We start from the raw sequence: 487,587 nt of genomic DNA, 5'->3' as shown, positions 1-487,587 counted from the left end.
ATTCACAAGGTGGAATCTGGACACAGCTCCAATCCGTGTTTAAACTGCTGTGTCTATCTTAGCAAGTCATCCTGGACAAAGTCCTAATGCTACTGAAATCAATGCAAAAAGAAAAAAAAAATTATTTCAGCGTTTCCAGGATTCCAACAGATTTCAAACCATATTAAAACCAGATCTCCCCTGCCTAAACGGTAGGATGAGCTATTAAGTCATTATTTCTTAGTGGTAGTCCAAATTTACCAAGTGCCTCCTCCGACCAGTGAAGCTTGTTATCCCCTCTTGGTAGGTTTCATTGCTAACGATGGTCAGTAATTCATTCTAGCATAGCAAAATGTTTTCTAGAAAAACATTAATTCCAAACTAAAAGCAAAACCATGAACACTGAAATATGGTGTCTAAACTGAAATACTGAAATATCTGGAGATGGCGCTTTGGAGAGTTTCATGACATAAGCCCGTGGAGTTTGAAACTAAAATAGTGATTTCTGGCATCTGCAGTGTCCCATAGCTGCACACACTGGAGAATTGCATTGGCTCCTGGCTCTGTAGCAAAAACCCAAAAATCCCTGAGGTCTCCAGCCCCATAGTCATTCAAATGGAATCCTGTCACTGGGCTGAGAAACCTGAGCTCCTGGCAATCCACAGGTGAAGGAAGTTAATTGAAAGATAAGTCTTTCTCTCGTGATAAATCAGTGGTTTCAAAGCTGCTGAATAACTTCGCTTTGTTGGGAAAAACTTCCAATCAGCTCTAATCAAACAGTCCCAGATTAAGTTAAGAAAAGCAATTTAACTGAAAGAAGGTGCAGGGAGAGCTCTGGGGGATTTATGTAAATGATGAGGGACGCCTCAAAAAAAAAAAAAAAAAAAAAAAAAAAAAAAAAAAAAAAAAAAAAGTGTATGCTGCTACAACCTGAATTTCTCTGTTGGGACAGTGTAGTAGTGAGGTATGAAGGAAAAATAAAAATAATCAGTGTGGATTTTCCCATTTTTCCTTTGCATCACATCCTGCAGATTGGAACATTGCAGGCTGATCATCTGTTAATCAGTTGTTTAGGTGATTACTACCAGAGAACAAGAGATGGTATGTGTGGAAAATAAACCAGGCAGAGGTTCAAGAGAGATTAAACAACACATTTTCTTTCTCTCTTTATAGTAAATGTCCACGTTAAAAAAATGAGAAAAAAAAATCCACCTAAGGCCATTTCTCTTACTCAGGCTCCAGAGTTAAAAGAACTTGGTTGCATTTTTTTTTCTCTTTCTGTATTGAAGAAATTAATAAAAGATCAGCATATGGGGCAAGAATGAGTTTGATACTGTGTTTTACTGATGGCAAACTCCAATTCAGTCTTCAGGTATTCACACTGGTCCAAAGTCCAGCTGCTGCACCGGCTCCTGCGTTGATCTATCTGAAGGCAGATTAGGGATTTAAGGCACTGCAGTACACAAGACTGAAGGTGTTGCACATGAACTGATGGACGTAGCAAAGCGCTTTCAGGTGTGCTAAGATGGTGGAACGGGCTGCCCAGAAAAGTTGTAGCTGCCCCATCCCTGAACGTGTTCGAGGCCAGGGCGGATGGAGCTTTGAGCCACCTGGTCTAGTGGAAGAAGTCCCTGCCCACGGCCAGGGGATGATGTCCCAGGCCCTTTCCAACCTCGGCATTCTGTGATTCCGTGCAGCCCTGCAGGTGACGGCGTTTGGATGGCTGTGGGGAAGAGGCCAGCTCGGGGCTGGGTTCCGCCAGGGCGGCGGGGGCAGCGCTGGGGCCAGGCCGTGGCAGCCCGGACACCGTGAGGGGAGCGAGGGGCCCGGCCCGTCTCAGCACCCCGCCCTGCCCGACAGCCTGCGACCGTGGCTGGGCGGGGAGAGACCCCCGGCCCCCTTTCATAGCGGCATTTCCTACAACCTTCGGAATATCCCAGCGGGAAGCCCGACCCGACCCGATCCCGTCTCCCATGGCCGCAGGCCGCTCCGCAGCGCCAAACACAGCGGGGCCGCACCCTGCCCGGTTCGGCCTTTAGCGCTCCTCCCGGGCACTCCGGAGCTGCTTTTCGCTCACGCTGGCGCCAGGGTTCCCCGTTTCCCAGCGGGCGCAGACGCAGCCCGGCCCCGCTCCCGGCCCCGCTCCGGCTTGCGCGGCTCCCGTGGGCGCCCCGGTGCTCCGATGCCGGGCGGAACCGGGCACCGGCAGGACGGAGCTTCGCCTCTGCGGGACTGCCCGCGGCCGCTGCTCCGGGCTGTGGCCCGGCCTCCGCAGGCCGTGGTGGCCGCGGCGCCCGCGGGAACCAAAGCTGCTACGCGCACACCGGGCATCTCAGCGGTGTCGGCACAGCCGGCGGCCCTGAATGCGCTCCTTGTTCCTTCCTGGCACTCCCTCCTGCCAGACAGATTTCTGCAGACAAAACATTTTGGTGCAGAGCAGCTCAGCAGGCTGAGTTGCAGGTGCGGGAATCACCGGGCCCAGTGTTTGGAAGGGTGCTGCGGTTTCTCGCCGTGAGGTTCCTGTAGAGCTAACGCAGGCGTGGGGGGAAGGGGCTGGGAGATGCCACCGACGGTTTGGTGTTTTTTAGACACAGCACTAACAAGGAGCAGGAGACAAAGTTACATTAGCTTCATCTGTCACCAGCCCTTCAGTAAGCGCTGATGTTATTCCCAGGCCCTGGCTCCTTTCTTTTGCTGGTTAAAGGGATGACTCCTTCAGCCCACCTGGTACTGCTGCCAAACTAGGGCTTGTCACAAGCATCCTCTCCCAAAAACTGGGTATTATTTACTTCGGCAGCGCTGTTGTAGGGAGCCCTGCTGGCTAACGCTGCAGAAACACACTGGGGTGTTCCAAGCTCTGTGTTATTACAGGTGGTGAATGTATAGTACACTTCCTCATATTTAGGGGCTTGTAAGGGCTCATCTGAAACCCTCTGAGATTCTCCCCTTTCCTTTGATCAATTGCTTGCCCTAAATCTAAACTGCAAATGCTTGGGGAAAGGATATCCAAATGTACCTTTCTTATGTGTGGGTCATAAAAGAAAGATCCAGCTAGCAGTAGGGTGAACATTTTTGAAATTTCTAAAACAATGGAATTTTCTAAAGCACCAGAACGTGCTTGTGACCATGTCCTAACCACTGCCAGGTTCATGACCTTGTCCCCAGAGGGCACACATATCTGTCTCATGCTTTGCTTCATCCATCTCTAGTCCCGCCACACCAACAGATGTATCCAAGAACAGAAGAGCTTGGAAGAGTGGCTGAAGCTATGGAGCATAAAATCCTCATTCTGCTGACTCCCTGCTGTCTCTGGGATGGCAGAAGAGTGGGGTACATGTGGCCACTAAAGGAGCTGCTCCCAAAATTACAGGCTCCTGCTCTTCCAGATTAGTCACTGCACGTGCATGAGTGCAAACTAAACAGCCAGCAGTGAAAACACATATATTGCCCAGATGCAAGCAGGCATTTCTGGAGAGAACCTAGTGGATGTGGGAGACCAGAAGTGCAGCTCTCCATGATTCACATCCCCACCAAGGAGGCAAGTGTGTTCCAGCCTCCAGTGTGAGGCTGCTGTAGAGTACAACCTTCCATGCAGAAACTCACTTCTTTGCCCTCTATATTGTGTGTTACAGAAAAAGAATGAGATTAGAGAAAAACATCTGAGATGGTCTCTGAAAGCTGTGTCTCCTGATGCAGCCAAGTGGCAGTTCATGTTTACAGTATTTCCCAGTGAATGCTGGTACATGCAATTTCTCCTGCTCCAACTGACATGATGCCAGGCATTTCGGTCAATGAACAACTCGTCAGAGTCCTGTTAGAGCACAACACTTCGGCATGTCTTTGGAGCTGTCTGCACTGTGAAACATGACTTGTTTTGAACACAGAAGTTACATTTTGTAATTGTGAGAAGCTGTTCTAAAATAAATCTTGAATGTTCAGACTTTACGAAACACAAGTGAAATACTATTTCAAGATGTTTTTGCCCATGCAAAATTTTGAAAATAAAAAGCTGAGTATGTACCTTGGGTTTTTTTCTTTATCTTCTACAAAAATATGGATCTTTAGGTCTGTACAGTACATTCCAGAGCTGTGTATGCAGCTTATTTCTTTGATGCATTAATATCTCTGAGCTCTTCAGGTGAAAGCTGGGGACAAATGTATAATTAGCTGGACTGTAAGATTAACACCTACCCTTGTGATACCTACACTGCAGTCCTAATTCCAGTTGAAAGGTGAGGTTGAAATGTTTCTATGATATCATAAATCTCCTTAGGCTTCAAGACTTTACTGGGATATACAGCAGTGCAGTATCTGGTATAGCACTTAGAGCTGTTACGTCTTTTATGTGAATCACCATATGGGTCCTTGAAAAATTAATTTTAAAATATTTGATTTTAATTTAGCAGTTCTTTCAAGGTAGTACAGCCCCAGCAATCACTACTGGGTCCTTTGGGAAACAAGAGAAAAGGAAAAAAAGAGAACATTTCTGGAATCACTTTCTTTTGCCCAACTTGGTATCAGCTGGCAGAAGCAATAACGAAGGGGCTGCAGGACTGCTCTCAGCTATTATTGTGCCTGGCTTGCTCTCAGCATGACTCACTGCAGACAATATATAACACGACTCGCAAGGGAAATGAACAGTAAATACTTGGCCCTGGAATTTTTTTTTTTAAATCTCTTAAGTTTTTTTTTTTTCCTCTCTGATTTGTATCCCTTTATCCTCGCCCATGTGCTATATAAGCCTCTCAAATCTAATGTCCATAACACCACCCCCCACTGGTAGCAGCAAGCCCTTCCGCTGCTGTAGGGTTTACTTTGCAGAGGTTTACAAGGAGGGGCATTATTGAGAAACTGTATGTGTTAACCCAGTGGCACAGGGTTGCTCCAACACCTTCCCTCTGGTTTTTCTTTTCTTGGGGGAGGGGTGGCTGCTATTCTGGCTAAATGAATCTCTGGCTTTGCCGTAGCAGCCAGGCTAGCTTAGGAAGAAAACCTTGGGGCTAAACAGGCTAGGAGTGCAGCCAAGGGGGTCAGGAGACAGCTTTAAGGATTACACTACATAATTAAAGGCTGACTCTGAACATGCTTCCTGGTACCCTGTGTTCAAACATACAAACCTTTTTAGGTAATAATTCTTGGTCCTCATTTGTATCAGAGGGATTTGTAGGTTGAAGTTGCCATACAGGTAGTGAGTCAGGAATACAAATTATTCATCTAGGCTATAAAAAGGCAACACCTTCCTAAACCTGCCCTGGCCAGTGAGAACTGAGGCTAAAAAATAAATAGATGAGCATGCATGTGTTTTCTTAGTTTGTTTTTGTGCAATGCCCTCTGGGTGCAGGTGATGTCATTCTGCAGCAACTTTCTAGATTGAACATGAGGATTCTTTTCCTGAAGTGCTCTGTGATCAGAACGGGGCCAGAACATTATTTTACTGGATAAAACCTGAAACACTGAAGACCCACATTCAAGCTTATATTGTGCTAGCTCCAAGGAAGACCCTTTTATCTTCAAATATTTCTAATCAGCTGGAGCCGAGACTATAATCTAGGTCCTCCATTATTCATATTTTAGGCTAGGGCTGCTGCCCCATCAGCTTACACAGTATGAGCACTTGCTCTCCAGCCATCCCCCATCCCAGATCAAAATGACTCCTATAGACTCTTGTGTTTGCTGAAAGAGCATATTCTGACATTTCAGGGAAATATTCTAGCAAAGTCTATGCAAACTGCATTGATTTAGCATTCATTGTCTAAAAATAGGTCCTAGCAAGATGCTAGTACCCAAAAAGCTAGGAGCAATGGAAATGAGCAGAAAATACTGGGCACACATTGATAATACATAGTGTGAGCAAGCACTTGCTTATCTAATGCTATGATGCACAAATAGACAAAGAGTCAAGGCAGCATACACTCACTGATTGAAATATATAATCAAGTATGAACAAGGATAAATCACACTTCCACATCAAAGCTCTGAAAAATACGTATTGTATGTTTTGCCTAATTATCTTCCAGAATTATCAGTTTTCTATTTAAGAGCAGTTGCAATAAGCCATATGATGATGTATTTAAATCACACCTGTTGGGTTTGTTTTCTTTTTTTTTTTTTTTTTCAGAATAATGGCTTTTCTACTACTTTGGTTAAATTTCAGTGTGCTGTAAAGAGGTCCCTTGTCACATATGTAACAAAATAGAAAGAAACACCAAATCATTAACTTACAATTACAGACAGAAATGCAAAGAATCTTGTCCCGTGTAGTCAGGATTGCCTGGTAGTTTTGATGAAGCTCATGTTTGACTGAATTGGAGCCTAGTCTTTTCAACATATTCCTGTTTAGTGTACTGTCTAGTGTCTGCCTACTCCCAAGTACTTCCCATTCCTTAAAAATCTGTTGCTTACAACAATTTCCTTGTTCAGTTTTTGGAGAACAAAGCAGAAGAGAAAGGCTTTATTCCTTGGGTTAGGTCTAGATCACATATACAAAGGAGAAGAGAGATTCTGCTACACTTTATTCAATATGATGTTACAATAAAACAACAGTTACAGCTGACAAACCATTACATCTTTCATAATACAGACAAATTACAAGGTGTAACAAATAATGCGACATTTATTTTACTGTACTGCTTACTATGCTGTTCTTCTGAAGTATATATATATATTTAATTACATTAACATTGTTTTCATGTACCAGCCCTCCGCTTTTTTTATTTGTTAAAAAAGAACACCTCTTAGTGCACCATACAAAAATCTGCATGGAAGCTTGCATGCAGGAATTTTGTATGCAGCACCACTGAAATGCATTTTGGGGGATGGGAATTATTAGTGCATCCTTTACTTTCAGATTTTTTTGCTTATGTGAAAAATGCAAGGCAGTAACGTACAGTCAATCCACCTAAATGCTGATAGGGGAGAGTACTGTTATGCTCAGTAATGCAACCTAATTCTGTCTATAATGGGGTATCTGCATTTTGCTCCTTAGTCTGTACAGCCTAAACCTTTTATATAACAAAGATTACAAACCCAGTAATATTCACAGATGAATATTTTGTATATGAGCATATCAGAGCATTGACTACACATTTGGTTGCGTGCACTGACACAGAGGCGTGTATGACCCACCAATCCACGGGGTATTTATTTCTTTATCTTACCTTCTCTTACCAGGAGTCTGAAGCACAGAACTCCTACACACCAAAGAGAAAGCAAAACCCAGTGTGCCTCTGTCTACTGCAGACTGAATTTTCACTGTTGAACTGATGACTTGTCCTAAGCTATGGTTCTGATTAAGAGTGAGAATTAAAAGGACCCCATACAGTAATGTCATGTCAGAACTATTGGAGTGTCCTGTCTGGGGTGGTGCCTGCTGGGTGTGGATTAGAGTTGATCTGAACCCAACAGGAGAGAGGACTGAGCAATCTCCAGCTGGTTGACTGGTAAATTTAGGTTCTGTGAACTTGAACTTGTAAGGACTCTCTATATCATGCAGACCATATCACCATCTTCACCATCTTCCCCATTCACTTAATATTAGATCCCACAGAGAGACAGAACATGCCCTTGCACTTTTATCTGCCTGCTATACCTGCTGTCCTGTTTCTGCCCCCCCATCTCGCAGCAAAGCCACATTCTCTCAAGTATCACCAGGACAGATCTACTGGATCTAAAATGCAAGTTTAAGCTGTTGCTAGCTATTGACTCTGGGTCCTGGAGAAACAGATTTGCTCAAAGACTATTGGTCACTGAAGCCATCTTTTGACTTCAACAACGTGACCATGTTGACAATGTGAAACATCACCTTCCAGGTACCCACACAGCACATCTGGAAGGCTGGGCAACTTGTCTCTTTAAAGATCCTTTGGGGAACTGATTTCAGAAGGATGAGAGAAAAAGAGAATTACACTACTGATCTTTGCTGGAGCTGTCTCAAATGCATTGATAGGGTTTAAACAGTCCATTCTGCAACACTGAGAAGAGCTGTGGTGAAAACAGCTGGAGAGGTGGGCAGCTGTCTGGGGGTCATTACTGATGGATGTCGGGCTAACCATGCAGGTAAGGGCTCTGCTGGAAGGGAGAAGAAGGAAATAAAGCTTTCGTGTCAACTGTTAGTTCCCTGGCCAAAGGAGCTTCTACTGTCTAAAAAAACCTTGATATTTCCCAGCAGATTTGATGTTACAGAAGATTAATTTGCTGTGGTCATGTGAAAAGTACCATCCTGCTCAGCCTAGATTGCCTTGGTGCCGGAAGAACATCCCCCGGGCTCAGAGCCTCCATGGGAGAGCAGCAAAACCAAGTCACCACAGGCACTCAGGGTGCCCAGAAAGTAGGTGCAGAAGTAAGAGACCCTGGTCACTCCTTAATGATCAGTAGGTGAGATAACTTCATTACTGCTGAAGATTAAGTTGCTGTTTAGAAACTTAGACATTTGTGAACTTTCATTCAGGCAATTAATTGAGTTTGAAGATTTTTGGATCAACTTTATTTCAGTGGTTGCTTAAAAGTGGGAATGGGGCAGAGAGGATAATCTCAGGCGCACATGTGCTCACACACATACACACACATACATACCTTAAGCAAACACTGTACATGAGTCACAATGGATAGTAACGTGCTAGGCTTGTGGGAAAGCTGGGGAATTACCCTCTGTATTAAACCTTGGTTTAGTGATGGTTAGTTGATCAGTGTAATTGCTTGCCTTCAAATTTAAGCTGTCAAGTAGAAGCATCTATGAAACTACCCTTATATTCCTAATCAAAATCTTTGTTACATTTTCAAAAATTCTTCAGATTTTGCAGCAAGTTTTTTTTTCTAAAAATAGCTAATTTTAATCATCAAACTGCACACAATTTAAGTAGCAAAGATAATGTATAAAAGACTTTTCTCTTACAAAAAAAAGGAAACATGAAACCCAAACAAACCACGTCTAAGGCAGTTTCAGTGTGTGATAAATTCAAAAGTTCAGTGGTCACTTTTCCCCTTATAAACAGAGGGGAAGAACTGTAGTAAGTTCTAAATAGGATTGTGACTGAAAGTGGCTTTCAGATGGCTTTTATCAGATCCTGAAACAGAGATGTCATTGGGGAAAATTGTCTTTTAATGGCTGTGCAAATATTGAGAATATTTCCACGGTTCAGTTCTTTGAAAGTGTAGACTCCTGTCCTAGTTCATTAAGAGACCTTTTGTAGCTACTTGTGCATTCAAGGATTTGCCTTATTGGGTGTCTTTTTCTTATTAAACACTGCTGGGAGTTTAATAAGATGGCAGTAGGACAAATCCCTTTCCCCTCCTTTTAAGCACTGAAAGCTAACCAAAGTGTTACCACACTTCCTTAAAATGTAATTCAATGCATCCAGCAAGCAAAGGATGTCAAAATTATGTGTAGAATAATATTGCCTAGCAAGTGCTTCTGTCCAAGCAGGACTATAACTCAACAGTGATTTTTGCACCATACCCTGCCCTCTCTGAATGCAAAGTTGTAAACAGGGCAGCTTTTTCACACCCCTGAACACAATGCTCTCCCATCCAAAATGTAACAGGGGCTTCTTTTTCTAAAATCACACACACAACTTAGTTTCTTGCAAAAATTTTGCATTTGAATGATTCATTCAGAAAAGCTATCTAAAGACTAAGGATCATGTAGTTCCTTCCAATCAGCTCAGAATACCTATGGAAAATAACTCAAAAGGTGCTTTGGTGTGGAACAGCAAACAGTCTGGGATGAGGAGAATTCTCCACTTTGCTTTGTACGTGGCTAAGTAACACAGCTAGATTTAATGGCTCGTTCAAAGGAAGTTTTTCTGTACCTCAATATCTGCCTTGAATTAAACAGAACAGTTTCATCATCTCTTTTCAAGAAAATATTCCAAAAAGTAACTAGTGTGAGGAAAAACATAGAGATGTTACCCAAGATCCATAAAAGAAAGATATATTCTTGAAGGGAATAAAACCATAAGGAATTCACTGTGTATCTGTCAGCTGCATACATCTTATCATTTTTGCTTTGTCCTTCTCACAGGCCTATTTTGAAAACTGGCATGCTACATAGCCTAAGCAGAGTAACCAAATTTAGAGTACTGAATTAAACATGCAATTATTGCCATGTTTTTAAATGGATGTGAATGGTCTGAGGGGATAATGAAAAAAGAAATAACCCAACACACTTGAGGAAGAGTGGCAAGGTGCTGTAATTGTCAGCTGATCAGACAAGTTGGGCTTGCCCTGGGAAGAAACAGTCTTCCCATTGGTTGCACACTATGTGCAACTCTCAAAGAAAACACAGTCCTTTATGCCACTAGTGGCTCTTTTTGTACAGTTGGTACTGAAGAAGTGTGAACACCAAATGTGTTGTCTGTAAGTATTTAAGACATTGCTGGTGAAAGCATAAAAATCCTTACAAAGATGCAGCGCTGCAGTGGAAAATCAAACAAAATCAAACACAAAAGACTGAAAGAGTACATGCCATGTATCAGTAAGCAAAAGCTTAATCTTCACATAGTTCTCTGAAATCACAAGGTATCCAAATGCGTGCAAGGTTTTAAATAAATTGCAGGGAAAAACAGGGTCTTGCCAGCTTCAATTTTCTTTTGAATCCACCATAGAGACAGAAAGGAAACAGGCCGTGGCTCCTTCCTGGTGTCAGCCTCCTCATTAGGTTTGTGTTTCCCTCCTCCAACCTGGTAAATTTAATCCTGTAAGGAAACAATATAAATTATAATAAGCCTCATGAATTGCATTTAAAAATGTTTGGTTTTTTGTTTGTTTGGTTTTTTTGTTTTGTTTTGTTTTTTTTTTCACTTGGTAAAAGATAGGTTAGGCCAAAGCCAGTTATGAAGACGCCAGCTCAGAGTGAAGGGCAGACTTCCAAAGCATGTTTAGAACTGGTACCTCAGGAAAATGAACTTAAAACACCAATGTTTTCAGGATGGTCACTTAAGTGAGATATATTAATCCATATTCATGTGTCTGTGCCCCAAGAGCTAATCTTCCCAGGTGCCACTAGTACTGACATTCTCCAAGGAAATTACAGACAGCCATAAAGAGTCATCTCTTCTAAAGGTGGTCACACCCCCTGAATGCAAAGGAAGCTTGCTAAAAATGCAGGCAGAGCTTCTGGAGTTTACAAGATTTTCTTGCCCCCTTTCTTTTTTGCCTCCTTTCTCCCTAGTGATCTCCTCCATAACGATGCTTGTAACTAGTTTTTGAAAAGGTTTCCTTAAGTTTCCTTCCTGAGAGTTGTTTGGGGAACCCTGAGACAAATCACAAACATTTCTGCAAACATAACCAGGTTCTGGAGCTCCTTGGTGTGCTGTGTCTAAATGAATTCACCTTTATTTCAGTATATTTCTATTACTAGGCAGATAATTGAAAAGTCTCCTTTCAAATATAAAAATAAGCATTATCAAAAGCTTTACTTATGTTGTCTTTCGCTCTGCTGATGTAGAAGCTCAAAGCAATGGCTGGACTTGCACGGAAGTGTCCTGATGTTTTTGGGGTTTACACAAACCAGGAGGCAGGCTGAGAATGTGGGACATGAAAACAAAGTATCCAATAACTGCAACAGCCACCTGAAGGCTGAATGAAGGCTAGATGAACTGGATGAACTGAAGACACTGAAAGGATGTTATAATTAACATATTTAACTCTTAATAAATCTCCAAGTAGAAATCTATGCCAAGTAATAAAGTGAGACTTTCTGAGAAATTCTGAAAATATATTTGTTAAATTCTCTAGGACCTGATACATTTTTAAAATGCTGTTGCAGGAAGACAGTCAGATGTGAAGGAATTTCATCCCTTAAAAAAAAGAATGCTGAAATATTCATTGAGCATGGAACTGGTTTGTATTAGCATGTCCTAAAACTATTTAAATCAAACTGGATGCAGGTGCCAGTGAATCTAGTCTAGCCCTCATTTCAAAAGCAGGAGAAAAACAAGGCATGGGTTTTAAACTGCAGTTTCAAGCATAGCATTTTAATTGTGGCTTTCAACAAAACACCCCAATGTCTACGCAATATCTTAACTTCCATAATTTCCAGTGGTCCTGTCATGATTCTTGAAACTCTTCTTCTGTTCTTTAAGCACCAGGATACCTGAATTGGATTAACAGAAGCCTGTTCTTAAGCATCTTGGGCCTCTTGAAGTTTGGTCTACCACCTCTAGAGTCCTTCTTGGGTTGTTTCCTAAATGTGTCAGGAGTTTGTGTGGACTGTCTATTCTGCATGAAAATCCCACTTTCCCCAAGGTCTAGAAGCTTGGCTGAAATGCCAATAAATCTTGTTTCAAGGAATACATTTGAGCTGATGCATTTAGTTTACGTTCAAAAGCTTAAAAAGAAAAGCAATGTTTGTAACGGGCAGAGATTCACAACTGCTCAGTGATGAAACACCAGTGATAATACTCCCCAAATTCCCGATTTCCCTTGCTTCATGAGCACTTTTCAGAGGTGTTCTTTTGGGAGCTCTTTCTTGGAAAGAAGCAACTAAACTCCCAAAGCTCTTTCCAATGCTGAGGCTGCATTTGCCCCCACTGCCACCTACTCCCCAGTTGTGGAAAGCAGGCTTGCAATTTGGAAGCTACATCTGCCTGGATACAGAATAGCTGGCCTGATTTCAGGCTAAATCCAAATTACAGGAGTTCCAGAGACCGGCATAAAGAGCAGGGACACCTGAGACAGGTACCAAAATTATAAGTAAAAAAAAGTCTATGGTGGATGCTTATCCAGTAGTTATCAAATTACTCAGAGGGTCATAGCTCATTTGAGAATAACTGCACTTTAATTACATAGAACTTTTCCTTTCTATCACTGGACCTCGGGACAATTTCTAAATGAGGAGAGGATTATGCTCCTAGGATTATGCTACAATTTCCCAGTCTGATTTCAAGTTTGGCTGTGTATGCAAAGCTGAGGGCAGGGCCTGAGCTTGTGGCATGGGGAATACCTTCATTAGAAGCTTAGCACTTTCAGAATCAAGCCGTAGAACATTAAGAGATTCTTTAGGAATAAATAAACCAAGAGCTGGGGAAAAAAAAAATCTTTGCACGCTGGCAACTACTGCCAGCACCAATGCAGACTGTAGGCAGAACACTGAAGACTAAGGAAGGGTAGCAGAGGTTACAGTATAAGGCAGATCACAGTTTTAAGATCACAGCTCTACCAGCTCCAGCTTTGCTGGATCCTGCCATGCCAGGGCTGCAACTGGTTTCTTGTGAAGCTTGCAGACTGTATGGTGGGCAACACCACCCTCCACCTTCTGCACAAGCTCCAGATTTAAATTAGATCACTGGAAAAGAACATGATTTGTGCCACATTTCACTAATGGTTCTGGGGAAAGGTAGAAGACACAGTACAACTGGAACCAGGGAACAGTATGGCGGTCTCAGTCTCTCTGCAGTGTTGAAATGTGCAACATGCCTGGTTTGAGAAGCCAGCTTGCATGACAGACACTGCTCACACCAGTGCCAGAATGGGCAGGGTGTTCTGAGGCTGAACCCTCAGCTTTGCCTGCAGAGGTGTTTCTCCTGTGTATGAAATCCTTACATGACACAACCAGTTGTGGTGGTTAGGAGCAGATAATGTTTGCATTTGAATCACTAATTCTCTGCATGTGTATTGTCAATTCAAAAGTGGAATCAACAGGTGGAGTCCCTTCCCCTGCCTCAGAGAGCTGCCATGGAGTGCCAGCTTTCTCTTACGCTGAACACAGATTCATCACTTGTCACAGAAGTGCTGTAATCACTGTGCACTTTCTCTTCACATATATTTTTGTTTAAGGTGAGACATCAGATAGACAACTCTCCTAAACTGGAGAAAGAGGAGAGCATCTCTTTATCCACAGCAGAAAATCCACAATAAAAAACCCAGAAAATCTTAGACTGGTGTGAACCAACCTTTCTATTAAAAACATTGTTTTTTTCAGCGTGGCTCTTGAACTGAAACATCAGTCGTTTACACAACAAAGAGCCAAGGCAGGGCCCTCTACAGAATATTGCCATTCAGTTCCCAGATGGCTTAGTATTCCATATTTGTATTTTTAAAGATACATTTTAGAGATACCCTTGCTTTAAAATTTATATATTTCCCTCATCATACGAATCAAAAATTTACCTGGTGACTTGGCAGATTATGTTTATGGCCTCTGGTCATAGCTTTACTTACAAAATTGTAAATTGTTAAATGGAATATTTACCACTTGTGATTTCCCAAGAGCAAAACAGGCTTCTTTCATATCTCCTTAAAAACCAAACCAAAACAACAAACCCCAAACAAACAAGCAACAACAACAACAAACCCTGAAACATAACAGACTGCCTCAAAAATGGACTTTTCCACCACAGATCCTGTTTTCATGACATCTCTACTAAACCTAATACCTTTCTACAAGTAACTTAATGATGTACTTGAAATATTAAGTGATCTACATTAAGTGACTCATTTCTATGTTCATTACCTAGAGAAAGCATCTGCCGCATACATTCTGTTTGTCCCAGACCCTGAATGGGATAGAGTGTTAATGCACCTTAAAAACAGCAGATGCCAACTTCAGAATGCAGTAGCTGTTGATGTAAGTGGTTCTAGAAAGACATACCAAAGCTTGTAATTTAAACATTAATCATACTCTCAAGACATGAGGCAGAGGAGGGTGATTAAATCCCAAATATTTTTCTTTATTTTAATTAATGAAAGAACGTCCTGTCCTGTAAAAATACCAGTTCAATTCATGTTCCTTTTGGCAGCATCAGCATCCTTCTCTCGGTACTTTTAATTTCTGCATAAATTATCACATCGGGTGGAGCTGTGCTCCAGCAGAGTCTTTAGCATGCAAAGCACACTCAGAGTGCAGGTCTATTTATGTGGCAGCTGATGAAGCAGTATTATAAGAGTATTCCAGTTTTAAAATAAAAATGTGAGCTGACAACTGGAGATACCATATTCTTTATGAGCTGAAACATGGAGGTATTTAAGATCATCAACAATAATACTCTTTCTGCTTCTCCCTCCACCACACATGCAGACACCACAGATACTGTTCATCCTCTCTGAAAAAAAAGGTATATTATTAACAGGTGATTTTTCCCACACCTTTTATTCCTACCTTTGTTAGAAAAATCATTTTAAAAAGCCAACCAAACATTAGCAATACTATTTGCACTCAGATAATATCTACATGCAACTTGTTGCTATAAATATTAATTAATTGGATCACCAATACCCATAATGCAACTTTATTTTGACCTACATGCCCTATGAACTAGATATTTTTTGGATTCAATTTCCTTAAAACCAACTGTCAGCATCATGTGATGGAAGAGATGAAAAATGAAAATGAGCGTTCCTGCTGTGCAGGTGAGTGACCTGTGGGAGACAGCTCTGCCTGCTAGGATTTTTACACGTACCATCAGACACAGACCAATTGATTAGATCATCTTATACCTGCCACCGACTAGGCTCAAGAGACTAATTAGAGAGAGTACTGCCTGCGCAGGCACCCCATTGACACCTAATTTGCTCAGCCAAAGCCTTTGGGGAGAATGTATTATCTCTGCAGCTGCACTTCATGCATTTCTGATTTGAGACATAAGCAAGGACTACTTCTTCACTCTTTTGAGCAAACTGAGTATATAAGCCCTTAAGTGCTAAATACAAGCAGACAAATTAAATCTGGCCAGCCGCCATAAATCCTTTTCCCTCTTCAAATATATATACACATATACATGCATACATGTTTTACTTTGTATCTATGTCTATGATATATGTGCACAAATGCAAACATACAAAAAAATGTGTATGTATGAGTCTGAATGTGTGTAGAAAGGATGAGTATATAAAGACATTTCTATAAATATATGCTTTAAAATATGGAATTGTCACACTGTATAGTGTGCCTTCCTTCCAGTGAAGTTTTACTTCTGTGAAATTTAAAAGAAATGCATTTGTTCTTATATATGAAAAATAAATGATCTGCAGTGTTGTTAGATCAGGCTCAGAATTACCCCATGGACAAGGCTCAGTGGATTGATGCCTATAAAGTTGCTCTGTGTATCTTCAGAGGTGCTAGTTCAAAGATTATTTCAGTATACAGCCTAGCTTTGTTGGAAGCTTTTCTTCGATGGACTATACCTTATTTGTGGTTTCCTGAGTAATACTATTCACTAAGGCTAAATAGAAGGTTACTTAAATTGCTTTCTGCTGGGCTTCAGTTTTATCTAGTTATCCATGCCCCAAAATACACAGGAGAGGCAAGACTTAAGGCTGCCATTAAAAATTTATTCAGAAAAAAAAAAAAAAAAGAAGAAGAAAAAGAGACAGAGTAGAAAGACTAGGATTTTTTGACAAACCGAGAAGGGTTTGAAGAGAATAATTTCAGCTATAGGCTGGTTCGTGATTCCTGAACTCAGAAGCCTTGTAACACAGGAACATAGCGGATTTGCATCACTTCTAAAATAGCACTGAAGCCAAGTATCTTCTTCCCTGTCATGTGTCTGCAAAGCAAATTTCAGGAGCTGAATTATTGCAGTTTAATTTCAGTTTCTGTCAAAGTCCATAACGAAAGGTCAGTTTACACTGACAACTCAGGATCCTGCACCCCCCTAAGGAAGCAAAGAAGCCATAGTGAAATATGTGCAAGTTACGTGTGTGGCCAAAATATCAGGTGTAATCTCCTTTGCAAAACACACTAGAAATGTGACTTCCAGTCCTGTTTTTAGGATGGGTCATAACTCAATACAGAGAGAATATCCTCACCTTTGTCCCCTCACATAGGCCACATCTTTACCAATGCACTTTATCTTTCTTTAGCTATTTAATATAATTTAATGTTTAAATTACACCTCTAGATTGTCCTGGCAATTGTTGGCTACTACTCTTTCACAGAGGCAGCACTATACAGGATACTAGCACACTGTAATTATAAGTGCTATGAGTACTTTGCAGTAAACCTTATTTGACAAATAAATAGCAAAGGATTAACTGGTTCATTTCTTCTGTTTTGTGTCTTTCTTCTTCGCCTGTGTCTTAGTCACTGCATTGGTATTCTTAAACCCAAGGGATTTCCCAGACTCTGTCTAAAGTGAAGAAAATTGCTGTATATTCTCCACATTTCTAACATAAAAATCATAATACAGATCCTTATGGACATATTGCTGTGTTACGAATTCCTCTATCCACAAAGAATTTTTCACAGATTGACTCTGCCTTTAAGCAGAGCCCTGCAACTTGAAATAGACTTGTGTGTGGGAGCTGACTTTAGTTTCAGGGTGGGTGTGAAGGGATGACCCTTTAGGCAGTGAGTGCTAGACAGGGACTGTAAACTAGTAAGAAAAAAAAAAAACAACAACAAAAAAACCCCAGAATAGTAATACAATTATAAACTAAATTATTTTATGAGCATACTTTAAGTAAGTGACATAACCTTTGAAAGGTGAGATGTCTATTGCACTGTGGATATGGGGCTGGAAAACAGAAACCAAGATTTTGGTTTTGCTGCTGAATGTTACTGTAGGCAAGTCATTTCCTCCCACTGAAACCTGTTTAGTAACAAGGGCCCTGGTTTATGTCCCAGCCTCCGGGTTTAGAGTGTCTCAAAAATTAGTGCTCAGTTTTAGCTGGCGTAAATAATTCAAATTATGTAAATACAGTTAAATTTATCAAAAATGCAATATTAGACCAGTTGCAACATAAGTAGTACTTGAAATCTTTACTTGGACTGTGAACTTTCCAAATTGTACCTTTATGCACAGTACAAATTCAAAATGAAAGTCCTGCAGCACCTGCCTCTGTGAATGTGCACCTAATAGTCCAGTGTGGGAGGCTGATTCTGAAGAGCCAAGACTTACCCTTAAATTACACACCAGTTGCTAAGTAGCATATATGCATATCAGTAATTGCAAACCAACTGTGTGAACTTTGCACACAGGTCTCTACAAAATATTATAATAAATTCCTTCATAGTGTGTCTTGTGAGGAGAAAAAAAGGAATACAAGTCTGATCTTCACTGTAATATATTTTATTGACAGTATTAATTTCCAGTGTTATTTGATTATGTGATTGGTTTCACAGTTGATTTGTAGGTACACTTTTAACTTTTGAGTGGCTGTGGTAACTTCCAAATTAGTTTTCTACAAGTCTTTCAGCAAAAATTCTTTAATTCTTTCCTACCCTAGCTGCCCACAGCTGAAGTTTTTTCTTTGAGTTGAGAACAAAGTCCACAAAGCCCTTCACAATTACCATTTGAATAAGGCTTCACATGAAAAATGGCCAGGACTGAATCTACTGCACGTTTTCTGGTTTTTGAGAATAAAGCACAGTCCTCTGTGAGTGAGCTCTGGGAAAACTAGTACTTCAGATGAAGATACTACAAAAATGGCAGTGTTACTGAGCTTAATATAGTTTGCAAGCAAAGCCATGGAAGCTTTATTAAAAACAAAAACACGAAGATTTTGGTACACATCAAGAACAGAAAAATATTAGTGCTAGTTTTTTGCAAGAATATACTTCTCAAACCTGACAAACAGCCAAATCCCTACAACTTCTTCTAACCTTTTTTCTATCTGATTAACATATGTTCTAAATCACTATGTTTCTCACCCTGATAACTTGTAAAAAAGCCTGCCAAAGAGGAATTGACTGAATGTGAATTGGAGAAATGCTGTCTCCCTGGATCTATAATGAGAGAATCTAAACCTACAATTTTTGCCAGTGTTTGACACAATGAGATCCTTATCTCAGTGGTAGCACCAGCTCTCATCTCTGAAACAGATAAGTAAATGCTGTGCCTGAACAAAATTTGTAGATACCTTAATTAAAACATTTGAAAGAAAAAAGTAAAGAAAGAAAGAAAGAAAGAAAGAAAGAAAGAAAGAAAGAAAGAAAGAAAGAAAGAAAGAAAGAAAGAAAGAAAGAAAGAAAGAAAGAAAGAAAGAAAGAAAGAAAGAAAAGCCTATCTGCTACAGTTGTCTGTAACAGAACTCAGAAAGGAAATACCTTTTGGAAGATGATATAAAGGCATTAATGCCCTGGTTAACGGGTTTGTTACTGGTTTGAACCCGTTTCTGGAGAAAATGAGCTCCAGAATGGCTGCTGAGAGATCTGCTCATTGCTAAATTCTCTTGCAGAGCTAAACAGTCAAAGGATGAGAGATTCAACTACAAGCAACTGGGTGTCAGTGAGCTTAGTTGTGGTACCCTTCTACCACGTCTCACCTTCGTGACAGAGCTAGCATAAGAAATTCCCACTGCTGCAAACCTAGTTCCTTGTTCTTGCTCTGCCACCTGTGCCCCTGTCGCTCATATTGTAAAATTTACTGTGGAACTCTCTGTACACTGTATCAATAAAGGTATCAGAAGAGACATTTTTATGCAGAACTTCACAGTGAAGTGATCCAGTTAACAGCAAACTTCCAACCAGTTTTATCACAGCTAATGGGATTGAAAACTGGTGATGGCGCAAGAAGGAACTGCCTGGATAGAGCTAGACAGAAACTTATCACGCTGTTCTTGTTTGCAAAGACAAAATGATGGAATAACATCCTTATTTTTCATCAGCAGCATTCCCCAGCGCATTACTAAGAATAAAGCCTCATTCTAAAATCTGAAGCCACCTCCCAACTCACAAATGGCTACTAATTATTTTCAGGTATCCAGAAACACTGTGAAATCTGCCTTAGCCAGCCACTTAGGGGAGCAGACAGAAGTTGTCACATAATGACCTACTAATTAAAAAGGAAGAAAACCATACTCAAAAGATGTGGGAATACCCGTAAGATAGCCTAATAAGGATAATCTCCGGTACATGTTTCAAGGGAGCAGCAAACAAGAGATGGCTGAGAGCCCATTACTCTGATTGGAAGTCCTTTGAATTTTTTTGGTTGGTTCTAATTTTTTTTTTTAGGCAGCAAAAATATGTTGGCCTGCCAACATATCAAAATGTTTAACAGCTTGTGAAGCCTCAAGTCATATTTAACCAGAATACAGAGAATTCAGACGGGATAGAAAAGCATCTGATTCTTTATAGATCACTATCTAGCTTTGAATGAAGAATATAACCCTAGTTATATCAGGGAAAGCAGATCAACTGTGTTCTCCAAATAGCACAAATGAAACTTACTGACTGCCACTGTCAGGAATGATGGTCGCTGTTATTAACAGTGCTATTTATCAACTCAAGCCTAAGCACAGCAATTAATTAATTAATTAATTAATTAATATTATCAGCAACAGAACAGCTGACCAACTCAAAACCCAAATGAAATTATGTACTTGACCATCTCCTTCCACTCCTCCCCATCTAACATAACAAGAAGTACGTATCCTCAGAGAACTTAATCAGAAATTTATTCCTGCTTTTCCCTGCCTTTGCTTTTATCCCAAAGCAAAGTCTACTGGACAAAATGACATGTGAAGGACTAAATGCCTGCCAGATGACTCATTAGCATTTACCTCCTCCCAAAAATTAAGCCCTGCATCATGCAAAAATCAAAGTATCCACAGGTACTTAAAAATAGGGCATTTTGTACACATGTGATTGTTAATATTAGTCAAGCTACTTCTTGAAAGCTAAGTAGTCTTGGAACAAATTTAATGCTGCTGGTTTAATCAGTGTAGAGTAGCTGTGGGATAGTCTAGAGATGGGTGTGGACCATTTTGCTCTAACAAAGATCCCTTGGAATTTAAAGATGCCTCTGCAAAGGATCACAGCACTATAAACTACCTCAGACCCCACAGATAAATGCTAATTATTAAGAAAACAAAGTGTGAATGTTTATCACTACCACAATCATTCTAGTAGCCTGCAAGTACCTACAGGCAGCTTGGAATTAAGTTACGTCATTTTCTTTTCCTTTGAGAAGACAGGGTGAGTGTTCAGGTGCAGAAGGAAGAAAAAAAGAGGGAGACGTAAATTAAAGAAAAAAAAAAATCCATTTCTCACCTGCATTCTTATTTTCATTAGTGTTCTTCCTAGAAAGTACTTTTCAAACAAGCAAGGAATTTTTAATCTGGAATGTGGAGTTATGAATGCCTTTGTTTTAGCTTGATGGAACAGATATTATTGCAGTTGCCTTCTGGATAGTAAAGATCATTCTAGCTAAACACCTCTGATTATACAGCCTGTTTGCTGCTGTGATTTTTGAGACACTGAGTATCTTGGCAAAGTGTTCATGTCAATTAAAATACATTTTTTAGGACAGCACTGCAACCCTTAAGTATATATAAATTAGACAGAAAGCAGACCTCACATACTGAAGCAGAATGATCCTTCCCATGACTATAATATATTATATTAATGGCAAGTTTAAGTAATAGATGTGTTTAAATTTTGAAATACATTTCCAAATATGTTTATGTCCTAAGCTCTTAATCTATGTGTCCACCCACACCATGAATGCCATACAATGATATTTATTGACAGAGATATCAGGAAGTCTTTGCAGCTGACTTTTTCAAGCCTCAGTTGCTTCCCAACCTGAGAGTTCTTAAGACTGGAATGGAACAGAGCAGGGAAAAAATCCCAGTTTAGGAAATGCAATGGTGTCTTTATGAGATATTGCTTGTCTTCATGCTTGTTCCCTAGAGGGCATGCTGATACTTGCTGAATACTGCTATGCAGTCCTTTCACCTATACAGCTCCCACTTGGGATTTTTGCTGAAAATCTGTGACATTAGAAATAGTTACCAGCAGCTTCAGGCCAGCTGCTGTCTTCCCTGCCAGTTCCATTTTTATATACAAAACCATATGGAGCACTAAAACAGAAATATTTCCCCAGCGCAGTCTCTGTGGCATTAAATGGAAAAAATGTTCCAGAATTAGCACCTCTACAGAGCATCACTACAGCAGTGAGGATATTTTGTCTAGTACATAAGGAGATCACAGAGCAATACAGTGATTTTATTTCTCAGAGTTCCAAATCTGGGTTGGGTAAGAAGTGTTTCTACATGTATGACAAAGATGTTCAGGTATTATGCATGGTTTGGGAAATCCAGCATGAGGTTCCTCTCATAGACTCAGTTTTTAGAAACCAAGCAGGATCTACAGTCTTTGAAAACCTGACCTCCTTCAGACGTTACAGAGGCTTCCCCCTTCCTTTTTGTTTCTTAAAAAATGTACTTGTTTTTAAAAACCAGTCTCACACACTAGAGAGGCTTGTGGCAGAAATAGTAGATGTCAAATCAGGTGCAACATACCGTGCATTTTGTGGTATGCAAAGACAGGGATCATGGTAAGATGGAGTACTAAAGGCTTTTCTTTCAAAGGTGCTATGAGCATTGGTTTTCTTGTAACTGCAAGAAATACTTAATCTTTTTTTTTTTTGAAGCTCCATTATAAAAGTAAGGTTTTGCATAGCTCATTTAAATAGTTTAAATGACACAAGGTTAAGAACAGGAAAGCCTTTCACCAAAGGTGGTTAGTCCTTTTCAAAGATTTCATATTATTTGAAGCTTACTTTCACTGCATTCTTTTACCTTGGCTGCTTCCCAAGTGGGTATAAGTTAATTAAATAGGATTTTGACCCTTTAACCTCCCCTATAAACTGCATCTTTACCTAACTCTATTTAAATAAATCAGATAAAAAACCAATCGTAGCAGAATATATATTTTTACAGCTGCGGAAAAAACAAACACGTCTATTAAGCTTATTTGTAAGTACTTAGTAGTCAAAGGAACAGCCAAGATTCACGGATGATTTTAATTAAAATAAATCTGGGTGGGCACATAAATTCATTTACGGTGGTTTTTTCAAACTGAAACCTCTCTAGCATTACTGAACAGCACAGCATTACAGTAAGTTCTCATTTGTTTGTGGCAACTGAAGCTCAATCCACCTGATTAGCTTGTACTCGTGTTGAGTAATGTAAAGTGTAAACTGTATCTACAAAAATACCCACCATACGAGGCTAAAAATTGTTACAGGAAAAGAAGAGAAATGAAGAGCAGAACAGATGGCCAGATAACAATTATACAGAATGATACCCAGCACCTCTGTAACTGACATGCTCTGGCTTTAGATATCAAAAGGAGGTGAAACAGATGCACCAGGAGAATGCTGAATTGCTCTCAACAAACAGATAGTGTGGCTTTCTGTATATCATTGGCCCTTTTCACCTTAAAGTACAGTGCTTCTGATTATCAGACCCTTCCAAAAAGCCTTTTAAGTTCATCCAGAAACAAAATACAGTTTAGGTATGAAGAATGATAGCAGTTATGTATGGAGAAATGAGTAACTGGCTCACGTGTAAAGAATGAACAAAGAGCTAAGCTGCCCCTTTGTGCCTAAGTGATGTGCTCAGGTCTCTGCATAGGCTGTAACAAAGACACTGCTACTGGAGTCTGAGCATTGATCACATCTCTCACCCCCAGCAGGGACTTCTAAAACTGAGTTCATCACTCAAATAAATCCTTCCAAACTTCAGGCCTTTAGTTTGACATATTAATAGCGATACCATCTAACCACCTCACTGGTGATTAAGTTCAAATTTGGCAGCCATTGGGTGATGAAAGGGTGTCCTTTCAAGGGTGCTAGTTTTTGATCCTTGATTGGGACATGTTTGCCCCTTTCCTGACACTTCTCTCAACACATCCTTGCTGAATAAACATCAGAAAGATGATAACAATAATCGTATCATGCATAAAAAGCCTCCACTGCAGCATGAGCAGAGACAGGCACAAGTGAGGAAGCAGACCTCTGCACCAACTCGCATCTTCCAAGGTGCCATCTCCTCATTGTAGGTGCCGGGGATTCTTAATGGCATCAAACATCATGTTTTGTCCACCTTTGTCAAATGTGCTAGACCAGGGATGTTAGCATGCACTGGCTGTGATAACAAGAATTAACAGGAATAAGGTCTTCCATTTCTCACACTGCATGGGAGAGGATCATATACTCCCAACAGCAAGACTTCTCTGCTCCCCTTTATTATCCCCAACACAAAGCTATCTAAAGAAATATGTAGCAGTAGAGAGTGTCCAAAGGAAAAAAACCAAACCAAACCAAACCAAAAAAACCAAAAAACAACAACAACCTAAAATCACCCCAAAAAAACACCCAACAACAAAAAAAAGGAGGCTCAAAAAAGGCATTGGAAAGGCTAGAAATTATAATAAATAGTTTAAAGGCATGTCAACGGCCTGTAACTCTCCCTCCTCAAACATTTTTATCCTGTCAAGTAATAGCTGACAATAACGGTACTGTAAACTCAGAGAGATACATTCTTTGTGCTTTGAAAAGGCTTTGCATAGAGTTATTTTAATTATTTTCCTTCTATAGTAAGTAGAGGATGAAAAAGATTTCTGAAATAAGAAATGTTATTGTTAACTCACTAATCACAGCCGAGGGACTTAGGGGCAGGCTGCTTCCTGAAATATCTTTGAGCTTATTTTACAGAATTGACTTTGTTGGTGGTATCCCTATCACATGGATTTCAATGCAAGGCACCAAAACTTCCTTTAAGCAGAAGTTCAATGGACAACACTGGATGCTGAAAATCACATCCTGGGAAATTCTAGATCACTAATACTTGAAAAAGATAATTTTTATAAATTTTAGGAAGTTAATTTTTCGTTTGTAAATGCCTATTTATGAGATGATTGAGTTTCGAGTCAATATGTAAATTACATGCTATGTTATTTATTTTTCAAACATAAAATGCATGTCCCTGTTGCTTTGAGAAACTACTGACCCTTGAAAGTCAAAGCAAGGACTTGATTTCTCTCCTTTGATTCTGGGGGTGCTACATATGAGAGGGTTATGAGCTTCCCTATTTTGCCTCTTGACATTCAACATGCTTATGGCGTGGGACCAACAGAGTAGCTGGGGCCAACCCGGGTGTCAACACATAGGAAGAGCTGCTAAGGGGACCTTGGAAAAATGCTGAGATGATGGCCAAGGAGCCCTGTGTGCCAGAGCAGACCAGGAGGGAGCCTGCAGCCAAAGCCAGGCACTCACACAGCTACAAACTACGAGGTTTCACAGCAGAAGCTGCTATAATATGGAAATAGATTCTTACCCTCTAGGCCCATATGTCATCACACCGAGCTAAGCTGAAGCTGCCAACTAAAATGGGCAATTTCACATGAACTCGGCAGAGTGACTGCCAACACAGAGCTTGTTTTCTACTGCTGCCACCCACTCTGCTAATCCAATTCTGTCTCCTGATTTGCTTTTAAATAATAATGAACACAGCAGATGGGAGGGGAAAATGTTGCTGGCTGTGAGTGAGGCTCTTTGGTTTTCACACATCTTGTGCAAACTAGCTCTAAATGCAATGTCAAGTGATTAACAGTGGTTAAACAAGAAAGCCAGGATTTGCCATGTTCTCAATCACTTAATCTTTGACCAGGACAGACAGGCAAACAAAACAGTCAGAAGAATAACATGTTCGAAGAGAAAGAATCAACTTCCATGACATTTAACTTTGATAAAGGTAGGGATGGACACTTCTTCCCATCATTGCAAATACCATTTTCGGTGGGGTTTTTTGGGCAGTGGCATAATGGGGTTGCTAAGCACCACAGCAATATTAAAAATACCTTTCAAGTTAAAAACCCAGTAATCAGGACAGGCATTATTAAGCACAATCCCATGGCTGACGCCTTTTTGACAAGGAGAGAGGAACCAGGCTGAAGCACCAGGTTAGGGAATAGGGATGTGCCTGTCAGGAAAAAGGGCAAAGGGAGGCAGGGAGAGACATCGGGCAGACAGCAGAGAGCAAACAGCCAGGAGGCTGCCTGTCTCTTCAGCAGCAGCAGGAGGACCTATTGTTCCTGGGTCACACAACATTATCTCCGGCCCAACAAACAGCAGGTAAGCTTGTTTGCACAATGCACCGTGTTTTCTCTTGTGTCAGTCTGACACAGAGGATAATCACCTCCTACTGCTACCTACTGACCTCACACTGAGGGTTGAAAGGTAGGAATCCCACTGGCAACACATCTCGATGAAGGTGAAAGAAGGTATCAGTAAGAAGGTATCAGTATGGTTCTATACACCAAAACCTTCTCCACTTTTTCAGTTTCTGAAAATTTGGGAACTTACAGCTCTTGAAAGCAGTTAAAATGCTTGTGAAATATATCTAATCCCTTGTACACCTGCAGCAGTCTTTAACACATGATCATTTTCTTGTCCACAAAGAGACATTTGCCACATTTGCTGTTCAAACTATATGCTGCTTTTGTAAGACAAAAGATTTTATTGAAAATAAGACCCTTGATTCCTTTATTGTGGAAGTTGGAAGGTCTCAAGTAAGTTGATGGGCAGACAAGAAAAAAATAACAAATTTTTAGTAGCTCAATGCTTGGAAAGTTGAATTTAAATTTTTAAACCCTTTAAATTTAAATATTTAAATCCTGCTTCTACCATTGTTCCTACATGACGCTAGAAAACTATTATCAGAGGTACTACGATACTAGAGAGGTTATGGTAACTTTTTTTTTTTAAGAGACATTCACTTGGCAGCTCTCATTTTCTTTGTAATCCAAGATGGATCCTGGCTGGGGCTGCAGATATGCTCAGCATTCACTGCTCCAGCTAAGGTCAGTGCAGAATAAAATCCAATCTGAACACATTGAGCACTAAAGGATGCAAGGAGCTCTGAAAAATCAGGCAAGAATAATTGATTAATTTTTAACAATTGTCATTTCAATACCTGTGCTTCAGCTCCTAGTGCATAAAATGGACACCTTGATACCATGTCAGCTCATGGGGCTACTGTGAAAGTTGTTTCACGGTGCTGGCAAAGAACTAAGACAGAATGCACACCATGAAAAGCTACCATGGAAACTAAGGATTCCATATCTGGTGCAGATTATGGACACTATAGCCATAATGCATAGGATGAAACACTGAATGATGAAGATGAAAGGAAACATTAACTATCTGTCTGTGTTCACACTCCATTGTCCTACAGAAAAGTGACTTGAGGGCCCAAAGAAATGAGAGTATATGATCCTGACAAATGAAAACTGTAGATGAGTGCATAAACCACAGCTGGACAAAATTAAATTTGAAACCTTAATTTTTGTATTTCCTAAGTACTGTTTGAATTTATCATTTTAATAAATTTTGTGAAGAAGACAGTATTGCTAAGAACTAATGGTACATGTTCCCAGTTAGTCACATACAGGATGAAGAGATTCCTTATATGAAACATAAGCTTGTCTCAAAATTACTATCAGTTTCTTTGCCTTTCAAGTGAAATATTTTGTCTGGTTTGATGTTGCAAGACCACAGTAACATAACTTGAGACAGCAAGCTTTGATAATATAGGTTAACAGATATTTCATTGTGCAAATGCTACGATCTCTGTTTTTCCATCTAATGTAGGGAGTTCAGCATATGCCTTCTAAAAGCTGAAAGAATTTCATACAGGCATCTGTACTGGCCTGTTCTTTGTACTAATTAAATTAGTTTCCTGTTGAGTAAGTAAAGTACTGGCAGCCAGGAACAGTTGGGGAGACAGCTCAGAGGCTCAAGCACTGAACCATGAACTTTTCTGTTTACTACAACATTAAACAAGGAGACACTCTTGCTGACATTATTGGGAATGAAAGAGCATTCTGTTAAGATTGTTGTTTCATTACTGTTCCTGAACTACTGATCTTCGTAAAGAGACATTTTTAAAGATACAAAAGGGATTTCATTTGATACTGTTAACTAAATAAACTCATTATTTGGTTTAAAAATACGTGTGTCAAAGTTAAAGCTGAATTTGAACTTCAAATCTAAGGGGTCAAAACTCAGAAGGGAGAAATAAGTCAAAGTGCCACCCAATAACCCAGCTGTGTCTCCGGTTCTGCACCTCCACTCTAATGATCACAAAGATGAAAACTTTATATGACACATAGATCTTCAGCCCAAGCACCTCACAAGGGGCACTAACACCTTGAAGGAGTAGGGCAAGAGACATAATGTCTCTGATCTTCTATACTAGTGACTTTCAGCAACTGCAAGAGAGTTTTCCATTAGTTTAAATAAAGCATAAGGACAAAGAAGCACAAGCAGTGTATGAATGGAAGATCTAAATAGCTGTTCTTACTTCAGTTTCATTTTTCCTTGTAATGTAAGACCTCTTAAAATATTATAAAATGTTTACATTAAAATGTACATGCTTACCACAGTACATATACACTGAGCCTTTGTGTGCATATATTTAGCTCAAAGCTAATCTCTGAATAAAAGCCCTTTCTGAAAATAGAGCTTTATAAAAAGAAATACTGATAAACTTTCAACTATAGGGACTCTAGTGGTCACTGCAAAAACAGCATTGCAACACAAAACCTGTGTGATTTTGCGGATCACCCCATAAATCTTCCTTTGTCCCATGAGTTTAAGTTTTCAGCCAAGAAAAACAACATTCTTCATAAAATTAATGAAAACAAGCTGCTCTTTGCCTACAGAAAAAGATTTTTCTTAATTACATTTTTTGCTTTGAATCATATATCCTGTAGTTTGATTAAATTCCCTTAGAAGTCAACTAAAAATTAGATCTTTGCAGCATGAACCCCAAACGTGGTGTTTACTTGGAGAATATAAACCCACTGTGCCTTTGGAAGGTGATATTTAAAGCAAGAATAAGAGCAATATGCAAGACAGTTTTTATTATTTTCATTATGTCACTGCATAAATTTATTTTCAGGGCTTAGAGTTTGCAGAGAAATATGATCTGGCCAATGTATTTATTAGAAATAAATGGTCTGTGTAAATGAACGTAGATAAAGCAAGAATACTGGAATTCTTGTTAATCCCTTGAGGCAGTAGATCAGGATTTCTAAAGCACTTAATGCAAAATATCTGCATCAAGGGGTTAAATATATAAAATATGAAAGTCAAAGACAAGAACTAGATTAAAAGGTTACATGGAGACAGTGTTGAAAAAACTGGAGCCTGCTGCTAAATAGATATCCAACAGGCATTTATTTAGGTTCACTGGCTGCAGCAGCCGCTGGCATACTCTAAATGAACTCATACAAAAAACAAAAATAAAATTCTAGTGTCAGTCTTTGATCATTTTTCAGTACCAAAGCAGAAAATTTCATAGAGAACCAAGCTATGTGGACATGATTAAGCTAATGCAACTAATTGCCCTAACTGAAAAATAAAAATGCCAGTTCTCTACACCCTTGCTGAATCCTCACTGCCTCAATACTTCAGATGAGCCCTGTATCCTTTCCTGGCAGACTGCGCCTAATCCCCAGTAGGGACAGCAGACAGGGAAAAGACATCACTTATTAATTTAAGCACTAATGGAAACAGTTCCTATTCAGCTAAAAATCTCCCTCCACTCCAGAGTGAAACTAGTCCCAAAACCTAAGTCTTTGCCAGGTCTAAATCATAATTCAGACTGAAGAACAATTTTCTTTTTCTCTGGCTCCTAATGCTTTCATACAAACAAGACTTTAGAAGACTTTCTGTGTATGTACTACTAAATAAGAACTACTTAAAAAAAAAACCCCAAAAACCAACCGCCCCAAATCCTAACCACCCTAACCAACAAAAAATGAATATATTGCTCATTCAAAAAGCAGTGTTCCCCAGGGTTCTCTGTGCAGCAGATGTATTTCTAACATGGCTGCAGCTATCACCCATGACCAGTAATGTTGGCTCCAAAGCTCAGAGGTCCACTTTGTTTTAAGTTCTAAGGCAACAAGACATACCTTGATTGATTATATATATATATATATTTCTGCTTTTATGCACACACATGGATAAAACTGACCTTTTTTTTTAAACTACTGTAGCCCTGCCCTTTTCAGGGGGTCCATGCAAAGAGGCCAGTACCCACATAGAGCTTGTTTGAAGCCAATGTGGTTTTCCCAGTGGGAGACAGGAAGAGATGGGAATTACTGAGTTAAATTTGTGTATTGGTATTTTCAACATAAATTAAATATTTGCAGCTAAAGCAATAAATACTGAAATCCTACTATGCACTGATACCTTTTAGATCTCTGGGAAGGCAAGTGACCTTGGTCCTGCTTCTGTTGTTCTAAACTTAAAAGTTTTCACCTTTAAACAAAATTTAGTCCAGATTGAGAGAAGGATTCCTACACTGGTAGGAATACACTGATTTCCCTGCACTAGTACTCCAGAAACTTCATTTGCTTCAGTAGGTCTTAATCACATCCCTAAAGCTAAATATTTTTTCAGCTATATTCCTAATTTGAGTTTTGGATTAACAGCAAAAGAAAAAAAAAACCTTTTATATGTATGACAAATTACAGTGCTCATCACTTTTGTTCAGCAAGGTCTTATCAAATACTATTTTACAATTCAAGAAATGCATTCTAATTCCTATGAAGAGATCCAGAGGATTAGCTCTTGTACATGTCTTTTCCTGTTTGGGACAAGGGTGACAAAATCTAAATGCTGAAAGTTGAAATTCTGAGCATGGTGAAATATACTTGTTAGACCTTTTAACCTATAATCGATAGTAAAAGCTGGATATTGTAAAATCTGAGCCTAGCTGAGCAATCTTTAGGGCATTTTCTCACTTGTTATTTTGTCTCTTGATTATCACTCTTGCACAGAAAGAAACTATCAAAAATGCCCAGGGAATGGCTAATAGTCTCAAAGCTACTATTTAAGAAGAAGATATTGATAGAATTAGCTAACATACAAAAGAAGTGTGAACTGTGATTTGTGCTTATTATGCACACAGTTTATTTGTAAAAAATGGCTATTATAATTACCAGACATTTGTTAAACTTAACTGTAAAAGGGCATTCTTTTGACAAGCCATTTCTACAGTGTCACAAATACTAAATGAAGATAACGTACAAGTACTTACTTAGGAGAAGAAAGCCTTGAAAAGAAAGGACATTTTAATAATTATTTTTATTCCTTTCACAAAGCTGGTACCTTAACTCCCCATGGTCTCTGAATGAGTGTGTGAATATCCAGGGAACATGCTATCACAGCATTGCTAATTCATCTGGATTTGACCTCTGAGGAACAGTTTGTGTCATCATGGAGCAAAAGCTCTGGTAAAACATTTGTCTAGATAAAAGACTTCAAGCAGTTAACCTGCACAGCAGAGGCAATGCAGCCGGGCACGAGGATAATGACCTCTACCCAAATGGGGAAGGTACATCAATGTAACACTACGACAGCAAGACAAAAGATGACGGCAGCTCAGCAGGAAAACATTAGCAGTGATATAATTCTTGGTACTGTATGTGAAGAAATGCCTTAAGAAGTACAATGCCAACCTGTTTTTACCTAATAATTATTTCAAGTTTTAATATTAAAAAAAATTTAAACATTTAAAAAAAATTTAAACACAACTTTGTTGTTCACTTTTATTTTAAGCTCTTGCTTTCATTCTGTTTTGTTTTTCCTTAAAGAAAAAAAAAAAATCCTGATAGAAGTAAATACCCCGTGTGGGTAAAAGTTACAATTCAGATGAAATAAACTTTCTTCGTTTGATACATGAATTATTGGATGGGTGTTTTTCTGACTTCAGGTAGTTATGACACTGTTCTCAAAACATAAACCAGAAGAACTTGATGAGCCTTGTTTAGCAAGTCAAACCTGTCCTAACAGACAGATTAACTCATTTCTTATGCAGATTATTTATACTTAGGATACCTTTCACTGTTTATCCTGAAGTTTTCTTCTTTCTGTTTTTAAAAGGAGACACTGTGTCACATATCCATTATTTTTACCAGGCAGAATGCCTGGAATATTTAGCTACCGCTCTTTTAGCACCACACCAAAAGTTCTGGGTTGAAACTATTTATTTTTAAAGTAGTAGCATGATCAGGCCTGCATGCTTATCTAAAGATCTTTGCTTTATGAGGGAGATTTTAGTCTGTGAGGTTTCCTCTACACATGGTAGGCAGCTGTCAGCAGCAGTGAGCAGGGCGAGGGGTCACTGCAGCTGCTCTGTGAAAGCACAGGGTTCCATCAACATCGCAAAAATCCTGCAGAGTGGGAGCTGGGAGACCACGGATTAGAGTACATTGGAGTGTGTATATAAGGTCACATCATGTCTATCAAAGTGATATCAAACTGGTACACTGTACAATACGTTTTACTGTGTTCTGTGTTCAAAGAAAATAAAAGGAGAATGGACATGTGTGTAGCAGACCACAGTTTAATACAGAATTTCACATTGTCCTTTTAACTAGATGGATTTACTAAATTCACAAAGACACGTCCAGTATATATACACAGTGGAGATATGTTGACTTGAGAGAGAACTAGATTTCATTAATTCTTCAGGTCAGACATGAATGAGATCAAAATAATTCTTATTAATTAAACAGTAGAAAAGACTATTAAGAGAAACCAGATGTCCACATTTCCTGAATCCTACACACTAATATAAGTCTGTCTTTGTATACATATGTCAATAGTTTCCCATGAAGTGCTTTTTCGTATCTCCTCATGAAACTTCATTTTGATGAAATCAGTAGCTGTTTTTAGGATAACCCTAAAATAAGGATAGATAGGTAGCAAATACATAATTCTGATTTGTGGGTAGACACAAATCTCTCCCAAATCTGCCTCTTTCAGAGGACAGTTACAGGATACTGAACGTCACATATGTTGTACAGAATCCACAGAATGCAGAGATTTGTAATTCTCATTGCTAGGGTGCTTCAACCAGATGGACAAAATTATGCTTCCCAACAGCAACAGCAACAACAACCACAACAAGCAGTTACTGACCTGACATATTGCGTTAAGAAACAAGGAAATGGGTAGGGCAACAGAGAATTTATTCTGGCTGAAATATGCAACAAAATGAGATGACTAGACACTAAACAATGTCTCCTATTTCTAGCAATCCTGTGCAAGCTGAAAGCTAGCAGATGTATTCAGGCAACAAAAGTTTATCAAACTACGTCTGTCTACAAAGTCAAAGGGTTGATGACACTATAACAGTTTTATGCTGTTTCAAAATTGTTTCCACAATTTTACAATTACTGGTAATCACTTTCAGCCATAGAAAATAAGAAATGTAGGTGCTAAGAATTAGAAAGGAGAAAGCATCCTGTTTGCAAACTCTAGAGTTGTGAAGTATGAGCTGCTGAAAGAATCCAAATGGTGTGATTTTAGACTAAAGCATCTCAAATATCTCAACCAGCAGGACTCAGTGACCTTCAAATTTCCTCTGAAAAGTTCTGAAGTTTTTCTGTTCATGGGGATCACTTTAAAAATTGCTGACCCTGGCAAAGATTGCAAAACTCTAAAAAAAAAAAAAAAAGTTACCACCTTAAGCACAAGTAAATTACAAACCTCCCTTTCTCCTTGCCATAAATACCAATACCCACTTGCACAGTAAGCCTTTTAATCTCTTCCTCACAAAATCCTTCATGCCTGGCATTCACTTACACATGCATTTGCAGTTATTTTTCACAGCCAATTACCATCCTGCCCTCACCCAGTCATTACCCAATCTTTCTGGACTCACACATTCACTTGAAGGCATCCTCCTCCACTTCAGCTCTTCCCACACTGAAGCCTTCTCTTCTTAACCACTGGCCCAATACACCTGAGCTGCTGAGAGGTTTCTGAGCCACCAGAGCTCAGCGTGAATGGGCTTCGTCTCTTTGGATTTCTCCAGTTTTGTTTTATTTTATGCAGAAAATCTTAGATGCAGGACCATTTCTTCCTGCTTTCCTGGGAAAGGCTTCCCCTTACGCTAGACAGTTTCCAAGACTGAAGAATAAGTGCAGATGAATACCCCTGGCAGTGCCAAGGTCTCTCCTCAGCTTCACTGCTGCTGACCCAGGTCTGGTCCCTGACTCTGGCCCTGCTGTCTCTACAGTTTTCTATATTAATATTGCTGCCCAAGCACCAATGCTCCCCGCTCCCACAACCATCAGAGAGGATCACACAAGGGCTGCCTGTCTCAGTCTAGCCATCAAACAATACTTCACCTGCTTTACAAATGGTTTCTCAATCTTAAGTGAATTATCTTTGTACATGTCTGAATAAATGAAAAAGATTAGGGACAATTGGTGGCAGAAATACGAAAAAGTGGAAAGTTTCCCATGGCTTTCAGCCTTGTGATTGCTCTTCTAAGCCACAGTCTTGGAGAAAAAAAAAATCTGCAAATACTATTTTCTTGTAAGAATAGGAACACAGCTTTATCCTTTTTTTTTTTTTAAATAATCCTAAGGACTGATCTTTCGAAGGAAAGTTTCTGACAAAATGGAAGGGGCAAAGAGTCATAAGAAAAACATGTCGTAAAAAGAATTTTTCACCAGAATGATGAGAAATTTTGTCACCCATTTCACTTTGAAATCTTATTTGCCTACATACCCTATTGCAAAACCATGGTACAGTGCATATTTTTCTCCCATCAGTCTGCTCTTCTTGCATTATTCACAGGTTAGAGATCAGTTTCCTACAGCTTGTAGAGCACAGCAGGAGCTGAGCAGAAGTGACACACAGACAGCCCTAAGTCTGAGTACCTGAATTCCCAACTTCCACAGTTTCTTCTGCAATCTCACTGGGCACATGACAGATGACTATTTGCCTTACTTTCTGTGGGGCATAACCATTTTTCCACTTGATAGGTCAGCCAGCTAGATAATCAATACATGCAGACCAGTGGGCCCCGAGAGTCATCCTGTAAGCATGATAATTACTTCCAAAATGCTGTAATTAACAACATGCACCACTACAAGCTCCACATTTCAAGTGACCAGAGCGATGATTCAGAGCACAGCCCTGTACAAAGCTCCCGTTTTAGGCTACAGAACTGGAAAATTGAGAACTCTTCAATAATTCTATGTTAAAAACATCCTGGTTATAATTATTATGTTACACTGGTAACAGAATTTCATATATAATTACTGACCCATATTAGAGGAGTAGGGCAACCAGTAGCTAGCTTAAAGTAGTTAACTTGCAATTAGCTCATAATGATTTCATTACTTGGCACATTGTTTTCTTACACAAAGCTCCCATAATTTCTTTTCTAAAATTACAGAGAGAATTGCTGATTAGGAATCTCCATGTGAGCCTGGAATTTATGCACTTGTTTAATTTCAAAATAAATAAAACTAAATTATATACTTACGCACATGTAGGCCAGGCCTACTGAGATCTTTAGCAGAAACATATTCAGGCTTTAAAAACAGAGGTACAACCATTAACAAAATAATCTCTATTTTAAGACTGCAAAATAGTCCTTCCTTCCCTTTACAGTATTTGCAATGATTTAGGCAGGTAGCAGAGTATTTTCACAGAATCCTAATCTTTGTAATACATTTGAAAAGTTCTTTGTGCTTCTTATGCGTTGTTAACAAACAAATAGCTGTGGAATTGGAAAAAAAATCTACATGCATTGATTACACAAGGAAAAAGCCAAACCTTTGATTTTATATTATTTCTAAAAATGTTGATCATATTTGCACATATGTACAATGTTTTTGGAAACATCCTTCAGCATTCCTAAACAATAACAATGAACCAGAGTCTTCATGTTACCCTTCTTTTTTATGTTACCCTTTGCATTCTCATCTTCTGCTTTGCACTGGTTTCCCTATCTGCTCTTCTGCTTTGCTAAGAAATCCTGCTGCATTTCTGGGAGAGTTAGTAAGGAAAAGAAAACCTTGCAGTGACAGAGCTGCTCTGCAGGCTGACAGCTCGAGACATGGCTTCTAAATAATTCAGTCTGAGACCAGACATGGCAATTCTGTCTATACAGAAATACTTCAGAGTCGAGGTCAAACACTTCATATTGTCAAGAACAAGCAATTAATTAGTAAGTGGAATTTCCACACTTTGAAATGGGCTCATCATTTGCTTTCAACTATATGGGCAGGAAATATTACTGTTTGGACTCATGTCACCATCCTTAAAAAAGTCCTAACAAAACACCCTCAACATTTGTGACTTCAGATTATTTGGGAGTTATTTTATTTTTTTCTGCATTTGAAATGATATTGCCTGGTCAGTATAGTGGTAAGTTGAGGGCTAGAGGTGTTACAATCACAAACAGGGACGGTTACCATCACAAAAAGGTAGGTTATGCAAAGACAGCAGTGAAATGCCATGTGATCAAATATTTAATATTTATACTTCACTTACACATACAATTAGCATTTTTCCTGAGTATACAAACAAAAGCACATTTCTATTTTCATCCATACACTTTAGGCAAACTAAATTGTATAAATGCAATAGATTATCTGAAGGCTAAAAACATCCTCTAGGTGTGTGTACACATCTCCGCACATGAGTTTCACACAAAGGAACTTACTCAGTCCCCGAAGAAGAGGATTTCTTAGCATAGTTCACTGTCCCTTTTGCATTGTTACAAAACAAATGCTGATGACAGCAATAGGAATAGTACTTCCAAAAAAAAGGGACTGTTTAATTAAAGTCTATAGAATGCAAATTCATTGTGCTATTCTTCAACATGAAAGTTCTTTTCAGCTAGATAAAGGATTTTTTTGAGGAGCTGTCTTTTTTAATTATTTTTTTCAAACAAGTTTAATGTCTTAGGTCTGGAAGCAATCAAACTGAATGTGACTGTGAAGTATAACTCTGAAAATGCTTGCAACATAACTCTGGCCTGTTGCAATGTCATTATTATAGTTCTGGTTTCTGCTGGAGCCATGGCCATGAAGCTGCACAGGAGTCATTGAAGAGTGTTCACAAAAATACCTTTTCCCCCACCATCCCTCAAGCAGCATGGATTAAATAACTGCTGCTCAGCTGCTGTCTTTTAAATAAAAATATTCTCTTCATTGTGCATGCAGCAGTGGTGGGTTGAAGTACATTTTGCCTTTGCTTTTTTTTTCACTCCCCAAGTCATGCACCACCAGGCAGGACCACAGTGAGAAAGGGTTTGGCATGTTTTTGCTTGTTTTCTTTTAGCACAGGAAAGAAAGTGCTCAGAGGAACTTCTTTTCTCTTGTTCAATAGGATAAAAAACATCAGAAAACAGTAATTATTCAGATCCTGATTTCACATCAGAAAAGATGTGAAATCATGTCACTGTTTCAAATGAAAGCTCAGGTGTTTTCAGGGACATGCCCTATACCTGTGATGAGTATGAAACTTGGTACTGTTGGTTTATGATACTATCATAAATATTTTTTTGGGAAAAAATGATCCACAAATGGCTTTATTCTCAAAAACATGCTTTTTTTTTTTTTTCCTACAGATCGGAAGTACTGGGGAAAAGCTTAACCCAGAGTGTTAAGTGGGTCAGGGAAGACAAAAAATAGAAACAGATTGGTTTGGAAGAAGATGTGAGAATGGTTATGTGTTCTAAAAACCTCCAGATTGAATCTTTGGTAGTTTCCACACCAAAGATTTATTGTGGGGCAGACTGAAAACACAGAATTATGTATTTGTGTCACTCTCTGCTCATTTCTCTACCACTTGCCAATGGCAACTGTCAGGCACAAAACATTGATGTTGATGGACTTTTATTCTGCCTTGATACACATGTTTTCATGTTTGTAGGAACCTTGAAACTCCAGTTTGGGAGGCAGCTAACCCTGAGATCCTGAGAATACTCAGGACAATCCACCTGCCCTGTGAGGTCACTATGTAGTTCTTAAGCCTAGAACATAATTTTAAAGTTGTAGCGTAGGCACTTTTACATTAAATTTCATGTTTAATTGTATGCATTTTCCTACTAATCATTAATTTTGATACTTTTGGAACTGAAGTTCATGAACACCTTGACAATAACGACTAATCAATATCTAATCCCATGATTTGATTAAACATCAATGTGTGTCTTACAAATTAAATTTCTCTGCAGTAAAACACAATACTTATTAAATGAATGTGTATTTACCATAGCAAATAAAAATCTTACAGCACTATATAAACAAGGAAAACTGTTCTGGTCATCTGGTCAGCCTCTAAATCCATCATCTGAAAGAAAAATATCTCTCAATAGTAATTAAATATTTCCAGTAGTGTGTAACAAATCTCAGATGTCTTGTTATTTCCTTTGATTATCACAGATGCTATACAGTGCTTTCATTGTTTATCTAGCTGGCTGATGGTTTCCAGTGTAGGTAGGTGACTCAAACTGCTTCCCACTGCACCTCCCCAGCCAGGGGTGCTGGAAGAGTATCACATGCAGAGATGTCTGCATGCTTAGCCATTCCCAGGAATGTGAAATATTGAAAGCTGAAGACAGAGTCAAGGCTTGGAAGCAATGCACAAAGCTTAAGTCAATTCTTCTACTTATATGGCAAAGCTGAGAAAGCAGCTTTTTATACATATTTTCTCCTATTATACCTCCTCTCCTCCCACACCAAGAAATACTCTCACTTCTGAGGACATTAGGATGTGGTTGAGGCAAATGTTCCTATATATGGAAAAGTCTGAGTTAAAGATAGCTCTGGATGGCAGATCATGGTAAATTCTCATCATGCCCATGCTCCTCATAGTTACTGGAGTAGAGATTAAATGATGAAGGGGAAACCCACTATTTAATTCCAAATGCTTCCTGATGGGAAAAAAATACTTGAAAAACTGAGAAAGAATCCTAAATTCCTATTTTTTTCCTCTCGTGATACCATCCATAATGTTAGTCTACATCTTTCAGTGAACCTGACACCTGAGCAAGCATTTATGTTTTCAGTTAACGGCAATGTAAAGGTGCCAGATAATATTTGTCAAAAAATGGTGCTGTTTTTCATTTGAGAAAATCTCCATAGCCAAACGACCTGCAAGATCAGTGTTGCATTGTAACCATAATTCAAACCACAAGCCTATAATATGTGGTTTCTACTGCCAACATATAATGTTTGCTGAATATATAATAAAGTGTTCAGAGACTTTAACACTATATACAAGCATTTTCCTTAAATGGATAAGGACATTGATAAGAAATGTGACTGCCCTTTTTATTGTCAGTCCTGAGGTATGCATGTGAATGTTTATCATCTTTACAATCCAGTTCTAAACAGACAGCTTTTATCAATATATTCTGTAATTTTTACAGTAGATGTGTTTGCTACAATGAGTATTTCTATCACATGCCTTTTTCTGGTTTTAGGTTAAAACTTTATCATCTCCTAAAAGTGACATCTTACGAAATCTTCCTTTTTGTGTTGAACTCCAGTGCCACTTAACGACATAATGAAGACTTCTTTCCCTAAAATATTTTTTAACAGGAAAACTTCTAATAACTAAATAGTAAGCCAAATAAAAAAGGACTGAGCCTGTATAACCAGAAAATATACAAGACTACTCTCACTCTGCGTGACAAACATAGAAACTGGCACAGCTGAGGACCACACTGTTCTGGAGACAAGAGCCTCCTCCTGCTTTCCACCCTGTGGGAAATGAAGAATGGCTGGTTGGTCCACATAGCTGCAAACCCATTATTTCTCCTCACCTCCCACCTATCGCCCAATCTGCCTCCAAGGCTCTGCAGGTGATCCCATGGAGTATAGATCCTTGCTCTACAGGCAGACAACACTTGGCACCTACTCCTCTGCCTGAGGATTTGATTCCTTCTCTGAGTTCAACAGCAGCAGGACCACTCTCTCCACCATACACTTCTTATCTGGCTGGTAAAGCTTTCTCTGTAAAGATGCCAGCCCTGTTCTCTACCTATGACACTGGGCTCAGCAATCTCGCCATTCACTGCAACACTGAATGAAACCTGTTCTCCTTCACATTTCTGTCTGAGCAGCAGGAGAGGTTCAGGCTCCATCAGGGGCTTCAGGGCAGCTCGAGCCCCCAAGAGCAATACCAAATGAGGGCTAAATGGGCACATGTAGCCCATATCCCAGCCCTCTCCATTGCATCCAGCTCCTATGGTGGTCTTTCCATAGAGGCCTGCAGTGGGGCTGTAAAAATATAGCATGGTAAAAACAGAATGAATATGTAAAATATGTGTACATGGGCGTGCATTCAAGAGGTACACTTCACAGCTGGATTTCCGAACTGGCAAAACCAGAGTGTGAAAAATGAGAATAGTTTTCTATGAGACAGCTTCAGTCTTGATAAAGAAACATCATTCAAAGAGTGAAACAGCACTCAAGGACTCTGTTTGAAATTCCTGCAGCTTCTATCCAGAGTCTTGGTTTCAGCTGTTCTCTCCGCCTTTCCATGGTTAATTTTAAGCATCCCATAAACACACATGGTGGGAATGAAGGGCAGGACTGAGGAGAAAAAAAATGGTACCAACTTCATTCTCATTCCAGACAAATGGGGAACAAACGAAACAATCCAAATATCAAAGCAATCTACTGTGAAGCTTAGTGGCAGACTGACAGAGACTGATAGTTACTTAAACATACTGTAAGCAGATTAATAATAATTATTTTATAGGAAGCTAAGTACATTGTACCTAGTTTAGTTACAAGCTGTACAGATTGCTACAAGCTGTACAGATTTCTTAGCCTTTTCAGAGCGGATAAAATAAAAAATTACTATGTGCTAGAAGCTTCTTTCTTTGCTGACAGAAACCAACTACACTTTTGCCCCCTCTTAAACAAACCAGTGTACTTTTCACTCCATAAATCTCATATTACTTCCTTCCTTTTCATTTATTTTGAACCAGAAGGAGGAGTTTTTAACAGAAGTGCTCTATGGCAGCAGGAGGAAAACAGCAAATCAGGATGGAAGCCGCATAAGGAAAGTAAATCAAAAGTAATAAAATCATGGAGATCTAGCAAGGTTTGTGGGGGGAAATGAAGTCGAAGTTGACTGAATCCAGAGCTGGAGAAACATTACACATGAGAAAACACCATTAAAAGTAGGCTGCACTCTTAACAGATGAGATGGGAAATGAAGTAATAATTTATAGCAAAGATAGGAAAAAACCTGCCAGGCTTGCAAATTTCAAATGAGATGCAAGTTTGAATAAAAAGTGATAATGAAATGCAAGCACGCAATCTTAAGGGTAGAACACCACGGAACAATTTAATTAAAAGGAAAACAATATGCTCTGAAACACAGGATCAGAAATAACATACTGCCCGATGTTTCTGTTCAGCTAACTAGACAGCTCTCTATCCAATAGGGCAAGCAATACATTCCAGTCCTTGAAAGATTTTGCATAAAGGTTTGAACTTGACCTAAAAAAATATCAGTAATGACTTAAAACTTTCCAAACATGTATTTTCTAGAAATTCTTTCATCTGATTTTAAGTGACATGAGTATGAAACAAATGGAAATGTCTGTGGGCATTAAGAACTTCTGCTGTGCGTGTATACCTTTTAAAAGTAGCTTTCTTTTCAAAAGCAGAATATGCCAAGCATTTAATGTGGTAAATATGGCCATTTTTCCCCCAATCCCAAAGAATGGTCTTAAAAAATTCACGCAGTTTGGCAAGCCTTCTAAAAAGGAAAAAACCTCACACCCTAGAAATCTCATATGTGATATTAGAGCAATGCAATAAAAGAGTAGCTTATTTTATATTGAAGGATATTAACTAGAATATGGGATATTGCAGAAGAAGAAGGTCTGCAGATTTGCAAATGAATGTCATGCATGATTTATAAATGCAAATGTGAATAGTAGGTGATAATGAAATACAAGCAAGCAAACACACGTGATAGATCAGATACTCTGGGGAGGTGGGGGAAGCGTGCTGCAGGAAATGTACTTTTTCAAATGTCAGAGCTGGACCCAAATGGCATGAGAAAACAGCATCTTGTTAGAGTGGAATTATAGGAAAAGAGCATGTGGATAATACCAAATTAAGGTAAAAGTGTGAGAAAATACACTACTAAGGTGTATTTAAAATAAAGTATTAATCTTAAAAAATAAATAAAGCATTAGTCTCAAAAAGAAAATACTGCTTACATTGCCCCCTAAATTTAGCCAAGATTACCAAACCTCAGAAAGTTCACAAAAGAAGACCACATATGTGGATGAATATAAGCTTAAGTTAATGGATATTCTTGATTTACTATGATTAGTAATATACAAACACAATACCCAAGAGACAGACAAGGAATGCAGATTCAGAGGAGAGTAACGGCTCCTGGGAAGCCATGGCAAAGCAAACACCAAGAGGAGCTTTTTCACCCAAAAGTACCTTTGGACACATAGCCCAGGTACCAGCAAATTTCCTTCTATGTAGCAACGACAGATTGAAGGAACTAATCCATGCTTTCCTATATTTTGGCTGGTTCTGTAGTTAACAATTCAGCTGTTGTTTAAACTGGACTGTGCATCAAGAAACCTTACAAGTGTCTTTTGAAGAATTATGTGGAATTCTTTTTAGGGAGGAACTGGGGTCAGGGTTAAAAATGCACTCACCATATACAACTTTGCCTGACAAGAGAGAAGAAGTGACATACTTTGATAAGGCTGTAAAAAACCCGAAGAGGGTAAAGTCAGACACAGCTCCATTAAAAAGAAAAGAAAAGAATAAAAAGAAAAATGTGAACTGTGTTACATGTGTCTGCCTATTTCGTCCTGTCTTGGCATCATTGCAGTAGCTGTCTGCTGTTTTCCTACTTTTTTTTAAAGCTACGATGATTTTTGTGTTGGTATGCAGGGGCAGAGTTTGATGGGCTTCCAAATCTGTATTTACAATTTAACAATTAGTCACACAGGGCTCTATCAATATGCAAATTATTAAAACAGAACACCAATAAAGCAATAAAAGATAAAGAGGTTAATTATTTAAAATTATCTGTAACCTGTAGCTTGATGCCTCATGCAAAGTCTATATGTATATAAAACGAAAGCTTGGAATTTTGGACAACTTTGACAGCTGTTTTCCATCAATTAAAACATAGCTTTGCCTGAAATTGAGCCATGGATATCTGGCTTACTTTCCTTTCATATATTCCATGATCTTTACCTGAAGCAGCTATACCAGCTCAGAGAATTTAGTATTAATGTTTTAGGTGGCACATGTAAAGATATATTATAAACAACAAAACATGAAATGTAAGAACAAGGAAAAACCCTCCTTAGAATGGATATGTGAAATATTTAAGTATTTATATGCTATATAACAGACTGACAGTAGTACCTGGGCACCCAAGATATCCACAGGATGTTATGTGGGAGGCATTCAGAAAAGAGCTTTCAAAAGAGCTGCACCATGGCTGAGCCTTCAAAGGGTTAATTACACAGCTGAGTGTCTACTCCATTTACTGATAAGCAGAAAATGTTGTAATTTTTTTGATTTATGAATTGCTGGGGTCAGTCTGTATCTTGCACACAACAGTGTCTGTCTAGCTCTATCCCCTCCATGCTGGGCAGAGACAATCCCTCTCCCGCCTGGAATCCCAGAGCCCTCTAAGCCGCTTGCTCTGTAACCTTGGCAGCTGGGGCTAACACAATTCTTCATTTTTGTTTTTGCAACTGGGCCTCTCTAAATAAAAACTACAGAGCCTTGTTAGCCAACAACTGAGCATGAAATCATGACATTGCAATCCCCTACTCTAAGACTCAATCAATATTTTTCATTACAGGTTTGTACAGTTAGGTCAACAAGAAAAAAACATGTGCATGGACAGAACAGCAGAGAATTACAAAATCTCTTCCAAGCTGTAAGATTATTTTCATTATAATGATGTAAAAAACCCACTCTGATGTAGTTTTTAAATAAAAATGAAGGAAACTAACATTAGATCGGCATGAAGTGATCTGTACAGCCTGTACTGACACATCTTGGTAGTACAATCTGTCTGACATTCAAAAGGTTTACTATTCCTTTAAAAAAAATTACATCATTGCACATGTTTACATGAAGTGTAAACGTAAGAGCCAGATTTAAACTGCCAAATTTTCTGGATGATATTTTCATTGCATTAATTAGGAGAATTAATAGAGGCACAAAGCTAAGCTAGCACATTTCAGCTTGAGAATCAGGGGCAATCTGCTCCACAATGTAGTTGCTGCTCTGACCCATTTCCAACAAGTTTTAGCTCAGAAGTATATACTGAACCACTCCTTCTCCTGAATCATGCTGAAAAGCATGAAGATAGAACCAAACATACCTGAAATTTTTGATAATGGAAAGATGGTCACTACAGACTTTTACTAGGCAAACTTTTACTTTACCTTCTACAGTTTTGAGGGCAGGGTAACAATCCCTAACATGAAGCCTCACGATAAATCAGGATAATTTGGTAATGGAAATAAAGACCATGTCTGCATTTTAAAAACCTTATTTTTACATAATCAAACATTTGTTGAAATAATATTTTTCCCTGTATTTGAAGAGAAACATCACTTTGTACCATCAAATACTCTTACTCCCAGGAATTACGGTTACAATAAGCCAAATATGTGTTATGTGTTAGATGTGAATCTATTTCAGAGCAGCTACATTACAATGTGAATGGAACCTCATATGTATGTACATTCTTGGTGAAAAATCACTGTCACTGAATAATACTAATATGAAACCATGGCCTTTATCTGAAGGACAGCCATCACAGAAGGATTTAGAGGGATTTTATAATCCTAGTGACTATTTTACCCTAATCAAGTTGCTTGCTAAAAGCCCCAAGATCAATTTGTCTTCTGATGGAACACCCTCAGAAAGGGTGGCTTTTTTACAGGTCTATATTGTTAAACTATTTCTTCTATTGGAAGAGCGTCCACTCACTTGTCCCAAGACAGTCTCACTTCTGGGTAGGAATTTGCTTCTTCATATGTAACTTCAATTTTCAATCTATCTTTCCTAAACCCCAAACAAACCCGTTGTGCTCCACCACTGCCTTATAGAGTTCAAAAAGCCAAAATAGTTAATGAAGACTGAAAAAAAGAAAAGTCACTTTATGATCTACAGAGGACTGAAGTTTAACTTAGTTGGTTACAGGATGGTGCTACTAACACCAAGGCTGTGGGCTCAATCCTGCTACAGGACATAACTGAAAGAGTTGGGCTTGATGGTCCTTGTGGGTCCCTTCCAACTCAGAATGTTCTGTAAAGTGTTTATACATTTAAAATGGCTCTGGCAAACTTAACTGTTCTTTATGTCTGCAGCAAATAGAAGTAACCATGGATTTGAACCACAGCAGGAACAGTCAAGTTTCTTGATGTCTCACAGTAAGGACAGAAAGACCCTGGAACAGGCTACCCAGAGGAGGTGGTGGTACCACTATTATTGGATGTTTTTAAAAACAGGTTAGTCAAACATCTGTCAGAATGACACAGATAGAGCTGATTCTGCCTTGGGGAAGGCAGGATAGACTCAATGACCTCTTGAGGCTCTTCCTGCCCTATTTTTTATGATTCAGTGATTCAGCACATAGCTTTGAAACACCCTGGGGCTTGATTCTTTTCTCACCTCATGTTATTTTTAAACTGGTGCAACTTCACTGGCTTCAGTAGAGCTTTTCCTCCCTGTCCTGCAGTAAGTGTGAGAAGAATCAGAACTCACATTTCTTACACAAATGGAGACTGGGTCTACCCTCCCACTGTGCTGCACAGCTGATTTCCTGAGATAACATTTTTTACCTCTTTAAAACAGGCAACATCAGTGATTTAAAGTCAACCTTTGTATTATTTTAGTAAAATTCTGAGTTCCATTATATGAAGCAAAGGCGAAAAAAAAATTTCAGTAGAAACATTCTTTGCACTTTTCAGTGAACGTCAGCTTTTTCTCCCAGTGTATTTCTCTTTGTGTAGAGATGGAGCATGGGAGAAAAAGTCCAGCTCACCTACCAAAGGAAGCCACAGTAGATAGCAAAGAGGAGGAAGGAAACAGGAGGGCAAATACTAAGTATTTAGCAGTGCCTCAGAAACAAGGTCACAATACACTTCAGTTGGCTGCAACATCTTGTAGACAGGGTATTCTAAAAATGTTACAGACTGGGGGCGGGTTTAGCATGTGGGCTAATAAGTGTTGAAGCTAATCACATTCCCATCCATCAATCTCTAAGGACAAAGAAATAGATAAAATATGTCAGAAGCCCCTGAAGCTACACAGCATCTAGAATACTACATATTTGAAAATGTCAGAGCTATCCACATTCCACATGCAGTCAGCAGGTTTACACAGAGCTTCAAATACCTAGAAAATCTGTAGTCCATGCCACAGTCAGTGAAATATTGACTATAAATATAAATATACTTGCAGGTGGATTTTCCCTTTCAGAAAATTCATAGAAATCAAGATTTTAAAAACTGAAAGACTTCATCTGAAATAGGCTGCTCAGGGCTCCAGCACTTTTTAAGACCTTTGGGAGATCCTGTGTTCTGATTAGTTCTACAGTGGTCACTCCTTTTCTGTGCTCTCATATCCCAGGAACAGCTTATGCAAAACTTCATGAAAAAGATAGTGAAGATATGAACGGAAAAATTCTCATAGACTGCTAATTCCAGTGGTAATTGAACCTGGCATATTTCCTCTCTTCAGGTCTAGCTGGGATTTGAATATTTGTTTCCCTCAAGTAAAGGTTGTGAAATCCCCTGAAACACAAAACTATGATGAAAAAGTCCCTAGTGTGCAAAAAAGATTTCATTTACTTGTGCAGTGCTTTGAGATTTGATTCTTCACTTGAGTACCAGATTTCCTTGGGATGATGAAACATTGTATAAACCCCAAGGAACATGGAAAGGCTTAACTCCCACTTCTGGATTCCTTTCATTAAGGAAATGGTATCTGCAGATTTGGTGGGAGGTGGCAGGGGGTGTAAGTTTTTGGCCTGAGGAACAGTTAAAAATTAGTGACAAGGTTTGAAGATGTGTTCAAAAACATAGTTTATCTACACTCAGAGAAACAATCTTTTGAAGCCCTTTAATGCCATATCACTCAGACAAACCTGTACAAAGTTTCATGTAACATCAAAATATGCAGCCTTGTCTTTTAAGAAGTCCTCTGTCAAACACCCTCCACAGTACATCAGAACATGCTTTCTCTGCTTCTGAATTTGAAAGACTATCTTGCCGTGTTTCTTTGAAAAGGTCTACTACTCTGCATCCACGTTTATCATAAGGTCATCTTCCTTTCTATGCTTTTTTCTGCCATTATATTTGCTTATCTCAATTAGATTCTGACCTTTGAGATGGGTGATGGCAAGAGATGCTGTCATGTTAGTTACCACAGGCCAGCTCATTTCTAACTACCTAGCGCTTCCAGAAATGAATGCTATTCACTTGAACAAGACCTTTCTTTAAATTGCTTGGTTGGTTGGTTTAGTTTGGTTTGTTTGTTTGTTGGGTTTTTTGTTTTGTTTTCTTTTCCAGCAATGCACTGTGCACAACGGGCAAGGTTACTCCTCAGCCTGAGTACTAACTTTTCTGGGTATTTTCTTTGGGGAAAAAAGCCCCAAAGTTACCTGAAGCATCTTGAGTTTGAAATCTTTTTAGTATTACCTTAGTAAAAGATAATCAGCTGCCCAAATTTCTTCATAGGTAGAGACTAAAATATCTGCAATAATAAAGACTGCATAGAAAAATAAAGAGGCAACGAAGTGGATATCTTTCTAACTGTCAACCTTCGTGACTAAATCAGGGGCATGCTTGTGTATTCTTTTTAGTCAAGCTTTGTGCACCTCCTCCCCTTGGTACTGTCCTATGGTTCTTTAATCTGACCAAAATGTTCCCACCTGCCACCTCTCCTGCTCATCATAAGCAGTTCTTCTTTGCTTTGGTGTCGAGGCTTAGACCTTGACTCCCTTCATTGAAGGAGATGAGCAAGTAAGCAGTCTTTACACTGCTCAATAGAAGTGATTAGAACCAGTTTTTTCTAGCTCCAAAAAATTGGTTATATTTTTGTAACGCTTCTCACGTAATTAGCATTAAGAAAGTTCAATAAATGCAATTTACTTCTTTCTCAGTTTTTAGTTCTTAATAATATTACGAATTTCATTAATAATATGCATTCACAGGGTTGTCTGAAATTGTGCATTAACATTTCTCCTAAAGCAATATACTTTTTATCTACATGCTATTTCCCTATCTGTCTGCATAAGGCCCCTAGAATTTCTTTTAAGATACAGCAATTCAATAATTACTCAAGACTTCCATCTACAAGTTAATACGACTGGAGCATTTCAGTATCATTGAACAGGCAGGAATAAATCTCAAATGGAAAGGCCAGCTAGTTACCTCAATAAAAAACCCCAGATTTTGTGTAAAGGGGGGGTAGTAGTCTGCAAAGCTGAACACATGGCCTGAGATCTCTGCATGAAGAAGTATTATTTAATATACTATTGCGTGGTGCCTAGTGTGACCGAACCCAGCCTTGCCCTGAGCCACGGCAGCCACATCCTAAGACAAATGTAAAATCATGACATTTCTCTTCCATAATACATTCCTAAACAAAGACCAAAATTTCTAGTCAAAGACAAAGTAAATTTTTAAACACTTCAGTGTCAAGGCCTTATTGTGCATTTCAGGCCGCATTTTGCAGATAATGAAGAACTTGCTAAGAGGATGGAATAACAAACTTGACAGCAAATACACGGAGTGATCATCATGACATAGCAACCATAATGAAAAGAAGACATGAAATTGGATTGGATCAAGTTGTAGTTGATAGCAAAGACGACAACATATTACCATGTAAATGTTGTGGCTGGAGGCGAGTTAATAATGGTCTTGGTGGGTGTAAGTCATTATGTTTTCTTTGTGATAGCCCTGTAAATTTTACATGGGCCTGCTTTTAGGGAAATCACCTTTCTGCACTCCTGGAGATTTTGTACACCCCCCCCCCCCCCCCCCCCCCCCAAAAAAAAAAAAAAAAAAAAAAAAAAAAAAAAGAAGGAAGCAAGCAGAATTATTTTTACTTATGTAGCAATTTTGATAAATAGGAAGGAATCTCATCATTAGATTTTAAAAAAATCACATTATGTCAAAACAAATCAATGCAGTCAAAAGTCAGGGTAGTCCATTCAGTCCTCTTGCTCCTCAGAAGGCATGCTTTACTACATAAGGACTACTGGGGGAGGGCTGGGAAGCTCCTTAATAAACACATTAACATAAATTTTGGTATATGCCTGGTATTATCCGAGTTCTTTAGAATCTCACTAAGTTAAGACATCTATAGGGATGATATGCAAAGCTGTCAATGTGAAGTACAGCCCGTATTCAAAAATGCTAATGGGTATTAACCCACATATATAAATAAATAAATAAATAACACGCAACAATCTCTCTTCACATTTAAAGAAGATAGTTTCAAATCTTTCAATCCACTCAGATTAGATTATGATCTCTTACGCAAGCAGTTTTTTCAGCAACCCCAGCTAGAAACCTTTTCTAATTTCCAGGCCATCAGGTTTTTCCTATGTGATTCAAGATTATTATCGCAATTCAAAAATAAATTATCCAGCAAAATTATTTTAATGTAACAAATTATTAGAAGATGATTTTTTTCAGTTAAGAGTTCAGGAAAATATGATTGATAGAAGTATGTGTGCCAAGGCTACAAATCCAGCTTTAAAGCTCCTATGATTAAGTGAAAATCATGCTGACCCAGTACAATCTAGCTCTGTTGTTCCAAATCTGATAAAGACTCCTAAACTGATTGGTTAACCTTGAACCAACAGGCTTTATGGTGGTTCCCAGTAACCAGCATGGAGTCACTGTACTTTGCTCAGATGAGACCAGGTATCCATTCTCAATCTAGATCAAATTTGTGCTGCTGGGTAAACAGGAGTGCACAGATTCCATCTCAATGACTGTGGAACCAGGGCATAATTGTAGTAAATTCTGGAAAATCTCTTTGTGCAGTAAACACACCACTAACAGGATGTTATTCATACAAAACACATTACAGTCCTTATAAAAATTCAAAAATTTATTTCCTGGAATAACAGATTTCCAGTGCTTTAGAAGACTAAATGTAGCACAAAGAAACTCAGATAAATTAACAGTTCTTTCATATCTATTTTCTTCATGCCAAATACAAATAAATTTCACAAAAGAGGTAAGGTCTATTTGGGAAAAAAACCCAAACTAAAGGGGATGTCTGGTCTCAGAGATGACCTAATTTAACATATTTGGGAGGGAATTTCTGTCAACAGGGAAGTACAATACAGCTTTCACCATTAGAGCAGGACTGACCATATGCACACACTCAAGTCACAGCTAACGTGGAGTGTTCCCCCTCTTCCAAACCAGGTACATTCCCATGCCTCAAGAGGCTGAACAGACCAAATCTTGACTTCAGTAAAGTCTAAGTAAATGGCTGCACCTACAGAATCTTAACAGCATCAGCTGGGACTCAAATCCTATTCCTTCATAACAAAGAACATGAGCAACACATTTCTGACTACAGCTTCCCAGCAGACAGCCCTTTGTCCAGTGACTCCAGATAGCTCTGGATTCACATGACGTGCACCCAGCACACCACTATCCCTCAAAAAGGAGAAAGAACTACCAGTTAAGTGCAACTCCATGGCTCAAGAGACTCCCTTCTCAGCTTATTTTCTCCTTTGGTGCACTTGCAGTCTTAAATTTTTTATTACCCAGTGAAATTCACTCTAAAAGAAACAACTCTTGGAATAACAAAATAAAAAGGAAACACATTTTCCTCCCTTAAATGAAAACCACTGTGCCAGCCTGGAATCCCCTAATGACAACATGAGCCCAAGACAGAACAATGGCACAGTTGCTTGACAAATCACAGAAAGTGAAATTAATATTTTATAAATGTGAATGGAAAAGTCTGTCAGGAAACGAAGGTTCTGCCAGGATTTCATTCCAAACCACATCAGAATGAGATACCAGAATACAAATAAAACTGTGCAACTTTTCCTATGACCCTTTTGGTGATCCATCTAAGACACCTGCAGAACTGTATGAAAAGAGTGGGACACTTTCTTTTAAATGGACAGATTCATTTCCTACCTGCTGTGTTATTTCTCAAAGAATTCATGTGAATTTGCAACATGAGAGTTGAAGCTCAGACCTCAGCTTTCCAAGTGGAAAGGCAAGTCCATGGCAACACAAGTGATACCAGTCTGCATGCATGCATACCTTCTCACAAATGTTTCTCATTCTCCTGCAGTTGTACCCACTGCTCTTGCTCAAAATTTCATGTCTCTCAAGAATTTGTTTTTTCCGTTGTATCACTGGTGCTGCAGATTGCACGTCATACATGAGAAAGCAGCTCTAGTAACTTTACAGTCTTGTGTATTCTAACTATGTGAGCCATCACTGCTTCTTTCAACAATTTTTGCTTAGTGATCAATTACCCACTGTATAAGCACAGGAAGTCACCATATCCACCCTCCTGTTACTGTCATAAAAAGAAATGAGCATTCCTTTATTAAAATTCAGTTCTTGATAAAGACAGATTTTGCCATGTGCTTAAATTTTACTTTGTGTATTACTTTAAAAGACTGGAATACAGATTTCTTTGGAAACTATTTTTTGCCTTCCGATTATTAAAAACAGTATTTTATTTTAAATTTTATTTTCATCAGCTCACTCCCTGTTGGCAAAAATGCCTTGCTTAAAGCACATTAAAATAGTGAATCAGAAAATGGATGCTCTAATTTACTAAATAAAGTAAAAAAATAAAAGACAATGTAATAAAAAGATAAAGCCTTCATAGAGAATTGCAGCAATTATATCTCCACAGCTACAAAATAACCCAAAACTTTGCAAACCCTTTGATTATTGAACCATGGCTGAAGTGAATAATTTGGCTTTCACTAAGAAAACAAGCACATTCATTGGCACCACAATGGAGAGAGGCAGTTTTAATTAAACCTTATCAAAAGATGAATAAAGAATAAACTCAATACCCATTCCACAGGATTCTATTTTCATCTGTTTAGTTTAAGCTTGCCATGTTCATGCAATAATTAACCACTGTCCAAGGAATGCTGGAGTTGTGTTAATGTTGGTAAAGATTTAATTAGTTCAATTATCTGGAGAGTATTGAAGGCTCAGCATAGTACCAATTTCTTCAGGCTTTATACATACCTCAGATCAAAATGCATTATACTGAAATATAAGTGAACAAAGAAAATTTACTATTTCATTTCAGCTACTGAATGAATGTGTGTTTAATGATTTTATTGCCCTAATTTTAAAATGAGGTTTCAGAAATAGAATATGTAAACTATGACTTATCCAGTCTTCCAGATTAGCTGGTGGGTTACTTTTTTTTTTTCCCCTAAGTCATCTTACATTTTAAATAAAATTAAGTTTACTTTAGAAAAGAGAACCCAATGCTTCTTTAAGCAGGAAAAAGTATCGTTCCTTTTAAATTTTTTTTCCCCCCACTGCCTACATATTTCACATCTTTCAAGGAAAGTGAGGCATTTAAAAAGCATTGAAAGCAGTGACACAGACAACTGTTTCAATCTGTCAGACAGCATGGACAGACAGTAGGGATCATTTCAGAAAATAGAGCGGCCCCCCAGCGGCCTGACCTTCCTGGTGGGAAAGCGAACACAGCTCGGTGCTTGACAAGCTCACCAACAAAGGAGGATATTTAGTCCCCCCAAATTCTGACACGCTTCTCACAGGAAAAACGCAAACCGGGATGAGGCGGCGTTGACTACGGCTAACAAAGGGAGAGCTCTAATTGGAGATCGCACCATTACTGTGAAACAAAGAGGAAGAGATGGAAAGTGAAAACACCACTTCACTACACACAGACTCTAGCGCTGGAGTGAGCCCAGTTCCTATTTTTTTAAAACTGTTCAACTCCATATTAGATGCTATTCAAGCTGCAAGCCCTCTGGATCTGTATGTGCAACTCCTGCTGCCAGGAATGGGAGCATTAGAAGATTTCCCTCTTTGTGTTACTAAAATTTTATCATAAGCTATTCTTTAGAAAGGATGTTTGAATAAACCACATTCATTTTCCTGTAAGGTTTAAATGACATGTTTATTGCTACCACAGTCTGTTCTTGTTTTCCCAACAGTGTGTTTGGGAGTACGAGTTCTTTATATAACTAGTGAAAGCTGCACAAAGATGGTCAGCACGTGAGAAAGTCACAGGAGTTTATCTCCTTAAGGAGCTAAAGCTCTGTAGGATGATATTATCATTTTCTGACGAAGCAATAAAAACTTATGAGTTAATATAAAAGTAACTGTTTTGAAATTGCATACTACATTATACCCAGGCTGGATTCAAGCTGCTTGTCTCTTTAGGCAGTCAAAAACTATTTTAGAGATTGTACTGCTATGCTTCCAAGCAGTAAATACCATTTGTTAAATAACCCTTGTGAAATACTGTACCTTATTTTCTACTACTCATTTCAGCTGGAAAAAAGCAAATGCATTAAGGAATCAATTAAACTAATACGAGAAGGTGTGAACTGCACACTGAGTGCCAACTGATGCCTCAATTCAGCTCCCCTTTTTACCAAAATTTGATCTCCCCTCCCAGTTTTCTCTAGAGTGGGAGAAAAAGGGAGATGCTGAAATTCATTCAGGCTTTTCTTGAGTCCAGATGGCAGATAATGCTCAGCAAGCAACAGGATATAGCACATTTTCCATCAACCACCTCCCCTTTCTGATAACTGATTTTCAAGTTGCACCAGCAATCTGAGGACTGGAGCTGCCCTGTGGCCTATGGATTGCAGACTTGCTTCTGCCAGTTGTTTCTATGAGAATTTATCACAACCATTTGGGAGACAATAAGGCTAATAGATGATTAAGTATTTAATGATTCACTAGCTGAATTTATCACTATCTTGAAAAAAATTATCACTATCTGAAAAAAATTTATCATTAGCTGAAAAAAAACCTTCAGCTGAAACATCAATGTCTGTCTCTGAGTGAGCATAAACAATCATTTCAAGTTAAAAACATCACCCCAAACAAGACAGAGCATGTATAACTGAGAGCCAAATTTCATCATATGTGGACTCATTTATTAATATTAACAGGACTGTAGTTTTTTCCCTTAATTATAAACCTTAAGCAACTGTACAGTAAACACACATAAATCCATACAGGTATACCCAACATCATTCTTTACTATCTTAGAAATTACTTAATCTTCTTTCCTAGAATTTCACCAAGCCTTAAAGACAGTACACATTTTGCTAGAGAAAATTCAAGCTCTATTCAGGCCAGGATGTTGCTCATCCTAACACTCACAAAGCATTACCAAGAAACATATGTTGCTTAACAATGACTATTTACATAGCTGATGAGAAAATGAGCTAAGTATGCACACACACATTTCTAAAAAAAATTATACATATATGTGTGTATATATATATCTGTATATATATCACTATATGTTTATGTGTGTGAATGTATATATATATATACATACACACACACACTCTTTCCATGAGTATTAAATCCAAATAAATAATTTAGTACTAGCTAAAATCATTAAGACTATGGCAATTACACACAAAAAAATTGCATCAATAAAAAGCAAAAGCCATCTGTTTCAGGTGCTATGCTGTTAGATGACCAATTTGGTCCCTAAATATTAATCATATCCCTGAGATGATGCTTTTTGTCCCATGTGAAAACCTTGGAAGCTGGCAGTATGCACTGTAAGTGGACAGTCATTTAAAGGAGGAGTAATTTGCCTGCCACTACCTTTAATAGTTTGGGGTTTTTTTAAAAAACAAATCAGTTACTTTATCCGGAAAAGCTCTAAGGCGTGGACTGCGTCTGCTGCAGATTAAATACAAAAGAGGTTTGAGGCTTCTGGTTCATCTCTCAGGTGAGGGAAAAAAAAAAAACAACTAGAAAGAACACAAAAGATATTAGTAGAGACACAACACTTTATCCCAACTAAATTTCAAAACACTGGTTTTAGTTGGTATGAAACTATCTTCTTGTTTAAAAAAGAACTGTGTTGGAGAAGGCAGAAAGATTTTGTCAGCCTCAAGCCTGAAGAGTATCTGATTTTTGTGCTCTCTGCATTTTGAGAACATAATTCTCCCTTTTTTCTTCTAGTCCGAAAATATTTTGTGATATATGAGTTCAGCCAAGAAGTATTGGGGAACTTTGTCTACACCAAAAAAAGGAACTTTAGGGTATTTTGTGAAGATAATGAAAAGAATTTGTTCAGGTCTGCAGTGTAAGTAATTTTTACCACACAAATTCCTCACTTTTGTGTTAGCAAAGAGGAAATTTGAGTCTTTCAGTTTAGGAGATTTTCAAACAGACAACAGTGTGTAAACAATCCCAAAGTACATAACTTTACTAGAACAACCTCCAGTCTGTGTGCAAGGGCTTCAGAAAGGCCCCTTCATCAGATTTCCTTCTGCTCTTCACGCTGAACAAAGCCTTGGCTGACAATACCGAAATCTCCTCCTTTATTTGGATTAAACCCGCTTTGCAGCAGAAGTATGCAAATGCTATACGTGTTTCTCTTGCTGAGGCTACTCTAACCCAGCTATCTTTTCACTGTCTATTTTCCCCAGCAGACCATCCTATCGGCTGACAGGGGGACCAGCCTTTTAATTCAATCTTTCACAACACTGACAGTTGGATGCTGGGGCCTGCCATGAACTCTTAAAAGGAGCTCATTTAGTCATAATTAACTATTCCCTGCATATTTCCTAAGGTATGGTAATTGTGCTAAAAGCCAACAAGTGAAGCATTCATTCTGGTTTTCTTTTAAACTTTTATTTTTCCACAGCAGTCTCTTTCTCCCCTCCTTCCCCCCCAGCCCCCTGCCTTTTTTTTTTTTTTTAATCTTTTCTTTCTCTCTTTCTTTTCTTCCTTCTTAGAAACATTTAGAGTAAAGAAAAGGAATGACGGTGGATATAGGGAGCTGCAGAAAACTGTGATGTGGGCAGTTCAAAAGGCAAAGTCTGCCATACGATACAGGACCCCATGGCAGCACTGAGCTATTCAGCTGGGTAAAACATAAAGAAAAATGAAATGAGTAGAATAGAGCTATGTCATTAATGCAGAATGATGGACATCCTATTTGGGTAACAGGGAGTCATGAATATACATTTCTAACTCCTTAGATATGGTGATAAGTGATCTCTGTTTCCGTTAGCACCAGAGTACGTGTATTTGAAAAACCTAAAATCTTCAAGTTATGCTGATGTAAAGCACTTCACACACTATTCCTCCCTTCTCCCCACAGCACAAACCTATAGCATGTCCTGCTGCATGCACTGGGGTTCTCACAAGGACAATGTACGACAGATCTGGCTCATGTTTATCACTTCTGAGATGGAATGCTTTGGGAATCTGACATGGATTATTTACCTTAAAAGGCAAAATATGATCTTAAGTCTGCTCTTATCTGTTTTCTGGTTTATTTAAATGAAGGAAGGGTTGACAGCACTCTCTATTTACTTATAGGGTTTGCATCTGTTGGAAATTCTTGTGCCTTTCAGAAAGTTTGGAACCTACTAGACACCTTTCCATCACAAATGTGCATAGTGCATATACAAAATCAAGAGACAACAAAGCTAAGTGTCTCCACATTCCAATCTCCTTTCCATCTGGATGTGCACCAGGAGCAAAGAAATCACTGGCTCTTGTAAAGAATGCATGTCAGGGCCATGTGTGTGTATGTGTGCTGGGGGGAGAGTGTATTATCACTGCAAACTCAGCAGCTGTGCCGAAACAGCCAAACACAGCACTGAGGTTCCTTATTGTTATGCAGCCTTTTTCCAGAGCCACAAATTGTGGGAGGACCTTCCATGAATAAGGTGAGTGGGATCTGTGAATGACACAATTTATGTGCCATGTTTCAGGCATAATGTAACAAATAAAGTCAATAAAAAAAGAAAGAGATGAGGAAGAGAGACAGCAAAACTTCAGACAAAGTCATGTAACAACTCCTTTTACTGTGTTCCCATATCAAAGATCCTGTTTTCACTTTTTAGCAGCATTCATTTATAAATATACTACATTTGCTTTAAACTTGTAAAATATTTCAGAATTAAAAAGCTGCAATTGTTTTAGTTCAAACACTAGAGTACAAACACTGTTCTGAAAAATGAATCTTAATATTGAAGAGTAAGGTGGAAAAAATGTTTCCAAAATCCTTTTCCCCTCCCTTTATTTCTAGACTATATCAAATTTGTGGATCAACATCATTTTTAATGGCATTTTTAATTTTAAAACACAGTAAGAGCCAAGTTGACAGGCTGTGGCTGAAACTCTTAATGATCTGTTTTATCATCATGGTCTGGGATTTTGTTTTCTTAGGGGAAGAGGTTTGGGGGTGGGGGATGTTTGTTTAACTTCTGTGCATTATTGTGATCACAACACACAGTGGATTAACAACAGAAATTTAAAACAGAGCATCTCTCAATAGACATGAGCTGAAAATGTTGATGTTTGTTAGCAAGAAACTGTGCTTTTTTCCATGAGAATAAAATGGGTGAGAAACACCACACAGATAAGAGGCTTTGCAGATCTCACCTGGCAGAGCTCCTGCTTTTTTTTGCCCACAGTGTTCCAGCAACTCTTGAACAGTGTTGCTTCCTCCAGTCCAGACCCTGAAGACATTTTTTTCTACCTCTGATGATTCTATAAGGGCCCATGTGTTTGGACTGCATTGTGTTTACTCTCTTCCTTCCCCAGAACCTCATGGAAAGAGAGCTAGGTTTCTCAATCAGTCTGCTCCATTGAGGCACATTTCAAACATCTTCCTAAATCCCCATGTGTGTTACAGTTTCTCTGCCCTGCATTTAGGAGTCTGGATGAAGGAGAGATGCCTGTCCTGCTGTCTGGTGACATGAGCAGTGCTGTGACTCATTAGCAATTCTACTTTTGATACCACACAAGCTGGTACAGCAGTTTCCCAGAAAATTGTGAGGTTTGGAGATGACTTTGGGAAGAGGAGGACAGCCTACATAAGAAAGCAAGTCCAGGACTTGAAAATTCAGAAAATCTCAGCTTTTATGTCATCTGAGAAAAAACGGCAAGGGTTAATGATCCCAAAGCAATGCTCCAGCTACTAAGAAAATCAAAATCAAGACTTATGTGCAAAGTTCCTGGTCAAGGATTTTGACAGAATCAGGTCAAGAAATCTTCAATATGCTCAATCTATCTAAATGTACCTCCTTAAAGATTTAGTAATAGATGCAAATAATTTGTGGGATATTTAATGTAGGGGGGAAGACTTAATAAAAAACCCAAAATGGTGGCTAGGTAAAATCTCAGAAAATAATTTTGAGAGATAAATCCTGTTACTGCAGCCCAAGTTAACAGCACAAATGAAAAAGAAGATTAAAAAGTGAATTATATCAAAGTCAAGAACTACACAAGTACACGTAATAAGTGGTATTACCCAATCCTAGGTTCAATTTATAGATTTTATACTGCTCTATTTATACTGCTCTATTTAATTTGAAATACAATGCATAAAGCAAAAATTGAAATGTTACCGATTGAACCAGATTTCATCAACAGCTGCTCACATTACATGGAGTTATTTAGGTGACCTCAGGGCTCACTGGATTTTTCCAACACTCTCTACACATCCACCTTCTAAAACAACAAAGGCAATTCATACAGAAAGTGTTTTTACACACAAGTAATGAGTCACTGATAGAATATGGACCATGTGTTAGAGCTTCTTCTCACCTGAAAAGAGATTCACAAAGATTGGCAATGTCACAGAATACACACTAGCAAGTTCCAGTGGTTCCTCAGAAATTTGGGGAAAAAAACCATTTAAAAAAATCAGATGATGACTGTGTGATTTCCCCACTCATTGCTTCTGCCTGATCTTCCCTAGAGAGTCAAGGAACAAACCAGTATTTATTTAGAATAGAGAAGTCAGGATTTGAGGGAATGACAAACAACTGCAAAAATACTAAGTTTTGAGGGGCAGAAAGGAATTTACTACTAACTCCTTCCTGGCTTCATGTGACTTATCAAGTTCCTAGAAGCTAAGAAAATACTTGTGTTAGTTTTGAAAAACCAGAAGTTGGTTAAAAAATGAAAGAGTAATGGTTAAATTCTTTCTTCTGTTTCAGACTGCAAGTCTTTTTCTTGCCAGAAAATGTAGATTTGTGGGAAATATTTGTTGTTTAACTGCTTTTTCTATTTCTGAGTGATACTTTCTTTGGTCATGAACTTAGGACATACACAGATCACTAACCTGTGTCACACACAGTCCTAGTAAAGAGTTTATCTGCACCTGCCAGATTTCCTAGCCAAAACATCCTTCTGCTCACATCCAAGCAGCCCTTGCCAGATTGCAGACAGACACTACAGCTACCCCAGATCCCTCGAATCTACCTCATGGTTAAAATCTAGCAAGTCTGTCCAGTGCTTACTGATCCTCACATTTACTCCATAGAGCTTACAGACTTGGAGATTTCCCAGTTTACTCTCTTTTCTCAACAGAAGCCTAATTTTCAAACTCCATACAAATAATTTAAATGCATATCACTTCCCCAAATGAAGGACCAGAGCAGACATTAAGTAATGAATACTTTCTGAACTTTTCAAATTAGTTTCCAGTTTTTTACTTAAATGCTAGTTGGGCATCTGCAGAGCTACCCAAGATGGGAAAAATTCTACCACAGAATCTGCACAGAGGATATTTTATTCTGATACTTTGCTCTCTTTATTCAGCTTTGCAAAGGACTGAGCCTGTGTGTTCATTAGTGCAGACTACAGCAGCCAGTGTTCTCAGTGCCTATCTGAAAGAACTTTACACTAAAAAGGTACCTGGAAGGTAAAGAATGCCCTTTTTATGGTGATTTAGTAACTTTTTTTTTTTTTTTGCAAACCATCAGGCTGTTAATGCTGAGCTTTTTTACATGAAATACAAAACAGGAAACATTCATCTGTAAGACTCTGTACAAATATTTTGATTAAGAAACTCCTTTTAAAATCTGATTCTGATTCACATTTGGTGGAGAAAGAGAAATCCAACAGCCTGTAGTTACTCAATAGAGCAAATGCTAGCTACTCCATTACCAACTTACAAACTTTAATGGATGGAAGAAAAAAATCAAGGATCTGAACAATAAGAAAACATTCCTCATCATCCAACCAAAAGACTGATTAACCACAAGCTCCAAACTTCTGAGAAAAGTATGAGTTTAATATATAAAAGACAAAATTCCTTAACAAGAGATACAGTTTGCAAAATAGTTCTCAGGAACCCTTTCAGCTTTTCAGTCTCGTTTTCTCAGCCTGAAATGATATTGTTGTGTCTACATTAGTTTTGATAAGGGAGCCAGCTCTACTCCCATTGAAGTCCATGGAATTCTCCCATTGTCTTCAGAAGGAGCAGAGCTAGACACAAAGCTACACAAAGATACCAAAGTAGACATAAAGTCTGGCAGGTACCATGATCACATCTTATTCTCTTAACACTTCTGAAAAAATCAGGAGGGGAGGAAAGAATCTATGCAGCCATTTCTTCTGCTCTGCAATATGCCTTCTATATTAAAATACAGACCAGTGAAGCAAATGAATGATAAGCAATATTAATAGCCAGAGGCTTGTTAACTGCCTAGGATGAAGAGTTTGCCTGCAATTTTAACACTACAGGATATCTTGGAGAAGACTAAGCATTTTGTAATGACAATATTTTATATATGCATTCTTTAGGCCCCTGAAAGGCAGCAGACCCTCTAGTCTTCATTTCAGATTAGATTCTACAGTAAGCCTGAATGCTTTATTTGTTTTTAAATCCATACTTTCTAAGGGTATGTAGTTTTTCTTGGAAATAAAATTATATCATGCAACTGAAATTGCATTCTGATTTTATGCAGTCCGACTAAGCATTAAAAATGAGCCCTTTTGTAATTCGACTTGCAACAGGACCAAGTCTTTTTTACAACAGCAGCTTGCAGTAAACCCCCAACCCCACTTCATCCAGAAGACAAACCACTGCCCCATGTTAATAATGAATGCAGCTCATATCTACTGTGTTCTGTTAAATTGCTAAAATTGCCCAGATAAACCATTTGAGAGTATGTCAGGTTAAATTAATACAACATGACCTGATCACTTCCACAGTTGGGAAGAAAGAAGTTGGCATTCTTTAAATCCAGAGCTCAACCTGGAGATTATGCTAAATTGCTTCATTCATAGTCCACACTCCTCCACACATGTCAGGAGGACAGCATTTGTCCCCTCTAGTGATAAACAAATTATACATGAAATCAATTCCACTTCACGATAATTTTCCCTATTGGGTATTATCTTTCCTCCTCTGCTCCCTCCAGTTAAGCTTGCATCCTGTAACTTGCTAATGAGCTGGGGGCTTTCTGTTCCAGGTGGCACCCCCTGCCTCGAAGTCATGACATTTCCCATTTCGAATGCTGCTGGCATTTTTCGACAGCTCCTGCTAACCAGCCTTTTTGACCTGCACTAAGAGGAACTCATCTGATCGAATGCTCTAACCTGCCAATCACGCCAGCAAATGATCTTCGCAGTCACTCCCAAGGCAGGAGGGGGAAAGAAAGGGAGAGTGAGAGAGGGGGAGTGAGAGAGGCAGCTCGAGAGAGGGATGGAGCAGGCAAGCAGGCAGCCTCTGCAGACACCTAATGAGAGTACTTTAAGTCTCTGAGACAGCTGAAACACTGAAAAACTGGTGGGAAAATTAGGACAGAATTGAATGCCTGGTGTTGTTACTGCTTTCTTCACACCCTGAGATCATTTTGAAAGCAATACCTCTGAGATGTGCCATTTTCAAAAGAACAGAAGTTAATTTTACCATATAAATAGAAAACAGATATATTTTTCTCTGCCACTATCAATATGCAAACCTCATAATTCTGCTCTGCCAAATGGCGTTCCTTACAGAATTAATTAGGAGCTGTAAGCTCGTTAAATGAGTATCTTCACCTAGGGATGATTATGAATATTTTGTTATTGTTGATGTAAGCCATAAATAGCACTTTGAACCTAATTTAAATGCTGGCAACATTTACACCTCTGTATTTACAGATCTCTGCACACAGATACATGAAACAACAAATACAGTATCTGCAGAGTCTAGATGTCACTTCATGGGCTGAAACCAAGCAGAGTCATGATAATGACTCAGTTGTTTTGGTTTTGTTCCTTTTATGATGTGACAGATTACTCAGTGCTGAATCTTTCAAGCACACAAGGACAGATTTAATTGTGCAGATTTTCTTTCCCTTCAGACTATCAGCTAACTAGATTTCAATACACATGTAATGCACAGACTGAACAAGACAGATATTAAAAACAATTGTAAAATAAAAATTTCAGGGAGGAAAATAAAAGTGTGTGATTCTACTGTTACAATAAAAAAGCCAGAAAATATAACGCACAATTAGACTTTATATTAACATCAAAAGAGGGTTGCAGAAGTGGCTGTACAGAATTAAAATCTAGGTTACTAATGGCAGAGAATGATTGCCCATAATTACTAATTCAAAATACATATATGGCCCAAAACAACATTAATAACTTATCACAGACCAAAACATTGTGGAAATACTCCATTTTGTTCCCACTTCTTGAAATATCCAAAGACGCTGTTCCAGGGCTGTTCTTCTACATTAGATATCTTTATTTGAGAATTTAGTATTTTTCGAGTTTTCCTCCTGAGTCTTAATAACTAACACTAGAAGGACGTAGGAAACCCATCCATCCATTTTACTTGTGGGGCAGAATAAATTAAAGTAATTTATTAACTGAATTGTAAGCTATTGCTACATTTTTAGGCAAGAATCTTCCCACAGCTAGGGGTACTCAGTGCACGTTTACTTTAACAGGTGTTACCCAATTTGGCAGTGATTGGTTTAGTTTGTTTTTTTCATGCAGAACCACGCAACATAAGTCACAGATGAAAAATAGCACCACAAAGCTTGTCCTCCACAGAAAAGATTCTGGTATATGGAAATACTGAATTTCATTTTTGTTTACAATTTGGCTGAAAGTAAAATGTTCTGTTAACTCTGAATGGCAATGCCTCTCATTAGCTTTGCTGTCTCTCTGGGTTATGGGCTGTGTGTCAGAATTGGAAGCCTCTGCTTTGTCTGGAAACCTCAGTTTCTCCCCTCCAGTGGTTCCACATTCCTCTCAGACAAAGCATGACTGAGGAGTCACGTGAGGAAATAATCCTAAAGGAGAGGTGACTGTCCATGGGAGAATAGGGAGAGTGGAGACCAGCTTTCGCCTCCCTCCTAGTCATTGTCATCCAGACATTGTCCTCGCCGCATTCAAATGTCATCCCAGACTATCAGCCCACTGGAACTCAAACGGCCTTTCATGCCTAGACACTTCTTAAGCATGAACAGACCACAAAGACTGTCTAGTGGGAATTGCTTGCTATCCTAATATTAATAATGCAATATAGTACACTTATGGCACAGAGGATTCCACCTTTCGTCTCCTAAATTTATGAGCAAACAAACTGGAAAGACAGATAAACAGCACTGCAACTGAGCACATGCATTCATGCAAATACCACTAATATCTTTCCTACAGCATAAATGACTGTAAAATTACAAACCTCTACATTAAAATTATTTGAAAATGAATCATAGTGCTGAAGGCAAGTTATCATGCATTAGAAATGAAGTGAAAATAAGCTCCATAGTATGCCATTGTACAAGGAAATACAGTACTGTCCTTCGGAAAAGTTATCCATAATAGTGGTAATGCTTTGTTTTCCTTCTGCCAGCTCTGCAGCTGATTTGGCCATGACGCATTACAGTTTAAAAAAATAATGTCAATAAATATGTAGCCACTAGTTTCACACCAAATTACACAGAGTATATAACTGCAGAGAAGAAATCAGTATCTCCTAGCAATAGAGGTTTATACTTGTCCTACCAAGTGCAGTATGCAATAATAAAATGTGAACACCTCCCCTTTCTGTTCTGCTTCCTTTCTTTCCTTCTTCTTTCCTTAAGAGACTCCCATTATTTTAGAAATCCTGATCATGTCTACTTGTTTCAGTGTACTCATTTCCAGGCAGAGATGCTGTCCTGGGCTTTCAGTCTCCTGTCCAGGCCGGACAGGCTCTGATTAGAACTGATGTTCAGCTTCCTTTTTGAGACCATCCTTCCAAATTCACCTTCCATATCTCTATGCATTACATTACCAACTCTTTTTATAAAGAAAACCAAACGACTGTGCATTCTGCTACTTACAAGGAGTGCAATTAAGTGACTGCATTTCACATGGCAACAGACAAGGTGAGCTGTTGCAGTACTGACACAAAACCACCATTAAACATACTGTCTAAGCCTTATGAGCTCCTTTGTGCCATGGATTTCCTTTACCGGGGCATACCTGGGCACCTGAGGGACCTGAGTTCCTCCATCCTCAGTCCCCACATGTCACTTAGGTCAGATGGGCAGTTTATACAAAAACAGCCTTGCACTGGACGCCTATTTGCTCAGTCCATTTCACCCGCTGTGCTGAGCCCAGAGAATATGGGGGGATTTTCTTTATGGTTGAATAGAGGGCAAAATTTGGTCTATAACTTTTATTTTAGATTAATAGAAGTAAGATAACAGATATCACAAGGAGAATGTAGACCAATGCCTGGAGTTTTTCCCTTGTGTGTTATATTTAGGGTATATTCTAGCAGTGTGGTGATCTTATTCTTCAATATTAAGTAAAGCACAGCTGGAACAGTCTCATAAAGCCATTATGTTGTTAACATAAGAAAATAATGGCACTAAAAGTACTAGAGAGCCAAAAAATATCTTGGATTCTGCAGTTATCTTTCACAGCTTAATACTAATTTAACATTTTACAAAATTGATGTTACAATTTCAACTCTGCCTAGTACTATCATTACTGGACTCAAACCCAAATTGCTTTCAGCTGCCCACCACAACTGCATCTTACTAGCCTTTTCAGGAAAGCCAATTTATGCAAATCCAGTATTAGTTAAATAATTAAACTGACCCTCAACATTCATGTATAGACACTGTCTGGCACTAAAAGATGCAAGAGAAATTTAAGCCTCCCATCTTCAGTGCTTAGGCTTCCATCTTTTCAACTGCAGCAGCACAATGACTGTTTATACACATCTATCTGAATCAATCTATTAAAAAATGCATTAAAAAATTAAACTGGTTACTGCTGTGCTTTTATAGCTCTGCTTTTCTCTCCCAATCTGGTTTTACACTGAATTTTGAGATTTCACACATATAAAGCACTAGTGGCTACTTTGAGCTTTTGATTAAATCAACAGTGACAATATCTGGCTGATATGCAGTCTCTCAGTCTAAAATTTCTCTTTTATGCAGACCTTTCTCCACTGTAATTACTACAGTTTTATCCCCTGAAGCTGCAGAGATGAAGACTTAGATGCGCAGAATATGGTTTTCCACAGTGTTTTAGCAACACTGGGGTACCCAGAACAGAGTAAGTGCAGGAGAGTAGTGAATGGAAATGGCTTTTCAATACTGACTACTGGTCACACACACTGCTGGACAGCAGCTTCCCTGTAGCTTGACTAGGGCAAGGCAGGCAAAAATTATGTTCTCACACAGCAGTGCTGAGGAGACTCTCAAACAATTTAGAAACGTAAAACTAAGGATGACAAACAAAAATTAAACTGTTTGGCTGGGGATGCAACACAACAGTCACCTCTCTAGCTAGCAAAGAGAAAAAGGTAATTTTACACAATGATTCTATGCTGCTGAACACACCCAGTCAGAAGCAACCAAATTACCAGCACTTTTTGTCATTATAGTGGTAACTGTCACCTCTTCAGCTTTATTCTGCTTTACACAGCTGAGCTGAATGACGCCATCGTCCCCTGGATTGGCTGGGCTGGTGTCAGTTGCTGCCTTAAATGGACACAGAAGAAAGAATTCAGCACCCTGCAATTGAAATTCAGGATTGCTCGGATGCATGTGCATGTGGTGAAGCAATACAAATAAAGACCACTTTTTGTTTTGCTTCAGTGAATTGTCAAAGAGATTTAGAAAGGCAGGGGATCTCATTATGGTAATACAGGTTAAATACTTTAAAAGCATATGGTGTTACCATCCTGAATGAAGCTGTCCCTGCTGGCTCCAGGAAGCAGACAATAGGCCAGAAACACATCTCATGTCCCTGGTCCACCAATGGGAACTGGGGATTATAAATCACCACAAGAAAACGTCACGTGCTATCTGGTACCAGGTAATGCCTTGTCTTTTCAATTACTATTTGACTCATCCTTTCCAGAGAGGAACAAGCTTTAGCCATGTATTCCACTAGCCAAATGAAAACAGAGCTCCAGAGTTTCTTAGGGTCCATTCTTGTCCCAATAAAACAGATGGATGACTATAGTATATACAGTATAACTCAACAAGATTTGTAGGAATGAGGAGTGTTTCCAGAGAGATGCCTCCTCCCCAGGGAGAAAAAATTGCCAATCAAAACCATCAGGCACAAAATAAAAACATTTTGCTTTATTGCAAAACTTTAAAGATTCATAGATATGGTCAAAAGGCTCCATCTTACTCAGTGCTGACAGATTCTTCTGTGTGCACTGATGCTCATTACCACATATTTGCTAATTTTCTCCAGTAGAGAGCAGCCTCAGCATTGACCTTGCTAACTCCAAATGTCAGGTTTTTCCCCATGGGCACTGGAATAAATGTGTTGTCTCTTCTTGGAGCCCAAGACAATGACACAATGCGGTCTACAAAGACCCTATTAGTAGTCCAAGTCTGACAGATGTTATCTAAGTTTTCAGAAACATGTCCTAGGCTACTGCTTTTTCAAGTGGTAAGTTGATTTGTGAGTTGCAGACAGGCAGTTGAAGCACAGTATTTTAAAGACAGCAGAAATTCTCAGAGATGCACCAATTTCTGAAGGTTTAAGACAAGCTCTAGTCAATGATGGAGCCAATTAGAAATTTACTGCCTTTAGTCCCTCTCCTTCACCAATCTACCAGAGACTGCTGCTTCCAAAGTTAGCAGATGATGCCTCAGCCATTCCTCCCCTAATCTTTTCACCTTCCAAACCCTAGAGAAAAGTGGATTTAATTCAGTGGGTGCACTATCAGGGCAGTAACATCTGGCAAGTGTGTGAAAGATCAGCAGGACATGATAACTTTTCGTCACAGAAACATTTGGCACAGCATCTTTACTGGGTCTCTCAATTTTATTTCCTATTTTACCCCCAAAACAGGAAAACGAGGGAGGGAAGGGAGGAAGGGAGGGAAGGAAGGAAGGAAGGAAGGAAGGGAGGAAGGAAGCAAGGACAGACATAAGAGTAGAATTTTCTTCAGTATCAGGTTCTGGAGGTGGTTGAAGATGGTGCTTGTGTTTTTGTGTGGGTTTTTCTAATAAATTGTTTTACAAGGTATAAATGCATAAAAATATATAAAAAATAAAATTCTTTTACACATGTGTTAGAAGATTTAGTGAGCAAGTATGTACAGATTTTTCTCTTTCACAGCTTCCTGAATGATACTGGAATACCTCAAAATTCCAGCCCTTCCTAACTTCCCTGCCACCTCTATATAAGCATAAAGCCAACCCACAAAGTTGAGTGAAACACATACATACCTACCTTGTCCAGGAGACAAGCTAGAAACATTTGTTTGCTATGGTTGTTGTTTTTTTATAATCAGATCTATTTCCTTGAAATATTTTCCCTTCTAATTTTCCTTTATCCTACTATTTGGGATGTTATCTGATCATGCTTTTTGACATTTTAATATCTTGTACTGTTTGCCTCCATCTCTAACTCTACTTGCCTTGTTTACCTGTTAATTTCATGGCCTTGGAGAGCTACTGCTACCTTTCCTTTTGTTCTTCTTGCGCCTTCATGCTTCACTAAGCCTTGTGAATGGAGACTTTGACAGAATTGTAAGAAATATTGTAAGAAATACCCCTTCCCTAATGCTGCTCTCCTGCTGACTGTATCTCTAGTCTTCTGCCAGAATAACTGACTCATACCTCATCCATTTTACAGACTGAACATCCTATTTGCCAGTCACTACTCTACTGCTTAAAATCACAACCACCTGCCATTCACCAGATCTTCTTTTCACATTACCAAAACTGCAGTCTCTTTTCCCCAGTCCTTCCATTTTCCACACTGACTCACACCTCTACTTTTCCACACTGACTCTCCTTCTAAAGGTTTCCACCCATTCTAATAATTCTTCACCCAAATCTATTTTCCATGTCCACAGTTTTCCTGCTTCCCTATGAATTTTAGTTTCATCTCATTCATCCCCAGCTCTCCACATGGTAAGAGGACCTTTGTTTGTCTAATAATTTTCCCCACCTCATGGCACAAGTCAAATACTACAGCAGGGAACTGGTATGTTATTGCACTGTAAGCACCTAACAGAACAAAATCCCAAAACACACTGGAAAAATGTAACCAATAATGTACACATCACAATATTTGCTAAGTGGTTTAAGACCTTTCACAATGAAACATGCTATTCTGTATTAAAACTATTGTTGAGCTGCCATAACAGTACAGTGATGTATTTGGTTTTCTCTTTCTGTTCACATATAAAATTTTAAAACAGTAATTTGTATCTGCTTAAATAGATATTCAGGAAGAATGATCCAATGGTTCTTTTGTACTATTTTACATGCTCATTTGCAAAAACCTTCCACTGCACATTTTATAAATGAAAAATTGCATTTATTTGGAAGCAACAGAAAGAAGATTCTGTACATGAAAACTGAGATTCTGTACATAAGCTTCCACACAAAAGGTCTTTAGCACAGATGGGCACATTCTAAATATACTTTAGATGGATGATATGTCACGTTAGAACAGACAAGGTTGAAGAGATGTCTGCAGGGACACAGCCCCAGGAAAAAGTAGGGATTAGCTTGTCAATAAAGATGTAAACAGACTGCTCTGATGCAGCCTCATTTTTGACATTAGAGAATCTTAAATGGTTTGTTGGCGAAGAGCTTGTGCAAAAACTGGGGCAGGCTGTCAGCACCAAAATCTATTCATTCCAGTTTTCTGCAGTTACTGCCTGTCAGGCAAAGACTCCATAACATTACAGGGTTAAAAAACCCAATTGTACATAAGCATACGACAGAAAACCCAAATGTCGTATTAGAGAAAGTTATATCTGATATTGTAAAAAGTAGACTTAGCTAAATATAGACATCACATGAACATCAACTACATTTATAGGAGACCATATCTTCAAATAGGTATATGAGCATCATGTGCAGTTATCTCAGCTCCTAGAACTTCTGTAACAAACTGTTATAATAGATGCAACATGCAAAAGCAACTGTGTCTTTAAAAACAAACACGAAGAAAAAAGGCAGGCCTTGCTTTTCTTGAATGAAAAGAATCTGCTCTTTAGGTATTTTGTGAAACACCGTGGTATGAAACCATTTAGAGAAGCATAATAAGCAAAGCAGCTTTATAAGGAAATACTGCTAATCTGGAAGAGCCTGCCAAATGTTAAATCCCACTGAACAAACACTGGGGTGCTGCATATGGGCAGAAGACAATTAATGCCATGATATAACTCCACCATTCCATTGCTGTAATTTGGTAAGTAGCCTCTGTATTCACCTGGCCTTCCCAAGTTCTGCTCTGCTCTTAAAATACCAGAAGTCATACTACACACTATTTCACTGCCAAATAACAATGATTAAACAAAACTAGTATTAGTTGATCCAGAGATACAGATCATAATCACTAACATGACAGCACCTCTTTCTTTATCAAGAACATCCTTCTGATACCAAGACTACCAACTACTAAATAACAGAATCATAGAATGGTTAGGGTTGTGAGGGATCTTAAATTATAGAATCACAGAATTTCTCCTCCTAGCCCCAAAGTTTAACAACAGAACTGGCAAGACGTATTTCCTCTCTTCCTATTTTTAGCAGGGGAGAAAAAAAATATCAGTCCAAATTAAAGGCAAACTAGTATTTAATATACTAGCACCAGCTTCTGCAATGTTTTCAACTTGTCAGTGACGCTCATTCCTGAGAAAGTACACTCTTCATATTGACTGTAAAGCTGCAAAAACAGAGTACCAGCCTGTACATGGATGTAAAGTTGAGTATTGTGTTTCATTTCTCTAAAGATAACTAAAGAGCATTTTCAAAGATATCCTTTCCAATATTCATGTCTTACCTGTATCATTAGTTGTGAACATAGGTATTCTTCAATGTTTGCTGTTTGATACACCTTTGCCATAACTATTGTTTTTTCCAAAGGCTCTCATGCTTTCTCCAGTCTCTGGCTGTAATCTTACATTCGGTACAGTAAAAATAGAAGACACTGTAAAAGAGAGTGTCAGTTCAGAAACTTTTATTTCTTTTTGCAGTAAAAGCAGTAATTTAAAAAGAATTCATTTATATGGCAAACACAACACATTAAATACATACAATACCTATTTCTGCAAGTAAGCATTCTACAAATTCTGAATGGAAAGGAGCTGAACACATTATGATGGAGATAGTATGACAAACATTCTTAGCTGCATGCATCTTCAAAAAAAACCTTTTTCCAGATTCTGTGTGTTTATTTGTCCTCTACACCACCATACAATTAATAACTTCCACTTTCAAATTTCTGCTGAGAGAACTTAGAAATAAGGAGGTAAAACATGCAGCAAGGTTTTTCAATACTTTGATATCACATATTACATCTTCAGAATCTTGATATCAGTAGAATTGAGCTATCTTGTTTGACTTTCTTTTTTGAATTACTAAAGACAGTAGTTAAAGGCTTGATAAAAATATCCAAACAACCCAAAAATCTTTCACATGAAGCAATCCTCTTTTGTATGAGCTAAAAAAAAAATTGGTGACTTCAATATCACACCAGGTAAGTTATTAGGAGACCTACTCATTAGGAGAGACATGATGATAATCATCACAGGAATCTAAATGAAAATGGTTAAGAACTAACATATTGATAATATAAAAACTCATTTTTACTTAGGATGTCTCAATATAAAGGGGAAAAACCAATGACTTTTAATACCTCCTGAAAACAAACCTCCTCATGAGACCTGCCACTGCATGATTCCATAAAGAAATGCTAACAAACTAATCAGACTAAGCAGGGCCATAAGACTTTTCTTTTTTTGCACTAACAACTGGCACACCTGTGAGTTTTTGGAACTACGTTTTCATCTATATGTCTTTAAAAGACCTGGCTATTGCTTTATGCATAGACCTTCCCACTGTAGTTTGACATCTCAGCTTGCATTTCTTATTCTGCAAACCTCAGTAACACACATTGTTAATGACAGATATTTTATACAAATAAATAAATACGAGCTCTCAAATATAAAAGTAGAGAAGTGGGAGGACTGATCTTTTTTTTTTTTTTTTAAATAGAAAATAACAAATACGCATATTTAGTAAAAAGGATTAATCTATGGATTACTGCTCAATTTTCAGATGAAAGCTATGTTGCATCATAAGTTGTGTTGTATTCCTAGACAAGATGTTTTTAGCAAAACTGTACTACTCTTACCTTTTTAATGTACTATTTTCAAAAATTGGAAGTGGCTACCTTTTAGACAGAGCTTATTTGAAAACTGAACATCCAGCTCAACTGAAATTATGCCTTGACTTGAAACTAAATCAAGTGAAAAAAGCAAAAGTGTAGTTCTCACACTAACTAACCTGACACACATCTGTAAAATAAACCCCATTAAAAAGAATACTATAAAGTATTACATAGAATACAAATACATAGTACTAAAGGTCAAAACCAGAATAGAAAGTCAAACACTTAATTTTTACTTTTTCAGTGTAGGCAGTATTTCACCATACTTTTGTGAAATACTGTGATTCCAAGGAAACAATTTTCTGATGGAAAATAATTTAACTGATTCATCCCATTAGCTTTTCTACCCACGTATGAGTCTCCCCCTCATTTTAAGTGCTAAATCCCCAAATTTACAATTCAGTATTAGAATCAAATTGGACAAAATATATTCCATGATGAATACTATTCACTACAGAGATTTGCAAAATCACAGTGGTGTCTGAATTAGAAAGCAGTAATTTTGTTTGTACATAAAGACTCAGTATGTTTATAACTATACTGAATTAACTATCAATAGTGTTCCTTGATGTAAAATATTACCACAGAGAGCTAGAATCACAAAAACTGGGTATTTCACTACACAGTAAACATTTTCCCAACTCACCAAAGTATATGACTTCTTTGTTTTGTAAATATGTTTACAAGTATATCCAAGTCATACTAAATAGAAATGATTGTAGTATTTGATACTGGGATTGTCCTTTCTTGCATCTGGATTTATGCTTCATAATGATTATCTACTAGACACAGAAATAGTCTTTCTGTAACTCAAAATTTTACTGGAGGCATTTAGAAGAACCTTGCCTTAAAATATAATGATTTTTCATCTTTATTCTCCCCCCTTCAAAAGGTTTCACTGCTCCTGATGTTTAACGTTATGCAAAGACGTGTTTCTGCCAATGAATATCGCCTTATGGTTATGCTTCTGCAAATAACCTGCTGTGAGCTGATAAAAGGATTAATGCAGCCAAAATTCTTAATCTGTGAAATTACAAATTAAATTCTCATATTAAAAATACCACCCTGAGGTATTTTTTGTGGTTTTAATTCCCCTCTGGTGTTCTGCATACATTGTGCTTGTTAATGACTAGGACAAGACTGTCTCTGTTGGCAGCCTGCTGCAGAGTGATAATGTGTAGGCATTTACTTCACTGATAGAACTGGATTTAACCACTGACTGATAAACTAAGTGGCAAGTGGGTAATAAGTCCATATTAACAGAAAAGTACTACTGCAGAATTCAGAATTCAAAATCCTGGCTAGACTAAATCACACTGTCATAAGGATTGAGATGTCACCACTGCAGAGTGATTTTTGTTTTTCATTTAGTGGAAATACGATAAATGAACTGGCATTCTTGATGTTTCATTAGTCCTGAATCTCTTTCCATCTGTTTCTGCAAAGGCAGACTTTCAACAGCAGCCGTCTTAATTTACCCTGAACATTTACATTTTCTGCTTATCAAGTTCCACAGTCAGCAAACTGAGTGGTGGGTCACCACAGCAGAGGAGGAAACCAGGAATCTTTTTTGCAGAGCCAGAACACAGTCTATGACAGTGATGAACAAAAATTATTGGTGATATTTTGGTTTTAATGTTCATATTCTACAAATTGGAGAGTGCTCTTCAGAGCTGAGCCGGGAGCAGGGTACTTGGACAGCCAAGCCACAGAACCAGCTCAAAATGTGACTACTACAGCTGTTGAGGGTGGAAAAGACAAACTTTAGGAAGACAAAGTTTTTGTACCAACACTGTTGTAAACAGATTCTATTGTGGACAAATATTCAAAAAGGGAGCTTAGTTTTTAGAAGCAAACTTTTAAATCAGCCATAGTTACATGCACATGTTCCATTGTTGCATCTCTGAACTTTCTGCCTTGAGGTACTGGATTTAGATCTTTTGCTAATGGATGCATGTTAGAAAACAGAAAAGAACATTCAACGCCGTAATGCAAGCACGTGTCTCTTCACCATATTGAGTTAAAGCAAAATGCTGACTGTTATTCCCTTGTGAAACTTTTTTTTAATTAACAGAACCTCCTCTGAATAAAAAATATCATTCATGGTACTACTTTTTTCCTAGAATAAATAGTTGTATGCTTTTAACACTGAAAAACAACATACAGACAAACAATATAAGTGATTTAAAATTACTAAAAAGATAATTGACAGCATACACAATGATAGGAAGATTTCTGCCAAGTTAACTGGAATGCATTCTGTTTAATAAAAGAAGCAAAAGGATGTATGCAAATAGTGAAAGCATAGTTAGTTAAGAATATCATCTGCCATTCTCTTAGTATGCAGTCTAATTCAGCAAATTAACTGATTGTTTACTTTGTGCTTCCCAGACTTCTGAATGCTGAGTCCTTTCTTGAAGGTTACTGTTATAACACAGAGATTCTGTGAATCAAACGCAGCTGGATTTTTATCCTGTGTGTGCTGCAGCTAGTTAAGAAGTACTGTATGTTACAAAGTGAAAAGCACTAAATATGTAAATTGCATTTTCCCTTTTGCTTTATGACAATTCAGAGAATTCTATTGGCTCCACACATAATCAAATACAAAGATAGCAGGCTGCAGACTGCAGAGCAGCGATAGCAAAAAAAAAAAAAAAAAAAAAGAATCCATTTTGTCCTGTGTCAAGCTAACTATGTAATTTCAATCTACACAATTACAGTCACGTATTTTGCATGTGGCTATGTGTGTCCACGAAGCTGTCTGTATGTGAGGGATAGCACACACCCATGCATCTGTCTGCACCAGAATCTTTGTCTCTAATCGATTTGGAGGAGGTTATACTCACTATCAGTTAACTCCCATAGCCGTGGGGGCAGATCACTGAAGTACTCGTGGCTCAGAGCTGCCTGTGCTGACAATCTGTTCTTTGGGAAACACTGGAGTAGTTTGGAGGCTAGGTCTTCTGCATGGTTCACACAGCTCAGCCTGAAACACAAACAAGAAGGTTTTTCTGAAAAACAGTGTTATTCTGATTACTAATTCCATCTCCAGTCAGCACAGCTTAAACACCAAGTCTTAATAGCCAGGAGTGCTACCAGGAAAATTTTCCTCAGGTTAGGGAGTTGATTAATTATTTCTGTATTGACAGCTCAAAATCCATACAAATTTTACAACTACAGAGCATATAATATACCATATCACATATGCCCTGACTAGTATGCTAAAGCATCATGAACAGCAGCATCTTGAAAGCAACTGTTTTGATCCTTCCATTTACATTTTATTGAGCATACTGACAAACTGAAAATTTACAGTGCTGGAAACAAATGCTTCTTGCCATCTAAACACATGAAATCCAAGCTTACAATAACACCACTCACGCAACTTTGAGCAATATAAAATTTTAAAATCTAGTGATGCTTAACATGCAACACATTCATCATGTCTCACAAAGACATTTGTCTTTCAGGAAGTACTGACTTCTTACTTGTTCATATATTCACATGGCAGGGAATTGACTATTCATTAAGTGTTAATGCAATGCAAACATTAAATTTAAGTGAGTTATCTTTTCTAAGCTTCCTACAGAAACTGAGAAAACTTACTGTTTCACTGGGAGCTAAATCCTTGGGAATATTGCAAGAAAATATAATCTAAAAGTAATAGACTTGAAGTGGAGACAGTAAAATGGTAACCAGCAAGATGTAGCCTGGGTCTAGTAACCTATAGCTGCCTCCTAAATTTCCAAAGCCACTTTTTGTAATATGCAGTCAAAAAAACCCCATGCTGAATCTTGTTGACATCATGTTGCTATAATTACTAGGAAACTTCATAAATTCAATCAGGCCTTTGCTCAGTAAAGATCTTTCTTTGGGTAAATGCCCAAGTCTATAAAAGGTTTTTTCAATGCACTGGTTTCCCAAAACCAGTAGACAGTACACTGCAGTCCAAAATAACTCAGCATTTGAAAAATATGGTTATCCTTTAAAATCAATAATCCTACAGCATGTTTCATGCAAATATTAATTTTCTTCAACACAAATGGACTTTCCAGAAAAAAAGTCAAGAAGATGGATTAGACAGCATTACTCTTTTATTGGGCTGACATGGCATGATTTATATTAATCAGTATAGGCACAGGTGAAAATTGTCCCTTCAACAAAGAACGGACAACGCTGAAAACACTAAATAAATAAATAAAAAGGTTACTACAGTGAGAAATCTAAGTTACAAATGTCATAGACACAACTTTTTGTCTATGTCCATACCACAGTCAGTGGGAAAAATAAAGAAACATAAATTAGATAATAATTTTAAATAAAAAAATTAAAGTCAAAATCATGTATTCTTAAATTATGTACTGGCATATATATGATATGCTGATACCTACAATCGTTCAAAAACATGCCACTGGCTGCCTTCTTAATTTCTAGCAACTGTATGCTGGATGCAAATTTGAATACTGTGCCTATCTGATCTCTTCTTGAGAACTGGCAGGATTTATGTCCAGAAAGTACCCAGGGATGAATTGCTTAGAAATGCTGACCACTTTAAGATACTGTATCTCATCACTCATAACCTTATTGAATTCCCAGGATTAGATTTCAGAATTGCTATTTCAGGTTAAACAGATGCTGAACTTCAGTGTTTCTGATGGGCACATTTTTTCTGTTTTCATTTTCAGATTGTGACAAAAGAAAAACACCTTGAAATACTCACTGCTTATAAATTACATCATAAATTACATAAATTAGAGTAATTCCAGACTATTTAAACTACTGGATTGTTGTAAATGTTCAGTAAACTTCTGTGACAATTACAGACAATTTCATTACAGAACACAGCAAAATACTAATAAAAAAGGTTATTATTATTAAAAAAAAAAAAAAAAAAAAAAAAAAAGGTGAGGCAAATAAATATTCAAGGAGAATTGTCATTACTTCTTCAACAGATCCAAAATTTCCATGGAATGGTGATTATATTGAGTCTGTGAGGCCTGAGTCCTAATCCCTCCTGCACCAATTAATTGTTCAGAGGTTCTGTCAAACCATTTCACCAATGTAATTTTTCCCCACAGAGGTAGCTGCAAGCTTTTTAGGAACGGTAATAAACCTGCTCTGTCTTGAATGAGAGCTACTCTTAATTCAGAAAAATGTAGTCACTTAAGTAGTGAAATATTACCCTCCAATATATGAATTAGACCATTCCTTAGCTGATCCACCCATACAATGGAGATGCTAATTAGGTAAGGCAAGGCACAGCAAAATAACATTCAAACCTCAACCAATTCTGACTTGCAGGTGAATTATGGATGACATCTGTAGTTCCTCAGACAGAGTGATGCTGACATGCTGACTGCAGTAATAGTCACCAGTGTACCTGGCATACTGCTAAGATCTTTTTGCAAGAAATTCAGAAATACTAATATAAATTGAAAGTGTTTTGAATAGGAACAGTTTAGAAGGCCAGTCACCTTCCCAGTTTAGACACAAGAAAGATATATGTTTACTGGTAGCAGTTGAGAAACCAAAGAAAACCATTAAATAATCAGCATATTATACATTAATATAATATAAATACTACAAAAATATCTAGGGCTGCAAAATAATCACATCAACTAATTAATTAATTATGAATAAATCGGTCATAATTAGAAACAGTTTTATAATTACTAAATAGAAAGAAGACTAAATTTATTGCACGGTCTGCAAAAATAGTTCAATCTGCTATAATTATTAGATCTATCGGCCCTGATCAAATTCCAAGTAGTGCTGGAGTGTGAGGTTGGTGTTAGCTGTTTGTCAGTGCTTTGAAGATTCCAGTTGCTACATTATTAGTATTATGTTTCCAAGCATTTATAGATTTCAAACTCAGAAGGGACCATAATGATCAAGTGTCACCTCTTGTGTAATACAGGCCAAAGATCATCTGAGTAACTCATGGATCAAATCACCACTTTCCTCTAGATCAGCTGTATCTTTAAAGTTCTACATTAAAATTCTGATTTTGTTTATGAAGCTTTGCACAGCAATGAAAAAATTCTTCTCTAAAACTCGTGTCTTCTGCAAAAGTCACTTCTGGAAATTAGTGGGCACTACAAAAAACACATCCATGTGGGTTCCTAAGGTTGTCCGTACTAAAAACTGATGCCTTAATGGAATGCATGACTAATTTTGCTGCTTTGTTTAAAGACAAGCTATTCTACACTTACGGAAAATGTACTGTTTTAATCATGTATTAAAATTTTATCTGCTACGTCAGAATTGTTTGGAAAACCCTATTTAGTGCACAACCTCCACAGACAGAACACTGGAATGATTGCTTTGTTTCTCTCCTTTTTCTTTTTTCCACCAGTATTCTTTTTAAAATATCCTCGTTAAAACATTAACAATTTGTCTGATTTAAGTTTGAAACCTGATTCCTCAGTAGAGACAAAGGCTAAATTTTCTGATGGGGTTCAGTAGTTAAATACCTAATACAGAAGTTAACAAAAAGAACTGAAGAAAAAAAGATTTCATTTTTAAATACACCTCTTTCAGTACGAGACAGGATGGAATGTCATACAATATGGCTTTGTGTCTAAAACATAATAGCATGTTTTGTCTCACAGCAGTTGGGCCATATAGGAACTTGGCACGCATGATATGGCAAGTCTCAATATTCACGCTTCACTTACTGTCACACTAATCACTGAGGAATAGTTACTAGCCATGACAGCATACATACTTCCAGAAAATGTGGTGTACAGCAGAATATGGAGAAACCTTTGGCAATGAGCATTAAATAATATGTAGATATTGTTTTGAGAAATACTGGGAATATCTTAACACACCTACTCTGATGACGTTTGTGAAACACATTAATTTTCAATTTAATCCCAAATGCTATGCACAGCTTAGCTCAAGAAAAGCAAACACCATATGAACCTGTCTCACTTGAAATATATATGAATCTGACTAGACTTGAGCAGTGGTAAATCTCATTGGATTACAAGAATTTGATTTAATTTCAGAAAACAGGCTTAAATATCTTTCTACTGCAGAGGAAGGTCAGTATTTGGTCAAGCAGAACATGACTAAGATCACTGAAGTTTGGTTTAAGCTCCTAAGAAAAAAAAAGTTTGGGGCATGTGCAGTGAACTTCTGAACTTGGGGTGATTTGCTTTTAAATGCAATGAAGAAGGCAGTTCAAATTCACATTAATAATTAAGACAAATGGGCATTAAAACAAATGGAGATAATATGAAGAATATATGCTCCTAGCAGCATGAGGTAAATACTTCCTAAAGCAAAACTCATTTACTGTGCACATTTTCCACTGAAGATATGATTCTTGCAGTGTATTAATTCATTTCTCAACCGGCATTTATAGCATGACCTAGAGGAGTGAGGCACCTAATTCCCTTTGGAAATTTCAGCTGTTTCTTTATGCTAAGCAAGCTCTTTAACCTGAAGTGCTGAAAGACAAAACCACAGTTAACCTGAACAATCACACCATTTAGCAGAGCTTAAAGTTTAACGGCATGAAGAGAAGGAACAAATTGCTCTGAATCAGGCAGGCCACTGTGGCAACCCTCACAGCTCATCTCACAGAGGATGCTCTGGTCCCCTCAACGACAGGGCTCCTGTACACTCCCTGTGCTACCTCACCTCCCAACCCCCTGCCACAATGGTTGCATTCCCCATTTTCTCCAAAGTCTGCTTGAGGACAGCAGCCTTTTCCCCTCATCCCAGGCTTTAGCCTCTCTTGAGTTCTGTACAAAACTGTACAACACCACGCGTTGCAGTTAACATTTTCTTTGGAAATGCATTGTCTTCTAACCAGCTGATAAAGAAATGCTCATGTGTGCCCTGATAGTTTATACCTCTGAATATACATGCGATGCTAGTAGCAGCAGCTATGTGAAACACGGATCAGAGCAGGGCCTACCTGAGTAGCATTTCCTTTCTACAAACCCCAGCATCCTTTTCTGTTGTTACCACCATGCAGAGAACACCCACCGTCTTCAAAGACCTGACATGCCAGCTTCAGCGTGCAGGAGCCGCTTCCCTAACGTGCCTGGTGTGCCTCCATGGAGCTTTTGTAGAGTTTATTTAGCCATCAAGAAACCACCACAACGAGTCAATGCGAGTTTTGATGTGAGCCTTTTAGCTTTTGATACAGATGAAGACATAAAGGAGTACCTCAAGATGAGAATCTAACAGAGCAAAGATGTTACCATTTTTTCAGTGTTTTACACAAGGGGTATTGAGGACTAAAACTGATGAACAAAGAGAGACAAAACCATTTGAAGGCTCACTGAAGCAGTGTTTTACTTGTTGCTATCAATCACAAAATACAGAATTTGCTCTACAGCACAATATAGAGGTACTTCAAGCCAAACTATAGAGTAAATAACACGAACAGAGCCAATGTGACATGTCACTGCTGGGACTGTACCCCACACCTACATGGGGCTGCCAAAAGCACTCCTGGGTTGTGCACATTCCTTAGAAAAGACATGTCTCCAAACACTTGATGCCCCTCTTGCTCTTCCCAAATTCAGATGCTGGCAACAGTTTAGATGCACAAACACTGTGCTCTCTACACATGCAGGGTGGGAAAATCCAGTCTCCAGGTTCCCTAGGCCACTGCTTTAATTGTACTCTTCTAGCTCAGCGCCTGAATAGAAGCAGGATTGCCACATTAGCAAACATCCTGCTCTAGGATGAGCTAGGCTGGGACAAGTCCTGCACTGGCTTTGCATAACATGTATAACATGACTATACTGCTCCCAGTGCCTGTCCTTGCTCTGTGCTCCTGCATGCCACAGTCTTCTGACCATCATGATTTCCAAAGTGGTGTATGAAACAATCTCTTTGGAAATTTAAAAATTTGTTTGATTCCCTTTAATTATGTTACCATATCACAGCATCAGAAGTCTTATCCACTGAAGTACTGAAAAGGTGGTCAAAATATTTATTATTACAATGAAAGCCATGACAACCAATGATAAGTAGTCACTGATATGGAACAGAGATAAAAATAACAGTGTCAGTGTTTGATTCCTTGGCACTGCTGTTAATGTCTATGAAGCAGAGGTCAGAGCCCCATTTGGAAAGCTGTGGAGGTTCATTCAGTGCATTCCAGGAAGGTAATGATAACCCTGGCCCATCTGAACGAATTCTCACTTGACAGTTGCACAGATGTCATGATTCCGAAAGCAGCCAAGATGAATAGCATATCATGAAAAAAGGTGAATGCAACAAATGAAGGTTCTAACAAGATAGACAACTACGTTTTCTATTTTAATTAATATAGATTTAGCCCTAAGTATATAATGGCATATACTTGGTAAATTTTTAAAAGAATCTACTGACCCAGTAGGTAAACCAAAATTACAGCTGCAGCTCCTGAACTTCTCAGAACAAAGGATTAAGATGCTTAAACTGCTCATGAATCACATTAGGCTTCAGAGACTCAGTTTGGCCACACCTAAGGTAGACAATGAAGTGATAACACCTCTCAAGGCAATTCACTTTTGACAATAGCCATTATGCTCAATTACAACTTGATCATTTGTATATGTCATCACCGAATGCAACTCAAGGCAAAAGCTTAGATATGAGTCTACTTTTCCCTGACTCTTTTGCACTAGATTTGATGTGTTTTATCATCTGTTTCAGATGTATTACTGTCTTTCTTTAACACAGTGATGCTTGTGATTTCCAGCTTGGAAGGTCTGCTTCATAGAGGAAGCAGAACACTACCATCATGACAGAACACAACACTTTTAAAAACTGAATTTGGTTGATTTGATGTTTAAAGCCCAAGCTTATGGAGAACCAGTCAATATACAACAGACCAAAAAGTATCCTGAATTTTGTGAGAGCTACTCAGGCTAGTTCTTGCTCTGATGCCTCAGAATAAATATGCTGAGCTATGAAACCTCCCAAAGAAACCCAGCACCAACTATTGAGAGCTTTGCGCATTAAGATTGCTTATACTGTTCATTGACAATATTGTATATATCTTTCCTACTTGTTTCTTCCAATTCTGATGCAGAGTAAGGTTTACATTTGATGCCTGGCATCTTTTTGCCAGAATAACTGGAGCATCAAATGTAAATCTTACTCCGCATCAGAAACAAGGAGTGTGGAGTCTACATGGTAGACACTAAATTGAAGAAAAGTTTATTTAAACAGCAAACATACAATGTATGTGCAGAGATAGCATACCCTAAGCTATTGAGAATGTGGTGTTCTGTGACATGATCATATAACTTCCTTAATTCCTAGGAATTCTGAGATTGTGATAGTCTAGGCAGCATGACTGCTGGATACAGTGTTTTGCTACTGTATAAAATCAGAACTAAGTCATGAAACTAAAAGAAGAGTACCTTAAGTAATTGACATTATTTCACTCCGTTTTCAGCAGTTTCTCTTAGGTACAGGTTATTTCCCAGAAAAAGTATCTGCTAAGAAATTTTAATTAGAACATGCCTTACTATTTTGTCCCAGAAAGAATTTAGCAATTACTTCTTTCTGATTTTACATGCCACCACCAATCAACTATTTTATTCTTTCAGCCTCCCAATTAGCCCAGTATTAAAGATACTAATTATGGAAGGCATTAGTACATTACTTACGCCATGACAGACCAGTACTGAATATGCCAGATTTATAGTTTACTGGAAGATCTTTGTTTGGTGTAAGCGAAATTAATGAAGAAAAACAACACAGTGGTGACATCTAGTCAGGAATTTTGATTATTCTGAGATTCTTAAAAGGGCATGAATCTTCTGATCAAGGTGAATGTTTTTTAAAGGCTGTCTTTGTGCACCTCAGTAAGCTGAACAGAATAACCTTGGAAAATAAACAGAGCTAAAAATAATTGCTAACACCTCAATCATTTTATGAGCTATTATTTCACCAGAAAATGGAGAAAATATAACTTTAATCCTGATCAAAACTCTTCAAGGTTTATGTTCTCTATAAACCTTTCACTGAGAACTGAAAATATAAGTTAGTAATGCAATAAAGGCCCTAACAAATATATCAGATTTTTCACTTAATGCTTTTTACAGGCTTAAACCAAACTGAGTGAAAGAAAATCACCTTTTACAGTCTGACTCTTAAAGGAAGAATGCCTTTCTGTTATGCCTTTTTAAAATAAGGCATGGTGAATTTATATCAACTTCAGTGAATCTTCGGGCATGATAAAAGGAAGAAAATATAGCAGTGGAGTTAACATTCCATAGTATTATTTCTTCACGTATTTATTTCCTCATTGGCTGGACATTAAAAAAGGGAATAACCCCCCACCTCCCAACACAGAAATAGCTGAAATAAACCTTTGGCACACAATGTAGTCAAAGCTCTGTTTTTTTCCTCGCCCCACCCTTGACAACCTGAATTGCTTCTCTCCAAATAAATCCATGCAAAAGATATTCTGAAAAAAACAAACCAAACTCCGAGTTTCAAATTTCTCAAGTGGGTGCACCCATTAGGGAAGTAAACAAAGTCTTCTTGTTTTCCCTTATCTAGCTGTCTTTCTGGACCTATTACCTTTAGAAAACAAACAAAGCAAAGACAGAACTAAGTGCTAAAAATAAGCATTAATACTGCTATATGAATCTCTACCCTCTTGCTTGATATTTTATCAGCTTGGGTTTAAGAAGTTTTAATTTCATTCTAATGTAAATAAGAACTGGTTTGTTTGCTCAGTACCTCCACAAGAATTTGCTACAAGGCTGCAGCGTGCAGGCAGTGCCCTGAGAAGGGTGACCTTGCTTTAGTCAGTGAAGCCAAGGACCATTTATCAGAATTAACCTACAAATCTGTCTTGCTGGGGCCTCAGATCCATCAACCACTTGGAAGCAGCTACTTGCCCTATCCTCCCACTGCTGCCTAAAACATTGCATGGGTCTGATCTTTTCTATTACTGTATACCTCTCAGCTAATAAAATATATTTTTGTGGCTATGGAACTAACAGGAGTACTTTGTATTTATTTATACAGCTCATTAAAGGCGGATAGAGATTTGGAGGCAGAGAGAATGCCCCAAGCCTGGAAAGCTCAGGAAGACAGACCCCAGGCACATGCATGTATTTAACTTTATGCAGATGAGTTGCCTGGCTGAACCCAATGAGACAGAGCAATTATGTAAAAGCAGGCATCCTAGTGTTTTTGCAACTGTACTCCTAAGCTAAGACACGAGAGGGAAAGTGATGCAGGACCAGTAAATACTGAGAGGTAGAGACTGAAATGGTTGTGATGAGAGCATATGGGCAATATATTCAAGACATGCAGTCAGGAACACTTAATTATGTATTATTATGTCTGTGTTTAGCCAGATTTACATCACATAGAACTGGCTGCAGCTCCCTGACCTTCAGGCCCTTGGTTCAGGTGATGTCACGAGAGAACACAGGGTAGGACATCACATTCATGCCAGCACTGTGGTGTAGAAAGTGCCATTCCTTCTCCAGATCCCCTCTCCCAGTTCGGCATACCACTTTCTCTTTACATTAATGGAGATAGAAGCTTTCTAAAACGAACTTTAGGCCCTCTTTGAATAGGGAGAACCAGTCAGACTGAAAATCTAGTGTCTGATACCAAAGGCAGTAATACTTGTTAAGGAGACAAATAAACTTGAATTAATGTATGAACTTGACTTTAACTTGAACACGGGAAAAAAACCTAGGTTTCCTATGCAAGGACCACCATGAATGGAGAAAACAGTGATCTCTCTAGTATGCAATTTTGAGAAAATATAACATTATTTTGGACTTTTTTTTTTTTTTTTTTTTTTTTTTTAAAGGGGAACATTACATATCCACACATACATGGATTGACATGTTTTTCTAAAAAGTTAATTGAATTTAATATATGAGTTTATTCTTTTTAATCTATAAACATCTTGGAGGTGTGTCAAGCCACAAACTCCATCTATTTTAACTACCAATTACTGAAATGTATGTGTGTGGATGTAGTGCTGACACTCAGAAATTGGCTTGCAGTAGGGAAGAACTCAACCCTGAACTATTTTTTTGCAAATCCTATCCTGTCAAAGTATCATGAAAGAGAGAGAGCTAAGCAGGGAGTTACTGCTATTTAGGCATAAATCAGCATAGGTGATTTAAGAACTGAAATCAAAATTTTTATCTATAATAGTGACCACTAAAGGTCAGATTTCCCAAAGAGCCAGCTATCACTAAAAACTGACTGGCAGCAGAGCTCAGGTCACTTCTAACAGCCCAAAAAAGCAAGTGGATTCTCAAAAGATATTGCACACATGGAACTGTGGAATCCATGGAGCTCTGGTCATGTGTGCTGTCATTGAATTGGATGGGCAGGTAAATAAACATCTGGCGCTCATTTTAGGGTGTTAAATGAACATTAAGCTTTTGCAAAGTAGATATTTGAGGCTGACAAGTCCTAACAGATTCCAAATTGAGAACAAGAAGCCTGGAGTCGAGGATCACAAACAATTGATAAATTCACAATCTGGGCATAAGCCCATCTGATTCCCAGAAAGGAAAGCAGCAGTTGCAAGTCTGCCTGAACTATGTAAGGGACATGAGAAGGCTTAAATATGAAAAAGGGATCACTGACATAAAAATAGGGAATAGGAGCTTGTGAAGAAAGAGAGGAAGAGGCAAAATAACTGGAGGATTTTGAAAAGGATACGAAGGGGCTCAAAAATGATGGAGTAAAACATAAAATAAATCGAATTTAGTGGTTGCTTGTTATATCATCTGAAGAAGGGTGTTGATCAGGAGAGGACATGAAAAGTCTATTATGATAATCAAGATCAGAGTGACAACATTGGCTGGAAAGACAAGAAAAGTATCTTGGAAAAGCTGGAAAGAAAGAAAGATAAAAACGTATATTCTTGATGCACATGATAGAGACATTTCTTATTTTTCTTTTCCTAAAACTTTAGGCCTAAGTGCCAAGGAATACTAGCAGAACAGTGTGAGTAGGGGGCTTCACTAGGAATATGCTCAGGTGTGCACAGGGAATAGTAAGAATCTCTCAGCTCAAGCCTTATTGCAGGATTGAGCAGGGCTAAGGAAAGAGCCTGCTGAACTACTGAGTGTCCACACTGCCCCTGGATTGTCTGGTGCATGTCAGCAGCATGCTCCAAACTCACTCCTGGACACAGTCCAGGGAGCAACTCATGCCAGGGACCATTCCCAAAACGCAGCAGGTTCTATGCTCCCACAAGCAAGGTATGCCATATATTACACAGAGAAAACACAATTCCTCTGGTTTGCAACATGTGTCTTACTTTATTCTCGAAATTTTGATTTAAAAACCTAAGGCTGAACAACCTCAAAATAATAACTGCACCTGCAGCTGCATGGGGACCACATAAAGCCCACAGGAGATGCATGCCCAAGTGTTACTTAGCACAGCTGCAGCCAAGGTCTGCCACATGGCCTCGGGGCCAGCAGATAGTCCCTGGCTCTGCTTTAGTTTGCAGCACAGACGTGGGCTGTAGCTGACAGGAAAATGATATTCACCAAACACTATCTGTCAACATCTCGGGAAAATTCATGCCCTCATGGCTGCCGAATAAAGCTTGACTCAAGGGCACTGTAAGGATCAAATATGAAAGAAATAAAAGGAATGTAACAGTATTCTGCAAAAGTCATAATGCTGAAGGAAGGCAAATAATGATGCAGAGCATGATTTTTTTATGTCAGGGTGGTGAAATTAGTTTGAGGCATACTAACAGTATATAGTAATAAACAGAACTTCAAAACTGCCATAAAATCTAACCAAAGAAGGCAACACAAAAGTGATGGTCCATTCTTAACATGCAATGATGTTGGAGTGAAAAGCATAAATTTAACCTACTTTTACAAGATTTCCTTACCAGAGACCACTGATATACCAATATCTGTACCACCAATACCCAAATGATATCAATCTTTTAAAACTATTCTGTATTCCCCAAAAATAGGGACAAAAAAAGAAAACAATACATTTATGAGAATGTGACAGAAGTAAAAAATTTACTTTTTCAATTAAAATTCTTTGCAGTAGGATTCTGAGTTTATAAATCCAACATGAAAAATTAGGTCCTTTATTCATATTTTCAGTCTCCTATTGCAGCAGTGATCATAAAACAAACACAGCTGGCATCTTTATTATTTTATTCACTGAAGGATTTAGCTGGACAAACATCACAAAGATGGTGGCTGTTTTCATTGAATTTATGATCAAATATGCTCCAGCATAAGATCAACTCTCTTACATCAATTATTATGAGATGTGAATAATTTAACAGAAAGTTGTCTATTTGTAAATCAGATCTTAGGGATAGAAATTCAGCTGAGGTAGCAGCCAGTGGATATACACCATATTAGAGAATTTAAAAGGATGCAGGCTTTTTGTGAATCACATTTAATGATAAACATTGTCATTTATATTTTGCTACCTAGTGAGCTGCTAATTCAGGCAAACTACTTCAAAATTTTATTTTAAAATTACATTGAATTAATCTTTATCAGAGGAGAATTTAACTTTACTGATGCTTTTCAAAATTACTGAATGTATTTCCTATAAAGGCTTAATTAAAGCAATAAACAAACTACTATCAACACCATATTTTGGGGTTTTTTTCCACAGACTTCCACCAGAGTCTGTTGTTCAGCTTAAAGCCAGGAGAGTTACAATAATTTTAACGCAGAATGTGTGCCTTAGGATATGGGATTGACTCAGTGCCTGAAAGAAAAAGGTCAGTTCCCTTTGGAACCACTTGCCTCTTTGCCCTCCAGCAATGACAGGTGCACCAGCCCTGTGCTGAGGCTCCTTATTCACAGCGTGTTGCTGCAGATACATAATCTAACCTCTCTGATTTAATGCATCAGCAGGGTGAGAGTCTCCCAGCTTCCCATTTTAGCATGGAGCAAGCAGACACTGAACACATATACATGATGACCTGCTTGCATCTTTCACAAATTCTCAAATAGTTTAAAACTTTCTTAGCTATTTAATTTTTAAAAAAATCGCTAAATTTAAGTATTAAACTATTTGGCTAGGAAATAATTTAAAGTTAGGGGAAAAAAAATCACTGTTTTCACCAGTCTCCTACAATGATATGTGTTTCTGTGTCTCTAATAAAATAAAATAAAAAAAAAACAACCTGCATGCAAAAGGAAAAATTCTCATTTCTCTGTACTATATGGCAGGCAAGAAGTCAGAAATTTTAGGCAGATACATGAGGCAACACAACCAAAAATGAAGGAAAGGAAATAATTAAGATTTTCTTGAATGAATTTTGAGAGAGAGTCACAGGAAATGCTCATGAATGGCAATACCTGAATACCTGTGATCTTGCCACAGAAAATGTGGTGGTCAAAATTACACTAAAACACCCACATGAAATCTTCATAAAAGTCAGTATTTGCCTAAGGCAAAGATAGTTTACGATGTTTATATCACTGCAGAAATCTTGACTATTGTCATAAGTCTCTGGCTTGCAACAGAGATGAACAGCATGAGTTTTGAGACTGGCTTAAACCATCTACAGTGATTTCAGAACCCAGGAATATTATTCCTGGTTTTATACTTCTTGCCTGTCCGCACCATCTTTCAAAATTATCTACCTTTCTGAGACTCTAAGATGAGAATCAAAGGAACTGTTCAGTTTAAGGAAAATTATCTGTAATACAGAACAAACAGCAAAGGATAATATCAAGCCACATAAGCCAAGAGCAGTTGCTTAGCACTTAGCACTTTTGAATGCAAACCCAGTTCTCAAGTTGCCTATCATTTTCACTCTCCTTTTGGAAAAATCTTGCCTTTAATGGCTACATGCAAATAATGAGAGAGCCAGCAGTAAGGTCTACTTCACTTATATTACTACCTTCACAATATGTCTTTAATTCCTCAGACAAATATTTTTAAAACATCCTCAAGACTCAATTTTGTCAGCAACATCATTACCTGGAGAAGAGAGATTTCAACAGTCCAGGACTCAAGCAAGAGGGTAGAATTCAGAACGTGAGGATATAATGATGCCTGGTGCCTCTGATCAGAAAGTATTAGACTTCAAACCAAGAAATGAACACAGGCACTATGGCAGTACATGAGTAACAGACTACCAAAAACATAATTCTGAGAAATTAATAAAATACTGGCAGGTAAAAATGCTAGGAGAAAGAACAACTGGAAACATCTGAAGAGCTGATCAGAAAGTACTTAAAAATGTTAATGAAGAACATACACTGAAAAAAAGCCATACCTGGAAACACCAAATAAACATGTCTATCTGATATACGTCTCAATATCCTAAGGAATTCTTAAGGAATTAGTGAGGATAGCAAACAAATGTAAGGCATCTTTTAAAAGTCTTTCCAGGAATTCTACACAAGAATAGCCAGTTCTCTTTCCTCATTTCTCTTCATTACTGTTATTACTGCTTATATGTTACTGTAACATTATCTAATTTTGCTCTGCATTCTACAGAATGGTACTAGACTTAAAAAAGTACAAATATATGCCCATACGTCTTTTCTGGTTTTTAAATAAGAGAAGCTTGGCAAATATTTGTTGGACACAATATAGAAGGAAAGTACAGACAACAGAAACAAAAAACAATATGGAAGAAAATTAGATTTCAGAAGAAATAAGACAAAATGGCAATCAAAAGGGGTGACTAATGAAAAAGACATTGTTTACATTATTTTTTTAAAGTCTACTTAATAATTGGTGGAACAAAACAACAAAAGATAATGTTTGATGCAATTTCTATTAAAAAATCTTGCTCTGTGGACAAACTCTGAAGAGCTGGGATGTGATACACTATCTCAAAGTCTGAAAACTGGCTGACAAACCATAAGCAAAGGGTAATGATGAGTGGCAATGTACTGAGTTGGAAGGGAAGTGTCCAGCTGTGTGCCAGAGGGATTAGTGTTAGTCACAGTTTTATTTAACATCTTTATTAATGACCTGGACTAAGGGATGCCCTGCATACTGAATCAACTCTTAGATGACACTAAATGCTGAAATCACCACAAAAGACAAAGACATTAGTACAATAAAACTAACAGTAGTGAGACATGTGGACAGAAATCTAAAAACAAGCTAGAGCATAGAGCACTACAAATAGAAAAATAACGCCAAATATGGATAGGTCCAGAGTTAACAATGCCACCAAACTCTAGTCCAACATCAGATACTGAATGAAATGTTGCAGAAAAAAACAAAGAACATCCATGTACATTGGGGCTGTATTTTCACTGCTGTCATGTATGGAAAAAGGTACAGGGCAGTAACAATGTATGAAGCAGCCAGAGTTATTAGTACTCTGAAACAAAAACGACAAAAGCTTTTGTGGTCCAGTTTAGGAGGCTTATTGGTATTTTTAACTCGGACAAGAGGGTGTAACACAATACCTAAAGCTTAGCAACACAAAAGAGGGGAAATTTAGAATAAAGCAAAAATAAATTCACTGTCAGGATAAATATGGTATCAATGAGGTCTGTTAGGAAGTCTTCCCCCTACGTTTTAAAAGGTATAACATTATAGCACTTTTCGGTTGCTCCAATTTGAAAGAAAGATTGGAATATAAATCAAAAAGGATTTTTCAGCTTGGAGAAAGGACAAATGGAGAGAGTGCAGAGATGTTGGCTTCAATCAGCATCCCCTAAATTCCGTACGGCGAGCTGACAATCCCTGCAGCACGCTGGGCTCAGCCCCGCGCGGAGCTGCGCGCACAGAAAACAGCTCTAAGTGAGCGCAGGAGAAGGCGCTTCAGTACAAACAAGCAGCTTCCACCAGCCCGAAATTAATTTTTAACTAATTAAAATCAACTTCACCATTTCGATGACGATGAATGAACGAACTGCACTAAGCGGAGGCGCTGCTGTGCCGCGGGCGCCCCCTGGCGCGGGCAGCGCTGCACTGCACCGGCGGCCGCGGGGCCCCGCCTCCATCGCGAGCCATGTCGTGACATGACCCCGCGCCCTCGGGCAGCCGCCTGCTCATGGGAAAAAGGGAAAAAAAAAAAAAAAAACCCCAGGAAAATACAAAATGTTTTTTGTTTCCAGTGCAGCAGTATCACTGCAAACCTTCAGGAGACAGAGACAGGTTTATACGCCTATATACAAATAGTTGTAAAAAATACTTTCATCTCGTGTCCAGTTTCCACCCCTGCTCCCCCGGCAGGATCCCTGGCCCCAGCGCCCCAGCGATGTGCACACAGAGCACACAGCCAGCCCACCTCTGCTCGGGGCTGCCTGAAATCCTTATGGCTCCTTGGGTTTATCCATCAGAAAGGTTCCTGCAACGACAACACTAAAGCTTTTTGTTTCTATTGTGCTGGAGAGCTTGAGTATTGCTTCAGTGGTACTACAGACTCCGTTACAATAAGCAATGCTGGTGAGGGGACAGGAGGTGAAGGGATAAAAGTGACAATTAGAAGAGCGCTTTTTCTTTAATCAAAACCCAACTAAGGCAAAGATTTTCTTAAACACCCAAACAACAGAATCCCAAACCAAAAATGCTTCCCAAGTCTCAGCTCTAAGCAATTCCATAGTCTGTGCCATGCTTGAAACAAAATACAGACTCAAGCTACACGGACTTGTCTCTATTCACACACTTCGCTTTCTTCAGGAAGTTTTCACTGAATAACAGTCCCAAAATAGGCCAGTCCATCCTGGAATGCAGCTTTTAAACACCCTGGCCTCAGAAAGGGAGGTCTCAAGTACAGAGGCCATCTTGTTAAAGGAAGAAATCCTCAGCAGTGGGACTGGTTGTGAGAATAAAGTGTTATTTATATAATAAATATAGCCATGTTGGGGAATGACAAAGTAGTAGTCCTATTTATGCAGAGCAGAATTTGTTTTCAGCTGCACCTTTTCTTTCCAACCTAATTTCTCACAATACAACCCATTATGGCTGAAGGATCTGAAAAAGCTTTTTATATCCTACCAAATATACACAAGGATAATTAGTTCTCTTTTGTTATTCTTCTGTAAGGGTTTTTTTATTGTGGAGAAGGTTTTACAAATTGAAAGAGGTTGCATTGCATTCTGGAGGCAGAGCTGTTCTTGGTTTTTATTGTGTAGAGATAATTGAACAGAAAAGTTCAGGAAAAAAGTGAAAATATAATTAATTATGAGCTCTGTAGGAAGATCAGATTACCACATCTTAGCTCTTTTTAGACCAGTATTTTATAATTACATTCCACAGTGTATTATATCATGCTATGTAGGTGAAGCTTCGTACTAGACAGAGGCAAACATCAATGCAAGTTTTGTTTCTTAGCTTTATAAGCACTACTACAAAATTTATAGATTCCATCTTATCTAATAAATACTCTCTCTATAATTTTTAAGTAGTTTGACAACCAGTAAAGAAATTCAGTGTTAAAGTCTCCAAAGAATTTAATTCACTGTAAGTTATATTATTTACCTCAAACACTTCCCAAAAGTAGCCTCTAATATTAACCAATTCTATCTGAAGAATTTAAGGGATATTACTTATATCATGATCCTGCTGGGTTTCACTTTGTTATTGCTGTTAAATTCCATGTTTTTAAATAATTTCCAGTTAGACCAGGAATTAAATAGCGATTGACTTGTGTCCAATATTGTTCCATCATCTTTCTCTGCCTTTAAAATCATCTTGTGGAAGCTGATGTTGGTCAGGTGCAATTATTTTGCCCTCAAACTTTCTGTGACTTTTTGGAAGGTTTGGGGTTTGAGGGGTTTTGCCTCTCTTGCTTTAGTCTTACAGATATGAAGCTGACTCTGTAGATACTGGAAGAGTATTACTCTTCCTCCTCCTAACCTCCCCTTACATAAATTGAATTAGAATGCACATCTTGAGGTAAAAGCCTCTTTGAAGGTTTCTAAACCCATATTCTCACCCTTACATGCCATGACCTTAAAACCTATATATATATAAACAAGATAAAGGATCAGCCTGTGCCTGAAAGATGAAGCAGGAGATAGTGAAACTTCACTGTGTTTAGAAAATAAAGTTGTTCTCTTCCGATCTGGGAGCATGAAGTTCAGTGTCACTGCTGCACAGTTTCTATGTGAAAATTCTTTATTCTTTTGCATTTGCAATTCCTCCCCTGTAAAATGCAGTAATGGGACTTCTCATCAATATAAGATAAAGCATACATGTAAATCCTTACCAGACCATAAACATTGCTCTTTAAGGTGTATCTTTCAAAGCTACTAAGATATTGAGAGGAAGCAAATCTGTACCAAAACCAATGCATGTTTAAAAACAAAAGGCTGTATGTTTTTCTCCCCATTTCAGGACTCACGTTAATTGCCCTTAAAATAATTATGTATGTGACATATTTTGTGTCACCAAAAATCTTCCACTAATTAAATCAGGAAGTTAAAAAAGGTTTTTTAATTTAAGCTTGGAGATTGCTGCTTTCTGAAACATGATAAGAAAGAAAGAAAATTTCTAGAATGAATCAGTCTATCCATGTGTTAAGTTTTATAGCTGGATTATAAACCCTTGGGAATGTGATGTCTATAACGGAAATGTTTATACATCCGTAACTACAGCTGTGCAAGCAAACAGAGCTCTAATACAGCACACAGACAAAGATTTACACTGGGAAAAGAGAAAGCCTTTTACGTTTCAAATGTAAATGACACATAATTTTGAGGCAGTGAGTATTTCCTATTATACTAGAAATACATATATGAAGCACTGAACTGTATGTATTGTCATTGCTTTTGGTATTTCAATCCCTTCATTTATGCTGAAAAATTGCAAATCCTTTATGCACAGAGCATTGAAAATGTATAAATATTTTTGAAGAGGTTTCATAGAATTTTAAAAGCTCCAGTCTTATTTGAGTCAGCCTGTGATGTGATCAGAACTTGTGTCAATTATGAAATCTGAGAGACTGAAGCTGTTTTAAACAAACTGGGTTTTGTTCTTTTTTGTGGTATTTTATGAAAAGAGAAATTTCATGCCATAGTCTCGAAGGAAATATAAGACAGCAACTTTTCAGATTCAAAACAATTTTTGTACTTATTAATACATAACTGCTGTATTTTAATAGCCTAACTGCTGTTAAAATACGGAAAAAATACTTCAGTGCAGGCCTGCAGGATGGATGGAATAGCATGCTAGTATAACTATTCACATTACTTAGGCAAATATATGCCTCCAAGCAAACATATTCAAATCAATACTAGTTTCCTTGTCCTTCTTTCCCAGTCCAGATCTAATTGCCTATGTTGTAATATAACTGCTTCTTCCAAGATTTTGGATTTCATTAACTACTTTTAATGAAAAAATCAACTTGCAATTTTTTGGTTGTAAAAGGACAGGATACAGACCATTAAAATGACTTAATTTTTAAAAGGAAAGCTGTGACTTTCAGGAAATCGAACTGTATTCCAAGCAGTAAGATTGAGGTACAGTCAAACATTTTAAGATGCCTGCAAGGATCACAACTAGCGAAGTGGTCTGAGATATTTACAAAAGCCAGATATAAGTGGAGTCAATCTTCCTGTTGTTCCCTCTGCAATAAACAGGAGATGGACTCATCCATGAAAGCCACCAAATCACACTCCTAGACTGAATTGGAAAAGCCAGGAATTTTTCTATAGACTACTGAAAGTCAATTAAAGCAGGCTGGTGACACTTAACCTTTGTGGAGGCCTGAACTGGTTTCAGTGCCAACTCTATTTCTCATTGCAGGACTTGGGAAGTTACTGCTAAGCAAGGAGGATCCAGCAGTACTGCAAAGTGACCTACAGGGTCATGGAAGATGCCAGGCACTACAGAAGTACAGGTTTTGACTCAAAGGAAAAACACTGATGGTATTACATTCAACAACTAATGCCAGAATATTTTTAACAACAATCCTGCTATATTAAGAGATAATACAGCAGTTAACAAGTCAACCACAATTTCAAAAGGTGGTGGTTTTGGGGTTTTTGTGGGTTTGGTTTTGTATTTGTGGTTTTTTTTTTTTTTTTTTTTTTTTTTTTTTTTTTTTTAATGGAAACACTGGACCAAATGGGTTTGGGAAGGAGCCGATAGAGAAAAAAGTAACAGAATGGCAAAGTGAATATAAACCTAATCACATTTTGGAAAACTGACCACGCTATGGATTTTGCACTTGTAGACACATTTCATTGCTAATAAATAAATATTGAAAAAGCATTTGGATTTCTACACTATTCATAACTTTTTTCCTTCACCAAAACATTTTGTATCATCTATTTCAGGGGTGAACTTGGAGATGTTACAGTCTTCTGCTGATTAATCTCTTGAACTCCCTGGTAAACTACCAATAAGACAGCCAGTTAGTAGCAAAAATAAAATTTTGAATTAGTACCAGAAAGAAAACAACAATGCTGGTACAGGAAGGCTTAGCCTTGCTACAAAACTTTTCGTCAAAAGAGAGTGGAGAAAAATTCTAACAGCTTTTCTGGCAAGACAAGTTGTTGACATAGCTGAAATCATCCAATCCAAACTCTTTATGCTTTCTTCAAAATATAAAAGCTATTAATTGCTCAAGACAGTACAGTCCAGCTACCCTGCCTACAAAGATTCCACATGTGCTGAGAAATCTTCTTGAAACTTTACACAGATGATTACTTAGAATAATGCCAGTAGTGTGCTGTTCAATCTAACTGCTCATCAGATAATCCTTCTGGACTTTGAGTATAATATCTTTATATCAATGTCTATCTGAATTAAATGTGACCAAATTCAGGAAACATTAAAAGTGAAAAAAAAAGGTGTGGTGAATTTACACTGACTTTTTTCATTCATAAGTAAGATTACAACAGTATGGTCAGCAGCTCACAGCAATGATCAGATGGACCTGGCAACAGGAGGTGATTATGTGGAAATAACACTCAAAAGTGGATTACAAACATATTATTTAAAAGTTTCCTAATTTTTATAGATGAACAGAGAAAACAAGATTCAAAACTGATGGCCCAAAGCAGTAACACTGTATTTCTCCATGAAGTCAATACACTTGCCAACTAACACACCCAAGAAGAAAATACTATGTTATGCAGTTTCTTCCTATTTCCAAGAAACACACAATTCAAATCTGGCTTATTTCAAAATAATAGAGCCACTCTAAGTTAGATGTGATAACTTCAGCATATCCTTGAAGAGTCAAAAATGCAATTAAAAAATACTTACTTATTCCATGCTTGTCTAAGGTTTTTAGGGCTGTACTGTGTAAACCGTTCTGTAAGAAAAAAAAGTATATTCAATTGCTTCATAAAACCCAGGATTTATTTAAAAATATATTTATTTACTGTCAATTTTCATAATTTCATCATTTCTATGTATCTCCTGCTGTTCAAGTCCTAAGACAAGGAGAGAAAACTAACCTATGAGCAACAGCCATACAAACAGAGGAACAAAAACCAAAACACCAAAACCAAAAGAAGCCCCCAACTTGTTAAACCAAATCAAACCAAACCAGCAGGACCTAAAGCTCATTTACTGTGGCATCAACAGAGATGTAAAGTTTTACAATTATTTCTAAAGTAGTTTTTTACTGCTAAGGGAAAAAAAGAAGTCTGAAATCTAGTAATTTTTTTCTGTTTCATGACAAATGCAATTCTCTACAGCCTCACTGTCATGTTTTTATGCTTCTCAGGATGCATAAGAGTAAGTGTAGGTCTCTGTGACACACAGGGGCACACTGAGCATGATGGACACATAAAAGTCTACTTTCCAAAGAGTACATAAAAGTAATGAGCAGAAGAGTAACAAGTACAACCACAGCTTATTTACTCGAACATAAAGTTCTTGAGTTCAGATAGAAGTACTTTCCCACTCATGTCCAAGAAGATGCTTGATGCAGTAGGACTGTAGTTGAAAAAGGAAGATGCTACGTAAGCTGCTGCAGAAATGAAGAGTCCAGTCCTTCCTCAGCCTCTTGAACAGGAGCTAAGTGCCTCTCAGGTAGCAACAAACGAGTTCAGCTGGAGAACAGAGCAATATTTTCCATGGAGACTTGTTGCACGGAAATCCTTCCATGTAGACTGATACTCACCATGGCAAACTACCCTAATGTGATTGCTTAGTTGCTGTGAAGAAGTTATAAACTTACAAAATACTCCATTCAAAAAAATTTGCTTCCTGTCCACCCATGTGCATGACATTTAATAAACTGTACAGTTGCAATAGTATTTTTATATATATGCACATAGATATGCATGCATCTTACTGTGGAAAAACAGCTATAAATGAACAAAAAGGAGTTGTGTTAAAATTCCTGTATTTTTATACTTCCTTGTATCATTTCTAAAGTTGTCATACACAGTTCATACACAGTGAGTTCTAAAGATGCCAAAACAAAGGCAGAAGCAAAATCTTAAGAATCAGTGTGGATTCTTTGATTTTCTTTTTTATACCTATTTTTTAGGGGTTTTGCCCCTTTAACTAAAAAGACAAATGCAGAAGCTTCAAATCTTATTGAATTAACTACTGGAAGTTACTGATAATGAGTAGATCTGCAAACTGTGTCTGAGGGCCACTTCATGTTTACAAGTTTTGTTGCTTTAACCATACTGACGCAGTTAAAGAAATGTAATCACTCCCTTTTAGATATGTGTGACAACTGTACTGGAAACTGGAAGCTGCATGACTATAATCCTTCAATTTTAGTTTGCAAATAGGAATTAAATACATATATGCAAACAGATACCCCCAAAAATTGGAAAAAAAATAGACTTTCTATATGAAGTAAATTGTCCAGCCTTAACACTGTCAATTCACTTATGACAAGGGACTGAAAAATAAAATGCAGCTAGACAGTGCTGTGTAACAACACGTCTGAGGTACACATGGGAGTTCAGCTAATAAACTGCAAATTTGCACATTAATCTATTTCAGTGCAGAAAAATCTGGGTGGAAAGAGAATTGAACTGACTTGAAGCACTGCCGAAAAGGTAACCTGGACCTAGAGAGAGACAGATTTTGATTTTATCTGTCATTCTGCAATATGTTTTGGTCAGATACTGAGCTGGTTCAAACTGGCACAGCAACAGTGACTACAGCAGAGCTACATCCACTTAAAGCATTTGAGAAGTATCATATACAACATATTTTCTTGACCAGACTATCCGGTGTTTATTTTAATCAATTTAAGCTATTTTTTACTGTAGGAGGAAAGCCCCAGAGTCAACCACTTGGCCAAACTGCCTTAAGGCTTTAATGTCCAGAGATCTGTTCCAGTTCTGCAAAAAACCTGATAAACTATTGCCATGCCAGACGAATTTTTACTGAAAAAAATGATGCACTGGAAGCAGTTATGTAAATGCTGTAAGGGACACACACAAGCAAAACAAACTTGTGAAAGGGATCTTCCTTTCCTGTCTATGGTTCCAGTTTAAACATCTTTTTAAGTAAGTACTTTACACATTATATTTATCAGGTAGGGAGAGACATAGAGAGGTCAAAACCCTGTTTATAGAGAGGCAAATGTTTAGTCCATAGTCCTTAATTTCAAACTCTATTGAATATGCTGTGACTGCAAACCACGCTTCTCCTAACTATTGATATCAACTCTTTCCTGTCAAGCAGATTAGAGGCTGCTTACTTTACATGCTTTATAGAGAAAGAAACCACACATCAATAAAATAACAGCTCACATTTTTCTACATGATTTTGTGGTCAAGGCTCCAACCAGAGTCTTACTAATTTTCATGGACAAGATAATTAGATGGGACTACTGTGTTGATTAAGCCCAACCTAATGTACATGCCAGCTCATAATATTTTTCTGAATTCATCCCTTAGAGAATAAAGAAGCAGTTAAACCAGCTGATTTGGTTTCAGAGTTGCCAGAACAGAGAAGCTACAATAATCTTGTCCTTGAGCTCCTCCACCATGCTGCAGTTTTTCAAGTCCTGAACTATGAAACCACAAAATTACATACCTAAAACCACCAAACTTGCAGTCCCAACATAGGCAAACAAGTGGTAACTTCACAACTTTTATCTGAGCATCTCCTGCTTGTCTCAAATTTATCACAGAACTGGAATTTAGTCTCACAATTACATCCCCAAGTTTGTTTGTGAGTCACTTTTCAGAGTGAATGACTCTCACACACTTGTATGAATGCCTGTCCTTGACTGCTCGATGGGTGCAATAAAACCAAATATAAAGCTATACATGTCTGACTGTGACCAACTGCACAAAAGTTCATTCTATGATACTTTCAAGCTTATAGCTTTGATATTTGCTTTTCAGAAGCTACCACTGATATGTTCATAAAGAACAGTAATATAGGTCTGTATGTGAGTCTGGGAATTCTGCAGAATTACCATGAATGCTCCCCCACAAAAGAAGTCTTTGCCTGACATACTGAGAGGCAACAGTACTGGCAATCACAATCTCAATCCAACTTGCAGAAGAAATCCTTTGTAGCAAAAACTTAATACCTCTCCTTCACAACTGAAAGGCGATTTCATGCAAAAATTCATGCAGAACTTCATGCAGACACTCACATGATCACCCACACACACAGCCATGCTCCAGCACATGCAAACCACTCTCAAGAACACAAGGTGTACCATCTTGCTGAGGCAGCTGCTCACTCTCATCAGACTGAGATTAAAGAAACATGAAAAACTGTATGTTTACAGATCAGAATATGATCTCAGATGTATTTTGAATATTTATATTTAAAATTTTAGGTATATTTACTGGACTTCAAATATTTTCAGGTTATTATTATTAAATCTGTTTATTTTGAATAAAAATTCTGGAAGGCCAACACAGTAAGCACACCTGAAATTTAAAGTAAAAAAAAATCATTTTAATTTCCTTTATGCAAGCACTTCAATATTTGCCAATCTTTTGGGAAAAAATTCAGGAAAAAAATTTTGATCCTCTGCATTTTCATCCCAGATATGCCCCAGTCATCATCCTCACTACCTGATATTGTCTCACTGTTACAGAGCTGCCATCTCACATGGGTGCTCTATTTCACCTAGTAAAAGGTGAATTTTTGCTCATGTGAAACAAAAGAAGGAAGAGATTTTTAGTTTTGTTTAAATTGCACATCATCTTTGAGTGTTTATTATTTGCTTCTTAGAAGGCCAAGGTAGCCAAATCTTGACTAAGTGGCTTGTCCACAATCAAATGCAGTGTAAAGAGAAGCCTGTATAAGACTGCATAAATAAGAGCTAACATACAGTATTCCTATTTGTTACTGGAAAGATACAGCAACATCTTCCTGTAGCATAATTTTGACTCTCAGGATATCCCAAGAGTATGCAAAAGGACTAGGCTAACATGTCTGAGGCGTCCACAGCCTCAGAACCAAGACTCATTCTTCTGCTGGGCACTGCACACCATCTGCTCAGACAGGGTGAGAGGGGCAGTTACACAAACCTTCTTCTGGCAGCACAAGTGTCTGAGCTGCTCTTTGCTTCAGACCCTGCAGCACAGCTTACTCACTGCCTCATTTGCCAAGGAAGTTTTTAGGACTGTGCCCCACAAACAGTAGCATCAAGAAGCTCTTGGAGTAACAACTGCAAAATGGAAGCAGAAATGAGCAACCACTGGAAGAGAGGGAGGGAATTTCTCAAGCTAGTTACTTTGACAAACTTGATGCCTCAAAAAAATAAGTTTTTTAAAAAATCTGCTTCCAAATTCTGGTCAGTTTGAAGGCCTAGGAGAAGGAAAAAAAAAAAAAAAAACAAAACCCAAAAACAAAAACAAACAAAAAAACCACAAAAGGGCATGGCCAGAAAGCTCATCCATTACACTCAGCAGTACTAAGTGGTCTTAGAAAAAAACCCCAAAACCAGTCTTTCTCTCTCTCTCTCTCTTTCTTTCTTTCTTTTTCTTATTTCCTTTAGACAACCACTCTACAGCAACACTGTTACATGTGCACACTCACTTGTGTGTCCACATGCATGTTCTGCACTGCAAACATCATTATCTGCCTGATAAATGCACTCCATCTCAGAGCCCTGCATCAAGGGCAGGTTCAAACAGAAGCCAGTTTCAGCAGAACTCACTAGTGAGCTTATTAGCAGACCACTGCAGGAATACTGGTCTGCTATGAGAATTGAAAAAATAAGCACTTGCATTTTAAGTAACATAAAACAAGAGGGTTTTTTCCTCTTTTATCAGTCAGAAAAACACATGAACTATTATACCTTTTCTACATTTGCTTTGAAAGGACTAAGATAGGCAAGAAAAGCTACAGAAGGAATTAGAGGCAGAATATATTTTGATTTTTAGCTTCTTTTTAACAGTATCGATAATCAGCTTCTAGTCTAAACCAAAGAACTTAAAATGCAGTTTGACTTCAAGGCATTTTTTATGTTGTTAATCAAAACAGAATGGCTAATATGCGTTCCTTGATTAATGTTCTTCTCTATTTAAAACCAAATGTGATTAGCTTAAATGCAAATATTTAAACATCACCATAATTAATATTTTGAAAAGTCTAATTCATTATTTCTTTGAAAGAGTTTTCTTTGCATTTCATTTAAAAGTCAAACATAACTAACACTGTATTGTGATATAAAAGATATATACCATTTTTAGTACAGATTCAATGCTAAAAGTATTCACATTATGTTAGTTAAAGATATTACTTAGACAAGCATTCATGTTGACAAGAAAATTTTCAAGCACTATAATATTTGCAGCACTAATGTGCAATTAGTTTTTACTGAAGTTCTGTCACAACCAGAGTTTTATCAAATACATGAGCTAGACTTTGGAATTTTGTATGCCAAACATCTTAAGAAAAATTACAACTCCCTCCCCTCCATCCCATCCCCTCTTCTCCCTTCCATTTGCTTTAGAAGAGCAGTTTGTGTGAAGAGGAAGAATTGCTGCTGTTTTCTAGACCTGAGCATGAGTAGAAAATATAATTTTAATACCCAGCATTATCTGAAGCACTGGAGTCCTACATTAAATGCTTCCACCTTTTAGCAGAGCTCACCTTGCCTCCCCTGCATATATAATAAGTTACTTTAACTGTACAGCTTAATGAAATTTTGTTTAAAGAATGGTGAAAACACTGACAACTCTGCTTCCCTTGGGTTGTGGATACCTCAGATTGAAGAAACACTAAATGATACAGTTTTGATTTGGCAAAAGATGGGAAGAAATTAGAAATTAATTCTTCTTTACAAATATTCCTCCTTTTTTCAAGTAGTCAAATTCTTGAAGACTACATCTATACCAGTAATTTAAATGAGCTTTAGACTGTTTGGAGAAGACTCCATCACTGTCCTGCAGCACTGCTGCAGCACCTCCCGCTGCCATCCTCCAGCACAGGAGATGGGGACTTTTTCTTACAGGGAACAGTCCCTTGCTCACACTTAACTTCCTGACCCTAAGGAAGCTTCCTAATGCCCAGGAATTAATTATTTGTAAGTGCTAATTGTCATGAGTTAAAGGCATACCAGACAGAGGCCACTCTGACACTCTAACAGCAGAGGCTCCCACATTGCCTGGGAACCTTCCCTGGCATCAATGGGGATGTAAACAAGTAAGGCATTGATTTAGCATGTAACAAAATGTTGATATGCTTTGGAGAAACTCTATAGGAAAAACTGCAATGAAAGTTTGAAAGTTTGAAAAGCCATATGTTCTCATATACAGTCTGTTCATGTGTTTGTGCCAAAGGAGTTCAGTCTCACAGTCCAGCCCTACTCTAAATGAAGACTTAATCTTTTGAAAAAAATCTGCCTGTCAATCAGCTGTTAAGATGCACATAGGCAGATCATATGTCTAAACCAAATCTACATTTATTGATCATCTGGGAAGTAAAGTAGAATTCTTGAGTTAGAACACCAGCTCTGCAGTGGTTTTGTCCATCACTGACTTGTGATTTTTTAATAAATCCACAAAAATCCCCATCAGTCCCTGGCTGATGTTATCCAATGTTATGCACTATTTCCTATGTATGCCTTTTTTTTTTTTTTTTTTTTTTTTCGTGTGTGTGTGTGTGTTCTGCTTTCTCTTTAAGGAGAAACTGTTCCTCTTACCTCTTTTACCCAGGCTTTAGGGATTCTCTTTTAAAAATCAGTGCTCAGCAGATACTTCCATTGTCTCATAAGGGCACCTTTTCAGGTGTATTACTCTCTATTGCATCTGATCATCTGTGCAATATTGTGAGGTTCAGGCTCCTACACTCTCAGCCCCAGATTAAATATTTAACCTTCTTTCACCTAGAAAGAGTATTGTAAAGAAACTAATGCAGGGTGAACATTACAAAGCGTTCTCATGTTTTTTCCACCTTCCCCTCCTTGACCACTACCATGGCTTCACTGCTTCATTGTGACCCTATCTTACCTTCTCCCATTTTACTCACTGACACTATGTCCTCATAAATCTCAACTTCCCAGGATGGAGGTTACACAGCATCAGTCCCAAATACTGAGAATGTCAAAAAAGTGAAAACTTAAGTGTAGATATTTATCCAAAGGCTTATCCTGCTCATTTATTTGGAGGACTAAATCTGGGAAAAATGGCTGGAGAGGGAAAGTTGATAGGACTCCAGAATTTAAAAAAAAAAAAAAAAAAAAAAAAAAAAAAAAAAAAAAAAAAAAAAAAAAAAAAAAAAAAAAAAAAAAAAAAAAAAAAAAAAAAAAAAAGGAGAACTAATAACAATGAAGAACATAATGCACAAAAAATCAGGAAGTCTTGGACACAAGACTGGCAAGGAAGTAGCTTGTGTGGGAATACTGCTTCCCAAACTGCTACCTCTACTTACATAGATGAGATATATTTTATACCTACTTTAATTCATTCCTGGAGATACAGGTCCAGTGATATGACTGGTGTTTGAATCTGTTTTAGCCCAGCAAATCTACATATTTTCTCAATATTGCAATCAAAGAGTGAACAGTGAAAACTGTTCTCAAAATCTAGGGGATCAGGTTAATCATTGAAAGTGTCTGTCCAACAGCCTGTAACATGGGGCTTCTTGTGTGGTCAAAATATCAAGATTTTATTGAAACAGCAACTATCATTTTTTCACAATTCCCTCAAACTGTTTTCCTGTTTGAGGACAGATAACTACTTTCACAGTGATCCAGGATGGCTGGGTTTCACTGGTGATGAAATAAATGAAATGATGATTCTCAAGTCCAGGAAGACCCTCTCAAGATTATAGAATCCATAACAGCTTCGAAGTGAATCACAGAGGTGACCTAAAGTTGCTGAAATACTCCTGAAGTATTTCAGGCCTCTCAAATGCATTATTTCGATTATCCTTAAGTAACTTACAAAGCAGGACATGTGTGCATGTGTGCTCACAGGTGCAAACGCAAACTGAGAGGACAGAGGCTGCAGCAGAGAGAAAGCTCAAAGACCAGGCCAACTTTTAGCTTTAAATATCTATCTATTACTTGGAGCATTTGTAAGAAAGTAAGTAATCTCAAAGCAGGCAGATGAAATAAAAATTGTTTTTCTGACTTTTTAAATGGCAAACAAAACGATGACAATTTTATTTTCACTATTATAAGCTGTTAAAATCACCTAGGTTAGGGGTTTAAACGACCTAGAGCCACCAACAACTAGCCTTAGAACATATTTCTTACTCAGGCTCAGAAATGTCCCTACATATTAAGATGTCAGAGATCACAGTTATTAAAGCACTGGATGCTTTCAGTAATAATCAAGACCCTTGGCCACTGTAGTAGAGAGTAATACCATGTTTTTCAGATGTGTTTCTCCTAGTAAACTGTGATAAGCTCTGTGCAGCACTAGACCGTGCCCTATCAAATCACAGTGTGAAAATTAGTTATTGAAGTCTGTATGCAAAGAAATACAATGGAATTCTGTTTTGACTCTCAATAGTCTTCCCAAATCCACAGGCATTTAATGTGCTCAGCATTTTTTAAACTATAGTAATCATTTATCACTGATACTTTCTGTTCAAATGCTTTTGTTTTATGTTACACAACTCAAGTTTATAGAATCAAAGCCTTGCCTGAGTGAACGTTGCTTCATCACCAATCACCTCATCACCAATGCTCTCAATTTATCACAATTACTGCTAGCAGCTATCAGTTTTAAAACTTACTAACACATGCAAAGCACAGGAGTTACTTAACCCCATATCACATATATTTAAACACAGTAATTTTACAAATCTTGAAGAATAATAGAATTGGTTCAGATTTGGCAAGACATTTCAGGATACTTCATTATTTAGCTAGGAAAAGGAACAGATTAAGTCATCTTCAAAGAATCACAGAATATTCTGAGTATGAAGGAACCCACAAGGACCACTGAGTCCAACTGTCAAATGTATTATTAAAACTTCAACTTTCATTTTTGCTCCTAAGAAGTCTATGAAGAAAGCTAGAGTGTAACAGCAATTTCAGACCATCAGGGAGGGGAGCATGGCTGGTTGAGCACCTGTAGAAGATGATGCAGCAGCCTTACCATAGCCAGAAAGCTTTTGTGAACAGAACAACATGAAGGAAAGCACATTTTTAAGAAGTTATAGAGAACCTGGCATCCTTGACCAAACATCTCCAACAATCCTAATGGCCTGAGCAAATAGTATTCATTCCAGCCCATAGGTCAGAGCATTTCGTGCAGAGCATATCTTAGGTGCTGGTACCCCAGAGGGATGTGTTTTGCTGCTCTAACAATTCCACATTTTCCAGCATAAAATTCAATTACTCAGTTTTGGGGTATGCAAACCAGTTTTGATTGTCCAGTTAGATAATGCTTTCTATTGCTGTAATTTCTAAAAACAACAAATAAGGAACCATAAGACAAATAAAAAATCCTTTTACCAAGGTCATCAAGGATATAGGGTCCACAACACAGTATGTGTACAGAACAGAGATTTTATTTTTTTAATTCTCCCAGACCTCCACAGAGTCAGGGAATTAAGGAGCTCAGTGCTTTGCATTAACAGGCCCTAAAAAGATTAAATGATTGCCAGCAAGAATAGTAATTACTCTGACTTACAAATCTACAAATCACAGACTTCACAGATGTGGAAAGGATGTGAGAGAACAAAGGCCACACCATACAGAAATGGTGAAAATACTCAGTGACCATTTTCTGTCTTGGAGGCACCTTTGCTCCTGTCTCCACTCTGCAATTGTATAAATATTATGTATTCATAGCTGAAAAAATCCATAGTCTGGGATGGAGAAAATAACAGCAATTCTAACACAATGCCTGTATAAAAATTAGATTTAATGAAGTGCCTACAGTGGATTTATTTCCTGATGTTCTTCTGTGGTAATAAAACCTGCATCCCTTGACACACTTGGAAGCCAAACCGAAAAATGAAAACATGAAATCTCTTGGCTGCCATCTACCGTTCAAAACTTTCCTGTATCTCACAGAAAAACAAACTAACCCAAAAAACAGTCACTGACACCTTCAGGCTTTCTCCTTCTCTTTACTATTCTTGCTAAAACAAATGTTTTTGGGCTGCTTTTACAGACCACTGCATTTCTGTAAGGATTCTGTATTTGCTTACTTTTCAATCAGTATCAAGAATGAGAAACACAAAAGCTGTAAACGTAACGACACACTGTTTAAGGGAAGAACACTGTAGTATTTTAGTGAAAGACTGTTAAAGAAGTTTCTGCTAATTCACTAGAGAGCACTAGAGTGTGATTTCTCTATATAGCAGTCAGTCAGCAGTAGGACAGAGACTAAAAAGCAATGGGCAAGAAAGCTGTCCGCATTCCTATTTTTCCCGGCTTTATGTCTCTATCAGGGTTAAGCCCTACAATATACTTATCTCCCTCTCTCCCTTCTTTTGAGAGCTATCTATATCTATTTGTCCTTTACAACTCCCCTGCCTCATCTCCTGCCTACTCATTCACTTGCTTTGCCATGTTTAAAAAAACATATTTCTAAGATCCCCACTCAGAAGTTCACACGACTATGCATACAGCATAATGAAGCTGACCACATCCTCCTAGTCTGGGAGACAAACTGCTCCCTCTCAAGGATGGTTATAGAGTATGACAACTGCAAATACAACACACAGAAAAAACCTGAACCTTTGCAGAAAGATACTAACAGATGATCTAGTCATAATCTCAGCTTTCACAATTTCTTTTCTCTACTCTTCAGTTTCCTTTAGTATTTATCAAAGTTTGCTGTGCTCTGCTGGAAGAGAAATCCTGACTAGATAATTAGCACACCAGCAGTCTGAAAGGTACAATAGTCAGAGGCTGAGGAATGCAAACAGATCAGGGCTCATACTGTAACAAGCAGAAAAAATGAAAAAGCAAGTGAAGAAACTAAACAAAAGAAAACCTCCCACCCTGAGCAAAATAAAAAGAAGCAGCTGGAAGAAGTGCATTATGGTTCACACACTGCACACCAGGTCATTTTGATCACTTGTGGTCAGGGATCTAATTACCCCTGTTGTGTACTTCCAGAGGGGAAATTTGAAGAACTTGGTGCTTCAACCTACCTGGTTTGAAATGGGGTAAAGAGTGGACTCCAGGCCACGTATCTTCGTTTGGTGTTCCAAGTACCTGTACACAAAAAAATTAAAAAAACACATTGCTTTAATGGAAAAGACTTAACAAGTCATAGCACTGTAGAAAGCACAATCTAAACTTCAAATAGGCTTCTTAATTGGAGGATGGGAAGGAGGAAGAAGGTACAAAAGCTTAAATGATTAAAACATTTCCAAGGTACCAGTGGAGTCTGTAAAGCAGATGGGAGTGCTGTGTTCCTGTCACACTGCCTGTTTAACCAGTGGATGTTAAAGCTACTTTTCATTGACAAATATCAAGCTATCACTGCTGTTACAGAGGCTAGATAATTTGGCTCATTAATACCTACAATCCCTAGAAACTTAAAATTAAGATAAACAGACAATGAATAGAAGCTAGGATAGAAGATTTACAGAGATGGTAAAGAGGATGATCAAGAGTGTGGCATGAACAAGACTGGACAACAAAGAGTTGTTATTTTAACATAGCTGCAGTACACATAAAATTAGAAAATTCTCAGGAAATACAGACTTTATTGACCCATACATTATGCTTTGTTTCTATTCACTTCACCTGTCCTCCTTCTTGTGAGTCAGACCAACTTACAGCATCAAAGTATTTACACTTCTCCCATGCATATCATATTCTCTGTTCACATGAAAAATTCACTCTCCATGCCCTTGACACAAGTACTAATTAAAGTGAGAGAACTGCTATAAGTAGTTCTCCCAAACCTGGTTTTGCTTCGTAATACATAAACTGTCAAGACTTGCTTTAAGTAAAGCCAGGAGGAACATTTAAATTAACAGCTCTAGAAACACATTTCTGAATGAACTGTGGAATTTAATATTTTACTAGTAGGATCTTTCTTTTCAAAAATGTACACTCAATTTCTAACATGAATGAAGATGCTAGATTCTTTTTTGTTTGTTATAAGCTCAGGCCCTGGAATAAAAGGTTAATATTCTAAGTGAAAGCAATTCATATTAGTCTGGTGCTTGTTTTGCATTATCAATGCGCAAATGCCCCTCCCAGATCTGCTCCTATTGGCACTGCAGGTCATCTGAATAAATCTTTTGACCTGCATATCTTGAGTCCCTGTGATATTCTGTGGTCACTAAAAATCAGCATGAAGCAAGCCCAAAGTTGGCGTGAAAACCTCTGATCCAAAACATGTGAAAAACAACATCTACTCCAAATCACTTGGAACTGAAGAGATTTATTTTAGTTTTGTTTGTTGCAATATACATATGAATTAGGAGCATTAAAGGAAGGGTACCACTCTAGAATACTTGTTTCATTTGTTAAGCTATGTAAACATTTGTTCGTGTTGATAAATTCAAGCTGAAAAATCTTCTTAGAAGCAAGAATGGTAAGGTAAAACACAAAACGTTTTGCTTCAACTCACCAGAAATTTATTAAATTAAATTTAGAAATTAGCTTAAAAACTTGAAACAGAAGTAAGTGACCTCTAAAATAGATACAAATTTTACCTACAAGGTTTGCTTTATGAGTCTAAGGTCTCAAATTTGTTGAGCAGTTTACAATAGTCATATGTTTTTAATCTAAGACTATTAATCCGAAGACATTTTTTCCCCACAATCAAATACAATAGGCAAACAGTCCAACTTGGATGTAGTATGATCAGTATGATCAGAGCACTAAGGTGACAAAGGTGACAGTATCAGTGCAACTATAGAGTATACATTCACATAGTTATTTTAATAGGCAAATTCACTGATTTTATTTGTAAATATTGTTTGTAGCGCACTTTTTCCAGTCCTTGTGATACGTCTTAATTAACACTCGAATAAAAGAAACTTGGCCCTGCAACCTTGATTCATCACAACACCCTTGTTCATCTCATTAATGCTACTAGAGAGAGCACAGTGCTGTCATTAAACACGGAGAAAGTTAGGAGACAACGTCGACACTATGTCACAAAATCAATTTGCAAATAACTTCCACTTACCTTCTGCATTAATCAAGCTCCTGGTGCCAAGCACCTTCCAGACCAGGAGAGGGAGCCCGTGGATCAGAAACAGAGATTTTTGCATCAATTTAAATTTAGAAATAAGGTTCTCAACTTCGCAACCCCTCTTTGTGAATCAAAGGAACATTCTCTTATTAAATAAGATATATTTGTTCTGAATATTAAAAAAATTAGCCACATTCCTCTAGAAGTGTTCTCATTTGCCTCATATTTTAAATGAGACAGAGGGAGCTGTGGGACTGTGCAGATAAAAATTGAAACCAGCTAACAAAATCTGTAATTTTCACTCTTTAAAGGAATTATACTTTAAAGTGACTCACTGTTGCTTGTTTCACTAGTTTTCCAATCCATTTCTTTAATAATATTCAAGCACATCTGCTGCCACAGTATCTAGGAGCAAGCTACGAGCAAGTTCTGTGCATTGGAGTACTCAAACCTCCTACAAGATTTGTACCTTCTCTCAAGGGCAGCAGTCAGGCTGAAAACAACTGCAGGTTTCCTAATATCTAAATGCCAACCATTTTTAAGGTAGAGACACGTGGTATTTCAGGGAAGGATCCAAAGAGTTTATTTTAATGCATGATACAAACACTATAAAGATCATCCTTCTTCCACACTATTTTTAGCATACAGAAATACACAATTTGTGACCAATAAGGAGGGCAGCAGTGAAACAATTGTGGTTTTGGTTAAGATGAAACAGTCACTGCCCACAGGTAAGTCAATATAAAGAGATTTGTAAGCATCACCTTGTAAGTGATTCTCCTAAGCAGCAATCAGTCCCATTTGGATGAGTGGGATTAAGTAATCCAAAGCAACAAATTTTGACACCTGCTATAAACAAAGCAAAGTGGGGTTCACACTTAACACTACAGTGGAGAAGAATTTGCCTTGTTTTGCAGCTCAGAAGAGAGAATTAAGGCACCAAAACGGAAAAGAGAAGGGGAGAGGAAGGGAGAACCCAACAGTCTTCTGGTTTTACTGCAATACACTGTCACTTAGCAGTGAAGCCTGATTACCCAGACCCATACAACAGCTGAACACCAAGAGCTGTTATTTTACAGGTGACCTCCTAGCCCCAACTTTCATGGTCCACCACTTCTCATCCCAAGCATACCACCAGGAGTTCTGCCTCCTCTACATTTTAACACATTTTCTTTCCATTTCATGTTCCATAAAAATAACCACTGCTGTCATGACAATTAAGCCCCAACTTAATACTGGAAATAACCTTTTATTTAGCACTGAGAATTATTTGAAAACCTAAGACTAACTTGTTTGCTTTCTCTACTGATAATTTGCTTCTCAGCGAGGTAAACATTCAGCTAGAATGGTTTAATATCCTAATTTCCTTAAACTGAATTACTAACACAAGATTTATTTACAATTCTCAAATTTGGAATGGATTTAATGTTTTCCAGGGACTATGGTGGTCATGGTTTCTGCAAAGAAGACTCCAAAATCTACTGGGGTTCTGCTGTTCCACATCACAGACAACACTCTGGGCTCTTTTATTCTCTGACAAGGGATATAAAATGATATTCTCATTTGAAACTTGCTACTAAAAATCAGGACCAGATTCTAATTCCATTTGTAGGGGAGGGTGAGAACTCCATTTATAAAAAATAACAGATTTATAATACATCCGGATGCTGAGGATGGCAGTACAAATACCTGTACTGCCAGTTGATATCATTAGAGTTGGCAGAAATTTATAAAAAGAGAACCTGTTGTTCAAATCTCCATACACAAGCATGATGTAGAAAGATTTCCTGGGAAATGCAACAAAAATGCATCAAGGGCCTTATTTTTTCAGTATAAGAAAAATCTTGGGGTTAGCATCTGGTTTTGCAAGGGCTCACCATTCCCTGGTGTAGAAGGGAATAATTAATTTACAGTGAGCTTTGCACCACTCTACCAAAACAATTAGTCACGTTGTCCTGTATTCTGCTTCGAATGCAAAACCATCCCATGTTACCACCATGTATTAGATGAGCAGCAGTGCAAATCTTTCCTACCAGCTCTTTCCCAGTTGCTGGCATAATTAATAAAGCAAAGCATTTCCCTTTACACTACAAGTTTTGAATATACAAAGCTGCATATTACTGATATAACACTTTAACCTTTGTTAGAGCTGATGATCCTCAAGAAAGGTGACAGTCTGGACTTCAACAAGACAAAGAACCTGTGGTATTATTCAGAGCAGAATGAATACCAAGACCAGAATACAAATGAGCTGCCTTTCCTTAGACAAGAGTTATGGTAATCAGGCTAAGTAATATGCAGAATTTCAAATTTTTTTAATGTTAGGTCAACTTGATGAGCAAACAAAGTTTAAAAAAAAAACGTGAAAAAGTGTCAGGAAAATGCATTTTTTTCCTTTTAAAAGAAGAGGCGTTTGTTGAAAAATGCCCTGGAATTTTAACCGGGAAAAGTTACAAGCTGGATGTAAAAATGTTTTCTGATTTTATTGTATCTTTTAAGGATGTTCAAGATTTCTTTTCCATCTTCCTGTATGCTGGATAAAACATAATGCATTCAGTCAATTCTTGGCTGTGTTGTACCACGGAAGACTACAGCTGTTTGAGGAACTGAACTTAATCAAAAGACGAAGAGAATATGCATTGCAGACCATTTCCAAATCAGCAATCTCTGTTGAGTGAGATTTGGAGGTTTCAGATGTTTGGTTTTTCAACAAAAACCTGCCAAAACATATATATCTAATGAAGTTTTCAACTTAGTCAAAAAACAAAGTGTTTTCTGTTTCATTAGAGGAAAGTACATTACTACTTTAGATTTGCCTCTTGAGGAGCAGTGTGAGTTCCAAGGTTTTTCTATAGCAGCTCCATCACTCTCAGAGCCACCTCTGAACACAGAATTTCTGCTCTGGAAGAGCAATGGTGCTAAGCCATTTGTCCAGATGATCCACCCAGAACCACATTCCCTTCCTGAGGAGCAGTCAGGTAGATCTGAACCACATCTTTCACAATTTGAAGAAGTTCTGTGTTATGACCCAATAACGTCAGTGAGCACCAAGTACATGTAGCAGTGAAGACCAAAGAACAAACTTCATCCTTCAATGATGAAAACCAACTGAACAATTGGTTTTAGTATAAAAGGTTAGATAAAACATGCAGTAACTATTTGTGTATTATGTATGCTGACTCAGAGCCTGCTGACTGACAAGTCAGTCTTCCTACAGTGAGGCTTCCTTCGACTCTCTGTTGGGCACAATGGTGACAGCTGAGTGTCAAGTTTAATAGCCAGAAGGAAATGGAATTGCCTCAATACCATTTGCAGCTTAGAAGAGAGATACCAAAAATTTCTTTCATTTCTTCACATCAGGAGTTTAGAGGTTTGCTTTTGCAGTTCAGTTTCCATAAGGGCCTGCTAATTTATTAATTTGTGTAATGCACTTACAGGTTTGTTAGACTGGGGCCAAATACATTTTACCCTTGGGAATGCTGTGGAAGTTCCAGGGTTCACAGCTGCTGTGAAAAAGTCACCCCATCTTTTTGCTAAAGAAACAATGTCTATCAGCTGAGACGGCAAGAATATATTTATTTGGATTCATGAAAAGTAAAGACCATATGCCTATTCTTTGTCCTTGAGATTTAGAGTATTGAAGCCTTAGTTCATTAAATGAATGGCAAAAATTATATATAATCCCCAAACCAAGAATCCATGCCAATTCGAAGTTAAAACAACTGAAGTAAGATTGTGTAATCTAGGCAGTCTCTTCTCATGTGGAAAGCAATAAAGGCCTTGTTCAGAACCTGAAAACCATATTTTAGTAAAATTATTTTTCTTACATAGCAAACTTTCTGTGTTTTTTACAGTCAACTGTCATCAAAATATCTATCATTCCCACACAGGTAAGAAATTAAATGCCAGTGAAACAGATCAAAAGTACAGGAACATGTGCTGTAATGCACATAATGCAACAGATTAGGCATAGAGAAAACATAACTTGTATGATTCTTCTTCGGAACAAAAGTGTAAAACAAGAATACATCATTCTTTACAAACACAGAATTTCAAATTCTTATTCTGAATTTTATGCATAAAACAGATGGAAATTTTTTTTCCCTTCTTTATATGTAAATGCTACCAGAGTAATGAAAAATCCTTACAATGATGATATATGGCAAAAGAAACAAGAAATTCAACAGCCACCATTTTATATGCACAATGGTAATGTGTAAAAGAGTATTTTTAATGCAATATGCATTCATTCAGGAAATTAAATCAGAATTATGGATTTAAGAGAAAACAAGGCTGGTTAGAAAACAAACTGATTGGAGTATTTCTTTTGCAAGTTATTTTGTGAATGATCTAAGCATGGTCTTAACAAAAAAAAACCAAAACAACCACCAAACAAACAAAAACCACCAAACAAACAAACAAACAAACAAACAAACAAAAAAAAAAAAAAAAAAAAAAAAAAAAAAAAAAGGGGGAAGGTGTTAAATTCTTTCACTAGCCTTAAGAAGTACCTGCTACAGAGATGATGAAGTTGGGACACAACAGCAACACAAAAGAACAAAAGAGAGAAGGCATCTCCTCACCAACCCCATAAACCTGTTCTTGCATCTAAGGAAAGTGATGCAGTTTTGTGGAAAAAACTGAAGTTATTGAGGCTTATTCTTTAAGGTGAAAAAAGAAGCAGCAAGAACAGAACAAGGCTCAACAAAAGCCTGATTCAGACATCAAGTGGAATATCATCATTCCATTACATATGAGTAATTGAACCACTTCCTTTGAGCATCAGAAATGATTTATGATGAAGCTGTACTCTAAAACCTTGGGGTAATGTGCCAGTATGGATGAAGGAAGCAAAACACACATTCCCACAAAATTCTAATAACATACATTCATTTAAAAAAAAAAAAAAATCAAGCTCAACTAATATTTTTGCTTTAGGTCTGTCAAGGATGAAAAATGAGGTACTTGAAACAGCAGAGGGCCCAACTGTTCTTAACTTCCTTTCCCCATAGAGGCAAAATACAATGAAGTCTTGCCAGGAAACCTTTTTAATATGTGATTTTTTCCATCCTTACTTTATGTATATAAACAATATTTTAGTAGCTGTCTGTGTCACAAAGCTAAATTTATCCCAGCACTGTTTCCATACCATTTGCAGCACAAGTTAAATTCATCCTTCAGTCACCTTTCTGAGGGACCCTGGCAGGGCCACCACTGCCCCTGTGCCAGCATGGGGAGGACACGGGGACTGGGAGCGCCCAGACACGCCTGTCCACCCTCACAGAGCCCCGGGAGCTGGGAACAGCTGCCAGGAGAGCAGCAGGAGGAGGAGGAACCGAGCAGCCATCTCTGCAGACACAGCACTGCTGAGCACCAGTGTGGAGGCCCTCATGAAATGAATAAAATGTAAGAAACTCCCATTTTTGACAGTCTGTCATTTGTTAGGAAGGTTATGCTGTTTAAAACGTTATGCCAGTTGTACCCTGCCTGTTAAGAAAGTTATGCTGTTTGTACCAAAGTTTGTTCCCTCAAAACCTTATTCCAAGTTGTATACCCCCTCTAAAACCCCGGGTTCCCTCCCCTTCCGTCGGGCTAGGCTGTCGCCATTCCCCGCCGGCTCCTCGAACTGCCAGCCCCGCCTAATAGGAAAATCCAAGGACTTCCATGGTGCACCGCCCCAAACCGAAGTGCAGTTGCTGGCAAAAGGACCCAAAAGCCATGACCCAGCACAAAATCCAGATAAAAGAGAGACACTACAACAACAAGAAGACCCTCAGCTACCTAAGGACTGAATTCTGCTTCTGCCGCCTCGCCATGACCACAAAAAGACTGAGAATAGGTGACACCCCTAGACTACACGAGCCCAGTGAATTCCTGGGGATTCCCGCGAGGATGGAACTCCCGACTCTGCGGGGAGAGCAGCAGATTCGTCTGATACCTCCTCAGCGGTGGCCGGAACGAGAACGGCGATGGCGCAGGCGTCCCCTCGAGTTCCCCTTTGAAAGAGCTGACTAATAAAGGCCTTTCAAAGGAACAGGTCTCCTGGCCCATTTTTAATACCTCAGACCTCCCGGGGGAATTCCCAGGGTCCTGCCCTGGGAGGATCTACCATAGTGTCTTCCCTGCCTAGGCTGAAGGAAAGGCCTCTTCCCTCATGGTGCCTTGCAACAACGTGATCCATCCCAGTTTGTTTTCCCCGCAGGTCCCTAACTGCAGTGGGTTCTCCTTTCCCTGTTTCCCTATTAGTTGTGGAATCCCTGGTGGCTGGCCCCATGTTCCCGACAGGTCCCTGACCTTGCCCTGCCCCTTGTACTGTCCCCCTGCCCTCAGACCTTTGGCTCCTCACCTCTGTTTAGGCCTGTGCACAGCACATGGCAAGGTCTTTGTTCCTGATTTCCCTTTGATGTGTTGGAATAAACCTCGCTGGAACTGACCACACAAAGGCCCTTCTTGCCTCTCCTCGCTTCGTTGTGCAGATGTGTGAGCTTGACTGCTTCACCTGAATTCCTCCCAAGCAGCTTTTCCACAGGAGATGCTTATTGGAATACAGGTAGCAGCACACCATCTAAAAACACACTGCTACACATCAGGACAAGATTAAATGGGATCCCCAGCCCTACAACAAAGCACCACGGGGGTTTGACATGCCAGTGTCCCTAAACGATCAGTCAGGGAAGAGTTTTGTTTATTCCAAAAAATACCTACTAAGTACTTACTACACTTTGACAGGGCTGTTTCTGTGATTTGATGAGATGACTTTTTGAAACAAATTCTGTCCATAATCCAAACTGAACTGGAACAAGCACAAACCTAGAGTATTTAATCTAAATTTCACAACAAGAAAACGCAAGTGTGAAACAACTCATACAGGACCGTGACATCATAAGGCCCTATTTTAATAACTTACAACATTCATAAAAGTTCACATGGTGGAAGAATCTGTTTAATTTAGTAATTCTTACTAAAATGTTTATGTGAATGAGATAAATGCTTTAAAAAGCCTAGAAAAAAGGATTTGGCAAACTTACTTTGAAAATAGAGGGTCCTAGGCTGTAGACAAACAATCTGAAATTAGCAGCAAAAGGGGAGAAAGGAAACTCCTGACAGAGATTGTGCTTTCCCTCAAACCAGTGCAACCATGCAGCAATTTTGCCAAAACTTACCAAAAGCTAGTTAAACAATGATGTATATGGTAAAAGGAGATTGTTTAGCTCCAGAGTGAAAAGATGGCTCCTCTGTGAGGGATGCTCCATGTTGAACTGCTAAAAGCAGAACAGAAAACTTGTCCTTTCAGCTTTCCCAACCATCTCTGCTCAGGAGTCTTCTTTCATCAGCAAACAATCCCATAATCGGAATTTAAAAATTCTGACATTAAACTAGACTTTCAGTCTCTGATATCTGCTTTGGAGCTGCAGAAACTGTAAAAGACCTCCACAGGACAAAACTGATCCTTTCTAAGAAGAGAAAAGATTTTGAAAGCTTTTGTAGACTTCAAAGCTGTGCATCAGGAAAAGGGAAGAAAATTCATGTAGAAGACTCAAGCTAACCCCAAGAGATTTCTCTCCCCCTCTACAAGGAGGCAAGTTTGGTCTTCTGGCATTGACAGAGCTTGTGAGCACTCAACTAAGGTTACAGAGGGGGAATGATTTCACTGAGGAAGAGATTGGTCTTAATACATGTGAAGAAGCAGCTCCTGCTGCTGTTAGCTGTGCTGGAAGGTCTCTTTCTTACTGTTTGGGAACAAACAGAATGGTTTTCTTTACTGCAAAGACAGCAATTTTCTGCCAGAAGAACCCCGTGGTTCACAAGTCATGCTTGTTTACATATCCTTTTAAATCTGCGCGGATTTACTCTGTACAGATAGTGATATACTCTGCATTTCACATTTCCTGTCCTGTCTAGGTTGCAAAGCCTTTGGAACAACCCACCCAAACAGACAGTCCTCTCCTAAACATGCTCTTTAAAGATTTATTTCTAATTTTTTTACTGACTTCTTTTCTTTAAACTGAAAAGAGAGAATAAAAATAAAAGCCAAAACCTTGTGGGAGGCTTTTATGAAATGTACTTCTAGAAGCCCTGCTGTGCTGGCTCAGCAGCTGGCTCATTTGAATTCCAGGTATGCACTACACAGGGTTTTTTGGAAATGCTGGCTTATCAGAAAAGCAATGCTCCCTTTGGATCATAAAGCTGGCTTTATGGTCTTTTTGAAGACCATAAAACTGGCTCAGTTAACACATGCGAATTCCTACCTAGTACTGTAGTATCCAATCTCATTGGCACAGGCCAAGCTATGCCGTTGTATCAGGATACTTAAGGGCTCAAAGCTGCCATTCAGCTGGAAAGCTTATCTACATAATTAACAGACCAAAGTATGCATATTCCTATGAATCATCATAAAAGACAGCAAGAAAAATATTTCTATTTAAAATAAAATTATGCCTCTTCACTATGGTCTCGTTTAACTACAACTGGACAAACCAGAACATTTGGGATCACATCCAATCTCCACAAGGATTTTCTCCGCACCAGGACCTGACCCGCTGGTTTTCACAGGAATCAATGAAAGTCTCCCCAGAACAAACCTCCACTCCGAGGTGGTGAATGCACAATGCACTGCTCTGATGCTGGAAACATTTTGTCTCTGGCCTGGTGCCCAGTCCCAACACATCAGAGGAAGGACTGTGCCTCGCTATGACAACACACCAGGACTTGCCACTCCCCACGGCCAAGGAACAGCATTTGCACAGCACAATAGAAGCTCACGACATGTGCTGCTTAGGTGACAGAAATATACTTGCAGAGGAAAGCTGTTGTGCTAGGGCAGATACGATACTAGAGCTGGGCTGACTGAGCTGCCTGAGCTCACTGTTCGGGGGAAAAAAAAAAAAAAAAAAAAAAAAAAAAAAAAAAAAAAAAAAAAAAAAAAAAAAAAAAAGTATGAAAATTCTTTTTCTCACCTAAAAAACCAGAGGAGGTAACATACACTGAGACCTATATATGAAGCCTGGTGCTCAGCATCACAGAACAGCATGACAGTAGAGTTTGATCAGATCATCCAGAAGTTTGCCAGCTCCCTATTTTGTCATTTAAGGTCTTGATCTTGTAATAATCTCAATTTTGAACAGATTTGTGAAGCCACATGGAGCTCAGTGATGCAGTGAGTATTTTGTCAAGTTTTTTTAAGCGACATTCTGCAGAAAATGAAGGCAGCCAGTCACACCGCCATTTGAAGAATGTGCAGGTTCTGGTGTTACAATGTTTCTGAAACAGTGAGGGCATTAATAATGAGCTCCAGTTGTGATGGGTATATAGATAGGTAAGAGTACTCTTCTTGGATGTCTAAATATCCAGCTGATTCCTACACTGAACTTTATCAGAATTCCCAAATCAAATCCCTTTAAAAAATCCTTTATCACTTAAAATCCATTTCAAGTGATAGAGTTTGAAGTGTGCCTCCTACAACAAAACACAGCATGATGTCTGGTGTATTCACTACAAACAGCAGTATTTTGCTGCTACAAGAGAAAAGAGATTTATACTACCCTTCTGAATCACAGGCACAGAACAAGCAAGCAAAAAATAGAAGTACAGAAATATTTTCTCCTAAAATGGTGGAAATGTCAGCCTACGCCTGATGGAGAGAGAATGGCTATAAAAAAGCAGCCAAGACATCTTAAGCGGGGTCAGTGCAGAATCCCAGGGAGTTACACGTTCTCATCCAGAGGATGGTAAGATCTATGGGAGGACTACCTGAAGAGAATCTGTATCCTCCAATGCAGCCTAGTGAGACAGCACACCTCATTCAGAGCACTTTGGAAATTTCCAGTGAATTCTTTGCTGAAACATCTACCCATTTTCCTGACACTTTCTTTACCTATTTCCTTGCAAACCCATTGAGAGGAAGGGGTTCACTGCCCTGACACCATGAGGTACCTGCTCAAACATTGAGATCACAAGTGCATTTTGAAAGAGTACAGAATGTTGAGATAATAAAGTTTTCAAAAATTGGAAACTGTGATTTAACCATTTATTGCTCATTTAGCAGTTGTGGCCTTAACAAGCAGATGGCAGACAACCCAAGAATTTCCATTTTGCTTATTTAAATGAAGATGAAAGCTGGGTTATCTCAACTGGAAGAGGCAGCAGCTGCCAGCTACAGTGAACCATCTTGTTTGTTCTGACATTGGTGCACTCAGTAACTCTGTCCATGACTTCTAAGCTATCAAAAGCAGCATGCAGGACAGACTAGGGAGTAGTCATCTCCTGTCTCCAATTAAACTTTAAACCATGTGCAGGGCAGCTGCAGTGGCAGCTCCTACTCTTGGCAGCACCACTTTTGGGCAAAATGGAACTACTTCCCAGGAGCTGCTGGAACTGATCCTCTCTACTCACTGGAGAAAAGAGCTGAGAGGGCTCAGTAGTTGAAGAACACACTGCCTACAGCTCCAATGTGAATCGAGGGGGCTTGTGCAGAAATAATTAGTGAAGTGTGAGTAAATTACAGCAAATTCTCATATGATTGGAGGTACATAACACCTGTATATCATGCTCCACTTTTTTTTTTTTCTCCAGAAAAACAGAATAAAAAAAATCCAGAGGGGAAAACAGATAACTAAATAAATAGGATACACAAATTAAAAAAAGAAAATTTGCACAGATATATAGATATACGACAATGAGCTTCAGTACCACTGGTAGTCAATAATGGGTGAGAAGAGGTGAAAGACTGGAGTAACAATTTCTTATCCTCTATCCACAGAAATGCATGGCCTGAAATACTGATGACACAAAGACTGAAAAATGATGGGGCATCAAATACAAGAACAGTAAATTGACAGTTTTAATCTTTAACATGAGCAACTCTGCTATTACAACGTGTTTTTGAAGTAAATGTTAAAGATCTCACCGAAATAGATGAAAGAAAAATGTTATACCAATGAACATGGACAATCAACTACATAAGTTATCAGAGAGAAAAATCAACCTCTCAACATTGTAGGCACAGCTGATCTCTTGGACTGTGTGAGGAATGCAGATGAGCAGCACAATGTTATCATAAAGCTATTTAAAAGGCCACAAAAGCAACAAAACCATGAGAACATTAGCAAGAAGATATAAAGCAGAAGTGGTAGGAAGCTGCACTGAAAGTAAAAGCCCAGTGAAGAGATGACTTCAGCAACAAACAGGTGTTTCACTACCCTTGGTTACCTTTGCTGGTCGGAAATTTTTTTTATGGAATAGGGTATTGCAGAATTTTCATGAAAAGACCAACTAAACAAACAAAAGATGATTTTCCCTGGCTACAGTTTGAACTGCTTTGAACTGCTGAGCAGCTGATAAAGTGAGTGAAATGATGCAGTGAGGTCAGCAGGGCCTCATCCCCAGCCTTCTCTTTCCAAGAGGAAGGAACAATACCAACAACATTCTAATGAGCTGGGTCAGCAGCACAGCAATGTCATCAACCAAATATCTCAGTCATCAGACCAGAGCAGATTATACCAAAATGCACAGGAGCTCCAACAGCCAAATTATTAAGGCCTCTTTTTAAATAATTAGGGCAATATGTTTTATGGATGCACACCAAGATGAGACATGAAGGATACTTAAAGGATTGATAAAATCCTTGGCTGCTTTCCCTCTGATTTTTCATGTAGGGCCAGTTCAGAAATACAAAATTTATGTACTTTTGTTTCTCTTATGAGAAAAGTACAATTACTAGCTATTTAAAACAATCACATTCAGAATATATAGGTTCAAAATGCAAATATAGTCTGCTCTAAGATGAAAGTAAGTTATAATTCAAATAACGCCATTTTGAAAAAGAAGTAAATTTAGAATGTTTTAAAATATCTGTGAAAGAAAGTAGGCATAAAGTAATAAATCCCTCTTCATAATGTAATAAAGTTTAATCAAACTGAAAGCTTACAAAGTCAATTGATTTGTCACCTACCAAAAGATAAAGAAATCCAACTGTAATCTTCCAGTGTTCTAAGAGAGATGCTAAAAATTTTCTTAGGTTTGTACTCATCAGGGTAATCATATTTACTTGAGAACATACCTACTGTACCACACTACATTCTCTGTTAAGTATTTACCTTATGCTGTTCTGCTCCATCACCAATAGGTTTCAGAGTTTCCACCACAGCCATTTGGGTTTTATTCTGCCTTGAAAAAGCACTGTGAAGAATTCTCACTATGGTCTCACAAAATATATTGTTAGTTTTCTGTGATGTACTTGGGAACAGGCCACAATTGCCAGAAATACAACTAAACAGTGATATACATGCACACTCTAAAGACAAACAGTGAATGCAGGACATTTTTCTTCCTGCAACTGACAGCTGGAGAGTCTGCTTTAGGCTCCAAGTCACTTTAAACTCAAAGCTTAGAAAAGTGGGGAAGGAAGAAGCAAAGCACCAGAATAAAACATAATACTGCATAGCTCATAACCTCCTCTGTTTATTTCACACTCAGTTGAGAATACCTACTGCATTAAGATCCTAGTCAGGTAATTCTCCTACTCTCAGTGTCTTATGAGGCTTTGTTTGTTTGTTTGTTTTTTTACATTTTCTTACGTAGCAGAACACATTTCATTTCTATAGCACTTTTTCTTTTCTTTTCCTACTTATTAATACCGATTCTGTCAGTAGGATTCTCTTTTCTCTGTGCAAATCTCGTGAGAAATGGCAACACACAAGTAGTGGACACAGAAATTGTCTGACAGCATTTTGATATGCATAATTAAAACTTAGATATGGTTATACAACATTTTCAACATATGAAAATTTTATGCCTAAGTTATTCAACCATAGCCATTTAATGAACTAGAAAAGCAGCTGGCCTAATCAAGGTGTATTAATGTTTGCCCCTTGAAAACTTGAAGCCTCTTGAAATCACAAAGCTTATATCAAAATTTACATTTAGCTTAAAAAGGATCAGCAGCTTGTGAAAATGATGGTTGAAGACAATCTTACGGCAAATGCTCAGCACCCTGCTAAATTAATACCTAGTCTAGGGCACTGATTATCGAAAAAAACTAAAATAGGTATTAAAGTTTAACTTTATTCAAATTAGGCTTGCTTCAAATGGCACCTCAAAGCATGTGCATGGGCTGAAGGGGAACTTTCCCCCAGACACCATGATAGAGAGAGCTATTTACTTTTACTAGTTCTTAGGAGGACAGAAGAAATCAGCTATTGTTATTGAAGCCTTTTAAGAAACATGTGCAGACAGGCAAGACATATCAATCTTATATTCTCATAACCCATCTCTAAAATCATCACCTAAACCAGCCCCACATTGATTTTTAGACATTTTCGACCTTAAGGATGTTTTGACTTCTGCTATAGATCATAAACAACAATTTTGGCCATCAAAATTCTATACAGAAAACTGACTTTTGACAAGCAATGTGCAGTTCAGACACAAGTAAAAGAAGAAAGGGAAAAGGGAAGATTCAAGCGCAATGCACATTGTTTCTTTACTTATGAAAGAGAAAGCAATGCGACAATTTGATGCCTGATCATTTATTATCTCCCCTAGCTAATAAAGCCAGCATACCAGAGTAAGTTTTTTGAATGTGTCTGTCGTTTTTTATAGTACAATATTATCTTATAGAATAAATTTTTGGATAGCACACCAACACTTGTGCTCGTAACAGGCTTCACCTCCCACAAATGCACAAATTGTTTGCAACTGCTTTTCTGTTTGGTGTCACCTGCATGCAAAAATGTTTGCAATTACAGCTCCATAACACATGTGAACACAACCTGCACAGAGAGGGATTTTACACAGCAAAGAAGATATTTCTGTGGTGTAAGGGGCCAAGGAGGAAGGTGCCTGCAAAATGTAAACCCATGCACTGATTTACACCAGGTACTGATTTGCACCAGCTGAGTCTCATCATGGTTTTTTTCAGTGTATTATTGTCTGTAAACACCCTCTCAAAGGCTAGAGGCAAGTCTGGAAAAGAAACAATGCTTCCTTATAATTATAGCCCATTTCTCATTCAGCAACTGCAATATGGCAGAAAGTAAACATTCTGATTCCAAAGAAAACCACAAAGCCATTGTTTTCCACTGAACCATGTCTTAATTTGTTTTCTTTTTCTGATAGCCAATTACTTCTCATGTTTTGCACTACCAAGCTGATAATAACCCACACTCTTGCAGTGCCAGCCCAGCCACACTCAGGGTTGTACTCAGAATTAGCAGGCTGGACAGGAACATCTTGCTGGCAGGTGACACCTATGTGCATGACGTTGTGGGACTGACTGGCCTGAAATCCAGATAACCCTCAAAGCAAAAAGATGGGGTTACACATTACTTTTTTATTTCCTCTCCTTCTCTTTCCTCCTGCTACCAGCTGGCAGTTCCCCTGGAAAGTGGCCGTAATACATGTAATACTGATGGGTATTTTTATGACTTTAAACATGGATAAATGTGAGATTGCATGTCCCAATTTCTAAAAGAAATGTTAGCAAAGTGTGAGATACATATTTTTTAAAGCCTCCTTTCCTAATATACGTAGGCAATACTCCTCTAGAAATTGTTCTACATTTTTACAAGATTGCTGTTTTTAAATCCTAGGCCAAGTTTGTTTGCCCCGTACCATATGGGTTTAATGGTACAAGGCAAAGAACAGCACAGACTATTGATACTCAGACATGGCGAGGATGGGAGTTCTTCATAAAAAGTGAATGCAAATTAGCATAATTTACCTTGTGCCTTGTTATATGGGAAAAAGTCTACTCACACAGTAATACAAACAACAGTATAGTGCAGTCAGAGATGAAAAGTTGAGCTTAAACTCCATAAACAGAAATTTTAAAAATTACCAGAATCCTTTACAATGCATGAACACACAGATTTACTTCGTTTTTTAAAGTTAATTTTAAATGGTAATTCTGCTCATACTTGCCTAGTTTAGAATTACTTTCATTTGAAGTTTGGCATAAGACATAAAGCCCATAGAGGGCTTTTTACCACTTGTAAAAGTGATGTCAGTGCAAAAGCTGCAGGCAACTACAGTAAAATACTGAGTAAGTGCTAACAACTTCAAAGAGAAGACCCACAGGTAGAGAAGGCTGCTATTTATGTAATTAATTTTCAGTGGTGCTGAAAGGAAGTGAAATATTTTGCATATTATTGTTATAAAGCAAAGGAGAGGTAGATGTATTAGCAGGATTGCACTTCTCTATTTGAGTATTGTGTTATAGAAGACAGAACTCAGCAGTCATGTTTCTAAATTAGTTTGAAAAATCCCTCTCATTTTCCTCTTGAAGTCATTGGTGGGAAGAAAATGGAAAGATATGGGAAGAAAACACAAACTTTTCCCTCTAAGCAAGAACTATTTATACTACAATTGATTCATCCACCCAAAAGAATAGATGGCACCACAGACACCATGCCTACATAAAATGTCAGCTCATCTTCAGCCTCACAATTACATGCATTCCATCAGAGATGAATAACCTATGCTTCAGAGTCAAAGTATTTACTGAATGAAAGAAAAACATATTTTAAATAATGAAACAGGAAAAAAAGAGACCAATAAATTTGACTAAATACCTGATTACACAGATGAACTTCAAAATCTAATGATTTAAAGTTCTCCCTTGGGTTTAGCTTCCCACAAGATACTATTAATACAACATACCAGAAAGTACATTTTCTTTGGGTTCATCATAAGCTTAAAAGTTCTTGAAAAGTATTATTCCAGGTTCCAGAGGATGTCAGTGACATGAAGCAAACCTTCAGATACAGAACCGCAGGGAGAAAGCTTTGCAGCTTCACAAATGCCTGTTAACGTCAGTTGTGGAGAAAACACTACTAGCCTGCATTACAGGACACTTCAGGCTTGTAGTCATACATTACATGTGTACATTTATGTATAAAAAATAATATTGATAGCCTTTTAAATCTTTAATAATGGGAGAAACACTTCCATTCCCATTGAAATAAAAATGTCCATTTCCATGGCTATCGGAAATGGGCCAACTCTTGTGAGTTTTGCTGCACAGCTCCATGTGGAAAGCTGGTGTTTCTGGTGTGACCCTTTGGCAGATCAGGCTGCTGGGCTCAATGCATATGGTTCTCTTTTAATTACTTTTTAATACTGTGTATTATGCTACCCAACAGAGCAATAGCATCCAGTATCAGAGAGGAGTCCTCAGCTTGTTCAATACATGTGTCAGGAAAGACAGAAGCTTCTGGCTGCCATCTCCCACTCCTGCTGTGACACCCTACCTGCAGTGTGATGCTCCTGTGGTGCACATGCTTCCCACAACCATGTTTGCAGAGAGAATGCCCATTTTCAGACAAACAAGCATTTAAATGCCATTGTCCTGCCTGTGCAGAGAGCTACAAAGCACCAGGAGAACTCTTTGTACAGTATTCTTGCAGTGAAATCTAATTTGCAGTGTAGTTGGCACCAAGGCTAAAGTTCAGGCAATGCACAGATTATTCCCTTATCGGGAAGGCTTCAGAGCCTGGGAGGAAAATTCACTTTGATCAATTGTGGCTCTCAGAAAGCTCACGTAAAACAGAAAAGACAGAAATACCTTCCCACTTTAAAAAAAATCTCTGCAGAAGAAAAATTTAGCTAATACAAGAGATTCAACTGTGATCTGTTTTGAATCTGTTAAGAACAGCAAGTATAAAAGCACATGCTTATATAAAAATTAGAGCTGTAACCATGTTTCTATCTCCAGTGTGGCATGCACAAGCATACTGCAGGCTGCTCAGTGTAATCAGCTTTAACACTCAGCTAATTCATACTGATCATCACCAGATCCAAGGAGCTGTCAATTTTCTGTGGTACTGGGCTAGCTTGAAGGCATTTGGTGCAGCTTCAGCTTCTAGACATAATAAAATTTTATATTAACAATGGCACGTTCTCCTTGATCTGAAAACCTCAAAGTTTGCATATAGAGATATGTATGCTAACAAATGATCAACAGGAATAAACTACTGATAAAGACCTTAGCTACTCCTTATCAGAAGGCAAATGACATTCCCCATTTTTGTGTAATTTTAATTTGACTCAACACATTGCCTCACATATTTTTCCTAGTCTCATGGTTTTACCACTCAGTGTGTACTTGATCAGTTTCATCCTGTCTTGTATGGCAAGACTAAATAGAAATGCTAAGATTACCACTTCATGTCTTCAGTCAGTCAGACTTCGCACCTTGCAACAAAAACCCAAGCTGCTTGTCTCAGAGAATGGCAAAGAAAAAAGTTTGCTGGAAATTATGATGGCATACCATTAGTTTAGTACTTTGAGGCAAGAGACTTGATAGCTCTTACAGGTAGTAATTACAAAAACCAGCGACAGAGCAAATGGAAATGGCCTCAAGCTGCACCCAGGGAGGTTCAGGCTGGACATCAGGAAGAATTTCTTCACTGAAACGTTTGTCAGGCACTGAAACTGGCTACCCAGGGAGGCGGTGGAGTTACCATCCCTGCAAGGGTTCAGGAAATGACTGGACTTGGCATTCAGTGCTATCATTTAGGTGACAAGGTGGTATTCAGTCAAAGGTGAGACTCAACCTTCATGATTTTATGACTTAATTACATGACACTACACTTTCCTTTCTTATTTTATGTGATGCATTTCTATCCAGAAAGCAACCCCAGTTTCAACATGCAGGAAAAAAACAGGAGTAAAAATGTAATCATATACTGATTAAACCAAACCATCACTGCATTAAGGCACTTTATTCACTGTTAACCCTCTTTGAAAAAGCAACCTATTTATATGTGTGATTCCATCTCATTTGGTAAGCATAGTTTTTTTAAAAGAGCCTATCAACATTTTTAATTTTAGGCAGAAGAAAGAATTCATACTGTAAGATCCAAAGTGTGACAATAACAACTTGCAGCTGTTTATTCACCAGCATCTCTAAGTGCTGGCCTGATTCTGGGAACAGATCCTATGTATAAACCCTTGCTATTTCATTGAGGCCTGTGGCTGTAATAGAACCTGAGTATGCTTATTAAAAACAGCTGCTGCAACAGAAATGGAGAATCAGTGTATATTACCATTTTAAAAACCACAAATTGAATCAAAGAAGTCAGGAGAGACAAGCTTAAAGAGAAAAGTCCTTAAACAAAACTGAAAGATCAATCGCTGATCTTAATCTACTATACACAATCACTTAATTCAGCTGTTATGAAACATAAATAAAAATAATTCATAATGAGGAAGAAATATATGTGGTGTACTCTGTTGCATTTATTTTTGCTATATTAGAAATGTGAAGAAGGCCAGCAGTAGAAATACACAAAAACATTTAGAGAATGTCTCTGACTCCAAGTTGATAATTGCCAAAATAATGTATGTAAAGTGTATTTTGATTTCATTTACATAATAATGGTCACTAAACAATAGGAAATCAAACAGCCATTCAAGCTTTTTAAACTGTTATTCATGTTAAATTTTATTTGCTTTTCTTGGCTATTATTTATTACATTTTTTCAGTTTCCTACTAATGTAACCCAATTCCCTAGGAGCTGCAACCTGGCTCCTTATACACTAAGGAGGTGTAGCTATGACTAGCAACAAAAGCAAAAGATAGAATGAAGATTATTATTCCTTTGTGTTGCAAGTTGGGTACAAGGTGTGAACAAAGGGATTCCTGGATCAGAGTGAAGGTGGACTGTACCCTCCACCATTTTCAGAGGAGAACCCACTGTTACAAGAAAAGTGTCACTGGTGCATGCTGAAAACATGAACTCTGGGAACTCTTCCTGCAAAAGTCTTTTATTGGCTGATCTGTTTCTTTTACAGCCATGCAAGTGCCCACTGTGTGGGAGTTAATCATATTAGTTATCTGGTAAAACAACCTGATTCATTTTGTCTTTCAGTGCTATTAACTACCCTACTATATATGATTCACTGGAGAATTAACGAATTTAATCCCTCTGTTCAAATACAAAATCAAACAAGAATAATCCTCTGGTTTATAACTTTTAAAGAGATAACTTAAAGCCTTAATGAAGCTTAGAGTACATTAGGAAGGCACCCACTGAAACTATTTAGCTAATGGTAACTAGACACTACCATTAGAAAACCTAATTAATTGGGATTTAAAATTAACTCTGATTTGCAATGGACCATAAAACATCCATACCAAAATTTTATCTATTTATTTGATGGTTTGCAAAAGATCAAATTTAAAAAAGAGTATCAATAAATTATCCCTTGTTATTTCAACACTGTTCTCAGTATTTGCAACTGCAGTTTAAAAACAAAATTTAAAATAATTGGCAGGCCTCAAACCTCATCCTAGATTGCATTTATCTTAGCCTTTTAACATGCAAATAGTAGCTAGAATAGAGAAAAAAAACCCAGAAGTATACAAAAGGTTTACAGAATGCATACAAAAACAGATTTATATGATATACCTATCACTATCACTTTTTGCACTATATCATACAGTCTCATACAATAAATTGCAAATAAGGCCCTGCTAAAGGAAGCACCTCATTTCCGCTGTTACAAGGACCCTTAATTTCAACAGGAAAAAGAGTCAACAAGATTTTACTGGAATAAATGAGACCAAGTACCAAAGAGGAATTAATTCTTTCAAAATTTCATGTTCTATAAATAAGGAGAAAATTTCAAATTAATAAATAAAAATCATAATAAGTTTAAAAAGCAAAAGCAGGAAACTGGCTCAGAAGTTGCTAGCTTAAAATACTCAAGCTGGCAAACAAACAAAGCAATGAGACACGTCACAGGAACTGCTCAAAACTGCTGCTCCCAGTCTATGTTGCAGCATTGCTATTCTTTCACAGCACAAAATTTTCAGGGTTTTAGCCAACAGGGCAGAAAAACCAAATATTTTACAGAAAATGAGTTATATTTATATCAAAATCAAGTAAGGCCTTGTTTTAGAGAGATATTTTTTATGAGTCATTTCTAAAAGCATTTGATAAATTCCCTGATGTCCCAATGTAAGAGATATAGTGCAAGCCAGTTTCAATTAAAGTGAAGAATGTAAATTTTTAAAATGTATTATGAAAGACTTTCTTCCTCTCCCCATGGACCCAAAAAGAATACCAAATAAATATTCTGCATTTGAAATAAATGACTAGTGACAAAATAACCTTTGAAAGCACAAGTATGCTCATGTTTCCTTTCTGAATTTATGGTCAGAAGCAATCCAGAGATTGACACATCAAGGCAAGGTGCTGCTCCTATGGCACATTCCCTGATGACCACCCAGCAATACCAGGAACCACTCTGGCTCATCTGGGTGAGCAGTGACTTCCCTGAACAAACTCACTCCACAACAGCACAGCTCCCAGGGGGCATCAGACTAGATATGATCCTTTATTGGGAGTCAAGAAAATCTGTTCCTGAGCCTTTTGCAAGGGAATTGCCAAACCCAGAGCACAACAGAAGAAAGTGCAAATGAAAATAAAATCCCAAGCAAACAAACAAAACTCAAACCCCACAACCCTGGGTAGAAAAATGTATAAATTATTATTATGCTTGAGACAAATTACCTTTTTTTTTCACTCCCAGTGTAGATGTGTCATCAGTGCCTTTGGGCAACCCCCATGAAGGCCCTAACCAGGCTGCAGAAGCAGTAGTCAAGGACCCCTGCTGAATCTGAGTATAAGCATGATTTCAGAATTCCTATCCTGTTCCTCACTTCATATCTTACTTTTCCTTTATATATCTATATAACAAAAGAAAAAATACTTGGCAATAACACTATAGTATTAGTAGAATATTAATAAGGCCATCCAGAGCTGTCCTCTGCAAAGTAAGGATGACAAACTGGCTGGATTTCCATCGCCTTACATCTTCCACAATAAACCTCTTTGTTTTTTTAAAAAAAAAATTAGGTGAAAAAAGTTATAAACAGAACTTTTTACACAAAATATATCAAGTAAACTGTATCTAGCTTGTGGACTGGGCTTCTGATCCTTGGGTCTGCCAGTAATTTAATTCATAACAAACAGAAATATGTGAACATTTATCAATTGATCCTTTGTTGTCTTACTTCAGCAATAAAGAACTCACCAGAAATATCCTTTCAAGTTGATCCTGAATGTCTTTCATTCCTGGAAAAGCAGCGACCCCTTGAATCATTTCTACAAAGATACAACCCACTCCCCTACAGAAGGAAAAAAAATAAGGCAAGGTTAGGAAGATTTCTTATAGACCAGAAAGCCAACAACAATACTTCTGTATCCTTTACCAGCATTTAAATACTATTTTTTGATGCCAGATGGAAGGACAGGCATGTGCATTTGCTAAAATCAGTGCATACAAATGAACACTTCTCAGGTGTTTGAAGAAAGGTGTAGAGGTAGCAGGAATATGGCTGGTGGGTGTTGAGAGCAGTAAAGGCACAGATGCTGATTTCTGTGTTAGTGTTTCCCAAGCAGAATAGTCATGCTCCCAAAGAAACCCTGGAGATGTGGGAAAGGCAGTGAGAGAGCACCCTTGGGAGAAGCTGAATGGGGACAGACCAACAACATGGAAGCCCACTTAGCACAGGAGGAGAATCTGGGAAAAGGTGAGTAAAAAGGAAAAAGGCCCAGAGCCACTGAACTTAGCTACTGCCAAAATGCTGCTAACTTGGGGATGTATGTACTTGCTTGGACTTTCTTCTCCTCTCTTCCACCATAAATAATAGAATCTCAAAGCCCTTAGCTGCGGAACCCATTCCCAGAAGCTCTGGCTGAGAGGTCCTGCAATGGGCTGAGAAGCCATGGGCTCCCTCCTCTCCCCACAATAACCACCTCCTTTACAGCTCCCTGTCCTTGGTTTCCCACACAACATCCTTCACATGAGCTCCCTCATGCCACTGAGTTAAGCCAGTGGTAGAAGTACTGGGAAATCAGATCGTAAAAATAACTGAGGCACACTAACTACAGCACAAAGAGTGCTGTCTTCTCAAAGCATTCTCAAAGGTTGAAGAAAGCTTCTGTCACTCTACCTCAGATTCCAGATAACCTGTAAACTTCCTGCAATCTCAAAAGGAAAGCAAATTACAAACTTGCACTTGTATCTTTTCTGGATGAAAACAGCTCAAGAGTTGCTTGTTCCCTCAGCAAAAATAATGTGAAGAGAAAATATCCCTCTTGGCTATCAATAGGACGCAAAATTTGATGATATACTTCAACTTCTTCAATTACATTTTTCTGCATACATTTTTCTACAACTTTCATATGCAAACACCCACGTATGCTGTACAACCACGTCTATGTAAGCAACCACATAAAAACACTCTTCACTCAAAGTAATAACATGTTTAAATCCCCAAAACATATATCAAAATGAACTAAGAATTTGCAACATTAACTACAGCACCAACTCCCCCTAAAAATGAGAGTTTTGTTTCTGTGTCAGAAAAATCCCAGCAATAACCTCTAATTTAGCTTTGTTTTTAGAAGTAAATTATTTGGAATGTAGTAATTACATACCTTTTCATTGCTTATGCATCATGATGATGCATTCAGAAAGCAGCATTTAATTTTAGGATTTGTGTGCATATAGTGGTGAGGAAGTGGTTCTAGAATAAAACAACCTAATGAAAACAGGTTGCATATTTTCATTAAGGCTGGAGCTGAGTACTTATAGATACCACTTAACCAAAAGTATCAGTAAATAACCTGTGTTTTACTAATTTCTTAGGCTTTGACAAATGCCCAATAATGAAACAATTTTACGTTCCAGGACAATGAGGACTGATAGCCTAATTTTTGAAGAAGAAAATTAAATACACACCACCATTTTGTAATTCTACAACCCAGAGCATAGATATATTAAGTAAAGCTTCTCATTGGCATAGAAAACTGGAAGAAAACTTTGAAAAGCACAGTTGCAGTCAAATTTTAGAACAGATCAGGTGTTTATAAAAGAGAGGTTAAAATTTATGTTCCATATGCTTCTGCTGGTTACCAAATGAACTGAATTGATTAAACTGCCATTCATCATTTAGTCTGGTTAGTGCTTCATTAGGCACAGATAGGCACAATATATCTCAGTCAAATACTAATAAACAGTACCAGCATCTCAGGCAAGGAGAAGTTCAAGATTTTAGGCAGGAGCCATTTATTCAAGATGAGCAATAAAACAATTGAACTCAGACTAAAGAAAAGAGGAAGACAGTTCTTTTCTTGCAACCAGAAAACAGGTATTTGATTAAACCAGCATATCACTTGAGAGCATATACAAATCAGCAGAGAATCTTCATCCAGCTGTTTGAACAGAAATGCAGTAAGGGGAGCAGGAAGATTTTGCCAAATTTTGTATTGTTTCACTTTATTTATAAATTTGTCCACTTTTAGTGGTTCTGACACAAGTATAAGCAAAAAAAAAAAAAATCAAATAAGAGCAGCAAACAAAACTGAAGAAAAATTTCCTGCTTGGAAAGAACAATCCTATTAAATGTCTTGGATTCTTGTGTAGCCTACAATTCCATTTAGTCACAAGCTGAAATAAAAGAGTACTGGAGTTAAACAAGCACCTAATACAAAAATCAAAAGAGCATTATAATCATTGGGGAAAGAAACAAAAGCAACCTTCAAGATTTGAGCTGGAAGACTACGGTTCCCTTCAGCCCAGTTGAAAATTAAGCTTATGATTGGTTTCAAAGGTTATGGTGTTCAACACATTGAGAAGTTTAATAAATACTATAAAAAGGGGAAATAGTAATACAGAAGTACGACACTGAACTAGGAAATGGATAGGAAAGACCCAGAAAACTGTAACAGTACATAAAGGCTTGAAGACAGCTGGAAGGTATTTTAGATACCTTCTAAATAGTGGCATAGTGGTACTGGTGAATTTTAGGATCACAGAAAGTAGAAACTTGAGTCTGTAATAGTATCCCTGCATTACAAATTGTAAGCACACACATTGCAGATGAGAAAGGAAAGGCTCTACAAGGCCTTGAAATTTTGTCTTGTTTTTGTAGACCTCACAAACTTTTAAACAGTTTAGAGATGTTTTTGAACAAAGAAAAACCACTATCATGTCAGAAGAACTGAGTTTTGAGGAAAAATTAAGAAAATTATGCCTTTCCTGGCTACAAGAAAACCCAAGGGACAAGGGATAATGTGATGACTCTGTATTTAAAATTATGCAAAATGAAGGACGAGGAAGAACTGATTAGGATTTTGATGGTTCCCAGAATGGTAAGGAGATCCAAAACAGTGTAACTAGAAATAGCAGAATGCCCTTAGGAAACAGAAATCTTAGGGTGAGTGTTAGGGAAATAAAATTAATAATTGTACTATACCCCAGCTTCCCAATGGACTTGAAGCACAGTTACAGTCATGTAAAACTAGACAAGCTGAAATACTTAGGAATATTCTTCAGGAAACAGACTTGCATTAAAAGTAGAATGGATAAGATGATCTCATACATCACTCCCAGCTCTAGTTTCTATGATGCAAACATTATTTCTTAAAATATGAAATAGAGGCTTTAAGGTGCATGCATCTCCAAGGGTATGTAATTCAGGTAAATTTGTGAACTTTTAGCATACAATGACATTTTCAGGAAGCACCTATAGATAATTTTTGACGAAAGAATACACCTTAACAAATTTTGGTGTAGTCAGTTCGGATTTTCCTACTCTCCTTATAGGATTTCTGATTTTGGATAAATAAGCCAAATGCTGCAATGTTGTTCAGAGATCTTTCCAATGCAATAGCATAGGATAAACATGCAAAGTAAAAGTGACAGCCATTTAATGCTGAAATGGGTGGTTTACTCTCCAATGACAAAAAGCATGACTAAACCTATTGATATATTGATGAGACCATACCACCTAATATTGTTCTTCTATTGTTCTGCTTAATTTCCTGGGACTCTGGCTGTCACTGTACAGCCTTATACAGAATAAGAGTTACTAGCACAGCTGAATGGCTTCTCTTGCATTTGAATTGACATAGTAAATGAGCCTGTAAAAATGAAGTTGAACGCCTCAGGAACCTCCTCTTTTGTTGTGGGTTTTTTTGTTTTGGTTTGGTTTTTTTGGGTTGTGGGTTTTTTTGTTTTGTTTTGTTTTGTTTTGTTTTTTTGGGGTTTTTTTTGGGGGGGGGGGGGGGGTGTGGTTTGTTTTTTTTTTTTTTTTCCCTGCACAGCTTTTATAATTCAGAAGGGTATTCCCTTAAAATTAACTTGCTTACTGGTGGATTGGTTTTATGTGTTTCGCTTAGGGACTCACACTCCTGTCTCTGTGTAACAAAGATCCTTATTGCTACAAGAATCTCCAGCCTATCTGTACTTGAATACTGTGAAACAAACCAAAAAAATCCCCATAACAGCTTTGCTAAGACATAATGGATAAAATATTATAAGGGATGGTTCCTTTAGTTAATATTATGACTTTTCTTGATGGAACCATAAAATAGAGTACAGACATTTTCCAGAATGAGGAGCTGTTTCCAAATCAAGTTTTAGTTTATACTTAAATCAAGTATATAGAAACCCTATATTCTTGCTATATATGTTTCAAAGTGCTGAATATTCTGCCTTGAACAGATCTACTTTGTAGCAGGCTCTGTGCTGATAATATTCATCATGGCCTTTGCCAGTGAAAACCTGTGCTGGGTGTTCACATAATATTTTTGTCTGGTCATTAAGCTTGTTTTCTGCGTGCAGGGTTTGACTTCAGAGGGGGAAGGCATTTTATGAAAGCCAAGTAATTTCTTTCAGCAATCCACCCTGGTGAGAATTATGAAATTCAAAGGAACAACAGAGTTTTCATTCAGGCTTCCCCAACTACACACTGTTTGTAATGTTAAATATATCAGAATTAAAAAGCAAACAGACAAACAAATAAAACCTCAAACAAAACCCCACAAAATCTACATGCACTACTTCAAAATCCTGCAGCTTTACTTTTTAATGGATTTGTCACCAAGATGTAATACTGGAGCACCTTCCAAAAATCCTAGTAATATATATGTTGTAAGGACAAACAGATTTTTATCTTGTCAGATTTATTCAGGGAAAAAAATGGTCATGTTCCTTTATTATCCTGCTTATAAATACAACAATGAAAACAAATTTTGGGGAAAAGGAATCTAAAACAAAGGACTTTTTTCTTCTTAGTTGACTTATTCAAATCTGATTTATTTCTACTGCAGCATACTGCTGGAATACCCACAAATGCTCAAGTTGGCTAGAATTTGTCTTTCATGACCACTACTGTTTGAAATATAAGAAATAACATCTAATGGATGAAACAGTCTGATAAAAATACACAGCAATAAGGCAAACAGCAGTTCTCACATGATAAGTAAAGAGTGAATCAAAATTTCCCTTTCATGATGACAAAAATACATTAAAAGTAGCGCAGGAAGTGTATGCAATGAATGAAAACTAATTTACTTGAGAGCATGATAGCTCAAGGTATTTCTTTACAGTCAGACTTGAAGTGATTCTAATTACAAGAGAATAGTGTGGTCATGTTCTTGCATGTGTCACTGAATACCTAGAAATAAAAGTTCCAGAATTATTTTTTTCTTTGTAGCAATACCCAGTTTCTATATTAAGAAATACTATATTCATGAAGGATTAAAATCTACATGGTCCCTTCTCGTGGGATTCTTTCTCTTGGACTCACTCATTCCGTAAAAGCAGAGTCAAAATAAACTCAAGAAAATACTCCTCAAACTTGAGCAACATTTTGCCAGGAGACACTTCCTTGTTGAACATGAACTTCCTGGTTTTCTTTTCTGCATCCAGATATTTTTATAATGTACTTTCCTTACACACATGAAATGTATTACTAGCAATGAAAACGTAACAGCGAATCTGATGTTGCAAATGGATAAAAGTAGTTTTCAGGTAGGAACTGAAATGCACTTCCCCTAACTACAGACCCAGACAGTTCCTCACTTCCTCACACACAACATTTTTATGAATCTGAGCCTATAGAATTCTCCAATCAAAAGCTAATTCAGCCAATAAAACTTGTGAAGAACTCACTGACAGCAAGAAAATTTAATTAACAATACATTTATAGTTACTGCAATATTACCTTAATAGCCTAATTCTACACATTAGCATTTCTTGGGAGTGGAAGTCATAAACCTGAAGAACATCAAGGGCAGAAGAGCTAATTTCTCCTATGCTGTTTCCTCTCCCAGGCCTCAAGGAGAATTTCTTCAGGGCATACTGGGACTACTGCTCTCACATTTCTCTCACTGCAAATCGTTTACAGGAGAAACAGGGCAAAGATGCCTTTGCAATGTCCCCCGTGTAAAAACCATAATTTGTGCATTTGTGTCTAAGGCAAAATCCATTTTTATGTAATGAATGTCTTAATTACACTTGCAGGTCTTCATTGGTCAAATATTCATGAAAGTATGCATGGCATTACAGTGAGCACACAAATCCACACTCATGGAAGGCTATGTGTGAAAAGTAGTGTGTTCCCACATACCATTTATTTTTCTAATAATAGGATAGAGAAATTCCATATGAACAGGTTTCCCTAAATTAAGTTCAGATTTGAAACCATGTATAACAACCCAGATATAACAAAGTTAAATAAGAGTGATTTAAGAGCAATTTTGTAACATTTTACTGGCCTAGTTTTAATTTATTTCTTCCTCAGTACAAAACACAGATGATGCTAGTTAATAAAAGTGAATTCAAAATATATCCTGGCCCTTAACTGCTTAGGTTACCTGTACTGTGACTAAGAGCATTCTTTTTTTATAAACAAAACAACAGAATATGCAAAGAAAATTGCCAGCTGTTAGTAAACACAGTTTAAAGCCAGCTGCACTTCAAAATAAAATATCCCTAGTGACTTCTTGATGTAAGCAACCCAGATGTAGCAGCAGCACATGCATTATCAGAATCAAATGGATTTAATAGCCTGTTTAAATTGCTTCATTTACTAATATTATCCTTTTCCTGTAAGGAACAAATAGAATAGGTTAATTTAGGGATTTTTCCCCTATGTTTCTGTGTTACTTATATATGGGTTTTAGTAATCCATAAAACCTTTATGTGTTGAAGCCTATTTTCCTTGCATTGACTTTCAAAGGACTGTAAAATTCAAGGATTAGGACAAGTTACACCAGAGGCAATGCAAAACCATTTTCCTAGCTGCTAGTAAGTCCTCATCAAGAGAGAGAGAGAAAAAAAAGCTATATCAAAGGTTATCACAACTCTTTGATGCAGTTGTGGGTAGTATAATACATTCACATAATGCTGCTGTATCAAGTGCTGTCAGCAGTAAATCACAAAGCCCGACACACTGATTTCCATCACCAGCCTGACACCCCTATTGCATGTACATCTTCATTAATATTATTTTATTGCCAGTGGCTATTTAAAAAAGAATGCAGGAGAATGTAACACTGCATGTGGATCATTAGGTTTTAGTTACTATTCTAATTCTCTACACCAGCAAATGAAGTGTAAAAATAGCCTGCAGCCTCTGCCACCTGCTTCCCAGCCACTGCCCAGTGGTTAATACTTGGACTCTTTTTTCATGCAGCTGGTCTTCTACTCTGTGGGAGCCTCACTTTCTGTTCCTGGGGAACCACCATGAAATGTCATTTATCATGGCTATAGAAAAAGCCCTGTGACTTTTAATTTTTTTTTCTTTTCTCTAAATAGAGGAAACAGCTGTGCTCTCTACCTTAACATTATTTAAATATTTAGTGAAGTGGCTGCCTAGTTTTGTCATCATGTAGATCATCAATAACGACACAGGAGAGCACACACTATCCTGCCATAAGGACATAATGCCAGTAATTGCATAAAAATGCTAATGCTACAAACACACTTTTGATAACAAATTACCAAATTATCTTGGAATCTGATGGTAGACAGGTTTCTCCGTGTCTCCCTTCCTCCCACTCTGGGAAGCCACTAAATGGCTTTAATGTAATTATGGCTCAGCTCTGTACAACCATTGTGTAAGCAGAGCCCCAAGGCCGCCTATGCTCCAGCAGAGCTCCCTGTCAGATGTGCCAAGTGAGCTCAAAGTGACCTCAGCATGCAGCTACACCTCTCACAATCAAACTGCAACTGCTGTCTCAGACAACCCAGCTAAGCACAGAAGGAAAAACCCAAAGCTCTTCTGTCACACACAGTACACATTTGCTCTCATGTGATTTCTGATGTGGCAGAGGCTGAGCCCCTGCACAAATTGCTGCCATGTCAAAGGAACTGTATTACTCGGTCCCTTTTTCCTAAGCCCTTCACAGTTCCTCAGTTTGTACAGCACAGAAAAAATATTGCAAGGGCTAAAAATTGAGTACAAGAGGAATATGACATTGTTTTTCGTTTGAAACAGAACACACCGCCTCTGACCCTCAAGCACCTGGATTTTTTTTAGGCCATTATAAAATGGAGTGTGCAAAAGAACATCATTTTTTGATATCATTGAAGATGTAACTATTGTTTTCTTTCCCAATACTCGAGTCATTTTTTGTCAGAAAACAAAATAATGACCTTAATTGCTCAAGCAGCATTTAAAGTCCTTCCTTGATCTTCTCTGTTGCCCATGTATTTGAATATAAACATATGATTATGAAGGATATGCTCGGTCTGGATGTATATTAACTTTTAAATGCTTTTAAATAGCTACATGACTTAATCTTTATTATAGGAGCACCACATATTTTGATTGGACCTTCTAATAGTTCTTTTACTAAAATCATCATGGAGGGAATGTTAAAATATCTTTTTTTGACAAGCTATTGAACTTCGGAGAGAACCATTTTTATTTGCTGAAAATTTTTCAGCAACAATAAAAATATTTTAAATTCCTTATTTCAGTTTCACAGTGCACTGTTTTTTAAATTCAGAAAAGTTAGAAAAATTAATTTCCAATGTTGCTTTTAACTAAAAAAAAAGCCTTTTAAAGTGCTTTTTGAGCAGTTTGCATATTAAAGCATTAAAAATTTTCTATAGCTGCTTCCATATATTCTCTGTAAATTACAAGTTGACTCACGTATGTGCAGACATACATGAATATGTGTGACTCAAGAAATGAACAAATGTAGAAGGAACTATGAGAAGATGAGCAGAAAGGACAATTTATCTCTCCCAGCTACTTCCATCCTCTGAGTCAGTTTTCTTGCTTCACCCCCAGCAAGATAAGCTTCTTGCTGAGGGTGTCCGAGGTATTACTTGGAAAAGAGGTAATTGTAAAACATCAGGAGTGCAGAGATTGTGTGCAAGCTCTGAAGACACCAGGATGAACCTGATATTTAGGAAAACAGGACAGTTTCAGGACAGATGAGAAACTGATATGCAGAAGGAAATTATTTTAGACCTGTGAAGTGGAGAATGGTCTGAGGAAAACCAGACAATTAATACAGAAGATGCTGCCTTTGCCTCTCTGGCTCATTTGTAATACCATAGTGTTCACATCTGGAGTTTTCTCACTGTCCCTTTCTTACCTCCTGGTTCACCTTCCCTTAGAGCTCAAGGAACTGCAGCAGCCAGGGCCCAGATACAGTAATTACTCACTTCAGTATTAGATATTCTAGTATTTATATTCTGCAACCCTTTCACACAAAACAATCCTGTGATTTCTAAATCACACATCCATGAGTTAAGATTTTCAGGAAAACTTAAGATTTCACCCCATAATCTCTGATTTCAGATACAGGACTAAACACAACCTCATGTTTAGTTCTCTTCCCCAGCAAAAAAAATTTTTTTTGCTAGGTCTTCAGTTCCAGCATAAAACTGCAAGATTACCTTAAAAATATTATTCACACATCATATGAAAACATAAGGTGCTTTTAACTTTATCTTACAGTTACCTCTAGATTTTAATACAATCATAATTCTAGCTTTTGCTTGCCTGTATTAAAGAAAGATATTTCAGTGAGATGCAAAAAAAATTACTGCATTTTTCTCAGAAAATTCCTCATTATGAGTTTTTCTTGAATGAGTTACAAAGGTTTAAAAAGTCAAATGTGCATTAAAAAAACCAAAACAAAACCAACCAACCAACCAACCAAAATTAACTCAAAGCAAACAACCAACCAACCAAAGCAAACCCCAAACATACTCCAGAGCATCTTCCCTTCTTAATCATGAAGAGGATTTTTTTTTTTCCTGCATTTCAGATTTGTACAGATTACAGAGATCCTGTCATGTCAAAATCTACAGAATAAACTAAGAAACTTCAGCTTGGCTTTTAACAGTCAAAACCCCAAATACCTTCCTTTTACCTTGTTCAACACAGGACTAAATGATGTCATCAAAAATGAGCAAGGTGATATATATTGTACGAATCAAACTATTCTTCTAAACCTGCAAGTCTAAATAAAATCCGTAAGTTTGAAAGAAAATGATTCAATGGTATTTACTGCTACCAAATACAGTAAATTAAGAACTGAGGGTTTATGCTCACAACCAGAGAATTCTGGTTTTCCTCTTGCTACAAGTCGGCATGGTGAAAGCCTATCTTTTGCAAAACAAGTGTAAAATCATATGAAAGTACCACACTAAGACTACAAAAGTTAGACTAGAGTCTCTTGCAAAGCATCCGTGGGTGCTGTGTCAACACCTGGTGGCAGCTGCCAGCCGGTGGGGTGGCAGGAGGGGAATCCTTTAGGGAGATACTGCATGAACCACACAAATCACTACACATGTTTTTTAACCTGCGCTCTCTGCTTTTTCCCCTCACCCGAGATTTAGGTGGTTTAACGTCCTTGGCCCTTTAAAAGCCCCGAGTCATGTCGGTATAAAAAAGCACAGTCCTCAAGGTTTGTTTTCAGGTTTCTCGTGTTGTTTATTATTTGGTATCTCAAAATTTTCTCTGCTCCCAGCCTAGGTCCGGACAGCAGCTGGGACATGAGGCGACTGCCCCCTGATGGGACGTTCCCTAACATTTATACAGATAACTACGTGTTGGTTATTTACTATTTTGTGCCAATGCCCAGTGCCCACACTAAAAGGGTCATTTCTACTTTGATCCAATCCACTCTAACTACTTTGTGCCATCACCACCCCAAAAGATGGAGGACGAGGAAGAAGGAGAAGTATATGAGGTACCACCCGAATTCCACCATCTTTCCCCATTTACCTCTATTCTATAAACTCTAAAACTACTGAATTCTGTATTGTCCACTGTACTAAACTACTGTTTTCACATCCCAGTGGTTTGTAATTCCTTTCTCAGTGTCAGAAGCCTCTCCCATGGATTAAAATCAAACCCGGTGTTTTCCTGGGCTCTGTGCCAAGGTCTCTGAGCCCCCTGGACCAGCTCCACACCCCCCTGTCCAGGGCTCAAATTCCCTTCCTCGAGTCCCAGGCCATCCAAGGGAATGTCCTGGACTCCAACACTGCACCAATGATCTCTCTACATATTTGGTTTACATGTCTAAAAAAACGGGAGCTAAAACACCTACATAAAGTCTTTCCATCTACATAAAGTCTTTCCATCTCTGCTTACCACATGTCAAGGCAGGTGGAATATTCTGTTGATCCCAGAAGGACATCTGGAGGCCTGTACCATAGAGTTACCACTTCATTGGAATACGTATGACTAGGAACTGATTTAGCTCTTGCGAGACCTGTAGGGTAAACACAAATAAATTAATGTAAACAAAGCAAAGAAATAGTTTGCTGTACCATTACAGTCTAAAAGGAGCATGGGCATGTATCATGTAATGTGACAGGCATGTTGCAAGAGTATTTCTCTACTAGAGCTGGACTATTTTACTTAATGGTAGCATCTATCATTAAGTACCTGGCTAAACAGAGCTGTGAATATTATGAAGGGATAATAAAATATGCTTTTCGTAATGACAACCCCAGGCCCTGGAGAGATGCAAAGACATACTGTGGTATACCTAAATAAAAGATAAATAAATGAAGATTTTAATTGCCATTAACTGCTCCTCCTGAGGCATGAATAGTCTTCCATTTCAGTGTTATTTAGAAAAAGAAAGTGAAAAGGAAACTCCCAAACAAATGATGCCATAGATGAGATTTGGCTTCCTAGGGAAGCCTAGAAAACCTTCAACAGCTTACACTGCAAAGCCCAGCCGGCTTATTCAAGTTTATGTTTGAAAGCTGCAGATACACTTACACATTACCATTCAAATAAATATTAATATTGCAGCAATACAGCAGAAAATGTTATGTGAAAAATTCCTCTCTCTCAAGAATTGTGTATTGGCAGTGCTCCAATTTTAGAAATAATTTCAATAAAATCTGTGGCCTAGTAAAGATATTATATTTACAATGATTGTCTTTTAAGCTTGTCAGTAATTAAAAAAAATTCACATGATACACAGTCTATGTAAAATAGAGATCATCATATGCTAAACCAATGAGTTTACAAGTATATTTCTCCTACAGAGGACTCTCTTCTCCAGAAAATGGAAAAAGATCTTCAGGGCTAAGGTGACTTTTCCTATAATGGGCCTGCAAATGCTTTTTCCAAATTATCTGATCCTAGCTACTGCCTTGAGAACATCCACTTCCTTGCTGGGAACACTGGACATACACAAGTAATGGAAATCAGGAGAACACAGTACTGGGTGCTTTTTTGTGTCTTCCTTCTTTCCTTTCAGAAAACAATTGGATTTACTATAACAAAAGGTCGTTTTACACTTCTCAGAAACAAAGAAACAAAGTCATACACTGAGACAGAAATAAGAAACATGAGAATTCGTGAAAGAGTGTAGAAAAGAGTCCTTTGCCCCTTTCTTCTTAACACACCAGAAAAGCTATTTATGAACATTTACTGTCCGTGAATGTATCTCCATAGCAATGATGGCCAATCTTGCAAGCAGATTGCATTATCAGCTGATTGTAGCAATTAGACCAGTGTAGGGGAATAATTTGAATTGTATGCCATGATCTCTTCTTTTAAAAACTAAATTTGAAACATGAACACCTATTTTTCAAATTTGCAGACCTTCATTTCTTTAAGGTTTGTGCACCTTAAAGAAATACTGTCCATCAGCTTGATGAACAATTTGGCTTACAAAGACAACCTAGGGTTGGCCAGGTAGAGCCCCAAGAGGCCAGAGGAGAGGTGACATCATGTGTTCCGCAGTGTCTCTGCCTCCAGATTAAGTTTCTCCCTTCTAGAAAACCAGAAACCACCAACAGCTCTAACTGGTAAGCAGTTAAGCAGTTCTTTATTCCTAGCACACAGAACCATTAACAAGCCTGAGTTTTTGTGCATCTATATTCCATGCGACTAAACTGAAATAGTATTCCCTGAATTTGTGGATATGGACCTATTAAGCAATATAAAAAATATTAAAGGATTTGAGAAGTCTGGATGGTAAATGATTCCATCCTTTTTGCTGCTCTGAGCCCTCTCTGTTAGTCTTGTCTGAGGAAGACTGAATTTATTTGCAAATTCTAAACTTCTACCAAGCTTTCCTAGGAGAAGAGGCATAACCAAGCAGGGGAAATGCTTCTTGAAGAAGCCACATCATATATTTTGGGGAAAACTGTTAAAAAACTTTGGAGTTTGTGGGATGGCAGACAAACTCAAATTTTCATGACACAAAGCCGTTGATCCACACATTTCAGAAATCTTCCTTGAAGAGAGAGATGAGTACCCTACTTGCCATACCAGAAATCACATTGCAAATAGTAACACCATAACCATGCTTGCCAACTGGCTTCTGCCACTTCACAAGGATGGAGCTTTGCAGGTGTTAATAGTCAGCACACCTTTCCTACTCTCCTGTGACTGTTCAACATGGAACCAGTCCTCCCTTCCTGCTGGGAATGCCACCCATGCTGTTTCCTCAACATACTGCTTCTAGATTTCCTCCACCTCTAATCCATTCCAGGTTAATGAAAATCCATCTCATTTCCAAAGAATGGCCCTTTTAGGCCAGTCCCAGCCTGTTGGACAACTACATGATTTTCTTTAATCCATTCTTCACTCCCAAGACACTATGAAAATTTTATTTGAGATTGGCTGCTGCATCTGGTTTCTCAGTTATAAGAGGATCATTAACGGAACTGAGAAACATTTAAACAAAATCTTAATTTGTAAAAGCAAGCTGTCTGTCACCAATACATTGGTGACAGACAGCATCAGGTTAAGAGGTATTCTAGTTTGAGTGAAACCATAACAAAATGAGCTTAACAGGCCACATGTTTGAAGTTGTGGCCAACTGGAAAGTAAATGGAAAAATGGAAAGCAGAAGTGAACAACCAAGGGAAATACTTATAAAAGCTAAAATTTGGAAGGAGAAAATTTGGCACAGTCTCACTGTTCAGTCAGTCACTCACTCCCCTTGTGCAGGACTGACAGCACCTGAATCAGACTAATGCCTCAGAGGAGCTGCTTTCTCACAGGGAGGAAGCAACCTTTGCATTTTCTGAATAATTCTCTGCTCTGCATAAAGAATGCATTTAGCAATAATGAACACTTTCACTCAAAATTAATACAAATGTGTCTTATCAAACACATATGAATATGTTTGATGAGATACAAAATATGAAAAAATATGAATAAAATACTCTAATCTTTCAGATATATTTACAATCTAAAAAGAATGCTATCAAAATACATATGTGAAACACCAAGATACTACATTTCTTGTTTTGATGGCCCAGAAGCAAATAGATGACAGTTACCAGGTTTTTTTCAGATATCCTTCTGCAAGAAAATTTGGTACATATTTTATACCCCTTTGCACATCCAAATATGCTTACTCATGCAAAATTTATTTAAGCACATCCTTCAACTGAAAGAAAACTGAAGGGTAGGATTAATTAGCACAGCATGTTCGATCGCTTTCTTTAAGGGTTCCCTGTCTGTTTCCATGGTTACACTACAGGAAGAATGACAATCTCATTTAAAAAAAAAAAAAGTATAAAAAAGCTCATAGGGGATCATCAAAACTTCAAACCTTAATGGCCCGTGTGCATAAAAGCCAGAAGGTAAGTGGTGGATCACCGGGTGAGCACAAAATATTTACATATTGCTGCCTGAGCACTTTTTTAGTCTGAGAAGGTGGAGGAAGGACCTCCTGACAAGCAGTGAATCCCCTCCAATTCCTGTGTCTTACAAAAGATAAAAGGTCAACACATGTCCTGCTGCTACAGCCCTATTTTGAGAGAAAGAATCCAAGGATAAGGCCCAGTTATTAAACTTAAGGTTGTGTCAGACCCACTGGAGAACTTCTGTGTAATTATGTGAAGGACAGACACCATTTAATGTTCTCCAGGCACTGACTTCTATGACCATTATTTACCCAAAATGACAGAAGAAACTGTTCTGATGCATTACTGCAAGGCTTGCACAACATCATCTAGCTGCTCTGGGGCACAAACCACAACTTAATTTTAACTCATTCATTAAACAACAGCTCAGGATACCCTGGAAAGCCCAGTACTTAAAATAGAGTGAATAATCTATGCCTATGTATATTTATGTCTTTAACGTAGAAAATCCCCTGCTGCCTCCTATTCTGAACTTTAAAAAACCCCTTTTTTAAGAAGAAGAAATCTTTTTGTTTGTAAAACATCATTTTCTCTGCTTAATCTGGCTGTATCTTAGAGGATGTATCCTCTGACACAGATAAATTACCTACAATAATCTGTATCCTAGTCCTAATACAGACATTAGCTTGTGATAGTGCTGTTCATTTATAAAAATTACTCACAATCAGAAAGAGACTAATTAGGATCTCAAACTAATATTCCCAAAATGCACTTGGGCAGTGACTACTCTCCCAGACTGGAGTGCAGGAGTCAGTTTTCAAGAGACAGAGAGGATTAAGTAAGACAAAAGGCATGTGTGCCTCTCAGCCTGTCTGGTTTTTCCAGCTGTTATCAGCTGTTGTAATAAAAGATTATTTTTCCCTAGAAGTTTTATCTCATATGTCTTCAGACAATCACTTACAGTAACACAGATGATAATTATTCTAGTCTGTGAATAGGACTCTACTATCAGTTGACAAACACAAGTTACAGAATGGGGAGACACAGAAATACTTTTCCTGCTACCAGAAAGAATGACTCTAGCACTTGTGAAAAGTGTTTGCCCTTTCCAATAAATCCAGCATCATCTTTTTCATTATAACCTCTCTCCTCTGCCCCCTGTGCCTCCCAAATAGAAAAAAAGGATATAAGAAAGAGCTCAGCAGCTCTTGGTTGCATATTGTAAGATCCCTTTGGTAAATTTGTTTGAAAGCTATCATAGCTATAAAGCTGTTTATTTCTTTGCTTTAAAATCCTTATAAATAATTTCTGATATGTTTTGAAAAAAGACACACTGATTTTGAATGTGTACCATGACTGAAAAATTTATTCCTTGTCTATGAACAGGAAAAAAAAACCCACACTAAAAATGGGGTACTGTGGAAAAAGTGGTGCAGAAATACCAAAGAAATATATACAATCCACTTTGGACACCAGGAAAATGTATCTACCCCTATGGCATTCTGGGTCAGAATGAATATGTTCAAAGTGCCTCTACTAGCCTGGAGGTAGAAAAGTAACAACGTGGTCAGGAAAAAAAGAAGGAAACAAACTTCATCAAGATTATAAACAGTCACATAGATGCAAAAGCTAGCAGGACTCAAGGACAGTAAGCAATTTCACATCAAAGATAACTTCTGCATTACGGAAAAGACCTGGATTCCTTATGGACATGGAGTACATGCCCACAGTAGCCTGAACATGTGACTGATTTAAATCTTGCTTTCCAGATTCTGGATTTTTACTTAACAATTTGTTGTTTCACAGAAAGTCTATGAGAAGATGATGTCCTCTACTCCTCTAAATGCTTCAGCAGGAACACACCACTGTGCTAATAAGACGGTAAGTGAAAATGTCAGAATTACTCATTTCACAGTGAAGTTATTAGGTTTGAAGCAAAGAGTTAACAATTGCTGAACAGATGGTTTTAAATTGGAAAGATCTGCAGAGTGCAGGGAGGAAGTTACAGAAAGGACAAACAGGCAGAAAATAATTCCTCACTGAAAATGAGAGCTAATGTATCTCAGGGTATTTTAATATTCTTTAAGAAAAGAGAGAAAACAGTGAAGCAGCTATGCATAAATGAACCTAGTCAATACTGGACAATTATTTGTGTAATAGTAATAATTTACATGTGGAATTTTTAAGACACGACTAATGAACTTGCTGAAGACAAGGAAGGTAACAGACCACTTCCACAGTTTTGAGGCATAAATGTTTCATCACCATTAGGATTCTCCCCTAACAAATCAAAGGAACCCAGAAAAGAGGGGAAAAAAAAAGATATTCAGGAGAACAGTGTAGACAAATTGAGAGCTATATGTTCCATTTGGTGAAGTATAATAGTCCATCAAGCACCAAACACAGAAGTTAACAACCTACTGCAGGTCATTCTGTTTGAAACTAACAATTTACTGTGATCTCTTACCTTTACAACCAAGAGCAGGACAGCAAGGATCATTTCTGGATGACTCCATCTAGCATTCAAGTAAAAATGAAGCAACCCTTTTCAACTGGTAACTGGATGACTTACCATGTGATAAGTACTTGATGTATGGCATGAGACAGGTTAAATACAACACAGCAGTAAAGATACAAGTATGCTTGCTCTCCAAAACTTATCTTTTTTAGAAAATCATCACATAGACAAACTGCCTCCCTGTCTACCCAGGTGCAAAGAGGACTGAACACATACCAGAAGCAACTCAACTGTATACAGGGCATCAGTACCATTAAAGTCCTTCTAGTTTCATGTTGTATTAAATCTGACAGCTGAAGAACTGTTTAATAAACACAATTTGGTGCTACTGTAGTGATTCACAGTCATCTACATAGAAACACAAAAGCTAAGTTTCACTCACAGTTTTATGTTCTAACATCTAATCCCAGTTGTTTACCCTCAGGTAATTTTGTTTCTTAACTGACCATACAACACTGGCAGTAACAAGGTGACAAGGTGAGCCACCTATTGCTCTCTCCAGTGCTGGACAAAAGGCAACAATAGTTGCATGGCTACTGGGATGTTACTCTATGAAGTCATTTATTCCAGTGGCATCAGTTTTGCTGATCTATCATGTCCTATCTAGCTGTAAAATATCTGGGCAACTTTGATGAAGAACAATATCTCAAGTCATGGTCAGCTATTGAAAGCCTAATCAAGTTGCTGCAAATTTACTTGAACTTGTCTAGGATAAGTAGTTTAACATGAACAGGGCTACATGGAAAAGCAAGTATTTGAACAGTATTAACATCTATTGACAAATAATATTTTTGAAAAGAAGATCTAACAAGTATTTTGTTTATAAATCAAACAATGCTGCCGTTTGACATTACCCTGCAGGAGTGGTATCTGGGAATTTGAAAAACTGTCACCTCATGGGTACTGAAACCAGCAACTCTTACAATACAAGGTCTGACTTATGCATAAATTACACAATTCCATGGCTAGTATCCATCAGATCCTCAGCCCAGTACTGCAGAGCCAGTGCAAGTGGGTTTGATGTGCCTCTTTTTCCAGTCAAGGTGCCACCTTGAGCATTCTGCACCTTGCGCTGCAGAATGCAGCTGCATTTGGTCCCTCATCCACCCTCAGCTCACGAACTATGGCTGCCCTGCCTGGCACAAACTGTTCTCTAGAGTTCATGGAGTTCAATCCAGGCTGCTTCTGGCTTGGGTTAGCCAGACTATTTATAGATAAGACAAATATTTAGCTGACTTTTGTCATTGCTACAGTATGATATCTCACAACTTAGATATTCCCTTAGTAGGTAAAACACTGTCTTAGATTTCTACCAAGGAACTCCAATACATTTTGCATTTGTTATCACACTAGCACATACATTCACATACTAGGTAACATCCACAGCATCTAAAGCCACATCTGAAGAAACAGGCGTAAGTAAGAGAAAAATTATCTGAAAACAGACATTGGTTCAAAACTAAAAAAACTGAAAAAACCCCCTCAATTATATAAAAGCTTTTTTAAATACAGAGAACAAAGTAACTACAAAATAACTTGAAGATTTCACTAATTTTCAAAATTGTTTCCACTTTGCTTTCAAGAGTGAAGCCATTAAGAAAATCTATATAGGCACTGTTTCTTCTATAAAGCAATATCATAAAGCAACATCTAACAACAGAAATCTCTTGAGTCTCAGATTCACCTGTTCAACTGAATTGCTACTCAAAACTCATTTAATGCACATGTCATCTTAAATTATCCGAATCACAAATCTTATAAGAAAACTTTTATGTGAGAAACATTCCAATATGCTTAGATCTAAATTACTATTTGACTTTGCATCAGTAATAAGGCATCCATATTCCTGCAGAGCCATCTATTCAGTTCTTAATACAATTTTGTCAAAATAAAGAAGAAATGAAAGTTGACAATTGCATTTCTAAAAAAGTCACATTAGAAGGGCATTAAGGCTACTCCTTAACAGTACAAGTCTGGAAATATGTAGTTAAAACCCAAGTCCTCTTAATGCAGCATTTTTCTCTACAGTGATAATGGACACTAAAATGCCACTGTCAGAATGGCAAAGCTGGAGCTATACAACCCAATCTAGTCCTTCATGTAAAGATGTAAGCCTACCAAATCAGAAGAACTGCAAAACCCTGTATTGTAACTAATAAAACAAGTGAAAATTTGTTTGTACTGAAACCAAGCCATTATTTTATCTATTCAACTTGGGGACAATGGATGCACTTCTGAATGCAGTGCTCAATAAAAATTACTTGTAGATTGCCAGGAAAGGATCCCTATTGGTACTTTGACCACCGACAAACTACTACTGTCACACTGTTATTGAAGCATTCCATGCTTTATTTAAACCATTTACTCTATCAAGGTTGCATGTGTGAACCCTTAGTACATGTAAGCATGTCTCACTTAGTATCACAGCCTACAACCTGAGTAGCAAAGCTGGTGGTAATCCCAAGCACTGTAAAACAGAATGGACAAAGGATTGCCAGAATTTCAATAAGCTAACACTAGACATTTGTGTTTATAAAGTACATGTCACTGATCTGCTGCCTTTTTTCTTATCCTTCTCCCTGCCTTTTATTTATTTAGTTAGTTAGTTAGTTTCTCCTTAAGGTCTAGAGACAGTCAGAGATGAACCAAATTTCCAGCCTGCTGGAAGAGTCCAGAAGTAACTTAAAAACACTGCAATGACATACGCTTAAAAGCAAATATAGTCACAAAAGCAAGTAAATTTGACCCCCAAGTGACTTAAAAATTGCTGCAATAAGAAGGATCATGGCTGTGGGTGGGGATAAAAGAGATTAAATCTGAAAATCTCCTACCTTATTTCCAAGGACCCCACAAAAAAAAATGGCTGTACAATTTGATATATTATGATCCAGAAAAGCCCAAGGTGGTACAACGGACCTTGGAGAAGAGCTTGAGAACTTTTAATAAGGTGAAGCTCTAACCTGCCATTCTCATGCCATGTAAATCAAAAGTTACTCAGCGCCATTTTCTCCCTATGCAAAACCATTTTTAATGTTCCCACATCACCCAGACATAAAGCTGCTGATTCCTAATTCTCTCCCTTCTAAGGTTTTTAAATTTGGGTGTTTCAAATTATAAGACCAAAAGGTCAAACAAAGTATGTTTATTTGTAATATGCGCAAGGGTAACTACTTGGAGTTATCCTTTATTTGTACAGTTTTTGGAAATGGAAGTAGCTGGAGAAATGTTAAGTGTTGCTAGGACAAGCATTGCCTGATCACTTCTGGCTATCATCAAGGCTAATTGATGCAGGGGAAACTCTCATCTTAATGCGGGCAGCCCTGCAAGCGTGATTTTAATTTATATCAGAACAAATTATGCACCTATGAATATATTAATACAACCAGCACTGTGTCTTTCAGAAGGAATGAAAAAAATTCATGCATAAATTATTAAGAATTACCTAGATAAAAAGTGACTGTGTTGCAGAAAAGTAAGGTTTTAAACTGTCTGGGACAAAACAAATGATGTTATAAATTACAGAGCCATCGTTTCTTTAAAATGCAGTCTCAATTATGGAATTATTTCAGACCATGTTAAAGTAACATTTCTCTTAATGAACTGCCAGTTCTGCTCACATTAATTTTTTTCTTTGCACATCAATATTTTGTTCTGAGTGATGATGAATTTTTTTCTTCTTTAATCCGCACCTTTCCCAGTTAACCTTTAATATCCACATAGCTGATTATTTCCTGTGTAAAATAAATCTGCATAACTCTTAACATGCTAATGACATTAAAATAATTTTAAAACTCGGCATCATTTTCTCACTATATAATACAGTACATTCTCTGAAATAAGGAAACATAAAACAAAACCATAATCAGACCATGAAAACAAATGAGCACTGAGGGAGCTACCTGGAGGCCTATATTCAAATACTTTACCATGAGCAGTACCTTTTTCTACAGCATTTTTTCCCTGTAACTACTGTAACAGAAACAAGCAAAGATGCTTCAAAACAATAATGTTTTAATGAAAGTTCAATTTTTTTAAATACAGGTGCTTGTAACCACAATAATCAAAAGGATATGGAGAGGTATAGGAAGAGAAAATGTTCTCATATAAAACCGAGAGAAACCATCACATGACTGAATATGGCTTTTTTAAAATAAAACAATATTTGTTTTAAATATGTCTACAGATTCGGATGGATGGATGGATGGATGGATGGATGGATGGATGGATGGATGGATGTCTTTTGTACAGACAGCACATCACAGTTCTCCATGTCTTTTGTGCCATTGTCACGTAACAGTCTAGTTCACACTTAAGTGGGCAATACAAGTCAATAAAAAAAAATCATGATTATCATAATAACATGGCACTGAGCTAGCTGCAGTACAGATGACTGATTCAAATCCCATGTTCTTCTTAAGCACAAAATACTGAAACAGATTTTTCATCGCAGTTGTTTTAATGGTGTCATAACCAACTTCCTTTATTATCCTTAATGGATAATTAAGATGCTTTCCTCCTATTTAAAGGCTTGATATAACTCTCAGTTGTAACAATAGAGAACTGCATTGAACCCGAAGTAATCCGAGATGCATTTAACAGGGGACCCATTTAGTGAGTCACACCAATCTCCAGGTCCTTCACGCTTTTTAAGAAATAAAACATTTTCCTTTACAATCAATAATCCTACACAGTGCTTTTCAGTGGGAAGGGCTTAAGTTACAGCATCTGCTTTAGTAAAAGCTGAAAAGCCTCGTATTTAAAAAATATTAATTCCAATTGTTACAAAGCAATCAATGAAGACTGGCATAGACAAAAATTCATTAAGCTCTACTTTGTACTAACAATTGGCAGAGAGAAGTTAAAATCATACTTGAATACAGAATCTCCCTACAGTTTTGCAATTGCTGTCTCCAGATAGCAAACCCATGTCAAATCTACTTTCTTCATAGACTATGAAACCAAATTTCTCCCCATAAGGGATTCTTACTGTGTTGACTCTCACATGGTAATTTTTTGTATAGATTTAACTGGTACCTCAATAAAACCATCAGATCTATGAAGCAAATTAGATGGAGATCCATGATGAGAACAACGAACAAATAAATGGGAGAAGAAACGTTTCCAGCAGCACTAGACCACATCTTCACCTCTGAAACAATCATTTAGCCCAAATGCCAGAAATCAGATCTACCCCTTTGCACTGCTGTTGTTTGAAAATCTTCTGCCATGTACACATCTCCCATTTCACCATAGGTCTGGGCATCACAACAGAAGGTCCCAAGCACAGCATATGAAGCCCTCGTTCCTGGGAGGGAAAGGGAAGAATGCAGCTTTGGCTACTCCCTGACAGCAGTCAGTTACACCATTAGAAACTGAGAAGGAAGGTCTGGTAGTAGAGGGAAAGCCTATAATAAAGCCCAAAATAAATTACATAGCAGCCTGCCACAGGTGTCTGGGTCCACAGTGCCCACAGCTTTTGCAGCCTACAACATTTATATTTCCTCCAAGACAAAAGATTTGAAGGTGCCATAGCTATCTATCAGCTCGGCTCCTAAGCTCTGGCCTTACTCTGTCTGGATAGATTCTAGGAAGTGTGGATTTCTGGGCTTTTTACCCTGTTACTCAGTAACAGGCCACCCAGGACAAAAACACACAGTTCTGCTCTTCTGCTCCAGCCCCAGCTGCCACTGTAAACAGCAACAGCAGCTTCTGGTCTCTATGGAAAATGAGGTATTTACAGTTCATTGCAAAAATAATTGTACTTTATAAAGACCTGCAAGTTGACTGAGGTTTGAGCAATTTAGAGTTCACTTTCCAGGTTCCACTTCCCTTTCAATTTCCTCACAACATTGTCACTGAAGTCATCTTACTTTCTTGATATTTAATACAACTAGAGTCCTCAGAGAAGCCCATTATTGTCCTTCCTGAGGGGTAAAAGAACCAATTCTTCAGATTTCAAAGGCTTTTATCAGAAAGCAACAGGCTGCACCTGGAGTAACAGTAACCTCCCACAGGAATCAAGAAAAGAAATGTCTTTTCTTTCTATGTTCAGCTCAGGCAGGGTGTTAGAGGGGTCTGTGGACCTATGTTTGGAGTAAACTGGTTTTCTTCACCAGCAGCAGCCTCTGATAACCAACACCCAGACAGCTTCCTGCCCTTCCCTAGAGCCTGCAGAAGGGCTGCTGTGGAGGGCAGGAGCTGTGTTGGGCCAGCTGCCTCAGGGGTGACTGGGCTGTTCCTACAACTCACCCCAAGTGGCTGCAATGTTCCTTAGGCTCACTGAGAGCCAGGCAACCAAAGGGAGCCAGCCTAGATAACTAGAGGCACTCTCAGAGGAATTCTGCTAACGATTTCATCAGGCTTCACCAACAATATAACACCAGCTCTTTGGCACTGAGACAACTCCTTATATCAGCATCTTTAAGAACTGATACTCTGTGGAACATTTACATGGGAAAAACATCGCAGTTAGCCATGCAAGCAATCTTTTATGCTATTCAACTTTTCATATGAATTTTGTACAGTACACTATAAAGAAACCCTTGTGGGATTCTTACTGTGAAGGAAAAAAAACCCTACTTTTTTTTTCAACTTGTCAACACAGTTTTAGCAATTTTAACAGTAAGCTACACAGGAATAACCTTGTCCCTCATGACATACCCATACCCCTGTCATGCTCTCCACAGAAAAATCTATATGGAAATGCAGGGAAACATCCACTCTAACACTCACTGCAGTTTTAAACTGTAACTCCATTGAGTAAAATTCCCTTTATTATAATCCTCAAGTCTCTTTGCTCCTATTATTAATCATTCTATGTATCTAGAAGGATGCATGGTTGAATCACACTGACTTAATTCTTTTACTACATCAGAGGAGTTTATATTAACAAAATTCCAAAAGCTTAAGGCAGGACTTTCCCCATAATACAGACCTCCTGCAGATCCTTACTCATCCAGAGATCCTAAAGACAACAAAAAGCAGTCACGAAAAGCTTCAGGGTCAGTGTTATTAGAGAGACTAAATGAAAGAAATTTTCATGAAGATGTCATGCTGTTTTTCCTCTCCAAAGCTCATTCCCACAGATGAGAAAGAGCAACTCTCATACTGCAGAAACAAGCATTAATGCATTGAAGTACTAATTTCCTGATGCTCCTTGTCACTCCCCTTGCAACACTAGAATTTGTTGGTAGTATTATTGCAGTTTGAAGATTTTTTTAAAGGACTAAAATTACCAAAAAATTGAGGCAGGGATTGGGAAGGCGAGGAAGCACATATTCAATTATTTTCTGAATTTTTCAATTTAGAAAATTATCAAACATCAAGTCTTCCTATTTTCACAAATTATACTCAAGCTAACAATACTTCTAGACATAAGACTTCTAGAGTTGTTCCATACTTTGAAATTTACTTTGCACAGGTCTTCAAACTTCACATTCACCCACTCCTGTTGCAGGTCTAACAGAAGAGATTAAAGGGAAAGGCAGCTGCAGGGAAGATTCAAGAACAAGAAATACCCTGAGAAACAAACCCCAGCAGCAGGTTGGTCATCTCAGAAGTAAAGCAGGCCAAGGGCCCAACTAGTGACTTGGGCAGTTTCTCTCACAGCCTCAGAAGTGTTTTTACTGTGTCACATGCTAGTCAAGTCTAAACATTTTGTCCTCAACACACATGACCAGATTATATTCTCAGTACATGGAAAGGTGATCTAACCTCAGAGCTATGTAAATCTTCTATCAGAAGACATCTAATATCAAGTATAATTATGTATTTTTCAACCCAGAATGCAAGACTGTTTTAACTAAAGCGTATGTAAGAGTAATTGTGTCATGATCAGAATAAAGATCCACATTGTTCCTGGAGGTGTCAAAATATTAGATTACTAGTGGCTCTTTTCAGAGAGTAAGAAACAAGGCACAAAAAGAGTAAATCCTTCCTGGAAAGTCCCACACAGAAGGTGGGACCCAACTGTCATCTAATTATTGTCAGCTCTTTAGGAACTTGGTGCTGGAGTTTATCAAGTTTGATAATCTACATGCAAACATAATTTATTACCCAATCTTGATTTATATCAGCATATACAATAACTAAATAACAATATCCAATCATTAAGAAACAAAACAAAACAAGCATAGTATTTACTGAGTCACAGAACCACACAAGAAGGAGAATTTGCCTGGTTCAATCTGCCAGGTTGCTCGAGGCTTAGTCCTGTAAGGGAGGCAGAGATTTCATAACATCTCTGGCCTGCTCAAGTGCTGAATTACTTTCATACCAAACATTTCCTTCCTTATAGCCAGTTGTGTTTCAGCTTATGACCATTATCCCTCATCCTCCCACTATGCACCTAAGAGCACCACCATGCTCTTAAGGCTCTGAGAGACTGCAGAGCCCCTGATTTCATTACAGAAGGCAACCCCATGGATCAAACATGATTTACCTTGATTAAAACTGGCAAACACTTTCTTCACACCTACAGAAGCTACTTCCAAGAAGCCTCACTCCTTTATTTTCTATAGGATAGTGGTCAACCAAGCTGCAACCACTTCTTTCTTGGCCTTCTTGCAAATGAGTAAAACAATAACCTTTCTCCAGTTATTAAAAATCTCCCTCAATCTACAGTCTGTCAAAGATCACAGGGAGCAGCCTGACAATGACATCAGTTGGCTTTCCCAGTATACTCAGGTACATGGTGTGATTCTTGGGTTTGTCCTGGGCAGGGCCAGGAGTTGAACTCTATGATGCTTACAGGTTCCTTCCTGAGGTCAGACTGACAGGCCTCTAGTTCCCCAGGTCCTCCTTCCAACCCTTCTTGTACATGGGTTTCACACTTGCTAACCTTTTATCATCTGGGACCTCCCCAGATAACCAGGATCAAAGATAAATTATGGAGAGTGGCTTGATGACCTCTTCTGACAGCTCCTTCAATACCCTCCTATGAATCTCATCTGGACCCATAGACTTGTGAGTGTCTGAAAAGTATTGGAGGTCACTAACTACTTCCTCCTGGGTTGCAGGGGCTCTGTTCTGCTCCCTGTCCACGTCTACCAGCTCAGAGGGTTGGTGCCCCTGAGTTTTACTAGTCTCTCTGTTGAAGGCTGAAGCAAATTTCTTATGGTGTTACTCATTAGAGGTTTAAAATACTTTATTTCTACTTAAGACTGACATATGCAGGAGGGGAAATAAACTCATAGACAGCAAAATTTACACCACAGGATCAAAAAAAATTCTTGCACTCCATTCCATAAGAATTCCTAATACACTGTACTTTCCTCAGGAATTTTAATTAGATTTTAAAAAGAATGCAGGTATGGTGTTCAAGAACTATTTTTCACAGCAACAATTACTCAAGATGTAGTCTCCCCTATTATATCTTCTCAAGAAAGCCATTTTTTATAGCTCATCCATTTTTAATTTGATAAAGCCTCTATATTCTGTTCTCCCTTTTCATTTGACCGTGAGTCTTCTCATAAATGCTCATTTCCTAGCAGCTAGAGCACAATGAACAGAAAAGCAAACCACTGTTCATCTGAACAAAGACACTCCCACACAGTGAAGTATCTATGTCTGGGAGTCCCACTATAGAAAAAACACATGCCCACAGTTATTCAAAGATTCCACTTCAGCCGCAGTGCAATGCCCTGGCAGATATGAATAGCCTTTCTTTTACCTTGTTTATTCAAGAACTATGATCCACTAGCCTGCTTTTCAGTATTTGATATCCTACAGTGAGGAGATTAAATAAGCCTGACGCCAAATGAAAAACTTCAGGCGTGATGATGATTTTTTTAGTAAACTTATGAAACCAAAATCTGAAGGTCTTGTCCTTAGAGATTAAAAGACCTTTGCTCTAGGATTTTATATTTATTATACTAGCAAAATCAATCCTATCTCTAACAGACACTGATTTCTTGATAGGTTTTCTCCTGCCTTGAGTGCATTTGAAAGCAAAGCAACCATCTTTCTAATTTCCACACTGCTCCTCATGTAATTTATCAAGTATACAATCTAAACCGACTTCCTTTCCAAGCACATTATTGCAAATCAGTCATTTGTGGGAGAAAAACATAAAGAGAAATAGGACTGTATTTTACATCTTGCTTAAGAAGAGTGTTTCATACTGGGAAGGTGGAAGATGGGCTATAATAATACAGCATTTAAATAAGTAAATATGCACAGGGGCTCACGGAGAGCACACAGGTGTGCTCTCATTTTTCATGCTTCCAATGAAAGAGGTCATGACCTTTCTGACTTTAACCTCATCAGTTCTAATTTTTCATCTTGGTTCTCCGGAAGAGAAATTTAACCCATCTGGTTTTCAGTTTTATGAGGTCATGAGCCATGAAAGAAAATCTAGCTTAAAAAAAAAGGAGATATATAATCTTCTCTCTGTGTATAAAACTAGATTACACAGATGTTTCTGTTATGTGAAGGCAACCTTAAAACAGAAAAAATATCCTCTGCACAATATTACACATTCATGACTCTACCACTGTGTGTTTCTTTCTGGTTGTACTTATACATTTCTAGGACCTCTATCAAAATCATACACAATGGTCAAACTTAAAGTCCTGCCAACACAAAGCTGTGAAAATCCTGTCTTTCATGTCATCACTGGGACATTTAGCCCGGTGCCACAATGAGGTAATAAGTTCTTCAGATGTGATAGATAGTTAAATTTCCTACTACAGCAGGGCACAAACAAGTGTCCCACCCCATCCTCTGCTCTATGGCAACATCAGGCAACACAACCAGACAGAATGAACTTATGTCTTAGTTGGACATTTCATTGATCAGTTCACACCTCCAGCAATGCATTGAATAATGCTGGTGAAAGGCAGGTTGTTCTCTTTTTTCCAAAGAACACAGCAAAAGAGCTTGCAGCCTCCCTATCCCCAGCCACAAAAGCCATAGAGCTTCAGCAACCCACCACCTACACCATAGGAAACATTTTACACACAAAAGAGTTTGTGAGATCTTTTACAGTTTTCAGCATCCACCAAAGCTAGAGAACCATTGTTACAATCTCCTGAAAGATTTATGTTATGGGGATACTTGGAAGTCAGATTAGTTCATAGGGTTCTATACATATAAATGACACAACAAAACTATTAAACACCTTCAACAGAGGGTTAACTTATATTTCACTACAAGAACACTGAATGATGCACCTGTTTCATATCCTTAAGAGATGAAAGCTCATAGTAAAATCCAACATGCAGGAATTTTTTTTAAGCATTTATTTCAAAAACAGTAAGTTTTGAAAAATGACAACAAAAAATCATATATAAACCAGGAGACAGTAACTTCTAATACTATTTCTCTAATTGCCTTGCAATCCAAAAGCCAATCACGTTCTTGTGGACTGTGTCCACCTTAAGTCCTGTCCCCTTCTCCAGCACAGCAAATACACACTGAGTTGTTAATTGCAGTAACACTAATTAAAAGACAAAACCTCATGACTACATTACACAGTGAAATTGCCAATTAGCACACAAGGCTTCCTCATTAATGCTGCTGTATGAAATGTGAAGCATGATGTGGATAGCAGTCTTAAAATAAAAGACATTTTTAAAAAGCTGATAGGTCACATTTTCAGCTTACTTTAAAAGTACTGCTGGAATCAATAACTGAGAAGCTGACCCACAGGAAAGGAAGAAATTCCTATAACCTTTTGTGAAAACCACTAAAGAAAAATATTGCCATTTTCCACATCTGCATTCACAATGGTTTTCATAGGAAAGAGTACTTGCCTTGGTGTAGCCACTAGAAAATGCCTTAAAAATTTAAAAGTAGGCCAAAGGCTAAGATTTCAGTGGATAATTTATCCTGACTTTATACTCCACATAAAGCTTCCCTAGAAAGAACTAATGGATACTGAAAGTAGTCCAGGTGATCCTAGTGCCTTTTATTCTGCAGAAGGAACACTTATTCTTGTGTCCCTCAGTCTCTTTCAATGACCACTTAATGAAAGTTAATCCAGATCTCCACAACCCTAGAGCTGCTTCCATAAAGTGACTGTGGTTTTCACGCAGTCTGTATTTCCTCAGGTCTCTCTCTACCTTTTTTCTTTTCTTTTTAAAGGTTTTCTAATTTTCTAATTCAGAGGTCTCATAGTAAATAAAATGGAAATACTTTCAGCATTATCTTCCTTGAGAGAAGTGGAGTAGGTATTTGTTTTTCACTTGCTCCCTTTTAATCAAGCATTTTGTTGACCATAATCAATTTCTTCACTCAAGAGAAAAATGTGCAATTATCTACAATGAAGAAGGTGTGTCTAAGGAATAGGGTGGGGGGAAAGAGAAATCAATGGAACCATCTGTCTGACATTCCTACAACATTATAAGAGACTTGTAATTAACTGCTTGCCTACCAAAGTCTGCCAGCTTTAACTCCCCCGTGTCACTGATCAGAAGGTTCTGTGGTTTCAGGTCCCTGTGCAAAATGTAACGCTGGTGGATGTAAGACAGTCCTCGCAGCAACTGAAATAAAAATAACTGAAAAAGAGGGGGACAAAAAATGACCTCTGTTAATATTTTGCATATAACCACAGGTGATTTCTTCACAATATGCATGGTGCTTGCACACTGCGGTAACATTGTGTCAGAATTCCTCCCAAACTGGCTAATTCCCACCCAAGTTTAACACAATGAAATTTCAATCTGAAATATACTTACTTTGCAGGGACTAAACCCAGCCTCCAAGCCCTACTATGTCAGTCATAGATTCAATTTGACTGGTTTAAAAAGAATGAGAGTAATACAACCATGTGCAGAAGGCTTGGTTTAGACCAAATTATAATTATATTCCATTTACCCATATGGCCTTAGAGATTAGGTGGTAGCCTGAAGACAGATGTGTATCTTCACTAATTATAGGAAACAACAGTACAGGGTGGATAGGGATGGGGAGATAAGGCTGGGGGATGGAACACTGAAGCAAAAACAAAGAAGAAATTAATAGTATAACAATAATGCCTGTGTACCTAAGGAAATCTGCAAGTAAAATAGATTTTATCCTTCAAAGTCTGTTTTAATGGGAGTTTCTTATACATTTTTCATTAGGAAATAAAAACTCTCACTGAACCTAAAGACAACTTTTGAAGCCTACTTGCAGTAGTCTTTAAGGTAAATTTAGACAGAAACCTAACTCGCCATCTCTTGGTTTCTTAGTCCCTCCCTGACTCCTGACTTCTTACTCCGTAAAACTAAGCATTACTACTGTGTATTCTGTAATTTACAATTATGAACAAAGAGTTGGATGAAAGAGATCTTTTGTCCTCCCCTTTTTATCTCCTGCATGCATCACTCTCCCACATCCTTTCAGACACTCGCTGTGCAGGGCAGCGTTAACCGTCACACGTTTTGCCAACACAAAGCATCAATGAACTCCTAGGAGTTTCCCTGGCAGTGATGAAGAACCTATCCCACAGCAGAGACCCTTTCTTCCACCTGATATGCTTTAAGAAATACCTCTGTTTTTCTTAAATTTTAAAATGTGGACACAAAAATCCCCTCCAAAGCTGCACATGGAGGAGTCAAGAGCAGATACGGACTTTGTGCCTCACAGCTCAGAGGACAGCAAGACGTGCTCTCTAGGAAGATGTGGAAACCACACCAAAGATTTGGGAAAAGTCAACTCAGGCACACGAGAATTTCTAATTAACTTCCAACACAAGCATCCTATTCAGTGATTACTGAAGTGAAGAGACATTATAGAAAGGGTTACAAAATCTGATTATAGAAGAGAATAAAGACTGACATGAAAGAAACAGAAATGTCATGCTACTGAAGGTGAAATGAATTTAATTGCATTTCATTTTTTCCCTGAGTGCAGACACAATGCACTCTATGTTTAGCTATTTAGCCAGGGCACAAAGAGCCATATCAATCACCTTCTTGCCAGGATTGGGTCTAACAATGTGCTGAGGAAACCTAAGAGCAAAATGCAGAAACAAAGAATAGCAGTAAAGTCATAAGTAACATGCATATTCCTTTTGGAATTGTGGTTAAAGTGGAATTCATAGTACATAAAAACTATTTTAATAAGAGCAAGAAGCAGAAATGGCTTTCATTACAGCCAGAAAATATAAATTTAATTCTGTTAAATTACTTCAAAATAATATATATATATTTTAATAAAAAGATGGGCAAAATAACCAGTTTCCTAGGCTTAATCAATGGCATTTAACTTCAAATATTATTTTTAATATGCAAAGAAATTTCAATTATCATGGTAGCTTACAGCACTGTAATCTTTATAATAACTCAAAATATATTTATTAATGTCTGTCATTTGGCTTTAGTGCAAAGAGTCAAGTAATTTGACATAATGTGCCAAAAAAATGCCCAACAACTTCACAGCTAAACAGAATAAACATCTGCTCTTGAGGACAGCTTTGGAATGTAGTTTTATTCCAGACTTGTAGACATGCTGTACTCATTAAGTACTTCCCCAAAAGTTAATTAATTCACTCACACCTCCTTGGAGGAAGCCCATGGAAGAGAAGGGAAAAAAACCCCACCACTTTTCTGAATTCATTATAGGGTAAACTCAGGTATTGGTTTTTTGCTTTGTCTTTTTCTCTTCCCTTTGTTTTTACTTGGTAGTATTAAATGTGAAAAAATTTAAGTGAACTCAAGCCTAACATCTGGCAGCAAAGAATTCTGCAAGCCACAGGCCCTTTGTGATTGCTTGGGATGAGGAAACACAAAGGGAGGTCTCTCCATTTCCAACAGTTTCCCAGAACACAAAAAGAAAAGATGAAATGGAAAAAACTGTTTCTGATCCCTCACAAAGCACTTTTGCCATTTCACAGATAAGTTCCCTCTCCTGATCTTGAAGAAAGTCTTCTCCAAGAAACCTGTTTTCTTTCCAGATTATCTGCATTACCTTCTCAAGGATAAAAATGGATCCTAGATGAGGTACCATCAATCCTTACCCATATACCCAGTCTGAAATTGACATACCTCCTATCATGGTCATATTCTCATCTTACTTGCTCCTTCCTCCACCTCACTCAATTCCAATCACTATGAAACCTTAGTCTGGGGTTTTTTCAGAGGGTTTTGAACAAGCAACTGAACTGCCATTTCCCAAGGCCCCAAGGATGGCAGCTGGAGTCAAAGGCAAATTCAACATGTATTTCAACAGGTTGGTTGTGATGGTAAAAACAACACAGATTAATAGCTCTTTAGCTTTTATGCTGGTAATTTTAACATTTGCATGGTCATACACAAGGCTGTATAGTACTGAATAACCTGCAATAAACAAACTAAGACATCATTCACTAAGACATCATTTGTGTACAGGTTATTAGTAAGAACAAAGGTTTTGGTAATAAAATTAGGCTCACAAAATGACAAAGGTCATTGTGGTGAGAGTTGAAAAAGACAGAAAACAGGACAGGGATTTGTCCCTAGATGTCAGGTTTTCAGTAAAGATTAACATTAGGAAGTTCAACACTTTATGTTCAGACAAAAAACCTAACACTTGTGGCATCAAGTCTTGCCTATTTATTACAGCCATTAAAAAATACCTTTTTTCCCCTGACTGTTGAGCAGCTCTCACTTTAATGAGCAACATATTTTAATGAAGACTTTTTCATTGTCAGCGAGAAAAATGCATGCAGGTCAAAGCTAATTCAGGGTTTATGGACTGTGATATTAAAAGAACATTAGCAGTTCTTAAAACTTGCAAGAGAAAGCCCTCAGCTCCACAAAGTGGTAGGTTAGCACCTACATAGTCCTTCAAGTGTAATGCCTGGATAGTAACTTGAGCTATATGCAGCTTTTGACCAAATGCCTGTAGTAGTTTTAAAATATATTTTCTGAGAGACTTGTAGCTATCTGGATGAACAGCTCAGCTCTCCTGGTGTTTTAATGAGTCTAGGTGAGTGTACAACCTGGAGCCTCAAATGCAGGCATCCAATGGCTGCCTGGTGGCCCATGTGCTGCAGAATGCTTTACTGTCTCTTGGCCTCTGCACAAGCTTGTAAGTCATACAGTGACACAGGCCATGCAAAACACATCTAAAGGCTGGGACTGGGAGCAGCTAACACTGTCTGACTGAGGATCAGAAAGCTCTTTCCAGCCTAACGACAAAGGGGAACACTCATGTACAAGTAATCTGTGTAAAGTACTCAGGTAACTCCATACAGTTGCCCGCCATTACCAGAGATGGTAGAGAGTTTCTGGCAAAGGATACTGGGGTAAGTGAAAAGCAGAAAGTCACAACATGCCTAGGGAGATTCTCCAGAAAATGTGCCATTTCCTCACAGACTCTGCTGAGGCACTGAGGATCCCTGACAGAAAGGATGCTTGTCAAGAGGACAGAATAATAATGATGCTTGTGGGGGCCTTTTTTAAGTCTTTCCGTGATGGCAAAGAGGGATTTCCAAATTATTTTCTTTATTTGAACTCTCTTAATTCATGTTGTATTGAGGGAATAGAGGATATTCCTATAGAATATAGGTATCTGGCCCTGGATACAGAAGTAGAAAGCTACACAGAACTAGAAAGCTACAAAGAACTTTTTAGCTTACAGAAAATGCACGAAACTGTTGGTTCTGCTCTCTTGGCAGCAAAAGACTGCAAAAAAGACTGAGATAATCTGGACCAGGAGTTAGAATTATTTCAGAAGAAAGCTGAAAGTAAGCCTGAATTAATGTGTCTTTCCTTCAGCAAGCTCATACTGCTCTATTAGTATAGTTACTTTTGAAAAATAATACACAACACCACACAAGATTTATTATCACCCATCACTGATTACACAAATGCTCTTGCTTGCTCTGTGTATCAAAGCACACTGTCTGAATATCACAAAAGCATCTGAATTCCCAAGGGTGTATTCAGCATCAATCAAATCATATTTAGTCTTAATAGGCCATCAAATCTAAAAATACCAGTAAAAGAAAGAAACTTAAGACGTCCCATCTCCTCCTAGCAACTAGTGAAGTTCTCCCTATCATCCAGAGGACAGTGCAGGCTTCTGTAAATTACTGGCTATTTAAAAAGGTAAAAGGAGGTAATAAATCACTACAGTGCCATCTCACAGCCTTGGAAATAAACACAACCAAACACATTACTCAGTTCCATTTGGGTTCATTTGACTGTTCAAGAGTTTTAAAACTACTTGTTTCAAGACATTAACATTAGAGTAAACTACCTGGTAATATGTACTATCATAGAAGCAATGAGAAATGTCCCTCTGTGACTTTTGCTGCCATGTCAATAGCTTGTCAAGCACAATCTTTTTTATCACTCTTGGTTTGCTATTCATTTCCCTCTTCTCAACCAGGATAATAACCATGAGATATAATCCAACTTTTCACTTCTCTGTGACCTGGGGAAATACTGCACTTTTTAGGTCAAAGCTTTGTAGACTCTGCTGCTAAAATTGTCAGACAAAGTTGCAGGAACAAAGTGTTGACTTGAGACAAACTTGCATCCCCACAAATAAGGAAAATCTGATTAAAAAAATTATTAGCTATTTGAATCTGCAGAATCTTCAGGCTCATAATAAGATTTATCTCACTAAAGGTTTGTCCTATCTGTCTTTCCTGGAATCAACTGAGTTCTCTCCAAAAGCGTTTTAAAACAATCCACTCCAAAATGCATTTATAAAGGCTTCTAACTTGCTCCTGCATTCCTTACACGAGAGTCTTACCAAGGCAATGTCACACAGAAATACATGTGATACTGGAAATACACAGCCACTGGAAATGTGCATTGCATCATCACTTAAAAAATGTATATATACAAATTTTTCCACTTATTTCCAGGAGAACTGCAAAGGAAAGAGATTGGAATGTGTTAATTTGCTAACTTCAATTCTCTTTGATGCTCTTTTAATCATTTTTTGTCCCCTCTGGGTACTACTACAGTCATTTGCAATGAGGAAGGTGTGCTTAATTAACTGAGTATAAAGACACTCCCTTATGATCAGTTACAGTCATCTGCTAATGTTCAGTAAGTGGAAGACTCAGGTTATTTCTTCTGAATGGCAAAAGTAAAAATAAATTTAGTTTAATTGAATCTGCTTTTTTACCTTTCATCAACTCACTTCCATGCTGAAGTAGGTCAGTGGCAATTGTTGCCTCACTGAATTTAAAAATTTTGAAGTGCTCTCCCTACAATATACATGTTTTCTTGCCATATGAAGAATCATGAAGATCATACAGACAATAAATTACAAGTGCACTTATGAAAGTGACATTCTTCTAGCATGAATTTTAACATGCTAATGAAGATTCTTCATTAACTGTTCACAGTTGTGCATATTATCAAACCATTAAGTGACAAGACTGACATGAAGTAGAGTGAAATGCTGATGCCATATTTAATGTCTGATAACTAAAAAGTCTAATTTAAATAATCAATTCTCAATGCCATGTGTAAAAGACGACCTTAATTAGGCATAACATTATTCTGTCTGCTGCACACCTGCTTGTTCACTGAACGAGGAATGAAAAATAGCACCTTCTCAACCACATTAAACAGCATCACTCCTTACTTAACATATCTGCTGAAATACACTTTTAATTCAACTTCACATCAGCAGCATGACCAATTTTAGTGAGTAGGAGAGAGATTTCAAAAGCATGACATTAGTTTAGATTTGCTTCCAGTAACAACGGATAAATTTAAAAGGACCACCACAGCAGGTTTTCACCTCTAAGTCAAAGACTGTTTTCTTCAAACCCCAATGAGTCAGTGACATGAAAATTCATCATAGCTGGATCTACTACCACAGGTTAACTGCCCACTTCCTGTGCACCTACGTCTATGGCACCCAACCTCCTGGTCAGACACCGCTACACACAGGTGCTCACACACCACAGCTTCCCCTACACCATGTAACACGTCTTTGTCACATGGGGGTGCAGAACTTGCCACGTAATCCAACATATGTCTCCCCACAGAAAAGGCAGAACACAAACCTCCTGTCCATGTCACAGATGTTGATACAATCACACAATGGAAAGAAAACAGCAACAAGAGAGGGAAGTTAACAAGCGTTGTTAACACAACTGCAACCTAAAACCTAAAGCATTTTTATCCTACTTTTCAGATGTTATGCTTTTCAATCAAGTACATGGGTTTGAATTGTACTATTAATAAATGTAGCTACTGCTTAGCAAGAGCCAGTCTGAAATGCTCTGCTACTGCCAAGTTCAAGCAGCTTCACTTAAGTGCAGTAAACCTCATATGGATATGACACAGGAGCTGCCTAATCCTTGCATGTTCTGAATGCTTCCCTACGCTTTGTGCTTCAGACCATCCTAAAGCTGTAATCAGTTCAGTGATAAATATTAATGCTTACAGAAGACATCAGATGACAACTACCCTATGGCTTTGACTCAGATTATTAATTTTCACATTAGTCATTAAATGCCAAAATTACTCATCTAACAAAAACAGATTGAAGACTAAAAACTGCATCTACTAGTTAAAGACAATGTTCACAGTGTTGCAGTGCAGCATGGAACACATGAATACCATAAATTACTAAGTTCCAGAGATTGCAGTTAATATCATATAACAATCAGTGTATTTCAACATTTTCAATCCAATGTTATGGAGACCACCATTAAACCCTTAGTTTAATAAATTCAATATTTTTATCATATCTGGGTTTTTTTAACTGTGTAGTCGCTATAGAGTTGACTGACCTCTTCTTGAGCATTTAACACAGAAAAATGATGCAGCATCCCATTACATGTCACAAATTACTATCTATTACATTCCTTTTAAAACATTTTTTTAAGTTTTAAGACATTTTTTTTTCTGAAACATAAGCATATCTTTACAGAGATTATTGGGCTGCCCTAGTGCCCAAATCCCAATCCACATTTTCCCATACACCCTGACTCAGTATTGCAGTGATAATATACATTTTAAAAGGTTCTGGTGGGGGTAGAGCTTAGTTGAGGTTTTGCTTCAAAAATATATATCCATTATGCACAGAAGACTGCTGTGCCCTGCTTCCTAGGAGAATGGAAGACTCAAAATTGAGATGGGTCTGATATCTTGTAGGCTCCTGGGAGAAGGCTGAATATTCTTGTTGCCTGCATGCAAAGCTCAACCAGAGGATTTGTCTATTTCTTCTTAACACTTTTTGGCCCCAGGAAGAGAAAAGGTGCCCAGGGAGAAGAACAAATCAGTGCAGCAAAATTAGATGGAATAAGAACAAACTGGAAGTTCCTTCCCCCTCTGGTCACAGCAGACTACAGGAGGCTTCCAAGTCGCCTGAAGTAAAAGATTTTGAGAGCGATTAAGAGACAGGGACAGTTTTTGTCTGGTTGACAACCCATTGTCATTCAGGCTGGTGTTGCACGGATTAAGGAACAGTGGGTCGGAGGCAAGTGTCTTTTTATACTGCCAAAGATGATTTTTTTCAGTCAGATGCTCACACAAATCGATATTACCTCTAACACTGCAAATAGAAGAAAAAAGGCAGAGAGAAAAAATTCATGGTGCTTTTCTCAAAAGACCTCAGCTATCTCAAGGCAGCATCACTAATTAAGAAGCAAATCAGCTTTCATTAATAGATTTATTTTTAAGGCAGGGCTGCAAACAAGCAATGCAGGCATGACAGATGCAAGCCTTTGATCCACTTATTCTACCTGTAATAGGAGTTACAGTAAACAAACTCAACTATAAAATAAATGCATCAAGGCATAAAGATGAATTTATGTACATTACTGAGAATGTTATAATACGGAGTAAAAGACATAGTTAAAATAAAGGTGATATTTCAAAGACTTAGAAGAAGCTAAGAACAGTTACATTTTTACAGGACATGCTGAAATGTACAAATAAAGAGATACTTAAATTATGAATTTACAAAATCAGAACCATTTATGGACATCTGCAAACAAAGGCTCAGGAGAACCAAGAAGGGAAGACAAAAGACTGGTGGAGATAGCCCTGTACCAGACAGAAAGGGACATAAAGCAGAATGAAGATCATAACAAAAAAAAAAAAAAAAAAATTACTGGTTGGGTCAAGCTAGCTGCTCTGACCCATTAAGAGTTTCTGCTGTAGGAAGCAATCCTGATGTTCCAATTGAGCATGGGCTATCTCTAAAGGCTGCAACATCTGTAAGAAAGAAAGCCAGGGATACAGATTTCAGTAGTCTGGGACAGGAGGAACAGCACAGGGAGAGTCAGGAGCAAATCTTGTACCTCAGTTTGCAATAGCACATTTTGCAGCTCAGCAAGCACCACATGATACACACATAAATCAATTCCTATTTCCTGTCATGGACAAGGCTGAAGCAGTAGCTTCCAGCAGAAATATGATTATATGTGGGGCCATGTATTGAAGACTTATTGCTTGCCTTCAGTTGTGGGAAAACTGAGAAAGACGTCTTTTAAACCAGACAAGAGAAGATGAGGCCATGCCTACTGCACATGGACTTATTAACTGATTACCTTTTTCCTCAACATCTCTAACACTGTACACAGTATATGAATATATAGGTACAAAGAAATGGTAGACATGCAAGTTTGTTAGCTACCAAAGACATAAATAATTGTATATTTGGAGCTGACGGAGTTTGCAGAATATAGGGACTGGAACAACTGCTTTATGCCAATTTCCCTTCAAGCTAATGAAGACGTTTCAGGTACCTAACCGTGTTTATGTCATCAGAATAACTGGTTTAACATTACCAGGGACTGGCATTTTTAAAACAACATCTCAGTGTCACACACAAACTCCTTGAAGGGTTTATGCCTGGTGTTATTTGTAGGACTTGTGCGTCCACCCATGAATTTCAAAATCCTGAAGTCATTGTGTGTCAATACATACATACCAATAAAAATGCTAAACCAAATGCTTTGGGAAGCAATCTTGTTTTATTTGCCTAAGCATACTGTCCCTGGACTTCTACAACTGCCAGCTGAGACATTCTTCTTTATACTTCCACATACTTATAATATCCTGCTTAGTCTTTATTTAAAATAGTTAAGTGACAGCAAATAGCCTATTTAAAACCACAAAGAAAGGCAGTGTCTAACACAATACCTGAGGGGACAACAATATGTGTGTCCGTCAAAGTAATTTAGATTTTTATTCTATTTATTAGTCTTCATTTAAAAGTAAGCCTGAGGGAACAAGCATTGTCTTTAGCTTCCAAATACAGAGCAAATTCAGAAATATAATTAAGCTGAAGATATCCTGTAGAAGCCAAGATGTAAGTAAATAATGGCTTTGCATCTGTCTTCCTATAAAATACTGTTTAACAGGAACTACTGTACATATTTTTTGGAAAAAGAAAGATGTCTGATTATGTGGGTTTGTGTTTATAATAACTGGCAACAAGCCAGAAAGGAATATCCATCAATAGGCAATACTTTCCTCAAGTACAAAATTAAAAGGCAGGGGGTCTTTTGTCATGCTGGGAGAGCATCAATGGCTTAATCCACAGGTTAGCCCCAGAGAGCCAAGACTAATTTATTGCTACTGGAATATAATTGCTCAACTGGAAGCTTTTAAAATGGATTTAGGGATCACATAACCGCTGATTCTGAACCAACAGTGTCCAATAGTCTGACTAAAAGTGAAATTACTGGAGAACCTCTGGAAAACAAGGGCTGGCAGGGAGAGGCTTATTAATATAGCTCAGTTTAACCCTTAGGAATAGCTGTGGATCCAAACAGACAACTTTGTCCAGAAGCTAAAACCAAAACAAGGTGGCAAAGTCTCAGATCTCCAATTGTGTAAGTCAACAAACTGAGAACAGCACAACAAAGCATTAGAATTAAATGGTTATGAAATAACTATCTTACTTCCTCTGAAACAAAAGAGCAGCACAAGCTTTTACTTTGGCATGCTGGTGAAGGTCTGGGAAGTTTTAGCATATGTGACTGGGTTTCTGTCCTCCCAACTGAAGAAATCACTCTCTTGGGCAATTTTAAATTTAGCTTTGAGACCAGGCATTGAAAATCCCAAACAGACTGATTCATTCATTATAATGGTAGGACCTCAAATCATCATGCTTGGTTTTAGCAATTACTGCATGATTAAGGCTAGCCTTTGTTGTTAGCCTTAGCCTGGCAAGAGAGGGTACTAAATACATAAAACTGATTTTCATCAACATTATTTAAGAGAAAAAAAAAGTTAATTTTCAATGGGATTGCTCATGTTTTGTCTGCTGATTGAAGTTTCATCTGCTCCAACTTCCAAATTCTTTTTCTTTTCTCCCCCCTGCCACCCCCACTTTTATTAATAATCCATTGGAAATTCAAAAAACGTGAACCAGCAGTACATCAGGATTCTGCACATAGCTACTCAAATAAATATTTCTAATGTGTCTATAAGCTTCAAAGGTGTAGCTGAGCACTGTTAGACAGTACTGATAGCCATAGAAATACATGCAAAAATATCTGAAAGGGAGATGCTGCTGCTGCATTTCTCTCTGAGGCTTGTTTTAAAAGACAAGTGTCTCAGGATTTAGAGGAGTGACATACTAGCAAGGCAAACTATCTGTCCATATCCATCCTCCTCAAAGATGAGCTCACTGGACCCTGGTGTGATGAAAGTAAAATTATGTGAATTATTATCTTTTTTAGTGGGGAAAAATTACAGCTACAACTACTGCATATCAGACCTTGAGCTACACAGCACTGCAGCCTTGGAGTAAGACTTTCAAATCTCAAGCAGCACAAAGAATCTTAATAGCCAGTCTTCATTTATCCCAAACCTCAGAGAAATGAACATAAAAGTATCCAGACAGGGAAATTAAACACAATTCCCTTGTTTCAACAAGCACATTCAACACCTGAAACTCTGCTTAGGAAACTGAACAGGAAAGAAAGCTCAAAAGTTTCAGAGGTCGAAAAGTAGGTCCTACCTCACCCCCTTCAGTGCCACACTCAGGGTGTCTGTATGTTGGTTTTGGGGTTTTTTTTTCCCAAATACATGCAGTAAGGAGGAATTTTCCTTGGCTTTTTTTTTTAACAGTAATTCTTATCTAAATTCATATGTTGTAGATACTACTTACAAATTTAGATAAGAATTACTGTTGTAGATGCTATTTTTCATTCAAAGAACACAGAAAATTAATGAAGCTACATGATGTGCAACAATGATCAGCTATTGCAGAAGAAAAAATACTTCCTCTTTTTAAAATAATTTCCTTTGTTTTAAACCAAACAGGCCTTCTGGCTTTTCCAGAAAAGAGAGTTTTCATGAACTTCTACATTTCAGTAAGTTACATCCTGGAATAAAGTTCCCAGTATGACAAGTGACGACTTAAACACTTCCAAAGTAGAACAATAGGACTGATGTTCAAATGCAAGACAGTTGTAACAAATATCATCTGAGTGATCTATACACACACAACACATTCTGCATGTCTGGTTGGCTTCCATTTGATGCTAATATTATTTGGCTGACTTCCCAAATAGTACCTGGATCAAGTCTCTACTCATCTATCTTTCCATTAAATCCTGCTAATAAACTCTCTCCTTCCTGTGTGATGATTCTCAGATGATCTACCTTAGAAGGAAAAGAAATATTCCAAAGTGATATCAGCTATGAAAATGCTGCTCTCATCCAAGAAAGTGAGCAAAACGATTAGGGGAGATTTTATATGTTCATATAAAACCCGGTACATTCAGCTAATACAATTAATTACAGTTTCCTCAAACTCAATGAACCCACACTAATTCACCTAACTGTAGATCTAGCACTGACAGCCTAAAGCATATTTACCTTGGGGTTTTAGGGCAGTACTGCCTTAAGAGCAAATGTTTGAACGGAGGGGAGGGATTACCAACGCTCTTAACAGCATTCGTTAATGTATTTTTGGCTTCTGAGTTTACAAACCTCAGAAATTCTATTGCAGGAATGCTCAAGTACTTGAATTTGCAATTATTTTCAAAGAAAACAAATATTTAAAAATACAGTTCGTATGCCAGGCATTTTCCCTTTAGCTAGCAATCAGTTTCTATGAAAAAACTGACATGACATTTTTTTGCAAAGTAACTGCTACTGCATTTGCCTTGAATGTGTGCTCTTTTTGACTCTTACCTTCACATTCTCTGGATGAAGCCCTCCAGGGTGTTTGTCCATGTACTGACATAAATCAGTGTGCTAAAAGAAAGTCAGATGGAGAAAACTATATTAATACCCATATGACTGCAGCAATAAATACCCCTCTACTTAGGAGTGGACATAACAAATGGAAAATAAGATTTTTTTTGTTTTTAGCCACACAAGTGCAAACATACATTTGTACCTTTACACTCATTTTATTTAACAGCCTTGATGACTGATATGAATATTCAACAAATGCAAATTAATATTTTTTTTCTAACACCCTGCATTTGGTAGATTAATTACCTGAATTTCAATACCATTCTAAAACTTGTAAGGACAGTATCACCATCAACACCACAAAGATAATATCCTGATAGAAGAGGAGGAACCTAAAGGGAGAAACCTTATATTCAACTCCCATTGTTCACATTATAACATTGCCCTTTAAATACAATTTTATAGCAATTCTAGATTAAGATGGGTTAAAGGTTTAGGAAATAAAGCTGAATGGCATTACATATCAGAGTTCTGGGTGGTACTTTCCAGCTCAAAAAGCACATACTATGGACATGTACAGCCATTAAATACAGGCTTTAGAAAAGAACTTCATGGAAAATTCAAACCTAAGTTTTCACTTCACAGTTACCTACATTTCCTGCAAACATAGCATGAAATCTCTTCAGGGAAAAAAAAAAAAAAAAAAAAAAAAAAAAAAAAAAAAAAAAAAAAAAAAAAAAAAAAAGGGGGGGGGCTTGCAATGTATAGATTAGTGTTATTTTTAATGAATAAATATTTATAGCTTTTATTATGGAAACACTTTTCTCTGAATTATTCTCTTGCATTTCTACACTGCAGCAGCATGGTTTCAGTCAAGTGGCATGTTGCTTCTCTAATGTGCTTGCACAACTCAGCTTCTGGAATTATGTTCAGAATAAAAACAGAAAAAATATCCACTTGATTAACCAGGAAATACTCAGACTCTGTCTTCCACATCTGGTTTCTGAACACATCTGGCAAAAATCATCCAACATTCCTTGAAAAGCTGTTTGGCAATACCTACCTCACATACACAACAGCCCAACTAAATACAGGCAGTTTTCAAAGTGAGAGTTTTGGATGAAAGTTGCCTTCCGCACAGCAACATTTCCCAAACCAGGAGGCATTCTTTAGCTTTCTTTTGCAGTGTAATGCAGATACATAGAGAGTTCACACCCAAGACACAAAATTTGTTCTAGCCACAACTATCCTTCATAAAAATTCTCAGAATCCCAGAAACCTTACAGAGTCAATTATGTTTCAACTGCAGACTTTTGGCACTTGTTTTTTTCTCTACACACACACAAGAGACACAGAGGAATATGTACCAAACCTTCATTCAGATAGGGAAGAGAAACTGAATGTATTTTCTGTTCAAATATTTTGCTTTTATAAAACTAAGAGTCCTCATAAAAGTAACTAACGTTATGGTAAGAACAGTGGAAGCAACTTAAAATGTTAGAGAACATTGCTCCCCACTTGAAAAAAAGAAGGTGGCAGCAAAGCAAAGGCGGCATCAGCTGCTCCCCTTTTCCAAGGTAGGGACTGAATGCACATTGAATTAAACATTAGAACAGCCAGGGAAACTGACAGTGCTGCAGAGACAGCTCTTTCTAAACCTGTTTTCCCTTTTGGCAGCCAAAGTGTCTGCTCCAGTGCTTGTGTGCGCAACTGACATTGAAGAGACAACACGAATGCAAGTTTCAGGAAAGCATGAGAAAAGAAAACACAAGAGCAAGCTGGATGAAAGCAGTCTTTTAATGGTATTCCATGAAATTTGTACTATACAGATGGAGTATTTTTCCTCTTGCCGTATTTCAAGGTGGAAAACAACATGCTTTCCCAGGTGGAAGAGTGGCTGCAAATACAGCCTGCCATACTCTGAGACTGGAGTCTTTGCTGCGCTCACCACCCCGATCTAATAAAATATATACCCTAAAGGAAAATTCAGGATACAATTACATATTGGCAATATAACTAAAACATAAAACTATCCTGAAACAAGGCATAAAGACAAGAAACAGACCAACCAATACACCTTTTACAGTCCATTCTGCACTGTCTCAGAGGGTCAGGCACCTCCCAGCGAAGTAGCATACTGGGAATGCAGTCCAGAGATTTCCAAGTAATGCACACATTCTGATCCCAAATGGACCTGGCTAGACCAATTCTGCTTCAAGCTAGCTTGTAACAGCTCTATCAGCCACCCTGTTAAACCCCCAACACACATAAATCACCAAAGTAACACCATGCTGACAGAACATTTGATGTTTTAGTTTAAGCTTAAAATCCCATTAGTTCCTGCTCTTTACACTCCACCAGTTTACCCACACCTATATGTACAAATATTCAATTAGCACTCCTCTGCTCAAAACAGCTACACAAAAACAATAAGCAGAGATAAATCAAGTTTCTATAGAGAAGAACTCAAAAGGTAGGAAAGTCCAGAACTAATAAGGCTTATCAAACCTTTTATTTGTTTCTCCATTAAATGTATATTATAGCTCCTAAAAGGTCTAATGTAATCACTTTTTTTTTTTTCCTTCCTAGGATTAGACATACTCACTGAACAGAAAGACATACTTGATTTAAAAAATAGCGGTGCTGTTTTACAGTTAGGGGGTTTTCTTCTCTTCTCAAACAGCTTGAAGAGTCTGGCTTTTTTACTATTTTGAAGACACAAATAATCTCACAGGTTTTCCTACGCTGCTTATTGCTATGGTATTGACATGCTTTACAAACATAGAATAATTTCACAGCAATGCAGGACACATAAGGCATTACTTCCTTTTATCAGATAGGGACTTGAAGCCAATTCCTAAGATTCACTGATCTGGGCAGTTCTTGGGTTTTGACTTTTTAGAGTATTTGGCACTATTTTGTCTTCTGTGTTTTGACTGACTGTGGTGGTAATGAAAGATATTCTGGTCTTCAGGTGTATCCTTTGCCCCCACACACACCCTCTTCCTTTTTGGTGTCTTTGATGGGCAATATGGTTTGTCCTGAGATAAGAACACCTGGTGGACTTGGCAGAAGGAACTGTCTGGATGCTCTCATTCCAGAGATGGGGAAGCTGATGTGTTGCTACTCACTTTGGTGCACACTGGCCTTAAAAAGTATATAAAATGCATTGGTAATATTTAAATAGATATTAACAATAAATCTAAACATAATCACGCACCAAATCACTGTGTCCTTCTCATGCCTGGCTCAGAGCCTTGTCCCTACTCTGCAATAGTGGCTTCAGTTACAGATGTAAATATGTAATGCTTTTGCAAAGGAGACTGAGAATCTCATGCTGAATAGCAGAAATCTGTAATGACAGCAATTTCAGCTGGTGATGACAATACAGCAGGGCTGGAACCCAGTTCTCTACAGCAGTATTACCTAACTTGTCTTGAAATGATACTTCAAATAAGGAACCTCAGAAGACATCCTGGTTCCCACATTCACAAAGAAAACAAGAGAAATTCAGCAACAATCACATTTGTCCACCACATAATCCTCTGCAGAGCTGCACAACAGGCACTTCCACAAGGGTGAAAAAAGGAGATTGCCCAGGCCATCTTTATCTTGGTCCTCCAATTACAAGAGCTTCACTTTCCCACTTCACTAACAAAACAATGTTTTCTGCAAAATCTGTTATGTTTTCAGTGAACAACACTATTTCTCCTCCCACTACTGGCTTCGCCAGAAACAGATATGAATAGCTACAGTATTTGAAGTGACAGACTAAAGTCTTTCAGAAGAGAGGAGGAATCTTCAAAGATGTAGCTCTTAAGTACAATTTATGATTTTTCTGAAGCTTATAACTTGACCAAATCTGTAGCAATTTTCAAAATGATCGTCCAATGGTACCCATAGCATAAAGGCTACCCATCCCCTAAATTCCAAATCCATACTATACACCTCGAATATTTAAAACAATGGTCCTCCAGATAGAGGTTCAAGATATTTTGGCAATTTTGGCTGAAAGTAAAAGTAAATATAGGTGCTCTGAGACAGACTTTGGCATTTTTGCCTTCAAATAATTGTATTTCACTACTGTGTGCCAGAGAATCACAGCTCCTGTGTCAAGGGCTGCACCTTGACTTCAGGGTTCGGGCACACACAACTACACCTTCAGGAAGGCCCTGCCCAGCCTTTTTGTTACCTTCTCTCAGTACAGTAAAACACAAATCCTTCCCTCAATGCACATCTCAAGTAACAAGGCCTCCATTAAGAAACTCATGACCCTTCCTGGGCTAGTTGGAACCATTTCTAGACAGACCAGAGACTACACAGTGTTTCCTAGGATAGGGGTTTGAAAATCCATTCTCAGCAATGCTTGTTCACCTAGTCTTGTTTCCAAACTAAATATAGAAGCACATCAACCAATGCCCATTTTTGACCCAAACTTAAATTAATTGCAAATACTTTCTTCCCTGTAATAGAGGCTAGTATCACAACTCCTACAGGTACCTGAAAAGGAGAGAAGGATTAAGTTACTTTTCCAAAATAACTGCTCATAGTCTAAACAAAAATCAACAAAGTCATACAAGAATTAAAAAAAAAAAAAAAAAAAGAAAACGCACACTTGCTCAGACTCATTCTTCCCCATACCATCAACTACCATGACAACTCTACAAAAAGTTTGATTTACTTATGAAATATTGTCTTCCAGACTGAGATGAAGAAATGAATTGATGAATTGGGGTTTTGATTCAAACTTGGGGCAGTGTATAATTGTATGAAGGTCATTTTTATTCAGCAAGACTCTGGTTTATAAGTAGACACATGTGTTTATGTTTGTGAGCATACTGTGTAAAAGCATCTGCTGAAGGGAAAAGAATTCTGTCTGATATTTATACAGCTGAAGCAAGGTTTATATACATTACATCCTAGGTCTGGAAAAGAGAGAGTATGCAAACAAAGGGGGGATAAAAAGACAAATGTCAACGACTCTTCCTTTCTCCTCTTGAAGGAATTCTAATTATGAATAGATGAGTAAACCCCAAGCTAGAAATGTCCTCAGATATGCTCTGTGCTTCACTTTAACATCAACTGTTTTGCTCAGCTATCTTGCTGAGAATTCAGACTCTGCTACCAAACACAAATGTGTTCAGACAAAGGGTGGGACGTTTCCTTTCAAAGGCACGGCTAGTGACATGAAATGATCTCTATTTTGCCCACCCTCCTCCATAGTAATAATGTGACTGTCATTCTCTTCTCATTAAATTAGTCACTTCTACTTCCCATGCAATACATTCTCTTCCCCTCCTCTTCCTCAGTCTTGATAAATCTCCATGTGACTCAGGCATCCCATAATTCTGCCTAATTGGTTTCAGCTGTCATTTTTGAAGCTGGAATGCACGGAGAGCCCGGGGCTTGTGACTGGAACAGGAAGCACTTCCAACCCCATTCCCATCATGTAAAACCAGCAATGTGTAAGAACCCTCCCATTAAAACAAAACCGGGAGTATTTGGCTGGCGGCGATGCCGTCGTGCAGCAGACAGATTGTGCTGCTCCACTGAGGCAGCGAGGCTGTTGTGAGCCATTCCTCTCTGCTCAAACGAGAGCACACATTATTTATGCCCTAGCAGCTTTCCTGACTAAAATACTCTCCCTTTTGTCACCGACAAATTCTTAAACCGATAATATAATTTACCAATAAAAGGATGGGCACCAGGAATATTTAAAGTGACAGGAGAACAAAAAAAGTTAATTCCTTTTAAATGGTGTGTATCCTCCAACCTAAGCACTCTGCAGATTACTGTGCCACACTTTAAACTTATTTCATGTCCCTGGTACCTTCAAAAGTGTCACAGACTCTCATTTTCATGTATTTCTGCGACTTTCTATAATTCAATCTTTTCCCCCTATGAGATGACATGGTGTTACTCATGCTAACAAAAAAATACCATACAAGGTATCTCTGGGTGATACCTGACCAACTTCCACCAAACCAGCAGCAGGTAACAGCACCAGCTGGGCTGAGCAGCAGGGGAAAGATCTATATTAGGGATTCAAGGAAGAAAATCTGCCCCACAAGACGCTCGTAATGAAAACAATTCTGCTAACAGATGTTTTTAGTGCCTTGGATTTCTCTCACACTGGCAACAAAGATAAGTATACTTCAAAATACACGAACAATACTATATAGAAAAGGAGACTAGATGCTGGGGGAGTACATAATACAGATAGAAACATATCTGAAAATCCCACAGAGAAAAAGGGATACACAGTTGTCTGATTTTTGGCTGTTACTAGAAAAGATAAATTTATTTATGGATACAAAGTCCCTGTTCATTTCACAGAGAATAATCTGGTTCCTTACAGACAAGTGAAACATACACCACTAAGGAAAAAAAATGCTGAATGAACTAAGAGATCTTCAACAAAATACAGTTTTCAAAAGATGCCAGTTTATCCTCCTCCCTATTCTCTGTCCACCTTAATAATTCTATCAGCTTTCCGTTCTTAGTAAATCAGGTTAGGGAGACAAAACCCACTTAATTTAGTGAGATTATCTGAAGAAAAGAATGGAATTGCAAAAATAAGCAGGAATTCCTGTTTTGTGCGATCAAAACCTAGCACCCGGCTTGTGCAAACTGTGATGGGCTTAGAGACCTAATTGGGACAATTTTTGCAAGCTCTAACACGTTACAAGATTGGGCATGTGCACTTTTTCTCTAATTTGTTATGTCACTGAGCTTCCACAACACTGATCACGGTACAAACAAACAAACAAATATAAAAATAATTAAAATTTGAAGATACAAAAACATTTCTTGTTAGAACATGGAAGATACCCACAGGCTCCTGGTGAGAGAACTTGCCCCAGGACCATGTAAGCAGAGCTCATACATGGCAGGGAGGCTGACAATCCACATACAGCCACACTACTCAAGTATCCACATTAATACTGGCATGGTACTGAGCATGGAAAATCCAGTTGTATCTACACAAGCTCACCTGGCACAAGGGCCCTTTGTATGGTGGTGTGTGCTGGGCAACAAACAGGGCAGCAAAGGACCAGTGCAAAGCCTTCCTTTAAAAACTTCCACATAGACTTCTCTTCATACTGGCTAAGTGAATTTTCCTGTCATGTATCCTAATCCTAACTGTCCATGCATGATTGTAAGATTAATAACATTTTTTATAAGGAAAACTTCAATTCAGACTGCAAGGCACACAAAAGAAAAATGATGCTTCTATGGATTAGATAATCTTTATTCAAGATAGTAAAACAAACAACTAATAGGGCTTTTTAACTTTCAAGAACTGGCTCTATTTATTATTCAGGCTTGGTTCCTGGTTCCTCCTATTCACCATTTCTTAATTATCTTTTACATTATAAAACTATAAACATAAAAATACCCGCAAATATTGATTTATTCATTCTGACTTCGGGACTTTTTACTACTTTATTTTGCCAGAACTGCTCATCCTAAGTTTCTGTCTTCAAAGATTGCATAGATGTATTTTGATCAGTATGACTAAATCAGTACATAGCTACATACCTTGTTCAGGAAGGAAAAATCTCTTTCTAAAATTTAGAATTACGGCAATTAGTTCTGGACTGGGTGTTTGTTTGCTTATTTGTTTGCTTATTTTTCAATCTGCACAGAATAAATCAGAGCTTCACATTTTAAGAGGAATTAAGACTTACAACGTATATTATTAAAGACAGACTGAGAAAAAAAGTTTAATTATACTGGACAGTCTCTAGTGCAAATTGAGACACTGTCAGGTTTCACCTAAGAGGAACTAGGCAATGCCATTTTATGACAGAAATAAAAATATAAGGAATATGTGGGATGCCACCAGAACTAGTGATGATAGAGGTGTGCATAAATCTATAACATAGAAATAATAATTACTAAAAAAACCCAAACAAAAAACCTACACACACTAACAAACAAAAAGTGCACAACTAGAAGAATTTCTCTTTGTAAACATTTTTAAAGTAGTAAAATAAACTCATATTTTTTTCTTCAATTTCTGACACAGAAAAGCAACAGCATATTAAGTTCACTGAAAGACTAAAAGGGTTCATATTTTGCAAATGAAAATTATGATGCAGAAAGATACATATAGAAAGGACTTCAAAAAAAATAATAATTTTACCCATATCTACTCTCAATGACAGAATTCTGTTCATTATTTGCCTAAACTGTCCTTTAAAAACTCACAGTATTGAACAAACCATCACCCTTATAGTAGGTTCTTATGTGTTCTATTATTGTTAGCATGAAAGGGGCATTCCTTGAGTTTAATCTTTCTCTTCCTTACTGTAATTCAGATTTTCTTTTTTTATCCTCTTTACCATTCACATAGAAATAGGTCACCGACTTTCTCTATGATATATTTAGAGGTTGTAAATGTCTCATCCGTTTTTTATCCCCAACTCTTAAGAGCCCTACTTACTTTGACTTTTCCTTAGAAGGCTTTATTCTTGATGTTTACTCATCCTTGTCTTTTCCCCCCTCAGGTCTCCAGTTGATTCATGTCTTTCTTGTTTGTGCAAATTTACCCTTTAGGATGGTGGCCTTACCTGTATTAAGCAGAGTGTCATCACTGGCATGTCTACTATGCACATGCCTTTTACTACATGTGTGTGGTTTTTAATGGACTGCAATGACACTTGAATTTTGATCTGTAATTTAGGGAAAAACTAATTTGGGTCTATCAGAAAGTAGAATATCTCATGGGATTTCCAGTATTCCATCCATCAGCTCAGCTCTGGGTGTTTCTTATGCTTTAATTTTGTTGTGCGTATTGTTTTGGGTTTTTTTTTTTTAGTACTTACATTGAATGCAAGTGTTAATATTTAATAAAAAGAAGAATAAATAATAGATGTAATTATTAAATGGTGCACAGCACATCTAACCAATATTTACCAACCATTAGTAAATTTTACAAAAATTGGTCATTCAGATACACACAGCCTTCCAGCCTGTCAGATTGTAAATCTTGATTAATTTTATTAATACACCTATTCATCAGCATGTGCTCTCCATATGAAGTCTACACAACATCTGGAAATCCTGCAAAGATAGGATCACAGAATCACAGAACATGCTGAGTTGGAAGGAAGCCAAAAGGACTAGCAAGTCCAACTCCTGGTCGTGCACAGCACCATCCCCAAGGGTTACACCACGTGCTCAGAAATATTGCATGAGTAACATCTGCCCTTTCTAGACACGCGTAAACTTCTTAGCCTAGCAGGAATATTTCTATTTAAATTTAAGTATAATTTTTTATTTATTCCTTCTTTCCTACCACTTCCCATATCTGGCAGAAAATTTACCTCTCAGCAAAGCACAAAACAATTTCCTTCTGAAATCCCACCTCATAGGCACATAGGCATTTCCAGCCTATACTTGGACATCAGCAGCAGCTGCCTCTGATCTGCTCATTAAAACTTGAAAAACAAGGCTTTCCCAAGAGCAGTATTCCCTTACTGCCTCTTCTCAACAGCACAGGATTTCCTTTCTCTCTGTTTACTCTCAGCCTTCTTCTGTCATCTTTTTGACTGCAATTTAAGCAATGCAGCTTAAGGCAAGCGTGTAACAGGAGGCAGGGTTACACTACAGGGGAACAGCTCCTTCTCTGGTCAGGGTAAACAGAAACTCCTAAATTCAGCTGCTCCCATGCTGGGAGCCCTCGGTGCCTCAGCTCCCTGCCTGGGAGGACAAGCACGTTCACACTAAGCAAGGGTGGCTGGAGGCACCTGGCTTGTTGCAGAGCTTCACTGCCTTTCAGTTCTTGATCACCGTACCTGGATAGGCAGCTCGATTTCAAACAGGAAGAAAATCACCCATCATTTCACTTTCACACCAAAATAATGTAGTTCAGTCCCCAAATAAGTTTCATTTTAAGTCAAGGATTAGAAGACTTCTCCTTCCTTCTTGTGCCCAGTTTCTCCCTACGTGTTACACATCACAGAAGTGATAAGAGCTCAAAAGCAGCTCTGGGACACTACTGATTTTCCCTGCTCTCTCACCACTAAAAAAATGTGGCTTTTTTTTTTGTTTTCACAATCAATGCCATCATACCTTTAGTTTCAACTCGTGATCCCTAGTAAAATAAATAAAAATGGATAAACAATAATAATGTTCAATCCAAATTATCAAAAGTTATAAGATATTGAAATTTTTCAATGGAAAAATTTTTGATCCTTGCAGGTAATAATTTTTGCCCATTTTCTTATATTATACTTTGTAAGTATTATGTAAGACAAATTTGTCCCAAGACAAATTCAAAATCTCAGCTGTGCAATTCTTAATTCTGATAAAGAGTACATGTCAATTTCCAATAAGCTATAAAATGAGAAACCCACACCGATTTTTTTCTTACAGAAGATGGGAGGGAAAACTAACTAATGAACTTTATTAAGTAAACTCATTGTATAACAATGTAACTCATTGTATAACAACCTATTTTAGCTGCTGTAATGAAGCAATGAAAATTAAACATTCTTCTTTAGTTGAAAGTAATTTTTAGAAGCAAAAACATACACAAATAATAAAATAGGCACGGCAATTGAAAATGCTTGGGTTTAAATTACATCATTAGATTAGTCTGGAGCTTTTTCACTGTTGAGGCAGACATAATATTGCTCATTACTCATCCTTCCAATTACAAATATCTGTTCTTGTTGCAAACCTAGTTCATAAATATTGAAAGCATGATGCAAAGTATTGCTATACAAGCTCACTTTTACATGCCAGGAATAGGACGAGCTGCTGGTTCATTTATTGATACTAATATAGTTACATAATTATGCATAATACTAAAAACTTCATTATCATTCTACCAAGCCTGTAGCAAATACGTTTTGCTTAGGATTGCATTTCAGCAATTAAATGTTTCTAAATTCAGACATCTTCCTTCTAAATAAACAAGTGAAGCAGCAAATGGTAGCAGCTAATGATCATTTTAGAGCAAATAGATGTGAACCCATCTCTCAATACATCTGAGATCTCACCTGTAAAATTCACCACCTCCTTGGGCAAAGCTGGCCATGTCAGTGACACTTGCACTGAAGCCACAATCCCCATAAGACTGCCTGAACCAACACCTAAACAGAGCCTGGTGAGGAAGGGAACAAAATCTCTGTGAACAGTTGCACACCTCCACTGAACTGTAAAGCTGAACTGACCTTTTACTTTGGGAAGTCACTGCAGTCTCAGACAGCAGATGCAAAGTGTGTCAAAATTTCATTTTCAGGTGTTGCTTAGCACATCCCAGGTAATTACACAGAAATAATTTTCTTTACCATTTATACATGAAAGACTATCAGCCACTCAGGTTTTGTAGAGGAAATTCCAAGCAGATCATTCTCAAAACTCCCCAGGTAATAAGCAATGGCTCTCAGTCATCCAGTGACAAAACCGAGCTCTAAGCATGCTCTGCAATATGCTGATGTAAGAGTCAACAAAGAGCACAGAGATACTATGCCTTTGTAACAAGATACCGTATTCTAAACTACTTTTGACTAAGTTCTTTCATTCAAAAAGGGCAAGCTCCCTTTCTCTTCTTCCACATAAATGTACAGCTCCACATTCACCACCAAAATGTTTCTATGGAGAATATAAACTTCAACTGTCAGACAGAATTTTTAAAGATTGCCTTTTCTTGGCTTTGCAGACCACCAAGCTTAAAGTCAAAAAACTCTGTCATGTTTTCATCTGACAGACATACATATTGGGAAAAAAGCTAATTTGAGGGACCCAGAGAATTTAATGACTGACATGTTCCCTTTCAGAGGGTATTCTGCTTTCAGCGTTTAACTTATTACCATAATGCATTTTGCAATGAAAGATGCCACATGAAAATCAATTTCATTCTACTCTTTCAGGGTCAATGCTGAAACCAAACACCTCTGATAACCTCAGGCACTTCACCAGTATTATTTTCCCAACCTAGCAACCCAAAGTTTTCATTTTCTGCAAACTCTCAGATCAATAACTGTTCATTCCTAATTTACTCATGATATCTCAGTCAAACATCTTTTATTATGTCTGAAAAGGTCAGTAGTGATCAATGGCAATAGTGTATCAGTTCCATGATATCCCTTTATGAAGTAAGTAAAATTCAATCCCTTTTTAGGTTAGGATTCAGTCATTTAAAAATGTACACCACCATGTAATTTTAATCACGTGAATATTTTGACTTCTTTCAGTGCAAATTACTCATATGATTGAGCTAAACCACGTACAGGTGTTAAAATAACAACAAAACCAGCCATTACATATACAGAGCTCAGTAACACCAATTATACAGCTAGATTGCATACTCAACCAGCCAAAATTTGTACATTTAAATGAGCAACTGTAATTTTTGCTTCTGCACATTCTCATTATGCTCTGAATGGAAGCTTTATAAGCAAAGGAACAAATGAGATCCTTGCAATCATGCAATTAAAACCTGTATCATGCACACCCACAAGAATTCAATTCAGGTTATGAGGACATTCTTGAGCATTATCAGATAGCATTCACTGTTTAATCAAGACTACAACTTTACATTACCGAACAATGAAAACAGACTTTTGTTAAGAAATTCTGTCATCTCAAAGCACAGGGGCATGTTACAATGTCATTATTATACAGTCTTTAGGCTGTTTGGAGAGAATAAAGTATCCTTCCTTTCTTCCCCAGCAGCAGTCTCCTTCGGAGACTGCCTACGAACCTAAACACTAAAATATTACTTGGATCAGTTGCTAGAAACCATGACTAAACGAGATTCTCAAACAGCCTCAATGGCTACCAAACACCATGGGAACCAAAAGGTGCAAGCACCAGCAGGGTTGGTCCCTTGTTGAAAAACAGCTAAGTGAATCCTGAAGAATGTGCCATTAAGCATGAAGTTTAATCTGTGTCTGTACATGGCTGGGAGTCAGAGTCATAAACAACCTGCCTAAACAACCTTACTAGATATAAAATCCAGAAACTTGCATCAGTGTAATACGCAACATGTAAAATCCAGCAATTTGAAATTGGTGTAATAGACAAACCCATCTATTTTAAGGAGAAACATGTTCTGTACATCTAATTTCTCACCCAGCTCCAAAGAATACAGCTAAATACAGCTGCTGAAAAATGAGACTGCAAAATGTATTCATGTAAAGATAAGCAAGCGTACACTGACCATTACATAAAATCAAGTATCAAGGCTTTTCTTATGTTAATTCAGTGTGTAAGTCAGGAGCAGAAAAGTTACTGATTTTAAGAAAATTAATTAAGTTTTTATTACTGTTCCAATACCTGAGGTAAAAAAACATACATACTGTATCAAATGCTCTGCAGGCTGCTGCAGCTAAATACCCACACCCTCACAGTGTAGCACATTTACGTAAACACACAAGGTGAATGGCTTCTCCAGACAAGGTTCTGTGATGCTGTGTGCATTAGCATGTAAAAATTAAGGTCTGCCCCCAAGAAACACACAAAACAATTCCTGTCTTAAGCAGGGATGTATTTAGAGTAATGCTAGCAATCACTGTACTTTATAAACACAGTGTCTTACAGACTACAATACAATAACTGATATTATACTAAAAATCTAACGGTATCTAAACTCATTTGTTTCTTTTAAATTACATGCTCTTGGACCCATCTGTGAAAACTGGGAGGTTAATTATGATAGTACATTGCATAATTCCACAGCTAAATGCTAAAGTAGTCCTACATAAATGCCATATGTTTGTCTTAGAAAAACTAAAAAGATTAATTAGGAGGCCAAGGCCAGTACTTTGGAAAGTAATACTCCCAACACAATTAGATCCTTACACTGCCTACTATGTAAATTGAAGTTTTAATTAATAGTAAAAAGCATTAGTCATGGCAAAATTTAAAAATATCCCAAATTCTAAATTGCATGCACCAGACATTGTTTTACTGACACCACTTATAAAAAGACACTCTGCACAAGCGAATCACACACACACAAAAAATAAACTTGATATATGCTTTTTATTAAGGAGTATATACCTGTTAAGCATTTCAGTCCTGCTCCTCCCAGCATTATTCTCACCTATTTAAAGTTACCTGATCACATCAATGAAGAAAAAGATCCAATAAACCAATCCTAACTAGTAAGCAGAGTAAGTTTGAAAAGTCTCTCAACAGTATAAAATCCTTCAAAAGCCCTATCAGCCATTTCTCCATCTCTGAATCTGGTTTAGTCCAGCTTTCCACTTTTAGCTGACTCCAATACAAAGCAAAATCTCTTACAGCCATCACTCTCCCGAATGAAGTAAAGGGTTATTTTGGCCTGATTCACAGACCACTGATGATAAAGAGAGCATTTCCATAAAATTCAATACACTCTGGACAATACCTAGAACAAACAGTCACTTTACTCACCACATATTCAAACACAAGTGTCAAGGTCTCCTTGGTGTGAATGATGTCATGAAGCAGCACAATGTTTGCATGTTTCAATCCTTTCAAAAGAGAAGCTGAAAAGCAAAACATACACATTATCTTACGAGTATCCAGACATTTTATATTGATTTGCTCTCTTTTTTTAGTGACTTAAATGAGCTTCATAATCTAACAACCAATAGTTGTACATTAGTATCTTCTATGCTTATGAGTTCCACACATCCAGTTTTTGAAGATCACACCTTCCCATTCAATGCTATTTTCTTCACCTTGCTGGTCAAAATCAGCCTCAATCTGAGGCCAAAATGAGCTGGAGCAAGAGATGCTTTCTTTACTCAGCCTCCTCTAAGTGAATCACTCATGTCTGAGCAACCAGACAACAAGAGCACTCCTACACGCAAAGGTATTTTTTTTGTCTCAGATAAAAGTCAAGCATGTCTTTTCAAAATATAATCTTTCCTATCCAACACAACAGAGTTGCTGTCTAAATTAAGTGCAGCATCTATTCTAAGAAAAGGGTTTTAAGCAATAATTCTCCTTTCTCTCAAATATGACAGAGATTTAATGAATCATTTGTATTAGTCCATGAGAATAAATACATGGCATTTTCTCACTGTATTTTTTAATAGTACTAGCTCATGTCTCCAGAAAAGACAAAGACTTATCTGGTGAACTTTCAGGTAATCTCCTTCACTAATTTTTTTTAACAACCTAATACATATTTAATGTTCATTCCATATTACATATTTAATGTTCCACAAGACATGGCATATTTTAGCAATATATGCTGACAAGCCATGTGTTGTTACCAATGTCATTCTGTCATCGGTGCCTTGTCATCTCATGCATACATCTGAGCAGGACTATCAGTCACCCTAGCAAGTAAATAATAGATACAAAGACATGCAAATGAGTGGCATATTTCTAAACTGAATAATGTGGAACTTTCTTCTGTCACCCTCCTACTTTTGTCAAGGAAAAAAAAATGAAAGACCAAATGTGTTCTCAGACCTTTACTGTGCAAAAGGAAACTACAGAGCTTCCACAGCACTGTTTACCCCTTGCTGTCCTATTCAGGGTTTTCCATCAGGCTGAGCTAACTCCATGGGTCATGTGGTTTTGAATTAAGATAAATACACATCATCTCTCATACTGGTCTTTGGGAGATCAATCTGACAAGTTAATCACTCTAGGAAGCAACACAAAAGCAACATGGCATCTGGCTGCATCAGTGCTCCTCCACAAACATGCTTAGCATCAAACTCTGAAGTTCACTCTAGGCAGAAGGCAGACAGCAGAGAGGGAAATATCATAAACCTGCTTCAAAGTGATTATTATCATAAGCACCATGAAAACAGGACTGCAAACCTGCAAAGAAGCTCTATGACCAAGAATAAGGCAACCCTACTACATGGCTAAAGAGGTGAGAAAAAAAAAAAATCAAAAGAAATTGCTTTGGCCTGCACTCCCCAGCTCATGCTATTCAGGGAGCCAACACAGAGCAGTCTTTCCTGTGCTCTGATTTTGTTGCCACTGAGCTGTAAAACAGCTACTGTAAATACAAATAACATTTTTTAGCATTTGATCAGTGCACGTCCAGAAACTGTTAATATTCCACAAATTAAATAGAGGCCTTTCTCGGAAAGGGAGAGCCGTGAGCAATTTTCATGAGATCCTCATCTTAGAACTTGGACAACTTCTCGGAACTAAAGCTCAGAGAGATTTGGGTATGTTTGGGGTTTTTTAAAAGACAATGATGAGAAATTGCTATGGAAAAAGGTATGGATACAAACAAAAGATAAAGAACTGTTTTGAAAGGTACCTTCTAACAGAAGCAAGAACTTTAAATCCAGGGAAACACTAAGGAGAGTTCACCTGAAGTAACAGGTTTTTAACAGCTCAAACCTTATTGAACAACCATCCATTCACAGACACTGGGAACAAAAAAAAACCTTCCTCCTAGCAGAGCCTGTGTTGAACTGTAATAGTATTTATGACTCTGCCAGCTTTTGCTGTTCAGATCATCACCTGAGACCTTTAATTCCTCTAGTTGGCCACTACTTAGTTGCTAGAATCTCTATATGGGTCATTAAAGCTTAAACAGTACACTGAAAGCAGCTTACCTCGAGGTCTTTGCAAATACTGTCTTTCCCCTTCAGTCCCTTCCCCCACTCTTATTTATCTTCTCTAATATCCAATTCTCCCCTTTTACAGCCTCAGTAATCAGCATCTGCCATATATTACAAGAACTACACCTGCAGGGTGAAATTTCTGTCTCCTCCATTAGTCCAAGTGAAATACAGTAGGTCATATAGCACAGAGAGCAAAATCATCTTAATTGCATTAATTTTACACTACAGAAATAAGCAATTACACTATCAATTTATGAGAATTTTGTGACAAAACAAACGTAAGTGTTGAAAGTAAGAGAATTACCCCACATGCTCTTCCATCAAGACTTATCATTAAGATTGCCTGTCTTGTGAAAACACTTTCTTGTTTCTTAAAAAAAAAAAAAGATAAAAAAGGAGGGGGGAATTAAAAAGAGAAAAAAGGTTGTCTGAAAGAGGAAAGTTGTTTCTTCTCCCACAGAGTACTTTAAAAACAAAATGAAATATGAACCATAATATGGATTTTTTTCCAGAAAAACAGCTTTTCAGAACAAATGACCTATACATCCCCTCTTTTGGGCAAGTTTTTGCTCAAAGGCAATAGAACTTTGGATGAACTCCACTAATTCAAAGACAAACCCCAGAAATTCACATCCAAAAGAATAAAAAAGAGTCCAGAGAATCTGTCAGCATCAGCTTGAGACAAGCTTTGAAGCTGCCAATGCAGCTGCTACTGCTGGAGCTCAGTGAGAAGTCAGGTGCTGCTGTGCCTGGTGTTACTTCTAGAACAAAATAATTCTGTCAGAGAAGGCCATCTCCATCCAGTGATTATTACCCACAGATTTCACAAAGAGTTGCTTTTCTTTTAAGATAAAAAGACTAAAATGTTGTTGAGAAAGCATTGCAATATCTCACAAAAGTGGGACCAATGTACTAGCACTCACTGTATTCTTAACATGTATTTTTAATAACAAAATTATACAGTGTGGCTTCAAAAGTACTGGCACTCTTTCTACCTTTTGTATGAAACATAAGATAAACAGATGGCAGCACTTTTAATTAATTTCTCCAAAGAGTTCTGAGGAGGAACAGCAGCAAGGAATGTTAAAATTCATTTTAAAAACAATTTGGATGAAGTATTATATGAGTTTGAATGGCCAGGTGCTCGTTGTGTCACCTGTGTTTGCACAGTCCCACACAGCAAATTCTAACAGGGAAAGTGAATTGTTGGCATACCTCAACAATTAACAGCATACCAGATGATAATTTCTGTGACTTTTACACAGGCTCATGATCTGAGTCACTAAATGTACCAACACTCCACACTTCCCATCAAGGGCTAATAACCATATTTGCATACTTAAAGAAAACACATTGCATTTGCTTGAATAACCATCACAGGCTTTGCTTCCAACAAGGGGATGCTCTCATCTATTATGAGCTCCTGGCAAGCTGCCATATCGCTTGTGCTGGTCAAGGAGGTTCTTGCTGTTCCCAGATGAGCTGGATTCTAAAGTACACTCACTCCACAAGCAAGGCAAGCCAGATGGACTGCAGCCAACTCTTACCCAAAACCTGAGTAGCATCAGTAAATCAGTGCTTCACTCCCTGCGGGGTTTACAGCATCAACTCGAGCCTGACACTCCATTAACAAAGCCTTGTGACTTTTAGATCAGCCTCGGCTTGGGAGTGTTTTGAAAAGGCTATTCCCATATCTCATAAAGTAATATTTCACAGCTGTATGATAAATTCAACAAAAGCAACTGTTACTATTGACTACCAGGTCACATGGAAGAACATTTCACTAGCAAAGATAGTAGTTTTGGACATGGTAAGTACACTAAGCTCGAACATTAATTATGGTCCTTTGATCATCCATTCAGCCTTTCAATTCCTGACTATTATTTTATTCTCACTTTGTGAAAAATCACAAATCTCCACTGTGGGTCCAGACAGAAGAATAACCCACGATCTTCAAACTGGCTGATATTTCAGCGACCTGGAAGCTTTTTTCAGCAGCAGCAGAACTCAGCCTCATGCTGCTAATATGCAACATAATGTACAACTGCTGCTGATGCGCTCTCGTATTTCCACATTTTCAACGAAGAATAACTACAAAAATACCTGCTTTCCTCAGTAGCTGGAGTGTCCTCTGGGATTACCATGCACCAGTGCTAACTACTGCTCACGCTGCTACTCATATGCAGTGCCCACCCTTTCTCACTGCTGCTCCAGGAGGATTTCTCTCATCAGGAGACTTTTGAAGACTGCACACCATGGAAGCTTGCACTTCTCTAATGCTGTTAATGCAACTGTGCATCTTTGCTGTCCTGTTGGATTGCTGAGATGCCAAAGAACACACATTCTAGTCAGTTACACAAATCTGTGAAAGCAAGTAAGCTGCTGTCCTTCAGAGCCAAACAACTTATCTTTAAAATTCTGCAGCTTGTCACACTCTGCAGACACAACGGTGCTCTCTGTCAGAGTGCCAACTTCCTCGCATACACAGTTGGGATCAGTCTCTGAGCTCTCCTGGAAAGGCGTCCTTAGTGAGAAAACATTCCTAGGGTTGTTTTTTTTTTTTATATTCATGTTTTCTGAACAAACACACTCAAATGTGTCTTACTGCCTGTACAAACTACAGTTCTGCTTCTCTCCCAGCAACTTATTTTCAATCTATACATCTTTCATAGCAATTTTTAAAATTTGGCTTGAGAGCAGAACGTCCCTTATGCTTCTCATCCACTTCCCACACAGCAGGAATTTCTGTGTTACTTAGAATTCTACCACAGAGACAGGAATTCAGCACTCATTTGGTTTTGCAGCAATAAATGTGCAATAATTTCCTCCCCAGAAATGCAGTCCTCAAATCTACACTTTGCTATTTTCCAGTTCACCCATCTGAAATGATTTACTACGAGCAAATAGCTTTGCTTTCTTAGAACCCTAACATAACAAAATTCAATTCAGTGAAAATTCTACATCCTAGGTAAGACCACAGTGACCAGAACCTTCCCATCTTCTCACCACGGGATATATTCTGCAGAATGGCCATTGTTTATTTTACATATGTAATCTCAAGTAATTGATTTTAGAGCTGCTAACCTATAAAAACATAGAACTGGTCAGCTTTCATTCTGATCTTAGTGGACACAATGCCATAAAGATTGTATAGGTCACTCTTCAGCTTGGAAAACTTTTCTAGGAGGAAGTTTCATAGCAAATTGCAAAAGAATTTGTGAGCTACAGAAAGAAGAACCAGCAGAACAGAAAACTTTAGATGGGTTATTATATAAGCTTAGCTCAATTACGTTCTTTATGACTAATTCCAACCTCATGAAAGTCTCTTCTAGATTTAACAAATGGTCCTTATTCTAGTTTTCATTAAATCAAAATAATGACAGTCTGCCATTAAGAAAGCAAACACTGCTTCACATGCTTGCAAGAAAGGACTTGGTAGTCCTTCAACTGTAGGTCACTTTGCTGGATAGACTACATTAGACTAAATTAGCTTCATTTACCTTCTCAGCCTCATTTCAGGCTTAAATGAGTGACTTCAACTTTTAACTGAGTTTTTTATTTGTGAAATTTCTTTTTGCTGCTCCTCCTTGAAAGTATAATATGCTGTTAGAGAAGAAATACAGAAAAAGTGTGTGTGTTACATCACATAGGCACCTTCAAAAGTTTTTGTTACAGCTGTAGTCCCCTAAGCAAAAGGCAAGTCACAAACCTGCTAAAATCTCTTTGCCTATTGAACTGGAATAAAACACTGGAAGGACAGATCAAATAAGCTCTGAAAAGCACTACAATATATTATTCTAACAGTTATACAGAAAACTGCTGCCATATGAAATGAATGTCTCTTTCATTAAATTCTAGATATAAATGCATGCATTGTGTATTGTTCCCAGTGCTCTTCCAACACAAGTACAGATGGAGGTTAAAAATAATGAGACATCATCCGATTAAAGCCAGACTCTTTTGGAAAGCAATTGCAATATTCTACTCCTATCTTGTAGCCACCAGTCATATTTTGCCTTCCCTACCCATTTCAGTATTCAAGAGGAGGAAACTGTGTAAACCAAAAATATGCTGTGCTTACAGAAAACAACTCTATAATGCAGGTCCGATGTGAAAGCAGGAACACTTCTATTATTTTTTGATGCACACATAGCATGACCGGGACTAATAACAAAATCTGTTTATAAAACTATCACCGGCTCTTTTTAGCCTTGTTATTGTGATGAATTTCAGACACTGTTTTCACATAAATATCTGTCTACCTTAGGATTACTCTGGAAGTTTTCAACCAAAACAGTTCCTCCCATCTCTCAAAAACAGGCTTTAGTAACAACTTTTGTAACTCATGGAATAACTTTCCCTTTGGAAAAAAAACCAAACCCCTCAACCCAGACTCAAAATCTAGGAACAAAGAGGCCTTTAAAACAGAAACACACATTTTGCAATCTCTGTGAAACTATTCCAAACTTGGTCAAGTTAAAGCTTTGGAAATTGTCTCTTTGGGTCAGCCTGAGTATACGCAGTGTGAAAGGAAGGAGGAATACCGAAAAAAGGGAGATGGCAGGCAGGGCTGTGATCCATAGAGGAAGCTAGGACAGCTGGGTAAGGAGACAGAAAAGGCAGAGGACAAATGAACCTTTCTTCACAGGTGGAAAAACACGGGAAGTGGAAAGAACACATAGACAAGACAGAAAGGGGACAGGATGCAGAGCACGAGGTGGGCAAACACTCTCATTTTGGGCGAAGTACACAAGAATCTGAAAACACTAGCACATATTCTCCACTGATGCCCATACAAGAACCCAAGATTCTCACTGCTTTCAGCAGGAATCAATGAAAGTGTCTGGCAGTTTTCCTCATTCCCCTGCAATTTCAGTCTACAGAGAGAAACACCCGTCAAAATACCAGTTAACATTTCAGTTCAGGCTAGCAAATATAATGAAACACTGGAGTGCAGACACAACAACAGAAAATGGAATATAGATTTCCACTTGCTTTTTCAAATACTTGGAACATTACTTAAACAAAAATCCAAGTTAAAATAAAGACTGCCAGGCCAAGAGCTCCAAACAGAGATGGACTACAATTACAGGGGCTGCTGCAATGCGAACTCCCAGACACACATTCCTGATGTCAGTACCATGAGACAAGTCAGAGTTTCAGTTCACAGCTGCTTCCCATCTACTTTGCATTTATCTCACACTTTGACAACCTGCAAATTCACAGCCTAACTTCTCCTGCAATGGCCAATTAGTGTGCTTGTACCTATTAACTGTTCTCAGGTCTTCAGTTTTTTTCACAGGTGGAATAAGCAGTGGAAGGATCTTGCCCATTCATCAGAGAAGCTGAAAATGCCACCAGGTCCAAGACAAAAGAAAATCATCCTGATCTTTACCCTTACCTTACCACTGACTAAGCATCACTTTAATGGTAATATGACCATGTTCCTCATTTTCTGAACATTTCAACTTTTGATCTTCATTCACACTTATCAGAAGCCCAGAGTGCAATTATTATAGAACCCCAAGCAACCCTGTACACTGATATTACTCAGTGTTATGCAAGTACTTTGAAAGTCATCTCAAAATCATCATTTAAAAGGACTCTCACTAAGTGGGGTGCTGACAAGATGAACAAATATTTAAGTAGTCAGAGTAGAGTGACGAGTGTTCTAGAAATTTTCAAAACCATCTGTGTTTTAGTAATGCACAGTAGGTGCCTATAGCTAGAGCCACCCATCAAGAACATTAAATTAAATTAATCGATCATCATCTGACACAGGCAGAGATCACACAGCAGGAGCAAACATGGTGCTGTTGTGTAATTAGGCAAAGAACAGTAGAAGTAGAGAGACCAAATTAAGTTTTCACAGGTAAACTTAATTCTGACAACTTCTGAATGAATCTGCAACCATAATAAAGATCCTCTGCTGTAAACAGTATATCTGCAATATTAGTATTACATTGTGCAAATGTGGGAGTAAATAACCAAGTACCAGCACTGAACCCCATGCTCTGCTGAAGTCAATGACCATTTTGTTACTCACTTTTACCAATGCATCAATATGACAAGAAATCACTTAACCTTATGTACCTGCAATGAATATTTTTTTGTACACAAAAGACAGAAAGGCATCATAGGAAATAATTAAATTGGACTGACATGAAACTCAGTTGCCTACCAGCATACTTGAGCCACTACTTACAAATGAGGAATTCTACAGAAAAGCTATTTTAGAAAAAAAAATAGTTTTGCTCTATTTCTCAGTGGGCCATTTCCTTCAGAAAAAAGAAAAAAAAAAAAAAAGCTGCATGTAAAGCAGACTCATTTGTCAGCACACACTTCAAGCAGCAGAAAAAAAAAGGCTTGTGGCATATGTCTAGCTATTTTTCAAAAAGGGAGTGAGACAGGAGTCTTTAAAAGATCATGTCAATTTTCTTCTTCTGGGTGGGTGAGGCTCAACATGCCTCTTTGCCCGTAAGTGGAAAATAAAGCTGGAATGCTCATAGCATTGCTGTGTCTCTTGTGGAATGGTTTAGATATTGAACAAAGGCAGACTCAGTAGAAAACTAGCAAATAATTATTTTTCAACTATTTTAGTAAACAAAATCAATCATAGTGAAAATAAGGCATACCGTTCTGTAACTGAAAAGAGAAAAACATGGAGTGTATATCAGAAAAGAACAAAAATTTCATAATAAAGCAAATTAAATCCAGCCACTGTGTGACTTGCCCTAAAAAGCAATTCAAAACAATGAACTATTAGGCTCTTAAGCATCATCAGAATAATATCTAGAACATTTTAATAACAGTTTTAAGGACAGGAAATCACCTTTATTCAGGCTAGATCTCTTTGATGCCTTTTATAAGATTTGTAATTGATTTTTCTTTCCCATCCAAAAATATGCTAAGCATGCAGATTACAAAACAGCAATATTCCCTGAAGTAACGTGTAAACTAATTTCTACCATGAAAAAAGCAATAGTGATGAAGCAAGCTTGCAGACACAATAGCAGCAAAATCAGTGAAGGTTAAATTCTTTTCCAGACTAAATTAGTTGAAAGATTGTATCAGCAATGGACAGCCATGCTTCACCATGATCAACAAAGCCCTTTGGTGCCAGCACTGCTGGACATCCACTTTGCAAGCACATACTCTGAAAATACATTTTAAGTGTTATTTTCACAAGTAAAGGCCCTATAAATTCACAAGGAGCAGATACACTGTCCTCTGCACTTGCCCTGTGGTCTCTAGGTACTGTCTTGGTTCTCACCCCATCACTGAACTGTTATTTACTCATGCAGTTCACTGTACCCATCAACAGTGTTAGTTGAATTCAAGCTGCAAGAAATGAAGAGGAAACAGAAAAACTGGGAGTCCCAGGATTTTTTGCTTTATTCACCCCAGAATGTAACTGTGTCCAAATCAGTATGACTGCAAACTTTACAAATTTGCATTTAAATGACAGTGGAGAGCTGTTATTATCATGTCAGTCTCTAGAGCAGCATGTGCTTACTGAAAGGTTGGAGATATTGTTCAACTTAGAAATATGTGATATACAGGACAAAAATTTTTATTTAAGCAAAAGATAGCAAATCCTTTATATGTTTCCTTATAAAGCAGCTGGCCCTCATAGAGCACAGGAGAGGTGCTAGAACAGAAAAGATGAGCTGAAAGAAGGTCTCAGCTTCAAGGAGTTGACAGCCATAGCTGACAGTGACAGGGTGATGCAAAAGTTAAGTGATGCTCAGAGGAGACCTAGTAGGTAAGGCAGTGATTTCTATCCTCCTACTTTTGCTAAAAACATACCCATAATTTTCAAGTACAGACTCAAAATTACCTGTGTAGATGCATGACATGAATCAAACTATGGATCTAAATCATACTCGAAGCCATTCTGAGCAATGACATAATTAAAGCCCTCCTAAGAAATGTGAGAAAACACATGAAAAGGATCTTCGAGCATAACCCATTAACACCACAGGTGGTAGGAATTTTTTTTTAAAGGACAACTCAACAGCTTGTCTGTCTACTACATACAAATATAAAACATCCAGCCCCCTTGAAAATATACTCAGTTCTTCCATCCTGTTGTGTCATTCATCAATTATAATTACAGCAATTAACTGTTTGCTTTTCCAGATAAAATTCTTTTTATAGAATCAGAGTAATTAACAATGACAGTAGCAAAATTGATAGCCCTGCTTCTTAAAGTACTCATTCCTCTAAAATGCCACTACTGCCCTAACAGACTTAAACAAATGTCCTCATCTTTTCTAATTTGTGTCTAACAGTGTTTGTTCCAGTCAAAACAGGCCAGTTCTTTTTCAAGAGAGAACTAGAGAACAAATGCACTCTTTAATGTTGCCAACCTTTTTTTTCAAACAGTTCTCTGAACTCATTCATTGAAAGGTGGCCTTCAAAAGTTAGACTTCAGGTAAAATAAATGCTTTTTCTAGTTTCTGTGAAATTTTTTCCAGTTTCTCAAAGTTTACGTCCAGTCAATGGAAAATTGTACTTTAAAGCTGCACTTAAGCAGCTAAAATCTCCCAGATAATCCATCCTCCCTGAGCATGCTTAAACAGTTAGGTATTTGGCAGAAACAGAAGTCTGAGCCAAGAAATTTGGACTACAACACCAGTTACAGATAGGACAATGTCATCAGGAGAACAATTCTAACAGTATCCCCAAAATCTCAATCACAAACCTGTTTTTGGCTGAATGCATCTCCAAATCCTGTGCTCCATTTCTGCTCCTCCCCCTTCACCCCTGCGAATAACAAAAAGGGTGGGAAATGCTACCCCTGTCCAGTTAGATTCCCCCTTCTCTGTGCCAGAGGCTCCTGACTGAGTCATCAATCCTTCCCATCTTCCTGTTATTGCTTTCTACCCCAGTGCTGCTTTGAATGGCCCTGAATTTGCATTCTTCCAAATTCACTGTGATAGTTGGTGCAATCCTCACACCAACTCTATTCTTAACCTCCACTTCTCCCAGTTTTCCTCCCTACCACTGCCTAGGTATGGACAGTGCCAAGCACACAGTGGGGCAGCCTTCTCTAGGCTGCCAGAGCATTTCAGAGAATGAAGCAAGAAAGCTAGAGGGAATAAAGAAGGGAAAAGGGGACAAAAATGCATGGATAATGCATGTAGAGTTTATGACTCTGCCAATATGAGGAAAAAAATCCAAAACAAAAGCTAAATGCAAGACGGGAGGTTTACACCTGTGCAATGAAAACTGCTACCTAAAAAGACAGTTTCACAAGCAGGCTTTCATAGGCTCAGGACATGTTAACAAGCCAAAAAACAAGAGCTTAAATCCTCGTTCATCATCCCACATAGCACATGAGCCTAGAGATACAGACAATTCTTTAGTTGTCTCTTTAAATCCTTCTTGTTTATTGTTATAGCTAAACAAAAAAGCGACTCCCTAATCAAACACAAGCCATGAAGGTTCTTGCTCCTGAAGAGAAATGGAACAGAAAACAAGGAGGGCGCCTTAAGCAGCAGGACTTAGAAGGAGCATGACAATATGCCTAAATTGTATTTCTCTGTTACTTCCAGTTTCAATTAGAAAGACAAAGCTAATAAAATTGTAACAGCTTGCATGGCTGAATCAATAAGTGTAGCAGAAACTCCTCCTGATGAGCTCCTTTTTACTTGAAAAAAACAAGCAAGAGAAACATCAAACCTGAGGTGTTGATTTGATTTGACCAAGCACTATCTGGACTAGACCACTCAGTGTACGACTGTGTTGCCAGTATGGGACCTGAACACCACAGAACTACTGGATTTGATCTCCTTATAGATGTAGCACTATCACATGGTCCAACATGAAACACTATCATCTCACCAAGTGATCCCAAACAAACCTGCCCAACAGAAACAACAGATTCTTCAGTGCACTTAAGTTCAGCATAAGCAACAATTTCACGCACATAAGACCAAGGTTCAGGAATATGGCAAAGCCGTAATTGCTTTGAAGCAGTTTCTGAACCTCTGAAAGTCTTTGGAATGTTTCGTTTCTCTAAAGAATCCTTTTTCAAGCAACCCTTGAAGATAGCTGATCTGCAACAGCATTTTGAGATACTGTAAAAGGGCAAACACATTTTTAGTTTCTACAACTTAAGTGAGAACATCTCAGTATGCCAGAAAACACAGCTCAAGCACTGTAAAGTCACTGGAGCTCTTTACTAGCAATTTGCTGCCTCACCACATCATGCCAAGTAAATCGAAGAATGACTTAACAAAGCCATCAAATTTTTATCAGCCTAGATTTTCTCCCAAACAAATACACTCTGACCTAAAAAAGGTCAAGGAATTGCAGAAGCAAGTAGCCATAGGCACTAATGAATCTTTTTTCTCCTTCAGCATAGCTAGTTAGTGTGTATGTTATATCAGACATTCTGCAACAGTAAACTGCACCTCTAAGGGAAATTGATAAATAAGGAATACTAAATCCCCATTCCAACACATGCCAGAAAGCTTTGGCTAAAAATCAAGAACTGATTGCATTGAAAACTCTAAGACCACATTCCAGTTCAGATACTGATATTAAAAAAGTGGCAGCCAAAGTGCTAACATTCACAAGGCTGAACATCCTCCCTAAATTCACATCATGGTTCAATATTTCAAATAGCATCAGCCTTATGAAAGCAGAAACCAAATATTCCCAAACAAAAATCAACCAACCAACCAAACAAAAGGAAGCTCAGTCAATGAAACAGGCACAGGAACCCTACTCATTTATTTCTGATTAGGGCTCAGCACCCCAGTGATCACAGATCACAGATTCTGTGAAGTCCATCAAAAGGCCTCTCTCACAGCTGCTTTGGAAAACTCTATATGACAGCCTCATAATATTTGAAACTAATTGACAAGATATCCACAGATAAATCTGGTCTGAGGCAGTAAAACACATTCCTCTCCAAAAGTTCTCTGACCACAATAAACTACATCAAAAATATTAAGAACAATTTATCTGAGAAGAAACTATAGTTGCATATCCATATCTCGAATGTATCTTTGATGTTATTATACGATGAGTGCTACACAACATAGGAAACACAGCAGTGTCTGTCATTAAGGAGTGTATTATTATCTGCAGGTATTTTTCTGACATTTTGCTGGGTTTTAACAAGTGATGTTAATAAACCTTGTCCTTGTACACAGGTTGGTTTTCATTTCACTTGAGAAGCTTTTATAAACTTGTTTACATAATTCTCAAAGATGTAGATTTATAGCTCAATGATTTTACAAGGTTAATGGCCTCTGTAATTAAAACAAACGAGAAACTCAACTTCTTTAAATTTATGTGCTTCAGTCAACCAGAAAAGCAGCAAACTCTGCAAAGAACATGGATGTACAAACCAGACCAAGCTCACCTTTTGCTGACTGCTCCAAAACAATGTACAGAAAAGAAGATACTTCTATTAATTCTGCACTTACACTCTGGAATATTTTGAAACCTAAAATTCCAGGGAACAGAGATTAATGGAATTTCTAGTTTAGTTTCCAGATCTAGATGCATGTGAGACATACTCTTACTCCTGAGGTGTAATTTGAATTTAACAAACATACACCAGAATAAAACTTTGTACTGTATGATAATGAAGGCTCAGAAATAGTCTTTTCAGGAGCATATCTATTATTGAAGATAGTTTCAATTTACTTTAAACCTCACTTTCTTTTAATTTTTTTTATTTGGACCTTAAGCTTTTAATTAGTATATTTTTAAATAAATAATTGAATTTAATCCATATCATGTCTCAAAAAAATTTATATTGAATTAATTGGCATACATTAGCAAGTAAATGCCATACTAGATCACACCACACTCTTTTTTTAAGGTTAAATAATCTGAAGCTGTAATAATTAAAACCAAATTTCTTTGTAGAACTAAAACTTCTGCCATCCAAATTGCACTGAAGAACTTCATTCAACAGTAACAACCAATCAGAAATTCAGTCTAAAAAAATTAAAGGGATAAAATCTCCTGATATTTATGGGGGTTTTTTAAGGCTCAAAGGTTTCCTATTGCCTCAGAGAGGTTAGAAGTTGCTTTGTGTTCTTTAACTGTGATCAGGAGTTATTCACATGTAATTGAATGTGACATTCTACCTTCTTGTCCACAGCCATAAAAATGGATGAAAAACATGAATGCATAGGCTGATGGCAAGATGTGACTATTATTAGTGGAATTCACAAGCCTCTTGGACTGCTGGCAGAAATCTGACAGAAAGGTGGTAAAGTCTTGGACACACTATCCACAGATATATATATACTTTTATAGGTTATTTAGTTTGACCTCCTTGGTACAAGAAGCCATTTCCAAGCTCATAAATTTTTACTGAGCACATCTTTAGAAAGACATCCTTGCAACAACCCAGCAGCACAAGTACTCCAAACTTCATTCACATTTGGAAGAGTGGGAAGTCCATCTAATCCTTACACTGATAACTTACACAAAGCCTTTTTAATCAGACTTTTAATGGAGACTATACATTGCTCCAAAAACCTTTTCTTTGGCTTTTATATAGATTTGTACTAATTTGTGCAAGCAAGACTGAGAGACAGCAGCATTCAGCCACACATCAATACGATCACTTGAATTTTGTTTGTGAGCCACAGCTACAACCCTCAGCTTCTCCACTGGCATGCAAAATAAAGCATTTTTGATTATGCAAATAATCCTCTGCTTTGTGAATAGGGCCTCAAGTGATTCAAATGCTAATTCTGTTAGGAACGTTGATGCAAAGCCAGTATTTCAACCATGTCAGCTTTATAACCAAGACTTTCCGAGAAACACGAAATTGCAAATTGAAAAATACCTTTTAGAACCAGAAATACAAAGAGATAAAGTAACCTGGAGAAGCGGGAAAGTTTTTACAGCTTTCTGTCAATGGCCCTGCAACCTGCTGGGTTTTGCTTTGAGTTAGATGCCCCTTCAGGAACTGGCAATTTCCTAGCAGGGCAATGTAGGCACTGCTGCACTGAGAAAACCAGAAATGAAACAACAAAAGCAAATTTTTATTTTGTCCAGAGAATAATGTGCTATATAGTTGGGGTTTATGTGTTACTGTTTTCTTAATAAAACCTTCACACAATCCAGTGAATGCTGGCATGAAAATGTTCTTGCCATTATCAAACACATTCTTGAGCCCTCACAGCACACAAAAGAGCAAGCCTGCATCCTGGATTTCAGAGAAATAGGGGGAAAGGGAAGTGAGTGAGAATGTGTACGTGAAATGTGTAAAAAGCTTCTATTTTAGTTTGCAAGCAGTTTTGATTTACTTTTTTCCCCCTGATTAGTTGCATTTAACCTACTACACTACTTTGTCCTCTCAAGTTCTAGGTGATGTGAGGAAAGGGAGAATGTTTTTGGATGGAAGCCAGCCACACTGGCAGTGCCATCAGCCTGTGTGCAAAGCTACCTTAATGGTACATTCCTACCACCCTCTTGACTTTCTTGATTGCTTCTGCTCAGGGAAAACCAGCTGATAATTAAGGCTAAGTAAAATCTGTGGATCTAATTGCCTGAGCTGTACAACTAAGACAGGCTTCTAAGAACTAACCTGCAGCTTATGTTGCCTATAGACAAAAAAAGGGTGTTAGGAAGCTTCCACGTGAGGTCCAAGGATAACAGTTAAATAATAAAACTACCTGTCATTAATGGTGTCAGTTTTAAGCATCTCATCAAGGCAAAATCCAGAGCACAGAATCCTTATTTATATTAACCCCTTCCTAACACCTCAAAGTGAAAGTCAAAGAAAACTGGTCTATACCACTTCTGCAGTGATTAAGGGAACTCTGAAACATGCATGACAAAATACACAAAACAAACAAGCTATATCAGGTCAGCACAGAAACAAATCACTGAGTTTATCATACCTAAAATATCATTATTTATTATCCTTATTCCTCCATTCATTTTTGTTTTAAGTTCACTTTTCAATTGGCTCCAGCTACATCTGCTGCCAGCTGAGAAGCTGTGGAAGTTTGTGACAAGTGGCTCAGACCTCAAAAATACAGAAATTTTTGTTCCAGATTCTACAGCTGAATATCCCACAGTGATGACTTTTAGACTCCACCATCATGGCTTATATTTTAGTAAATGGGTCAGAGGTGGAAGGTCACATATCCTATTACCAGTCTCTGAACCATCCAGTACCCCTTCATCTCAGCAGACAAATGCGACACATTATCAGCTTCTTTTTTTAATATTGCTTATAAAGGTCAAATTCTAATATTGAAATGCTACTCTCTTCATATTGATTATAAAACCTGAAAGTAGTAAGTCCACCCATGCTGGAAGAAGAGACTCAGTATGAAGCCTGTATTCCAGTTCTGTATAATTCCTAAAAGATAATCTCCCACCTCTCTCAGCAAAAACTGCAAAATTGAACTGAAATGTTTTCTACACAAACTTCAGGCTATGGAATAATACAAAAGAGAAAAAAGAGTAGTGCTGTCTCCCAAAGCTCTCCACCCAGACAGCTGTGCCTACAGCATCTGACAGCAGGTAGACCAAAGAAAAAAAAGGAGCCTGTGAAGAAACAGAAAAAAGGAATATATTTCATCTCACATATATAACTTTAAAATAAGATGTATTTCTGTTTCCACTGTCTTGATTATAACTGACCTTTTCCTTCCTATGAGAAAGGCATTAGTCCTTCTTAATAACTACAATGGTTGCTGCTATTTCATGCCAGAACAAAGATGTAGGCTCCTGAAAATATTTCTCACCTAATTTCAAAGTTTAGAAACAAGTCATGCTTAAAATTTTCAGCAAATTACTGTGAACTGTACATAGCATTTTACCATTTGGGACTTTTAACTTCCCTGTATACATAACATATTTAAGGAAGAATTGAATCATTACCACAAAAGATGGGAATAAAAAGCAAAACAAAATACTGCAGTAGTCTCGTCCTCTCAGGCAGCCTATCTTCTCAAATAGCAAGTCTCTACATATGTCATGGCCCCATCATTTGAAAATAAGTGTAATTTTCCCTTTGATATAGGAGAGATTTGTTAGATATTAAAATAATGTCTTGTATCTGTAAAGAGATTAAAGGTGCTTAATTTTATAAATAAGTTACAAATTTGAAATAAACTAGTGGATTTTTCTCAAAGGAAGAAAAAGTACTTATTGTGCTGTGGACAAAGGCTTTGAAAACAAAAGCATTGTTGTGGATCCAGCAGAAACACACGCATACTTCATTGTAACATTCATGTCTGAAGAATCAACACAATTTTTAAATTATTTATACACATCAGGAGACTTAGAATAATTCATTCATGAACTTTCTGTGTTAGAAACACACAAAGCTGCTCTGATGATGTTCATGAATGATGACTGAATTCACTACTAAGATGGAGACATGTCTCAGACACGACCTTTGACAAAGATGGATAACTTTCATAGGAAGCATCTTTACTTTATCTACGTGGGTACATGTCCAACTCACATTAGACATTCTCTAGGTCAGTTGAAGACAGTATGTGACCATTCACAAATTATTTTGTTCTTTGAGGGACAGGGTTAATTGTTTTTCTAAGTCTTAAAAATATACAGGAGACACATGAACGCACAATACCCATATGCACTCATACACTTCTTTCCATATATGTAGTGGAGTACCTCCTTCAAGGGGGAAAGCTGTAACACAAGAAAACCAGACAACCTTCTAAAGCCCTTATTTTGTACTTTACCCAAAGTTGAAGCCAATTCTGCTAAGATACAATAGTTTCAAGTGTTAAAAAGACCATGGATAAAACTGAAGCTGATTGAACTGGTTCAAACACTGAGTTGCCACCTTGCTTTGGTAACTTTGAAATCCAGGACACAGCAGTGGAAAAACACACACAGAGATCTTGAAAAATACAAATGTCTTTGTGCAGATTTGAAGTAACCACTTTCATCATAAGGCTAAATGATATTGTTGCCTACATCATCCTTTTTGCAAAAGGGAGATATAACAAATAAAAAACAATTAGAAGAACTAGCTAGGTTCAGGAGACATTTCTTTGCCTCAGCATCAGAGATATCAAATTTTTATTTCACCAGGTGGCCCTAGAAGATACTAGTACTTGGAATGGTGCCTGAGGGTCTCCAAGCAGTTCCAGCTGAGACATGTCATCGCTTGCTAGCATCTCTACTCATTTTAAGAAGCTGGTTTCTGTCCTACCAATTCAATCTGGTCCAGCTGGGATATGGTCACAAGGTAAAAACTAATGCTACTTGGAGAAGTATGAACTTAGCTCTACCTTTTGTGGTGGCAGAATGTACTGTAAGAAGACATTAAATTTGCATACAGCATAAGAAGACAGACTCTCAACAACTTCCACTCAAACAAGAAAGCCAAAGGATTGCCAGCCTTCTTGTATCCTCCAAATTCTGTGATTGTCATGTGTTTTCTACCCTTCTTGTTGTAGTATCAGGGACAACAAAAGCAGCCGACCAGAATCTGTAAGGCAACAGTTCCAACTTCTGCATTAAATAGAGAAGAGAAAGAAATTTGCTCTAAGCAGAAAACTCCAGGGGCAAAAAGCTAAGTCAGAGAGCCCTGAAACTCAGGTCAGAGGAAATTGTAAGCAAAAGCCATACTGAGAAGGGTTCAATAGCACTTGTGAACTAATGGATTTGCAACCTTCCAGCGCTGGAACTAGCACAAGATCCCTTATCCAACACTTTCCATGTGAGCAATGAGCATGCATGGACAACTTCTTCAGAGGAAGTAGGGCAGAGCCTGAAAGGTCTCCCATTAAGTTAACATAACAAGGATGAGGAAAGAATTCTTGACGGCAAAATGATCATATTAAAAAAAAAAAATCTTTCAAGTGTCACCCCATTCTTTTCTTGCTTGAACTGTGCTCAAGAACAAAAGCCACAGCCTGAACATCAATAGTACTGAATAAAGATTCAATTGATACACTCATATTCCATCTCAGCAGGCCACAGATAAAATGTTGGAGGGGGAACGGGAGGAGGACAGAGGACATGGAATATTCTGTGGAACAAATCTAGTTTATGAAACTAGATAATTTGGAATTTGCATTTGTACTTCTCAGAAAAGCACAACACTTTTCCTAGGTGATGGAAGCTCATTATGGATTTTAAAATTTATAACATGATTCTCAAAGGGAAACACCATAATTTATGCCATATTTATGTACTCCCAGCTCTCCTGAAGGTTTTCTAATTGAGAAAACTGCTTATTTGTTAGATGGTTAAAAAAAAATAAACAAGGGGGGAAAAAGGAAAGACTATGTTCAGTCAGTGAATCTGTGAATAACAAAGTACAAAGAAACAAACAGGACAGACTTTTTCAATCTCTACCGTTTCTGACCACCCTATGTGGACAAAAACTTTCATTTTATCTACCAAAAATAAGCAAGTAGCACAGTGCAATTTGGACGCACTGAAAAGCAGGATAAAATAACATCATAACTTGCACTGTGTATGAGACCAGAAAACTATCAGCTCTCCCACGTTCATCTCAGAAGACAAGGAATTCAGTTCACCTGCTTCCGCCAGCCAGTCCAACTGCTTTCAGGGGAAAGCAAATGAGTACTGTCTGAAAAAAAAATTAGCAGCCAGTCAGGGTTGGAGAGAGCAGCAGGAGGGAAAGCAGAGTAAAGATGAAAGCTCCTGCTGCTTCCAAGCTCCATAACACATTGCTAAAGATCTAACACACTTCTCTTAGACATACTCAAGTGCACATGCAGGAGAAAGCACAAATTAAAGAAACATAGCTGAAAATCTGAGCTACCAAAAAAAAACCACCCCAAAATCAGAAAAAACCTCCAAAAATTAAAAGCAATTTTTCTATCACGAATGTTCAAGAAGAAATAGTATACGCTTCTCTGTAACATGAAAGGGTATTTAATAAGTAATTTCCAAAAGTCTTGGAAAAAAAGTTGACCTCATTTCATGAAAAAGGTCCCAAGAACATCCTTTTCCAAATGTACTGCAGTTTTTGAAGCCCAGCCTGTCTTAATTTGGGAACCCTTTTAACTCAAGGAAACTCATAAGGTGACCATAAGAGAAAGAGACCAGACAGAGAAATAAAAATTGCTGGAGTTTCTTTACTTTTGAATATTCTTGACCTTAAATATCCAACAACACAGTATCCTAGAGGTTCTTGGCTTGCATGTTTTATTTTTAACAACACTGAAAAACAAAGCTGTTACGACTCCAAGCTCAACTGCCTTTGCAGGGACTTTGCAGTTAATTGAGCCGTTGCTGTTTAGCCTGCAGTAGGCACCAGCTCTGCCAACTCTGTAGGCAATGAAAAGGTTCCCCAAGCTACAGCCAAACTACTGCCCTTGTCTTTTTTTACTTAAATGCTCCAAAGCAATGTGGCTTTTGGGGAGAGTGAGCTTAGCCCCTAAAACATAGGCACAAACCCCCTATAGTAACTCTTGTGACATGCATGCTCAGAATAGCTACATCTCCACAATCTCAAACATAATCACTTGAAGTTACCTGAGGCTTGTTGAGCCAGATAAATGTGAAGCTTTTAGGCATATCAAATATGGAAATTTAAATTTCTTGACTGGACTTTGTGAAGGACACCTGAAAGTCGTCCAAACTCCTATCACTAAAAAGAAAGCAATTGTTAAGCTTTCTTAAAAAACAAAAACAAAAACAAAAAGACTATCCAAAGCAACACTAAATAAAATTAATAGGTTTACTTTATGTGAATGGATGATTTGCCTTCCAGTTAAAAAAAATAATTTATTCTTTACTGGAAGACGAAGACAGGCTCAGAGGAATTAATTCCAATTTTCAAGTTTAACTTCTACCAGTAGATCAACCAATGACTTAAAAAACGTAGGCAGATATTGTTTCACTGTGCCCTTGACCTCCAGTACACAACCTTCCAGACCCACCATAATCAGTGAATAGGGGACTTATCACCATGAGTTATCTAACCAGTGCCATGAGGTCATTTGTTGACTTCAGTACTGTAAAGACTATAAGGCTACATATCACTGAGCTGAGAAGTGCTTGCAATAACTCGGGTCATAATTCAGGATGATGTCACAAGAATTATACCCACTGAGTCAAAATACAATTTTCTGGAGCTCTTTCTTATATGATATGGGTACAGAATCTCTTTCTCCAGGTTAATACAAAAGCTCGGCTGCTTTACATCACTTGTAGCATTGTTAACACAAATCAGTGTGCACCAATTAGGAACATCATGCAATAAATTACACATTCACTCAGGTAAGAGCTTTCTCTTGGCACACTCCTGATCTTCCCTGTATTTTTTTCTTAGCAGTTATTACACTTTGATTTTCCACAGATAAAAATTTTGTGATCATATATCCCCTCCAGCATGACAATTTCAGAAAGGTAGGCCTCAGAAAACCTTCCAGCTTCAAAGAGGCTGTCTGGTATAAATATATGTCTTGGGGAATAATATATTATATATTATAACATACAAAATATAATACATAACCTGTATTATATATATAATATAAATCCTGGGGGGAAAATATGAACTCTCATTTCTTTCTTTGAGACTGTTTCAGGTTTTCATTTTTTGTTTCTATTATAATCACAGAATGGCCTGGCTTGGAAGAGACTTTAAAGATTGTCAAGTTCCAACCCCCTGCCATAGGCAGTCACACCTTTCACTAGAGCAGGCTGCTCAGAGCCTCATTCAACATGGCCCTGAACATTTCCAGGGATGGGACAGCCACAATTTCTCTGGGCAACCTGTTCCAGTGCCTCACATTAAAGAAATTCTTCTTAATATCTGCTCTCTGTCAGGCTGAAGCCATTTCCCTGTGCCTTATCACTACATGCTCTTGTTGGAAGTCCCTCTGTCTTTCTTGTAGGCTTCTTCAGGTACTGGAAGGCTGCAATTAGGAAACTCCAAAGCCTTCTCTTTTCAGACTGAATAAACCAAAGTCTGTCAGCTTTTCCTCATAGGGAAGGTGCTCTATCCATCTTGACTCACCCCTACCACACAGTGACATAAGGATAGAAGAGGCCTGAAACTTCAAAAACTTTTGAAGATGTTCTGTGGCCAAGAGTTAAGCATCTCTTTTCCATGCTTTATACTGGCACTCAGATGCACCAAGTTTTCTCCTCCAGCTTACAAAATAAACTTATTGACTATGCATAATAAACTGCTCTAAAAATTAAAAAAATATATCATTAAGCAATTCTTGTATTCTTTGCAGTTTTATAATGCAAGACAGCAGATGCTTCCATAGCACTTCTGTGGTATTTCTGCATGCTGCTATCCATACATGGCATTAAGACCACAGCCTTTGACAGTGAAGTAGATGGAAAAGTATTATCTTAGAAACTGCCAAATCAAAGATGTAGAGACTGTCACATAAGCACTTTTAAATGTGACACACAAAATGGTGCAAATACATATAAATTACATGTAAATACAGTAATTAATAAAAAGAAAAACTGGAAGTTACCCAATCATAGCATTTAAATGACAAAGTGCAAAAATAGCTACGAAACTGGATGATGCTTTGGAACACCCCATGGAGCTATGGGAAGTGAAACATTACAATATATCAAAACACTAGAATAGTTTTATTGCTATAGGAAATAGCAGTACTTCTAAGGCTGGAAAATTAAAGACAAATGCAAAAAAGTTTTCATTATTGGGATGGGAAAGAAAGAAAAGAACACAGTAACAAGATAACCTCAGAAGCAAGGTGCTGATAAAGCCAATAGATGTTTGTCTGTATATGTATCCAAAATGCAAAATCTTTGTCATGCTGAATATAAGCAATATTATTACCCAGAATGAAAAAAAGGTAACTACAGAACTGTAAACCAAGATGTTCCCAGAATTAGAATCTTCCACACAGTTCAGTATTTAGCCTAGATGAACATATGATATTGCAGGAAATTAAGAGAATGAAATATCTGAGGTAAAAGTTAAGGTCAGTGAACTCTTCTCCTGGCTGCCGTGTGTTTAATAATACTTAAAGTCTGATGCTCAGCTATCTTTGAAGAGTTGATAACGAGCATTGCAGTAAAAGAATAAACCACAAATGCACCAACACAGAAAATAAATAATTTGTTAATCTGTATACTACTGAATTTATTTTAAATAAGGAAATAGGATGTAAATGATGTTCAGATTCCACAGTGTCTTCTTACATACCTCTGTGGCAGGCACATTTAGCCCACAACAGTAATATGGTGGCCTGAATCACTCACATATATGTTATCAGAAAATCTCATTTGTTTATCCCACGCAGGTATATAGACTAAATCAGTTGTGCTTTTTTCTCCTTTCTTCCTTCTTTTTTTCTTTTTTTTCCTTAGGCTCTTCAGAAGTAAACTAGATTATCTCTGACTGAGTGAATTAAATTCAGAGGGAAACATCTTATAAACGGCATACAATAAGCTGGTACATCTGACTCAGGCCAAGTTGAAAGAACATTTAGCACAGGCTACTTCTAAATTTTGTTCTAGGAACCCAATAGAGAGCTGAACAGCACCAATAAATATGCCACATTCACCTATTTTCATTTAAATCTATGTAACTTTGATGGTAGAAGACACAGACCAGTATCTGGCGTAAAAGCAAACTTACTTTATAAGCTTTAATTGAAGCTTCAGCTAACTGCCTCCAGGCCTTAAAATTAACTATTATTTTCCTTATGCAGCTTTACTGGTTTCTTTTGTTTGGTTGGAGTTATTTTTCACTTTTTCTTCCACTTTTTGTTTCAACCAAGTTAGTGCTTGTTTCTACAGTCACACATTCCATATTTATCTCCTTCATTCTCCCACTTCTCTGAGTCTTTTTCCTTTGTAGCTTTGTTTTACTTTGAGCTTCATTCTGCTGCTGTCACAACAGTAACAATATGTTTCAGCTACAACATTCCCTCAGCATGACCACTGCTTAGGATTTCAGCCTGTAACTTCCCCCTAATTAACATCACACAGCATCCCCCTCAGGAGCACCGAGCAGAAATGCTATTTTCTCTCACCACTTTACTCAAGGAGCCATGAGAAATGTTAAACAACTTTCTAACAGTAGTTCTAATTTACAACTAACTAGGCTTCTGCCTGAATTTGCCTTGCATTGGTGGAAAATTAGAAAATAAGGAACAAGTCAAGATGAAAGCTGCCTGGTTTCTCCATTATGAAAGCGTTTGGAAAGAAATGTCCTCCAACAGACCTCTGGCTCATACCATCATATATGCATTTTTCCATTAGGAGAACATTATTCCTCAGATAACTGATATTAGAAGTTGATCTCATCTTCAGTGGTATTTGTCCTTGTTCTAATTGTCCCAGCCTAAATCATAGCACTGGAGCCCTTAGTTAGTCATCAAAGATCATGAGAAAACTGCTTAACACAGTGTCCCATTCTTACTGGTTTTCCATATCAAACTTATCAGATAATTTCCAGAGCTCATAGAAGCATTTCTTTTTTTCTGTTTTTTTTCCCCACCCTTGTAGCTGACAGCAGCCATGGATGCATTACAGAACACAGCATGGCCAAGATGGATTAGATGCTGCCAAGAGGAAAGGAACAGCTTCCTAAGGTCCTGCTAGTGAAGCCCATGGCTGTAGTGGCCATAGTGTTACTGTCAAACACTACAGGCCTGGCACAACATCAATGAGGTCACCTTCTGAAAATTGCACTCATAATACAGCTTTCCTTACATTTCTGGTCCTAATATTTGTTTCTGACAAAATCAAAACCAACAACAGAAAAGACGAAGCCTAAATAAATATAGATTTTTTCCCCCTTCCCATCTTACATATCAGGTACATGTGACTTCTACATGACATAAAACATACAACATTTTACTTATACTGATAACTGCTGAAGGAAATTTCATTATCAAGGAGACAAGATTTCATTTACCAAAAAAACCCCTCATAAACAAGCTATAACCCAAGTTTGACTCCTGGCCAAGAGGCTACAAGAGCTGAGAAAAAACTTTTTTATTATCCTAGTACTCTTTGGATCTAGTCTCAGCTTAGATGAAGATTTACAAATCTAATGGATGCATATAGTCCTATCATAATCAATGATACACCACACAGTTAAATTGGTATCAATTATAAACTTCAAGACTTTTTCTAGACAAGACCTTTTTTCTACCAATATTAAAGCACCAGGGTTTTAACTGGCTTTAACCACAGTATTTGGTCACAGCTAAAAAGAAAACCTTCCAATGACAGTGTGAGAAATACTTTCATGCAAGTGTGCCTTTATGATTTTTTTTAATATATCAAGTGGGAAAAATCTCTGTTCTTGTTCCTAATGAATACTTCCGTATACTGAGCTCACACAAGACACAATTTATGAAGGAAAAGGGATTATACTACATTTGACAGTTATAGTGCTATAAACTTTCATCTAGACCAAGCTCACACTAAAAAACCTTTTAAGTGTCACTAAAAAAGCATAAGAAAGCTGTATTTACTATTCTCTCATTAAGTCAGTACCATATCAACTATAAACCTGAAGAACAATAAATATATTTGAAACACAGACTTGGGTTATAACTTGAACTCAGCATTACAGACATTGAAAGCTGCACCCATAACCCTCTGCACGCCTCGTTATCACAGCACAGCTGCAGGGACAGACAGCTCACAGATAAAATAGATATTGTTATGAATAAATGTGTCAGATCATTCAATAATTGTTACTCAGATGAAGCAACAGAGAAGAATTGCGGAAATTCCTTCATCAATTGGCCACCCACGGTTTTCCCTCCTTTGTGGAAGTGCCACTTTTAAAATGCACAATCTTGGGATGGAAATCCACAGTAATTTAGAGATTTCTAACTTCATGGTGTCAATCACATGAAACATGATGGTTTTTTGCCCAGCCCACTCCAGAATGGGCTCACTGTACAGACAGACATGCAGCAGACAGATGGCTGCAGGAGCAAGGCACAGGGAGCTACAGCTGCTGTGTCTGGGGCTGTCATGATCATGAAGCCACACATCTCATGGATGGCTAACTGTGGACCCTGTGAGGGTTGATGTTCTAGAACCTCCCTGGCTCATCTCACCCTGAGAATTATGCCGATAGTACAAATTTAAAAGGGCTCTCAAAGTCGGAAGAGTTTGATCTCTTCAGTTCATTACCAATTTTAGCTGAGTCTGAATCAGTGGCATGATGGTAATTGTTTATTATTTCTCTACCATGGCTCGTTTTTAGTACCTTCTGAGAGAGAAGGACCACACAAAGAAGGCATATCCAGCAATTTCTGCAAAGGAGCTCGACACAGACTCTCAGATAAAGCAGCTGTCACTAGGGACCAGGCGAGTGGAGCAGAAAGCTTAACAGGCATCTCCAAGCATGCTAGATAAAAATAATTCCCAAGCCACGCAAAGAGTCCATAGGGAAGGAAAAACAAACAAAAGCTAGTTGCAAACTACACACAGCTTCAAAAGTGCCTGCAGTTTTGCTTCCTGATCTTTTGATTGCCTTTATCAAGAAATGCTTGTCATTGCTCCATGCTGCATATATGTGAAAAATCACATCTACCTTCCGCCTAGGTGCTGCCTGTGGCAAGAAGCATATCTTACACAGTTCCCTCATCTTCCAGAGTGACCCCACCTTAAACATGCTCCTAAAGTACTGGTATAGATTTACTTGTATAGTAAATCTAACAGAAGGCAAAGCACAGGTGGAGATGCATTCTTTAACAAGAACTCCCACACCAGAGGCTTTGTTTTTGAAGCACCAAAGTTTCTTCATACTGAGAATGTAATCACGTAATTTGAATTCTTAAGCTATTCACTATAGCATGGCACAGAAATAAAAAGCAGTGTAATTACCAAAAAACCCCAAAACCTCACATCTATAATCACTAAATAAAAGTGCATACCTTCCCTGATAGCAGTAAATGGGGTGCCTTCCTCTTCTTGTAATCTAATCACCTTCAACGCCACCAGTTTTCCATTTACTCTGAAAGGGAAAGAGGGGAGGGAAAGAAGAAATTTAGAAAAACCAAAATTATAACAGAAACAGTATTTCTCATAATAGAACTTGTTTCCTATCATGTACTTATTCAATTTCTTCCTGTCAATGCCAGTGATTCATTTATAGCACTGTAAGAAGCACTTCATAGCTTCCATAATGTCAACTTTATATTTTCACACTCAGATGCAATCCAAGAAATGATCTCAGTTTTCTGTGAGTCAGTCTGTTTCCTTTCTACCACAGCTTTGTTACTGAAGCTTTGTTAAGAAGTAACACATTTTAAAACTTCATTATAAAATATCTGCTCATTATTTGACCAAACTGTTCAAAGAAAAAGGCATATGATTTTCATAAATCACTTGCAGTATATTGAGATTTACACTGATTACTCCTTCCCACTGCATGATATACATTATTATAGCCTTCAAAAAGCTACAAAGTTTGCATAATGAAATCATTTGTAGGTCATTCTGCCCATTTCCCACTGGGGCAACATTGTTCCTGAGGCATATTCTTGATTACATGGCCCAGGCTACTTTTAGATTATAATAACTCTCATTTATAAGTTTAAAAATATTTTGTGCTCCAAGAGACAGAAGTTCTTAACAGGTTATTTTAGTGTAAAATCTATTTGGCTTGTTTCACTTTTAGCATTCAAAATTTCACCACATACAAACTACATTCCAGCCTTGCAAAAAAAATCCAGTTGGTTCAGTTTATCCAAATAAAATCTCACAAAAATGGAACTAAGCTGATACTCGTTACCCTCTTCAAGAACAAACTCATACCATGAAACTTTAACAGACTCGCCATGTATTACAACCAATGGTAAGGATAAACTACCAAAAAGGCATAATACAGTTTAAAAAAATTATTGTTATTTATTTCTGTAAAAGCAAAATTAGCCTTTACAGCCACAAAGCTCAAAGACACATTGGAGCCTTTACACTCCTGTAGCCACGGAGTGACACAATTCTCTACTGTACAAGAGGGATGACCCTAGAAGATACATTACTTTTCAAAGCAAGATGATATAGACACCAGCACTGAATTCATCTTCTCCCTCAGGCTTTTAATTTTTGCAGTTATATGAGTTCAGTGATGGATGGCTACTGTCTTGTTTCTTCTGATTATTCCTCTTTTATAATTACCAAAACCTCATTAGCCCTATACAGAACATTGCACAATGACTCTGAGAAAGTTAAGAAACCCTGGTTATCAAAAGATGGTTTACTCATCACCTTCCAATTACTCATAATATTCAGGCTGGCAGCAGTTCAAGTATCAGGCCACTAGTCACTGTTGAAAGGAAATTATGAGCTTAACTCTCCTGGATTTCTCCTCATAATTACCTTACATATTTTTTTATTTGGAAATAAACAGGACTTACTGCATCAGACAAAGATAAACCTTGCCTCAAGTAACTTCACGTGTCATGCTCAGACAGGAGATTGAACCATATTAAAAGCAGAAGGACTAATGACAGACATGCAGTTCATAAATGGGCAGTTTTCAATTCTTCTGTCAATCTACCACCCTAGCTATCATATACTTATATGACATATACTTATCAGATATTAAGATATCTGGAGAAGTTGAATATTTTGCAACACATGAAATAACTGCAGGAGGAAGTTAAGTAAGAAAAGCAAGATCATTTTGCAGATAAAGAACAAGACAGATGCTGTGTTCAGAGAAGGCAATGCAAAATACAACAACAACAAAAAAAACCACATCAAAGAAGTATTAAAGAAACAGAGATATGGAGTCTCTTGATAGAGCAGGACAAAAAACATGCAGCATTGAGTAGGTTATGGTCTTTTTAATCTGAAGTTTTACATTCCATTGGTTCATGAAGAGCAATATATAACACAAATAACAGTAGTATGGAACCAATTTCAAAGAATTCACAATTAAACACAGTAGGTGAGCTGTGCTTTTTTTTAGTTATCATTGCCCCTTTGTCACTGGTACTTATCATCATGCTGACAGACATCATGGCAACTCTTAGTACTATCAAAATAATCAAACCAGTCTCAAGTAGTGTTCCTCTGGGATTTCATTCTTCTCTTTAATATAATTTATCTCTAAAATATCAATCTATAATTTCCATAATACAACAGCCTCTTTATTCTCATTTACTACCCATTTGTAGTGACCCACAAGTCATTAAAGTCTTTTTTTTCCATTTAGTTTTCTATAAACTGGAGCATATAAAACTGGAGATGCGAGAAATTATGAAGTATCAATTAAAGAGATAGGATGTATATTCACATCCTTTAATTATCCTCCCACTGATGCAATCTCAGGATGCAGTTACATGATGCTGAAGAAATGCGCTAAGGGCTGCCTCACACAGCCCTTATAGGTTTTTTCGGCTTAATACTTGCCACACACTCCTATATAATCTCTTCTAATAAACGTCTGATCATATATGCAATGTAGGCAAAAGAAAAATTAGTCCAAATTACTTCATGCAGCATAAAGTAAAAGTCTGCATATTATAAAAAATACACTGCCTTGCATTTGCTCTCATTTCTGCTGGACTTTACATTGAGACTGCTTAGACAGAGCTTAAATAAGAGAAAACTGGCCTTCCAAGAAGAATTAAATCATAGTTTTTAAAAATTATAAAGGCATGAAATAAAGAAAAAAGCACTAGAAAATACATAAGAACCAGGGCCACCTTTTGAGAAGGAATGTGTCATGAGATCAAGCCAGCTATGTCACGAAATTATGCCTTGAAACCTGTGATGCCATGTCAAAATTATATGGTCATTTCCTTAGAAACAACACTGAAAAAAGGAAACGTGGTAAAATTACCTCTGCAACCTATCAATATCTGTCTTTGCAGACTTCAGAAGTGATCAGATAAGGTTAGCAGAACTCCTTCCAGATATTACTTCACATTTGTCTTCCACAACTTTCAAAACATGCTCAGTATTTTCATTATTTTCAAATACAAGTGAAAAAACTGACAAGCAGTCTGCCTTTTAGACAGTGAAAAGGCAACACTGCTTACTCTTTTAACATCTAGTGTTCATTAAACCACCTCTATTACTCACTGTCCAAAGCAAACAATTTCACACCTTCTCAGAACAATACACTTCACTGTGTCAAAGATTACACTTATCATCTTATGCCCGTCCTGTCAACTGCCTCATTAGTTTCTATTAAGGACAATATTGACTAAAGAATTCCTATTTTCTAAGCCACTCTCCCTCCTAAACTAACTTACCTTCTCATCGAAAAACCCTCAGAGAAAGCACAGAAGTTCTAAAGCCTCTCTAATTATCACAAAAAACTACTTTACTCTAGGGAAAACACCCGCACCTGATGGACAGTTTTCCAGTTTATGGAAATTCAGCACTTTAACATTATATAATCTTTTCTAATAAATGTCTGATTATATATGCAACGTAGGCAAAAGAAAAATTAGTCCAAATTACTTTATGCAGCATAAAGTAAAAGTCTGCATATTATAAAAAATACAAATGAGTCAGATATTACAAAAAATGCTAATAAAATGTGTCATTCTGCATTTTCTAAAGCAGAATGTATCAGCACTACCAAAATAAATATATTTATTAAAAATGACCATTTATGAGAAAGTAGAGAAGACTGGAATTTATTTAATGCTTTAATGCATCATTAAGTACATATAATACTGCTGAATATAAAGTAACTGATGACTTAAATTGGCTTCACTGGGGATAATGCTGATGATGCCACATAGAGAACAAAAGCTACAATAACACTATTTTCTCAAGTCCTTCAGATATATTTAGATGAAATAAATGTTCTAAATATACACATATAAAAGAGTCAATTAACATAAAATCTGCCAATTCTGATTTCAAGCTGTTTATTTAATACTGAGTTTTATTACTGGCTGGAGTTGAGGTTGAGCTCATAATTTGAGCAAATGATAAGCATGGGAACACTTCTGTGAAGAAAAATCAGTAGATGGTATTGGGATGATGCTCTAATTTGTGATACAAATTTCAAGAAACTAATTCTTATGAAGAAAATAACTTTCAATTGTTAAATATTCATTCACAAGAAAATCTCTAAGTTTGATGCTCAAACCTGGATAATATCTAATTAGATCTACTCTGCGGTTATATTAATGTCATAAACAGACACCTAAAACTCCAAACAGACCATGGGGGCCTAATGAAACCAGGCTCTGCCAGAAATTTCCTTTGAAGAAACCTGACAGAGGCACATTCACTTTAGGTTTAGTCACCTCTGTTTATTCTACCAACAAATAACTAATTCCACATTGAGGGAAACACTTCTTTTAATCATTAACATAAAAGACAGTTCAGTGTAAACATGGTTTATATTACATTTTTCTTACTAAAAAGGACCTACATTTCTAGTTTACAAAAGCCACTCCCAGTCCTACTAAAGCCCAATTGTGCAAATTCTCAAGGGACTAACACAGACCCTGAATTTCTCTTTCTGAATCGTTCTGAATCTTTTAGCCTCATCCTAGAAAAAAGTTACTTTGTCTAAGTAGAAGCCAGTGGATTAAAGATACTTCATAATGCTGACATTTATTAGGGCTGAAAAAAACCAGAAGATCAAAGAGTTTCATGAGAGATGAAGGATTTAAATTATTAATTAGAGCTGTCACTGGAACTCAGGAGCCAAGGCAGTCTCGTACAAACAGTGTGGCAGCCCTCACTTAAACAGGAGCAGGTAAGAGTTTTACCTGCAGGTCCCTCATCCCTAACCCACAGCTCACATCAGTTCAAACCCCTCAGCAGCTCATCTAAGCACAGGGGCTGTACCCCACCTCTGCCTGCTGGAAGGAGTCACCTGGGAAGGGCAGCAGGGAAAGCAATGCTGAGCACCATCCTCCTCCACACACCTCCCATCTCCCCACACCCCACTGATGCTCAAAGAGAAGTTGAAGACAAACACAGAGCTATCCCTTATAAGTAAGGTGGCCTCTTAGAACTGTGCACACTGACAGTCACAGGGATCTTCTGAGAGATGCCACTGATCAGCTCACTGAAAATGCTTTGGTGCACAATGGCAGCTGGCAAATTACTTCAGTATTCTCCTTACCATTCCAATCAGGCATATATATCCAATCAGGCACTATCCAGTAACTCTATCACATGTATGTAATAGAACTATATTCTGTCCTAGTTTTTCTACCAAGTTTTCCAGGGTAGTCCTGGGTAAGTAATATAGTACACTTACTTTCTTCAGTTTTGTCCCTTGACAATAATATTAAGTCACCTCCTTAAACTGCTTTGCAAGTTGAAGCACAGCACATATAGTGTGATGTTCTTTTTATATATTCAACTGTGGAGAAAGATTTTCCTAATCTTTCTTTTAAATGCTGAGAAATTCACTCAGTAAGTGATCGATACAGTCAATGATTCATCTTCGAGTTAGAATCCTAGTAACTTATTTTAGTACTTACTCTAATAATTTTCCCACCATTTGGCATTTTAGTTGCAAATCTAGTTGTCATTAGTTTTCTATCTAATTCAACTTTAAGTAATTATTTTTATTAAAGATTTACAATGCTAGAGATTTTTTTAAAAAGTATTTATGTACACATTTTATAATCCCATGTCATAACTTGCCTACAAATATCAGTTATGGAAATAAATTTAAAATGGGGGGGAGAAAAAAGAAAGCCTAGTTGGTGGCCATAAAGTGTCTTTTTGTAACCCATGAATATGTATTCCTTTTCCAGCCATCTGTTATCCTCAGATGAAAAGAGGATTTCATTTGTAGAACACTAATTTCATGCAATTTTCAAGAAATAAAGAGAAGATTAAGAAAGTTTAGGTCATTAAGGCAACATGAATCAGAGTAATTTTGAAATATCAGTCTAAATAAATTTGCCATAACATGAAGAAAAACTTTCCTGTGAACTGGACTGTAGTACAAGTCCAGGGAGCCTTTGAACACAACACTTCACATGGGGACAGAGTAAATCTTGGGGAATGACTAAAAAATGGCAGCTTGACCATTGCAAGCTTATGGCACTTGCAACAGATTGAACATAAAAAACAATCAAAGAGATTTCATGACAAGAAATTCTGCAACTTCAAAAAAAAAAAGAACAGCAATTAGTACTGTCAGCCATCCTCAGTGAAGGTTTCAGCATCATAAATATAAAAATCAAAATACACACACCACCCCTTTTTTTGTGAGCAGCCATGCACACACATATTCATGAAATGTTATGGTCAACTATATTCATAACACACATTGCCATACATCATGCCAATAACAGAGGTAGTTCCCCCTGATTATTCAAAGATTCCCTGCTGCCTCAAGAATAACACAGCATGGAAACAACACCAGTACAGAGCATGATGCCTGCCTGAGCATGATTTCTCTCCACTTTGCACCATGAACTCCCTATTGATTTTTAAGGTGAATAGTAAAAGGTACTGCCTTTGATGGAGATAAATGTCAAATGCCTGGGCTCCCTGAAAAAATACATTTTTTCCTTAGTTACAAGTTGAAGTCACCTTGAAAACAAAAAATTCAGATTTTGAACTGAAATGGGAGAGGTGCCTGGATGGAAGGACTGCCCTATCTCTGCAGCCTTTGAGCTCTTGCTGACAGCACCAACTTCTATTGTGCTCTGCTCTGTGCTCTGCTCCATGCCCTACTGATTTCTCATATTAATAGTTTAACAGGATAGGGATCAGAATTTATTCGAACAAGTATTTTATTAAGAGGAAGTTGAAATGATGTAATTTTGTGATAGAGGAAATAGGCAAAAATGTCTTGATGGAGCTGTCAAAATTCTACACATTTTTGCAATACTATTGGCACATGCAATTCAGTAAAAGTGCCCAAAAAGGTAAAATAAAAAATCACCTGGACATTCAAGAGCAGATCAAGATCACAGTGAAGATCGCACTGGCATGCCTCTCAAAACAGACACACACTGTGCAAGCAGCAGTGACAGATCACACCGCTTTGACTGAGGGAATCTTTTTTAATTCTTTGCCTTGAAGGGCAAGTGAACACAGTGAGAGAGGATGGAAAGCACGCCAACACATAAAATTGCCAAAAGCACAGGTTTTTCCCTTAAGTGCAATATGCAGAGCTCCCAGTGGGGGAACACAAGGCTTCCATGCTGCTTTGCAAGGGGCTCTGGTTGGCAGCAGATCCCTTGTGCTGTCACCAGCTTCATCTCCAGACTCACAACTCACATCAACATTTATGTGCCACAGATCAAGCCAGATCCCACTGCTGTATGTTCAGGTAAATTTATAATCAAGCTCAAGAGGGAAGAAGGGCAATGGCAGCAGGAAGACACATGTGCCAATACACAGACAGGCAGCACTTCCTCAGCTCAACCACATAGTGAAATGATACAGGAATTCAAAGGCCACCCATGGCATCGCACCTCCTGTATGGCAAACTTCCAAGGTGTTAATGAAATACAGAGTCAATGAAACTAGCATCATTTTTTACAGTGTTATCAGTAAATGACTCGGCCCATTTTTTCTAAATTTTACATTTAAAAAAGTCCCTTCAAAGTCATCTGAATTTTATGCAGTAAGCAGCCTCTTGTGATTTTACACAAATAAGTAAAATAAGAGAATCTAGCCTGAATGAAAGTAGAAAATGAACATGCCAAGATGAGTTTCATTACGCCCGTCTGATGTGCAACACATGAAATCAAATAGATTTACCTATTGATGCAACTGTCAACCAGAAAAAAATGACTGCTTGGCTGTTTCTCCTACAAACAAAAAAGCCCAGCCTAAGAGAATACTGCTTCACTTTCCTCAATAACACAGTCCTCTTCACTCTGCTGCTTCTTCACCCCAGGGATCCATTTTTATCTTACTACAGAAAGAGAAATCAATCATCCAGTAAAAGGAATTAGCCCATTTCATTTCACCTTCCTGGAATACAAGCACAGATGCTCAAAAAGATAGAAAAGCAATGAGTTTTATAGGAAGACAAGGGCTTGGCACCATTTATCCTGCTCCAAGGTACAAAAAACCAGGATTGTTCTGAAAGCAAGGTACTGCACATATTACTTCAAATTTTTGAAAGGGGATGGCTGATTCAGTGTCTTTTCAGACAGGTATGCATCTTTTAGACTCTCCAAATAGTATGCTAAGATTAAGAATGTTTTCTTCAATCATTATGATCAGCAGGAGAAACAATTTTAAAAGCTGAAATGTATCTCAGGAAATGCATAAAAACCCCAAAACTCTACCACTCGCCACATGCAGCTGGTGACAAATAATGTGCAAAATAATTCCAAGTACAAAGCATCATTCAAAATAGCTCAATACAATCATAAATTTTCCATCTTCAACTGCAGTTAAGGACACATCACTGTTTCCCCAAGAGTACATCACAGTAGTGATGCTCTTCCTTCTATGGGGATACCACACACATCAGAGATTCCTCACCTTCTCACAGGGACAGAAGAGGTAACAGGGACACATTACCTCAACAAATATGTCTTTTTGAAATAGCAGGTAAGACCTGCAATGTTCCCCAAGCTCTTAAAGTACAACCTCTTCTTGCTGTGAATTAACTCAACTGTCTCTCTAGGTCAAGAAACAAAAGCCTGGACTGGAGCTGCTGAATCTGGATAGCGCTGGAAAACACGGAAATTATTCAATTCTCAGTGGAGAAAAAAAGTCAAATTCAAACAGGTGAAGGAATACTACTATAGCAGTAGAAATACTCTCTGCATATGAATTCTCACCTACACTCTAGTTACACAGATTGTTTTTCAGAAGACATTTTAAAGACCTTGCAGAAGATGTTACAAAGCAACAGCACAAAGTCATACATAATTGTTACAACTCTCACTACTTATTCAGAGCTGTTTATAATAGAGAATGCAGTGTGCCCAGTAATTTCAATTTATTATTCAAGTACCATTAAAATCATTGAAGTATTTCCTTCAGATTTGCAGGCATTTCTACTAAAATTAGTATTTCTAACCAATCTACATTTCATTACATGTTCATTATTAATGCAATAGCTTCAGGGAAGGGTTTTGCTTTGTTTTTGAATTTTGGTCTGTTCCACTGACTGACAGGACATGCAGTGACTCTGCTGCCTTAGTTCAGTCTTACTGAAAGCCGAGACATATGGACTGACTGTCATTAGATACTCACTGTGATTTTACTAAAGGATTTTAGTAATAAGGCACAAGCTGAAATCTATACTGCTTTCTCATATTACATAGACCCCAATAAAAAGCTTACACATGTATAATGTCTGGAACTTCTGGTAATGCATAACTGAGCCATTAACAACACAATATAATAGCATTTCCTTGAAGAAAGCTGCCAGTGAAAGACAAAACCTGCAGTGGCATGGCAGAAGTGTGAATATTTCTTCTACATTTAGAACGCGTTTTTTATTCCTATCCACTATTATTATGCTGTTATGTTTATTATCCATTATTATTATGCTTGTCAATACCTAAGCAAGCTATTGAGATGAGGGAACCCTCATTCTGATTTATTAGAAATGTTAAGTGAAAAAAACCATAATTTTCAGTACCTAACCAACTTAATCACCCTGGAAAATGTTAGGACATATTTTCTTTCTTTCAGTAGTTATTCTGTCCCACGACCATCATGGAATTCCAACTCTGCTGGAATGGCAGTGTTGCCTCATGTATCATTGACTAACTAAAGTTTTTAAATGAAGGTATCACATGTACCAAATCCGTCTTTCAGAACTTTTTTGTTACTATTAGAAATCTGGTTACGAAAACTTCATTAAATATGTCAAATGGCACAAGACACTGCTTCATAACAGATAACTCTGAATAGAAGCACTGGTTGAAGAAGTATATTTTAAGTGTGTTTACTGAGTTATTTTATGCAATATAAAACCACTTAAGGCTTTTGGGAATTAAAAAACTGCAATAAATAACATTAAAGTGGCTGAAAAAATGTGACATGTATAAAGTAGATTATTTTGAGGTAGAGTACTTGCAACAATTGTAAATAAACTCTTGTAAACAAACTAAAGCTAGAGTAGTCCAAAATTCCATTAATTCCCTTCATGTTGTTTTATTTATTTAATAATGATAAACAAAAATTAACAACTTATCACATATACTCACCACTGCTCTCAGACCATCATAAAACTCTACATGACAGCATATTTTGCTTTTACTCCTAGAATTTAATTTGGTATGAATACCAAGAAAGTAGTACAACATTAAAGTGCAAACAAAGCATCAGATTAACAAGAAGCTTGTCTTGTTCTGGTGTGAAGGCAATATGCTACCTGTGCAATATGGTCTCAGCCCCCTTCACTAGAGCATGTGGCCCTTAGTAGCATTTTATTCACAGGGATCTATGTACAAGTTCAGCAACATTAGTTGATACTTTCTGCTTATCTTCATTTACACACAAGATTAAACAAAAATAAAACTCCACTTACTTGCTTTTTCCTTTGTATACTGTAGCATAGGACCCTTCCCCTAGTTTTTCCAGTTTTTCATATGAGTCTGCTTTTCCAAACTTAGGGCTTGTAGGCTAAACAAAACAAAAAAGAAGACCTTTCAGCATTGCACCCATAACATTAACTGCTTTGATTCAGCCTTTAGAGACCAAATATAATTTTCAAGGCTCATAGTGCTTGTTTTCAGTAACCAACAACAAAAAATAATTGATCGGGGAAAAAATTAGTATTAATTCAACAACCCAGATGGTAGTTGCTAATATCAACCATACACTTAGTTCACTGGATCTATCAAAAGGATTTTGTTCTTAATCAAAGAGATGGCTCTGTTTTATTTTTCACATATATCACTTCATAGAGGGAAAAGAACCATTAACAACTAAAGCATCTTATCTATGTTTAGAGATCTAAACAGCAGACTTAATCTGCCCTACAAAATCAGACTAATAAAGCTGTTTAATCATTTTTTTTTTCTTTCTTATTTTTTAGACTAAAGCCCATTCAAAAGACTGCTCTACATATTCAATGTCCCATTACATCAATCATTGTTCAGAGAGTGGTCAAAATGCTACAGGAAAGCATCTTTAATGATGTCATCTTCTGAATTATGATTACAGTCTTCATATATGGACATAATTACATCATACTTTAATGTACATTCTACATAGTTGATAAAAGTCCTGTATCCTTAATATCTGCAGCCTAAGTGAAGAGTGTAAAACTGAACCAAGCTAAGGAATGATTCTTTCTCAAAGGGCCAGACAGTTCAGCTGGCCTTTGTGACAGATTGATACTTGCCCACTTTTACACAGTCCTAACAGAGAACAAATCAATGCTGTGACAAAAGCAATTCACCTGACATTATTTCTATTCTGAAATTCTGAGAAAATGTTTGACTTTTTTGAAGTCTATCCTGTTTTCCCACATTTCCCCATTTTTCAGTTGTCTGGAAGGAAAGGGAATTTTATTTTTTCTCCAAGACCAGATGGACACTGCGAAAAACTGCACTGAGCTGCCCTCAGCATCACCTACATATCTTTTAGACTGCAGTGCTCAAATATCCTCCTGTCCTAAACCAGCCAAAAGATCATAGAGAAAGTCTGAAGGGTCAGCACTAATACTTAAATCACACACAGTGTCTAGTTTGATACAAAGAAAAGCAGACAAGCAAACCCAGCATGTTTAAAGTTGAATTCAGCTGGGATGAGCCTTATGCAGCTGTACATGTGGCACCCTCACATTTGGGATCCCATGTCTGATTTACAAAAAGTATTCATGTATCAGTTTTTGAAAGGAAATTAACATTACAGTACAGGGCACATCCGTGTGTAAATTCTTGCTAAGCCATGGTTGAAAGTTTTAAACCAATTGACCCTAAAATTTGCTTCTTTTTAAATAGGCAGGGGCATCTCAGGCAAGCTGACTTGGTGCCTCATACTTGTCCACCACACTCAATTAACCATTAGCCAGAAAATGCAAACTTTTTCTTCCCTCAACTATTCTGCATTTATTCTATGCAAAAATTCTGGCACTTTGGCAAGTATACACCTTTTTTGATATCAACATCCCAGCTTTCTATTCAATGGCATAAGAACATACATATGTATGTATGCAAAATTGAGCCCTTTCGCCTCTCTTCAATACAAAGAAAAACCTATTATTTTGCTATCCAATTCCTAAGTATTAGTAGAGTTACAGAAATTTGCCATAATGAAACTCTCAGATGTTTTTCCTGCAACATTATTTGGAACACTTCATTATAGATAAGGCAGCAATATTCTTGGTTTCCAATCTGTGCTTAAAATGGCATTCTGCCTGGTTAAAAACAAATTTTAGGATTGGTTTTTTAAATCACAGTTTTATTACAGATGTCACTAATAGAGGTGACTAAAATATTTATTCAAGTAGCCTTCTCATTTAGCTATCCAATTATGGACTAATACAACGCTAAAAAACCTTCAGAAAAAAGTGGTTAGATGTCAAAATGTCTTGCATATAATGAAGAAGGAGCACAAAGTATTTCCCAAATTGCAGGCTGCAATGAACACACAGTGAGTAGTTTTGTTTGGAGTGGAAATGCTGCCCTAGTTAACAGTGAATAGTTCACTGTTGGCTTCCTCATAACAAGACAGAAAAAGGATAGGGTGTATACATGTGTTTCACATCCATTCTTATTTTCACACTGAGATTTACTTTTATTCTCTAGCTCTGGAAACCATAATCTAAAGGTCACAACAACTTGTAAAGCCCTAAGATCTTCATAGGAAACAGGATGCCTTTAATCCATTACCACACAGTAAATCATCAACAATAATTATTCCTACAACCTCAAGCTCATTTCTCCATAGCCCAGCTGCCAGAAGCACAGACTGAAAGTCATGACTTTTGACTCATTCTCCTCCTGGAATTTGTTGCATCCTCACCAAGAGGAGGCAGAATTAAAAGCTGGCATTGGCTGGATGGGAAGGACAGTTCACTCCTGAGGGTACAAGTGAGAGCCCTGTGCCCTGGGCTCAGCTCTGTGGCAGCAAGGCTGACACGCCACCCACCCCTTGTCCAGTGCCTGCTCACACTGGGTATGAGCCCAGAAACAGCCCAAAACCCACACCTGAGCCACCACCTGCCCCAAGTGCAGCAGAACCCCTGGCTGGCACCTTCCCCTTGCCAGCTCACAGCACCTCTGCAGGGGAGCTCAGATCTGCTCCAACAGCACCATCAGATTGGATTGTCCACGGTCTCCACTGCGAGATCTCCCTCTGTGAAAACGGACATCACGTTTTCCTTGCATTTGTAATCTTCAAAGGCTTACAATTTTTGAAGGAATGTAGTGGAGAAAAGCACTTCAAGGGATTTCATTTAAAAAAATTAAATTAATTCCGAGGTAAAAGAATATATATAATAATATAAATAATTTGCATGATACTTTTTAATGAAATGCCAAACCACTCATCATATTGCAATTACTTTAGCAAATGGAGGGACAGCTTTAACAGGTCCCCAAAATTTTCTCCATTTTTTAAAAATGGAAACTGATATTCTAATTCAAACTTCTAATTACAAATTGCCTATAAAGTTAGGAAGTTCAGACACTTCTTATATTTCCTTTTATTTCTGGATTATAAAGGGGTGAAGACAAACAGAAGTAATGCAAAAATGCGTAATTTTTCAAAACCTAAGTTTTAAGCTTAAAGGAATCTAAATAAAGGAATCTAAATAAATTTGAAATTCCACATGACTGCTGAAAATTATAACCATTTCAGCCTACTTTCCTTTACTATTACAGTCCCCCATTCATATGGGTATTTTTTCAGCTTCACAGATATTACTTTCATTTTTCAGATTTCTCCACATTAGCTTATCCTTTTCAACCATTTCTGTTTAAAAATATTATTTGGTACAGCAAGGTTGGTGGCTTTTTTATTAAATGCCAATACTAGAATCAAATCTATAAAATCCTCTTTTAAATACAATTTCTCCTTCCAAAGTATTTTATTTCTTCTGGTAAAATACATGGAAATATATAAACACAGAGATTTGTATTTGTTAAATCACAGGAGTCCCTTACTCTGCCTGGGATGTGGTTCCCTGAAATAAACACAGTGAGTGAGACATATCCAGAGCACATCAGATGTACAGTGCTTGCATCAGCCACTGACAGACATCACAAGCAGCAGACTCACAAGAAATTCCCCTGTATTTTACATAACTGGTGCAATCCCCTCATTTGACCCAGACAATATTTCTCAATGAAAAAGAGTACTGGTTTTAGCTGAACACATGTATTTTGGTAAGTTTTTTCAAAGCTTCTTTTTGAAGATCTAACCTTACAATACTTCTACAGCTATTATTTTTCCATTTCTCTTGCTCTTTCTTACTGCTTTTTATCCCTCTAAAACACCAATAGAGAAGCACAGAATTATTTAGGTTTGAAAAGGCTTTAAAGATCACCAAGTCCAACTCTAATCCTAACACTGCAAAGCCCACCACATACATCCCCAAGCACTACATCTATACACATCTTTTAAATATCTCCAGGGACCGTGACTCAACCACCTCCTGGGGCAGCCCTTCCCAGTGCTTGGCAACCCTTCTATGTACTAAACATCATCTGGACTACTTAGGCATAAAGAAGCCTGTTGCTCCACATTAAGAGCTCCTCATTTGCTACAGAAAACTCCCCAACTTACAAAGCTGAGGAAAAAAAACCCCAACACCTAGGTGCATCTGTGACCAAGACTGAACTATCTAACAGCAAAAAGTTAAATAGGCAGGAAACAACCAGGCAGCAAGAAATTGATGCAACTGGAAAACTCACTGCAAAGTGAATTTTCATGCTCTGGAGAAATCTTTCCAAGAACTTAAATGGGACAGCTAAATGAATTCATGAGACAAAAGGAGTAAACGTCCTCATGCCTCTGAAGAACATAGTCCCAGGTCACTGTGGAAGTCAGCACAGTTTGTGGTAGATCGTGTTATCCCCAAGAGGACACTGGCAACTGGAGCACAGAAAAATTCAGATCTTTCCCTTCAGGAAACTCACTGGTAGTTTTACTTGTTTGCCTTCACGTTTCACCTTCCTTGAAAATAGTTTTGCATTAGGTTGCTTTCTTCTTATAAGCCTACATTTTTCCCAGTGCTAGATCAGTCTAAGAGCACCACTGAGCACAGAAGTAAGCATTTTTAGCAGCACGGCTTGCAGTAACCAAGATGAGATTTTTTTCCCCCTCTGGTTAAGGAAATACAGATCATAGTAACGAGGATAGAAAGAGTATGCCAAAATGTTGAGTACAGAAATAGAAGAAGCTAGTATTTCAAACTGACGTGAGAGTATTAAAAATAACAAAGAAAAAAAGAAATTAGAAGAAACTGTCTTTTCTGACCACATTGTTTCAATGGCCATTTCACTGATACAGCCTGTAGGAGATATAATAGGCTTAAAACAAGGTCCTGCAGTAAGAATCCTGGCACTACATCGCCACGTGAATACTTCTCTTTCTCAGAATTTTTCAAAATCTATGTAATAAAGGCGGCTTTAATGGAAAATTACACTGAAAATCACCTGACTATTCCTATAGAAGTTGTGTGGGTTATGTTCTCATGCATTTTTCATAACTGCAGAACAGCTTGTGAATGTCACACTTAACTGTCACACTCCCGAGTCTAAGTTTTAAATAGATTCTTTTTTTTTTTTAACTAGAGAATATTAAACTTCAATATAAAACTATCATTAAGAGAAAAATATTGTTTTCACAGTACCTCTGTAAGTTAAAGAAAATCAAAAGCGAATATCTGCTTTGTTATACACCTCAAAAGAAATAAATCGACTGCTAGAAAAATTTGAAAGTAAACCCAGGCCACGAAGCTCAACTGAGATTAAATCATAAGAATGAAAGATAATAATTACGTTTTAACCATTTTGTCTTCTTTGTCACAGGAGTAGACCTTCTTTCACAAAACCATATGAAGTTTTCACGCTAATTGCCGGTTGTATCCAACCTATAATAATAGGACAATTTGACCATATCTTGAAAGTTGGACTGTTTTCTAGGGCAATGTTCAAGGGATACAAAGATGTTCAAGCATTCAAACCAAGCCTCAGTCCCAGTTCTCCCGATCTCTGATCCCATTCTGTTGCTTGCATCTTCCTAACCCTTTAACACACAGCCATAAATTAAGAGCAACCTGGGCAGAAGCGACCATAGAGCTCTCTGTGCAGGGTGCAGTGTTTAAAGCTGTTCACTTGTTCTCCAGGCTATTAGAGCACAGGAGCTGGCTCAACTGGCACATTTTATCTGCCTTTTCATCTAGAGAGCATCCCCCAGGTCAATGATTATTAACGCTTCCCTTGTGCCAGTAGAGAAAACTCCACCCTCTACACTGAACTCTGAAATTATCTTACCTCCATAAAACATACCAACCAGGAAGGATGCACTTACCCTAGTAATTAACAGGTTCCTAATTGGAGAAGGTTCCTACATCGGAAGAGGAAGAGAGGCAAGAATGCCACAGCAAGGGTTTATTTGGGCGGACAGAAATGATGCCTAACTTTTGGAGAAAATCCTGACATTAGTGTCTATTTTAAAGCTAGAGTTCTTACACAACTTATTTGCAATGTGATAACAGGATCAGTAGGATCATTACAGGAATTACGCTTTTTTTTGCTTGTACTTTTTGGAGGAAGATTGCACGTATCAGGACTGAAAACTAATAAAAGTTACAGAAACAGAAGAAAGGCTGCTCTCCAAAAGAGTGCAGAGTCAGTGCAGTAAAGCATTGCTTATCCAGGTATTTTTATTGGAATGTTGGGGTTTTTTACATTTATCTGAGTTAGCAGAACGTTAGTGTTTTGCTTGATTTTGTTTTTAAAAGGTAATTGACACATAGGAAGATATACCTTAGCATGACATTTAAATTCACCACCAGGGAGCCTAAGCTATTTTTGGAGAACAAACTGATGTGTATCGCTACATAACTCAATCCTGAGCAGATGGCTACTTTATAAAGCTTGCAATATTCTATTTACATATGGTGCAAAAGTACTATTCTACTGTATAAAATATGTACTCTGAATACACCAAAACTTTACCTTGCACTGGAGTGTGATTAGGTGCCTAAAGAGCAGGGTTCTCAAATAAAATTTTCAGATAATTAGAGTCAAGCCATCTTTTAAAACCAGTTGTTTGGGCAAGAGTGACAAGTGTTTGCTTTTTAAGTTGTGATTTTTTTTTTTATTTTGTCCAGTTTATTAGGTAGTATTACCTTTATTTAAGGAGAAAAGAGAAACATTTTCTTGCCTTGGTAGACAAAGGACTCAGCATGAGATTTTTGGAAAGATATAAACAGAGAGAGAGAGAGAGAGAGATGGGTAAGTACACACAGCTATAGCTATATGTATATTATATATATATATATATATACACACACACACACATATGTTGTGTTGGGATGGACCAGAGAAAAGGTTTGTCAAGCCAAATCTCCTTCCAACAGTGGCTGACAGACAACACACAAGTAGGCTAACACCTACTTCACCACCTCTATTGTCCACTATTCTGATGTGATAAAGGAATAATTCTGTTTTGCTAGAAAATTCATCCCATAATACCATACAATTTCAATCAGCATAAGCAGTCTGGAAATCACTGTTATAGGTGTCTTCTTATGTTCGAAGCAAGTGAAGAAAGTAGAAAGATTTTAAGTGTAAAAATTAAGTTTGTTGCATAAGAACAAACAAACAAAAAGTGGTAGATTCTATCTGTACACTATTGCACTAATTAACTACACAGGAATTCGACCAGGTTGCAACAAGATGTGACATTAACTGCAGAAAAATACTTCATGTTCAAAAGCTGGAGATTTATTTTCCAAGTGACAATCTGTGGGAGGATCATGGAGCTCCAGCTTCCCCAAACCTCTGTGTGTTTCATCTTTCTCACCACAAAGTGCAGTGCATTTCAAAGGTAAGGACAACACAAAATGGGCACCGTACCACCTGCAGAGTATTTTGTGATCTTTATCAAACACTGAAACTGATACCTGTCATAGAGGTGATAAAGCTGCTGAAATTAATCAAAGCAGAAACTAACACCCCAGGGCATTATAAACAAAGTCTTTCAGGTCACATCCTGAAAAATGTTATTTTTCTGAGACAAATAAAGGATTTTTACCTGAGCAGAAGCAGTGAGGAATACGGAGACTGCAAGCCTTGGCCATGCACCTTCTGTAAGAATCATTTCCACACCTGATGGCTACACAGGACTTCAAATTATGAAAGGAAAAGACTAAATGGAAGCCTATCTCTAATTCAGTTCTCCTACTAATAAAGCATAGAAAGTGAAAATTGAAGGTAGCATATCTCTATCAGAGTATCTTAAAATAAAGCTTACAGAAAGCAGAGCCAAAACTGAAGCATGACTCCACAGCTGTAGCCCATATGACCCAGAGGGCACAGCATGTTCAAGAACATTTACAGAAATTGCAATGTTTGTTCAGACTGGTATAACCTATACAACACGAAAATTTCCAGAGAACCAAGTACAAACTCAGTAAGGGAGAATATGCAGCTGACATGGAAGAAAAAGATGTAATGATCAGAAGAGCAAGTAGCAAAGACATCTCCTAGACAACATCAGGGCTACAAAAAAAGATGAAACCCTAAACCCTTTGTTAATTCAAGTATTATTCAAAACCACAGAATGATACATTTCTGCAACTAACCATACAGGCTTCACTCAATAAAATCTGCATCAGGGCATCTACTGCCTGGAGCAATGTATTCAGACTCTGGGAATAGGAATAAAGCATCTTGCTCTTGTCTCTGCATTGGATGGCTGAACTCAGGTGCGCCAGGCAGGACCTGATCAGCAAAGAGCTAACACCACCTTTTGCTGTGAACTGCTCTTCCATTATTCCCCATGCTCTTCCTTATGAGGAAAAGTCAAAAATTACTAACAATGCCTCCAAGCAGAAGGAAGAACTGAGTTCACCAAACAGAGCTATAAAAATCAAAGAGAATTGCAGGAAATTGAGAAATAAGAGTTGTATTTCAAGAAATTCCTTTGCACGTCCTGTATCCGGCAAGTCTGTGTGAGTCAACATGGATGAAGATTACCAAAAGCATATGTTTAGGGCTCTAACCAGCAGCATACTAGTAGAGGAAGCATTAATGTCATTTACATAAGACAATACTGGGATCATAGGATATGGCATGCAGTAGAGTTCCAGCCCTCTGGAAAGAACAAGATGCCAAAAACACAGTTTCAAGAACATCTGCTTCAAAATTCTGAAAGCAACTGTTCAGTATTAACAGAAGAATGTCAAAAACATTAACAGAAATTAGTAATAGCTTCTAAGAGGAACAGCAGAGATGAGGAGTGAGTTAATGTCACAAAATAGTTAAGATTTTTGTAAAAAAGTCATTAATAGTTGTGCTGCCAAAAAATAATCATAAACAAGTAAACCCAGTGCAAATAGATTCATCCATTCTTAATGATTGTAAAAGTTTCATGGTAAGAACTCCTTGTCATGGACTCAGATGGAACACACTAGAGACATCTTTGGCAGCAGCTATATAATGCCAAGTGATGATGAAAAAGAAAATTTGTTTTTGCTACAGATGGTTACATTTTAAAATGTAACCTTTTATAAAAAGGACAGTCCCCTGGAGGCGTGACATCTTACCCGCTAAATTCACACGGGTTAAACACAGCTCATCTACAGAAGATTAATCTCTTGCCATTTCTTGTTAGAAGTCTGACAGGCTTCAGTCAAACTTCTGTAGGGAGGACAAAAGATGTCCATAAGATAGAGCAAAACAACGAAAAGAAAGAAAAGAAAAAAGAAGAGACAATCAACCTTTTAAATTTTTTCGCACCAAATAAGACTGGAAGTGTTACATCCATTCTATTTAGATCCGTAGTTTTCAACTCAAAGGTCACATTATTATGGATTTTTTTTCTTGCCAAAGCATAACAAAAATAGTTTTTCAATAATTTTGAAGGTCTTTTGGGGGAAATCTGTTCTGGGTATTATTCATAAAAGATATGACATTTTATTTATCTAGTTTCTTTCAAAATACTTGAGAAGAAAACTATTATGAAATGTTGCCAAACTCTTCTTTGTTATTTTTCGCTCTTCTCGATCTCTCTTGCAGAGTTTCTGACAGAGAAATAAATGTTATTTTTACGACTTGATTTTAAAAAGAGAATTATAAAATGTAAACAAAATCTGTCAAATCTGATCTGTTTCTCTAAAACCAAAATCTAAAAATCAAAAAGGCAATTCATGCGATTTCTTAAACTTCATGGGAAAGAATTCCTCTTCACAAATAAGCAATCCTCTGCCAAATTTGCTACATAAACATTATAGCAGCTGTAATGACATACCAGGATAAGGAGAGGAAAATGCCTAGAAATCCTGTAAGACGCCCTAACTAACATCTGAAAGGAATTTAATAAACATACTCTTTTTCAAGTTTTATTTTCTGATCCTATTTTGTTAATAACACAACAAATATATATGGAAAACACATTTAATAGCTGCTATAACTTTTTTCTTTGCTGTTTCCAAGTAAACGATCCCTTCTTAAGCAAGAAAACATTTATCTGGTGCCTCTAATCCCACCATTGGCACATGCAGAGGTATCAGGACTGTGCACTTACAGAGCTGGGGCTGGAGTGCCGCCTGACTTTAGGTGATTCCTTCCCTGCAGATGAAGTTTTGAAGTTAATGCAAGCGTTGTTCTCTGAATGAACCCTCTTCACTTGATTTGTTGGCTTCTCAAATGGATCAAAACTACTCTGTGTCCTCTGAACCCGAACTTTTTTATCCTCAGGAATTGTATCCAGAGGTTTGATCACTGAATCCATTCCCTGGCAGTTCCGTGTGGACATCTTTGTGACACATATCTGTAAAGAAAAAACATGATTTGTTGACTCTAACAGGCTTAAAGTATATATCATTCCATGCACCAGCCAGCATCAGGAAGGCACTGAACTTCATAAGCATTCACTTTCTATTTCTATGTTAAAACTGGAAACAACACATGCATTTTACATAGGGGAGACCCACATCACAATAATAACTATAAAAAGCCTATCTTTGTACAATGTACTAAAAGATTCTGGAAAAGCAAGGCAAAAGAGGAACATAAACTCATACATTTGTGTTTTCTTGTACAATGTGTTCTTGGCAACAATGCCACTTCGCTTCTCTCTCCAATCTAGCCACAGATATCCACAAGCAGTATTGATTTCCATTTGTTGAAAATTGGATGAGACTAAACTAAAATAAATGATGGTAGTTTGTGTGTGCACTGGCTGGTGCTGGCTTTCCAAAGATTCAATACCGGTATATTATTGTATTTTTAAATAATGCTTATACAGTGTTATTATTATTATCACCATATGTCTCAGAAAATCAAATCAGTAAATCAATTCCCAGGCACTGAAACGTGAGAGTGCAGCTCAATGGCACACTAAAGCACAGAAGTTCAATTCTTTGTTACTGTGAAGTATGACTCTGCCAAGCTCTAAAGACTGCCACTTGCTGCTTGAGCTATCAAAATGTGCTATGGTTAGATCAAAAGAACTAAATGAGCAGAACAGCACCTTTAGGTACTCCAGTCATGTACATTTCTGGTTTTAATTTCAATACACTCCAATATATATGGCATTTTTTTTAAATTACACTGTTGGTGAGATGTTGTGTTTGAGGCTTCAGCTTCTGTTTTCACCCATAAGAGACTTGACTTTTACTTGGAAAGAAAAAAATAGCTTCATCTTTCAGGCTACAGGAAAAAGTTACGAACTGTAATGCAAGGAGACCCAAGAGGCTCCTCTAATTGTAAGGCACATCAAAGTAATCTACAATGTACTTTTTCCATGACATTTGCATGGTTTTTAAGGATAGACAGTGTTAATTTGCTGTCAACTGAACTGCTCATATGAAAACAATTTAATATTCCATTCATGCACCTATAATCTATTCTAATTTTTGAAAACTTGTCATCCTAAAACAGTTAATATAAAAAAAAAGTTACCATTAAATCAGGAGGCTTCCTTCCTAACCAAAGTATCTCCAAAACCTTCTCCAATAAGTTTTTATTTCCATCTTCCCAGAGGCCTTTTGTGCCTTGAAATCCAACTTACTTCAATTGTTTATAGAAATATTGGGTGACTATACCTTGTGGAGTTTGGCTATTTTTTTTTTTTAATTATCTTTCTTTAACAGTAGATGAAAGATTTCTTTTTTACATTAAAAATTTAGAGTGCGTTTCCTGCACTGTGCCATCTGGCCAAATGATCATATAGCAGGTTCACTCTAATGAAGGACATTACTACTGTCACAAACTAGGTCTTACAAGGGCTCACATTTCTTCTCACTAAAGTGATTTCTCCAAGACTAGAACTTCACCACTTATAACTTCTTTGAGAAAAGGAAAAGTCACCCTTCTTTCCAAATGATAATTCTTTTTTGGGCTTAAATTAGCACAATTATGTAATTTTGGTCTGTTACTTAAGTGAGAAAAGATAAAGAGCTGCAGCACAAAGAGTTTTTAATTTGTCTTCTTGTAAAACTATTTGGTTTCTTTTCTCATATGCACCAACATGTATCCACACACTTCCCAGTGGCATCTCCATGTTCTTGCAATGCTTGCTACCAACAAAGATGTTTTAAAATAATGCAAATTGAAATTACTGTTAATACAGCAGCCCTTCCATGTTGCATAATCAACATGGATGCAAATACATCAGTAATCAGCAGTCAGTGTACTCCTCAGCATCTGAAACTCTATGATCTAGAAAACAAGGGCAGGAGATATGGACAAAAATTCCCAAAGCAGCACTTGTCCTTTCAGGTGAACAAGGTGCCTGTAGCACATGAAAATACTTTGAATGCACAACTGTAAACATACTATAGATAATAATGCCATGAATGCTGCTTCTATTTTCTTTTTCCACTGGAAAATCTACATGTGTTTTATGTGGGCCATGTAAGCATTTGTTACTACTGCCTTGACTGGAAGCAGTAATAGTTTTGAATTAGATGTTGAAAGGAGGCACTTGAGCCTTCAGGCCACTTGACTGAACCTGGAATAGAATAAAAATCCCCACCACCATCCCCACCATTAGTAGCCAGCTTCCAACTTGCAAATGACTAAAACCAAGACAGCACCAACCAGCTCCCCACTCAGAAGTCAAACACCTTGGTGGATGCACAGGCTGGACACCACTGTCACCTGTGGAAAAGCCTGCAGAGAAATGCAGAAGTAGAGGCTGCTCACCCTGCCCATCTGCCTGTTCTGCAACTGCAGCACATCTCCTGCCAGAGCTGACAAGGGTTTTAATTCATCACTTCTCTCTCACCAATATCAATATTTCCTTGGCAGAAACAAAGCATTCTCTCCCCATGGCTGCTGAGCAGAGCACACTGTTGAAGCCAGCAAATCTAAGCTTACACCACTGTTGCAGGACACACATTTCCAAACTGTCTACCCTGAAGAGACACAATATTTGAGCATTTGTTTTACATTCTGCCATTGATAGGCCAAGTCCACTGACAGGCCAACTTCGTACTGAAACTGCTCTGTGAAGCCTGAAAGGATCAGGTCTAAAAGGTCAGCACTGAGCACTGGTTGTAACCACCTTAGGGACACAAACTCATTGGCAGTTTCAGGTTTCCCTCCATCAGCAGGATTAAGCTACCACAGTAGGGCAGATTTTGCCCCTGGTCAGCACTCCTGCTACCAACTGCTCCTGTGCTCCAGCTAAGGGTACAACTTATTCTGTAGTGGATTATCATGCAAAAAAGCAACAATGTGCTAAGCAAAACTGAAATAACTTATTTTGGAAATCTTCCTCTGCATAAAAATGATCATCAGCTTGACCCCATCACCTTTAGGAATATTATGGATTTGATTTTTTTTTTACTATAATTCAGCCTTTTAATATAACAGTCCCTTGTGCAGCATAACTGCTGCTTATAAATTTCAACCTCTCAAAGGAGATGAACAAATACTTAGCATCAGAAGGTGTTAGACTTCTGTAAACCAGTGTCTACCTTGCTGAAAGCCAGGAGAAGCCTAACATACCTTCTCATTTCCAGATTTCCTTTTGCATATGAGAGTTAAGGACCAGTTAAAGCACAGTATTTGTCACAAAGAACACCAGTTCATTTTCAGAGTCTTTTAGATGCTCCAGGGTGATCCTCTGGGAAAGTGAGACTTTCCCTCTAAGTACATTCTGCCACCTCTAAGACCAGACTTTTGTTTTTTACCCCCTTTCATTTGTTCTAGCTACGTAAGTCATAGGTTCTTCAGAGTGGTCACTATTCTTTTACTAACCCTTCTTTGACACAGAACAACCCTAGGGCACCTCAATGAAGATGACAATCCAGAAAGTTATGGAAATTATCTTTTTCCAATGCAACCTCAGAACTGGATTATTTTGTTGAATATCTAATTTATCAACAGTTATCAGAATAAAACACAAAGCAAAACAAGCCATTACATGTAGAAGTCAGTACCTATGATTAATTAGCTCTCCCTATCTATGTAATATCACAGTTAAAACAGTGTAGCCCAGGCACTCATTGAGATGCTGTAAATGCCACCACAGTCAAAAAAAAACTGGTGCTACATGAAGATGTGATGTTCAATGGCACCTTAACTAATGAAAGTACTGAGCCCAAACGTATGTAGAGACAATACAATTGATATCTTCTTTTGTCATGCACGAGATAACAATTATGATTTATAAAATGAAATCAAAGAGAAGAAACTTTTAGTAGGGATATTCCATGCATTTAAAGAAACCTCTGTCTAGCCAAGTGCAGGAGTCATTAAGCAGTTTTAATTGTCATTTTTTTTAAACAAGTAATCATATAAGGTAACATTAAGGTATGTCAACATTTGAAGTGATTCTTTCCCCTTCAGGAGTTACTGCCATGACTTTGTGCTTCTCCTGCCACAAACTACATTCAAGGCAAAATTTTCTGAGCTATTAACTATTACCAAAACTATTTGGTTTTTAAAAATAGGGCAATGGAACCACTCTTATCTCTTTCAGACGAGGTATTTTTGCCAGCAGATCTCATGAGGATCAGAGATATGGGATCTTCATTTATGTTTTACTCTTCTTTACAGGAAACAAGATTTAAAAATAAGCCAATCAACTTAATACACTTAACAACTATAAATTATTACAGGTGTAACAGGGAATACACAAAAACCCCTGCATCATGCATGGATTGTTCAAGAAAATACTACTTCCTTCCAAACCTCATATGATATTAAAGGCTCAAGGAATTCACTGGACTATTCACCACTTCCTACTTTGGGCATGTTAGGTGGCCCCAGACACAAAAAAAAAAAGGAGGAAATTGCTGCTTTGTCACCAAGGTTCCCGCCTTGCAGGAATCTCAGTACCTCAGAGAAGCATGATGAAAATGGATGTTGGCAAAAATGGCAGGAGAGGGGCTGAAACAAGGAGCAGATGACTTAAAAAAATAAAAAAAATCTAGAAGAGAAAAAAAGTAAGACAAAACAATGGGAATTATATGTATGGTATTCACATCAGAGAATTTCACATATAGAACATTTACCCCCCAAGTCTTTGCTTTGGTTCTAAGATGAAAATCCTGAAAAGGCTAAACTAGACTCCAATACCAGTCTCCCTTTAAGGAGATTTGCTTTTCTACACCAAAAAAAGAGTGGTCCTACAAAAAATAATTTTTTGTGTTTGAAGTTACTCTTTGGAAAAACACTTCCAAAGCAGCACTCAGAAACTGCCCAGGCACTTGGTATCTTGGGGGGAAAGATATCATCTGGAAAACAGCAATGACTATTCCTATTCAGTGAGGGAACAGCATTAATAGCTGAGAGTCCCTGATCCCAGATACAATTTCCAGATCTTGGAAAAAAGATCCCAGTCAGCCCAGGTGTGCTCCAACAGTAGCACCTCTCCATGAGCATCCTGACCATTACATTTCTCACATATGGATCATCAATAATTAACATCCCCAACCTGTTCCACATTCTGCTGCCAAACCATACATATTCTCCATACTCTGATTACTGAAATAAACCCACTTTTAAATTTTGTCCACAATTATTTACTCAGTCTCAACTGAAAAACGTAAGACAAAATGAGACATGATGATGAGACATTTAAAACTTACAGCACAAACAACCACTTGGCAGCAACCTGAAGAGCTCTTCTCTACTTTAAAAAAAAAATCACAAAAGGAAGATTTATCTAGAAAATCAGAATATTCATGTCAATTTCAGTAATTACTTGCAGTAAATAAAATGCAGCACCACAAAAGTTAGTGCAGCTTGATATTAAAAGTTACTTTAGTGTTTCTCTGTGGGTTTTTTAATTTATTTAAGGTAAAAAGAGCCAGAATATTCAAGATCTCCTTATGTTAGAACCACAAAAAAGCACAACCTAATTTATACCTTGTAACTTTCTTAGCTGCGGATCAGAATCTGAAGACAATGTACGACAGACAACACCACAGCTTGGATGGCATGTTTTCCCCCTGCTTCTCCTGCCCAGTCTCCCAAACAATCCGAGAAGATCCCAAGGCTGCTCTAGGGTAAAGAACCTTAGTCATCATTATGTCAGTATGGACCACGGGGTACAGCCTCCATCCTAAAATCATGGTACTTATCTCAAAACATAATGTCAGCATTTAGCCAATTTTTTTCCCATAAAGAATACTGCTGAAGTTAGGAGACTGAAATCTCAAGAGTAATTTTGTTCCATGTGTAAAGCTCCATAATAAGCCCCATTAAATAAATAAAAATCAGTATAATCATTCATGGAACCACTTCTAAATAAAGATGCCTCTTTGAATTACCTTAAATCTCATTTCAAGCAATACTCCTTAATCTGCATTTGGGATTAATGTGAAAATAATAAATGGTGTATCAGATGTAGTTATTGTGATACAGTTTCAATGCAAGATTTTTTCACTCCATCACTGTCAGCAAAATTAAGAGGAACAGAAACAGGTTTCCCAAAGAAACAGGATTCTTAAAATTAAAGGTTTCTAGACTAATTCATTTACTGTTCAAAGTCACATAGCATTGAAAGAGTGAGACTGATCAGTTAAACCATTTAAGTAATTTATAGTCTTACAGTTCATGAATTTTAAAAGAGTCATGAATGACTCCAGAATTAATCACCTGTTTGGGTACTTAGTAAAATATATACTGTCCCATATCAGTGGAATTTATTCATATGAATAAAGATATCCTCAGTAACAAAGAACAACCAATTCTGGCAGAGCTGGTCACACATACCACACAGAAGAAAAAAGTCTGAAATGCTTGTATAGTGTAAAGACACCCTACTCTGTGAAGTTCATTACATCTTTCAGGAAGATACATTATATCTGGGTTTTAATTCTTACATTTAACACTACAAATGCTTACTTTGGTCATCCAGTGGATACAGACTTGCATAAAATATCAAAAAAATTGCCAACCATCTACTATTTTCTATTGGTTGTTGCCTCTGTGTAAATCTGGGGGAGAAAGTGACTGGTTGAGTAAATACCAGAGCAGACATCCAAAGCTGCTACTGAAAAATCTGAAGGAAAAATCTGAATTCCACCCATTTGCACCATTCCAGGAGATGTAATATGAAAGGACCAGATACAGGGAAACCCAAGATCTAGCATGCAGCAAGAAAAAAAAAATTAAAACTACTGAGTGACGTGGGGTAAGGAAATCACTTAACCTCTCCACAGTTCGATTTTTTTGTTCACAACAGTGATCTTGCCCCTATCACTAGCAGAAACTGGGAGTGCTATTTAAGTTTGTAAAGCACTTGGACTTTTTTAAGTGAAAAGTTATGAAGATATAGATTATAATTTGTAGAGCCAAAGCCCACTGGAAGTAGTGCAACAATCTCATTATTACAGACAATAAGACTTAGCAGTTGCATTTAGCTGAGAGATATATAAAGAAAAAAATATATAATCAAGTGACTACTGGTTCAACAGTTGAATAGCTTGGAATGTAAGTCTGCCATTAATTTTCACTGGAAAAATCCTATCTGGATATGAGTTTTTATTACCTTTTATAAGCATGTTATTTTCTATCATGCTTTGGTACCATGGCAATTGAGAACACAAGTCATCTGCAGATTTTGGCATCCCTGGAATTTGACATTTGCTACTTATAAAACAGTTTGGAAATGTTCTGGAGTATTATAAGCAGCTTTGTTCAAAATAAAAATGCAGCTATCTGTAGATTTACTCTCTTTGCAGAACAAAGCAATAGGCAGGCTCTTTCTCATTTTAAACAAAAGTCTTGCCTGCTTCTTCTTGGTCCATCTGGTAGCACTCTCCACCCTCCCCAAGAGAGGGTCAGCAAATGACTGCTGGACCCACAAGCAGAAACGCACACAGGTTGAGAAGACAGCTCAGCTGGGAGTTGGTGAGAACTCTCAATATGGGAAAAGATCCATGAAGAACAAGAGATGAGATAAGGGAGCGGATAAAATTGTGAAAGGGGAAGTAGAGCATGTAATGCTGCACGACATCACCAGCCAGCTCATACCAGAGCTACCAGTGCAATCAGGCTCACACTTGAAAGAGGTCCTTGAACACACTCACCCCTCCCTGTAATCACCTGCACCAGCCCTTTGGTTTGAACATTTGATGGACACAGCTAAAAGAAGCTTGAAAGAGAACTTGAAAGGGGGAAAAAAAATAGGGAGGTGATGGAAAGGAAGGAAGATGTAAGGAAAAAATGGTTGTAAAATAAGACACTTCTTTTCCTCTCCTGATGGCCCCTCTCCGTCTCCCAAAACTATAATTCATAGTCTTGAGTAATATTTATTTAATTTTAATTTGCTACAGAAATTGCCAGCAAAGCTAGCTATGAGCAAGCAAATGCAACTGAAAATAGAGCTCAGAGACTGGAAATGGTATCTGGGGATATGGTATGCTCCTTGCTGCACCTATCACAAACTTACTCATACACCTCCCACAGCCCATCTCAAAGGCACTCGCCCAAAATGGCCGTTTAATTTCCAAAGTCAAAGCTGATGTTAAACCAACTGTCATTGTCAGATGGAAGAAGGCGAATATAAAAAGGTCACTGAAGTGCCAGATGGGAGAATTTTTGAACTAGAAGCTCTGACATTAATTCTCTGTGTTTGTCTGAAACACTGAACTCAATGAGCTGATTAAATGTCTGTGCTGAATTGCCAAGTGAGGAAAAAGTCACTCTCACAGAAAGACCAACTGATCAGACCTAGGGTATGAATCCCAGCTGCATAAAAATTTGAAAACATTTTTACCTGCATCAAGGAAAATAACATTTTGTACTGAAAGTTAATTCTGGTTACACAATTCTTTCTTTTCACCACCAACACACCAAGAGCTGAAGTATAGTACATATTTATTCTGCTAACTTGAGACCTAAATATTAGCATAATTTCTGAATCAAGAACAATCCTGAAATCAGGAATTATTGAAAACTATTTTAGGTGCCCTCAATATGGTAAGGAGAAGCTGAGCATTTCTAAATTTTTTTTTCTTCTGTTCATAGCACAGCCTAACTTCAGAAAAGTGAATTTCCAATCCATTAGAGCTGGTGCTCCTCTCCTTGCAGAGAAAAAAGGTCCAGTATTCAAGAGAGTCTGGATTAGGTCTATAAAAGCCCACATATGTCCTCAAAGCAAACTCTGTTCTGTGACAACAGACGTCAGGAGGAGTCACCTAAGGACAGGGTCTCAGATAAAGGTCACACTGAAGTCCTGACAGCCTCTAACGTTCATGAAAAGAGACAGAAACTCAGTGGAGCTGATCTGAAGGGGCATTTTGCTCTATTTCTGTACTGATGCCCCAAAATCCAGTAACTGTGCTAGTAATAAAGCCTGGCAAATAAATTCTCCCTTTCACTTGCACAGTGCTCACATTTGCCATGGTGGCGTGGAATGCAATATGCCACGTGAGCCTTTCCTGAAACTGCAGCCAGGCTGCTGCTCCCATTAACCTGGGTCCAGACCTGCTGCATCCAAGAGCAGGAGGGTCCATTCCTCCAACAAACCAAACAGGAAGGCACAGCTGAGGATCAGCAGGGGTGTCAGTGTGGGAGAGAAAGCTTCCAGTGCCAGGCACGAGCCAAGGATGCCTTGGTAACCAGAAAGGCGGTGGAGAAAGTGTCTGAGCATAAACACTCTCCCAATTGTGACAGGTGGTTTTTATACTCTTTTACTTAGTTACCCACTTGTATCTGTTGTCTATCCTCCTCTGTAACCATATGAACATGATTTAAAAATAAAGATTAAAAAAATATTTTCAATCCCTTTTCCATATCAGCCTCCTGCTCCAACAGATGGCTACATGTGCCAGTGCTAGTTTATACAGTTTTCTTTCCGTAAGTGCATTATTAGTGGTTTTGTGCGAACAGTATATTAAGTCTTTCTGAGTTTACAGGTTTATAATTTTATTCTGTCCTCCAAAACTCCCCCTGATCATGAAGTTATCAAAGGCATATCCATAAATGCAGTAAGTCTTGCCACTGCCAAGTTTAAGTGTGAGAAATCTTGAGAGACTTGACAACAAAATGCCTATTCTTGCTAGATTCTGAGGCTGTCAGTAAGGTTTTTAAGAAAATAAATCGTAAACAACTCCATGCCTTGAAAATAAGTTCTACCCAGTTCCTTTAGGCTCCTTTGCCTATCCCTAGCAAGCCTCTTCATTCTTTCACAGTTATCGTCGAGTACTTCAGACTGAAACAAAAAAAACCCAAAACTTACAAGAAGGGACTGCAACAAAAACACTGCTGTTGGTGAGATCTGGTCATGCACCTGACAGTATAAGACTTAAGCCCAGCTACTCAGACCTTTCACATATATGCTCTTCACATAAATGTTGAAGAGCACTTTTTAAATTAAAAGACAAAAGGGATAGGTCATGTAATCATCTTTGTGACATATACACATTTGCAGGTGGAAAGATTCTGCAGCTATCTTTTGTCTGATGTGATGGCAGCCTTCACTGCAATGAAGCAACATGCATGTTGCATGGTCATTAACAAATCAATGCCACTCTCACATTAGCTTCAGCAGATGTTTTAAAAATGCTTTGCAAGAAATAATTCAAAATTAGAATGGTAAATTAGTTTGACTCCTTTTCCTTCAGACCATTTCCTTCATTTAAGAAAAAAAAATCTTCTTACTTCATTCCTTTCCCTGTTTTTGTTGGTTTTGGTTTTTTGTGTTTTTTGGTGGTTTTTTTTTTTTTTTTTTTTTTTTTTTTTTTTTTTTTTTTTTTCCTTTTTTTTTTTCTCTTCTTTTGTTTTTTAACTCTCTTTAGCAAAAGCCAGACAGTAGACTAGGTAATGAAAGTTGCTTGCTTCATTCTGCTAATGCATTTCAAAGCTTAATTTTAGCACTAAGAAAGAAATCTCTCCAGTTCCTACTTGCTTCATCCCTGAGGTCAACAACCCTACAGGTTCAGAAATGCACCTTCCAAGGCAGATGAATGTCACAAGGAAAGACAAGCTCTCTGAGCATTTCTAGATCTGCTCCTCTACATATTATCTTCCAAATCACTGAATTTGACAAAGTATCCTCTATCAAATCAGCACAGTATAAAGGTAGAGGCAGAAAAAAAGCTTCAGCTTTGTCATTATCCTCTTGTGTGAGGAATCTTCCAAGATCTGAATAACCTACATTCCAACTCAGTCTCCCTGAAATCTTAGTAACAGCCATCCATGACCTTTCTGCCATTCCTTTCTTTCATGGAAGTTTGAGAGTTCAGACAAGGATGACAAGCCCAGTTTCACAAATAATTAAATGAAAAGTCCTCATCTGTGTTTGGATTTCTTATACACCTGACTTCTTTCTTTAAACTTGTTCTTTCTGGTTTTTTCCCCTCAGACAAATGACCTGGTTACAGAATTCTATAAAACTTCAACGAACAGTCTCAAAGGAATTTTCTAGCAGCTACCGCAGGTTTGCCAGACTCCAGCAGCACAATAACTTTCAAAGCAGAAAGGTGTAAGGGAGCATAATGAAACTTGCTTCTCAGTGCATAATGTGCTACACTGGAAAACATGCCATATCCTACAATTCAGAATTCAGTTAGAAGCATAATTGAAAATTAAGTTACTTAGAATATGAAGAACACTCCAGTATATCTTTTCTTGCCAAGATGTACAAAACTTAAAATGGAGTTTATAGTGAGAAGAGCTCATCATAAGAAGGAAGGCTACAATTTTATAATGAGAATTCTCTGAACAGCCTAGAGATAATGCTCTTTTCTTTTTTAGAAAAACCTATGTATTTCAACAGAGAAGTGAAAATCACTGCTGCTTCTTTGATGTGTTCAAGCCAAAACATGTGCTGTAGTAGACTTATGACTGTGCTCAAATGAATTTTAAAGAATAAGCTGTAACAGTACAAAGCAGCCAAGCCTTCTGCAGTTGGCGGCAATTTGCACCTCCAAAGCCGTGAGTTCATCATGAATCACTTTCAACAAGCAACAAATTTTGAGAATCAAATTGGTCAAAAATCACATCTATCATTAGAACATCAGTGTGAGAAGTCCTCTAACCTTACAGTACATTGAGCTTCTCATGAAAAAATTGTCACAAAACTGAGAGTGATTGTAGCTGTTTCACACAGCTTACCCTGCACAGCTGCCTACCAGCAGTACAATCACAATTTATAATTATATAATTTTATGTATCTGGACTACTTTCACAAACACAAAGTTCCTTGCAAATTTGAAAGTTAAGGGGCTGGTTCCACCACTTCCCTAGGCAGCAGCAAAACCAACCACCCCATCATTAAACTGTAGAACTTTTCAAGACAACTTTTCTGCATTACATCAAAATAAAATTTCTATAGCCAGTATTTAACAACAGAACCAATTTGTTCATTAAAATCCCCACTATTTACAGGGAAGTCCAGGCAAAGCTATTTTACACATACTCTCTAACGGTTTAAATATATTTTCTGTGTACTTACACAAAGACTTAATAAAATGGAAAAGGACATATTCAAACATTCTAAGCCTGTAGACTGAAAAGTATCAGAAATGAAATAAGTGAAGCTGAGCTTTCACAATATATAAATAGACATTATGCCTTTTCCTAGTGGTTTTACTTCCCCACTGCTCACTTGGCAACATTTGGTATCTTCCTCTTCAGGTAAGTTGTATACAATTTAATATTAAATTACAAACATCCAACACAGTAAAACTGAAATATAACTGACATAAATTCTATTCCATTTCCTGGATAGAATAATACAGACCGGATCAAAAGCTTGCTGATATGATACTTGTTACTAGCTTAGGTTATTTTACATTTATATAACATCTAGCTTAAGTTTATCAAGTTATTTTTCAATCAGAAGCTGCAACAGAACTAATCAGCAGGATGAGATAGCAAGTTCAGCTCTTGAATTAAGGTACACAAATTCCAACAATAAATCCTACAAACATTTGCAAAATAAAAGAAAAATCTCCACTCACACTTTTCACACCATTTCTGACTAGCACACCAAAACAAAGACAACTAACATAAAACTGTATGTTTCCATGTCCTCTGCAGTCTAGTCCAGAACTGATAGAGCAACTTCAGAGAAGCCCATCCACCCAGGTACATGATAAACAAAAGAGCAAGATCACCAGCACAGAGAGAAAGCCCTGAAGTTACTTCTACAAAGGGCAAAATTACGTGTTTATGGGATTGATCCAAGAATTTTGTAATACAAAATCACCTCACTGAATTCAACATTAAGTACTATGTTAAATTACTATTTCAGTACTTGCTTTTCACTAAATGGCTAAATCCAGAAATATATGTAGGTTTATATTAGAGAGTGGAATGAAAGATATCAGTGAAAAATATGCCACACATCAAAGAGATGCATATAATCAACAATTCTGACAATATACAATACACTTTTGTCAAAAGCAAAAAGCAGTCACAGAAAGGTATTTACTGAACCATAGCAAAATACAGAAGTCACCATGTAGGTGGAAGGAGAACTTAAGGACTGATGGGAGTTGCTATTGGGAGAACTTGTCCTAACATTAACATTATAGTAACAGTATTAAGAAAAATAAAGTCCTTAAGGGTCAGATTCTTAACCTGATCAGTACATTCCTTCCTAACCTGGTAGCAGAAAAAAACTGAATCAAAGATTCTGGAAGCCAATATGGACCCATCTAAGGGAACTCAAGTTCAAAAAATAGTAATTAACCTGTTCTTCCCAAACTAAGAACACCAGCTATTCTTTTCTTTAGTTCAGAAATAGGCTTTGGAGAACTAATACTACACAGGCTCTGTTGTTTCAGGTAATATTTGCTAGGATACTCCCATTCATTTCAACAGGGATTGTAAACTGTAATTATCATTGTATCAATACCTGAAGCACTTAGGAAGATTTTAACACTAGTATTATCAAACTCAATTTAAAAACCATGTACAGCAGTCCCTGACAGCTGAGTATTTTTGTCTTTCTGGGTCTTCAAAGGGAAATAACCTCAACAGAGCTCTCTGAATCTGCTCAGCAGTTCCTGTGACCTTTAAGAGGCACATCTGCACTCACATTTATACCGAAGTTGCCAAACATGACAGCCCAAATCCTCACCTGCCCCAGGCTGAGTACTCACACACACTCTCACCCCAGCAAACTCCTACTGACCCCAAAGACCCACCCAGGGCAGCTACTGAAATGTGCAGGGGCAAACGCCCAGTGGAAGCTGGCACTGTTCAAGGATTTCCCTTAAAAAACCAAATACTCCCTTACCCCTTCCATCCCCAGCTGGAGCCCAGGAGAGCTGCCTGTGCCAGCTGCCCTGCAGGACCAGCCAGGCACCCTTGCTCTTTCAGCCTAACCACAGCCCCTTCATTGCTCTATCCATGTTCTCATCCGTGGGGGCTCTGGGAGAAACAAGAACTGTCTGCCTGACACACACAGAGCACCTGTGCAGGGGTCAACCCTCCAAACAGCCCACCAGTGCTAGCAGTGTGAGTGGAAAATGGCAAAACCTCTAAGAGTAGATTTGGTTTTAGAGATTTGTAGTACTGTTTTTGTTTAACATTTACAGCAAAACAACAACAACGAAGACAGGTGACCGTTTTTGCTTTAGGACATCAATGGCTGGCCAACCTTGAACTTAGACGAGATCTTGATGATATTTTGCTGCTCAGCTACAACTTCTTGATGTTGTTTCTTCCTGGAGTCAGGGTCATTGAGGCAAACCCTCATTCCTCAGGTAATCCCTTCTTTCCTGCTGTGACAGACCCCAGCCTCACTAGAAAACTGATTCACACAAAGATCTTTACATTCACAGAGCACTTGGCAATAACTGCCTATTAAACTACATATTTCTTCCCTTTCCCATCTGTATTCTTAAGTTTTGGCCACATTTTGTACATTTTAAGTTAAGTTTTCCAGCTACTTAATTTTGGATCTGTCTTTAACTAAGTATTACCATAGGGAATATTATTTATCAATAAAATATGTCAAAAATGTTATTCTTTTCTTAAGCTCAGAAAACGAAAATATGAGAACTCTAGAGACAGCAGTAACACAGCAAGCAGAGACAATGACTTTAGGCTTGGGGAGAAGAAACACTTGGAGCTAGAAAGATGATGGAAGCAACAAATTTCACACATATAAGGAGATGAAAAGATAACACTAAGAGAAAACCACAACTTAAAATTTGCTTTTAAAAAATCCCTCATGCCTGGACTTCCATTTGTTGTATAATACGTGGGCAAACACAAGTGGTTGGATTACTTCTGTGCATTAAACAATGGTTTGCAATTTATTAATAGGCATGACAATATAAGCAAAGGAAAGCTTCCATAAAAATCATAAAAAATAATACAACTGAAATAACTCTTGCAACAGAAACATTATGGGTAATTAAAAAAAAAAAAAAAGGCATCTCTACTTTCTGAGAAAAAACTACATAAATTAAGGTTGTATATAATGTGAAACTGACCACATCACATCACTTACATTGCAGTATATAAGGCATTTTTAGAGGGAACTCCAGCAAACTAATAATGAAACCTTCAGGAAATAATTGATGTAGGACTGAATCTTTAGCCTTTAATCATATTCAGTGACAAAGAAGAAGAACCCTCTAATTGGCAAGTACAGAAAAAGAAAACATGAATCCCTGTCAAACTAGTTATTTGATCCCACACTGATATACAACTGATCTCTTCTTGGAGTATAATTCACATGCTGCATAAAGATAAGCATTCTTCTCTAGAAAAAAGCCCCTTTGCTTTTGTCCTTAACTAGTAATAGCAAAAACAATCTCTCGTCACTTTACCATTACTACCACAGTTCATTTCCTTTAAATAGTAGAACATATGGTGAAATACCATTTTTTTTTTGTTCAGCTCCAATGGATTTCTGTTGAGAGTTAGTTTTCCATGGCTTGATCTACAACTGAAACACACTAGCTACATTAAATTATCAGAAATAATTCAAATAATTGCATACTATGGCCACATTTTAATCTTTCTGTCTTGTACTAATGGTAACTGCTGCTCTTTTCTTCCTCTCTTTCCCTGAACATGCTGCTGCTCTAAGCTTTCATATGTTGAAATATTCCGCTAAGATCCAAACCGCTGTCAACACACTCCTACATAAGCATTCAAGAATGACTATCTAAAAAGACTACCTTACTTTGTGTTATATTAAATAAAGACAGCATGCAAGAGAAATAAAATCATGACAGAGGTTAACAAGGCAAAAAAATAATCTGACATCCATGATATAGTATGTATCTATAAAGGATCGTTTTAATTTTATCTTCTACCACCCAGCAAATCTGTAACTGTTATAGACATTTATTCAGATATAGCAAGATGCACAGACTTGTTAGCAGAGATGAAAAAGTGGCTGATCACGTCCTTCACTCACTCATCCCAGAGGGCGTTCAGCCAAGCATGTATCGGAAAAAATTGCTCATACTATCCTCTTAATACAATTATAAATAAGGCTGCCAGAGAGAGAGATACAAAGCTGTACCAAGAAAAGCATCGCTTTTAAGCCTTCCCCTACCTTTTCCCTGGTATTTACAAACCGCAGGCAGTACTGCTGGGGAATCTCACCAGGGTGGCTGCCGAGAGGTCTCATGTGGCGTTCCCAGCTTCCCGCCGCCTCCCTCTGCCTGGATGTTAAGCATTCCCGAGAAAACCCACCCTGACATGCACAGAATGAATCCTGCTCAAGTTGGAGGCATGTGATAACTAGGTTTCAGGCTGAAACAGGAAACCCCAGCGCCCAATTAATCCCAGAGATTTAAACAAGCCCCATCTTACCGTTTTGCTGTTGCCCAGATCAGGTCAGATTCACCTGCAACTCTTTGGCATCTCTCTAGCAATGTTAGTGTTTGCAGTCAGGCCGGGCTCATTCAGCAACTGAATTCACAACATCTTTCTGCACTAGCAAGCTGAAATGGTACGGCTGTACTACAGCTAAGAAAGGGGGAAATCTAAAGCAGCAAACAAAGAAATCCCTCAAGACAGGGTAATCCCAGTGGAGTAGAATATAAAAGGTACAGATGAGCACCAAGGGTACAATACTTCTCTGTCTAAATTTCATCAGCAATACTATGCTCTTTCTAAAAAGATTTTTTTTTTTTTAAATATATGATGGACTTGCCTGTGGAGTTCCCAGAAAGGCAGAGTATCCAGGCTCTGCAGCAGCATTGCAGCCAAAGTAACCATGCATATGCTATCTAGGCAATTTACAGCAGTCTTTTTGAAAAGATATTGATTTACAGTGTAGCACTGCCTCAACCCAATACAGAACTGCAGCCAAAATAGCTAATGGTGATTTCACACGAATTAAGGGGAAAAACACAACATTCAAAAAAGGAAAAAACTAATCATTCCAAATTCAATTCTGTCCCGGTCCTGAAAGATATCAGCAAGTTCTAGAGAGACAAAATGACATTATACAAATAAACTGTGCTCCCCTGCAAACAAGCACTATGAATACCACTTTCCACTTTTACATAAACAATAAATATTAAATATCATTTAAAATTTATTGAGTCAAAATATGAACCCTCAAGTTAGTCTCAGCATTTTAAGGATGAAACTTAGTATTTAATTTATGAATGTACAAAATACACAAAGCTATGAGTAAGCAATAGACACCTACTCTGTGCTGGGAATCCACTACTCAGCCCAAGCAAGCTTGAGTGTGGTAGGAGGGAAAAGAGGGCAGCAGGAGCAAACCCTGGCAAGCCCTCAGAGAGGGCTTCTCCAAGAAACAGGCAGTGCATCTTCTCCATCTCCTACTCCTACAGCAACCCCTGCTGGCCTGTGCTTCAGATGGCTCCTGGCTCCCCAGAAACCTCCTGGGGTTGGGGGAGCACTGGGCAGACTATACTAGCACAGGGAACAGTAATGTGTACATCAGCAAAACCTTCAGGAGGAAAAGCATGCAGCTCAGCTGAGATGACATCTTCAGCATCCTGAAATATACTTCATTTTTAAGTAATGATGAGGTACAATGAACTCGCAGGCAAAACACAGCCCTGGCTCACACCCTGGGCAGCTCCAGTGACCCTCATCATGGAAGTGTTGGAAATGGGCTCCCCTGTAGAGCTCCACTTCAAAGAAAGCAGAATGTGCTCAAACCCAACTCATTTGCTCAGGTTCTACCAGAGTCACCAAGACTCACTTGTGTTCACATACTTCTCACACTGAAGTATGTCACAACTTCTCACAACTCCAGGCTCACACTTGAACCTAGTATCAGTGGCTCCATATAAAACTTGAATGGCATAAACAAACTCTATAAGATGATTCCAAAATTATGTAGTAGTAGTAATATTTTCCCCTCATCTATTTCCCAGCCTTAGTTACAGAGGCATCTCCAGACTTCTCAGTTTGTCAGCTTGGTTTCTAAGCAGATAGGCAGCTTCAGATCTCCTGAAAAAAATATGACTTCCACTTTCTTGAACGAAATTTTCTTCTCCTCTCTCTCAAGTGTGAGGCTCAGAAGTAAACATGAATAAGAGCTTCCAGTTGAAATTATGAGAAAATACTTTCATGATGTTTACAATTCTTGGCCTTATTCTGTCAACAATAAATTTGTCTGAGGCTAAGGGAGAACGGGATGCTCAGGGAAAAAAAAAAAAAAAAAAAAAAAAAGGGTGAGTAAACACCTGCAGAGACCAATATGTGCCAAAAGAGAGGCACCATGTCGAGGGAAAAGTTTTGGACAGCCATGGAAAGAGGAAACACAGAAGGCAAAAAAGGCAAGCCAGAGAAACAGGGAACTGCATTCCAGAAGCAAACAAGGTGTTAGGCCAAGGCACAGAGACTTGAAAGCAAGTCAAACAGCCTACAAAGTTACAGAATCACAGAATATGCTGAGTTGGAAAGGTCCTCCCCAGGGTCACTGTAGTCAAACTCCTGACCCTGCACAGGACCACGGCCAAGAATCACACCATGTGTCTGAGAGTGTTATCCAAATGCTTCTCAAACTTTGTCAGGCTGGTGCTGTGGCCACTTCCTGGGGAGCTGTTCCAGTGCCCAACCACCTCTGGGGGAAGAACCTTTTTTTTTTTAATACACAACCAAAACCCCTTCAACACAGCCTAATGCCCTTCTTTTGGGTCCTGTCACTGGTCACCACAGAGAGAAGATCAGCACCTGCCCTCCTGTTTCCTCTTTTGAGGAAGCTGTAGACTGCCATGAGGTCTCCCCTCAGTCTCTTCTCCAGGCTCAACAGACCAAGTGACCTCAGCCACTCCTCATATGGCTTCCCCCTAGACGGTTGTTCACCATCTCTGGAGTCCTTCTCTAGACATTCCCTATTACCTTTATATCCTTCTTACACTCAATGTGGCACCCCAAACTGCCCCCAGAACTCGAGGTGAGGCTGCCCCAGTGCAGAGCAGAGCAGGACAATCCCCTCCCTTGCCTGATGCAACCCAGGACAGGGTTGGCCCTGCTGGCTTCCAGGGCATGGCTGACTCATATTCAACTCACCACTGACCAGGACCCCTCCTGTGCCTTTCTGCAGGGCTGCTTTCCAGTCATTTTCCAGTCTGTCCATACTTGATTGACCCACTCTAAGTGCAAAACCTGGCATAAGGTTGGTTATTGCCAAGAGGTCTTAATTTGTTTAAATCTCTTTCTGCAGGGCCTTTCTGTAGTGAGAGACAACTCACACAAACCTCCCATATTGAAAAGTTAATTATTTTTACTGTATTGAAAAAAATTGAAAGAAATAAATTTCATTTGTTGCATTAAAGCCCTTCTTGTTGCCTTTGTCTTTGACCTTCCTCAAAAGATCCAATTCCAGGTGGGCCTTGGCTTTTGTAAGTGCATGCCTGGAAGATGTATCTATTCCTTCCCCATTACCTGTTCTCAATTCCATCTTCTATATAATTCCTTTCTACATCTGAGTCTTGTTAGGAAGTCTTTGTTCATCCATGCAGGCTTCCCAGCATTTTTGCTTGCTACTATTCTTATCCCCCTCCTTCTCCCCTGCTAGCCCCATCCCTTGTCCTACTCCCAACCCCATTTGCAGACTGTGGTTGAACACAACTTGGCTAGAGCACAAATATCTGCTCTGCTGCTGCCCGTGGTACCACAGAGAGGATTCAGGAACCTGGCTGGAAGACAAAGGCTATCTAGAATTAAGAACGGAGTTGGTGGAATACACAAAGACCCCTATAGCATGGGACAGGGTTTTTTTCCAAGGGGGTAGGAGAGTAACTGATCTTAAAAAAACTTCAATACAATAACTTTTGAAAAAGGTCAAACAAATACGGAGTTCAATTTACATTTTAAAACTCTCTGTGGAAGCCAGCTGCAAGTACAAGTTTCACATTATCAGTACTTTAAGTCCTGCCAACACTTTCATCCCAGGGCAGACTGCAAAATGCTATGTGGCACTTGGGAGCAGTTCTTCACCTATAAGGAGGTATCTTCAGATCTTTTCAAGATAACAGCAAATTGTTACACTTAAAACAGAGAAATTACATGTCACAGCTCTGATGGTCAATTAACTAAAAATGCAAATCATAATTTATTAATATGGTATAGTAAAAAAATGCCAGTATTTACACATGAATAAGAAGAACTTGTAAGTAATGTCCCCTTTCCATACACTGAGTCATCTGAGAGGAAGAGAGACAGGGAGCAAGGGAGAAAGGCCGCCAACACTTCCCTCCTCTCCAAGAAGTAATAACCAAACACAGTAATTAGTAGTAAATAGTAATCTCCTCATAGAAGAAAATGCATGGCTAAGGAGCATTGCACTGCTTCTCAACACAAACCTTTCCACTTTGACAACTACAGCCTCTATTAATAGACAAAAAAAAAAAACACTTTTGAAAATTTACTCACTTATGAGAGTCATTTAGACATCTAGCCAGCCCCTTCACAAGCCACTGATAATATTTCATGAAGAAATTATTTAACAAGACACTTAAGAAGTTGTGTCCAGAAACTGAGTGTTGGATGGAACACCTGTCCAACAAGCCCAGTTCAGATCCTTGCATCACAAGTGACCATAAAATATGACCCTCTTCCTTAAATTGAGAAGTTCGAGTTTAGTTTGAGTTAGAATACATAGAGTAGAAGAAGATATGACTTTAATAAAACAATCCAGCACTGATATAAATGTATTGAAAATATTTTTTATTTTAAGATGGCAAATGAAGCAGCGGTAATATTGCACAATGGAATACATGACAAGTTATTCCAAGCACAATATCCTGTTAAACTTGCTTCGCAATACCAATTATTTGCACTATACCAAATACATTATCTGGTATGGTGGAACTTCACTTAGAGTCACTGTCTGAAACAAAATACAACGCAATATATGCCAATTAGTTTTGCAATTTTTAAGACAAAAAAGAGATTTTGTGGGTTTAGGGACTGATTCCATATACAGTTTGCATTGCAAAGCCTCCTGTGCTTTCTCTGCCAGATGTTTTCATTCCTCAATTTGTTCTTTCATAATCCAGAGTTTGGGGAAGTCCTCATCATGCTTCAAGTCTTCCTCACAGAGCTCCTGGGCTGCAGCGATGTTCCCAAGCACCCATTCCAACTTCACAGATTTCATGGAGACCCTTGCTGTGGGGGCACTGCTGCAAGCCTTTGCCTCCTTGCTCTTTCATATTCATTGTTCTCTGACTCAAGCTTCGTGGCAGCCAGCCAGATGTCCTCACTGCTAGGGCTGGCCTGGGAAGTCAGGGCCAAGATGCTTCTGGCTGCTGGAACATCGACTGTCAGCCATTTAGATTCAGTTCTCGTGAGCCACAGCACCTCTGCTTTGGGACAGTGAGGAACAGCTCTCTGCAAAAGAGCCTCCAAGGATTCGCATGGTTCTTTTCAATGAAGGCTGCTTGCAGCCACACATTCTTGTTGCTTGGGGAGACTTGCAAGGAATAGGCATAAATGGCTCATGCACACTGCAGAGCACTATAAGCAAAACAACTGTCTGCATCTGTCATCCAGGTTGTTTTTGATCATCTTCTTCAATCCCCATTCCAATTGCAGCTCTCATGATTGCCTGGCATGTGGCCACACTTCCAGCTTTATCACATTGCTCCGCATCTTCTATCTGGTGCTCCCTGTTGAGTTCCACACTGTTAGGCCTGAAATGTGATGGCTCTGTCAGTGATTTGCTTCACCATCTGCATGTTTCCACTGGCTTCCTGCAGTTTGGCAGCAGTAATCCAGAAGTGGCAATCCATCAGGATATTCCCTCGGGTTTTGTTAAGGACTTTATGAGCATTCTTACATGTCTCCAGATCTGCCAGCACCAGCCATGGTTCAGCACCAGTTGGACAGGACTCCACAGCCTGGCTCAGCATCACCCTGGCATCCTCAGGTTCCTCCAGCTCCACAGCTGCTTTCCACAAATGCACAAAGTTTGGAACACGCTCAAGGGCTTTCCTAAAGACACGTTTCTCGGCACAGATATCCATCTCCAACTCTGCTGCTCTGATATAAATCCAGAAAGACTGTGGAAGGTGCTGGACAGCCTGGGCCACAACACCCTTGGCTGTATTTCCAGGGTGAAGCTGAGCAGCTTCCATCCAAACATCTTCAAACATCTTCAGTCCTAGGGCTCATGTCTGTTCCTTTCATGATGTGGTTTCAAGCCACCTGGAGTTTGCCACTGACCTCCTTCAGTTAGGCTGATGCTATCCAGGCTGCTAGATGATGAGGATTAGTCTCTTCGACAGATTTCAGGAATAAACAGGCTTTTATGTTATCATCAATATCTCCTCCATGGGTGAGAATAATGGAATTCAAGTCTGTCAAATATCCTTTTGGGTCCACTACAGTCTGGCCACTCAGAGGGTCTGACACCTGGCTAAGCCTCATATCCATCAAGGTGCTCCTGGCTTGGCCAATCTTCCTCATATCCAATTCGCCTGTCCCAAGTGTCAACCTGGTGTCATTCCTCCTAGGCACAGCATATTCATTCCCCCTGGATATGGAGTATTCAATCCACCAAACTGTGTCTCGTGTGAATCCATAGAAGTATAATTCTCCCCTGATTGTAAATGCTTTGCAAAGAAGCTGTCAGGAACAGGAGTCATCTTCTTGTACCAAGGATTCCTCTGATGCTTGTTCCTGGAATCACCAACCCCTGGAACACTCAGCAACTCCTCCTCATAACCTCCACTAACTTCTGTTTCAAGTCTAAGAACTGCTGCTGAATTTTAGGTTGATCCATGTGGTATTTTCCTATTTCCTCTTTTTCTTGTTCCCTTCTCTCTTTTCTGCCTTCATCCATCCTCTTATCCAAAGCCACATAAATAGCATGTTTCCTCATCACCTTTTTCAACGAGACCACTTGAGAAAAGGCTCCCAGCGTAGCCATTGGAATCATCATAATTACTGTCATTCAAGTTCTCATCTTCATCATCGGCTGTCTGGTTCTGCATCATCTGGTCGTCCCCCCCCCCCCCCCCCTTCTCTTTTCCAGTAGGGCATGACGGTCATCCATGGGGTCATTGGCACCACAAGCAAGGGTGGTGTCAGAGTGGGTGGTGAAACCTGCGGCTCTGCAGCCCAGTCCAGCACATAGCCCAAGGGTGTGGGCATGCCCAGGATTAGCTTCTTCTTGTGCAGTGGTATCCCAAGTCCCTAAAGTGCCCAGTTTATGTATGATCAGGTTCAGGCAGGAATGCCTAGCACCTCCCCCAGAGTAGGGAATGTCACAGTGGAATTATGTAATCCCATAAATCACAGGATATTCTGGGGAGTCCTTGATGGCCTGTGTTGTTACAGCTGCCCAGTGGGGCTGTTGAGCCATTATGGCCCACTGGCAGAAAGGCCCCCCTTAGGCTGGGTGTAATTAGCAGGGCTGAGTCAATTTGTGAGACAAAGAAACACTACCTCGCTGCCAAGGATTTGCCTCTTTCCCTTATCAAACACTCAGCTTGCAGTCTGAGGGCTAGATGTGCACTGGGTAGGTGTTGAAAACGACCCACCAGCTCATCAGGAATAATGCAGATGAGAGGAGAATACATAGATTGGTTACATCCCACAGTGTAACCCAGGACACCCAGAGAGCTGACAGTACTCATGTTTGCAATCCAAAAGACAATAAATTAAAAACAAAAACAAAACAAAACACCACCACCAACAACAACAAACAAACAAAAATTCCACCCACCCACAACCCAAAACAAAACACCACAGACCAGTAAAGGATAGTAATGATTCTTGACACACATTTTAATGATGAATACTAGAGACAGAGTTTAGAAAGATGTTCTTCAGAGTCATCTATAAAGAATTAACAATAGATTTCAATATCTACCAGTATAAATCCCAGGGATGAATCCCTGTAAGTGTTTCATTTTTGAGTTACATATACTGCTACAGCTGATCTCATAGAGGGACAAAGCTCAGTGATTTCCTATTTCAAAGTCACCCACAGTATTTTAGGTAGGAGAAAAAAGCTTTCTAGAAATGAATTAAAACTGAACACAAAATGATGAGTTCACCTTCATCTCTTTCTTAAGTTTAAATATGTCATGCACCAAAATTCTCATCTTCTTTGAAAGCACTGGAGTTTAGCCTTCCTTCATTTTCACTTTGAGTTACTCACATGAAAGGCTTTGGATTTGAGTCTGTATTGGGACCAGTGTTATTTAATATCCTCACTAATGACAGAGATGAAGGGAACAAGTGAACCCTCAGCAAATTTGCTGATGACACCAAGCTGAGTGGTGCAGCTGACACACCTGAAGGAGAGGATGCCGTCCAGAGGGATCTGGATAAACTTGAGAAGTAGCCCATGGGAATCTCATGCAGTTTAACAAGACCAAGTACAAGGTGCTGCAGCTGGGCTGGGGTAAACCCCAGTATCCCACGGGCTGGGGGATGAAGGGATGTGGAGCAGCCCTGCCCAGAAGGACCTGGGGGTGCTGGTGGGTGAGAGGCTGGACATGACCTGGCCATGGGCACTCACAGCCCAGAAAGCCAAAAGTGTCCTGGGCTGCACCAAAAGCAGTGTGGGCAGCAGGGCAGGGAGGGTTTGTCCCTCTGCTCTGCTCTGGTGAGAGAGACCCCACCTGGCACACAGCACCCAGCTCTGGGGTCCCAGCACAGGAAGGACATGAACTGTCTAATTTCTCTTTTATGAGGCTTAATATTTAATATATAAAACAATATCCCTGCAATAACTTCATGTCAGCTATGGTTCTGTTCTTTCTTTTCTTACTTATTTCTGAAGGTTTACGTGTTTTTCAGAGAACTGCTAAACACCTGATTGCCATCTGCACACTGTCATCCCATGATCCTACAATTCTTATCCAGAATAATGTAGTTTGTTTGGACTCACCATTACACATGCATAGCTGCAGTTAATTTCTTCATATACACTCATTTATACATATCAGCATGAAATACTATTATCATCTAAATAATCTATACTGTAAAATATAGATCACGGCCTAGTTCCCTGAGCAACTTTTGGCAGTTCAACTAAATAACTTTTTTTAGTACATCAGTTTTTCATCCCTCTTCCATATCTTTCTCTCCTACCTGGAGGGTTAGTTGCTATTCCCCTCTAAGTCTCAAAAGTGGGTATTTTACCAGTTCTGCATGGCACACACAGCATGTGACAGATGTGTAGCCATCACACAAATCAAATGACCGGAAAATCTGATGATAGCAAAACAGTGGGTTGGATGGGGCATGACATGACATTTAAAAAAGTGGTTGACAAACTAAATAGAAACACTCAAGTAATCTCTGATTTAAGAATATTTTTGATAAAATTTTGATAAATTTTGATAAATCATGATAAAATATGAGGGGCAGCTGTGAGAATCATCTCCCCTCCAGTTCTATTTGTATAGAGGGCTGCACTACCTAATGGACAAGGGCTTCACTGCAGTCACCCATACTTTTGTTCTTTACCGATTAAATTGGCATAGATTGATGATCAGCAAAAAGGCACATCAAATCTCAAAATGTTGCAATGCTGAGTCAAGTACTCACAGGAAACAAGCACCAGAAGTGCAGGTATTGCACTAATATTCATCTGTTCTTTGGTTAAATACAAAGGGTTGGTTTTGACCTATAAAACCCTTTACTGTCTGGGTCGCTACCCCCTTGCAGACTGCTGTTCTTGTCCTCTTTTATCTCAGTAATTCAGACAAAAGGGTTGCATTCACCTGGGCATTCTCACTGAAGGGCACTTCAGTCCAGAAGCTGATAAAGCTTTAATGCATGTTGAGCAGCTTATCTATTTTCCCAGGACTTCTTAGGTGAGAAATAGAAAGCATCTCAGGAGTGAGCTGCTGAAGATAAAAAACTTCAGAAAGGACAAGAGAAAAAAGCTTCTTCCACATACCATTAAAAATACTTCTACAAAATACAGTCAGCAGTGACACAGCTGCTGCAGATTAAATGTTCACAGAGCACCCATCCTCACAGAGCATTTCACCTAAGCGGCTTTTTCCCTCCCCAGACCATCTCTTTCCATACCTCTAGAGCTGAACTCCATTACAGTATGTTCCAAAATAGACTCCCTATTGTCCTATGATCTTATTAAGTAGAAGAACATGGATTTTCATGTGACGGAGCACAGTGGCTACAGAGGGCTGGGACGGATTTATACATCAAGAGATTTATTCAAGAGCAAATATGTGGCCTATAAAAAAATTCAAGAAGCCTCCAAGGTTTTAATAATTTTAAAAGGAGCAAAATACTGATTTCAGAGTGAGAAAAGAATTTTCCTTATCTTGTTTCAGATTTTCATTACTTTCTTCAAAGGAAATTAAAAAAAAACATGCTGCTCCAGTCTAACAAATTCAAATTCACTTTTGGTTAAATGACATGGAAAAAATATTGATTAATTTATATAGCTTCTATCTATCTCTCTTGTATCAAGCTGAAGAATCATATTACATGAGGAAAGAGAAAAATTAAGGTCTATGACAACCAAAGGGAAGGATCCCATAGAACTGACGGGTTCAAGGATGTGAATGGACATGTTCTTCCACTTAAATCACAGTTACAGGATTTACAGTGCAATGTTTCAAATCAAAAACTCTACAAAACACTTCACCTAGTTTTGCATGAGAGCTCTCTGTAGTATTGAGGTGTGGGAAGGGTGTGCTTCCAAACAGCGAGAGAAATTTGGATAGAGATGGCCTCCAAATTGAGAGGCTCATCACCTTTCCAGGGATTGAGGTAAGGTTGATTGACTGGCTGGTATTTCGCTGCAGTCCCCTTGTAGCCCCTTCCAAAGGTCTGGATGATGTTTGCTCTCTTCCAGTCTCTTGGACTGATTATCACGACCTTTCAAAGGCCTCCCTATGGCACCCACCAGCTCTCTCTCCCATTCATGGATGCACTAAACCCACTTGTAAAATCTTCTGGGGAGAAAAAAAACAGACCTGGTACTCTATTTAATTTGTGACTGATTTAGCAGAATATTACTATGAAAATTACTCTTACTGTATCATAAAAAAGTCAAATCCCCTTAAAGCAATCATTCTTACAATCTACGATGTCCCATGACTACCCACATGCAGTTAAAATGATAATAATGTACTCCTACCTTCTCTTTCTAGAAAAAACCCCCAATAAATTCTCAAAAAAATGAGAGAACATGAGCCGTATGGTTCATGGACTAAACTATGTAGCAATAACCACACTTTCTTAGAAATTTCTTGTAAGAAGCAGAGTCACCAATGCTTGATTATTCTCTTGTTCTTCCAAGTAAGATGCTTAATTGATACTTAAAAATAAAATTAGCATTGCCCTAGCAGCTTAGTCAATAAAATAGGTCTTCACTCTACTAGACAGAGAAGCAATTTTTTTTGTTCACAAAACCCCTTACAGCATCAGGAGCAAAACAGAAGTTTTACCATAAAAACCCACAGAGCATTTAATTATGAATCATAAGTGAAAAAAAGAAGTCTTAAACAGAAGAAGCATCATAATATATAAATTATGATTCCCCTAGAGTGTTTCAAGGACAAACTGCAACCTTAAGCTTAACTGAGTAAAGGTTTGAAGGCCTCAGAAATGTAAATGCTGAAGAACACCTCCTTTGAGGTATGATTCCCAACTGAAGTGGGAGAGCCTTTATGCGTAAGTTACTTCGGCATAAAATTATGGCTGCTGTCTGACAAAATTTTAACAAAAATGACTGAAAAAACATCTTAAATGTTTCTAGAACTTATAATATTGAGGGCTTATATGTAAAACAGAGTATCTGTCTGTCCTCAGAAAAGGTTGTGGAAATAATTTAAAATGTAAAAAGGCAGTACTAGCAGAAACAATTATTATGGCAATAAAAATTCAGACAAGAAGAATTCAAACTCAGATTCCACTGAAGCCACAGTGGTACAAAAATCCCAAAAAAGATTGCTTTAAAATGTCTTATGGCTGCCTTTGAATTTCATATGACAAACACAGACCTGACACTTCCAAAATAAACAGATTTTATTTGAAATGTTGCAATAAAAACACACATCTCATACTCTGCACTTACACCAGGGGTGTTTATATTCCTGGGCAGTCTCATTAACCTCTGTGCAACCAGTATGTTGAGAGAGAAACATACAAAAGGCTGGTTGTTCTTTAACTACCCATGACAGCACAAACCACCAATTACAATACACACACAGATGGCTAATTGGTTTTATCACAGTTTTCACAAGTTTGGGAAAGGGGACACCACCTTTCCCAATTTCTCTGAAGGTTAGTACCAGCAGCACAGCACCAATTCATGTGTTGAGGCCACTCCAGTCTTCTTGCCCGACTTGGTCGTTTGACTAAAGAACTTGTTTAGTAGTTTATATGATATGCTCAACACCCCTGATTAAATTTTATGTAGGCCTTCAGTACATACATTGATTTTATCTCTCAGTTACTTATGCTAAGGAGATTGTCACATAAATGACAAATTTTAAACATTTTAGAACAAGTACAAAGTTTGTAAGACTCGAAATTAATTTGTCAGGAATGGCAACACTGAAACCCCATTAAAATAAATGCAAGAAAAAGTCTTTTAAGTTAAAGATAAATTTTAACTGGGCATTGTGGTTCAGATCTATTGTATGTAACATTATTTCTTCCTCTAAAATACCTGATGATATAGATCTCCCTCAGCTATATTGTTAACAGGAGAACTAGATCACAGGCTTCTGTAATTAAGTTTAAACTGCAACAGCACTAACAGCTTCCATCCCAAAAATCAGTTCTGCATACCAGTGAGTTTCACACCTATTTGCTGAAACAGAACAGAGAGACTGAGGACCCCACAGAGAGATCTGAATTCCCTAAAGGACCTCCAAATATTTGAAATCATCTTCTCCCACAGTCCTAGACTCTTGCCCATCTCCCTAAAAAACGCTTCTGATGCTGTCTTTGCTCCTCCACACTCACTGTTCTGCTTTTACCCTCCATACATACCCATACACACCAATGTGCTTTTCCAGTATCTTCCTGAATCCTCCAAGTTCCTTATTAGGCTCCTTTTTCTTGGAGGATATTTCATCTATTAGAAACACCGAATATAATCAGGGGAAAACAGTATCCCTGCCCTCACAGTCTTCAAGCACCTCAGGTTATCACCTGAAACCTGAGGGGATACATCCAAGAGCAGTCTGATTGTCCCTTCACACATGGAAGTTCCTTTTCGTGCTTTAGCACATGCACAAGTAGGTTAGCACAGGTCCTTTAAGGAATTGCAGCATGCTTTTACAATAGGATATCCTAGAAAATTTCAGTTATGCTTTAACTGAAATTTAGGGTCTCCAATATGCATTAATTAAGAGTATTTTTCAGCATTCCAATTTCAGGAAAAGCTGGATAAAATTACAAAAGCAGAAGAAAAATCTTGGGAATAAAATCTAGTCCGTTCCAAACTTTAGGTATTTGAGAAAATGAGGATGTGTAATTCCTAAAATTACCAACCATTCCTACACCTCAACTTCCCTGAAAATTGGCATCTACAAACTGATGCTGCAAACAGTGAGGCTTGCAAAATGCACGTGCTGTCAAGTCAGGAGAATAGCTCTGTCTGCCTCAACATGGACTATGGGATGCACCTGTACTCCTTCATGAACATGGAGAGAAAGCCAGCAGAATAATTTGGAATTTTTTTTCAGCATAAAGAATAAAGGGTGCCCTCCATCTCATCCTCAAAAGTTTATGCTCATTTTTAGGCTGGGGTATTTCTGCATCAAGCAAGCACTGAAAATAAAATGACTCAGTTTTCTGACAGGACTTCTTATTGGCCATGTATTTTTAAAAAATAGCTGGCAATTAGAGGTCAAGCAATTCAAATCCATCTTTAAAAATTATGGCCTAATAATATTGGCTCACTGAGGATTGCTTATTAATATGATTACCAGAAAAGGCTGCCAGTAGTATTTACGGAGATCTGAAATAAATTCTTATCCTGTACTGGAATAGTTTATCTATTTCTTATCCTTGTTCTTCCCTGCCACTAGGAGATGTCTCACCACTAAACAAATGAAATTGTCTTTGTAGTCACATCATTCCAAGGATCATGCCAGGCCAGAGCATTGCCATTTCCCAAGCCATTTCAATGGAGATGAAGAAGTAATAAATGCTCTTTCACAAAACAGGGGGAGTTTGGTACATGAGAGCATGTACCAGCCTGGGAAATACAAGTCTCCAAATCAGTATGTTGTTTTTTAAAATCTCAAACTTCAAGTGGTTTGAATTTGGGATTTGCTTGTGCTAAATTAATACTTCAGCCTCTCTTCTGACTCTGCCAACTGCATTCCCCTAAAGCTCAACTTTTGAGAGGGTAGAGGGCAGGCTATCATGGAATATTAAACTGCATAATATGGCATAAACAGTAGGAAACAACACAAATCAAGTGCATCCCTGAGGTCACTTTCGAGAAATATTAATTTACATATTTTAATTGCTGCTTTTCATTTCAAACCCAGGTAATATAAACAACATTGAGCCTGCCCTTACCAAACAGATGTACTTTAACCAAAATCTGAAGTTAAAGTAATAAAAATGAATGCCATTTAAAGTTAGGAGTCCATTTCCATACAATGCACTAGGAAGCCTGTATGTTAGTACTAGAACAAAATACCTAACAAGTATAAAGGCCTTCATGAGACAGTCTAAGGAAAAGTGTTTTTTCTACTACTTGGTTCTGCTCTAAAGATACTTTTATGTAAAGCTGCATATTGCACAGCAAATTAACAGGTAACTGTGCATCACCTTTTAGCTGTAATTGTTTACTTTAAGAACAAGGGGAATAGTCATAACTTTTTATCATATTAATATGTTGGACTTATGCCAAACTTACATTAACATCTGGGTTACTTCAGAAAGGATTTACATGAATTAAAGTATGCCAGTTATATGTAATGTGTGAGTCAGGGAATGCATGTGGCATTTCAGATACAAATTCTTATGTTTGTTTTGAGGTTTTTTGTTTGTTTTTTGAGGGTTGGCTTTATTTTGTGGTGGTCTTTTTTCATACTATGTGTGTATTAATGGTTCTGTTTCATGTATCTTCATGGATTGGCTTTTGCTAAAGAAAGACTCAGATTTGTGGGGTTTTAATTTTATGTTTATATAATAAAGTGTGGTTATTGTTGGTTTGGTTTTGTTTTCTTTTATTTTTTTTCCCCTGGCTTTTACTTGCATTTTTAGAAATCTCCTGTTAGGTATTTTGTTCACATCAGAAATGTGTGCTCTTTCACAAGAAGGTGCCAAACTTTAGACTTGGAAAAGGCTCATTTCATTGTTTTGACCAAAAGGCCAAAAAAACCATACAAATCCAAAAAACACATTAGAAAGAATAAAACTTCTTTGTGCTATGGGAGCAAAGGAATGCAAGCAATACTGAATAGCTTTTGTCTGACTTCATCTTTGTATTTTCAAGGCCATCCTCCCTAATACCCTGACATCTGAATATCTTCAAGATGTGCTAAGAAACCTATCTTCAAAATCCACTGAGAAAAATACTAATTTCCTTTTCCATCTGATGGAAAATTAAGGCTCAGATGTTTAATAACTTGCTAAAAGTATCACAGCACTTTCTCTGCCAGAAGAAATAGTATTTGAATATAGGTTGATTCTGAGTTTAAAAGTACTGTGAAATCTAATGCATTCATTTAGTCCTGGCCTTTTAGACAAATTTTATATTGCTATGAGGCTGTCAAATTCCAATGAGAAGATTTCCTTCGATGTCTCCTTAATGTCTTCCACTCAACTGAACAACCTCAGGGTTTTAAGGTTGGCTATTAAACTTTTACTTTGGCTTAACACCAGCATCAACAATTAGTATTAAAGACATGAAATAAAATTAGATCTGAGGCATTGTGCACTATACCATAAACATGTCATCTTTACTACCTCCCGTCACATCTCCCTTCCGAAAACATTGCCTTCACTCACCGCAATCTATTAAGATATGCTTCTATCATAACATTCCCTCTAAAAAAGAAATTATGTTTCTTAGCAAGCACTGAGCTGCAACTGATTGCAAGCAGCCATGACTACAGAACACCAGCAATATTTTAAAAGCCATAGCATTCACTCATGCTATAACTAGTGCAAACACTTCAAACAAAATGCGCTGTAATTCACTCAACTTAATGGGAAAAGTAATGCCATTATGGAAATGTGTGGACATTGCACATAGTGCAAGGTCAGTCAGCAGTGTTTCATCTCCATTATGTCTGGCTCCTTGTAGGCATTTTTAAAAAACATTTCATATAGCAGATTTTTTGAAAATTTGTACCAGAAAATTTTCATAGTTGTGATATAGAACAAAAACATAGAAAGCAACTTCTTAAATTCAATCAGTCTATGACCTTCCTACTCAAGTGCATCCCTAACTGGACACACTTACAGACTCAGACACACTGACATTTGTAGAGACCACCACACACCAGGCAGCTCAGAGGCTCACACTACCCTGGTTCCACACCACTCCATGTCACCTGTGCTCACTGACCCAACCACCCATTGCTCCGAAAGTGCTCGAGCACATTTTGGATGTGATACCAAAATGCTTTTGAAACAGTTTTAGAGTAGGCTAAAATACGGTCTCCTAGGCTTAAGCATTATAAACCTACATCCATCAGCCAAATTTAAATAATTTCAACCTTAATTCTTCTATCATATTTCATGTTAAGCATGTCATGAAAAAACCTTTCTCTATCTCCTCTCAGAACTAACACTGCCCTTTCTCCTGAAATTTTCAGCAGAACATGAACACTGCCTGACTTTAAGTCACAAAAAATTTAGCTTAGCCTTCATGAGTAGCAACTACAAGAAAAAGGCTCCAAAGAAAGGCGCTGACAAATCCGGATAGAAGTAATATTTTCATGGTTACTAATGACAGTCAGAAATCAGCAGAAATGCATGGCATTGAGCTCCCAAGAATTAGCATTAGTAGATCAGCATTAATACAGGCAATAAATTTGCAAAGTGTAATGAGGTTTCAGAAGACAAATAGGAAAGTCAACGCACATGACTCCAGGCTTTGTTTCACCTCCCTCACAAGTGTAAAAGTCATGACTTTACTTATCAGTGTATATTTTCTATAACCTGAATGGTAGGCTCAGTTCTTAGGGAGAAGGTTGTTTTCTTTTTTTAAATTGCTTATATTCATGTAGGGTTTCTTGTTTTTACACAAACAGAAACACAGATCAGACATGGTTACATAAGAAGCAAAAAAGGTCATCATGGGATAAGATTTTGCAATAAGTACCAGATTTTGTTGAGAAATGGCAGCACTGAATGAATATAATTAAAACTTTTCTTTGTGCTATAAAAAGAAAATTACCTCCAAGTGCAAATTTGGTGGCCTGTTCTCACACCTATCAGCTGTTGGCTTCTTTATAAGCTGAGAGTCCACAAGTAGACCTTTATTTACAGAACATTGTTAGATTTAAGATTTGAGGTCACAATCTCCATGTAGGATTTTTTACCTTCAAGAATAAAAGCCACTGGCAGATACAGAAGTTTGTCCTTCTTATTTCCACGGAAATGAACTATAAACATCCCTTTTAATCAAACAGAAAAAACTTATTTTAGAACTTACAGTAAGTTTGTACCAAAGGATTGTCCTTAAATGGATATAGTATCAGTTGGTAATAAAACAGCAGGTTTTGACTAACTGGAAGTATTGTATAAAGTTTGCAACGTCTTTAAAGCAAGAAATACACAATGATGAGCTTCAGGAATTCCTTATGTATTCATATTTTCAATTTATGTTTTACTATTAAAAACAGAGCAATTGAGGTCTAATAAATAGAAATTATTTCCCTATCATTTGTCATAAGCAGGATTTAGAAGGAAACTGGAAGTCAGATGGACTGATACCGTGATTTAAGATGTTTCAGTAAATAAAACCATTTTAAATAGTGGACAGGAAAAACCACAAAAATAAATTTCATCTTTTAACACATACATTATTGTCTGCAGTTGTTAGAAATCAGAAAAGCTCCTCATTGTTATTTTTTGGTAATTGAAGAACTGGTTCATGTCATCGCTCCAGGCTCATATTTGCAGATACACTGAAGATGAGAACAAAGCATCCTGATTTTCAGCTACCAGCTAGCTTCCAGTTTCTGAATGAACTAGCTACAGAATTAAAAAAAAAAATCGTTGAAAATTTCAATTCTGTAGAAATAACTATAAAACTGATTCAACATTCAATAGTTTAGCAATAGTTTCTGTCTTGAAACTTCAGTATAAGAGTATTTCTTACCCCACCAAATTCAACTTTCAACTTTTTCGCAGTTAAAACTATTCTGGATAGTGCTTTAAAGGTTGTCATAACATGTAAAAAATGTAAAATTTGCACCTTTTTTCCACTAATTTTTCTTTAAAATGCTTTTCTACCATCCCATCTATTTGCATAATGCTAGATCAGTTTAGTTGTAAAAGACCATACATAAAAATACTTTTCCATGGCATGCTTTGATGCCACCAAAAATACAGAGAATACCTTCTACTGTTCCACTAATTTCACTGCAGAATGAGCTACATTCTGCATTAGTCTAGTAGTCATATCAGAGCTTACCATTAAAACATTAGCTCCACTTTTCATAATCAGTTAATAATGGAAGTATAGAAATACTTCCTCTAACCAGTGCAGCTAGACAAGTGTTTACACTGCCATCTGACAGTGAAGCCCCTCTGTCCCTGCTCAGGGCTGCCAAGTGCTCTCCGGCAGCGCTCCAGCTGCTTCCCCGCTGCACAGCTGGCACAGCCAGAACCCTCTGCTTGCATTTTACCCACTCAAATGGCTGCTCTCCCAGGGGATCAGGCTGCTCCTGTGCACACAGCAGACTGGAATTTTTCAAAGACCTGATACCTTCCAAATCACTGACTCAAGGCACTTATCTAGTCTCCTGCTCAAAAGCGTGTTATTGAGACCAGCCATTTGACAGAGCATGCCATAGGAAAACCATAACAAACTGGGATCACTTATTTATTTAAATGGACTAACATATGACAAGAGCAGTCTGCACTAGTCTGTAACACGGGGAAACGGACAGCAGCAAAACTAGCAAAATAACCAGGATAGATTAAAAAGGGTTGAAGCAATTTTAGCAGCTGTTTAGTAAAGGAATGCTCAAGGGACAAAAGCAGTGAAGGTAAAAATGCCAAAAGTAATTTTAAAAATAAATAAATTATAAAAAGGAAGGCAACACTTCTAGCAAGGAGAGGACTGATAGATGGATGCAATCAGGTTCTGGTAGACCTCTGAAGCTAAGACTTTGAGGTTTAAAGTAAAGCAGGAATAAGAAGGCTTTATCCTAAAACAAAGCCAATGCCAATTTCCTTGTTTCACTTGAAGAAAGATGCTGCAGTGTTGTATCAGAGAAATCAAAGCTCAGCACCATATGTATGAACCCTCTTTATCTACAAAACTTAAAAGACTTCAAAACGGACTAACTCACATGAAGGTGACATTATCAGCCATTAGACAAAAGCCAGCCTGAGTTAAAGGTTTGCAGACTGCTGGGAAAAAAAAACATTAGCTGCCACAGAACCCTATCACGTAAGGAAATTACACCTTTAGGTCAGAAAATGTGGATACCTGCTTTTCCATTATTTTTCTAAGTAAGAGAAAGGCAAAACAATGAACATTCAGCTTCTTTCCTTCATGAATATATTTAAGAGTCATTTCTCAGTGAATAATTTGATATACTATATCCTGAAGCTTTAAAAAAATTGTTTTAAGTGGACTCAGCAAGCAGAAGGGCCTTGGTAAGGATGCCAAAGAGGTTTTAACCTGCATGAAAACAAGCCAGAAAGTCACTGTGGCCACAAAACACAAGCAGCAAAGAAACTGCTCACATAAAAGGCCCAGAGGTTTTCCACATTCACATATCAAAATTAACACTTAAAACCATTCCCTGGTTAGTTAAAACCTGAGTATGAAACACTGCAAACACTTCAACAAAAGGCATTCTGAACACCTTTATAGTTTCTATCATATAACAGAGACCTGAAGAAGAAAAATATCATTTTTACCGGCACATAACCTTTAAAGAAGTCAGCCATTTGCAAAATAAATTCTGGCAAATAAAATAACACCCACAAGGCAAAATGTTTGTTTAAGTATACAACTTAAAAGATTTTTATGCAATAGGTAAAAAAGATAATTTTCTTCTAAATTTCCCCATTTTGCTCCACTGACCTTTCTTGAAATAGTTTTTGTATGATATATTATTATGAAACAACTTTCATTTTTGCATCAATCACACAGCAGGCACTATTTTAAGAGTGGCCAATATAAAGCTTACCTAATCATTACCTGATTTCCAGTTGCACTCCTATAATACATCATTTGTCCCAGTGGAAATCAGTATCGCTGAATGGCCTATGATAATTTACTTACTCTCTAAGTACAGGAAAAGAAAATATGAATATAATGTATTATTTGCTTACTATCTGTGTATAAGGCCCTCCTCACATCCCTGTATTGCACACAGAGGGAAGGATGCAGTATGTCTACACACCACAAAATAGGGCTACATAAAGGTAAGGCTACATATTTAACAGCCTGCACTTGCAATTATCATTTATGGTTACACATCTGCTTCTCAGACTAGTGACCACACTATTGTTGAAGTCCCACCACACCACTTTACGTGCTAATAAATCTGAAATAGCACAATGTATTCCCAGCTATTTATAACAAAAAGACGTTTTAGGTTTCTTATTTTCACTTCATTCCACATGTACACAGCTATTACTGCTCCACATCAGAGGCATGAGCAGGTGGTTCTGAGCAGGAAGCACAAGGGTGAGCTGGAGAAGCAGGGCTGCTCCTCTGCCCCACCACCACGAGGCTCACCTGCACCATCACTGCAGCTGTCACAGGCAAATGGTGACAGAGTTACTCTTCCCAGGCAAAGCAGAGGTGGGAATGGTTTGTGGAATTATAAATCTATGTGTTTTGCACAGACCCAACCTAAAATGCCAACCTTTCCGTTTTTGTGCAATACTCAAAGAGCCTTTTGTGGAATACCTGAAGGCCATTGCTCATATTAGTCAAAACAGAGATTAAGATCTCCAAAAATATTTGCTCAGGCATTCCAGAATCCTGCCTCGGAGTCTACTAAGAGCAACAGGGTCAGTGAAGCAAGTGTTCAGCCAAATGAGTAATGCTTGGAGTCAAGAAAACAGCTGGGCAGGCACAGATGTTATCTAGGTTGCTCTTTTAGACAAACAAAACATTAAGGGCTCTGATTCATACTTTGCAATAATCTCTGTCAGAACACCAGCTACTGGTGCTGAAGATCCAGGTGATGCTAGAGAGATCAGACAGCAAGGAAAAAATCCAGCACACACAATTATTTTCAAAGGCACATACACCTTTGATATTAGGCATTTATGTAACAGCTTCTCTGCACCAAAAATAAAGTCAGCACCATTTTTCCCAGAAGCTGAGCCAACCTCCCGTCCAAGGACAAGAACAGGGAATGCTGTCAAACATTGAACCCCACAATTTTCCTTAGTATTGTGATCCTGCATTAGCACTTGGCACCCTCATCTAAACAGTTCATGGCAACCACAACGCCTCTGACAAACTCTGGCTATAGAAAAAAGACTGAGGTAAGCTGCAGAACAATTTCTGAAGTTTCTAGGTAATAACGTGGTTAGATGCATAAGCAGATTATCAACTGTGTTACAAATGTGGAAATGCCTTCACTGTACCTGAAAACACCACAATAAATGTAAGCTTCATTTTCTATAGGGAGCGGAGCATCAGGGGGAAAAGAACCACACCTAAGAGAAACTAAAAATATTTTAACTTCTAGAAGAAATAGCAAAAGGATGCTTTTTCTCCTTCAAGCATTTCTAGACAGCCTGAATTCAGGCTTGCAAATTAGAGAATTAGGTATTGACATGTTCCTGAAGTAGCTTTTGGGTGAAAATCCCTTAGAAATGAAGACTGGAAAAGGTCCCTGATGACCAAAGATTGTTGTACCCTTCTTCAGAAAAAGGTCAAAAGGACAATCAAGGAACTACAAACTAATCCCCCTTACTTAGGTCCTTGCAAAAATCATGGTGCAAATCTTCTTTGAGCACATTTCTAGTACACATAAATGGGGTGGTGACTGGCAACAGATGGCATGGATTTAGAAGGGGTAAATCTTGCCTGAATAACAAAATTGTCTTCTCTTCTACAAATCTTGACTGGATTTCTGGACAACTTCAGAGTGATGAACATCACTGACTATAGGTTTTGAGTCTTTCACAGCACTCCTGTGTTCAAGTTAAGATGTTACATTCTGGATGGATAGACAACTAGTTGGGCTAAAAAATATTTAGCTAGCTGTGCCAATGGGTTGTATACTGTACCTGCAAGCTGGTAACAAATGAGGTACTGCAGGGGTCATTCTGGGGACACACCCTGTTTATTACCCGTATCAACAACCTGGAGGAGATGAGGGAGTGCACTCTCTGCAGCTGGTGGGGTGGGATTTTGGTATCCAGGGCTGCTATCCAGAAAGACCTGCACAGGCTGGAGAAATGTCCTGATGGAGACTTCATGAAGTTCAACAAGGACATACAAAAAGTTCAGCATCTAGGGGTAAAGATGCCCCAAGCACTGTCCCCTCCTTCCAAGGCTGTGGATGGGTGCATGGGCCAGATCTGCAGGCACAACCCTGAGGAGGGTGACAGAGGAAGTTCCATAAGAGCCCCACGCCCACAGCAGCAGTGGGGGTCAACAGCTGGAACAGAAGCCAGGGAACAGGATCCACCACCTCTGCTCAGCACTCATCAGACACATCTACACTACTGAGACCAGTCTGGGCCCTTCGGTACCAGGCACTGACAAACCCCTGAGCTCAACGGAGAGCCCCCTAGGCTGGGGGCTAGAGAACTTGTCCTGTGAAGTGGGTATGACTGTCCCAGGTTTGCTTAGCCTGGAGAAGAGACATTTTCAGGAGAATCTAATAGCAGCTCCCCAGTACCCAGTATCTATGAGGAGGTTATGAAAAGACATATGAGCCCTTTATGATATCGTACAGTGGGAGTAAAAGAAACAACAAGCATAAACTTGTTTATGAAAGAGGACATAAGGAGAAACTTTTCAACCCTGTTGACTGTCAAAGATTGGAACATGTTATCCAGAGAGGTTGTGCAGTCTCCATCTTTGGAGGCTTTGAAGATCAACTTGAAAAGAATTTTTCTTCAAGGAAAAATCTCTAAGTAATCTGGTCTAATTTCATATCTGATCATGCTTTGAGAGGGTGGTTGTACAAGAGTTTTCCTCAGGTCCCTCTTGACCTGAATTATCATACAGTTCCATAGAATTCTTTCTACTGCTGCAAAGACCATCCCTGCAGTAAAGTGCTTCTGGTAACTCACTGGAAGCTGAAAGGGCATGGTATTGAGTAAGATGGTGATGCTAACAGGACTACTCAGTCCAATTTGTCTACTCACACTTGAAAGATTTCCAAATGAGATTTGGAATCTAATAGAATAAAAATTCCCATATTATTTTTTAGTTATTTGAATGTATACATTTTTCTTGCTTAGGAAAATCACAAAGCAGCTCTAATAATCCCTGTTTAGTTAAAATACGATACACAACTTTTTATTTTGCTTTGTAAAAGGTTTCAGTATCTACAAATGAAAGTCTTTGTGAGTCTGGTATCTTTCTTGCATAATGAACAGAAACTGGCCAGCTCCCAAACAGCCTCACTGCAGAGGCCAGTCAGAGGAAATGAATGCAGGAGGAAGGGAAGGTCCCTTCCCATATGTGGAAGTACTGATTCAGAGATGCTCAACACTCAGCATATCACAAGAAGAAATGTAATATTTGTCCATTCAAGCTGGAAAAATATTTCCTAAAAGAAGTACCTTTAAGTTTGGAAGAAAAATTCCCAGCTATTCAACTCACCATGATGCAATGCATGTTACACAACTGAGAAAGTTTTCATTTCATAGCACACAAATTAGCCAGCTCTACACTTTCTAGAAGAGAAAGAAACATGTAACTTTTGGCCTGTGCTCCTAATGATAGGTAATTTTCATTCCCAGAACAGGGGGATGTTTTATGAAAATTTTCCCCAAGGAAAAATCAAGGTGTTGTTGTGTCAGCTTTTTATGCAGCAATTCAGCAGCTGAACATTTGCGTTAATTGAGTATGATACTGGTGATGATTCTCTTCTGCAATCATTGGATATGCTCCGTTTCTCCTCCAGATGGTCCTCTCCCAAGTCCACAAAATTGTCTGGGAAGCCAATAACCTTTTACAAATTGACAGCTATCCTAACAGTAACTATAGTTTCCTGATAGTTACAGAATATATAACAAAATACTGGTGTCCAGTTGTTTTCATTGTATATTTGGGCAATTTGTTTTGGATTTGGGTTGTTTTTGTTGTTTGTTGTTGTGGGGTTTTATGCTTATTTTTTTAAAGTATATCACCAGAATCAGGCTAATGAAATTATCTGTGATTTGAAGAAAAATAAAGAAAGAAATTTAGACCAGGGGAATCATATCTCAGGTCTCTATCCGGCAGATGCCTCACTTGTTGGGGAGTGAAGAATGAAATTTCACACTACCTAAACTGCTGACCATCACTCTACTCCAGATGGAGGGAATAAAACCCCAGCACTGCAATGGTAGCAGACATCCATCTACTGGAGTAAACTGCCCATTGAGACATGGGAGGTCAACAGACTGCTAAGGAGTAACACTAACCCTAAAATTACCACTGAAAAACCTGAACAGAAACAAAGACAAGGTTACATAAATTTCCAAAGTTCATCTGCACTTAGCTCCCTGTCCCTCTCTATTAAATCTGAGTATTTTATCAGTTTGTTGTTTTTTTCGCCACTCACCTATGTAACAGAGAAAACAACAGTTGACTTAAAAGCAATAGCTGGTCCCACCGAGGGTTATGTTTTCACTGCTGGTCAAAATCTAGAATTAGTTTTATAAACACTGTGTAATTGACCTGTGAGGTTCAATAGCTCAGAACATATTGAACAAAGAGCTTAGCAGTATCCAAGAAGGAATTGAAAATAATGATTAATAGCCTCTGTAACCAGACTAAAAATTGCAAGAACCTCAGTCTTCATGCTCCAGGGCACAGACAACCAGCTGAGATCAAGCATAAATTTCTGCCCACTATATTACTGTGAAGTTCCATGCACTGAGAATCGTTTACAGCTTTAGAGACTTGCAAGACTTCTTGGTTTCTTCCACTGGTTGGAAAGCATCTATATTTATCCTTAAACATTTTGGAAAGCAAGATATTCTCAGGGAAGAACTGCCTAAATTGAAACAATTTCTGACAACTGTCCATCTCAACTGATTTTTAAAAGTTTTAAAGCTAGCTAATGCTCCACAATATCATTAGAAAACTGACTCTGAAACTCCACAGCTCTTCCTTGGTGATTGGGAAAAGAAGCCACACCACAGACAACCTCAGTCAACATCCCTCCACCCCCAAACACACACACACAAACATGAAATAAAACAATTACAGCTAAATCCTTTTTAAATGAAAACTGGTCACAGCAGCTTTTCTGAATTATTCTGCTCTTATGAGAAAGAAGCTGATTTTTCAGTATAAAATAATCAAGAACATTAAAGCCTTTCTAGTTTTCACTCAAAACCTACTTCTATTTACAAAGGACAAGATTGTGTTCTACCCACATTTTCTTTCTCCAGTCCATACTTCCATGGGCTGTACTTCTTATCTGAATTAGGCTTTCTGCCACAACTGTATATGGCATTCCCATAATCTGTTTTCCTACTGCAAGGCACTACACTGGAGTTAGAGGCAGACTTGGCAATAGATCCACTGTGCACAACTGCCTGTTAACTTGGGTTAATGCTAAACTGGCACTTCCAAACCCAATAATTTGGGGAAATACTATCATTCGTCCAGATTGTCTAAACAGGTAAGAATTCTCTCAGCTGTAGCATTTAGATTGACATTATGGTTCTTTTGATTTTCTTTAAACATTTACATACTTATTACTATTTTGAACAGTTATCCTTCCATATCCATCCTGATGCAACCAAATTTGCCATAGCTTGCCACAGATTTTTGCAGCTCCAGTAACATTTCATTCCTTACTAGAGGTCTCTGAAATCCTTCTTATTTACCAAAATGTTCCACAAACTAAAGGATATTGCAACACAGTGACCCTAGCAATTTTGCTACTGACAAACATTAGGTGGATGGGTTTCTTGACTTTATGACTTCAATAAAGATCAAGTTCTCATACAAAAAGTATATTCTTATTATGGAATAAATACAAATACATATACAAAACACACTAAATATGTTAATATAATGAGGAAAAATATATAATTAAATGAATCATGAATGAAAAGGGGGCAGAAAGAACTTCCATTGTCATTAACATCTGAGAAACCAAAGTACTGCCGTATAACACAAGAAATTATGGCAACAAGGATACAAAAAAAAAGCAGAGTAAAAATGTGGTTTTTTTCATGCAGTCAAAGACAAGGGCAAGTTACCCATCACTCTCAGTTTGGAAATCTGGACAGGAACCCTCTTGATGCAAGCCAAGACTATATTAAACTGTATTTAATAAACTATATTTAATAAACTATATAATAAACTATATTTAATACTCCACTATAAAGAAGAAGCTGCAAAGCCTGAAGCCTGGGATATAACATATAAAATGTAAAGGGAAAATGAAGCAGAATTTTTGAATTCTTATAGAAATTTGGAACAGGTGAGGCAAAACATGGAAAACATGTCCGGAATCAAACAGCATCTGTTAACATGCAGGAAGGCATTGGAAGGACAGGAGGACATGAGAAACAAGAAGTTGAAGGACAAATGTCTAACGATTTGATTTTCAGTTACAGTCACACAGACTGAAGATGTCTGACACTCGTTTATTCAGGTGAGGATAATAAGGTATCCTTACTAAGGGTGGTGAAAAACAAATTCTTAAGGGGCAACTGGAAGTATTGGGACAAAAAATTTAAGAACTGCAAGAAGAGCTTCCCAAGGCTGAAATACACTTAATTGGAAGACAGATTGATACACAGGGCTTTGCAACTTTATCATGCATCAGAAGTCACAAAACCAGCTGAATGCATCTTGTTCCCTCTCTTTTCCACGACATTTCAGTCAAAATCCATAATATCCACTCCTTTCATGCTGCTGTGGGTATAGTCAATTTTCAGGGGGAAGAAAGCAAGTTGGTTTTTTTTTATTGTCCTATTTCAGAAGGGTCTAACTCAATTTGGACGTAAATAGGGAAGCAAGGTACTCAAAAAAGCAACAGTGACAGAATCTAGGCAGCAGAAACACCATAAAATGTGGTGAAAAATGTTTCCCCCCCCCCCCATTGCTTCCTACATTTCAATATCTTCAGGAAAAGAATATATAAGAAATAGTCTAAGTTCTTTTTTTTTAACTGTAGGATCACCCAATGACTTTTCACTATTTGTTAATTTATCTTCATGATGGAATTTCTCCCAAGAGACCAAGACAATCCTCTCAAAGCTGCTCTAGTATAAAACAGAATGAAAAAATTACCATCAACAGTTTTCTAAGCAGATCTATGTTCTGCCCATGTATAATATAACCGTGTTCAGTTCTCAGTACCTTCAGCAGACACTGCTCACAGATGCCAACTGCTGGCCTCTACAAACCCAGAAAGTGAATGAAGCCCAGCTCATGAGGAACAAAAGCAAGTACATCAGCTGCCAGCACATACGCCTTAGAGCACACAAGCTGCAGCCACCAGACTTGGCACGGAAGATGAAAGTACTGCCCTCCCTCCAAGAGAGAAGGCAAAATAAAAATAAATCACTATAATGGAGGGAGTTCTAGAAGGTCAAAATCAGTGTGTGAAGTACGGTGGTCTACAGGATGAACAGAGTTAACAGCATTATGTTTATTTTAAAGATAAAATTAGAACAAGGCTGTCTTTTCCAGCAGCCAGGAAAAAAGGCATGAAAGCATCTCAAAGCAAAGTGGGTCCCAGTTCCTATTCTGGCCTAGGATAATTACTAAGAAGAATCTGGAATGTTTTATCTGGAATCTCTTCTGAACAACACAATTCCCCACAAGAATTTTGGTCCTACTCTCGTTCTGATGTTTCGGTACCAAAACTTGTTTTAAAAAACCTCACACATTAAAAACTACTTTCTCAAATGGAAAAGCTGTTCATCATTAAAACTAGTGGCCAGAGCTTTGCCAATGGGATATAAATATATTTGTTTCATATATGATGCAAAGTCATATGTGTATAAAATTGCTGCACAGCATCCACGTAATAGAACTACATTTAGTGCTGCATATTTGCCTGCACCTCATTCATGAACAGAAAGATGGTGCCCCCAAGAAAACAACCAAGATCACCTAAATATTTTCATGTCTTATATCAGACTTAAAAATGTATAGAAGAGGAAGCAATTTTTCATGTGATTTTTTTAATAACTTCTCTGTATTTCTTTAACCACTCATGACTAATGCCTGGGCATTTTTTTGGAAGCCAGTCACTAGCTGGGAGGAATGAAAGTCTGAGAAAACAGACAAATGTTCTGCACTTTATTAGTTGTCATGAAGTGCATCTCTGATCCTTACCATTTTGTACTATAACAGGCTAGGATAGTGATGTATCATTATGCTCACACACACACATACAGATGACAAAGTTGAACTACATGTTTAATTCTCAATTATATCTACATCCAGGAGTCTTGTTGTTTCAAGTATCTGTAAGCATGCTCTATAGATTCACTTCAACTCAGAATTGCATTTAAAATGCAAACCTGCCTAGTCCAGGAAAGAGATTGAATTGGATTTAATTTAGAATTTTTCTTTTTAAAGCTTTCAATCCGACCCAGCCCAACTGCACACATCACTACAGCTTTCATTTTTTCCACTCTGGTGTGTATAAATTACTAAAACATCACCAAATCTACAGAAAATTAAAAAGCACTTCCAGTTTTAGCACAGTGGGCTGGTTGCTCTGTGCACACTCAGAAGTAACTGGGAGTTACTTTTTCCAGCTCTCCCCACTGTGACTGCTACCTGTATGCTCTTTTTTTATGGGAAAGAGTTTTTATTTGCCCTGCTTCTTCTTCCTCAAAGTTTACTGAACACCACTTGGACATAGAGATAGGCATTAGGGACTTCACACTAGCAGGCCCTTGCCAACCATTCATGAGTATTTTCTTTGTCCATTTTCAAGTGAAAATGGCTGTTACAATTACTAGCACTGGACAGATGTTACAGTCACTTCAGCTAAGTACAGAATGATAATATTAACACTTACTTCTCTGCAGAAAAATGTCACTTGCACTGCAATAGCCATCAAAAAGAGCCATCCATCTCTGTGGATCAGTTAATAGATCTTTGGCTGCAGAGCCCCCTCGGTGACACAAGGTCAGCAGCAGAGATCAGGGCAGATCTGATGAGCAGTGAGACTCTCAATGCTGCCTGAAGAGCAAAGCAAAGCTCCTGTCTGAGAAGCACCCATTTGGTACATGGGCTTGGCCACCACTTTCCAGTGAAAATTCCACCCCATGGACGAGCTTTCTAATAAATGAATTGCAAATTATACACCCATGGAGTGCCAGCTGGTATTGTTTCTCTGTAGTTTTCTTTCGGTTTCCCCCTCTCTCTCCCCTCAATTAACACAACTATATTCATGCCCTGTCATGTCTTACTGCTTAATTATGTAGTTTGCAGAACAAAGCTTTAAAAATGAGACTATCAAGCTGGAGGGGGGAAGGGGGAAGGACAGGACAACCAGATGTGCAGAGACAGAGAAGGAAACAAAGGGCATTTTGAAAGGGGAGTGAGAGAATTAGAATTTGTGTGGGGATGAAAGCATGGGAAGACAGAAATAGAACAAGAAGATGCACATAAGACTTATTGGTTCATTCACTTTAATTCGTAACAAGGTATATGCTATACTAAATAACTCATCTGCCGTTATATAAAATAATTTAATAAACAGTTGGAGCTGTTTACTATGAGATCTCAACCTGCTTCCATTTAATGAAGCAATAGATACACATTTTTTGCTGGCAGAGAAAGAACGCTGCATTGTTTTACAAAACTGGAAAAAACCCAAGGTAAATGAAAAATATATTGGCAAATCTTGTGTTAGAATATTTTACTCAAGTGAAGCAAGTTAAACTAAAAGATAATAGAAAGATCTGCTGCACCAATATTTACTTCATCCACTTTTTCACACATCCATTTTATCTAAACTTTCTTTATCGAGTGTTTTTGAAATTTATTTTACATACACAGTCAAGAGAAAGTACTTAATTAATGAAACAGCTGTTTTATCTTCTCTTACAACTTGACTGTTGTGTATAATGCGGTACAACAGGCAGTAGGGATTCCCAGAGCAAAGTTCTGGAATCAGTTTTGGGTGGGATGGAACTACTGGAAACTAATTTGTTCAAAAGCATTTAGGGTTACTGTAGTTCTAAAATATTCTTTAAAAAACAATTACCAACCATTGTAAGTATATTCTATTTTGGCATGTCAAAAATGTTTTGTACCATAATTAAAAAAAAATCAGGGAAGGAGAAAGACTTTTTCCACTTGAATAGGAAGGGACCAGCAGGGCCCTTCAGATCCCCACTAATCACAATTTTACAGCACAATCCTATGCCCAGAGTGACCATTAGGGGAAATTAGGCTTTTCTAGTTTTCCAGTACAAAACCATTTAGAATCCAGCTGTTGGCTCCTACCAGTGTCAAGGGAGCTTGGTGGCAAGGGGAGATTTATTGATCACGAGTTACTGTGTCATTTGCTCAGATGGTAACATAATAGTTTGGAGTTGGACGTCTTTATACTTCCCAATATATCACAGAGAAAAAAATATCTTTGAAGTTCCCATATTCTTTACAATTTTGAAATCCTTTATTCAGCTGCAGTATTCACTTCTCAGAATTACTGTGCAGGCAGCAAATTCTCCCTGATCCTGTATGAAGAATAAATTATTCCACCTCCACTTCAATTCTATTTGTAAAAATATTTTGTAGGAAACAGCTTGCTTAGTATTGATCTACTTCTGGTTTCACACACCACATACAATGGTTTTCAAATATTTGCTGAACTTGATTTTCCTGTATTGAACACAGACAGAGAGAGGTGGATTTTCCTTTAGCCTCTTGCTGGTGTTAAGCACAGAAGGAACAGCTTTACAAATGAAACTGACAACTTCAACACAATTAGTAAAACAGAAGCTAATGTTCTTTTTGCACAACAGAGTTAACAGACTTTTCAGCAGTGATCTACTTTAAAGTTAAGCAATGACGGTCTCATTTCATAGCAGGAGCCTTCAATATAAGAAACTGTCTTGTGTGCAGAGAGGGGGCAGAGCTCAGCAGTGTGGGCATGGCTGTACTGCCACACATCACCACCAGGGAAAGAGAAGCTGAACACAGCCCTGGAAGTGCACCCTTTTGCCTCCTTCTGTACAGCAGACAGGTGGTCAGGATCTGCCCTGTGGATTCCATCCTCAGCCAGAGATGCCATCCCCACCCGTTCCTCTGGGACACGGCTCCATGACGCGCTGAAAGGAGGAGCTGGTGAGGAAGCACCGCATGGAACCAAGGGATGGAGGCAAGCCTGAGCCCAGCTGAGCCCAACCTGAGCCCAAAGGAGCCAACCCAAGCTGAAGGGAGCCAGGCAGAGCCAGGCAGAGCCAGGCAGAGCAGTCAAAAGCAGCCACAAATTCTGATGCCAGAAACAGCTGTGTGGAATCAAGTCCAGCACCCGAAGTGGTGGCACGGTGAGAGGTGGACAGTCTCACTTTTGGGGATGTGTCTGCCATTGCTTTCTGTCAACAGGGAGAGTCAGCCACAGGAAGTGGCCACAATCCTGTCTTTTTCCCAGCTGCCACATGGAACCAAGGTGAGGTGGTGAACACATCCTGTGTGTAAAGCGCCTTCTCTTCTGCATACTTTTGTTCTTAATATTGCTGCTACTGTGCATTTCTTATTACATTGCTTTGTGCTTCCAGAAAATTGTTATCTCAACCCATATTCTCTGCCTTTGTCCCTCTCTTATCAGAAGGGGCAGGAGAAAGAGGACTGGCTTATTTGGAGTTTAATTTCCAGCCAGTGTTAAACTATCACAAAAATAAAAATCAAAGAGAAGGCATTTGCTTGCCCACATTTTAATGTAATATCCTCCAATCTGAAGTCACTTAACTTCTCCCACAATAGACTATTCTACTGCACTGAAGAAGCCCAGTACAAGTGAAAGTTGATCCATTGAAAGAACTATTTCAGTTTGTTTTAAATTAGATTAAGACTAGATTAAGAAACAGTCTTTTATATTTTTCTTCTGACATACTCTATTTTTATTATCTAGGCGTCTTTGTGAATTTTAATGCATTAAAGCACCTAATATAACAGAGCATGAATGGAGGCTGTGAGATTCAAGTTTAACGCAAAGAAGCCCTTTCAAAAAGGGGATACTCAACATTAAAATTTTCAGTATTAAAAGAATGAAGTAAGCCTGGCTAAATCTTTACTGCAAAAACTAGGATATAGAATCATCTAATCATAGACTCATTTGGTTGGAAAGGAACTTTAAGACCATCCATTCCAACTGTTAACCTAAGATTGCCAAGGGGCCACCACTAAACCATGTCCCCAGGCATTACATCTACACTTTTAAGTCTTTTTTTGTCTTTTTTTTTTTTTACATTTACCTTTTTTGCATCTTTTAAGTACCTTCAGGGATGGTGATTCAACCCCTTCCTTAGGCAACCTGTTCCAATGCTTGACAAACCCTTTCATCTGAAGAATTTTTCCTAAAAACCAATCTAAGCTTCCCCGGTGCAACTTGAGGTCATTTCCTCTCATCCTGTCCACTTGTTACCTGGGATAAGAAGCTGACCCACACCTGGCCACAACCTCTTTCAGGTAGCTGTAGAGAGCAATAACATCTTGCCTGAGCTTCCTGCTCTCCAGGCTAAACACCTCCACCTCCCTCAGCTGCCCCTCATCAGACTTGCACTCCAGAACCTCTCCCAGCTTAAGTTGTCCTTCTCTGGATATCATTTCAATGTCCCAGAACTGAGCCCAGTATTTGAGGAGCAGCCTCACCAGTGCTGAGTACAGGGGGACAGTCCCTGCCCTGCTCCTGCTGGCCACACCACTGCTGACACAGGCCAGGATGCCTTTGGCCTTCTTGGCCACCTGGGCACACCCTGGCTCAGGTTCAGCCGTCTGCTGACCAGCACCCCAAGGTCCTTTTCTACCACTCTTTTCCAGCCACTCATTCCCAGGTCTGTAGCATGCAGGGGGTGGTTGTGGCTCAAGTGAAACACCTGGTACTTTGCCTTTATGTATATGACCTCATACCACTGGCCTTGGCCCATCAGTCCAGCCTGTCCAGATCCTTCTGCAGAGCCTTCCTACCCTCCAGCAGATCCACACAGCTTGGTGTCACCTGCACGCTTACTGATGCTCTGGTCTAGATCATCAACAAAGATATTAAACAGGACTGGCCCCAATACTGAGCCTTGGGGTAGCCCCCTAGTGACCAGCCACCAACTGGAGGTAGCAGCATTCACCACCACTCTCTGGGCCCAGACATCCTGACAGTTTTTAACCTGCCAAAAGAGTACGCTGCCCAAGACATAATCAATCCATTTCCTTAGGATAATGCTTTGGGAAACAATGCTTTGTTTTTGAGAAACAATTCCAGAGATTCTAATAGCTAGGAAGTTTGCACAGTCCAAAGCCAGTTGTATTGGGTCTGGCAGAGTTGGAGCCCGTTTTCCCCACAGCAGCCCTCATGTGCTGTGCTTTGTATCAGTAGCCAGTGAGGTGCTGATGAACACTCGTGTTTTGGCCACTGCAGAGCAGCGCTCGCACGGCATCCGCGCTGCCTCTCCAACAACCTGCCCATCCTAGAGGGGCCAGGACAGCTGACCCCAACTGACCGAAGGGACATTCCATACCACATGGCATCTGCTCAGCAATAAATCCCAAAAGAAAGGAAGAGAAAGGGTGGGCATTTGTGATTAGGATATTTGTTTTCCAGAGCAACTGCTAGGTGCCCTGAAGCCCTGCTTCCTGGGAAGTGTCTGCACATCACCTGCTGATGGCAAGTAGAGAACAAAGTCTTCCCTTTTCCTTCACTGCCATGCATGTGACCTTTACCCTATTAAATTGCCTTTATCTTGATCTTAATATTTTTTTCCATCCTAATTTCTCTCTCCCCCATCCTGCTGAAGATGGTTGTAATAGAGTGCATGGTGTCCAGCCAAGGTCAAATCACCAGCCACACTGTACAATGCTGATATCCTTCTCAAAGAGACTTTGCTGAAACACCACGACTAATCAAAAGTCTGGTCATTGAATGTCATATGACTAATCCTGCCAAAACCAGCTTAATCCAACAGGTTGTCAAATGCTTTAACTCATGCTACACCCCATTCTTCAAGTCATCTTTTTTTTTTTTTTTTTTTTGCCCCCGGGGAGACTTCCACAATCAAGAACTGAATGTACCAAAAAATACTCTACAGAAGAAAAACGTCTCTTTTGCCTACAAATTACTGCCATGACAATACTTTAAATCCAAGGGGGATATAAGCAAGAAGAAAGAACTACTCCAGAGACTACAACTATTTTATATGGCAGACACAAAAGCATTCATTTTCAACAAGAGATTTCTATGGTTAATTCCTCTGTTTCTAAAGGCAGTTCCCACCATATAAAATACCCCAGTGCATGTCAGAGTTTCAAACATCAAAAGGCCATAATTAAGTAATTAAATCACTGGATATTGTACACAAGAATTTTCCAGCTTTCTCAGTCACAGTGTAAGGTTTAATTCATTTTAAACTCATACCTAGACAATCAAATATATGCATGATAACTATTATCAGGGTTCTACTCTGACAATAAGAAAAATAATGTTATAAAAAAATGCTAATCTCATGCAAAATCTATCTTACCACACTACAGTAATGCATCAAATGACAAATCACTGACTCCTGGCAATAACTGGTATACAACAAATACCATCCCAGTTCATTTGAATAGCCTTTACTTACAACAAATAGAGACAACTTAATATCTGTCTTCCACATACAGCTCTTTAAATATTCACTAAACGGTGGGCTTGATGCATTTTTTAATTTTTTTCACTCCTCCCAAAAAAGTAACTGCCAGGAAAATTTTAAAGGTATTTATACAGTAAAAAAGATGCTGTAGTAAACCAGAAAGCATATGACACATTCTTGCCCACATAAGTAAAAAAAATTAATTAATTTAAAATATTAATTAATATATTATAGAAGTTAGGTCCAACAGCTCAAAGCCTTACTTCCAGAGCTAGAAATCTTTGACTGGTTGGACTAAAAAATTTCCTCAAAGCATATGCTACGCTCAAAAACCACTAGACATAGTGGCTTAGCTCAGACAGTCACTGCTTAGCTTCAGCTTTGTCTATCTGTACAAAAAAGAGAAAAACACAGATGTAAGTAGGTTGAGGGAGTTTGGGTTCACCTCTTTGCAGCTTTAAATACATGCTTGTAGTTAATCCATTTTGAGCTCTGTAAAGGCATTACCCAAATGTGGAACTAGATGCACTCACATAGTAACACCTGAGATATCCAAACCAGTCCTAAAGTCCTCAGCCTAAGAGATTTCCCACAAGACTGAGAGGCCAACTCCAAAGAAGTTCTTAGCATCAAGAACAGTTGTGTCAAAAACCTCCAAGCGCTGCTGTTGGGACTGGTTCCTAACCCCAGCAGCAGTGACCCAAACTCTCAGGCCCCGGGCTTCACCCTCTGGTGTGAGCTTTGTGCCCTGCAGTGGTGGCAGTCTTGGCCTGTGATGGTACAGCCATTTTCAAGTCTGACGTCAAAACAAGTATTAGAGGGCATAAAATTATACAAAATAAAGCTTATTATTACCAGAAATTGCCCTCATGCCAAAAACTTGCCAGGCCTCTTCAATCCTTTGCTTTCTATTCTTTTACTGATGATGAGATAGTTTCCCATACTTACAAAAATAAAGCAAATTAAAACGTCCTCATTTTCATACTGACTTCCACTACCTTTTATTTGCATTCTCACATGCCTTTTATCCCGATTTAAAAAAATAGTATTTCATCTACAAAAACACCAAATGCAATGCTTTTTTTTATATATCAGGCACTGCTTATTAAATATAAGAAAAAGAGTAACTTCTTTCAAAACAGATTCACACATTTGCACCTTAGAAGTGGTGTAGCCCACTCCCCAAAATTAAAGCATTCATTTGCACAGGACACAGGTAGCTACACATTTCTATAACTGAGACTTAAACCAGGAGAGCCTCATACCTACACTAATGTCTGCTAGCACATTTTTAAAAAAGTCCTCTGTGCCAGTGGTAGTGGCCTAGGTATTTACAGGTATTGTATGTCTACACCATAATAAGCTTTACTATATGTAGGTATACACATTTATTCATTTACTCTTATCTAGATGTCCCATGAAAATCAATCAAGTAAAAAAATACACATGAAAGATTTACACATCAGCTGTAAGTGCACTTTGAACTTCCCCACCATTGCAGGACTGACTTTGCAATAACAAATATTGTAGTGAGGTGCTGTTGTGCAGAGATGGTCTGAGATAATTGAACTATATTGTCAAAAATATACAGAATTTAAGAGTCAGCTTAAAAACACCTAAGTAGTGAAACAGGCAGGTAATGTTAGTTTCTTTGACTCCTCCCCAATCATCTCATAACAGCTGTAATGAAATTTTAACAATTCCTTCAAACTAACACTACATCAGAAATATTTTAGTATGTATAAAAGAATCAAAAATTCAAATAAATACTGACAAATCAAACACCATAGTTTTGATGGATTCTCTGAATGGATGAGAGCTGGTACTCTCATCCAGAAACTCCGAGAAGAAACTCTGACTTGTACATAAAAAACATTTTTTCTCTCATTTTTAGAGACCTAAAAAACTCTAATGGCTTCTTTGACTTCCTGCCCCAGCTGCAGAAGAGGCACTCACCACTTTGCTCCCAGTAGGCAAAAGACACTTGGTCATTCAAAGGACTATTTTTTATCGTAAGTGTCAGTGCAGACACACCAATCTAACTAAATACACAGTAGACAAGCACAGAGACTGTAGAAGTGGAAGACCATTTCTAACACCACTGCCCCACCATCCCAGGTTATAATGCAGTAATCAGCAAAAAATAACAGCTTTTGTAATCACAGTTTTGTGCATCCCAGTGCCACTTTTTGCTTTCAGTATTAGAACGAGAGGAGGGACTTCAGCCAATTTTTTTTTTTAATCATCTGGATCTTAATGAAGTTTATGTCCCTGCTTGCTGTTAAATTACACAGATTAGTAACACATGAGTAAAATAAATACAATCCTTCACATGATTACATTTTAAATTACCACATCTGAGAGGGAAAGCACAACAACATGCACTTGGCATGTATGGAACATTTGCTGCCCAGGTTTGAAGGCAGGACTTCTTTTCAAAAGCCTCTACCTCTTCAGCCAAAGAAATAATTTATTCAGCTGGCTGCCATTACAAACTTCTCAATGGGAGAAAGTACCTTCTAACATTGTATGAATGTGGTGGCAATGAAATACAAGAACAAAGAATTATCTGGATTTACTGTTCATCAAATGCTTCTGAACGTGTGGCCCCAGCCAATATTGCACAAATGCACAGAAACCAAAGATGCAAAGGTATGCACAACCACAGACTGCAACCCTCCTCATTTAACCCTGACATTTAGAGTCTGCCAACCAGGTATCTTAAAGGATTTTATACATTCCAGCTCCAACCACAAGTTTATCAAATGCCCACGAATGTGACTGATCTGTGCAGTTATGGGGAAAAGGACGCTTCACTTCACCTCATCTGGAGTATATCCCGTCCATCTCAAATCAGACACCAGTCTGCAGCTGGGTACATTTAGAATGTGTTCCGATCAGGTGCTTAATATATATCCAAATCCTACTGCTAACATCATTTTAGCAGTTAATCAATCAAGCCTAAATGTTCCCAAGTTCAAAACCAGCAGCTGCTGTGGGTTGACACAGATCCAGGGATGAGCAGTTGGTTCAGAATTACACACCAAATTCACCTCCACATCTAAGGATGCTCATGGTGCTATGCAGCAAAGATCTCAGCACCATTCTTCTCCACCAATTAATTAGCTCATCAAATGAAGACAGCTCAGGGGGCTTGGGACTGAAAACCTACCATCAGCATAAACTGCTTTTCCTAGCAATCACTTGTGGAGACAATAAATGGCCTTGCCAAAACACAGTGTGTTTTGCTACTTGAATACATTACTCTCCAAATAGGAATAAGAAGCAGATCATTTTATTAGCTTGACCTAGACGGGGGAACAGTGTATACAACCCCATAACCTACAACCCACATCACAGACTTGGACAGCAATCAAGCACTGGAATTTTTTGAAAGATAGCTGTTTTGATTCTACTTCCCTTAGTAACATAATATCAGTATTTCTTTAGTCTTTAAATAAGGCACTGGTTCGATACATTATGTGCTTGAAAGACACACAACACCACAATCACAAGAACACCTTTTTCAAAGAAACTTTTCATGAAGCAATACCAGCTCCATTTTGCTCAATCCTTGCAAGCAATTCAGAGGCAATTGCTTTGGACAGCAGAACAGCAACCTCTGGCATGACTCCCACCAGCTGCCTCCATTCACATGTAAACCACAAAGGTTGGAGGATATTTTTCCTCACAGACTTGTCCATGAATGGTATGACATGATTCAGAAAGGAAAAACCCAAAGAGACATGCTATTAAAAGCCTCTCTACACATTCCCAACTAATAACTCAGTTTCCAAGTCTTTCCCTGTGTTCTCCATCATTTCCCACTCCTCATTCTCTTATTCTGCTAACATTGCCAGGCTAGACACTGTTTTTTTTAATTCCTCTTACTCTGCTTTCTGTCTTCTGTGCTGGAAGGGAGGCTTTGTCCTATTTGTTTTCCAACATGCTGAGCACAGCTATAGGAGAATCTGCTTATTGCCTCAAAGTATTGCTCACTGATGGATGAAATAAATAATAGTGTCTTGCTCCTTCTCTTTCCCACACTTTATTCCTTAGCAACGCAAAACAGAGTCCTTACATCAAAAAATAAAGCATTTCTTCTTTTTAGAGGGGTCTCAGTAATGCTACAAAACTGAAAGAAGTGACAGTAAATATCATCACTCTTAGATTTTCTTTGCCATCCTTCTGCCACATAGAGTTTATTTGTACAGTCTGCAGAACTACTCTGGCAAAGGTTTTACTTTCTGAGCATGTGGAGTTCACTTCAGATGGCTGACATTCCCCAGAAGAGCCAGGGAAGAAAGAAAAAGAAACATCTTGAGACTTCCCACTTCCTCTCAGCAAGGCCCTGTCCCAAACCTCCTGCCCTCAAAAATATGTAACCACTATATTCTGTGTACTTTCCAGTGACAGAAAAGTGCTCCAATCTGCATTCTCACTTTAAAAAGTGGGTATTTCTGCTTAAAGGGGAAGAGGGAGCAAGAGCAAGACAAATTTTTTTCAAAAAACATTTAAAGTATCACTTTTGAAAGCTTTATTTTGCAATTATTTAGTTCCTTTCCACTACTTGTTTTTGACATACAAATACAAATGCTATTGATGAAAGTGCAACACAAAATTATATACCTCTGCAAGAGCACTTTAAGCTAAAAGACTTCAAAAAATCAAATTAACTATCTCCCCTCAACAGATCTACCAGAGGCAAGCCCTCAGGACCACAACTAGCAGGAAATTACATTGGTGAAGTGGCATATTCTTACTCTCTTTTGCCTGAATCTCATGCCCCAAAATATAATGAAAGCAATTTCAATTTATATTGACAAAATTACCTTGTAAGAAAAACAGCACTGATGATCAAACTGCTGATAGAATTTATAGTATATGTTTCTACAGTAATTTACTCACAATAAGTTATTAAACCACTTCCTCACAACACATTTTGAAAACTAATGAACTTTTCCAGCTATTTGACTATGAAGACCTTTTACTCTAATACTGGACACTGAAAGTGCCTGCAAGCCAACAACACGTGCCCTTCTAAACTTTTGTTTCGATCTTGGAAAGCATTAGATGTTCCTGCCCTATTAGAAAATTCCACATGGGTTCAGATTTAATTTCTGAGAGGCAAGACATTTTTTCCCCCCCAGTATCCTTATGCACCCCTACATTAATTCATTCAGATACCTTCTCACACCTGTACTACCTATACACTACTGAATAAAGATGCCAACGAAGCTGCAGAAAGAACCCTGCTACACTGGTTAACTTTAACACATAGATTTCTGATTATTCATGCATGTTTTGAAATTTGCTTAAATTCCCTTCTGGACAGAGGTTCTTCAAATACAGTCAACATTTCTTTCTCATTAATTAATGGGAGCTATTTTTACTTCAATATTATTTAAATAGTAAATATTGAAATGCATGTGAAATGAGTTGCCTTACAAAGACACAGAAATTCCTGTTCTTCCTAGAGCATTGAACAGAAATTTTCTCTTGTCAGCTGCAGCTCCCAAATGAGATGGCTCACAACATTAAAACAGTTGAAGTAGTAAAAGTCACTGTAGTAGATGGAGTGCTGACATTGTTATGCCACATTCAGAGCTTCATGTTAAAAAGCCAGTTCCTAGATCAAGTGATATTTTTGAAGTACTTAATCACTTTCCAATAGAATTTTTTCCATGAACACTTACAGAACCCCTCCTACCTTTCTCTCCTTCTCCCACTTTTTACCTTGGGGATGATAAAATTCTGACTCACTTCATCTGAAAGCCTTATTTTCAAGAAACAGATAGTATTTCAGTAGACTACATCAGATCTAGGTCCTGTTTGAATTGCTTCATCTTCTTGTATTTCAGTTAATTGTCTGAAGAGGATGCAGTCCATCTTTCCAAATGACTGTGCAAGTTTCTGTTTGCCAGTATGATCAACTAGTTGACCCCTCTAAGCCAGCTTGTAGATCCTGATCCCTCAACTGGTATTTGAAGCCACCTGTGGCCTCCCCCATGCTCTCTTCAGCACTGCCCCTGATAAAAGATGGAATGTACCCACTTCCAATTGTCCTTTCCTTTCCTTTTCTTTTCTTTTCTTTCCTTTCCCTTCCCCTTTCTCCTTTCCTTCTCTGACTGATGTTTCTAAACAATATACTCTCATTTCCCCTTTATGGCATTTTCCATATCAGTGGCTGTGTGCATGTGTGCAGTCTCTGTTGAATGCAAGTCATTCAGCACATTAGAATCTGCTGGGAAAACAGGCAGATAGGAGAGTAAGACATGATCTGCCTTTATGCCAGAAGGCATGAATGGATCAACTGTTTCTTTTTTGATCTGTAAACAACTACAGAGGTCCTGGACAATGTGTCTTTGCTAGACAAATGAAAGAAAACCAGGATGCTGTTCCTGACAGTTTCAGTGCTCTGAGACCTTTCCTCCAGACTACCCTCTCCCAGCAAGGAAATCCCACAAAGATGTAGAGTAAAATACCACCATGCCAACAAAACCAGAAAAACAAAGATAAGATCCAACAAACTTCCAAGTCACATCATGAAATACAATCTAGAGGTGTGACCAAGATATAAAAATCCATACAGACATCTGTCATGACATCAGTATACTCCATTCCTTTTAAGTTTAATATAAAATGTATTAAGAAACAGCAGTTATTATCAGAAGTTTTCCACTAGACAGTTTAATGCCATTTGGTATCATTATTCACTTAACAGTAACAGTAGAAAACATTTCTTTCATAAAAGCCAGCTGTTCTGGGAAACAGGATGCCCTTAGAGCCATCAGAGCAGGAGCTCCAGCCTCTAGAGTACTGCAAAGCCAGGGTTAATGCCCTTCCAAAGCATTTAAGTTCTGCTGTTTGTAGCAACCTAAACTGAACAACAAGGTAACATGTGCTGCCCCTGGCTGCCTGGAGTTAATTTTCCTCACAGCAGCCCATCTGTGCTGTTTGTATTTATGGCCAGAGCAGTACAGGTAACACAGCAATGTTTCTGCTGCTGCTGGTGCTAGCACAGACTCAAGCCCTTCTCTGCCTCTCACACTGTCCCCATGCCATAGGCTGAGGGTGGGCAAGAGCTTCAGGTGGGCAAGGACACAGCCAGGACAGCTGACCCCAAGTGACCAAAGGGATTTTCTGTGACACGTAACGCAATGATCAGCCATAAAAACTGGGGGTTTGAACTTTGCAAGGTGGCTGCTGCTCAGAGTCTAGTTGGGATCACTCTACCTGTGAGACGTGGTGAGTGGCTGCATTTACATCACTAGTGGGTTTTCTTCCCTTCACCCACAAAACAGGCCTCAGCTCACAAGGTTTTCTCACTTTTACTCTTCCAATTCTTATCCACCACAAGGAGCAGGAGAGGGAAGGTGGGAGGGAGGAGCTGATAGGTGCTTAGTTGCTCTCTGGGTTAAACCCATCACACAGAGTTTTCACTAAAAAGTTCTAATGTTAATACTTGTGAAACGTGAAGTTATCATGTTGCTTAAAATATGTCTGTTACAGACTTAAACACTCATCGCTTGGTGAAATGAAATAGCAGAAGTATCATATTCTCAAACTCTGTATATGAAAACAAAGTATTTAATACAACTGCAAGGTCATGTGGGCATACTTAAGAATAAGAAGAGATTCCGTATTGTAAAGTACTTTTGGAATCCCCATCTCATAGGGTTCAGAACCCTGGATTACTAAGAAGCATCTCTGTGAATGGAAGCTGTTGTGTAGAGCACCTTTAGGAAGTGCTGCAGGTACTTTAGATTTTAGTAATTAAAAACTAGGGACAAAACAGAGCAAGTGTAGTCTTTCTTCCCAATAATACTGTAACTACAGTTTCTGTTCCAGTGTTATGCAAATATGAGCTACAACAATAAGTTATAATTTTCTGTGGCAAGAGGCCACATGCCAACAGAAGTGTACATCCTGTTATTTTTTAATTTTACCTTTATTTTTGGAAGGAAAAAAATGTCCTTATAAAGGAGAGAATATTGCCTAGTATTTTGGGCTTCTGTATTTCTTTAAATTCAGAGAACTACAACTCTTCCAGCCTCCCTTGTTTTCTAAGTATTTTCTATAAGATTATTTTCTAAAATATTCAATTAGGAGACTAGACAAAACGACCTACTGAGGTTTCTTCCAACTTAAGTATTTTCTTTCAGATGAACTATTTGTATGTCACTTTTCTACACAGAGGTGTTCTATTGCATGCTCATGAACTCCAGGGAAAGGCTGAAGTTTAATGGCAGGGCTGTCAGACCCCAAACAACAGAAGTGCAAACTGCACCACCACTGCAAAAACTCTAGAGTGAAAATAAAAAAACAGTGTTCTCATCTGAAAAAAAAAAAGCTAATTTGACACAAGTGGTACTCTGAAGCACAAGCACCAACATAACAAAAGAGGAAATGAAAATCATTCCACAAAAATAGACACACAAAGCAGAAAAACGAAGCTGGCACACACAATAACCTGTGATATATTACTATGAGAGCTACAAGCAAGATAACTGAACCCTTGTACACAAAAGATTTTGAAATACAGATGATGATAAGCACAACTTTAAAAAATATGTCAAAAGTTATACATAATCTTTATTAAATATAAAGCATTATCATGTATCAAGTCAAGAAACAGAAAAATACGGAAAATTAGGCTGGTCAAAAATATTCCATTTTTTTGCATAAGCATTATAGTTTCTGGAAAAATGCCATTAAGAAAGGAATTTTCAGAACCAAAATCGGACCTAGATGTCAACTCATCTCTGTAAAAGAGAATATTATCTGGTGATCACAAAATGCAGTTGGGCTGTGTGATACATATGTTTAAACACTATCAGTTTATCTGGAGTGGGCTGGATCTTCTTTAAGAAGAGGAGAGATGGCCTTTCATTCTGTTACAGACAAAAAAGGGATCTGAAATCTCAGTACTTTGAAGAACAGATAAAATGTTTATATCCCAGCTCAAAAAATAAGGCATACTACACTTCTACAGTAAAGGAGCCTTCACTCCCAACTCTTCCCTGATGTTAAGGAGTACAGCACATGCACATACACACAAGGAAAATGCCCACAGAGATATCCAAACTTGCAGGAAATAGAACACAAACAAATTAAAGCATCAAGTCCCTATGGTCCCATTTGGAAATACTGCACAGGAAATCCAAGTCGTAAGGTGAAACTACTCTGACTAGGAATGCAAATAGAAACTAAATAGAAAACAGTTTAGTTGTAAGTTATTTTAAAATATTTAAGGATTCAAAAAGGCAGAAAGAAGACAACTTCATGATAAAACACTTGCTTTTCATGAGCATTTTTGTGAAGTTTGTAAAATCTCTAGAGAATGTGTTGCCAGAATATGAAGTCAGATTTTGAATACTGTGTAAGTAATAAGACATCTTCCCCTCCCTAGAAAACACCCAGATCCTTCACTACAGTCCTGTTTTGCTTCAGTGTTCTTATCTTTACTTTCTCCAGGCTATTCTACTATGGATTTGTCAGCAGCTCCAGCTCTCTTCTAGGAGACACCTCATTTCTGCAAAAAGAATTATTTTCTTCTCTTTATTTATGCCAGGCATTTGAGTAAGATAAATCAGAAACTGTAAAAGATGAACCAATATAAAACACCTGGACTTTTGCCAGCAAAAGCAGCATTGTTTAACAAAATTACCCCTAAGAAACATTTCCATGTCACTGGGATTTTTATGTGCCCCTAGCCCCAAACATAAAAATGCCAATATTGGATGAAACCACTCAGGCAGTACGCTTTCTCTGGCTCTCAACAGATAAGCTCTGTGGTTTCTGTTGAGGGAGTGCACATACCCTTCCAGTGAGAGTCACCTCCAGATGTTTTTCCATTTGTCCCCTCCTCCAACATGTGCTCTGTTCCCCCTAGACATGCTTCACTGTCCCACATCTTGGGGAAAAACTCACCCCCAGCCCTGTCAAGGCTTTTACCAGTGCTGAAGAGCCTTTAATGCAGGAAGGCAGAGACAGCAATATGAGGCAATGAGGTCAGCTCAGTGGAGCTCTCCACAGAAAACTCCCCTCTGTCTGCCCAGTTCTTTTCTTACTCAACTTGTCCACATCATGCATAGTTTTGCATATCTGTCATAACTCTCGTTGGTGGTCTCTTCCAGGCTTTACAATCCTACTCTGCTTTCTCCTTACAACACAGCTGTCCCCTAACTGCCCTGCTTGCGTTGTCCATTTCCAGCAAAGCCTTTCCAAGGACTCCAGAGGGCACCTTGACAGATCACCAAAGAGAGAGCAAAGAAAACAGTGACACCTTATATAAAGACACGCAAAGGAAGAAACATCCTTGACTTCCTCTGCTATCTCCTCCTCAAATCCTTCAAAGCACCAAGTTAAAATCAAAGAAGGAGCAGGGCGGCATGTCTATCATCTAGAAAAGCTGAGAACACACTGGCAACACAGCTGCTAACTTCCTCTCCCAAATCCCTCTGGTTAGCATGAGGGAAATCATTTATATCAAGTAAAGATGGTAAAGTTTTTACACACCAGATATAACAAATAAAGACAGGATTCAATGAGCAAGTAAAGACCCAACCTGCCTAACATGAATATCCGTGGTTTGAATATATTGTGTTAGAGACAGAAATTAATTTATTCTGTACATGCATTCATGTTTGGATACAACTGCTTTGTTTAGCCTTAGAATAAATACCAAATTTCCCCTTACACTTGCAAGCAGATTTGTGTTTATTGCCTTAAAAGATTGAAAGTCATTATGAATATTTCTAATATCCTTTGCTACTTCTTCAACATACATTTCCTTTAAAACCAGCCCATTTTTTAAAGTTATATACAGACAAAGATAAATGCAGTGCAAGTTGGAAAACTCATTTTGTCAGAAGATGCCTAAAGAAGAGTTCATCTGTTCATATTAAAGCATAACATAAGACTTAGTAGTAAGGGAGAAAAATGATGGGGAGGAGATACTTATGCATGCATCAAAGCTTCACTTTAATAATATAAAATAGGCATCAGGCTGAAGCAGCAATAAATAGAGACTTTATAAAGAAAACTTAAGTATGGAAGAATTTTAGTTTTCTCTCCCAAGTTTTCTGTAACACACTCCTTTTCTTCCAAAAGAACTAAAATAAACCTGAAAGACCGGTTTATATACCTGCTACAGCTGCAAGGGACAAAAAAAAAATTATTACATGACTTGTACATTGTCATGTTAATCACTTCTGCACTTCTTGTCAGCAATCAGTCATGGCTGCTAACATTTACATGAGCAATAACCATTGTTTTCAACAAGAAAAATTACTATCTTGTGCCCATTTTTCTTATTAAGTACCATTTTACAAATTAAGGCTTTGATTCCATGAGTACGCACATTTTTGACAAGTTCATGTATTTCCCTGCAAGCCAGTGAGGCTCTCAGCATGCAAAGCACAGAGCACATCATGCTTTGCAAAAGCTTTACTAAGCATTTAAGAATCAAATACTAAAAACTACTTCAGTGACTAATAATATGAACCCAACTGAGAAATGCATGTTAACCTGCTTATTAAAAGGTATTTAAAACACTGACCCCATGTGGGTTCCCAGAACCAAACCAGAGGGTTTTTGAAATGTGTTTTTGTGATCAAATTCAAGAGATTTATCAGTTTATCTAGAAAGGAAGGAAAATAACAGCCACAGCAGAAGATCAAATAGGGATAACAGAAAACATAGGGAATGATGAATTTGAGGAATCTAATATTTAGGCCCTGCCCATATCTTCCTGAGTAATAAAAACCAAAACAGTAATCAATAGTCATTTTCAAATCCAGAGTAAACAATAGGTTTATAGCTTACATTAATTCTAGAGAGAGCTTTATGATGTTTTTAGTGGCACATGATATTAATTACAAATGTCAAAACACACCTCAGCATTGGTGCTTTGTTTTCCATTTGTCTCGGTTGTTAACTTTGACCATTAAGACAAAAAAAACCCCCAAAACCAACTAACACCAAAAAAAGAAAAAAAAAATCTGCTTTAATGACCACAATTCACTAACTCATAGCTGATTTTTCAGGATAAGTTTTGGGATTAATTTTTTAGTATTTTACATGCTGATTAAGTTGTTTGGGAGAAAACGTTCTCCAGGGGACCATTAATTAATTACAGACATATTGTTTATTAATGCATATTTTTCTTTTCCAAACTGTGCAGCAAGAGTGAGCATAATTTACTCCCTTCTCTTAAAAACCTGAATTAATAATAAATCTGTTTTACTGCACTCTTAATTATAGCCCAGTTTTAAAGTATCCCCCACCCTGATCACACAGGAGCCTAAGGGTACCATTTTATAGCATAATGAGCACAATCTTTTGAACTGTTCTACTGAAGAAGTTTGGTGCTCAGGACAGAGCTTCATGAACCAGTTTGCAAGATCCATGTCATCCGGCTATTACAAAATGGCAGCAATTCCAAAAATGCGAGCTGATATAAGGCAATTCACCTCTTAAAGGGTAAACTGAAAAAAAGAAAGGAATAAAATAGTAAAATACGTAATCATGCACCAGTCTAGGCAGAAAAATGAAACAAAGGTATGCCACTCTTTCAAAAGTAGAGGTCATTCAGCTGTGCTTTGTTGACGTCGACAGCAGCTTTATGCAAAAGTAAAGAACTTAAAGGTACAAGACAGCCTACTCAAATTAAAAATACAGCCCCATTATCATCAACTTGTACACCCTTTCCTAGAAATCAAGCATTATACACGGAAGTGTTAAAGCCAAAATTACAACCAGGAGTCCTGTTGACAGCTGGTGCAATAAAATGAGTAATTCTGGCTAGACTCTGCTTCCCCAGCTTTTTTTTCCACAGGATATTTCTTAACACTAATGCCAATTCCAGGACTGGAAACATTTCAGGAACAAGTCTATAAGCAGAGCAATTCACCATAAGAAGCACTTAAAGGCCACACTTCAGGTCAAGAATTGAGAGGTTTCAACTGGCCTGCATTTGCCCCACACAACTCCACATAAAGTTAGGAATGTAAGGAAGAAGTAAATGTGAAAACCAAGGTAAAAAATCGCACACAGCAATAGTAAACGAGAGGGGATACTCCCCCTTCCCCTAGGTTTATGGAGAAAGAACTACATGTTAAAAAAAGTATCTCCCTTCACACCCTATTGCCTAGACCTCCTACTAATCAGAAAAAAGTTCCTCACTTTTCTCTAATGCTATCCCTCTCCACCCTTCCCAGTGTCCACTACAAAGGGAATATTTAAGACACGGTGCAGAATTCCCTGTATTTGACAAAGCTTATTTTTGCTCTGATGCTTCTGGCAGCAAATTTCTCCTCTTTCCAGACAAATCAATCTAGAGCCCCAAAATGACTGCACATTGCTAGGAAGGGATAATTTCAGGCAAAAGATACTTTATTTCTGTCAGAAGTATGTGGGGGTTTTTTAAGGTTCATAAACACAGGTGATTTCCATGTATAGGTTATTCCCTCAGAGCCTCTTGTTTTTGAAACTAACCTTATGGAAGAACAGGCAGAAGAGAAGCTTAAATAAACATATTATGCATGTTAAAACAAACAGCACAAGAGCCTCCTTTTTTCTAATTCCTCATGGAAACAGTTGATAAGAGATAAAGCTACAGATTCCTGTAAGAGGAAGACAATTCAGACCTCAGCTCCCTGTTGCTCGCTATTGAGTATCAAGTGTTGGGATCTGGGAGTAATGAAACAGGACTTTTCCAGGGGTCTTTGCCAGATGAGCAGTGGATAGGAATGAGCTTCTAAAGGTAAACATTTTATTACAGATGTTTCTATAGAATCTTCACAATTATATGTCTTCTAAGCTTTTATAAGCAAGTGGCTTGAAACCGTATCTCTTATAGTCTTTATAGTACTTGGACCTCAATTATTTGCAATGTACCATATGGAATCACAGATGAAGCACATCACTTCTCCTTATAGAAACAATTAGAATACTATAAGTGATCACATATGACAAAACTAACAATAAATCAACTGCATGTGACACAAGCAATGCAAAAAGCTTCAAAAAATGCAGGAAAAAAAAGCAGCCTGTAAAAAAGTTCATGAGTCACAGAATGGTGGAGATTGGAAGGCTCCTCTGCAGGTCATCTGGTCCAACCCATCTGCTCAAGCAGGGCCACCTAAATCACAGTGCACAGGATGAGCAGGTGTCCAGATGGCTTCTCCACAGATGGTGACTCCACAGCCTGAATGGGAAACTTCTCTCTCTGCTAGGTCACTCTCACTGTAAAAATGCATTTCCTGATGTTCAAAGTTTTCAGCTCCTGTCTCAGTTTATGCCCACTGTCTCTGGTCCTGTCACATGGCACCACTGAGAAGAGCCTGACTTTGTCTTCTGTACATCCCCCCTTCATGCATTGATAAGACTCCCCACTGCACCATTTCTTCTACAAGCTGAACAGTCCCACCTCTCTGTCACTCCTCACAGGAGAGATGCTCAAGTCCCTTAATCACTTTAGAGGCTCTTCTTCATGTTTCTCTTGCACTGAGGAACCCAGAACTACCTGTACAGCAAGTGTGGCCTCAGCAGTGCTGAGTGGAAGGGAGGGACACCTCCCCTTCACCTGCTCGCAACACTCCTCACTCCTCCCAGTGCACCCCAGGACACCAGCACCCACCCCGGCAGCAAGGGCACATTGCAAGCTCACATTAAACTTCGCATCCACCAGGACCCCCACGTTCCTCTCTGCAAAGCTGGTCAGTTCCCAGCGTAATAGGTTTTAATAAACAGTGTGCTCTGAACTTGGAAACTGAGTCTCTTTTTAAACTCCAGGCAAAATTCCATCTTGCACCCAGTTAAAGGCTATGGTGGGTGACATAGGGTTTATTCTGGATGTTGTCTCTCAGAGGGGCTCACACCATTAGTGACACATCATGAGTTACACAGTCTTGAGGCAAAATGGTGAGGTTGTGAATGATGACAGTTTAACCTGATTTCTTCCTGATTAACTATCTATTTGAAATCTTGAAGAAGGCTAAGAAGCAAACTCGGATTATAACTAATACATTCCAACTGAATAACTCCTATTCCATCTATTCTTTGGCACAAGGAAAAATAATTACATTTTCCATTTTTTTGCCTTCCTCTCCATGAGGCCTTCTCTCTGATTTTTCCACAAGCAAAAGAAACTGAACAAGGAAGACAGCAATGGATTTCTTCCAAATCTAAACAATAAAATAAACCAAATTCACATAGGCTTCCAGGATAAGGATCCACTCACAGAAGAATATCTGCTCCAAAGTCTTGCATCACCACTGAACCCTCAGCAGCCTCTTGAAATCACCTCCTCAGCAGTGTGTATTAAATATACTCATGAGCTCTGCTGGGTCCCAGGGGAAGGGGTCCTTACTGCTGTCCTCTCTGAAGCTTAACTGACAAAATTAAAATGAAACATCATTTTGACTGTAAAAGTCTACATCATTTCTACTCCACCTGTGGATGAATGAAATAATTAGTGCTGGGAATAAATCTACCAGAGCAGCTCAGTTAGAACTGTGTCAAAATTAATGCATAAGACGGGACTTTAAGAATTCTTGTGTTCCATGACAGTATTTGTTCAAATATGATAGAATTTTCTTTCATAACTTCTTTTTTACTTTTGAAGAAACACTTTATTGAACATATGTTTATGTTGTTGAATACCATCACAAACATAGTTTGAGCCCATTGACTATATGTCCATATAAAATGCATGACAGCATTCCCTCCACACCACTGAAAAAAAACTGTTCTTAAGATATAAAAAAATATATGCAATCTAACTCATAACTGCTTAGTTACTGCAAACTTACTTTCAAAGATAAAAATGCTATTTTCTTACTGATTTGAACAGAAGAAGTCCTGAAGTGCTGCAGCCTATCTTTTTGAAGGGGGAGAAAATTAAGCACTTCCCTTCATCTTCTCTGAGCTTCTGTCATGATTTGATGACGGCCAGACAAATCACATTTAACTGAGCCATACCAGCGTAATAACTAACTAAGTGAAAAAAAAACAACCCCTCAAGTATTTCTCCAGATGCTGTCCTCTAGTTTCTGGAATTCTGTGCATCTCCAAGGTCATCAGGAGATGCCTCTAACAAACATCCTGTTTGTATCTGGTTCCTCTCTGTGCATGAAGAGCTAACATAAATAATCACTGCTTTTTTCTCTCCTTTTTAAACAAAAAACCTTTTTTTCCCTCCAAACCAAGCAAACCTACAGTCATGAGAGACTTCCCACATCTGAACAACAGGACATGGTAAGAATGATAATGAATTTGACAAATGGAACAGGCATCATTCTTCACATGGCTAAGCTAAAAAAACCTTTTTCTGAGCAAGCATGGATTGCTGTTTTAACTGTAAAACTGCATCAGTAATTGGCATCGATAAAAGAGACAAGGTTGGAGATCATTTAATAAATCTGTCTGTTTACAAGGCTAATAAATAAATGAAAGCTACCAACCCACACTTTGTGTGGCTTCTGCCAGGGTCTGCCAGTGCCAGCAGCCTCCAGCAGCCAGTTGGTGCTGCCTCCCCTCCCTGCCCACTCCACTCAGGACAGCAGCTCCCACACCCTGGCTGTGCCTCCCTGCACCTGACACAACAACTGGCAAGGGCTTCACAACATCCTTGTCACCAGGGAAAAGGTGACAACGCCAGCTTAAGAACAGGACAAACTGCATAAAGGCATACACTGAATGCAGATAACTACACTGAGACTAAGCTATAAATGAAAAGAGGCACAAACAGGAAAGAAAAAAGAGGAAATCAAAGAAGCATGTCTGTGCCTATGAGCTAACCAGCAGCTATGGGCACTGTATTTGAACTGTGATGCAGCTTTTGTCACCATACTGGTTAAAAAGAAATAACCAAAATTAAACCAGAAATTGTTATAACAAGAGGACCATCAATTACAAAATAAAAAGAAAAGGATAGATATATTGGTCCCATGGGGGGATGGGATCAATGTGTGCATAGGTAGTTCTCAAAAATAAGAGAGAGAAAAAAAAAAAAAAAAAGACACCAAAACTAAACAATTAAACTTAAGAGAGCTTCCAAAAAAAGTTAACAAGTGAAGATCTTGTTTGTCAGTCAGAAAGCAAAAATAACTGTTAAAGATTAAAGATAAAGATTAAAAAAATTAATGATTAAGCTCTCTAGAAATTTTAACATGTTCTCCTTTTAACAAAACAGAAAGGAAAAATTCTTCATCTGAGACAGTATTTCAGAAAAATAAGCCAAAATATGCATCCCCTACACTACTTCTTACAACATACCTGGGACGGTGAAAAGTCTTCCAGATCTCAAAGCTGAAGGGCATATCTGACCTAACTCATCGCAGCAAGTGACCTCAGACAAGTTCCTTCAGTGCTGAATTGTCAAGACAGATGACAGACAACAAGTCCAAGAACAGCATGAAGCCACCCTCAGGTTCAGTTTCAGGATCACGATGCCTGAGTCTCAGTGTGCATCTCAGTGGAGAAAGAGGAAGGTAAAGATCTATTTTTAAAAAATTGTGCTGAGAGTGATTGTGTACAATAATAATGCACTGGCAACAACAAGTTTACGCTCTCTAAAAGAAACAGGAAGATTCTTCAAACACATGTATGGAAGAACACCTTTTTGTACACGAGCTATCAAAGAAGTTCACATACAAAGAAAAGCCCTGCTGAGTACATGGCAGTAAGAAAAACATTGTAAGCCACTGGATTTCCTGAGTTGGCACATCAGTGAACATCTTCCAAAGCTACTAATGTTTTTATTTCTCAGCACTGAAGAAAGTGAACACTGAACACCTGGATTCTACTGAAAAATTTAATTAATTCAAGTGAAGGAATAACCTCAGAGGGCCCCGAACACTATCAATTCCAGTTGTTACTTAGAATTGGTTATAATGCATTATGTACTCTCTCAGCAGTCCTGCTTCCATCATTTAAGTTTCCAGCAGCATTCACAGGTAGTTTTACTTACTAAATTACTGCCAATATTTCATATTTAAATAACCTGTAATATTCAAGTTTGAATTTTTAAACCTGGTAAGGAGATTTTCCACATCTGAAACAAATGTAAGAAGTATTAGCAGGACTGACTCAACTGGCTTAGAGGTAGAAAAGTTTGCTGGAAGGGGAAAAATATAAATTCCACAATATACAGAAAAAAAGGTGTAAGGCAACAACAATTTCTTTAAGCTTTAATATCATCAAAATTACATTGATTTGTGTACATAAAATCCATTTTGTTTGAATAAGCCTGTAATCTCCTTTTTCTTATCCCTTCCAAATAATTAACAAGAGATGTCAATTGACTCAGAACTTGGATTACTGTGGATGGAATCCTGCAAATATATGGTTGTCAGCAGTATTGTGACACACAGCAGATGAGGCAGCATACACGCAGAATCTCTCAGGAAAGCTAAAATGTAGACAGAGATAATTTTCATTTAGATCCTTTCACGAGAAAAAGGTTTAGGTAAAGTCTTATGTCTGTTTGTAGTGTGGCTTGGAAGAAAAAAAAACCAAAAGCAATAATGTCTAAGAACAAAAGCAATAATGTCTAAGTACAAAGCAGATGGAAGAGAGAGACTATCAAGGAAGTGGCATGATTATTTCTTGCCTCACAATCAGGAGATTGCCCACAAGGCCAAGAACAAGAAGATATGGATCCCATATATAGCATATTGTGCTTTGATATTCTGTTTAATCTATCAATAAATTACTTTATCCCGTATGTCCCAAGAATATAAACAGCAGGACTTACACGTCAGCATACTTCATCAAAATAATAACTGAATATAATAGCTTATATTCAGACTCCACATTCCTGGAATGCAAACACCCTCTTATCTGATTAGCAGAAACATCCCAAAATACACATGCACAAATGAGAGAATTAGGCTTGGAAATTCATCCTCATTTTGCAGTGTTTCTCTGATAGCTAAAACACTTGCCTGCAGATCACAACAGAGCTATATATGTCAGCATTTTGGCCAAATCCTCACCAGTCACTGCTGCAGACATGGATTCAGACCAAGTTCTGCTCCTTTGCTCCATCCATTTTCAAAGAAAAGTTAAGCAAAGGACACAGGCATATTAACTAGTCACATGAACTCTTCTATCCAGTTTCTACAGAGAAAGGGGAGAGTAAGCAGGTTCACACTTGACTTTACTACTTTTCTCGTGTCATGAAAATACGACACACTTTCAAAAAGGTAGTAGGATGCACTCTCACCAAACACACCAGGCAGAAGAACATACAACTGAACATACTGATGGCTGGGGCAAAAATTCAAACCACTGCCACTCAACAGATGTATGGGATGCACCAAGATGAAAGCTCTTTTTCAGCTACAAAAGAGCTTTAATCTCAAACTTTCATCTCCTAAAGGTCAGGTCTATCCCCCAACATTAAGAACAATCCCTGTACTGAATGGATAGAGTCACTGCCAAGTAAATCTCAAAACCTTCCACATGGTCTCAGATTTTGCTTCAAAGCCTTGAAATTGACAAAACCAAGCAGCTATTTCATAGACAGTTTTTCTTGGTAGCTTTCCTGCCACTTCTCAATTACTTACCAGCTTGCATTGGGGTCACCTAGATCTGTTTCTGAAGGGTCTCACATATTCCAGAACCTGATTTATTTCCATGTGCAATATAACACAGGGAAGTGACAGGAATCCCTGATGACCATATAAATACTATTAATTCTCTGAGAAATTATGCAAGGCTGCCCAAGAGTTGGGCTTCTTTAAGCCACCAGAAGTTTCACAAACCAGTGTTTTTACAGAACAAAAGCCTCTGTCCCACAGAAGGCACATCTATCCCACAGATAATACAATAAGAAGCTTTAGCAGAATGGCAGTATTTGCTTTCTTCCATTCATGTTCTTCATTATCAGACTCCCCTGAAACACAATCGCTTATAATATTATCAATCTAGAGGAAACAATTTTTCGCTTTAAGCAGATGAGATCAACTTTGTAAGACCTGAAATGCTGGCATTATTCTGCTACAGATTCACACATATTAGCATCACACACCAGTCTTAAGAACCAAGACACATTTCAGATTTGGATTTTGTTGGAATGGCCTCATAGAGAAGCAGCAGCAGAGACTAGTAAATCTGTTGGGCAAGCTGATGTCAGCCATCTGCTGCTAGGGAACCACTGGACCAACACCAGATCCTCACAAGTGAAAGAGAACAGTACTGGGGAAAAGAAAACATAGAATTAGGAGTAGGAACAAAAACCATCTCCTGGGAAATCTCTGTCAAGTACAGGCTCGGGAGACAACATCATCCCCACCCATCTTCCCTCCCAAAGGTGGCAGTCTGGAAAGATCTTTATCAGATACACAAAAGACCTCTCTAACCCAAGAGGGTGGTCCTCCTTCAGGAGGCATCAGATTACATTACTGAGCCTTTACCTCCTTCTTGTCACCAAAAAAATATTTGCCTGCGTCATGCATCAAGTAACACTTCAAAAGCAACGACTTCCAATCCTGAGTTATCTTCTGCCTGGAATTATGTTTCCTCTCATTTGCTTTGTGACAATACATCTGAACAGACATATTTTTCCAGACACTTGAACCACATTTGTACACATTTGGCAAAGTAACCTAACCACCAGATGAAGTTTTTCTGACCCAGTTCCCTGGCATTATTAAAAAAATGCTTTGACATCTCTGCTTCTGGTGGTTTTTACCAAATTCAGTTTTAAGGGTTTTCTATCTCTCCGTCACCTGTGCACTTCTCACTCAAGCTACTTACTATAAATAAAATAGTAAAAAACCCGCAGAAAAGTTATTTAGTGTATTATGTGCCACCTGCATTATGGCATTCAAATGCCTCTTGTTCACGCTTTACAAAGCTTAACTTTTTTCCAACTACACCCTTTCCTTTAACTGTTCAAAGTCAAAATAATCTCTATGCAAAAGTTCTGGTTCAGAGATTGAATCCTTTAAACCAAGACATTTTTCATGCCAACATCCCACAGAGGGAGTAGCCTTTTTTATTTAGGGTAAGAGAGACTGTGAGAGCAAGCACATTACAGAATCAAGAAGTAACTTGGCAGAACTCCCTCCCCTTTCACACACTTCCACTTCAAACGCACAGAAGTTGTTCCATGATTGAAATAAATGAAATTTGGCTTCCTCAGAGTCGGACACTCTAAATGTAGTGAGGAGTAGATGAGTATTAATGATTTTGCTGAAGTCAGAGTATTCATAACATCTCCAACCACATTCTTATATGCTCACAAGAACTTGCATTTCAGCTTCTCCATTAGAGGAGATTCTTATCTCTGCCCCTCAGCCAGCTCACATGCTTTTCCACCAAGCATCTGGTGTCAGCCAGCTTCAGAGTTACTGAGTGAAGTCAGAGGGCACTACACATGCAGCAGGTACAATCACAGTATCCTAATTTCCTAAGAAAGATGGCCTTAAAAAAAAGGTGCTCTTGATATTAGTAAAAATTAACACTAAACTACAGCTAAACAATAGCAATAAAACTCACTATAAAGAAGTAATAATCAAAGAAATTCATGTTTCTTTTGAGTCTGAAGATTATTTTCTTTTGATTTCATTGTGACACTGATATTAATTTATTTAGTGTGCATACATATGACTGAAGGACTTAAAACATGATTTAAGTCCTCAGAGAAACCAACAACAGAAGGACAAGAACCAACAGCTTGTGACTGCTGACAGTAATTTAGAAACAAATCATAATAGCAACCAGCTAACCAAAGGAGCAGGTTACTACCAGCCTTGAGATGGGTTTAGTCACAACATCAACACTGGCTGTTATTCCAAGAAATATGCTACAATTCGGCAACTTGTTATTGGCCTTGATCACATTGTAATGAAAAATAAATTGGTTCCATAATTATAACGCAGAGTGGACTTGTTATACCAGTGGTCCAAATACATCAAAGCCATCCTGCATAGCTGGAAATCATTAATCTAAACTTTGACAAACTACTGAACTACTTGTATTTTATCACAAATAAAATGTTCATTCAAGGAACACTAATTTGTTTTTAGACTGCTCTTTTTATGTAGTGCTGCTCTTCAGAGGTGTTCACTTTCTATCATGATCTTCAGCATAGATAATCAGTGCTTTGCCTAAAACAACAAAACAGATGCTAACTGTGCCAGAACCTACACTCAGAGTGAAACTCAGGTAGCTTTGAAAAACAGGGCAGCTACTTTGTGGGGGGAGGGTGGTTCACAGTTCGCTGTTTTCAGAGACTAGATAAGGTACATTTAAGGACACAAGGAGAAGGCACCTTACTCAAAAAACTTTGAAAGCAGGCAAGAACAGCCCCTCTCCCATGGTACTTCATGACAGAGGAAACCAATCCACAAACCACTGAGAGCATCGAGAACCTTCCCACTGATGTCGGCACGTACTGACACAGGCCTGTGTTTCACTTCCTACAGTGTGACCCGTGTGACAAAAAGGAAGAGGCTAAACGTTAAAAAAGAAAAAACAGAACCACACATTTACTGCTTTGAATGAAACACCACGGAAGTGGCCTGTATCCACTCATGTATTCATGAGTCTCTGGAAGATGTCACAACATCTTAGGAAGGTGTGCAGGCCACCACTAAATCCATTAAATTGATTAATTCAGAGTTCTAATGGCTCAAAACAAAGGCTGGCATCATTTACAGAAAACTGTTGGGTTTTGTTTGTTTGTTTGTTTTTTTAATTTAAAATTTAATCAAAGCAACACAGCAGCAGGTACTAAAAAGTGAGAAATCTTACACTACTCCTTCACACTATTGTTGTGCTCTGACCTTATGGGTAGGACTAAATACAGCAGTAAGATGCCCGAAACAATTCTACAAATAAAAGTATTTTCTAACACATAACTTATTCACAGGATTCACTGTTCACAATTCTTTTGGTCCTAATTTACTTGAGAGATTAATTTCATAACCGACAGAAAGCAATTATGTGGTACACTTGCTTGTCATGTTTGACATCTTAATTTTTAGTAGTTTCTCTTCAAAAGACAGACAACTTCCTGCAGTGTTGTACATTTTCAGCTACTGCAAGCAATTAAAACAGGTAGAATTAAGAGCCACTGAACTGCTCAATTTATTCCCTCAGTTCCTGACAGACAAACAAGCAAGCACTTCATGTAGCACCTACAATATGCAGAATGAAGTGACAACCTATTTAGCTGCAAATGCAGACCTTGCAGCTTTAGAAGGGTCATCTTCCTCTTCATGCTACTTTCTCTCCTTCAACAGAGATTTCAGGTCCCTGTTGGCCAACTTCTGCTCCTGGTGTTGTGGTCACAGCTTGAAAGGCTAAAATATGAGTCCTCCTCCTCTACCTGTCAAGAGCAAAAAGTCACTCTGCAAGTTCATGGCTCCTTGTTCAAGCACTGCTTCACAGGTCAAATTCCCTTTAGGAAAGGGGAAACACAGGCTGAGAAGAGATACACAGCATCTGTCAGCAACATAAAAGAGCATCTTTTCACTAACAAGGAGAATGTGCTGCTTGTAAAATGAAATTTCTGTTCCAATAGTTGACTACTTCATTTTCTGCAGTAGGAGAGCCAAAGCTGATAGCTTTGGACAGCTTGGAAAACTACTTCCTCTCTCTTTTTCTTATCTGACATTCCCACTTATTGTCATCTTAACTTTCTTCATAACTGTTTCCCTGTTATATCAACACTACATATACAAGCCAGAAGACTAGATCACTTTTTTTAATATCATGCTATGGTCATAGTAGTGCTTTTCAGGATGGCCTCCAAAGACCAATATGAGCACCCACTCCTCTGCCCACAAATACTGTCTTCCTTAGAAGTAGGTGTTATTCAATCAAGTACATTATTGTTACCAATGTCTGTTTCATCTTCTGATCTGAAGGATGTCTGAAAAGAAAGGAATTAAGCGGTACTGGGTACAGCTCATTCTCTGATTCACACTTTAGACTAGAAAATCACCAAGAACTGTGTAGAATTTGAAGAACATAAATAGGGACAATATAAAATCTCAACACACTTTTCTTTCTTCTAAGAAATGACACCTAAAACTATGGAACCAATTGATGCAAATGTCACATCAAGCACTTCCATATTTACAGGAAATATAAGAAAATTCTTTTGTGTACCCTTCCCACTGGATGTTCTTTACTGCCTCTGCAGCAGCTCATTGCAACAATCTGTCAGATTCCATTAAAAACATGTTTGAAAGATTATTTCTCCCTCAACCTCCTTGAATTTAAAAAAAAAATTGCTCAAGTTATCAATTTGCTCAAGTTAAAGAAGAGAACCAGGTTTAAAGAAAATAAATGCAACTGCAGATAAGCACTCGTGGGGAAGCGTAGGGGCATCCGTGGACGGCAGGGACAAGGTACTCTGCAGACCTGAGATATTCTAGAAACACATGGTTTTATTGCAAGGGTCGTGGGTAAAGAGGCCCTGCTTTTAGCCCCCAGCCTCGGCTGAAGCCCCAAGGAGAGAGGGAGAGAGAGAGGGGGTTTGAGGTAAGGGAGGTAAGAAGAGTGCCAGGGTCAGGGCGGGAGGACAGAGGGAAGTAGGAGAAGCAGAGGAGAGAGCAGGCAAGAGAAGGAGCGAAGAGGCAAGAGAGAAAAAAGGGGTGAGATGAGAAGAGGCAAAGAGATAAGCAGTAAGAGAATAAAAGGTAAGAGAGTAAGAGAGAGAGGACCTTGTTACAACACATTATGTCTCCTTTTGTGTTGAATATTCTAATTTACAGTGACCAACCAGAGCAAGATACAAAACCTACAGACTTTGCATGCAACCTATGAGAACTACTAAATTACCATATCATCCTGTATTCTAAACTCTAAAGACTACTCTTCTTATCTACTTTTTCCTTGATGCCTTGGCAGGGTGGAGATCGACTGCATTCTTGGGTCCTTTCCTTTTCTGTCCTTCAACCTATCTCCAGTTAACCACCATTTTCCTGCCTGGCATGCCTACATCTCAAAGCTGGCCTTCACCTCTATTTCACTCACAGATTTTATATCTCCAGTATTTCTTACCAGACAATCATATCCATAGGCCTTCCTGTCCCATCTTTCCCAACAGAGAAGGGAAAAGGGACAGAAGAACTGCTAACTTCATATGACAATGCTTTTTAATAGATCCTTTCAAATTCTGAAATTTGCTTACTGAGTAGGCTATAGCACAGATATACCACTGCAGCCTTCAGATGAAAATACTGAACAGAATCAGACCAGATTTTTAAAACAAGAATTCAGAGTTTACTAAACACATATCTGCACCTATTTGCACAGGTGTAACTTATAGGGAGAAATCAAGTTCCATGAGTGTTAGAAGAGAAATAAAACAGTCAGGACCACTGCACAATGCAACAGAGTTCCTGAAAAGAGACCCCATGACCTTCACTCCAGACCTGAAAGGGGTCAAGGTGAGTTACAGCTTTTGCAATGCATGTCATAAAGTCACAAAACATTTCTATTGTTACTGCTGTATTTGAGCATCAGTGTGATCTGTTTAGAAAGAGATGGAGTCTGATTTGATCCAGAATCCAGGACGTTACATCATCATTTATTTATTCTAGAATCTGGCATTACACAACAGCTATCTCGCTCTGTTCAGCCAAGAATTTAAGCTTACAGCAGGCAATGAAGAAGAAATGCCAGAAGCGTAACATCAACACATGAAAATACTTCCATTTGCTTCCAGCTATGCTGGCAGAGGGAAGGACAAGGCCAGCATTGACTACAATATGACCAGTCCTCACACCAAGGCCTACACCTCCTCCTGCATAAACTTGCTCTGAGGGATAACCTGCACTGCCCTGGAACTTCCAAGCACAAATTGTGAGCAGCGTATTTTAGAAGTTAACTTGGGAATCATATCACAGATAGGTCAAGATCCCAAACTGATTAGACTGAATATTCAAGTATCAGTTTTACCAATAGACTAGATGCTCGTTTAGTGCTGTTGGGTAGGGTTTCTTTTTAATTTCATAATAAGCATTTCTCTCAGCTGACATATTCAACCTCGGTTGACATATTCAGCAAGAAGCAAATGCAGAAGCACTTTACATAAGGTGTTCTCTCAGGAGTGATGTTTTTTCCCTGCCTGTTACAGCACAGGCATACAGTTACAGGAATTATCAAGGGCAAAGTTCTACAAAGTACTTTCCCTGCACGCAACATTTCTCAGCATCAAACAGTTTTAAATGGCCACTTTTCTTAAAACATTCATTTGTATTACATTAAAAAAAGTCCCCTAAGTGTTCCATCCAGACCCTTTCACTAACAAATTCTTCTGGTAGTTATTTAGAAAATGAAAATATGTTTGAGCAATATGTATGTATTCACATGTACATCATAACAGTACTATCTGTGGGTTTCTTCTAGCACCAGTGAGAAATACTAAAGGCATACTTGGACTATGTAAGATACAAAGACATTTAACCTACCTCATCAAAGCTGCTATCTTCCTTCTTCAAGGCTTTAAAATAAAAAGAAAAAAGAAATTATTATCTGTCCTGCTTTTCAGTGAACACAAACCACCAGAAAAGAAAAGCAAAAACAAACAGAGCATAATTTTCTTGTTCCAATACGAAAGAACAGGCTGGCATGAATAACAATTTTATACACAAAATCTGAATCTGTAAATGGAATGTAGAACTGCAGAGAGTTTCTAAGAAAGTAAATTTACATATTTATGAAAAATATCCTCTCAGGTTAAAGAAAATAAGAGTTCATAAAGGTGGGTTTGGATTTTTTATTTTAATTCCTGGTGAGTGTGAAAACTCTTGATGGAGAGCTTGACTGAACTTCAAAAAGAAAAAATATAACAAACACCTAACTATGTATTCAGTTTATCAAGTACTAACTCTTTATGAAATAGGATGCATTCTAACATGCTTTTATCCTTTTTCTTTCATAATTTTTAGTATGACTTACACTAAAGCAGAAGAGATTTCTTCCTGACACTGTAAACAAGCAATTAATCAACAAACACAGGAGAGAAAACCAGTGCAGAAAATACGTGAACTGGTAAGAAAATGAAGACAAAAATAGTTCTGCAGTTGTAGCAAAGGTTAGGCTGATGAAAAGTTCCCCTTTAGTCTACTGGACACCTTTATTGAAATATGGAAAAATTAATTTCTCCAAGTCTGCACTGAACTGTGTCAGTCTGAAGGTACGAGACTGGCTCTCTTTCTCAACCAGACCCAGGAGGGATCGCACTCCGTGTGCTGCACGCTGTGACCTGAAAGTGCTCTTTGTTTCCCTCTCTTGAAGAGCTAAAATTAGATAAACTATTGCATTGGTGATTGCACTGTCTCCTTTCAGTCTAAATCACAAAGGTTTTCAGTTTGAGGGAGGTCATCGGAACAACCATGCAACTCATACAGCGCTGCACCAGAAGGGTCCTTCCTCATCATTTAAGCAGCATAATGTTTCTTTTCTGCATAGTTCTGCAGGAGATAAATATTTAAGCACCTAGCATGGTTGAGGCTCTAGATTCCAGTAGTTCCTTTTCTCTTTTAGATGCTCCTTCTGCCTTCAAATCACTAGTAATTTCTAAACCTCTTCCAAATCTTGTCTTCAGGAGCAACCGTGTTATAAGCTTCAAAAACAGAAACAACCAGAAAAAAAAAAAAAAAAAAAATAAGACACCCCCTCCGAAAACACCCAAAACCTCAAAAACCCACAAAAACCAACCAAACAAACCCAACCACCCAAAAAAAAACCAAAAAAAACCCCACCAAAACAAAAACCTTAACACACAAATAAAAATCAAAACAAAAGCAATGCCAAAAGTGTAGAAGCTGTATCAGAGGTGGTACAGAGGCAATACCACCTGTGCAAACAGTGCTGCACCTCCAGAACCTCCACTATGGGCAGCAAGGCACAAATCCCAGTTATCTTTGTACAGAAAAGCAGGGAATGTCCAGCCTTCCTTTGCTTTTCAACTCCCATTTCTTAGGGACATGAAACATGGCTTCCCTCAAACCTTTGAAGATCACTGCTTTACAGTTACTCATCTAGATTTCATGCTCAGTGGTAAAAACAAGGGAACAAACCCTGGTATTTTGCTGAGGAGATCTGAGGCACACATTGTACATTTTGAGAGTTAAATATATTTTTACGGTTTTGAAAGGCGATCAAAAACATTTTCAGACTGCCAGTAGCAAGTACTCAGAATTAAGAACCAGGAAAGAGAAGAAGGGATGGGGAAAGGGGATGGGGAAAGGGGATGGGGAAGAGAAGGGAAGGGGAAGAGAAGGGAAGGGGAAGAGAAGGGAAGGGGAAGAGAAGGGAAGGGGAAGAGAAGGGAAGGGGAAGAGAAGGGAAGGGGAAGAGAAGGGAAGGGGAAGAGAAGGGAAGGGGAAGAGAAGGGAAGGGGAAGAGAAGGGAAGGGGAAGAGAAGGGAAGGGGAAGAGAAGGGAAGGGGAAGAGAAGGGAAGGGGAAGAGAAGGGAAGGGGAAGAGAAGGGAAGGGGAAGAGAAGGGAAGGGGAAGAGAAGGGAAGGGGAAGAGAAGGGAAGGGGAAGAGAAGGGAAGGGGAAGAGAAGGGAAGGGGAAGAGAAGGGAAGGGGAAGAGAAGGGAAGGGGAAGAGAAGGGAAGGGGAAGAGAAGGGAAGGGGAAGAGAAGGGAAGGGGAAGAGAAGGGAAGGGGAAGAGAAGGGAAGGGGAAGAGAAGGGAAGGGGAAGAGAAGGGAAGGGGAAGAGAAGGGAAGGGCAGGGAAGGGCAGGGAAGGGAAGGGGAGGGGAGGGAAGGGGCGGGAACGGAAGGGACGGCAAGGGAAGGGAAGGGCAGGGAAGGGAAGGGAAGGGGAAGGGAAGGGAAGGGAAGGGAAGGGAAGGGAAGGGAAGGGAAGGGAAGGGAAGGAAGGGAAGGGAAGGGAAGGGAAGGGAAGGGAAGGGAAGGGAAGGGAAGGGAAGGGAAGGGAAGGGAAGGGAAGGGAAGGGAAGGGAAGGGAAGGGAAGGGAAGGGAAGGGAAGGGAAGGGAAGGGGAAGGGAAGGGGAAGGGAAGGGGAAGGGAAGGGAGAACCCCCAATCCATGAAACTCTTTTTAAGAACACACATCTAGTCTTCTCAATTACCATTCAGGCCACAGTGACATAAAAGCTATAAATTAGTAAATGACGCACCTAGGCTGTGCTGATAAGCTTTTCTCCCTTACCAAAACACAATATTTTCACATGACCAGAACATTACAGGAATAGCTAAACAGGTAGCAAAACAAAATTCATAATGTAAGAAAACACGAAGAAATGGGAATCTGTGATCCATTGCATAGATCTGGCTTGTCTTTAGCTTCTACCTTTGACTAAAATGGGGCTTTCAAGAATCACAAAAAGAGTATGAGAGTTCTGGCCACCCATTTAATGAGATTCTGTTTAATAATAATATCACTCTCAATCAATTCACTACATAGCATCTCCCAAGGAAGACACCAAGGCAGCATATTTTAAAGTACAAACTATACTAAAAATACCTTTTTCTCCTTGATGCAATCTTTTTGTTTTTAAACTGTTAAAAATTTTTCTGCTGAACTAAAAAAAAAAAAAAAAAAAAGCTGTTTACAAATGAACTTCTCATTATCTCAGGTATGTGAGCTATGTGGATGTACATCAGAAGAGATTAGTGGAGATAACCTTTGTATCAGTGAGGAGCTAGCAACAAAGCCCAGGGATGCTCAAGATTGCTTTCAGCACACTGTGATCAATCCCAGCACTGTTTTCTCTCTGTCTTTCTTTCTTTTCTTCCTTTCTTTGTAAGCTGGTGTTAGTTTTTGACTAAAGAAACTCATAAGAAAGCAGAACTGAAATGGCATGAGCTGAAGAGATCTCAAATGTGATTATGGTACTCTACCAACTTCAACAAATGCACAGCTAAGAACTCTTCACATAACTAAAAGATGACTATTACTTTTATTAAATTATTCACTAAAAATTTAATTACACAATTATCAAAGGGCAAAACTAGGAACCAAACCTAATAAAGGTTTAAATGCTAAATTAAACAGTGAGTCAACTGAATCTCTAAAAGTTGGATAACATACAGTTAGTGTTCACTTATACGGTCAATGCAGTCTGTAGGCAAGGAAATCAAAATTTTTAAACTAATATGGATGTTCATATAAAAATGAATAGGCTGGCAGAAGCTTATGAATGAAAAGAACTATTTATATTTTTCATATTCTTAGCAATGTAAGTTCTTTATGATGAGATAACCTTTAAGAGAGACACTCCTTGAAACATCAGAAAATTTCTGCCAGGAGAAAGGGTACCTAAGCTTCAAAGACAGTTCATTTCTCTAGAACTGGAAGCATGCAATTTCTGCAGAAAAGAGCCACCCTGCAGCACCACAGGCCACACACATTTCCCCCAGCACACCACAGCACTGCATCATCCTCTGCCAGATTTGCATATAATGGCACAAAGTGAATGCTCAGGAAAAGGCTCACTGAATGGGCAATTTCACACATCACGATCTTCAACTCAGCAAAACAACCATTTTCAATATTAGGTACTCTGAAAGTTAGAGGACTGAGGACTGGTTTTGTTTGATGAGACAGATCTTCATCACTCTCTTCCAGGAAAGCTGGCAGCTGCTAAGCATCAGTGCATAGTTAAGAAAATGGGTCAAGTCTTCCTGAGGCTGCTGTTGGTACCCTTTGGGCCTCTGCTGTGCCCCAGGAATAACTACACTGTCTAGAGATGGTGGGGAAATAGCTTCAGTTGTTACTTAACATACTTTACTGCACTGTAAAAAAATCATAAATTAATTGCAGCCAAAACTTCTCAAATTGAGAGGATTAGTTGGTGGGGAGAAGTGGGCCTGAAATACAGTTTACTGAGTGTTAACCTGCAAGCTAACATAAACTTGGGTATCAAAATCTGGGACCTAAGTCTGGGGTCTTGCAGTATTGAGAGAACTGCATCTGGTAGACAGAATGCCACCAACACTGGGGGAAGGCGTAACAATGCTTTATCATCTCAAGAATGATCATCAGATCTTTCCCACTGCAACACACGAAGGTTTGCCTCACTAATTATTTGATTCAAACACCATAGTACTCTCACATCTTTCATATGACTATGCTCATGATACTATGTTGTGTACCTAAACCTACAAAAACAGAGACATTGAAGCGGAACAGAAGAAGTTAATATATCATCACTGCTTTACAGAATCATAGAATGGTTTGGTTTGGAGGAGACCTTAGAGATCATCCCAAATCCCCTGTTACAGGCAGGGACAACTTCCACTAGACCAAGTTGCCCAAAGCCCCATCCAACCTGGACTTCATCACTGTCAGGAATTTATTATTTATGACAAATCACAACTGAACAGATCACTGAAAAAGTTACAAATTAAATACATGTTTCATTTGTAATTTGCTAACCATACCAAGCAACCAGCACTTACAAAAAGAGCTTTAAAACCCAACTGTCAAATACTCAGAAAGATTTTTTCCAATAAGGTTTTTGCTTTCTCTCCTTCACTTCAATATAAGAGTTAAGTACAGCATATGTTTTAACCAAGGATTTCCGGGCATATAAGTTTAGAATTTCTTTGCTTGGGCTTATCTGTGTCTCTGGCATCAGAGAGTGGACATCTTCAAACCTCATACAGATAAATCAGAAGGTTTTTTTCTCAAAGTGCAGTAACCAGAATGATGATCAATATATTTGAGCATCTGAAGACTGAACAAACTTGCTGGTAGCAGCTGTGTTTTAATCACAAAACAACCACCAGCAAACAAACAAACCACATACCAGACCACACTCCTACACTTCTGCACATATACACACAGAACTGGAGGAGCTTGTAGACATAAATATCCGTGTATCTAAAACCAGGCCAGAGCTCCCAAGGAAACTAAAAGCTTGTTTAATTTGTGCAAAATGACAAAAAGAGATGATCACCCAACCGAGCCAAATAAAACAGGCAGAAATTACCAGCCAGAGGGGCCTTGATCCCTAAAAGGCATCAACGGGACTGTCACTGTTACAACAAAGCAGCATCCTCATTCAAAACATTTTCTTTGTTAATGACTTCCACCATTAGTAAAATCCTTTCACACAGTTCTGTGGAAGAGTGTCTCTCTGTGTTTATACATGCACAGAGACACACACCAGACCAAACATCTGACTGCTTCAATTTTTTTTCTTCTAATCAAAAGAAGTTAAATGTATTTTACAAGTTTAAGACTGATAATAGGTGGAAGCTGTTTTCATATGGAGACAGAGAGAGTGACCTGATATCTGCTTTACAACTGTAACTTTGCATTGCCCCCTAAAAACTCTGTGGTTTACAAGTAAGAATAAGCTTTTCTCAGTCTTTTTCATCCTGGAGTAAGACAATGAAAAAATACCTGATTTCAAACACAATCATCCACTTAAAAGCTTGCAGTGCTTGAATGCATACACAGCACGCGAAAATTTAAAATGCCCGAGTGTGCCAGCACATCTCCTAGGCAGGGTTATTGGGGGAGAACCAAAGCCACAGCTCCTGGCTCTGGCACAGGCACTTCACACCGTCACCGGGACAAAGCAGCTCTGCAAGTTGGCCCACGTCTGCCAGCCGGACTGACTGTAAGGGAAGACCTCCCAAATGGACAACGCACGGGTAAGGACTGTGGAAAGGCCCGCAGAGAAGGTCTGCAAGGACAGAGGCTGCTGCATCTGCTCTCGTGTGTTACAGCACTTCGTCCAGCTGCTCCGTCCCACCAACGAGGGGACACTTCACACCTCCTCTGAGGTACCTTCCCTCCCTGCTCAGCTGCGTGCTGATGTCAGTGGGAATTAATGCTTTAAACAGTGAATTAAACAACATAGCGCGCCGAAGACTAAGAGAAACACCAGTCCGAGCAGACCAGAACTCTTTGGCATTGTTCTCAATAACAAATTCAACTGCAAGATAAACTGGTGTCAAAACGAAACACGGTGCGGTGGCACCGGGAGGTAACACGCCTGGCAGTGGCATTCAGATGACGCTACCTCAGGATGCTTTATGTCAGTGACAGGGGAACAAGACTTCACAGCAGATGACAGATAGACTTCTTTTGTCTAGCCCCCTAAATCACTGGGCCGCTATTACCTGCTTCAGCATCTCGCATCTCAACTAAAAACGACCTGCAGCCCGTACAAAAAATAAACTGCCAGACCTGCAACAAAACGAAAATAACCGACTGCTTTCTGTTGAGGTTTCTCTTTGGTAACGGGGGCGCGTGAGCCAACTCTCATTTACAGTTTGTTCTTCCCAGCCGATTTTGGGCTAACTCCATCACAGACCCATGCAGCACTGCTGGGGCGACCGGAGCTGTTTATTTCCCAAGCTCTCCTCTCAGGAAACGTTTTTGGGTTTTGGCGTCGTCGCGGGTGTTCCCAGCCCGGCAGCGCTGAGCCCGCCGCCCCCGTCCCCTCCCTGCCGGGACCGCCGCGGCCGGGCAGCGCCGTCGGGGCCCGGGACTCACCTATTCGGCCGAAGCTCTCCGATAAAGTTCTCCGCAACTTTTTCATCCTGCTGATCTTCTCGGCGGACTGCGAGTCGATCATGTCACACATCGGGGGGCGACCCGCTGCCTGCCGCCAGCCGCCAGCCCCGCTGCCCTGGCTCCGGGGCAGACACCGCCCCTCCGGCCCGGGGCTCTCCCCGCGCCCCGAGGAGCCTCCGGCCGCCGCGGGACGGGGACGGCCCCGGTCCCGCCCGGGAAAGGAGCCCTACGCCGCGGCCGCCGGCGGTGCTGGGCTCGGCGCCGGCAGCGCCCCGCTCATATCCCCGCGCCGGCCCTGCCCTGGGCGGCCCCGGCACGGCCGGACACGGCGGGGCCACGGCAGCGCCCGGCCCTGACGGAGCGGCGACAGCGAAGTCCGGCGAGGGGCTACGAACGCCGGCGGCGAGAGGGAGGGCGTGAGGAAGGGAGGGAGGGTGCGCTGAGAGAAAGGAGGAGGAGGAGCCTGGGCGGGCCGGGCAGCCCCGGGGAGGAAGGGCGGCGGCGGGGGCGTGAGGGGGACCGGCGGGGAGCGCTGGGGCCGGGCCGGGGGATGCTCGCTGTCCGCGGCGCGTCCCGGGCGCGGGAGGGATGCGGCGATTCCCGCGGGGGGCTCGGGGCAGGGCAGAAGGCGGCGGAGACACCGCGGCTGTCCGCGCCCCGCTGCTGCGGCGCTGCCCCCGGGCTGACGGGCGGTCTGGCGGTGGAAGGAGGCACCCGGGGCCGGGGCACGCTGCCCCCGCTGCTGCGCTGGGGCGCGGGGGACAGGCACCTCGCTCGGCGAGAGCCCCCGGGCCCTCAGGATGAATCTTGGGGTGATCTCCCCGTGCGTCTCCAGGCACAGCCAGATAATGTGCCTTCAGGTGCCTCAGCCTGCAACTAATGAGTGTTGGGAGCTTTTGATCTTGTTAACTCAATTGAACCAACATTATTGAAAAATTAATCGGTTTAACCCATCAAAATGGATAGTCGTGTCTAGTCTAAAGTCTCAAGTAGGTACTTTTTGAGAACAATATGTTGGGTAAGACTTTAAAGCCCAGGTCTTTGTGGTTCAAATTGTATTTCAATGCATGTTATCTGGTTAAAATGAACTTGGGCTTTAATGAGGCTGCCTAACACAATTTATTGGGATTACACGGTGTCTAAGCTCAGTTTCAGAAGCACATTTGTCTAGACAAGTGTTAGGTGAATTGGGTTCAAGCCATCTGCAACTCTTTGCTCTGGGGTTGGGATTGAGCCTTTCTATTACAGTGCAGCAGGGGTGGACAGTATGCAGCATCTTGAAGTGGAAATCTATTGCAATTTTCTATTTTAATCTACTATATGGAGAATATGCATGTATCTTTTGTGGCACATAAGATAATGGGAACTTGTCCTGCCATATAGCAGTACAGTAGTGCTGTTAAAATGTCTTATGCATAACCTCTGAATGTACAGACAGCTTGATAAAAAGGTTTTTGGAAGTGTGAATCCTCTTGACCCTGCTAGCATCTTTGAAACAGGAGCTAAAATGGCATTTTCAATGTTGGCTATGTCATTTTATGGAAGGAAATTGAGAAATGGTGCAAACTGGAACCTTGCAGAGAGCAGTGCAGAGAAAAGGAGGAGAAATAAAAATTAAGAAGAAACAGACAAAGGCACTAGAAGGAAAAGGGGAGTGAGGACAAAAGTGCTTAAGGATGTTTAATGAAATATATTCAAGAAAATTACATTTAAGTCCTTAATAATGGTTGATGGTTTGATCTTTGTCTGAATCTGACGTTACTACCCTTGTACTTAGTGGAGAAAAAAATGCCATCATCATAAATAAAATATTCTGGTGCAGGAGCTGAAACTGAGTTTCAGCATCTGAGCCCTTTGCATTTTCTGTGTGCACCATTCACTCCAAGTAGCTCTGTGTTTGGCTGAGACTTGTACCAACACTGCTACAATTCATTCTGTGACTTGCTTTCAGCAATTAGGGTATCATTTCTGAGAGCTTCTTAGGAACCTGTAATTAACCATGCTTAATTGATAGATGCTGTCTTACCTTGTGAATTAGCCAAGATCCTAGCACCTAGTGAATTTGCAAAAATATTCGCTTTTTTTCTCCCTATTTCTAAGTAAACTATCACTTGTGAAGGACAAATCTCTGCCAGGCTACTGCAGTTCTTCTTTCACAGAAAAACAAGCAACCCAAAATTTCTGAGAAGCATCTCTCTTTGCAGCTGCTTGGGAATGATGTACAAGCATATGTCAAGGTCTTTTAAATCAATGAAAATTTTGCCTAAATTAGACACCAGTGTGGTGCCAAGTGAGAGAAACCTAGGTTTTGTCTTCTGAAAATTGTGCAACCTCAGGATGCAGAGCTGTTACACAGACTTTCTCCGCCAGAGGAAGGACAAGCTTCCAGCTGTGCACAGATTCTCCAACTGCACCCTGCAATTTGTGTCATTCTTCCCCCCATGGTCTTTATTTGGTAGAAATATTTCTGTGAAAGTCCTTCTTTGTTCTCTCCCCAACCCAAACCTCTTCTGTTTCCAAGGGCAGTAGTATTGAAAATTCATTGAATTCAGGAATGTGGAATCACTTTTGTAGCTTTAATCAAGATAATAAGCTGGTGGTTCTTTCCTCTCATCTCTGTATTTCCATCATCCATCTCAGGAAACCAGTAAAGCCGAAACATGCAATTAGCAAACCACAGAGATAGGAGCTACTCTGATGTTGATGTTTTGCTTCCTTGTAGGGACAGGATTTCAGCTCTGTTTTAAGTCTTTCAATTTGTGGCATAAAAATTAACATGAAAAACATGCAAAATGATGTTGTTGTTTGCTGCCTTCTTCCACAAGCCTTTACCAAGTTAAAGCATGTTTGCATTTAATGGGGCATCTGTTTTATAAAAAGCCAGGCACATTATTTACAGCACCTTTTCTTACATCAACTCTCCAAGAAACACCCTAAACAAAAACTGCTTTGCAGTTGCTTTATGACCCAGGCATCTCCTTTCCTGGCTTTGGTAAGAATTCACTACAAATCCTGGCCTCTGCCGCTGACACTGAGTCATGCTGAATCACTCTGCGAACATAAGTATTATCAAGTGCAGGAAAAATAGTTGCCAAGATATCACTTGCAAGTTGGACAAGGGGAAACATTTGCCTCAGTGTATCATGCAAGCCAGGAGCCTCATCATTTCGATGTTTCACACTGAGGTGTGGGTTATTTCTGAAGAAGGGGAGAGAGCAGGGCTGGCAGTTTGTTCATCATAGTGTAAAAGAACATATTGTTTGGAGCTGGGAGCAGCGTGGTCATGGGCCTGGAGCACGGGGTGTGCCAGCAGCCTCCCTGCCGCAGATGGAGCTGTGCTATTCATTACTTGAAGGGTAAGATGAAACGACAGAAAAATAAATCCGTGATGCATGGTGCAGATGGTGGCTTGGGGTGTAACACTGATCTGTGCACTCTCCAGATCTCAGGGCACTTGCTGTTGATTTTATGGGGTAATTTTATGTGGTCCAAGCTCTCTCTAAACCCCGGTGCTTGTCGTGTGTCCCCCCACCCACGACCCTTTGACACTTCTTAGGGGCTCTCAAAAGGTGGTGTACTTAAGTTACATTCCTGGGCCAAGTGTTTGAATTTCAGAAAGCTTAGGAACACATAAACAAGCAGTGTGTGTTTGTGGAAGAGGTAGTTAATGGCATTGATTTGGAGTGTTATGTGGGCAGAGTAAGACCTTGCATGAAGTGGTCTGTCAGAGGAAAGCAGTGAGGCTCTCTAGGGAGACAAAACAGTCCATGTAACTCCTCTGGGGAGAGCACTGTGTTGTCAGGCCTTCTGCTGCCAATATAAAGTAGATTTTCATAAATCTACCTTGCTGGAGACATTCTGCATTAGGCCAGTCTGCTCACCTTGAAAAGATCTCTCTGCTGCAGCATCTGGGACATGAGTGCTCGGAGCTGTGTTGGTTGTTAACACACAGCAATCCTTTCGTGACCCTCCAGTGATGAAGATGGATGTAAAGTCACATAACACACCCCCCTCCTCTTCCCCCCTCCCCCAATCTCACTTTCACTTGTCCTCTAATAATACTCAGTCCAAGATGACTATTATCTGAAGAGAAAGCCAGGCTCTGCTAATACAAATGGTGCCGTATCCTTAGGGACATGACCTTTAAGCTCTGCTAGCAAAATGCATTAGTGACAAAAATTAAACTTCGGCAATAGCAGAACAATATGTGTGTAATCCGCATCCACATCATAACTTGTTCCCACAAAAAGTTCTCAGAGCTGATGTATTTGATGTTGCCTTATTGGTCATGGTCATTAAATCCCAGTTTTTATCCACCCATGGAAATTTTTCCCCTTGTTGATATTCCATGCATCCCTGCTGCTAGACGGAGGACACAGAGGCCCAGGTGTTGCCTCTCCAGCCTGGCTGCTATTGCCAAAGCCTGCTCTGTGGGGTAAGAAGGGATGAGTTAAGGTTCACACACATGGTTCCAAAGGTACAACAGGAAGAAAGTGTTTTTCCTGCTGCCTTATATCCAACTGCTGATTAGAGGTGACCTGCTGAGCCACCCGTGGTTTTACACCTCTAGTACCCTCTCGTGGTCATTTTATTTCATGTATTAACATATGGGGGCACTTGTTTTCTGTCTCATTCCTACTTTACATCATCACATCAGGGGTTAAATGGCTGCAAGTGAAATACAACATCTTTAACCTTGATGCTTGTAGTTCCTTGTCCCTGTTAGGCAGCTTCTTTGTGGTGTTTGTGAGCAGTTAATTCCCGAGGAAGGTATGGATTCTTTTTGGCTTGGCCATCACACAAAGTTGTGGGTTTACCCCCGTGGGCGGCTGAGCACTGCACATCTGCTTACTCACATCCACAGAATGGAAAAGTAAAAGCAAACACAAGAAAAGTCGGGTTGATAATTTTTTAAGCAAAGAAGTGGAATAAGAAAGAAAACAAAAGGTAGGTGATGCAAAGGCAATCACTTGCCACCTCCCCCAGCCAGAGTGGTGCCCAGACAGTTCCTGAGGCAAAAGGCCTACCTAAACTCCACTCCTCTCCACTGCATCGCTGAACATAATGTTATATGGCATGGAATATTGCTTTGGATAGTTTGGGTTGTATCTGCTTGTATCACGTCCCCATCTCTTGTGCATCCCTAATCTATTCACTGGTTGGGTAGCAGGGGAAACAGAGGCAGCCTTGATGCTGTACAAAGGCTGCCCAGCAATAAAAAGAGTCTATATAGCAACATTGTTTTCATCACAAATCCAAAACACAGCATCTTAGGTGCTGCCATGAAGAGCATTAACTCCATCCCAGCCAGACCTAGTACACACAGATTTAGGAAAATCACACTGAGTACACAACGTGTAGGAAAAAAAAAATCACAAATGACAATGTATCAGAAACCTACAAACTTTAAACTAACAAAATAACATAATTATTATGAACGTAAATCCTATCCAATATATGCTCCTGTATAAATGGTGTTGTGTCAGAGATTCTGCTGGGCAAGTATAGGTATGTTGGGTTTGCAGGAATAGGCTGGGCTGCTTTCCAGTTTAAAATCACCTGGCTACCTAGCAACATAGTATTGATACTGAATGTTGTTCCTGTCAAATAAGTGGAAACACCTTTTAATGCTTTTAATCATTTTCTTATGCTATCTTGATAAAAGTCTAGTAAAAATTAAAATAGGATTTATTATGCAATGGCCCCAACCATTCTGATTCTAGATCCCAATGTTTTGAAGTCACCTAAATAGTCAGCAAGTATTTGTGATGAAAATAATGCAAAATGATACAGCAGGTGGGCTGGGGTTTAGCCACATAGATGCACTAAAGAAGCATGTGTGCATCATGTCATTTTATCACAAACATTGAATAAAGGGTGTTTACTGTAACAACACAAGTTGTCTTCACAGCAAAATCTCCTCAGCACTGTAGCATTTTTTGTGCAACTCTGGGGTCTGTGCCTCTACACATACAAAGACCAACTGGTTTGGGCTGGGAAAACATGGTAACTGGCATACACAGCCTGGGGAAACTTCTCATAGGCAAGGGTCCTCTTGTAGGTAACCCATGATTTTGAAAACACATATGCACATAAAGTCAGTTGATTCTAGGTGTGAACATTTAAGCACTACACGTGAATTTAAAAACCCATATGCTGATATCTCTTGGAAATAAGCTTGAAATATTAACTCAATTTGTTTCTAAGACATCTCAAATTTTTCTTGCTCTGCTTTTGGCTTTTTCCCCAATTTCTTAACTAGTAAAATCATTTGCACTGACTATTAGAGAAGCATGCTATAGAAGCAGCTGGACTCCATGTACTCATATTTCTCTGCACCCTTTTGGACAGCTTGAATCTGTAGGACAGAGTATAATGGGAATGTTATCTCCATGTGGAGAGAGAAACTTTCCCTCAAAAATAATACAAAATATTTGCAAGTATCATACATGAAAGGCTGCTTTGTCAAAATGGAGATCTGCCTTCTTAACATGAAAATCTAGATGGACTTCAAGCATGCAGGAAAGCATTGCTTGTTCTTTCTGCTCAGTTCTATCCCAAAATCAGCACCTAAGGCAGTTAAAAACAGTCCAGCCCACATGGCAGTCTGCTGAGGGAAGGTTTCAGAACCTGTATCTTACAGTTTTATTTAGTTCCTATCACTGTGGTAACAAAGTACTGCACAAATTAAGTGCCACAAATTCACAACTGAATACTGTCCTTCACTATCAGCTTGCAATACAGTTGGTCTTCACAGAGACAAGTGCTCCTGATCTCTCAGTCCAGGTCTTTCTTACAGTGCAGTAGCAGTACAGGCTCTGGTTGCCATTTATGGGGCTTATATAGTGATAATGAGGCACACAGAAGTGGTTTCTCTGCAGATAATGCAGGTATGGTCTCTACATTAAAGTGTTGCAGTCAAAATTTAGAATGGAGGATGACCACAGTAAATGTGATGGTTGAAAGATGGCAGTACCCATCATCTGCAAAATGAGTCAGAAGCAAATTGGCCACTATGGAGTATAACTCTCAGGATATATGTGATTTTGAGAAAGATGAAAGAGCGGCTTTTTGTTTGTTTAAATCCCTGCTTCCAGGAGTTAGCGGGGGAAGTATAAAGACATTTTAAGGAAAATTCAACTGAAGAAGAGCTGGAAGCACTAATTAGAGGCAGGGGTTGGTGCCACTGCAGAACTTGGGAAGTGCAAAGATTTATGTAATTAGGAGTTTTAAAAGGAAAGAAAAAGTGGGGGTGTTTAATGCAGCAGAAGGTGGAGAGGCAGCAGAGAGAAACAAAGTGGGAAAGAGATACCCAGGATGATAAGCTGGAAAGATGACCTATAAAACTGATTTTGGAAGCTGGATAAAGAACCTTTGTCAAAACTGAACAAGTGGCAGCCAGCCTGGAGATGAGGAGAATTTTAGTTGCATGGAGAAAGAGCAAAAGTCACTCTGGACAAGAAGGAGCTGCCAGATTTAAAGTACCTGGAACTGTGTGAAAATTAGATGTGACAATTTCCTCCATTTTGTTTTAAAATAATGTATGAAGTAAATGCTAAAAGGTGAGACCTCCTGCAAAATTAGGAGGAGAAAAGCCCAGGTTATTGTAATAAATTTGTGATGGTCTCCAGGCACACCAACTAATTATGGCACTTGGGACAGTCTTGTCAGGACAGTGCTGTGAAAACTTGAGGTGGCTGACCTAGCAGTGACAACACAAGTTATTTTAATGAAGTGTTGTTCATACAAACTATCAGGAAACAAGTCAGAGCAGAGAGCATCTGCATTAGTTTTAGTGGCATCTTCATGCAGTTCACTCCTGTAGGCTGAGCTACCCAGAGTCTATTTCATGCATTGCCTGAGCGTGGTGTGACCAGTGCTGCACAGCAACAGCCTTCACTGGGGATCCCACTGCCTCTTGAAAGGATTGTGTGTAAAACATACAGCCCTCCGAGGCTGGTGGGAAATCACCAGCAAATATTGTTGGAGCATGGTGTTAATAACACCAGGGCCGTGGGTTTGATCCCCATTCACTTAAGAGCTGGACTCAATGGTCCTTGTGGGTCCCCTCCAACTCAGAATATTCTGTGACTGTGATTCTGTGAGGTGTGCTGGATGGAGGGAGTGCTCTCCAAGTGCTTTCCAAGAGTAGGCTCTTGGAAACTTGCATTTTTGAGGTACCAGGGCTGGATGCAAGGAGGCACAGCAAAGGGATGGGTGAGATGATGATATGAAGAGGAAGGCAGCGGACTGGGATGATTCAGCTGGACACACAAGAGGAGTTAACAGAGAAGTAGGTTCAGATCTGAGCAGAAGGAAGTCAGTCTGACACAGAGAGAAAAGCCTTTGAGTCATCCCTGTAAAGCTGATTACCAGAACTGCATGGTGGTTTCAGAATTTAATGGTTAGAGGTCCTAGTACCCCACTGAACTCTCATATTAATTGTTAGTCTACATATAAACATGGATTATTACGAGATGTCTGCTTGCATCAGTAATGAATTGATCCCAAAACACATGTAATATTGCAACTAACTTTATTCAGCATTTATATCCTTTGGTTTTATATCTTACTGAGGATTTAAATATCATATTTAAAAACCCAAGGATTTCAAGCCTGGGATACACTCATGTCCACTAACCTCAAATTTGAAATTAAGTACCTAACTCCTTTGACTAATTGATGAAAATAATAAGTTGATTCACATTTTTTTTTTTAAATTTCTAAGTTTATATAATAAAAATTTACTGCTCACAAGCTATTCTAGCAGGACTTCATTTACTTGTACAGAAATTTCCAGAATATGTATTTATGTTTCTTCTTTATAAGGAGAAGCATATAAAATGTGATAAAATGAACAGGGCTTTCAGTGTGATTCAGCTTATTACAGTAAGAAGATAAAAAAGTAAATAATCCCACATTACTTGCTAAAGTAATTACAGTATTTTTGAAATTCCTCTTGCAGTTATAGCCATCCAGAATGGATGTGTCTTTAAGATTTATAAAAAGTGATCCACAATATAAATAAGTGCATATACCCAGGGAAAAAGGTCCCTGAGGAGTGATTCAGAAGACAAATTCACTGCAGAGTAATTTTTTTCTGGTGAAAGCTTCACTTGACAGAGTCCCTGCTAAGAAAAATCTCTTTCAGAAAAAAAGTTTGTGAGTGATACAGTCCTAAGGAAAGCCCCTGATAATTCCAGCTTCCTGAGTTCACAAAACAAGGCTCTTATAATTACAAGTGGTGCTCCAAGCATCCCGAAGGAGGTGACACTAAGCCCTCGTTCCTCCACACCAATTAAATGAAACAAAATCTCTATTGTTTTAGACCCATCTTTTCACCTAGTGCCTCCAGTTCATATATAGCTACTTTGCCATAGAAGAACCTTTTGCTGATTGAAAATATTTCAGTCAATTTCTCAGTTGTTGGGATCAAGAAGGAGAAAGGTGGAAAACCAGTAAATCAGAATAACTGATGTTGTCACAAGAAGCTCCTTGTAACAAGAGCAACTGCAGAGAAAACAGGCTATAAAACAGAAGAGAAAGGAGCACATTCTGAATGCTCTTCAGGGTAAAACAGGCTAGGAGGTGCAGGACAGGGTCCTTCAAGGAACAGGCAGATATCCACAGCTGCATCAGAATGAAGGAAGGAACTTCTCAGCAGTAATATGTAGCTCTGCCATTCATTTACTGCATGACAGAGTTACTCTTGGTGCTGTCTCTCTCTAGAATCTGGGTAATTTTCAACTTCCAAACCAGCAGTGTTGTAGTGCCCAACCATGGCTATAAACCAGATGCTTCTCCAGTGTGCTCCAAGGCACAGCAACCACAGAGCTCCTGCTGCTCTCAAAGGGTTCATTGGATCCTGCAGCTCCAGGTACTGTACAGAGACGAACATTTTCTGTCATTTAACCAAGTCCAGTGTTGCGTAGTGTCTAAATTTTTTTTGTTTGTTTGTTTATTGTTTATTGTTTATTAGAAGCAGGATAATTCCACAGCATCACAATAATTTTTCAACTTTTACACCAAGGATTAGAGGTTGGCCTTGGGGAGTGATAGCCAGTGACCTAGAAGGGCTTTCTGTGGTGCAGTGTTGTCCAGACATTGTCTATCTTTTCAAATAAACAACTCAGCTGCTGTGATTCATGGTCTGTGTTTGATGTCAACAAGAACATTGGTCCCAGTAATGACAAACAGCTCAGGCTGCTTCTAGCCTTCTGCCCAGCTGAGCAGCTTTCATGATGAGTAAATGAGCAGAGTTTTGTATCATAGATCTTCAGAGAATAACTTGAAGAGAAGACTTGCTTTACGGTGTTCAAAATGAATTAAAAAGATACTTGATACTTTTTTTGCTGCAAGTCCCAGTTCCCAAGTTATGCTCCTTGCTGCTTCAGTATTCTCCTTCATCAGGTGTATTTTTGTCTGTCTCAATTTGGCTGAAGCCTTGTATCTGTATTTTAGAATAAGAGTTCATCAGGTAATGCAACTAGGGAATAAAAGGAAAAATATATTTTTAATTTATTTAGTGTACTGAAAAGAATGTCAGGAAGGAAATTTATAGTAAAAGACAGTTTTATGGCTCCTTTTCTTGCTTCACAACGTGATCTAATTATGTACCCATTCAAATGACAGTTCCCTTGTGATTCTCATTTAAGAGAAGTGCTAACCAATGCAATGATCAAAACCAACATTGTAGAACAATCCCGTCACATTCAGGATACAAGTCCATCACGGGACTGTCTGATCACCAGATTTGCTGGTGTCTAGCCTGAGGGTATTAAATACCTTCTCTGACTGACACATCTATGTCTATTTGCAGAGTCTATCTATTCATGTTTTCCAAAGTTTAAAAATCTGTTCTTCTAGAAAAAAAAAATTCTTTCTTCATGAATGAAAAGTAAGGCAGCACCATGCTTTTCTTCCACTGCCCAAGCACTGTGGCTATGGGCAGGCAGCCAGAGCATCCCTTCAGGGCTGTGATCCAGCACCAGGGCTTGTGTGCCTGCCCCAGAAGTGGCAAATAGAGAACACTGACTCAAGGTTCATAGATGGCAAAACTCACCTCTGAGCGTAGGTGAGCAACAGGAGTCGAAGGATTTAATTTATCTCCCTACTCCCCCAATGGTTTCTGAACTCTCTGTTTTCCTCTGAGGGAGAGGGCTCTAGTGCTTGTGTTGCCAAATTCAGCAATATATGTCTGAAAACATCACTGACTTCCTCTACTCTTCCAAATGAAAGCAGAGATTTATATATTCCTCTGTTTAAATCTGACTTATAATACAGTTTAACAAAGCATCGAGAAGCATTTTAAATGCCATGTTAATGTGAAAACAAGCACATAAATTCTTGTAATTCTTCGTGTTCTTTTTAATTCCAGTCTGAAAAACTACACCGATAACATACTATATGGATAACATTTTAAATTTATTCATTATATTCTGATAATTTTTCATATAAGTAATTACATTAATAGACTCGGCATAGTCCTTTGAAGTTCAATTTAGAAAGTACCATGTTATCTGCATGTAAAAAACCTCATGTATCTATGCTCCCTCTTCTACTATCACATCTAGTGACTACTATTACAAGCTTTTTAAAATATTCCTCTGCTCAGTTTAATAGGGATTTTTACAGTATCATTACACATTCTAATTGGGCGATTAGGGGTTTCATGCCACTAATCGAAATGCAAGGCAAGTGACTGAGCTAGTGCAAGTTATGTAAAAAGAAATGAGCTAAAAGGATGGTCACAGTTTTACCTACACAGAGTGACAAAACCCAGAGTCAAGTGTCGGGCATGGCTGGCACTGCAGCCCAGAGCAAAGCCCCTGAACAAAATGCATCTGGTCAAAATTAACCCATGGAAAAAGGGATTCTCCAGATTTCTCTGTGAAGATGGGTTTGTACCATCCCTCACTACTATTTTGATTTTGAGGCCCAAATCCCCTTGTGCTAGAGGATTTCCTGCATCCAACAATTTTAATGCCTGTTTTGGAATACCTTCAGCCTGGGCAGCTTTGGCTAACCATCATATTCTATGTTTGATGAGGGGACAAACTCATCAGCATTGAGCATTGGGATAATCTTGAATTCTCTTTTCTCACTTTCATAGCCCCATGTTAGAGCATTAAGCAGTCTCTTCTCTGACACAGGGGCCCATATGAATGCTTGGTAAGCTCTAGGGGAAAATATTCAATTATTTAGGTAATATCAAGCACATTACAGTCTGATGAAGCTGGTGCTTCTGATATTCCTATAACATGGACATATAATAAAGGCAAGAGTCATCACCACTGATGGGTTCTGCCCTGGAAATATATTCCTATATTGATCTGTTATTAGAAACATGACCTTTTTTTCATATTTTCTTCACAGATGGGAATGGCAATTTTGATAACAAGGGAATTGGAGATGGGCTTGGATCCTGATTACTTCAGGATAATTTTGGTATTTCCCCTTTAGAAGTCATAGTCTATCTGATCCCACTGACTCAAATTCACCGTGTATCAACCTACATCCTATTTTAGTCCTGTGAATCAACTTCATTTTGAGGATAGAACTGAGCACCAAAATGAAGTCTGTGTTCCTGCAGGAGCTACTCAGAGCATCAGCTAGTCATGACTTTAGCAACCCGGAACAGATGTTCAGTCTGTCTAAAATTATTAAAAAAACACTCTCAAAATGTCTTTTTTCTTTGTTATGCAGGTGTGAAGCTCCCTTGCAGCAGCAAGAGACACTCAGGAGGATGACACTGCTGTGCTGACATTTGGATCTTTGCAAAAATTCCATCATACCAACAGTAACCCTTGAGGGAAAACTTGGGAATATCACTGAGACCAGGAAGATGAAAACACAAAGTTGTGTCTCCTAATCCACCACATCTGATCTCTGCTGGTCAGTATTGAAGGATGGAAATGCTTTTCCAGTCCACAGACTCTGTCAGGAGCCACTCTGCACATGGTATAACATCTGTGGGGAGGCCTGAACGAGCCATCTCTTCACCAGCTTGCCCAGAAATGCAGCCATGACAAAACGGTGCCCTGCAAACTCCACGTGCTTCCTCTTGATTTGCAACTGCAGTGAAAGCAGCATAGCCATACCAGCAACCAGATCCCAGGAGTGAGCTGAGGCTGAGCTTTTGTCCTGCTGGCTCTCGCCCTGTGCTGTTCAAATAAAGCATCAAATCATTGCACTGGTCTGTTGCAACAATTTCAGCTCTGCCACAAATCATCTATTTTAAAAATAGGCTACTCAGTGGTAGTTAAAAAAAGGTATTAGGAGTCAAATGGATTTTCCCTGTGTGCTCACTATGACCTTCTTACAGCCCAGGAGGCCTGGGAGGCAGGATTTCCCTTTGCAGATGCCATGCTGACTCTTCCACAGCAGGCTCGGCTGTCCAGTGTAGCTGATCTGAATTCACACTGTAGTGACCGAGGCTATTGGAGTAACCCTCTTTTGCCACAGGACTGAGAGCTTAGGTCATCTGGTAACAAGACTTGTGATGTTCATACAAAGGAAAAAGAAATAATGAAACAAAATAATGGGAACTTAAAGGACTCTCCTTGAGGGCAAGAGTGGTATGTGTGTGCCTGAATTGATGCATAGGAAATGAGTAACTAGGGCTGGTCTGAGAACACCAAGTGCCAGATACTATTTCAAGCTAGGTGACCATTAGGGGTGTACGAAAGATTGTCCTTGGGATGCAGGTCAGAGAAGAATTGAGCTTAGTAACAGTGACAGAAACAGTGGTATGAAAATCCACATCAACTTGGGGTATTTTAAAAATTTCCTAATTCTTTTTGCCATGCTGCTTCTTGACAACTCCTTACAGAGATTGGACTGAAGGTCAAATTAAAAAGAAAAAAACAAAACATCTGCCAAGTCTCTGGACCAACTGTAAATATCTTTATCTTCTTCCTGCATCTTACTTCAGCATGTTAATACACAGATTCAAGCTTTACAGGGTTCTCAAAGTGACTTTGCTTAGTCTATCACCCATTTATCTGCCACGCCAGCACTTGACTCAAAGTGACAGCTCAAAAACTCTGCCCTCTATTACTTTTTCTTGTTTAAAAGCAATTGCTATATCAGCAAGAGAAAAGTCACTCCATTTGATTAATAATACATACTTATGGTCGAGACATTCAGTCAGAAAACTGATAAATTGTTAACCTGCTGAAAGCCACCTGCAGGCTTCTTTAGGTCTAGACTTTCCTTCTGACCTTCCCACCTTGTGGAAGCTCACTTAAGACACACAAAATATTTTCTCTGTAAACTATGTTAGATAGGAAAAAGGAAAGTTTGTAATTTTCAGACAGCCTTCCTAAAAACAAACACTGTTTGGTTATTGATGCAGCAAGTGAATCAACCTGGGAACTTCTGATGTAGCAATACAGTGTAGTTGCATATTTTCATTTCTATTGAAGATGACAGGACATAACGAAAGACAAAAATGCAAATCTCATCAAAGTTGTGCAAAAGAGAGCACCATTTGTTGATCACTGCTGGAGTTTTTTCCACTATTTTTCCCTTTTGCCTCCTTTTGTAACTCACAAGTCTTCCCATTTGTGGATGGTTTGGGTCATTCACTTACACATATGCTGCCCGACCGTTCGCATTTCACCATGACTTAAAACAGCAACTAGGAGTCAAAGTGGAAGAAAGCAACAAAGAGTCAAGGTGAAACAAAGACTTTTGTTCTCATCTCTGAACATTTAAAATCTCTTGTAGGAACTTAGCATCAGAAAAGAAAGCCAAGTTTGTTTTTCTTGATAACTAAGGATTGTTGTTGAGAACAAACACACTTGAGCTCACACGTGATAGACCTAGCTGGGAAGCTAATGTCAAGTTGACAAAACAGAGCTCTGGGCTTGAGAGCCAAGGTGTACTTCTACACATTTAAACATTTGATCTTCTCATGCCAAGTCCAAAGCCTTAATGATACCACAATAAAGACTAGATGTATTTGCTCAGCCAGATATTGTGTATGAACCATGTGAAGCCATTAAAATAAATAAAGGTTTTCAATGTTGATTGAATCATGATCCTTTCTTTTAAGTTTTGGGTGAAGGAGCTTTTGAGGATTTTGTCAAGTGCCACCAAGCAGAAACACAACTTCAGGAATACTCTGGATTAATCAACTAACAATTAAGAAAGACATGGACAACTAAATGGAGTCATCATCAAATTCAAGCTTTCTGAAGTGCCAAAAATGTTCCTTCATTATGACAAGTTAAAACAGTATGCTTCAGTCTACTAAAATTTTCTTCACTTATATAAATTACACCCAGCAATATCACTCTTAAACCTGTCCCACTTGAGTTTTGAGTACTGGAAGCTCTATCCTGTGGAAAAATAACCACAATTTTTAGTTTTTTCAATTCCTGGACTGCTCTTTTTTTGAGACAGCAAAACCGTCACTAATAAAATTCACAAGCAATAACCACTAAAAGTGTAAACACAGAGGAGAGGGAATAGATTGTGAAAAGGGAATAGATTGTTAATGAAGAGGAAATCAGAAAAACACCATAAACAGAGATACAGCTCTCAGGCCTGGGTTATGCTCTTTCCCTACTTTTATTTTATTATGTTGCATACCTTCTGTTTCTTTTGTTGAGGAAGTGTGGAGGAGGGGAAGCTCATAACTAAGATGATAAAAGCCTTTGTTCAGACACCTGAGAAACAAAGATATAACAATACCTCTTTCTACAGCTGTTTCTACAGTGTGGCTACACTGAAATACAAAGGCAAGTAACCCTTCTTGTGGTAAGCCAAAGTAAGAAATAGTGACATATACAAAAACAGAGAAGGTAATTAATATAATGAAATAAGGGTATTTTCCATCCAATTATTTGCTCCAATGAACACAGAAAAGAAAGGTTAAATAATCTGAAAAGTCTGGGGATTTTGGGAGGATTTTTGCATTTTCCATTAAGCTCTAAGGCTGGTGTCCACAATAGTCTCATTAAGTTAATAGTCTTAACAGTGTAAGTAAAAAAATACCATATTTGATGTCCAGCTTAACATTTTGTACAAACTATAGACTGAAGTTAAGGCAAATTTAACCACAGTTGTTACCTTTTTATGTCCACAACTGACATTTAGGAATATCAATTCTCCCGTTCCCTTTTCTCAAAATATTTTGGTTCTCCAAGTACTTTACCATCTTTGAAATGGTAAGAGAGGTTGTCCCTCCTCCCCTTTTTCATAGACTACATGACAGCCCTTCGTACATTGGAGCAGGTGCTGCAGAAAAATGCTTTTCTATTAAGTCAGGAATGTCACTACTTGGTCGTGAGACAGCAGACAGACCTTCATCATTTTTGCAAAAGTTATCTCCAGGGAAAACCATCAGCATGTTTCATTTCCACACTAGCAGCTCAGACCATTATCACAGACCATAATTTTTCTAAGACAGGCATTTGAATAATACTTCAGATTTGACAATGGCTGACAGATAAAAAACCATGAAATTAAACAGTGCCTACTAATAAAGCTACTAAATATGAGTTAAAGAAAAGGGGAAAAAGAAAAAACAGACCAGTATTTCATTAATACAAATTACAATACAGATTCAGAAAGTGGGAAAGCTATTTTTATATAAATTCCTGAGAAACTATACAGAGAAACAGTTTGCAGAGGTAAAGCCAGTGAAAGAACACTACCAAAACCAGTGGTAAGTGTTATTTACTAAATCTAAGCAGAGGCAGGTTCTTTGACACTGCAAGGAATGGTAATCCACATCCTCACCCTCAGGCAAGATCTAATTCCTGCCACAGATAACCAGCAAAAATGCATCTTTTTCCTTCTCCAAAGTCATACTTGGTAACCTCTTTTAAACCAAGTTCATTTAAAATGGTATGGAACAACAGAAGTAAACAGAATCATATTCAAGATGTTAAAGAGTTTATTTTAGGAATGTGGAAAAAATAATACAAACATCTTCAATATTGTACATAATAAGATAATAAACAGCAAGGGAGGTGATTTGAAGTGTACAGAATAAATGGGAACGTACAATCAGACTGCAGGGGACTTTGCTTGTCACATTATAATGGTAAGCTACTAAAAGTGCTCAAGGAAACACCTCTATGAAAAGAAAGACAGGAAATAAATCACATTATGGAAAATACCAAAAGAACAATAAAAGGTTAAAAAAATACTGCCTTGTTACTGTACTGGGTCTGGCCATGACTGAGGTAACTTTCTTCACAGCAGCCCTTACGGTGCTGCTTTGCTTTGGAATTGTGGCAAGAATAGTGCTGGTAACACACCAGTGCTTTGGCTTTTGCTGACAATTGCTTGCACAGCATCAAGGTTTCATTTTTCCCCACTATGCCTGCTCCAGCAACTGGGCCAGGGGTGAGCAAGAAGCTGGGAGAGGACACAGTTGGCACAGTTGGCCAAAACTGACCCAAAGTGACCCTATTCCAGGCTCACCAAGAAAAATAGAGGGGGGACTGGGCAAATCTCTGCTTCTGGGGGGTTGGAAATTACCTTTGCAGAATTAGCTCCTGCTACCCTCCTTTCCTTCATTTACTGTGCCTTTATCTCAACCCTTTGCTGTTCCCATTCTCTCCCACATGCCCTCGAGGGAGGGAGGAAGCAGCTGGGCAGTGCCAAAGCTGCTGGCCAGGGTCAGCCCTGGTAAACTGCAGAATCTTTATATTTTTTTTTTTCAGTATACATTAACTTTGCAGAAGGAAGTGTTCACACAGACTGATGTTTCTTGAACTCAGGAACACATAACTATTTTTGTTTCAAGATTGACCTTCCTCCTGTTTTGCTAACTGGTTTCTTTTTCACATCAGTGCTATATCCAAAGTATGTATTAACACTCCTACAACTGAATTCCATTACTCAAACACAACTATGCTCCTCTCTGTCAACCCTTATACATTGCACTATTGGAAGATCTTTTTCCAGGCAAAAAACCCCTCCATCCACAAGAACACGCATGATGTATTTTTCATCAACTCTTTCTGCTATGTGGAGCTGTGCTTTCATGTTGCTTTTTGTTTTTATATAGATATAGATATATAAAATCTCTTTTTATTTAGGAAGAGAAAACCACATGAGAACTACTTAAAGTGGCACTTAAGACTGAACTTAAACACACTATTGCAACTACTAACCATCTAAATCAAGTAAAAAAATATCGATTTAAGAAGAGGAAAGATAACCAACAAACTTCAGTGAACATTCCAACAACAAAAACCATATATAAAAAATTAGTTCTATACACATAGGACATAGAAACATGTTATTTCAGAAAGTCTTCAGCTGCTTTTAGTTTTACAACCAGGAAAAAACACTATGGAGAGAAAAAAAAACAAAAGAGCACAAAGAGCAAATGAAAACAAATTGTCTTCTTGGATTCTGCGAGTTACCATTCTTGTGGAAGGTGCTCATATTTATTCATTCTCAAATCTGCTGTAAGGGTTATCAGAATCCTGCAGAAGACCTGTAAAACAAAATGGGATTACATTTATCATTTTCTTATAAGAGAAAAACTGAGTTACTGACTTCACTGCAGTAGATACTGCATGTGACAAATCCAAAAGGCAATTCTTGTAATAGTTGTTCTATTACCTAAACACACAAGAATTATAATAAATTAAAAGTGTTCTTAAGCACTCTTCTCAGGCTATAATCATGAATAAGTATTTCATTATTTAGTACAGAGAGAACATTTTTCTATGAAAAATTATAATGGAAAACACATTTCTCATTTGTGAGGTATACCCAAAAAAATGCACTTGTGAGAGTCAAGTTGACAAAAACTAAGAAGAACAGATTCCAAGTGGCCAGTTCATAAATGCAAGTGACTGTAAGATCATCATCCTTTTAAAACATAAGATGCTGCTAGTTTGACTTAGCTCTGCTTCAATTATACCCAACCATCTGTCATATTCAGACACTTACAGCTTTTCTGCAACAGGACAATAATCTCTAAGAAAAAATGAAGATCATTTCTTATGTGCACTAAAACCTCCAGGGACCACAACAAGAGCATCACTTAATCCAAGTTGCAGTATGCTTCCCTCACAAAGATACTTAATGACTTTATACTAGAATACTGTCACAGAAAGCACTGCAAAGCCACCCAGTTATGCTGAGGCCTGGATATGCAAAGCATCCTCTGTATGGATTAACTGAGCAACCACTGTTCCACACAGAAATTATTTCAAAGAGACTTTAAACCACACTTTAAACCTGGGGTAGGCAGAAGACTGAAAATAAAGGAGTCCTGTAAGAGTCCAGAGGCTGACCTTATGTTGTGAAAGGACAGAACACTATTGCTATTTTTTCTGCCAAGATTTTTATACTGATATCTGACAGGGACTCTTCTCTATCTGATTTGTCTAAGCGTGGAGACAGAAGACTGTGCTGAATGACTCCAAATCACAAATGTTCAGATTCACAATAATGAAAAAAAATTTTTTTTCTAGTCACTGCCAAACCTTCTAAGAACTCCCCTTAGTCCTTTTCACACCATACGTCTTTTCCACATGTATCTGCACACAGATACTGAATATTCACTGTTTTATCTGAAAGTCGAAACCTAACAGTGCTGTAGGCAGACTACACTATTGCCTACCTTGTGCAGTTGCTGAGCTTCATTTGAACTGCCAGGTTATTTTAAGATGTCAGTCAAGCAACACAACTGCTCAGTGCTGATTACTGTATCAGTTACTGCAACTAACCACCTGATAGGGAACAGCAAATATTTGGAATAAAGAATAAATATGAAAAGTCCTATAATCACTGAAACAAACAAGATTACAAGCAGTCAACTTGTAAAATGTTGATATCAAAACTATCCCTCATATATAATGACCCTTACTTGTCCAAAGAGTAAGCCAGTAACATTTATAAAGCTTCAGCCAGGTAACATGACATATAGTCTATTTATCTGGTGTAGTATCTTGTATCAGAGGTACTATCCATTTCTATAACCTTTTTTTGAAAAAGATAAAAGAAAAATTTAAGCATTGTTTAATAAGAATATGCTTAGATGATATAATTGTCAAAAATAATCTACAATATTTTCAGATTTTTGAAATTTTTTATTTTAAAACTTCTATAAAGTGGTTAATTCTCAAATTTTAATCTTACCTTTCATGCATTTAAACAAACAGTTGTGATGTCCACTAAGTCTATTCTAGCTGTCAAGTAAACTAATACACAATAAAAAAATCCCCTCTTACCCTTGGCCTGCCATTCAACCTTCAGTGCCTTCAGGTAACATTCCTGCATTAATTTAACCCCAACTCAAAGAGAGAAGAAATATTTATTTTACTCTCAGTTTGTCACCACCCTTCCTCCAGACTTGTTAATACATTGGCAGTTAGGATATACAGCTCCCAATATATTTAATTACCTGAAACACAACTGAGTAGTCCAATTAAAAAAAAAAACAAAACCTGCAGTGCTTCTGTATCTCACCCCTTTGAAATACAGAACATGTTTACACAATATTTACCAAAAATCAGCATCAATACTAGAAATCACCACTATTATTACATTGCCATTGCATAAACTCCCTGCACTCATTAAGGTCAATTTACAAATAAATGCACCTAACTTCAAAAAGCTTCCCACAAAGTGGCAAGAGGTGGTACCATAGTCCCTGAAAAAATGAACATTGCCTGCAGACTTTTCTCCGTAGAGTCTGGCATGTGCTTATTATAATTTTTTTGATATTTCATTCAGGACATATACTAAACACTTCATAGGCCTTCGAGTAGGACAGTAAAACACTAGATACTGCTCTTTACAGTTCAAATAACTGAAATCCAATGGAGATTTTCTACATCCAGTAGTGCCAATTTCAAATTAACCAGAGGATTGTGTAAGAGTCCTGATAAACCCTTCCTATACCATTCCGAGGAGTGGATATACTTTTCCCCTGCCCCAAAACACTCAGCTAAAAGCCATTTTAGAAAACTAATCCTCATTTTTCAAGTGAATGTGTCATTTTTACTCCTTGCTGCAAATGTCATTCCCAGTAGTACTTGCTTTAATTTTACTGAATTATGTTTAGATGAACAGATCTATTCACGACCAATCAGGCATTAGTATGACTAACTTAAAAGTACTCTCATCTGCTTCATGACAGAATACTGAAGCTAAATAGGCTTTAAGAACTATGGGTCCATCCAGTGTGAATACTATTGGTTCTGACTTCAGAAATTGATCTCCCAGGGAAAAGGGACTCCAAGAGAAATGGCAAGCCCTCCTTCCAAATCAGGATAACCAGGGGTTACAACACCTGATTCACTTTGCTTTCAGCCTTGCTCTCAAACCTGCATTCAGCATTTTTAAGTACATCATAAGATTACATTAAGTAAGAAGAGTGAGACAGCAGCACATCACTTGCACCAGCTCTTACTGAAGAGGTATCAGGCTTCAGTAAGTGGACAAAAACAGGGGCATGACAAAAAGCCTCTGTCAGCTGCCACAGCTGCTCTGCCAGTGCCATTCTGAGGAGCAGGCAGCCCATGCTAATGGGGCAGCACGTCTGCTTCAGCTGAAGCTCTTGTGCTGCCTTGAAGCAGACAGGAGCTGTCTCTTGACTGTTTCCTGTCTGACATGAGAGCCACTACCCAAGTTGTCATTTACCCTCGGGGGTTCAGAGAAACCGGATGTTTGTACCTTCAGGAGCCTTGTTTGCAATCAAGGCCATTACATGGCACTGATGAACTTGCATACTGGCACACAGGTCACTTAAAAGTTATTTTATTTAGCCTCATTTTGAGGTTAGTATTTGGCCAACTTGACAGTATCTAAGAAACACTCAAAAATTTGAAAGGTATAGTAGTCCAGTATCTTTCATTAGTTTGTATGAAATAATGAAGCATCTTAATAAATATGAAATGACAAAGCAATAGTCAAAAGAACTTAATGAATATGCTCTTCCCAGCATATTCACTTACAGTGTATACTATCTATGCAGGTTCCCAGTCACTGAGATCTGACTCTCATCACATATTAACACTGCCCAAAACCAGAATTAACAAGTGAAATACTTACAAGAGATTGTGTACAGTTGAAAACAAAAAAACCAACTAGTTTGCTGCACGTCTTCACCCGTTATTAAACTTTTCCTCCTTATTTTTAGTTCCCCAGATTAACAGCTGTATTCTTAACAAGCTAAATAGCTTTCAGTGTTTAACAATGCAAGGTTCTCCTGCCTTGCATTCTGAACACTAAAGAAGGTCAAGGCAAAGTATCTACCTTGAACAGAAGAAACATTTACAGCCATAAACTACTGACTATAAAAACCAATGTCTTACATAAAATAAACAAGAGAGGATTACGTATCACTAAAATAGCTAATCAAAACCTTTGCAGAACTAAAGTAATGAAATGATAATCATTTTGCAAAAATTAAATGAAAAAAATCCTTCCACTAATACTAGGCAAAATCCTCAAATAAATAAATAATAAAGCAGCTTCTCACTAATGCTATACTGAACAGACAATAGAAGCAAATGCAGCAGGAATTAAATTGTAGTTCCTTTGTGTACTACACAAGCTGCAAAGTACTCTGAATTCTACTTTAAATTTTTCCTAAGAGTCAACGTATAATTTGTGTAATCATATTGCATTCATATATCTGAGCAAATGAAAAATACTATCAAATTGTGCAACAAAGAAACAATTGAAAGTGTGTACTCCTGGCTGCTAAAGCTCTATTGCTTCCAATGCTCCCAAAGGATTGTGGCTAGAGTGACACCTGCAGTGCATTATAAATGTGTAATTACCATTTAAATGGAGTATGGAAAGCTGGGGGATGAAATGGGAAAAGGCATTCCCTTAAAGCCAACCAAATACTGAAATTTTGGGCATCATCATCTTAATCTACAGTCAGATTAACAAAGTCATTGTCATTCTGCCACTCATCCATAACTGAGAATCCTCTCTGCAGTGTGTAAGAGTGCAAAATAATCTAGTGCCTCTATAATTATTTGCAGCTATTTCTATTAGATTATGTTTAATACGCTAACATCTGTATTTTCTAGATAGTAAAAAATGTGGACAGAAGATCCAAGTCTACTCTATGTCGCACCAAATTATTCTGACAATCATTTGTCTGTGTATTATTAGAATGCAACCCTTATATTCAACAGCAATTATATTTCTGAATTTCAAAATTTATACATATTTTGTGTTTAATTTTTCCTCAGTTACATACAAACTTTAAGGATGTGCTAATTATGTTTACATAAGAGTTAGGTTTTTCATGCGATTCCAGGCCTCAATTTGATATATCTGATAATATAAATTAATCTTTGCTTAGGCAATACAGCAAACCCATCAACAAACTTTATACAGAAGTTTGCTAATAAAATTTAATTTTTATAATCCAATTGCAATCTTGTGCAGGCAAGCTGCATTGCAAAATTAAGTGTAGGAAGAAGTGAGTATGTCTGACTTCTTACAAGAAGGAACACTTTCCAGTAACACAATAAATGTACAAATTTGTTTCTCATTAATTCATTGATAGTGGAGGAAAAATTACATTAGCTCTCCTATGACTGTGTGCACAGTATAGCTACAAGCAATATTTGATTTACTGAATTTGATGTCTGTATTCCAGAGGCATTGCATTATACAGTTTTAAATTTCAGGGAACTCAAGTACTCCAACAAGATCCAGCAAAGCATTCCACAAAGGTCTGAAAGTTAAGCACTGAACAGACAACTGTCTTCAGTAAAATGTAGGGTCATGCAGAGACAAATGAACTGGTTCCGCGAGCAGAAGTAACTGAACACAGCTTTTGCATCACTGAACCCTGGTGCAGGGCTCTGACATGGGAGCTGTGATTCTGCACCCAGGACTTGCATCTTGGCTGCATCCAGGAGATTCAAAGGTCCATCTGCACTCAGTGCAGTGAGTTATTGTGGGGAGGCAGCCACTGCCCTAAGCTCTTCACCAGATCTTTCCCAATGATTCAAACTTGCTGAGATTGAATGTGAGGTCTCTTGTAAGGAGAAACAAATACAAGAAGCCTGTGTTATTTTTTGTTGTGCTTGGATTTTGTTTGCTTTTTTTTACATCTGGACTATTGTCAACCACTCAAATGCTTCTTGGAACTGAATTGTGGTTGAGATACAGGGTTAATTATCCTGTAAAATACCACAGAACAACTTCCATGACTGCTGTTTAACAAAAAATACTTCCAGTTTCTACAACATTCTTTCTCCTGTAGCTCAAGCTTCACAGTGTAGCTTTCTCCCTTCACAGTTCCAGCAAAGAATCATTCTTTTATAAACGTTGTCTAGGCAGAGAATTCCCTACAGAGTTTGTCTGTATCACTTCTGCATCAGGCAAAGGGCAGGCTGCAGATTCAAGAAGGCATTCCTAGACTCTGCCAATCAGTTTAACAAGAGGATGAAAATTAACAGCTCTGAGTGACTGTTCAGACCCCTAGAAACACCTTCCCTGACATTAGTGCAATTTACATAATAAAAAATGCAGCAGAGTTTTAGCAGATCTGTCTCTGAATACACAGTACTATTAACCCTGTGAACAAATCCAATGGAAAGTGCAAGAACTGACAAAACTACATATTAAGAGTCTCCTATACAACACAGCAGGTCCTACAGTCTTGTGATATTCTTCTACAACTGGAAGCTTGCTCATCTCCACTTAAAAACAAAGAAAAAATATTTTATCCCTACCTTAGGCTGCATCCTCGACCCTTCTTTTTCAAGCTTGATTCAAAAACTTGCTATCTACTAGTCAGTCTCTCCTTCAATAGCCATGACTCCAGCAGCAAAGTTCAAGTAGGTTCATTTATCACATCCAGTAACAAACAAAAAACCCCCCAAACTCAGTCCTCTTACTTAGGAAGAGACAGAATGAACCACTTATTTTAATCAATATATTTAAGTGCCCATCCCAAGCACACTGTCTTCTTGCCTAATTGGGCAGTCAGTGCAGGAAGAGAACAGGAGCATAAACGTGCTGAGATCAGGTGTCAGAACACAGGCATCAGCAGAAAACTGGGCTTGATTATTTCTGCTGCCCATAAAGCAGCTTATTTCTGCTATGAATTTTAACAATAATTAGGGAAAGGAAATCAACTTAGGCACAGTATCAAAACAAGACGACACATACCATACTTCTTACGTATTTCATCATGCTTCAGTTTTCTTTCATGTTTCCTGCAAGAAATAAAGGCATCAGAACATTCAGACTCTTTTGAGCCATATGCAAACTATAATTACATCCAAAAAGGACAACAGCATTTTTTACATTATCATTAGTAATTATGTTACCATTTTTTTAAAAAAAAAATCACACTTAGCAGTTGTGTATATATATATATTATCTATTTACACTTCATCTCTAAGTATCTACATATACTGTATCTGTAAGACTTGCCACAAGTTCTTATTAACTCATAGTGCGAACATAAGATGTATCATAAGATTAACAATAAGAAATACTTTTCCACATGAAAGTAAAGCACCCACATATATGCACACATTCATACGCTGAGGTGTTATCTATACATAAGAAGTGAGGAAATACACTACACACTGGAAGACTCCCTAATGCTTTCCAGCAGAGAGCATCACTGCAAAATTTAGCTATGCATGGAACATACTTCAGAATACTAATTCAATATAATAATTCTAAAAGGATAAAAGGGTTACTATTACTATTTTGCTTAAGATGTACAGCAAGTGTAAGAGAAAACTACTGCTTTCTAAAATAAATCATGGCATCCATGCAGAGAATAAATTGTTGTGCTAAATATAAACTGGTTTTTATGTTGTCTGACCATAAGTCTGTTTTCAAGGCTGTATCTACTATTGCCAAATTTAAATTATTCACATAAAAGAAGTGTCTGATGAGTTGATTTCTCCTTCCCCTTTAGAAAGGTAAAGGGGGCAAAAATGAAAGATGTTCAAATGGAAAAAATTCCATCTTTTCTCAGATAGTTTTCCTATACTACAAAGGAAGAATCTATTTTGCTTAGTTTAAAAAACAAACAGAAAAGCTCCTACACAACCTCAGGATCCAGGATCTATATACCTTGAGGAAAAAACATGGAATTTGGCAAAAATGTTTCACAAACAAAAATTAAAAAAAAAATAAAAATTAAAAATACACCCTTTGCTACCCCCTGTCAAAATTCAACCCAGTCAGACAAGTTGTGACTTCTGCCGGATTCCAATTTGCACGTATTCCGCAGAAAGCTGTTAAGCACTGACAGCTTAATTCACCAAAGATCCCATCTGCCCTATGCATATTCCACCTCCCAACAATTCCTACTGCTAATCAGATCCTGTGTGTCCTCAGAAGCAATTATCCTGCTTCCTACTGAGCTGAAGGTTGAAATGGCCTTTTCCAGCAATTGCACTTCTGGAAAAGCATGCAGATACAGTACGATGAGAAAAACCAAACAAGACAGAGACTCAAAATCTTCCACCACTAATTCCCAGAGATACCCACGTCCATTACTTCCCTCTGCATTATTAAGCCCAGGCAGTCCAGTAAACAAAGCAACCTGGCCAAAATGCAGTAAGAGGCACTGGAGAGTCAGGGAAATAAAATTCAGGTAGAGGAAGAAAGTCAGGATTGAAGAGAACAGAAAAAACAGGAGACAAATTTACCCATTGAAGGTAACTGACAACAGGATTTCTGCTTTCTGTGGTACAGAAGAGGATATTACATGGGGCAAGGGATCTCAGGAAGAGAATAGAGAAGTTCTACTTAAAGCAGCCTTCTCCAATATAAAGCTAAACCTTTCTACTGTATAGTTTTCACATGACCTCAAACTGAGTTTATTACTGGTGGTACTAATGGCATTTCTCCTTTGTTTCGCATATCCTGTCTGAAGTAATGGAGACTCACTGCTGCATTTTTAGCTACTGAAACCTCAGTACTTCAATAGTCAGTGTGAATCAGTTCTGAATTCAGAAAGCACCTGCTTAAGAAGGGGATGATGCAAAATCAAGCTGTGTAGGCTTTAAACCTCACAAAGTCTTTAGGATACTTCCCTAGGCCATTCAAAACAAACCACCAAACATCTAATTAAGTTTGAAGGGTAAAACCATTAATATCAATGAAACATTCAAACTCTGACAGGCAGCCACGACTGCATCACTTCACCCATGATTAAATCCTTGCCCAGTAAATAATGCTTAAGGTACACATCAACCCAGAAGAACCAGACACAGCTGTGAACAGGCAGTCCCTGAATCAGGCACCCAGAATTACTGCACCACCCACATATCTCACACTATGATCACCTCAAGTCACTTCAGTCTTCCAAGCTGGTTCTATATCTTAACACTACTGCTGGAATCTTGGCTTCTCATGCAAGTTGCCCCCATTGCTGTAAGCTGAGGAAGTGTTTTTCTCAATACTAACAATTCACATAATAATTTTCCATACTTGGTTTTTCACAAATGAACTGCCATCCTTTCTTTCCCTGGCTTCTCTCCTTGTTCTCCCTTACCAATACACTATCGATTTATACTTGGCACTGGATCTTATTGCTTGGCATTTGTTTATAAACTTCTAAAATAAAAGATGATTTATAAATTATATAAATCTAATATATAAATATATCATGTATTTGAAGCTGTAAATAATTGAGTGTATAGAAGACTCACTACTCAATGATATGGTTAAAAATGGTTTTTCACATTAGAGATAATGAAGTCAAATAAAGGACTAAAGCTATGCAATAAGATACCTGTTTTAAGTCAAAAATTGAACTCTAGATATCCTTTTCTTCATGCCTCTCACTATAAGTGCAAACTCACACCATCATCAGTAACTTTCAAGCCTCTCAGTAGTGTAACAGCTTGCCCCAGGCTTGTGTAGACAAGCAGAGACTCAACATAATTACCCTTACTTTTCATTTTAACAGGCATTCTTTAGAGAGACACTGAAGTATCCATAATTAACTGAATTTTAATGCAAACAAATATTAAACTTAGAAAGCTGACTTTTACAGTGTACCTGAAAAGACAAAATACGAGGTGCTGCAATCATCTTAAACCTTCCACAAAAAATATTTCCATGGAACATTATGGAACTTGGGCCTCCTTACTTTGTTTTTACCATTCACTAAATGAATCATGAAATGAAGCTCAGGCTAGTCCTGTTCACCTTCCATTGCCAACTGATACAAACAGCCATATTTGAAGTAGCTGTATCCCACAGAAAAAACCCAACATGTCATATGACAATAAAAAAACAAAAACCAGATAGACACAAGGTCAATGCTATGCCTGTTTTCCTCCCATGATATTTATTTGAACATCTATTCAGCTATTTTCATAAACTATGTGAAAACTTCACAGAAAGGAAGGACTTCACAGTACAAGGCAGTGTTTTCCTCTGCAGGTTGCTTGTCAAAAATGGGTTGTTGAGAATATTAATCTGTTCTACAGCCTGCTACAAGCAATTCATCCTCCAAAGGTCTTAGAGGAAGCAAGCAGTGGGTAGGGTGAGGTGCTCTAGGTGCTGGAAGTGGCCTACTCCTGGTGTTTTCCCATGACCCCCAGCCACACACACACAATAGGTATGCCTGTTCAGAACATGGAAACACCCCAGGGCTGCTGCTAAGCTCTCTCCTGCAATTAAAACAGTTCTGTGTCACAGACACAGTCCTGAGACAAGCTGAGAAAGAGTAATGCTGCTCTAAGTAAAGCTGCAACAATCATTCTGGCAGTGCAGTCTGCTCCCAGTGATCCTTGTTCCAAGGCTAAATATTCAAGAATGGAGCTGGTATTAGCTCTGTGTTGCTAATTGCCAAGTGCAACACCATTTGCTTGGTGTGTGCACAGCACACCTTACACTCCAGAAGCATCAGACCTCCTACAGATTAACTGTACCAAGAATTTAAAGCTGATACACAGTTTCACAGAAATCACAGTGGAAAGGTTATGGAACACAATCATTCCCTGTTATGCATCTAGTCAGAAGTCTGCTTTACAACAAACATAGGTAAGTGCTGTCTTAACTGAACAAATTCACATAATTAAGGATGTACATTTGACCACAAAGCGCATGGTTTTGGCATACAAAAAACCCATTGATATTCCTCACTGGATCCCTTATCTTTAGAAAGAAACAAAAGCATTATAGGAGAAACATCATGTTCATACTAGCACTCAGCCTACTGTGCTGTGACTAGCTATAACTGGATTAACAGGTAGAAACTCCCCTTTTTTTTCTTATCCATTGCAAATATTTGATACAACTTATATAAGAAATTGTGTGTGAGCATATTACCTAAGTTGGACACCTGTTTCTTACTCTTCCAGGCACATTCAGGTCTGACACTTTCAGCTCACAAATCCAGATGTATATGAAAATAAATTTTGCATCTGTTTTCTTCTTGGATAATGTTTGTCATCAACCTTGCAATGATGCACAAAGCACTCATGGTACCTGCCACACTGAGCATCAACTTGTTTACTCTCTGTTCATTTACAGCAATACAGCTCCTAATCAGGTACATCAACCTCATAATAAAGCTGTTTTGTAAAAACCTGAGCTGTAAAAACTGTCATGCCTAACATGACAATGCCTCTTTGTTCAGTACTTCATGTATTTCTTAGAAGGACAGAATACTCCTACATCACCAGGAAGTGTATAGCTATATATCAAGCTGTCAAGACTTACCTCTGAAGAGACTGTAGTCTTCGTTCCTCTCTCTTCCTAGCTAGTTGCTCCTCTTCTTCATCTAGTCTGCTAAAAAAATAAGGAGGGAAGGAAAGCATAAGAGGAGGAAAAAGCAACATTATTGCTTTCATTATTTAGTTACTGCCCTTCCAAAAAGAATTTACAGTCTGACCAGAGATACTACTTCATAGCCATGTAAAATTTCACAGCTGGGCAAGTATAATTGACAACTTTGTGTCATTACCCTTTCACATTTTGCAATATCCAAATGCTCTACTCATGTAGTAATATGCCCTTCAGCCTCCACAGGACTATTTACAGCTTCTTATGAAGAGGATGCAGACTGTTCCAGAAGTAGGACTCCTAATTGCCCTTTTCCCCATGTGTCACACCCCATTTAAGACTCAGTGTTCTGCACGTGCACAGTTAAGTCCATTGTTGTCCTCTGGAAGAAGATGGATGATTTATAACCTTTTGATGCCAGAACAATTTATCTTTCCAACAACCATTACTATCCAATCTTGAGCTGCCCCCAGGAAATGAGTCTGTTCTGGAATGAGCAAGGATATACCTCAGTATCAGCTGTGTGATTCTGGGAAATGCTGAACCTACACAGTACAGCTGAGCTGTGCATGTGCAGATATGCTCTACTGAATTCTCTGCTGCACTTTAGCTTTGTGTCCTGCCTTGGAGAAAGCTCAGCTTCACTTAACCACAGACAGACTGTGTAAGACTTGTAGGACTCTAAAGCAGATGTCAAACCATTTTTCTGTGACAGAATGCATGATGATTCTTCAGGATTAGTAAATGGACAACTGCCATACTTGCCCAGGTGCTAATCATCTTCCAAAAGTGAATACAATTCTGAAGATGTCTGAGATTAATATTTACAACATTAATACACCTGAGCAGCATTAACACACATCTGCAGCCACCAGCATCTAAGTTAAGCAAGAGTGACATCCAGTGGTTAATTAAAGCATGTCAAATGCTTTAAAACAGAAAATTCAGACACACTCAGCTCTGGAAATATGAACTCAATTCTTTCACGTGCTCAAACAGTCCATATATATATATCTCTGAACATTTTAGTTATTTCAATACAAGCCCGTATTTCAGAATCCATGCAATGTTTCAGAAACAAATTTCTTAGTTCCAGCTTTTTCACCTAAAGAATTAGAAAAATCTTGGGGGAGCAGGAAACACACCCAACAGGTCACTTTTATTTGAAAGCAATGTTAGACCCTTTTGGAAAACTGATCAATTCTCCACATCAGCATGTCTGGCATGACTAGAAGCTCCCATTTTTGGGCACCCTCCTGTAAAACAGCTTTACTGGAGACCCCATTCTTATAACTATGCAATAATCTTCACAGCTGGTGTTGCAAAATATGAAAGCATCAAATAAATAACATGTTGCTATATGATTCAGAAAATGTATTTCTTCCCTGTAATTAAACAGCATTAAGTATCTTCTGATTTCTGGATACTTTGAATGAATTGTTCTTCCAAATTCATAGTTTGATATAAAAATACAAACATGGTTGATAACAGGAGTTCATGGAAGTCTATTTAGTAGAGTTTCATGAATAATAGCTGTTCATGAAACTGTCAAAAGCACATGGAACCAGACTCTCAAAAGACCAAAAACACAGGATAAAAATACAAACTATGCACCAATATTCCTACAATTCCTGTGGTAGGATGGACATGGACAAGCCAACTACATTATTGGTGTGGGGTTTAATGCACTTTGGTACTCTCTGTGTTCAAAGAAAAGTTAAGTTCAGGCTTCTCAAACACCTAAACACCACAGCTTAAGAATTCCCAAAAGAAACACTGATACTTCTGCAAAACAAGGTTACACCTCAGATCTCAGATGATACATAAATAATAAAGAGTCAGTTAAACAGATCTGGTACTACATTTCCACAACCTTTCCTTCTTCCTATTCATGAAAAGAAAAAAAAAAGAAAAAAAAAGTTTCTTCTGTGGAAAATGAGTCCCCAAAAGTAAGGAAGAAGAGAGCAAAAGAATTCTAGCTGAGAATCAGTGGGCTTAAAGCCAATAATGTACCAGGCTTCAGTGTAAAAACACATTCTGACTTCTCCTGAAATAAGCTGGACTCCAGATTGACAAGGCCTGTAAATCCTCTAAGGGTCACAAGATTAAGCTTGACACCTTTGGAGTCTTGGCATAAGATGACTCTCAACTAACCCTCTATTTTTAGAATTAGATGTTACAGTACTGATTGACAACTTAGCTACTAGAACTGAAGTCTGGCACAAATATCTCTTTTCACAGGATTCAAGCTTTATTTGCTGACATGTCAGCCACAGGAGCCTACTCAGTTGTTCTGCAGAGGATGTTGGCAGATCTTATGTAAGATCTAAACCTGTTCTTTACATCTTCAGGGCTAATCAGCACAGGGCTAAAGAGTATTCATTTTTGCCCTAGGGCAGATTGGTACACCAACCCACCAACAGAATGGGTATGTGCTTCCTCCTCAGGGAAGAGAGAAAGGAATGAGATGCTATTTACAATTATTCTCACACTTCTTTGAAGCCACACACGTACCATATTTCTCTGGCTTTAAGGTCAGCACTGAACAAGGTACAGTTGCATAAGTTCTTTCAAAAAAACCTAAAACCAATTCTCAAACAGGAACAATGAGTCAAAGGTACTGAAAAAGGTATAGAAATCATTTCAGACCAAGAAATAAGGTCCCCATTTTATTCACACAGGAACAGCTGAAGAACAAAAAGAACAGAGATAGCTGAAACTATACTATCCAGAAAGTTTTAAAACTTGAGTGATAAAGGCAAGCATGTTGTGCTGCCCCACTTCACATCACAGCACTAAAATGTACCTATTTTAGCTACTCATTAACTACTTTTAAGAATATCAGCTACTTAAAGAAGCCAGTTTAAAAAAAAATTACAAGTTCTCCAAGATCTCAAAAACATTTAATTTTTGCAGTATTACTTTCCTTGAAAATAAGTAAATCATTCTTAGTATCCTAGAGCAAAGAGGTATTATCTTGCATTTAGAATATCTTTTTGAATTAGCAAAGAGCTAATCCCTCAGATACTGACTGCTGACAGATTCTAGAGCAACTCTGAAAGACGTGTGTATAGGTGCTGTATAGGACATTGTTACTCAGTTACTCACCTGGTCCCTCTTTGCTGTACCATGAGCTTGCCTTGAATAAAATTATTTATACCATTATCATAAGAAGCAAAGATTTATTTGGTCACTGAAAGGTTTCATGTCCAATGTTAGTAAGAAAGTGTAAAATGTACAATGTAAAGCAACAGCTCACCTGAAGTCAGACACATCAGTACTGTTATCACTAGAAAAATCAATTCCATTCACTCCAGCAGCACTTCCAGGGTTAACAGTGTCATACTACCTGTCACTAAATATCTCTTATCTTCTTGTCTTTCTCAAACAAATAAAGCCAAGTGACCAAAACTGCTTCCAAACGAAAACATTCTTAGTATACTGGAGAGTAGAAATTGTAGGTAGATAGGGCCAGGACCCAGTGTGAGCAAAGGAAACAAATGCATGTATTTACCTCCTGGAACGCCTTCTGCAGTAACAGCAATAACAGCAACACACTGTTATGGACACCAGAATGAGTCCAGCTACCACAGCCATGGCAATAATTAAAGCCTCAAAGTTTACTGAAAAACATGAATATATTCAACTTGTTAGACTCAGTCAGCAGCCTTTATCTTTCTGATAATTCTTCCCTCTCTTCCCAGACACTTTTTCATCCCTTTATGAAAAAAACTCCACATGATTCAGTTTAACAACTCCAGATAAAATGCCGTAAACCACATTCAAACTTTGCTATAATGCATAATCTACACTGAACAGACATCAAGTAAAATCACATTTCTCATTTTGTTACTTCCCTACAAGTTAAAAACAATTAAATATACTTCACCCAGTAAAACAAAAATTTTCTAAAATTTGTTTTAAACAAAATTTAATTTTTTGAAAGTATATCACTTAATTGAAGCAAAAAAAGATTTTTTTAACCTATTAAAGCACAGGAAAAGACTGTCAGTTTTTAGTCTAGATTCCTGGCACCATTACCTATTTCATCTGCTTACTATTCATGAAAACACCCAACACAATTAAGCTACTTTGTAGTACACTGTTCTTCACTTCACTCTGGCTAATAATCTGTCAACACATGTTATTCATATAAAATTGTAACTGGAAGCAAGTAATTTGTTTTTGACTTTGAAAGCTGCACTATTCACCTTCATTTTCAGCAATGGTGAAAAACATTCATCTCTTAATTTTATTTGCTCAAAGGAAAAAAAAACCATCACCACCACCTTCACAAGTTAATTAATTTTCCTGCTGTGTTTGTAGAGGACAGTCTCAGTAGGACCATGTAACCCCATGGCATGTTGCTGCTGTAATTTGTAAAAAATCCATTAAGAAAATGCATATTTGAGGGTGTTTTTGTTGTTGTTTTGGTTTGGGCCTTTTTTCGGCTTTTTTTTTTTTTTTTTTCTGAGAATGTACTCCATTTTTAAGTTTTCATTCTGTGTTTAAGCTACAGTTAATCTAGAAACACAGATGGCATACAAGAAAGAAGCCATTTCCACAGCAGCAGTAAACTGTCAAGATCACCTTCAGTAACAGTTAAAAAGGACATTTGTTTCTCTACTTGGTGTGTTTGAGAGTGTTAACTTATTTCATAGCAGCTCATTTGATGCTGTGTTCTGGGTTTCTGGCTCAAACATGCTGGTAACACACCAATGTTCAGCTGCTGCTGAACAGGCTTGAAGAGCACCAAAATATTTTCCCGGCTCCCCCTGCCCCCTTCCCTCTGTTCCCCCCAGTGAGTAGGGCTGGACACAGGGAAGAGACTGGGAGAGTCAGGAGGGGACGCTGACAGAACACTTGACCCAAACTGGCCACCATATAATGTGGTCAGTGAAAAAATCTGAGGTGCAGGAAAGGTGAGAGGAGGGCATAACCGGCTTCCAAGGGGAAAGCCAATTCCAGTGGGAATTTATGGTATGGGGACTGACTCAGCATCAGTCTGCCTCTGGGGGGTGGTAAAAAAACTGCCTTTTTTCCTCTCACTCTTTTTCCTTCCCCTTTTAAACCATCTTTATCTCAGTCAAGGAGGTTTTCTGCTCTTGTTCCTTTTTCTTCCTCCATCCCACTGGGGCCATAGGCGGAGGGAGGAAACAAGCAGCTTTCTGCGTACAGAGCTACTGGCAGAAGTCAACCCTCCACACTTTCAGAAAAAAAAATCTGTTGAACATTTCATAGTAAGAGCCTTTACTACAACACTGCAAGCCCAGTTTTCCTAAAAGTGAGCTTTATCACTGAAATTATATTCTTTTCATACCCTAAAAAACTCCAACAAAAGTCTAAGCATAAATGCCTGTTCTCAGAAAACAAAGTACAAAGTCCTTCTGTAAGAATATAGAATTGATGAGGGTCACCTGTACTTTTTAATCCAGTCACTCTGCAGCAGTCATTAAGTAGTAGTGTTCAGAAATTTGCATGTTCCACTTTAACGGCAATCTCCTGCTACCCTAGTTTAGACCACTGCAAAATCTCTCTGTACTAAGCATGGTAACTTTCTGCAGTCAACATAGTCACTGACAGTTCACCTCTACTTGTTTTTGTCCTTTAGCCTCCTGGTGTCCATGCACAAACACACAGAAAGCAGCAAGCCTTTGCTCTCTGCTGGACTGAAGCTGTACTCTTGTTTCATACAAGAAGCTTTCCAATGCCTTAGGTGTTGTCTGTTCCAATCTAGTCTGATTTTAAATCTGTACACACATTGTTACAAAAACAGCTCCAAACATTTCCCCCTGATGGCACCACATGCTCAGTCTTGTATTTTGTAGTAAAACATGCAAAGCAAATGGAAATTGAAGAACAATTACATGATGTAATTATAGTGGCACCATGCATGTTCCTTTTAAACCTTACCTACACTGCCCTTTGGTACCCATCAATTACACTGTTATTTCAGTTGTTTAAGCAAAATAGCATTCAAGAACTTCTGCGTGACTCTATTCCTGTGGTATTAGTTCACTGCTGCCACTGAAATATAATAGAACTCTGAATCTAGACATCATCCAACACTTTCAGAAATTTTCAAGAAGATAAAGATGTTTTCAAGCCATTGCATCAGCATACCAACACTGGCTGTTCACACAGAAACCTTTACAATGACCGTTTCTAAGATCAGAAGACCAGAGCTATGTCTCAATATCATGACCACTGCCTCCCTGCTCCTCCCCTCCCCTCTTAATAAATTTTCAGGAAACAGTTCCAGCAAGCTGTCTTACTTTAATCATACTCATAAATAATTCTCTACAGCGAAAGTAAAATTAGTACCTACTCCAGCAAACTCCCCATCGAGCATTTGAGAGGGAACACAATGAAGATGGTGGAAGAATACTTCTTACAGGGTAATCGATACATGTGTTGTTGGTGTAACACCAAAGGCACTGTGCAAAAGAAACAAGAAAAAAAACCAAATTATTAATTTCCAAAAACAGTTTACAATTTACTGCACCACTCCAAAGACAAATTTTATGTGAATGTAATACTGAAGAAATTGAAGAGCTTTGTCTTATAAAGCCCACAGAAGTCCTAATACAATTTCTCAGTAAAACGGAATGGTAAATAAGAACATTTTGTACTTTTAAGTAACACTAGCCTGAAAATATTTGGGAACATATTGAGGTACTCTGCATACCTAAGGGTAAAACGGCTTTGGGTTTAAAATTACTGGAATTCACAAATAAGAAATACAAAATTGGACTGCCGACTGTTCAGAATTTTAAAACACCTCCTATCTTTAAGGAATAAAAATACACCTATAATCTTACTTCAGCCTTGCCATCTGATTATCAACAGAAATAAAATAGTAAAGAATCCTTGTAAGTCTACAGGAGCTTTTGCTGCAAGGTAATGAACGATCCAGCCTCATCCAGTCTGAGTTGCAGAGTACTCTGTGTACCCTAATTGCACATATATATCTGGATATTTTTAAAATTTGAAGGTTTTATGTGTAATATAGTTAAAATTCCTGCACAACATTTCTGCTTTTAAAATCATCACTAAGCATCAAGCTTAGGTTTTGGTTTTCATCTGTTAAAATAAATACTTATACAGAAGTCATTTACCACACAACTCAAACAGTGAAATAGTTTTGAGTAATTGCAGTAGGAGTCTTTAACATAACATGTTTTTTTAGAATTCGTTATAAAATTCAGCCAGGGACTATGCTTTATCTAACAGTACTATCAAGAGCATCTCTGTCACACATCCTCAATTACACAAGGCCTGTTATCTTGCTCTTAATGGATTACAAAACATTAAATACAAAGAAAACCATTTTGTAGCAAATTCTGCTTTCTTGGAAAGTGTTTATACAAGAAGAATGTATTACTATTTTGTAGTTGCTAGACTGTACAAGTTAAACATACCCATAAGAACACATCAACAAAAAACCCTAAGAAAGCAGAATTCACTTTGCAAAAACCATGCCTTTTTAATCATGGATGTTAGATGAGAATATGCCTTTTTTGGTTGAAATAGTTAATAAGAATTAACAGTTCAAAAATAACAACTAATGGGGGCATAATAAAAGTCACTGTTAAACTCTGAACATAATGTTGATCCTGTTTTGAATAGGAAGCTGGATTAGGTGGCTCATGAGGTCTCTCCTAATCCAAATGACTGTACACTGTTGGTGACAACTGGGAGCCCAGAAAAGGCACTGTATCGTTCTGATGGAGACTCCTTTATCCAACAACTGAAAATGTGTCTAATCCAAAAGGCAATACCTTACAAAGTCAAGTTAGAACCAAAGTCTAACCTGACACAGCTACTGGCTGGAGCAGGGGCTGAAGTACAAGAAAATATTTCAACTGACTCATTCCCAATGATAAGAGAATCTAACAATACACAATCATCAATACAAATCAGTTAACGTTTTTCCCTTAAAGCCAAAATATGCATAAGTCAAGCAGGTAAGTTCAGATATTTCTCAGTCTTCCCTGGTGAAAAGGTTTTCCAGTAATGGCAAACTTATATGCAACTTTAAGACTCCTGAAATGTTTCTTTTCAGTGACATCCTAAGTTTGAATTTGAAATAATCTCTCACTTCTGCTCCACAGGTACTAATGCCTTTTGCATCCTTGTCACAATCCTTATTGTAGAGCTAAAGAAGTTTTTGGCAAAGAACAGAGAAACAAATTCTAACATTTAAATGTCTGCCTTATTGCAATCTCATTGGAAATTCAAACACTTTGCTACCAACAGTGGCTTAGCCTGGCAGTCTTGACCACACACAGTCTGATGTAGTCAATGGAGGGATCTGCACACTCGGCCTCAGTTACAGGCACTTCTTGGGGCATCTTTAGAGAAAGGCACTTCCAGTTTATTTGCATTAATTTCCCACTTTTCCTAACACAACAGAAGAAAAGCAAGGCATTTTAACTGCCAAAGACTGAGTTTGTTAGATGGATATTTAACTAAGTGCTACCCGCAGACTGAGGATGAGTCTGAGGAAGCAGCAACATCAACTTGCTCAGCTGAGCTACACAAGCCCAGAGCACCCACTGACACTGGAAGCCTGGATTCCATCTGTCCTCCCCAGACAAAGCACAGAAACACCCCGAGTGACCAAACCATGGAGCAGCCCTGGCAGAGTGAGAGCACACTGGCATCATCTTTGACAGAGGGAAAGCAACATAGCTGTTGACTCTACCATTTAAATAAGAAACAAACAGATAAAGAAAGTGGAAATTCTTGTCAATCAAAAGAGATGCTAAAAATCTTACCGAAACATTTTTTAGACATTCATCACAGGACTTCTGGGAAAATGCTGAACATGCTAAAAGAACAAATAAAACCAAATTATACAAAGATTATATTTCTTTTTCTATTTACAGAGATTTATACTTATTTTTATTCCATAAGGTCAAGCATTTATCATAATATTTAGCTTTTTTTTTTCTTTTTCTTTTCCTAATCCTAGATACAAGCAATAATTTTGACTGAAGTAATGAAATCTCAGTAATTCCATTCCAGGAGAACTGCAGCAAACAGAGATTAAAACATTTAAGTTCAACCTTAGACACAGGGAAACAATTCCAGCTTACCTTTAACCTCAGTTTGTTTTCTCTAAGGACAACAACAGAAGATGTAACCCAAGAGTCTCCCGGTATCTCTGCTGAAAATTCTAGAACTTACACTTCAATTTAGGGAACGTTCCAAGTTGTGCAGCTTTGGAAGCTTTGCAAGAGGTGACCCTTGCTTAGGATTTCTCCCCTTCCATAGGTATTAACTTTTTTCTGGCAGAAAAGAGCTTTTGAAAGATAAAGCTCTCCAAATAATATGATTTTAAATAGCAATAAAAAGCACTTCCAAATGTAGGACACAAAGTTATTATGCAAGAGATCGGTAAGAGCTTTAACAGAAGCTTGACAAGCCTAGTGATGCATTTTCTCTGAATTTTAAAAAACCCCACATAGTTACTGGTGTTCACATTCACTTTTTTTAGACGTACCCCATGTTTATCATCTTTAGACCACGTTTTTTTTTATCCATAACTGAGACATAATTTGTTGCCCACAGGACCACATACATGCCTTAGTCTTGACCTAGATGAACTACCTGAAAGATGAGGGGGAATCCCCTTTCCTAGTCTGAACCTGGGTTTTTCTTCCAATAATTGCAATTCCTGTGGTATTTTTTTACACCAGTCAATGAAACAAACTCATTCTTATTTCAGCATACCCCAAATACAAACGGAAATGATTTCCAGATGGAGCATCATATATAAGCAGTTGCCAATTTGAGCTAGAGTTACTTGCTTGTGAAACGACTATAGATTTCAGTATTTTTTTTCTATAATTCAATATTAAATATTTCTGGTACTAATTCTTAACATTAAATGCATTTTTATGTACCAGTATATTTATCTTTAATTAATATATTCCTATATAAAACCCCCTTACCAGTTTATCCCATACCAATTAAATTGTTACAGGTACCAATTAACAGGTTAAGTGTAAGTCCCATATACTAATTCATAAAAAAAACCATGAGAAGCAGGCTCAGAAACTGTTCAGTTTATACTTTAAAATTTTCAAATGAGACTTTTCAACATGGAGTATCGCCACGGTTATTATAAAAATACTTCATTACTTTTTCAATGTGACATTTAAAACACCTAAACGAACAAATTTTCTGAACATGAACTAGCAAGGCTAATTAGCTTCACGTTAGTTGTCTCAAACAAATGGAAGCTTCCTTTTCAAGTATAAACCCTTCCCTAAAGGAAATTAAACACCCCTATCTGGGATCTAGACACACCTGTCAAGGTGCACTTGAGATACCCAAATTTGATGCCAGCCAACCTGACCCGCACCTTTGTGGTCACATCTTTTAGTGGCAACGAAATCTGAGGCCGAGCTTCACCAACTGCCTGCCAAAAGCGGCGAAGAGATAAATGATTCCAACACAACAGGGTGGGACGAGCATCTCCGTCAGCTTCTCCTGAGCCACATTCCTCATCACCACCCAGGGCTGAGCAAACCCCGCCGACTGTGCACTCTAGGACGACCCTGCCTGACCCTGGACGTTGGACCAGGAGGCCGCTGTGGTCCGCTCCAGTCCGCCCCATCCTGCGATTCTGTGACTGCTGTGCGGACAGCCCCACGGCCCCGCAGGCCGGCAAACCCCAGCGCCATCAAGCGGGCTGTTCCCTCCCGGCCCGCGGCGGGACAGCACCACGGCAAGCCCCGAGCTCTCCGCAACTCCCCTGAAGGCGTTTCGGGCGCCGCTGGGCCCTCGCAGGCCTCGGAGCGAGCCCGAGCCCGTGTCCGCCGCCGTCCCCTTCTGCCCGGCTCGGGGCCGAGGCGGGCCCGGCCAGGCCCGCCCGGAAAGTCCGCGCGGCCGCACCCGCGGGACGGACGGGGAAGCTAAGGGAGCGCCGCCCGCCCCTCCTTACCCTGCGCCGGCTCCGGCCGAACCGTGGTGCGGATCTGCTCCAGCCCCGCCACGGCGCGGCCCCACAGCAGCGCCAGGCCCTGCAGCCACAGCGGCCACGGCCACGCCGCCTCCATGGCCGCGCCGGCACCGCGCGGACCCCGCTGGCTCCGGGAGCCGCTCTGCGCAGGCGCCGCCGGCCCGGGGCGGGGCGGGGCCCTGAGGGAGCGGCGGGAGCAGGGCCGGGCTCGGCGGGGCGGGGTGCCGCCTTTCTGCTGTCACTGCGGGAGAGATCTGACACACGTGGGACCTTGTCCCCTCCCTTCCGCGTTTGATGTGACGCCCTTTTCCCCTTCCTTTGCGGTGTGAGCTTTCCGGTGCCTGTGAGGGCAAGGAGGTGCCGAGGGTCCCGTGCCCTGGCTCCCGCTTCCTGGTTTGCTTCCTTAGGGAGGACACCCAGCAAGCCGCCAGAGCCAGCGGAGACAATAAAGACATCCCCAGGCCAGAGCTGGCCAGAGAAATTAATGAAGAGATTTGCCATTTATTAGGATATCTCTTAATTAATTAATTAATTAAGAGATCTTAATAAAGAGATTAATAAATGAGTGCGCTGCTTAATTTTCAATAAAAAAAACCCAAAAACTCCAAACAAAATTAAATGTAGCAACAGGTTTAATTTGAGCAGCTTAAAAGTTACTATAATTTGCTAATAGTATTGGTTCTAAATAATAATACAAAAGCAAATTTATACCGCGGGATACATTCCCGAGGGGTACGGAGCAGGACTTGGTCTCTTGTCTCCCATACAAATAAGATTTTCTAAAATTAACTTTTTATACTGTGTGTCACCTCTCATTCCCTCCTATTTTTAATTTGTAAGATTTACCTCGCTGGTCTCATCACCGCCTATTTCCCCCTCCATTGTGCATACTCCACTGGCCCTTTTAGGCGGTCATCCCCACCTTCGGGGGTCTTTGGGATGAAGGCTCTCATCTTCCTCTTGTGTCCTTCCAATGAGCCCACTGGTTACACATGTGTACTAAGCCTATATTATGTCAGTAAATACTATATATGCACATCCGAATAATTTCATGGTACACGAAGGCAATACATTTATTTTAATTAATGTTTCTCTGGATTTTTCTTAAAACTTTCTCATCTCCAGACAAATATATAGCTTTTGTTGTCTCAAGTCTCTTCCTCTCAACTGAACATCTGCTGGAGAAGGAAGGGGGAGACTTCAGAGACTGCCCTCTTCTCCTAAAAAGTTACATTTTAACTAGTGTTTTTAAAATATTGATTACTGTTTCAATTTTGTCAGCGCGAATGATACCTATTTATCACATAAAGAAAACTTGCCATGATCTTCCTTTTTTTAAAAGACCAGCGAGTGGTTTTTGCATGGTGACCCACCTCTCAGGGCCTTTGGGAAGAATTTTGCACTCTCAAGTGCCCAGGGCTATAGAGACCACCCAGATAAATCTTCAATATACAACACAAGAACAAAAGACAGACCTCAAACCCTCTGAGATGGCAGGGTAAGGGCACACAAGACATTTTAGGCATCCCAATGGCCCTAGATAGCTGTGGATAGGAACCAAATCGAGTCCTTAATGGCCAATGAAGTGACTTGCCCTGCTGTGACAGCCAGCCTTGGTTTAGTTAAACAATCCTACTGCTGAACTTCATTAGCTTCTCTGTGCCTTGTTCAGGAATGGAGAGTTTGATATTTGGCAATTAATAGCTGAAATACTGGTGTGGGTTTTGCTAGTGCTCAAAGATTGTGCTTCAAGCAGGAAGCAAACGCTCCTTCCAAGCATGGCATTGATAAAAATTGGGCCAGGAGACCAGCTCGCTTTAAATGCCTTTGTTAAAATTCAGCTTTTAAATGGGATGCTCGTGGGTCGCCTGCGCCGCCGCCGCTCCCTAGCCGATGAGTCACCACGGAGGAGGAGGTCGCTCCTGCTGCCGCTCGGGCTGCAGAGGCGGGGATCCAGCCTCACGGGAAACTCCCAAGGTCCTGCTTTTGGCTCGGAAAGTCCAGGGATGTCACTCTGGTCCAGTATCTTTCAAACTATGGCAAGATAGCAAGAATTAGTCACAGTTAGCCAAATACTTTCCCTACCGGATGGCATTGGTCCGGTGTCCAGGTGTTGCTTCGGCTCGTTGTTCTAGGACTTTGTCGATCCGAATCCCCCTTCCTCTTTAGTGAAGTATGCTGGGAGCCTGAGTGATTTCCATACAGGGCGGTGTTGGTGAGTGGACAGGCAGGCGGGGAGTTGTGAAGGTGAGGTTGAAACAATGTAACAAACAGGCTGGAATGACGAGGCGAAGGCGAGGTTGAAACAATGTAACGAACAGGCTGGAATGAGGCGAAGTAAGCGCCTTCACAGACAGGCAGGAACAACAGGGGCTTGACTTAACAAGAGAACATGGAGGGTTTAGGGGATAGGGGTATGCTATTTAAATTACAAAACTATGGAATTTACAAACCGGGAATATAAGGCGTTGGGGTAGAACTAGGATACAAATATTCTTACATCTTTTCTAAATAACAGGTTTAACATTTTCTAATTTATCTAAAACAACCACTAAACAGGATTTCTTGGACCTTTATTTCTCTCAGCATGGTTCAGTGAATAGTGACTCCAGCTGCTTGTGACCTCCCTTCTCAAACACTCCTCTTCTATTTGGACTAATTTTATTACTCTTGTGTAATAAGGCCATTCTTACTATAGAAAGTATTGCAATTGGTTTGTGGACATAGTGACAGCAGATCTGGGCTGTTTGAGAGGCTTTTGCAAATACATTTAAGCCTTAACAAGAAATAAGAGGAATGTTTTTTCACAGTGCTTGACCTTGCCATCCTATCTATTTTTAGATACCTGATTCACCTCATCTCGGAGATTAATCTCCCTAAAATCCTACATAGTGAGAGATTAGTAGCTCCAGGAAAAATTCAGATGGAATTAGGATAACTGTAGTATCTCTGGTGGCTTAGGCCAATGTGTAGAATTGAAAAGATCAAACCCAAGTAAGGTACCCTTCACTTAAATTTTCAACCTGTGCATTAAAAAGTTGTTTACATTTAATTTTATCTATGTTATCTTCAGATTTTTGCCAGCAGTACAAGAATCCCTGCTTCTTGGTTTTCAGTGATATTAGAAAGTAAAGCCAAAGTGTGGGTATAAGGCCATGTGGAGACAAAGATTTTTTTTTTTTTACCTGAGGTTAAATGTAGGAAAGGATTATTATGACTTCAGTGTGCTTCAGCTGGCAGAATCCTTGAATGGTTTGGGTTGGAAGGAGCCTTTAAAGGTCATCTAGTTCCCCCCCTCTGCAATGAGCAGGGACATCTGAAGACCGGGTTTTACCATGTGTTCAAGTATATAAATCTTTATTCTCTGAAAAGCTTTTTTTCTTGTTTCTTGAAGTCACTTGGAATGGGCTCTTAGGATAGCAGAGAGGCACAAGAGACAGACAGAGACTGCCAAAGATAAGGACCTGTTTACAAGTAATAATTCAATAGCTAGGGATGCATATGGCAGAGATGTATTAAGTCATGAAAGGCACAGAAAGAATGAACACAGAACGGCTTTTTTCTAATAGAAAACCTAGAGGGCACTGAACACAATTATCATGTCAAAGACTGAAAAAGCAGTTCTTAGAAGAAAATAAAGTGCCTTAAATTGTGAAACTCTGGATATTAAGGACATTAGAAGTCTAGATTAGGCTAAAAGTTTGGATTTTTTTTCCATAAATATGTCTGTTAACAGTTATTAAATACCCAGATACCTCTGGTTCAGAAAATCCCTGAACCACAGTTGGAGGCTGTATGCCATTGCTGAGGAAGATGCATTATATGATTGCTTTGGTCTGACATTCTTCCTTAGGCATCTGTTGTTGACTGTCATTTTGGGTGAGATACTGAGTTAAAAGTGCCCTTGAAATGACTTTACAGAGTTGTTCTTATTATTTATTCTTTTTAATTATGTCTGAGGCTAAATCCTTTAGCCTTTTTTTTTTTTTTTTAAATCCTAGTTTTGGATGGTTTTATGTATTCAGTGAAGAGTGACTTCTCATAAAACAGCTCAAATTCCAAGCTTTCCAGAGTTTGTAATTTTTCACTGAGCTGCTTCTAACACAGTTATGTTAGAGGAAGTATTTAGCTGGAGTCAAGTGGTAGAGGATGGGAAAATAGAATTTGCTGAGAGCTCTTCAGAAGCATGGATACATCCATTTTCTCAGATTTAGTTTTATTATTCTTTTTGGGGAAAAAAACATCATTAATATAATTTATGAACAGCTGTGGTAATTCTCTCACAATAACTATTCCTACAGTAATGAAACATGTTTTTTCTTGGTTAGGTAGCCACTCCCTCAACAGACATAAATTCCCAGGAAATGGAGTGTAGATGACAAGAAAAAGTGATCTAGCAAAGAACTGACTTTGGAACACGTAATATACATTAAGATTGCAAATAAAAATAAAATCTCAGAACTTAAACCAAATTTTGCTTATTTTGTAATTCCATATATATTTCAAATGAAAAGGATTCTTTTTCTTTTAGCTCTGTAGATTTCGCCTGGGGTTTTGAACAGTGTTTCTACTCATGCATTTTCAGCCTCACCTCTGGCCCCTTTGCCTCATCTCTGTCCCAGCTCCACTGTTGTGACAGAACAGGTGAATGAGCCATTCTCTGGGTATCTGAACAAGGAACAGATTGGGCTGACAGAATCTTGTCCTCTTTTTAAAGCTTGTTTATTTTCCATTATCACCAGCGCTGACAATCTCAAAGGTGATATATGGGTCACAAAGCCTGTGTGTGTTCAGTTGATTCCCTTAACGGCAGTATTACTTCATCACTGTGGTGGAGTTTACCCAGAGTGCCTGACTGCAATATGTGTAAATAATTCAGCTGATGAGTCAGAAAAGTGATTAGAATATCACTGGGTTTTTTTCTATGTTGGGCTTATAAACATAGACCCTGGTAAGAGACATTTTACTGCAGCAATACATTGTTCAAAAAGCTTTTTTTTTTTCGGTTTGTGACTGGCTGGAGCACAAATGTATCTTCAGGTTGCAATTTGGTTTGTAATTCGATCAGTGGTCCCACAAAAAGCAGTCTTGAATACTTGCTCTTGTGCCTGAAAAGCACTGTGGTACATGAAAAAAAACCAGTATCTGTAGTCCTACACAGAACTGATGCAACTGAAAGATAGTTTTTCAGTGAGATCAGTGATACTCTATGGGGTTCATTGAGCAGGGCACCAAATTCTTGTGCTGGCACAGCAGAGGAGGAATTGTACCCCAGGGGCCTCTGTTTGTTTGTTTTCTCAGTTGCAGGACTAGCTTAAATGTCTGTTGGCTTCATATAAAGGCTTCAGGGCGCTGTTGAAATCGTGTGAAAGGGTGTGTGTGAAATCTAGTACTTTCTTACAGTACTAAGTGATTTTATAACTACAGGGAGCAGATCTGCTGAATGAGGACATGCACCTTCATAGAGTCTTCCTTAAGAGTGTATTCAGATTTTAATAAAATGGTTTCTACAGCTATCTTCTTAAAAATATTAATAATACTATTTTACAGAGCAAGAAGTGCAACTATGAGTTCAGACTATTTCTCAAGGTCAGATACAAAAAATTAGATCTTCCAGGTGAATTTTTTGTATGGGAAGTACCATAAACAGGCTAACTTCAGTCCTGCAAATACACAGATAGCAGATATTTGCAGAGATCAGAACAGTGTGCTTTATTCAAGGTTTTTATGTGTTTGCTATAAATGCAACAGCCCAATTTCATCTTTCAGGAAAACCCTGGGATTAAACCAGAGATTGGCTGTTAAATAGTATTAATAAATTCAGACATGATCAGCTGAATACTGCTGGGACAGTTAAAGGAAGTCAGTGTTCTCAGCTGATGTGGACCTTTGCTGTCACGAAAGTAAGATTTGCACCCACAGTGAGTTTTTGCTTGCAAAGAGGTAGCCTAGAGGAGTATAAAGAGCAGTTCAGTGTCTCTGCTATGGGTGGTAGTAGCAGCTGACTTTCCTTGATTTTCATTGCACAAGTAACGACACACAATATTTTAGGGAATAAACACACTTTTCAGAAGAGTATCTGCATAATTACTCAATTATCTTGTGATTATACTGAGAGATAAAAATACTAGTCTCATCAAAAAAGACAAACAGTGAACATTCTTGCTTTCTGACCTACATGTTTTTCTGGCCTAAAGGTTTTTTTTGTTTTGGTTTGGTTTTTTGTTTTTTTTTGAAAGAAACAGTTGAGAATAGCTGTTCTGCAGAATAATTAATAGTACTCAATTCCAGTCAAATTGAATTATAGTCTATTGTTAGATTTATTGTAATGCTACTATGACCAAAATTACAAGCCAAGTGCTTCAAACTTATATTTCAAATTAAAATGCACTGCCAGTCAAATCTGGCAGTGCATCAACAGCTGTTAACATTTAGTCCTTCTTAATATTTCAAAAAAGAGAGAGTAATGAATTTTCTAATATATCATGTTCCAAACTGATCACTCCTAGCAGGGCTAATTAATTTATTTTGAAAAACATTGGACATATTTAGACAAAGACTAATTGTTAAAAACAGTATTTCTTCAATGCCAGCGCTGATTTGGTTTCTGGCTGAGCAGTGTTGCATAAAAAATGGACAGTGTTCAAGAAAAGTAGTCTCTGGGGCTTTGGTATAGGGTATTGCTCAGATCTCCCAGACAGGCTGGTTGGTTGCAGTCTGGGTAGTGACAAGAGTTGCTGGGTCAGGGGAAACTCCCTTAACTGCTTCTCTACTCAATTCTCTCATACCAGCTGGCTCCTGATCCTGTGTGACTACTTCAGCATGTGCATTATCCATTGTTGTAGAGTATTTTAAAATAAACATCATGCTGTATTAACTATGTGCAAAAAGACTGCCTGTGTGACCATGTCAGTATTTACAGGAACATTTTCTAAAATTTGCATGCATCCTACCTGCAAGCAATCCCATCAGTTCTGCAGCAGGAACTGCCAGGAGGGTCTGAAAGGGCCAGATTCTTCACCCAATAGGTTATGGGACAAATCTAGGTGTAGAAGTTTGTCTGGGAACCAGCAGGAGCTGCTTGGGAGGAACCCTCAGGACTGTCTGAATTCCTCACCTGAAAATCCCTTACAATAATTAGATCCTTTAATTGTGGAAGTGAGGAAGAGTCCAGTCTGTCACCTTGCCTTTGCTCAGCTGCGAGTCTCTTCTGTGCAGAGACTAGCCGAGGAATTCCTGGAGCATCCAGGGAGTTAGTAAGTTTGGGGCACTGAGTGTGCACACAGGGACACCCCTAAAACCCAGCTACACAACAATTACAAGTAAAGGACAGCTTGACTTTCATCCATACATCTCACACTAAACTTAGATACCAAAGCTCTTGCCAATTGAAAATCCTGCAGAACAGCATCCATCCAGCTGTGAAATAAGATAGGCAGCTCATGATTTCCTGTGGGTCTGTCTTGAGGTTTAACCAGGCACAGGCTTTTCCTGGGAACATGGATATAATGCCATGCAGATCATGCTGTTTAAAATTGCTCTTGCTCTCTTGAGAAATCTGTTTCCAAGATTCTGCTCTTTTTCCCAGAATGAATTAATGTATTTATACTTAATTGCCTGTTTTGTATTTATCACTGGCTTTTCTGTATTAAGTCTTGCCTCAGTCATAGCTTGGCAAGACAGACATTGTAGTGCTACAGTCACCTGGGGTAAGGCAAACGGGAGAGCCTCAAAACAACCACCCAACAAAAGAAGGGTTCTGTTGCATTCCAAAAATTACTAACTCCACTTGATTTCAGCTATTGGTTTAGGAAACTGACAGATAATATCCTTTGGATGTTATTTCCCGGGACTTCTCTAACATTTGAAAGTCTTCTGTTGTCAAAAACTGGCAAAAATCAGCTAACATTTTAATGCCAAAGTATGGGATAATTATTTTCCCACACAGCTGCTCTTATTTAGTCCATTTTCTAAACTGCGAGGGGACCAGACTTTCTCTTGGCATTTCACAGTCTATATCATATGAGTTAACAGACTTTTTCAGTTGGACATTGGATCTTCTCCTTAATACTGTGTATTTTCTGGCTTGTCAGTACTTCCACTTTTCCCTGCTGCAGACCTGGACTTGGTTCAGAATGCCATATAACTATGCAAGAACTAGCACTGTGATCTCATATATCTCTGTTCTGACTATTTTCAATATGAAGTGCTAATATAATTTGCTTCTTGGATCAACTTAGGTAATTCAAGAATCCTAATACCAAAACATCCTGCTGTGGCTTTAGTCTATCTTCCTCCCTCCATCACTTTAATTCAGACCAAGTAAGAAATAGTACCTGTATCTAACTATTGTCCAGGAATTTTGTGCAATACCAGTGCAACACAGAAAAGGAATCCCTTCTTCTGTCATATGCAATATAAAATTCCCAACCTTATTTAAAAATCGTAATGTATCATTCCAGCAAAAATCCCCGGATTGCCTCATCTTGAATTTTGATCGTAGCAAGTACTCATATCTTGCTCCTTTGACAAAATTAAGATGCAGAGAAGATACTGTTGATTACCCTGCTTAGTTTCACAATATATACTCACCTGGGTTAACCAAAGCAGACAACTACTGTTTAAGAGAGTTGTAGCTTTACAAATGATCCCATGAACACAGCATCCTGTCCAAATCACCTTGCTTGTGCTACTGAACTGTGATGCTGGGAATCTGGGAGTTCACATATGTCTGCCTTTACATTTCAGACATTTTCAACACAACATACCTGTGCCAATGGAAAGGGAAATCCTACCTTCTCCTACATTCTCCCTTATGTCCAGCCAGAGTTGTGCACTTTGGACAAGTGATAAGAGTGATATTGCTAATTTACAATAATGTTCAAGCAAATCTAGGCTTATGTTATCTTTGGCAGATCATACAGGAGCTTCTGCAGCCCCTTATGCCATCTCTGGGGCCTTACAAAAATAGGGAGATGTCACTTGAGATACTGTCTTGTAAAAAATGGTTTCTGGGGGGCTGCCGTGGACTCCTGGACCCAGAAAACTGACTTGCCTATGCTAGGAAAGCAGGAGAAAGATCCTGAAATTCTTTAGGGAATGAAGCCATCAATGAAACAAAGATAATTGTACAGAAAGGCTATTAGAAGAAAAGGACAATTTTCTAGGGACAGAAACTGTCAAAGGCAACCTTTCTTCTCTAGAAATGGTAATCTACTTGGTTGACTGGAGAGACAAACAGCTGCAGGGTTTTAGTACTTTTGTATGCACACACAAGAAGCTCAGAGGCATATCTAATCAAATCATGTTGTTTTCATTTTATGTCTAATTTAAAGACCTTTTTGAGTTCCTTTAGTGAGTTTCAAACCAAAAACTGTTTATGATGTGTTTGAATCTTACTGTGAGTAGTGAAATTCACTCTGAGGAAATTCTGTTCTGCCAAGTGTTCAAGATCTTCTATAGCAGCTCTAAGTAGATTAGTGCTCAGAAAGAATTACAGCTCCCAGAGGACTTCTCAAGTGAGGCACGCAGGCATCATCCACCAAGATCGGTGGTTCTCAGGCTTCTCATAATGCCTTGGCTAATTAAGGTGCAGCTACACAGCTTTTGAAAGTCGACATGCAGACTCACTGGGACTGCTGCAGCTTAATGAACGATGGAACAAAAAACTTACAGGAAAGCTTATGCTGCTTCTGAGGTGCACTACTGCTCAGCAGGTACATGAAGGGATAAGTAACATTACACACCTGATGAACCACACCTGTGAACTCAAGTCCTGTGAAAAGAAGAAGGGAAAAAACTGCCAAGATATTTGTTTCCAATGAGCACAAATCGGTGGTGTAGGTTGTTTGTTTGTTTGTTGTTTTTTTAAATTTTGATATAAAAAGAATGAGTTACTCCCACATTTTGGTAGAAACTGAGTTCTCTGCATCCCAGTATTCACACCAACATCCAACCAGCCCCTAGGTTTATACCAGCTCACAGAAAGAGGAGGCCTGTCTGAAAGTGACAGCAAAGGAGGAAATAAACTCACTAAAGCAGATTGTAAAGTCATTTTTACACTCCCTCAAATGAATTGTGGTACTGACAACTGCTTTTTACTGTGCCTACTCCACAAGAACTGTTCTCTTACAAACTATTTCCCAAAACAGATAAAAACCCAATCTCCTAGAATGCCAGTTGAGAAGACTAGAAATCCTGAAGAATTACCAGCAAGTCTCACTCTATTCTGTCAAATAATTCAAACGTTCAGTTGTGAAATTAATCAATGGTATCAGCATTTTTAATACTCAAAGAGTTTTTGTATTTCACCCTTTAACAATGGGGAAAGGCTCAGACCTGAGTCACCCCAATGCTGCTGAGCTGCAGCAGCCAGGAGCAGCACACAACAGAGGTGAAGCATCAGGAACCACTACCATCCTTCTGGACAAGTCCCTGGGACACCCAAGTGACTTTCACAGGCAGCGTATTCTCCAGCTGACAGCACATCCTGCACAGCAGATGGGAGGGCAGGACTTTGACTCCTTGGTTTGGCGTTTTGTGATGCTTATAAAAATTATTTTGTTTCATTCAAAGCAGGAATCCTATAAAATTAGGCAGCTAAAATGCAGTATGCCCATTTCAAATCTCTTAACGCATCTGAAATAGTCTCGTGATCAATACTGAAAGGTAAAGTCTTTCATATTCTAGTACCAACTGTTTTCACCAAATTAATCAAAATAAACCACATCTGTGTGAGAGTCTTTTATTAAAAATACATATCTTCCGTTTCACATAAAAAGAACCAACACTTAACACAATTTATAGAAGTTGGACAGGAACTACTTGAAAAAATACAGGTTCCTGTAATCCCAGAGCACCCAAACTTTACTGCACAAGCCACAGATTAAAATATTTCTGTTCAAGGCCCCAAGTGCTTGTTCTGCACACAGCAGTGCCCAGGAAGGTGCAGCTGGTCAGACACAGGGGTGCTAACTGCTCCCCAGAGGCTGTTCCCCGGCAGACACACCTGCAGGATACAAGTGCCCTCTCCCAAGCCAGGGAGGCCTGTCGCTCCCCAGCCCTGGTGCTGGGTGCCATGGCAACCTTAGCAAAAAAAAAGTTGGAGTGGCACTCAAGTCACGTATCACAGGTTGGCCATGTCTTTCTGTAACAAAGGAAATACAGCACACCACTTCCAGGTAATTTCACTTAGGACCCAGCAGAAACATATTAACAGCATTGATGAAAGAAAACCAGCCATGCTTCAGTGACAGAACATGATCCAACAGTCTTCTTGCTAACTACAATCTACGCTGGAATCCATTATCTTCTGGAGCCCCACTTTTCAAAACTCATTCATCTCTGACTTTTGCAAAGACACAACTTCCAAAGCAACAAGTTATCAGCTCAGGCAGCAGCAAATACTAATTAAAAGTTCTGTGCATAAAAATCAAAGTCAGAATACAAAAGAGCTGTCAGAGGCATCTGCTATTAAAGTGCACAGAAAACAACACTGGCTAAACTTATATTCTGGTGGAAAGCAACGGTTTGCCAGGCTGTCATTCTTGTTCTGGAGATGCTGCAAATTCAACTCCTTTTTAAGTCACTTAGAGACATATTCATCAGCTCTTAAAAATTATCAAAATGCTTTGCAAATTCAAGCTCAAAGAGCATATCAGACGCTGACTGTAATGTTTACTGGCCAACTCATAACTGAAGCAAGGCACAAAGAAGAAAAGACACTGAAGTGATGCGGAAGCAAGACAACATTAAATCACAAACCAGTGGCCCCTCTGCTTTGACCTTACAAGGCATGAAAGGATACAGGCAGCTAAACCAGCATCAGTTGGACAACCAGACTAATAGTAAAGCAAAGTTCAGTTTAGAAGAAAAAAAACCTGTCTTGCATATAATTACATGTGCTCTAATCCCATGCAAGTCATGATATGATTTAAAAAAGATACTTTATACTCTCATACCTTGTAAACCTAAGAGAGTATTAAACTCATGTTTAGGCCTTTAGAGGCATAGCTCCTTCCATATTCTTTATTGTTTACAGTGTTAATTCCTTAAAACTGCTGTTTAATCAAGCTCTGTATTCAAGGCCTGTCACTTTACTGACTATGCTGGGAATTATAATAGAGATCAGCTTCCTCCCTCGGTTCACTGAAGTCTGAGATCTGTCAGCTAAAACACAATCCTTCTTAACATAGTGTTATTTCACAGATTTTAGCACAAAAGATTTGCCCAGAACAGTACTTGTTTCTATTTCTAACACCTGGAGGAGGAAACAAAATCATTTTCAGGACCTCGGATTAATTTTCAGAACTGGAATTAAAGAATTTGATTTGATTTTTTTAGGAAAACAAATTTATTCTGGGATTAATGAAATGCAAATACCGAAGCTCCAGAATGCCATCAATCAAAACAACTTCCCTTACTGGGATGACATCTTAAACACAAGATCTCAATTTACCAAAACCTGAGAGAATCAAATGCTTGTCTTAATTATAGCACTCTTCAACTCACTGTCATCAATTTTTCAAGTAATGTCAAAACCCATATTGAAGAGCTTTGATCCTTAGGCTTCACCTGCTGCTCTGAATTTTAGAAGGCAAGAAGTGATTTAAAGACATCCCAGGCTGGGAATTTACAATCCCTCTTCATCCTTGTAGAGCTACAATGTGAAGCTTACAAGTTACTCAAAACTTTATTTTACGGAAAATAGGAATAGGAAACTTTCTGCATTTATGAGGTGGCAGCATGGGAAATCACTGAATTTTAAAATAGCTGAATTTGAAAGGTGTTAAAAGAACAAGGCTGAAAAGGTTAAGTCTTAATCAGTGAATGAAATAAGCTACAGTATGAAAAGTTCATCAGCCATAATGATCAACTCTGAAAAAAACACAAGCTCATTGTTCCTTGTATACACACTTTTAAAAAAACATCTAGATTAAAAAAATCTCTCCCTAGGGTTGTAAGTCCCTTTTCAGAGAGGTGTTTCAAAAGAATCTTTCATAGTCTTCAGTATTCTTTATGATTTTCCTACCCTTTTTGCAGTGACATTTCTCTCCAGAACTGAATATTTTATACCTTACTTGAAACTCAACTTTTAAGCAGGCCTTAAAATAAAACATTCAACGTTCTAACCACAATCTTAAAATACTAGTGTTTTTGTTTTAATCACAAAATAGATCTAGTGAATTTGCTAACTTAGTAAAAAATAGACTAGAAACAAAATTCACAAAAGATTTCTAGCCTCCAGTAATTCACAAAATGCTATTACAGCACAGAACGTTCTTAGTTAAATCCGTTTTATTCCTTCTGATAGCTACTTTGAAAGTAACGGGTAATTTGGCACTAATTCTGTTTCAGAAGTTCCTAAGCAGGTATCCGTTTGTGTGTACAGTGAAAACCAAAGAACAGTGCATGGAACTGAACTAGTTTGCCAAATACCCTTTTCGGACATCACATATTACAATATGTGAGTCTGGATGAACAAGAAACTCAAGTGAATCCCCTACACCCAGCTCCATTACCTGCATCTGGACAATACATGGGTGGAAGGGTCTCACAATGAGATCGGAATCCAGGAATAGCTTATCAAATTTCAAAGAGGTTCAAACCTGCTTTAACATCAGTAAGCAAAAGGATGGGTGCATACAATTGTTAGTGTACTGTTCCAACATTAGCAGCAACTTTGACTGTAGTGAGCTCAGAGTCAAAAAAACAAAGAAGAAGAAAGTAAAAAGGAAAGGTGCTCAGGAAGTAAAAAACAGACCAGAACAGCAACAGACTTGCTGAACTTGGGCCTCCACGGCTTTGCGCCCTGGCAAACTTAACCTGGCAAAAGATTATGCTCAGTGCAGGGCAGCACAGAGAATCAAGCCTGCAATTTTCATGGCTTGAACGAGCACAAGAACTTGGCTTCCAACGCTTTGTCTCCTTAAGATGAATGTGTCACAACAGGAATGTCGATTTCTACGGGAGAGAGGCGAGAACGTGCGGAGTAGGGCTGAGAGGCATAGCTGTGCATGCTGGGGGCGTGGGAATACAAGGGCTGCCAGAAAGGAGAAGGGAGGCTTTTGCATGCACAGTACCACAGGAACAGCAGGATGGAAGTGAAAAACAGACCGCCAGCACTGGCAATGGCAATGAACACCGAGATGTCAAAGCTGAAGACGGGCTCGTATTTTCTGTTCAGATAATTGTTATAAAAAATGACCCAGATGGACGGAGTGAGACAAATGGCACAGGCAAGCAGGAACAAGAGGCCGGCCACGAGGTGGCAGCCCGCACTGTTTACCAGGCACTTGGCCAGTTTGACGTTTGGCACAGTGGATACAAAGGCTGTGTTACACATGCCAATCATGCAGAGGAACAGAGCTGAGACAGCAGTAAACATACTGAGAGGGAGTGCAAACTGAAGAACACGCAGATCCAGCTGATCGACAGCTGTGTACCACTGCGGGTCATAGATCACACAGTCTCTGCTCCCATCAAAGCGTGCACATTTAATCCAGAGTCCAGTGTAAACGGTCACATTCCTCTCATTCTTGTTGTATGTGTACAGTCTCATCTGCCTCCAGTTGGGAAGCAGAACTGCTGCAAGGAGCCCAGCTACTGACGCTGTTCCACTGAGGAAGGCCAGTACGGTCGCTGCGTGAACATCCCGGCAGCCCATATTTGCCCACAAAAGTTGTTTCCTGCAATTAAAAAGAAAAATATAAAAGAAAACCACGGACACAGGACTAACTACAGTTGATTTGTGCCAGGTTAAAAAACTTAGGTGACAGCTGGTAGGCACTAACTCTGCGGCACCCTCTTTGTCTAACACACTTAAGACAGTGGTAACATCACCACATTCAAACTTTAATGAAATGTCAGGTTATTTCACAGACTGTTACTACTTCTCAGCTGACAGACTGCAAAAGTCGCTGTGTTCAAGATAAAAAGAAGCACATTTGAACGTCAGTCTACACAGTCACGATTTAAGTTCACCTGTCCTCAACTGGCAGCTCCCTGTCTTTAGCCCAGATACAGTATCAGTCTGCACACTCAGCCCTACCCTGCTGCTGCATGAGTAAAAGGGAGTTGCTTAAAATCTACATCATTAGACTGGCAAGGAACGCATATACAGGCAGTTCTACACATTTTATACAGGCCAAACTGTTGACAAGAGCTGTGAGAGTGGCGGAGGCTCTGCTGAGTAATTTACTATGAATTTTTCAACAGCAGCTAACAGTTCTGCCACACTACTCCTGTCTTTCAGGATTAACTGTCCAAGCACACAAACAATTAGAGAAAGCAGATGGTTTTTCATCTTTCACATTTTCCACTTCAGAGCCAAGTGTTAATACTGCTTCCTTTTCAATACAACCACTGCCTGCACACCTACTATAGCCTTTTGCTTGCAGAGATGCTGAGAAAGTCTCAATGATGGGTCTTTACAAACAAACACTAATAAAAAAAAGACTCAATTCAAGTTATCCCTTCTCTGCATGCCCAAGATATTTTGAAGAAGTCTAATAATATAGGCACTGAGCACTTACCCCAGAGTCTACCTGAAGATGGACACTAAAAATTACAGTAGCCAAAAATTAACAGATACTTTGCAAATTCTCACTGAGTGCCATTGAGTTGTAAACTTCTCCTGAAATTTATTCCAAATTATTATACAGCATTGTGCATATTTGTCAAATGTCCAAAGTCATAAACCAATTCCTTAAGTACCAGAAGTTCTGCTTAATGCAAATACAAGTAACTGAGTATCTGTATCACACAAAGGTTATAGACATGGTTGCAAACAAAAAAGCAACTGTATCTGATCCCTCACCCTCCTTTTGTACCTGCAAACATCCAATGACCAGGGAGCTCCAGTTTTCAGATAAGGAATTCCCATGTATACTGGAAACACACTAAAAGCATTACCAAGCCACACAGTTTGCCAGCATTCTACTGATTTACAAATAAATGAAGTTCAATTTGTTTCCTAAGAAACCATTAGGCAATTATTTTATGCCATGTAACCCTGAAGAACTGCACTGGAATATGGACACTATTTAAGTGCTGATCACAGTCTTCTAAAGAAGCACTCTGGAAAGAAATAATGACAACCATATTTATGCTAAAAACTACCTTAGTTGTCAAAAAGACAGCATTGTACCGTTGCTAAGGACAGCTGAGCGTGGGCAAGCTTCTCTCCCATGGCAGTCAACTTTTCCGATGGCGGGTCATTAACAGGATAGCCCCTGGCTAGGGTGACCAGAGGAATATTTCCATCAGGATTATTTTAATATGATGCCTAACCCCAGCCTTGGTAAGGTCAAAACAACCAACCTGCAAGGAAATGGAACTATAGCAAATGAACTTCAGGGGTAAATCTAATGTAGCATCAAATTTTGTCCTCCTCAAGCTCAATGCTTTTGCTCTTCCATAAAGAACTTGCCTTTACCTGGATAAAACTTCCATGCAGACAGGGCATACTCCAAGACAGAGCTATATGTGAACCAGCTGGAATAAACACATGACTGACCATTTTCAGAAGCCTGCTATTTCTGAAAATTCATTTGCAGTAGTAGATTACTGCAAATAGGCAAGTTACCCACCATCCCTTCCACCAGGGAAGACCTATCCCATCTTGCACATACTGCTGGTTTTATGACTGTAATTATAGCTTCAGCTCCCCAATGAAGACAGTAACAAAACAGGTGTTGTCTTAATTAGACAGCTTCAGTGTACTTACCAACACTGTCCTCAAATCAAGAGAAACCTTAGCAACTTCTCTAAGTAGAAAAGAAGGTGTTACTGGATCTAAGAAAAAGAACAAAGAAAGAGTCAACATCCCATTTGTTTAATGCAATTTCAGCAACAGCATTTACACTGCAATTCAGGAATTAGGAATATCAGCTATGTTTGCATTAGTCCAACACCATCACCTTCTACAATTTCCTCTTATTTAAAAAACAAAACTCAAACTACTCTTTCTTTTTTCTTTCTTCAATTTTTCCCCAGATCTTATTCTCTATCTATTCATCTCAAAAGATAAGAGTGGAAAAAACAGCTTTTCTTATGAGTGTTCCAAGACACAGAGTTTGCATCCTGCATTTTACATTTTTAGCAAAAAATCCATGAGAAGTCATACAGAATGATTACTGCAGATGTTAGGTTCAAGGCTGCACCTAAACAGTGCAGTGAGGAAAGGGTGCAATGATTATTTAATGTCAGAATACAAAGCTCAAGCTCTAAATTGTTTATATATCTTGCGGGTCTCTGCTCCTTCCTGCCTTCCACACAAAGGTTTCAAGGAAATTGGAGAATAACAGGAAACATTGGTAATGCCTTTTTAGTGGCTGTCCAGCTTTTACAGAGGAAAAAATCCTCTTGTGGATTTTCTACACCCACATCTAAGTCCCAAGATCAAATCTGCGGGTCATAACAGGTAAATCACTTTACTACTGGACAGCATCAGAGCTCCAAGTATGTCAGTATGCAACTGTTAAAGGTTACAACCTAAAGGTGAGTTTGTTGGGTTAACATGTGCAAAGACAGAGTTTATTCTAAACTACCCATGTCAAACGCTGAAATATTATAAAATTCCTACATGAATAGGCTCCATCACCTTAAAAAAATCAAAGATTCAAAAATCGAACTATTTAAGCAAGAAAGAGACTTTACAACAGTCATGAACCCTGACTTTTTCACTAAACGAGAAAGAGGGCTTCAGTTTTGGAAACTCATTAATATGAATATAAGACACATATAAGACATATAAGAAATGCAGTTGCACAGCTTGGAGCAGCAGCTTTTGTTCACTAACATTACAGATGAATTTTCAAGCTTTCTGTGCACTTTGCAGCTAAAGCCAAGATAAACACACAGACGTCCCTCTGCAGGTTCACACCCATGAACAGCCACATCATCAACATAATTAAGCAGAAAATTAGTACAGGCAAACAAAGTAGACAAAGGGAGCTGTGCCTAGCCCAGGAGTACCTCCCATTAAATGATGAAACCTGTGTTGTAATAAACAGATCCAAATCGGCTATGGAATACTCCCCAATACCCAACTCATTTCTGTAGCCATGGAGTTTCTTTTGGTTTTCTCTTCCTCTCTTTAGTCCATCTGATTTTATTGTCTATCCCTAGTGGTGTTGAACAACTAGGCACCTCAGCCACTTCTCAACTAGCTGTCCAAGGGAAGAAAGCACACTTTGGCCAGATACAACGCTGCCTTGCTTTAGATTCTTGACTTCAGCTTCTTCTGTCCCAAGGATTTTAAAGCTGCACTGTGTGAGTTTCTTATACCAAACGATCCACAGAAGTTACCAGCCCTAATAGCACCCCTTAACAGAGACACATTTTACCCCCTATTCATGTTGCGATTTTGGATGAATCTGGTTAAAAACTGGTAAATCATTACAGGGCCATAACATTCAAAAAATGAAAGAAAGACGACAAAAAGGACATTTACTACAGACATAATTCCGAAATGAGCAAATCCTGTTCTGTTCCCTGGCATGGCCTTGAAAAGACCATGGTCTGGGAAGCATCACTGTTTTGTAAAGCCCTGTAGGAGAGAAGTCACAGTACAATTTATAAACAGACGTTTGTCTAACTATCCACAAGAGCATGAGCAGTTTAAATTTTTTATGAGTTTTGGGTAACTGACCACCAGAAACTGGAGGCCTAAAGCTCGCCAGTTTCAAGGGGCTGGTTCACAACCAGTGCCAGCACTCTTTTTTATTTATTTTTTTTTTAATCCTAGGAATCAATCATGCAGTTCCACGTTCTACGAAACTCCTTTTAAAATTAAATATCCATGTATCGGGTTAGAATGAACGATCCTAGCTAACAAATTAAGACTTCCAAGAAAAACTTGGAGCACGAGTAATTATTTTCCCGACCGGATCGGAAAGAGCAGCCGACGCACGGAGAGAAGACACAGCGTTCCCCCGGGTGCACCGCCGGCCCCCGCCCGCGACAGCGCTCCGCGCCAGCCGCACTGCGATCCCGGCGTCGCGGGGGAAGCGGGAATTGCGGCAGGGCCCGGGCTGGCGGCGCCGGGGCCGTGCCCGCTCACCTTGCCGCCGCGCAGAGGAGGCGCCATGGCCGCCGCTCCGGCCGCGGAGCCGCCGCGCTGGGGGAGGCCGCGCGGGGCCTTGTGGGGCGGGGCGGCGGCGCAGGCGCAGTGCGGGCACGCCTGGCGCACCGCGGCGCCCCCGCAGCCGCCCGCCCCGGGCTGTGCTCGTACAGCGGCGGGGAGCCCGCCAGCCCCGGCCGAAAACGCCGATGCTCTAAAACTCGCCCCTCCGATAAGGCAGCTGGCCGCAGGTCGGAGGAACCTGACTGGGCAGGCGGCTCCGGCCCACGGGGGGACAGCTCCAGTCAGGCCGTGCTGCCTCTTAGTCCAAACACACCCCACTCCCCCCTTTATAAGCGAGGTTAAGACGGGTGTTCACAAAGTCTGGAAAAAAAAATGCTATTTTCAGCTATGAAATAGCCTGCAGAAAAGGAGGCTTAGGCATGATGATACTCTACAAGGCCCTGAAAGGAGGTTGTAGCCAGGTGGGGCTCGGTGTCCTCTCTCCCAGGCAACCAGCGACAGCCTGAGAGGACATGGCCTCAGTCTGTGCCAGGGCAAATTCATAATGGAAATTATGGGGAATTTCTTCACAGAAAGGGTAATGGGCTGCCCAGGGAGGTGGAGGGTAGAGGTGTTTAAGGAAAGAGTGGACATGGCACTGAATGCCACGGTCTAGTTGACAAGGTGGTGTTTGATCATTGGTTGGTCATTTGATCATTGGTTGGTTTGATCACTGATCATTTGATCAATCTCACAGGTCTTTTCCAACCTAATTGATTCTGCAATTCTGTAAAACAGAGTATAAAAAATTATTGACAGCCTATTCTTAGCATTAGTGAAAGCATATTAGCCCCAAACACAGTAAAATTATACGAAAATCACAGTAAGAACCAACACCAGTGATAAAATAAATGTATTATGAGAAACTATATCTTTCTTCCCAGTGACTACTTTAACAAAATTTAAAGAAGCAGGGTATGATACAAGTATTACAAAACAAAACCAGACCAAACTAGAAGTCTTTGATGTATTCAATCTTATTTTGCTTTACAATCAATTTAATAGCTTTAAAGTAGAAAACACCCTGACAATAAAGGACTTCTCAATTTTTTTCAAAGTAAAAATGTAAGTGTGCCTTCTTGTAATACAAAACCTAGAACACTAAATATTTCCAAAAATGTATAGCTCTTTTGAGAAGAAGCCATTTTCTTCACCAAAACGTAACATAAACCCAACTCCGTAAAAGGAGGGAATCACAAATTAAACATGGGAATTTGCAATCAGGATTTCTACAACTAAGAATATTACAGTAGGCACCAGCAGGTGTCAAAAAACCCTCCAACATTACAAATCAAGTCTTGTTTTTTGTGCTCCAACAAGTCACTTCCTTGCAGCCATTTATATGCGTTTTCCTTTAAATCCTTCAAACCAACAAAACCCCTGCAATCCAATCCCTGTCACAATAGCAGAACTGGTTCACCTTAGAAGCCCCAGACCCTGAAAAATCCCTCCATCAGAAACTTCCCTTGGTTCTTCTGATGCCCATGGGACATAAGAGAGTTGTTGAACTTGCTCCTTTGTGCAAGTTATATTCCCTCCATTCCTCTCACTTGGTAAAAAAATTCCAGGGATCATCAGTTGTTAAGCAACTTAAGTTTGAGTTGCACATATTTTGGTCTTTACATTGTTGAGCATCATAGCCAACATAAATAAAAAAAACTTGCCCCTTTCCCCACTGTGCCCTACCCAAGTGACTGAACAAATGGAGGGAAGCAGGCAGTGATGGAAAAGGAAACAATTAAATGGAAGGTCTGCACAACAAAGGCTTCATGTGCATAGTTAAAAATATTAAAATGTGCTGGATCCATTCAGGAATGCCAGCCTCTATTCATATGTTCTTCTTTGGAAGTTTGTAAAAGCAGGAGTTTCTTTTTCCGATATTCTTCATTCACCTGCTCCGCTTGCTCATCTATGGATTTTCTTAGACATGTTTTGAGTTCCTCAATTCCTTCTCCAGTATATGTAGATATAGGAATCACCTCTCTGAATTCAAGAGTATTTGCCGGAATCATTTCTTCCTCTAGTAAGTGTAAGAAGTCTGAAAAATGGTATTGAAAGAGTTAGTACAATCCCCAAATACTGCATCACTACAAAGCCCATAAAATCCTATTAAATGTAGAAAATAAACATTAATAAATTACAATTATAAACATAACTGCAATTAACATACATATCATCTGCTTAATTAGTATTTTAAAATACAGTTAAAATCTCAGAAGGCAAGCAGTTATACCATTCTTAATGCTGCCATGAGAAGGTTCTATACACTTCCAATGAGTACAAAGAAATCCCAAATTGCAGAGTATAGTCTTAAGCCTTTCTGGTTTCTACACATTCCAGGAAAGAGAAAGGAATTCACCCCAATTACAAGACTGAAGTAAACCTACATAGACCTGTCCAGAATGTTCATGTGTTTAGGCTAAATTCACATGACAAATGGTATATATGTCAGTGCCTTTAAGGGGACCTTCTATGCAGGTTACTCTTATTCCAGGCACCTAGACTGGAAACTTACTCTCCCATATCATGGTTGGGAAATCTCTATTTTATTACAATCCTTTCCCAACAGTGAAGCCATTACAAATGCATATCAACAGAGCTCTAAATGCAGGAAGTGATTTTAAACATATGTTCAAATAATAAATGTAATAGCTGACTTCAGTTTCAAACAACTCTCTGCCAATGCAGAGTCATCCATATGAAATCTTACTACTACTTTTGATGAAAGTTGTTGTTGGAATTTCATTTACCCTGAGGATTCTCTAGTTGTGTCATAAGTTCATCCAAGTTATCCTTTGCACAAGGCAAGTCCATTTTATTAATGGCGAGAAGTGCTGGCTTTGTTACAAGTTCCTCTTTGTACAGCTCCAGTTCCTTAAAAGAAAAGTCAATTTCCCTTAGTAAATATTTGTAGTTTAACAAGTGCTACTTCAATTTTACAATCTCCCCATGCATTTGTTTAATTCGCTAAATAACCTTTCTTGCCCAAGCAGCTGTAAGTTTGACTCAGGTGCTCTGCTCAAGACTGATATATTGAAGCACAGAAGAAAATAATGTTCATTTTTTGCTCAAAGACAGATTTCAGGTAAACAGGCCAGCTCATTCTGAAAAGCCTCTTACAAAATGAATGAGAGTTTTGGTTTTTGTTTATTGTGACATCCATGAACACAAAACTAATTTCAGAAAAGCTTCACACCTATAAAACATAAGAAAATAATTTGGAGAGTGTTATAATTCTTAAACATTTTCATATTAGAAAAGCATAACCTGAATAATCTAAAAATAAACAGCACTGCCTGAAATTTAGCACATTCATCAACTTAAATCACACAGTTAGAGATAAATTTAAAATTACAAAATATGTATTATTTTAATCAGAAATGTAGTTAAGAGATGGAAACAGTGAATATGTGCAAAGCTGGGGCCTGATGTCTTATCTATGTTAGTCTATGGAGTAAGGGCATCAAGGCTGGGCTTTAACTGTAACCACATATTTCTACTTCTTAAAATGCTACAGGATTGGGGAACTAAAAAAATGATGTGTCTTTTTACCTTTACTTGACTGCAAGAAACATCCCACATGCTGCATAGATTAATCAATTCTATTAATAATTATGTGCTACCCAACATAAATGAGAGCGGTTTGACCTGGATGAGTAAAAATGAAGACTTCATCATTTCGGAGAATCTCTTTGTTAACTGGCGTTATAGTATAAATCCAGAAGACACACTAACATTTGAATGTTTCTCCATCAAAACTGAGCCATTTTCTTGACTCAACATGTAACTACAACTGTCACATAGGAAGATGAGAACTTACCTTCGTTAGAAGCAATATAGTTTCAAAGGCTGTTCTGAACTGAGTCTTGATAGACAGCTGAAATCCAGAAATATCAACCTGAAAAAGTTACACAAAAACAAGCTTTGTGGTGTAAAATTATGTTACATTATCAAGGTACTCTCCATCAACTACTTTGACCTGGAATGTCCATGGACATGTGTTCACTCCTGGGCAAATAACAGAGGGCAACTATACAGCAAAGAGACATCAGACACTGGAGGCACAAACTGGTTAATTCTGATAGTGTTTCTCAAAGGTCTGGTTTTTAAACTTATGGGAATCTAACAGGAAAAAAAAATCACGTTTTTGTTATGCCTGGAACACTTCACTGTTCAAAATTAATTGGAATTTTTCAATGATAAATTCTATTTAAGAATTTAATTTATCATTGGTCATTTGACTGTTCCATTCTGTAAACAGAACTACAGCTATATTTATCATAATCATGCAAATTACAAATTATTTTCTAAATTCCAACTACATTGCAATTAAGATAGAATTTATTTATTGCACTTTGGTTTCAATAAACTGTAAATTTTACTCAACTTACAACTAAGAGAAGCTGTTTGGTTCTCTCTACATGTTTGAGAAATTTGTGGCCCATTCCTTTGTTTGCGTGTGCACCTTCAATCAGTCCTGGGAGATCAGCTACTGAAATCTAGGAAAACAAAAGTTTCAAACAAAATACTTCCAGTAAGCAAACCGAGGGACTTTAAACTATCAACAGTGATTATCATGTAACACAAACAAAAGAATCCAGACAAAATAATATGCATTGGCTGTTTCAATACATTTACAATCTATCATTAGAAGCAGATAAAAAATGCTGCTATGACACAGACCTAGTGCTCCTCATGTTCCATGTCTATTTTTTATAGCTGTCTGGAAAGTACAGAACAGAGGGTAATACCTCAGCAGAGATATTATAAAATTTAGCTATTACCTGAGGAAAAAAAAAAACCCAAAAAACAACAACAACAACAACAACAAAACACCAGACTCTGAAAGGTGAGCAGCTTAGGCCATCCCATTTGTATGGAATTCAAACTGTCACTGGAAAAGAAAATAAAGTCTGTTCCTTGTGGCTACAGAGTATCATTACTCCAAATACAAACCCACTTAACACTGCTCCCCAGAGTATGAGAAGATACAAGAATTTGACTTCTGCTCTTCAGCTCAAATCAGACTTTGATTAATCAATCAGCTTCCAGCCAAAGCCCAGCAAAGACTGCCACAATGCACAGGGACCTTGTCATTTTCTCTGCTGGTTGAGAGGGCTGTTGGACAGCTGAGGCAGACCAAAAAAAGAGCAGAATGATAACGAAACCCCCAAAATAGCTACTCAGTAAGTCATAGAAAGCTAAGCCAGAGTGAAGTAAAGAAGAGCAGAAGTAGGGTCTTCAAGCCTACCAAATGCCCACTTAGACAGCAACAGGATTAAATTGAACAATGCCTGAAGCCAGCATACCATAAAATTCCCAATGTGCTTTTTATTGCAGAAGGGGGCTCAGATACTCTGCTAGCAAATCTAAGTGCTTCTGCTAGTTTTCATGATCTTGTACTGAGAGTGATCTACTCTCAGATCTACTCAGATCCTCTACTTTTGTGTCATTTTTTTTTCCAAGCAGTAATGACAGACAGCACCAGGAAACTTGCATGTATTTTCTTTTTTATATTGTACTAAGATAAAATGAGCAAATTGTTACATATCTGTTTAAAAATATCAATGTTCTGTAGGAAAAAATGAGTCCCTGTCCTTTGAGTGCTACAGGAAAGACACCTCAGTTTTGGTTCTTAATTACATTGCTTATGTTGTTTCTGTTTCAGCAGTTGCAATATGGAGAATACTTCCTCTTACTCCCAGAAGTTCCCCATGATCACAACCCCTAGCTCCCTCAACTTCAGAAAACAGGTATTTTGTCCATATAGTTCCTATATAGCACCCAACACTGTGGTATAAAAACAGTGAACTGTAGAAATGGCCAACAATAAGGATCGCTGGCTGTGTCAAGAAAAAGACTTCAGAAAAGAAAGCCAGGAGTGCAAGTAGAACTCTTGCTGGAGAAAGATACATCAGTATGAGCAAGAGATCCTCATTCATGGCAGACAGATTTTGAAAGGGCTATGAAAAATCCTGTTTATTTTCAGCACAGCTTTCTAGGATAAGCTACCCTAAACTAGCAGATAAAATGAATATAAAAAAATTTCCGTTAGACATATTGCAGCTTTACAGGGAAGTAGCCAAACTAGACTTACTTTCTTTAATACACAGTTTTATTGACGTTGGTTAAATGAAGGTTTCAAGCATCAGCTACTGAATCTCCCTAGCATTATTGGTTCTGGAAGCAAAAACAGTAGGTTTTTGTCTTTTCATATCTAAGGGTTACATTTTTCTGGTCTACTCATCTGAAACCCTTTTATGCACTCTCCTTTTATCTTGAAAATAATGAGTCCAGGGCTGCATGCACCATACACTTCAAAAATAAAGTAAAAGCACATCAAAGAAGATTCAAGCTTGAGGAATGAGAACACTTGCTGCAACTTTTAAGTGAAGCTGGGGTCCAAAATCTATTAGCCTCTCTAGTCTCATTTAGCACTGGTTTCCCACTCAGTGGATACTGCAGAAAGGATTCCATGCACCACACAATTACCTGACAACTTTTATCTGAAGAAGCTGGGTAGAACAGAGTTCACAAAAATTAAGGTGGTAGGGCTATAACTCCACCAGTCTTTCAGAACCACAGCCTACCACAAAAGGAACTGGACCCAGGCGCCTGATCTCTCAGGTAGTGCACTATCCTGGCTGTTCAGGTAATCATTATCAGGTCATACTATTTCAGTTTTTAATTAAAAAACCCAACCCACTAAACAAAAAACCCCCAACCAATCTATGCCTCAAAAACCAAACCACACCAACAAGACCCCCACAAATACCAAAAAAAACCAAAAAAACAACCCTAAAAGAAAGTTAGAACAGCTAACCCTGAAAGTCATAACAAGAAGTTATGGTAACAGGGTTATAATCCCAAAACTGCTTGCCATTTACTAATGTACATCTTCAGCTACAGGACAAATCTGCCACTATTTGAATTCTGAAAATTACTCACTCAGTCCAGAGCTCTCTGTATAGGCAACTTGCAGAAAATTTGCTTCTTCTAAACAAAAATAACAGGCTGGTCTCTGAAACAGTGTTTTTTTTCTAAGTCCTAAACTTTTAAGACTATACCATGACACAGCAATCTCAATTCCATAAATAATTTCATACTTCTAAGATTACCAGAAAGAAGGTAAGGTAAAATGAGAAGCCATTTATTAAAGTGACTTGAAATAAGCTCTAAAGCATAATACTGTATTTGGCTATGAAACTCTCTTATTATTACTTCATAAAACAATACTTTTCCCACAATTCTTGTTAAGTCCATGTTTGGTCCTGTTAAGTCCATGTGTTTGACACGTACACGTTATAGATACACATATGAAAATACCTACAAGTTTTCATTCTCTTTCTGACATTCTGTTAAGCAACATAAATAGTCACTCCATATAACTTTAACAAACAGAGTGAAGTTTCATACCAACCTGCTTATAATCTGCATACATGATCTTTCCTAGTTCCGGCTGTATTGTTGTGACTGTGGCAAGGGGACAGGAAGAAAACAAAACTGGTTTTAACATTTAAGAAAACGTTAAAGTTACAAAACATTTAAATATTGTAAGACTTTGTCAGTGTATTTAAATTAAACAAACTTGTGGTAGCAAAAAAAAAAAAAAAAAAAAAAAAAAAAAAAAAAAAAAAAAAAAGAAAAAGCAAAATAAGATAGATGAAAATTAGACTTAGACTACAAAAAATCCATTGCTTGACCAAGTCTTGTCTCTTTCTGAAGTGTTGCTCCAATCCAACCCATAATGGGAACAGTGAAGGTAGAGAAGTCTCAGACGCAAAAACTATTACCTAGACTATGGATTAGCTTCCAAACAGGGATAAAACAATGAAAGGTAAAGTGAGACAGGACTCTTCAAACTGAGAAAAGGCTGTAGAGGATTGAGAATGGTGCAAAAAGGTCAGTAGGAATTATAAGTACCTGCACTCTTACTTTTTAACTAAAAAGATCAGACAACTAATTCTAACTTACTGATAGAAAAATAATAAAAAAAATTCTGTCCATTTTTCAGTGGACAGATTAAAACCCCCAATTTTTTTCTGTTGCAAGTCGTAGCAAATTCTAAAGCATACAAGATACTCATGCAAAGGAACTTGACAATACCTATTTAGTAGACTGAGGATATTATACACCACAGAGTCTCAGTTGCAATAAAATGGGCTGAGACAAAAAATGTTAAATAGACCCTGGATTGACAGGTTGAAGCATTATAGGGGTGTATACATGAAAAACTGAGGTGGGTAAAGGAACTGGCAACTGAGGCAGCAAGTATCTCCTTGTAGTATTTCTTATAATTAAAAAGCCAGGCAACGTTGCTATTCTTTATTATAAACCTTTATTATAAGCAAGTCAGTGAAAAGATTTCTTGTTCTCAGGAAATATTACTGCTCTCAAAGTAAGAGTATGAACTTACATGCATAATTTGCAATCTCAGGTTTGGCATGAGAAATCTTGCTTAACAAGGATGACTTTCCTGCATTTGGAAACCTAGAAGGAAAGTCAGGATTGATACACTGAATAAACACCTATATGACTCCTGTATATTTACTTCCAAAGGTATTTGATGCTATCAACTCATTTTTGCCTTCATCTACTCAGACTAATTTTTTTTTTTACAGAATGAACATGCCCCAGATCATTATTATTTACTTTTTGATATCAAATCTGAATAATTTTTCTAAATCAAACAATGCTTCCTAAGGATGCAGGCAGGAGAGTTATGTAAATACATGTGTACTATATTTAAAGGAAATCTTTCCAAGACACTCAGACAGAAATACAGAATTACTGTCCAGGTGTACTTGGATGCACTCTTTCACGTGCTATAGCTAGTTTTGTAAATGATGCTTGCATTCTAAAAAGCTGTCATGCAAATATATCTTACCAGTTGGATTTACAGTCTCTTAGCATACACATCATGGGTTATGAAAGTCTACATTTTAAGTACCAATTCAACCTATGCTAGAGTTTAGCTAACACAGCAAAGCAAATGTCAATTCACAGAGAGTGAGACTGTGTATAGAGACACACGTGCACAGTGTAAGTGTGGTTTTAAGGCAGTGAAGTTGTGGGTTGGATCCTGAAATTAGTACTAACCTGTTTTGTTACCAAGTAAACATAAAAGAACACTTAGGAGCTGGTCTGTGCACACCTGACTGCTGTGACATTTTCCCTTTACAAGGGATAGGTATACCAGCATCCTACAATGAAAGTGCTCCTTAAGGGATACACCAGCTTTTACAAAAGCTTCTTTACAGAATACATGTACCCAATGAAATGGAAACCTAAATTATGATTGAAATTCTAACACCCACTTGCTTTAAAGATTAACCTGAGCTGGAAAAGGCACAATAGCTTTGAGCCATGTAAAACTTGGAAGTTAATCCTGACATCCAAGGATAGACTACAGTCCTTATTCTCAGCACATAATCCATCCAGAAAGTCCACACAAGACTTGTGTTCCAGTCAAATTCACAAATATTCATCACAGCATGATCAAAGAAAAGTTACCTCTGTCTACAGGCAACTCAACACAGTCACAAGATACAAAGGCAGGTGTCCCACAGAAAACCAAACACTCTCCACTTGAATACATGGAGAACTATGGCCTGTTAACAAGGCTGGTACTACATTACAGCCTTTATAAAGGGGCTGTACAAATCTTTTTAAAAAAAAAAAAGAAAAAAAAAAAAAAAAGGCAACCTAATGACTCTTGTTAAAACATGGAGATTATTTGGTGCAGTTTTCAAAAACTCTGATGTTGAAAGGTGCCTTAAAGACACTCCAGAAGGTTACTCTGGTCATATCCTCGAGAGAGCACTTTGTTTTCACTGAAGTAGAATATGTTCTTTGAAGTTTAAATTGCAACCCAGACTAACACATCAAAACCTGTCTCCAAACTTGATGGGCCTTTCTCAAGTCCACATGTTGTTTTTTTTACCTGATCTAATAGCAAACCACTCACAAAAAAGGTAAAAATAGCAAAGACAAAGAGATCAAAGTAAAACCACAAACTATCAGAGACTGATTCATACTCTCAATAAGAAAATTACATGCTTCTCTAATTGACTGATAATGATTTTTGTACCCATTTTAAAGACAAACTGTCATCTAAAATACATGATTAAAGAAGCATCAGCATCATAGAACTCCTGTAGCTTTCACACTGACCAAACGAAAAAACCTGTCATGTAATTACTGAACACCAATTGAAAATTATGTAACTTTTGAGAAATTTTGTATTAACAAAATTATTTCTAATGACAAAAAAAGAAAAATGTAGTTAGAAAACTATGTTGTTTCCACTTCAGGTTTCCAATTGTTTTTGGTATATACCAACTAGATTATTTCCATCTCAAACTCATTTCATGTTTCCTATGATTTTTTATTAAAAAGGACCACAGGGCTGATTTATGTTGGCAGATGCCGAATAGAACAACAGCTGTACGCCATCACAAGTGTAGGCTGTTGAAAGCTTTCTCCAAATAAAATATATATTTATTGGCATTGTTATAAATACGCAACTCCTACTGTTCTAGTTTTGAATTACTTCTTCCAACATTAAAAGCTGTTTTTTCAGGAGAGTAGGAAACATGGCCTTTGGAATTCTCTTCAGAATTGCTACTGAAAGAATCTACTTGTGCCAGTGCCATGAAGTTAAACATGCAATATGCAGTGCTCTTGGCTCTGTTTTGCACCTCCTACCTACTTAATAAATATTCTGCTAGTAATATTGTGGCCATCACTGCAATACAACTATATTACTAATTATGTATTATCCTGATTCATGAAGCCTTTCACACACCAAAACATAATGAATACTTTGAAAATGTTAACATTAATTTTAATAGGTTTAAACTCAATCTGATTTTTTCAAACTGCAAATAACTTATGTGACGATGCAAATGCACAATTAACACTCACCAACTAAACTCTCAAATTTCTTTGAAATTTCTTTGAAATATACTACTTTGTTTTCTAATATTAGTTTTCAATTTACAGTACTTACCCAACTAAACCAACATCTGCTATAAGTTTCAAATCAAGGTGAACAGTTCTCCTCTGACCTTTGCAAGGCAGAAAGTTTGTAGCCAAAGAGCCTCCAAGACCTCCACGAGCTGCTAAGAATTTCTCTCCTGCTGCATTGAGCTCTCCTGAAAATAAAACTGTTAGTGAAAAAACACAATCCTCTGCAGTAGTTCAGCTGTGGTTTTCCATTTAATGTCTCCAGTTATGAGACAATTTTCTGTATGCTTCCTTGCAAGAATTGAGCCCTCAAGGTCATGGTGATTTTCCTTGTTTGGCAACAAATGAAAGCAATCACATCCAGTATTCTTCTCTGTCATACAGTCAGTCACCTCAAGAAAACTGCAGATAGGCAAAGTATGCTCAAGATGGAGGTTCTGAACATTCCAAGAGTTGAATTCAAGAATGCAAAGAAAAATGCGCATTGATAGAGATGTGGCTCCCTTCAGATGGTTCATATTTTTCCATTAAGATGCACTGTGATATCTCCCTTAGGGTCAGAAAAATTAAAACAACAAAAAAAGCCCAGCATTTGGGTATCTTTAGCCCCCTGATATGCCTGCCTTATAAAGAAATCTTGTAATACATCCAATTCAATTAAACATCCAAACTAGGGCAATTTGGGAATTTAGTTTTAATTCTAAACAATCTGAAAAATTCTGACAAACTGCAAACGGACCATTGAGAGCTATTCCAAGAGTACTGAAAGATCTTCCTGGTGAGTAAAAAACAGGTATGCATTTTAAATAACCTAAAATGTTAACATTCAGCAAGGATCTTTGTCTTTTAAGCATTTTCATAATTCAATAAAGATATAGGGACACTTTCTTGGGTTTATGGAGACATAATTCATGTGAGGTCATGAATGGTTCTGAGGAGGATCAGTAAGGGTTCCAGCCTTCAACACTTCTTTCCAACAGCAATGGACTTGTATGTAGTGATACAAATCAACTACTGCTAATTTCTGGAAGGGATCCCTGGTTTTCCAACTATTTTTACAGTGTGTTTTTCATCTCTTTGGCCAAACAAAGAAAATCACAGACATATTTTGGAAAATGTGTAACCTTAAAACATCCTAGTATCAGAAATCCACTAGATGTTATCAGTAAAAGTGACAAACTTAGATCCCTTGAAACAAAGCAATGTTCTTACCAATCTGCTTGCCATCATCATCAAGAACTGAAATTCCCAGAGGCACATGAACTTCACGATCTTTTCCTTTCTCACCTTTTAGAGCTTTAACACTGAGAGAAATCAAACCAGGTTTAGTAACTTACGCTGACATTTTGCTCTCTGGAAAATTTGTAAGTAACAACTTTCCTTAAATAGATTCTTACCTGCTGTTGGCTCCTGTCCCAGCTATAAATCGCTTGTGAGGATATTTCTCCCTAATGCTTTTTAAGGTAGTCTTTTCTCGGGCGACGAACCAGACATCACCACCTCTTCCTCCTTCGCCACCCAGATTGGGATAACCCATTCCACCAGTTCCTCCTCTCACATAGACCCGCAAATTGTCTATGAAGTTGCTGTACTAATGAAACAACAGTTTCAACATCAGTTAATTAGGTTCTGTTTATATTTCGCTTCACAGAAACATGTGTAAACCCGCTTGGACTGATCTTTCACGGCAATAGATGGAACTCGAGAAAGCAGCGCGTGTAGTTTTCAATCAATGTCAGGCACGTCCTCCCCGGCAGCGACACCTCACGGCGCGCAGGGCCCCGGGCCGGGCCGGGCCAGGAGAGCCCGGGAGCCGGAGCCCCGCGTGTTCCGCCCCCGCGGGACATGGCCCACGGGCGGGCCCTGAGGGGCGCCGGGCACTGCACAGGGACGGCCTGCGCCACCCGGCACACGGGGACTCCCGCACAGGCCCCGGCAGCGGGACCGCCGCTCCCCGCCTGCCCTCCCCGCCGCCCGAGCGCCGCCCGAGCGCCCGCACCGACCTTCCGCAGCGCCGCCGCGCCGCACCGCACCATGGCGGGAGCAGCCGCCACCCGGGCCCGGGCCCGTGACCGTGCAGAGGGCAGGAGGGCAGGCCGCCTCCGGGAGCCGCACGGCGCCGCCACACAGCCGGCCCCGCTCCGGCCCCGCAGACGCGCAGGCGCGGCCCGGACCGCCCGCCCCGGGCTCCCGCCGCCGCCGCTGCGGAGGGGCCGGGCCGAGCCGGGATGAGCTGGGCCGGGCCGGGCTGGGCTGGGCTGAGCTGGGCTGGGCTGAGCTGAGCTGGGCTGGGATGGGCTGGGCCGGGCCGGGCCGGGATGAGCTGGGCTGGGTTGGGCTGGGCGGGCGGCTGCTCCGGGCCGAAGGGCGGCAGCGACGCCGAGATCCCCAGAGCCAGGAGTTAACAAATCGTCCAGAGAGTTACGGAGGATGAGAAGGGCGCTGCGAAACAGGGTCTTGCCTCACCAGTGAAGCGGGTCTCGTAACCTCAAAAGAGGGACCTTGGGCAAAGGACCACCTGGGCTTTTATCGCACGTTCTTGTTGAGCCCTCGGCTCCTGTTATGTCGCTGGCTGTCCCTTGTCACCTGCTGTGTCTCTTGTCCCTTGGCTGGCGCCGCAGGTCGCCGTGCCCTGTGTAGGGCAAGAGACTGGTGCCAGTTCGCGGCCTTATGAATCCGGCAGTGGGGGGTGGTGACCTCCAGTACACCGAACCTGAAGAATAGGAGACTGAGCATGGGGACTAATTAGTGTAGGAAAGGAAATAACAACTTAAGCAACAGAAGATAGTATGCTAATTAGAAACTAGATAACCAGTAGCCAGTGAACTGTGACTTTTTTGCTTGCTAAAAATGTATATATAGGGTAAACTTTAGAGAATTGGAATGCTTGATTTGCGGAAAACTTCCACCTCATGCCCTCACGGAATAAACGATGTCTCCTTTAAAGAGGAGAGGTTTAGACGCCGGCTCTGTCTGTGTTTACAGAGCCCCCAAATTGGCAGCAGCAGGAGGGGGCCTGAAGGGAGAGCCAGGTTTTGGTTCACAGGGCCCCTGCAGCAGCGTGCTCTCCTTGGAGCCTGTGTGCTGGCTTGAGGCAGCATCTGCTGACTGTCCCCAGGCAGCTGGACCCCTTAAAAGCTGTCAGTCATATCGCTGCTGTGCTCTTCCTCAAGAAATTGAGATCTAACCTTTAAATTATGCTAATTTTCAGGGTAAGTATGAGATGTAAAAATACATGGCATTAATAAGGCTTAAAGTACTTTGCACTTTTAAAATGGTCATGAATATGAAATTATTGTGTAAATTGTGACGTCAGTAAGGTCTGAAGAGTAAAATTGGTGAAAAAAGTCATGGAGTGGTTTGTATTGGAAGGGACCTTAAAGGTCATCCAGTTCAAATCCCCCTGTCATGGGAGACCTTCCACTAGACCAGGTTGCTCCAAAGCCCTTGTAAACCTGGCCTTGAACACTTCCAGGATTGGGGCATCCACAGCTTCTCTGGCCAACCTGTGCCAGTGCCTCACCATCCTCACAGTAAAGAACATTTTCTGTGTGTCTAACCTAAATATTTCCTCTTTTGGTTTGAACCTAATGCCTCTTGTAGTATCACTATAGTTCTAGATAAGCCCCTCTCCAGATTCCCTGTATGGCCACTCTGCATACTTGAAGCTTGCTACGAAGTCTCAACACAATTTTCTCCAGGCCAAACAGCCCAAATTTTCCTGACCTGTGTTCAGAGGGGAGATGCTCCAGTCCCCTTAGCAACTTCATAGCCTGCTCTGGGCTTGCTTCAACAGTTCAATACCCTTCTAGTGTTGGGGGCACCAGAACTGCACACAGTGTTCCAGGTGCAGTCTCATGAGAGCAGAGGAGAAAAAACACCCCCAAGGTTTTTCATAAGCCTCTGTTTTGTAGATAAATATTTCTTAGACAATACGAGCATGTTTTTAGTTTTTTTGTGTTTTTTTTTTAAGCACTGATCCTCATCAAAAGTAAATATTTTCTGTTATTACACTTTTCCACAAAGTTTTACATTCTTGATTGCACCTGTTAGCTGGATGAGGAGAATCATTGCCATTTACAGTCATTTAATACTAAAAATAACTTTAACAATGCATGTTATCTGGTACATAATAAAATAATTTTAACAAATTTAGAAAACAGTGGTATGCCTTATACATACTAAATGGCCCAGCAGAACATTTAAGTTCATGTGAATGGCAGAACAGAAATCATTACCACAGCAAAAAAATTCAGAATTCCCATGTTGTGCTTTCAGATCATGAGGACCACATCTGCAGTCCTGGAGCAGTTAATATGTAAAATCCACTGGAAAGTGTTTGGGACTGATCAGTTAAGGATCAGTCATGACTGGAAAGTAGCAAATATGGGCCTGGGCTTGCCCTTGAGGCATTTCATGGGGGGCTTGCAGGCTGAGACGACTCTTCTCTACTCGGATGTCTCTACTCGAGACATCCGATGACTCGGATGGTCAAACCATGCCATGAACAGCTCCCTGTGATCTCCATCTGTCTCTCTAAGTCTCTGAAGTTAGGTCAGCTGAACTTGGACTGTAATTGCTTATCTTTGAAAAGAAGAAAAGTGACCTGGCCAACCACAGACCCTGAAACCTGGTCTCAGTCTTACTGCAAAGCTTTGGAAAAACTCAAATTTGCTGTTTTAATTCCCAAAAATGTTCAATATGGTACCACCTGGGAAGGAATGAGCATATTTGGCTTAGCAGAGAAACTGAAAAATAGGTTGAAAAGAAAGATGTCAGGCTTAAAGGGTTTGTTTTAGGATGGTCTTATTTGATATCTTTGTAGTAGTCCTGATAAAATCAGTAAGAGCATGCTCATAACATTTGAAAATGAGATATACTTAGGAATCACTATAAGTACAGAAATGTGCTACTTTTGGCTGGGATAGAGTTAATATTTTTTCACAGTGACTAGAATAGGGCTGTGACTTGGATTTGTGCTAAGGAGAGTGTTGATAATGCAGGGAATTTTTTAGTTACTGCTGAGCAGGGCTTGCATAAATCGAAGACCTCTTCTGCTCCTCACCCCACCCCCTCAGTGAGTGGGCTGTGAGTTCATGGGAAACTGAGAAGGGACACAGCCAGGACAGCTGGCCCCAACTGACCAAAGCATATCCCATACTATGTGGCATCATGATCAGTAAAAAAAGCCAGGGAAAGAAAAAGGAAGGGAGAACGTATCAAAATCATGGTGTTTGTCTTCCCAAGCCTTTTGAAGTTGTGTGTCACAGGGCCCTGCTTTTCTGGAGATGGCTGAACACCTGCCTGTCCATGGGAATTTGTGAATGAATTCCTTGTTTTACTTTGTTTGCTGCACGGCTTTTGCTTTCCCTGTTAACCTGTCTGTTTCTCAACCCACAGGTTTTCTCACTTTTACACTTCCAATCCTTTCTCCTATCCTGCTCATGAGGGAGTGAGGGAGCAGCTGCATGGTGTGTAGTTGCTGGCTGGGATTAAACCACCACAAGGGAGTATCTCAGGAGCTGGATTTCATTTAATGTAGGGAGGTATTCATGTCGTTGTGTAAGGCCCTGGTAAAATCTCATTTGGGGTACTGTGAAAGCCTAATCAATTGTTCTATAGCTGAGCTAAGGTTGAACTTAAGAGAGGGCTAGAGGGAAGTCAGGTTCATCACCAGAGACCTTGAGAGCCTTTCAAAAGAACACATCTTAGCATGGCTCAGCTTGTTTACTGCAATAAAACAAAACCAGAGAGGAGACACACAAGTGCTGTCTATAAATATATCAGGAAAATAAACATGAAGGATGAAAATAATTTAAATGAAGGGGGAAGACACAAGAACAAACAGATATGTACTATTCAGTAATAAATATATCAGGAAACCAGAATAATGTTTCTAGTAATTACTGCAGTTGACTAATGAAACTGCTTTTCCATGGAATTAGTGGGAACAAAAAGCATTTCTATTTTTAATATGGCACTTGATAAATGTATGAGGTGATTGTATAAAAGAGCCCTTTTTTTTTGTAGTGGCAGGGAACTGAGCCCTGTCATTCAGGAGGATCTTCATGCTCTGTGTTACCATGCCAATTCATAGTACAAACAGCAGAACATTTTGTTCAGATTCATCATTAATAATATAGGAAGGACCTGTCAGTTTTCTCTGAATAGTAGGCAAGGTTCAGAAGTCCTTACAAAGGCAACAGTCAGATTGTGTTACTGTGACTTCAGTAAAGCATATGATGTCAGCATTCTATAGAAAATAATTGAAAGAAGGAAATAAGCAAAAGAATTTTAAGAGAGATGAAAAAAGCACAAGTAAGTTGTAGATAGTTCTTCGAAGATCAAGTCACAGGCCCAGAGCCCTCCTTGGATACCAGTACAAGTATGTATCAAATTACACCCTGGTTTTGTGCCGTGTGCTGCTTCTGTGGTACATAGTGTTTGAATTTAGTCCTTACTACTGTTAAGAGCATCCTGCTTGAAGCTGGTCCACTCAACAGAGCCTTAGATTCAGTGTGCTGCACTTCTTTAACGTCTAGCAGGAGGTTAATGTATTAATGTGTAGATTGGCCCAGAGATGCCAGCAGAAGTACTAACCAGTGTTAATTCATCTCATGTAATCAATCCACAACTTGACCTCAAAAAACAAAAATAAAGAAAAAGCTGGTGTCCTATATGTTATGGGTTGAAGGTGTTAAATTTATTGACATAACACTAGATTTGTTTCAACAGAGAACAAGTTTATGCCAACAAACTCATGCCAGCAGGGAATTAAGCAACCTTTCATTTGAAATGTGACATTGTGCATTTTCTGGAGCCTTTTATAACATTAAGTAGCTCATCACACATACATGATGCTAAGAATTACTGAAACAGAATCATTTAACACGCTGAAGTTTGAGGATATTTAGATGTTTTGTTGTCCAAATACCTGACTTCAAAAATGTATCTGGTCTCCTGAAGAGACTGTTTGCCAGGTCAGGACTGATTCTATCACCTTTCTCTCCTGTTTGCATTGGGTGTATCATAACTGATCCTCAGTAACAGGGCTGTGAGCACTTCACGGTCAAGCCTGATGGCAGAACATCACTCTGTCATTTTTTTTTTTACTTCAGAAGCTGCTAATCAGTGATGCAGAGGCTGACTCAATTCTTTATCCTCAGTGAATCAATCCTGTTTACGTACAAGTGTGCCTATGTCACAGAGATATATATAATTCTGTCACAAAAGGCTGGTAACATTTTAAAGGTTTCCAAACTGATTTATGCATAGTCAATGCACATTCTGAGTTTTGTGATAAATAATACTTTGTTCCTTCTCTTTTATTCTCCCTGTGTACTTCATGGATTTGTATATGATTGCTTGAAAATCAAAAGGGTACAGCTACCTCAAATCACAGTTTTACCCCCTCTCTCTTTTTTCTCATGGTATAAATTACTAAGTAGTGTACTGTCATCAGGTCTAAAAAAAAGAAGCTATAAAATCTCTTTTCCAAACAATTTAAAAACTTCCACCAGCAGTTTTTTGTGCTATATGTGGTGTTTCTCTCAGTCTAGAGAATAACTAACTTAGATGGAAATATGTAGAAAATAAGCTGAAATCTTTTAGCAATACAGGTTTATTTAGAGTTGAAATAATCAAAAAATGAAAGTCAGTTTTTCTTTCCTTGTGTTTTTGAACATGCACACAAGTGGTAAGTTGGCATAATGGTCTTTCTAATTGAGAGCAATAACTTCACCAACATACCCAAGGCCAAATATTGATGTATTAATTTTACAGTTTTATGGAAAAAGATAAAGAGATTTAACAATATAACAATACCAAGGATTGTATACTTTACTTATACCAGGGATACACTCTTCAGTACAATAAAGTCCCTCTAGATGGATGGCAGCTCATCAGCATCACCTCAGCTGCCATAATAGAAAGAATAAGTGGAAGTACAACAGTTTTAAAAACGTGCTATGGAAAGGTATCAATGTTGGAAGAATTTTGAGGGAAATATTTCACTTTACTCCACTTCAGCTATCAACTAAAAAATTAATAATCACAGAAGTAGACACTTTTACTATGAGCCATATGAGCCATCTAATAAAACTCAGCATCAAGGAGTTGTGCTGGAGTCCTTGGGTTTAAATGTAGCATATGCTGCAGCTTTGGAATTCTTTCAGAAGTCCTGCAGAATTAAGAACGCAACAAGGTTTTTCTCTAAATCCCATTTATATTCAGTCATTATCTCAAAAAAATCTTTCCAAAGTACGTGGATAGGTTCTCTGCTTTAAGGACCTTCCCCTTCAGCCCAAGCTTTTGCGTAGCTTTCAAGTATGTTAGATTTTACAAAGGTGATCACAGATTGATTTTTCTTGACTTTTCTTGACTTTTCTTGTTCTGAAATAGAAATTTTAATGACTAACTTAATAAACGTGATCAGTGGCTGTCTTCATGATGCTTCCATCCTACAAACTTCATGTAATATTTCACAGGATTATTTGTTGTCAATAATTTTGATCTCTGCCAACTTGAATTCATGGGTTCATCCTTGTTTCAGGTGATGATCCCTCAGTGCATGAATGACAAAGTGAATAATATCAGAAAGGAAAATAAAATATAGAAGTCAGCCTTCAGAACCTTTTTCACTTAGAGATGTGATTTTTTAAGATATTATAAATTAATTTCATGTAAATTCCTGAGAGAACATTGTTAATGAGGTGGCATTTTAAAAAGAGGTATTTTTATTTGAAAGGATTTTCCCAACAAAAATCTATTCCTTAGCATTTTGATTTCTATAATGTATTCTGTGAGTACCTTGTTTTAAGACTAAAAATGGTGGTTTCAAACTAGAAAAAGGAAAAGCAAGAGGAGAGTGATAAAAATAAATCTGTAGGATGAAGAAATATGATCAAAGGCTGCCTTCAGTGGCTGTTGGAGTTGAAGGAAGTCACTGTGTTTTCACCAGTATCCCGTGCTACTACACCTCCATGTTTTAAGCAGGAATGAAATGAGAAGGGATTGATGCCATAGCCAAGCAGCTCTGGAACTACCCACCTCTTTACAGGCCTTTAAATGCCTTTGAAATTTTGGCAGTTTCACTGTGAGATTGCCAACACTAATAAATTTGATAGTGCATAAAGCAAACAAAAAGGGAAAATTTTCTTAACTTGAAAACTTACTGAATGTTGGTTTTTATTAGTGATAAAAAGGAGCTTGCTTAAAGGTAGGTTCTTTGTGAAGTTTTTCTAATGTTTTAAATTCTTTTTTATGAACACTGCCTTCCAAGTAATTCCAAGTAATAATTACACCTACTAGAGCTTTAGCTCCTTTCAATGATACAATGAGTTCAGAGATAAGCTAACTATATGCCAGTCTCCCAGTCATTTCCTTCTATTTAGTAGTGTAGGTTACTTTTTGAAGCAAGATTTTGAAACAGTGTTGACATAGCTTAGCTGATAAGGCTTCCAGAAGATACATAATTATTGTGAACAGCGTCATTTCAGAGCAGATTTGTATTTGTGCTTAAGTATTTATATATTGGTTTTTAGACAGAAATTACTACATTTCTACTTGAAAAAACTGGTTGACTGTTCCTGACATGTTGAACTCCACCAAAGCATGTTGTGAAACCCTAACAGACCCAATTTTACCACATATTTGTTCTTTTACCTGCATGTTCTGGTGGGAAAACAGGAACATGCATGGAAACCTAGGTTTATGAATGGGAGTTTACTAAATGAGAGTGTTCATGTTCCCGATTAGGAGAAAGATTTGCTCTCCATTGTGTTTTCCTCCCTGTGCCAGCCCTCTGCCCCTCCTCTTCCCCCACCCGAGGCACCCCAGCGCCGAGGGCAGTCTGTGCAGGTGAGGCCCCAGCCCAGCCTGGGCTGACACTGGGCGCTGCCGCACGGAGAGGTGGGGCTGCCACAGCTGCTCTGCCGACCCGAGTTCAGCTGCTGCTGCTGCTGCTGCTGCTGCTTTGCCAGTGCCACAGTCGTCCCTGTGCACTGTAACCTCGGCATCCTCGGAGCACCCAGCAGCTGACAGACACTCGCAGCCCTCTCATTAATGTCTTTCTTTTTCTCCAAGTGGCTGACTTCTGTTTTTCAACGCTACTGTTTTCTATCTCCTCGCTTAAGTACTGTAAGTACAACTTCTGCTGTGGCTCTTTAGTTACTGCCTTTGTAATTCTTTCTTGTGGTGAATAGTAGGAGTCACAAGTTCACAGTCTCTGAGTTTTGTTGTGGTCTCTGCTCCTGTTTGTGCTGTTCAAATGAGCCTTTAACATTTAAGTTTTAAATGGATTAAAACATGAAATCGGAACAATTCAAAATGTTGGTAGTTTCCTGGCTGCTGTTTTTCTATTTTGTAGGAAATTGCCAGTGTGTCCTTTCTCTGAATGCTGGTGCCTAGTGAAATGGAAGTGAAAAGGATTTCCATCCCTACTTGTTTCTGGAACCAGTTTTCTAAGAACCCAAAGAAGAGAAACTAATGCATGTTGATAAGCTCTCAGGATGCTGAGGCAGGTCATCCTGCTGCCTGCTGGAATGTAGCTGGCCCAGGGGTTTAGGAAGAAGCTAGGTTGGAGGGTATCTGTCTGGCTCAGTTCCTTGGGTTCTGAAGCTGAAGTAAAGGAATACATGACTAGGCACCTCAGGTGGCTGCAGCAGTTTGATTACACATTCAAACAAAAAATTATCCCAGGACCCTGAAGCCACAGCAAAAAGACCAGTTTCAAGCTGTCCTGGTTCCTGACCCAGTTTGATGTGACTGTGAGCTCCACGGTGTCACCCCAACTCTGTATTCTTACACACATTCCACACAAATGTTGTATCATCTGTGGATTATTCTCTCTTCAATTGCATCACTAGGAGTTGCAGAAAGGACGTCAGTGTGTGAGCACTTAGAAGATATTACAGACTAACTTTGAGTATTGTCAGTACCCAGAGATATTTTGAGTAGAAGAGCACACTTGCAATTCTGGCCAAATTCCCAGTAAAATTTGCACAGTTGCCCAAAATGTTGCCTTTTTTCTGTACAAAGCCTCACAAAATTTTCATAATTATATTTTTCATTCTGAGTTGGAAACTGTGGGAATAAGCATGGCACCAACTACTTGAAATGGGATTTAGGATACTGAAATAAGGGTCACTGTCTGAAAGTTTTGACTGTCATCTTTTTAATCAGACTTCTTCCTATGCTTTTTTGTTTGATTAGTTTCCTCTTTATGTTTATTCTCCCGTTCCACTGTACTTTATCTTGATAGAAAGGGCTGATAAAAAATTATCAGGTGTTTTAGTGATGTTCTGTCTAAACTTGATTGAAGGATATGGAATGCACATCATAGGAAGACTGTATTTTTCCCAGGGGGAATCTCTGTATAGTAAAGAATACATATTCTGTTGCATTTGAAGTTCTCATTATACCTTCTGTGTTACTGCTCTTTCCATCTCCAATTCTCCAGATAATTTCTCTGTTTTGCATATGTACTAGAAAGAATAATGCCAAATAATGCCAAAAATATTACTTAATTTTCTAATATAAGCAAAAGAGGAATTTTCCCTCTTCCAGTCTTGCAACAGCTGCTGAGTGAGTTCATAACATGCCTACACTCACCCAATACAGTGTACAGTCTGATTTACCATTCCTTCATTACCATCTTTCTGAGTCAGACTTTCCATGAAAGACTGGCTGTTTATAACTGTTATTTGTTTGCAGTAACTTAAAATAGCATACCACTAAGGACTCTTTAAACATCTGCTATTAACCTGATTTTACTGGCAATCCAAGCACAGGAGGTTAAGGGAAGAAGTGTTGGTCTCAAGCAGCAGTTCTGACATTGGCTATGGTCATTTCAAACTTGTTGCTTTGGATTTTCCTGTTCTAAATGGCATTAACGATTTCGAGATGCAAAGTTAGCTTTCAGCATTAGGGTTCACTGAATGGTATTTATTCCATGGTTTGGGAAAAAAGCATTTTTAATGAATATATGTATAAATTATCTCTTGGGGTATCCATGAGACTTATGTGATAATGAACTATATAATGTCAGAATCACTGTGATTTTAAACAATTCTTTTCAGGTATCTTCTGAAGAAGGATGGAATTTGTATGGAAACGATGGTGGTATCTTCATCTGGGCTGTATATTGACAGTGAATTTGGTTTATGCCAATCTAGAGTATCAAAAAGAAACTCCTCCAAGCCTGCGTGAGATTGACCATCAGTGCTGGGAGGTATCATCCCATGGGCTGGTGGAAATGAAGAAACTCAAGGTAGCAGATACAGTCATTGCTCTCTGGGACTTCATGATGTTTCTAAAGGAATCCCCTAAGCCCAAGCACAACGAACTCTTCGATGATTTAGCCCAGAACTTCTGGGATATGTATGTGGACTGTGTGCTTTCAAGGTCCCATGGAATGGGCAGAAGACAATTAACATCTCCCAAATATTCTTCCACATACTCACACAGAACTTTAGAAGGTAACTATAGGATATGGTACTAACATTAAACTGAACCACTGCTCCATCCTCACCCTTCATTGTTTAGACAACTCAATATACTAATTTCCAGTTTTCTGTCTCTACTTGTCAAAGGTGTTTGCATCTTTCAGTGGTAGCTACTTTCACAATACATGACACAGTAGTAGTTAGGGTACTACATTTCTATATTTAACAAAGTGTAAAAAATGCTGGGTATGTATGTGGAAGTGTGTGGAAGAGGATGCTGCATTCTTTGTTTATTACTGTGTGCATATAAATTACCATGCATTAATAAAGTAATTACAATACTGAAAGTTTCCTGGTATTAGGAGCTCAGTCTCAGCTTTGGGGAATCATCATTATTCAGAAGGGAAGCTCAAATCCCTGACAGTTTGAGTCCTGTTCTTCCTACTAAAACTGCTGACATATAATGTTATGTCCTGGTCACTATGAATCACTAAACTGTGTCAGGTTATGGTCATCAAGGTCGTGTTTGAGTCTGAACTGAGATCATGTAGGTGACTTTACACCTTACTAATCAGACCTAAATCTGTTGCCCTCGTTCCTCCTCAGCAACAGGCTTTTTCTGATATACCCTGTCAAATGATTCAGTTTCTCAGAATGAACATGAAGATTATTTAATCATAGCACTTCTAACATACTGCTTGGACAATAACTACCTGTCTTTCATAATTTTGCAGGATCTGCTTTCACCAATCCATTTTAGGCTCAAAGGGGAGAAAATGAAGATACTTAAACAAGACAACATCAAAATGAAGGAGCACAGAATCACAATATATATTGTAGATGTTTGGACAAATTCTTTGGCATGGTTCAATCTTTTTTCTTTTCTTTTTCTATAAAGTACTTAATCACTCCTAAGCTGAACCCCCACACTGTCACTTTTGCCTTCCTGTCTTGCAGTCTACCAAGCTTGCCTTTTCCTCACTGCATGCGTGAATGTGTTCTCAGTCAACACCTTTGTTTTCCCATGTAAACTTTAAAGTCTGGATGTGTCATATTTTTGTAGAGTCTTGTCTTTTCAATAATTCTCTTTTTAAAAGTTTATTTTGATGGAAACTCAGTATATTTTTATACATTATGCAACAGCAAAAATGTAAACAAATGTATTTTATACATCTTCTTGCACATATTAACTTTTAGAAAAAAAAAAGAGGTGAGACATTAAGCTAAAGGGAAGGATCATGCTCATCATAATGTCCTGTGCCATCTAGACTTTGTATTTTATCATTGCTTAGTCTAAGATATGGATTAATTAAAGTATTTTTCTAAGCAGCAAGGCCTGAATAGCAGTCGTTTTCTTGTCTTTTAACATGTTACTTGATAAGCCACTACTACATGACACAAAGAACAGCACTTTACACAAGACTGCAAATCAGGTGATGCAGTCCATCCCTGTCACTGCCCTTGAGATGGGACCGATGGACCAAGTGGTTCAGAAGAGGGACAGATAGATTCAACTACTGCTCTTGGCATAAACCATTGAGAATGAATAAAATAATTCAAGGTGATTAACTGCCTACTTAATCCAATTCTTCTGAGCATAAAAAACCTGAGAAATGCTGACTGTTCTCTGCTTTACTCCCTGGGCAATGCAGTTTGTTCAATCCCTGTTGTTTTTAGCCTTTTATAAAATTACAGGTGGTTTTAATTATTTTAGGAAATAGTACTCATGCTGTAACAGCATATAAACCTTCATAAGTAAACAAGAAATCCATCCCACATAATGTCTAGCTCATATATATAGTTTATAAAATATCCAACAATGTAGGAGCAGCCGTGGACAGCAGGGAGAGGGAGCTCTGCAAATCTGAGACACTTATTTATAGAACACGTGGTTTTATTGCAAGGGCGGTGGGTAAGAAGGGCCTCGCCTTCAGCCACCAGCCTCGGCAGAAGGGATGCCCCAGAGAGAGAGAGAGAGAGTGAGAGAGGTAAGAGGTGAGAGCTAAGAGATGAGAGCAGGGTAAGAGAGGTGGCAGGGGTAAGGGAGTTGAGCAAGGTAAGAGAGCGAGGTCCTCATTACAATACATTATATCTCCTTTTGTGTTGAATATTCTGATTTACATTGACCAACCAGCGTGAGATACATACAGCCTATGAGAATTGCTATATTACCATATCATTCTGTATTCGAAACTCTACTTTTTCTTATCTACCTTTTCCGTGATACCTTGGGGGGGCCTACTCCCTCGAGCCCCTTTGTTTGCTATCACCCAACCCATCACCTGCTAATCGCTGTCTTCCTGCCTGCCGTGCCTACATCTCAATACTAGCTTTCATTTCTATTTCACTCACAAGTTTTATATTTTCAGTATTTCTTGCCAGTCAATCATATTTGTAAGCTTTTCCTGTCTCATTTTCCCAATTCAACAAGTCTCATAGATTTGTAAATGTTCATTTAGGTAAACACGATATTGAATTGCATCTTCTAAAATAGGTCTCCTACAGTTTTCTGGAGAGGGTGCAAAAGTATTGAGAGATTTTTCTGACCCATGAACATCACTTCCAGTTCCTGGTAGAAATAATATTTTTGAGCAGATGGAGTTATTACACACCCAGACACAGCAACTTTAGGAACTGGTACTTTATGATGAGCAACAGTTTGAGAGCCATCATGTAACCTGCCTCAGCAATATCCAGTTTATAAAGCTGTGTACTGCATTGCAACAAATGTTTTAACTGGCATAAATCATGTAAAAAAAAGCGCCTTGTTCACCTACATTAATCGCCAACACAAGTGTCAAAATATAATAACATTTTAAAGGATTGTTTCCTCTATTAGTTTCCTCTGATCCTCTTTTAATTGAATGCCAGAGCAAGGTATCCTATATGCAGTTTCAAAAGCTTCAGCCTTCTTCAGGCAGAAACTTAGTTTTCTATAAGACACAGAAGTGTTTAGCATTCACCGCAATTGTTTCCAGAATGTTTAAACACTCAATTGCCATGGACACCCTGTGGTGTCTGCCAAAGGGGCAGGTGATTATGAACCCCAGGTAGACAACAGCAGCAGCAGAACAAATTCCAGATAGACATTGTTCTTGTATACATCTACCAGAGTTGTGGAAAGCCACAGCTGACTACTGTAACAGTGTGTCTTTTTTGGAGTGCAGCTACGGCCTTTCTGAATCCCAGTCAGCCTCTCCAGTAGAGAAACCGCTTGAGAAGAATTCAGGCAGCAAATCAAGCTCACACATCCACACACATTACAAGGCTAGCTCAGCAGAGAGGCAGATTAATTCTCAGCCCCAGATTAATTCCAGCAGGAGTTCTGTGTGCTGAAGGTGAAATCTGGAGGCCAAGAGGTATCATGTGGTTTCTCTCAGTTATAGAGGGTCTTAGATTCGTGAGTGGTACAAAGGGGGCAGGTGACCATAGGGAAGAGAGGAACAGGACACCAACCCCCATAGGCAATGGGGAAACAGGGAAAGGGGATGCCATGGGAGGATTGATGGGCTTGTGAAACCCAGGGAAACAGACTGCGCAATGTCTGCAAGGATCCATGGGGGAGAGACCTTTGTTACACCTGGAAGGGGTATCTTTAATCTTTGCTTTTCCAGGGCAAGGCACTTGGAAATTCCTTTAAGGGCACAAGGGACTCCACAGACTACTCCTGCGATTTTAGCATGAGGGATTAACAGTAAATGGGATGATCTTTTCTTCCAGCAGTAGCCCCTCTCTTACCATCCCTCACAGGATGTCCCTGTTACAGCAGGGACAGCAAGCCCAGTTTCTTGGTGTTGTGTGTCCCTCCCTGCAACAGGCAAACTATGGGCCATGACTGTCTGGCAGAATCAAATGCTGTTTTTGCTGCTGTCAGCCTTGTGTTAGTATTGATTTATGAGGAATAAATGTAAATATTTGGGGAAATTCTGTCCCGTTCATTCTCCAGTCATTACTAATTAACATTAATGCTCAGTTAAGAAGAGCATTTGCATTTGCAGCTGCTCATTTGCAGTCAGGGTGTCTGTAGCATAAACAATACAGTTGTGGTAGAATGTTGTAGGGCTCGCTTTGTGCCTGATTTCAAGTGTCTGCATAAGCAAAACTGATTTTTTTGGTTAAAGGTTCTTTATCTATATCTTGGCTACAGTGTATTGATGTAGCTTTTGCTCAGAAATTGGAAGAACTTACATAAGTCCTCTACATGTTTTGTAGTGGGCCTTTGCCTTGCTGCCAGTAGTAATAAGTCACCTACACATTCACATATGTGCATGTGAAAAGGATGTAAAAACCCCTCCAAACATCAGTCTTTGGTCTCCAAGTAAAATATGTATTGTTTAGTTTTAATTGTGTAAAGGTAACAGACTATAAATTCTCTAAACCAGTAATAAAGCAGCAAGGCTGCTGCAGAGCTGTCAGAGAAATATAAACATAAAAAACTGAGCAAGACTACTTGACACAGAGGACTTCAGTTAGAGAATCTGTATATACCTTGGCTAACCTTTCTTCTAGGCAGGCAAGAAATACACCTACAGGCTAGTTTAATAAAACAAACTTTATACAGATGGTGTTGGGAAAATGTCATAATGAAATTAGATTATAATTAAAAATTATCAGTTAGCAAAGGGTCACCATAAAAAGTTAAATTAAATTAGCACAGCTCAATTTCTCTAGCTTTAAGTACTAGATGACTTTCCTACTCTACAATGTGATTCTTACTCAACGAGGGCTTAACAGACCTGCCCATAAGAAAAATCTTTCTGATCTTTGGAAAACACACATGTAGAGATTTTTCTAAACATCACATACCATTTTTCATATGTATGTTTTATTTAATTATTTTCTTACAGTTCTTATTTTTATAGAATTTCAGTAGTCAATTTTGAAACAAATCTATTTGCCTTTATTTTTAATGCCACCATTGCTATGTTTGTCTTGTTATGCGGCAAACATTTTAAGATACACTTAGACTCACACGTACCCCACCCCTCCTTCACAAAGTAAAAAAAGGCAGTTGGATTATGTTTAGCTCGAATTTATTTCCTTTTTTTCAAGATGGCAGTTAAAACACAAAAGTTTGTGCTTTTCTCAAGGCACAGGCAAAAACGACAGCCTAAGTGCCAGTTTGTATATCACAGCATAAAAGCTTGCAATGCCACAGAAATTTATGCCATAGCACTGGATAGCAACTGGTTTTAAAATTAAGAGCCTCAGGGAATCTTTCACTGTTGTAACATAGTGAATTCTGGCATTGACCAAATTAAAAAAGAAAACAGCTCAGAAATTAAGTCATCTACACAAAGGTCAGCTGCTCAGAAGTTTGTGTATGCATTCTAGAGGTGCCAAGGTGGAAGAAGGTGAGTTCTTTTTGGAGACAATAGGAATAACAGCCCAGTAATTATTAGATTAGTAAGATCAGTTAAAGGGCTGTGAGCAACCCAAGGAGAAGGACATCCCAGCAGGTCTCTCCAACAGGCTGGGAGAAACTGTTGGTACAGACAAGCTCTGTAGAGAGTATTTAGAAGAAAACTGGGATGTCAGAAGTCCTGATCCTAAAAGTGGCAATTCAAGAAACAAAATGGGCTTGGACAAAAACTGTCTGGGAATGCTATTCAGGAAAATGAAGAATTGAATGTGTTTTTATGTGAAGATTTATCACCCTGCTCAATGAGATGCTTAAAGTGGAATGTGTCAGCAAGAGATGGAAATGAAAACAGCGGATCTGCTGACAGTGGATATTAGCACACAAAGTTACTAGATGAACATACCTGTGTACCATACTGTACAGGGGACTTTATTAGTAAAACATCCCCACATTATATTAATAAAGGCAAAATATAATTTTACTCTTACAATGTTCTAAACAAATTTTCAAATTATTAAAAACAGATTTTATCTTGTATCTCTATATAGGTAACTACATATTAATATGGCACTCTTTGGAACAGCATCTACTCTACAGGTACCGATTTTTTCTTCACTGAGTCCAATGTTTTATCTCTTTTGTTCTTTTCTAAGGCTCCTTCACAAACAGAGGACTTTCTAAGAGCATCATCTGTATCAGCCAGTGGCCCTCTACCATGCTGATGAGGTGCTCTTTTCACAGTTACGAAGCAACCGGGTGCGACCTGAAATACAAAATAAATACATCACTTGACTTTCATGCTAGCATTTAAAATGAGAGGAGAGTTAAATCTTCAACTGCCTTTTAAAAATATTATTTAGTTGGTGGAGATGCCTGCTGAGGTTTCCAAGGGCCACTAAAACCATCCTTTATACTATATACTAAATTCAGAATTTATTCCCATCAATACAAAAGAAAGGAGAGCATGTTCTTTCAGCGGGTACTTTTATGTGCTCTGCTTTTCTGCCTTTGTGTCTGATTTATGAATTGCAAAAAAAAAAAAAAAAAAAAAAAAGAAAATCAAGCTTTAATCCAATAGAAGTTTGCTGTACAATGTTACTTGGATTTGTATAGGATGTCAGCCACAGTTTGTGACCTCAGAATTTCATTATACATTATTACTTATTACTTCAAATAAAACAAAACCAGGCCCTCTTTCTCTCAAAATGCAATTGCATAGAACCACTGCTCCAGGAAATCTCCAGCTTCATTACTACTCTTTATACTGAATAGGTTGGGGTATTGCAATAAATATCCCTGAGTGACAGCTCTGTCTTCTAATCATGACCTACTGAAAAAAAATGCAATTCCTTGAGTGCATGTGGCACACATATTTGATTACTTGACCTTGACTGGCTTGCAACAACCATCTTAGCTTAATCTTCATCTCTCCCTGCTGAGGGTGTTTGGCAGAAAGGAGTGAAGGAGAATGTTGCGTAATTTCCGGCCATATCTGTAATTTGTTATTCTCCTAAGCAATGTACTCAAGGAATGTTATATGATGTTGCTGATACACTTGTTTTCTCAATACACCTGTTCTGCAAAACGGACTAACTTTTCCTTGTTTTTACCTACAGTTATTGAAATAGTGATTGTAGAACCATGAAGGTATTTTCTTGTTAAATCCTCTCCATCCAAGATATGAATATTCTTGGCTTGAGTTTCAAGCCTTTAAAGTAAAATCTAACAATATATTTCTCTCCATTAACAACTTCCAGATTACTTATGCTTATATCAAAACTTTTCATGTACTTTCTGAAAAATATTGCTGTTTAAGTGTCTTGTTGTTTATGCAAGTACCTAAATCATTTTTCCAGCCCATTTCATCTTGCATTCACAGATGTGTCCCTCTATATTTTTGTGACGTTTAAGACAATGTGCAAAAAAATCCTAGTCAAGCACTCTGAGACAATCCCTTGCTTCCTTTTAGGCTCCTTGCTTCTCCATCACAACAAAAATGAACTTCCTCTTCTTTTTCAAGTTGTAGCCACCTTAGTTGTCATTATTCATTCATGCCAGGGAGCCCAAAATAGAATCTCCTGCCTTCATACAAGTTTGAAAACAGCACCTTATGTTTATTCTTCTTCATTTTTCCTCACATTTAAGAGTAACTTATAAGCAACCAAGCAACTATCCAAGCCCCTAAAATCCTCCTCAGCTATGATGCTTACACAGAAATAATCCAGTTAGCTCAGAAACAGTTATTGGCTAGACTGAGGATTCCCCCACGTCTTGTCAAAACTCAACATCTAACTATGCTATTAGGTGTGAATTAGATCTTATCGAAGGCTTTTTATCTTCTCACACTTCAGTTGTGGGAAAGAAATGAGCAAAAAACATTTTTTGCAGATGCAACAAGTGGCTTATCTGCAGGCAGTCAAGAACATGTTACTGATAAAGGACGCCTCTACAGATGTATCAAAGATTGCACAGATGTACTCAACAATGAAAGGAGGAGGTCTTCTTGACCTCAGCAAGGTTTTCATGAATGGCTGTCACCACAGGTACATGTCACACAGCATAGGGCCTATCTTGCCCACTCTTTTTTCAGAGTAATTTGCAGATCTGAATCTCATTCTGCCAAGTGCTTGTCTAAGGCTATGTCAGAATGGGAAGTGGCAATTTGCAGAAGATACAGATTCTTTCTTATGTACTTGGAGTTTGTCAACATAAATATTATTAAAAAAAGTTTAAGCAGCAGCATGTATACAGTCAGAACAAACCCCAACCACTTACCTGTTAATGAAAACAAAACAGTGTTATTAAGGATTACTTACTGTTGTATGGAGTTTTGGAATATCAGTAGAATATTCTGGTCCACTGTGAATTCCAGATTTAGCTCTGGAAGCCTCTATTAATGTTTTCTGAAGCACTTTTGCTTTCTAAAGAGAGTAAAAAAAAAAGGTAAAATTGTTTTAATCTGCATTGATTGTGTCATTTGCGCTTGTTTGAAAATATATAGACAACATGACAAAATAAGTAAGGTTATAATTCTATTTGCCTTAATTTTAAGGGCCTGTTTTTTGACTTTTTCTTGTACTAACCACCCAAACCCAGAATAAATGGAGGTGGCACTGCAAGGGTGGGAAGGGAATCCCTGCTGGCTGTGATGTGCGGGGCCGTTCTGGGCACGGCAGCCCCGGGTGCTGTGAGCCCTCCTGGCCACAAGAGCACACTGCTGCCTCACGGTCAGCCTTCACCGCCGCTCCAGGCAGACCCGGCTGTACTGAGCCGTCTCGGTACAATCTCAGCACATCCCAGGTGAATCACTTCACATTTTCTTTTCCTGAACTTCATGAGCTTTTGGGCAGCCCCTCCGTCCAGCTTCTGAATAGCAACCCTACCTCCCAGCATATGGATTCCTTCCTCCAGCTCGGTGTCATAGAATCATGGAATGACTTAGGTTGGAAGGGACCCCGAAGTTGATCTAGTTCCAGCTGCCATGCCGTGGGCAGGGACACCAGACCAGGCTGCCCAGAGCCCCATCCAGCCTGGCCCTAAACACTTCCAGGGATGGGGCATTCACACCTTGAACCTGATGAGGATGGATACTGATCCAATATCCAAGTCACTAACGAGAAGGCTAAATCAACACTATATTCACTCAGAGGAATATCACTCAAACCTGTCCACTAGCTAAACTTCAATCCCTTTCCACTTTCCTTCAGAGGCCATCAGTCCAGCCAGTTTTCCCAACAGCTTGTAGTCGACCTGTATGTAATCTAGTCCATATATCCCCATTTTGACTACAAGAATGCTACATAGGCCCATGCTGAAAACCTTGCTAAAGCCAAGGGAATAGGCATGCCCGTTCCTCTTTTTCCAGAACAAATAATTTTATCACAGAAGGTAACTATGTTGACAAGGCATGATTTGTCCTTGGTAAATTTGCCACATTTATACCAATCTCCTTCCCCCTAATGTGCCTAAAACTGCTTCCCAGTGACTCAGTTAAAACTAATGAGTCTGTAGTTCTTCAGATCCTTTTTCTGTCCCTTTTTCATTTCTAATTCAAGCATTAGGTCTAATTCTAGCATCTTTCCACAGACCAGGGAGATGTTTGAATAGAAAGAAAATTGTTCTTCTTTGCAAGTCTTTTGGGGAAAGAAGAAAAATTAAATTTAGCTGCCAAAGTTTTAAAGTCTGATTTAATTTATTTTCCAACTCAGTCTGGTTGTCAAACCAGGACGCTAATATTTTTATGTTCTTTTGGGAAAGTGCAAACATTGCTAGAAGAAACTCCATTCACAATAAAATATTTCCCATCTTGAAAGATGTTTGCTGTATTAAAAAAAGAAAATGAGGAAGTGGAAAAAGTAAGATAAGAATGAACAGACTTGTAGTTTCAACAGTTTTAGAAGAAATGCACATATATACATCCACTCCTCAATTGCAAGTGACAAATGTTGATCCCCAGTCTGTGATTGCAGTCAGAAGTATCAAAGATTGTATAACTTTTCCAATAAATCTTATGGTTACTTCTTCTTTGTCTGTGTGAATATGAAATTTACTATAATTCCTACTTGAATATCCTTATAATTCAATAAGAAATGTGTTTGGAACTTCACAATTATTATAACTACACCATAATTGTAAAATTTTAGCTCCATCAGATTTCTTACCTTCAGTGCCTCATAGTTTGATGTCCGAGTCAAGAAATTTTCCCAAGATTTATTTATCAGTTCTCTCTGTGTAAAGGTAGCTTGGATCTGTAATATAAATGAGATTTACAGCATGCAACACAATCTATTTTAATATCAGATCTCTTCTGATTTCATTATGTGTGCAGTTTGAAAAGAATGTTCACTTATGCCCCTTTGGCTCTTCCTTCTCACCTGAGATTGAATGACAAAGTTGTATTAAAGTACTTGCCCTTAAAAAACTTCACTTACGCACTGCCCTTAAAAGCAAAGAGAGGCTCACTTTGTGCAAAATAATTTTACTCTCTTTCAACACATATGTTGGATGAGGCCCAGCTCTTTCAGGAATACTTTCTGTATATTCTTACTCTCAAATGCTGGATAAAAGAGATAGGCACAGGTCAGGTGACAAAAGAGCAGTCATCATAATGCAGGATAATCCCTCAAAAACACTACCATGAGATTTCAGAGAAGTGGACCAACTGAACTTATTTCTCAGAAAGCAGGAGAGGGTGAGACAATAGATGGGCAAAACCACAAAATGTCTGCCTTATAACCAAAGCTGGAAAATGTCCACACTTCTCATTCTCAGCATGCTGAGAAGCACAAAGCCCTACTTTCTGAAGTAATAAAGGTCTGTGAATATTCAGCAAGGGAGCTTAGAAAAAAAAGACTTAAATTTAAGAAGCAGGTGTAGTTGTAATAAGTAGTCTGTATTGTTATCTGCTACAGATGAACACTGGTGCAACTATATAGTAAAATAATGATAATTTCTCATTACCCCTGATGATACTGCTTCATTTTTCATGTTGTTCTCTAAATACTGTGGAAATTATGCAGGATGGGAGGACTGAGGTTAACCTAATTTAAAATTAAAATTTTGCTGCTGAGACAGATTAAAACTTTCCAAGCAGTGTATATGTACAGGATTCTCAATATTATATAATTAAAAAAAATCTGAACATAAATGGACAAAAAGCTTAGGTGGGCTTTCCTTATTTAATTACTCCTTCATCTTACTTCTTTGTAAGTTTTTTTCTCTTCCTGGATTTTGTGGCGGAGTTGTCTTTGAAGCACTTCATTCTGCAGAGCAACAACTGTTCTTCCGGTATTTTCTGACACCTTTGAAATAATTTTCAAGGTTCTCTCATCTGATGAAACAGGCCTGAATTCTTCTTTTACTTCTGCACATATTTCACTCCAAACCTCTCCAATCTGTGTGTGAAACATACACTGTATGGTTCAGTATTTATCTTATTTGTCAGTTCCAATTATTCAAAATAAAGCAACCATATCTTTCCTTAGAGTTGTTTGACTTGTTAGAATTTTTATGCAAGGTTAGATTGCACTAATACTATGAAAAATTCACTCATAAGCCTCCCTATGCCTGCCCAAGACCAAACTTAATCCAAAGAGGAGTAACAAGAATGCTGATAATTACAGAAATTCGGAAGAAATAGCTTCAAGATACCAAATTACAAGAGTGAAGTGTTGAGAGCCTACAAGAGCCTACTTCTTAAAATCTCAAATTTCAAACATTATTAGAGCAAACTGCAACACGAGCCATCAAGGAAAGCTGAAATTATCAACCAAAGACTGAGTGTTGCTATTTCTTGAACACTGCCAGCTCTCACAGACTCTGCTCCTAAACACAAGTTTATCATAAACTAAAACATTTTTTGAACAAGACAGCTCTCACAAATCTTGTTACCTATTGTAGTTTCCTGCAGGCACACCATTCTTAATTTTACACAGAATGGATGGATGGATGGATACTGCATGTGGGGACAAAGATAGCAAAGCACAGAAGAATCTTTTAAAGAATGTGTTTTAAATGTCACTTTTAATAGTGTCCCCTAAACTGACCTTATTGCACAAAGAAACAGTCCTACACCAGTCCTTCCCCAGTTTCTTACTGCTGGCACATTCCTGTCTTGATCTGGCAAACAATTAAAACTATTTTTTTCCAAGTTATTTTTAACTAGCATTAGTTTCTATTCTTATTTGCTTCATGGTCACAAACATTTGTAGCAGTCTGAAGCATGAACATGGGGATTGCTGCAATGTTAGATGTGGGATTGTTTCTTTTGCTGGTGAATACTGGCTTTCACTGTGTGAAATTAAAGATAACTTGTGACATAGGGGACAGCTTTTGAAGGTTTATTTGTTTGCCGTCTCCAGAGATATACTTACTGTTTTTGGGAATGCAGGTATAATAGTAATATTTGCTTGAACAATACTCACTTTAAAGTCAATATAACGTTGTATAATAGCAAGCGTAACAAAATCCTTAGTAGATAAGCCAGGCAAATTTTCAAAACCTAGAAGAGTATTAATTACATCAGTATGATTAATTTATCTTAAAATATAATATTCTAAAAAAAGACATCTTATTTGTCATAGAAACACATGCAAAATCTTCATCACATATAAACCATTCAGTCACTCTTGATCCTGAGCAGGCTTTTGCTGATAAAAAACCTCCTGTTTCTCCATAATGCACTGTCACTGTACTAAAATCTTTACTTATGAATGGCTCTGTCAGCCTTCCAATCACTTGGTAGGCCAGGATGCTACACTTCTGTGGTAAGGATTTGATTTATGTTAAAGAAGACAAACACTTGAGTCTACAGATCACAGGCTCTAGAGCAGCACTCAGCACATAAAGAGTCTGCTTTAACTGTGAAGTAGCAAACGGGAAAATTATACTGGTGCTTTGTTCCAAAGCTGTGTAATGAGGTTGTCCCTCCATCTTGTAGATTTTTGTTTCTGGCAATAATGCCTTGAGCATCATGACTCCATCTTTTAAAAATGTTCCCAATATGTGTAAAAGAATAAGGAAGGGCAATATAGTTGCTGAGACTATGTTTCATTTTTTTTTTTTTTGCACACTGAATGATAATGGCACTTCATTAAAAAATCTAAATATAATCTATCAAATCTCTTTCTAGACTTCATATCATCTGTGTGGTGACTGGGAAAGTAGCATCTGTCTAGAGTATAATTACATCATGTTTTGAAGCTAAGAAATACCATAAATAAAGACCGTTTACCACCACTGCTTTTCTAGATCATCGTGTTACATGCCATTATGGAGCTTAAGAGTTGCTGAGAAAAGACTATAAAATACTTCCATATGTTATTATTTATTTTCAGATATTTTCAGTACTTCACTGGAGAGAGTACGTGGAAGATATCTGTGAATATCGGAGAAAGCTGGAAGAAAACATTATGTCTCTTTATTTTAGTAAAGGATTCAGCTGTGATCTAATATTTAATATAATTCACACTACTAAAATTAGCAAGAACCTGGGTTACAACAGAAGAGCAAGTAGCTATAGATTATTAGAGAAATTAAGGATGTTTCCAAACCAGTTCCTTCTCTAGGTAAAGCAGAGAACTGGCTGAAGCAATCTCAGAACAATTACTGATTATTTTTGAACCTGCAGAGGATGGACATGAAAACAAACAAATGCCTAAAAAAACAGCCCTGGAACAAATAATTAGACAAATAATGTTAATGCAGCTATATGCTAGCTGTAAAAAAAATAATATCCCATGTGAACTGCTGAAAATTAGGACCCAACTTTTGTCTACAGACAGTAAAAAAAATCTCATGCATGTGGAAGAATTTATCACTTATCTTGACTTCAGTCTAGGTTTTTATTCCAGCTGGTGGATGGGGTCCGCCACTTGGGACCCAGAGAGCCACAGCCACCCCAAAGGATGTCTCGCTAGAAACAGCTCCTTGGGGGGTCAGGGCGCTCCTCAGCTGGACAGAGGGGCTTCTCAGCAGCGGGCAGAGCAGTGATTTTTCAGCTCAGTGATTTCAGCTTTCAGTGATTTCAGCTCAGTGCTCTTAGTTCATGCCCTTGTGAGTTTGCCCCTCTTTTAGCCGGCCATAGTGAGAGAGAGAAAGGTCTCGTATGGAATTTCCGCAAGTGGTACTTTATTGAGAGGGTACCAACGAAAGGCTCCAGGGACGAGGAACCTCTGCCGACCAGAGGAAACCCAGGGGTTTTTATGGGACACCGGGGGGGAGGAAAAGGGTACAGAACCAATCAATTGTAACAGATCTACATAAAATCCCGAAGGGGCTTGTGGGTCTCCGGACAGGTCGCCGTAACTATGAGGTTTGTCTTTGTCTTAGGGGCTCTGAGTGAAGTTGCGAAATTCTTCCTTAACTCCTCAGTTTAGCTCCCTCCAGGGCAAAGCAGCTGGGGCTCCGCCCACCCCCACAGGTTTTAAGACAAGGACATAATGAATATTCACATTCAGTGTGCAAACAACGAAAAATTAAGAGGGACTGCCACATTTTGAATGAAAAGATTAAAACGCAAATTAATCTTGCTACTCTGAAAAACTATCTAAAACGACAGAATTTAGTTCAGTAAGGACAAATAGAAAATTCTAGCTTTAGGAATAGCCACCTGTACAAATCCAGGATGGTAGATGACAGTACAACATTCTAAGTTGAATGAGCAAACAATATCATGCCACTAGGAATTAAGCTATTGTTACATTTATGTCTGAATGTTTATTTACAAGATGTGTAGAGTAACATAACTCTATCTGGCTGTGAAGCTTCTGCTGGAGTGCTGTGTTCAGCTTTGGGACACTACAGACCAAGAAGAATTTGAATCAATTGGAAAGACTCCAGAAACAAAAAAGAATAATTAGAGGTTATGTTAGAAAATGCAAATCAACAAGTAATATCTTTCTCAATCTAGGGAAATAAATGTAGAAGTACTAAAATATGTGAAAGAGATATTGTGTGTGGGAAAATAAACCGCAGAGAATTTCAAGCAAATTTTAGGTTTAGTCTTAAGAAAATTCTTCCTGGTGATAGCGGCAGCAAAGTAGTGGGGAAGTCTTGAAATTCAAAAAGGGACTACCCTGAATCACAATGTTTCCTTTGACCTTGTTTTTTTTTTATAGTGACTTTATTGATCACCAGTGAACAAGTTCAGTTTAATGACAAATATGACACTGACAAGGCAATTCATTTGTCTTACCTAGCCTGCAAAATAATGAATAAACTTTTGCCCGTATGCTCTCTGAAATTTCCATGATGGCAAAACTGGGACAGCTGGCAGGCAGCGGAATGACCTTCTGCTGTTTCTGGAAGCTGGTAACAATAGGTCTCTTCGTGTCTAATAATAAAACACAAAACCAGAGTAGAAGAATGAAGAGGTAGTATGTTACCAAACTGAGAGGAAATCCATCTTACTTTGTGCACACCATGTAAGTAATTTTTATTGTTTGGCCGAGAGTTTGAACATAATTTGGGTCAGGAATTTTCAATTAGCACGACTAGAAATTTGTGAGAACAGCACTCATTCTTTTTACAACATATGACAAAACACAATGTGTTTCATGGAAGAAATTAAGCAGTTTAACTGTCCAGCATTAGAAAAGCTGGTTGTGGTTCTGCTCAATACTTAGTTCTTTCCCAGCTGATGAAGAAAATGCTATGTAGTGGCCAGAATGAAATGAAAATAGATGAAGAAATAAAATTAAATAAAATGAAAGTAAATTAAATGGAAGATATTTTAGATTTGGTAAGAATTATAGTGTAAAGCTATAAATGCTGTTATTTAGTGTCATCAGAATTCAGACTGCAATTGCAAATAATGTCATTATTTTACTGGACTGCTCACAGTTCCCCATGCATCATAAAACTTACCAACAATCCTTCCATCTTCATGACGTCTGACTCCCAAATCCAACTCCTCCTCTCTCCATAACTGTATTAGAAGGTTAGCTGCTGTTTGATCTTTCTTCCCTCGCCAGATACTCATGTGCAAAGTGGTTTTAGGGTTGTCAGAAAATTCAACCAAGATTCCAAGAATTATATTGCACAGGTTCTTTTCCTTTAACTTGGCCAAGGAAAAAGTAAAGAAAGTTTTAAACTGTTCAAAACACAGCGATGTCTACTTTCTTAGAAATTGTGTACTATGTAACTGAAAGCTTTTCATCACAAGTAGTTGCACAAAATTAACGTATAAACTCGTAAATCCTTAAAGTTTCTGGAATTCTGCTATGCAAAGTTCCATAAATCAAGGAACATGAGGGACATGATTGTAGGATCATGTAAGACACATTCCTGTGTGTAAATTACATGGGAGGTTTTGTGTATATGGCTCCAGGATCACATGCTGGAGAATCCACTGCTACCAAGGTTTATTGTTCTAAGAAATAGACTCTGAAGGCAGAGGCTGAGCAGCACCACACAGCACACCTTCTGTTTTGTGGCCAGATCTTTTGGCAGCAGCTGAGAGGAGGCAAGGGCTTCAAACTGAAAGAGGGTCAGTTTAGATTAAATATTGGGAAAAAATTCCTTACTTTGAGGTTCATGAGGGAACTTGTCCAGAGAAGCTGTGGATGTCCCAACCCTGAAGGCTGGATAGGACAGGCTGGATGTGGCTTTGATCTTGTGGAAGGTGGCCCTGCCCATGGCCAGAAGAGCTGGAACTGAATGATGTTTAAGATCCCTTGCAATCCAGGCCATTCTATGATCCTGTTATTCTGAGAGTCTGCAGCCTTGCACTGCAAGAACAGCAGGGACTGACAGTACAACTAGTATGAATGAGGAGTGAATGAACCAAGGAAGGTGTGGTTTTATTTTGTAAGAGGGGAAATGTCTGTGCCAGCTCTATGTCTAAGATCCAAAGAAGTAGTTCTACACACAAGACACATACACAAAGTACCTTCAAGCATAAAAACTGTTAAAGCCATCAAGTGCTCTTACTAACTTCAATGTGAAGAACTTAAGTGCTTTTCTGAAGAGAGATATGATTTGAACAAGAGCATAGGTTTTGTGGTTTTTTTTTTTTTTTTTTTTTTTTTTTTCAAAAATAGTATAATATTGTTAAACTAAAAACTCCCTCTTCAAATATATATTAAAAAAATATATCCTGGGAAAACCTATCCACTAATTTCTAAGCAGATATCTCAGTCTGTCACGGGGAATAAAATATACTAGGGTTTTTTTTGTTTGATTGTGGGGTTGTGGGGTGGTTTTTTTTGTTTGTTGGTTTTGGTGGGGTTTTCTGGTTGTTTGTTTGGGGTTTTTATTATTATTTTTATTATAGCAGTCTTAGGAGATACTGCAACAAAAATAATGCAATTTCCCATGTTCTTTTTCTTCTCTGTCATTCTACAAAACCAATAATAAAAATACCTACTGCCAACAAATCCAGAAGGAGAAAAATGCCCTGTTTTTCAATAAAACTGTCCTCTGCAATGTAACATCCAATGACACAGGACCTTAAACAGAAATAATTTCACTTATGTAGAAACACTTTTATGCTTCTGAACATTCTACAATCATCTCATTTATGTTGCTGAATTGCATACTATTTGGTATGCAATATGCAGCATGCTTCATACCTTCAAGGAGTAGAAAAATCACGTTTCATGTGTTTTTTCATTTACACCTTTAACTAAATATACCCTGCTTGACTGCTGTTTCTTCTCCTGCAGGTGGCACACCTTCCTTGAAGCAGCCGAAGAAATTTGGCAGGCTCTCAACGAATTAGAGTAGGTATATGAACTGAAACTAACTCAGCAAACGAGTTTAAAATTTAACCAGGTCATGTCCCTAATCTGGTTTATTGTAGGGCTGTGTGAATGTTTCTGCCAGCAAAATCAAGGGGGTGAGTCAAGCAAGAATTTTTTTGGCAACAGTTTGCTTCTCCCAGATTTATATCATCATAAAACCAGCATTCATGTTGCTGTTGCTTCTTTATTTCCTCTTCTATGGTGATTAACAGAGACACTAAAGAGATCTCCTGTACCAGTATTTTCTCCCAGAAAATATATTCAATTTTAATGCATTTATCAACCTCTGCTTTAAAACAGATTTTTTCCCTCCTATATATTGGCAATCTTTAAAATATTTCTAGCCCAATACAGCCATTTTACAAACGATTCTTATGCTTATGCAATTTTTTGCTAATATTGGTCTATTCTTGCCTGTTGCTTACTTCTCTAAAGTTATTTACTGACTCTAACCATATGCCTCTCTTAGAATGCCTCGAGTGACTCGGCATGTCAGGAGGTCACTCTGTGTGGGGAGTGAGGTTGCCAAACGGAACCCACATTTAGAAAATCCTACATGCAGTATATTCCATTTCTTTTGCATTATTTTTAATTAGTCAAATTTTATGAAGAATTTTTATACATTATAAACAGAAGAAAGGCCTACATGTGCAGAGAAAGGTCATAGCATTGCAGATTAAAAAATACAAGATTTGACATTTTTCTGAGTTACTGCTGCTAAAATACTTCACTAACCATAAGCAGTCGAGTGCACTGAGGAGGAGACAACTGTGGCCTAATCCACTATATAATTTCTTTGGATCCATCTTGAAGAATGGGATAAGTACACCAGTTCCTTCAGAGCTGAAGAGTTCCTATTGAAATGTTAATTAAAGTAATGTTTCTTAAGCAGTATTTACTAAATTCAAACAAGTAAGAAAATACAATGGAAAATAGGAAATGTAAATATTTATATGTAATACATTTGGGCCACTTGTTGGAGCAGAATATACACACAGGAAAAGAGATTTTCAGTTTTTCCAAAGTGCTAATTTATTTCTTAACATATTTTCATATATCAATTTAAAAATAATGTAAATTAACAATCAAATAATTTCAACACTTTCTAGAGGATTTCTGAGTGTTTTTGAATTTTAGCTATGTAAAGAAACATGACTTGTTAACATTGAACTACAGTTAACACCTACTTTTCAATTAAAACACAAAAGTGCAGCATCCCTTAAAAGAAATTATAGTATGTTTTGACATTATCTCCACAGTATAAGGCAGAAATATACATACCTTTCTGTGGACATCATTTTCACAGAGAACAGACAAAATAAATAATATGTCAGCTTGGATTTCCAGTAGAATGGTATCTTCTTTTTCTTTAGATTTGTCTGCTGCATATTTTAAGATGTCTGTAAATGGATATATTTTATACATATGAATGCGCCTATACACAAGTCAAAATTCAATTACAGCTACTGCTTTTTAAAAAACTCAAATTTACATGAAAGGACTTCTAAAGTAAGTTAAGTTTTATCTCTTGTGTTTTAATAACAACTTCAGAAGTGCAGCACTCTGATGCTGCAGTTTCACGGCCTTTACTCTTGGTGACAGAGTTAATGACTTCTCCCTTTTTCAGACTCTGTGTTGCCCTTACATTGTGTTATACAAGGAATTCAGGAACTGATATGAATTAAGGAACTCTTAGAAAAAGACAACAAACTGGCTGGTTCATGCCACTCTGCAGCTTCACAGATGTTTGAACTGACAGTGGAAATGAGGGAAAGATATGAAATACCACCACTGCTGAGAAAATCAGCCTTGGAACCACTGTGTGGAAGAGGGCATTCATACACAAAACTCCCCTAGAATAAGAAAAGTGACTTTATTCTGAAATGTAAGGTGTAGTATTAATTTTGCTTTCACTAAAAGCTGTAGGTTTCCACAGAGTCTTCACTGGAGTTGAACTGAGGCTATAAAATACTTAATTTCTAGGCTTATTATTAGAATATACTCTTTGAATTCCAAAGGATCTTTCCAGTTTTGTTTCCTTCAGAGTGCTGAAAACTCTCTATCATTGTAAGATAGAAGTTAAACCAGTTTGTTTTGGAACTTAAAACAAAATTTAACAGTAGGTATGTGCTAGTGAACAAGAAATACTCTTAAAATTGCAGGAGCAGTGATTAAGCAGTTTTATTCTGCTTTTTTTCTTCACGTTATTCATATAAAGGCACCTTGTAATTGGTTTTATTCTATGCTAAAGAGGAGTTGTGGAAAGCAATCCCATGATAGACCTAGGCAGAAAAGTACTCATGAGCTGGAGTTTCTGGGGACTGCCACAATGAAAACAAGATCTACTAAATGCAGCGAGAAGAGGCAGCTTATGCTCTGAAATTAAACATCTAGACTTTTAAAACTGTCTGTTTTGCTTAACTCATTCAATGTGTATTGAAATGGGGAAAAAATTAACATCAAATCAGTTACATCTTGGATTAATTGGTAGAGGTTTTTTAGTTTTTCAGCAGTCAAAGGAATGACACACTAAAACCACAGCACACAAAAATGCATGAACATTATTAGTGTCAACAGAAATGCAATAATTAAAGAACAGCAATACAAATTATGCTTTACCCAGTAGCTGGTTAATTGCTCCCTGGTCACACAAATTAATGCTCACAGCATCATCATAAATGGCCACAACAGATCTCAGCACTCTGAGGCTGTAGCGCATTTGTGCAAGTTTGTTGCCACGGCCACCTGTTCCATGGAAACTGTGACCTCGACCAAAGAAAGGATCTGTGGAGCAATCACAACAAATACTCCTTTGGGCAGACAGACAACCTGTGTTCAGAATTATGTGCTCAGGAAAAGAAAAAAAAAAAACAAAAAACAACCCAAACCAAACAACCTCAAAACACAACAACAACAACAAAACCCTCCCAAAATCCTGTTGAAGTTAGAAGTGATTCTTGTTTAAAATCATCTACTAATAAGCTTTCTGTGTAGGATTATACTTTTTACATGCATAAAAACAGTAACGTTTTGGTGAACATTTAAAATTATTATACATTTTTTTAACCTTGCTAGGTTTATCAGCAGTTTTGCAAACTCAAAATATGTTATGTTTAGCACGACATTTATTACCAACTTTTTGACCTCCATTCAACCCAAACAAAAATTTCCTCCCAGTAATACATACCAATTTTATGATGAAAAATATCTACCCTTAGAAATCTGGGCAACAAAACTGAGTGCACTTAGTCATGTTTTTGCTTAGCCCACACTCTGATGCCCAGAAGCCAGCTTTAGACTGGAACCTGTATCACTATGTACAACTCTGAGTTAACATGTCCTGTCTCATGGCAGGAATTACTGCTTGGACTTCTTGCCAGAAGGGAAGGGTGTGGCTCACTTAAAACACAGACAGTAGAGGTGTTTGTCTGAAGGAATATCAATATAGTGGTTCACAGGGAAAGGGGCACCAGGTTACCCTTCAGCAGAAAAAAAAAGGATGGTTGGTTGTTTATTGGTAACACGGGTTTCCTAGGTGGCCTATGAAAAAGAATCATTCTAACATCATGAGTTTTACATTTTCCTTTCCTGTCAAAGAAAGAAGGTTCAATTGAACTGTTTTGAGGTTACCTGTGTGTGAAAGCTATGAGTACCCACTGACCTTGGCCTATACACCATTCTAGAAACACAAGGAGAAGAGCATTTGCTTGGCAGGACAAATATTTGTCAACTAACACAGGAGCCACTGAAGCTAAAACAGCAATTGCATGAAGCTGTAATTCTTCATATTGGGCAGCAGACCAGCCAGGAAATCCAAGCTTTTGATTTCGTTTTACATAATAAAGCAAAGCTGGCATCACATGATTTTCACTGAGGAGCTGCAGAGTCCAGACAAAGAAAAAGACAGTTAGTTTACAGGTTTCACATGCAAATAAGAAAAATCAAAGGATGGGTCAACTTTGTCTGTCCTACACTAACAAAATTATTCTTTTATTGAGAAACTATGTCATAAACATTACAAGTACAGGCAAAATCTTGTTATGTTCTGTAGCTTTCCCACAGATTGTGATTTGTTAAATTTTATTATGTTCTTCAGGTGTATTTCAGCAATGCTCTGCCACTTGCCAGCAATTTTCCTAGCACAGTCTAAGTTTGTAACTTTCCAAAATAGAAATTGTATGCTGCTTTCCAACAGCAGGGCTTGGTCTGAATCTATGTATGAATTCTTGATTTGGATAACAGATAATTTCAGTGTACTGGACTATGGCAGATGGACAGATAAGTAATATTCTTGTGATTCCTTTGGTGGGTGTTTGTTGTTGTTTTACTTATTATTTCTGTTCTGATGCAACTTACCTGTGCAGCAGATGGGTCTTTAGATAAGATTCCGATTAAATTAAACAGTAACTTCTTCATCTCAAAATCCTCGTATGAGTAGGTAAATTTAAAACCTTTTACCAAGGGATTGGCAAGTTTAACTATGAATGAAATGGTAGATAAGTTACAAAAAAATTATAATAAAAAGCAAAAATTGTGTAATTATTCAGCATGGAATCTCTTACCTTCAGTAAATGTTGCAAGTACTATCAAGAGCTCTGCAAATCCACTTTCCTAATAGGCATTCAAAAAACATACATTAATTAAATTAAATTGCAGTGAAATTAAGGCTGATGATTTAATTTTTGTTTGACGTTTTTCTTCAGAACACAGAATTTAACGTATCCTATGGCAGAATAAACAGAATTTTATCAAAGAAGAGAACCACCATTTGGACATTATACAACAATAACTAAGGGTTATTGTAAAACCCAAAAGTCCTAAGGGTACAATTGTTAAATCCATCTTTCATTCAGTACAAGTCTGAACGTTTGTGGGGAAGTCCCAAACACAAGTATTCACTACTATAATCTAACACAAGAAAATCATAATCCCAGTGCTCTTATAGCTGTGTTTTTTAAAATGGACTTGGTCATGTTTTTTCATCAGGGTCATCAGTATATATAATATTGTTGCACCAATATTACCATAGCAATACACTTCAACTTCAGTGCATTTACAAGTTTACAAGTGAACATATGAAAACTGCATATATGGGCAAGAAGAATTTACCAATATCCCATATGAGAAGCTTAGAAAATAAAATCTTGTAAATCATAGCTCCTAGAGAGCTAAAAGCAAGACAAGACTGTCTAATATAACAGTGGATAGGACCAAAGCCAGGAGGTGTCTATGCAGCACATTAGAGGCAAAAGAGTTTTGTTTCTGAGGTAAGCAATTAGCAGTTTTGTTCTAACACAGAGATGATAATTAATATCATTATGAACTTTACATATATTTTACAGTTTGCTTGTGATGAGAAAACTTTTCCTTTTCAAAGGCTCAGACTCTTGTGCTGATTTGTGGACTATGTAAAATACAAGATTAACTTTTCTGAAGTTGCTTGGATAGTATATTAGGAAGAAAAGGGAACAGTCTGAAGAAATTGCTCTAGTATTACCTATAAGGCAGGATTAAATGGTAATGTTAATGTTTTTTCTGCCTGATATTTACACCTTGTAAAATCTCTAGGCAGGCTGAAAGTAAAGAACCTAAATTAAATTGTTTTAATATTTTCTTTGCATAAAAACATTTTTTCTTCCTCTCAGTATGAGGAATTAAAAATACATACCTGGTTTACTTATTTTGTGGGAATAAAATGCCATGTCTCTACAGACAGATAAAAAATTTTAGTGTTTTAGATATCCAATATGTTGCTGCAATAGTATAACAGACATTTCATACTAGTTGGTGTTAAATGAAAAGCTTGAATGAAAAGCATGTAACCTTCATTTAGTAATACAGTCACTTGGAAAACTTCTCTTCCAGAGGAAAGTAATATTTTCCTGAACAGCCAATAGATCCACAGGCATATGATTGCTTAATTATTCAGTATGAATGTCACAACTTCATTTTAAGTTGTAAATCTCAGCTATAAAACAAGAAACTAAAGCAATATTAATGTCTATAAAAAGTTAATTTCTCTGCAGGTTTCTCATAAAAATTCTGGAATATTACAAAAGAATGAGTCATCTACATTTGAGGCAAGTCATGGTAGTGCATTATGAGACATAGTCTTTAAAACAATTTATGTGCCTCTTACTGGATCTAAGTAATTATTTTCTCAGAATCTTACTTAGAGCTCCTGAGCTGAGTTTTGGACACCCTTCTTGTTCCCAGTTATAAGGCACACATTGAACTTGGGTCATCTGAAAAGAGCCTACATCTTCAAACAACAAATGAGATTTAAGGCAAAACTCACTATAAGAGAATGGCATATTCAAGAATCTGTACAAGAATACAAGAATTAACATTACATTTTGCACATAAATAATGTTAATGTGATTCTCTAAGCATTAAATAAGGTTGATGCTAGTAATATGGGCTAATGACATACAGATTTTAAGTCTCTTTGAGGTCAAGACAATTGCAGAAAGAAAAAATGTTTTCTTGCTCAGCAAACTCAAGAAAGAAAAAAAAGCATTGGAGACATAGTAAAAAAAAAAAAAAAATAAATAGAACCATAATGGGGAAGAATCCTGAGCCTATAAAAGCAAAGGAGAAGTTATTAGTCTCTGGAATACAACTCTAAATACTTACAATCATAGGTACTGCAGGGTTTTCAGCTAGCAATGTGGCTATCACCAAGAGGTCATTCCGCAGCTGATGATCACAGTGCCGGAAGCCACGCGTGAGAAGGTCTAAAAAGACTTCTTTCAATGCCCTTAAAACAAAATGAAATACATTTTACATTTTCTTTTGATATTCTTATGTTGGACAGCACTATGTAAATGAACCCTTATTCAGCATCATACTTTTCAAAGACCTAGGTTTTAACTGCCAGAGAAGTAACTTAAAACTTTATCATGAAGTGGATTCTTTTGGGTACCACTAGACATCCAATTGATTTACAGATGCAAGATGCATGTATTAGAAATTGCATCTTCCACTGTTTGTGTTATAATTAATTAATACAAAGACACAGTATTTACTTAAATGTGGAACTGGACATTGCTGAATGATTATTTAGAAGAAATAGTCTAATTAAAAAGTTAAAACAGCCTAACTCACTAAGAAAGAATGTGTTATTTATGCCAGCAGAGGACCTAGAAATAAACCTTGTGTATCATGGCATAGAAATTCCTAGTAATTTTGTAACATCAGCATTTCAACAGTGAAGGAATACTGGCCTGTTGAGCCTAACATGGGAGCTTGAAAATCCTGCAATTAGCTCTTTTATGGTACAAAGCAATAGACAAAGCTATTCCTCCTGCACTAAGTAACAGAGCACCTTGGTCTTGCCCTGTAATAGCAACAACTGTGTTAATACTGAAAACTTACTGAGGATGTAATCAGAGACCCATTTGCATTTCTCTCAGTTAATTTCAAACAATGTGCTACAACAATAGAATGCCTTAGATGCCTCAAAAACTACAAAATTAATTCATAAAATTATGTACTCCATGTACTTACTGTACACATTCCAAGCTCCTGAGCTGATTAACAACGTCTTCTTTTGAAGTGTTTTCTAGCAGGTTCCATAGGATATCTGAGGAACGGAACACCAGCTGTCCTGAGGGATCAGCATCATTTAGATACAAACAAAGCCTGCTGGCTGCTTGGGCCTTCACCATTTCTCTACAATTTTTTGCTGAAATAATGTAAATTGGAGTAATTAATTCTCTACGGGCCAGTAATTGTTTCAGGCATGCTCACAGAAGAAATGATCTAAGATCAGTGCTAATGAGATTATTGAAAGAATAGTTTGTTCTTACCAGAGGTGGAAAGATGCTGGAGAGCTTTAAGTACCCACAACTTCTCGAGAAGTTGATGTTCAACTAATGCTAGTGACAAAACAAGAGCTTCTGCTAATCCTTCTTCAGCCATCTGGATTTTATACTTTGCACTTGTTGGCTGGTAACCTGTACATACAGTAGCTTTAGTTATAATGCAGTAAATACTCAGAATTTTGATTACTTTGCAAAATGTTCATCCTTTCTAAAGAAAGAATTGAAAACCAAGTATTGTATTTCAAGCAGTTAAAAAAAATCCAATATACAAGAGCTACTTTTCTTGTATTTGAATAGTGCCTAAAACATATCCAACAGACTCATGCTCAAGCAGACTTCAATGCTCTAGAAACAAATGAATTGCTTCTTAGAATTTAGACAATGAAAGCAAAAGCAGGGTTACAGAAATGAAAAACTTTCTTCAGTCATCAGTAAGTTGCTAGTACACAACCCAGTTCTCTCCAGTAGCCTGTTCACAAGAGAATTATTGCATTCTATCATCATATTACTTAAAACAGGCGAATCCGAAGTTTGATTTACAAGCCTGACTTTCTAATGTGTCCGTGTTTTTACTTCTGTCCATGCATATGCAAATTTGTATTTCATTACTGAATTATGGGGAAGGTGAAGTATTGAGAAAATAAATTTATAATTAATATTATAACTCATGAAAGAAAAAATTATCTTAAGCTTAAATATGTGTATATATATACAAATATATATGTTAAATGTTATAAAGTACAAGATTGATAAATACAGATAATGCACATGGTGAAATGAGGTTTGACTAAGCACACAGTCTGATAGGCTCCAAGCTGATATTACTTTATAGATAAGAGAACTCTGCAGGGTCAACCTTTGGCAAGACTTACATATATGCTTAGCAATTAAATATATGACTTAAAAAAGTCAGACTGAAACACAGTCTTCATTTTAAGATAACGTATTTATTTTCCAAATTGGAAGAAGAACAATAAAATTTTTCAATAACCTGATGAAATTATTTACAGATACAGAACTAAATGCACACATAGCTACTTGCAGGATTTGAGTCTTGTTTGTAAGGTAAAAAACCAGACTTGGACTCTTTCATATTTCTAGAATTTTGAAGTGCTGTAGTAGCAGCAGCTCCTTTAGGCCTCCTAAAATCAGTGAAAACTTGTAAAAGGGCACAGGACTAGTGCCACACTGCAGGAACACAGCAGGGGAACACACTGACACCAAGCATGCTCCTTGACCTGCACTCTTGACCCATATTGAGGCAATATTCACTTGAAGTTGGCTGCCTATAAATCCAGTGCTGTCTCAGAGCACAAGTTGCTGTGCCCCTCTGGGAGGGGATCCCTGACTGACTTCACCTGACAACAGTCACTGTCACCATCATAACAGTCCAAGGAATTATATAATAGAGGATTCTGATCATGCCTGAGTCCATGCATTAGCCTCCTTCTGCATAGACAAGTCATAGGATTTATTCAAACCTATGTTCAAATGTGTCCATATAATATGAACTCAATCAAATTTAGATAGGTTCAAATCTATTCCTCACAACACAAGTGATACCAGAGCTGCTTCCCCTCAGCCTACATATAAAAAGCTGAAAACTACATTTCCCTTCTTATAATTCTGATCCTAACTGCTTTTTTTTCCTCTCCATTACCCACATTTCAGAGATCTTATATCACTTCACATTTTCTGGATGCCATTTAATGCTAATTCCATAAGTGTAATAATTAATTCCTTTTACACTGATGAACTTATTTCAGATTTAGAATATGCACCTCTATAAAAACATGTTAATTGCAAATTTGCCAATGTTATATATTTAATATATGGAATACAGTAACCATAGTTAAAAAGAAAAATTAATCGATAGCTAATTAAAAGAGGCATTTCAAAGCAGCTAGGACCATTAAAAAATAAAATACTGTGCTTTACCTGAAAGTAGTTTTCCTGGTAGCTCCATATTATAAAAACTAACAATACTCTTACAGATTTGTATTTTAACTTGAGAGCTTGGCACCCTCATCAAGTAACCTGACAGAAAAAAAAATAAATGCAATTAACATTCTTTATAATTTGATTAGAAAGTATTCCTAACACAGCATTCTTCTTTTTACAGTACTTAGTATTTCCTTTGGTCATATCCTGTATAAATCTGTAATTTCATGCAAAGTTTCATGATAAAATACTCAAGAGACAGAGACTCCCACACTGGAGAGGACAAAGGCATCTTAGAGGAGTAGCACAAGTTTAAACAAAAATAACCTTCCCTGCCTTATGGCTACAGACACGTATAAGATGCTGGATGTTACACCAGAAGTTGTGGAATTCTGAGGAAAGCTACTAAGCTTCTACACTAAGCTGTTGTCATCACTACATGTCATTAGACATTCTTCTTCTAAGCAGAAATGATATGAAATAAAGGGAGCATAGAAGCAGGAAGGATACATGTTCCTTGATCCCAGGTTTGAGTGTTTGCAGTGATACCCCCATTTCTCAGATCAAAATGAAATGAAACAGGCCATATGCATGTTTACTTCTTCATCTGTACTGGCAATGTTTTCTTGTGCAGCTTTTGACATTGGCCAACAGGTAATTCTGCTAGCCAATCTGCAGGTTAGCTGCAGAGCAAAGTAAAAATAATTTCTAACACTAAAAAGCACAGAGGACTGAATGAATAATAATTACCTACATCTACTAAGGAGTAACAACAAATTAAAATCGTGCTAATAATACAGTTGATTTTATTGTGGCATAATAATAATTTTATTGTGGTGTATCAGGTTACACTCACCTAGTTGTGCAATGGATTGTGAAACTTCAACGGCATAGTTTTGTTCATCAGATGATTTCTTTTTGTGAAATGGTAACCTGCAAAATGAAATTTAAAAATATTACACCTATGTTTTAATCAAGTCACCAGAAAAGTTCAGTAGCTCTTCTTTTCTTCCTTGATAATTTTTTCAGATAAGAACACGTTTTCTAGGATGAACGCATTCTTCACAATGCTGATTCTACACTGAAAGCTTCATAATCTGCGATTACGTGTTGGCAATTAGTGGTACATGTTCATAGATAACATATTTTCATAATTCAAATATGATGCAACAAGACATGCTGAATAAACAAATGTCATTTAAATGTGGAAGAATAAATCCTACAATCTAGACACAATCAGGCTATTACAGAGCTAGGCTATGTACAGACATGTGCAGAGGTGGAAAAAAGGGATCATATCTCCAGGCAAGACCTCTTGAAATGGATAAAAGTAAACCAAATAAACTGACTCAAACAGCACAATAACAAAGTTATTTTTAAAACCAGGATATTTTTAAATACTCAGTAACACATTCAAAATACTCAGATATGATAAACATGTAAGTGCTAAAAACTGTCTAACAGTAAACATTATAATATTATGCTAAGGTCCCTGCAGTACATACTGTAGAAGCAGCTTTCTGGTAGGTTTACCTCTGTAAATACTGCCAGAGGAAAAAAAAAGGAGAGAGCAAACAATGGAAGAAGTGTTGGGGGAGGCAAGGGAGGGAGAACAAAGACTCTGAATAAAAAGTGGGAAGAAGACAGGTAAACAGATGCAGTTACAGAAGAGTAGAATATTTTACTGGAGAAATTAATGTATCTGAAACTGAATTCTGAAACAAACCAGTCCCAACTGCTGGTTAAAGGCTTCTCTGTCATATGAAGCAGTAGTGAATTGTGGTGGAATTTCCATAGTACAGAAATTAAAGCAAAACCCAAGGGTGCAATTTTCCAAAATATACTCATTGCAGAAACCACAATTAGTGCTGAACTGCTCTAAAAAAGGAAAAGTCTCACAGATACATTTTATCGAATTTATACACTCATTCTCAGTTTTGTTTTGCTTCGAGCAAACACCAAAGAAAATTAAACTCCATGACGTACCTCCTCATTCCCCACTGTGTGGCAGCAAAGAAAAGCAGTACAACTGAGGGGGCTTAGGGAACTAAAAGATTCAGCTTAGAAGTTTTGTGTTTATTAAACCTAACTGCTGAGAGGAAGCTATGTAAAAATGTATCTGAATATCTGTTTTACTATGCCACTAGTTTTCTATCTGGCAATTTTTTTTTCTTTCCTTATTCTCCTCAAATGAAATTAAGTACAGGAGTAGCTGTAGCTACAAGCATACCACAAATAACTTCACTGAGTAACTGAGGAGGAGAAAACTAATGACAAGTGTGGATAACACCTAAGTTCTATTCTACAAATTACTTAAAATACAGTATGACAACAAAGATGCCCAAAAGTTCATGCAATACATTTTTAAAGTAAATATAAATACTAAATCCTGTTGTGGTTTGTTCTCTTCTGTAATATAGCTTGTCATTTTGTAATGCTTACCTTCAAGTATTATAGTGTCTTTGTGTCACCCTAAGTTTTTAAAATCACTTAAGATCTTATCTGAAACAGCAAAACACACCTCAGCACCACTTAGCTGCTGAATCTTTTGAGGCCAGCAGTCTCAGATTGACTTAGGCAGTAAGAGACCTTGGGGAACCTTGCTTCCAAGCAAGCTGGGGCCAAGTACAACACCGTTTTGAATGATGTAACATGTAACTGCACAGATACTGAACTGTTAAAATACATTCCTCATTCACATCACCAGAACCTGAACACAAGAAGACAGTCGATGAAAAGGAAGCATGATACAATAGATACCTTGCAGATACAGGTGCTTTGTAGTTAAATGCTGTATGGATATGTCAGTTGCCTCAGAAAAAGTAGAAGCCTGTTTATAAGCAGTATTTAAATCTATGAAAGAGGGGCTGAGGTACTTACCCAAACAATTTAATAAGTTCACATAAAGGCTCAGTGAAAGCTTCTTGTTCATTCATTTTTTCTGCACACAGGTTAAGAATTTTGGTAATTTGTGCTACATTCTTAAGGGGCTTTTAATGTGAAATTAAGGAAATCAGATCATCTGTACCACTATGAATCAGAAGAAAAAGCTGAAAACTGTGCTCACCGCACTTCGAAGATACAACCAAGAAAAAACAAGACTAATGTTTACAAAGTTAGGTCTTTAAGAGAAGTATGTGAGTCAATACTTAGGGTTTTCGAAGCAGGCTGACTTTTACATAAGTACAACTTTTGCAAATCTGATTTAGGTGTCTTCTGAGCTGAACTCACTGGAAGCTCAGTACCAAATTTCTAAAAATGGAGGATGAAAAGTTTTTACATGACAGTGTCAGATTTACCTATATAAGTTCTGAGACAGCCTTGTGATATTTAAATTGTTTTCTCCTCTAGTCCCAAGTGACTAACTGAAACTTGAAAATCAGGACCCAAATACACATCGAGATTATTTAATTTAGGGTAGAGGTGCAAAATCAAAATTAAACAGAGAACTGAGACTGAGAAGTTACTACCAATCCACTGACTCACAGAAACTGCCTTTAAGTGCACAACTCAGTTGTAATGTGATGCCTTAAATCACTGTGCAATTATCTGACCTGTATGAAATTAATCACATTTTTCCACATGCCAACACCCTCCTCAGTGCTTCTCATTATTGGAACCTTTCATTTTGTACTATAAATATGAAAAAAGTTTCAGATAAATTAGTCTGACTTCATTTTTCTTTAAAATATCTCCTTACTGGAAGGCTCTTTTTTCTTGCTATTTTAACAGCTGTTTCTTAAGTGGCAATTATTGTGCTTTTCTATTCTGAGTTTAAAGTACACCAGTTACATTTTGGACATTTTCAGCCACTATACAGGTTGAGAACCCTCTATTGAATTTTAGGACAAATGAATCTAATATTCAAGAATCTTGCCAACTATCAACTTCGGCTGTGTGCACACAAGGAGGATGTATATGAGAATGAGAATTTAATGAGAATGTATATGATCATCCCTATTCTCCATGTGGAAGCACAGTAGAGCATCAAATACTTAGCTGAAAAGTCAGTATGTATTACCATACATAAAATACCATGACTACAGAATTCTAGAGTAACAAAAAGGATACAAGTCCATTTTCAAAATGCTTGACTACCTTCTTGAGAGTTTTCAGCTGCTCTTTTTCCAAATCTTTCTTAAGTAAAAGAATGAAAAGCAGGTTTTAATTGCAATTTGCCCTAGAACCCTAAACTATTATGTTTATCCCTTTTTAAATTTAAATGGAAGTGGAAACCAGATTTAAAAGTTTACAAGACACAATGAAATTCTCAAAGTGCTTTGAAGCAGGATTAACTCCAGGATGAAGCCTCATTTTTAAGTATGAAGTCTGTTCTCCTGTAACTGAAGAGGCTTTCAAAAAATCCTGTACAAACATGTGGACTCCTTCCCTTAAATTCTTTGTGATTCTAAAGAAAAGGAACTAAGAAAACCAAACCTATGTCACACACAACATAAATGTGAAAGCATGTAGATCTAAGTGGCTTAGAGTGCTCTGCACCACTGGGAAACAACCTTCAAATTCAAAGCTGAAAACAACTGAAGTGAGGATATGTCAGGCTGTCAATGATGTGCAGCACTCATTTCAGCTCTCCTGAGCAACTGCATTTTGAGGATGGCCAAGAAGTTGTTTCAGGAGTCTACATGCCCAGAATCCTACAGGCATTTTATCATATATCTTATGCTCTCTACAGAAGCAGTAAACAATATCATCTGGCACCTTTTTCTTCAGTCAGTAAATTTATTCTATCAGCTCTGTATTAAAAAAGGGGAAGAGGGGAAGATATAACTACTTCTCTGTGGGGCATTAATTTAAAATGTGTTAGGTTAATCAGGTCCTTGTTTAAGAGCATAAATCATCTATACTTTGGATCAAAATTATTTGATGGCTTAGTGAATTTAATCTGCCAAATCATCTTGTGGAGACTAAAAATCATCTGGGAAAGCTCATGAGATGATGCTTCTCCTGTGTGCATAGGTAGTTGTATTTATTCTTCAACACTGACCTTTGCATATTTCTCCTTCATTTAAAATCACCTCCCTGAAGAAATGTTAGCAGTTAACTTGGGCAATTGCATAAATCCATGACATACTTTCAATAAGGTGGTAGTGTATATCTATTTCCCAGTTGTAGATTTCATTACTCTAAAATTCTCAAACATGCTAGAAATTCTGCATGTCTAGTTTTTGAATGGTCATGCTTTTGTCCTTTTTTTAAGTTCCTGTGTGGTTTTCTCATTCTCTCTCTATGTATTTTTTAAATTTAAACCCAAATTTGACACAATTTTTTTTTAACAATGAGCATCTTTAGAAGCAGTCAAACACCAGAAGAAATACTCATCTTTGTGCTCTGTAGCTCCAGCCACCTGTGCTGGATATAATAAACGCATCTGACTTTATTTAGGGAGGGTGCTAAAGCATAAAAGCCTTGTCAAAGCCCCATCACTACCTGTGTAACTGAGATAGTGAGATACCAGGGTTACTTACTGAGCCCGAACCTTTGAGCAGTGTGATGACGTGATTCAAATCCACTGATCTCAACAGTGTCTCCTGAAAAAGCAACACTTTTAACTTTTTTTATTATTATTATTTTGAAATTTTGCTTTTAAGGTGTTAAAAACGTGAAATAGCCCCGTTCAACAGACATGAATTTACTCAGGGCGGGTAAAGCCAGGCTGTGCATGGAGCACACACCGAGGCTGGCTCCCAACCCGAGGAAGATGGAGGGGCAGCGCGGGGCAGGGTGGGGCAGGGCGGAGTAGGGTGGGACAGGGCGGGGCAGGACAGGACAGGACCGGCCCGGACAGGGAGGGACAAGGCAGGACAGGGCAGGACAGGACGGGACAGGACGGGACAGGGAAGGACAGGGCAGGGCGTGGCGGGCGGGGCAGGGCAGGGCTCGGGCCAGCAGCGGGGCCGGGGCTGTCCCTGCCCGCGGGAGAGCTCACCTGGGCGGCGTCCGGAGCGTTCCTGAGCCCGCTGCGAGAGGGGCCGAGGGCCGGGGAGCGGGAGGCCGCCCGCGGGGCTCGGGGCTCGGCCAGCGAGGCCATGGCGCCTCCGCCGGCGGCAGCGCGGCCCGGCCGTTGCCATGGGAGCGGCGCGGCGCCTCCGCCCGCACAGCCCGGCCCGCGGAGCCCGCCCCGGCCATCGGAGCCCGGCCCGCACAGCCCCGGCCCGCGGAGCCCGGCCCGCACCGCCCCGGCCATCGGAGCCCGGCCCGCACAGCCCGGCCCGCACCGCCCCGGCCATCGGAGCCCGGCCCGCACAGCCCGGTCCGCGGAGCCCGGCCCGCCCGCACAGCCCCGGCCCGCGGAGCCCGGCCCGCCCGCACAGCCCCGGCCCGCGGAGCCCGGCCCGCCCGCACAGCCCCGGCCATCGGAGCCCGGCCCGCACAGCCCGGCCCGCCCGCCGCCTTCCCCTGCTGCGGCTCTGCCGCGACCCCCGCCTGTGCCGCCCTCCGCCACCCTGCCAGAAAAGTCACTTCGTGGGCTGCTGTCTGTGAACGCGACCTCGGCGAGAAAACCATTTCCCCACACCGTCCGCGGGGCAAAGGCTCGGCGGCTCCCACACGGTGGGCAGCGGGAAAGGAAGAGGCCAGTCGATCCATAACAAGTGCTCCTGGAAAAACCCTCCAGGAGAGGCCACCATGACAACCCCAGACAGGAAGGCGCTGCCTGAGGGAGTCTGGCAGCGTGGTAAAAGGCGAAAAGAAACTTTTCTCTGCACAGAGCAATACAAAAACGTAATAAAGGCAGGAGTAGAAGGGTGAGGGGATGTAGGTATCTTTTACTTACTAAGAGTGAGCAGCTGTTTGAGGCTTAGTTGACAGCTGAGGAAGGACAACGCAGTGCTTGGTGTGCTCACAGGTACTGTACTGGACAGCTCACTTTAGTTGCCATTCCTAGGATTTGGATACACTTTGGGCAAGTTGCAAACGTGTCACGTTGGATATGCACATATCCCACGTCTTTGAGTGCAGGCATTCTTGATGCCAACCTCAGTTTTCATTGACAAATAATTAACTACAGTGATTCCAAATATTTGAATATGTGAATAAATTCACTAAATGCTAAGATAGCTGTTTAAGTCTCCAGATGGCTTTTATATGAAGTGATTGATAACAATCAAGAAAGACAACTTTATGGCTCCAACTGCAACCAACGCAGTCCTTATTTTCATTTTTTCCCAGCTTGCATGCTAACACCCCTCCCATTTCATACCTGCCTTCTGTAGAAATAAGGTGCATCTCATTATTAGTTCTCATATATGCTATAGAGTTCTCTTTCCATCAAAGGGAAAATACCCAATGTCGTGTATTTGGGCATACACAAAAACACGCATGCACATTCTGCATTTAGTAGAAATTCATCCTGTATGCAACTCCAAAATGATGGCAAAAATATCATAGTATAGGACTCTGAATTTAGAAAATGCAATGACCCCTTTGACATCCCTAACATTGTGAGCTGCCATCACAGAACACAGGTCATACAAGGGCAGGACCTGCAGCACGTTATACAGTGCCCTCACATGATGTGACAATGCAGTTGCCAGCCTTGGAGCTGGTGTTTGACACTCTTCATCCATCCATGTACACACATTTCTCCATTACTCTAACCACTTTACTGGCCGTTCCATGTTCTACTTAAAATATTTGTTTCTGTGAACAGTCTGTTTTGTATCTGGGCTTACACTGGATGGAACAAAATTTTTATTAAGCATCTGAGATTAATCGTGCTGGCAATGCTTATATGTCTGTAGGCAGTTAGCTGAAAAAGATGGATTATATATATATATTATTTTTTCCTTGGTGCTCACATAGGAACTGAAGTTATATGTATAAAAAGTTTTAAAGCTTATATAAAGAAAACCTGCTTACATTTCTTTCTATAGTAGCCTAAGTGATTTCAAGTTTGGTACTTCTGTGTTTTGAATAACAAATGTATAGAGAATATACCTAAATTGGGCAACTTAGTCTGTAAATTATAAGCTTAAGTCACATGGCACTTGTTGGCTCACTGTTCCAAAGATCATATTGCAAAGCTCTAGTTGCTCACTGTGCACCTCTTTCAAAATGAAGCTTTTAGAATTTAGGATAAAAGCTACATTATGCAAGTTTGAGTAAAGGGATTCTGGTGCCCTTGGCAAATAGCAGATGCCCATCCTCAAAATCATGTCATCAACTCTGAAAATACTTAATCAAAAGTTAATAACCCCCAAATAGGCTTGTATTTTATTTTTATCATATCTACCTCTTCCATTGGTAATGAAAATATTCAAGACACCAAGGCCTTATTTATGAGAGTACTGAATTTTAAGTCTTACAAATGCTAAGAAATACATTTAAAAAGTAGACTTCATGTAAACAGGATTTCTGTTTTGACTGAGGACAAACTATTTTGTTATGGAGACACAGTTCAACAAATTCTATTCTTCTAAAACTTAAATTTCATAAAACCACAGGACTCTGTGTGTAGGACACAGGTGTGTGTTATAATATATATGTTATATATCTAGGTCTGCCATTAATCTCCTGTTGACTTTGCTGAGTGAATTATTTCCTCTAGCACTCAGTATTTGCTGCTTTACAAATTAGGTTGTGAGCTTTTAAAGGACTGTTATTCAGTATATACTGTTCATGTTTTGCAATGGGAGTCTTCTGCTCTAGTCAAGTGATGTCCTTTTCTTGGTTGTACTGAACCTGTAGACTCTGTCAAAAGCCACCTGCACTCTTTATCAAATATGACACTGAGGTCTTTAAAGTACAAAAATCAGTTTTTCTAAGATTCTTTTAAAGTGTGTTGACTTCTAGAATTCCTTTTCATTCTCCTTTTTTTGTCTGTCCTGATGGACCTTCTGTGTTTGATATTCACAGAATAAAAGGAAAAGTCCTTTGAAGTGGTGGCAGTAGACTCACCCTTAAACCTGTCAAGTCAACATAGATTCCAACATCTGGATTTACCTGCCTGTACTATTAAAATACAGTGTTGAAGTCATGGGGTGGTATGGAATTGAGGGGAACTTTCACACTGATCTTTATTATGGTAAGGAAAAACAGTGAATCACAGGATACAGAACTTATACTCTTGTACAGTACAAGGTAAGGCTGGAGAAAGGTGTAAGTTTGTGGCCTGAGCTGCTGGCATAATATCAATATTCAGTGGAACAAGAACTGAGATATAGAGAAATGAGGAGATTAAAAAGAAAATCCAAGAAATTAAAGACTTCGAGGTCCAAATTACTATTGGGTTAGCCGTGGCAAAAGCCAATATTAAATGTTCTGAATTTTAAAAATACTTTATTCCATTTGGGAGTCTGGGAAGGCTATGTAACCTCATGTGAAAGCAATGCAAATGCTGTCAGCTCCACTGACCCATGCATCTTTACTTCTCTGAACTCAGAACAGTTTATGCTGCTCATGGACAGTTAAGCAGCATTATACCTCTTGTGTATTGTTTTCCTCTCTGCTGGCACAAGCCTCTTAGGAAAAAGGTTATGTATTTTCAAATGAAGAACTACAAAGTGCTTCACCTGTTTGAGTCATTTGAAGAGTAGTTCTGTTTCATACACACGACAGGACACTTGGCAAACATACTGGTGTCTAGAAATCTCATCATGGCCAAACCTTTTGTTGAATGAAAAGTGGACTGAATATATGCTGACAGTACTGTAGTGTTCACTCTTGTGTTCTGAAAGCATGGAGAATATCTTAAGAGTAGGTTAAGGGATATAGCTATCCAGTGTGTCTGTGTGAAAAAACTGTTATCCAGATATTGAAATAAATTGCCCTTAGAATATTTTTATGAACTCACATTCAAGTTTTATCTCTCAGAGAAAATGTTGATCAGTGCACACATGTATTTGAAATAAACACATGGTAAAATTTATTCTGAATAAGCACAGAAGAAAAAGCAAAATACCTTACACTGATTTTTTATTGATTTTTGTGTAAAACACTATGGAAAAATAGATAAGAGCATTACTAATAATTTATAATAGCCCTGTTCAGAGAGACAGCACAAACAGTCTGAGAAACACAACTACAAAGAGAATATTACACGTGGGAGACATATTATGTTCACTGTAAGACATTGCCAACAAGGCATGAGAAACAATATATAATGACAGAGATCATTGTTCAAGTCAGTTAATGTGTCGCTTATTTTAAAGGCTGTAATCTCATTAATTCAAGCAGTATCATATGGTGATACAATATCAGTACTGTAACATTATTCATTATATTGATAGAAAATACTACAGGATGAACAGCCAAGAAATCAAAATCTTGTGGATTAGGAGATGCACTGTCTGCAAGGGTCTAAGCATATGCATTCATTACCTCTGCATATGTGAAAATATTACACTGAAAAATTCTATCTAATTTTTATGCACCTGATATATATAACTTTCAGAGGAAAGCTATTTCCTAATTATATTCACACCTGTGAAATTTATTGCCACTTGGGAACTCACTGCCTTATATTAATTAACTATTTCCTTTAATGCTAGTTGGGCAGCTAATACCATACAGACACAAACATAGAAACACACTATTTTATAGGCAATTAATGCCAAATAAAAATATGAATGTACTTTCTTATGTTGGCACATCATATAATTCACAACCTTGGAACAAAAAACTAAATGTGGCACCAATTCACAGTAACCATTACCACAAGCTAGAGAACTTGCAAAACAATTACAAAACAATTAAGCTCTAAATAACTCAAAAGCTTTAAATAATTCAAGAACATGTGCACTTAATTAACTTGTACATAGCTGCGACTGTTAATAGAATTAAAGACACATGGAACCTGTAACAGAATTCTGTTTTAGACAATGTTAAGAAAGAGTATCTTAATATCCATGGAAAACAAATAATGTGTTGCTAAATACATAGAGGTCTCCATTTTTTAATATGTGCACAATTCTGTATCACATATTAAGCACTATTTTTTAAACTATATATTATTTCATTACTTATTTTTATTAGGCAGTTAAGCAATTTATATAAAGCTACACAAAAATAATTTTATAGCGGGATATTCCTCGAAAAATATGTATTTATTCTCCTAAGTAACGAAGATGTCTAAATGAATTTAGTTGTTTGTATTTAGGCAATCTAAACTAAACAATTACCCCCTGGTATTTTTCCAATGAGAAGTTGTACAATGATTTCTATAGAAATCAGTGTGTTTGGTCACATGAATAAAAGATCCCTTGTGGGACTAAACATATGCTGGATATAAAGTTTGCTAAATGCATGACTGTTATTTACCTTCAAGCTTAACAGTGTCTTTTTGGAGTGGATTGGTCCTTAAAGAACACTACAAAATATTCAATCACAAGCCAACATGCTATTCCAGTTAGAAGTAAACACATGGCATTACAGGAAACCATATTTCATCTTTGTAGCATAAATATTTCACAAAATGCCTTCATACAGTTGATCTAAAAATATTGTCTATTAATACTTCAATATTTCAACCTTTCAAGTAACATATAAAATTAAAACACATTTTTCATTTTCTACACACAGTTTGAAAAGAGGAATGACTCATCATTGTTCTCTCCAGACATCTTTGGCAGTTTAAAATTTAGCAGTTTAATCACTGTTGAAGAAATATAATGACTAAGTAACTTTTTGCATAGGAAAGAGGGCCAATACATTTCTGTATATACTGTCAGTGGATGCATTACAGTACAATACCTATGGACTTTGACAGTAATTTTCAATTAGTACAATATCATAGTTCTGCAACATTATCACTATTGCATCAAAATAATTAAATAACTGTAGAGAACATGAATGTTAATTACATGTTCTGCAGAAACGTAAAATTACTGTAAAGTCATAGCAGCATATTTAATTTTCAAATGTAGTCAGATTGTCAATTTTAGTACTTTCTGCCTAAATCTGTTCAGAGATATTAAATTCTACTCTCAGTTATACCAGCCCATTCTAGTGATTTTAATTAGGTTTCCTGTGCAGGACTGGCATAGAATATAGAGTGGCATTTATCCCATTAAAATTCTCAAAGATTTGATGTTTTCTAAGATTTTTAAAGTTAATTTTATTTAAAGAAATGAAGCACAATGCTTCAACCTTGAGTGGTTTCACTCTGCAGGAATGAAATAGGAAACAGTCCAGGACATTCAATTCTGTAATCCTTTTAAAAGATAAAAGCCTTTTGAAATGCAATAACAGACACAGTTAAGTTAGAAGTTCTAACTGTTATTTGTTCTTCATTTTTATGTGAAAAAGTAATTTGTACTAGTTCAGGCTCCTGTCTGTCTCCAGCAAAACAGGGTTTTCACTTAATGTCTAGAATGTTTGATAAAAAAGTATCATACTTGTGTATCACCACCAGTATCACTGAAACAGCTGCATATTGGAGGAGGAACAATAAAATAAATACCCTGAAACAAACTTATTTGGTTTTGGAAAAAAAGAAAGAATGCAATTTATTTATTTGATAGATTTATTGAACCTTTTTTTCTTCTTTATTTTTCTGTTAAAAATTAGGAAAGTTTCAAATTTCTAAAATGTTTGATAATTTTTTGAGAATGTAGCTATTAAATACAGTAATCTGGAGGCAGCATCTATCTTGAATAAATCCAAAATTACTGATTTACAAGAGGCTGAGAAGTTATGTTAGGAAAAAAAATCACTGGACATCCACCTGCTTTCTTTTTGGAAGTATCTGCTACTTGTCAGTTACTAGAGATAAGTCCAACTTTCCAACTACTTGAAATTGAAAATTTGTGAAACAAAAAAAGTATCAAATATCTGTTGACACACATAACATAGTTCTTTTTTTTAAATAATGTATTCACAAAACTCCATTTTCAAGAAGAACCCATTGGCCTCTCATTCAATACAAAATATGTCTAAAGACATATAAAAATGCTTTAATTCTGAAAAACATTATGCAAGTATTTTATTTTTCATCTCTGGATTTTAGCGTGCTTAAAATCAAAGAAAATTCAACTGTCTCTTATTTTGTAACAAACCCAGAATACACACACGATTGATGTGTATGTTTGGGGAATTTGAATACTAAAATAAAATTGTTGTAGATATTTTTGATTTGAAATTAATTAAATTAAGAACAACTGACATTAATTCTTTAGTCTTAGGCTGGTGTAACTGTGGGCAGAGTTCGATTCTAAAATCTTCTTTTGCTGTAAAGCTGTTCATTTCATTAAAAGCAGAGATAATGAGATTTAGAGGACCAGCAATGTTTAAGGATAAAGTCAAGCTTAATTCTGTATATTTCTGATACTTGATAGGACAAATTCTCACAAAGTAATAAACAATAAGAGAAGGTTCAGCTAGGAAAATCAGAGATTTTAAACAGTGCAAATAGATAAGAAAAATATAATTTAATACATGAAAATTAGGACCAAATGCACAATCTGATTCACTGAAATAGAGGTTTTGCTAATTAAGCAATAGCAGCCTGAAAGTATGAGTTGAGTTTGGTTGTTTTGTTAAAGAAGAGTAATTACTACTGATACAGCAGTAGCAATAAGTAATTGTGGATATTATTTGGAATCCAACAGGAAATGTAAATGTCAAGGTTTAGAGATTTTTAAATATAAGAATAATTTGGTTTCTCAAAATTTCAGGCATATCCCAGAGACACTTGTTGTAAAAGTTAGATCTTTATATAAAAATAGAAGATTGGATTTGCACAAAAAGATACTAAGAATTTAAGACACATTCTGGGAAATTCATATATAATAACTGAAACTCCAGTGTAGACACATACAGAATATGAGTATTGTGATGCTTCCAACATACTGGAAGTTTCACACTGAAAATGGATTTGTACTGTTGCTGAATTCTCAGCTCTGCTTTTTGTTTTAAAATATTTCCTCATATTTCAAAATAATTGAAAAATCAAAAACTGATTTACACACATATCTTTCTATAAATGTATGGCACTATTTTGAATCTTCATTGTATGATGTATGGAAATAAAGAGATGCCAAAGGTCTAAAATCCTACATCATACTCAAAAAAGATGGTATTAGTACAACACGCTTTGCTTACAATATATACATTCACACCAAAATTGAAACTGGGTTTGCATATTCAAATCATGGAATGGTGTAAAACCACACACAAATAAATATACTGTACATGTGCAATACACTTGACCAAGTACAAGGTGCTGTAGCTGGGCTGGGTAACCCCCAGTATCCCACAGGCTGGGGGATGAAGGGATGTGGAGCAGCCCTGCCCAGAAGGACCTGGGGGTGCTGGTGGGTGAGAGGCTGGACATGACCTGGCCATGGGCACTCACAGCCCAGAAAGCCAAAAGTGTCCTGGGCTGCACCAAAAGCAGCGTGGGCAGCAGGGCAGGGAGGTTTTGTCCCTCTGGTTTTGACCCAGCTCTGGGGTCCCAGCACAGGAAGGATATGGATGCATTGGAGCACGTCCAGGGCAGGGACACTGAAGATGATCAAAGGGCTGGGGAACCTCTCCGGTGAGGAAAGGCAGAGAGAATTGGGTTTGTGCAGCCTGGAAGGGATTGTTTGGGGGAGACTGAATTTCAGCTTTCCAGCACCTGAAGTGAACCTGCAATAGAGCTGGAGAGGGCAATGGCATGTAGTGTCAGGACAAGGGGGAATGGCTATAAACTGAGTGAAAGTAGGTTTGGATTTGCTGTTAGGAGGAAATTCTTTGCTGTGAGGGTGGTGAGGCCCTGGAACAGGTTGGCCAGAGAAGCTGTGGATGTCCCATTCCTGGAAGTGTTCAAGACCAGGTTGGATGGGGCTTTGAGCAATTTGATCTAGTGAGAGTTGGCAAGGCCCATGACAGGGGCATTGGAGCACTGAGCTTTAAGGTCCCTTCCAATTCAAACCATTCTGTGATTCTGTGATCATTACAAATTAATCTGTTTCAATCTCTGGTTATTTCCTAAATAAATTGTTTTATACTCTGAACTCATTAACCCAGAAATGTGGTTTTAATGGAAGAAACACTGCCCAGAAAATTTCATATTAATAAACAGCACTCTGAACAAATATGCTCTAACTAAAAAAAAATGTGTAAAGCCTGGTTCTAATAAAATACTATTGTGATATAACTGTGCAAAGGAACATTAACTTTTTTTTTATTTCATAATCATCTGTCTTCTGTAATCCAAAACAAACATATTTTTATAGTTATCAGAAATATTAATTTTTTAGTTATAAACTTCTCATAGTTTGCTTAAGAGCTGGTACTATATGTCAAGAAAGACACTTTACAAAGACTCCTACTTAGCTAAACCCCTAAAAATGCAAGTTTATGACCAAAAAACTCAAAGCCAAACATGTACAACAGTGTTAACAAGTATCATCACATTACAGTTATCCTTTCTGGGGAGAGATGTGGAACAGACCCACTTACTTCTTCTATAACATGGCTTTTCTCCCATCCTCTTCGAATTCTCCTCAGTTTCCTACTTACACATGGCAAAAGTAACACGATCTTACCTAGAATTACAATGGAAGGCAGAACAAGGGCAAGAACAAAATTTGGTGGTGTATAAAATCTGTAATACTCTTCTTCAAAAGCTCTCTTCCATCCATAAATCAGTACATGGAAAGTACTTATAAGCAGAGCAATGTATCCAAGTGTAGACTGTGAAGAAAGAGAAAACAGAAAAAAAAAGATATAATAGCACTTGGTCCTTCACCTGATAGCTCTAATAATTGTTTGCATAATTTAAACTTTTCTGTTAGATATCGAGTTAAAATCTCTCACCTATTCACTACATTAAGTTAGCAATACATGGTTTTAAGTTCACATTCTGAAATTTACAGACTGAACTGAGTACTGATTTACAGAGTATCTCTGCTAACATCTACAGGCCTTAGTCAAAGCTGAAATGATGTCCGCTCAAATTCTAAGTAATGGAAGTCAACTTCAGGATAGGTATGCCAATTAGGAACAATTCCAGTGTAGTTACTAGAACAACATTCATTGTGATTGGAAATTACATTTCCTAGCTATGAGGATAGATCACTTTCAAGATTTCTTATTATGGAACAATGCAATTCTGTTGGAAGAGATTTGGCCCTGAACGTGCATATTTTTATCACTCTGAGATGCACAGTTCACTTCTGCCTCACAAAGGCCTACATCCACTTGTCTGATGTCAGCATAAACTGTCCCTTACCTTCTCCAAGTTGCTGCTGACTGGTTAACAGGAATATCTGAACTGCAGAGCTTGGGCATACTAGTACAAAGTGGTGCAGTTTACCATAAACAGACAGTGAGGGATAAAAGGTCAAAGAGAGGGTTCTCACAGCAGCCTGCAGAAGAAAGACCTCTCACTACAGAATCTAGAGCTCGCCACAGAAGGTGATGGTAATAGGGTCACTCACCAGTTCTGTGAATCTGCCTTTTTAAGGACCCTGTAGCTGTAATGCTTCACAGATTTGACAATCCATCAACCTTAACTTTCCTGAACAGCCATGATAAAAGAAGACTACTATGCTTTGACTTCTGGTGGTGATCAAATGAAGAAAAACTCTTTCTGGCCAAAACTGATATAATGACTAACTTGGCTGGGAAACATTTGTAGAGAATAACAGAAGCACAGAATGAGCATTAAGAAAGGCTACCAAGGTATGGTCTAATTCCAGCAAACAGACAAGCAAAGAAAAAGGCAGCCTAAGGGTCTGTAACAGGTAGTGAAAAATGTAAATGCACCTACTTCAAGATTAAGCAGTTTCTAAGGCAAGAAGAATGTCTGAACTAATACTCTTTGCAAGGATTCACTAGTATAATGGTATAAACTGAAAACTTTCCTCTTAATTTTTTGGGATTGGTACCCTGTTTTTTGACTTTCCACTATTTATGTATCTTTTTGTCAATGGTTTCAGGGCCTTTTTTTAAACCTTATATACTGCATACTTTTTCTTAAAAAACTAATTTGCTCCCAAAATATTCAATAGTAAACAGAACATTTAGACAAACATTTGAGGATATGGAAATGGCATATGCGGTATCTGAATGGACCTTCTGGTAAAAAATTTGGACAGCAAACAATCAAACCCGATGTTTTATTATGTTATTGCAGATTTTTGTTGGTATGACTGTCCTGAATTCATTGTTATATCACTGCCAGCAGTGAGAAGGGCACAAGTGAATCATATCCCTCATTTCTTTATCAGGATCACTGATGAGAAATATAACAATTCTTGAATAAAGAAACAGAAGGGAAATATTATACAGTCATTTCCAAATATTTTTATTTTAGTCCTTATTTTAATTTTATTTTCAAGCTAGTTTTGAGACATCTATATATGTCTTTCTATCTAATGGTCAAAATACAAACTAAGAAGTACATAAGTATGTTTTAAGCTAACAAGAAAAGGACAAGAAAAACATATGATGATGTATTTTTATTAAGTTCTTTTTTTTGTGCCCTGTGAAGAGTTGCCATATGCTTCTCTGAAGTGTATGGTAGAGCATGTGCTAGTGTGTACTGCACAATTTCAACCACACATCTAAAAAAACTAACAAACACATTGCTATTGCTTCTGTCAGCTAATGCTATGTTCTTCAACTGGGGCCCAAATGACCATTACCAGGCTCCAGATCATAATTCCTTTAAGAGCAGAGGACTTCTGAAAGCAGAAAGAAACAATACTGTTTCTTTACTGGTAAACTGACATTGAACAGTGCAGTGAGCAGCAATTATCAGCCAGAATTATCAGTCGTAATTCTTGGCAACCCTCTGCTTGGGCTTTAGAATGGCTGCTGGGAAAAGTGGAAGAATATCTTTGCCTGCTTTGCTTCCTTATTTTCCATATTACTGTGTTTCCTGGAAGCTGAGTAACAGATGAGCACATTTCCTATGGACTCCCAAATATTTTAGCTTTTCTCTAAGTCCTCCCTGTTTTGTTTCTTTTTCCTTCCTGATCAAAGTCAGCTTTTAGCCAATACAGGGGATTCCCAGCCAAGGCTACTGATAAACTGGACAAACTGGTATTGTTTGAGAAAGGAACCAACAGAAGTTAGAGAAGCGGCAAAGATGAAAGAGAAAATCCCTAAAACGTTACCAGTAAGATGTATGTATTTAGAGACAAAAATGTGCTGTGGGGCAAATCTGCTTCAGGAATTTCTACACTCACAATGGCCCAGTAGTTCCAAGCAATTTATATATACAAAAGGTATTTTCTAAATTCTACATATATGCAAGATATATTTCAGATTCTCTGTGTAACAGGTTATTGCTAAAAACTGTTTGTAGTTACTTCTATCTGGAATCTTACCCATAAAGTTGCTAAATACCCAGGTCTCAGTATTCTTTACTCTGGAGAAAAGGTATCTTATTTTTGTGGGAGAACAAAGGCAGGGCAGGCTCTCTCTCAAAGTGTATGCATAAGAAATATTTTACTCACATTGCCTCCAAAAAACTTTAGGATTGTGCTAGCAGAGAAAAGGAATATCTACAAAAAAAGTCAGCTTCCTACCACTCAAATGGAAGATTTGGGTTTTTTTTGATAAAAACCATGAAGCTCAGCTTTCAAAGCCAGTCTGCTCTGTCCATTGCCACTTTAAATGATGGGTTTTGGACTTGAAATCTTAGACTGAAAAAAAAAAAGCAACAGTCATTTATGTTTATATTATGTATTTATAGTTTAACTTTTGTCACTAGACTGAAGGACCCAGTGCAGCATAGCCTGCAGACAATATGCTCCATTTCCTTGTATTTTATGTGAACACTCAAGGACTGGTTTCAATAAAGGTCTTTTTTTTTTTCCTGTTTAGTGTGTTGGTTTAAGCTGTTTATCCTGCCTGCTCTGATAAAAATTAATTCTTTTGTATTCCCTTTGTATTCCTTTGCTCCTTGTCCAAATATATTTAGATGAGAAAAAGAACACTGAAGAAGCATTTAAGAAATCTGATGCGTTAGTATAGCAGCCCCAGATTTCTTCCCTGTTGCTTTTCTCAGTAAACTTCAGCTCTGGGTTATGCTGACTGCAAAGTTTCATGCTAAGTGTTTCAGTCATCTAGGATCTCCTACTGAGAAAACTCTTCATCACTCTGTCTCACTCTGTGGTTCCTCTGTCTGGAAGTTATGAGTTTTTCTCTCCAAATCACGATGAAGTAATCAGACCTTTGTTTTGTACAGTGGTCAGCTCTGTACTGTTTCAATTCCTGTTTTTTGCTTGTCTCTTAGCTCCTTCTAGGACTGACACAGTAATTTCCTTTTGCACTATTAAACCTTCTCATATCTCACTTTGTGAATTGCATACTATAAGCAAAGGAGAGGAGCCTGCATTGCTTGTCCTCTCAAAGTCCTTTTCCCTTGATGAAGCAGGCTGGAATTTTTGGGGCTGTTGACACCTGTGTCTGAAACCAAGATAGGTAAAATGGAGGCATCTCCAAAATAATTTGGGATATCAAAGACAGCAATGACTTTTGTGCAAAAATATTGACAACTAGTGTTTCTTTAGAGTATTTGGAAGACTGTGTTCAAAGACTGTTCGAACTGCTGTAGATTGGGGAAGATGCTGCTTAGGGCTTGTTCTACTGGAACAAGGCTAGTCTATACTGTACATTTTAATAAACTCAGATTTTCCTAATAGGACTCAAGACTGAGTATGTTCTAGTGGTAAAACTATTTAGAAGAAGCCAGACCCTTATTTTGATGAGACTACATTTACTAAGATGAGCAAGCAAGAATATGTTGTTCTCAGTGGAAAGTGCTGAGCTGGAACACTATCTGAGTGGCTGACTGACTGATTATTCATCTGTCAGATGTGAAACAAGTTCAGCAGCTGTTGTGGCAAATTATCTGAGATTCAGCACTAAAGCTAGACACATACTGCTCTTCCCAGCTGAAAAGAAAAGCAGCAATGGAATGATAGGTTAGTAGGTCCATTGTTTGTCCCCCTGACTTAGATGAGACTGAGAAATTTAAAATCAATTTTCCTTCATTGCACTGCTCTTTGGTAGTAGAAAAAGAAAAAAGAGCATAAGTATTGTAATGTTTTGTCTGTTCTCCTTGCATACTGGGGACAGTGAAACATGCAGAAATACAGATTCCTTTTACTCTAGAAAGCAATCACTCAAAGTCTGTTTTCTGACTGAGGAAAGCAAGAAGACATTTTTGACAAGTAACAAAACGAAGAATAGTTTTCATCCTGAGAATTAATGACAAAATAAATACTCATTAATTTGACGGAAATTTTTAGTAGCTAAATACTTTTGTGATTAAGATTGCAAATGGCCATAGTTCATATGGTTTTACCATAGTTCAATTGGTATTACCAATACCAATTATCTTGTGCACATAATGCAGTATTGAACTGTAACATACATCCAGAGCAAACAACTTATTCCCAAACAAATTCCTCAAAATATTGACTGATGGGTCATTGAAGTTCATAGTTCCTCAAATTTGGAAATATTTTAATTTATAGTGGAAATAACTACAGTAAATATGTAGTTGTAGATACATCATTGTGATTATTGTGTGGGTTTTGACTCAGTCACACAAGCCCGAAATTTGGAAATATGAGTAAGGAAAAATAAGACAAAAGGGCTGTGTGTGTGGCTGGAAGTTATTACTGGATAAAGGCATCATGTCACTCACAAGTGAATACATATTTTTCCCTTTTGCACTCATATTTTATATCACCCAACAGCAGTACTATTGTCCCCACACAGAGAATTCCAGATGGCAGATATGTTTTAACAATACACTTGAGTATTTAGTCTCTCTGAAGGCTCAAAGCCATGACTGTGAATAAACAGTTCTGTCAGGGTAACTCCACGTTGAAAAACTTGTCAGAAAACTTTTTGTAGGCCTACCTGCAGTTTTCCAGTAATAGAAATCATAAGGGAAGGCAAGACATTACAGACAGACCTCAAACAACTACAGCCATTGAAGTGTTCCCCACCAGTCTCTTTAAAATGTCTGTAAATTATGAAGCACAACCCAAGCCCTGAACTTTAAAGTCAGTGCCCACATTCTGAAGTGAACAGGACTCAGAATTAGGCAATATTATCAGGCTAAGCTGAAAAAATGTTAATCAGAAAAGGCTGAGCTAAGACTACAGTATTAAAGCCAAAGTCAGAAAACAAAACATAACAAACCTCAAAACTATGCACTCTTAGGAATTTTCACCCAACTGAATCCTAATAAAATTTCTTATACCTGACTGCTGCCTAAAACTACTGCAATGAGGAAGCATTGAGCTGTTCATTAAAGCCTGAATTTCTCAGTACTTTATGCTGGTTAGATTTGCATGTTCTAAGTATTTACCTGAGGAAGGCAGGCAGCAGATGGTGTGCCAGGGCCATGAAAAGCCTCTGATTTTAATAGGCAAACCTCTCTATTTTACTAGTGGGTATTTTCAGCTAACAGGAATAATGCAGTTGGAGAGCTGTGTCAAGTCCCACACTGGATGAGAAGTAAAACTTAACAACAACATGTGCAATAAACATCCTGCAGGGTAAATTAAGTCTTCAAGTTTAATGGCTGTGTACATCTACGTACACAAGTATCTAATCAGTGTCACTGCATTTAACAGGTTTGTCCAAATTTACCTAATTTGAATTTAGCAAAAAATTCTAAGAACAGAAACGGAAAAGATTAGTGATCATTTTGTCTTAGCTATGTTGGTGATTTAAGATCAAGTGTAAAATGAAAAGTCCCATTCTAACACTCATGAATGCTTAATGTGCCTTCATGGTAACATATTGGTTAAGTAATTGTTGTTTTTATTGAATTACCAGAGACAGAGGAAAAAAAGGCTCTTGTCACATTGCAATGAGTTTTTGTTTATGATCTTGATCATGAGCGTGATCAAGAAATTCTTGTTAACACCAAAATCCCCTTATTAAAAAAGTAACACACCTGAATAAAACTGAACTCCCTCCAGTTTAAGGCACTGTTTACTGAAGGGATGGAAGTTACTGCCAGCAAAGAAAGCAATCCAAGACTCATTATTCCAAAGGAGATATACATTTCAATTCGCCACACTTCTTCCTCATTCCAGGAATTTTCAACATTTGCATGAACCTGATCAAAGAGCAAAAAGGAAGAACTTTATTCTAAAGAATATTAAAAAAACCAACAGAAGTTAGTTTGCTGACTTAAAGTTCACAGTTACAGGACAACTATAAAATGGAGTCAAATATTTCAGAGGTTTCCTCATGCCTTGGAGAAAAACAACTATTTCCTTACTGCTGGTATTTGCTCTTGCTAGGTTAAAAACACGTTAAATATGGAAATTTAGATGAGATGCTAAAAGAAAATGTAACATTATATACCATTTACAACAATACTGTTATAAAATCAGGTAATGCTGCACATTCTTATACACTGTAAAAAAGGAGCTGTGTTCTTCAGACTCTGCAAACGTAAATTCTGTAACATAAGTTGGATAAACCTGCAATTTCTTTTTAGTTTCTTACATTTAGAAATACTTCAGCATCATTTCCTTCAGCTTTTCTATGTTCAGTCCAAGCTTGTTTCTGTCTTTCACTATTGATATCAGATTTTTCCAAGATGGTTCTCACTGGAGAGCTTCACCAGAAAAAAAATACAACTCAGGACGTTAACAACTAAGAAACTTAGATATTAAATTATTTTTTCCACTTCCAGTTTAACTATTGCAATATGGCATGTCTTGAAAAAGGTGCACCAGAAATATTAGCAAGGGAGTTTCACAGTATCATTAAACTAAGATAATTTCTTACTAGAAGTACCACTGAAACCTTTAGTATTACTTATTTTAAGCGTGAATTACCGATTCTTGTTGCCTATTTAGTTTTGCCCTTCCGGTCTTTCTCTTAAGTTAATTTTTTGATGCTAGCTCTTTCAGACCTTTGTGACACTCCCTGTTAATTTGTTACATTTGATTTTATTTCCTTATTTGGTTTTCTTTTCTGTTCTATCACATCTCTCTTTCCTACATATTTTATGTGGTGAATGGCAATGCTATTTTTCTGGCAATGCTGCTTTTCTCCCACTTTAAAGGTTACAATAAAAGCTGTCTCGCTGACAGCAGCATGAGACCCTCTTCTAGAGGATGACAGATTTGTTGGAGAATGTTTCAGAGTTATGCAAGATCAATTGTTCCTGGAAACTATGAGTCAATTTCTATTGCCTGCAATAGATGATGTCCACAGAATTTTAAAAGAATAAAGTAAAGCATAAAGTATTTTTAGCATGGTCCAAAATGTTACAAAATATAAGCCTCTTTTTTTTGTTGTTGTTGTTTTTGGAACACAGAAGTATGTGTAAGCATGATTACAGCATCTGCCTTTATGCTTTTCATATCTGTACTTATGCACTTATGAGATACATACTTCCGCCATGTGTTAAGTATACATAGGAAGGAACATAGTTCAGAATTTTCCTGCTGTTGCTCTTATCCTTTCTATCCTACATTCTTCTTGTGTATATTGCTATCAGGAATTTCAACAGGATGTGTCACCAATTCCCCCATCACACAAACTTGACTGCGGATTGACCCACAAGGTGAGCAAAATGCACAGATGTTAATTTTAGTCTCCTTATTTGGCACTGCCTATGCATAAGACAATCCAGAACATTTTGTGCCAAAAGCAGTAGGACAGATTAAGAAAAACCCAATTATTGCATTCAGGAGCAATATGTACCCAGCCAAGGCGTTTCTGGCTTACAGAACTGTCGCTGTAGGACACGAAAGAAAGACTCTAAATATTCAGAAGGCAATGAGTACAGAAAAATAAGGCTTTATTTTCTAATTCTTACTACTTTTTATAAGGTATTTCGATACAGACTTAACATGTTTGGTGAATAGGAACAACACTTCTTTAATCTCATTGGTTAACTGGACAGACACCAAAACACTACCTAGAAAAAGACAGTTTTGAGAAAGGATAGCTGTTTGCTAAGATTGTTTTGAGGAGAAACTTTCTTGAGAAATTTTTCCTTGGGGAAGAAGTTAGCAGCTGCTAGCAGGCTAAAATCTCTCAGACTCAGAAATATCAGGCCCACACAGAACAAAAGACAGTCTTACCTGTTGATATGCCAGGTTGAGGAACAAGTACCGCTCTGACCTCCTCATGGGCAAGCAGAGGCTGTACACCACATGCACTGCTGCAAAGAAAAAACTGAGCAGTCCAAGCTGCTTCCGACACTGCAGCCAGTTGTCCAGCCAAGGAGGAAATCTCCGATACTTAGTGCCGTAGTAAAGCTGGTAAGCGGCTGCAATAAGTCCTGATAAATACACTAGAGAAAGCAAAGTGATAGCAACAATTGGCAGAGTCTTGTTCACAATCTCAATGGGAATCTTGTAAAAGTCACTCTGCTGATTTCTCATGTAGGGATGGATGACATCTCTGACAAAGGAATAGATGAAGAAGAATGTTGCCAGGCTAATGGCAATCACTACAGGCCCCTTCCACAGGGTGAACAGTCGCAGAGGAAGGTTTTCAATTTCCCTTGAAGATGACAATGCCCCCAAATCAACAGGAATGAAACTGAGCTGACGGGCAAGCTCAATAACTTGATGGCGAGCCTGAACATTGTTACTGCATATATAGACCTGTTGGGAAAGTCAAGGGAATTAGCCATAGTCAGAGAAGGAGACTCAAAGGTAAACAAAAAACTAGCAAAATGCACCTAAAACCTCAAGGGCTTCCCAGTCAAAACTACAACACAACCACTAAAACTATATTTCATCCCAGCTTATATCACCAATATGACAATAAAATCACATAAAAATCTAGCCAAAGTGTAAATATGCACATTGATTTATCAACAGAGTAATCAAAACAAAACTGGCTTTTTCTTGGATTTAATAATGAGGGATGTCTTGGTAATCTGTACACTAAAACCTGTCATACTGAAATGTCTACAGGACTGGATTAACTTGAAGCAACTGTTGAAAGCATTTCAGAAAATCCCAAATCTCTCAAAAATACAGGAATCTTAAACAGTGACCCTTAAACAACTATTGCATACACAGAATGAGAAGCAGCGAGCTGTGTAACCTCTCCACGAGTAAGAATTTCAGCCTTATTTCCCAACCCAGATTTCCACAGATTTCAGATCTGAGCATTTAACAGAAAAGACAAAAACTAGCAGCCAAATAAGAACTTGTTCTAAAGGCTAGTTAATTATGCAGTGAAAGAAGTGTATTGCTAATAGTACTTCAAGGTTCTGTTAAAATTCACAATGGGCTATAGTTTGCCCAACACTATTTGCTGATCATCTGCACTGAAGCAAATATGTTCTGTCTTGACTGAAGTGAATTATTTTTAGTGTAGTGCTGTTCTGAAAGGGGATAAGAGAAGTTTGGTGAAGTTATTTTTTAAATTACGGTAATTGCATATCAATTCCGTTCCATTTAAATGTACCTGAGGTGCCACAAAACTCAATTTAGTCTCTAGAAGTCATGTTACATTAGTTATTTCCTATGTATATCTCAGATTTCATAAAGCTGTGAAGGACTGGATGCTTGCACAGGTTTAAATCTTTTACATCACTTCAGCAAAACATGAAAAACATAAAGGTGCATTTTCCATATGTACGATGGATTTGCAAAACATACTGGGAAGGATTTGAACATGATGTGCCCAAGCAGCGCTGGATTAAATGAATGATCACTTAGAAACATATGTGCCTCCTTCTATTCCCTCACATTTATGATTTTGGGGCACTCTAAAACCTAAGTAATTTCTTTTAATCACTTTGCAGCTACATTGAATGCAAGCATTTCTAGAACAGCTCATTCTCGAGCTCTGTGATTGGGACCTGAGATTTCTGTGCTTTTATTTCAATAGTTCACCACAATGCTGCCACTAAAATGCCCTGGGAAAGACTGTCTCTACCCTTGTATAAAGCATAAGGAAACACATGAACATATATCCTATGGAAAACATTAAGACCCAACTCTTCTCCTCTGTCTGTAGTCACCAAAAGGTAAGTTGTTTACCCTAAGCTAGTATCCAACATTTCCTCTGCAATCTTTAAAGACAAACAGACAACACAGTGAAAAAACTGGACCACTGACTTTGTCTTACAGTGTCATGAACTAAACTCTGAAGGTTTTATTAGCTACTAAAATGTAAGCTAAATGTCCAGCATTTTAGGCACGTTAAGTCAGGGAATATAAATTTCATGAGCCCTGGCTGTTACATTCAGTTCCTATAATACTCATCTTACAAATAAGTTCAGTTAATACAAATAAAAACATTTACCTGTCTGCTAGCATCCTTTGGTCCTAACTGCAGTGACCAAGCTGAAATGACATTGAATCCTTTGACAATTAGGGAATCAGGAAAAAGTGATGCCAAATACTCTGCATTGGAGTCTGGATATTGGTCTACTCTTGTATTATTGCTGACATCAATCAGAATTTTACCAGCAAGTAAATGTTTGAGATCCCACAAAGAGCTGTAATGTTCTCTGTGTATGGCTACAAAAATGATGTTTGTTTTAGCTACTGCATCTTCATGGTGAGTGACATCAACCACATGGGGAAAGAAGTCAGCAGCATGTTTAGGGCTTCTGCTCCCTATGACCACGTGGTACCCACATCTGATAAGTCTGATTGTCAATGACTTAGCAAAGTCTCCACTTCCAATGATGCCTATTGTGACTTTACTGACATCCTTGATGCCATTGGCAACATTTGGTAGAAAAGCTTCATTGAGGTTCTTGGGACTCCCCATCATAGAGATTGATTCCATACTTCCAAGACACCAATCCTACAATGATTTCTTTAGGGAAAAAAAAAAAAAAAAAAAAAAAAAAAAAAAAAAAAAAAAGAAAGAGAAGAAAAAAGAAGAAACAACAGAAAGAAAAATCAGCATCGTACAATTTTATGAGACTCAAATCCATTAACACCTCTGGAAGCAAAATCTTTGGTTCTAAGTTTCATATTATATTTTCTCCTTAATCAAGTATGTGCTAATCAATTTTGTCTCGCAATGTCACTAATAGAAGGAGAAACAAGAAACATAAAGTACTTTAAGCATTTCAATAATACAGTTACTTAAGTAAACAACTGTTTTTTCATCTTCTCCTATTTTTTACCTTCCACTGCCTTGGAATACTGGACCCCCAAAGTATAACTTTGTACTCCTGAAACTAATGGCCAGTTGAATAATGAGTAGAAACATGCAAAGAAAATTGGAAAATAACAGAATGTAGGGAGCACTGCCCTGTGATCAGTATGAGATCAGCGGGTACGTGGAGGCTGAATTCCGTTAAAAGTTTATGCAGGTTATTATTGCCATATCCTCTCCTGGCCATGAAGGAGGAGATGCAAGTCTCAAAGCTGCAAATCATGACACCATGACAAACATCCATCTGATATACTCACCTGTCAGCCTGGAAAATGGGCTGCCCACGTGGATCCAATGGCAAAAACAACAAAGAAATTTATCAAGGCCTAATCATAAGATCACTAATGACATTTCTAGGTCAGACTGCTTGGTCTGGCCATGGATGTATAAGGATTAACTCTGGATGCAAGGGTAAAGGATTCAAAGCCATGAGTCACAAATATGCTTAATACAATTTTCTATCCAGGCAAGTAAGATAAATCCTGGAGACAAACACATGGGACAGCCTTCCATAAAAAGCTAATGGCAGGAGATAGATTTCACACAAAAATAAAAGGGAAAATAATTTTAGGACTCAAATTCAGTGTAGTAAGGGATGTTTTGAAGAAAAACAGATGCTAAGGCTTGCAGAAAAAAATTAAAATAAATACTGTGATATCCTTGGTCACAGAACTGCAATAAACCTCTAACAAAGACATTAAACACCAACAAAACAACCCTCAGGAGGGAAGTCTTCACACAAAACCACAGTTATGACCTAGGTGGTTCTGCATCGTTGGCAGGGGTTGACCCTGGCTGGAGGCCAGGCATCCAAAAAGGTGCTGCTTTATCACTCCTCTCCTCAGCTGGGCTGAGGAGAAAAAATACCATGAAAGGCTCATGAATTGAGATAAAGACAGGGAGAGATCACCTACCAATTATCACCAGAGGCAAATCAGACTCTGCTCGGGGAAATTAACTGACTTTATTACCAATCAAAATCAGCAGGATAGTAAGAAGTTAAACAAATTCTAAAGAAACACTTTCTAATAAGCTCATTCTAATAAGCTTTTGCCTGATCTTAACTTTATTCCTGATTCTCTGCCTCCTCCCCTTCTGCAGCACAGGGAGACAGGGAATGGACATTACAGCCAGTTCATCACACGCTGTTCCTGCTGCTGCTTCCATCTCAGGGAGAGAAGTACTTCTCCTGCACCAGCATGAGGTTCCTCCCACCGGAGAGTCCTCTACATACTTCTCCAGTGTGACTCCTTCCCACAGGCTACAGTTCTTCACAAACTCCTCCATTGAGGGTCCCTTCCAGAGTGCAATCCTTCAGGAACAGGCTGCTGCAATGTGGGCCCCCATGGGGTCACAAGCCCTAGCAGAAAACCTGCTCCAATATGGGCTCCTCTCTCAGGTCCCTGCCTGGAGCCTGCTGCAGTGTGGGCTTCCCATGGGATCACAGCGTCCTCTCAGGCCTCCACCTACACTGCTGTGGGGCTCCTCCACGGGCTGCAGGTGGATCTCTGCTCAACCATGAACCTCATGGGCTGCAGGGGGACAGCTGCCTCACCACGGCCTGCACCATGGCTGCAGGGGAATGTCTAATCCAGTGCTTAGGGCACCTCCTCCTCCTCCTTCTTCTTCACTGGCCTTGGTGTCTACATAAGTTGTTTCTCTCACATGTTCTCATCTTCTCTTCTGCAGCTGAAATTACTTTTTTTCCCCTTCTTACCTATGTTACACGAGAGGCGCTGCCACCACCACTGCTGCTGGGCTGGGCCCTGGCCAGCCATGGTCCATCCCAGACCCAGCTGACGCTGACCCCATCAGACACAGGGTAAGATTCCTGCAGCTTCTCACAGAAACCACCCCTACAGCACTCCTTCCCAACCTCGCTACCAAAGTCTCACCAGGCAAAGCCAATATAATTGTAGAACAGGAATAAATTCTGAAAATTAAGGAAGCAATGAGGAGAGGCAGGCTTCAAGAGCAAAAAGAAACCACTAGGTTGCCATCTTGGGAGCAATCAACAAACAACGCACCACACAGAACCTTCTCCTGAGCCACCATCCAGGAGCTGATATGATGGCAATTAATCGTCAGCGAGGGACGTTAACCAGTCATTGGCTAGTAATACAGCATGTGTGGTGAGCAACCTTCCACAATTAAAAGCAGCTTTGTGTTTCAGAAATTGGAGGAAGCTACGAGAAGAATGGGAACTTTTCATTCCAGCTTTGACTAGAAGGTACAAACTCACCGAAACTGGACTCAGAAGTTAAAGAGAGAAAGCAGTATGTGAAAGTGACCACACAGTCAGTATTTGAAGAAAAGATTCTAACAGTGAATCCTTCTGGCAGAGCACAAAGATTTTTATGCATGCACTAAAAAAACCATTGACTTTTTCCTTACCATGTGACCTGAGATGTATTTAACAGATGACCAAACTACCAGTATTTCCTGTATCAGGATGGGTTTGCCCCCAGGAACATAATGAGAATATATAATGAGATAAAAGATGTAACTGGATATGACAGAACATATATGCCTTCACCATGTGATTACAGCGGCCCATTTCAGTTCATATCATGTAACCAGAACATGCTGCAAAACTGAGATTGAAAGGGAACCACCATAAGGAAATTGGCTACCGGTAGCATTTAACCATGCTGCAGCCTGCTTTCAGTTTTAGTCCAAAGGATCCTGGGGAGAGTGGGCACACAGGACTTGGACATGATGAACTGCTCTGGTGAGCTGAATTTGGCCTGCTGGCCAAAGATTCTCATTGCCTGTTCTAAGGAAAATACAGTGCGAGTAACATAATCAAACTAACAGACTTCGTAAAAAGCCCTCAAGGGAACAGGCTGACATGACTTTTAGACAAGTAATCTAAGAGATGTACAAGAGGAGGGAGCTAGCAGTTACTGAAAGGACTGTATTAAATGCATAACTGCAATTCCGAGGCAAGAATGTATAAGGCTGTTTTAACTGCAACAGGAGAGCTTTCCTGACCTGAAAAATCACACAATTAAAAAAAATTGCTAAGCTAAGGAGCACTATTGCTCACAGCTAAGGAGCACTGTAAAAAGACAGAGACAATGCCATCATGTAGGGATAAAATAAGAACAAGGATGGTACAGAAATGAGTTTGTAACTAGTAAAGAAAATAAATGGCAACAAATAAAAGTTTCATAAATACAATAAAAAGCCACAAGACAGAAGGCAATGTTTAAAGCTTCAGAGGAAAAGGAACAAGTTATAACTTACACAAAATATGATGAATTATTAAAAGTCTTTATTTCTGCCCTCAGCAGGAAAGTTAACTGTGAGTAGGTATTTAAAGAAATGCCTTCTATGGGGAGGCAGACAATGAGGTCAAAGTGCAAGACATAATTTAAGAGTAAAGGATAAAGTTAAAGATAAGATAAAGATTTTAAAGTCAGCAGACACTTTTGAAATCAGCCCTTGATGCTTAAAATATTGACCAAAGTGACATCTTCAGAACTAAAGAGATGACAAGACAGGCAGAATAGCACATATTGCTAAAGGAAGAGAGGACGACTAAGGAAAACAAGGACTTCTTAGCCTAACTTCAGCACCTGGACAGATTTTTCACCAAGTTATTGTGCAATCAATTAGTAAATAAATGGGACGCAGATGATAAGAAGCAGCTGAGGTGAGTTGTTCAGGAACAGGTTTCAAAAAAACCAACCTTCTTTTACGAACTAACTGATTTTAGGGTTATAAAAATTAACAAAAGTGATATAGCTTTGACATATGGTCTTAAAAGAGCTAAGAGAACATCACAGAGCTGTGTCAGCCAGACGGTGACACACGTGAGAAACTGCTCCTGGAAAAATAACTGCGGGAGGAGAAAACCGAACCAAGGCAAGCGGGGCCACCGTCTCCGTGCCCCCCGCTCGGGCGGCACTCGCGGGGCTGGCGGGCCGCTGTCCCTGGGCGGGTTGGCGGGCGGCAGCGCGGCGCGAAGATCCAGCCCGGGGCAGCTCGGCGGGGCCCCGGGCCGGGCCGGCATCTCCACTGCAACGACACCGCCTCCCGCGACAGGAGCGGCGGCCCAGCGCCCGCCGGGGACAGCCGGGCCCGCCCGCCGCGGGGCGGGGGCTCGCCGACCCCGCCAGGTACCGCAGCGCCCCCGCGGCTGCCCGAGGCCGGGCCGCTCCGCTCCGCGGGGCGCCGCCAGAGCCTGCCCGGAGACCGGGGCAGCCGCCGCGACGGGCAGCAGGGAGAGCCCCGCGAACGGCAGCTGCGCCCAGGAGCGTCCGGCGGGGATGCGGCCCGTCCCGCCCCGGCCCCGGCGCCGCTCACCTCCGCCCGCCCGCCGGGAGCACCGCGCCGCCGCCGCTCCTCCTCGCAGCCGGGCCCGCAGTGCCGCGCGGGCCGAGACGCGCCGCCTCCTGCCGCTGCTGCGGCCCGCCCCCTGCGGCCGCTCCGCCGCGCCCGGGCCCCGCCGTGGAGCCGGGGGGCACGGGCTGGGCGTGAGCCGGCAGGGGTGCGGGCGGGAGGGCCCGTGGTGTCCTGGGGAGCGTCGAGGAGACTGTGGCCAGCAGGTGATCTTCCCCCTCTATTCGGCCATGGTGAGGCCACATCTGGAGCGCTGAGTCCACTCTGGGCTCATCAGTGCAAGAGGAACTACTGGAGAGAGTCCAAGGGACACAAGAAAGATGATGAGGGATCTGGAGCGTCTCTCCTATGGGGAGAGACTGTGGGAGCTAGGCCCGTTTAGTCTGGAGAAGAGAAGACTAAGAGGCAGTCTCATCAATGCATAGAAATATCTCAGAGATGTCAAGAGGATGGTGCCAGGTTCTTTTCAGTGGTGCCCAGCAACAGGACAAGGAGCAATTGCCTTAAACCACAACACAAAATTTCCACCTCAACATGAGGAAAAACTACTTCACATTGAGAGTGGCAGAGCACTGGAACTGACCCCCCCCCCCCCCAGGAGGTTGTGGAGTCTGCCTCTGGAGACATCCAAAACCCACCTGGATGTTCTCCTGTGTAACCTGCTCCACGTTACCCTGCCTTAACAGGTGTTGGTTAGATGATCTCCAGAGGTCCCTTCGAACCTTAAATTCTGTGTTTCTGTGATCTGTGGCAGCACAGGGGGGCGGTGCAGGGAAAGAGGGCTGTGGATGGCCCTGCGGTGCCCTCAGCCACTGTCACTGTGCTCCAGCCCCAGCGCAGGCGGAGCTGGACCCGGGGTGCTGCTGACACAGGAGCAGCTGTGAGCAGCTGGCCCGTCCCCGGATGGGCTCAGGGGCTGCGGGGCAAAACGCGCCTCCCAGGCCCTGCCCCGCCTTGGCTGCCCTGGCCCAAGCTGTCCTTCAGCAGGAACCTGTCACCAGCTGCCCTTCCTTATCCTCTCCTGGCAAAAGGGTGCTGCTGCAACCAGTGCCAGCTGGAGGGCTGTGGAATTGTACCATCATATGTCACGGAATGACAGGGTTGGAAGGGACCCTTAAAGATCAGAATCCAACACCCTTGAAATGAGCATGAGCATCTTCCAGTAGATCCTGTTGTTCAGAGCTCCATCCAGCCTGACTGAACATTTCCAATGATAGGGCATCCATCACCTCTCTGGGCAACCTATTCCTGCATTTCACCACCTTTCTCATGAAAAATTAATTGTGAGGGGGTGTTGGGTGTCCATGCAGCCCAGGTTTGGTTAGTCGGGAGGTCACTAGTATACTCTGTGTAGGTGGGAGTTGTGCTCTAATTTCAGTGTTAGTCAAAATGAGAAATACATGGTTCAGCCACATAAGAGCAAAGCTGAGACCTAAGATATGAGTCCTATCTTGTTTGACATGGAAATCTCCAGTTGAAGACAAATGGAGCTTTTCCCTGGAAAAGCATAGCTTCTGATTTTAACATCTTCTGATTTACATAATAAGTGATACCTTTCATGAAGCTATGCTGTGTATATAACAAGGTGTAATCCTCAATTCTTTGTTTTTAAACTGACCAACCCACATGAAAATGTCTCTCATGTTGCAGCAAAAACTGATGAATGCACAGGTGATTGAAAAGAAGTCATATGATGACACTGAAATGCTGAAGGTGACAGTTTTTATCTTCTGTGTGTTTCATCATCTGACTTGTTTCTATCATGTGTTAACTGAGGATTTCAGCAAAATTAACCATGCAATTAATACAAACATTTTTTCCATATATAATCATGATAACCATGCTATAGAATTTGAAAAGATGACTGTGACACTTTTCTGTTGTAGTTCAGAAGACATTAATTCCCCCTCAATTATTAAATAAGTGATTTTCTTGATCTTGAAAACATATTTTTACAGTATTCTTTTATTTGATAAACAGGTGTGTGGAAATTGTATTGCTTAATTTTCCAAACTCTATTTTCAGCTCCTAGATACTGAAGACTGAATTGCTACTCCACAGAACAAAAGAAAAGGTGAATCCATTGACAGACAGAAGTGAATTGGTGCTTTCCATGGTGAGAACTGGCATTTCAGCTCTTCATTTTCTTGTTCTAATATTCTTCTTTGCTATTGATTCAAAAGTCATTATCCCAGGCTTGTTTTTTTGGTAGCCACAGCTACCAAATTTTATAAGCTCAAAAATTTTTACAGCTATAATAGTATGAGCCAAAAAATTTTAGTCCTGCCAACAAATATATAAAATTAAAAAGCAGGATGTTTTCTTCTGCATTATTTGTGGCTGATTCCCTTTATATGCTACTTTATGTGACTCCTGTTACCAGGGTAGTTACATGAAAATGGGCACTTGACCCATGTGCCTCAAAATGATAATGTATCACACAAAATCAGAGCAGTCATAGTCTTGTAATTCTTAATTTATTTGAATTAAAGCCTTAATAAGCAGACTATAAATTGGAATGTTTGTCATTGCTTTCCTCTGGGATTTTTTTAACATTACTATTGCAGCATAAAGTCGTGAACCAAAGACTCCAATTTTTAGGAGATGATCATTAGATCCATATGGATTCTTTCAACAAGCAGGGAGCTTTTTTGTTATGCAGGTATATGATCAACAATGCATGATTTGTTACCTGTTTCCTGAGCAGCTGTTTGGCCTTGTGAGTGCTCTCTGGCTATATTTTCATGGGAAAATGTCAGAGGTTCTGTCCTCCAGCCTGCACTGTGTAGGGTGTACCAGCTCTGACACTGGTCCTTCAATTCCTAACCCACAACCTCATGGATATCAGTATAATTTCTCACCTACATTGTTAATTTCTTCTCCAGTTGTTTCTCCTCTTGGTATGTGCAAACCTGTCTGACTTTAGCCTTTGGCACAGAGGGTAAATGAGGGAACTCTTGAGACATGGGTATTTACCAGGCTGTTGAACAGACACCACTAACTTGGTATCTAGTGCATTTAAAAATTAAAATCAAGGCAGTTTGGTGGATTTAACTTGCTCTTATGTTTTCCTTCTACCTTTTAGAGGTTTTCCAGTTTGAAAATTCTTGTTTGAAATTGGGACTAAAACAACTACAGCCTTCCTTCCATTGCTGTGTAACTCATCTGTTCAAACAGGAAAAGCATTGAGGGCCCAATTTTGCATGGAGATTAGCATGAGAGCAAGGGTGCATGAAGACCTTTCATATACTTAAGCTCTCAGCAAAATTGGACCATGTCTCTGTAGTAAGAGGATGAAATTGGATACTTACAATTCTCTCAAATTATGTACTAAGATCTATCGTCAGTGTAGGTCTCAGATACCCTGTTAAATGACTATCTTAAACAACCTGTTAAAATAGGAGATTATTTTCTCTTAGCAGGTGTTTTTCTTTTTTAAACAAAGTCCAGGATAGCATTATGATTTCTTCCTTTAAGGGATAGAATATAACAAAGGACTTTTGAAATGGCAAATGGAACAGATATTCTGGTTCTTCCTCTTGGCAATGGGAAAGCAAACCCCTGGGGATTTCCTTGTGGAAAAAGAGTGAAAACAAACACATAAAATTTTGCTTCTTATCAGGGCAACAAAATCAAATAGAATATTTTTTGGCATACTATGCTCAACACAGCTAATTTTATAACCTAGCAGAAAAATACAGTGTTTCCCAGCCAGGAACATTTAGACCAACTCATTTTTTCTTATGCAGCCTGCAATTGCTCTAAAAATAAAACTTATACTTCTTATGCATTCTTTATAAGGAGAAAATCTTTAAGGATCTGAGAGATATGTTACTGTTCACTTTAAAAAAGGGTGGGATTTTTGTTGAAATAAATAGATTATTGAAAATACCACCACCTTACTACTAATGAAATGAAGAACAAAAATGAATGGTAAACACCTCAACTAAAGTATTTTCCTTTACTTGTTGGATTTCATCAATTTGTGATGTCCCCTTTGCAAGAACTGTCCAGGTATGACTACTTCTCTCAGAAGTAGTAGGATCTGAATTTCAGTAGTCAAAAGCAAGGAAAAAAGCACAAACTGAAACAACTAAAACCATTTAGATATTCTTTTGAGAAAGAGAGAAGATAAGAATGTAGTAAAGAAAAAGGAAAGGAATAAAAGAGAAAAAAATAAGGAAAGAGAAGAAATGCCTTTATAGAGCACATTTAATGAACTATAGTTGGGAAATACCGGCGAGTCATGTGAAACAGGACAAAGTATCTCTTTCTTCCCAAGCGAAATTTCAAAATAAGGGTGATTCACCTAAAACAGAGGACTACTCTTCCCCCTCTTTTCCCTCCACACAGGAAAAAAAAAATAAAATCCAGGTTTACACTTCTATTTCTAAGGCAATCCAAGTAGAAAACCAGTGAGGATTGTTTCTGATTTTATGATCTATCTGATTAATTTTATTCACCAGCAAGAAGCTGAAGGAAGGAAGGAAACCTTTCCTAGATTTTTCTGACTATGGTTTTCCATAGCTATTGTGATGCCCAGTTGAGGGGTGTCAGGACCTTTGTTCTTGGTTTCATGTGGAGAAAAAAGTCATGTGTGACCTTTCCACTTCTTGAAACAACATTTGCTTTGTGGTGTAAGTAATAGAAGGTAAGAACTTTTTTTCTTGATTTGTGGCTGCTCATCGTAAAAAGTATCTACAAAATGAGACAGGAGGTTCTAAAAGTGTGATCTTATGCCTGCAATAATTGTTGGACCCAAAGTTGGGGGAAAATAGATTATTTTTCTAATTCATACGACTGCATCCAGATGAAAGCTTTCAGTCAGTTGACTTCTTAACCAAGAATAGACATACCCTCCTTCCTAGTAAAGTATTGCAAAACTGAAAAACTTATTCAAAAGACACTAATACTTGCCTGAATATTAAAGTAGCTAAGGAAAGCATAGGCTGGATTGTGGCTTGGCCACCTTTTGACAGCCTAAGACAAATGTGTTTTACTTTTTTAGCTCATTGATTTCGAATTTCCTTCACAAAGCTTCAGACCACAGATTTTTCTTGAGAGCAGAAGAGAAGTGAAAATCAAAATCATAGAATGTTTCAGCTTGGAAGGGATCACAGTGGGTCATTTTGTCCAACCACTCTACCATTGCTGGGTTATCCTAGAGCACATGGCACAGGATTGTGTCCAGATGGTTCTTTAATATCTCCAGTGAGGGACTCCACAACCTCCCTGGACAATCTTCCAGTGCTCAGTCATCTACACGGTAAAGAAGTTCTTCCTCATATTTAGGTGGAACTTCCTATGTATTGGTTTCTCCCTGTTGCCTCTTGTCCTATTGCTTGGAACAATCAAGAAAAGCCTGGTCCATCCTCTTGACACCCTCCCTTCAGAGACTGACAGACATGGATGAGGTGCCCTCTCAGTTTTCTCTTCTCAAGGCTGAACAGACTCAATTCCCTCAGCCTTTCCTCCTAAGAGAGAAGCTCCTGTCCCTTAATCATCTTTGTTCTCCCCTGCTGGACCCACCCCAGGAGCTCCATTTCTCCCTTGTAATGATGAGCCCAGAACTGGACGCAGCTCTCCAGATGTGGCCTCACCAGGGCTGAGAGCAGGGGCAGGATCATCTCCCTGGGCCCATTGGCAATGCTCTTCCTAAAGCACCTCAGGATACCATTGGCCTGCAAGGCCACAAGGGCACACTGCTGGCTCATGGACAGCTTGTTGTCCACCAGGACCCCCAGGTTCTTCTCCTCAGGGATGCTTTCTGACATGTCAGCCCCCAGTCTGTACTGGTGAGGTACTACACTGTGTCTTATGTATCATTATGCTGAAAATGCAAAAATGTTTAATATGTAAAATATTTGTAATCTCATTATTACATGTACCTTGTCATAGATTAGGTCTTCAGTCTGAACATTTTGTTTCACTGAAGGGGATTGTGCTGGCTGTGTAAAATATTCCCTAACAAACAAAAATGAAACCATAGTTCAGTAGCAACTAAGCACCGTAGAAGGAAAATCTTCATGTTTATAGAGCAATGAAATACTAATTGAGTTCCCACTCCTGTGAAGAATTATGTAGTTAATTTCACAGATATGAACTGAGACCAACGTGTTGCTACAGATCCTTAGAGTTAAGCAGTTTTTCACTATCGAGGCAATAGCTTTTTCTTTAGAATTTAAGTTGTCATTCCTAACATATTTGTTTTCCAGCCACGAAACTTACAGGAATGTATTAGAATGAGTGATTTACTGTTGATGTAAAGGAACATAAGAAACAATACTTGCTCAGACCAGTAGCCTATCTAACCCACTAATACATGTTTAAGAGCAGCAAAACAAAATGCTGTTTAAGGAGAGTGTGCAATCTTGGCCGCTGTATTTTGTACTCTCCTCCCAAATCCATATTTACCCTAGTGATGTCATAGGGTACATACCTACAAAGCTCTTTTGGCGTTGCTTTAGGGGCTGTTGTTTCTGGGTTTGTCTGACCTCCTTTTGAACCTGCTGATTCTGTTTGCCTCCACAGCCCTCTGTGGCAGTAAGGTCCAGAATTTGTTCACTGCAAAAAGATGCACATTCTTAATCAGCCGTAAACTGATCTCTTACTATTTCTATTGAATACTCTCTATTCTTGGTAAGGTAGATTTGTTTAAAAATAGTTCTGTGCTTATCTTACTGTCTTCAATATTTTGTAAATTTTGATTTAATTCCCTTCCACCTTCTCCCCTCTCATTTGAAGAGCTCCCATCTTTTTAGTCTTTTCCCGTAATGCAGCTACTCCACACTCTGCTCGTGTGAGAAGCACTTCTCTGTATTCCTGAGTTAAATTATCAAAGGCTAGTTGTGGCAAAAACAAAGACCCAATGAGGGTCAGAACAGCAGTAACAGGTGAAGGAAGCCCAACGGGCTGATCAATGAAAATGAAACCAAATTGCCTACTGCCAAGAATATCCAAGGGGAGTGAGCAGATCATTGTCACTGGGGTGAAATCTGCCAGGGTCATCAAAGGAAGAAACTGTTTCCCCTGAATCCTGAATGTAGTGGGAACTGAAGAGGGTGGTTTTCTTTTTTTTTTTTTTTTTTTTCTTTTTTCTTTTTTTTTTTTTTTCTTTTAAAGAGATGTGGGACTTGATATGCAAGGGAAAAAGAATTATCTGACAATTCTTGCTGGCTATTTTAGGGAGATTGTAAGAATGTGCAAAGCTTACTGTGGGATATTTAGGGAATGATCAAAAGTGGGGAAAAGGAGGCACCAAGGAAGATAAGGTTGGAATAGAATGTGAAAACAGAGGGAAGGGGGCATGAAATGATAATTAAATTATACCTCCCTTCCATCTCCCAAACTTTCTGTAGGCTCAGTTTCCCCCTGCTTCATTCACTCACCCTCACCTCATTCTAGTAGCTAAGTGTATCTCATTTGTACTTACCCTGTGTACTTCATTTTCTCTTCCTCACCATTGGAATATCCCACCACCAATTTTCCCTTATTTTTTAGCACCTCGGTGTCAGAAAGGTGTAAGAACTCAATTATGTGGAAGAGTTTCCAAGGATGTTATGCTGGTTTTGACACCAGCAGGGAACTACACTCCAAATACACCACTCTCTTTCCCCTGCCCCTTCTGGTAAGGGAGGGACAATAAAGCACAGAATATGGATTGAAATAGCAATTTATTAAAAGAGCAAAGGAATAAGAAATGCACAATAACAACAGCAGTTGTTAATAATGGCAAAAGTATGCAAAAGGGAAGATGTTTTACCCACAAAGGATATTTACCACCAGGAACAACCCCAAGATGGCAGATGCTTCCCATAGTTCTGACTCCATGCTGCCTGGCCCTCTGGCTCATTTGCACCTCACAGCTGTCTTGTCAGCACTACAGCTCCGTGGCTGTGGTCCAGAGAAAACAGGAAGGGAAGTCTGGTGGGTGGCAGAGGGAGCAGGTCTGCAGTGTTAATGGTGACAGCCCCTCCACTGGGGCAAGCCAGGCACACTCCTGGTTCCAGTGCTCCAGCTTTTCCTGCTGAAACCAGCTCCCAGTGATGATGTTTGTAGTATAGAATAAAGAGCTGGGCAAGGCCACCAAGCCCCTTCTCTGTAACCAGGTCAGAGGTGCTTAGGAATAACTGAGAAAAGATGTTAAATGGGGCTGAATAAAACCTTGTGAGATTGTGTAGCACAGCTGCTGTGTTGCGATATGGAGTGTTTCAGTCCAGGCTGATAATAAAAAATGGCAACAGATTTTATTGCTGTTCCCATGATAAGGCTGCCTTGATGGAAGGTACATGGCAGGATAGAGTCCATCCCAAACACTGGAGGAAGTGAAAAAGTTATTGGTAATTGCATCAAAGACAATGAAGACATGAAGTATTTCTGTGAGTGTTGGGGACAAATCTTGCTCTGAATAGCTAAGTAAAAGTCCCATTGGTTTCACTGGGAATTTTGCCTCTGCAAGAACTAAGTGGTAACAATTTAATATTTAAAGTAGAATAGTGATATCAGCACAAAGATGAAACTAAAGCTCTTAGGAATTTTCTGAATATAGTGAATATATATATAATATATATAATGCACCATCTAAACTTGGTTTCAGTTGGTTCCTTATTTTGTGTAAGGAATGTTTAAGACTGTTTTAGTTTAATTGTGTCTTACATGAGAGTTTTCCGTCGTTTAGCACATGATGTACTCTTTACCAGGAAATAAAACAGCAACGTCTGCTGTTATTTGACAGTAACTCAGTTTATATATAGATCATGATGAAAAGTGGAGCAATATCTATGACTTGTTCCCCAAACCTCAGAAACAGTATGTCACTGAACCACTTACAACCTCACTGAGGTTCATCTGTATCAGCAGATTTTGAACAGATTTCCCCAGAAATGCCTCAAATGGTATTTCAGGGTTGGAGAAATGTTTGCAACTTAATAGGTTCTTCAGGTCAAACTCTACACATACCTGGGCTCTTTGTATTTATTCATTCCTTTCCCCAGCTCCATGTGGATAACCAAGTCTCCCATCCCCTCTGTTTCAAGGATTCCCTTCAGTGTTTTCAGACTTTCCCACCAGTCATTCAGTTGTCCTCCATTTTACCCATCTCTTACTAAGGATTTCTATTCCCTCCTATCTTGACTATGTTCATTGATCTTATTTTGCATCCTTCACCTACTTATTTTACCCTTTACTCTTTCCTCTCATAAGAAAATCCTAGTGCTTGCAATGTCTCCTTTCTTCTTTTTCACAGATCTCCAATTGTCCTGTTCCTTCTGATTCCATGTTGATGCCTCTTTGCATAGCTTCATAGTCCCAGAATACACTTTGGTCTGTCATTAATTATCAGGGAATAAACAAAGATGTGAAAAAATGATGTGAATAAATAAAGATGTATAAAGTCGACTGGAAATTAAAAGGGGGAAAGCCATCATTATTTTAATTATGGATGACATTTAACAATTGTCAGATTTCTAAATTAAAGTTGCAGAGATACTTGAGGAGCTCTGAAAGTGGCTTGTGTTGTTTTTTTTTTTTTTTTTTTTTTCAATTCCAGCTTCTTGTTTATTTTCTTTTTAAGGATTTCCTGTTAGATACTTAGAATAATTTTGAATGAATGAGATGCACTGTTCAGAAGTTATTCTGGTACATGCACAGGTACAGGCAAGAGAGAAGTGACATTCAGTTTTATATATGAGTCACAGGACAAAAAATAAAGCAGAGAAATAATTAGAAGTGGGTAATGTGGCCATTTCTCTAAGTCCAGCACTAAGATACTTCTTAGCATTCCAAGTAATGGGGATATTCATGTGGAAAATTATTTTTCAGTAGAGTACATTCAACAATAAATTGTAAGTGTGTATATAAAGACTGTACACTACAAATCTGACATCCAGTTAAAAAATCCTCACATTTGGCCTTGCTTCTTTTCTAGTAGTGGGCCTAAAAACTGAAGTTTAAGGACCAAATACTTCTATCAGTAGCAATGGTACTATTCTACAAGTCCCAAATCTTTAACCAAATCAAAGACATAGCATATTTATCTCAGCATTATACTTTCATGCTATGAAGATGAAATATACATAACAAGAAACAAAAAACCCCCAAACCAATTTGAACTTCTGTTTTATCATCTTTATTGAAAGTAGCTGTGGAGTTTTTTGAGGTTTATAGAGTTTGGTTTGTGGATTGGTTTTATGTATTCTCAGCTGAAAATCTCTGAAAACTTCTTATGCCTACTTAATGAATTAGCCTCACTTCACCCATTCAAATGTTAATCTACAGAAAACTTCAAAAATGATAATTGAATCCTGATGCAACTGAAATCAATAAGACTCGTTTTAATAAAAGAAACAAGAAGTAATTTTACCATCAGCAACAGAATATGCTCATGGGATCAAGAAATCCTGTCATTACTGAAAAAGCTTCAGTGGCAATGATCAGCCATTGCCAGACACATAGAAACCACAGCAGATTGCATTCTTCAGGGGTGGATCCAGTGTGTTTTCAAAAATTGGTCGTTTTGTTCTGTTTTTTTTTTTAATTATTCTTTTCATGCCATTTAAAGAAAATTGTGACATTTAAAGAAATCAGTTTGAATTTCAAAAATGGTTAACATAACATTTTGCGTTAAGGGACAGTACTAGAAACTATGGACGTAGGAGAAAAGAGGAGATGTGAGATCATCACCTCTACAAATGAAACCACACAGCCCACAGTCATGTAGAGGTCAGTCAGTTTTATATGGGTTTTGATGACAATGTCTAGAACACATTTTTGCCCACTTATTCATGGAAAACTAAGAATGTGACAAAAAAAGTGAAGCAAGGGAATATTCTTGTGTCTGAAATACGATGAAATAATCTAAGTTTTAACTTTTAAGAGCTCTTGGAACCTTTCATTTAGGGCTGGTTTAAGTTAAACTGCCTGTTTACACCATTCCCCTTCCTGTCCTTCCTGCGTGCATACATGCATGACTGTCAGGTGAATCAGACCCATGAGTGGATCTGGCTGAATCATTCTTCTCTCTGCATTACTTTTCAACTGGATCCAATGCCCTGCTCTGATGAACTTCACATCTTTAAAGTCTTGCAGCACTGAGAGAACAGAGAAGAGTGGCCAAAGGGAGGGACTGCTTACAGTAAATGCTGCTGTCAACAGGAATTTACATTACACAATAGTCAACACAGCCCTGGCTCTAGTTTCCTGAGCTTCTAGTTTCCTGAACAATGATTGTTTCTATCACTTCTTTGAAAGAGTTTTCTGGATATGATCTCTCCAAATGAATCTGGCATAAAATTCCTCAGGCCTCTTTAGTAATTTTTATCTCCAGAGTATCAATTCTGTCTCTCTCAAATACATTGGAGACATGTAATAACAGAAAAAGTACTTTGCCAGCCTTGTAGAAACATTTTAAAGGCACTGCCACTAGAATGATGGATTCTTACACAAAAGTATGCCCATGCATGCTTTTCCTCAATGCCCTTGCTGTTACTGAACTTTTCTTGGTCTTTGATCAGTATTTCCAGGGATCTTGGGTCTCCCTCCCAAGCCTTCTCTTCCTTCTCACAAAATCTCTGAATGCTAGAATATTCAATTAAAGTTCTGTCAGGAAAAATGTAATTTCATTACACTATGAAAGTATCCATTTTACTTTTCTCATCTTTATTTTCTTTCCTTTGGAGGCTCCAGGCTCTTCACTAGCATGTAGAAAACGGTTCCCTTTGACTGTTTACATCAGCAGCTCTTCTAGAGTGTACTGTGCCTTTTTACCCTTTTACCCTGGATCTGTATGACACAATGGCAGATACAGCATACATTGAAGCATTTAATGATGTAAGTTTTATAAAACTAATTAGTGTTTTTTATAAAACTAATTAGTGTTATACAAATAAGTGCATACAATGTGCACATACATTCAATTAATGTATTACAATAGTATATAGGCCTATTAATACACTGGATTTTGAAACAGGTACATCAACATAAATTAAAAGGTACATATGAACTTAATTTCATCAGTATTGAACTAAATCATGTCTGCTACAAATGGAGAAACTAAATACTGTCAATGGCATTTTCTTCTTACCGCTATGAAAATCTCTTCCATTGTTGTATCTGAATGCTTAAAAAGCAAATTATAGAATCATTTACGTTGAGTCCAACTATGAATCCAACACTGCCACTAGAACATGTCCCTAAGCACCACACCCATGTGTCTTTTAAATACCTCCAGGGATAGTGAGTCAACCACTTTCCTGAGCAGCCTGCAGACTGGGGAGTAACTAGGATGTAGTTTATTGAAGACTTACGAAGCAGGGAAGAGACTCATTGTGAAGTCTCCAGTTCTGGCTGTAAGAATTCAGTGGTAGCTTCTAGAGAAGCAGCTAGAACACAGAAAACCTGGCTCCTACTTGAAACAATCAGTAGGGAAAAACATGCTTGAATGTTTGGATGTCATGTGTGGAATAGCTTTTGTAGACTGTATGTAAATTTCATGTTGTAGAAGACACTTTTGTGTTTGCCTCTGGCCAATGCTAGAGAGAAAAGTCTGAAGTGTGCTTAACGTCCCCAGCTGAATGATGAGTGTAAAAGGCCCATTTGGGTAGTGTGTGATCATCTTGAAATTGGTTTGCCCCTGTAATTTATGTTATCAATTCAAAACCATATTAACTGGTTGAAATCAATGGAGTTATGCTATCTTGCACTACTTTCTGTAACAAGTGCATAGAGCTTACTACTCTATGTAATTGTAAGACATTTATTTAATTCATGGAAATACAAATGCAAATACATTGAGCACTTTTCCTGCTCTGTTAGAAACTTCTTAGATTAGCACTGCAGCCCAGCTTCCTGTATTGTAGGGGTTTGGCCACTGCCACACATTACTAGTTTGATACATAATGCCTCAGAGTTCAATCAATATTATACAGGCCACCATGTCCCAGTTACTTTCACAGTATTACATTATGTACATATTTTAAATGGCCAACTTTTAAATTGCAATAATTGAATGATAACAACCAGGAAAATGTAATATCCCTGTCACTATTTATGCTCCACGTAGAAGTCCAGAAAGGGACAACAGATTCATTAGCATCATGTATTACACATTTTTTTAGGTATATGTTGTTTTCCTGTTTAATACCAGAATCATTACCAATTACAGTTCTCATTCAGAGGATTCCAGCAATAGGTGGCATCCACACTCCATGGCAGAAATGTTCCTGATGTTGAGTGAAAATATTTACTACTGAGTAACATATTTCAAAGCAGATACTAACAAATGAATTATTCATTTACAACTTTCAGCCAGACCTATGTAATGTAAGGAAAGTAGAATTTAATGAGCTGATTAAAGTTATTAGGAAAATTTCTATAAAAGCAAATGCATTTGGAAACCATTTAATGTGAGAATCTCACCAAATCAATGGCAAGATTCAAATGTCTATTTTTAAAGTTTTTCTTCCAGTCACACAATTGTGCTGGCCCTAGAGTAAACAAAAAAACACATTTACCTGATGGAGTTATCCCACTGGAGTTATTTGTGCAAATAAAGTTGAGCACATGTCAAGGGCTGCAGGCTTAGGTCAAAAGCATGGAAAATTTCCAGCATCAGAAACAAAAGAATGTGTTCATGGAATAAAAATTGGGAAATGTTTTTATTGTTTCAAGTAAATAGAGACACACCTAGTCCTGGATAACATGGAGACCTGAGTCTAAAAACCTTTTTTTAGACTGTGCCCAAGCCTCAGGAGATATTTATACCTTGTAATGATCCCTGTAGTTCTGCTTGCCCAGTTGTTTACGTTCAAGACCTGACAGAAATACACAGTTTCTGTCTGGCTCATATGCCAAGGTGCCCACTCTGCAGATTGAAACATGAGTTGCAGGTGCTAAGAGGCAACTAAATAAACCAAAACTAAATACTCTAGCTTTTGTCTCATTATAATTCTGAGATTTAATGAAGGTACGTGCATGGCTGTGCGAAGCAGAAAGCATTCCTGGGCTCTGTGATGTAGTAATTTTTTCACTTTCTGCGGTCATCTGGAGGAATGATTTATACTTGCTTTTGCATACAAAGAACTGAGATTGAGACAATGAAACACTTGGATTTTAAAAACAGCGAGTCAGAAGAAAGAAATCATCAAATACAAAACACTGAACAGATTAACGTGTAAGATAAATGTTTCTGTTTTCTGTCTTTGAAAATGACAAAATTGCATCAAGTATCTCATACACCTGAAGTCAGAAAGAAAAGTGAGAAACAAACATCTGTAGCAAATGTGAAAACAGAGCTCATGAGTGAAAATTTCATGGCCTTGAGCATATTTACATACATAGACAGGAAATGTCCATATTTGATCACAGTCTGGAAGTTATGCTGGTTTGATTGGCTTGTGTCTTAGCTTCCCAACCACTTCTGATTTTTCTTATCCTCTTCCTAAAACATGGGAGGAGCAGTACGCATTTACAAAGCAGAACTACACTAGGAAGAAAAACTGCAACCATAAATGAAGGTGGCGTATACCAGATGAATTGGTTAGCATCAACCCACTTATTCCAGGCAAAGACCAGTGCATGAACAGTGCATAGCAGCAGGGATAAATATCCCATCTTGCTCTGAAAAGAGAAAGAAAATAGTAAGCTGTTTATTTTTCCCAACTTGGCAAAAAAAGCACTCTGTTAAGTAAAAATGGAAATCTAGACAGGCCTTGACCAACACGCCCAAGTCAAAGAAAAGAGACCGTTTGCTTTGAACTAAAAGAACTGTAAGTCAAGACTCCAACTGTATTCCTTTATGCCACTGTAAAAGAAAGTGGATTAGGCACATTTTTCAGTGCTAAAATACAGATGAGATTGCAGGTTATTCCTGAAACATGCTCTATCCTGAATATCCCAATTTACAGATGCCATCTGTATATTAAATTACTTCAATTCTGTGATAAATCATTATGAGTTCAAAATCAGACATATTAAAGGATTAATTGATTACTTGCAAAGAAAAATTTCAAGCTAAATTAAAACCACAAACTCTGGTAAGTCTAGTACCATGGCAAAAGCACTGCACAACTACAGAAAACTCAAGTCTTTCACTTGACTTACAGTAATAAATTTGGCTTAGCTTGTTTACAAAATTCAGGAGTAAAGAAAAATTACTAGTAATTTTAAGTTTCTTGTCACTCAATAATCTTGTACTCATCAGTGAAGTCGAACACTGTCTTTCCAACTGTTGAATGTACAGAACATGATTTTTAAGTAATAAGGTTATTTGTTTATAAAGTAAGTCCAACACAGAAGTATTACTCTTCTGGGTTTCTTCACCATAGTCTTTCTATAGTGAAAGCAGTCATGCATTTGGAGACTTCCTCCTGACTTGTCCATATTCTCTGTACACTTATCTTACAAATGATGGACTTCATAGAGTGTGCAGAATATTGAATCACTAACTGGTAATGATACAGTTTAGATCAGCTTTTAAAATATAAATCAAATTTTCAAATGCCAGGTACTTACTGAATTTTCAGATTTTGGTGTTTGAGTGAGATCCAATACTTGCTTAAGTCCAGTGTGACCATACTGATGTCAGCAGAACCACACGGATTATTACTACATGTAAGGGAATCAAGAGCAACCCAGACGCCTGGGTTAAGGAAACAAACACAGTTGTAGCAAACTCAAGACTGGCTGGATTTGATTATCCGGCATCTGTTCTAAGATGTCTCTTTCAGAATATACTGTGTCACATGGGAACAGCATTGACTGGTTCAATGCCACCTACTTCAAATTCAGCTGGACATGGGACATTCTGGAGAGAGAAGATACCCAGAAGATGACTTCAGCACCAGAGCTAAGGAAAGGTCTCAAAGGGATAACTGCTGCTGGTCACAAAGTCAGGAGGAGAAAATAAAGTGGTATGGAGTTGTCTTTTCTCCTCATTTTATACACTGAACACAACAGCCTGTTCTCCCAACAAAAGAGTAATTGAAGAAACATTTCTCACAAATCAGTTAACAAAGAGTACAGAACAAACTTTCTGATCGGTTTCACTAACTCTATGTTTGACATTTCTAACTCCTAACAGTCTTAGCTGGTAACACACAGTTCTACAAATGGGACTAACAACAGAGCAGTAATGACATTCATGCACACCTGAATACAGTGGAACTCTCTCCAGGTCAATGAGTGACTGACAGATGGAATTGATGTTATTGCCAGAAGGGCCAGCAAAGCAAGTCCCAGAATTCCTATAGACACATAAATCTCCATTCTCCAAACATCATGTTCAATCCAGGCATTTTCTTTTTTTTGTTTTACCTGGCAAAAGAACACCATAAAAATTACAGACTGGCACACTTGGCTGTTTGTGTTAAATATAATTTGACTATTTTCACCGTCATATTAATGAAATAAGCAAAGTAAAACAGTATTTTGGTTCGTCTGAATGTCTTTGATTATAACTGCTTTTTACTTCTGATGACAAAGACTTCACTAGTATCTGCAGAGCAAAGGTGAGCTTTTAGAGAGAATAATTTAGCCTTCATCAGTGTCTTGGCCCAGGAGAACATGATCCTGAGGCTCTTAACCTGCCTTCACAGCAAGGATAAATCTTGCTTTTAAGAGGAAAAAAAACCCCACCTATGGCTAAATATCATATCAAGGAGATTATAACAACAGGAAATATATTAACAGCACTACTTCAGAGAAGTAATTCAGCAGGCCTTCTAAATAAAAATATCCTGCCAGGATAGTTGTTTAGATCTATTTTTAAAAAAACCCCACAACTTGGTAGATTTGTGATTTTAATAAACTGATGTCAAAGCTTCTTCCATTTACAAATACTTGCAACAGCACTTTGATCCTGCTAGTGATCATCATGGCATAAGATGCCCCAAATATGATCATTTCTGCATTTTGAAGACTGGAATCTCAAGGAAATTTCTAGGAATCCATTCAAGTCAGATTACCAGTAAGGCTGATTTCAGAGTTTTCAACAGGTAATTTGACTGATCACAAAAATCTTAAGAATCTCCTGACACCATCATATTGTGCTTTTAATTATTTTTAATAATAAAGACTTTAGGGGTAGTAAAAGCATGCATTTGCAGTCTATACCTTATATTGGAATATTTCTAGTACTGCATTACTTATGGCACCCAAGGGAATAGGTGAGCATTAGGAACTCCCTAGTCACAGAGGATATTGGAGAGCTTTGCAAACTAATTATTGACCATGAGTCAGAAGCATCACTGAACTCCTATCTTTAAAAAAGATAGTATGTTTCAGTCCAAATGTGAGCCATCAGTATTCACAAATTTAGTCTGTGTGAATACACATTAGTGATTTAGCTCAGCCCTCCTTCACTGCAGGCTGATTCATTTTGCAAAGCTGTCTAAAAATATTGTGTTCAGTGCTTCATTTTTGTTTCTAGATTTCACTGCTCCAGAGAAGATTAATCTACACTAAACTAACAGTGTGCCAAAGACTTAAATGTTCCTGTGAGATACAATTTTGTGCATTTAACAGATGGAAAAAAATCCCAAATTAAGAAAATTACTTATTTAATATACACTGGCACAGATGTGATGCTTACATGCTTTGGCAACTAGGTCCTGCTCCATCCCTGAACAGTGCTCTCTGTGAATGTGCTTGAAAATCAAACAAAGGCAATGAAAATTGCTTTCCCCATCCAGATTTGCTCGAATGACCAAACCAAGGAAGTGCTGGTGTTTGCGTGCCCATCGTACCTGCTGGAATGCCCAGTTCAGCAGCTTGTATCTGTATGATCTCCTCATTGGGTAGCACAGGCTATAGCAGGCGTGCAAAGTAGCGAAGAAGAAACTGAGAAGTCCAAATTGTTTCCTTGATAGCATCCATCTATTCAGCCACTGGGGAAACCTTTTATACTTGGTGCCAAAGTACAGCTGGAAACCAGCAGCTAATATTCCTGGTAAATACACTAGTGCTAAAAGGGTAATTGAAGTCACTGGTAAAACTTTGTTTATGACAAGGATTGGAATTTTATAGAAAACATTTTCTTTTCTGGTTATAAAAGGATATATGACATCTCTCATGGAAGTGTAAATAAATGTTAATAATGAGATCACAGATGTTATCTTCACTGGCAAGTGCCACTTAGGGAACAGATCCTGCTTGCAGTGCTGTTCTGAAGAGTGTTCAAACTCTCCAAAATGGTGTGCTTGATGTAAATCAAAAAGTGCAGCTGCTTCTGATGGATTTGTAACCTGCATATCCACATTCTGGAAGGGACAGAATGGAAGTACAAAGTGAGTTCAAGAGAAGATTAAAAACTTCAGTAATGACAGTATTTGCCATTCTGACTTTTACAACTTACTGCAGTGGAACCATGTACAAAACATGCACTATTAAAGACAAGGTAACTTGGAAACATAACATTTTAAACAGCATAGTCAGCACTTGAGTAAGGCACTTGTAGAGTCGATTTCCCATTCTTCATTATCTGCAGTGATTTTAAAATAGATTTTCATTCCAAGAAGATAACTATATTGCAAGGAAGGATTACATTATGTGAAGCATCATTTCAGCTTCTGTAAGTTATATCAGTTATTCCAGAAGTTATAGATTTCAAATGTCAAATTTCAGTTATAGACTTAATGATGTAGCACAAATACCATGCACAAGAAAGGATAAAAGGATTTTTTTTTTCTAGACCTTTTTTTGTGTGATGTGGAAAACTTCCTGAGTGCAATGTTGCTATCATGAAGACTCCCCCAAAGATAAATTTTATATTCCTGTGTAAAAATCCAGTTTATTTTTATTAAGTTTTGCTCATCTGGTAAGATACAATTAGCAGCTACCCTCATGTAGTTTTTAGCTGCCCCAAACTTTGTTTATTTTTTATCATGGACTGTGATTAAATTGAATGAAATGTTCTTTATCTTTTTATCTCTTCATGTCAATATTGTGACAACACTTCAGAAATATTCATGATATGCCAGTGTGATGGTAACACTGTCTCTGGACAAAACTGAATCAAGGATTGCAATAATCTGTGTGATATACGAGCTGCTTTTTTACAGAAACATTACCAAGTAGTTAAGGTTTCCTGTATTTCTTCTTGGCATGATGTTCTGACCTGCATTCTGATCAATGCCATCATTACCACATTCCCTCTTCTCCATTGTGGAAACTCCCTGCAAAACAAACACAGGATGCAAAACAGGTTTTGAAATGCCATACTGGAACTTTGAGGCCTATTTTCCCTCAAATTGTTTTCTTCCTTGTCCTCTACACATTTGCTGGAGAAGGTACAGTCAACTAGGGGAAGTCAAGTCTGTCCTCTAAGAATGGAAAAAGTTCAGCTTATTTTCTGGGTAAAGCAAAAGATAAGAGAGAGCATAAATCTCCAGAACAAAATTACTAATGAAAAAAAAATATTTAAGCCTAATATCCCTGTCACCAGTGGAATTAATGCATTAATTCAAGTTTTTAAATGAAAACAAATTAGTTTGGAAGTTTGCAAAAAAACCCTCATGTAAAACATTGCGAAGATGGATTTTAAGTTCATGAGACTTGCTGATGCAAGCCCACAGAGATGTGTTGTTTCTAGTATATTTTAGGGTTTACAATTGGTCTACCTGACAGTCACTCTGGAGCTTTAGAGGTGTATTCTCCCTTCAAGATTGTCAAGAAACTGGAGCTTCACTCATTCTGTTCACAGGTATTTTGGCAATACTCATCCCAAGTAGCAGCAGAAATGGTTCTAAGCTATGAGGGATGACAAAAAATCAGATGGCAGTAAAAGAAGAAAAGAGAATTGATAAACTGAAATGTTTCTGAAAATCCTAGGATAGCAGAAAGATGGTATTTTGAAGAGCATAAAATAACTACAGGGCCTGCAAAGACCTTGCAACAAGGACTTCCCAGGTGTGCTTCACACTGTTGCACACTGCAGGAGGAGAGGCACTGGCACCACGCTACTGGAAGCTCAGAGTGCCGTATCACAGGGTGACTTTCTCTGACACCTTTAAGAAAATAACTAGGTGGCTTTTCCATGTACTTTCCCACTGAACAGCTGAATGACTAGATATTAAACTGTTTTTCTAACTACTGATTCTTTTATATCCATAAAACCTTTGGGAAATTGTATGCAGAAATCAGACTCTGATTCTTTTACTGTGTCTGGTTCCTTCAGTGGATGAGTCTTACAGTCTTTTACTATCTGCCATGAGGGTCTGCTCTCTGCCAGGCCACCAGGCACCTGAAGAACACCTTTCTGAAGTGTTCTTTTCCTAAGTATTTCTCTTTGAACTTTTCCCTCCTGGTAGTCAGCTCTCCCTTTGAGCATAACCTTTCAGACAAGTGTTGCAGAGGAGGGTCAACAAGAGTTCTGTCTGAAGGTCAGGCTGTTAACCTTTCCCTGCACCAGCTAATGGTGTAGGAAAAGGTTATCCTTTGTATGTCCTGCACACAAGAAAGCATGGACTAATGAAGGCACTCTTCTGCTTTCTCTCCCCTATTCCTAGGACTAGTCCTGGTGATTTTATCAAAAGTTTTGGGGTATCATGTATCTTCATAAAGCTTCAGGTTTTAGAATTTCTACTTCTACGTGGTTCAATAGATGTAATTTCTACCTGTTACAATTCAAAGAATAGTTTACAAAAAGAACTCAGTAGGGTGAACTTACCTGTAAAAAAACCTAGTAACAAATACAGTGAACTCCACATCTACTTTTAAGGAACTTAAAATATGAAGGGCAGTCACTGTTTCTGAGGCCTACCTTCTGGCTACCACACTGTCCTAAAGATCCAAAAGCATAATTTAGGTTTGCCAGCTCTGTATGGAAAAGCCTGCCTCACCCAGTTCTTGTGCTCCAATCACTCTTCATTCAGAAAATATAGAAACAGTCTGTTATTAGTTTCCAGTTAAACGTTTATATTGATGAGGATGTAATAAATGATATCATGATGTGAAGAAAAGCCACCCACGAGCTAGAATGCCAGCTGCTGATCCTAAAAGCTGATTTTTTGGTTCTTTTGGGATAAAGTGTTTAATACAGTGTTAAAAGGTTTATGCAGCAGAAAACAAGACAGAAAGAAAAAGTGTGTGTGAATGATTGCATATGTTCATCCAAGGAACCATGGGTTTAGCCATGTGACTGTGTGCAAAGAAACTCAAGTGTCATAGCATCATATTCCACTTGGTTTCTGATACCAGTTAATATGGAATTATTTCCAGTAATAGCCTTTGAAAACCCTAAAAGAAGAGTTACAATTCACTACTCAGTGCCTTATAAATTGCAGAAGAAGTTGTCTAGACTATATGTCTTTTTGGAATACATCTGAAGACAAATTAGGAGTCCTGCAAGAGACAGAGTTAGCCATCTAACTCACAGCTGTTAGGAAAGAAAACAGTTATAATAATGTCCATACTCAGTGCCCATCCCTTCTGCTCTGGGAGGCAGCTGTCAGGGACGGTGGAGGGCGTCCCGCTGCAGAAAGCCAAGTTTCCAGCGCCGTGAGTACGGTACTGAATTTTGTACCAAGACAGCACGCTCATTGTAACGCTGAGCCATCAGGGATCCACACTGTGCAGACATTATCCCGGGAAAACATCATCCCAAGTCACTAGGAGGTTTTCCTGAATAAGGGGTTTCATGGCTGGCTCCACGAAAAAAGAAAAATGGGTAAAATAAACAAGTTACGATAATAAGGAGGCGGTGATGGAAGAGGCGCGGGATAGTGCCTGCACCTCTCTCCCGGCACTATCGGAAAATTCCAGCATGAAACTGCGGGGCATGTGTCTCGCTTTCCAAGCGCCCGCTGCATCGTGCAGGACGCCGTAAGCACTCGGCACGCGAGCTCTCAACTTTCCCCCCTCTTCAAAAATTCTGCTGAGCTCGGTGGAAAACCGACTGAAAGCCCAGAGGGTGGCAGCCGGAGAGCGTCGCTCGGCGCTCCCACTCGGCCAGAGGAGCCCGAGCCGCCGGAGCTCCCGGCCCGGCCGCGTGGCGGGCGGGGCCCGAGCGGGAACGCGCCGCAGCCCGGCCGGGAGGGCGAACCCGGACACCTCCGGACACCTCCGGACACGGCCGGGCCCTGTCCGCCCCCGGGCTCACTCACCTCGGCCCGGCGGCCCGGCCTCTCCTGCCCGCCACAGGTCCCGCCGCGGGGGGCGGCAGCAGCGGCGATCGCGGCTCGGCTCCGTGCGCGGGGGGCAGCGCCCAGCGGCGCCGCTCTGAGGGGAGGGCGGCCTCGGGTCAGCAGCGGAGCGCCTGCCGCGCTCGGAGGAGATGAGAGGCGAGGGGGCCCGGCCGCAGCCTCCACCTCCCCTCCCGGCCCCGCCTTCCGCGCCCATCCCGCTCCCCTCCGCCCAGGGGGTGCGAGGCGCGGTGCCTGCCCCGTCCCGAGCGGCGCGGCCTCGGGGGCTCGCCTCCGACACCCGCCGGCCCGGAGAGCGCCCGGCCGCGGGTCTGCTGGGCCCTCGGCCGGACAAAGGGCGCATTCACCTGCTCCCTCCCCGCCCCGCCGCAGGGAGGGGGAGGCGCCGAGGTGTGCTTGCTCCCCCGGCGCCCCTCGGCGCCGGCAGCCGGAGCTGTGCCGGAGCCCCGCCGCTTGTGACGGGCGCGCTCTGGGGCGCCGCACGCTCCGGGCCCGCCAGTGGCCCGAGGCCCTTCGGAACCCTCAGTCCGTTCTCTCTTCCCTGCCGGTTCCTCCAGACGTGCTGCTCTCCTAACCTGACAAAATGCCCAATTAATCCTCACTTTAATTCCCTCCTCCTCCCCTCTAAAATACCATGATCCTGTAAGTTTGTTTTTTCTTAAACCTATGCCGCCGATTTTGAAAAGGCAGCTGTCTCTTGAAATTTTAGTCACGCAGTAGTGTGAGCTATCATTATCTTGAGAAATCTCTGTTTTAGTGCATGTTTTGACATCTAGTGACTTCCTGACAATGAAGAACACATGGCCAGTTCATGTCAGAATTGTTTTCATGCAGAGCTCGCTGCATCCTCCTCAGGACGTCTTCACAGAAATGATGCCAAATTCCATGTCTTTCTATCTTGGGAGTAGATTTTTTTTCTCCTACAGTATATATTAAATGGACGTAGACTCCAGCTGAATGCTGGAGAAGAAAAGAGGAGATTGCTTTAGAAGGAATAGAAGACAGAATAATTGTATGGCCTGTGTCAAAACATTAACTTTTAAATTTTTAGTTACCTTCATTAGCATGTTTTTCTGTGCTCTGCATAAAGGCTATTTCCCACGTGTTTTCCATTAGTTAATTTTTTTTTTTTCCAAGGGATGCTAACTTGGGTCTGCTCTCACTTCGTGCAAGTGCCGTTTGATTTCCTTCCGTGCTCCTTTTCTCGCTCGGCGGGTTTGGGATTTTCCCCGATCCCATCAGCAGGGTGACGCCTGGCGGTGGGAGCGCAGGGGAGGAGGCTGCCTGTGGCGAGCTGTGCCGGGCTGTCCCAAACCCCGGCGGAGGAGGCTTTGCAGTCCGCAGGGCGAGGAGCGTGTTCCCAGTGAACTCCTCGGCAAAGCACTTCTCAGAAGCCCTGGTGTAAGTTAGTGTTATGGGAACTGCATTAAGAGGAGATAGCTCAAGATGCGGAGAGATTGCAGCATCTGGATATCCTGTCTTTAGAAGATACTATCTTAAGGATAGAATATCCTTAAGGTATCCTTAGCCTTTTCATAAAACACACAGGAGCTCAGCTCCTGCATACGCATTCTCAAAAGATTAGATGAAAAGCCAGCCAAAGTGTGAACCTGGCTATTAAATAAGTACCTGGTAAGCTGTTCTGCACAGATGCTTTTAGGTATCTCTGGACAAGCAATCCTCTCTCTAGTCTGTGTCCTGCGTACTATTAGGTGCCTGTCTGTGAATAAAAATGGAAAGTGGATTTTACGTGGGGGCTGACAAAGTGGAAATAGATTCAGATTCTAGTGAAATCTTTCCTTTCATGCCTACCCTAAGGCATGACTTCCCCCTCACTCAAAATACCGCTTATATTAGAATGGTTACTGGAAAACAAACTGCATGGCAGTCCCGCAAACCATTACACCCAAATGATACCACTGCATGCTCACAGCTTTGAACTAGTATTTATGAGATGTGCTTTGTAAGAAATCTGAGGCTGAAGGTAGGAAACCACAGGAATCAGGAGTTGATTCAAAATGAGACAATTTCTCTTAGCACGTGCAAAATGGGCATGATGTCACTGACAAGAATGTAAAGTTGTGCAGATTTGGCTAGCTCCAGAGGTTTAGAATGGTGCCAGTATGCTTTAATTCTTGTAGGAGCTGGGGGAGAAAGAATAATACTTTTGTGGTTGTTGAAGTGTGTCAGGGTTTTTTCAAGAGAACAAAAATACTCTGGTGACACTGTCTTAGTCCATCTGTGTTTTATTCCTTCTATATTCTGGTGAAAATCTGTGTGTGATATTGACAAAGAGCATGAGGGAATGCTTGGTTACATTTTCTGGAGGAAAGAAATATTGCGTTATTGACAAGATTGCCAGACAGTTCTTTAATCTTGATAACAGTTTCATCAGAGTTGTTACATGAAGAAGTCTGTGGTCAGGATAATTTTTCTGCTTCTGCAACTGTTCTTTAGACTAGGAGTTCTGAGAACAACTTGCGAAATGGCTGGAAAAGTGGTGCAGTGTTCCACTAACACACAGACCTACATATAATCACACTAAACACTAACAGTCTTGCTCTGAACTTGTTGAGTAAGCGAAGTGTAACTATTAGCGTCAGCAAGATGACTACAGCATGAGCTTGGGTGACTCAGAAATGATGCTACGGAGGGGAAAGTTGTGTGGAAAGATGGAAACCATTCCCTGTAATTTAATCAAGTTCAAATGGGCTGGGTTCAGCTGGGTTGAAATGCTTAAATGGTGACTGAGTTTCCAGGATGGTGCCTGAAGGGTTTGCTAGAGGCTTAACAAGGTGGTTAAAGGCTCAGAGCTTGTGCTCCTTCGGGAGAAATTTGGTGAAGGACAGACTAAAGGATGACAGAGTAGCAACCCTCCATACTTTTGAAGGGAAGGTACAAAGGTGAGGAAGCCCAACTCTTGGTAGTGCCAGTAAGGGTAAAAACAGTCAGGGATCACAAATGGCAGTTTGAAGGTTCAGATTGGGTGCTAGGGAAATATTCTTCACTGAGAAGATAGTGAAAATCCTCATTGTGTCCATTGCTTTTTGTCTTTCCTTTGAACTCCACTGAGAAGAGTGTGGCTCCATATTCTTTTCTGTCGTCCTCTCTCAGATATTCATACGTAATGTTAAGAGTTTCCATGAGCCTTCTGATCTCCAGGCTGAATAGTTCTAACTATCTCAACCTCTCATTGTAAGGGAAGTGCTTCAGTCCTTTAATCCTCTTCATGGTGACCTGCACAGAAGCAATTTCAGTATGTCTGTGTCTTGCTTGTACTGAGGAGTCCAGAACTGAACACAGCAATGCAGATGAGTCTCAGAAGGGCTGAGGGAAAGAGGACCTGCCTTGACCAGCTGGCAGTGCTCTTCCTATTGCAGCTTAGGACTTGATCTGGTATTGACAGGGGTCTTCCTTTAAGTGGGACAATGCACACAAAATTTAACTGCATTAATGGTTTTGCCCGTGAAAATACGTGAGATGACACCAAGAGGACTCTTGCTCAGAATCCCCAAACTCAGCAGTCTGTGAAAAGGAACATAAAAATGTAAGTGCTGCAAAGAATCATGTGTGAATTTGGAAAATGATGAAAAACATTGCAAATTCATTTTGAAATGCTATCAAATCTAACCTGATTTTGAAAATTACAGCCTAAGAAACTGCAGTGTTGGCTCCTAAATAGGAGCTGGGAATGGAAGTGACAAGTGCTCTGTGTCCGTGTTGTGAGTAGGAGTTGCAGATGCAGCTGGTAGAGGATGCTTGTCCCTTGTGGACTTAAAGGCCAATTGAGAACAGAGACATCAGACATTGTATTTGATTTACTGTCATTTAATAAGCTTTTTTATCCAAAGGAATATGTCAGAAGGAGATCAGATAAGCATACAACTGCTGTATTCCCTGTTGAATGTAGTAAAAGACCAGCTGTTCTTAGTGAGTAACATTGTTAAAGTCAATTTCAAATTTCTTACTTGGCCTGGATTTATCACAGAACTCCTGATTCAAAGAAGTGGCACTCAAGCTACTTGAAATAGTTGAATTCCTCTGGAGGATTTAAGTCATCGGTGCCAAGTCACAGGGAGCTGAGGAAAATAATGACAGTGAAAAGACACAGAGGCTCAAGATTGTGTGAGAGGGCTGTTCATCCTTGTCCAACAAGCATAAGAAACAAAATTATGTACTACTTCTCTTGAATTATGAGAAATCAACAAAACCACATGGCACTCAAATAATTTTTTTAGCAGTGATACTTTTAGACATTGTTGAAAGTACAAGTAAACAGCACATGACTGCCACAGTTAAAGTTCAATGAAATTAGTTGAAAAACAACTCAGAGGAGAATAGCAGTATTTTATTTTCTCATTGCCTGTAAAAAATTGCATTCTGGATTTCAAGTATATAATT

General features: G+C 38.6%; 8 protein-coding genes and 1 pseudogene across 11 annotated transcripts; 1 reads left to right on the top strand and 8 right to left on the bottom strand.

Annotated features, from left to right (window-relative positions):
• Window positions 1-6,474: 6,474 nt before the first annotated feature.
• On the bottom strand, window positions 6,475-319,226 carry CDK14 (cyclin dependent kinase 14). The gene is made up of 15 exons (XM_066317133.1): window positions 319,001-319,226; window positions 311,982-312,013; window positions 234,137-234,382; window positions 223,956-224,050; window positions 213,433-213,512; window positions 186,426-186,520; window positions 172,026-172,088; window positions 159,359-159,482; window positions 140,995-141,115; window positions 129,615-129,708; window positions 106,570-106,633; window positions 95,320-95,368; window positions 74,019-74,158; window positions 69,784-69,930; window positions 6,475-10,670 (listed from the first exon to the last, which is right to left on the bottom strand). Exons 1-14 carry the CDS (start codon window positions 319,089-319,091, stop codon window positions 69,815-69,817), a joined length of 1,410 nt encoding a protein of 469 aa, XP_066173230.1. The 5' UTR covers window positions 319,092-319,226; the 3' UTR covers window positions 6,475-10,670; window positions 69,784-69,814.
• On the bottom strand, window positions 255,452-257,788 carry LOC136375434 (pre-mRNA-processing factor 6 pseudogene; annotated as a pseudogene).
• Window positions 319,227-335,909: 16,683 nt separating the features above from the next.
• Window positions 335,910-359,852, bottom strand: PTTG1IP2 (PTTG1IP family member 2). 3 transcript variants are annotated; one of them, XR_010743424.1, is made up of 8 exons: window positions 359,700-359,852; window positions 357,526-357,578; window positions 355,074-355,182; window positions 352,260-352,368; window positions 348,683-348,751; window positions 344,150-344,196; window positions 338,622-338,730; window positions 335,910-337,484 (listed from the first exon to the last, which is right to left on the bottom strand). XR_010743424.1 is itself a non-coding variant. In XM_066317144.1 (7 exons), exons 1-7 carry the CDS (start codon window positions 359,812-359,814, stop codon window positions 337,435-337,437), a joined length of 552 nt encoding a protein of 183 aa, XP_066173241.1. In that variant the 5' UTR covers window positions 359,815-359,852; the 3' UTR covers window positions 335,910-337,434. The 3 variants fall into 3 exon arrangements, 2 of the variants coding, with proteins under 2 accessions (XP_066173241.1, XP_066173249.1); XM_066317144.1 differs by lacking the exon at window positions 338,622-338,730; XM_066317152.1 differs by lacking the exon at window positions 338,622-338,730 and having other exon boundaries at window positions 348,683-348,748.
• Window positions 359,853-372,995: 13,143 nt separating this feature from the next.
• On the bottom strand, window positions 372,996-378,878 carry CLDN12 (claudin 12). 2 transcript variants are annotated; one of them, XM_066317110.1, is made up of 3 exons: window positions 378,781-378,878; window positions 376,444-376,511; window positions 372,996-374,404 (listed from the first exon to the last, which is right to left on the bottom strand). In XM_066317110.1, exon 3 carries the CDS (start codon window positions 374,380-374,382, stop codon window positions 373,645-373,647), a length of 738 nt encoding a protein of 245 aa, XP_066173207.1. In that variant the 5' UTR covers window positions 374,383-374,404; window positions 376,444-376,511; window positions 378,781-378,878; the 3' UTR covers window positions 372,996-373,644. The 2 variants fall into 2 exon arrangements, with proteins under 2 accessions (XP_066173207.1, XP_066173217.1); XM_066317120.1 differs by lacking the exon at window positions 378,781-378,878 and having other exon boundaries at window positions 376,444-377,323.
• Window positions 378,879-379,679: 801 nt separating this feature from the next.
• GTPBP10 (GTP binding protein 10) lies at window positions 379,680-391,937 on the bottom strand. The gene is made up of 10 exons (XM_066317098.1): window positions 391,815-391,937; window positions 391,209-391,402; window positions 391,024-391,115; window positions 389,855-389,999; window positions 387,260-387,333; window positions 386,264-386,316; window positions 383,235-383,342; window positions 382,664-382,741; window positions 381,594-381,717; window positions 379,680-380,881 (listed from the first exon to the last, which is right to left on the bottom strand). Exons 1-10 carry the CDS (start codon window positions 391,845-391,847, stop codon window positions 380,652-380,654), a joined length of 1,131 nt encoding a protein of 376 aa, XP_066173195.1. The 5' UTR covers window positions 391,848-391,937; the 3' UTR covers window positions 379,680-380,651.
• A 9,968-nt stretch (window positions 391,938-401,905) lies between these two features.
• On the top strand, window positions 401,906-402,699 carry FAM237B (family with sequence similarity 237 member B). The gene has a single exon (XM_066323898.1). The coding sequence runs from the start codon at window positions 401,906-401,908 to the stop codon at window positions 402,308-402,310; it is 405 nt and encodes a 134-aa protein (XP_066179995.1). The 3' UTR covers window positions 402,311-402,699.
• A 4,653-nt stretch (window positions 402,700-407,352) lies between these two features.
• CFAP69 (cilia and flagella associated protein 69) lies at window positions 407,353-435,674 on the bottom strand. Its single transcript, XM_066340951.1, is given in 24 exon segments — window positions 407,353-408,379; window positions 410,433-410,537; window positions 412,278-412,364; window positions 413,316-413,510; window positions 414,540-414,616; window positions 417,311-417,448; window positions 417,982-418,174; window positions 419,483-419,564; window positions 420,594-420,712; window positions 421,140-421,258; window positions 422,478-422,642; window positions 423,520-423,736; window positions 424,215-424,336; window positions 424,421-424,469; window positions 426,495-426,618; window positions 427,368-427,545; window positions 427,670-427,816; window positions 429,623-429,721; window positions 430,482-430,558; window positions 432,506-432,615; window positions 433,697-433,762; window positions 435,112-435,216; window positions 435,219-435,248; window positions 435,573-435,674. Coding segments are annotated over 24 exon segments (2,883 nt in total). The 3' UTR covers window positions 407,353-408,202.
• Window positions 435,675-444,243: 8,569 nt separating this feature from the next.
• STEAP2 (STEAP2 metalloreductase) lies at window positions 444,244-456,409 on the bottom strand. The gene is made up of 4 exons (XM_066317085.1): window positions 455,837-456,409; window positions 453,652-454,179; window positions 451,500-451,664; window positions 444,244-445,261 (listed from the first exon to the last, which is right to left on the bottom strand). Exons 1-4 carry the CDS (start codon window positions 456,326-456,328, stop codon window positions 444,977-444,979), a joined length of 1,470 nt encoding a protein of 489 aa, XP_066173182.1. The 5' UTR covers window positions 456,329-456,409; the 3' UTR covers window positions 444,244-444,976.
• A 17,660-nt stretch (window positions 456,410-474,069) lies between these two features.
• Window positions 474,070-482,702, bottom strand: STEAP1 (STEAP family member 1). The gene is made up of 5 exons (XM_066317071.1): window positions 482,438-482,702; window positions 480,115-480,219; window positions 478,792-479,304; window positions 477,197-477,361; window positions 474,070-475,666 (listed from the first exon to the last, which is right to left on the bottom strand). The coding sequence occupies exons 1-5, from the start codon at window positions 482,582-482,584 to the stop codon at window positions 475,409-475,411; spliced, it is 1,188 nt and encodes a 395-aa protein (XP_066173168.1). The 5' UTR covers window positions 482,585-482,702; the 3' UTR covers window positions 474,070-475,408.
• Window positions 482,703-487,587: the final 4,885 nt, after the last annotated feature.

Source organism: Sylvia atricapilla, chromosome 1, assembly GCF_009819655.1.
Source record: "Sylvia atricapilla isolate bSylAtr1 chromosome 1, bSylAtr1.pri, whole genome shotgun sequence".
NCBI lineage: Eukaryota > Metazoa > Chordata > Aves > Passeriformes > Sylviidae > Sylvia > Sylvia atricapilla.
The sequence above is the reverse complement of the archived record's forward strand: the minus strand, read 5'-3'. Positions and strand labels throughout refer to the sequence as shown.

What these genes read in the sequence shown, in the direction of transcription:
- FAM237B (XM_066323898.1), top strand. Translation starts at nt 401,906, where the DNA reads ATGGAATTTGTATGGAAACGATGGTGGTATCTTCATCTGGGCTGTATA.
- PTTG1IP2 (XM_066317144.1), bottom strand. Translation starts at nt 359,814, where the DNA reads ATGGAGGCGGCGTGGCCGTGGCCGCTGTGGCTGCAGGGCCTGGCGCTG. An exon ending in TGCAGAAGGCGTTCCAGGAG is followed by an intron (nt 348,752 to 352,259) that starts GTAAATACATGC and finishes TTATTTTTTTAG; the next exon opens with CAGACTAGATGAAGAAGAGG. An exon ending in AGACTACAGTCTCTTCAGAG is followed by an intron (nt 344,197 to 348,682) that starts GTAAGTCTTGAC and finishes TATTTCTTGCAG; the next exon opens with GAAACATGAAAGAAAACTGA.
- STEAP2 (XM_066317085.1), bottom strand. Translation starts at nt 456,328, where the DNA reads ATGGAATCAATCTCTATGATGGGGAGTCCCAAGAACCTCAATGAAGCT. An exon ending in CAAAGGATGCTAGCAGACAG is followed by an intron (nt 454,180 to 455,836) that starts GTAAATGTTTTT and finishes CTTTCCCAACAG; the next exon opens with GTCTATATATGCAGTAACAA. An exon ending in TCAACCTGGCATATCAACAG is followed by an intron (nt 451,665 to 453,651) that starts GTAAGACTGTCT and finishes CTCTTTGATCAG; the next exon opens with GTTCATGCAAATGTTGAAAA.
- STEAP1 (XM_066317071.1), bottom strand. Translation starts at nt 482,584, where the DNA reads ATGAGCGTGCTGTCTTGGTACAAAATTCAGTACCGTACTCACGGCGCT. An exon ending in CAGGAAACCTTAACTACTTG is followed by an intron (nt 479,305 to 480,114) that starts GTAATGTTTCTG and finishes TGTCCCTTCCAG; the next exon opens with AATGTGGATATGCAGGTTAC. An exon ending in GAGAGTTCCACTGTATTCAG is followed by an intron (nt 475,667 to 477,196) that starts GTGTGCATGAAT and finishes TTCTCTTTTCAG; the next exon opens with AGCAAGATGGGATATTTATC.
- CLDN12 (XM_066317110.1), bottom strand. Translation starts at nt 374,382, where the DNA reads ATGGGCTGCCGGGATGTTCACGCAGCGACCGTACTGGCCTTCCTCAGT.
- GTPBP10 (XM_066317098.1), bottom strand. Translation starts at nt 391,847, where the DNA reads ATGGTGCGGTGCGGCGCGGCGGCGCTGCGGAAG. An exon ending in TGAGATTGCAAATTATGCAT is followed by an intron (nt 386,317 to 387,259) that starts GTAAGTTCATAC and finishes CCCTTGCCACAG; the next exon opens with TCACAACAATACAGCCGGAA. An exon ending in TGTATGCAGATTATAAGCAG is followed by an intron (nt 383,343 to 386,263) that starts GTTGGTATGAAA and finishes TTGTTTTCCTAG; the next exon opens with ATTTCAGTAGCTGATCTCCC.
- CDK14 (XM_066317133.1), bottom strand. Translation starts at nt 319,091, where the DNA reads ATGTGTGACATGATCGACTCGCAGTCCGCCGAGAAGATCAGCAGGATG. An exon ending in GGCACTCCAGCCCCAGCTCT is followed by an intron (nt 224,051 to 234,136) that starts GTAAGTGCACAG and finishes TGTTTTGTTTAG; the next exon opens with CCTACAAGCCCTAAGTTTGG. An exon ending in CACTTGTGTTTGAATATGTG is followed by an intron (nt 172,089 to 186,425) that starts GTGAGTAAAGTG and finishes ACTTTCTTTTAG; the next exon opens with CACACTGATTTATGTCAGTA.